General features: G+C 46.6%; 1 protein-coding gene across 4 annotated transcripts; it reads left to right on the top strand.

Moving 5' to 3' along the window:
- The first annotated feature begins 247666 nt into the window (after positions 1-247666).
- Positions 247667-490592, top strand: PBX1 (PBX homeobox 1). Of its 4 annotated transcripts, none has more exons than XM_073356383.1 (9): positions 247667-248578; positions 251540-251613; positions 438686-438930; positions 446405-446595; positions 447092-447227; positions 453382-453430; positions 464845-464957; positions 466248-466337; positions 483626-490592. In XM_073356383.1, exons 1-9 carry the CDS (start codon positions 248388-248390, stop codon positions 483716-483718), a joined length of 1182 nt encoding a protein of 393 aa, XP_073212484.1. In that variant the 5' UTR covers positions 247667-248387; the 3' UTR covers positions 483719-490592. The 4 variants fall into 4 exon arrangements, with proteins under 4 accessions (XP_073212484.1, XP_073212483.1, XP_073212486.1 ...); XM_073356382.1 differs by having other exon boundaries at positions 453382-453541; XM_073356385.1 differs by lacking the exon at positions 464845-464957 and having other exon boundaries at positions 247668-248578; positions 483626-483716.
- The last annotated feature ends 86124 nt before the right edge of the window (positions 490593-576716 follow it).

Below are 576716 nucleotides of genomic sequence, written 5' to 3'. Positions count from 1 at the left end.
AACAGCTGTGCATGAAGACTGCTCTGCTGGCATCAGGTGAAATAGACAGGCACCTATCTCCTTCTATAGCATTGTCCCAAACAATATGGATTGCTGGTTAGGGGAATGTGTGGTTTAAATTCCATACTGGATGTGGAATTGGAAGTTGACTAGTTATGGGCCTGTTTATTGTCAGGCTAAATAAAAGGCTACATGCAACATTAGACCTTGCTCGTCCAGGGCCAGATTGTGGACTTGCTACATTCCCTGAATAAGGAGCAGTGGTTAGGGGCATAACAGGGACCAAATCATGGCTCAAAGAGTCACAGTCTGGACCCTAGTTCCCCACTTACTCCAGAGCGAGGTAATCTACTCCAGCCCTTTACCTGGATCAGATGACTTTCCTCTCCCTGCTGGCTCTGGTGCCTGTGTGTGAAGGGGTAGGTAAGGCTCTGCCCACTCCAAGCTACTGCCCGGCCTCTCCTCTCTGCCAGCTGCTGTCCCCTCCATACATCCTTATTTCTGCACTGCCACTGGTGGGGCACTGCCTTCAGAGCTGGGCGCCCAGCACAACAGCTGCCGCTCTGCAGCCGCCCAGCTCTGAAAGCAGCAGTGCAGAATTAATGGTGGCAATACTGTGGCCCCCGCCCCTAACATAACCTTCCAACCCCCTTGCAACTCCCTTTTGGTCAGGACCCCCAATTTAAGAAATGCTGGTCTCCCCCATTAAATGTGTATAGTATAGGGTAAAAAACACACAAAAGACGAGATTTCACAGTCTGTGACATGTTTTTCATGGCCGTGCATTTGGTAGGGCCCTAGACACTGTGGTCTATCTAATATCTCCTTGCTTAGCAACTGGGCTTCAGCCACGGTTTGAGATCTTGGGAAGACCTCTCCTACAGTAAGGACACATGCAAAGATATAGCCTTAGACTGGAAGCTCCTTGGGGCAGGGATTCTTTCTGTTCTGTGTTTGTACAGCCCCTCACACAATGGGGTCCTGGTCCATGACTGAGGCTCCTCAGGGTATCTCCAATCTACACACTAAGTCCAGGCTCTGACTCAGTTTTGAGCCAAAGCTCCCCTTCCGGCCACACAGAAATCAATCTGACTTGGGTGAGCAAGCACTCAGGACCCAGGTCCTAGAACCCTGCTAGGTGTGAGTCAGAGCCCAAGTCCCACTGTGACTCTGGGCCAAGCCCTGTCATTTTGCAGTGTGGATGTAGGTCAAGTCACAGAACTGAGTCAGAAGGTCTGCACAGTGCAGTGTGGACACATTAGCATGGCTGTGAGACCGAAGTCCAGCAATTGTCAATCCAGGTTCACAATGCAGTGTGGATGCTCAAGCGTGGGCTCCCATGGATCAAGACTTAGTGTGCAGTGTAGACATAAGACGCTACAGGGATGCTAATAATAATAATAATACTTAAATTAATAACCCTGCGACTCCCCACCCCATTGGCTTTGCTTAGTGCTTAATCTATTTTTTTTTATTCCCATGACCTATTGCTGAAAATTTCTGTCCCTTGGTTTAGTATCTACAGTATTCAGAAAAAATGATCTTGGGCTTTTGTTTTTGCTTCTATAGGAATAAAAGGTAAAAAAACCAAAAACCCTACATGGCTGGAATGGTTGTAAGCAGGTATATTGTCTCCCTGGCAAAGCTCCATTGAAGATCTAATGTCAGCTGTCAGTGTTCGGCTGCCCTATCTGGATTTGTTTAGCTCAATTGTCATTCAGCTGGTAATCACCTTCCTTTCCTGGAAATGCTATACAACCGGAGCTACATCAGCATCAAGATGACATAATGGAAGAGAGAAAAGGAGTGAGAATGGATGGGGAACGGGAGAGAGAGAAAAAGAAAGCTCTCGAGGTTGAAAGAGAAGCAGGGAAAGAGGCATGTGGAAGAAACAGGATATGGCTGATTTTCCAAAGTGAATAGTGATTTTTGGGAGCCCAACTTGAGATCTCCAAAAGGGGCCAGAATTTTAGAAAGTGCTGGGCTCTTATCTTTGGAAAATGGAGCCCCTTTTAAGGTGGCTCAAGTTGGATATCCAAAAACAAGCCATCCAAAACCACTAGTCACACTGGAAAATCTTGGCCTGTGTTCTGATTTCTAAACTGCTAAAGTCTCTGTGGTCCTCCGTCCAAGGTTCAGAGCCTGATCTGATGGGGTGCTGGGCAAGCCCCATTTCCCAGTGAAGTCAGTGGTTATACTTAGATGGGTAGGTCTTTGGATCCAGGACAGGCTTTTTGTTCTGTTTTTGTACAGCATCTGTTGTGGTCCGTGACTAGAGCCCCTGGGCACTACCATACGGACTGAGAGTGCTGGGCACTCTGTGGTTTTGGGCCCTTGACCATGAGACACACATAGGTCAGTTGCCTCAGAGATCTACCGAGCAACCAGCCCTGATATTGCACAAACCCAAGACTCATTCAGTGGGTTTCTATCTCCAGGAAGTCTTAGCGGCACTGAGAAGTCAGCAGGCATCTCTGCTTTCATTGGCATGCTTGATGGAGAAGAGCAGACGAAAAGAACCAAGAGCCCACATAATCCATGCCCTGTGGAAGCAAAGATTCTGCAGAAGAAAAGCTCAATCTAGACCATCTCCTGACCAAACGTTAATTAACACCCACCTGTCTCCCCAAAAGCAAAACAAGGCTGGATGGTCAAAGGGCCCTACAGCATTTAGGTACCCAGTTCTCATTGAACTGCATTGGCTTTGGGGAGCCTGACTCCATGGATGCCTTTGAAATGGTCCATCTAGCATATCTCCTGCAGAGCCAGTCTCCAGGCAACATAACGAGCGCAGCTGGCCTGTAGTAGGCTGCCAGGTTGGCTACACCACCTGATTGGTTGGAAGAAGCACCAGACTGCTTCTTAAGCCCAGCACCAGTTCAGTGACTGTTCAGACCACTTGTACACAGCTGCAATAGCTCCTCTGATTGCTTGATCCAGTCCTGTTCCTGCCTTGGCCCCTGCCTTGCCATATCCAGGTAACTCAGTCCTGACCCTTGTCTCCGATTCCTGACTACCAACTCCTGCTCTAACTCCTGGGCATGACTGCCCACGTCCCAGTCACTGACAGGTGCGTCTAGTGCTCTTCTCCTTAGAAGAGGTACGTCGCACCCTGCAGCTTGCAGAGCCAAGATCCACCCCTATTTTTCACAGAGGCCGGAGTGAGCCCTGCTTCCTGCAAGTAAGTCATTCCAAAGGAAATGAAACAAAGGCATGAATTGCAGTGCAGCAGCATGTTTATAAATAGATCTCTGGGAGGGGGAGACTGGCAGAAGAGGTGAGCACCAGTCTGCTTCCATTTCGAAAGGGGAATAATCCCTTGTTCGATACTGAAGTCTGATTCTTCATAGTTTGCCTTTGTGCTCTGAATGCTGTGAGTTCAGCGGTCCTTATCCCTAAAGCAGGTGATATGCTCATTTATCTAGGTGAGGATACTGTAAACCCTGCTGCTGCTTCTTCCCAGGGAAGGGGGTTCTTTTTTTTTTTTTTAAGGTTAATGGGCTTTGTTGAATAGGAAAAAAAAATTATAATAATGCCCGAGTGGAGCCGTATCTTGTTTTAAAGGGTTTCTAATGATCGGTTTCATGCTGAATTATTAGCTAGTCAATTATCAGGGAGCGTGGAGATCTTGACGTCTCTTCTGAGCACAGATGAATTAGACTCAGAGCTGGCTTGTGACTCAGACTGTGCGTCCATGTCAAGAAGCACTAGGAATTTACATGTCGACACAGGTTCCATGGGCCTTGAGTCTGGGTGTCCAGGAGTGAGGTCCAGCTGACGGCCTCCCTGCTGGAGGGGGCTAGGGAATAAGGAGCACTGTGGCTCCATCCCCTTCAATCTCCGGCCCATGCAGCTAAGTGGACAGGAGGGTGTTGTGATTTCCTGCTGGTATGGGCCAGGAACAAATGACTGTTTCCTGGAGGAAGGGAGGCAGCAGGGAGGGAATGGTGTCTCTGACATTGTATCTCCCAGGGCTATTCCTAGTGTGCAGAAGCTAATGGAGCACCACTTGCTCAGCACTGGGACTCCAATCACAGCCTTGATCTCAGAGGATAATAGGGAAACAGGAGACTGCTTGGCTCGTGCAGTCTGCCCCTTCCGCCCCCTGGCATTTTGCAAGAAGCCTTCTTGCATCAGTGGCACTCACTTGCCATCTAACCCCTCCTTGACTCTCTGCAGTGATGGCTGCTTGGCCTCTTTGCTTGAGGAGCCTCTTCCATTGTCCTATTGCTACAGCAGGACAGAACTTGTCTTGATATCCAAGCTGAACGTCTTCTTCCTGGTGCTTATACACTGTGATCAGGTCTCCTTCTCTTTTCTAGACCACGTAGTTATCCACACAAAACAACGACCTCGAGGGCTGCACTCCATGGGCTCACTACGTCCGCCTTGTAGGGAGGATTTAGCCACATGGTTCTCATTGCCAGTAGGAGTCAGGTCACTAAGGAACTGATGCAAAACCCACTGTAATGAATGGAGATCTTTCCCCTGGGGATCAGGTCCTAGCTCTTCCACTGAGAATGCTCTGAAATATACCACACCAAGTGCTGGATGTCCTCTACTGGCTTAAACTTAATTCACAACTCTTTAACCTAAGGTTCCCATTCATAAGCGTTTTATTATGAAAAGGTGATGGTTATTATGGCAGCTTCATTCTTTAATCGCGTATATAGCATGTTACACTTTACAGTGCATTAGCAATAAATGCTTAATGGAAGATGCTATATCAGGCTGTTAGATAGAAAGCCTATTATAAAATGTGGCTTTTGCTAAAACAATGTATGTGTCTGTTTAACACCTGATGTTAACTTACAAGGCATATTTGAAAGAGTGGCTCTCTAGAATACATAAAAATAGATGGAACTTTATATATTAAAGTGTCACCAAATTTCCTTGCTCGTTAAAAACAATCATGAGACAATCTCATATAAAATGGAGGTGGGTGAAATTTGTGCATATGGAACAATCGGATGAAAACACATGAAGCCAAGCATTGTAGAGGCAAACACTGGGCAAACATGGCTCTTCTAGTGGACCACAACCTGGATCTGACACACCCCATGATACTCCAGCACTGAGTGTGACTGAGTGTAACGGGGTGCACTCACCTCTTCTGAGCGCCCCCTTGGCTGAGTGCATGCCTGTACACTCTCTCTGACTGTCCCTCCTCTGGAGGCAGCGTCTTCACCCCTTGGGGCTTCCTGGCTCCAGCGCTCCAGCTGGCCACTATAGTTCAGTTCCCCCCTCTGGGGTGCCTCACTGTCCAGGCCACTTCCCCCAGTGGCTAATGGCTTTGACCAGCCTGAATTATACTGCAGGGTGACCCCAGCACACGCCCAGTCACTGCCTGTCCCCAGAAATGTACGTCGTTTACTGCCTTGCCCTCTCCTGGACAATACAAGCCTATATAAAGTCTGTCATTTGATTTGTAGAAATTATGGGTCACTTGGGGTGTTTCTCCTTTCTGTTTATAGTCTTCTCTGCCCTTTGAGAAGCATTTCCAGTTGGGATTATGGAGACAGGCAGACTCCATGGATGGGAACTCCATGCTATTTCTTTGTTAAGGTGTAGATTTTTCACCCACGTCCCCTTTCCTGCCAGAGAATGGCCATTTAGCAGGACCTTGTTTACACCTGGCTGAGGCGTCGGCTTGTCCTTTGTCTCTGAGGAACTGCTTTGGCCACTCCCCAGATGTGGAAGATGGTTTAGTAACACCATACAGTGGAATCCTGTAACTTTACATACACTGTTGCTACACATATTTTACCAGGACAGTAATGACCAGCAAATTTTGAGTTTCCAAATGATACCTCACAAGGCAAACTTTGTACAAAGACTGTTACAATAGTGTGCAAGGGGTGAGTACAGGGTACAGTTTGTCACAGTTCTGTGAAGGTGCCTAAATCTTGATCTGCAACAAATGCTGCATTTCCAGTACTGGGTTTCGTGTGTGGCTCTACCAAGGTTTTTCAATCCTGACCTCCCCTCAGAGGTGAGGTGTAGGGAAGACATGCAGGGTCAAGTGCCTCCCCCAGATTGACCTGCCAGGGTGGGGAGGGAGAGGGGCTTTCTTCTTCTTCTCCTGCTGTGCTTGCCCCTCCAGCATGCCCTGCCCCTGTCCCTGGCAGCCACGCATTGGGAGCGGAGGGGGCAGGACCAGCTGCTTCTCATGCCGGCCACTTTGGGTTGCCGTTCTGTGCAGCGCAGCAACTGTCTGCAAGCGAGCCTTCCTGGGGCGGTGGCCAACCCTGCTCCCTCTGCCTCCTGCCTGGGTGCCGGGGCAGGGACCAAGTGAGCCAGAGCCCCCTCTCCTCCCCTGGCATGTTTCCGACTTGCTCGGCTCCTGTCCCCAGCAGCCAGGCCCAGGGGCAGGGAGTGGGCCTCCGCTGCCAACAGGCTCTTGTGGGCAGCTGCTGAGCTGCACAGAGCAGTGACTGGGAGCTGCCAGCTTGAGCCGCCTGAGAAACGGCTCCCTCCCACCCAGACCCGGCTGTCAGGGAGAGAGGCCAAACGTGCAGGGGTGGAGATGCAGTGTGAGAAGGACAAAGGGCACCCCCCCCCAGCTCTGCCGGTAACATGGGGCGGGGAGAGCACAGCAGCCCTGGGCTGGGTGCAGGCCTGGGGCCCGTAGGGTTGCCAATTTTGTTTAGATGTATGACTGGAGATTTCATCACATTTTCGTCTTTAATTAAAAATTAATCTTTAATTCCTGGAGACTCCAGGCTTATCCTGGAGGCTTGGCAACCTTATTTGGGGGGTGGGGGGGTGTCTCTGGGCAGAGGAGACATGTGGGGGGGCCACATGTCCTCCCCTTTAGATTGTGCCGCCCCCCAGTATGGGGAGGCACGAGTTTTCTATGCCTCCCCTATTCCAGTGTTTCAGTGGTTAAATGCAAAACTGCTTTGGAGAAGGCTGGAAATAAGTCATTAAAGCATCTGGACATTTTTAAGAGGATTGCTGAGAGTTGTAGTACTTGAGATTGACTTGAGAATTTGGGGGTGGATTTGCAGCTGGAAGATATTCCTCATGTACAGTGTACCTGCCCCCTGTGTATATGTTAGCAGACTTGCTGCAGATGTCTCTTTGTTTCCATACAGGAAACTAATTGCCTTTCGTGTTTCAGTCGGAGAAGTTTTCCTGTGTCACTTGCAAATAATGGGAGGCATTTTTTAGAGTTTGCAAAGCACCCTCGTCTCTCCTGATAGCATTTTGCACACGCCTCACATTCAAAGGAACAGCCGCTCCTTGGAAACCTAGACTCACCTCAACAAGATTTGTCCCGGCTCTTATTTTTGTCAGAGGGGGAACATGGCAGCAGGGAAGTGAGACAGGGAAAATGCTATTATGCCACAGCAATGAGTCTCTCCTCATTTTAAGCTCCCACAACTTTCTTTGTCAATTCAGTGCAGCTGAAAAGGTGCTAGACTGACAACCCTGGTGTGTAGAGTCCCGTATTTAGCCACAAATTAGATCTGGCTTAGGCAGCAGCATGGCAAGCTTCCTGTATGCTCCCTCCCCCAGTGGGCTTTAGCCCAGTTCTTGGAGGGAATACTTGCAAGGGGAGTAGGTGAATTTAATTTCTTTGCCATTTTGGTCTTTTCACCCTCTCTGCTGAGGCTGCCAGCAAGATGGGGCATTTAGTACAAGCTGTGGTGGCAAATGACCACTTAGACTGAGCCCGTAAATTCATGTCATATCAGCCACAGAGCATTCAGCAGAGGGCAGTGATGTCTGGTCACTATCACCTTAGCCTGGGTTGGGTCCATTGACTGAGCGAGAAAAGGAAGGGTACATAGCCTTTCGCACAATCCCTTACATCCTCTAGCCCCCATCAGTATCAGTTGTATCTGTCCTTCCTTTGGGTTCCTGGTCGCACATATGATTGTGACACATGACTGTGTTCGTACTAGACGCTCAGGACAAAGGTGTTGATCAGGACTTGTCTATATGGGGAAGTTTGCTGGCATTACTATCCTGGTATCATTATATTGCTAGAGTTATACTGGTACAACGACAGTGATATAATTATACCAGTTTGTTAGTGCTGGTAAATTTCCCCATGCAGATAAAACCTTAGTCTGATTAATGAAACTGACTTGGCTAGAGCCTGGGTTCGGAAACCCGGTGAGTGGGGTGGGTCTCACACTGGGCTCCAGCCCAAGTGGGAATGTCTACACTGCTATTTTTAGCTCGGTAGCATGAGTCCAAGTCAGTTGACGCAGGCTCTGAGACTTCCTGCTGTGTGTGTGTGTGTGTGTGGAGTGTAGATGTAAGCAGTGTCAGGATGAGCTCCACCCTGACATCTGGTGGTGAGGTGTGGCAAGTTGTGGAAAAGAACTTCAGGGGCCGATCTCATTTGCATAGGCACACCCACCACGCCTAGAATGAGACCATAGCTGCCCAAATGGTCACTTTGGCTGCTGTGGGATCCCCAGTGTCTCTGTTATTGGGGCAGGAAGAATAAATTGTTATTACCCTGATTATGGGAACTGTGCTTGGAACTGTACGTGGCCTTTTGTTACGATGGAGGGATTCACCATCATCTAAGTAGCACTCGCTAGGCAAGGGTCATGGGTTCCAAAACTGTGTGAATGGAGAGAGGCTGGGGACAAGTATTAATACTGGGTGGCATGGGCCCCTTGGTGAGGGCCTTACATGCTAATTGCACTTCCTCCTCTCTCCACTGTGGAATATCAGAGCTAATTTTGATTTCATTAGAAGCCTAGTTATAGGCTGCTGAGCTCACTTTGGGCTGACAGTGCACCAGCACTGGGGCTCCCCTATTATAAGCTGAATTCACCTAAGCGCTGAAATCACTGAGTGTTGTGTTAAGTAGTGGGGGAGCCTGAAGATATATTGTGGAGCAGTTTGCGGGACGGCTGGCGAAGCAGTTCGACACGGAGCAGTGTGTGGATGGCAGGAGCTGCTTGTGGGCCGTGGAGCTGAGTGAAGGAGTTCGTGGGGCGGCTGGCGGAGCGGAGCGCAGCTGAGCGAAGGAGTTCGTGGGGCGGCTGGCGGAGCGGAGCGCAGCTGAGCGAAGGAGTTCGTGGGGCGGCTAGTGGAGCGGAGTGCAGCTGCGCGAAGGAGTTTTGTGGGGCGGCTGGCGGAGCGGAGCGGAGCGCCGCTATGGAGCTATGGGGCGGTCAGCTTCAGATCACGTAAGGTGCCTCTTACCCCTGTCCCATTTCCACCCAGGTTGGGAGGTAAAGCTCCGCCGATAAACTTTCGAACTCTGGGGCTGCCCTGACCAGGGACAGAGACTTTTGGGGCATTGGACTTTTGGGGTTGCTGGACTCAAGAACCAAAGGGAAAAGGGCATGCCCCAATTTGCCTGGGGTGGGGTTGTTTTTGCTCATGGGTTGTGTTATGAATCCGGTTGGTGGTGTTTCCCCAACATAATGCCACATTGTTTCTCTCTGTTATTAAAAGACTTTTGCTACACTCAGACTCTGTGCTTGCGAGAGGGGAAGTATTGCCTCTTGGAGGTGCCCAGCGGGGGTGGTATATATTTGTCCCAGGTCACTGGGTGGGGGCTCGAGCCGGTTTGCATTGTGTTATTGGAATGGAACCCCTAGATATTGAACCCGGCCCTTGTTGCTGCCAACTCTGACGGGCAGAAGGGTTACATAGACATACCCTCAGAGGATGGGCAGAGGGTGGTATTCCTTCTCACTCCTTTGTATACACCCTGTGACAGACACCCGGTGGCTTGCCTTGAGTGCTAGAGAATGTGGGGCTCAGCCCTCCCTGACTACAGGACAGGCCCCAGTGGGGAATCAGGGACTTTGTGTATCAAAAGAGATGGCAGCTGTGTCTCTAGTGACTTCCAGGGAGCAAGAAGGCTCCTGCAGGGCCCTGGGCCAGCAGGGAAATAGCTCCGTGCAGGAAAGGAAGCTTCAGGGAAGAGTGAGGAAGAAAAGTTCACAAGACAGAGCGGCCTGGAGAGACCCTGACTAACCAGGGAAGGGACCGGGAGACTCAGAAGGGAACCTGAGAAGAGAGGCAGGAAGTGGCCCAGAGAAACTGCAGCAAAGATAAAGGAGCAGGCCTAGCAGTTCAGTACAGGGCCCTGGACTGCAATCCAGAGTCAAGGATGGGACAGGGTTCCCCTACGAGCCCCACGGTCGGAGGCCTACAAGCCCACTGAATGGGTGACTGAGCTCAGTCGACAGCAGGGTGACTGCAGGCTGAGGAAGAGCCCCAGAGATGGCAGAAGGTTTGTTTCTGTGACGGACATTTTTGGATTGTAGTTTGGGACAATTTGCACCCCAGAAGTGGGGGGACGAGTGATGGTGACCCAGTCAGAGGGCTGAGCGATCAGCACCGCCACAGCACTGGAGTAATGGTTAGCAGCGGGCGCTAGTCCAGGGAGAGATCTGCAACACCACACCTGGCCACGAGGGGGCACCTAGCGGTGAGTGGACACTTACACACCCGTAGTCTGAATGACAATCTAGCCCTAAATAGGCAGATAGGGGCTAAAAATACTTAAGTCGGATTGTCCCCCTGTTGCTGAAGAAACTTCATCCTTCTGCTACATACAATAGCTGAAGCTTTGAGCAAACAGGAAGCTTTGCCAATGCACTCCTTGGAGAAAATCAATGTCTCAGAATGACTCTGGTATGTTGTGCAGGGCTCCCTTCCCTTCTGTATGTCACAGGGTACTCAGCACTTATGTTTCTTGTGGCTGAGGGGCAGAGAGTTCAAATGTCGATGGGGACATTTCTACCGTCCAGGGAAGGAGTCCAGTTTCCCAGCCCTGGAAATGAAAGCCCGGGGACAAGAGACTTACTTTTGAAAAGCTGGGATTCTTACACAGTCGCCTGAGTCCAGGTGCTAGGGTTGAACGAAAACCACCAAATATCACCAGGCTCATAACAAAATTGTGAGAGGCAGCACTGTAATAATATCACAATGCCTTCTTCTTCTGACAGGCTCCCACTGGTACCTAGGCGTATCAGATGAGAACGTGGCATGGATCTATCGAGAACAGGGATGCCTAGAGCCACGTATATGCAGGAAAGATCAATGGGAAACAAAATTACAGTAGCAGAGAGTATGGAGCAAGTGTAAAGCGGTATCTATTGCAATCCTGGGTTCAGTACTGTGGGGAAGTTCAGGTCCAATAATGAGAGAGCAGATGAGAGTGCAAATGCAATGGATGGAGAAGGACCTGCTGTCATTATTCAGACTAACCCACAATGAGACTTTGAAGACATTTGAGAAGCTGAAGGAAAAATGTGGCCTCCTAAACAAAAGGCAATTTTGGCAATGTGTATAAATGAGACTTTTCTTAGTCAATCAGGCTCGTCTTCCCCAAGCAATAGCAGCCTTAGAATATTCAGCCTTGCTACATTTTATAAGAAAATTCAGAGAGCAGGCCAGATCTCCTGCCCTGTATTGTATTTATTTAAAGAAGGCCACACAAGAAAAGTACAGAGGCAGTTCAACATCAACAAAGTTGAGATTCAGGGATCCCCGTGACTTCACTGGTGTGATAGTTGGGCCTACAATTCTGAACTCAACTGTAAGAAGTAAATGAAAGTTCATAAGATGTCACAATAATCTATTGTGGGAAATATTGCTTGGAAAAGGGGTGAAAGGGAGACAGACTGAATTAATCCAAAAAAAAAAGGCTGACTGATAGAACCCAAGGACTGTGTTAAGATCATGCCTGGGAAACAAGAACAGTCTGAAGTTGAAAAATTTTGGGAGAAAAATTGGCTACAGGAGCAAGCTTCACTATCATGGTTGCCACTTCCACCATCTCCTGGGAGCCCAGACGACTTCTTCTCAATCCTGAAAGATGTGCTGACCAGAGCTGGCCAGAGAAGGTGGGAGATAGATGACACCACCACCTGCACCAGCTGAAACCCAAATACCATCTGGGATGTGAGACTTTGTCTCTCTCTCTCTTCCTCCCCCATGTGTCCTTTTCCTTCCCCACCTTATTTGTCCTCTCTCCTATCCCTCTCCTTTTTCCTTATGTCTAATAAGAGTTGGGCTCAGCCAGTCAAGACTGTATATTTTGCAACACTGCTGCAACCCTGTGGCTAGAGAAGCAACTAAATGCATTGCCTTAAATGGGCCAATGCTGGTACAAGTTTGCCAGGTCTCAGTGTGGCTGATAAGACTGTGAACTGTGCCTGTGTTTTTTTCCAACAGAGAGGTTGCAAGAGTCAACACCAGAGACAGAAGCTGCATTTTCCATTCTGCTGTTCTTTTCTCTCCCCTTGTGCGTGCATTTGGCTTGTTTTCTAGGAAACGGGATCAGACTTTAACAACAACAGCAATGACAACTCCTGCCTCTCTCTACTAATGGCTTCTCTTTCCCCAAAAGGACAGTTATTACCATCTTTGATACCATCTAAGAGACTGTCAAACAAGGGTTTTTTTCCTTCTAAAAGTTCTCTCCAGCTAAAGGGATAGGTAACAAAGCAGACTGTTTAAATGAAAGCCTGACTTACCACTTTACATTTCAAATGGTTTAACTGTTTTTTCCTTCTTTTCTGTATCTCTAATAAAAGGTTAAAAAGGATTTTGAATGGTGTGTTTGCCCTGGTACTAAGCAAGGTGAAGTCGCTGAACACCAAACCCTGGACCTTGTTTAAAAATGTGTAATGTTGGACAGTGACTGGGTCATGTCAGCACCTATGACCCAGACCTGCCATCTAAATTAATACACCTCCACAACAGGGGACAAAAATGGGCATAACACAAGTTCAAGTCCCAACAGATCTCTGTCTGTTTCTCCAGGAACATATTTTTGATGTGGATTCTAACCTGCATGTCGAAGGAAGGCATTAAAGATCCAGGGAAGTGTTGGAGAAGGAGAGGGTCTCCTGGCTCCCTTTATGAGACTGTTCAAAAACATGGAGTCTCTACAAAGAGCAGTGTTTAAAACTGAATGTGAAATTAGGCACTTCTCTGCTGTCTTGTTTACATGGAAGCTCACCACCCTGAGGCTGAACCGCACTGGCTCACAACAGGTCTGCTTCCTACAAGCTTTATTGGTAGCAAAATACCTGCTACTGCAACTCTGGAAACTCACCTCCACCTCCCAGGACAGCCAGGAGATGGGTGCAACGGATTAAGTGACACGGTAGCTCTTGAAAGAGATACACAACACGAAAGGAGGAACAACACCACAAACGTGATGACATTTGGGTTTTGTTTTTAGAGCTGTTCAGCTGACAGATAACTATGGGGCGGGGGGAGGGGGGGAGAGCGAAGGGAGCTGTGTTGATGAAACCGATGAAACAGCCCTGGAGACAGTTATAGCCTAATGTCATTGCTGTGTGCTGACAATTTCCTGGCTCTGTGTGACTTTTCTTCTGTCTGAACATGCTATGCTCTACATGTCATCTTTCCCTCATTTCCTAAGGCTTGTTTCTTTTCTCTTTTTGCTTTGATCCATTTCCCTCTGCATTCTCCTACGATACAAAGCAGCTAACAAACAGAACCTAGTATTTTATGATATGATGATTATAGCTGTGTATTGGGCAGGCAATCTGCTCTGGTGGCTAAGGCTAAGGAGTGGGAATATGGAAACTTGGGTTTTATTCCAGGCTCTGCTACTGACCTGCTATGTCACTTTAGACAAGTCACTTCCTCTCTCTCCCTTTGTTGGTCTTGCCTACTTAGACTGTAAATTCTTCAAAGCAGGGACTGTCTCTTACTATGTGTATGTACAGCACCTACTGCAATCAGAATATGCTCAGATAAATTTGTTAGTCTCTAAGGTGCCACAAGTACTCCTTTTCTTTTTGTGAATACAGACTAACACGGCTACTACTCTGAAACCTGTAATACAAGTAAGAGTCCTTATTATTGTACTTGCTTTTTCTTATTCCACTGTAATTTGTGTTTTTCTCTGTGGTACAATAAAATATTTACTAAAAAATTTTTAAATCAGTGAAAGAAGCCAGCCAAAGTATTAACAACACATGAAAATAAGTGGATCTTAACTTCTGAGTAACATTTACCTGTATTCTTGAGTACAAAAATCAGAATTAAATACAATATTAATCTCTTCACCTTGGCTTTCCTCCAATAAATTCCTCCCTCTCTCTCACAGACACAAGTTAAGTAATATCAAGTACATGGCCTGCTGGGAATGTTTTGGTTAGAGCTGTTTTGGTTAGAGTTGGTTGAAAAATTGCCTGTTATTTTTTATGGGAAATTTTGAAAAATTTTAGTTGCTTTCATCAAAATTTCTCCTGAACATTTTTGGGCTTTTGGAAAAACAATGTTCAGTAAATGTCTTTTTTGTTAAGGTTTTCCAGTGGAAAGGAGAGGGAGGAATAGAGAAGGGGAAGGACATTCCCCCACCCCCCCTCCCGAGAGTCCATTTTCTAGAGAGCCAGGGCTCCAGGTCCCAGAGGCTGAGGTTGCATTTGGATTAATTTTACACGTCTTTTCCCCTCTCCCTTTTTTGAGCATCCACAGCCCTTTGGCAGCCCTGCAGGCCCATAGCTTATTTGGAGGCGTTTCCCTGAGAAAACTTTTGGTGACTAGGAGGCTGTGTTGTCACCTTTCTTGATCTCTCCTTCTCTCGCAGGCACCAAGCCGGTCAGCACTGCCACTGGCTCTGTGGAAGGAAGAGGCATCTTCTATTGGTGAGTAGAATACTCCTGGACAGTATTCCTGGCTCTTCCACTGAATCACTGTGTATCCTAAATCACAGCATCTCTCCGTGCCTCGGTTTCCTCTCTCCGTGCCTCAGTTTCCCTCTCCGTAAAATGGGGAGAACCATACCGCCCTCACAGAGGTATTTCAAGGATTAGCTGCTTAACACTGATGGAACGTTATTAGAGCAATGCAAAGAATGACTGAGCCCTCTGTGCTGAGCTCAGTACAGTTTAGTCCCTGCCTGCTGGAGTGGGTATTTAAAGCATCTGATGAAATGAGCTGTAGCTCACGAAAGCTTATGCTCAAATAAATTGGTTAGTTTCTAAGGTGCCACAAGTACTCCTTTTCTATTTAAAGTTAATTAACATTAGGGAGGGGGAGGGGGGCATATCCTTGGCTGGTGTCAATCAGCATAGCTTTGATGACTCCATTGACTTCAATGGCGCTATGCTGATTGACACCAGCTTAGGATTTGGCCCGGGATTTATTACCTGTCGCGGTTTTGCTCTGAAGAAAGATCAAACGCTTTCTCTCAGGGGAGTTGGTCGGTCTGTGTCTTTGGGTCTGTCATATTCCTTGTGGGGATCACGTGGCTTTGTGAATAGGTGGGTTCATTAGCGCAGGCCTCTGCCTGTCAGGATCTACAGAGCACACATACTGTGCACTTCCAATTCCTCCTGGAGATCTGACAGACCGTGACAACGGTGTTTCTTGTTCTACCCCTTTTAGGCGGCCAGTCACCTGGACTGCTTTATCTGCTGCTGCTGCAGCGGGTTGCCATCTCCTTCTTAGGGCCATATCCTGAAAGGTGCTGAGCACTTGCTGCTCCTACCAGTGGTGCTGGAGCAATTTTTATAGTGGGGGCGCTGAAGGCAGAAACCATGTATTTGGGGGTGCAGCAGCACCCCTAGTTCCAGCTCCTATGGCTCCTACGGAATTCAACTTCCTGTGTCACAGGGGCCCAGCCCCACTCAGAATTTGGCCCTGGGTGAGTCGCTGGAATCGCATATCCTTTCCCACTCTCTGCCCTGCTGCTAATTGTAGGGTGCTTTTGATTTCCATGCTGCTTGACATAACCTGCCAATCACTCTTTCATTCCCCTCCGTCTGCTGGCTTTTGTTTTAGAGCAGGAAATCGGCTGCAGTGTATTCACATCAGCCCCGCTCGCTGTACTGCAGAATGTCCATCATATGCATCATGTCTGATGTGTCACTGCATATTTCTGACATTGACTGGATACTTGGACCTTGCTAGGGAGTGATGAATGGTAATTGGGTCTCACCCACAGCACAGAATGGGCTGTGTTATATGCTGAGAGAATTATGCAGGCAGTGGGGAACTTATTAGGCATCTGAGAAAATGTTTGGTTTCAATTTCTGTCAAACGGAGACAAATATATTATACATTTATTTACACTGACAGAGGGTTTTGGGGGTGGGTCACTCATTGTCACTATTATAGAGCCAAAGTCTTAGCTGGTGTAAATTGATGGAGCTAATGAGTTAGGTGCCTAACTCCCTTTGAATGTTGATGGGAGTTAGGCACTAAAATACATCTGAAAATCTAGGCTTACCTGCCTAACCTGCTTAGGTTCTTCTGTAAATCCCAGTAGATGCCCATTTGCCTTAATATCTTCATAAATCTGGCCCCTCATGTTTCAACCTAACTTCCGTTGTCCTCCAGTGTGGCCTAGTTGGACTCAGATTCAGGAGACCTGGCTTCTATTCCCAGCTTGGGCAAGTCACTTTACCTTGCCAGGCCTCAATTTTCCCCATCTGTAAAATGGGGATGATGCTACAGACCTCCTTTTGTTTTGTTTGTTTTTTTGAGTGCTTTCAGATCTATTGATGAACAGTGATGATGAGAGCTAGGTATTATTAATGGTAGGAGTGCTCACAGTCAGTCAAATGAGATCTCGTGTGGAAATTGTGGGAGGCACACCTGTTCTTGCCCTTGTAGAATGACTTCCATTTTTATGCCTTTTCTTTGTTTTATTCGGATATTTCTTACTCTGTAGATATGTGAGGCCAGAGTCCTAGCCATTGACTTCAGCACCAAGTCACACCAGCTGAGAATCTGGCCTGTGGGTTCCAAATATGTCTCTATTGTCTTTGCAATTCAGATAAAGAGGAGCTTCTGAAGGGACAACCAAGAGGGGCATGGCATGTGATCGGTGGCTGCTGGCAGCACGTTGGTATCTTTAACATGTACACTTGCATCTTAAAGTGGGTTTGGAGTCCATTTATAATTTGACACTGGTCAATCAGTTTTGTGTTTGTTCAACATGTGTCCATGTGTCCAAAGACAAAGGTGATGGGCCCATTTTAAACAAGAATCAATAAACATGGAGATGCAGCCACCAGGGTGTGAGGTTTTGCCCCCAAATTCCTTGACCTGGCAGGTCAAAATGGGATCAAACTGCAAAATGTGATTTGGAACTTAATAAGCAATAACAACAAAACCCAGAGGCCCCGACTTAGATCAAGGCCCCATTGTGCTAAAAGCCGTACATACAGAGCAAGAGATATCTTGCCACAAAGAGCTTATAACTTAAACAGACAAGCCCGTCAAAGCCAATATTATCACCCCCATTTTACAGGTGGGAAACTGAGGCATGAGCCTTTCTGTTGTGTGTCTCAGGCAGGTTTTAGAATACGCAAGTGACAAATGTCAGTTACTCTATCCATTACTTATAGCTCTGCTGTTTGTAGTGTTTCATCCTCAGCTGTCTCTCCTTTCATCTCATCTTCCTGGTGAGGCAGCACCTGATGCCTTTATCGTGTTCACATGGGCTGATGCTGCTTGTTCCAGATCTTCTGGTTGCATGTCATCAAGAGGAGAATATACACTTGACAGCACATCTGCAAGTTACTAGGAGATGTCCTGGCTGGAACTCCAGGGTCCTATCAGACTTCTATGCTTTCAGTAATAATTGCTGAATCCTGGGTGTTTACTGAGTTCTTTCCAATCAGCGGGGTCCATGGTTAATTTGAGCTTTGAAATTATGACCATAGAGAAAAGCGTGGAGCTTTGTCCAGCCTCACATATTTGATTTGATTTGCACATGCTGTTTCTCTGTTGCTGTCATAGATCTCACAGCATACCTTACAGCAGACATTCAGCTCCAGTGTCTCTGTAGCAGTCAATACAGCTCCCAGCCTACCTTTTGAACCATCTGCGGAGAGCATAACTTCTTTTAGCGAGTCAAACTTTGCTGCAGTCTGTCAGTACATGCTTCAAATCCCTGAGCTGGCATCCATGCCCATTCAGCATCTTTCTGAAGGAGTTCTCTTAGGTGAGTTGTTTGAGCGGCATAGTTGGATGTGAACTAAGGGCTAACTTCACAGAAAGGTTTAGATGCCACCACCTCCTCCTCTCCCTTCTCACTTCTTGCATAGCATAGCATAGGCACGTAACCTCAAGAGAGGGGTTGCAGCTGAGAATCCCAAGCAGAAAGAGGTGCCTATCCCTGCGAGGGGCAGGGTTTAGGATACACCCCTTGCCTTGGCATCTCCCATTGGTTCGTTTAGGTGCGGCTTTCTCTCCCTATTCACTGTACAGGGAGCCTGGGTGCCAAATGCAAGCTTTGTGAGTCCCAGTGATTTTCCAGGCACCGAAAAATGAGGTGTGCCAGCTCTCAGAGTAACCACGCCTACATTTTTCTGTGAATCAAGTCCTAAATGAGATAATTCAACATGCCCTGCAGCTGGAATTCCCCTTTTTCTCTTTGGGTCTCTGCATGTTCAGAATCACTTGGATTTCAGAATCATCAGGCACCATTCTCTGTCTGGTCAATTTCGCACTGATGCAGGTGATTTTAGTGGTTTGAAATTGACACTTTGGCCTTGTGCAGTTTCACATTTCTGCTTGCAATCTCCAGTAATCTGTGCAATGGTTTCTGATGATTAGTAGTTGTGCTGTCCCAGACTGGTATGTCACTGCTGTACACTTTCAACCCTGCCAGACCTTCTGGCATGTGGAATGCTGTATATTGAAATGTTTCTGGTGTTGAACATATTCCTAAAGGCAATCTGAAGAAGCAGTATCTACCAAAATAGTGTATTAAAAGTGCAAATCTCAAGTCTTTCTGTTTTCTGGGAATCTACCAAAACCTGGCTGATGCATCTGCTTTGCTGGAGAATTTAGCTCCTGTTATCTCAGCACACATCTCCACCATTGTGTGCAAGTGGAAACATTCCTTCTTATGTTCTGGTTCAGCTCTCGGGGTCAGTGCCATTACAGCCCTGGCTGAATCCCCCCTAGTGGCTGTAATAACTGGACCCAACATCTGGCTCCCACGTGCTTCCAAGCCCACTGGGTCTGAACAGGAATTCAGGCCTTGCAAGGGAACTTCTTAAACACACCCATTACTCTTAGGAAGCACAAATGATTTACAGATCTATGACAACACAACAAACAGCTGCATGCAATACACGCCTGCAAACTTCTCACCACTCCTGCGAGTCTTTCAGTGTTTGGTTAGTATCCTTTGGTGAGTGGGGGTGAGGGGAGGTCTCTCCAGCCCTCTGCTCCTCCTTCTCAGTCTTCACTTACTGGTGACGGTGTATCCCTTTACCAGAGAATGTTTCTCTTTTTAAAAGCAGTCTGTAACACCTTTTCTCCTTCATTCCCTCCACTGGGTTTTTCCATTCTCCAACCCCCTCCTCATGGACTACTATGTATTGAGGGTTGTTTAAGAATCATAAGCAAGTCAATAGTCTTTGGCCAGTAGTCCCCGTTGACCCACCAGAGAATGACTATTTAGTTGTTGATGGTCTCTGGAGGTTTCTGTCATTCAGGATCCAGGCATCCTGAATCCAGAAGGGATTATGCAGCATTCAGTGAAAGACATAACCTAGGTGACACTCAAAATGGAATCTGAAATACAACACAGTTTGCACAAACTCAGAGTGGGGACACAGATGTATCCCCAAATTGTCACCAGTACAAAGTGTGGGTCTATCTCCTACACCCTTCCTCTGCAATTATCAAGGAGTGCATCCAGCCTGTTGGCTCCTCTGTTCTGTTCATCATGCCATCTGCTGCCATGTTTTACAGTACTTCCTTTAGTCCTTCGTTAAGGCTGTGGGACACTGCAGGTAGCATGTATAACAGGCTCTGTGACGCACCTTAACTGTGTCTTGTATTTCATCACGAGACTGACCTTTCCCACGAACACCTCCTCCTCATCTGATGCACCCTGTCCATTCACATCTGGCTTAGGTTACTTACTAGAATTTTTATTCTGCCTGTTTATGGGGTAGAAGCTCTGGAATAGGCCCCACCCAGGCTCTCTGTCTGGGAAGTGCAGCCCTTAAAGGCATGATTCCCCAGTCCACACACTTCACATGTGTATTGCCCAAGACTGATTGCTTTGCTTCTCATGCTACCACATGCTCAGTTGCCCTTTTGCCTTTGAACCTTTAACACTCCTGGAATTTGTCCTTTAGACTTTTTAGAGTCTTACCCCATTTTTTTTGAAGCATTCTGTTTCAGTTCTGGCTATTACGTTCACTTGTGCCTCTGTGTCTATTTGTATGTCTCATGGAAGCTGTGAGAGTGTGTGTACCCCCACACAGGCCCTGAAGGGGTTAATGTGAATCTGAAGGGTCAGTTAGGGTGTCTGGCTGTACTGGGGAGAGATCCAGGCCTAACTGAACAAGAGCCACAGCTGGGCCAGAGTAGGCTGGATTATAAAGCCAGGAAGTTTGCAGCAGAAACAGGCTGTAGGGAGAAAGTCTGCAGTCATTCTCTGGGAGCAGAGAGAAGTGGAGGAGAAAACCCAAGAGGGAGAATAAATCCCATGATTCTAGCCCTGGAAGAAGGTTCACCTGATGAAATTAAGAGGGAGCAGGTTTAAAACAAACACAAGGATGTATTTCTTCACACAACATGCAATCAGCCTGTGGAACTCGTTGCCAGGGGATGTTGTAAAAAAAGACTCCAATAAATTCCTGGAGGATAGGTCCATCAATGGTTATTAGCTAAGATGGCTAAGCCTTTGACTGCCAGAAGGTAGGAGTGGATGACAGGGGATGGGTCATTCAAAATTGCCCAGCTCTCTTCATTCCCCCTGAAGCACCTGGCACTGGCCATTGTTGGAAGACAGGATGCTGGGCTGGGTGGACCATTGGTCTGACCCAGTATGGCCGTTCTTATCTCAACCCAGAGGAGTTGTGGGAAAAGAAAGCTTGAGAGGGCTAGGTAGGAAGAAGCCCAGGGAAACAGCAGCAAGGGATAGGACTGTGTAGATCTTGGTCCCTGGGCAGGAATGGAGTGTAGAGGGCAGGCCTAGACTCCCCTACCAGCTGCTGGGAAGTGGCTCAGAAGCATTGGAGACTCCAACCGGACAGCTGGTATGGAGAGACTTTGTTACCCTGGAAGGGGAGGACTAAATAACGACTTGGCTGGCAGACCAAGAGGGTGCCAGACTGGGTGAGAGCTGATCCCCAGAACAGCCACAAGGAGGCACCACTAGCAGTAAGTGAACCTCTCCACAGAAGCTGCTTTTGCATATATATTTTAGTAGCTATTTTTCCAAGTTTGCAGGTTGTTTCTTTCTTGCCTTTATGAACAGCTTGTTCCCCTCACTCGAGGAATCCTCACCTTTTAGCATTAACCCAGTCATTTTCCTGCAAAGTGGTTGAGCTTATTACAGTTTTTACATGTTTGCCTCAGTGATGGGTACCTTCTACATTCCTGCTAGCTGAGATATGGCTCTAATCACTCCTGGCTTGGCAGGATTCTTTTCTCTTTTGCCTCTTTATTTACCATAAACCTGTCCTTTACCTGCTTAACTATGGTGTTTACTGTACGATTATGTACAACAAGCCTCTCTAGGGCCTTTATATGCATTTGTTTGCTCAGCTTCTTGTGATGTGAATGTTGCTCTTTCTGAATTCAGATTTGTAAGTCTGAATAGCCTTACATATGCTTCTTTGTCGTTGCACCTCTGACAACATCCCTTATGGTGGCATCGGTGGGGACTAAACATGGGACCTCTGAGTTTAAAAGCATGGCACTCTACTGCTTGAGCTAAAAGACCTTACTAGTCTGTCAACTTGGTGCCATTAGCAGGGTCATAAATCTCTAACCACTAGACACACTTGGCCAATGTGTTGCCCTTTCTTTTATGAGAGAGTCTTAATAGTCCAAATTCCCAAGACTGGCTTTTCAGTTTTCTGCCTATGACAAACTTTGCTGTTGTTTCCCTTTCTTTCTGGGTCCGATCCTTGAAAATAAATCTTTCATAAGTAACATTTCTATGAGGACAAAGTGATCCCTAAACCTATAACTTTCACCCCCTTCCTGATCTTCAGCACAGAATGTGTCATGTATATATCCAGTGCTTCTCCACCTGTGACTGTCAAAAGCAGTGCAACTTTGTGCTCCTCTTCCAATTTACTGGCCCCCTATGGCTTTTGCACACAGTTCAAATGGCTGCTTGAACCTTTTCCAGGTTTCCTCGGGATTGCCCGTGAATATTAGGGTTGGTGAAGGATTTACTTGTTACTGTCACACAGGCTCCATAGCAGCCATTAGAACTATACCTTTGTCCTTGAGGTAGTGAGCATCCTTTTCATCAAACATTTGCAATCTAGTTGCTCTTTTCCTGGATTTGCCAGCACTATTTTGGTGACGATAGAGGCAGGTTTAGGTTAACTAACAACAAAAAATAACATATGTAATAAACACGGCACTCATGCAACTCTTCTATTCCCTAGTTGTATTTTTGGTTATCATCTCTGCAACTGATTCCTGTGGCTATGTAAGCAGGAGTCTTTAGCATCCACGGAAAATGTGGCTCTGCAGAGTTTCCTGAAGCATGTCAGGCAACTAAAAATTTCTGGTGGTGATTAACCCTTTAAACCATAGTCAGTACCCTGGTGTAATTTTGAGTTTGAGCATTTCAAGACAAATGTTATCCTATACATCCTGACTGCAATGAGCACATACACCTATACCCCAATATAACGCTGTCCTTGGGAGCCAAAAAAATCTACCGCGTTATAGGTGAAACCGCGTTATGTCGAACTTGCTTTGATCCACCGGAGCACGCAGCCCCGCCCCCCCGAGCGCTGCTTTACCGCGTTGTATCTGAATTCATGTTATATCGGGTCGCATTATATCAGGGTAGAGGTGTATTGAATAGATCCTGCTACCAAGGTACTTTTCGCAACAGTGCTTTTTGATGTAGATTTCTAAGTGCCTTCAATGTCATTTTATAATTAGCCGCTTGCCATTAAGTCACCCAGAGTAAGAACTGCTTCACTTAAGCTGGTTAGCCCTATGAGAAGAGGGGAATAGAAGACCAGGCAGCTGGTGACTGAATCTGAGAGAGAATGATTGAGGCTCAAACAGTATGACAGTTGTCATGATATTTGGAAACACAGTCCTCTTTAAACAAGAGGCATTTATTAAAGAAAAGCGATGCAAACTACAGATACAAACAAAGAGGCTTATGCGCAGCTTGAGTTCCAGCTTCGTCTCCTTGGTTTACCCAGAACCACATCCTGTCTGGAACTCTAAAACAGCACAGAGACATCTTGTGGCTGAATAAGATACTGCAAGTCAATATGTCATTATGACATGTAAGTCTAAGTGCCTTTAGGCATTAGAAGGGTCTCAGCCAGAGTTTGGACTTTCTAGGTGTAGCTTACCCATGAGCAGCCACGGGACAATTTATGAGCCAAATTCCAACTGAGTCAAGGTGAAATATCACATAACATTATATTAACATGAGTTCAAACTTTCTAATCTTCTTGTAGTCCCTACTCTTGTATTATTGGTAAGTGTGAATGCTTCCCACACAAAGTTTATGGTCTGTAGTTGGCTCATAGACAACATATTGGCTACATGTGGGTTAGATTCTGTCCTTATGTCAGAGCTATATGAGCGAGTCCCTTCTAGTTCCTGATAGGGCACCTAAGACATTACTTACAAGCATGATACATCATCAAGGTCCAATAGACAATATTGCTAAGCTCAGGCATTAAAAAAGCATGACTCGGACCCTCAAAATCATGAGATTAGCTTAAAAATACATTTGGCATTCTTTTCATTTGCCTTCCGATTTCTGAGCCTTTGAGGTACACTGGAGTCATGTTTTCCAGCTTTTGTGCACAACCATGAGGACTTGAAATGTACTTTTTTTTTTTTTCCAATGGAAGCTGAGATTCTTCCACATTCTTATGACTCCAGCAGCTGGGGCTTTATGGAAAAAACAATATTGTGAGACTTCCGACGAAATCATAAGAGTTGGCAATACTTAAGAATATCAACTACATTCAAACTTAAATTAACCACTTTCCATCCTCTCCTGCCTTAAATCTAGCCAAATGTAGAATTTACTAGTAGTAGATATGCTTCTGCAGTGTGCTCTGTGAGTATTATATTGGCAGCACAAGGTTCCGATGTATTTGCCATGAAAGGGGGATGGAGTGTTTGAGGAAGTGAATGATGTTCTACTGCTCGTTAATATAATGTGTGAGGTGGAGAGGCACAGGGCCTACCACAAATGTTTGATGATTCCCAACATTCTGTTCGCTTTTTTGACTGCCGCTGCACATTGAGTGGATGTTTTCAAAGAACTATCCACAATGACTCCAAGATCTCTCTCTTGAGTGGTAACAGCTAATTTAGACCTCATCATTTTATATGTATAGTTGGGATTATGTTTTCCAATGTGCGTTACTTTGCATTTATCAACATTGAATTTCATCTGCCATTTTGTTGCCCAGTCACCCAGTTTTGTGAGATCCCTTTGTAGCTCTTCGCAGCCTGCCTGCGTCTTAACTATCTTGAGTAGTTTTGTGTCATTTGCAAGTTTTGCCACTTCACTGTTTACCCCTTTTTCCAGATCATTGATGAATATGTTGAATAGCACTGGTCCCCAGACAGATCCCTGGAGGACACCACTCTTTACCTCTTTCCATTCTGAAAACTGGCCATTTATTCCTATCCTTTGTTTCCTATCTTTTAACCATGAGAGGACCTTCCCTATTATCCCATGACAGCTTACTTTGCTTAAGAACCTTTGGTGAGGGAACTTGTCAAAGGCTTCTGAAAAATCTAAGTACACTTTATCCACTGGATCCCCCTTGTCCACATGCTTGTTGGGCCCCCTCAAATAATTATAGTAGAATTCTTCAAAGAGGTTTGTGATTCATGCAGCTGTCAGGACCTCTCAGCATAACTTGCCTAAATACCTTGGAGGATCTGGGCCTAAGCCACTTGTCCAAGGTCACACAGGAAGCCTGTGTTGCAGCAGGGTATGGAACCCAAGTCCTAGCCAGGTACCCTAAGCATAGGACCATCCTTCCTTTCAAGCTGGCTCTGGAATGCCAGGGGACAAATTTGTCTAAGAGACAGGATTTTGGCTAGCCCTCTGTTAGATGATCCACAGTAAAGAGGGAAACTGTTGGCATACTTTTCACTACTGGGAATGCCCTAGTCTGCAAGTAGCTAGCAGAGCAGATACACAGGAGAGAACACATTGTTACTCTTCTTGGCCATTATTGCTTTACAAATGGCTATTCCAAGCTCAGTTCCAAAATGGTGTCATGGCTTTGACTGCTGTCATCAATTGCCATCAACACTGCATTTAGCTGACATAATTACTTATTGTTACAATCAGTGCCCATTAGGTTAAAGCTAAATTACAGTCTCAGTCCTTGGGAACTGCCTATTATATCCATATGAATACGCAAAGTTCATCACTCATGATTAACGTTGCTACAGTGAATACAAAAGGAATTAGTGAGGACCTGTCACTTATTTTAAGTGCTGCCAGATTATAGTATCAGAGATGATGTGTCAACTGTTAAAATTTAATAATCCGTGCTGGAGTGCTGTATCACTGATTACAACACTGATCGAAGGAGAAATCACATTGGCTTTTTTGAAGTCAGAGCTGTGTGATTATGAGACCAATAACCTACATGGGTCAGGAGTCATTGACCAAAACATTAGAGACACAATTTGGAAGCTGAACAATTTGTCACAATCACACCCTGGGGCTAGGGGAGGCAGTGCTTGGGTTAGCGCCTTATAAATATATGGCTTGGCTTCTGGCTTCATTACGTACGTCATTCCATGTCTATCTGTAACAGGGCACCGGAGCTCTGGGTGCATGTATGTCCCTGTGTGCCTGTTATAGATCATGGCCTCTTTAAAACCAAGAGCCATAGTCGCAGGTCACATGGTAGTTCCTAGTCATGTGTCCTACAGGAAATCACTCACCACTCTGCCACCTACTGCCAGCTGTCATAGGAATTAGCTCTGCATATTAGTGGGCCCTCTTCACGTGGCGCCTTGCTGCTATCACTCCTGCTCTAGGAACCACGTCTCTCCAAGGACTGCAGCATCCTCTTCAGCAACACAGCCTTCCAGGACTGTGCTCCCAACTCTGTGCTCCCTGCTTCCAGGGGACCTGCAGTCTGCTGTTCAGCCACTTCCCTTAGTGGCAACTGCAGCAAGCTGTCTGGCCACTTCCTCATGGTCCCAGCATCCTCTTTGCCTTTGCCTCAGGGCCTCAGCCTGCAAACCCCAGCAGCCAGCCAGGAGCTGTCTCTCACTCCCCTGGTCCCGGCTAGCAGAACGGCTCTGTCCAGGATGCTGGCAGTTCTCTCAGCCCTCTAGAGACACAGTCCTTCCTTCCTCCCTGAGTTCCCAGCAGAGAACTGCCTTCCTTTGCCCTGCAGCTCCCTTTGTAAATGGGCCTGCTTAGCCCTGATTGGCTGCCTCCTGCACAGCCACTCTAGGGCTCTATTAACCCCTTAGAGCCCTGTGTGGGGCAGGCACCCCATCACAATCACATATAAGGCTTCCTGCCTTTTGTGGGGGTGGTGGGGAGATAAGTAGGAGAAGGATCCCAGGTGGAGTGGGTGTTGTCCCCAGTAGCTAGGAAGGGCTATCACAGGGAAAGGGTGAGGTTGCGCTCTTCCAAAGTGGCTTGTTATTTTGAGACAATATATCTTGTGTTGATTGATAAACATCCCTGAGGAAGGGGGTGAGGACCTACACTTGAGCATGTGGCTTTATTGGCCAGCCTGGCCAGTGAATCTGTACCCTAGCCTTTAAGCTTAGCCCTGGGTGTGGGGTGGCAGGTACCTGACCCCCTAGCAGGAGCTCCAAGAAGCCATTGAATCTCAGACAGATCCCACTGAGGCAAGGGGAGAGCATGCCAGATCAGCCCCCTATAATGCACAGCATTCTTCCCCTTCTCATCAAGCAAGTTCTGTGTCCAGACTCAGGGTCCAGCTAGGTCCTGCATGGCCATGCAGGAGCGTGTATAGTACCAGGGCACAGTCTAGCCAATTGTAAGAGTAAAGGAAAGGACTGTAACTGATGTTGCTATGGAACCCTGATGTTTGGGTAGGAAAAAACATTAAATCCTACTATTAGATACTGTGTGGTTAATAAGGCTGGGACTTTTCAGCATGGAAAAGAGATGACTATGGGGGGATACGATTGAGGTCTATAAAATCATGACTGGTGCGGAGAAAGTAAATAAGGAAATGTTATTTACTCCTTCTCATAACACAAGAGCTAGGGGTCAACAAATGAAATTAATAGGCAGCAGGTTTAAAACAACAAAAGGAAGTATTTCTTCACACAATGCACAGTCAGTCTGTGGAACTCTTTGCCAGAGGATGTTGTGAAGACCAAGATTATAACAGGGTTCAAAAAAGAACTAGATAAGTTCATGGAGGATAGGTACATCAATGGCTATTAACCAGGATGGGTAGTGATGTTGTCCCTAGTCTCTCTTTGCCGGAAGCTGGGAATGGGTGATAGGGGATGGATCACTTGAGGATTACCTGCTCTGTTCATTCCCTCTGGGGCACCTGGCATTGGCCACTGTCAAAAGACAGGATACTGGGCTAGATGGACCTTTGGTCTGACCCTGTGTGGCCATTCTTATATTCTTATGTGGCTTGGGGGGATCTAGGAGGAGAAGACTGAAAAGTGGCAGCTTGGCATTATTATTCACTACTGATATTACAATAATACCTAGAGACTCCAGCTCAGATCAGGGTCCCATTGTGCTGTGTGCTGTGCAGACACATATTGGAAGACATGTCCTGAAGAACTTACAATAGAGTCTGATTCTCATTTGCATTAAGGCCATTTTGCAATGTAAAAGGCCCTTGTGTAAATGAGAAGCAGGCCCTAAGCAGCCAAGGAAGACAAAGGATGGGGAGGGAGACAGAAGCACAAGTTCACATAACAGATCAGAACTGGGAATAGAATTGCATCTCCCAGCCCTTTGCTTCTGCAGCAGGAAGACAATAGCTGCCATACTGTCTCAGATCAATGCTCCAGCTATGTCAGTCTCATGTTTCCGATGCTGCTTCAGAGGAAGGCTCTGGAAGCCCTGAAGGGGCAATGCTGATATAACCTGCCCACTGGAGGGGTTGCGTTCTATCCCCAGACAGACAGACCTTTTCCACAGTGGCCGCTGGGTGGGGGTGCTTTCACTGTTGGCATGTCAACTCGAGACACCTTGAGTCTGAGTTACAGGAAGTGGTGAGCGTGTGTAGCTCCATGTTTTTAAAAATGTTTGGCCTCAGTGGCTGGCATGTGCCATGAAGCATGAGTGTTCTATGCTTTGTAAATATTTCCTCCTATCTAATGTGACTGAGGGCTTGTGCCGCTGTTATGCTTCAGTGTAGACATTGGCCACGACAACGGGACTGGTTCTCCCATCGCTATAGGTAATCCCCCTCCCAAGAGGTGGTAGCTAGGTCGACAGAAGAATTATTCTGTCAGTCTAGCGCTGTCTACACTGGGGGCTAGGTTGGCTTAACTACATTGCTATGGATTTTTCACACCTTCCCCATGTGACATCACTGGGTGGACCTAACTTTTTAGTGTAGAACCGGCCAGTGGACATTCACATTAGACATAGAAATCTCAGATCCTTTTTTGGACCCACTAAATTCTTAGGTTCATTGTTACCTGGTGACAATGGGTGGATTACGTGCTGTGTAAAAATGTATGGCTTTCTATCAGCTTTACATCAGTTGCCTATAAATGTCATCTGCTTTCCCCTTGCCCTTGAGTACTAAGGAGAGGGTGAATAAGAGGGGTCCGTTTTCCTTTCTATACCTTTCATTATTGTATTTTTACCGTTGTCATATTCCTGCTTTTCATCTCCTCTCTGCACTATATAGTCCTAATCTTTTCAATCTCTCCATGTGGAAGAGCCTATATCTCATATCTCCTGTCCCCTGACCCCTTCTCTTTCTACTATATCTTTTTTCAGGTGGGGTGATCGGAACTGAATGCTGTATTCTGGGTGAGGGTGCATATAACAGGTTGGCTTGCACTGGGGCTGGAGAGCCTAGGAGTAAGCCAGCCCTGATTACAAGGTGAGCCCACCTGAGGAGAATCAGGGGAGTCCAACATCCTCTCTGGTGCAACTACACCATTTAGAACAGTGGTTTTCAACCTCTTTTCATTTGCAGACCCCTAAAAAATGTTGAATGGAGGTGTGGACCTCTTTGGAAATTTTAGACATAGTCTGCACAGGTTGAAAACCACTGATTTACACCCAGACCCTCAAAGGTATTTAAGCAACTAACGCTCATTAATTTCAGTGGGAGTTAATGTGTCTAATACCTTTGAGGCCTTAGCTTTTCCAGCAGTCCAGTGGGCCCATTCGTGCTCTCACAGGCTTTCTGCTTTTATATCTTGTTATTTACCAACACAAATGTTTCTCGAGTTTCAAACTATTTCTGTTTGTTTTCACTATTTGTTCACTTCTGCACTTCTTGGTTACTGCTGTGATCAGAAGCAGAACTGCCAAAATATTCTAAGCAAGTCCGTTCTCTAGAGGTCCCCAGCCCAAGTAGGAATAGGCTATACTAGAAACCTGTGGAAAATCAATTTGTGGGAGATTTCATAATCCCTCCTTAAAACTAGGGCTGGCTGGAAAACTTTCAGTGAAATGCTGTTTTAATAAAACCAAATTTTTTCACAAATCTTTGATTTCAATGAAATTTAAAAGAAAAATTGGATAAAAATGTTTGCAAAATGTTTTGACAGTTTCAGAACAAAAACTTTTTGATTGTTTTTGTTTCAAAATGACTTTTTGCTTGGAAATTAACTTTATTTTATCATTTTAAAAAACCCTAAATAAAAAGGGTTGAAATCAAACTGAAATTTTCAGCTGACCGTAAATGATGTGGGTTTTTTAAAATTTGGTTTCACAAAAAACTTCAAAACTTCGGCTTTCTGTCCCAATTCCGGACAAAAATAAATAACTAATAAAATAATTTAAAAAATCGATCTAAATTTTTTTCACAGAGTGGGAAATCCATGTTCTGATTAGCTGTACTTAGAACTCTTCTCTGCCATGATGCTTACTACATTCTTGACAGTGGTTCAGCAGCTGGTGAGCTCATACCACTGCTTAGTGTGAAGTATCATCTCATTGTTCTCTTGTGTTCCCTCTCTGTTTGTGGTGTGCGCCTGTTATCTATAGTCTTATATGTAGATTGTAAGCATTTCAGAGCTGGGCCTTGCCTCTTCTTATATGCTTGTACAGCTCCTAGCACAGTGGAGCCCTGGCCTCTAGGCACTTTCACAATGCTAATAATAATCAGTTTTGGAGACACAAGAGGCTTAGATAAACTATAGATACATATCCATTCCCCTGTTAGTCCATTCTCTTTCTCTGAAAAGAGTTACTACAGAGAATTCTTTCCTGCTGTCTGACTGGTGGGTCTTGCCGAAATGCTCAAGGTCCAACTGACCACCATGTTTGGGGTCAGGAAGGAATTTCCCCCAGCCCAGATTGGCAGAGACCTCTTCGCATGGGTCACTTGCAGGTTTAAACTAGTGCAAATAGTGGATTCTCTGTAACTTTAAGTCTTTCCATCATTATTTGAGCATACCCATTAACCAGTAACTCAGCCAGAGGTTATGGGTCTATTACAGGAGTGGATGGGTGAGGTTCTGCAGCTTGCAGTGTGCAGGAGGTCAGACTAGATGATCATGATAGTCCCTTCTGGCCTTAAAGTCTATGGAGTCTAAGATCCCTTTTCCCCTGTGAAGATGGCGTATTCTTTTCATGTCTCCGTATTTCCCAAGTGCTCCTTTCTTTCTGTTCATTCCAGAGCTCAGGAAAGCTACAGCAAGCACTCCCAGCTGGCCAAATTCTGAGCTGAAGTAGAGTCCATTTCCCTTACCCTCACTCTGGTCACAGGTTTATAGCTCCATCCCACTTCTTTTCACAGAGCAGCCTCAACATGTTGTTTCCAGGGTCATAAATTTGCAATGTGATGAAACCCAACCAGATGTTACACAATGTGAACTGACTGCCAAGCAGGCTTGCTCGCGCTCGGCCCCCAGCTGAGAAATCAGTAGCCCATGAATGAGAGGCTGGGCTTCCGCAGCCAGCTGAGCCAAGAGAAGTTGACAACATCCCAGAAACAATCAGATGTTGACTGGTGAAGAGACAATTCCCGTCCCATCCCCCTCAGCATTTCCTGCTGCTCACGATGCCTACAGAGACTCTCCAGTTTCCTTTGACCAACTTGATTTAGCCACTTCTATGGGTCTGTGCTCAACATTGCCAGCTGCAAAGTCAGCACAGCCGGGTGCAGAGGGTAGAACCAATAGCTGGAGTCCCGTTCGGTAATAGTGAAGCCAAGGGCCCCTTTTCTATTCACGTCACCGGTGTCATTATAAAGTACTTGGGCAATGGGCTGCTCAGGGGGCTGAACAGTCTTTTTTCCTTTTCCCTTTCAATGGAGAATGATGGGGAGGTAAGTACCGTCCAGCCTATTCCATTAGGAGATAGCGATATGGTACAGACATAGTGAGCTGGGTTCAGTCCTCACCTCCATGACAGGCTTCCAAGTCACCCTGTGCTTCCGTTCCCCATGTGGGAAATGGGGCTAACGTCACTTTGTCCGTCTTGCTGCTTTCGATTGCAAGCTCTCTCGGGCACACACTGTGTGTGCATAATGCCTGCTGCAGGAGGGTCTCTGGTCTCCGCTGGTCCTCTGGGTGGTAGTGTAATTCAATAATACTAATCATGGGCATTAGCAGAGAGCGGAAGAGCTAGTCCCAGGTCCTCAAAGGTATTTAGGCACATAATGTGCATTGATTGTGATTGGGGTTAGGCTCCTAAGTCCCTTGAGGATCTGGGACCCAGTGCTTTGCTGTACTGGAAGTGAACTGAGAAGCTAAAATGGAAATCTAGTCAACTGGACCTATGTGCTGAACATCACCACTAACCAGGCTGTGAGTGCATTCAGCACAGCAATAAGTCTCTAATTCTTTAAAATCCCACTCCCCAGTTCTGTTTGTATCTAGCTGTTGGCTTCATCAGACAATAATATTGAAAACTTTTGTATCATTTTGTTACGCATCTGTACAGCACCCAGTACAATGGTGCCCAGATCCTGTCTGGGACCTCTAGCCGCTACTAGGTACATTGTCACTGTTGTTTCCCAACCCCACCTGCCTGAAATCCACCAGCAGTACCTGATTTGCTAGCGATGCCCCGGAAAGCATCATCCTGTGACTGACAGATGTCAGGAGTTTCATTGCAACCCACAAGATTTCTGAGGCCAGATCGTGAGCCAAGATAAACCAGCATAGCTCCATAGCAGTTAACGGAGCTGTGCTGACTTACATCAGCTGTAGCTCTGTGGTGTCACAATGTGTTCTAAGGGTGGCTGGAATGAGCCAAGAGGGCTGGGTAGATTTCAAAGAGGAGGGGAAATATGTTTTTAAATAGCACAGAAACAAGCCTGACTCCACCCCCAGCCTGACTAGTGGGCCGTGCAGCATGGAAACCTGGGCTTACTTCAGTTTCCCCTTTAGCTTTGTACTTTCCCTTTAAATGCATTGCTTTAATGTTCCCTCCTTGGAGCTCTTTTTCTTTAACAACGTTATTACCTGCTCCAAGGCCTCCTCTCCTAGAGTTAGAACTCGCCACCTCCTTCCCTGTTCAGACAGCAGGATTTGTGAATAGGAGTTTTGCAGTCCAATAACTCCATGTCCGAGCTGCCCCATTCCCCTCGAGGAAACCAGAAAGGGAGGATGGATTATCCCTTTTTGGCTTTGACATTCATATCTCTGTGTCTGAAAACCAATCAGAAGACGGTGTGAAAGTGAACAGCATCATTTGGCATTCTGGCTATTCTAGATACTTATATAGGCCCCAAGACTGCAGCAGCTCACAATCTGGGGCACGAAAATGTGACTATTCCCGCTTTGAAGATGGGGATCCCAGATCCTCAAAGGTAGTTAGGTGCCTAACTCCCATGACTGAGGTGCCTAACTCCCTTAGACAATCTGGGCCAGAGAGATTAAGGCCCACCTCCTCTCAGGTGGTTAGGCTCCTAACTCCCATGATTTCAGTTACCTAAATCCCTCTGAGGACTTGGGCCTAAGTGACTTGCCCAAGGCCACCCAGGAAGTTTGTGACAGAGCAGGGAATTGAACGTGGGTCTTCTGAGTCCCTGGCTAGTGCGCTAACCACTGAACAAGCCTTCTTCTTCATTCAGCCTTTCCAGTGACAAATGATTTCCTGTAATTTAGAGGTTCCCAGCTTCCCAGCTTCCCTGTAGCAGTGGAATAATGGCCCTCCGGGGCTGTTTTGGTGAACCACAAGAGAGCCTCTAGTACCTCTATTGGTTTGAGGTCAGATGACAAGGAAACAAACAAACAAAAAGACTAGTATGAACCCCAGTGCTTCTCCTGCTGGGAGGTCAGACGAAAGAAAAATGTCTGGGAACCCCTCGTTCCAATAGCTGATCCTTTAGGGGTGCTGACTTAGCTTTCACTGGGGCTGCTCTTAATTATGGTGCACCCCAGACCCAACCACGTAAATAGAGGGAAGAGTAATATGATTACAGGGGGTGAGGAGACCTGGGGGGTTTTCTGCTCATGGGAAAGTCCATTCTGTTGTGCAATTGCTTATTCAAGTTGGTTTGGGCTAGAAGGGGTTAACAAGGCTCTGCTGTAACACATGATTGGTCTTTATGAGGTTGAAGCTCTTGTCTGTTTGAGGCCTACAGATGATGCTAAAGAGCCAATAATGACAGCAATTCAAAGCAATCTAATTATGCAAACGGGAGGCTAAACAATTTCATCATCCTTAAATTAGATTGTCCTAATGAGATAAAGACACCAATTAATCCTGAATTAATTTCAATAGCCTATTTCAGGCAAACACTTTAATATGCAAATGTAAATGAGAAACAAAGCCTACTGTAGAATGCCAGAGTTCAGAACCTCTCTCTTCACAGCTGCAGCGGGTGTAAATAGTGGCTAATGAGTTTGCATGGAAAGACACAACCAGTTGAAAATTTTAGACTTCATAAAGCACAGCCGGCTCCTCAGGTATGTTGCACTGCCGAGCTGGGCAGGAGAAGTGGGACAGGAAAGGCTGACGCTGTGAAACAGATCGGCCTCTCTCTAGATACCCACACAGGATGGGCCCATCCAACTCCACTGCGGGATCATGGGCTTTAACAAGATGCTGTTCCACGGAGCCAAACTCTCATGCTGAGTACCTGGCCCGTCGCCTTTCTGGGACATGGAGATGATTTTAATTAACTGTCGCTTAATTGTTTTAAATTAGCCATGTCCCCACGCACTGAAAAAAGGCTCCGTTTTTATTTTAGAAGCAGGATTCTGGCACTGGGCAATCAAGTTTTGGGTTACAAACAAGGCAAAGCTCCACTATACTATGTGGTTCCTAAGCTGATTTTACACTAGAGATTATGGGCAGTCATAGGTATTTGGTTTGAGCCATCACAGCAGTAGGTCTCAGCTCCGAAGTTCAGATCTAGATCTGCATTCAAACTAGCTATCCTTTAATGATGGGTGCTGGTTCTATGACAGATGGGGGTCCATAAAGTCTGTGTGCACATAAGAGAGGAACACATAAGATAGGAATTGCCAGACTGGATCAGACCTGTGTACCATCTGGTGTAGTGTCCTGTCTACAGCAGTGCCGGCACCAGATGCTTCAGAGGAGTAGGCATATTTGGGATAACCAGTCCCTCTGCCAAATCTCCTCCTAACCCCTAAGATGAGAGACTGGCACTAGCCCTGAAGCATTAAGGTTTATGTTCCTTCTAAAAGTGTTTTAGTATATACTCTTCCAACTATGGATATTCTTGTTATCCTCATCAATGTCCAATCCCTCTATGAATCTTGCTGAGTTCTTGGCTTCAACAATTGCCCATGGCAATGAGTTCCACAGTTCAATTGCTCATTGTATACAAATATATTGCCTTCAGTTGGTTTTTAATTTGAACAATCTCACCTTCACAACTCCCTCATCATTCTTTCCTCAAAACCCTAAATGAGTCATTTTTGAGCCTTGAAAATGTTTGGTTCACTTCTTGGTTTTGTTTATTTTTTATTGTGATGTACAACAGGGTTTTGAATGACTGTTTAGTGACATTTCCAGTCCAATTGGAAGCAGGAAGTACCAAGAATCTTGTGAGAACCTCACCTCGTGAACCGGGCAGGCTGGTTTTGCAGACCCAAGAGACTTAGATGGTTTGGATGAATTTCAAATACACTTCAGAAGCATTGGTTGCTTATTTGAACTGTAAAGCTTTTGAAGTTCAGTCATCTTTATTAAGCAGGACCGGCCCTAGACCAAATGGCGCCCCAGGAGAGGAGTGTCTTCGGCACCCCCCTCCATTTGTTAAACTTTTGAATACCTTATTTTTTATTGTATTTGTAGCCCATTTCATGACTTTGATACACAATTTGGATGCATGATTTATCCCTGTCATATAAGACGATGAATTTGCACGCTAGGATCTGTAAATCTGTATTTATTCATGCCATATATAAGCAAATTAAAAAAATGTTTCCTGTAAGCTTATAGAAACTTTTAAATTTTAAGAATAACTGAAATGTACTGACATCAAGAAATTGAACGGGGCACCAACATCGGGTGGACCAGTATTAAATAGTGTTACAGTAGGTGACAGCCTTAGAATGTTAACCCTAGACCTTTCGTTCAAAAGGTCACTTTTCTTGCCTCTGCCCTCCTGAACTGAAGCACAGTGTCAGAGAGATCCAAAGACTGGCCAATGGCATTTTCAAGCAATAAAATAGCAAGCAATGTCAGTCTCTCGTCAGCCGTTGTCGATCAAAGATATTTTTTAATGAGCCTGAGATTTGAAAAGTTGCGCTCACCACTCACAACTGTGACCAGCAGCATTAGCAGAATCCTCAAAACATCCACACATTAGGAAAAGTGTCCTTCAGCTCTGCACCATGAATGAATTGGAGAACTCAGAGTGGAGAGTGCTTCCCGTGTTGCAAAAAGTGATGATGTTGTCTAATTCAACATAGAGGTCTTTATCACTGATGTCCAAACATTTTCCATTCCCTTCCATATGATGAAGGTCTGTACAATTGTTCAAGAGTGTTTTCCTGTCTGCCAGCAGCTTACTATGGTCATACAACCCCCGCCCCCAAGTCTTTTCATGGTGCTTCATTTGTCTGAACTTTTCTTCAATGGATGCTCAAGCAGTGTCAACGAGCAAGAAAAAAACCTCTCACTTGAATTTTTCTTCCGAGCTTCCCATCACCTCATCTCTGCCCTCATAACCAGACTATCTCTTCTTCCAGTGAATATGAGTTTCCTTGAGGACGGGCTCAACTCCTACATTGTCCACCATTTCTTTGGGAGCAGACATGGCATCTTCAAATCCATCGTCTCTGTAGGCCACAATGAAATCAATATAGCTTCTCATCAAAGTAGTAGCAACTGTGACATTCATCGACTGAGTTAGTAATGCTTTGATCACAACATTTAATTGGAAAGGATATTGTGCCAAACCGCAGCTGAGGACAGAAATTTGAAGTCAATGATCTGGTTTGTCAGGCTTTGTGCCTTATGTCAGATTCCAGCCTTGGGTTTACTTGACTGCACCAGTTCCATCAGGGCGTTGTAAACCTCAGTCACTTGGTACTTCACTGGCCTTATGCTGTCAGTGTGGCTCTCCCAGCAAGTGTCACTTAGTGGCTTCAGAGTCAGATTTGTAACATTTTCTGTGAGGATCTTCTACCTGATAGTTCGCAAAAAGAAAAGGAGTACTTGTGGCACCTTAGAGACTAACCAATTTATCTGAGCATAAGCTTTCGTGAGCTGCAGCTCATGAAAACTTATGCTCAAATAAATTGGTTAGTCTCTAAGGTGCCACAAGTCCTCCTTTTCTTTTTGTGAATACAGACTAACACGGCTGTTACTCTGATACCTGATAGTTGATACTGAAAACAGGATGTATGTACTCCAAAGAGAGATACTGAATCTAAAGAACATGACACTGCATTTGACACAACCAGGTGGAGGGAATGGCAGCCAAAAGGCACAAAGAAAGATCTTGGATTCAGCACAAGGATCCTTGCCTGGATGTCACTGTTTTTTCCCTTCATGTTCATGCTGTTGTTATAGCCTTGGCCACAGCAGTCCTGAAGCTTTTTATTTTATTCTCATTCAAAATGCTCAGAAATATTTCTGTTAGGTCTTTTCCAGTAGAATTGTCCATAGACCGGAAGCCGATAAAGTGTTCCTTTACTTGGATTCAGCCATGCTCGTTGTCAACAAATCTTACTGTAAATGACATCTTTTATTTTTCTAATGTTAGGAGTGCAGTCCATTATTATGGCACAGCACTTTGCTTTGCCAAGATGCATCAATATGTTATCAAGCACCTTCCTTGCCATAAGGTTAATCAATTTGTTTTGAAATTTTTTCCTGCAGTAATGGTCCATAGCTTCTTTATGACCTACTCGACGTAGGTGTTCACACATGACATCGTCGCATTTCCCAAGGAGCTCTACCAAAATGAGGAAATTACCATTATGTTCAGTGAGCAACTTATCAGAGGAGCCCTGGAAAGTCAAATTATTCTTTGCAAGGAAGAGGATAATTGAGATCAGATGCTGGAGCACATTCCTCCAGTGTTGGGTTTCTATATTAATAATGTGCTGGTTTTCTGCATCTATGCATTTATTCAGCTAGAGCCTGGACTCAACCTCCATCCATTTGGAGTAGGCCGTAAAATGGCTGGGTGACCTTTCATGTTGCTTCAGAGCGTCAGCTAAGTTATGCCAGAAATTGCCCCCAAAAAGCACAAGCAATGATTTGGCATTCTTCTCAAATACTTTGCAACAAAAGCAGAACACTTTGTCAGTTGTTGTCGAGTAAAGTAGCCAACGCCTATTCAGTTTCTCACCATTCTCGAGCATTCTTTCGCAGTGCAACTTTAAGAAGTGCCACTTCTGCTCATTTACTGGAAACATCATACCCTCAATTTTGCCTGGCCCATTCAAAATTGTACAAACAATATCAGCAGAGTTTAGGATCGCCGGCCATAAAGCAGGATCTGATGTATCGATTTGTGGTGTGCAGTTTTTCTCACTGCTGTTTCTGTCAATATGCAAGGCTGATTCTTCTTTATTGTCTCTGTGTAAACCAGATTTTTCTTTTTCTTTACTCTCCTTTTCGTGTGAGCCACATTCTTCTTTATCATCACTCTCCTTTATGCCATCAGGAAAAGTGGACAATTCTCCATCACTTTTCTCACATTTTCTTTCCTTATCTGCAAACAAATGTGCTAATTCCTTAGTAATAGGACTGCCATCATTTATGCCTCGCTCCTAAATTTTTTCTGCACTCAGATGATTGCTATTGCCTAAAATCCAGGATATGTTGTCCTGTTTCAGATTTTCCCTTCAAATTTACCCCTTGCTGCAAACCTACATTGCAGTTGAGTTTTTCGCTTCCTACACTGAGATCCTGAAGGCTTCTTCAGGGGCATCTTGACAAGGTTCACAATATCGCAGCTGGGCTCCTACTTCACTTTACTTCGTTCTTATATCTCACTGACTGACTGGTGACACCCTGCTTCTTATATACCCATGAGGGCATGGCTGACAACATTCTAGGAGGTTTGAGGAAAATATAGTTCTCAGAAAATCTGGAAGGTTCCACAAGATTCTACAAGGGTCCAGAACATTCTAGGAGGTTAGTGAAAAATGAATCTACATATAGAATACCTGAAACATTTTACTTCGAACATTCTATTTTCCCTTTTGTCACTAACAACAAAGACAGCACCCACTGATGAGGTGACTAAACCCCACAAGGTAATGCAGGCCAGATGGGTCGTTAGGCAGCTGATTAAGTAGGCTCAGCTGGACAGGAATAGGTGGAGCCTATAAAGCCCAGGAGCTGAAAGCAGAAGGGGACTCTGGGCAAAGGCAAACACTCCCAGGAGAAAGGGAGGAGTGAGTAGAGACTGCAAATGGCAGTTACTCCTTGGAAGAGGGAGGAGGCTTTTGGGAACTGGTAGGCCTAGGAAGAAAAGGGGAACCAGTAGTAGGAAGCAGCCCAGGGATAGAGCACTGAGACCAGAGAGAAAAGGCCCAGACTGCTGAGCTGAGGCTCCCTGGGCTGGAACCTGGAGAAGAGGGCAGGCCTGAGTTTCCCTACCAGCCCATGGGCGAGTGGCACAGAGTCAGTGAGCAGGAAGACTGCCTAGGACTACTTAGGAGCTAAACCTCCCCTGGAATGGGGGAACATAGACAGCGACACAGCCAGAGGGCCGAGCCATGAACAGGACAGTGGGGTTCCTGAGGCTGCAAGAGAGGGGCTGCAGGTGGACAGCAGAGACAGAGTGACGGGTTGCAAACTGTGGAGAAGGGGGGTGCTGGCCTCAAACTAATCCCCCGAGTACCAGGAAGAGGTACCAGTCTGGTGGTGAGTGGTGCGCCCTGTGACACACCCCAAGCCCAGTACCCCAGGCGGTTGCTTGGATTACCTGCTCCTAAATCCAGTCTTTCTATTGAAAACATCATCATTTCTTCCTTGTGCATTAGAACAGGTCAAATTGTTTGTTACATATAATTGCGCTGTGAATTTAGCCCTTTTTCCCCCGTTCATAAATCATTTCTGTGTTTGACACATGTCTATATTAGTATCCACCAAATAGTAACCCCAGCAAATTTCCAGCCAATAATGCGGGGTTAACTGCTCTCTTTAGCTCTTTGAGGTGTGTTATTGTCATATTGTTTCTGCCTATTGTGTCTCATGCTTCACTAACAGGAGGATAATGGATCATGAATAGCAATTATAGGACAAATGCTTGAATTAATAATCATTTACACTAAAATATATTTAATTTTCAATAGGATGTGTTTAAGTGTCTTCTTACATGGCTTTGGTCACCTTGGGCACCCTGGTTTATGGACAGATGAGTCTAGAGGGTTGGAAGGCTGGAGGCCCAGAGCTTGTAAAATGTCAGCAAACATGGAGATATTGTAGAACACATTGGGATTATCACTGGGAAAAGACAAGTGGCTCAGTAAAATTCCTTTACTGTCAGTCTAAAGCAGTCATGGGATGAGAGGGGAGGTCCTCTCATAGATCAGTAACTGGTTAAAAGCTAGGAAGCAATACACTGTTAGTTTTCAGAATAGGGAGAGGTAAATAGTGGTGTTGCAGACCTATATGTACTGGGACCAGTGATGTTCAACATATTCACACATGACCTGGAAAAAGGAGGTGAATAGTGAGGTGGCAAAGTTTACAGATGATACAAAATCATGCAAGATAGTGAAGTTCAAAGCAGACTGTGAAGAGTTACAAAGAGAACTCACAGAACTGGGTGACTGGGCAACAAAATGGCAGATGAAATTCAATACTGATTAATGCAAAGTAATGCACATTGGAAAACATAAATCCCAACTATACATACAAAATGATGGGGTCTAAATTAATTGTTACCATTCAGGAAAGAGATCTTGGAATCATTGTGGATAGTTCACTGAAAACATCAGCTCAGTATGCAGTGGCAATCAAATAAGCTAACAGAATTTTAGGAATCATTAGGAAAGGGATATATAACAAGACGGTAAATATCATAATGCCACTATATTAATTCATGGTACACCCACATCTTGAATGCTGGGTTCAGTTTTGTTCGCCTCATCTCAAAAAAAAAAAAATAAGGAAAAGATACAGAGAAGACAACAAAAGTGATTAAGAGTATGGAACAGCTTCCACATGAGGAAAAATTAAAAACACTGGGACTGTTCAGCTTGGAAAAGAGATGACTAAGGGGAGATAGGATAGCAGTCTATAAAATCATGACTGGTGTGGAGAAAGTGAATAGGGAAGTGTTATTTACCCCTTCATATAACATAAGAACCAGGGGTCACCTGCTGAAATTAATGGGCAGCAGGTTTAAAACAAACATAAGGAAGTACTTCTTCATACGTGCCACAGTCTGCCTGAGGAACTCTTTGCTAGGGGATGTTGTGAAGGCCAAAACTGTAACTGGGTTAAAAAAAAAACTAGATAAGTTTATGGCGGATAGGTCCATCAATGGCTATGAGCCAAGATGATCAGGGATGCAAACCCATGCTCTGTGTGTTCCTAAGTCTCTGACTGCCAGGTGCTGGTGCTGGTACTGGACAACAGGGGAGGATCACTTGATAACAACCCTGTTCTGTTCATTCCCTCTGAAACACTTGGCATTGGCCATTGTCGGTATGATTTGGTATGGCTGTTATCTTGTTCTTATGTACTTACGTCCTGCTAACATTGTGCATATGAACAACATTTCATTAAAGTTTTCTGCTGGGGAATCTAGGTATTTTCAGAAGTGCTCAGCGTTGGCCTAACTCTGCTCCTCACATTAGTGGGAGTCTGCCATTGACTTCAGAGGGAGCAAAGTGAGGCCAAGGCCATGGGCACCAGGTTTGTATAATTTTTGGTGGTGCGCCATAGGATGGACTGGGCAACTGCCCCAGGCCTGGTGCTTTGGGGGACCCCGCACTTCAGTGGGACGCAGGGTCCAGGGTAGCCTGGGAGATTAGCAGGGGGCCTGGGGCCGGCAGCAGCAAGCAACTCGGCCCAGCCTGCCCCGCTCTGCCCCGCCCCGCCCCGCCCTGCCCTGCCAGCTCATGGCATCACTTGTGGGAGGGGGAAGAAGCCAGAAAGAGGCGGGGCTGAAGCAGGGGATTGGGGGAAGGGATGGAATGGGAGTGAGGAGGAGGCAGAGCAGGGGTGGGAAGAGACGGGGTGGGGGCAGGGCTTGGGGGAAGTGGTGGAGTGGGGGCAGGGGTGGAGCGGGGGCGGGAACAGGTGGAGCAGGATAGGTTGGGGCTGGGTCGCTCACTGCTGCCGATGCCATGCCCCCTAGACCCCCCTGGACCCCGCATCCCCCTGAAGTGCAGGGCCCCCCAAAGCACGGGGCCTGGGGTAGTTGCCCCGGAATGTCCTATGATGGGATGGCTCTGAAAATATAAGCCCAGACATTGGTGAGCCAGGGCCACGTTCCTGAATATTGGTGGAGCACGGGCACCATGGGCCCATATAACTTGCTGCCTATGGCCAGGGCTGGGTGCTTTTGAAAATTCCACTCCCCAGGAGCACCCATCAAGAGGCTAAATCTGTGCTTACACTAGACATGGGCAAGAGCCAAAAAACAAAGCCCTCCCCTGCCCCACTTAGGATCCAGATCTGAACTTTGCTGCCTGGACCCATCTCTAGTTAAAAATCAGAGGTCCCTGGGGAAATCGCAGACCTTTGGGCACGCTGCTTTTAATCTCTTAGCTATGTAAATGGAGGCTCTCAGTTGTGTTCTATTTAACGAGCTCTAATAGTCAGTGAAGGGACTTGAGAAAATGTTACCACAGGGTTTCCTCTTTATTCTCTCCATACCCCTCTCAAAACTTAAAAGATACTTTTTTTCTATCTGCCAGTGCTGCACTCTGAAGAATCCAGCTGTTTTCTTTCCCCCTCTGAAATCCTGACATTATAATCAGCACTTAGTGGAAAAATTTGCTGCCAATGTATAAGACAGCATAGAGTCCCAGCACATTATCAACGATATACAACCTATATTGAAAAACGATCCCTCACTCTCCCAGACCTTGGGAGACAGGCCAGTCCTCGCTCACAGCCAGCCCCCCAACCTGAAGCAAATACTCACCAGCAACTACACATCACACCACAGAAACACTAACCCAGGAACCAACCCTGTAGCAAACCTCGTTGCCTACTCTGACCCCATATCTACTCTAGCAACACCATCAGAGGACCCAACCACATCAGCCACACCATCAGGGACTCATTCACCTGCACATCTACTAATGTGATATATGCCATCATGTGCCAGCAATGCCCCTCTGCCATGTACATTGGCCAAACTGGACAGTCTCTATGTAAAAGAATAAAGGGACACAAATCGGACATCAGGAATGGTAACATACAAAAGCCAGTAGGAGAACATTTCAATCTTCCTGGACATTCAATAACAGATTTTAAAATAGCCATACTTGAACAAAAAAACTTCAGAAACAGACTTCAAAGAGAAACTGTAGAACTAAAATTCATTTGCAAATTTAACACCGTTAATTTGGGCTTGAATAGGGACTGGGAGTGGCTGGCTCACTACAACAAGCAGCTTTGCCTCTTCTGGAATTGACACCTCCTCATCAATTATTGGGAGTGGACTACATCCACCCAGATTGAATTGGCCCTGTCAACACTGGTTCTTCACTTGTGAGGTAACTCCCCTCTCTTCATGTGTCAGTATATTTGTGCCTGCATCTGTAATTTTCACTCCATGCATCTGAAGAAATGGGTTTTTTACCCACGAAAGTTTACGCCCAAATAAATTTGTTAGTCTCTAAGGTGCCACAAGTACTCCTTTTCTTTTTCCAAATAAATCTGTTAGTCTTTAAGGTGCCACCGGACTCCTTGTTGATAGCGTCCCATAGTGTCTGGGTTCTACTGTGGCTTTCCTGCTGAGGTGCTGAGTGATCATCACATCTCTGATTCCACTTCCAACTTTTGTCGTTTTAGGTTGCCAGCTCTTCATGGTAGTCTCTTACTATGTGCATGTACAGTACCTAGCACCTTGGGGTTAACTGATATCAGTTAAGGCCTCTAGGCTGTGCCATCATATTAATAATTATTATGTGAAAGGACCATTTTTGAGGCTGAAAAGTCAAGCCCTCAAAAGTTAGGAAGTTTCAGTATTAATGTTTTCCTGCACAACCTTTATTCTGCTCCCATGAGTATCCATCCATCCTGTGCACAGAATGAGGTGGGGCTCCTGTGGAAAAAATAGTATACGATCATGTCATTAAAAAAATGATAATGCACATGGACAACTTTTAAGTGCTTGACCTTGCAACATGAATAATATTTTTAACATAGTTTTTTTGGGGCAAAATTTCATATTTTTTCTATTTGTTTTCACCTTTCTTTCATGTGCAACTGCACCACTTCCTCCTGCCACCTCATCAGTAATCAAAAGGGTTTGAGCCTTGAACCTTTAGCCCAGGCTGCTACCCCTGGAGCTCCAAGATGTAGAACACTTGTTAGGAGCAGTAGGGCATTGTTTCTCCAGGTGGGGAGAGGATGGGTTGCTGGATTCAATTGTTGGATCAGACGAGTGGATGAGGGGAAGCCCAGCCAGGATCTCTGTCCCCTATCCCCAGAGTTGAGGGAAGGGGCTCCCTGCACTTTATTGTAGCTATATAGGATCTAGGCAAAGAAAGAGCCAAACAAAAACATTGTACAATGCCAGTGGCATGTATATTGTACAACATGGTTCCAGTTTGGATTCAGAATGTCTATCAACCCACAAAGACAAGAGGAGGGAGAGCTTAGGTGGGGCTTGCTTTACGTCAGAAATAGAAGACAGTGAAGCCACTGTCTGTTTGCTGTTTTGTCCAAAATGTGCTCTCTCTGCTGTTTTCCTGCCTCTCTCCCCACTAGAGGAGGCTGCATTTTAGTGGTGGTTTCTGCACGGTAGAACATACAGTAAAACTTTATCCAAATGTAGGTGATGTCCCCTGGTGTACATCACTTCCATGAAAAACTCCCATTCTATCTGAACCCTATGATCCTTATTCCATACAGATAATCTATCCAGTATTCAGGATTGTGGCATATTGTTTACCATTCACTTAAAGACCCCTTGCATGAAAAGCACTATGCAAATGTAAAATATAGTATTGTTCTACCCCACACAGATTACAGCTGATGTGCCTTGAAGAGCTGGAGGGGACAGCCTTGGAATAGTGGAGGGTCATGTGGGTTAGGATTGAGGTGCATTTTTCAAAGCTGTAGGGCAAGAAGCTGACTGGACCAGTGGCTAGGGTGCTTCCCTGCAACTTGAGAGACCCATAGTTAAGTCGCTGCTCCACCACAGGCTTTGCTGTATGCTGCTGGCAAACCTCTCTATGTCTTAGTTCCCTAACTTTAAAATGGGGATGCTGTTTCCATGCCTCCCGGGGGTGTTGTGAAGGTAAATAGTGCTCCGAGGCTGCAGCAATGAGGGCCACAGAGAGAGAAAGGACTGGCGCAGTGCGGGGTCTTGTGGGACAGAGCTGAGGTCCTGCAGCTCAGTAATGTGCCTGGCAGTGGTTTTTGAGGGCTGACCCTGGAATAGTGGGTTGCTGTAGCGAAGGATTGTGGGGCATTGGCAGCAATGTGTGAAGAAGCTTTCTGTGGCCTCGTCTACACTATGGAAGTATGTTGACGCAAGGCAGCCTACATCGACCCAACTCTGGACGCCTCCACACTACAATGTCGCTCCCACTGAGGTAACTCGCCTGCTACACCTCCAGGAGAGGCATAGCGCTTAGGTTGATGTAGTTAGGTCGACGCAGTGTCAGTGTAGACACTGTGTTGCTTACATTGACTGTTGCTGCCTTTCGGAAGCCGTTCCACAATGCCCCACACTGACAATTAAATCGGTGCAAGCACACCGCCAAACACAAGGAGCATAGTGTGAACATGTAAAACTGATTCAATTACTGTAGTGGCTGTATGTTGACATAATTTAGGTCAACTTAATTTTGTGGTGTAGATTGGCTCTGAGTCCTGGCCTGCACTGAACGTGGTGTTAGCCAGTGCTATTGGCCCCTAGCTATCGCAAGAAACAAATGCATGAAGCCTTTTATAAAGGAAGATAAAGAACTATGATCAGGACTGGCCCTGCATTCGGGGTGGGAGGGGACCGGCAGGGAGGTGGAAAGGTACAGCCTGCCCATGCTCACTTTTTACTCCTCCCCATGCCTCACACCGGCAATATGGGTGAGAAATCTGACCTGAGCCTGGATTGTTCCTCCTCAACCCACACCTGCTTGCTCCCCAGAGTCCAGGCCCTGCCAGGACTTTGTGCTCAGTGCCAAGGAACCTACCTGGCACTGCCGTGCCATCCACCGAGTGAGATATGCAGCTGGCACAAGATGAGGTGCTGGTTTGGGGAAGGGATTCAGTGTCCCTCTTGGCTGCCAGCTGTCTGACCTGCTACTCCAGTTGGGGCCTTCCTTCCAGGGCTCTCCCTCCCCTTCTGGCTTCTGCTCATTTCTACAGGCTTCCCCTTCTCCCAGCCGCTTTTTGTTGCATCTGACTGGGACTGGGCTCCCAGCCACTGCTGCTGCTTTTCCCTGTCCCTGCAGCCCTTCCCCACTAGCTCGCCTGTCCCCATGCCTTTCTGCCCCAGCCAATCTGCCCCAGCCCCTCCCTGAGCAGGAATGGGGAGGAAAGGGCCCGACAGGTGCATTGGGAGACCTCAATGGAGTGGGCCCAAAAAGGGCCAAGAGATTCTTGACTTGGGCCTGCTACAGTAAGGAATTGTGAAGTGGGCATAAAAAAAGCCGCCCTCTTATAGACTTGTCTCTCAGCATGAAATCCCCTTCTCTTTCTTCTGTGAATTAGCCCAAGGCCAGAGAACAGGACTGAGAACCCTGTTATGGCAGACCAGCTCAATGATACTTTATGTGCCTGTGTTTCCTATACCAAACAACAGGCTTGAATATTGATGGAGCGCAACATCAGATTCTCCCTCTGTTGAACTGGAGTGAGACAGGAAGGGGGGAGAGAGAGCAGAAAAATACAGCAGCCTCATGTCCAAGCAGGAAATGCCGGAGCATGTTAACACAGCAAATATTCCAAGCTACAGGCTGGAGGCGGAGGAAAGTGGAGAGAATGAATAAGGTAAACTCAAATGAAACAAACATGCGAGATGTCTCTGTGTCTGTAGCAGGTTGGTTACTGATGAGCCTTACAACACAAAGGAAGAATCTGCATAAAATATTCTGAGTGGAGCTCGGGTAGCTGGTTCCACACCAGATAACAATTTGACAATAGCTGAGGAAGAATGCCTCTAACCTTCATGAAACTGAAAGGACAGGAGAGAAATGAGGCGGACGGTGGTGTCATGAAAATTACAGCCTCAGCGATTTGGATGCATTTCATTCTGCAGAGGAGTTCTGTGCAGCTGAGGGAGAATAAACAAAATTGGGAAGCTGTCTGTAAGTGGCATGGAATATTTATGTTAAGCTAGAACAAGATGTTGTGCGTTTTATCAGAGGATCAAAAAGAATGTAACAGACATTCATTAGTTAAACTGCACCTTGGTGAGTAATCTTTCCATTTTGCAGGTGGCTAATCTGTGGCACAGAGGGGTTAAATGATTCTCCCAAGATCACGCAGCTAGTCAGTGACCAAGCTCAGAACTGAACCCAGGAGTCCTGGTGTCCAGATTACACCATCTCGCCTTAGTTAATGAATGATCTCTATGGAGCCTCCAGGGCTTGGAGTTCAGAAACCTGAATTTTTTTTAGCTCTTCAGGAAATTATTTTGTCACCACAAATCTACACATTTTTCATTGAAAAGTTCCTTTTGATGGCACAGTAGAGTGAGTGCGCCATGCTTTGAACTCCAGAGACGTGCCTGCTTTGAAATGAACTTCAGTAGGCACCAGCCTTGTCTCTGTTGGGAACTTGTCCACATCTCGGAACTGCCCCACAGTCAGTCCAGCAGGAGTTGCAGCCACTCTTCAGCAGAGGCCCAGTAGTGGAATAGTTGAAGATCAGCATGAGTGAATTGGGCTGCTTTGGCAAAGTTGTCTGGTGCATTGCACAAATGCTGGAGGTTAGGAGTGAGATGCATTGGCAGAATTGTTGGAAGGCCCAACAGTGCAGTACCAGAGCTCTTGCCTCCTTATCTAGCTAGAAGATTTTCACCTGTCCAGGTCCCTACAGTATTTTCACTATTTGCTCTGTTTTCAATGCATGCCCTATGGATTCCGCTACGGCCCCACACAACCAGCAATGCTATGACTCTCCACACATGACCTACTCACGGCTGGGGGGAAAATCTTCTGCCCAGATACTTGGAGTTATGTTTGGCTTTCTGATGACAGCTATACTGCTTTGGTGTCCTGGGGAACAGAGCTGGCCACGAGTGGAAAAACTGGTTCTGGAATATTTGTTCAAATAAGAGAACTGAGCGTGGTTCATTCTGATTCCTGGGGTCTTCTTAGTCTCTGACATGGGTATTCAGGAAACTCTTTGTGAATCCCAGTATTGTCATGAATTTTAGCACAAATGCTGATTGTTTCCTCACAGCCCTGGTTTGCCCCCCAATTCATGATTCCAAGATTATGTGACATCCAATTTTTGAGATAGTTATGTCCTTTTGTTTTCCCGTGACTTTAAAATGCAGGTCACTTTTGGGCCTCAAAATCACTTAACAAGGGACATCATTCTTCCTAATTTTGGAGTCTTTAAAGACAGAATGGATGTCTTTTTGAAAACCATGCTCTAGGTCAATTTTTGGCAAGGACCTTCGATGAGTTAACCTTTCCTGCAGAGCACTGTGCGGTCATCATCTAGGTTTTCTGACACAATCAACTTCCTGTGGTCACTGGTGGAACTCAATGCTTCCCAAACTTCTCTTTCTGGGTTTACATCTGCCAGAGAAGAGGATCGAATCTACAGGAAGCATTTATTCCAGTGAAAACAAAGTCAGTGAAACAGCACAGACTGCTGGATCAGTGTTTCCTTCTTTGCCTTGAAAGTACAGCCAAGTGAACATTTTTGGCTGAAAGGTTGAAAAATACAGTTTTGGGCTAATCAAAACATTTCACAAATGCATGTTGAATTCATCAAACTGTTTTGTCCCCTCCAAAATTCCAAAAAATAGAAACATTCCATTTTGATATTCTTGAGACAAAATGCTTTGATTTTTCAGTTCAAAATAACTTTTTGTTGAGAAATTGACTTCCATTTTATTTTTTAAAAAGTTTTTTAAAAACCCTCAAACAAAACCTTGAACCCAAATAAGAAAACATTCAACAATTTTGGTTCATGAAAAAAGTGAAAAACTTCTCAGGCTGAGCAGAAATTACTTTTTTCTTCAGTTTTTTTGGTATGGCCACTGAATGAAAGATCAGTTATTTGCATAACTGCTTGAGAGTTATATGACAGCAGAAGACTTTTGCCCATTGAGAAGGCCCTGACTCATAATTATAAATGTAGTCCATGTCACTTAGAAGTTAGTGGTGGGTAAAATTCCATGGATTTTTTTTTTTTTTTTTCATTACATCTGACTTTTCTTGCGCCTGGATTTCAGATAGGGCTCGTATGTCCAAGCTGTCCTTAATGACTATACTAATACAATACCAAATCTTGGCCCTCATCCTGCAAACTTTTATGCACATGAGTAACTTTACACCCAATGAGACGACTTGCACATCATGTGTGTAATGAGAATACTTTATGCATGAATTTACTTATGTGTGCAAGTGATTGCAGGATGTGGGCCAGGATTTGGTTCAGCCAGGGCCTCTATTTTCATAGTTGCAGATGCTTATGTGAAATTGCCATATCTCAGTCAGATTTGTTATCTGAAATTTATCCCAGCTCTTGTAATCACATAGTCCAATGTGAAGAAATCTCTGTGAAGCTACATGAATTCTCTGCCCCCTCTGCCAATGTGAGAAAGATAAAGCTGAATGTACGGGGAAGAAGCTAAGGGAGGACAGAGTGAGTAGTAACAGCTTGCTCTCACAGCTGGAGAATCAGTACCAGAGGGTTTAAGCCACAGGGCTGGATGTTGGGGCACTTACATTTGGTGGCAATTGAGAACTCCCACGTGGACGGTTCTTGGGGCTGAGAGTTTCCGTGGTGCTTGCCACATGGCATGCTGGTGGTGAGGGCTCCATGGCAGTTGGGTTGTTGGACTGAGGGTTGAAGCACTAAAATGACAGCTAGGCAGTTTAGTGCAGGGGTGAGAAATGCCTGAGGTGGGCGGATGTTAGGAATTGAGTTGGGTGAAGCCACCTAGTGAATCCTGCATCAATCCAGTCTTTGTGCATCCAAAATAACCTGTGGAAATGATGCAGCTACAACCTAAGTGGCCAGACCTGAAGGAATTTTGAAAACACAATGCTGAAATAAAAATGTGGCGGGACCCAAACTTCAGAGGTAAGCACTATCTGAACTTAGACCCCGTGAGCCAAGTTTGGCTCAGAAGCACCAGACATTTGACACACAATTCTCAGATCCTACTTAATGGCAATTCCTAAAGGCCTTCTCAGGAGGAGTTGGGCTCGTTGTCAATATTTCCCAACACTACAAATTGAGGATCTGGGGCTGGCAGGTACTCTTATCAGAAACTGAGGCTTCTCCACAGGGAACGCCATGAACAAATTCAACAGAAGCGAGAACACAGTCTAGAAGAAAAATCAGCTCATCTCAAAGACTGGACCTTTAGAATACTGCTCAGAACCATTTAAATACAATTGATAAGGAGGCATATAAGTGGAAATAGCTTACTTTGAATTGTTGTGAGGTGTGTATATATATATATATACATTGGTTTATCATTTGTTTTAATCTTTTATTAAGAAAGGGAAGATGTGAAGTGGTTATAGAATTCCTGGTCCTCCACAGCTACCAGAGCGGATCAAGGGAGGTTAATAAACATAGGAAGATGGGAAGTTCCTGCTCAGGGAGTTCTCTAGTTGCTGCTTAAAGTATGTCTCTTTGTGTCTGTCCTCACAGTACAGGAAATATTCCTCTGAACCCGTTCTTTTGCATGGCTTGCCTCTTTACCTTATGACGGGACTTGAGGCCACATGACAATTCCTTGATAGCATGGAGTATCCTGGGGCTTACACAGTCTAACAGTCCTCACGATTAAATAATATTGGCTGAATTTCAGAATGATTTTTCCTTGGCTTATTTTTATCCCATTTCTTCTAGCACCCCACTTGTGCACTTCTTCTCCCCACTTGGCATTCACACCCTCAGATACCTGTAGCTGGTCATCATATCATCACACTTCCCTTCATTATCTTTTAGACAGCAGACACATATGTAGTACCTTTTAATAAGCGTTCCCCCTAATTCAGTCCTTCCAGCCCCTTCCCTTCTCTTTTTAGACATCTGATTAATTACAAAAAGGCTGCAGGTAGAGCAAATCCCCCACCTTGTCTCTTTCTCATTTGTTCCATGCACAGAGTGGGCACTGGGGATGCCAGCTGTCTCGTGTTTGTAGAGTTACAGGAATTCAATACAGCGGTAGGCTTGCAAAATAAATTATCCCCTAAATGGGTGACCCCACAGCCCACTGAACTAACTGTGCCTTGCTAGCTTATTAATAAGCATCTTTTCCAAGTAACCAAGATGTATTGAGTTGGGACTCCCTGAGTGCGAGCGCGGCCAGACATAGCTTTGACTTTTCCTTTTTTTAATTTACCTTGTGGGACTGTGGGGAATGAGCAATTCTTGAGTCTGTCAATATTGCCAGCAGCAGCAGCAGTGGTACTGCCCTGGGAATAAAGGGGGGACCAGCTGAGGGGATGGAGAATTGATGCACCTCAGTAGCAGCAGATCAGCTGCTTGCCTGGGTATGGCTGAAATGTCAAAGCAGACAACGGACTAGTGCTGAATAATCAGGATTCTGATCAGCCCACAGCACTGCATGGGGCTGTGACAACTACCAGAAGATAATTCTTCTGCCTAGACCACTTTCTCTTTCTGATTCCCAGAGTCAGATTTCTTTCTTTCTTTCTTTCTTTCTTTCTTTCTTTCTTTCTTTCTTTCTTTCTTTCTTTCTTTCTTTCTTTCTTTCTTTCTTTCTTTCTTTCTTTCTTTCTTTCTTTCTTTCTTTCCAAGACTTCTTTTTATGTCTTTTCAAACTTTTTTTAGCAGCAAAATTGTTCGTTCAGTCAGATGTGTTCAAGGCAGAGGATGTTGGGCACCATGAAGAAATCACCAGGTGAAATTCTCCGGCCTGTGTAACTGGAAGATCATAATGGTCTCTTCTGGCTTCAGAATCTATGTAGCGGCTCAGTGAAGACTTCGCTTGGGGACTTCTTCAGTGGACTACATGGGGGATTCAACCACAGTGCTTCACTTGGTGGGTCCTTCTAATCCCTCCCTCTTTTAGTGGGTGTCTCTCCAATGCTCAGGCCTTGGCATCCTACTCTTCTTTCTACTCCTTATCTCTAAGCATTCTTATCCATGAGCCTGGCCTCAAATATCATCTTTACACAGACCACTCCCAAATCTACCTCTCTACTAAAGACCTCCATGCGGTCCCACCTCTTTTATCTCTTTGTCATTCAGCTGGCAATTTAAACTCCCTTTTGCTCATGTTGAGATTTTGATCTTCCCCTCTCCACCATGTCTCCATCACTGTGAACAACACCCCTGTCCTACCAGTCACTATGGCCAGGAATGTGGGCATTATCTTCAATGTGGAGTTCCTTTGACTCACACCACAAGAGCATATCAACATCTCCCCACTTCTGCCAATAGAACATTTTGTAAAGATTCAGCCTTTTCTGTCTGCCAAGACTCCTTTTTAGGCCTAATGCCTTGACTACTGTAATTAGAGCTGGACAGAATTCTTTTTTTTTGTCAAAACAGGTTTTCAGTGAATGCCATTTTAGATAAAAGTGTCAGTATTGATGACATTTTGTCTAGAAAAAAATGAAATGAAGGTTTTTTGGTAATGTCAAAAAGTCCCTTTCTGCTATTTTTAGAATGGAATGTTTTGATTTTGCATTTTGAAACAAATCTTTTTTAACATAAAAACGTTTTAAAAGGTTGAAATTAGAATGAAATGTTTCAATTATATCAAAATGAAGCTTTGCAGTCAATCCCAAATTCATTCCCCACCCACCGACCCTGAATTTAATTTCATGGGAATCTTGGACGTTGTTTTGGTTTTGTTCCATTTCAGAATGGGGGGGATTCAAAATCACAGAATTTCCCACAAAATGGAAAATCTGGCTCCTGCACAGAACTAATTGTAATCTCCTCTTCTTTAGACTAACACCAGTCACATTGTCTTCCCTCCACCCCCCATTGGCCATTCCAAGCATTGCTATTAGGATCATTTCAACCATATCACTGCATTCCTTGTATCCCTCACTGATTCCTCACCCCCCTCACACCAGACACAAAGCGGCATGTCTCTATGTCCTTCACCATTTAGCCCTGTCCTAGGTATCAATCTGCTAGCTTGCAGATCCATTGATTCCCCACCTTTACTCTGCCAATGATGGCACCCCCAATTGCCCACCTGTCGTCTTTCCTCCTCCTGCCCCCGAAAGCACCTCTGTGTGTTCTCCCATGTCAGGGAAAAACGCTCCATCACAATTCATCAAACCATCACCTTTAAATGCCCCGTAAAACCCACCTCTGCTTTGAAGCCTGCAAATCACTCCCATTTGGGCCAGGAAAATGGTGGGTTGTGACTTCTGCTAAACTCCGATTAATATTGTTACATGTCTGTTTCGGCCACTTATCAGATCATTTCTGAATCTGGGAGCCCATTGAGGCCAAGGCTCTTTTCTTTGTTACCGGGCTGCACAATGCCTACCATTATCATCACCAAATAAGAACTATTCCTTCTACTTAGTGATACCTATTCAAGTACTTTATGGCTTATAGCTGCAGCATTTACTATGTTTCATGTTTATTAATTGGGTCCTTGATGTGCAGTGGGAGCAGCAAAAATGAATCAGTAACAGCCCTTCTTCCTACACAGTATAAATCTCAATCCATCTTTATAACGCAAAGGCCATGTATGGTACATGAGAAAAAAAACCTACTACAAAATAATTTTACCCTTGCTTTTCTTTCTAGTGCTACCTTCATGGATGTGTGGAACTGAAATCTATTCCCAAAAGGCTCCTATTCTGTAATAACTTGGCCCCCAAACCAGAAAAGCATTTAAACACATTCTTAAAAGTATCCAGTGCACTTTTTAAAAAAAACTTGCAGGTCTGCTTATGACCACAGGACTACATGCATGGTTTGTTATATAGGGTTGGTCTGGAGCACTGGTCTGTGCTTGCTGACTTATGACTAGAGGTGTAATATGAGCATGGGGAATGCTGTCACTGAATTAGTTACTTTGAAAAATCTTGGCACTTTTGTTCCAAAACAGAAATCCTCTTCTTCGATGACAGCTGTAAGATTCAACATTACTGACCTCATGGATCAAGTCTTAAGCCAGTGCCGATCCTGGCAGTTCTATTATTAGTTGTATTACAGTAGCAATTCAAAGCTCCAACTGATTTCAGGACTCCAGTGTGCTTGGTGCTGTACACCCACATAGTGAGAGACATAGGCAGCATCTTTAAGAGACGCTGAGGGGTGCTCGACCCCTGTTACGCACCAGGCCCTGTCCCCACTCCACCCCTTCCCCCAAACCCCCACTGTTGCTCTACTTCTTTCCACTCCTGCTCTGCCCTTGCCCCACCCCGTTCCATCCCCTCCCCCGTGCATGCCCCACCCTCACTGCTCCCCCTCCCCCCAGTGCCTCCTGCACACCACTGAACAGCTGTGCTGGGAGGTGCTGGGAGGGAGTGAAAGAGGAAGGAAGGGAGGGAGGGGGAGGAGCTGATCAGCAGGGTTGTTGGTGGGCGGGAGGCACTGGGGGTAGGGAAAGGAGCTGATTGGGGGGCTGCTGGTGGGTACTGAGTGTAACCCACACACCTCCTGGATGTGGTGTTCTGTCCCACCGAGTGGCACCAAGACCACTTAGAGTGAGAGATTAATGAGTCTGCTCTACAGCCTGCTCACGCACTAAACTCCAGAGGTCCCAGGTTCAATCCCACCTGCTGACGACCGGGGTCTCTCAGTGTTACAAGTGGGGATTTATCTGGGATTTCAACTGGGAAGTCTCCAAAGCTCAGGATGCACTTCCTCAGCTAGAGGAAGTATGTAACCCACTCATCTTGTGGGTATGGACTTCTGTCCCATTTAGTGGCACCAAGACCACTTAGAGAGAGAGATCAATGAGTCTGCTCTGCAGCCTTAGCTAATGGCTATATAGCTTTGGGCTCATGCACTAAGCTCCAAAGGTCCCAGGTTTGATCCTGACAACTGGGGTCTGTTGGTGTTACATGAGCACCCACTATTTTTTTCCCGTGGGTGCTCCAACCATAGACAGACAAATCAGAAAATGCCTGGAAGCTTAAGCTACACAAATTCAGTCTGTAAATAAGGTGCAGATTTTTCACTGTCAGGGTCATTAACCATTGGGACAACTTACCAAGGGTTGTGATGGATCCTCCATCACGGGCAAATTTTAAATCAAGATTGGATTGGATCTAGGGTGCACAGCTACAGACTAGGGACCGAATGGCTAGGCAGCAGTTCTGCGGAAAAGGACCTAGGGGTGACAGTGGACGAGAAGCTGGATATGAGTCAGCAGTGTGCCCTTGTTGCCAAGAAGGCCAATGGCATTTTGGGATGTATAAGTAGGGGCATAGCGAGCAGATCGAGGGACGTGATCGTTCCCCTCTATTCGACATTGGTGAGGCCTCATCTGGAGTACTGTGTCCAGTTTTGGGCCCCACACTACAAGAAGGATGTGGATAAACTGGAGAGAGTCCAGCGAAGGGCAACAAAAATGATTAGGGTACTGGAACACATGAGTTATGAGGAGAGGCTGAGGGAGCTGGGATTGTTTAGCCTGCAGAAGAGAAGAATGAGGGGGGATTTGATAGCTGCTTTCAACTACCTGAAAGGGGGTTCCAAAGAGGATGGCTCTAGACTGTTCTCAATGGTAGCAGATGACAGAACGAGGAGTAATGGTCTCAAGTTGCAGTGGGGGAGGTTTAGATTGGATATTAGGAAAAACTTTTTCACTAAGAGGGTGGTGAAACACTGGAATGCGTTACCTAGGGAGGTGGTAGAATCTCCTTCCTTAGAGGTTTTTAAGGTCAGGCTTGACAAAGCCCTGGCTGGGATGATTTAACTGGGAATTGGTCCTGCTTTGAGCAGGGGGTTGGACTAGATGACCTTCTGGGGTCCCTTCCAACCCTGATATTCTATGATTCTATGATTCTATGATTCTATGATTGGAAGTTTTCCTTAAAAATCTGCTCTAGTTCAAACAGGAATTAATTCAGGGAAGTCCTGTGTTGTATGGGAGGTCAGACTAGATACCCACATTGGTCCCTTCTGGCCTTATAATCAATGAATCAGAAGCACAGAGAAGGACAGTAATTGGCCAAGGACAGAGCCAGGAAAAGACAGGGTTTCCTGAGTCTCAGTGCACTAGCTCATACGCCTCTCCCTTGTACTTGCAGAGCAATGCTCAGCAGTTGAGCAGTGCTCAGTCCTTACTGCTGTAGAGCTGGAAGGTACAGGATTAATACAAATCTGAACTTAACTTCTGCAAAGGTTTGGCCATGCTGCTGTGGTACAGCCATGTATTCATAATGTGTGATGCGGGGAGTGCCCAACACAGGCTCATGGGAAGCCAATCATACTCTCCTGCAGCACCTGGTGGGAGAGCCAGGCTTAACTGATCATGACGCCTAGCTGGGCCGGAGCAGGCTGGTGAGTCTAATGAGAAGACATTTGCAGCAGAAGGGGGCTTCAGGGAGAGAGTCTGCAGTCACTTGCTGGGAACAGAGCAGTGGTAAGGAGGAAGCCTAGGGAGGAGAATAAGCCCTGGGATCCTAGCCCTAAAAGAAGGGTCAGCCTAGAGAAGTTGCAGGGAAGAAGCCTTGAGAAAACTTTGGTAGACATGAGGCAGGGAAACAGCAACAAGGAGTAGGACTGTGCAGACCTTGGCTTTTGGTTATAGGAGCCCTGGGCTGGAACCCTGTGTAGTGGGTGAGCCCGGGTTCCCCTACCAGCCGCTAGCATGGTAGCATGTGTCCAGAGAAGGTGACAAGGACATTGGAAAGCCCTGAGGCAAGGGTGTGAAGACCAGTGTCCCGGAGTTGGGGCCAAAGACCCTCTTGTGAGGACTTTGGACTGCCTTATGTTGGGCTTTGTGTTACCCCAGAAGGGGGAGGACTAAATGGGGACCTGGACCCAAGGTGGTACGCCTGTGGTGAGGGAACCCTTTCATATAATGATAATTCCTGGAAAAGGCTGAGGTCTTGGGAAGCTTAGGGTGCTCCCTTGGCTCTCTTTCATTTCAAAGATCAGCATGTTCTCTTTTCATTTGAAGTTGTTTGACTCTGAGGCCAACAGGTGGCACTTCGTGCTGCCTCACAGGTACGCTGTGATAAACCCCATTCTCACTAGACCTTGAGGTAAACAATACACATACACACGCGCGCACACACAGATTCTGCATTGCTAACATTTATCGTGTATATGTTCCATTTATCTCTGGCAAAAAGCTTCAGACCCAAACTATCTTAAGTGATCTAAAAAAGACAGTGATAAGTACCGTCCCCCATCATTACTGCTCCATTTTATCACAGTGGTGATAGCAATAATGGCGGTTGTAACCCCTATCAAGTCCACTTAGCATGGCTCATTTTCAAAAGCCACTCAATGCCTTCTGACAGTCTGACCGGGCGGTATGAAAAGATCACTTAACCCCGATGATCTGAGGAAGACTTCGACTGGGAAAAGGAGCCCCTACAGTGAGAGAAGAGACAGTGTGAGGAGGGTGGGGGGGGGGAAGACCATTGATTTTATGACAAGGGGCAAAACCACTGTCAAAACAGAGTGGCACAAATTGAAGGAATGTTTCAATTAGCTGTTTGGGAGAGAAATTCCAGAGAAGTCGGAAAAGCGCTGGCTTTTTTTTTAAATGGTGAAAGATGAACCCGAAATTAGAATCCTTATTAACAATTAACATAATTAAAGGAGACATGTTATAATTTCAGTGGCAAGGCGCTTTATGATGATACGGTGGCCTGAGATAATTATACCAGTCATTTGGCTGAAGTGAGCGGTAAATGGGCACAGCGCTGGCCCGGCTGCCACTCAAACACCCCTGACATTATGCTGCATAATGCCGCTGCCTTGTGTGCACTCCCATTAAAAGTAAAGTCCTCTCTCCTCCGTCTCTGATTCATTTAGGAACTTCTCCTAAACCCTGACTTTGTTTTTTAAAACCACCAGCTTAACCCCAGTCAGCCCAACAGCTGTTCAGCACAGGAGACAGTAGTAGAAGCTCCAATGAAGAGGAGGAGCACAAGAAGTCCCAGCACAATTTGATCCAGTCCTGTCTAGGCTGTAGGCTCAGTTCTAGAGGAGAAACTGGATGCTACGGCTAGGGTAATCTTCTTGCCTGACTGATCTGACCACATCTTTGTGTCCACTCCACTGGTTCCCATCCTCCACCACATCAAAAGAGAGCTGTTCTCTTGCAGCCCTTCACCAGTCAGCTCTGTTTTACCTATCAGAGCTAATATTTTATCACCTTGATGACACCTGCCTTTATCATTTGGCATGTCTGCTTGGATGCATAAACAGGGGAATCTTGAGTGGGAGTGGAGAGGTTGTTTTACCTCTGTATTTGGCTCTGGTGCAGCTGCTGCTGGAATACTGTTTCCAGTTCTAGTGTCTACAATTCAAGAAGGATGGTGAGACATTGGAGAGGGTTAAGAAAAGAGCCACAAGAATGATTAAAGGACTGGAAATCATGCTGTATAGTGATAGACTCCAGAAGGTCAATCTATTTAGCTTAATAAAGAGAAGGTTAAGGGGTGACAATCACATTCTAAGTACCTACATGGGTAACAAATATTTGATAATGGGCAGTTCAATCTAGCAGCCAAAGGTGTAACAAGATCCCATGGCTGGAAGTTGAGGCTAGACAAATTCACATTAGAAATAAGATGTACATTTTTAACAATGAGGGCATATAATCCCTGAAACATCTTACTAAGGGTTATTGTGGATTCTCCATTACTGGCCATTTTAAAATCAAGAGTGGATGTTTTGTTTAAAAAATTCAAATAGGAATTATTTTGGGAAAGTTGTATGGCCTGTGTTATAGAGGATGTCAGTTTAGATGGTCATAGTGGTCCCTTTTGGCATTAGAATTCTGCCCAGGAGAATAACCCTCCCCACCCTGTTCAAATCCAGAAAGCTACCTCCTTGTCCTAAGAACATAGGAATGGCCATACTGGGTCAGACCAATGGTCCATCTAGTGGAATGTCCTGTCTTCTGACAGTGGGCAATGCCAGGTGCTTCAAAGGGAATGAACAGAACAGAGCAATCCTCAATTGATCCAACCCTGTCGTCCAATCCCAACATCTGACAGACAGAAGCTTAGGGCCACTCAGAGCATGGGGTAGCATCATGACCATCTTGGCTAATAGCCATTGATGGACCTAACCTCCACGAACTTCTCCAATTCTTTTCTGAATGCAATTCATAGAATCATAGAATACCAAGGTTGGAAGGCAACTCAGGAGGTCATCTAGTCCAACCCCCTGCTAAAACCAGGACCAATCCCCAAGTTTTGCCCCAGATCCCAAATGGCCCCCTCAAGGATTGAACTCACAACCCTGGGTTTAGCAGGCCAATGCTCAAACCACTGAGCGATCTCTCCCTCCCTCTCCCCCTCCCCCTCCCCCTCCCCACCCCACCCCACCCCACCCCACCCCAGTTATAGCTCTGGCTTTCACAACATCCCCAGCAACGTGTTCCACAGCTTGACTGCACGTTGTGTAAAAAAGTACTTCCTTGTGTTTGTTTTAAACTTGCTGCCTATTAATTTCATTGCGTGACCCCTGGTTCTTGTGTTATGTGAAGGGGTAAATAACACTTCCTAATTCACTTTCTCCACATCATTCATGATTTTATAGACTGCTATCCTATCTCTCCATAGTCATCTAAACTGAATAGTCCCAGTCTTTTTAATCTCTCCTCAGATGGAAGCTGTTCCATACCCATAATCATTGTTGTTGCCTTTCTCTCTACCTTTTCCATTTCCAAAATATCATTTTTGAGATGCGACAGCCAGAACTAGATGGAGAATTCAAGGTGCAGATGTACCATGCATTGGTACACTGGCATTATGATATTTTCTGTCTTATCTAGCCCCTTTCAAATGATTCCTAACATTCTGTTAGATCTTTTGACTGCTGCTGCACATTGAGAGGATGTTTTCAGAGAACTATTCACAGTGATGCCAAGATCTTTCTTGAGAGGTAACAGCTAGTTTAGACCCCATCATTTTGTATGTATAGTTGGAATTATGTTTTCCAATGTGCATTACTTTGCATTTATCAACATTGAATTTTACCTGCCATTTTGTTGCCCAGTCACCCAGTTTTGTAAACTCCCTTTGTAACTCTTCACGGTCTGCTTGGGACTTAACTATCCTGAGTAATTTTGTATCAGCAAAATCATCTGCAAACTTTTCCACCTCACTGTTTACCCCTTTTTCCAGATCATTTATCAATATATTGAACAGCACTGGTCCCAGTTCAGATTGCTGGAGGACACTGGTATATACCTCTCTCCATTCTGAAAACTGACCATTTATTCCTACCCTTTGTTTCCTATGTTTTAACCAGTCATTGGTCTATGAGAGGACGTTCCCTGTTATCCCATGTATGCTTACTTTTGGTGAGCGACCTTGTCAAAGGCTTTTTTGAAAGTCCAAGTTAACTACATACACTGGACTTTCAGAAATCATTTGACAACATCCACGTATTTGTTTACCCCCTCAAAGAATTCTAATGGACTGGAGAGGCATAATGTCCCTTTACAAAAACCATGTTGACTCTTCCCCAACAAATCATGTTCATCTGTGTCTAATAATTCTGTTCTTTATTATAGCCAATTTGCCTGGTACATGGAGTTAGGCTTACTGGCCTGTAATTGCCCGGATTGCCTCTGGAACCTTTAAAAAAATTGATGTCACATTAGGTATCCTCTGGTCATCTGGTACAGAAGCTGATTTAAGTGATAGGTTACATACCACAGTTAGTAGGTCTGCAATTTCATAGTTGAATTCCTTCAGAACTCCTGGGTCAATACCATCTGGTTCTGGCAACATTACTGTTTAATACATCAGTTTGTTCCAACACCTCCTCTAACAACACCTCAATCATACCGAGCACAATAGGTGGAGGTGGAGGGATGTGGGCACTGGAAGCCACAGAGTGAGTGAGCGGCAGAGACTAGCACTACAATACAAAAGTGATGGGAACCTTTGGAGAAGGCGAGCTAGAAAGACAGACAAATAGAGCTGGGAACAGAGCCCAGAGCTCCTCATGTACATTTGCCTTTCCACTACCCAATTCTCCCTCCTGTTATATAATTAATCTTAATGTTCTCTTCATGTAGCTTTTGTGGGAATTTCCTAGATTTTTTTTAAAGAAAAAAGAGGCAAACTAGGGTTAAACAACAACAACAACAACAAAAGGAGTTAGTGTCTGCTTGCTTGCAAAAAAAATGGCATAGAGATAGGTGTGGCAGAATTTGATTTTTTTTTTCTTTTACAGTTTTGGTGGATAATATCACAGTTTCTTTTTAAACATTTTTTCAATTTTTATGGATTTTAAATGTTCACAGTTCTGGGAAATGATGGAGGGTCAGCCAATAATTATTTAATGACAGTAGATGTTGAGATTCAAAAAATTAAAGCTTTATAACCTTTAAAACACAAATTGCCAACATCATGTGTCACAATTTTAGCCTTAAATCCAACTCTAATGAGTTCTCAAGCAGCAATTTTCTTGCTTTGCCTTTCTGTAAATTTCGGTTATTATTATCAATGGAAATTTTTTTCGTTGGTTTGCGTGGGTATGATGAAATCGACGTTTGCTGACATTTACCGATAAAAGTTGAATCCTTCCAAGCCTACAGATAGGACATGCAAATCCCTTAATCTAGAAGTATTGGGGTCACCAGTCCCTACCACTGCCATTCTTGACTGAGCTCACCAGAACCCAGTTGTCTCTTACCAAGAGCAATGAAACAAAGATGCCACCTTAATATCTATGTGGCAACTTTTGCATTAAAGCCCTGTGTATTGTACCCCTTGGTCTTTACTTAGCAAGTTGTGTATGTAAGCTTAAGCCAGGTCTACACTACATACCTATGTTGCTCAGGCGTGTAAAAAATTCGCCCCCCCCCGAGCAACGTAGTTATACCAACCTTAACCCCCCCATGTAAACAGCACTATGGTGATGGGAGAACTTCCCCTGTTGACATAGATACCGCCTCTTGGGGAGGTGGATTAACTATGCCTATGGGAGAGCTCTCTCCCATCAGCATAGGAGCATCTTCACTTATGCACTACAGCAGTGCAGCTGCATTGGGGCACCTGTGTCAATGCAGCATTTTAAGTGTCAACCTGCACTTAGACTCAGTCACCTACTGTTGTTAGCATCTTTAGACTACCTGGCATCAGCTAAATTTATGTCAATGCTGTCCCAGTTAAAGCAACACTTGTCATTAGTGTAAATCAGGTTCCAATAAAATAGCTGCCCCAACATATAATGTTGCACTGAACTACAATATTCTGTGATAATAATTGACATTAATATACCAACTTTCATGCCAAAGCACTTTGCACTTGGCAGGCAAGATTGTCTCTTACACCCTGCACCTGTGCAGGGGTGTAAGGGGATATAAGTTACCTCCTTGCTTCCTTGCATGGCTGACCTACATTATAGGTCACAGAGCAGAGGGACAGCAAACCCTGTTTGAATGCTACTGTCCCCCTTTTTCCCCTCCCCCACCACTCTGTGTGCTGCAAGTGGGCAGGCAGGGGTGGAGAATGGAAAGAGTTTTGACTCCACCCCCTCAGAGCTATTTAGACCATTAGCGGATCATGTCCCCCTTGGGGCAAGGTGGTACCAGGGAGGGAACTGTGATTCTGAATGGGACAGAGGGGAATTCCTTGAAATATCCTGGTTAAATCTTATGGAATTAAGATTAAAACCTTTGGGGTTCATTGTGTTACAATGCAATTGTTTATTGTAGGATTGTATGTAACTTTTCTAGGAGACTGACTAACACCAACCTTGGAAAAATGTCAGGAACTCCAAAGAACTGTTTGGGACAATTCTGGTGAGATGGGTTTCCTTGGAGGTACTCGGGAGGCAGTTTGAAGCTCCATACTGGGGAGAAAAACCCACTGTCAGCTGATTACCTGCGCCTGGAAACACCAGGTTAATGCCCCTGAACTGTGCAAAGGACGGACTGAACTTTTAGGGGTTTGACAGATTAGTCACCTGCCTGAGCCCGTTGCTGAAGTTGGGGGGATCTCTGGTAAGCTTATTAGCATGTAGGTTCTTTTCTTGTTTTTAGTATGCTTTCTCTGTAATGCTTTACCCTAAGACTAAAGAAGCTTTCCTAGAAAGAGCAGTGTGGTAGCTTAGTCTCTGGTGAGAAAGCAAGTCGGTTTGCTTAGGCAGTGTGACTTTGCTGGTGAATTCACAGTATAATCAGGGAGCTATGTAGCCTGGAAATATCCTGATCAGAAGGGAGAGACGTGTCTCCACCCAAGAGAGGCAACAGCTGGGGAGCCAGAAGACTAGAGCGGGTACCCTTGCTGGAACACTGAGGGGAAATACAGGGGCAGTTGCCCTGAACTGTGACACTGAGCATCAGAGGGCATTCCCTAGTCTGGGGCTGCAAACACAGGTTCACACAATCCTGCACTGAGGGGAGATTGCTATATTACAGGCTTGGCCATGCACAGCACATGGTGGAACTGCATTGGTTTCTGGGTGAAGGGCAGGAGCTGGCCAGTGCACAGGACTTGACACAACAGCCCTGGCAGAAGAAACTGGTACCCTAATGCCTTAGAAAAACCCTGCTTTTACAAAATGCTCATGCATCTGTAACATGCACACACAGAAAATGGAGCTCTGGGTTCCCAGGTCTGCTCTGTAGGCTCCATATCGCAAACGGCAGGAGCACTTAGTTTCCTGATCTCTTTCCAGAGGAGGCCAGCCTCCTGTGCCTCACTGTGAAGCAAAGACTCCAGGAAGAGTAAATATTTCAAACATGAAGTTTTAAGCCATCTCCTAAGGCCAGGGCTGAAAGCTCCTTACACACTCTGGGGATCTTCTCTTTCATTTTCCATTTAAATCAGCTGATCTCTCTACAGAAAGTGTTTGTGCCAAACTTTTCCCTTCCCCTACAATTCCTTCCCTTCTATCCTCCTGTGTAGCCTGAGGATCTCCTATGCCATACACTCTTCTCAGCTGTGAGGAAATGGGTGAGCTTAGGATAGATTTGATGTAGTGATTGAACTCTGTTCCCCAAAGCTGCAGCAGATGGATAACAATGGTAACTAATGATCCTCTGTTTTGCTTTTTCAAAGATATTGTTAAGGAATCATCATTGCTCTTCCCCTTCCATAAAGTAATAATACCTAGATCTTAAAGAGCACCTTTTATCTGTAGATCTCAACACACTTGACAAAGTAGCCATCATCATTTTACAGATAGAGAGACTAAGGCACAGAGAGATTAAGTGACTTGCCCAAGGTTATCCAGCAGAGCTAGAAGCAGAACTCAGGTGCTCTATCTTTTAGGCAACACCGCCTCTCTGTAGATAGGTAAATCAACATTGCTGTCCCCACTTTACTGCTGGCTGAACAAGGACATGATGTGAATTGTATAAGGTCACACGTACCTGCCAAGTACAGCTAGTTCAAAAATGTCAATCATTTGTCATGGGGAATTTTATTTTTTTTCCCCCTGGAAATTTCCTGCAAGCTATTTTGGGATTTTTTTTGGTGATAAACCAAGATCTGAAAATATTTGGTTTTGGGAAAACATATTTGGCAACATCTGGGTTCTTTAAAAAAAAATAGTTTTCCAAAACTGAATTTATTTTTTAACAAAACCTGAAAAATTGTACTGTAGAGTTTCTAGGTTTTGGCGAAAAAACTTAAAAATTTCCACCAAAATGAATATTTTGGTCAGAATGCCATTTTTTCATTTCAAAAAACAATGTTTGGGGGGAAAATAAACTGACCAGCCCTGCTGCTCAGTGTCACTCACTGGAGTGACCGCCATTCATAGGCAGCGTAGGGGCTTTGGGCAGGGTTTCTCCGGCAGCTCCTCATCCAGGCTACTGGAGGTTACTCCTGGGGGTTTGGAGCAGGGCAGTCTAGGGTTTCTACTCCTTCCCTTCTCACTGCTCTTCCTGCCTACCCCCTCACCCCCACCACAGGCGCCGACTTTCTTCTTTCCGTGTGGGTGCTCCACCCCCACTCCACCCCGAGGCCCCATCCCCACTCGGCCCTTTCTCCCAAGGCCCTACTCTCGCTCTGCCTCTTTATGCCCCTGCTCTGCCCCTGCCCCGAGGCCCCACCCCACCCCTAACCCTGGGGCCCTGCCCCCACCCTGCCTCTTCCTACCCGCGAGCATGCCCCACGCTTGCTCTGCCTCTTCCCACCTCTGCTCTGCCCCCTCCCCCCAGCGCCTCCTACCCGTGGCCGAACAGCTGATCAGCAGGTGGCTGATGGGTGCTCCAGCCCCCGAGCACCCACGGAGCCGGTACCTATGCACCCCACTGTGATTGTGCATCACAGTTAGGGTTGCCAACCCTCCACAATTGTTCTGGAGTTTCCAGGAATTAAAGATTAATCTTTAATTAAATATTAGGTCATGTGATGAAACCTCCAGGAATATGTCCAACCAAAACTGGAAACCCCAATCACAATGAGGAGGAAGGGGTGGCCAGCGCCGGTGCCTCTGTTTTCCCTGAAGAAGCAGCATATGCCACGCCCAGGAGGTGGCTATGGTCTGAGGGAGACAGGGCCAGAGGGGTGGCAGAGAAAGGCGTGAGCAAGAGGCTGGAGCTTTGCAAGGACCAGTGACAAAAGAAGGGGTTGAGGGAAGGACCAAGTGGGAGCAAAGAGACATAGGATCGTTAAGAAAAATGGATGGGAGAGAGTTTGATAGTAAGAAAGGCAAAGGGAGGAAAGAACACAGAGCAGGGGCAAATAGGAGAAGGACAATCTTATGGCTAAAGCACAGGATTGGGAGGCAGGACGCCTGGGTTCCCCTTCCAGCTGTGCCACTGCTTTGCTGCCTGTCCCTGTTGCCTCCCTTTGCCTGAGTTGCTCACCTGTAAAATCAGGGTAATAATATTGACTTGGCTTCCAGGTAGGTGAAAGCTCCTTAAGATCTTGAGACGGACATATCAGCATAAATGGATTATTATTACATAGGGAGAGAGGCAAAAGCAGAACAAAATTGCTCACTTCAGGTGCTCACATCTGCCAAAAATGTCGCCTGAGGAACTACTGAGAAGTTGATAACTGGGTGGCCACATGACAAACAAGTGCCAGATGCAGAGGTCAAACTTACTTGTACCCAGGGTCCTTGCAGCCTTTCTTTCCATGCCAGTCCTAGAAAACAAGACTCTTGTTCTTAAAAGAAATGTGTGTGAGCATCTAATGGCGCCCCACCATAGGCTAGCATCTGTAGAGCCCAGAGTTCAGAGCACCTACAGGGCTTGCCTCTGAGTCAGTGGTACACAGAATATGCTACCAAACAGATGTCAGAGTGCTCCCAGGCCCAGCTGGCATGGAGTTCCTTAGAATACTTTTCACCTCCATCAGGATCCTTCCTTTGTAGAGCTCTGAGGCTTGCTCGAGGTGAGGAAACTCCTGTATGACAGGTGGCACCAAAGCCAAGAACTTCTCCTTGGAGATAGAGATCTGTCCTATACACAGAGAGATCTCTCATGCAGAAATGGGTGAGGCCACTGCACCATCCAAAGGTGGGTACAGAACCCAGGGACTCATGGCTAGCAATGCTGTGCCCATAGCCGTACACAAAGGGCCTTTGGATAGCAGCAATGCAAGGAGCTGGCCTTTTACCAAGCCTGACATTTCTGAGGAATATTTGGATGGGGTGATGTAGCTAAGTTAGTCCGACAGCACAGCCCCCCTCCATTCTGAACACTACTAACAAATCCAGCCAAATGTATCGGGAATGCTGGAAAGGCATTTTTCAAAGGTTCATAATTCAGCAAATCAAAAGCAAACATATTGAAATCTCTAAGATTCTTATATGGGCCCCACTATTGTAGTACATGAGCACTTTTCAATTGTTCCTGCATTTGTCCTCCCAACACCCCTGTGTGGATAGGCAGGGCTATTGGGGAACTGCCCAAGGTCACACAGAACATCTGTGGCAGAAAAGGGAATCGAACATGGGTCTCAGCCTAGTTCTGTAGTCCTTCTCCTCTATGTGTGGGTGCGTGAAGCTAGGCTCTTCAATCCATTTTAGACTTCCAAGGAAGTGAGCTAGTGTTCAAAAGTAAGCGCATCAATGGAAGTTGTTGGGTGCTTGGCACTTTTAAAAGCAAGCACCTTATTTAGGTACCTAAATGTGGTCTGAGGCTGTTCAGTGTTCAAGTGTAGAAAGAGAGAGAGACAAGACAGTGTAACAATCGGGATTTTTTCCTTTTTCCATGTCTGGTGTCCTATCAAGCATGTCCATTCTGAAAGCAGAGTTCTAAGATCCTAGACATTACCCTATACATAAGCATACTGTCATACCATACTGCCCCATATAGGGAAGCTAGTTATCAGAACAGAGGAGACTTAATTTTAGGTTCTTATTTTTTAAAATTTTGGCCTGGTTTTTACTTAAACACGCAAAGCACTTCTCTTAATGAGTGCTAGTTCTCTGCCAATTTTCCCATTTGTCCCTCATCAGTTTTAACACCAGATCTGTTCAAGAAATGTTGCAAGAATTTGTTTTTATAATGAAGAAAGTGCCTCTTCCCCCAACTGTCCTTGTGTTAAAAAAAGGCTGAACTGTTTCTATTCAAATGTTTTTAAAAAATCACCTGGAAAATTTCAGCCAAAATGGGGAAAGTTTTTTAAAATTAATGAGCAATTGAAAATATGTCTAGCCACTATGGTTCAAAAATTACCATTCCATTCGTGAACTGAATGTAAACCGAAGCAGCAATGTATTCCTGAGCCTGTAGACTGCTCTAGCACTTCTGCTGATGCTCAAAGCTTTTACAAGCTGCAGCAGAGTGAAAATTGACCTTGTCTTGTCAGATTAACTGCTGCTATTCAGAACTAAAGCTGTGTATCGAATGGATTTTACAATTTGCTGGTAATTCCAAAAAATGAGAAAAAAACAAATTGGGGTTAATCAGAAAACATAATTTTTCATTTTTTTCAGGATTTAAAAAGTTGAATAAAAATTTGGAGTTGAATGAAATGTTTTGTTCATCCTGAAACAAGCCATTTTGGCTTTGAGCATTTTTTTCAACTTTTTAAAATAAAATTAAAAGGAAATTTCAAAATGAAAAGTCATTTCCAAACGAATTGAAATGTATCATTTGGAAAATGTCAAGATGAAATATTTCCATTTTGTGGGGAGGGAGGCAGATTTTTAAAGTTTTGTTTCTTAATGAAACAGTTTGGTAAAATTGACACTAATTTGTTAAATGTTTTGGTGTCACCAAATATGTATTTTTCACTGAAAAACATATTAATCAAAATTTCACTCCTCTCTGTTCAGAACCCTGTAGGCAGCAGTGAAAGTGGGAAAACTGAGCTGGCATTGGAGTGTCTTGCAGTTTAGGAAGATTCAAAGGATGGGTAAAGTAGGGGAGACTCCCTGGTGACAGCTAAAAACTTGCAGGAAGGGCTGAAACACAACTCTGAGGCTGATGACATTAACAGAGAACCCCCTTCCCAGCTCCCAGATGTTGTGGATAGCAGGAGTGGCTTCAGATTTACCAGACTGGGGCTGGGCTACAATGAAAAGTTAGGTGGACCCAGCTTTGTGGCTCAGGGGGTGAAAAATCCACACCTGGGAGTGACATAGTTAAGACGACCTAACCTCTCTTATACGCAGCGTTAGGGCAATAGAAGAATTCTTCCATTGACCTAGCTCCCGCCTCTCGGGGAGGTGAATTTCCTACAGCAATGGGAGAACCCCCCTGTTGCTGTATTGAGAGTTTACACTGAAGCGCTGTGCCACTGTAGCAAGTTAAGTGTAGACATAGCCCTGCTAGTTAGAGACTGATCTGAAAGATGGAGCCCTGAGCAAACTATGCTATATCTATATATATATGGGATATATACTAGAAAAATTGTGTGTGTATTTCTGTCTGGAGTGTGTGCATGTGTATCTTCATGGCTCTAAAATATTTCTAAAACAATTTTGGTAACATACAGGAGACATGAGGGGCCAGATTGATACAAAGGTTTCCTTAGCTCTTATTTGGGATGACCTGTGTAACTTCATACTTGTGCATAATGGAATCATCCCAAACTCATTAACCCTCTACACCACATTACCCCTTTGGGTATTCTGGTTCTCTCTATACATTTTTTTCAAAGCACTTCTGATTGAAAGGGGTTATAGAAACGCAGCGTTGGGTCACACACCCTGCCATCTTTCTTGTTCTGCAGTTCCTCTCTTTGAAATAAACAACTCCTACAGCACTGGCATAGGGGGAAAGTGCACACGCGTGTATGGGTGTGCCCTTCCTCCCCAAAACTAATGCAAATCTCACTTCTTTAAAAATCACTTGTCAAATTTCCACAGTGCTCTCTAGCTGTCCATAAAGCATGAAGAAAGAAAGGGTTTGTTTTTTTAAAAACGGAGAGAGGAAGAAAGTGATCTTGAGCAGAGAGGTGGAGAGTGAGTGTACACTGAGTGCATCCAGCAATTTATAGAGATCTTCAATGTGCATACATCAAAGGAAGGATGTCTGCCCACTGGCATTCTCAAAGTTCAAATAGTTAGAATAATTTATGCCTGACCTCGTCCCTCTTTCTCTCTCTTTCTGTTTCCTTCTCCCTTTTGCCAGTTTCCAGTAACCCAATTCCAATAATCTGGTTGTAATAAAATGTGACTGCTGGGGCTATTTTTACGGAGCTGGCATTCATTTGCATGCTGGCTCTGTGTGGGGCCCAGGGCAATCCCTTATCCACCCCCCGCCTCCTCCACCACCACCGCCACTTCTCCCTGCTCCCCCGCTGGCATTGCCCTGATCAGAAGTGACAACACAAACACAGCCGTATTTCCTGGAGATTTACTGAGTTAGATGATAAAAGCTCAGAGGAATGGTAACAATAGAATAAGAGACTTAAAGGAAAGGAGGGGGGGGGGAAAGTTCCTAAACTGATCATTTTCAAATGTCAGCTTGGTCCTCGGGGGGCTCCCAGAGCAAACCCATTGCTAACAAATACGCTGAGAGTCATTTGAATCAGAGAAGCCCGAGATGGAAAAGGCCGAATTGGTCACATCTAGTCCATTTCCCGGGGGGGCTAAGCAGGATTGCTCCCTACGGTGGTCTGTTCTACAGGGTTTTGTCCAGCCTAATGTAAAATGAACCAGGCAACTGGGCTTGGGAGGCTATTCTACAGACTAACATATCTTCCTGCCAGGGAGCACTTCTTGACATTCAGCCTACATTCTGTGCTCTGTAATCCTTACTCCTACTGATATGCTCTCCCCTCTCCCTGTGGAGAGCCCTAAAAAACTTCACTGCTTCCTGAAGGGCCCACTGTTTTTGTTGCTTACACTGGTTTGTAGTCCGGGAGTTATGCACAAGAAGCCATTCCTCACAAGGTCGTGCCCCCACCCCCATGCAAATGTTTTTCATCTTAGAGATCCTCCTCTGTAAACATAACAAATGCATCCAGAAGGAGGAAAAGGATGGAGATGAGGAAGCTCATTATCCCTGCTTTGGTTTCGACAGTGAGGGAATCATCGTGTGTGGCTGGTGTAGCTGGTTGAAAGTTTTGCTAAAATTTTGAATTTCCACGAAAAAAACCCCCTCATTAAAACTTATTTGCAATACATTTAAATTTGGGGGTGTTTTTCCAGCAGTCCTAATGTCCACCAAAATGTTTTGACTTTTGAGAAGCAGCTTTCAGGCTACCCCAAAAACGTAGGTGACATTTTCAGAATTCTTTTTTCCCTCCTTTTTTCAACCTGCTCTTGTGTCTGGTGAGGCCCAGAAGCAATGGGAGTGGAGGGCAGACACAGAGGAAAAGAAAGTCTGAGGGACAAAATAAAATATTCTCTGGTAAGTGGTCAGTGCTCTGTGAGGTTTAATGGGCATGTGCCACATTGTGTTATATGTTCTGGCATTATACCTGACTGCTCTGACTCTTTTGAGGCACTCTGTGAAGCGGCCATGACCCAATTCCTTTAAGGCTGGCTAGATTAGGACCAATATTCCCAATTCTATTCTGAAATGAATGAGGAGCTTGGGGAACTGACAAAGGCTGAATGTGATGTGTTGTGGTAGCTTGTGTTACTGTTGTGTGGTGCATCTACTTCAGCCTACTTGTGGCGACGGCATTCAGCCTCAGGCAGGGAGAGTTACAGTAGTTTGACCTGGAGGTGGCAAAAGGATGGGTCACAATGGGTACGTTTTTGCCCATATGGGATTTGGTATCAAAGAGGGATATAAATAAGAATGGCAGCCAAGAGAGCTGAGCCACACTGAAGGCTTGTTTACATGGGGAAGTTATACTGGTATAAGGTCAAGTGTGAATTTAAACTGAAATAGTTAGATCAGGATAACATCCTATGTGGGTGTGATGGCTGCCATCATGGCTGACACACTGGGGATTGAACCGGGGTCCTTCAGAACTAAAAGCCTGCACTATTGTTCTGTAGCTGTGGATCAAGGACTTTTAACAAAAATTCAATGTAGTTCACTCAGGAAGCCTGGAAGGCCCCAGGACTATACTAGTCGATAGATGCTTAGAGGCCTAGGTCAGTGGCTTTCAACCTTGTTTCATTTGTGGACCCCTAAACAATTTCAAATGGAGATGCAGACCCCTTTGAAAATCTTAGACATAATCTGTGGACCCTCAAGTTGAAAACCGCTATTCTATGGTAATGACAACCCATTGTGGACCCCTTAGACAGTCTGCGGACCCCCAGGGGTCCATGGACCACAGGTTGAAAACCACTGGCCTAGGTAAACTGAGCTTCTGATCTCTGTCTGGATCTCGTCAGGCAGGAGCCAGAAATGATTACTAACTGGCCCTCTCATTGGTGAGCTCAGCAGAGAGGCCATGGTCTGAATGGGCTGTGGAGGTGAAGCTCCCCTACAGATGAGTTGTCTAGGTCAGAATGAAGGCCCTTTGTGCGTAAGCTTGCCATGGCTGAACCTGTTCCACAGATCAGGGGAGGACCTCAGTCTCCAGGTGCTATCAATCTGGCAGCTTCCACCCCCCTCCAATCCATTTCGAAGGATGATTTTAATGTTATTAAACACTAAATCAAGTCCCCTCTGTTGTTTTATGTATCAAATACTCAGTGCTAATTACATCCCCTCCAAACCCCATTTCCTCTTTATTCAGGAGAACAGGCACTAAGTGCCAGTGAAATACTCCTGTCTGTGTCTCTCAAGGCACCTGGACAGCTGTGAACTCATGACCTGATTGTTCTAATGGCTTTCCCAAGCTCCCCTGCTCAAGGCTACAGGAATCAGAGCCCTCTGAACCACAAGCCTGTAATTCATGGTACTTAGTCAAACTCTCCCCCCCCGCCACCACCAATGCTCCCCCCACCCCTCCTCAACACCAGTCTCAAGCAGCTTGATCACCTGCCAGCCAGTATTGATTTTTGCTTCCCAATCTCCAAGCTGGATGGAAGGAAAAGATTAAAAACAGTTTGTCAGTTTGAAGTTGAATAAGAATTCAGCACAGGGGACATCTTAGAAATGTGAGAGTGCTGGGGGAAGGAGGGGGTCAAGGCCAAAGTCAATGTCTGGGAGTTTAACCCTTTTGCTCCATGATCTGCATTGGTGACACAACAGTAGCCCCTTACCAGCCCAGAGCTAGAGGAGGAAAGTAGGAAGGCGTAGAGGGGAAATGGCAATGGGGTCTGGGAGTAGGCAGACCCTGGTTGCTAAGGCGAGGGCCCCTGTGTTGGAGCCTCTAGTAGTGGGCAGGCCTGTGTTCCCCTACAGGCCACTGTGGAAAGTGGCATGTTATTGAATTAGAGGATGGCCTGGAAAGGTGACCAGCCAGTCAATCTGGAGAGACTTGGATACCCCCTGGAAAGGGAAAACACACAGTGACGTGGCTGGAGGGCCAAGCCACGAAGAGGGAGCATACTAAGTCGCAGAGAGCGAGAGAGGCCCAGGCAGAGCAACTGACAAGAAGAGGGCATCAGACTAGGATGGAGCTAATCCGCTGAGCGGCCAGGAGGAGTCACTCCTAGCGGTGATTTTACCCTGTGACAAGCAGTCCTGTCCCCCGCCCCCCATTATTCCAGTCACACAGCTCTCCTCACACAGCTCTCCTGAGTCCTGACCTGCAGCACGCTCTTTTATACTAACCTGGAGCTCCCCAAACGCATCCCAGCCTTGACCAGGTTATTGGGCTCAGTACGAGGGTGGGGTTTGGTAGACTGCGATGCGAGGAGATCAGAGTTGATGACCTGGTGGTTTCTATGGGCCTTGAACTCTGACTCCATATGATTCCGGAGCTAGGGTTCTCTCGCTCCTCTGCCATTGCACATCAGTCAGTGCTGACCAGCCGCAGCCCTCATATCTCTATCTGCCCTGTGGCATCCTAGGGCTCTGCCATTAGCATGCATGTAGTGGGGCCTGCTCCTGTCCTTGTGAAGACTGAATGGGCAGATTGAGGAAATTTGCCCTTCAGAAAATGACTCATTTGACTCAAGAAAGATCTGGTTTCCTTGCCAGTTCGAGACATGACAAATAATTTACAGTGATCCCTGCTCAATGAAAAGGACCTGAGAGTTGAGAATCAGCATGTAGGCCTCAGAACAGGGGTACCACATTCTGTTCTGTCCCAGGGCAAATTGAAAAGCTAACGGGAGGCTCAGAGCTGCCCCTAACTTGCATTAATTAGAGTAAATTACACCCAATACAGATCCCACCATTCAATGCTCCAACTTGATCCACGTGGCCTGTCTGATAAGATCAAGAGGGGGTGTTGCATGCTGGCTCCTGTAGTTCCCAGAGGCCTTACTTCGGTGTGTGGGGTGAAGGTAGAACACAGTTACAGAAATCCTTCAATTGCATTTGGCCTGCGAGACACATTTGACCCTGAGTCTGGGTTTTTGTTGCCACTGAACAGTCTGGAAGAGCAGGATGCCAGCAGAGGTTCAGTGGCTGAGCTGTGAGCTGATCTCAAAACTGCATGAACAGGGCATACCAGTGGTCAGGACGGAGAGGCACCAGCAAAGCTGTGTGAGAGGCACAGGAGTGAAAGAATGAGGGGTCCTGTAGGTTAGGACTGAGTGCGATTAGAAGAGCTGTATGAGCTTGCCAACTCCCTGACACCACTGCTTCTGAGTGCTCATTTCTCCCACAAACTCAAATCATTGGAGCAATGTAAATGAACGCCACACAGATAGATCAATTTTGAGGCTGCATCCTATTCCAGAGTGGGGATTTTCTTCCAGGCTCACCTCATCTTCCTCCTGTCATAAATATAAAGGGAAGGGTAAACACCTTTAAAATCCCTCCCAGCCAGAGGAAAAACCCTTTCACCTGTAAGGGGTTAAGAAGCTAGGATAACCTTGCTGGCACCTGACCAAAATGACCAATGAGGAGACAAGATACTTTCAAAAGTTGGACGGGGGGAGAAATAAAGGCTCTCTCTGTCTGTGGGATGCTTTTGCCGGGGACAGATCAGGAATGGAGTCTTAGAACCTAGTAAGTAATCTAGCTAGATATGCGTTAGATTCTGATTCCTTTAAATGGCTGAGAAAATAAGCTGTGCTGAATGGAATGTAGATTCCTGTTTAAGGTTTTGCCTAGAGGGATTCTCTATGTTTTGAATCTAATTACCCTGTAAGGTATTTACCATTGTGATTTTACAGAGGTGATTCTTTTTACTTTTTCTTCTATTAAAATTCTTCTTTTAAGAATCTGATTGCTTTTTCATTGTTCTTAAGATCCAAGGGTTTGGGTCTGTGTTCACATATGCAAAGTGGTAAGGATTTTTATCAAGCCTTCCCCAGGAAAGGGGGTGTAAGGGTTGGGAGGATTTTGGGGGGGAAAGACATTTCCAAACGGACTCTTTCCCAGTAATATACCGGTTAGACGTTTGTTGGTGGGAGCAATAAAGTACAAGGGAAAAAGGTAAAATTGTTTGTACCTTGGGGAAGTTTTAACCTAAGCTGATAAAAGTAAGCTTAGGAGGTTTTCATGCAGGTCCCCACATCTGTACCCTAGAGTTCAGAGTGGGGAAGGAACCTTGACACCTCCCTACTGGTGTGACCACACATTTGGATTTTTCCCTTCCCTGGTATTAATGTCCATGGTCCATATCCAGTAAGGAGCTACTAAAATGCACTTGTCTACCTAAAAAGGATGTAGATATATGGGGGGAGCCAGCAATGCACTGTCTCATTGGCCAGTTGGGGAAGGAGAGGGAGTCAGTTTCCCCCCCCCCCCCAAGCTTTTAAAGAGACACGATCGTCTTCACTCTGCAATGAATCAATAAACATGAGAAGAGGAGTAAAAGCAGAGGCAGCTTGTTGGATGCAGAGACAAGCCCACTGTGGTGTAGACTTCCCCCAGTTTATAATGTAACCCTTCTGCCAGGTGGAGCCAGCAGCAACAAGGTTCAGTATCTAGGGGTTCCTTTTCAACAATACAACACAAAACTGGCTCAAGCCCCCACCCAGTGACCTGGGACAATTACACACCGCCCCCTGGGTGTCTCTGAGAGGCAATACTTCCCCTCTTGCAAGCACCGAGTCTGAGAGTAGCAAAAACTTTTAATAAAAGGAGGGCATTAACTCAGCGTTAATTTGGGACAACACCGCAACTAGGGTTCATAAACACAAAGCATGAGCAAAAGACCCACCCCCAAATAAGTTGGGCAGTGTCTTTTTCCCCTCTGGGTCTTAAGTCCAGCAACCCAAAAGTCCCTTTAACATGCCCATCCCTTGTCTGTACTCCACTCACAGTTGCTGTCCTTGGCCAGTGGAGCCCCAGAGTTCAGGGGTTCATCCACAGAGTTCACCTCCCACACTGTGTGGAAGGCAGTGGCAGGGGAAGTAAGAAGGCACCTTACATGCTACACTGCTTGGGCACTCACTGATTGCCCCAATTGCCATGATTCTGCAGGGCTCTGCTCTGGCCCTCTCCACCAGCTTCTCTGCTGGCCGCTTGCCATGCCTCTCCACCAGCCCCTCTCCCCTAAGCCCCCAGGTTCAAGCCTGCCTGCCAATGACCAGGGTCTGTCAGTGTTATAAGTGGGAGAGCCTCACTGCTGCTACACACTGGACAGTCTTTTTGCAATGCCTAAATAAATTTGTTGGTCTCTAACATACCACAAGTACAACTCATTGCTTTTGTCCCAAAGTAGGTCTAATATTTAGATTAGGGATTTTAGCTCTGCAACTATGTGACAAGACTCTCAATTGAGTCTAAACTAACTCTCTTTCATTACATCATGGAGAGCAAACAGGTCAAATACTGCCTAAAACAGAGCTCACCATCTCTGAACTCACTGGGCTTTGGAACCCATGTCCCCTGCCTAGTTAGCGCTATTCAGTTGAGGGTGAGTCCCTCCATTGGGGTATGCCAGGTACATTTCTGCTGCCCTCAGTTCACACAACAAAGATAACAATTTTTTATTACTCCTGCCCCAATAACAAGGAGACTGGGGTTCCAATACCAGTCACAAGGAATCATTTGGGCAAGCAATCCTATCATGCTGAGCACCTAGGCAGGGTGGGTGTGTCCATGCAAACGAGATCAGCTTCTGAAGTCTTTTTCCACAGCTCACCACTAGATGTCAGGGAAGAGCTCATTCAGACTCTGCTTACAATACTATCAACTCTTTGGGGTAGGCGGCATCTCTGATTACACACAGTGCCTAGCCCAACAGGGTTCTGATCTCAGGGTCCCACAGAGAAAGACAAATAATAAAGTTAAGATTTGTCCCATTCTAAGGATAGGCACTGTTGACACAGCACAGATAATACAGTTCAGAATTCCATGCCCCCGTCCCCAGCACAGATATGCTTGGATCCAGGGTTCACTTCGGGTCCAGCTTTAGTTCTGCACTCGCAGTTCTGCCGTGAAACACATACATGCTGAACCCAAAGAGATCAGAGCTCACTGAGCCCTGTGACACGTCGTTTGCTGCTAGAGGGCTGTTTGCATTTCGAGTTTGGGCCCCTTGGTAACATGGCCCCAAATCCTCCCCCGACGACACACACCTAGCTAGGGTTGGCTGAGCACAGCCACTCATGCAGAGCAAGGTTTGTTCTAATGGCTGTGGTATGACGGCTGCTGCTATTGCTGTTGCTGTCTGGGATGGCAGTGTCCCCAGGTGAAGAGCCTTAACTAATGCACTCTGACAGGTAGAGGAATCCCTCAGTCCGCTGACTTGCCTGGAATAATTAATTAGCTAATGGTGCTCTCGTGTGATGAGACGCAGGCAAATCCCACAGCCCTTGGCCACCTCTTCTCTGTTCCACCTGCATAGAACAGAGCCTGGGAAGGCTGCCGAGACGGTTAGGCCAGTTGGCAACTGGAAATGACCACCTGCTGAAGATCAACCCCTGGGTTTGGGGGCAGGAGAGCCTGCTTTATAATAATGCTTCCCCTCCAGGGATTGGAAAGTGCTTGGCAAGCATTAAATAAGACTCTCCACCACTCCCCTGTGAGTTACAGAAATGTTGACTTCCACAGATTGAGCAACTGAGGTGCAGAAAGAGGTTAAGGGATCTGCCTATGGATACACAGCAGGTCAGTGGCAGAGGCAGAAAAAGAACCTAAATTTCGTGGCACCCCAATGACTCTTGATCTGAGGATCTCAAAGTGCTTTGCCGGCGTTATGATCCAAACTGTGCCCTGAGACGCATGCATGGAGCAATGGGAGCTTTGGGTGTGTGGCCAGGGGCAGCACTCCTGTGCACTAGGGAAATGCACATAAATTATAATGAGTCTGATACCATATTATGTTCTGTCTAGTGAGTCTCACAACTCCACTGTGTGGAAAGGAAAGGTTATTGTCCCTGTTTTACCAATGGGAAACAGAAGAGCAAATAGGTTAAGGCCCAGGTCTTTAAAGGTATTTAGATACTGCTGCACTCAGCATTGCAACATCTGAGTTAGAAGCCTAAATCCCCTTTTCAAAAGGGATTTAGGCACTTACCAACCAAAATCCCATTAACTGTTGATGAGATTTTGGGTCCTAAATGCCTAAATCTCTTTTGAAAATGAGATCTAGGCTTTTAGATCAGTAGCAGATTTATGCAGAACTCAGCAATGCATTAATCCCATTCCAATCTAGGCCTATGTGATTGTCCAAGGTTATACAGTGAGTCGGCGAGAAAATAGGGAATAGAACCCAGGAGTCCTGGCCCTCAGCCCACTCCTCCTAAACGTACGCAGCATTCCTTCAAATAATAATATATCTAGACATCCATTTTCATCCTGGAGAGTCCCAAAACACTTCACAAACTACATATAGCAGCAGTGCTCAAACTGTGGGCTGGTGGGCCAGAGAGACTGGCTGTTCACATGGTGCCAGCTCCTCCTCCTTGTTCCCAACTGTTACATCACCATAACCACTCCTGTAAACACACAAGACATATGTCCTTGGCACCACTTCCCTGAGCCAAGAATTGCTGAAGCTGCCCAAGGGTGCTGAATTATCAGGGAGGGGACAAGGCCCATGTGATCTTGAATAGGAGAGGAGGTGTTCAGGAGACATCTCTGGACCAAAATGTGGACCATGCCAGGGAAAAGTTTGAGAAGCCCAGATGCCTGTGTAGAGTAATCACATCAATAGAGTGGAGCATAGGGCTCAGACCCTCAGCAGGTACTAGTGAGACAGGCATGGAGGTATGCTGATTTACACCAGCTAAGGCAGTGGCTCTCAAACTTTTTTACTGGTGACCCCTTTCACATAGCAAGCCTCTGAGTGTGACCCCCCCTTATAAATTTAAAACACTTTTTAATATATTTAACACCATTATAAATGCTGGAGGCAAAGCAGGGTTTGGGGTGGAGGTTGACAGCTCGCGACCCACCATGTAATAACCTCGCGACCCCCTGAGGGGTCCCGACCCCCAGTTTGAGAACCCCTGAGCTAAGGGGTTGGCCCTGTATGTCCTAACCCCATAATCACTGCCTTCTGATAACCCACCAACCAACATGTGCTCTGGCAAGGTACTCCCTCTTCCCTCCAGCCCCCACCCCCGATCTGATATGAGCCCAGAAAAGCTATAGTCCTTTGGATCTGACTGACGGGATGCGGCTGTGTCTTGGTCACGTGACCTCTCTCTCTCTCTAGCTAGTATAAAGGCAAGGTGCTCTCTCGGGGGAGAAAAGAGAAAACGACAGAACAAGTGAAGCAAAAACGGCTCAAATGGAAAGGTCATAAGGAGTTTTAAGTAGAAATGTCATTGTTATTCTGTCAAAAGAATAATAGAGCTAAACTGCATGCAGCAGAGGTGAAGTCTACCGTCTAGGACGGGGAAGAGGGGATAAGCAGAACCCATTTATCCTTGAACTTTGGCTCGTTTTTCAGTCCTTTGGCTTTTTGGGGAAGATCGCTGTTTACCTGTGGTCTTGTCCCCTCTCTGCTCGGGAATGGAAGGGTACATGGTTAGTTGGCTTTACCCGTGTACTTAGTGGGCTGCTCTGACTGCCCCATGAGGTAGAGATGTTGTAGGAAGTCTTTCACATGTTTTGGATTTTCTCTACTTTGGGCTATTAGACTCTGTTATTGACTTGTGAGTAATAGGTCTGATTGGCTACCAGAGAGGAAAGGACAGAGCCTGTGAGCCAGAGGAGCATTAAGCATGTAGGCTGTGCTTCCCCTGCTGCCAGACTTGACATTTCCCAGCCTTGTCTATTAGCATATCTGTGTGTGTGTGTATGTATGTGAGTCAACCAGTCTCACTATCATCCCCTGGTTCTTTCTCGCTCTGTTTCTAGTGTCTCTCACAATCTCTCTTTTCCAATGTCTGTCTTTGAACCAGATCTTCAGCTGGCATCAATCAGAGTAGCTCTGTCAAACACTGCTTTGCACCAGCAGGATCTGCCCCCCGACCACCCCCATTCTCACTCTCTCTGTCTTTTGAGGAAGGATGGTGCAGTGATTAGGGTGCTAGTCTTGTGTTCAGACCTGGGTACCATTCCTTGGTCTGCCACCGATTTTCTGTGTGATCTTTGGCAAATCACTTAAGCCTAGATTCTCAAAGGTATGTCTGTAGCATGATTGCAATGGAAGCTAGTAGCCTAAACACCTTTGTGCATCTGGGCCTTAGTCTCTCTGTGTCTGTTCTCTATCTGTACAATGGGGACAATAGCACTGCCCTACCTTTTAGCATATTTATTCCCACGACACTCCTAAACATTGTGAGGTGCACAGATACTGTGGTTACTGAGAGCCAGACAAGTACAATAGATCTCTACAGAGGGCCTGGCTTATGTGAAAGAAGGGGCTCCATCTTCTAAGGATTCAAAAGGCCTTAACGCTGCACAAATTGCATGCAGAAGGAGGTGTGCACAGTGTACACCATCCTTCCCTTCACCTGGTAGAAATGAACAGTGGAGCCCCGGGGACCTGTTCCACTTACTAGGAGATATAGCAAGCTAGTGGAGTGAGAATTGGGCCCAAGAGGGAGATCAGTGAAATCCACTGAAGTGTGTGAACAAGGGAAAGGGTCAGAAATACAGTCCCACTGGTTACAGCAGTTAGCAACTGAGCATGGACACAAGGGGCCTGATTCTCCACTGCCTTGCATGGCATAAACAGCTACCAGATTAGAGCCTCCACTCACTCCCATTGGCAGCATTTTACACTCACTTTGCACTAGATAACCACATCAGGGGCAAGGCAGCTTTCATAGCGTGTGGCCCCAGAATGGCCAATATGGTGGTGAGGTTGGAATATGGCCTGTCATTGAGAGGCTATAGCACAGAGGTGGGCAAACTACGGCCCGCGGGCCACATCCAGCCCATGGGACCGTCCTGCCCGGCCCCTGAGCTCCCCGCCAGGGAGGCTAGTCCCGGCCCTCCAGCCACGCTGTCCCTCCTCCCCCACAGCCTCAGCGCGCTGCCAGTGCTCTGGGCGGTGGGGCTGCACGCTCCTTCCGGGCAGGGAAGTGGTGTGTCTAGCTCTGCCCTGCAGGAGCGTGCGGCTGCCAGACATGCTGCTCTGAGCAGCATGGTAAGAGGACCGGGGCCGGGGTGTTGGATAAGGGGCAGGGGGTCCCTGGGGGCAGTCAGGCGACAGGGAGCAGGGGGCGGTTGGATGGGGCAGAAGTCCTGGGGGGGGCAGGGGACAGGGAGCAAGGGTGGTTTAGATAAGGGGTGGGGTCCCGGGGGGTGGTCAGGGGACAAGGAGCAGGGCAGGGGAGTTGGATGGGTGGGGGGGTTCTGAGATGGGCAGTCAGAGGGTGGGAAGTGGGAGGGGTCAGATAGGGGGTGGGGGCCAGGCTGTTTGGAGAGGCACAGCCTTCCCTACCCGGCCCTCCATACAGTTTCGCACCCCGATGTGGCCCTCGGGTCAAAAAGTTTGCCCACCCTTGCTGTAGTAACTACCTGTCATGCTGTCTACAGTAGCTCACAACTGTGAGTGTCAATCTCTGGGCAGACTGTCAGAAACCAGAAACTGATGGTGTAGGGGAAGAATTTCTGTATTTCTGTTTTGGCATTAATACCCACACGCCATCTTGAATTCCTGACAACAACAACTAGGAATCCCTCTTGGCTGCTCTTCTTCCCCCTCCTTAGGTATAGTTTCCTGCCCTTTGTACGGAAAGGTGGGAAATCAGGCAACCATGTGACATGTGATCTGCCCAGTAACAGCAGGGCATATAAGGGTTAGCACATCAGAAGGAAGGGGCTGGCCATCTGAGTGGCAGAGTGCTGGATCACAGCACTGTATTCTACCCAGGTGCATAAACCAGAGCACTGTGCCTTAGGGTTGTGGGATGGTTAAACACACTTGCACTCAAGAGTGTGCTGCTAGCTTCCACCCTCTCATCTGGATCTTACTTGCACCCACGATGACGCAGGGGAGGAGAAAGAAGGATCACCAGCATCAATCAGAATTACCACCTACCTGTTGCCTGAGGTCCACTCCTCACCATGCTGAGTCACCTGGTCAGTTCCGGACCCGATCTGCGTCATGAGGGCAGGAGGCTCCAGACACAAGCTGCAAGAAATGGTAGAGACCTTTCAAGTCCTCCATACCCCTTACCTGGGACCCGTCTTGGGAAGGGAGTAACCCACCAAAGAACGCTGGCAGCCAATTACTCTGGTAAACTAACTAAAGGTTTATTAGCTAAGAAAAGGAAATGAGAATTATTGAGAAGTTAAAGCAGGTAAAATACATTAACAGGTGAGTCAAAGTTTGTAACTCCAAAATGTTAGCAGAGTTGTAGTAATCTGCTAACATCCAAAACAGTTCAGAAATACAGGATCGTTCCCTGGATTCATTCTTATAGCTGTCTTGCACGGAAAGAAATCATTATCTGCACAAGTGTTTCCATCACAGATGGACTTTTCCTTTGTTGACTAAACACAGACAGGATCTGTGGATTTCCCATTCATACTTTGACGTTAGCATGCGTCTTCATTTACAGTTCTAAGGCTCTGGTCCTGTTTTATGGGCAGTCAAATTACAGATACATACACAATGCATTTATTTACAGCAATCTAAACAATCTTTCATTAGTTCTGATGAAGTAAATTCTCAGTAAAACACACTTTTGATCCAGAGTTAAGTACAAGGATATACATAATGTTAGGCAATAACAACCAACAGGTAAATGTAGTGTGAATGTAATTACTGGGGCATATGCCATGTAAATGTAATATGATAACATTTCCCTTTGTTCTATTCTAACAAGTGAATTGGCCTATGCCTATTAGCCCATTTAACATTTCTTTGATATTCATACACAAGTGAACTGGCCTATGGCTTTGATTTGAGCTGGTCTGTCAGCGTCACATGACCCACAGGTGATAACAATAGTGCTACATGGGGCAGCAGGAATACGAGCAACAAGCTGAATAATTTATCTCCAGCAGAACATTAACTGTAACAGGACAGGTGAATTCAAGCCAGCCTGTGACCTAAACAATGGGTCAGATCCAAAGCACAGACAACTCAGAGGGCGTAGATCCCCACTGTGCATGAGAGGAGAGCACCACTGACTGATGTCTCTACACTCGAGATGTGGACATGAGTATGGGCCAGTGTTTTGTTACATCCAATCAAGCCACTGACCACTAATTGCAGTGATGCCTTCCTTTCTGTGCTGCTCATTTTATGACCTTGCCAGCCTCCCTTCCCTTTTGATGGCATTGCTATCTCTTGAACAGGTTTCTTCAGCCTCTGGCATTTCATTTAAGGATGGATTGCAGCTGCTTTAACTTGTGCATTGGGATATGGGGGAGGGTTTCTTGGTGGAGAGGGGTATGCCCTGTTTGGGCATATGCTCCTGGAAGAGGGAACACATGGCACAGCTGTTAAAATTGCAGCCACTCCATAAGTGCATATTCCTCTCCCCTTCCCTCCTTACCCAGGTTCTTTGTGCAGCAGCCAATCAGCCACTATCTGATAGCAGTGTGCCAGGGGCCCATCACAGCACTAATCCTTTTTGGAGGACATGCCTTTTTGATGGACCTTTCCTACCTCCTGCATGGGTAATGCTGTATCTACTTGCAGTATATTATTCAGCCACTAGATGTCTCTGTGCTCTGCATTCAGACAGGAAATGAGTGAGGGTACCATATTCAAAGGAAGTGGTGGGTGAAATTTAAGGAATCAGAATGCAATGGCCTAAACTGGAATGTGGCTGGGAATCTAGGCTGCACCGACAATGACCCACCAGGAGCTCAGATGACACCTCATTTGAGATGAGCGCCCCCTAGCACCATGTTGAGGCTCTGCCTTGACTCAGATGGCAGGGCCTTGTCACTTCTAAAGCATTTTATGTTTCCTTTGGAGGCCTCCTAGCCGAGCACGGACTCAGGCCAGTCCTATTTACCTTGTAAGAGCCAACAGGATTACAGCACCTGGTGCCAAGGCCGCAGGCCATTTTAGCTGCCATCCAGCAAAAACAACATAACCAGCCCCCACATGAAAGCGTGCCTGTGATTTTTCTAGCCTTAATTACAGAATTTCCATATCATCAACTCCCCCACGAGTCCGTGCTGACAAGGAAAGCTGGGGCTACAGCCCCGACTGCTGCCATCCAAGAAAATCTGCTCTGTCCAGGGGACAGCTCTCAAAACGTTATTTTTAACTCCATCTCATAAAGCCTGTTCTGTATAAATATATTTTAATTAATTAATAAACGGGATGTAATGAATTCTGGCAGGGTGACATTTGAGCACAAAGTGAGGCTTAAACAGATCCTGACATGCATTAGCCAGGAAAACACAACACACGCACGCACACCTCTTCGCTCATTAGAGATGTTACGTAACATGGAGGGGTGTCCTTGGGTTGGAGGAGAGAGGTCATTTTTCATAAGGTTGGGGTGAAAAGCAGGTGCATGAGCTTCATAGAAAAGCCAGTTGGTCAACTACTCATGAATTATTGCATCCCTACCCTGCTACAGAAAGGAGAGGATTGCTCACTTTAAGAGAGAGAGAGAGCTTGAGAATAGAATGCCATCCATAGATACTCTCCCAGTGAATGCAATTCTCTGGAAAGTGCCACAGAAGCCATGCTGAGGAAGCCATGGGAGTTCCTGCAAACAGCCACGGGTCAGAGCCAAGGGCACTTCGTCGGCAGCTCTCTAAAGTTTATGATTTCTTGCAAACTTATGCTTCCATTTTCAGTTCATGCCCTGGAAATTTCACATTCCGTTTCAGTTACGAATGAAGCCCATAGCTCAAAGCCAAGCTCAGCAATAAGGTGCCAAGTTGGCCTGGTGGTGTGAAGACACCACTGAGTTTTGCATGGTTTCTACCTGAAATAATACATCTGAGCACTTTTGCTAAAAATTAGCCCAGGTTTTGTGCCCTTTGACAAGCCAGGTTGGTGTTTTAAGTCTACAACAAAAGATGAAATCAGGCAAGACTCCTGAGGTCTGTTCTCCACCCTGCCACTCCCTTGGGCAAGTCACTTTAGCGCTCTGAGACCCAGCAATGTAGAATTCTGTATTCTTAGGGGATTAATACCAGACTCCCAGCAACCTGGAGCACAACAAGAATATGGGCAGACTAGAGACCCCCTTTCTGGCAGCTCTTAGCTAATGTCCCCCAAGGCCGTGAAGGAGGAAGTGTCAGATAGGGACATCTCCCAATTGATCTAAATGGCAGTTTAAGAGCCTTCACTCTTTCTACTAGGAGAGAATAGCAAGTAAGCCTGGTTAAAATACAGAACCCAACACCCAAAAATGAGGGTAGTTTTTTAACTGGATGGCTTTACATTTGTTTCCTCCTGCCCTTTTTGGTCCTATTAGTGATTGTCAGTGGCAAAAATTTCAGGAGAGAGTTTGATCTGACAGCGGGTCCTGGTGCAACCAGAAGCAGGAGTGTGGTGGAACACCCTGTTCGTATGAGATTTCCAGCTAGTTCCCAGAAGCACCTCTGAATGTTTTGAGGTTCTCTCCTCCCAGCTCAGAATTAGAGATGGGCCTAAGCATGTATAATTTGGATTCAGGTTCTGGACCAGATTTTTGAACCCCCATCCAAAGTACAAGACTGTCTAAATATTGGGGTTACTAAAGCCCATTGTAGGGAGAGGAGCCACCAATAACCCTCCTGGCACAGATAGATCCCAGCTATGCTTCTTGCCCCCTTGGGAGAATGATGTGATATGAGCCACTCTGTCCCCATGCTGGAGAATACTCAAGGATCTGAGTTTGCTCATCTTAAATCTGCTCTATATCCATCAGGTTTGGAGCAATTTATTGATCGTGGGGGATTTTCTTGTCAAGTCTCCTTTGCTGAAGGTCTGTTTAGATCATACATTGAGATGAGAAATACGAGCCTTATCCGCTCTATTACAGTAGCATCTTGAGGTCTCAAAGCAAGATCAGGGCCCGGTTGCACTAGGTGCTGTACATAATCTTAGTGAGAGACTCTCCCTGCTCCAAAGAGCTTACAGTTTAGCAGATCATCAGCACAGAAGCGTTGGCTGTTTGTAAGACCAGCTGCAGATAAATTCCCTCTGGTGCAAAGCAACTTTAAACGTAGCTTCCCAAGCCTCTTTTCCCGGAATGAAGAGGAGGGAGGTGGAAATAGATTTCACTCTCTCCCTAGATGGAATGGCTTGATAGTCCCAGCCTGCCCCTGGAGTGGCCATGGTTTTGCCCTCCTTCACCCAGCAGGGTTATTGTCATCCTTGCTAAGGTTTGACATTTTACACTTTAACTAAGCACAGCCTTAGGCAAGAAGCTGCTGAGAGACAGATTTCCTTATTAAAAGAAGATGTCACCAAAAGAGCAAGCCAACAAATATGCCACTGCTCAGAAACAGCCCTTAGACTGGGAGAAAGGAGGCAAGAAGACGGGGAAGTGAAGAAGAGACAAAGCTGGAGTGGGTGGTGGGGTGGGGCAAGGCAGACAGGCAGACAGTTCTGTCTGTACAACTTGAGGACACATAGGATGATGCACTCCAGTGTATAGGGCTCCATAATGAGCAACAATCAGAGGGCTGGGTCATAGAATCATAGAATCATAGAATATCAGGGTTGGAAGGGACCCCAGAAGGTCATCTAGTCCAACCCCCTGCTCAAAGCAGGACCAATTCCCAGTTAAATCATCCCAGCCAGGGCTTTGTCAAGCCTGACCTTAAAAACCTCTAAGGAAGGAGATTCTACCACCTCCCTAGGTAACGCATTCCAGTGTTTCACCACCCTCTTAGTGAAAAAGTTTTTCCTAATATCCAATCTAAACCTCCCCCACTGCAACTTGAGACCATTACTCCTCGTTCTGTCATCTGCTACCATTGAGAACAGTCTAGAGCCATCCTCTTTGGAACCCCCTTTCAGGTAGTTGAAAGCAGCTATCAAATCCCCCCTCATTCTTCTCTTCTGCAGGCTAAACAATCCCAGCTCCCTCAGCCTCTCCTCATAACTCATGTGTTCCAGTCCCCTAATAATTTTTGTAGCCCTTCGCTGGACTCTCTCCAATTTATCCACATCCTTCTTGTAGTGTGGGGCCCAAAACTGGACACAGTACTCCAGATGAGGCCTCACCAATGTCGAATAGAGGGGAACGATCACGTCCCTCGATCTGCTCGCTATGCCCCTACTTATACATCCCAAAATGCCATTGGCCTTCTTGGCAACAAGGGCACACTGCTGACTCATATCCAGCTTCTCGTCCACTGTCACCCCTAGGTCCTTTTCTGCAGAACTGCTGCCTAGCCATTCGGTCCCTAGTCTGTAGCTGTGCATTGGGTTCTTCCGTCCTAAGTGCAGGACCCTGCACTTATCCTTATTGAACCTCATCAGATTCCTTTTGGCCCAATCTTCCAATTGGTCTAGGTCCTTCTGTATCCTATCCCTCCCCTCCAGCGTATCTACCACTCCTCCCAGTTTAGTATCATCCGCAAATTTGCTGAGAGTGCAATCCACACCATCCTCCAGATCATTTATGAAGATATTGAATAAAACCGGCCCCAGGACCGACCCTTGGGGCACTCCACTTGATACCGGCTGCCAACTAGACATGGAGCCATTGATCACTACCCGTTGAGCCCGACAATTTAGCCAGCTTTCTACCCACCTTATAGTGCATTCATCCAGCCCATACTTCCTTAACTTGCTGACAAGAATACTATGGGAGACCGTGTCAAAAGCTTTGCTAAAGTCAAGAAACAATACATCCACTGCTTTCCCTTCATCCACAGAACCAGTAATCTCATCATAAAAGGCGATTAGATTAGTCAGGCATGACCTTCCCTTGGTGAATCCATGCTGGCTGTTCCTGATCACTTTCCTCTCATGCAAGTGCTTCAGGATTGATTCTTTGAGGACCTGCTCCATGATTTTTCCAGGGACTGAGGTGAGGCTGACTGGCCTGTAGTTCCCAGGATCTTCCTTCTTCCCTTTTTTAAAGATTGGCACTACATTAGCCTTTTTCCAGTCATCCGGGACTTCCCCGGTTCGCCACGAGTTTTCAAAGATAATGGCCAGTGGCTCTGCAATCACAGCCGCCAATTCCTTCAGCACTCTCGGATGCAACTCGTCCGGCCCCATGGACTTGTGCACGTCCAGCTTTTCTAAATAGTCCCTAACCACCTCTATCTCCACAGAGGGCTGGCCATCTCTTCCGCATTTTGTGATGCCCAGCGCAGCAGTCTGGGAGCTGACCTTGTTAGTGAAAACAGAGGCAAAAAAAGCATTGAGTACATTAGCTTTTTCCACATCCTCTGTCACTAGGTTGCCTCCCTCATTCAGTAAGGGGCCCACACATTCCTTGGCTTTCTTCTTGTTGCCAACATACCTGAAGAAACCCTTCTTGTTACTCTTGACATCTCTGGCTAGCTGCAGCTCCAGGTGCGATTTGGCCCTCCTGATAACATTCCTACATGCCCGAGCAATATTTTTATACTCTTCCCTGGTCATATGTCCAACCTTCCACTTCTTGTAAGCTTCTTTTTTATGTTTAAGATCCGCTAGGATTTCACCATTAAGCCAAGCTGGTCGCCTGCCATATTTACTATTCTTTCGGGTCCTATTTGGTTTTCTAGGATGGTGATATCAGGTGTCAGAATCGGACTCAATATTTGTGGCACTTGCTGGCCATCCTCAGTCAATTATCTACAGCTTGTTGGTGTTGGCGTGATGGATTCTGCGCTCTTGTGTAGACCAGCCACACACAAACAGTGGGGAGGAGCCGCTCACAGTCTGCGCTTGGCTAGCATGACAGCCATAATGCATAAAAAGGCATGTGCTTGACACCCGCCCACCGCAGATACCTGCCCACTTCAGAGGCTGCCGCTGCTGCTTCTTCTACCTTTAGTTCTCCCTCAGGGCAGTTTTGACCCAAAAAGCCAGTGGGATGCAGTGGACTTGGATTCAGGAGAGCCAGGTGCTATTCCTGGCTCTGCTGTTGACCAGTTGCATGACCTTGGGCCAGTCTCTTCATCTTTTTTTGCCTTTGTTTCTCCTTTCACCCCTTGTCTTGTCTACTTAGCTTGTAAGATCTCTGGGGCAGGGATTGTTTCTTATGACGTACAGTGTCTAGCACAGTGGGGCCCTGATCTCAATTGGGGCCTTTCAGCACTGCTGAATCAGTAGCGATGACTCACACCTTTCAGTCACTGACGGGGAACTAGGCCTGTGATGGGTGGAGGATTTGAAAGTACTATTTACCAGACTCAGACAGAAAGCTGCGGGCAGCCGCTCTCTTTTATTGGAGTGAGTTCGATAATGTGCCTTTTCCCCATGTTGCTGACAATGGTATTTTGCTCCCCTTTATGGAGTTTAAGTGTAATACACTTAATAGCAGTTAGTGATGTCAGTGCTCTTTGGTATAGCAAATCTCTGGTGTGAGATAATCCTAGTTAATGATCAGCATAAAACAGATAGAGGTCAGTATTTTAACGTTGCTATAAATTTCACATTCACTGTGATACCGTTGGAAGGAGGTGATCCCATTAGCCTTTTCATTGTATTGATAGTGTGTACCGTACCCCAAGGTCAGTCTCCAATTCGAGAGCTCCTGACACTGCCCTTCTTACCTGGCACATGCGGACCTGCAAAGAGCAGGTTTAACTCCATGGGGAGAGGGTGAGCTAACTTCTCAGCACATAGGTCCTGCTCCCATCCCATACTGCAGCCTCACTCAGGCTGATACCCAGTAATGGAAGTGAAAGTTTTGCAAGGCAAGAAGAGAGATGGAAAGATACTGTTGGCTTTCTCCCCACTGCAGTTTACACCTTGTAAAGGCCAGTGCAATATACATGTCACCAGGCACCTTGACCATTGAGTCAACAATGTGATGCATTTGTGAAAGAGGTCAATATAATTCTGGGGTGTATTAACAGGAGACACGGGAGGTAATTGTTCAACTATGCTCAGCGCTGGTGAGGCCTCATCTGGAATATTGAGGGACCACACTCTAGGAAAGATATGGACAAATTGGAGAGAGTCCAGAGGAGAGCAACAAAAATGATCAAAGTTTTAGAATCCCAGCCCCAACCAGGAAGGAGTTAGAAAGTGCCTCTGGGGAGAATTGCCAAACCTGGAGATGGACAGGTCCTGGAGAGAGGGGATAACTCTGAAGGAGCAGGACTTCAGTGCAGAGCTCCCTGGCCATGGGAAGCCGGAGTTCCTGACCAGGGAAATGGCTAGAAAGCCTTGCTCACCCTGGCCCTTTCAGAAAGGAGAAGGGTTGGTACTTTTCCCTTTGGCTTCCTGAAGACCTAACACTCCGCTTTTCATAGGCTGTGGAAACATATTGACTCTCTCTTTGGACTACTTGAACTCCCCGTGTGAGGGAGCAGACCTCCGGCTGTGCTGTTCAGGTTGACTGGGCCCTAGCATCTGAGGGTACGTCTACACTGGAGTAAAAGACCCGGGGCTTGGCCTCAGCTGGCCTTGGTCAGCTGACTCAGGCTCGTGGGGGCCAGTCCGCCCTACCCTCTCGCGGGGTCTCAGACCTGGGCTTCAGCCTGAGCCCAAATGTCTACACTGCACTTTTAAGCTCTGCAGCTGGAGCCCTGCAAGCCTGACTCAATTGAACTGGGCTGTGATACTCAGGGCCATGGGGTTTTTACTGCAGTGTAGATGTAGCCTGAGACAGGAGCAGCACCTGCCCTCTCCCCAAGGGGCATAGCCTGCTACAATGACCTGTGAGGAAAGGTTAAAAACTGACCATGTTTAGTCTTGAGAAAAGACGACTGTGGGGGGACCTGTTACCAGTCTTCATATATGTGAAGGGCTGTTAGACAGAGGATGGGGATCAATTGTTCTCCATGTCCACTGAAGGTAGGACATGAAGTTATGAGCTTGATCTGCAGCAAGGGAGACTTAGCTTAAATATTAGGAAACGCTCTCTAACACTAAGGGTAGTTAAGCTCTGGAACAGGCTTCCAAGGGAAGTTGTGAAATCCCCATCACTGGCAGTTTTTAAGAGCAGGTTGGACAAATCCTGGCAGGGATGGTCTAGGTTTACTTGGCCCTGCCTCAGTGCAGGGGGCTGGATTAGATGACCTTTCAAGGTCCCTTCCAGCCCTACATTTCTATGATTCTGTGATCCTGTTAAATATATACTGTTCTTTTAATATCTACAGTATGAGCAGTGTAGCTGTAGTCTGCTCTCTCCTATAGCACTGCAAATGTGGAGTAAGTCTGAATTTATCTCAGTGTAGCTGAGAGAACTAGTTCCACCCCCACCCCCAGCCACCAGCCTTGTTGTGCAAACATCAACTTTTGGATTATTGGGGCTGGAGGAGGAGATGGTGCCTTTAGTCGAGTGGTTGGGATGCTCACCTGGGAGGGAGAGACTTGTGTTCAGATCCTTCTTCCCGAGCTAGGATTCAAACCTGGTGCTTCTACATCACAGATGAGTGTCCCAGCCACTGCACTAAACATTATAGAGGATATGTGTGTGATACAGAGACCCCTTGGCAAAGGGTCCCCTGTACTTTGCAAACAACTCTTACCTCAGACATGACAAACTCACTATACCAAAAACCTGTCTTACAGGCTGTTTCTCCATAAAGAGTAATGTGTGTGGTATCTACCGAAAGCTCATAACTTGTCAAGACTCATAGTCATTGCTAGATATACATCCGGCTAAAAGTTAAGGAAGAGTGTATTTATACTGAAAGCATGCTTGATTGACTTGGAGTAGGAACTGGCCACCAGGAGGTAATTGTCTCAGTGATGACCCATTCAAGCGAGAGGGAGTCATCACCCCACCTTAGCCAGCTGGCAAGGCAATGCAAGGTTCTGTTGCTTACCCTGACCACATCCCAGAACAGTCAATGGAAAACCATGAAAGACAATTGCAAATGGTCAAAGCAACTTTGAGGTGGACAGGACCCTTCCAGCAGGCAGGAGATGATCCTGGCAATGTCCCTGTTTTCAGTGGCTTATAAACTTTGCCAAGCAAAACACCAAGCTACTTGGGAATTTTTCCATATTGGGTGTCTGCTTCAGATTGACATTTGTGTGTGAAGGTTTCCTCAAGAAATGGTTTAGCCATTTGGGAGAATGAAGCAAAGGAAAAAAGGTAGTTTGGTCAATGTTAATAATGTTCCCAACTACTTCTTTGAAGAGCTGTAGTACCTCCTGAATTTGAAGCAGGAAACTGACATTTTGAGAGAGGCCTTTTTGACATGGAGGTGCCTTTCTACTGTCTCCATGAAAATCCAGTCAGATTTAGCTTCTGAAAAATTACCATAGTCACACAGATATTTGTAAAGGCTTGCTGCTAAAATCTCTGAACATTCTATCTGTCTTGTGTATGCGCCAGACCTACTGGCCTCCCTGCATCTCCACAGAGCATGTCCTCAGCCCAACTGACCTCGCAGTGTTACCAGCCCCAAGTGTTCAAAAAAGATCAAGAGAAGTTAACAGCCAACTATTGCTGCCCTTAGCTCAAGGGGCAGAGCGCTGTGCTAGGGTACTAAAGATCCTGGTTTCCAACCCTGCTGATGACTTATCAAGTTCTTTTGGTTGCTCTCTCTTTTTCCACCTTTCCTTTTGGGGGAAAAAAGCTAGGAAATTCCATACAAAATAAGTGTGATAGAAAAGATAAAAGCTGCAAATTCATGCACTGAAATGTAAGAAAAGACAGCATTAACTCCGCCCCATTGTGCGTCTGCATTATGGTATAGTCTTTAATTACATGATTATGTGCTATTTTTACACATCTATTTTTACCCTCCATGCTGCAATGCTTTACACAGAGGGTAGCGGGGAGACAGTTCTGAGAGATTCTATACTCTGGATAATTTAACACCCCGACAATTCTTCCAGTGTAGTTACCAACTCTACTGCATTAAAAGCCCATCTGGGCACTGAGAAGGCTGGTGATGGGTTACTAGCTTTTGAGAGGACTTTTCCGTAGCCCATCTCTCAGGGGGTAGCACAGAGTTGATTTTGCTGGCAAAGTGAATCTCAGCTCAGGCTGGCCAATCAAAAGGAAGAGGACTCTTTGCGGCATTCCCAGAGGAAGTGAGACAGGTTCAGCCACTGGTGGGGAAGAAGGGGATGTTTGTTATTGTTTGGTTGATGTCATCCTCAACATGGCCTCTGGTCTCCTGCATTCTTATCCCTGATGCCACCGCTTTTTCCAGGCGCTCGCACCTCTGAGGAGAGATGGCCTCATACCAACCTTCCTCCCACGGAGGACAAGGGATCCAGCTTGATGGCCTATGCAAGTGTTCTGGGCAGCAGGTGGGTTCACTGGAGAGGTTCTCCTCCTCCCCCAGAAGGGGTCATGTGCTCTTCATTCATGAGGCCGACCTGGAGCTACTAACTCCCGTGCATGGCCTGGGGGAATGGAGAGGGCAAACAGAAGGAGTCAGAGCAAGCAGCTCCAACAGAAGAAGGTGCTTCTTCTTTCTCTCATAGGGCCAGCTTTGAGTGAGGTGATGAAGCCTTTTACACGTTATTCTTCTCTTCTCTTCCTTCCACGGCTATGCAAAGCCTCTCTCTCCCTCTTAATTCTCAGCTTCAGTCCCAACCCATCATTAGTATTAGTAGTAAATATTTATATTCTGGTAGCAACCAAAGGGCTAGGGCCGCATTGTGCCAGACACTGTACCAAGCCCACTGATGGGGGGAGGGGAGTGAGGGAGGCAAAGGGGACAAATTGCCCAAGGGCCCGGGCGATTTAAAAGGGAATGGGGGCCCCCAGTTGCTGCCATGAGCCCCGGGCCCTTTTAAATTGCCTGGGCAGGCTGCAGGGCTCCTAGGTGCATGCAGGGTGGTACCAGCAACGGCAAAGGCAGCTGGGAAGGCATGTGGAAGCCCTGGCTATGCCAGTAGAGCGTGCCCAGCAGCACAGCCGGCAGCAAGCTTGCTGGGCCCCAGCAGCGCAGCCGGCAGCAAGTTCGCTGGATACCAGCCACAGCAGGTGCAGCACCTGCCCTGGGGCCCGGAATTGCTGTCGGCGGGCCTGCACTGTACAAACACACCTTGCCTTGAAATGTCACTTTGCCTGTATGGTATAGCTCCAAAGAACTTGGCTTTAGAAATCATTGTGCTACAGAATTCTTTTTTGTTTTCCTCTCAGCTGGCTGGATAGACAGAGCCGAAATAAAGGCTCCCTCCGGTTCTCATTCACATGTCACAAGAAAATGTATTAATGAACCAGTAATCCCAGAGCATGTTTGTTGCTTGTTACCAGCAGTTAATCTTCTACTGTGACCTGTTTGCTACTTGACTGCCCAAGAACAGGGAGACACAAGCCATTGCTAGGCTGTGTTTAGGGTCAAGTGGTGTGGAATGAGGAAGGGGACTGCTTGTTGTGAGCAACTGAACGGGTTTGATTTGCCCCTGCAACCACAGGGGGTACAAATAGCACCTCCTGCACTGATGGGGCAGCTGCACCAGAGAGGGGGCATTAGCTTTTGGGGAAGGCAGCACTGAACCCTGACCCCAAGCATGTTCTCCAGGGGAGGGCTGCTTTAGCTTGTGGCTGGGCACAGGCTGCATGGGAGATAGGCTTATTCAGGGCACCAGCTGGGCACCCTGGCTGTTCTTCCTGCCCAGCCTACCACATTCATTTTCTGGGCTGTACCATCCACTCCAAGAGAGGTGGGGTTTGCAGGTGACTTGTGCTGCACCTTGAGCCTGGGTTCTTCCACTAGCAGTGAATCAAGCACAAAGGGCTCAGGCCCCCTAAGCCTCAGTGAAGAGAGCAAGAGGGATGCACAGAGAGAGAGAGGGGGATCTCAGGACAGGACATGCTTGCCAGATCCCTCCCCAGCCCTGATTAGATCTTTGCAATTGCAGTGCAGTTCTGTCTGGCTTACTCAGGTCCTAACAAGGTCACTTGCGCAGTGAAGGCAGACAGGGCGGGAGGGGGGAATAAAAATGATAAATCTAAGCTATAATAAGCAAGAGGGGGGAAAAACAAGGGCAGATGCACATCACTGAAACAGAGAGGAAAGAAAAGGTCAAACGTACCTTTTGAAACAGCAAAGGAGTATTCTGACCTTCCAGGCTGGGTGAATGACCAAGGCTGAATCCCAATAAAGTCAGGGCTGTCTGTGTGTGATGCATGTGTCCTTTGCTTTCATTACTTGAGAGGGTAGTGACCTGCCTGTTAAAACCAAAGTAAATATCATCCCCTGCTGGCCCACTCCCTGGTATGAGGGCAATGAACAATAGCACTGCAGAGCTCTTTATACACTGAACGGTGGTCATGTCTTGTCTTAACTCCCAGTGCATATGTTGAGAGAAGTAAAGTCCTATCACTTTTTCAGTCTCTCTCCCTTTAATTCAAAAGCATAATCCCATCCAAGGATCCCTCTCATACCAATATTCCCTTTCTTCATGTAGCTTCTCTCCAACACCTACACACATCCCCAGCCTTGATGGGAGTTTTGGCTGTATCACAATGAGCCTCTTGTTGTAGGTATTTATATGTAACAGTCATCACCATCTCTCACTGTCTGATAATGGAGCTGTACTGGGACAAACATCTGTCTTCTACTGGTGGTCATCTACTTGGCCATTCCTCTGACCTGGCTGCTAGTGGAGTTCTCCCTTTCTGGTGTCCTTCAGAATCTTCTGTCTGGTGGTCAATGAGCCTCTTCTCCTTTTCACAATGTACTTCTTCATACGGTGATGATACATTTCATCTGGCTACTTTGGGTCACTCCATAAGACTGATGGGGATTGGCCCTGATGGCTCCTTTTTGGGTTGTGATGTGTTCGCTTCATTCCAAAGAGCCAGTTTCTAATCCCAGGCAGACTAAGTGGTGGTCCCAGAAGAGAAGCCACCTGGATTGGCAATATTTTATGTGCCCTCATACCTTGTTGTGAACTCAAGGACTTTTGCCTGCAGTCTTATTTTGAGGGGAAGGATGGTCTCATGATTAAGGAACTGGACTGGAACTCAGGAGAACTGAAGTCATTCCCAGCTCTGCCACAGACTGTGTGTGACCTGAGTGAGTCACTTAATCACTTTGTCTCCGTTCCCCATCTGCAACATAGAGATAAGAACACATCCTCTCTCCCACCCTTAGTCTGGGCTATTAGACGGTAAGACCTTCAGGACAGAGCTGGTCTGTGACTTTGTGTATGGCACCATCAAGCCCAATTGGGCCTTGCAGATACAACTGCTATACAATAATAAGTCCCTGCTGGTGGAAGGGTGTGTGCATTCAGTGCTATGGATTTGCACTTGTACGTATAGTGAAGATAATGAAAATCTTACAGGGCTTTTAGTAACACAAGTGGAATGATGCAGAGGAGATACAAGGTGTTAAATGCAGAGGCTCAGAGTTTGGCATGTGAATTCATGTTTTATGAGCATTTTCTCCATGCGGACCACTTCAATAGCAATGACTGTACAGTCCAAAAAAGTCATTAGAATCCGGCAAATACAGGCCCCCTTATTTATTGGAAAGTTTCTCTGTATTAATTTCTCATGGAAGAGGGTTTCATTAGGCTGGTATAAAGAGGGGGGAGTCCTCCCCTCGAAAGTTAATTTCTTACCCTGTTGTTTTGTTCCTGTTGCTCAGACACAGGGGCTGCTTATTGCAGCAAGAGAGAAGCCTGTACTCAAGTCAGATTTTTTTTTTATTTCCTGCATTTGAGCAGGCCAGAATTTATATCACTCGGGTCTCCTTAAATTAGTCCAAGAGGATTTCATTTTACAGGCTTGCTTGACTGGGATCCTTTTGGCACGATGGGCTCAGCTTTGTATACAACTGAGATTCATATTTTATGTGTGTATAAAAATCCCGGTCATGAATCTAGCAGCTTAAAGCTTCACCTTCCTTCTGTATGGCTCAATCAGAGCTCACCGTGCGTTTCCAAAGGGGGGTTCTCACAGGCAGCTGAGCTTCCAGGGAAAACAGCAGGAAAGAAGGGAATGACTATCAAGGGCTACTTAGCTCTTCCTGTCATCCACAGGTGGCTTTTGAGGCCCACAAAAACTGGCTAGTGGAGTACCTTGATTCATGATGGGCCATATTTTGGAACCTGTCCTGAATCTAACAGAAGGGTGTTACTGATGGGGGTTGTGGCTACCGCACTAGAATAGGGATCTGCATTCAATTTCCAGCTCTTCCACAGATTCCCTTGTGCCCTTGGGTGAGTCTCTTAATTTTCCTGGCCCTCAGTTTTCCATCTATAGAAGGTAACACCTCCTCTGTCTGACCTGTCTATTGCGGCTAAGCTCTTTGGGGCAGGGAATATCTCTTGATATTCAGTCTTGATCAGCACCTCACGCAACAGTGCCGTTAAGCACTACCAAGATACAAATCCTAATGAATAATGCCAAACAGCAGTGACCAGGGAGGGTATGGAAACAGATTAAAGAGTTAAATGGAAGTAAAGACATTAGAGAGCTTCTCAGTGCTGGCCTCACCGGGCTCCCCAAGAATTCTAGCCCTGCCTTTACCACCCAACACCTCAAAACATAACTCAGGTCATTTTAGTTCACAGAGCTTACAAGGAGAAATGAGAGCCCTGCTTGCCCCTCTGCTTTGGTGCCAGTTAACGTCTGGTCAGATTGGACATACACCACAAAGGCTCCCCTGATTATCCGGGACTGTTGCTGTTCTTCTAGGAAAGTCTATTTAGATGAAAATGTAGGTCATTTATTACTGCAGTATAACCAAGTTGGACACATGGGTGCCTAGCAAGATGCTCAATGATTCCCCATGAATGTTGGGTATCAGAGTCTCTGGTCAGCTGTTTACTGGAAATGGAATTGATTCATTTACCAGTCTCTCTTGAATAGTTTTTTTATGACTTACATCCTGAATCAATGTCAGACATGGAGACACCCTCATCTTCTCCCATCACTGTCAGAAGTCTGTCCTTTTTCTAAACAGCTCAGTATGTCCAGGAGCACTGATTGTTTCAAGGAGCCTGCATCCAAGGTGAAGTGATAGTTCTTTCCAAGTTGAGAAATCATGCCTGCTAGCTGCATCACTGCTTGCCTGTGCGCTTTTCCCAAATCCAGAATGAATGAGCCTGCTGCCCTTCTATACATTTCACAGACAAATCCATCCACTTCCAAAACCATCACATCTTAACATGATGAATGTGAGTGACACTGACAGCATTTACCCTAACTTCCCCTTGCACCACACCAGGAATAGACGGAGAACTTTATGGTTCAATGTTCTCAGCTGAGGTTTCTAGCAAACCTGTACCCATGGACCGTTTCCTATCAAAACTAGAGATGGGCCAGAACCGCAAAGTTTAGATCTGGATTCCAAATGTCCCCAGAGTTTGAGGGTGATTTTGGTTTGGCCCATTGGAGAGCTAAGGGCCAGCCACAAAATTCAGATATGGCTCCACATTGGAATCCAGACCTCACAGTTGGATTTGGTTTGGGTCCCTCTCTAATAAGACACAGGTGTGACTCATGGCTTTACATAGACTTCAAGATGAAAGTTTGGTGGCTCAGTCTGATTTTTCACTTTGAGGTTTTTCTAATTCTTGAAGTTCAGCTAAAAGGGATCTGAATTACAGAAAGGGTTCATATGAACCCCTCCGTCCAGAGCAATGTCACAGAGACCCAGTAATAACTGTGGGCATGTGTGTGCAAAATACTAGAAATGTTATATCCTGGGACAGCATTCAGGATCTGGGATCCATTCCTCTACCATTCTGGGGTGGGAGGAGAATACTGACAAGCACAGCAGGTGAAATTGAGTGAAATTGTGCACAATATGGGACAAAGAGCACAGGGAGTCAATCAATACTGTCACAGTTTCTGAGCAGTCAGGAGTAGAAGGACACGGATGTGGGATGCGAGAGGAATGAGTAGACACAGACGCAGAATGCTGGATTCCTGGGCTGGTTTTTCCCTCCTTTAATTATGCTGTCAACTGGGGGATTTTGATGGCAAAATAGCAGCAAAGATTGGGATCCCAGGTGCAAGCCCCACAGCCAGCAGCAGTTTTTCTCTGATGTTCCTCCGCAGACTGCAGGGTCTGTCCTCTATGTGAGGGATGTCACTCCAGCTTTGACTGCATTGGGGATTTGCCCCAGTTCCAGCTGCTCTGGCACAAACCCCAATACAACTACACAGGACTTGCCGTACTGGATCAGACCTGTGGTCCATCTAGCTCAGTATCCTGTGTCTGACCCTCACAGCATCCCAATGCACGAGGACCTAGGGCTCACTGGGATCTGGTAGTGAGTTTCAGCTAGCCTGACTGACTAAGTGTACCTCAACTCACTAATGTCATAACCTGTATCTAGAAGGTGTCACGTAAGATATCAATAGAAAGCTAATATCATTCTGATCATTAATATTAGTGCGTGATGTATGTATGGAGGAGAAACTCAAACTTGCAACCATATTGGGGTGTATGTTATCAAAGTGTGACTACCAAGCAGGGCTAAAGTTACCCCATCCTAGGCAAAGAAATGTGGTTCTACCATCTTGAAGGTAAGAGACATGGGAACGTAATTTACATAGAAGGTAAACAGGGCCAACAAGGGGAGAAGACAACCACTCAGAATCACAGCAGGGGAAGAGATTGAGGGAACTGATCAATTTGCATTTTAGCAAAGACCAGCATGGAACTGCCTTCACCAGGAGACTCCATATCACCTTCCTCACTGCTAGAATGAACTTTACTTCACTTCAGAAGACTGGACTATAGAAGAAAGGGGCAAAGAATTCCAAGTTATCTTTCACCCACGGCAAAGGAACTGAGCACTTTGGACTTTGTGGGAGGGCCTGACCACAGGGCGGTCAGACATCTTGCTGGAAGGTAGATTGGTAAGGAAACTACCTTGAACAAAGGCTGTCGCTTGTTGTGTTGTCCTAGCCATGGACAGCATTATTTGCTTGCAACCATTTTTAATTCTATCCTTCATACTTGAACTCACTTAGAATTCTATTAGAGAGACAAGATGGATGAGGTAATATCTTCTTTCGCTTTGCGTAAGCTCAAAAACTTGTCATTCTCATCAACAGAAGTTAGCCCAAAAAAAGATATGACCTTCCCCACCTTGTCTCTCTAATATCCTGGGACAGACACAGCTGCAACAACCGTGCCTAGAATTAGAATTCTATCTCCCTTTGTTAATACACTTGTGATACTTTTCATCTGAACCCATCCACCGCTGTGTTTGAATTGAAGTGCTAGCTAACTCCAGTTCCAGTGATGAGCTGTGCGCTTGGTCTCTGGAGGAGCACATGAACCTTAGTATTCCTCCGTATGGTCCAGGAGAGGGCTGGCCATCACAGAGCACACCGTTTGGGGAAGGTTTGGGACAGGGGTGTTATAACCTGTTATACCCCTGCATAAGGTAACTGGAGACTAGAGTGGGGCTGTTGTATTATAGGCAGGCTGCTGGAATCAGAGCTGCTTAATACACAGCCGCTCAGTGCGGGCTTGTCTGCAGACTGTGAACCACAGGTGCCCAGGTTTACAGGTCAGGTGGTGACACAGCCCCTTGCTGGTTTGGATTGCACCCCAGCATATGACACTGTCTGTGTGTGGGCGGGGGGGAAACAATGTGATCATGTCATCAAAGGCATTGTTATGCATACGCACAAAGGAGCCAAATTAAGCTCGCACAGCCCCAGTCTCCTTGTCCAATGAGTCCCAGCCACACCCATCTCCCACTCACTCAGCACAGGATGTTTCAACCCAAACAACTGAAGTTCATCAAAGTGATAAGCAACTGAAAACAGGGTCTGATAATTGTTAGCATCAGGCTACCTTAATAATAAGCAGTACTGCTGGGCCCCCCATAACAACTCGGGATATTCTTGCTATCCATATTAACCATCCAATCCCTCTTTGAATCTTGCTAAATTCTTGGCCTCAACAACAAAGGCAAAGCTGCTATTTACGTACATGCAGCTTAGACCATATTCAAGCAGGGCATAGCTCTTTTGGGGAACATCATGGGTTGTCTTGCTTATACTGGTCCAGCTGCTGTAAGCAAGGCAAACCATCAGTGCAGACAAGCCCTCACTCACCATGGCCCCAAACCAAATCCACACGCTGCCTCCTTGGCCCGCGTTTGATTTTCTAGTAGTGGGGTTTACAGAGCAGTGCTCTGCTGGATTTATCATGCCAGTTGTTAAAGCTTCCAGCTGCTTAAATTTACTTTCTTGTTTTCTCATTTTCTCATCTGTCTTTTCAGTGTTCTTTACAACAAAATCCACACGGTCCTCTATATCATTAACTCTACGGGTGAGTTAATCAAATTTAGTGTCAGGCCCAGCTATCGCTGTTTGAATGTTTCTAATCCCTTTGGAGGGGGATACAGGCCAGGTGCATACTCAGCCAGTCCTTCCACTTGTTTTTTGGTGGTAGGCCCTGGTGTGACTGGGATTCTGAGAGTCAGCGCTATTGGTTATGGACTTGTTTGGGAAGCTGGCTTCACTTAAGAGAAAAGTTGTTCCATTCTCTACCTGTTTTTTATCCATTTCTGTTCAGGTCTTAGTTTGTTTCTATCACTGTCTGAACAGTTACGGACTTGGGAGGCCAAATGGTCTAGTGAGTAGAGCACTGATCCAGGAGTCAGGACACCTGCCTTCTATTCCCAACTCTGCTGAGTGACTTTGAACATGTCCTCCTGCCCTGTGCCTCTATTTTCCCTCTTACTCTTTGTCTTGTCTATTTAGATTGTAAACTCTTAGTAGCATGTCCTGTTTCTTGCTGTATATACAGCACCTAGCACAACTGAGCCCTTACCTCAGTTGGGACCTCTAGGTGCAATACAAATAATTACAGAGAGGACTACAGTAAGTGATGAAGATTTTTAACTCTTTCTTCCAAGGATCTCACCATGCTTTGCAAGTATTTGTTAATCCTGCAAAGTACGGAAAAGATCTCAGAGGCAATTCACCCAGGAATGAAATGCAGCCCACTGTGAGGTAGAGCACAGCCACATATAACAGCACACAGCAATTTTATAAAGATTTAGGACAGGAAGTGTTGCACTGAACCTGGAAGGTTATAACTTAATGGTTCAGCTTTAGTGGCCGAAAGAAGTGAAGACAGGTGGCCGTAGATTTGTTCTGATCTTGTAAGATAGCAAAATCTGTCACTTCTGTTACCACCAGGGGATAAATTCTTTGGAATATCTCAACCACCTTTCTAACTCTGGATGTCTTTGGTGGTGGAGGGTTGTCATCTCACCAGACTTCCACATTCGTTTGTATTGGGTGTTGCTGGCAATGTCCCGATACGTGGTGGGATGTGACCACATGAGACAACATCATATGGCCATGACTAAGAACTCCCCCCCATCAGAAACCATCACAGAGTGACACTGCGTTTGATGGCTGAACTCTCACTGGTCCAGACATTCTCAGCAAATGATCACTCAAGTGCGTCTGAGGCCCTTGGCTTGCGGCACCCTTAATTTTTTAAACACCAGCCTTTTCCCTGCAGCTCTCAGCCTTTCTTCCTGGCTGCTCCAAGCAGAAAAAGGCTCCCCTGGCCAAACTACCTGGGAGTCATGTGTGAATTGCATTCTCTTGTTCTTCAGCAGAGTCATGTCACTAAAGTTACTTGCTTCCCACAACAGTCAGCTGCTGAGGCAGCTTGGCCCTCTAACTGAGCCCCAAAAGTCCACCCCTTCCAGGGTAATCAGGTCCAGAGGAAAATCCCATCCTTCTGTCCCAGGCACATAACAGTCTCTTCTTCCTCCCTTTAATATCAGGGGGTCACTGCTTCATCTCACCAGGTGGCAGTACAGGGTAATTGTTCTTTTCTATGGGCTCCTGACACAGGGAACCTGATGAGTTGGACAGTCTGCTCCAATAGCCTAACCAAGAAGAGGACTCTCTCTTTCCCAAGGGCTGTTCTCCCATCCTGCCTGACTGGTCTCCTGCTCTTTGAAGAGGCCCAATACCATGGTTCCTCTCAATAGAGTGTCTCTGTGCTTGGCTGTTCTTCTCCAGAGACTCGCCACGCTTCCCCCCACCCTCCTTCAACAGCCTTACAGCGTCTCTTCTCCAGCCAGCCTCCTTTCCTCTCCCAGGCCTGCTCTTTTATCCCCCAGCACACCCAGCTCCTAATCATCTGCTTCCTTGTCAGGTGACTTTGCTCATTGCCTCCACGAGGGGAGGCAGTCCAAATTTCGCACATGTGCATCTGTGCCCTTCACCCTCTGAAACGACCAGCTCACTCTGTGACAATGGCTCCAAGCCCAGGTCATGAAAATCAGATGAAGATCTCAACCTGAATCTGGGTTGTCCTGTAGTTGAAGGATCGTCGTGAGCCACCAAGTTCAAATTCAGATCTGGATGTGAGCTTCCCCTGAAAATGGGGGTGGAAGGGCAGTGTCTTTTTAAACCCATCTGCTTTGCCAATAATTTTCTATTTGCTTCTCTTCTGTTATTGGTGCATATGTGTGTCTGTGCATGTAAATGATCCGTACTAAAGCCAGAATTTTCCATAGGTGCTCAGATACCATGGCAATGGGCGTGGTATAAGAAACTAAATAGACAGTATCTTCCATTATAGTCACCTCTTGGGTCAGGCAGGAAATATAACCTCTTTAGTCATTCCAAGGGCTTTTGGAGCAGCTGAATTGTGTAAAGCCCTCCCAAAGTGTTGGCTGCATGATATCAAAGTGTTGTTCAAAATAATGCATTTCCTTACAGATGAATCATCTAATAACCGACTTTGCAGGTATGTTGTGGAATCCGCTAGATTGCAAAGATGGGGACTGTGTGTTTCATAGACTTGAATAGAATAGACTTGACCGGTGCATGCACAAATCTCTGTCTTGCTGGGTATGTGTTGTGCAGATGCACTTTTGCACATGGAGCTAGAAAATGTGAGCCTTTAGCCGTTGCCGCAGTTTCCCTTTCTGAATAGTACGGCTATTAATACCTTCTTCATAGGGGTGTTGTGAGACTTAGATTGTGTTTGGAGATCCTTGGATGAAAAGCCATATGTGCTTGCAAAATAATACCTCATGCTTTTCAAGGGCAAATTGCTTGGCGAATGCTATACAGTTAATTCTCATGACGTCGCTGTGAGCTAGGCCATAGTATTGCCTCCATGCAGTAGCTGGGGCAAAGACGTAGGGGGGCTGCCCATGAGATGCAGCACGCCAGGAGTCAATGGCACAACAGGGACTAAACCTGAAGCTGCTGTTCCAACAGCTTGTCTGTGCCTCCCTCTATAAGTAGCTGTGTCCTGTAGCAGGATCTCCAAGGTTCCAGTCATTTGACAGTGTATGGGGTGAGCTAAGGTCCTGTCTGCTCTGCAAGTATGATGATGCAGATGTCACTGGTAAGGGGGGGGTGTGAAGCTTGGAAATCAAAGTTGGAGACACATGCTGCAGGGAGACGTTCGAGGGACCAGGGATCGAAATTGGGGTCACAGGGGTTCCAGAGTCATTAGAGTTGGGATAGAGGTGACATCCAGGATGTTCACCCTTATTTTGCTATAGGGCAGTAGACCAGTTATTCAGCTGGTGTAGATCAGCGTAGATCTGTTGGCTTCAGTGGAAACGCACTGATTCACACCAGCTGAAGATCTGGTCCCTGATGGGAGATTGTGGAGCATATGGAGCAGGGACTGTACCCTTGGCCTAAACTCCAGCCAGTGCAGAAGTTTCCCCTTCTCTTGCCCCAAATTTGTCTCCTAATCAAAGGATCATATGGTGTCCCCACTGAAGAGCATCTCAATTATTGAGAAGCACAGCCTGTCACCTTGTGCATTAGATTTTGTGCATCCCCATTCCTAAGAGAGACTGGAGCTCAGTAATCTGCCTTATGGGGTGAAACATGCAGGTAGGGGCTTATGGGGGCTTTTGTTTGCTTGCTGCTATTATGAGGCATTATCAATTGAGGGGCTTAGCAGCATTACAGGGGTGCTGCTCTGACACAGAGCCCTGCAGCTCAGAGCCAAGGGAACAGGGTCGTGTAATAAGGTGTGTGTGAGAGAGAGAGAGTAGATGTTTGAGGTGTGAGATTTTTTGTGTGTCTGATGTTCTGTATGTATGTGTGAATGCGAGGTGTGAGATGGTGTGTGTGTGTGTATTAAAGAAATGATGCTGCAGGCTTTGATTCTGGATAACTGCCTGCAGGTGAGTGAAGAGAGAGAATGGAAGAAAATGGGGAAGCAACTGGAGGGAATAGCAGCAGCAGCAGAAAATGGGGAGAGGGACAGAGGAAAAATAAGACTGGGTGAAAGAATTGGAGGGAGGGGGGAGAGAGAGCAGGATGGGGAGTAAGTGAGAGAGAGAATGGGAGGGGGAAGGAAGAGAGGTAAACAAGGGTGAAATTGCAGGTAAAAATAAAGCCGAAGAAGCCCAGGTGGAATTCAGGCAAACTCTTCTCATCAACACCGTTCCCCCCGCCTGTCATGGGAACTGTCACACGGGCTCGGCTCATAATGAAAGGAAAAATATTTTATTCAGATTTATTAATTTGAAAATGAAGCCCGCCTGTCGAGAGGGGGGCAGTTCTTCTCAATCTGTCATCGTTGAACCACACGCTCCTGACACCGGGATTCATTTGTCTTGTCGGCTCTGACAGTCGGATTCTCCCAGAGCTCTTCCTGGTGGAGCGCCCTGGGATTTTAAACGGGATGAAACACATTCCGACAAGGAACAGCCTCTTTATTAATGCAAATTACACGGCGAGGCAAGAGAGAGGGAGGGAGGGAGGGCGAGTGACGCCAGCCGACCCTCTGGTACCTCTCCTTGTAGCAGTCATTTGTTATTTACATTTATTCACGTTTTTCAGTTTTAATAAAAGAAGACCTGGATTTTCAGTGACATTTATGGACAGTTTATTTCCAAAAAAATGATGCTATCACCGCAAATGTATGCAACAATATCTGTCTGTCTCCGGGCCCGCCCTCCTGCTGGCGCTGGAAAAAGCCAGCTAGCAAATGGGCTTTAAACGGCACATGGGGGCTAGGACACGCACTTGGCAGCACAATGGGTAGGGGTGAGAGGTGGATGTTTTATCTCTTGGCAGGAGCTGACCTATGAGAGCCTCAAGCACCTATGTGAGGTCCCAGCCGAGGCTCAGCAACGGGCAGCCTAATGCCCCTCCTCTGGCAATGGGGTAGACCATGGGTCTGCGTGCCTTCTGGCAGCAGGCCAGACCAGAGAGTAGAAGGCAAATCCCAGCCACATCCCCCGCTGGCTCCAGGAGCAACTCCAAGTGGAAAGGTTGCTCCCAGGCCGGTCTCCCCAGCCCAGCAGCTGGACTGGCTGAAGGAGGAGTGTCTTTTCTGGGCCATCTCTCCTGATCAAAGAGCGGAGGCTGACTCAAGGCCAGAGTCCCCTAGTGGCAGCTTGAGACCCAGAAATGGGCCTGGCGAGCAGGGAGTACCGTCTGGGAGCTGGAAAAGGGGCAGATGAACGCTCGTCCGCCCTCCTCCCTCCATTGCACCAGCACAACGCAAGACGCTGAGGCGAGCGGCTCCCCTGTCCTGGCAGAAAGAACGATGCCCTCCCTCCATGATAAGCAGATGGCAAGGAGGGTGCTAGGGAAACACAAGGAGCTGGCAAGGGCACAGGTGGAACATGGGTAATAACCTCTGTGCAGGCACCAGCACGACCAAACCAGCCTTCGAACCAGGGCTCCATCTGCTGGTAGGGCTAGTTGGAGAATGTTTCCCTTGATTGCTAGCAGCTCCTCCTGGCTAGTGTGGTGGTTGTCAGGTCTCCCTTGGCTGGTGTTGTGAGGCACAGGACTCCCCCAGGCTGGGGCTGAGCAGGCGGACGCTGCTTGGGGGGGGATGCTCGCTCACTGCAGCAGCAATGTGCCTCTGCTCCCTGCACAGTGTTGGAGAAGCCAGCATGACCCATGGCCACTCCCGCTGGAGTTCTGTCCCCTATAGTGGTGGCTGGACCATAAATAGAGGGTGCTGAGTTTGCTCCAGCCTGGGCTAGCATTGCTGGGTTGTTTAGCTCAGCTAATAGCTGCTCAGATGTCCCTACTTCAATCCCAACTGCTAAAGGCCCAGCCAAGGAGGCAGCTTACTGCCAGCAGAGACTACGGGAAGCACCTGAGAGATACAGGAGAGGCGCTTCTACTCATAGCAGCTTCTGTGGCAGCAGCAATGGAGAGGGAAGCCCTGGCCTTGATCTCAGCCTAGCGCAGATGTTAATAGGGCAGCTGTAGTCTTAGGATTTCCAGGTGAGCCTGCAGCACGGTCTCCCCGGATCCCTGGATCATACCTGATCCCGGATCATACCTGGTCCCTATCCCTGTAAGGATTGGTGGGACTTGGAACACGGGCCAGCAGGGTACCAGCTAGCTAACACACCCACACTGCCACCGGGCGGCAACTGCAACCTGGCTGCTCCCTGCGATCCACAATCCACAGAGGTTGCATGCCACAGGAAGTGATCTGACTGACAGTTGTCTTCAGGATCCCTGATTGGCTCCATGATCCTACATAAAACCAGGGGGCGTACCACGAAGTGTCCAGGCAACAACGTGGATCCCTAGCTAGCCTCATGACCACCCTACTTCTGAGCTCCCAGTATTGACCTCTGCTGTGCCTTGGATTCTGGCTCTTGCTCAACCCCAGAACCCCATCCCAGGCCCGGATAGCTGGTATTGTCCCTCGGCCTCATTCCTGGCTCATCTCTGAACCTCAGCTTGGCTCCTGACCCTGGCTTCATGCTCAACTTGACGCTCTGACCCCAGGCTGGCTCCCAAGCTCCCCTCACTAGCCCTGCCTGCCTTCACCCAGGATCCCGACAATCCCCCATTCTCCCAGGACTAGAGCTTGGGGAAAGGTCAGTGAGGTGACTGTTTGGAATACCCCTCAGCCCAGGGCTCAGAGTGGTGATATTTCCGTGCCAGCCATGCTGCTGTGGGAGCGCTATGTACTCAAGACAGGGAGAGGAGGGCAGCTGTCTCCCCCACATCCTCCTTATTTTAAACACTGCTTCCAAGTTAACTGCTATATTGACATAATGTGGGAGTGGGGAAAGTCTCTCACTGCCTCCCACTGCTAAACGGGACCCCAACTGCTTTCAACCTTAGCCATGGGGTCACACCACATTACATCTCCCAGGATATCAGTAGAAGATAATCCATTCGAGATAATGCAACTCTCACCTCTGACACAGCCTCCCTGGATGGCTTTTGGCAAGTCTCTTAATCCCTCTGTGCCTCAGTTGCCCATCTGTGTAATGAGGATAATAATACGCCCTGTCTGTTGAGACTGTAAACTCCTCAGGGCAGAGATGGTCCCCTGCTGTGTGTTTGCGCGGTGCCTAGCACTATGAGGCCTCTTGGTAGTTTCTTAATAATGGTAAAAGGCTAGAAATGGTCTTTTTAAAAAGAATAAAAAAGCAAGCTGCAATTCCCTTCTATGGGGTCCAGAAGCCGGTTCTGTTAACAAGGGGACTGCTCAAGCTCCTGTGAGGCCCTGTTAGCTCATCAGTGCTGTGTAAAACAAATGCATATGCAGAGACTGAGCGTATGTGTCTAATGATGTCTCCACAGTGTAGAGAATGAATATTTAATAGTGCTTGTCAGCAAGATCTTATTCTGGGATTTCTTTTCTAAAATGCTTGTTAGCTCTTGTGATCTCCATGGCCACCCTGGTTTTAATATTTGAGTTTCTGGCTGCATTTTTTTCTCCCTACTAAAAGGTTGGCTTGTCTTTGTTCTTCTTGCCTTGAGATGGCCAAAGTAAGGTGTGGTGGGGATCACACAAATCCAGGGCTTCCTCTCGGTTCCCTCTGCCTCTCTCTTCTTCTCATCGAACAATAGTGGGATGAGTCCCTCAATTACAGTCATTGGCAACCCCATCGGCTGGAAAATCAGGGCAAGGAGATATTTTCCTTGGGTTCTTTGGAGGGGCCTGATCCACAGTGAATCGGAGATGATCCAAAGTGAATTGGAGAAAGTGGGAGTCTTTCTGTTGACTTGGATCAGGCCCCAAATGTAGAAGAAACAAGTTCTGAACTGTATTGTATGTGGGTCGCCCAAGCACCCCCTTGTGGCTCTGTTTCCCCTCACCAGGGTTTTCTGCCTCTCTTGGGGATTCACAGGGCTCAGCCCTCCAGCTGGGTCACTCTTGGACTTCAACCCCTGTTCGGGGTAACAAAAGTCCAAACAAACAACAAGGCTCTTCCCGCTTAGCCTGCCTTCTGGGCTCAGTTCTCCACCACCTTTATGTCTCTCAGCTCTGGGATACAGGCTGTTTCCCTGGTACCCTCTCCTATTTCAGGGCCTTCTGTAGAAGCGCAGCTTCCTCCCTCCCCCAACCTCTGCCCTTTTATGAGGCCCAGTTGTTTATCAGGCTGTCACCTGACTGCAATGAGTCCTGCCCTCTTAGGCTGAAGGCAGCTAATTATGGCCCAGGCAGAGCTGGCCGGATTTCTCCTTAGAAGGGCCAGTCGCCCTGTGAGGTGGACATACCAGTATGTCTGTGGCATTTAGGGGCGGTGCTAACAACATTCTCGGGTTCACCCGGTTACGTGCTAAGGCACAACCCATGTAATCAACTCAGCACTGACTGGCACTCAGCTACGTCCCAGATTGAACAGCGGGGGAAATAGAGCATTTAGAAAAGGGTGGGAAGAAATTCTCTAAGGGCCTGTTTCTCTACCTGGTACAACTGCATGACTCTCATTATCTTTAGCTGATATTTCCACGCAATATTTAACCATGTGTGACTAGGCCGTGCATTGTAGAAGGGTAGCTAGCACTTCACAATCTGCCTGCAGTAGCCACTCTGTTGTTCTCCCTTTGGGCCCATGATGCCCCTATATTGTCCCTATTTTTGTCCTTTCACCCACAGATACGGTAACCCATTATTGCAATGGGTAAAGTGAGAAGTGTAGCAAAAGGGTGGAGGAGGATTGAACCAGAGTTAAGGAGTTCATCTCAGGAATCGTAGCCAATTCTAGGTTCAGGGGTGTTTGCATTGAGGGCTCAGAGTGAGCTCCGAGCTCAAACGGTCCATTGTCACCTATAGAGCACATTTGCCTTAAACGATGAGCTTAGCCCTGGTGTGAAATGCTTTGGTAACCAAGCCTCCAGCCAGATGGAAACTCTCTTGGCTTCAGCTTTCATGACAACTCCAAGCTATGGGTTGAGTTTGCTGAGGTTCACAGTCCTTGCAGTGAACCTGGGGAGGCATGGCTAGGGCCTGAATCCTGAGCAAGGCTGGTGCACTTTGTGATCCGGGGCTAAAACTAGGTCAGATGTGGTAGGTTTGGCTAAGTTTCACTCTGAGCTTTTGGGATTCCTTCAACCCGGAACCTCTTTCTAACATTTATGGGGCATGAACTCTGTGTCAGCTGAAACAAAGAAATAAAGGCTTGGTATGAATCACTCCATGTCCCTAACAAATTCCTATAATGTCCAGCTCACGTTATGCCCCAAACTAGACCATAGCTATGGTGCTGTTAAGCTAATGTTTGCAAACAGCGCTCTCCTGCATGCTATGCCCTTGGGCAATTTATGAAGTGACTGGTATATCCAGTTTATTTGCCCATTCGCTGATACCTGTGTGGAGCCATTCATCAGCTCAGAGCAACACCTTAGCCTTCTCCCTCCTCGTGAAACACCTGAGGGCATGACTTTCCTCACATATACTGATTTTTCACCAGTGAAACATCATTGGCTTCACGGGAGTTATTCCCACTATGAACTAGCTGGACTGTGGCCATCAATTCCTGCAGTAATAACAACAAACAAAAATGTGTAAGGATCTCTGTTGCATGCTTGCTTTGTCTAAAAAAATTTTTTTTACGTGTGTCGACATGCTAACCTTTCCCCTGCAATGGAGAGACCCAGACACAGCGACGTTGGGCTAGAGGTCTAGAAAATTAGTGCTGTCCCAGAAATGGGGAGGTGGAGGAATCATTTTTGAATGTTTAAGAAACTTTGCATAACAGAAGGTATGAAATAAAACCAGTTAGGTGGGTCAACTTTGACATGAAAAGGAAATACAGGACAAGTATGTAACTCTAAGTATATAAATACAGAATATAAATATAAGTATATAAATAGAGATGTAAATACATATCTATATAGAAATACATGAATATAAATACAGAATATGTTATACATGCTGAAAATAAATAAAAGGCCCGTAATCAGTATGTGGCTGTTTGTAACAGGCATCCAGCAGTAGCAGTTGGAAATTGCTACCTGCCTGGTCTAGATTTGAACCATTGACCAAGTGGTTAAAGCTTGAAAATGTCCTTTGAAGTACAGCAGCAGTCAGGGCTCCCAAAAGTCAGTGGGAGTCTTTACGCTGTCTTCGTTGGGCTTTGGATCAGGCCCTGGGGACGCTCCTAAAAAGCCACTTTTGCCCTTGAATTCCCATTTAATTGCAAAGCCGTGGACAGGGCTCAGCACTGATAGACGAGGCTCACGATGCTTGATAATGTGTTTCCTGTCTGCAAGCTCCCCATCCCTAGACCTACTTATAAAATAATGTACATTGCTCCAGTTTTATCAGCTGCATGGTAAAAAAAAAAAATCCATTACAAGAAATAAAGGCAGGTGCAGTTAGGTGCAGCAGAAACTTGCTCACTTCCTTTCGTTCTCTCTCTCTCTCTCCTTCACTCCTGGTGTTTGCTAGTTTGTATGATTAATTTTATCAATTTTCCTGACCTGCTTTGCCACTGAAATAAATATGACAGCTGCAGTGCTGCCTCAATTCGTTCTCTTGCCAAGTGAGCTGCTGAGATGTGTTTTCTTGTTGATCTCAGACTTTGGTAAATATCAAGTAAATAGACTGAAGAGGATTCATTTCAGCAGCTTGGTGCATCAGGACTTCAGACTGAGGGCAAATCCTCCAACAGGAAAATGAAAAAAAGACAAATTCCTTGCCATCCCCCCACGCCAAAATTTCCAAAGCCAGTATGGCCCCTGGCACTAATTAATCCCTTTGCTGGATGTCTCAGCAGAGGCTAACACCATATCTACACTACAAAATTAAGTCAAGCTAACTTATGTCGGCATGCAGCTGCCGCAGTAATTACATCGCTTGTGTGTGTTTACATTTTGTTCCTTGTGTTGGAGGTTTGCGACCTCGCCAGGAGCACTTTTATCTGTTGTATTGTCGGTGTGGAGCCTTTGTGGGAAAGCCAGTAACAGTCAACATAAGCAACACAGTGTCTACACTGACAGTACAGCAACTTAACTACGTCAATCTGGACTCTATGCCACTGGTGGAAGTGGAGTTATGAAGTTGGCATAGCTGGGCAGTTACATTGGCAGGAGAGATATTTAAGTGTAGACACTTCCACAGTTAGGTTGATGGAAGCTGCCTTGCTTTGATCTAACTCTGTAGCGTAGACCAGGGCTAAAGACTTGAATGGGTCATGGAGAATGAACATCCTTCTCAACCTTTGATTTGGTGCTTCCAGGTCAGAACTGGGAATCTTGCTGAAATTGCCCTTTTCCATGGACCAACAGAGGACTCCACTCAGAAGGCTGGTCAATCTGGTACCTTTCACCAGACCTTCCACCCCATCCCTCTGTTTTCAGTTGTCCCTATGTAATCAGTTGGCCTCATTTTTCTCCCCCCGCCCCTTCCAAGGGGGAAAACACTATTGCCTTGTGGTGGGACTCTTTTGGGGCGGGAGGGGGTGTCTCTCCATTACCAGTTGGGGTGGGGTTGGGGGGGTCAGGCCTCAGGTACCAGAACCCATTTCACTTTAGAAAGAACCAAAATAGCTCCCAAGATGAATGTGCCTGACCACTGCAACCCTTCATCAGCACACATGATTACAGCTGGCTGATATTTTCCAGAGGATTAGTTTGCATAAAAAATGCAGTTTCAGGTCAACTGAAACTTTTGTGAATTTGGGTCAAAAAAAGGTCTAAATGTTTCTTTTCAACCTTTTCTGTACAAAACAGTTTGACTTTCATTTTAAAACGTTGTTTTGTTTAGAAATTAGGCTAGCTTTAGTATAAAAAACAAACAAAAAAGGTTTTTTAAAAAGCCTACCCCGAAATGAAACAAACGAAAAAAACAGGAACAAATATTGTTTCAGGTTTAACAAAACATTTCAGTCTCCCTGAAGGAACTTTTTTTTTTTCATTTTTAATTCCAGAAAGAATTTATTTTTCCATTTTTCCATTTGGCCATCAAACTGAAAAATCAATTATTTGCTCAGCTCTACTAATAATAATTAGCACTCAACAAACCTGGTTCTGGGACCTCACTCAGAGGAATAGCTGAGGCTAGAGATGAGTGAAAACCGGTGGTGTTTGCACAAAAACATTCATGAATCTGTTTGGGTTTATTTTTTAATTGAAATTCAACATCTTGATGAACAATTGTATTGAAACGTCAGATGTTAAAAAGTTTTGCCCAGCTGCAGCCACAAATGTTTTATCTTTTATTTCCCCTGTTGAAATTAAACGTTTTGAAGAAAAACAAGTGGCAACATTTTTCCAGAGTCTACCCGTGACTGCTTAGCCCCATTTTGAGGTTACTCCCTTAAATAAGGACTGTTCTCACGAGATGTGATCTAGTACTCTGTGTGCTTGCTTTCCATGGAAATCAGTGTGATTTAAGTATGTGCTTCAAGTTAAGAATGTGCTATAGTACTTTGCTGAATTGGAGTCTACTGAATTCTGGCTCTGTTGAAGACAATGGGAGCTTTGTCTTTGTTGTCAGCGATGCCAGGATTTTACCCTATGGGTGTGTCTTCATTGCACAGGGGACTCAGGCTCTTACCACGATGCTGCCTCTAACCCACCCTCACCTCCATCCACACACGAAACCCCGTTTCCTAGGTTTTGTGGTGTTTTCAACCTGAGCTAGCTGGCACAGCTGGGGGTTAGGGTAGAGGTTGGGTGCCACTTTCACTCGGGCTGGTAACCCGTGTACATTGCAGTGAGGATGCAGGTTAAATCACTTGAGCGCTAATAGTCCTCCAATGCCTTCCCATAATCTCCCCACACACACACACACACACACACAGGTACCCAGGACACATAAGTTCTCCCACAAGTCAGCTCAGGTTACTGCAGCACAAAGAACCACGGGGTATGCTATGACCCTAAGAGCATCCCAGTGCCAGCGTTATGATTACCGAAAAGGTGGCATGTAATATACCAGTGGAAAACTAATAACTCAGTGATCATTAATATTCTTTCATGATGTATGTAAAGCAAACCCACAAAGGATTTAATAGATATATGCTAGAAATATGTGGCTGCAATGTTTTTACACTGGGCAGGTCAGGGGAATTGTTAAACAGGTTCTCTCCAAGCAAAGGAAAGAGGCCAACACCTCAAACCAGGTGTGGCCAAATTCATTTGTATCAGGGGTTGCAGGAGGAGATCATTTACGTAGTAGAAATCAGCAGCGGGGGAGATGACAGCGTAGGGAGTCTACACCAAACAGCAGGGCATCCCCACCCTGTAGGGAAAAGGAAACTTATCTGGGGCTATGTTTCAGAAGAATATGTTTCCAAAGTTTTCTGGAATATAAATGGGGGGGAGGATGTGAAGCCCTAAAAGTTATCCTACACCTGGGGGGACAAAGAAACCCAGTGCTTTGAGCTCCGTGTGTTGGGTCCTGGCCAGAAGATCTGGTCAGCCAGGCTGAAAAAGAGACTTGGTGAGAAATACTTCTTTGAACTCTAATTTGTTAAAGCAGGTTTTAGTTTTAGACACGTATTTTGACTTCTTGATGCTTGTGACCCTTTCTCTCTTTACTCCTCATCCTTGGTATCACTTAACTCTATGGCTTTTGGTTTAGTAACCTTGCTTTCCTTTTATTATAAACCAGCTCAGTACTGTGATTGAAATAAGAATGTTTGTCAAACCTCCATTAAATTAATGAGCTGCAGCTCATTGTCTCTTTAAAGCAGCACCAAACTTAATAACTTCTGTAAGTGGTCAGTGTGAGGGATGGACACTGCAGGGAGAGGGTTTGGGGGGAATTTGGGACTGGGAAGGTGTTGGAGTCAAGCTGCAAAGATAACTCAGTGGTGGAAGCCAGAGGGTGGCTTGCATGCTGGCTGTTGGTGCCATAGGTGCTGGAACTAGGGGTGCTGGGGGTGCTGCTGAACCCCCTGGCTATACAGGGTTTACAGTTTGGTTCAATGGCTCTCAGCACCCCCACTATACAAATTGTTCCAGCCCCCCTGCTGTGAGCCATAGCAGTTTAGCATTTAAGGCACTCAGAGTTCCATGGCAGGCAATGACACAATCCCTTACTGGTCTGGGTGCCAGAAATCCTAGCAACACATATGAAGGAGCACAGCACCACAGAAGGCACAGCCACCTACCTATTTAGTTAGGTGCCTAAATACCTTAAAGGATCCAGGCCTAAATCATTGTGTTATGATTACTATTTATGATTAGTATTACAGTAGTTGTCAATTGCCCCAGTCAGAACCAGGCCCCATTTTACTGGGGAGATGGTCCAACTATTGCTAACCCCAAATCATGAGCCTGGTCGCCAAAATCATGAGATTTAAAAAAAAATACATTTTAGATTCTTTTTATTTTATGAGCTGTGGGGTGCACAGGCTTCACTTTTTCAAGCTTCTTTCAGCAACCACAAGGGATAGAAACTTGCTTTAAAAAAAAATAAAAGAAAGAAAGCTGCGGTTCTCATGCAATCTCTTGATTCCTGCAGCTGGAGCTTTAAGAAAAGCTCCAGATATATAGCAAGTCACATTGCAGGAGTTGGAGAAACTTTCTGATTAATCTAATTTCAGACATGTGTTTGTATTAGTTATCTAGTTAATTAGCAAGCACTTGTGTTTAGAGTAATGCTAAAGCAGAATCCTCTGTATTCCAAGATTCCTTAACAGTGAAGTTTCTGCAGAACTTGCTCTTCGCTAGAGAGTGGTGCTATAGAATCTCATCTTCCATTTAAAAGAAAAACGTTTCCAGCTTCTACATTTGCAAATAAATTTTGAAAATGTGGACCAAATGTAATTGATGTAGTGTTACCTTCTTGAGTTCACAGACATATGAAATCACTAGCTCCAAGGGGTATGAGCTGTCCCCTTTATTGCTCCCTGTTTGAAACCAGTTTAGGGATGATCACAGATGTCTTGTTTCAGAGTAGCAGCCGTGTTAGTCTGTCTCCGCAAAAAGAAAAGGAGTACTTGTGGCACCTTAGAGACTAACAAATTTATTTGAGCATAAGCTTTCGTGAGCTACATCTCACTTCATCGGATGCATACCGTGGAAAATACAGTGGGGAGATTTTATATACACAGAGAACATGAAACAATGGGTGTTACCATACAGACTGTAACAAGAGTGATCAGGTAAGGTGAGCTATTACCAGCAGGAGAGTGGGAGGGTGTGTGTGTGTGTGTGAAACCTTTTGTAGTGATAATCAAGGTGGGCCATTTCCAACAGTTGACAAGAACATGTGAGGAACAGTGGGGGGTGGGGTGGGGTGGGGGAAATAACATGGGAGTCTGTTTTTGAAGTTTTTTGTTGAAGAATTGCCACTTTTAGGTCTGTAATCGAGTGACCAAAGAGACTGAAGTGTTCTCCGACTGGTTTTTGAATGTTATAATTCTTGACGTCTGATTTGTGTCCATTTATTCTTTTATGTAGCGACTGTCCAGTTTGGCCAATGTACATGACAGAGGGGCATTGCTGGCACATGATGGCATATATCACATTGGTAGATGTGCAGGTGAACGAGCCTCTGATGGTGTGGCTGATGTGATTAGGCCCTATGATGGTGTCCCCTGAATAGATATGTGGACACAGCTGGCAACGGGCTTTGTTGCAAGGATAGGTTTCTGGGTTAGTGTTTTTCTCGTGTGGTGTGTAGTTGATGGTGAATATTTGCTTCAGGTTGGGGGGCTGTCTGTAAGAAAGGACTGGCCTGTCTCCCAAGATCTGTGAGAGTGATGGGTCGTCCTTCAGGATAGGTTGTAGATCCTTGATGATGCGTTGGAGAGGTTTCAGTTGGGGGCTGAAGGTGATGGCAGATGTCTTGGCAGGTCAAACCTGGTGAGCAGATGGTTGGATTGGTGACGAGAGAGGGATTAACGACTGTTGTCACTGGCCACTTGTTATGCCAAGAAGATTTCACTGTCATGTCCTGTGGTGGCACAAGTGACCATAAAAGGTGTGTAGAAGATAGGCAAACTGGGAGGTGGTTGTAGAGGTTTGAGTACAGAGGCAAGTTGCTGTTCCCACAGATCTTGGCCAGGAGCATGGTGGAGGCTCCCTTGTGGTGAATGTGGGGCAGTACTATTTTACTAAGTATTGGAAACCATGGCCTCAGAGTTGCACGTAAAGTCCCAGTAACAATGTGCATAGCTTTGTTAAGCTCTACATGGACCAGCTTCGTGTGAGATGAGTGACACCAGATAGGAGCACAGTACAATGGTGTTTAATAGCAGAGAGCAATGGCTGAAGTTCTAAGCGTCTGGGTGCTCGCACCCTGCGTAGAGCCAGCCAGTTTTCTGAGCAAGTTGTTCCAAGTGCTGACTTTGGCTGCTATCTTCTTCAAGTGGTTGTGGTACATCAATGACCTATCCAATGTTACATTGAGGTAAACCAGTTTGGGTTGTGCTGCAGGCATGGGCCATTTAATAAAATATTTAATTTGTGGTGTGTGTTTGCATTATGCAGATGAAATACGCTAGAAACAGTCTTTGGAAAAGCTTGGCTGAAGACAGTAGCCTGCCATAAGCTTCATACCATCATTCAGGACCGTGTCAATTTCTGAGAAGGACTGATCTTGATAGCTGCCACAGATATTGTCGGCATAGATAAACTTGTGCGAGAGTGTTGCTGGCACGTTGATCTACACATTGAACAGTGTTGGTGAAAGAAATGAACCTTGAGGAGGACCGTTAATCTGACACTTCCAGGAACTGCAATGGTCACTCATGTGTATACTGAACTGCTTAGTTTGGAAGAAGAGCTCTATTATTTCGATCACCCAATGTAGGGCAACTTGAGAGAGTTTACAAAGAAGGCCTCTGTGCCAAACCATGTCATAAGCGGTGGTCAAATCCAGGAAAATGGCACCTGTCTTTAGATTTTGTTGATTTTTGATAAAGATGGTCAAAGCAAAGATTCGATCACATGTGCTAGGTCTATTCCTGAAGCCTGCCTGCTCAACCTGCAAGACATCGTTCAACTCCAGAGCAATTTGTTGGAGGAACAATCGGTCAAACACCTTAAAACACACCGACAGCAAGGATATTGGGTGGTAATTCACCACATTGTGGGGGTCCTTGCTTGACTTGAGAATGGCAATAGTCTTTGCTTGATGGCAAGTGTGTGGTAGCTTCTTTGCATTAATGACCTGTAGTTGTGGTTAAGGCAGGACTTATCTACATGGGAAATTATAGTGGTGTAATTAAACAGCTATAGTTATACTGATAGAGCACCTTATGGGGACACTTACTGCAGTATAAGAGGGCCGCCTTCTGGTTTAGATTATGCTGTTTTGGAAGCATTTTAAGCTAAACCAGAAAAAGCCATTCTTTTTATAACTATAGGGGTTTAATTATATCAGTATAGCTTCCTGTGTAGACAAGCCCCTAGGCAAGGTGGATGAAGTTACTGTCCCTGCCACAGCCTCCCTGGGTGGCCTTGGGAAAGTCACTCAGAGAACATCTACACGTGGAGCTGAGGGTGGGATTCCCAGCTTGAGGATACATACCCACGCTAGCTGTCATCGAGCTTCGCTAGTGCACTAAAAATAGGGTGCAGCCCCAGCAGCGGGAGCAGTGTGAGGAGCTCACCACCTGGAGTATGTATCTATTGTCTCTGACAGGCACATACTAGGGGCAGCTTGCCCCTCCTTCTGCAGGTACATTCTGTTTTGAGCAAGCTACCTTCATGAAAACTAGTGCGGGGTGTCTCCTCAAGCTGAGGATCATGCCCTTAGCTGGACATGGAGTTGTACCCTTATTCTCTCTATGCCTCAGTTCCCCATGGGATCGTAAGCTTTCATTTTCAGTCCAGATGATTTTGACTAAGTTATTTGGGGCACGGACTGTCTCTTGCTATGTGTGTGTGTACAAAGCCAACCACCATCAATCTTGGTTGGGACCTCGAGGCGCTACAATCAATACATAATAAACTGGGATCTTTCTGAGGTAGGAGCTGACCCCACACCCCCCTGAGTCAATGGAAAGACTCTCATTGACATCACTGCATTTTGGCTTAGGTTCCTCAGCTTGGGTAACCTGATTATTGGTTCAATCTAAAACAGACTCTTATCATGAGAATTGTGGGCTCATCCCAGCACGGATCCATTATGCCTCCAGAATGCTATTAATTATTAGGATGATCCCTCTTATTTCGCAGGATGCATGGAGGCTGTCCTGAGAGTATCAAAATACCCAGGCCAATAAAGCAGGACTATGTTTTTCATACCAGTCAAGGTCGTCAGAAATCCCCACTCTGTTGGCTGGGCTTGTGTTGTTTTTTTTATTGACGCAAATCACCTTGGTCTGGGATGCAACAAACACGACAGCAGATTCCCATCAATTCAGATATCCCCCTGATTTTCAAGGACTTCCGAGAGCAAAATGCTTGTGGCTACAAAGATTTACATCCTTTTCACAAGGGTTAAACTCATCTCACGGCCACTGTTGTCTCAGGACAAGTTGTCAGTCTGGGAGAACGTGCCGTAATGGATTTGAAGAGGATTGCTCAGCCCATGGAGAGGGAGCTGCTGTATTTATTGAATAGACATTAAAAGGAACATTTCTCAGTTTCTCAGGACTGAACTCAGGGTCAATGGATCTTCTTGGCACTGACATGCTGAGTCAACTCCTAGCTTAAAGCTTTTAGAAGGCCCACAGTTAGATTAAAGGATTAGACTCTGTCGTTAACGTTTCCCTGGCAAAATCATTGCGTCTTAAATCATTTAGGTTGCCTTGCAGTGCTTTGCGTGGCATTTCCCTGCTACCTTTGAAAGCTGTGTGCATGCGTGCGTACACATACACGCACATACAAACACAGAAAAAAGGCTTCCTTCTTTTTTTTTTCAGATTTAAATGATAGAAGTTCATCATTTCCACCACTCTCTGCCAAGCTGACATGGATATAAAGAGCTTTTGGACTTCTACTGCACATGCTGTGCTGGGCTTGAAAAAAATGGAAAAGTGGGAGCTAGAGAGAGTCTGCTGGTTCCCACACAAATGGAAACAGCACAACAAATATGTGACAGAATGCACCCCTGAATTCACACCCTGCACACCGTTCCTATGGGGAGGGGACCTGGGGCTAAGGTTAGGGTTCCTATGGGAAGAAACACAGAAACCCTATGGGCATTGTATCACTAGGGTGGTGTGCCCTTCCCATAGGAACCCTAACCCCAGCCCCAAGTCCCCTATCCATTGGAACCCTAACCCTAGGGCGGAGCTCCCTCCCCATTGGAACCCTAAACCTAGCCCCAAGTCCCCTCCCCTTAGGAACCCTAACCCTAGGGTGGGATGCCCCCCTCATGGGAATTCTAACCCCAGCCCCAAGTCCCCATAGAAACCCTAACCCTGGGGTGAGGCAAGAACTTTATCTAGGAGTCTCTCTCAGGAAAATGCATTTCAAAGGGTGACTGAACTATAAAAGTGAGGGGCAAAAACACCCCACATTATCTCTCCCTATCCATCTCTCTTGAACCTAAGAAAACAAAAGAATACAGCTCTTTGACTTTGGGAGGGATCCTGACCTGAAGGTTGGTCAATAATGCTGTTTGGAGCATGTGGTAAAATTTTTACCTGAACCAAGCCAAGGTTGTAACGTTTTAATACAAGAAGCATTTTATCTTTATTTTTCTTGTAACCATTTCTTACTTTAATACTTGTACTCATGCAAAATCTATCTCTCTGTAATTAAAGAAACCTTTTTTCTTCTTTAATCAAAATTAATCCAGTGGCAAGTTGCATATTGTTCCCTTATAGGGACAACAGACCTTTAAAATCTGAACTGTCCAGGAAAAGGCTGCACAGTACAGAACACACACGTTTTGGGGGCAAAATTCAGCACTGGGAGTGTGTTGGGGTCACCCTGAAAGTAATAACCCAGGCTGGTGGGAGCCAGAGTGTAGCTGGCATTTGCTCACAGGCTTCTGGGATCAGAATTGCTGACCAGAACTGTGGACTTACACAGACACTTGGGGTGTGGATTACATGCAGGCAGGCTGTTTGTTAGGGCCCAGGTGGGCATTACAGTAACAAAGCATTAGAAGGCACCTCAGGTTGCGGGGTAGGGGTGATACAGCCCCTTAATGGTCTGGATTCCATCCTGAAAACAGACAGCAGGAGATCGTCCACTTTTGGGTTAATAAATTTGTTGTGTTTTAATAAGACAGGTGTATCATAATAAAATACCAATAGATTACAAAAATCTTGACTGAGGTTTCCAATTCTATTGTCAGTATGTGGAATTAGGCCTCAAGAAGCTGAAATATATAACTCACCATTTCATTATCTATTAGAGGGGGCTCTCTGCAACATTCCTTATTTGCTTTCAATGGGAGTTTGTCTGAGTAATGAGCACTAAATAGGGGCCATAGGTATTAAACCTCAATTAGTGTGTTGGCATCATTAATTAATAGGGGTCAAATTCTGCTCTCTGTGCTGGCATAAATCTGGAGTAACTCCATTGACTGTGGATTTATGCTGGTGTAACTGAGAGCAGATTCCCTAAGGGTATGTCAACACTACGAAATTAGGTCAAATTTATAGAAGTCGATTTTTTTAGAAAGCAATTTTATACAGTCGATTGTGTGTGTCCCCACTAAGCGCATTAAGTCAGCGGAGTGCGTCCATAGTACCGAGGCTAGCGTCGACTTCTGGAGCGTTGCACTGTGGATAGCTATCCCACAGTTCCCGCAGTCTCCGCCGCCCATTGGAATTCTGGGTTGAGCTCCTGATGCCTGAAGGGGAAAAACATTGTCGCGGGTGGTTTTGGGTACATGTCGTCAGTCACCCCTCCCTCCGTGAAAGCAACGGCAGACAATCGATTCGCGCCTTTTTTCTGTGCAGGTGCCATACTGCTTTCAGCAGATGGTGCAGTAGGGCTGCAAACCATCATCATCAAACAACCGCTTCTGCTGCCACTCTGCTCTCCTGGTGCTATGAATCCACCTCATAGGTCCTCTATATGACCGTCGTCATCCACCGCTTCCACTGTCACTCTGCTTGGCTGCTCTTGTCTTGCCATACCACGGCAAGCGTGCAGCCCGCTCAGCTATTGTGCCGTGGCAGCAGATGGTGCAGTAGGTCTGCAAAATTGGTCATCCAACCACTGCTTCCCCTGTAACTCTGCTCTCCTGCAGACGCCATACCACGGCAAGCATGGAGCCCGCTCAAAGCACCGCGGCAGTTATGAGCATTGTAAACACCTCGTGCATTATCATGCAGTATATGCAGATCCAGAACCTGAAAAAGCAGGTGAGGAGGTAACAGCAGCGTGGTGATGAGAGTGATGAGGACATGGACACAGACTTCTCTCAAAGCACGGGCCCCGGTAATTTGGCCATCCTGGTGGCAATGGGGCAGGCTCATGCCATGGAACGCCGATTCTGGGCCGGGGAAACAAGCACAGACTGGTGGGACCGCATAGTGTTGCAGGTCAAGGATGATTCCCAGTGGCTGCAAAACTTTCACATGCGTAAGGGCACTTTCATGGAACTTTGTGACTTGCTTTCCCCTGCCCTGAAGCGCAAGAATACCAAAATGAGAGCAGACCTCACAGTTCACAAGCGAGTGGTGATACCCTCTGGAAGCTTGCAACGCCAGACAGCTATCGGTCAGTCGGGAATCAATTTGGAGTGGGCAAATCTACTGTGGGGGCTGCTGCAATCACTGAGCCAATGCCAATGCAATCACTGAGCTGCTGCTATCAAGGGTAGTGACTCTGGGAAATGTGCAGGTCATAGTGGATGGCTTTGCTGCAATGGGATTCCCTTAACTGTGGTGGGGCGGTAGATGGAACGCATATCCCTATCTTGGGACTGGAGCACCAAGGCAGCCAGTACATTAACCACAAGGGGTACTTTTCAATGGTGCTGCAAGCACTGGTGGATCACAAGGGACATTTCACCAACATCAACGTGGGATGGGCAGGAAAGGTACATGACGCTCGCATTTTCAGGAACTCTGGTCTGAATGAACAGCTGCAGCAAAGGACTTACTTTCCAGACCAGAAAATAACCATTGAGGATGTTGAAATGCCTATAGTTATCCTTGGGGACCCAGCCTACCCCTTAATGCCATGGCTTATGAAGCCATACACAGGCAGCCTGGACAGTAGTCAGGAGCTGTTCAACTACAGGCTGAGCAAGTGCAGAATGGTGGTAGAATGTGCATTTGGACGTTTAAAAGCATGCTGGCGCAGTTTATTGACTCTGTTAGACCTCAGCGAAACCAATATTCCCCTTGTTATTACTGCTTGCTGTGTGCTCCACAATATCTGTGAGAGTAAGGGGGAGATGTTTATGGCAGGGTGCGAAGTTGAGGCAAATCGCCTGGCAGCTGATTACGCGCAACTACACACCAGGGCGATTAGAAGAGCACAGCATGGTGCCCTGCTCATCAGAGAAGCTTTGAAAACCAGTTTCATGGTTGACCAGGCTACGGTGTGATAGTTCTGTTTGTTTCTCCTTGATGAAAACCCACCCCCCTCTCCTCCCTCCTTTGATCACTGCTTGTAGAGGCAATAAAGTCATTGTTCTTTCAAATTCATGCATTCTTTATTAATTCGTCACACAAATAGGGGGATAACTGCCAAGGTAGCCCAGGAGGGGAGGAGGGAAGGACAAGGCCCCACTGCACTTCAAAACGTATTGATTATCAGCCTTATGTTGCTTGGGCAGTCCTCTGGGGTGGGGTGTTTGGGTGCTCGGAGGGCCCCCCCCGCATTCTTGGGAGTCTGGGTGAGGAGGCTATGGAACTTGGGGAGGAGGGCGGTTGATTACACAGGGGCTGCAGTGGCGGTCTGTGCCTTTCCTGCACCTCAACCATACGCCTGAGCATATCAGTTTTATCCTCCAGTAGCCTCAGCATTGCATCCTGCCTCCTCTCATCATGCTGCCACCACCTCTCCTGTTGCTCCAGCTATCTATGCTTTCATGCGTCCCTCCTGTCCTCACGTTCATTTTGTGTTTTTCTGGACTCTGCCGTTGTCTGCCTCCACGCATTCTGCTGGGCTCTTTCACTGCGGGAGGACTGCATGAGCTCAGAGAACATTTCATCGCGAGTGCGTTTTTTTTTTCGCCTTCTTATCTGTGCTAGCCTCTGGGACGGAGATGCTAGTGACAGTGGTGAAACATTTGCAGCTGCAGGAGGAAAAAAAGGGAGAGTAAAATTGAAAAAGACACATTGGCCATTTAAAAGGAGGGGCTGTGCAGCACAAACCAAACTAACCCCCTCCCTACCCAATTCTCTGGGATGATCACTTCACCCCTCCCCCCACCGCATGGCTAACAGCGGAGATGATTTCTTTTAAGCCACAGGCAAACAGCCCAGCAGGAACGGCCACCTCTTAATGTCCCCTTAATAAAATTCCCCTATTTCAACCAGGTGACAATGAATGATATCGCTCTCCTGAGGATAACACAGAGAGATAAAGAAGAGATGTTGCTTGAATGCCAGCAAACACGGGGACCACACGCTGCCATGCTTTCTTATGCAATGATTCCAGACTACGTGCTACTGGCCTGGCATGGTAAAGTGTCCTACCATGGAGGACGCAATAAGGCTGCCCTCCCCAGAAACCTTTTGCAAAGGCTTTGGGAGTACCTCCAAGAGAGCTTGACTGAGATGCCCCTGGAGGATTTTCGTTCCATCTCCAGATACGTTAACAGACTTTTCCAGTAGCTGTACTGGTTGCGAATGCATCCCAAGTCTTCAGGGCAAATTAATCATTAAACATGCTTGCTTTTAAACCGTGTATTATATTTTCAAAGGTACACTCACCAGAGGTGCCTTCTCCACCTTCAAGGTCCGGGAGCCCGGGTTGGGAGGGTATTGGCTCCAGGGTGATAAACAGTTCCTGGCTGTAGGGGAGAACGGTTTCTCCACTTGCCTGGTGTGCAACCTCTCCCTCATCATCATCTTCCTTGTCCCTGTTGTGTGAGACTCCCTTGCAGGAGTCCATGTACAGGTTTGGGGTAGTTGTAGGGGCACCACCTAGAATTGCATGCAGCTCATCATAGAAGTGGCATGTCTGGGGCTCTGACCCCGAGTGGGCATTTGCCTCTTTGGTTTTTTGGTAGGCTTGCCTGAGCTCCTTAAGTTTCACGCAGCACTGCTGGGGGTCCCTGTTATAGCCTCTGTCCTTCATGCCCTTGGAGATTTTTGCAAATATTTTGGCATTTCGTTTTTTGGAATGGAATTCTGATAGCACAGATTCATCTCCCCATACAGCGATCAGATCCAGTACCTCCCGTTCAGTCCATGCTGGAGCTCTTTTGCGATTCTGGGACTCCATGGTCACCTCTGCTGATGAGATCTACGTGGTCACCTGTGCTGATCAGCTTGCCATGGTGGCCAAACAGGAAATGAAATTCAAAAGTTCAATACCATTGAATTGCATCCACGCTACCCCAAATTTGACCTGGCAATGTCGATTTCAGCGCTAATCCCCTCTTCGGGGAGGAGTACAGAAATTGATTTTAAGAGCCCATTAAGTTGACAAAAATGGCTTCGTTGTGTGGACGGGTGCAGGGTTAAATCGATTTAACGCAGCTAAATTCGACCTAAACTCATAGTGTAGATGAGGGCTAAGAGTGTATTTTTATGTGGCATCTGGCAATCCTGTAATAAGATACAGTATTTTTATGCCAGGGGTTGAGTAAAACCTCGTTGATGCGGATGGGTAGAATAGCCACCCTTCGTTCTAGATAGATGTAGAAAGCACTTAAGCTCCTTCATCCAATAGATAGCTGAAACAACAGAAGTTACCACCCAAAACATAGGCCTTATGCAAGGCGGGAGTAGAAGTTAAGTCACGTGGGCTGAGGGGTATTGTCTGATGTCTGAACGCAAATGGAGGGGGAAGCATTTTTTTTGAAGGACCTGTGTGGATGTGAGAGACTAGGAACTGAAATGCCACCAAAGCACACAGAGAAGGCAGCAAGGAAGACCCAGAGAAGCACTTCTAGTGTGACCCTGAAAAAAAGCAAAGAGAGAGAACTTTTGGGTAGAGTGCTGGCTAGAAAGAGGCTTGGGATGTGAGCAAAGATACTATCTCCTGCTGTGTTCAGGGAAGCAACACTTCATGTACATTCTGTGTAAATAAACAGAATTGCATCTAAGAAATACCAGATTCCATCACCAATTTCTTCCCCCAACAGCTCACAAGACTCCAAATAGTGGCTGACCACTCAGGTCAAAAGGGGTAACACTATCTATTTCTGATGATAACCTATACAGCTAGATGATAACTTTGGGTCAGAAAAATTCGATCCCTTTACTCACATGTAGTACCTGACTCCTGGAGAAATCCCATTGAAAACAATGTCTTACTCAGTGTGAGTATGGGCATCACTGTCTGTCCCTTTTTTGGCAAATGTAAATCTACACAATGTGTGTTCAGGCCTGCAGTCCATACTGAGACAAAACTCTCAGTGGAGCCAGCATTTTGCCTGAGAAAGGTCTGCAGCTTCAGGCCTTCTGGCAGCAATACGACAAATAAAGTGCAATCCACACTTACCATAAAATCCAATAAGAATGAAACTGAACAATCCCTTTGAAGGCAGCAAGTACATTGTAAATTTATGAGCTCATATCTTGCGCAAGATAGAATAGTTAAGGGGTGGGGGGAATAAGGGGCTAGTGAGGAAGAGAGAGAGAGTACAAGGGATAGTAAATATGTTTTCAGTAATGAAGAGACCCGATAACCCTCGTTCCCATAAAAACATGCAGAAGAAAAAGATGCTATAAAAATTATTCTCAAATAGACTAGTGTGTCTGCCCTTTGCAGATCCATGCAAATTTGCCACCTGAGTAGCAGCCAGTGTGTTTAGGTTCAGTGAGGATGGCTGGGCTGTGTGAGTAAAAGGCAATATTTACTTATATGCTGAAAAGCACCTTCCTTTACGGCTTCCTGACCCCCAGGACATAATGGTTTGCCTGCGACCGTAGCAACCAGCTCATCGATGAAAGATCTGTATTGTGCATAGCACAGAGTCACAGGCAGCTGATGGCATCTGTGGACACAGGTAGACAGACAGTACAAGAGTGAATGATGGGTGGATAACAAGAACGTAGTCCTGAATAACTCAGAGTTACTGAGTTAAATGAAAGGTGTATGAGGAGAAATGCTCAGCTGACTGTCATGTGAATGTGCACAGCATTACAATGTACCATGTCCGCTACTGTTGCACATACAGTGTTATTCCTGCTGTACCCAGGCAGGCCTGTCTGCTCTCCTCGCTGATGCTCACATTGTTGGAGATTGGTGCATGGTTGCATTTGGTAAAAAAGAAAAAGCAACAACACATTAACTAGGGCAGGGACTGCATGTAACCAGCCACCTGACCCATTCTGGTATGTAAACAGAGATTGTGCCTCAGTCCAATATACCTGAATGCCAGCCAGCCCCCATTCCAACGCCCACAGGTTGAATAATGCATATTGTAAGCATGCTCTCAATCTGAAAACCTTAGCAGTCCTCATTTATGGGAATCAACCTACAGAAGACCCCACGCCAGCACCAGTACCCACTGCAGTCCCATGTGCAGGTTGATAAAGGTGCAGGTCCATGGCTATCTTTCCCCAATCCCATTTTTTACACGGCTCCTGAAATGCATCATTGTAACAAGGCAGCCTTTCCCTTGAAGGGCCAGGCAGCCCTGTTCAATTAGCCCCAATATGTTACACCTGTTCTGGGGATTGGACTTAAGAAGAAGGAAGCCCAGCCATGGAAAGGAAAGCAGAAGGCTGTGAAGAGTCAGAGGAAACACAAGGCAGGAAGAGAGCCGAGGAAACTCCAGGTAGGCAGGCTGGGGAGTAGTTGCTCGAGGCAGATCAGGGAACCCACCCCAAAGGAGGCCGGGAGGGGAGCTATGGAAAGGAGCCTGGGAAGGGTGAAAGCGGAGCCCAGCAGGTGTGCAGAATTAGAGGAGAGAAGACAGACCCTTTGGGAAGGAGGGGCTGGGCCCGGTTGGAGAATGGAGCAAAACCTTTGTGTTGTGTTTGCTTTGGACTTGCATACCCTGGCAGGGATGAGCTTCTGTTTGTGACCTAGCTGGATGGCCAAGACACTGCAGCAAGCCCCTTGTCAGGGATTTCCCTGTCCCATCCCCACATCCACCCATTAGTGGTCAAGTAGTTACACTGCTTTTTGGAAGGCCATGCCCACTTTCCCCAGGGTGCCACTAAAAAGTGAGAGAGCCCAGTGTACCTTCTTATGCTAGATTGACAAGCCCTCTATTATCAAACTTCTGGGTATTTATAGACTGTGATCAAGTCACTCCTTAACCTTCTTTTTGATAAGCTAAATAGATTGAGCTCCTTGAGTCTCACTATAAAGCACATCTTCCAGTCCTTCTCATGGCTCTTCTCTGGATCCTCTCCAATTTTTCAACCTCTTTCTTGAATTGTGGCAGCAGAACTAGACACAGGATTCCAGCAGTGGTCACACCAGTGCTGAATACAGACGTAATATAACCTCTCTACTCCTACCTGATATTCCCCTGTTTACACATGGTCACTGCATTGCACTGCAAATTTGTGTTCATGACTCCAGAATCTTTTTCAGAGTCACCACTTCCCAGGATAGAGTCCCCCATCCTGTAAGTATGGCCTGCATTCTTTGTTCTTGGATGTGTGACCTTACACTTGGCCATATTGAAACACACTTACTTCAAATTAGCTTACAGAGCAATCCTGATTTCTTGGTATCAGTAACCTGTCCTCTTCATTATTTACCACTCCCCCAACCTTTTGTGTCGTTCTGTACACCAGTGCAAAGTGTCTGTAAAACACTACTGAATCAAAATGGCTATTATGTGTATTGTGATTGCAACTAGGGGACCTGGCCACATGTAACAAAGGCAGTGCCATCCCAATAGAGCTTCCAATCTGAGTACTGATTTACACCCATTGATGCTAATGACTCCTTGAACTGCAGGGCAATGGGGAATCTGACTGGGGGTAGGGAGAAGATGATGTTTCCAAAGTTTCTTTCTTCAAGACTCCTGCTGTCACACCATCTTGTACCACCTTTATATTTAGTAGAACTAGACTGTTGGGCCAGGAGGAATGGAAGGGAGCAAATGTTTTACTGAGCATTAAAAGACGCATGAGGGGGTGATCCTGGTAAATTACAGACTAATAGGTGTTACCCCCCATAACAGTAAACTGGATGAAATGAAAGTTAAACAGATGATCATGAGATGGTAGGGGGGAAACTGGAAAAAGGAGGTAAAGTGACTTAAATTCTAAACTGGTCAGATCTAGGGAAAGTGATGAGGAAGGTCCAAGGAGCCTAACAAAACTAAACTATTGACTGGCAGGACAGCCAATGAAACTTTGGAAGGAATAATTTGAACTAGTCATACACCTTCACTGGTTTCTAAATTAACCATAATAATTCAGGGAAAAGACCTGGGCATCACTGAAGACAGCTCAGTGAAGACTTCTGCTCAACATGCAGAGAAGGTCAAGATAGCTAAGGGAATGTTAGGATGTGTATAATATTTAGTCATGGTAGAATTCAACTCTTTTTTATAAGTAATGGATAATATTGATTGTTTTAAGTGGTTTTTAAAAAAATTGTATTACAATTTTCACAGTTGCAGGAAATTACAGTGGGGTCAAACAATACAGCGGGTCAGACAATTATTATTTAAAGACAGGTTTCAGAGTAACAGCTGTGTTAGTCTGTATTCGCAAAAAGAAAAGGAGGACTTGTGGCACCTTAGAGACTAACCAATTTATTAGAGCATAAGCTTTCGTGAGCTACAGCTCACTTCCTCAGATGCATATCGTGGAAACTGCAGCAGGCTTTATATATACACAGAGAATATGAAACAATACCTCCTCCCACCCCACTGTCCTGCTGGTAATAGCTTATCTAAAGTGATCATCAGGTGGGCCATTTCCAGCACAAATCCAGGTTTTCTCACCCTCCACCCCCCCACACAAATTCACTCTCCTGCTGGTGATAGCCCATCCAAAGTGACAACTCTTTACACAATGTGCATGACAATCAAGTTGGGCTATTTCCTGCACAAATCCAGGTTTTCTCACATCCCCCCAACCCCCATACACACACAAACTCACTCTCCTGCTGGTAATAGCTCATCCAAACTGACCACTCTTCAAGTTTAAATCCAAGTTAAACCAGAACATCGGGGGGGGGGTAGGGAAAAACAAGAGGAAACAGGCTACCTTGCATAATGACTTAGCCACTCCCAGTCTCTATTTAAGCCTAAATTAATAGTATCCAATTTGCAAATGAATTCCAATTCAGCAGTTTCTCACTGGAGTCTGGATTTGAAGTTTTTTTGGTTTTAAGATAGCAACCTTCATGTCTGTGATTGCGTGACCAGAGAGATTGAAGTGTTCTCCGACTGGTTTATGAATGTTATAATTCTTGACATCTGATTTGTGTCCATTTATTCTTTTACGTAGAGACTGTCCAGTTTGACCAATGTACATGGCAGAGGGGCATTGCTGGCACATGATGGCATATATCACATTGGTGGATGTGCAGGTGAACGAGCCTCTGATAGTGTGGCTGATGTTATTAGGCCCTGTGATGGTGTCCCCTGAATAGATATGTGGGCACAATTGGCAACGGGCTTTGTTGCAAGGATAAGTTCCTGGGTTAGTGGTTCTGTTGTGTGGTATGTGGTTGTTGGTGAGTATTTGCTTCAGGTTGCGGGGCTGTCTGTAGGCAAGGACTGGCCTGTCTCCCAAGATTTGTGAGAGTGTTGGGTCATCCTTTAGGATAGGTTGTAGATCCTTAATAATGCGTTGGAGGGGTTTTAGTTGGGGGCTGAAGGTGACGGCTAGTGGCGTTCTGTTATTTTCTTTGTTAGGCCTGTCCTGTAGTAGGTAACTTCTGGGAACTCTTCTGGCTCTATCAATCTGTTTCTTTACTTCTGCAGGTGGGTATTGTAGTTGTAAGAAAGCTTGACAGAGATCTTGTAGGTGTTTGTCTCTGTCTGAGGGGTTGGAGCAAATGCGGTTGTATCGCAGAGCTTGGCTGTAGACGATGGATCGTGTGGTGTGGTCAGGGTGAAAGCTGGAGGCATGCAGGTAGGAATAGCGGTCAGTAGGTTTCCGGTATAGGGTGGTGTTTATGTGACCATTGTTATTAGCACTGTAGTGTCCAGGAAGTGGATCTCTTGTGTGGACTGGACCAGGCTGAGGTTGGTGGTGGGATGGAAATTGTTGAAATCATGGTGGAATTCCTCAAGGGCTTCTTTTCCATGGGTCCAGATGATGAAGATGTCATCAATATAGCGCAAGTAGAGTAGGGGCTTTAGGGGACGAGAGCTGAGGAAGCGTTGTTCTAAATCAGCCATAAAAATGTTGGCATACTGTGGGGCCATGCGGGTACCCATAGCAGTGCCGCTGATCTGAAGGTATACATTGTCCCCAAATGTGAAGTAGTTATGGGTAAGGACAAAGTCACAAAGTTCAGCTACCAGGTTAGCCGTGACAGTATCGGGGATAGTGTTCTTGACGGCTTGTAGTCCATCTTTGTGTGGAATGTTGGTGTAGAGGGCTTCTACATCCATAGTGGCCAGGATGGTGTTATCAGGAAGATCACCAATGGATTGAAGTTTCCTCAGGAAGTCAGTGGTGTCTCGAAGGTAGCTGGGAGTGCTGGTAGCGTAGGGCCTGAGGAGGGAGTCTACATAGCCAGACAATCCTGCTGTCAGGGTGCCAATGCCTGAGATGATGGGGCGCCCAGGATTTCCAGGTTTATGGATCTTGGGTAGTAGATAGAATATCCCAGGTCGGGGTTCCAGGGGTGTGTCTGTGCGGATTTGATCTTGTGCTTTTTCAGGAAGTTTCTTGAGCAAATGCTGTAGTTGCTTTTGGTAACTCTCAGTGGGATCAGAGGGTAATGGCTTGTAGAAACTCGTGTTGGAGAGCTGCCGAGCAGCCTCTTGTTCATATTCCGACCTATTCATGATGACAACAGCACCTCCTTTATCAGCCTTTTTGATTATGATGTCAGAGTTGTTTCTGAGGCTGTGGATGGCATTGCGTTCCGCATGGCTGAGGTTATGGGGCAAGTGATGCTGCTTTTCCACAATTTCAGCCCGTGCACGTCGGCGGAAGCACTCTATGTAGAAGTCCAGTCTGCTGTTTCGACCTTCAGGAGGAGTCCACCTAGAATCCCTCTTTCTGTAGTGTTGGTAGGGAGAACTCTGTGGATTAGTATGCTGTTCAGAGGTATTTTGGAAATATTCCTTGAGTCGGAGACGTCGAAAATAGGATTCTAGGTCACCACAGAACTGTATCATGTTCGTGGGGGTGGAGGGGCAGAAGGAGAGGCCCCGAGATAGAACAGCTGCTTCTGCTGGGCTGAGAGTATAGTTGGATAGGTTAACAATATTGCTAGGTGGGTTGAGGGAACCATTGCTGTGGCCCCTTGTAGCATGTAGTAGTTTAGAAAGTTTAGTGTCCTTTTTCTTTTGTAGAGAAGCAAAGTGTGCGTTGTAAATGGCTTGTCTAGTTTTAATAAAATCCAGCCACGAGGAAGCTTGTGTGGAAGGTTGGTTTTTTATGAGAGTATCCATTTTTGAGAGCTCATTCTTAATCTTTCCCTGTTTGCTGTAGAGGATGTTGATCAGGTGATTCCGCAGTTTCTTTGAGAGCGTGTGGCACAAGCTGTCAGCATAGTCTGTGTGGTATGTAGAGTGTAATGGATTTTTTACCAGCAGGAGAGTGAATTTGTGTGGGGGGGTGGAGGGTGAGAAAACCTGGATTTGTGCTGGAAATGGCCCACCTGATGATCACTTTAGATAAGCTATTACCAGCAGGACAGTGGGGTGGGAAGAGGTATTGTTTCATATTCTCTGTGTATATATAAAACCTGCTGCAGTTTCCACGATATACATCTGAGGAAGTGAGCTGTAGCTCACGAAAGCTCATGCTCTAATAAATTGGTTAGTCTCTAAGGTGCCACAAGTACTCCTTTTATTTAAAGACAGTCGCTGTTAAGTTTCAAAAAGTTAAAGCTTTATAACCATTAAAACACACATTGTCAACATCACATGTAAATTATACAAAGTAAATATCCTTAAACCAAATGCTAAGTTCTCAAGTAGTGTTTGTCTTACTTTACCTATCTGTAAATTTCAGTTATCAATGGAAATCTTTTTTTGTCCCTGTGTGTGCGTACAGTGAAATCAACACTTACTGACATTTACCAATAAAAATCTAATCCTTCCAAGCCTAATAACATTATAATGCCATTCTATAAATCAATGAGAAGGCATCACCTGGAATACTGTGTTCTTTTCTAGTCACATCGTCTCCAGGAGATAGAACAGCAATTGAAAGGGTGCAGAGATGGGCAATGAAAATGATTAGAAGCCTGGAAAGAAGAGAGACTGAAAAGGTTAGAAGAGTGTAATTTAGAGTGGAGATGAATGAAAGGGGACATGACAGAGCTACACAGATTAATGAATGGAACAGAGTAGGTAAATCAGGAGCTCCCAACTTTCTCTCTCTCTCTCTCTCTCATTACATAAGAACCGGGGGTTGCAACAGAGTTTAAAAGGTAAAATACTTAAAACTGGGGTAAGGAATTTTTTTTTTTTTTTTTGCACAATGCATATCGAACCTGTGAAGTTCATTGATCCAAGAGCTTAGTATTCAAAACAAGGATTAGACTTTTGTAAGGATAATTAATCTGATTTTCCTCCCACATTGCCAATGTAAACCAGGAATAAATGCACTGAACTCAGTATAAAACATGAGTAGGTCAGAGAAGAATCATGCACAATGAGAAATCCACTGTTACCCTCATACTTCAGGGCAAAAACCAACTGCTAGATGATAGAGGTTGGAAGGAAACTTCCCCAGCTGGAAACCTCCCTGGCTGAAGACAGGCTACCAACCTGAATTGGCTACTGATCCAATCAGGATGACAATTCCTGTGTTCCTCTTCTGGCCCATCCAAAAGCACAAAACTCAAAATCTCCTGAAATAGCCTATTCTCGGCAGACCTAAGATATTAAAAGTTTGGCTAACCTATGGATGCACACGCTTTTGGAAGTTGATTTGAACAGAGGGAAACCTCCAAGTCTTTTGGATACTCCCCTGAAGCTAATGTGCAATGAAATGAATGAGGTCTGCTGTACAATATTTACATTAATGGAATTTCTTCTGGCTCCATTGCTAAAAAGCTCCTTTTTACCACCCCTGCCCCCTTTCTTCACAGTAGCTGCAATTGGCTCATAGCTTTTGGGAGCAGTTTGTGTTCAGTGCAACTTTATTTTCTATACCTCTTTCATAGGAATCCCCAAAATACTTCCTAGAATAATAAGAGAAACTTAGAGTTAAAGGGAAGGAAGAAAATAGATGCTTTCAGATTAGACTGAAATAAGAGTGTGCTACTGAAATGCTATTCTGTAAACTTCAGAGACAGTTCTCATACTGACAAGGACCAGCCTGCATCAAGGGACAGCGAGAAAGCCAATGCTAAATGCGTGGCGTTGAGAGCAGGGACAAAGCCCTGCAAGAATACCTGGGAAAAGTCCTTAATATGCTTTGAAAACAAGGAGGGAAATTCCGAGCAGGATCCTGGAAGGGGTGAATAAGTGGAGGTGACTGAAGAGGAAGGTGATATGTTCCTGTGTGTGTAGACCTCCAAGAGGGAAGCATGGCCTTGTGGTTGAAGCACTCTTGGCTGTCAGGCGGGCTGGGTTCAATTCCTTATTCTCATGCAGATTTCCTTGGTGACCTCTCCATGGGAATAATGATGCTTCCTTTAGCTATTTTGCTTGTAAATTCTTTGAAGCAAGGACTGCCTCTTGCTATGTGTCTGTACAGTACCTATCACAAGGGGGACCCGATCTCAGCTGGGGTGGGTAGATGCTAAAGAAGGAAAGAGAGCAATAGAAATCCAGCATATGTTAGCACATGGAAAACTGAGTTGTGGAGACCCTATAGAAGGGAATTTCATTTAGATGCAGCACTGTGTTGCAGGGAGAATATTTTCTTTTTTTAAAAACCTCTTAGATCAAATGCAGCTGTGGGGTGGAAAGTGTAGCCATCTCTTGCCTTGTCTAGAAGTTTGAACAGCAGAACCAATGATCACTTATTTATTTTTATATCCAGGAGGTATAAAATGGAGATAATCTACAATTCTCCCTGAATTAATTGTAACTCCCTGCACCTCAACACAATCTCCTGGCAGAAAAACTGCCTTCCATCTTTCCAGCTCTCTTCCTTTTGCTTTGAGAAGCAGCACACAGACCGGCTGCCTTCACAGCTGCCTGTTGAGTCCTGAGATTAGAGTTTTCCCTGAGGCAATAACTTAATATGGAGATATATACCTATCTCATAGAACCAGAAGAGATCTTGAAAGGTCATTGAGTCCAATCCCCTGCCTTCACAGCAGAACCAAGTACCATCCCTTATTTTTGCCCCAGATCCCTAAACAGCCCCCTTAAAGATTGAACTCACAACCCTGGGGTTAGCAGGCCGATACTCAAACCACTGAGCTATCCCTCCCACCCTGTTTCCTGGGATGCTAATTGGGTTGGCCAGTATTGAAGTGGTAGAACATTCCACTGCCAACCTGGGGGGAGAAGAGAGTTCAGGCATGCTGGGACCCAGGGCCGGCCCTAGACCAAATAGTGCTCCAGGCAAGGGTGTGTGTCTTCGGTGTCCCCCTCCACTTGTTAAACTTTTGAACACCTTATTTTGTATTGCATTTGTAGCCCATTTCCTACATGATTTGCATGCAGGATTTATCCCTGTCATATAAAAAATAAATGTGCACACTGGGATCTTCAAATCTGTATTTATTCATGCCATAGATAAGAAAATAAAAATATGTTTCCTCTAAGCTGATAGAAACTTTTTAATTTTAAGAATAACTGAAATGTACTAATATCAAGAAACTGAACTGTGCACCAACATTGGGTGGACCAGTATTAAATAGTCTTACAGTAAGTGACAGCCTTAGAATGTTAACCCTAGTCCTTTAGTTCAAAAGGTCACTTTTCTTGCCTCTGTCCTCCTGAACTGAAGCACAGTGTCAGAGAGATCCAAAGACTGGCCAATGGCATTTTCAAGTGATAAAATAGTAAGCAATATCAGTCTCTCAACAGCCATTGTTGATCAAAGATATGTTTTAATGAGCCTGAGATTTGAAAAGCTGTGCTCCCCACTCACGACTGTGACCGGCAGCATGAGCAGAATCCTCAAAGCATCCACACATTAGGAAAAGTGTCCTTCAGCTCTGCACCATGAATGAATTGGAGAACTCGGAGTGGAGTGGAACTCAGAGTGGAGAGTGCTTCCCATGTTGCAAAATGTGACAGATTTTGTCCAATTTGACATAGAGGTCTTTATCATTGACGTCTGAACATTCACCATGTGTCACCATGGTGAAGGTCCGTACAATTATTCAATGTGTTTTCCTGGCCGCCTGCAGCTTACTAAGGTCATACAAAGCCCCCTGGGTCTTTTCATGATTCTTCATTTGTCTGAACCTTTCTTCAGTGAACACTCGAGCAGTGTCAATGAGCGAGTAAAAAACCTCCCTCTTGAATTTTAATTCCAAGCTTCCCATCACCTCATCTCTGCTCTCATAACCAAACTGTCTCTTCTTCTGAATAAGAGTTTCCTTGAGGACAGGCTCAACTCCTGAGTTTTCCTCCATTTCTTTGGCAGCAGTGATGGCATCTACAAATCCGTTGTTCCTGTAGGCCACAAAGAAATCAAGGCAGCTTCTCATCAAAGTAATAGTGGTCATGATGTCCATCGACTGAGTTTGTTTACAACATTTACTTGGAACAGGATATAATGCAAAATCAAAATTGAGACCAGAAATTTGAAGTCAGTGATCTGCTTTTCCAGTCTTTGTGCCTTATGTCAGATTCCAGCCTTGGGTTTACTTGACTGCACCAGTTCCATCAGGGCATTGTAAACTTCAGTCACTTGATACTTTACTGGCCTTATGCTGTCAGTGTGGCTCTCCCAGCGAGTGTCACTTAGCGGCTTCATGGTCAGATTTGTAACATTGTCCATGAAGATCTTTCAGCTGATAGTTGATGCTGAAAACAGGATGTATATCCTTTGCAGTACTCCAAAGAGAAATACTGAATCTAAAGAAGATGACACTGCATCTGACACAACCAGGTAGAGGGAATGGCAACCACAAGGCATGAAGAAAGCTTTTGGATTCAGTTCAAGGATCCTTGCCTGGACATCACTGTTTTTTCCCTTCATGTTCGCACCATTGTGGTAGCCTTGGCTGTGGCAGTCCTGAAGTTTTATCTTATTCTCGTTCAAAGTGTTCATGAACAGTTCTATTAGGCCTTTCCCAGTAGTGTCATCCATAGACCGGAAGCAGATAAAGTGTTCCTTTACTTGGAAACAGCCATCCCTGTCATCAACAAATCTCACTGTAAATGACATCTTTTCACTGTGACTAATGTCGGGAGTGCAGTCCATTATTACGGTGTAGTACTTTGCTTTGCAGAGCCATATCAATATGTTATCAAGCACTGTCTTTGCCATAAGGTCAATCAATTCCTTTTGAATTGTTTTGCTGCAGTAATGGTCCATAGCTTCTTTACGAACTATTCAACGTAGGTGTTCACACATGGCATCGTCGTATTTCCCAAGGAGCTCTACCAAACCGAGGAAATTACCATTATGTTCAGTGAACAACTTATCTAACGAGCCTGGGAAAGTCAAATTATTCTTTGCAAGAAAGAGGGTAATTGAGATTAGACGCTGGAGCACATTCCTCCAGTGTTGGGTTTCTCTATTAAAAATGCACTGGTTTTCTACATCTATGCATTTATTTAGCTTGAGCCTGGATTCGACTTCCATCCATTTGGAATAGGCCATAAAATGGCCAGCTGTCTCATTAAATATGTCCCTTATTAGTCACAACTTACACTCTTCAAGTCTTAAAACACAAGTACACTTTCACAATTACACAATAAAACAATGTTCACAGTATCACGGCTGGGTTCTCACTTCACTTCAGCTAGTTCTTATATCTCACTGGTGATGCCCTGCTCTTTATATACCTGCAAGGGCATGGCTGACAACATTTTAGACGGTTCGAGGAAAATGTAGTTCTCAGACAGTGTGGAAGGTTCCACGTGATTCTACAAAGAACATTCTAGGAGGTTAGTGAAAAATGAATCCACATACAGAATACCTGAAACATTTTACTTTCAAACATTCTATTTTCCCTTTTGTCACTAATAACAATAACAGCCCGAGCCTGGGCCCCCCAAGCTAGGTACCCCAGGCAGTCACCTGGGTCGCCTGCCCCTAAATCCGGCCCTGCTGGGACTCATGTAGCCTAGCCTAAAGGAGAATGGGGATACTGCAGAGAGACAGAGGTGAGATCTAAACAGATCTAGGGATCTTGACCCAGATCCTCAAAGGTATTTGGGCATCTACCTCCAATTAACTTCAAAGTATCTTTGAGGATCTGGACCCTTGTTACCAGGAAAACTATTCTTTATTCATTTGAAAGATTGCTCTGGGGTTGCATGCTTCAAATCCAAGATGGCAGCCAATTGTTGTCTCATCAAAAAGCTTTTTATCAGCAACAGAGTTGGAGCTATGGTTGGTGGGGAAAATGGTATTTACCCCAGAAACATTCATTTTTGTCATCAAAACAAACTTAATTTTCTTTTCAGTTTGAATCTAATTGAATTAAAAAATGTTCAGTTTTCTGGGGGGAGCTGTTTCCTTCCCACTATTCTTTTTTTTCCCTACAAAATTCTCTTTTCTATTCAAAATAAAACTTTTTAAAATTAGCTTTGAGGAAAACTTGAAAATTTTCAAAAATATTTTTTATTTTGCCTAAATTTTTGATGGAAAAATTCTCGATTGGCGTAATGTGGATCATAGGCAAGGCCTCCCTCTTGAAATCATCTAGGGGAATGTTGCTCTGCTAAATTTTTTAACTTTATATGTCAATGTAAAGAATACTACAGGAAACCTGTAAATAAGGCCATATGGAAGAGCTATGCGTTTGACAAAAATGAATCAGTGCTTACAGAGCACTGTTGCAAGCACTTACAAAATACCGAAGATATAGAGAGACTAGAGATGCTTGAAATATTTCAGATGACATTTTTGATAGAAAATTGGTGTTTTATCAAACAATTTGTATGAAGATCTCATTTTCAACTTAAATATTTGAAAACTGAATTTCAAAATTTTGTTTTCCATTTTTAGCATCCTATAACCCAAAGTTTTCATTTTAAAATGGAAACACTCTAATTTTCTGGGTTGTTTTCAACAAAACTACACTTTTTTGTGTACAGAAATTGTCAGTGAAAAGCTTTTTTTGTGTCAAACTTCCCGCCAAAAAATGACACTTCATTGACTTCAATGTAATTCTAGCAGAGTACCACCAGTATAACTACAGTTGAGATCCACATCAATCTGGCTATTAGAACTGGTTGGATTTTTCTTTTCTTTTTTCTTTCTGAAAAATGTTAGTGCACATAAAAAACTTCTCATTTTCAAATTTTTTCTAGGAAAAAACAATCTTGACTACCAGTAATAGCAAGATCGAGCCTCATTCAGATGTCAGTTACACCAAGTAACTCTGATGTAATGCCATTCACGTCAATGAGGTTAGCCCAGATCTGGTATAAGAAGAGAGTCAGTTCCATGGACTCCATCAGATAACGCAGGGATTGACTCTGGCTGTTTGTCATGGAGACTTGGGATCACCTAAAACTTGAACCTCTGTTGACCTGTGCCACTTCCCCCACCACCTCTGTCCTCCCAGGCCTCTGACCCCACCACACACATCATTATTAGATAACTTACTGTCCTGGTAACCAAGTGATCCTCTGCACTGCTCTCTTTCTGTTAGCCAACACTTCAGGAGCTGCCAGTCAGAGCCACTGCCTCTCCTGATCCCATTAGGACAGTGGCTTTCCTGTTACAGTGGCTGTGTAACTGACCACGGGGCAACCATGCATTGATTGGGATGTCACCATAATGTTCACTGACATGTGGTTACTGGGGAACCCCAGGGAGTTCACAGTTGCACAAAGGATTCTGGGGAGCTACCTATTCGTATTCAGTAACACAGCTGTTGCAGCAGCAGCTCCCACAGTCCTTTGGAGAATGAGACCACCTCGTGACCCCCTGGGTGATCTTGCTCAACATTAGGAGAGAGAGAGATCATATAAATGTAATGCTGGAAGGGACCTCAAGAGGTCACCTAGTGTCCATCCCTCCAGGGAACGACTGAGATAGGAATAAATATATCTAGACCATCCCTGACAGGTATTTGTCTAACCTGTTCCTAGAAACCACCAGTGATTGGCATTCCACAACCTCCCCAGTAACCTATTTTAGGACTTAACTTTCCAACTATAAGGATAGGTTTTTTCCTAATATCTAGGATTGGCAGAACTAGATTTTTTTTTATAATTGTGCTGATAATATCAGTGGTTATTTTTAAGCATTTTTTTCTATTTTTATCTGTTCAAATTTTCATGGTTGTGGGAAATTATGGGGGAGTCATACAATGGGTGGGGGGGGTCAGACAATTATTTGACTGTAGACACTGAGATTTAAAAAATTAAACTATCAACATCACATGTCAAAATATACAAAATAGATATCCTTAAATCAAACTCTAAGTTCTCAAGCAGCATTTTTCTTACCATGGCTATTTGGAAATTTCTGTTATTATCAATGGAAATATTTTTTCATCTGTGAGTGTGGGAGGTGGGTGAAATCGACACTTACTGACATCTACAAATAAAAATCGAATCCTTCCAAGCCTCCTAATGTCCAACCTAAATCTCCCTTGCTGCTGATTAAAACTATTACTCATTGTCCTACCCTTGGTAGACATGAAGAACAATTGATCAGCATCCTCTTTATAACAGCCCTTCAGATATTTGAAGATTATCAGGTCCCCCTCAGTCTTCTGTTCTCAAGACTAAACATGCCAAGTTTTTTAACCTTTCCTCAGAGACCAGGTTTTCTAAACCTTTTATGATTTTTGTTGCTCTCCGCTGGACCCTCTCCAATTTCTCCACCTCTTTCCTCAAGGACGGCTCCAGAATTGGACACAGTACTCCAGCTGAGGCATTATAAGAGCAAAGTAGAGCAGGACATTTACCTCTTGTGTCTTACATACGATACTGCTGTTAACACATCCCAAAGTGACACTTGCCTTTTTCCCAACTACATCACATTCATAGAATCATAGAATAACAGAGTTGGAAGGGACCTCTGGAGGCCATCTAGTCCAACCCCCTGCCCAGAGCAGGACCAATCCCAACTAAATCATCCCAGCCAGGGCTTTGTCAAGCCTGACCTTAAAAACTTCTAAGGAAGGGGATTCCACCACCTCCCTAGCTAACGCATTCCAGTGTTTCATCACCCTCCTAGTGAAAAAGTTTTTCCTAATATCCAACCTAAACCTCCCCCACTGCAACTTGAGATCATTACTCCTTGTCCTGTCATCTGCTATCACTGAGAATAGTCTAGATCCACCTTTTAGGTAGTTAAAAGCAGCTATCAAATCCCCCCTCATTCTTCTCTTCCGTAGACTAAACAATCCCAGTTCCCTCAGCCTCTCCTCATAACTCATGTGTTCCAGTCCCCTAATCATTTTTGTTGCCCTGCGCTGGACTCTCTCCAATTTTTCCACATCCTTATTGTAGTGTGGGGCCCAAAACTGGACACTACTCCAGATGTGGCCTCACCAATGTCGAATAGAGGGGAATGATCACGTCCCTCGATCTGCTGGCAATGCCCCTACTTATACACCCTAAAATGCCATTGGCCTTCTTGGCAACAAGGGCACACTGTTGACTCATATTCAGCTTCTCGTCCACTGTCACCCCTAGGTCCTTCTCTGCAGAACTGCTGCCTAGCCATTCGGTCCCTAGTCTGTAGCAGTGCATGGGATTCTTCCGTCCTAAGTGCAGGACTCTGCACTTGTCCTTGTTGAACCTCATCAGATTTCTTTTGGCCCAATCCTCCAATTTGTCTAGGTCCCTCTGTATCCTAGCCCTACCCTCCAGCGTATCTACCACTCCTCCCAGTTTAGTGTCATCCACAAACTTGCTGAGGGTGCAATCCACACCATCCTCCAGATCATTAATGAAGATATTGAACAAAACCGGCCCCAGGACCGACCCTTGGGGCACTCCGCTAGATACCAGCTGCCAACTAGACATGGAGCCATTGATCACTACCCACTGAGCCCGACAATCTAGCCAACTTTCTACCCACCTTGTAGTGCATCCATCCAGCCCATACTTCTTTAACTTGCTGACAAGAATACTGTGGGAGACCGTGTCAAATGCTTTGCTAAAGTCGAGGAATAACACGTCCACTGCTTTCCCTTCATCCACAGAACCAGTTATCTCATCATAGAAGGCAATTAGATTAGTCAGGCATGACTTTCCCTTGGTTTGTCCATTGTCAACACATATTCAATTTGTCGTCTGTCTTTCTTTCTTTCTTTCTGCCACTTTTCCTAGTGAGGGTCATGGTGGCAGCATGGAGAGTAGGGAGGACAAGACCTCCTTTTCCTCTGCAGCAGGTTCCAGCTCCTCCTGGAGGATTCTGCAGCATTCCCAGACCAGTTGGGAGATATAATCCCTCCAGTATGTCGCGGGTCAGCCTCGGGGCCTCTGCCCAGTGGGACATGCCTGGCAGAGTTCCAATGGAAGTGTCCCAAGGGGCATCCTTATCAGGTGCCCCGAACCACCTCACCTAGCTCCTCTCGATCTGGAGAAGAAGTGGCTCTATTCCAAGGCCCTCCCGAACAGCTGAGCTCCTCACCCTGTCTCATAGAGTAAGCCCAGCCACCCTGCGGAGAAACCTAATTTCTGCCCTTGTACCTGCGATCTCATCCTTTTGGTCATTACCCAAAGTTCATGACCATAGATGAGGATGGTGACGTAGAGTGACGTGTAAACCAAGGGTGATCCACTATAACCCACAGATCCTCTTCTGTCCTATCTGATGTCTTCCTATAGAATCTAGAGCACTTGAGCCCCAAAAATACGGGTGGGGGGTGGGCGTGGGAGAGCTCTGGTGTCCTGGAGAGATCTCTATAAGTGAGAGGTGAGACTGTCCTAGACTAATGCTTGAATTCAGATCAGAACCTGGAAGCCTCCCTGATTTGGGGTGGGTTGTGAGCTCTATGTGAACACTTCACTAAGCTTTATCTTGAGGGAATCACAGACAACTCGTGTCAGCCGTCTGCGGGTCCCACAACACGAGCGGAACGCCTGGAGGTGGGGGGTTACTCAATGCTCCGGGATGTCAGGTAGTAGTATAGTGAGCAGAAACCTTTGGTGTGTAACAAACAAGCCTGTCAGCAAACACCAGTCATGTTCTGGCTTCCAGCAGCCTTGGTTATTACTTGTAGGGTGACCCAAATGCACTCTCAGTCCTGGATTTTCCCAAAAGAACATATTCTACACTGTCCGGCCCTCTCCTGGATAGTCCAGATATACTAGATCCATTGTCCCTCTAAGGGAATCAATATACAACAGTCTGCTCCCTTAAATGGAGTTAACCAAACAATTCACAATACTGGATTAGTTTTCATTAAAGAATAAAACAAGTTTATTTTAACTACAAAGAGGTTTTAAGTGAGTACAGGTATAAGGCATTCAAGTCAGAAATGGTTACAAGAGAAAATAAAGATAAAACACTTCCTAGTACTAAACTTAACAAATTAGACTGGGTTCACAGTGAAGTCCCTACCCACATGTTTCCAGTAACATTGCCGACCAAACTGTCAGGCCAAGATCTACTCCCAACGTTCAAATGCAGTTTTTTTTTCTTAGGTGAAAAAGAGAGAGTTATAGGGAGAGAGAACTTGAGGTATTTTTGGCCCTCACTGTCATAAATATAAAGGGAAGGGTAAACCCCTTTGAAATCCCTCCTGGCCAGGGGAAAGCTCCTCTCACCTGTAAAGGGTTAAGAAGCTAAAGGTAACCTCGCTGGCACCTGACCAAAATGACCAATGAGGAGACAAGATACTTTCAAAAGCTGGGAGGAGGGAGAGAAACAAAGGGTCTGGGTCTGTCTGTATGCTGCTCTTGCCAGGGACAGAACAGGAATGGAGTCTTAGAACTTTTAGTAAGTAATCTAGCTAGGTATGTGTTAGATTATGATTTCTTTAAATGGCTGAGAAAAGAATTGTGCTGAATAGAATAACTATTTCTGTCTGTGTATCTTTTTTGTAACTTAAGGTTTTGCCTAGAGGGGTTCTCTATGTTTTTGAATCTAATTACCCTGTAAGATATCTACCATCCTGATTTTACAGGGGGGATTTCTTTATTTCTATTTACTTCTATTTTTTATTAAAAGTCTTCTTGTAAAACACTGAATGCTTTTTCATTGTTCTCAGATCCAAGGGTTTGGGTCTGTGGTCACCTATGCAAATTGGTGAGGCTTTTTATCCCACATTTCCCAGGAAAGGGGGGGGTGCAAGTGTTGGGAGGATTGTTCATTGTTCTTAAGATCCAAGGGTCTGGGTCTGTAGTCACCTAGGCAAATTGGTGAGGCTTTTTACCAAACCTTGTCCAGGAAGTGGGGTGCAAGGTTTTGGGAAGTATTTTGGGGGGAAGGACGCGTCCAAACAGCTCTTCCCCAGTAACCAGTATTAGTTTGGTGGTGGTAGCGGCCAGTCCAAGGACAACGGGGGGAATATTTTGTACCTTGGGGAAGTTTTGACCTAAGCTGGTAAAGAGAAGCTTAGGAGGTTTTTTTCATGCAGGTCCCCACATCTGTACCCTAGAGCTCAGAGTGGGGGAGGAACCTTGACACTCACTTTTACAGTTCAGTCATCCTTTGAAGTGTATTTTCCTGAGGGCTACCCTGAGTTAAAGTTAATTTAAACAGTAAAGAAGGTGTCTGGTGGTGAAAGAAGTTGCCTGTTGTTTCTTCTCACTTCTAGAAAAGGAGTACCTGTGGCACCTTAGAGACTAACAAATTTATTTGAACGAAAGCTTATGCTCAAATAAATTTGTGAGTCTCTAAGGTGCCACAAGTACTCCTTTTCTTTTTGCGGATACAGACTAACACGGCTGCTACTCTGAAACTTCTCACTTCTGTTTGCTGAAATGCAGATTTTGCTTGTCTCTTGTCTTCCCCTTCTCCCTGTCTGAGAACCCAGTTTACAGCTTAGATGTAAATTGAGGTAAACACACATTCCTTTGTTTAAGACCTGCTTGATCAGTCCTGCCTAATCGGGGTGCATGGGTTTGAACATGTGCTACCAACATTACTTAGGGGAAATTCATAACTTTACATATAATGTTGCTACAGGCACGTCTTCATGATATTATTGACCAGTGAGTTATTAGTTTTCACATGATATCTCCTAAGGCATATTTTGGGCAAAGATTATTACAGTTGTGTGTAGGGTGTGACTACAGGGGTGCATTCCATCACAAAATGATAATAAAAAAAATAACATTGCTATTCCAAAAAGTGCTATGAGATCTTGAATGAGTACAGGGGAGCCGATGTAAGGAGAGCCACCTTGTTTCACTGCTATGGGAGTGACTCTATCAGCATTGGTGCTGACTCTATGGGTGCTCCAGGGCTGGAGCACCCACAGAAAAAAATTATTGGGTGCATAGCACCCCCTGGCAGCCAGCTTACCCCACCCCCCAGCACCTCCCCCACACCGGCAGCCCTGCTGATCAATTTCTCCCCCTCCCTCTCAGTGCCTCCCGCCCGCTGCAGATCAGCTGGTCCTTGGCATGCAGGAGGCGCTGGGAGGGAGTGGGAGGAGCAGGGACAGGGCGTGCTCCAGGGAGGGGTGGAAAGAGGCAGGGAAGAGGTGGGGCAGGGCAGGCAGGCGTGCGGGCTTGGGGGAAGGGGTGGAGTGTGGGCAGGGCCTGGGGTGGAGGGGCGGTTGAGCACCCCCTGGGTAGAGAGGAAGTCAGCACCTATATCTACAAGTAACTAGCTAGGAAAGTTCAGGACCAGTCAGAGTCAGGGAGGAAACCTATGGTCTATGGGTCTATGTCACCAGCTGGCCTGGCATAAAGAAAGCAGCATGCTGCACAATCTTAACAGTGGGGTCTCAGGGGTATACTCCCCTGCTTGCCGAACTTCTTGGAGGAGAATCATGCCTTTTTGTGGCACAACCTCTTTCAGAGCCACCAGGAGGCAGCATGGCTTTGCACTGCCCCCAGAAGAAAGCTATACCCAATAGCTCTATAGGGTCTTCCCCTGCCCTTTGACAGTTTTTGAGAAAATGGTTGGTTAGTGTCACTGAGACTGTGCTTTCAGCAACGGGCCCTGAACACAGCTCGAGGCCTGGGATTTGGGAGTATCGGTAGTGAGAAAGATTGTAAGGGTTTGTCTACACCAGACAAACCGTGTACTCTGGATGAAGGAGTGCCTAGTTTTAGTTAGAAACCCTAACACTCAGATTCGCCCAAATGAAGTGTCTAACAACTAAGTTATGTGAATGCCACTCACTTAAACTGTAACACTGTTACTAGCCATGAACGTCAACTGCACTGATTGAATTTGCTTGTTTTACACATTCTGCCTGTGCCACTCATAAATTAGAAGGATGGGAATTGGGGAGGGGAGATGCACTCCCTTTTCCATGGGGCCTCAGGGAGAATGGGCGGTGCAGGGGTCGGGGTCATAGTTTGGGCACTGGTGCCCCCCCCCGGCGCTTTTAGGGAATTTACACCGCTCCTGGAGGTGGTAGTGGTGGGAGAGGTAGCATCTGAGAGCCTGCGGGGTTTAGTGGGTGGAGCACTGGGTTCTATTCTGAGCTCTACTACTAATCTGCTGGGCAAGTCACTTCATGCCTCTTTCTCTTGTCTATGTAGACTTTAAGAACTAACTTTAAATGGTAGTTAGGTGGCTAATTCCCATAGAAATCCAAGGGATATAGGGCCAAACTTTTGAGTATTTGGGTGCCTAAGTTATTTGGGGCAGGGACTGTCTCATGAGGTGTACATACAGCTTCTAGTACAATGCAGTCTGATCTCAGCAGGACAGCCACAGGAAGGGAAATCAGTAATGCTCTCCACCATGGAAATGAAGATGTTGAGATGATGAAATGGCTGGATGCTCTGGGATAGGAAATGCAGTGAGGTTGTGCTGGGCCTAGTGCGGGTTTCCCCCAGTTGAAGACAAGTTGAGGGAGATGAGGCTACATTGGTATGGACATGTCTCATGGATACCCAAGAGTTCTAGTGGTAGGATAACACCTCTAATGATCGTAGATGGAAGATGAACAAGGGGGAGACCAAAGACTCAATACGCGGCCTGGATATCAGTAGGCCTCAGACAGACCAATTTGCACAACAGCTAGGTGTTCAATCATGAGTTTTGGAAGAAGGTTAAAAAAGTCACTGACCCCAAATAGGGAAATGGCAAGAAAGAAGTGGAGATGGCATTACCAGCCTCTTCCAGGAGCAGCGTGGAGCCAGGGCAGGTAGGGCTGCCTCCGCCCTGAGCCAATGGGAGCTGCAAGGGTGGTGCCTGCAGGCAAGGGCGGTGAAGCACCATGTAGAGCCGGCTGCTGCGCCTCCGCCTAGGGGCCGGACATGCCGGCCTCTTCCGGGAGCAGTGCAGAGCCAGGGCAGGCATGGAGTCTGCCTTAGCCCCGTTGTGCTGCCAAGTGGGAGCCACCTGAAGTAAGTGCTGTCCGGACAGAGCCCACATCCCGAACCCGCTGCCCCAGGTCGGAATCCCCTTCCACACCCTAACTCCCTCTCAGAGCCTGCACCTTTCATGCATCCCAACCCCATACCTCCTGATCCCCCTCTCGCACTCCAAACTACTTGGCCCCAGCCCGGAGCCCCCTCCTGCACCCAAACCCCTCATCCCCAGCCCTACCCCAGAGCCCACATCCTGAGGCAGAGCCCATACCCCCTCCCACACACCTGCCCCAGACCTGAACTCACTCCTGCATTCCAAACCCCTTGGTCCCAGCCTGGAGCCCTCTCCTTCACCCCAAAACTCCCCATCCCCAGCCTCACCCCAGAGCCCACACCCACAGCTGGAGCCCTCACCCTCTCCTACACCACAGCCCCCTGCCCCAGCACAGTGAAATGAGTGAGGGTGGGGTACAGCGAGCGATGGAGGGAGGGGGGCTGGAGTCAGTGGGGGCAGGGCCTTGGTAAGGGGTGGGGCAAAGGTGTGTGGTTTTGTGCAGTTAGAAAGTTGGCAACCCTATCTAGGAATGGGGGGCAGCTAGGCTAGATTTGAGTGGCACTGTAGCCCTGTGCACCGGGGCAAGTTGCCAACTGGCAGGGCTCTGCAAAGTGAAGTGCCGGAGCATCACTCCTGGGTTTCAGGTGCTGGAGTGACACTGGCAGCACTGCACTCCGGGGTGAAATCTGGGCTAACAGGAGCTCTGTACTGACTTAGTATGGGGCAGGAAATCTTTTTATTTAAATAAGGGATGCCCCCTAACACATGACTGGCAACCATAGAGCACCGGGACTATGGATGAAGCTCACCAATCACTTCCCAGGTGAAACCTGGTCTCCAAAGCCAAGAGCCCCACCCCTTGCCCATTTCTCCCTAAATGTGGCCTTCAAATATAGCTCCCACCCAGCGACCCTCCCTCCTGCCAGCACTGCAAGGGAGCTGAACACCACTGACTGTGGTTCTAGGTGTGACTAACCCAGGACTGCCCAGAGAGTGGGAGATGGCCTATTATATGGTGTGGAAGTTCCATGGAGAGAAAGGAGACCACTTAGTGTCTTCTTTTATTCTCTATAGGTTCTTATACCATGCTTATCACTGTAGTAACTAAGCGCCTTCCAGCTGTGCATTAAACAACGTTACCTGACGTCTGTCATGTGCCTGTTCTCTCATTCTCTCTCTAGGGAGAGTAGTGTGTGTCGTGGAGTGTCTTGTTTTGGTAGGTTTATTTTGAGGGTAAGAGTGGGTGTTTGCCTTTGGGTGGTGGTTTTTAAATATGCCTGTTGCTATGTATTAGCTAGAGAAATCACAGTCAAAGAAATGTACATGGCATTTGGAGCAGAAGGTGGGGAGGTTTGTGATAGTCCTTAGCTTCTGGGGGAGTTCATTCCACAGGGTGGGGCCAGTCCCTGAGAAAGCTCTGTCTCCTGCACAGATGAGCTCTGTTGAGAGTTCCTTGGGCCAGAAGAGCGGAGTTGTTGACATCCTGGCCTTTCAGCTGTCCTTGCCCTTGCTGTACTTTTTGGAGGTAGATGTTGCTCATTCAGCTCCACGAGTAGTAGATTTAAGGCAGAGGGCACACCAGTATTCCATACCTACCACTTCTCTTCCAAAACAAACAGCTGATCCTTGCTAGCAATAGGTGATCCTGCTCCTTAGCTTTTCATCTCATCCCAAAGTCAGCACCTCCTAGTTCTCTAGGCAAGAGCATTAACGGATGGAGGAAGGAACAGATGGGATATCTTGATTTTTATTAAGGCTTTTGACAGTCCCACATGGCATCCTCCTAAGTCAACTAGGGAAATGTGGTCTACATGAAATTACTAAAGAGCAGATGCACAACTGGTTGGAAGACCGTACTTAAAGAGTAGTTAGCAATGGCTTGCTGTATCTAGTCGGGTCCAGCAGGGGTCAGTCCTGGGTCTGCTAATAGTCAATATTTTCATTAATGGCTTGGATAATGGAGTGGAGCATGCTTGTAAAATTTGTGGATGACACCATACTGGGGGAGGAGGTGTGGGTTTACAAGCACTTTGGAGGACAGGATTAGGATTCAAAAGGACCTTGATAAATTGGAAGATTGGTCTGAATTCAACAAGATGAAATTTAATACAGACAAATGCAAACGCACAGCTACACAATGGTAAACAACTAGCTAGTTGGTAGCACTGTTAAAAAGGGTCTGAAGTGAGAGTGGATCACAAATATAAGTCAACTTGTGATGCAGTTGCGAAACAGGCTATCATCATTCTGCGGTATATTAACAAGAGTGTCGTGTGTAAGACATGGGAGGTATTTGTCCTGCTCTACTTGGCACTGGTGAGGCCTCCGTTGCAGTACTGTGTCCAGTTCTGGGCACAGACTTTAGAAAAATGTGCACAAATTGGAAAGAGTCCAGAGGAGAGCAACAAAATGATAAAAGGTTTAGAAAACCTCACCTGTGAGGAAAAGTAAAAAATAAATTGGGCATGTTTAATCTTGCAGAAAAGAAGACTGATGTGGGACCTGATGAGTCTTCAGATATGTGAAGGGCTGTTATAAAGAGGGCGGAGATCAATTATTCTCCATGCCCACTGAAGGTAGAACAAGAAGTAATGGGCTTAATCTGCAGCATGGGAGATTCAGGTTAGATATTAGTAAACCCCTTTGTCAGGGTTCCTTCCCCACTCTGAACTCTAGGGTACAGCTGTGGGGACCTGCATGAAAGCCCCCCTAAGCTTATTTCTATCAGCTTATGTTAAAACCTGGTACGCCGCCACCACCAAGCGATTTAACAAAGAATCTGGGAAAAGCCCACTTGGAGACGTCTTCCCCCAAAATATCCCCCCAAGCCTTACACACACCCTTTCCCGGGGAGGCTTGAGAATAAACAAGATGAGCACAAACCAGCCTTGGATTTTAAGACCCAAAAAACCCACTCAGAGTCTTAAAAAACAGAACTTTACTAGAAGAACAAAAAAAGATAAGAGAACAACTCTGTAAGATCAGAATGGAAGATAATCTTACAGGGTAATCAAATTCAAAACACAGAGAATCCCTCTAGGCAAAACCTTAAGTTACAAAAAGACACCAAAACAGGAATACACATTCCCTCCAGCACAGCGAATTTCACAAGCCAAAACAAAGAAAACCTAATGCATTTTCTAGCTAGATTACTTACTAACTTTACAGGAGCTGGAGGGTTGCATCCTTGATCTGTTCCCAGCAAAGGTATCACACAGACAGCCAAAAGCCTTTTCTGCCCCCTCCAGATTTGAAAGTATCTTGTCCCCTCATTGGTCATTTTGGGTCAGGTGCCAGCCAGGTTACTTGAGCTTCTTAACCCTTTACAGGTGAAAGGGTTTTGCCTCTGGCCAGGAGGGATTTTATAGCACTGTATACAGAAAGGTGGTTACCTTTCCCTTTATATTTAAGACACCCTTCATTTTCAGTTTAACCCAATTTTTACTGAAAAATTCCCAGGTTTTACAAAAACTATTAATTTTTTTTCCAATTTTCACCCTACTTTTGTATCATTCAAATATATAAAAATAACTTATTTTAGTAAGAAAATACAATACATTGCATGAGATATATGTACTACGATAATACATTAGTCAATGTGTATATGCAAAGCTGCCTGTTGAAGTAAGGTTATGTATCAGTCTAGAAGATTCATACAATAAACACGCATGCAAGCTCTGAAGTGTGTGTGCATCTGAACATACTGATGAATCTCACGCCATCACATACCCATTTCAAGCTGTTAGCAGATAACGGTTTAAAGATTTGACATACTAAAATGGGAAGAAAATGAAAATCTGTTTCAGAATGCATTTCAGAACACAAGGCAGTATTCCAAAGTGTTAAAATACTAAAAACAGGAGAAAAGGATGAAGTTGAGTGTGTGCGCTGCCCAATTATTATATGTAAATATTTATAGGCTAATAGTTCTAAGTCTATAACAGCAAACTGTTTATTCAAATTAAAAGTTTTACTGGGGGATTAGAGATATGTTATTTTCTTAAACTCAGATGTGGCATTGTGTTTTGAGTTGTTTTAGTTCTGCAGCAAACCACACTGATGAACAGAATTCAAAGCTTTAATCTACTGAATACTTTTCCCCCCTGTCTTTCTGTCCACCAAAATAAACCCCGATATTTACCCACAAAAATTATTAATAGTTTTTTGCACTGATTTTCACCTGTTTTTGTTGTTGTGGTAATAAACACTGATAAATTCTTGGGGAAAATTAAATAAAATAAAAACTGAAAACCAAGGGCCCTAGATATTAGGTACCAGGTTTCTGTCTCAGGGGAGTTAAGCTCTGAAACGGGCTTCCAAGGGAGGCTGTGGAATCCCCATCGCGAGAGGTTTTCAAGAGCAAATTGGACAAACACCTGTCAGGGATGGTCTAGGTTTACGTGGGCCTGCCTCAACTCTGAAGGCTGGATCGGATGACTTCTCGATTAACACTACTTCTCCTAGCACCTAAGGGTCCGTCTACACTGCAGTTGGGAGTGAGTCTCAGCTTAGCCTGGGTAGACAGACACACACTAGCTTGGCTCAAGCTAGAGCGCTAAACGCAGCAGTGTGGCCGTTGCAGGACAGGCTGGCTGCCCGAGTACAATCCAGTCCAGCCCTCTGGCTCTGCACTCAGGTGGCTAATCCCTGTTGCTCACTGTGCTGCTAATGCCACACTGCTAGCATGCTACCTTGAGCAGAGCTCGCGTGTGTGTCTATCCCAAGCTGAGGTGTATGTTCCCAGTTGCAGTGTAAACACTCTAAGTGTTCCAGGGAGGCTTCGCTTCTCCCCTGCCCGTAGGCCGGCTGTTGCTTAGTTTGCTAAGTGATGAAATAACAGTCCTTTGGTGCAAGTTCAGTACAGGCACAGCAGTGAGGGGTTCCTTGCTGTGCAATCAGTGGGCTGCCTCCTTCTTTTCCAGCCTGTTCTCTCACATTCAGAGCCTTCTATTGCGAATGTTTGCAATGCAATTGTCACAGAAGTTTTGCTGCCGCAGCTTGGCCTGTGCTCTCATTCCTTCTGGAATGCGCCTCTGATCAAACCTTTCCCCCACGTGCTTTTGCCACCGTGTCCGTTTCCAAAGTCAGGCTGGATTGAGGCAGCTGCAGCCGCTGCTGTCCTCCCTGCAGTTTGTCCAAAATGTAAATACATTTTATTCATAGGTTTGTGCATTTCCTGGGGTTATGGATTCCTTCAGTTCTCCAGGGAGCTGCTATCTAGCCATTAATATTACACTCTGGATTGCTTTGGGCTCTGTTGTGTGGCATTACAACTTTCCCTATTGACATCTGTTTCTAAAAGGGTGGAGGAGCAGCTTCATGCTAAATGGCCCGATAAAAATTGAATTTGCCATGAACCACTCTCTGTTGGTGTGAAAAGCCAGGCAGTGCTAGAACAAAGCATGGAGCATATGCTGAGCAGAATGGTCTCGGGGAATTGACTAGATGGGATCTTTAATGTCTAGAATCTCAAACTACACTAGCGATGGGCAAAGCTGAAAAGGTGCCATCTGGGGCAAGTAAGTACCCCAGATTTGGCTGCTTAGCCAAATGTTTCCTAGACCATCTGAAAAGCCTGAACGTGCCAAATTTTCTGCTTGGGGTATCTCACAACAATAGGCTGTCTTAATATTATTTGTTAGAGCTGGTAGGAAAATGGAATTTCCAGTCTGTGTAAAATTTCAACACTTTGAAATTTGTATTTTAACCCAATGTGGGGCGGGGAGACACAATTCTTGAAATATGTAAGAGGGTGACTTGCCCTTGGGTGGGAGAGCCTGCAGTGACCCCAGTGCTGAGAGGAAGCAGAGGATACAAATATAAAAGGCTGCAGAAAGGGATAGGAGTTGAGAAAAGTGGCTGTGATTTCCAGAGGCAGAAGCTTAGTGGTGAGCTAGGGAAACCCAGAACAGGAGACTGGATGGAGCTGGGACTGATGAAAGACTTTGTGTTTGGTCTGGGACTTCTTTGAGTTGTGTTTTGGACAGGCTCTGTCACCAGCTTGAGGAAGAGTGAATTTGAGGATTTTGGGCTGAGAAGGCATCCGGAAACTTTGTGAGTTCTTCAAGGGGCCCTGGTGAAGGGGAAATAGAAGCAGGTGATGGCCAGGGCACTACAAAATAGTTTACAGAGTGGAAGCTGTGAAATATTTTGACTTGGAAACACTGAAACAACGTCATTGAAATGTTCCATAATGTGGAAATGTTTCAATTTGATAATGTCCAAACATCATAATATATTTCTGTATAAATATAGTATAATACAATACAATTAAAAGTTTAAAAAATTATATCAAAACAAAGCAATGATTAAGTTGGAATAAAATGTGCCATTTTGACTTCAGATCGTTTTGAGGGGTTTTTTTTTGCCAAACTTAATCAAAATTGACACATTTAGATGAAACAGCATTTACTGATAGAAAACTCTTCCATCAAATTTGCTTGACCTGCTCTACTAAAATGCAAATAATAGTGCCTTGAGCCCCCAACCAAGATAAGCACCCTCTTGTCCACGGTGCTGTACAAACACTCAGAAAGACACAGGCCCAGATCCGTGAAGGTACTTTAGGCTTCTAACTTCCACTGTAATCAATGGAGACACCGTTGTGGATGTAGGCCAGAGGCCCTGTTTTGAAGAGTTCCATTGCATGGCTGAGGAACTGATGCCAAGAGAGATGAAACTACTTGCTCATGGACACACAGGAGTCTGTGGCAAAGCCAGGAGTGGAACCCAGGTCTCCTTAGTCGCATTCTAGTATCTGTTTCCACAGATAAGTGTAGAGGTAACCATGTTGGTCCCAGGAAATTAGAGAGACAAGGTGGGTGAGGTAATATCTTATATTGGACCAACTTCTGTTGGTGAGAGAGACAAGCTTTCGAGCCCCATGGTGCTCGTCTCTCTCATCAACAGAAATTGGTCCAATAAAAGAGATTACCCTCACCCACCTTGTCTCCCCAGATAAGGGCATTTTCAAGTGCAGTGGAGAACTCACCAAGGATCTAATCCAGCTGCCATTCAAGTCTTTAGGAGTCTTTCTTTGGCTTTCCACTGGTAATTGGATCAGGTCTCAAAAGAATTTAGAACCAGAAGTGATAAGGCAAGTTTCTGGAGAAAAAATTCTTCTTTGGGGGAGACAATCACTCCTTTTCCCTAGCAGTACACCAATGGGGAGGAAAGGTTTGGTTTCCTAAGAGAGAAAGCTGAGGCCTTAAGAAGCTCAGGAGCTGGGAAATCCCTGGCTGAGTGACGTTTCTGAGGGTACCGTTGCATTGAAATCCCTGGTGAAGCGAATTTTAGAACTGCTAAACTTGGAAATATGCAATGACATTAACATCCTCGCAGGCCCTCACTTAGCCCATCAGCAAGAGCTAGTTTGTTTCCCAATGCCTTTGTGATGGAGATATGCAGCTGGTTCTGCAGGCCTTGAGGAAATTAGGAAATGCTGAAATGAAAGATCATAAAGTTCTGCTTGTCCAGGACTGCTCTGCACATGCAATTAATAAGAGCAGCGTTCAGCAAGATATGCAGGAATGCATGAGCATTCATTATACCCAGCAATACTAAGAGTCTTCAAAGCTTAATCAAACTTTTACTGCCAGTGAGGGAGCTGAGAACTACTTGGCAGAGAACGAATCTGCGTGCTCTGTGCATTAAATCCCATAGCACTTGCCTTTTCTAACTATTCAGCCTTAGTGCAACTTTCCTAGGCTCCCAGGGCCAGGGCCTTGCCTCTTGTGTCATGCTTACTGGAGTTCAGGAGAATGTGTACGTTAAGAATGTCTCTGTTTCCTTCCCTCTCTGAGATGCTCAAAATGAATGGTATAAAATGCTCTGGCTTGGTTAGCATGGCATGTGTTTTGCCATGGGTCAGCAAGCTTTGTTTATGAACTCATTGATTATGAAGTCCACGTGAAAGGTTAATAGTTCATGTAGAGTGAGTAGTACCTTTGGCATACATTGTGGTGCATACGCACCATCACATCCATGACAATAAACATGTTAAATCAATGCCAGACACAGAATGTGATGGTCAGGACGTGGAGGGCCAAAAAACCTAAGCTCTAAAAGAGAGAAAAGTCCATCTCCCCAGCTGCAATAAGTTTGCAGAGCTCTGGTAGCTTCAGTGAAGCTATGCTGGCTTACATCAGTGGGGGATGTGCCTCAGAAGGTTCTGCCTGTTAGGCTAGAGCATGAGTGATCTTCATTCAAGATTCCCAAGAAGAACAGGATATACCCTCACAAATAACTGACCCATCAAGGTGGTATCGATGCCTTCCTCTGCTCCCAGGGAGTAAGGCTGCATCCCCCTTGTGCCTCATCTGCACCGTGGCCCAGCACCCATGACCCCACTGTGACGCTTCCCACGGTACCCAGGGCTGTGAGGCACCTTGCGACCACCTGACCTCAGTATGAAGAAGCCTTGGCTGGGCCTGACGGGGTCAGCTCTCCAACTCCTCTTGCCATGGGCAACACAAGCAACCCCTTTCAGCCTACCCAGGCTCTGTTGTTACTCTGTCAGTTAGCAAAAGGCACACTCCAGCCCTCTGAGTATCTCCCTGGAGCGTCTAGCCCCTGGTCCTCTGCACTCTCACAGTATTCACTGCTTCCAAAGATACAGAATACCCCAGTTTCGCCTCAGATCACTGCTCGGCTTAGTACACAGCACTTAGACTCATAAGAGTTGCCATAATGGGTGAGACCAATGATCCATCTAGCCTAGTATCCTGTCTTCTGACTACGGCCAGTGCCAGATGCTTCAGAGGGAAAGAATAGACCAGGGCAATTATCAAGTGATTGAGCCCCTGTCGTCCAGTCCTAGCTTTTGGCAGTCAGAGGCTTAGAGACACCCAGAGTATGCGGTTGCATCCCTGATCACACTGGCTAGTAGTCATTGATGGACCGAACCTCCAGGAACTTATCTGGTTCTTTTTTGAACCCAGTTATACTTTCAGCCTTCACAGCATCCCCTGGCAATGATTTCCACAGGTTGACTGTGTTGTATGAAGAAAGACATCCTTATGGATGTTTTCAGACCTGCTGCCTATTAACTTCATTGAATGCCCGCTAATTCTTGTTATGTGAAGGGGTAAACAACACTTACTTTGTCCACACCTTTCATGATCTTATAGACCTCTATCATATCCTCCCTCAGTCGTCTCTTTTTTTAATCTGAACAGTCCCAGTCTTTTTAATTTCTCCTCATATGGAAGCTGTTCCATACCCCTAACCATTTTTGTTGCCGTTCTCTGTATCTGTTCCAGTTCTAATATTTTTTTTAAGGTGGGGCACCCAGAACCGCATTCCATATTCAAGGTACGAGCACACCAGGGATTTGTACATTGGCATTACGATATTTTCTGTCTTATTATTTATCTGTTTTCTAACGGTTCCTAACATTGATGGCTTCTTTTTTTATTACTGCTGCTGTACATTGAGCAGATATTATTTTCAGAGAACTGTCCACAATGACTCCAATAGCTCTTTCTTGAGAGGTAACAGCTAATTTAGACCCCATCACTTTGTATGTATAGTTGGGATTATGTTTTCCAATGTGCATTACTTTGTATTTATCAACCTTAAATTTCATCTGCCATTTTGTTGTTCAGTCACCCAGTTTTGTGAGATCCCTTTGTAACTCTTCACAGTCTGCTTTGGACTTAACTATCTTGAGTAATTTAGTATCATCTGCAAACTTTGCCACCTCACTGTTTATCCCTTTTTCCAGATCACGTATGAATACGTTGAACAGCACTGGTCCTTGTACAGACCCCTAGGGGACCCTGCTATTTACCTTTCTCCATTCTGAAAACTGACTATTCCTACCCTTTGTTTTCTGTCTTTTAATAAGTTACTGATCCAGGAGACGACCTTCCTTCTGATCCCATGACTGCTTAGTTCACTTAAGAGCCTTTTGTGTTGGACCTTGTCAAAGGCTTTCTGAAAGTTCAGGTACACTATATCCATTGGATCCCCCTTGTCCACATGTTTGTTGACCCACTAGAAGAATTCTAATAGATTGGTGAGGCATGATTTCCCTTTACAAAAGCCATGTTGACTCTTCCCCAACACATTGTGTTCATCTATGTGTCTGATAACTTTGTTCTTTACTATAGTTTCAACCAATTCTCCTGGTACTGAAGTCAGCCTGTAATTGCTAGACTAGACTCTGGAGCCTTTTAGGAAAGCTGGCATTACATTGACCATCCTCCAGTCATCTGGTACAGCAGCTGATTTAAGTGATAAGTTAGTTCTGCAATTTCATATTTGAGTTCCTTCAGAACTCTTGGGTGAATACCATCTGATCCTAGTGACTTATTACTTTTTAATTGATCACTTTGTTTCAAAACCTCCTCTTCTGACACCTCAATCTGGGATAGTTCCTCCGATTTGTCACCTAACAAGAATGGCTCAGGTATGGGAATCTCCCCCACATCCTTTTTAGTGAAGACCGATGCAAAGAATTCATTTAGCCTCTCTGCAATGGCCTTGTCTTCTTTGAGTGCTCCTATTGCACCTTGATGTCCAATGGCCCCATGGATTGTTTAGCAGGCTTCCTGCTTCTAATATACTTAAATTTTTATTTTGCTGTTAGTTTTTGTCTTTTGTTAGCTACTCTTGAAATCTTTTTTGGCCTGCCTAATTATACTTTTACACTTGACTTGCCAGAGTTTATGCTCCTTTCTATTGTCCTCTGTAAGATTTAACTTCCCATTTTTAAAGGATGACTTTTTGCCTTTAACTGCCTCTAACTCAGCTATAATGAAATCAAATAACAAAATACACCAATTCAAATAGTAGCCAGTAGAAATACTGAAAAAAATGGCTACCTATAAAATAAAATCATAACATGAGTTCTAGAACGTACATGTCATTAACAGGATACTCTCATGTCTAAAAGTATTGCTTACCCCCAAATCCCTGCAGTGCTTTGCAGCCAGGCTGGCTTTGATGATTCTTTCATGAGACATGCATGCAGTCTGTTTTCCTCCTAGGCACAGAACTCAGTGTGTCCCTTTGCACTCCAGGATATGCCAGAACAATCCTTTGACTTTATTTGTAAGCCGGACACTCCCCTGCTGTTTGTTTCGTCCTTGTAGATTTTGCAATCTCTTAATTTGCATTTGGCTCAGTGTGCAAATAGGCCTGCAACGGGAGTCACACACAATACACAGATGGCCAGTCACGGACACAGGTGTCTGTCACCTCCTGCCTGAAAGGTACATGTTGAGGTTTGTCACCTTCTGCTGATCTGCCTTAAGAGCATAATTCTCAGGATAGATACATATCTCCTTAAATATTATCCACACATACATTTTGCAATGATTATGATGAGCGGTGGGCTACTGGCTTGTGGTAAAGACTATTGTGCAGATTGCTGTAAAACCTTGTTGGCAGTTGAGGGGTCCCTTGGCCACATCTCCCACCTTCTTTCTTCCTCTGGGGTGCCCAGGGGAGCACAGGCTCCCTCTGTTGGCCCCCAGAAGCACTCATTGCACAGTCTTGTCACCCAGAGTTAGCCATGGACAGTGCACAGAATGTAGAGAGGCTCCACCTCTAGAGCTTATGTTGCTGCTGGCATATGGGACAGGAAGGGGGATGCTTCACTTGTCCTCTTTAGCCCTTGTCCGCATGCTGGTTCAAGGACGCAAGGTGGATGGTGCTGCAGAAGCAGTGCACGCTCCTGCCACATGGCTGGAGAAGATGGATGGCTCCTGGCAGCATGGGTGGCTCCTTCTGCATGCCGCTCTATGGGACACCGCATAGCCCTTTGTCTGAGGATGTTCATTTAGACTAGGCTGAAATATCTCCAGTCCCTGCGCGTTCCTTATGAGGCCATTATTGTTATGTGCCTTGCAGCACTCACTGGGGCTCGCAACTGAGATCAGGGCTGTATTGTGCTTGGTGCTGTATGAAAACTGAGTGAGAGACAGTCCTGCCCCTGAGTTACAATCTAAATAGTCAAAGGGTGGGAGAAAGGAAGGATAATGATGGGGGGGGCAATTGCCACAGTGCGCAGGGCCCCAGAGTTCTTTAATCCAGCCCAAATGTTCAAAAATCATGAACCAGGCCCTAAAAACCTGACCTCTCAAAGTTTTCTCTGCCACCAGGAGGGCCAGAATGTATTTTATATTTTTTTAAAAAGAAAGCTAATGAAATCATTTGACTCCAGATACTCACCTTTAAGGAAAATACCAAAAATTGTGAGCATTGGCAACACTCTTTTAGGTGAAAGCTCAGTGGAGACAAGGCATTAGGGCAGCAGTTCTCAAACTGTGGGTCAGGAACCCAAAGTGGGTCGCAACCCCATTTTAATGGGGTTGCCAGGGCTGGTTGAGACTTGCTGGGGCCCATGGCCAAAGCTGAAGCCTGAGCTCCACTGCCTGGGGCCGAAGCTGAAGCCTGAATGCTCCAACCCTGGGCAGCGGAGCTCAGGTTACAGGCCTCCTGCCTGGGACGGAAGACCTTGGGCTTTGGCTTTGGCCTTCCTGCCGGAGGCAGTGGGACTCAGGCTTGGGCTTTGGCCCCGCTCCTGGGGTCATGTAGTAATTTTTGTTGTCAGAAGGGGGTTGCGGTGCAATAAAGTTTGAGAACCCCTGCCTTACAGTGTGTAAGACCGCGCCCATGGGTGTGTGTGAAAGAGTTACATTCTTAGCTGATGTAAAATGTCATAGCTCTGTTGACTTCAGCTTGCCCCAGCTGGGAATCTGCTGCAGAGATTCCAGATGCATGTGTGTTTGTGTTGCTGTTTACAGTAGGGTTGCACTAGTCAAGGTTTGACTGGGCAGGTAAACCTTCCCTGATAATTTTGCAAAGCTGATTTACATATTATTGTCATAACATAAACTCAAAGAGGAAATATAGGACAGATAACACAATACAGAGATCCATATGTTTCCCCATTGAGTAAAATATTGTGCAATTTTATCTAGTTACTATTAAAACAGCTTATTTCTGAGGGGGAGCGGGGGGCAGCAGGTTAACCACAAGCACATTTCACTTTATTTGCTGACAGGTTAAGGAGGAAATATATATTCGTTGCACTTAATATTTCAAACCAAACATACTAAAAAGGGAAAATTAGCAATTAACTAAAAAGCCCAGCAATGTAATAGTGGCATCCCTTCCCTCTGGATTCAGCTATCATGAGCCCTTCTTACCATAGACTTACTTAATTGCAGTCATGTTAAATCCTTTTATTAATAACTTTGCAAACCTGCCAGGAGCACAGTGAAATTACTGTGTTCACCTTTCAAACCTCAGCAAACCTTTGATACAGGGCCCACATCCGAGGCAATAATTTACATTTATGCAGCACCAAAACCTGATATGCTCACCCATCATATTAAAAGTCTATTTAGAAGTATTTTGTAAAGGGTTAATGCTTGATTAGCAGATGTTTTAGCAAATGGTTAATTGATTGTTATAAAGTCCCACAGGTCAGTGGATTGCTTGTAACCATCTAGAACACCTTGAAGCCGTGTAACACAGATTGCTGATGTGTATAACATCTGTCAGTTGTCTGTTAAACCCTTTAGAAATAGAACGTTGATCTGTAGAGTGGCCCACTTCACAAACTGTGCACCAGATCCTCAGCATAGCTCTACTGATTTCGGTGGAACTATGCTGATTTGGACCAGCTGAGCATCTTTCCCATTACCAGCCTAATCTTAAAGTCCTAAAGGCAAAAATCCCATAGCCGTCAAGAGAACTTTTGCCTGAATAAGGACTTCAAGGTTGGGTCCCAGACCAACAGAGCACCACTGAAAGGCAGCCAGTTCTGGGACAAACCACTAGCCATAAAAATTAAAATGGGACAAACCTCTCACTCCTGCACCGTCAGCCCCCCTCCCCCCACTTGCCTGCCTAGTTACCAAGGCAAGGTGATTCATGTGCATACGCTTTGTTACTGTCACTGGTTAAAATGGGCAGTTTGGGGTCTTTTTATCATCAATGGGAAATTGTGAGAAGTTCTTGGCTTTTCACCCAAACTGGAATTCCCAAACCATTGCTGAAGAGTGCAGATCTCCAAAAACCCATCTCCAATGCCTTGAGCACAAGCCCATTCCTCTTCACATGGTGGATGCTCCTCTTTAGATTTTTAAGATGAGGGACAGGCTAAGAAAACTTGGCTCCTTCCTCACTCCTCTCACTCCCCAGCCCCTGGCACCCTCCCTGTTACCTCTCCATGCCCTTCCCGAGTGCCTGTAGAGGTGCATGTGACCCAGCCTACATGGGAAAGAAACCTCATGCTCCCCACTTACCCTACTGATGCCACTGGCTGTGTCTTTAGCATGCAGCAGCATTCTGGCTGGGTGCCATGAAATCCCTCTCTCCCAGCCACTCTCCCGGCTGCGAGCTACCCATCTTCTGCTTCATCCCTGCACCAGACAAGGGAGCAGGTGGTAAGGGGGAAGCTGGACAGTTGACATCAGCCCTGCTTGGTTAAACAGCTTATGGTTAAAGACAGGTTAGAAAACGCATCGCTGTGCAAGTGCGGGTCATTTCCCCAGGGACCGTGAATATATGCTAGTGCCCCAGCCCTGGGAAGAAGGTGTGTTTTACAGATTTTTTTTTTGCAGATCAAGAACTTCAGGCACACAGGCTGAGGTCTAGGCCAAGGTTTCAGACTACATCAGTGGTGGACGTGAGACCGTGAACAAGAGCCCTAGCTCCCTCTGTGTCTCCCAGAGTCCCATGTTTCTATAAATAGTTTCCCAATAAGGGGACTCTATGTATAAGGTAATATCTAGAAGTTTGGTACTCTGCTTTCAGGAAGTGCATGGTGAGAGAGGACCGTGCACGTGGAGGAACAAAAAAAAAGGCTGATTGTTGCCCTGCCTGGGCTCTCTCTCTTACTGGGCTTGAACTCTGAGTGTGCTGCATCGCTCTTTGTTCTTCTGCTGCTGCTGCTTGATCGGCCTGTTTGCTCTTGTGCTTATAGTCCACCACACCACTTCAGTGCTCTCGCCATTTGGGTAGCCCTTGTGGACAAAGCCAAAGCACGTGAGGATGGTGCTCAGAAGCTGTGTTGAGAATCTAGGCCCATACTTAGGCTAGAGCATCGGGCTTCTAGCATCCAAACTGAGCCAATTAGAATCTGTCTTGAGCCACAATCCAGTCTGAACCATGCCTCGAACAGTATCTGGACTAGTGTAGACAGCTCCACCCTCCTTAACAAATAGCAGTTTCAGGCACTGTGCAATATACTTCAAAACCTCAGAAACAGACAGATTTCCTTGTGCTTCTCCCCTCTGTGAACCCAGAGCCCCTAAAATTGGCATCAGTCTCCCCCGGATGCCTGTGCAATCCCCAAACTGTCTTGCTAGCTTTCAGGCCAATCTTCTAGAGCCTAGCTCATAGCAGAGATTGGAGCCATAAGCAGAGCTGGGCAAATTTTTTTGTCCAGAACATTTTTTTTGGTGAAAATGTAATTTTTGGCAACGCTGAAATGTTTTGTGATTTTGTGTCACTTTCACCGAGTTATTCGTGTTTAAAAAAAACATCAACCAAAACTTAAATTATTAAAAAACCCAGTTTTTCAATTCCAAATGACTTTATTTCAAAGATTCTTTCAATGTTATTTTTAAAGATAAAACATTTACTTTTAGATTTGAGAAAAATTTTGAGGAAAAGATTGGTTTTGGGTTGATCCAGAACTAATTTTTTTTAAGTGTAGTGACCCAAAAGAATCAGTTATTCGCACAGCTCTAGGTGTGAGGCACCTTCACTACATCGCCCATGAGGCACCATGAAACCATACACAGATGTCGTTCATTGTCCACCTGTCTCAACATCAAAATGATTTGGTTCAGTTCAACAAACCAGAATGTTTCAATTTGGATCAAACTAACCCAAAGCGGAATATTTCCTTTTGGTTTTCATGATGAGTGGGGAGGGAATAAAAACAGTTGAGCAAAATCAAAATTTTACGAGGGAAAATTTTGATGGAAAGGGAACTCTTAATCAGCTCAATAATCCTCTATTTGATTTTTTCAGCATAGTCCAAAGCCAAGCATCAACCTGAACTTTACATTTCTTATGTTTGGTCAGCTGGTGCCACACAACTTCTCTGTTGCAGGGATTTTATGGGAGAAGAGGTTATGTGGAATATTACATACATATATGGACTCATCCAAACACCTTCAAGTCAGTGAAAGACTGTAAGGGGTGTAGATTATGTCTATATATTTTAAACTATATACCATGGTTGATATAAAACTTAGCTATACATGCAATGCACATGTGTAGCACGTGTGTATATTTTTGCACTAGTCAGCTGCAATCTCTGCTTTCTGTGTAGAATGTCAAATTTGCTGTGAACATTTAATGGTGCAAGCTAGGAAGTACAGATGGGAGAGGGTGAGGATGAAAAATGCATTTTCCACTTCATTGGAAACTTTGAAATTTTGGGGGGGAAAATCAGTTTGGTTTGTACCAATATTGAAAATTTTCAGCAAATTGAAAACTTGGGGAAAAAAATTGTTTCAGGCTGAACAAAATGTTTTTGTTTTGACTAAATCAAAACATTTTGCTTTGATTTTAGCTTTTTTTTTTACATGACTCTTTAAAATTAAACAATGTGTTAAAATTTTCTTTCAGATTGAACAACTGAAATGTTTTGTTTTGAAAATGTCCAAAGTGGCTGTTGCAAACTTTTTGAAATTTAAAAAAAAAAAAGGTTTGAAGTGAACAATTTGGTGAAATCGCCCCAAATTCACAAAATGTTTGTGTTGCCAAATGTGTGTTTTTGCCAAAAAAACTTGAGCGAAAAATTTCGCCTAGCTCACCTATGCAGAGAGCATGAAATACTCAATAGGTGTTTTGATTTCAGGTTTGACAGTGTACATCCAGATCACCCATCATTGTGCATATTAGAAAGGAAGGGAGTTTAGCAAGTACAATATGGGCTAAGATGGAGTGGGACTGTAGGTTCCCAGGGGGTGAGAATGCGGGTTCTATAAAAGGTAGCACTGGGGTCTCTCCAGAGTGAATCAGCATTCAGCTCTAACACCGCCGCCGTCTCACCGCTCTTCTCCTAGGATTCCCCTCTCAAAGCCGCCTCAACCTGCTGTGGTGCCTTCTGTCAAATGCTTCACACGTTTGTCACCAAAATGTTTTGGCAGCAGCATCATCTCTAGGTTTTGACATAATCCCGAAGAGAGACTTTCTCAATTATTACTAATGGAACATTACGCTCCTCTTTGGGAACTTCTGCATGAATAAAAAGGGTCATTAATGACATCTACTCACAGCCCGGAAATTATTAGTCAATGCTAATCCTTTTTTTTTTTTTAAAGCTCCTGGTAATTTCCCATCTCACCTCCCACCCCCTTCTCCAAAGTCTCTAGTCAAAGTCTGCACTGAGCGGAGTTATTGTTGGCATCGTTGATTTTGCGCAAGTATATGCTATTCCCCTCTCGCCCAGGTTTCCCATTTATTCTCTCCTATATTGTTTAATAATATTGCATGTTTCTAGAGCACCTGCCAGCCCAAAGGATCCTGTAGCACCTTCCAGTGCGGCACAATCACACTCCCAGTGAATTTGGGACGTGGAGTCAGTGGGACCATGGGAAGGTGACAGTTGCCCTTCACCTACCTGGATAGCAGTGGGGGTGAAAGCATGAAAGAAAAGGAATGGCGCCTCCATGTTCTCTCTTCCTTGGGAGCTATCAGAGCTTTCTACCCTGCCATGCTGTGGGGCAGAGGCTTCAGGACTCAGGAGAAGAGATGCATGCCCTAGGCCAGAGAGGGTGGCGCTCAGAAGGATGGATACCCAGGCAGGTGTTAACGCCGCTCCACGGCTGTGCCTCTCATTAGAGGATGGGGGTATTGTGGAGGTCCTGGTGGGCGAGCCGACACTATTCAGCCAGGTCCCCGAGAGGCAGATTCATCTTGGGGCTGGTGTTTCTTTGTGCTGGGGACCACCGGCGTCTGCAGTGTGGAGGCCACACACACTGTGTTCATGAGACTCTCAGACCACCCTTGCCTCCCTGATCCTCCCTGAGTTTCCCAAACAGTCCTTCCCACTTCCACCAGCATTGCCCCCCCCCCCAGGGTGTTTACTGCAAGAGGACGTATTTGGAGATTGACAGAGAAGACACAATGGGGTGAGGTGGTTTGAAGGGTTTGATCAGAATCAGAAGGGTTTGGGGTGGTCCCGTCACTTACAAGTGACACAAAAATAAGCGAGTTACCCTGGTCATCCCAAGTGACTGCTAATAAACCCTTTATGCCATCCAGCCCTTCTCTATGTACCATGTATATTACAGGAAACTTAGGCTCAGATTGTTTGAGAGTTTTTAAAAAACAAATTAATACTGTGGTTTTCCCCATCTGTCTGCCTTGTAAAACTGAGTGTGTCAGTCCCATGAGCCCACCAGTGCAGGGCCTAGACCAGGGATGGGCAAACTTTTTGGCCCAGGGCCACATCTGGATATGGAAATTGTATGGTGGGCCATGAATGCTCATGAAATTGAGGGCTGGGGTGCAGGAGGGGGTGAGGGCTCTGGGGTGGAGCCAGAAATGAGGAGTTCAGGGTGTGGGAGGGGACTCCGGGCTGGGGCAGGGGGTTGGGGTGCAGGGGAGTGGTGAAGGCTCTGGTTGGGGGTACAGGCTCTGGGGTGGGCCTGGGGATGAGGGGTTGGGGTGCAGGAGGGTGCTCCGGGCTGGGACCAAGGGATTTGGAGGGCAGGAGGGGGCATGGGAGGGGGCCAGGGGTACAGGCTCCTGGTAGGGCTTTCCTCAAGGAGCTCCCAGAAACAGCGGCATGTCCCCCCCTCCGGCTCCTACATGGAGGCACAGCCAGGCGGCTCGGCGTGTTGCCCCATCCACAGGCACTGCCATGGCATGGTTCCCAGCCAATAGGAGTTGCAGGGGTGGCACTTGGGGCGGGGGCAGCATGTGGAGCCCCCTGGTGGCCCCTTCTTGTAGGAGCCGGATATGCCGCTGCTTCCAGGAGCCACGTGGAGTGGGGCAAGCCCTGGACCCCGCTCCCCAGTGGGAGCTTGAGGGCCGGATTCAAACATCTGAAGGGCTGGATGCGGCCCCCCCCCCCAGACCATAGTTTGCCCACCTCTGACCTAGGAGAGGGAAATTCTAATAAGAAACCTCTACAGATGGCCTAATGTTGGTTTTCTTTGCATAATAATGCAGTATTTTAGAGTCTGAGATGCCTTGCAACCTCCCAGGATTAAGGAGAATATCCTTATCCTGCTGGAAAGGGGGTTTCCTGAGAAGACTGCTGTTTCCTCTAATGCTATGTTATGCTGTCAGCTGTTTAACTCTCTACTCTGATTGCAGACTTGGCTCTGGGAGTCTGTGAGCAGCGGAGGTTCATTGGGATTGGTCAGACGAGCCCACATCTGGACTAGTTTCCATTCTCTGGCTGGAGGAGTGGAGACCCTATGGTGGAAAAGTGACTGAAAACTCTCTTTCAAAGGTGAGTGAAGATTCCCAGGAAGGAAATGTTTTGCACTCTCCGCCCAACGTTTCTAACTTCTTAGCTCCGATGGCGGTCAGGTGGGTCTCCCTCTGACATTGGCCACATGGTCAAAATGTAATTCTAAAATGTACAATCTGATTTACTAATTATGATTGCAGTAGTGCTTAAAGGCCACAAACAGGGAGGGGGGCACCATTGTGCTGGCACTGTACAGCCCCCAACAAGAAAACAGTTACTGCTCCAAAGGGCTTACAATGGATTTGAAAGGCCTCATTCTTTCCTCTGTAGCGATGACATCAACAAATGGAAAAGGACATGCTCTAATAAAGGCCGGCTGTGATACGGTTTTTGTCATGGATGGTGAGAATAATTCCTTCAGCCAGGAACCAGATCTTAAATGTGGTGCCTTTGGCTGCTAGGTGGCACCTGTGGGACTGTCAGGCCCTGCGCTTGGGCCAGGTATAGGTGGGGAGGGGGGTTAGGTGGCCTCCGTTGCACTTCCCATGGCCCTGTTGGGAAGAAGAGAAGCGTTGTCGTAAGATGCCCTCTGGCCATGCCCTGACATGCCACCAGTGCCAGTGTTGAAGCATTAGCCCAGCTCGATCCTGCTCAGGGTAAACCCTTACCCAGAGGCTAGTCTGAGGGTCCATTTCTACTCCCTTTAAGGCCGTTTTATGCTGCCAGAGTGACCTAAAGGGGTCTTAGGACAACTGAGAATCAGGCCCTTTGTTTTGATTAACCAAAAGGGCTCTAGCTCCCAGACACCTCAACAGCTGTATGGCTACATAGCACACTACAGATGTGTGGCAATATACATCTCCCTCCCCCCCCCCCCCCCCGTTTCTTCTCTGGTCTTTTTCTATCTCTCTACATCCTAGCTCAATTTTCACTTGTCCCAGCTCCATTTCTGGCTTCATTTTCACCTGTCCTTTTTAAATAATCCAAATCCTCACCTCTCTTTCTCTTTAAAAACATTTTTATTCCTGGCTGGAGTCCTGCCTATGTGTGAAAATTACAATATAGAAGTGCGGTAAGAGCCAGGGAAAGGTGACACTGACGTTGGGGTGTGCTCACCAACTTAGTTCAATTTCCTTGGTAGGAGACATACTCACATTGGGCCCCAGTCATAAGAGGGATGCTGTATAAATACTCCACTGAGCTTACATAGTTATTCTCTCTCAGTGAATTCCGATCCAGATCGCTCCATTTACAAGTCAAAACATGATTTGTTCTAATGGGGAGCTGATCTGAAAAGCAGCCATACGTTTTCTGCCTTTGCATATGGTTAGTTGTTGTTATATTACTGTAGCGCTCTAGAGGCCACATACTGAGATCAGGAACCTGTTGTGCATGGTGCTGTACATATACAGTGAGATGATTCCTCCCCAAAGAGCCTACAGCCTGACTAGACAAGAGCAATGGGGAGGGGGGGAATGAACACAGAGAGGGGAAGTGACTGGCCCAAGATTATACAGCAAGTCAGTAGCAGATATAGGAACAGAATGTAGCTCTCCTAACACCCAGACCGTTCCCCTATCTACTAGGCAATACCTTCTCCCAATATGTGATTGACAGAGAGGGGAAAAATAGATTCAGCATTTGGGTTTTAGCTGATAATGCACCTGGCAGAATAATATCCAAATGCCTCTCCTGCCTCTGTGTCAGCAGATGTGACTCAGACGCATGGGTCAAAATTTCTGAAAGCAGCCAGTGATTTTTGGGGTGCTCAACACAAGGCATTTAAAGGTGTTTCCAGTTGGACACCCAGAAATGGAGACCCCTGAAATCACTGGCCACTTGGGAAAACTTTCACCCAGGGGTCTCACTGCACGGGGCTCAGAACAAGAGAAATTAAAAGTAATCACAAATAAAACTCCTGCAAACCTCACTTAAAATAGCTTTTTCTAAATCTAAAAATGTTGCCAGTTGGGGGCAGAAATGAGAGCAGCAAAGGAAAGGAGGTAGAAATCTTTAAAGCCATAGTGGTTTTTATTTCTGAAACTTTCCTGTCTTGGCTTCAGGGTGGTCTGATCTGGGGGCAGAGAGAAATTCCATATATGGGGAATTGAAATTGTTTAGCAATCCTAACTAGTGGGTGCCACTGACCAGCTGCAGTAATGTGTTATAGTTAGTTTGAGAAGTTATAGGTCTGGTTTTCAAAAGTGCTAAGCACCCCTTCCTCTAGCCAACATCAAAAGGAAGTGCAAGTGCTCAGGGCTTCTGAAGAATGGGGTTGTGTTGGCCAGCTTTTCAGAACAGCTCAGTACCCACTATGATTCATGTCCCAGTGGGAGCTGCCGGTGCTGAGCTCTTGAAAATCTAGCCCTGGGCTCTTTGGAAAAATCTGTCCTTCTGTTCCCCAGGGGGACTGGATGCAAAATAGCACATGGAGTCTTTCATTGCTCAGTGTCCACTTGGAATCCACCCCAAAGGGTTCAAAGGTCATTCCTATCTGGTGGTTGCATAATGGCTGAAAATGACTTGGCGGATCCCCGTCTAGTGAAAATGTGGCCATCTCATCAAGCCACTGGAACTAGTTGGCCACCTGCTGCCCTTCCAGACCTGGATCAAAGCTTGTATACAAGAGAGTAGGACACATCTTTATGGTATGCTTGTATAAAATTAAAACGTCCCCAATTCTAAATGTGAGCATTGGTTGGCCAAGTACTAAGCACCTTGGATTTTCAAGCCAGATGAGAGGAATTAGCCAGATAGGAAGTTTACTTCTCTATCTTGCCCATCAGCCAGGGGCCGGTGCAGTATTGTCCCTTGATTCGAGCACTTACAATCTTTGTCTTATTCTCCTGTGAAAAAGAAATCTAGAAGAAGCCACTCTCAATTCCACTGGCCTCTGGGAGGCAGAAGAGAAATTAATAATCAACTCCTCTGTTAAGCCTACTCAGCTGAGCAGGGACTCATGCCCTCTGAGGAGCAGATAGAAGAACTTGCCAGGGCCAGCCACGATGGTCCACCCCCCAACCCCCCAATCTGTCACTGCGATCAGTCCTGACCTGCAGCACCCCCTGCTATTCCAGTCTGGAGTCCCCCACTGCCACCAGCTCTACTGATACTCCTCAGTCTTGATGTACAGCACGCCCTGCTGACTACTGACTCCTGGTTCCCTGCTGGATGGAAGCTTTGGAAATCAGATCCAGTCATGCTGTGGTTTGTGATGTGCCCAGTTGCTCAATGGGAGCCTAACAAGCATTTCACAGGTGACATCAGTGCAGGATCCCCAGATATGCTCAGAAGGGCTGTCACTCTAATCCACCTTCTCACACAGTTCCCTTCCTATCTTTCCAGCAGCTGTTGCTTTCCTGGCTCTTCCCTGCAAGCCCCACATTTGACCTCATTCTTTCCTGAGGCCAAGAGTGTGGTTGTAAAATAACGTTAAACATAAATACACTGATTCACCAATGTACTACTCGGATGTGAGCACACAGTAAATTAGCAGGACTTTAATGGAATTTAATGTCCCATTAATGGTTAGTAAATGACGTGTGTTCGTATCCTGCTGGAATGCAAAGCTCAGCCACATAAATGGGCCTCTATGTCTTCTATTCATCGAATGCTTCATTATGCTGGCTGATTCCGAGTGAGTGCACCCTACAGATGGAGCCCTTCCCTCTGAGTCCATGCTGAACCAATACCCAAGCCAAAGCCTAGGGCTCCCAGCCAAGGAAGCAATCTCCAACCAGAGACTTGTGGTTCTCAAGCTATGAGGCACAGACCATTGATGGTCCATGGAGGTCTGGCTGATCACATAGTGCTGGCTCCTCCTGCTTGATTCCAGCTGTTTACACTGCCTCAAAGATAGCTATAAATGCATGACATGCTTCCCTGATATTGCTTTCCCAAGACACATCCATAGGGATGTTACGTGGTTGGGAGAGGAGAGGTGGCCAGTGGATAACAAATGGGAGGGAAGGTGGGTCCGTGACATGATCTCCTTCGTCAAATGTGCTCCATTCAGTGGAATAACCTGAGAGCCCCTGCTCCAGGTTCTGGATTGCTGCTGGAGGTGCAGCCTTCCAGAGGAAATGTAAAACGGAAGTTGTTCGAGCCACCTGTGGTCACATGAATGAGTGTGTATAGGCCCCAGTGGATGTCACCTGTTCTCCACCCCCTGCTTGTTCCCTCCATCCCCTGACCCCACAGAGAGGCCTCTGTAATGTTTTGCGGGAAATACAACAGAATCCCCCCAACAAGAGCTTGGGGCTTATCAGGCTCAGTGTCCTACTTTTGGCAACACACAGCTCAAATCAGCCCTTCAGCCGCCTGAGGGAGGCAAATTGAGTCCTGTGCTGTTTACTCAGAGTTTGGGGTATTTAAAACCAAGGGCCTACTCATGGTGTGTTACAGGAGGTGCTATAACTGAGGTATACAGGGATAACACTGTACATTATTGGCCAGGGTGGTAGAACTGTCTATTATTAAGATTGCCCAGCACGTTCTGTTATAAGACCCTTTTTCAGTTGCTTATAACTTTGCAAAACTAGGTTTCAGAGTAACAGCCGTGTTAGTCTGTATTCGCAAAAAGAAAAGGAGTACTTGTGGCACCTTAGAGACTAACCAATTTATTTGAGCATAAGCTTTCGTGAGCTACAGCTCACTTCATCAGATGCATATCGTGGAAACTGCAGCAGACTTTATATATACACAGAGAATATGAACCAATACCTCCTCCCACCCCACTGTCCAGCTGGTAATAGCTTATCTAAAGTGATCATCAGGTGGGCCATTTCCAGCACAAATCCAGGTTTTCTCACCCTCCACCCCCCCACACAAATTCACTCAATTTGTGTGGGGGGGTGGAGGGTGAGAAAACCTGGATTTGTGCTGGAAATGGCCCACCTGATGATCACTTTAGATAAGCTATTACCAGCAGGACAGTGGGGTGGGAGGAGGTATTGGTTCATATTCTCTGTGTATATATAAAGTCTGCTGCAGTTTCCACGATATGCATCTGATGAAGTGAGCTGTAGCTCACGAAAGCTTATGCTCTAATAAATTGGTTAGTCTCTAAGGTGCCACAAGTACTCCTTTTCTTTTTGCAAAACTAGATGATCTGGCAGTCCCTTCTGGCAATAAACTCTATGAAACTTTAACCGTTTGGGCTGAAATTTTCCATGCCTGGTGCCTGCCGCAGGCAGAACTTGTCTGGGAAATTTGTGTCAAGACAGTTTGGCTGTTTCTTAGAACAAGGTTAGGAAAAAATACCTTGTTTTGCCCATGTTAAAAAAATTCTTGAGACCTTTTCTTTGAAATGCTTTAGTGCTCAAATGCTTTGGAGCAAGGACTTGAAATTTGGCAGGGATGTGGCCTTTGTGTCAGGGATGTTCCTTTTGCTGTCTTTGTGTAAGTCTGCCCATGTTTGGCAAAGTTAGAAGCCATTGAAAAATCTCAGTTCACACATGCTCAGTAGAGACTTCTTCAATTTTATCAGCTACAGTCTTTGAAGATTCTGTCTTCACTGAGCATGCTTGAGCCTCTCTCACCTCCTAGCGCTGCCATTCCCACAGGGTGACTAATGCATATGCACAAGGGAGCTGAATTAAGGTTGCCCACCCAGGCACCCTTAATTCTGGCATTTCCTATCTCTTGAGTGCTTGACTTTGCAATGTTAATCATGTTTTTTTTAACATAGATTCTTTGCTTAATGTGTAAATAGTTAGGAGACAAGGTGCCAGTAGATGATGCTCAAGAATATGTAGCATTTGTCCTGTGCTTTGTAGGACCAATAAAACTTGTTATTCTGCCCTGCAAATGTCTTTCTCTTTATGTGGGGCGTCTAGTATGGTGTTGCTTAACTGGCTTTCAGTTTGTTATGCTTCTAAGGGGGAAAGTTCAGCAGTCTGATGTGAAGGCCGGCAGTGTACTGCCTCGGAATATGAATGGGCCTGGCAGAACCCTGCAGTGTTATGTGTGATCAATTATTTTCAGTAAAGGAGTATTAAGGCTACCGGTTCCTCTGGCTACCCTAGCAGGGTTAGTCCCCAGAACAGTTACACAAAGGCTAGGGGAAGCCTCTCTAAATAGTCTCACAGCTGGTTCCTTAGAGGGAAAAGAATCTTCTGAAGAATCGGATCTCCAGATCGGCAGTAACTCATGCCTGGAAAAAGCTGGTCCCTGGAAGATTGCTGTACCTGGAAAGTGCTTCTAGATCCTTACACATCAAAGGGGCTAAAGAAATAGCACGGATTGGTGCGATGTGCAAAAATCAGTCTATTACACACACCCATTACTTTCTCCTGGAACCTTGGCATAAAGCCTAGCGAGTTGTGCACATACATGGGATTGCCCTGGGTACAGAGATCATTCTATACTGAGGATGGGAAGGGCAGGAGTGCCAAGGGGGAATGGAAAGGAATCCATGTTGGGTTTTGGCATGAAAAGGAGAGCCCTGAGAAACTGGCTGGTTTTGGCTCCTGGGGCTTTTGATGGACTTTGGGGTCAGCCCCAGAATAGTGAAGGTGAAAATCAAAATGAAACAACGTTAAGTTATGCTCTACTCATGGCTAGTGAAGAATAAGAGTTTGTTCCAAGTAAATGACCTCCCATGTGACTAACCTTCACAGACTTTGGGCCTACGTGTGTCCCTCTGATCTGCATGTTGTGGGCGCATCTATCTATGAAATGGCAAATATGGTGAGCAGGGAACAAGAGTTTAAGTTGGATCACCTCCTATTTGTGTATCTTCCTGTGACCTAATGGCTGACAGACTGTCATCACTCAAGTGCTACTAAGGCCACCAGTATCTGTCAATGGCAACGCCTGCTATTTCTGTTAGAGATGGGTCAGAACAAAAACCCTGGATCCAAACATGCTTGATCTCTGGGGAAGTTTGGCTCTGGTACCAACCTTCACAACTGGCCCCTATCCCTATAAAGGGACAAACCAAAACCTAGGTCCAAACATCTCTGAAATTTGGTGAAGTTTGACTCTGGACCTAAACTTCGATGTTCACAAGCATCTCTAATTCAATATCTTCTTCCATCCACAAGGATCCCGACACACTACACAAACTGTACATACAGAATCACTGAAATGCAGCCACCTCTGGGATACGACACGTCAGCTGTTTAACAGCACACAACACTGTACAGAAGTTAGAGACAAGAAATAAGGAAGAATGCTCTCTTTAATTAAAACCGTACCACTCATTAAGGGTGGCAGGTTTAATTGCCTCAGTTTGCTTAGTGTGCTCTTGAGAACAGTGCAGTAGAGACGACCTCCATTTTACAACCCATCCGGAAGACAGCAGTACCTCCAGCAGTGGAGGCAGAGTTCCACTACTTACTCAAGAAGAAGATGACCACTTCCCACAGCACCGCTGCTTTTCCTTGGAGGTCTCCCATCCACGGACTGAGCAGGTAATGCTACTTAGCTTCCCACATGAGACCTACCACGATCACAGTCTGTGATGGCATGCGCTCAGGAAACATGGCTGCAGTTGCACCAGTCTGATTGTACAGGATACTTGCAAAGAAAAATACACACCTGCGTTCAGGTTAAAAATACCAATTCTGGTTTGAGGTTAAAGTGTTCTGCCAACGAGACCATCCTACCCCAAATGTGTACTTGGATTTTGCAAAGTGGATGAATGGCCCAGGGGGCCAAATGGGGATCACCAGGCATATTTTGAACCAGAACTGGGAGGTGAAAGGTCAATGCACTCACTCTAAAAAGAAAACTGCTAAACAAGAAATAGACTCCTTTTAAAAAGTCCCTCAGAGAAGAGATTGCAAAACCTTTTTGATTTATGACCTACTATAGAATATTGAGACATTATTTACAATCGATATATGCGCCTGCAAGCCTCCCACTGGAGCCATAGACCTGGCCTGTTAGAGGGGAGGCTGGTCAGCGTGAGCCAATGGAAGTGCTAGCAATGTCCTACTGGAACGGGCAATAAAGCCAGACGTGGCTGTATATCTTCCAGAAAATGGACCTGGTTACACATGTCTTTGGGCAGCTGACACAGGGATATAGTTTAGGACTAAGCCAGCAGTTTAGTAGCAGAACTCTGTATTCCTTAACTTTACCAATAATGAAATCTCTTGTACCACACATCATGGGTATATCCTCAACTGGTGTAAATTAGCATATCTCTATTGACTGCAATGGAATCGGGTCAGCTGTGGATTTTACTCCAGCATTTTCCTTTTAAAAGGGGATTTGCAAATACTTTCGGGGCAAAACTTCATTATTGTAGAATTGCATCCTGGCCAAATTCCAGGGTACTTAATTGCAGTCTCTTCTATAGGTGGCCACAGGATAAAGGACTGTTCATCCCATTCTAAATTCTGCAGTGTGCTCCTGTGCTCCACTGCAGAGGAGGCTGCATTTCAGTGGTGGCTAAAATGATTACTTGATATCGAATCATGTGCACAAGAAGGTAGGAAAGTTTGGGAAGTGCTTTGAATGAGAGAGAGAAGTGCAAGAAGAACGGCATCATTATGTGTTGAATGTTCCAAATAGCCAGAGTCAGAGGAGCACTTTGCAAAAGAGATTGCTTTAACCTGACGTATGCTTTCCTCTTCAGATCCCCTGAAGTCACAGCTCGCCAGCTTCTGCTTTGTGAGGCACCCCTTGTACTGCTGCCGTACCAGCCACCATGGAAACCTTGATGGAGCATGATTTTATAACCCAGAGGGGGCCCAGGCTTCCTTCAAGGAATAGCAAATCTCCAAGCAAACCATTTCAGCAAATGGTTAAGTCATTGACTTCAGTGGGACATAAGCACATGCTTAAAGTAAAGTGTATGCTTATGTGCTTTGCTGGATCAGGGCCTAGCAGATGGAATCTTACAAAATTTGGCCTGGAAATAAGGCGTAAATTTTTAACAGTGAGAATAATTAACCAGTGGAACAATTTACCAAGGGTCGTGGTGGACTGCCCATCAGTGACAATATTTACATCTAGATTGGGTGTTTTTTTCTAAAATATACACTGGAATTCAACCAGGAATTATTCCAGCGAAGTTCTCTAGCCTTGTTCTGCTGGAGGTCAGATTAGATGATCACAATGGTCCCTTCTGGCCTTGGAATCTATGAAAAATGCAGTCTTTTGGGAGGGCTGAGGGTAGAGGAGATAAGCAATCACTAAAATGACACAAAACACAAGCCAGGGGGACTGTGACTGAGGTTCCTCACCCTGGGAGTTCAGATGATATCCCCAACCATTATCATGAGAGCTGCTTCACATCTGTGTCTACCGCCTTTTAATTCCTGGTTTCCTGAGGATGGCTTTAATTATTACAACCGTGCAGAATGTTTGCAGTGCAAATTGAAGCCACCCTTGGTCTTGTATCTCATTTGAAACTCGGAGCTCAGCCAGAGTTGCTGAAAGGTTCATTAAGGTGTGGGAAGTGTATCCCAGCAGACAGCAACATTGATGAGATCTTAAGGGAGGAAGCAAAAATACTGAGTCCAATTGAAACAATGGGGAATTTTAGGGGAGCAGAACAAACACCCAAACTAGGATTTGGCCAGTGTGTGAAGTTATCACCTCTGTCCACCTCATTGTCTGCCTTCAAATCCTTCCTTACAAACTCGCCTCTGCTGTGATGCCAACAGCCTTGACAATGATTCGGCAATGGTTCACTCTGCCTTCTGGTTGGTGTCACATCTAATTCTTACCTTGTGCTCCCTCATCTATCTGTTGTCTCCAGCTCTTGTCTCTTCTATTTAGATTGTAAGCTAGTGGGGGGAAAAGATTCTTTTTTGTTTGCACGGTTAGCACAATGGGGCTGGGCCTCTAGCTGCTACTGCAAAGCAAATAACTGACTCTTGTGCAAAATGCCCCAAATCTTTTATGACCACCATTGAGCAGGAGCTTGGTTTTATGTCTCACCCCAAAGGTGGCACTTATAGCAGCAAAACCTGGCTGCTAGTGTTATGCTGGGCTATTGCTTCTGCAGGAGCGGCAAGGAAAGGGCACCACCTACTTACCCAGCAACATTGCTTTCCGCAGCACCTTGGGTTTTTCCTTTGTCGATTTCCAATCCAAGCCTTGAGCGGCTCAAGGCCTGCTTAGCTGATCCAATCACAGCTGCAGATGGTGCTGCTGCTGATTGGGTAGAGGCTGCAGTAGAGTAGGGCAGATATGGATGGAGAGGGGGATGGATGAGTGGGAGGCAGGAATTGAAGAGAATGGATGCTTGTGACCAGTAATGTGACCTGCCTGTGAAAATCCTTGACCTACCAGCCTTGGTTGTGTCCCTTTAAAGCAATTTGTAGATGGTTATCCTGTGTCATTAACCTAATTAGTGTAATTGCCACCATTTACTTAATGAGTATAAATACAGGAGGAATCCTGTAATTAGAAGATGTAATTAGGTAATTAATAGATGACATGGTAAAAATCCATAGAAAAGTTTGTGAAATAGACATGATGCAGAGGTATGTGGGCAGCAAGCTCTTCACAAACATTGGCCTCTCCAACATCCATGTGCAAGAGACACCCTGAGGTTGAGTCTCAGCCACACTGTGGCCTTGTTATTTTTATTTTGGAAGAGTAAAGGGGCCTTAAAGTGAGCAGGAATGACCCCTGAGAATACCCCCTGTTCAGACCGCCTCTCTGGTCTCTGTGGAGACTCTGTGTCAGCCCTGCTCCCTGATCTCTCAGGAGGGGGCATGTCGGCCACTAATTCTGACTATTCTTCTTTCAGGCCCCAGAAGAAACAAAGCATAAGTTAGAGGAGTAGCCCTAAGGCCACCTCTTCATGGTCCAGAATACAGGGGGCACAGAGGTGGCATAAAACTACATTTTCTATCAGCCCCTCCATCTCTGCCAGAAATGCAGGAATGGACTGAGGATCAGGCCCCATCTGTATAGGTGGGGCCTGTGTGATGGAGATTCAGTAGCTGCTCCATAGATAACGCTGCAACCAGCTTCTAAGAGAAAGCCGTGCTTAGTCCATCCTTTGAATTTGACTGGGGGAATTGATTGAGTCTAGAAATTGCCAGTTTTACACTGAAGACAAGCAAGAAGGTTTCCATGTGGTTTGAAGGGAATTCGTCTAACAGTTTTGAAGTTACAGGTCTTAAACATTTCCCCTCTCCTGAAACGTTGATTTTTGCCTAATGTTTCTTTGTCTCCCTGGCTTGTTAAGGCCCCTTCTTGCTTTCCAGGGAGTTAAATGGCCATATGTGTCTGAAAGAAATAGGTTGAAATTATGCAACGACATGAAGGATTTTTGTTGTGGATAGTCTGGACTCCAAATCGGCTTCCATTGACATCAAAGGCAACTCGTTTTTTAACTCCAGTTTGTAGCTCCAGTTAAAAGCTCTAGGGGGCCTGCATTTGAACTCAAGCTGCTAACCCGAGCCAATAGCCTAATTGTTGTGTCTTCACTGCTATTTTAACCATCTTAACCTGGATTAAGAACACACTTTTTTATTTTCATTGAAAACATACCCAGTGCAAGGGTGGGTTGCAACTGATTTCAGTAGAAACAGGACTAGGGTGTGTGTGAGAGAGAGACAACACGTTTTCTGCTCTGTGGCTGGTTGCAGAAAACATAAGGCCACGATTTTTTTTAAAAAACCTGTCTCTAAAGTTAGGCTTCTAAATACATATTTAGGCACAGATGGGGGTAAAGCTCCCTTAAAGGGCCACATCACACAGCATATAACAGCTCCCAGTCTCAGATCTGTAAGCATGTGTTGCTTTCTTATGGAGAGCTCCATAGATAAGGCTGCCATCACAGACAGCATAGTCATCAGCAGTGATTGAACCCATGACCTTCACCACCAAGAGCACAAGCTCTCATGCCTTTGAACTAAAGGAGAGCTGGCTTACGTATTGAATAGTAGCAGGCCAGCTAGTCCCTAGAGCTAGCAGCTAGAGGGAGATAGGACCCACATTCAAGCACAAGGCCAGTGTTTCATACCCAGTGGCTTTATAAGTCTGATTTTGATTTCTCTTGTAACCCCGGATAAAAGAAAAAAATGCTCTCACTTTCAAATGCTTTGAGTTAACGTAATCGACAAATAGAATGTCTGGCACAAATTTCTTTAAATGGAATAAGCATCTTTTGAAATTGAAAGCCTTTCAAATGGACCCTGTTGGAATTTTTGCCAAGTCTTCCTTAGGCCTTGTCTACATGGGGAAATCGTACCAGTTGTATTGAGAGAGCTGTACCGGTTATAGTTCTACTGGCTGAGCCCTCAGGCGGACACTCTTATTTTGGTATAAGAGGCTTTTTAGCTTAAACCCTTCACAATCGATGTATGCTAAATCAGAAAAAGGCCCTCCTATACCAGAGTAAGAGTGTCCACACAGAGGTAATACCAGTATAACCAGATTCATTTAAATTCACACTTTGGGTTATCCTGGTTTTTTTCCTGTGTAGACGTGGCCTTGCTGCCCCTCAGTCAGAACAAGTGTCAGAGCTGGAGCCTGGTCAGTTTCTGCCCCCACGTTTGCTTTGATTAATATATGGATGGGAGGGATTTCCAGTGTTGGGCCTCTTACATTATTCATACATGCTGTGGTTTTGGTGTGCCTCCGTTCAGGGCGGAACCCAGGCCATTTCCCTCCCCCTCTGCCCCTGACACCACATGGGATTCAAAAGGGACAGTGTGAAAAGAGGAAGTTAAACAAGCGGATGCCATGCACTTTTTGCTAGCTGTCTGCCAATTGTTATAAGTCTAGGTTGGGGGCTCCACAGTTAGTAGCCTCACGTACCTCTCCCATGTAATACAGCATACCTACTAAATCAGGCACCTTTGCATGTTCCCGTCCGAGTGTGAACTGAATCCCAAAAAACCAGGCAGTTCTGAGTCCAAACAAAACCAGGGTGAGGATTTGGTCCATTGAGGGTTTTACCGCGTAAGTCCAACTTACCACGGGGGGGTGGGGCGGGTCTGTCTGTGTTAGCCGGCACCATGATCAGTGAGGTGGCTCCGTACATGGACACGGATTGCTTGTAAGGATGCTGTGCTGCGTCTCCAGGCTCAGTCAGCATCTTGTTGATTTTACCAAGAATTTTCATCCATTGCTGGCTGGTGGAGAAAGCGAACTTCTCAGAGAGTAGGAACTCCAGCCAGTCGGTTATGCTCTGAGACAGGGCATACTTGTTAGAGCTGCCTCTGTCGCTCATAGGCCCCCTCTATTCCAAGATGTGCTGGTCAGTCGCTAGATGCCTAAATGTCTCATTAGCACACACAGATGGCTGTCCTCTGTTGGCCTGGACCAGAAGTTCATGCTTACGCTCATACACTTCCAGAAACCTGTCAGAATATCAGTGTTCTCCAGAGGTTGCCGTCCCTGACAGGACAGAGAAACCATAGCTAGTAGCTATTCTCCTTAGAAGTTCTCCATGCCACCTCCAGAAAAAACAAATGAAGGGGACATAGAAATAACTTCAAATGAATTTTTAGGTAGGTCTTTCTATGATGCGTGATGGTGTCAGTGCTGCCCCAAAGGACGTCTGCCATGTGAATAAAACACAGCCCCTTGATAAAAAGTAGCATCTTTTGACCTGGAATTAAAGCAGCCCCTTTTCACAAAGCGGGAAATGTAATTTTTTATCATGCTCAGACTGTGCTCTGAGTTTCTCCATTCAAGGCTCTTCCACTTCCACAGGGCAAGCGGGTGCAGGCCAGCCTGCGGTGAGTAAAGAGAAAGAGTCCAAGATGATGGGAGAGCCACGAGATAAAACTAATTGTCAGATAGAATTCCAGAAGGACCAAATGGGGTATCAAAAGGACAAGAGTGCAAGAAGGGTGGAAAGAGAAACCAAATCTGCAGAGCACAAGGAGAGATGAGTGGACAGATCCATGGAGCATGACCACAGGAGGAAAACAGAGCACAGTAGAAGAAGCTGTTCAAATGGTGACTTGTGCTCATGGCTACCAGTCTCCACTGCCATCTTCAGGTTCTGCCACATAGCCTGAGTCCCCTCCATGCTATTCTGCCCTGCAGATAATGCAGCCTTTAGACAATTCAGGGGTGGGCTGGACCCCTGGCACAGGCAATGAACACTAACACATGGAACAGACACAAGTACTTTAGGCTTTCATCCACTCCAGTCCAGTCATGGCCTGCACATACAAAATGCTCCTGAAAGGCCAGAGAGAGCACTGTCTACAAGGGACCCCCAGGAGTAGTTGGACATGTCATTTAGGCACATGGACAGTTGACTGTTTTGACACAGTTTGTTTATTGCTCTGTATGCTTTGATGGCCACTGATCTGCCTTTCTGGTTCTTGCAGTGGATGAAAATACCTGAGTACAATAAAGTGTTGACTTTACAGACAAGCCTACAATAGTAAGTTTTATTATATATAATGGGAAAAGTAGCACAAACTGATGAATGTCATCACATGCCCATTCTCAATAACTTCCATAATAAAAATCTGTCATCACGTTAATCCATAAACTGTGAGTTGCAGTACCTGGCCAGTTCTGATAAAATGCATAACACATCTCCATACATTTCATGAACATGTTTACAAAAGTCATAATACACAATGCCAACAGCTTTGCAAAAATTTTCCCACAACTGACCCCACACCCTTATGCAGAACAACTTAAAATACCATTTCATTCCCACTCCTGCAGGGAACTGTGCAAACACATTACGTGGGTGCTGAATGCATCCCTGCTTTCCATTGTGTGTGTGTGTGTGTGTGTGTGTGTATCCAGAAACATAGATCCAGCACTAGTCATGACAGGCACACTCTCTGGCTATGTGTACTGGTTCAGAAATCCAACTGTGTCTTGAGTCTACTTCTGGAAAAAAGGTTCCCCCTTCTCCTTGTAGACATTATGCAGAACACAGTGGGCAGAAGGCATTGATGACACCGGAATCCAAATGGTTTTGAAGGGAGCGCCAACGGGATTTCAATCTGCCAAATGCACATTCCACCACTTCCCTACAGGAACTGCTGAACCTTCCTTTGCCAGGTCCTCTGAAATCAGGGTACAGTTTCATAAGCAATGACAATAGGGAGTCCCCTAGAATAACAGTGGGGACAGGGATTCCATTTATAAGTATGTCATTTGGTGGTGATAATGCCCCCAGTTTGTCCATGAAGGCAAAGTCCCAAGCTCCAGAATACTCTGGCATGATGCCCCCTGCCAGTCCATCCCTGTGGTCATTGAGAGCCTGCATACAATGGTGTAGTACCCTTTGCAGTACATGTGCTCCATTTGGAGGGCAAACGATAGGCATATGAGTCCCGTCACAGCCCCAGCACCGTTTGGAAAACCCATTCTCAGAAAGCCAACAATTATTTCAAGAACATTTCTTATGCCCACCACCTTTGGGTACATTACAGCTCTGAATGCCTTAAAATCTCTGCCACAACAGCCCCCATAGCTGATTTGCCAACTCCAAACTGGTTAGCCATGGACCTGCAGCAGTCTGGGGTAGCCAGTTTCCAGATGGCTATAGCAACCTGCAGCTGGATGGGCATGGCCTCCCTCATGTGGGTGTCCCAGCACTACAGAATAGGAGCAAGTGGATCACAAACCTCCAGGAAAATCTTCTTCATGCAAAAGTTCTGGACCCATTGTTTGTTGTCCCTGTCCACAGGAAGATGTAATTCCACCAGTCTGTGCTTGTGGCCATGCTCCAGAAGTGCCTCTGTACATGTGGGGGGGGGGATCTCTGGCTATGACAACTGGCATGAGAAGCATCAGTAGGATCACTGTTGGCATGTCAGTGTCCCCCTCCAGATGGTGCCTTCAGCCATTCAAAAGCTGCTGCTGAAACGTCCACCGGTGTCTCCTAGATGCTCTGTTGTGTCCTGAAATAGGACTGAGAGCATAAGGTGGTGAAGTTCTTCCACTGTGTGGAAGAACCTACTCACCACCCCAGGCTTCAGAACCTAAGCTCCAGCCCAAGCTGCAACTTCAAAGCACTGTCTACAGGGCTATTTTTAGAGCACTAGTGAGAGCTGTGCTAGAGTGAGTCTGTCAACCTGGGCTGGGAGGCTGGCTGCCATGGGCTGTGTAGATGTACCCCGAGATCACTTGCTAAGCAGCTCTCACCTGCTGCTCTGATGTCACAGGCCAGGCCTTGGTGAGGCGAACCACCAGTGGCATAAGAGGTAGGTACTGGTGTTATATGGCAAAGTGATATTGTATCATCTTGCAATATGAAAGGAGGCATGGAGGAGGGCATGGAATAAATGCATCTGAAAAGGCACCTATTTTGAAAAAAATCTTGGTCTAAATACACACTAGTGGTACATCCTGGCCAGCTTCAACAACAAATCCACATCCATGCATAGTTCCACCATAAACTGGTATAACGGGACAGCTTGTTCCTGGGCTGGAGAGCCTGGAGCTAAGCCAGCCCTGATTACAAGGTGATCTCCACCTGAGGGGAATCTGGAGAGTCCAATATAAAAGGCAGCAGGAAGGGTTGTGGAGGAGACTTGGCAGTGACTTAGGGAAACCCTGGGCTGGTGACTGGCTGGAGCTGGCACTGAAGAACGACATTGTGTTTGTTTTGAGAGTTCTTGAATTCTGTTTTGGACAAGCTCTGTTGCCAGCTTGGTGAAGTGTGAATCATAGAATCATAGAATATCAGGGTTGGAAGGGAACTCAGGAGGTCATCTAGTCCAACCCCCTGCTCAAAGCAGGACCAATCCCCAACTAAATCATCCCAGCCAGGGCTTTGTCAAGCCTGACCTTAAAAACTTCTAAGGAAGAGGATTCCACCACCTCCCTAGCTAACGCATTCCAGTGTTTCATCACCCTCCTAGTGAAAAAGTTTTTCCTAATATCCAACCTAAATCTCCCCCACTGCAACTTGAGACCATTACTCCTTGTTCTGTCATCCGCTACCACTGAGAACAGTATAGATCCATCCTCTTTGGAACCCCCTTTCAGGTAGTTGAAAACAGCTATCAAATCCCCCCTCATTCTTCTCTTCTGTAGACTAAACATCCCCAGTTCCCTCAGCCTCTCCTCATAACTCTTGTGTTCCAGTCCCCTAATAATTTTTGTTGCCCTGCGCTGGACTCTTTCCAATTTTTCCACATCCTTCTTGTAATGTGGGGCCCAAAACTGGATACAGTACTCCAGATGAGGCCTCACCAATGTTGAATAGAGAGGAACGATCACGTCCCTCAATCTGCTGGCAATGCCCCTACTTATACATCCCAAAATGCCATGGGCCTTCTTGGCAACAAGGGCACACTGTTGACTCATATCCAGCTTCTCGTCCGCTGTAACCCCTAGGTCCTTTTCTGCAGAACTGCTGCTGAGCCATTCGGTCCCTAGTCTGTAGCGGTGCATGGGATTCTTCTGTCCTAAGTGCAGGACTATGCACTTGTCCTTGTTGAACCTCATCAGATTTCTTTCGGCCCAATCCTCCAATTTGTCTAGGTCCCTCTGTATCCTATCCCTACCCTCCAGCGTTTCTACCTCTCCTCCCAGTTTAGTGCAAACTTGCTGAGGGTGCAATCCACACCATCCTCCAGATCATTTATGAAAATATTAAACAAAACCGGCCCCAGGACCGACCCTTGGGGCACTCCACTTGACACCGGCTGCCAACTAGACATGGAGCCATTGATCACTACCCGTTGAGCCCAACAATCTAGCCAGCTTTCTATCCACCTTATAGTCCATTCATCCAGCCCATACTTCTTTAACTTGCTGGCAAGAATACTGTGGGAGACAGTGTCAAAAGCTTTGCTAAAGTCAAGGAACAACACGTCCACTGCTTTCCCTTCATCCACAGAACCAGTTATCTCGTCATAGAAAGCAATTAGGTTAGTCAGGCATGACTTGCCCTTGGTGAATCCATGCTGACTGTTCCTGATCACTTTCATCTCCTCTAAGTGCTTCAGGATTGATTCCTTGAGGACCTGCTCCATGATTTTTTCAGGGACTGAGGTGAGGCTGACTGGTCTGTAGTTCGCTGGATTCTCCTTCTTCCCTTTTTTAAAGATGGGCACTACATTAGCCTTTTTCCAGTCGCCCGGGACTTCCCCCGGTCACCACGAGTTTTCAAAGAATCAAAGGATGTTGGACTGAGAAGGAGACTGGAAACTTCATAAATGGGAAATACAGGTGGGTGGTGCCACAGTACTACAGTTGGCAATGTACAAACTCTTCTATCAAACGGCATGCACAATGTTGTTCTGGAGGAACTGTGTTTATAAGTACTTTACAAAAAATGTCCTATCAAGTGATAACTAAGTTAACTGATACTACTTTCCACATAACAATAACTTTTAGAAGGAAGTATTTAGATAATGAAATCATGATAACAAAACCACGTAAACTGGCCATGGGTATGGGTCAGAGTTAAGGTTTTGTGTTGTAATGAAATATGCACATCCTCCTACTTCATTAGAAAAATGAGTTTGTTCATTACGGAGGCAGTGTAAGAACTATGATGTCCTTAATTATTAATTTCCTTGCTTGCAAAATGTTTGGGTTTCATAAATGATGTGATGGGTAATTACACTGCCACATAGTCACCTTAACTCATTTTTGAGATTAAATGTTTTAGTTTTGAAATATTATTTATATCTGTAGATAGGAGTGAATTTTTTTTTCAACAGAACTATGCACGAAAGTTAATAGAGACTAGAGAATAAACTAACAAATGCCATTGTTCATACATCTACACCCTGATTTACCTGGGTATGTGGGCATTCATACAGGGTAAAATTCATACCATGGAGAGAGCAGGTAGGAAGCCTATGCAATGTTTATATTCCAGTTAAGCCTGCAGTATCCCCATATTCTTATGCAAACAAGGGAACTCATGCACAAGTCAGATTTCCTTATTCATTGCAGTATAGCCCAGGGCAGAGGCAGTGTGGCCTCCTAGATCAAACATTGGAGTTGGGACCTGAGTTCTATTCTAGGCTCTGCCATTAGCCAGCTGCGTGACCTTGAGTAAGTCACTTGACTACTCTGTGGCTCAGTTTCCCCATCTGTAAAATAGGGTAATGATACTGACCTCCTTTGTAAAATGCATTGATATCTGCTAGTGAAAAGAGTTATTACTTGTTGTTCATTATTCACCTTTTTAAAGATGCCCTACAATGGAAAAAATAAGTGGGCTTATGACATCTTTTGCTTCTTTCTGGAGAATAAAGAGGGCCTGAAAGGTTGTGGTTCTTTAAAAAGAGAAAAATTTCCAATGCTTGGTTTATTTATTTATTTTTTAATTATTATTTTTTAACACTAGAAATTCAAGTCCTGTCTAGGCTTTAGGGTGATGAGAAAACTGACATCACCGGTGAAAGTTGAGTGATTGGGAAAGAATTGTTATGCATCATAAAAAGCAGAAATCTGACTTTTTAAAAGATTCCTTTGCTAGTGGTCTTTAAGAAGTTTTAGGCCAAGACTAGACTCAAAACTTTTGCTGATATAGCAATGCTGATTCAGAGTATGATTTATTTACAAGATTTTGGTACTGGCAAAAGCTCTAATGTAGACAAATTATGCTAGCAAATAAAGTGCTTTTGCCAGAGTGACTTATTGTGTTAGGGAACTGGTATGAGCTATACTGGCAAAATCAATATAAACTGCATCTGTACCAGGATGGTTTGCTGATGCAGCTATACTGGCAAACTTTTTCTAGTATAGACTAGGCCTTAGTCATCTGTGGGCCTGATTCAAAGCCCACTGAATCACTGAAAGATTACCATTGACCTCAGTGGGCTTTGGATCAGGCCCCTAAATGAGTTGCAGTACCAATGCCATGCAACTTAGGTGACCAATAACAAATCACAAAGCAACCCATAGGCTAAAATTTGTTCATATAAATGGTCCATCAAACCGTTATTACTAGCAAACACAACTGTAAAAAATCAGTCTGTCTGTGAAAGATCCACAAAAGAAAAAAGGAATAAATTCAGTGGACAATTTATTTACAATGAATAACTGAGAACTCCACACTTGTGAGATGTTTGTCATTATAATGACAATAGCACCTAGGGGCCCTCAGTGAGATCCAAGCACCATGGTGCTAGGTGCTGTACATACATGTAGTGAGAGGCCCTGCTTTAAAGCATTTACAATATAAATAGACTCTGTCACAGTTGTCTGTCAGGCCTTTTCTGCCTCCTGATGAAGGCCTCAATGCCTTGCCACTCCCCGCCCAAGGAAAAGTCACTCAGATAGTGTTACCAAAGAGATAACCCTCCCAGAGGCCTAGTAGGAAATACTGAACAGTCCCGAACCAGCAGGCCAGTTAAGGCTTCCCTGCTTTTGCTCAGGGGCAAAGCTGGGTGACACTGGGACACAGGAATCACTCCTCAGGGCTAATCCAGGGCAAGGCCTTTCCCTAAGCGCCTGCATTGTGAAGGGTTTTTTTTTTCTTTGTTTAAAGGCAGAGACAGCTGAGTCCTGAGTTGCTACTAGATTGAGTAGAGACTGACGCTAAGCGTATGACACAGGCAGCCCTGCCCCAAGTGGGGTTAGGCCAGGGAGTGCCTGCAGAACCACGCATGGCCCTGAAGGGGGTGCTGCACAGCAGCCCCCCCTCCCTCACCACCACTGTGGAAAGGCGTATTTCCATTTAATAAATGTGGAACTGGGGAGTGGAGATGAAGTGACTTGCCCAAGATCCCACAGGAAGTCTGTAGCAGAGCCAGGAAAGGCACCCACATCCACCTAAATCCTGGTCCAGTATCTAAACCACAAGATCATCGTGCATTTCTGCACCTGTTGAACAAAAACCCCGAATGTTAACCATGAGAAAAAAACCTTAAAGGGACACCGTTAAAATTAAAGACTTTCAGAATGCTAAAAGTTGAGGTTATTAAAACAGAACCAATGTTTTAAACCGTGGCGAGTTTTCACTTCTGATTGTTGAATTACAGCATGTCACACAGCTTTGGTAATGAATGCGGAATGAGCCTTATTCTTTTATGTATTTCTAGTAGGGCTTAGAATGTGCTAGGGCATTTCCTATCAGGATGCTGCGTTTTCACTTTCTGTGTAGCTGTTCTATATTCAAGGCAGTTGTGTTTGCTTTGCCCACGGTGCAGGGGAAAGTTTAATTCCAAAACACCTCCTGACTTCTCTCTCTGTCTCTTTTTAATTCCATGAAAACATTTTTACTTCCATTCAGTTTTGTTAAAGCTCTTTGTCTACAAAACCTAAACTTGAGGCTACAAAACAATGTAGCAGGGTCCCTGCAAAGCTCACATAGCATTTTTCTCAAGAGTAGGGGTGTTAACCTCACTGTCCTGGCCAGATTCCAAAGGAGGTAATTACATTCTGTCTCAATAAACTAGCCCTGCAGTTTCTGCAGGAGAATTTATTTGTCACTTCTCCAAGCACTGTTGTGCAGTGCTACAGAATGGCTACTGTGCTCCACCACAGAGGTGACTGCATTTCAGGGGTGGGGGCAGGGTATCAGTGATCCATATGTACACCATACCTCAATATCCAGGCTTCAAACAGCTTTGGGTTCCTATTGGGCTCCTCTTTAGATATGATGGGCTTGATTCTCAATACCTCCATTCCTGTGCTTGACTTAGGGATGGCTTGGGGAAGGGCAAAGCCACCCTTAAGACACCTTTGTGCTTCCCAGGCCAAATTCTCTGCTGTCTGAAACTTGTTTGGTTTGGATTGACTGAAATGTTTCATTTTGATAAATGTTTGTTTTAATTTCAACCTTTTTTCAAATAAAGCCCTCTTTTTAGTCTACATTTACAAAAATAGTTAATGATGGAAAGCCAATTACAACTTTAAAGCCAGGTATGTGGGATAACTCACATGACTGGAGTACTGTCATGGATGGTTATAAACTGTTCAGGAAGGACAGGCAGGGCAGAAAAGGTGGGGGAGTAGCACTGTATGTAAGGGAGCAGTATGACTGCTCAGAGCTCCAGTATGAAACTGCAGAAAAATCTGAGTGTCTCTGGATTAAGTTTAGAAGTGTGAGCAACAAGAGTGATGTAGTGGTGGGAGTCTGCTATAGACCACCGGACCAGGGGGATGAGGTGGACGAGGCTTTCTTCCGGCAACTCGCAGAAGCTACTAGATTGCATGCCCTGGTTCTCATGGGCGACTTTAATCATCCTAATATCTGCTGGGAGAGCACTACAGCGGTGCATAGACAATCCAGGAAGTTTTTGGAAAATGTAGGGGAGAATTTCCTGGTGCAAGTGCTGGAGGAGCCAACTAGGGGGAGAGCTTTTCTTGACCTGCTGCTCACAAACCGGGAAGAATTAGTAGGGGAAGCAAAAGTGGATGGGAATCTGGGAGGCAGTGCCCATGAGTTGGTCGAGTTCAGGATCCTGACACAGGGAAGAAAGGTAAGCAGCAGAATTTGGACCCTGGACTTCAGGAAAGCAGACTTCGACTCCCTCAGGGAACTGATGGGTAGGATCCCCTGGGGGAATAACATGAGGGGGAAAGGAGTCCAGGAGAGCTGGCTGAACTTCAAGGAATCCCTATTGAGGTTACAGGGACAAACCATCCCGATGTGTCGAAAGAATAGTAAATATGGCAGGCGACCAGCTTGGCTTAACGGTGAAATCCTAGTGGATCTTAAACATAAAAAAGAAGCTTACAAGAAGTGGAAGATTGGACAAATGACCAGGGAAGAGTATAAAAATATTGCTCGGGCATGTAGGAATGAAATCAGGAGGGCCAAATCGCACCTGGAGCTGCAGCTAGCAAGAGATGTTAAGAGTAACAAGAAGGGTTTCTTCAGGTATGTTGGCAACAAGAAGAAAGCCAAGGAAAGTGTGGGCCCCTTACTGAATGAAGGAGGCAGCCTAGTGACAGAGGATGTGGAAAAAGCTAATGTACTCAATGCTTTTTTTGCCTCTGTCTTCACGAACAAGGTCAGCTCCCAGACTGCTGCGCTGGGCAACACAGCATGGGGAGTAGGTGGCCAGCCCTCTGTGGAGAAAGAAGTGGTTAGGGACTATTTAGAAAAGCTGGACGTGCACAAGTCCATGGGGCCAGATGCGTTGCATCAGAGAGTGCTAAAGGAGTTGGCGTCTGTGATTGCAGAGCCATTGGCCATTATCTTCGAAAACTCGTGGCGAACGGGGAAAGTCCCGGACGACTGGAAAAAGGCTAATGTAGTGCCCATCTTTAAAAAAGGGAAGAAGGAGGATCCTGGGAACTACAGGCCAGTCAGCCTCACCTCAGTCCCTGAAAAAATCGAGAAGCTGGATATGAGTCAACAGTGTGCCCTTGTTGCCAAGAAGGCCAATGGCATTTTGGGATGTATAAGTAGGGGCATAGCCAGCAGATCGAGGGACGTGATCGTTCCCCTCTATTCGACATTGGTGAGGCCTCATCTGGAGTACTGTGTCCAGTTTTGGGCCCCACACTACAATAAGGATGTGGAAAAATTGGAGAGAGTCCAGCGAAGGGCAACAAAAATGATTAGGGGTCTGGAACACATGACTTATGAGGAGAGGCTGAGGGAACTGGGATTGTTTAGTCTGCAGAAGAGAAGAATGAGGGGGGATTTGATAGCTGCTTTCAACTACCTGAGAGGTGATTCCAAAGAGGATGGTTCTAGACTATTCTCAGTGGTAGAATATGACAGGACAAGGAGTAATGGTCTCAAGTTGCAGTGGGGGAGGTTTAGGTTGGATATTAGGAAAAAAATTTTCACTAGGAGGGTGGTGAAACACTGGAAAGCGTTACCTAGGGAGGTGGTAGAATCTCCTTTCTTAGAAGTTTTTAAGGTCAAGCTTTACAAAGCTCTGGCTGGGATGATTTAATTGGGGATTGGTCCTGCTTTGAGCAGGGGGTTGGACTAGATGACCTCCTGAGGTCCCTTCCAACCCTGATATTCTATGATTCTATGATTCAGGTCAACACACACAGATGTAGCAGTTTAACAAAAGATGGGATTTTAAACCGGTTTAGTTAAATTGGTGCAACTGTGCGAGTGGACACTTAAACCAATATAAACCATGTATAGTTTGCCTATATAAACTAAGGGTGTGGTTACACTCGAAGTGGTTGATTACATTTAAGTATCATTGAGGTCCATTGTATTAAATGAATGGTGTATATGTTATTGTGGGCCAGGATTGTATATAAATGAGGCTATGATTTAGTCGCGGGTATTTCTAGTAAAAGTCATGGACAGGTCATGGGCAATGAACAAAAATTCACAGCCCCGTGACCTGTCCATGACTTATATTAAAAATACCTCTGATTCAATCTTAGGGGTGGCACTGGGGCCACTGCTGGGGGTGTGTGTCTCAGCGGGTGCTGCTGGGGGGAGGGGCACCTGGGGCCAGTGGCACCGGCGGCTGGTGTGGCTGTCTCCTGGGCCATTCCAGCAGTGGCTGGTGTGGCTGTCCCGGGGGCCACTTGAGCAGCTGGCCCTGGGGTCAGCCATACTGACCCCTACAGAAGTCACGGAGCTCACGGAAAGTCATGGAATCCGTGAATTCTGCGACCTCCGTGATAGACACAGAGCCCTATATATAACCTCTTGAGGTGGGAGATATGGCAGATGTGAGACCTGGAGGTTCAAAGGACGATGTTGAATAATGTGTCAGATAACAATGGATTTCTGGAACAAAAAGTGTTAAGTGGTTTTCTTGGGGAATACCTATGGGTAGGTGAGTGCAAATTCCCCATTTCTGGTAGTGCAAAAACCCAGCCTTTTGAGGCTATGCCCTGAGGAGGGGCCATTGTCTGCTGATCACCTGAGGCCAAGATCAAAGACCCAAGTTGTATAAAGCAAAAACTGAATTATTCCTGGTGGTTCTGATTCTGAATCTGAGACAGTTAGGAACTTGGAACCATGGGGCAAACCTAATTGTGGGTTTTGAAGGACTAACGCCTCCCAGAGGCTGAGGTTGGAGCTCTGGTAAGTTTTTTAGCATGCATGCAGATTATTTTATTGGTTTGCTTTCACCTTTAGAATACATGTGCTTGCTTAGAAAGAATTGTATGGTAACTTATAATTGTGGATAATTACAGCTGTTCATAACCTCTGGAGAGAAAGCAAAACACAGAGGCTAGCCTGTCTAGGGAACTATGTAGCCTGGATAGACCCCAGTCAGGAGGAAGAGAGATGCAGGTCTCTGCCCAAGAAGGTGACAGCTGAAGAGCTGGGAGCCTAGATCTGGTGCCCTTGGTGGACCAGGGAGGGTAAATACAGGTGCAGTTGCCCTGAACTGACAGTTGAGTGAGTTAACACAGTGTAGCTCAATGGTACTCAGCCAGGGGTACGTGTACCCCTGGGGGTACGCAGAGGTCTTCCAGGGGGTACATCAACTCATCTAGATATTTGCCTACGTTTTACAACAGGTTACATAAAAAGCACTAGTGAGGTCAGTACAAACTAAAATTTCATACAGAAATTTTCATACTTGTTTATACTGCTCTATATTCTATATACTGAAATGTAAGCACGATATTTAGATTCCAATTGATTTATTTTATAATTGTATGGTAAAAATGAAAAAGTCAGCAACTATTCAGTAATAGTGTGCTGTGACACTTTTGTATTTTTATGTCTGATTTTGTAAACAAGTGAGGTGAAACTTGGGGGTACGCAAGACAAATCAGACTCCTGAAAGGAGTACAGTAATCTGGAAAGGTTGAGAGCCACTGGTGTAGCTAACTTTGACTTCACCTCGACCTTTTCCCTAGCATATATGCTGGGTAACACCTTTTACCTTGATTTAAGAAATAGGTTCTCTGACCTCAACCAGCTAAATCAAAGTTAATTATGTTAATCTGTCCATATGCTAGTTTACTATCTAAACTCCCAAATTCTCATAAACTGTCACCTTAGAGAAATCATCAGTATCAGGGGGCTGGAAAAATACCTCAAAGAACTCTGGAGGAGGACAAAACAGAAACCTAGAGGACAGGAAAGCACGGAACAAAAATGGAGATGCATGGAGGAAAGATCCAAACAACATAACAAGACAGGCATTGGATTGGAACTTCTAGAGAAAGAGAGGACAAGGTAGACCACTTTTCCTCGTGTAGACAAACCCCTTTGAGGGGCAAGCTAAACTGATATATAAGCAAGTTTTAACCAGTGTATAAGTGTGTCCACATGGAGGGTTACATCCATTCAGCTAATCTAGTTTAATCAAACCAGTGCAAGTTGGTGGCAAACACATCCCAACTGTGAAGAGGCAAGGCCTCTCCATAATGTATTAGTCTATTTTGTCTTCATCCCTTCAAAAAGTTTGTGGTGAGTTCACGCTATCACATATGTCTTTGCAAAGCAACCGAAGGAAGTTGCCATTGCAGTCAGCAGAATTCAGTGTGGGATTTTCAAAAGCGCCTCGAGTGATTAGGTAGCACAAATCCCGCTTGTTCTCCTAAATCTTAGCCGCTTTTGCAAATCTTCCCCTAAAGTGGGATGTGTGCTCTTGAATCCCTTCAGGCACTCTTGAAAATCCCACGCTGAATTCCGCCGACTGAAATGGCAACCTTGTTTGGTTGCTTCCCCTTTGATCTGGAAAAAAGGCTCATGCGAAAGCAGAGACAATCCTTCATTTGTTTCTTGTAGACTGAGAGCCCTGCCCCTGGGCAGAGATGTACCCCTGTGTGGGTTCGCCCATTGCGCAGCTCAGTGTGGCCCTGATCTGGGTTGGGGCTCTTGAGTATTATTATCATCATCATCATCGAGTGGCTATCTTCTAAATATCACTGCACCTACAGGTCCAGATCCTCAGTTCGGGCAAAACAGCAGAGCTCCGTGGAAGTCAATGGGCCAGATCCCCAGCTCATGGAACTGCACAGATTTATACCAGCTGAGGATCTGGTCCACAGATGCTGAAGCTGGGCTAATTCAGTTACCCCTCTCTTTGGGCTGTTGGCAATCACTACAATGAGTGACTGATGGGGTTCCTTCTGTGCGTGAGCTCTTGGTTTAGCAAGCAGCGGAACGACTCCACATTCACCTTACTGTGCTGTGTGTGGGACAGGGTTTCAAGAAACAATTGACCAAATGAAACCTAGGTAATGCTCCTAAATACTCCAACGAATTAGACATGCCTTCCTGGCTGGGAGATAAATTAGAGTTATTATCACTAGTGTCATAAATATAAAGGGAAGGGTAAACCCCTTTGAAATCCCTCCTGGCCAGGGGAAAGCTCCTCTCACCTGTAAAGGGTTAAGAAGCTAAAGGTAACCTCGCTGGCACCTGACCAAAATGACCAATGAGGAGACAAGATACTTTCAAAAGCTGGGAGGAGGGAGAGAAACAAAGGGGCTGTGTCTGTCTGTAGTCGTCTTGGCCGGGGACAGAACAGGAATGGAGTCTTAGAACTTTTAGTAAGTAATCTAGCTAGGTATGTGTTAGATTATGATTTCTTTAAATGGCTGAGAAAAGAATTGTGCTGAATAGAATAACTATTTCTGTCTGTGTATCTTTTTTGTAACTTAAGGTTTTGCCTAGAGGGGTTCTCTATGTTTTTGAATCTAATTACCCTGTAAGATATATACCATCCTGATTTTACAGGGGGAATTTCTTTATTTCTATTTACTTCTATTTTTTATTAAAAGTCTTCTTGTAAAACACTGAATGCTTTTTCATTGTTCTCAGATCCAAGGGTTTGGGTTTGTGGTCACCTATGCAAATTGGTGAGGCTTTTTATCCAACATTTCCCAGGAAAGGGGGGGTGCAAGTGTTGGGAGGATTGTTCATTGTTCTTAAGATCCAAGGGTCTGGGTCTGTAGTCACCTAGACAAATTGGTGAGGCTTTTTACCAAACCTTGTCCAGGAAGTGGGGTGCAAGGTTTTGGGAAGTATTTTGGGGGGAAGGACGCGTCCAAACAGCTCTTCCCCAGTAACCAGTATTAGTTTGGTGGTGGTAGCGGCCTGTCCAAGGTGTAATATTTTGTACCTTGGGGAAGTTTTGACCTAAGCTGGTAAAGATAAGCTTAGGAGGTTTTTCATGCAGGTCCCCACATCTGTACCCTAGAGTTCAGAGTGGGGGAGGAACCGTGACATGGTGGCACAGTGGTGGGATTAACCTGAAATCATTTTGAGATCCAGTTGAGATTTTTTGAACTAGAAATACAGATTTTAAAAAGGAATTTTTAGGAAGTCCAGAAGGCAGCTTTGAAACTGAAAGCAGCTTGGTTTCTCTCTGCTTTGTGGCCAAGCAGAGACAAAAGGGGATTATCTTGTGAATTGCAGGTTTTCTTTGCCTGGAGGCAGGGTACTTAACTCCTGCAGGGAAATTCACAGTCTTCCAACCCAGAGGTTTTTTTTTTTTTCTTTTCTTCCTAAAAGTAAATAGGGGGTGTGTGCTCTACCCATTTGCCTGGAGACAAAAGTGGCAGGGTTTTTTTTAGGATTTTGATTTTTTTTTTGTTTTACAAGGAGCACAGGTTTGAAAATAAATTTTTTTTCTTCTTTGGGCTGGGTAAGCAGGTTTCCAAGTAGTTGGAGGTTTTTCGCTTTAATTTGGGCCCAGAGCAGAGACAAGGGAATTGTCTTTTTCTGTAGGCTGACAATCACTATCAGAGAATAGGTATTCTATTCCAGCACAGCAAAATTTTACAGCCAAGTTTTGTTTGTTTATTTCTAAACCTCGGGTGTAAAGTTAGTTAAAAACAGAGAGGTTAGAATGGCCAAATCCTCAGCTCGACTACAGCTGGAATTAGCCAAATTTCAGGCTGAGGAAAAACAAAGGGAACATGAAAGACAGATAGAACTCATGCGGCTGAAGGAGGAGGAGAAGGAAAAAGAGAGGAAGCATGTGGAGGAGATGGAGAGGATAAAGGCCCAGCAGAATATACCAACAAACCCTAGCAATCCTTCTCCAGGTACCACTTCCCATCCCAGAAAGTTCCCCACCTACAAGGCAGGTGATGATACTGAGGCCTTCTTAGAAAACTTCGAAAGGGCCTGCCTTGGGTACAACATCTCTACTGACCAATACATGGTAGAGCTGAGGCCGCAGCTCAGTGGACCCTTAGCTGAGGTGGCAGCTGAAATGCCTAAAGAACACATGAACAAGTATGAACTGTTTAAATCCAAGGCGAGAGTCAGAATGGGGATAACACCCGAGCAGTCTCGTCGGAGGTTCAGAGCCCTAAGGTGGAAACCAGACATGTCATTTACCCGACATGCCTACCACATTGTAAAACATTGGGATGCCTGGATATCAGGAGCAAGTGTTGAATCTCCAGTAAATTTGCCCTTCCTAATGCAAATGGAACAATTCTTAGAGGGTGTTCCTGAGGAAATAGAAAGATACATCCTAGATGGGAAACCCAAAACTGTAATTGAGGCAGGAGAGATTGGAGCCAGATGGGTGGAGGTGGCAGAGAAGAAGAAAACTGGTCGCAGTTGGAGCGGAGACCAGAAGGGACCACCCCAGACCACACCCTATTACCGGGGGCCGCCCGAAGCCCCACCTACCTCCCAAAGAACCCTCCAGACCCCTTATCGTCCCACCACCCCGTTCTCCAGCAACCCTCCTCGTCCCAGTGACCCGTCAGCTGGACGATGTTTTAAGTGTAACGAGCTGGGGCATGTAAAGGCCAACTGCCCCAAGAACCCCAACAGATTACAGTTCATTGCACCGGAATCACACCAGAGGTCCACAGGCCCAGATACCTCCCAGATACCCTTGGAGCGGAGGGAAACTGTGAGTGTGGGTGGGAAGAAGGTCACCGCGTGGAGGGACACCGGAGCACAAGTGTCAGCTATCCATGCTTCCTTAGTGGACCCCAATTTAATCAACCCAGAGATCCAAGTGACGATTCAACCCTTCAAGTCCAACTCTTTCAATTTGCCTACAGCCAAGTTGCCTGTCCAGTACAAGGGCTGGTCAGGAATGTGGACTTTTGCAGTCTATGATGATTATCCCATCCCCATGCTGTTGGGGGAAGACTTGGCCAATCATGTGAAGCAGGCCAAGAGGGTGGGAATGGTCACCCGCAACCAGGCTAAACAAGCCGTGAGGCCTAGCTCTGTTCCGGAAACTTCTATCAGGACCCAGTCAGAGGTGATGGACCTGGACCCCAGGCCAATGTCTGCAACAGCAGTAGTGGATCCAGTCCCAGAGACCCAGACGGAACCAGTCCCAGAACCGGAACCAGCCGAACAACCAACACCAGACCCCGTGTCAGCACTGAATCCAGTACTTGCAACCTCAACACCAGAGGGCCCCACCGAACCTGAACTGGCAGCAACCGATAACCCTACACAAGAGGCTCAGCCGGAGCCTGAATCCCAACATAGTGCACCAGCGGAGAGCGGTTCACAGTCAACAGAAACAGCTCCATCCCCTATATCGCTTCCAGAGGGACCAAGCCTAGGTCCACAATCCCATGAGGAACTGATGTCTCCAGCATCAAGGGAACAGTTCCAGACCGAACAGGAAGCAGATGAAAGCCTCCAGAGAGCTTGGACGGCGGCACGGAGCAACCCACCGCCTCTCAGCTCTTCTAATCGATCCAGGTTTGTTGTAGAAAGAGGACTTTTATACAAGGAAACTCTTTCTGGGGGACACCAGGAAGACTGGCATCCTCAGAGACAGTTGGTAGTTCCAACTAAATACCGGGCCAAGCTCTTGAGCTTAGCCCATGATCACCCTAGTGGCCATGCTGGGGTGAACAGGACCAAAGACCGTTTGGGGGGGTCATTCCACTGGGAGGGAATGGGCAAGGATGTTTCTACCTATGTCCAGTCTTGTGAGGTGTGCCAAAGAGTGGGAAAACCCCAAGACCAGGTCAAAGCTCCTCTCCAGCCACTCCCCGTCATTGAAGTTCCATTTCAGCGAGTAGCTGTGGATATTCTGGGTCCTTTTCCGAAAAAGACACCCAGAGGAAAGCAGTACATACTGACTTTCATGGATTTTGCCACCCGATGGCCGGAAGCAGTAGCTCTAAGCAACACCAGGGCTAAAAGTGTGTGCCAGGCACTAGCAGACATTTTTGCCAGGGTAGGTTGGCCCTCCGACATCCTCACAGATGCAGGGACTAATTTCCTGGCAGGAACTATGAAAAACCTTTGGGAAGCTCATGGGGTAAATCACTTGGTTGCCACTCCTTACCATCATCAAACAAATGGCATGGTGGAGAAGTTTAATGGAACTTTGGGGGCCATGATACGTAAATTCGTAAATGAGCACTCCAATGATTGGGACCTAGTATTGCAGCAGTTGCTCTTTGCCTACAGAGCTGTACCACATCCCAGTTTAGGGTTTTCCCCATTTGAACTTGTATATGGCCGTGAGGTTAAGGGGCCATTGCAGTTGGTGAAGCAGCAATGGGAGGGATTTACACCTTCTCCAGGAACTAACATTCTGGACTTTGTAACCAACCTACAAAACACCCTCCGAACCTCTTTAGCCCTTGCTAGAGAAAACTTACAGGATGCTCAAAAAGAGCAAAAAGCCTGGTATGATAAACATGCCAGAGAGCGTTCCTTCAAAGTAGGAGACCAGGTCATGGTCTTAAAGGCGCTCCAGGCCCATAAAATGGAAGCATTGTGGGAAGGGCCATTCGTGGTCCAGGAGCGCCTGGGAGCTGTTAATTATCTCATAGCATTCCCCACCTCCAACCGAAAGCCTAAGGTGTATCATATTAATTCTCTAAAGCCCTTTTATTCCAGAGAATTAAAGGTTTGTCAGTTTACAGCCCAGGGAGGAGACGACGCTGAGTGGCCTGAAGGTGTCTACTACGAAGGGAAATGTGCTGGTGGTGTGGAAGAGGTGAACCTCTCCATGACCCTTGGGCGTATGCAGCGACAGCAGATCCAGGAGCTGTGCACTAGCTACGCGCCAACGTTCTCAGCCACCCCAGGACTGACTGAACGGGCATACCACTCCATTGACACAGGTAATGCTCACCCAATTAGGGTCCAACCTTACCGGGTGTCTCCTCAAGCTAAAACTGCTATAGAACGGGAGATCCAGGATATGTTACAGATGGGTGTAATCCGCCCCTCTGAAAGTGCATGGGCATCTCCAGTGGTTCTAGTTCCCAAACCAGATGGGGAAATACGTTTTTGCGTGGACTACCGTAAGCTAAATGCTGTAACTCGCCCAGACAACTATCCCATGCCACGCACAGATGAACTATTAGAGAAACTGGGAAGGGCCCAGTTCATCTCTACCTTGGACTTAACCAAGGGGTACTGGCAGGTACCGCTAGATGAATCTGCCAAGGAAAGGTCAGCCTTCATCACACATCTCGGGCTGTATGAATTTAATGTACTCCCTTTCGGGCTGCGAAATGCACCCGCCACTTTCCAAAGACTTGTAGATGGTCTCCTAGCGGGATTAGGAGAATATGCAGTCGCCTACCTTGACGATGTGGCCATATTTTCGGATTCCTGGGCAGACCACCTGGAACATCTACAAAAAGTCCTTGAGCGCATAAGGCAGGCAGGACTAACTGTTAAGGCTAAGAAGTGTCAAATAGGCCTAAACAGAGTGACTTACCTTGGACACCAGGTGGGTCAAGGAACTATCAGCCCCCTACAGGCCAAAGTGGATGCTATCCAAAAGTGGCCTGTCCCAAAGTCAAAGAAACAGGTTCAATCCTTCTTAGGCTTGGCCGGTTATTACAGACGATTTGTACCGCACTACAGCCAAATCGCTGCCCCACTGACAGACCTAACCAAAAGAAACAGCCAAATGCTGTTCAGTGGACCGGAAAGTGTCAGAAGGCCTTTAACAAGCTTAAAGCGACACTCATGTCTGACCCTGTACTAAGGGCCCCAGACTTTGACAAACCGTTCCTAGTAACCACAGATGCATCCGAGCGTGGTGTGGGAGCAGTTTTAATGCAGAAAGGACCTGATCAAGAATTCCACCCTGTAGTGTTTCTCAGCAAAAAACTGTCTGAGAGGGAAAGCAACTGGTCAGTCACTGAAAAAGAATGTTATGTCATTGTCTACGCTCTGGAAAAGCTACGCCCATATGTTTGGGGACGGCGTTTCCACCTGCAAACCGACCATGCTGCACTAAAGTGGCTTCACACCGTCAAAGAAACTAACAAAAAACTTCTTCGGTGGAGTTTAGCTCTCCAAGATTTTGATTTCGACATCCAACACATCTCAGGAGCTTCTAACAAAGTGGCTGATGCACTCTCCCGTGAAAGTTTCCCAGAATCAACTGGTTAAAATCGTCCTTGAGATGTGGAAAATATTGTTAGTCTTTATGTACTTGGTAGTATATTTAGAGATGCATGTGTCTTATTAACTCTGTTTTCCTAGAGCTCCAGGAAGAAATCCCAGCCAGTGTTTCACCCTAGCTGAGATTTGGGGGGCGTGTCATAAATATAAAGGGAAGGGTAAACCCCTTTGAAATCCCTCCTGGCCAGGGGAAAGCTCCTCTCACCTGTAAAGGGTTAAGAAGCTAAAGGTAACCTCGCTGGCACCTGACCAAAATGACCAATGAGGAGACAAGATACTTTCAAAAGCTGGGAGGAGGGAGAGAAACAAAGGGGCTGTGTCTGTCTGTAGTCGTCTTGGCCGGGGACAGAACAGGAATGGAGTCTTAGAACTTTTAGTAAGTAATCTAGCTAGGTATGTGTTAGATTATGATTTCTTTAAATGGCTGAGAAAAGAATTGTGCTGAATAGAATAACTATTTCTGTCTGTGTATCTTTTTTGTAACTTAAGGTTTTGCCTAGAGGGGTTCTCTATGTTTTTGAATCTAATTACCCTGTAAGATATATACCATCCTGATTTTACAGGGGGAATTTCTTTATTTCTATTTACTTCTATTTTTTATTAAAAGTCTTCTTGTAAAACACTGAATGCTTTTTCATTGTTCTCAGATCCAAGGGTTTGGGTTTGTGGTCACCTATGCAAATTGGTGAGGCTTTTTATCCAACATTTCCCAGGAAAGGGGGGGTGCAAGTGTTGGGAGGATTGTTCATTGTTCTTAAGATCCAAGGGTCTGGGTCTGTAGTCACCTAGACAAATTGGTGAGGCTTTTTACCAAACCTTGTCCAGGAAGTGGGGTGCAAGGTTTTGGGAAGTATTTTGGGGGGAAGGACGCGTCCAAACAGCTCTTCCCCAGTAACCAGTATTAGTTTGGTGGTGGTAGCGGCCTGTCCAAGGTGTAATATTTTGTACCTTGGGGAAGTTTTGACCTAAGCTGGTAAAGATAAGCTTAGGAGGTTTTTCATGCAGGTCCCCACATCTGTACCCTAGAGTTCAGAGTGGGGGAGGAACCTTGACAACTAGTGCGCAGGCAAACAAATGGAGGGCCCTCTGCAAACAAGCCATTCACTCCAGACTAGATTTGTGAGGCTCAGGGAAGTAGTTTGAGTGTCACACACGTGCCTTCCTCTGAAACCTCCATAGATCCGCCATATTTACTGGCTGCAAAAAAGGAAAGGGTCTCGCAGTGCATCCCTGAAACATAGCTCTCTAATCCAGAATCCCCAAATGGCTTTTTGGGGGGTCTCTGCCTCGTATTACCTAATGCTCTTGTGTGATTCATCGCACTGTTAAATAATAATAGAATACCATTTATTTAAATATTTTTGGATATTTTCTACCTTTTCAAATATATTGATTTCAATGACAACACAGACTACAAAGTGCACAGTGTTCACTTTGTATTTTTTTAATTAGAAATATTTGCATGGTAAAAAACAAAAGAAATAGTATTTTTCAGTTTACCTAATACAAGTACTATAGTGCAATCTCTTTATCATTAAAGTTGAATTTACAAATGTAGAATTATGTACAAAAAAATCCATGCATTCAAAAATAAAACAATGTAAAATTTTACAGCCTGCAAGTCCACTCAGTCCTACTTCTTGTTCAGCCAATCGCTCAAACAAGTTTGTTTACATTTGCAGGAGATGATGATGCCTGCTTCTTGTTTACAATGTTACCTGAAAGTGAGAACAGGTGTTCTCATGGCACTGTTGTAGCCAGCGTTGCAAGATATTTATGTGCCAGATGTGCTAAAGATTGTTCACCCGCCTTGATATGTGTAGGTAAGCCAACCTCCATCTCTGTATAGACACTGCTAGGTGGAAAAAAGAATTCTTCCGTTGATCTAGCTGCTGTCTTTCAAAGGGGAGGGGTTAACTGCCAAGATGGAACAAACTTGAGGGGGAGGGATAGCTCAGTGGTTTGAGCATTGGCCTGCTAAATGTAGGGTTGTGAGTTAAAACCTTGAGGGGGCCATTTAGGGATCTGGGGCAAAAATTGGGGATTGGTCCTGCTTTGAGCAGGGGTTTGGACTAGATGACCTCCTGAGGTCCCTTCCAACCCTGATATTCTATGATTCTATGAAACCCTTCAGTTCTTGTAGCAAGTGTCTACACAACAGTGGCACAGTGGCAGTGTAGACATAGCCTTAGTTTTTATCTGCTAACTTGTATTACAGCAGCACATGGAGGTGCATTGTGTTAGGCACTGCATAGACACATGGTAAGAGACAGGGTATGTCTACACTGCAGTAAGAGGTGTGCCTGAATAACCAGCCAACATGCAAACAACCCCCCTGAGAAAGCAGGATTCCAAACCACTAAGGGTATCTCTACACTGCAGATGGGAGGTGTGATTGCATCTTTGGTCTAGCTAGCTCAAATAACAATAGCTGTGAAGCTGCAGCTGCATGAGCTAGCTGCTGGAGTACATACCAGGATCCCAGATAGACTTGTACAGTCCCTGCTGTCCAAGCTTCACTGCCACTGTTTGAGCTAGCTAGGGTTGCAATGTAGATACACCCTGCGTCCGCCCCAAACAGCTCACAAGCTGGACAGAAATATGATCCCAGTTTTCCAGCTGGGCACAAAGACATGAAATGGCTTTCTTATCATCACACAGGAAATCTGCGATTGCCCCATGCCAGGCCCTGCAACACAACAACCACGTTTCTTCCCAGAGTGACTGCCAAAGAGAGCCAGTACAGAATTGTTTAGTGCTCCAGGCTGACTCACTGAGAAAAGATCTGCAGCAACATTTGGAGCAGGGCTGTGATTAATCCGAGTTTCAGCATTTGGCTGAATATCAAATAGGCAGCCTTGGTACCCAGTGACTATTGAATACAAGTACAAATAGCAGTGGGAGTAAACCAAGCAAGCAGGAGCAGGATTCTACATAGCAAAGAGGATGCTGGGCTCAATGGTGGGAGATTTGGAGCTGGGCTGGGTTTGGAAACAGGAGTGGAAGGGGACCAAACCCTGCTGCAGAGCTAATGTAGCAGGTGTGATTTGGGAGCAGCCATTTAAGGGTATGTCTACACTCCAATTGGGAGGTGTGACTACAGCACAGGTAGGCATAAATGAGCTTGCTCATGGCTACACTGAGATTTTTAGCAGCTCAGGTACATCTATGTGTGCTGCAATCACACCTCCTGACTGCAGCGTAGACGTGCCCTTAGTGGCTTGAAGTCCTGCTTTCTCAGGAGGGGGAGGGGAAGAGGAGTGTTTGCATGGCAGTTGGTTTACTCAACAGAATATAAATACCTGCCAAATAACTGCATAGTACACAAACAGAGACTGAATCAGACTCATCACAGCCCTAGTAGTGGGGGAGCTGCCAAGGCTTGAAGGCCAGCTGAGACCACTGTGAGCAACTCATCTGACCTGCATAACACAGCCAGAGCATTTCTCCTGGTAATTCCTGTAATGGGGGGAATTATTCTTCCGTGCCATATAAGCAACACTACCAAGCCCAATGACTTGAAGCAAAATCAAAGCATCTCTTTTAGAAAGACACCCCATCTCGATTTAAAGATCCTAGGTGATGAGGAATTGACCATTTCTCCTGGTAATCTCATTCAATGGTTATTTACCCTCACTGTTAAAAGGTTGTATTTTATTTTAATTTGATTCAACTCAATTCTCACAGTTTTTACCACATCTTGTGATATTTGATGCTTTCTTCAAATCCCCAGCTCCTGGAGTCATGTGAGAATCTCACATTTCTAGTCTTCATGGTTGCAGAGAAAAGCTTGGAAATGTGTTCGTAGTGTGAGCTAAAGGCTCAAAAACCAGAAGGCAAATAAAAAGAACCCCTGGGTTTTTTTCTCATGACTTTTTAAGCCAATCTCTTGTTCTGTTTTGTGTGGAGTGGAGCTGACTCATGATTTCCGAACACTTGGGATGGCAATAATACTTGTGTACCTAGGTCCCAGGATGTCACAGATTTTAAGCCAGGCATATGGTGGACTGTCCATCACAGTAAGTCTTTAAATCAAGAGACGCTCTAGCTCAAACAAAAGCTATGGGCTTGTTGGCAGAAATTATTGGATGATGTTCTCCGGCCTGTGTTACATAGGAGGTCAGACTAGGTCGTTATAATGGTCCCTTTTGACCTCTATGAACTTCAACTTCATTGCATCTTCTTGTGCCTTTGCCTGCTAGATGAAAGGGCTTCCCTAATGTCCGATAGCTTCACCTTCTGTAGGTAGATGATGATCTGGTGATTCAATTTATGAACTGTTTGATATTGGAGGATAATGGAGATGGCAAACTCCATTTTGACTGTGAGGCTGGACTTTGCCTTCCTGCTGTCTTTTAACCTCCATCTTGGGCTAAAATTCCAATGGGTGGCGGTAGCATTGGGCTAACAATGAATGGTCGTTAAACTTTGATGATCATCCATTCAAATGGAGCAGACTTGGACAAAGATGGCTGCCATCCTGCGCACACCAGCTTTTCAGGTCTGAACTCTGGAGCGGGAGGTAACTAAGCAATGAATCAATTGGTAGGGGATTTTCATCACCTGGCAAGGCTGATCCGGGAGTCACCAGACAAAAGGGGCTGGAGTTTATAAAAGAGAAGATCTGTCATCAGCCATTTTACAAGAAGCTGTGGCAGGAGAGAGAGGGAAGAGTCCAGAGACTCCATGTTTTGGAGAAGCCAGGTGGGGAGAGGAAGGTTCCTGGAAACTTTGGAGAATTCTGTCCTAAGACCAAAGAATGCTCAATAGTGGTGAGGAGACCGACGCAGGGAAATGCATATAGGGCTTTAGGAATACCTGAAGAGGTGAATGGTAAACCCCAGAGCCCACAGGGTTGGCGCTGTGGGAAAGACTGTGCGTAAGCTACTGGGCAGTCTGGGGGAGGAGGAAATGGGTCAGCACTGGTCCAGTGGGGGCCATTTCCATGAAGGGGTAACCAACAGCCTGTACCCAGGAAGTATGCCAGAGAGGCCAAGGGCTAAAGACAGTACTGGAGCCTACTGAGACCCAGAAACGGTTCAGAGCACATGAGTCTGGTGTATTGGCACCCAAACGCATCAGGCTGGAGGGACCTCTCTGTGCATGTCGGAGATTGTCCCCTTTTGTAGCTGCCCTATAGATGGTGATCAAGCTGCCAGTTAGGTTTCTCTTTGATAAGCTGAATAGGCTCAGCTCCTTAGGTCTCTTGCAGGCTGAAGCACACGCATAATACAACATGTGTTAAAACAAGAAGCAATGTATGTGAAACATCCTCTCCACCCTTGCTCCTTGCATGACGTAGTGCTCCTTTTTATAGAAAACTAAGCTGTAGGAGGCATCTGAGTTAAATGATCTGACCAGTTGCTGGAGGGGACTTTAATTGCCCGATGGATGGTGTATTGAACACATCAACAAACTCGCCATTCAGCCTTAAGGAAGATAGTGAAATGCTCCAAAATGTAATTAAAGCCCTGGGACCGCTAAAAGCAGGGAGTCATCAGCATCCCACTTAGTTAAAAACAAATGCTCAGTTTGACTGTACATAATTCATTCTCGGAAACTGATTTTCCTTCAACTCCTGAATTAGTTTATTATGTAATAGACGTGGATCAGCATCCCAGGACCTGCACTGTCCACTTGCCTTTATACATGGGCCATAATACTTTGCACCTGAATGGTTCTTTTCAGCCAACAATCTCCACACATTTTGCAAACTCTCATTCGTACGACACTGTGTGCGGTAGGTGATTATCCACATTTTACAAAGAGGTAAACTGAGGCAAAATGAGGCTGAGTAACGAGCTCAAAGTCACAGAGCAAAACCATGCTATAGCTGAGATGAGAACTCAGAAATCCTGTCTCCCAGGCCTGTGCCTTAATGCCTTCTCAACAGGATGGAGCTGGCTTGCTCTGTCCTCTGAAGGATGAAATGCCAAAGACTGCAGGCTAGAGACCTCAGGAAGACTTAGCCTGGGCAGGACACTGCTTCATACTGGAGCTAGGGAAAGGCAGTGGATCTCCAGGAAAGGATTGAGCACAGGGCCCAGAAGATTCTTTGGGACTGTAGACTACTTTGGACATTTAGTTACCCCAGAAGAGGTTAGAACAGAGATGGGCAAGCTTTTTGGCCTGAGGACCACATCGGGGTTCTGAAACTGTGTGAAGGGCTGGGTAGGGAAGGCTGTGCCTCCCCGAACAGCCTGGCCCCCGCTCCCTCCCACTTCCCGCCCCCTGACTGTCCCTCCTCAGAACCCCGACCCATCCAACTCCCCCTGCTCCTTGTTCCCTGGCCACCCCATCCCAGGACCCCCCGCCCCTAACCGCCCCCTGGGTCCCCCTGCCCCTTATCCAATACTCCCCTGCTCCCAGCCCCCTTACCATGCCACTCAGAGCACTAGGACTGGCAACTGTACCGCCCGGCCGGAGCCAGCCATGCTGCCACATAGTCTAGAGCACCAGGACAGGCCGGCGGCTCTCACAGAGCACTGGCAGCATGGTGAGCTGAGGCTGCAGAGGAGGGGGGACAAAGGAGCTCAAGGGCCGGGCAGGAGAGTCCCGTGGGCCGGATGTGGCCCGCGGGCCACAGTGTGCCTACCTCTGAGTTAGAACTTGCTGCTTCCCAGCCAGCGGGCTGAGTAGTGCATGAAGACAGATAGCCAGGAGGGGGTGCTGGAGATATAACCCCCTGCAACGTCCCACCCTGGGACACACAAGGGTGCTCTGGTGGTGTGTGTGCGTACTACAGGGCTCAGTCAATCCCAAGAATCCGGCAGTGGATGCACCATTGTGCCTGGCTGGTGAATAGGCAATCCCAGGCTTACTTGCAAAGACAAATTAATGAATATGTCAAGTGTTTTGCTCACAAAGACCCATCGCGTGCTGAGAAGAGAGAGCGATCATGCTGGTATGGAACTAAAAATGAACTGGGTTCATGAGTAGCTATAGGACATTGTTACCATGCAGTTCTTAATGGACAAGCATCCACCTCATAGCTGACCCTATCTGATTTCCTTACTGGTATTCTGAGGAGAGGCCTAGAGAACATACTCTTACCAGTAGAAATAACCACCTCCAGGACAAAGGTGAGACCCGCTGATGGGCCAGCATGCATATGACGTGTGTATTGCTGCTAGCCTGCTCTGTAGATAGAGGCTTGTAAGTCACATGGGCTGTCAGCAAAAGAGCTTTAGTTTAAATGACTATTTGACAAAGAGAGTTAGAGTCACAGACAGACAACCCAGAGCTGCAACAACAGCATGGACCGGATCCCTTCTCAAACACCAGGAGCAAAGCAGACCTGCAGACACAGGGACTGTAGTATAATAGCTCTGCTCAAAAGGTGAGCGGAGAAGTACAATGTGATCATGGTCTGTTATACGTGGGAAGCAACATGCATGGATGCTGAGACAAGAGGCACTTTCTTGAGCCATTCCTGTTATTATTTTAACTCTGTGATCTGATCCTATACACTGGAATTGACCCTTGAAGCTACTTGCAGCTAATTATATGTGTATTGGCAACAGCCAAAAGCGATCGTCAGAATTAAGCAATGTGGCTAAACAAAGTCAATTTGCATGAAAACTTTTACATTCATCCTCTGGCAAGGGGATTGTCTGACCACTAATGATGCAGTCACAGCCCAGGTAGTTTGAAATGAGGCCCATTTTGGAAACTGGTTACTGTCCAGAGAAGTGGCCACAACTGAGAATCCAGCACTTGAAATCTTGCTCTCTAATCCTGGTTTCTTGGATGGATTTGAGCAGCAACCATCAATGTGTTGTTTTGCCCACTTGTAATTTACCTACATCCCAGTGTTTGTTATTTTTTGGGGGGAAGATTCTTTAAGTAAGTGGCCCACAACTGCTCCCCTTACCCACCTATGCTGTCCCACCGACTTCAGAGGGATTAGTCATAAGTGGCACAACCTTGCGTAGACCAGTGCAAAGAGTAGGCCTCACTTAAAACCTAGTTTGCGTGTTGCCCTCGCTGCCCAGGGATGAAATCCACCCTGTGTGAATAAAGTAAACAGGATTTGGTCTAATCTGCAGAATGTCACACACTATAAGTGCTGAATACTCTCTGTTCTCAGAACTGCTGGCTGACCCACCGATTGGCAATGTATAACTATGCTGACCATGAGGGAGAACAGAACTCCCTTATATGGTACAGTGAACAAAGCTACAGTTTACACTCTTTTGTAAGCCTAATAAAGAATCGCTTAGTTATGACCAGGGGGATGTCTGCACTACGCAAAGAGCCATGAACAAGCAGGGGTATGAATCTTAGCAGCTAGGGGAATCTATGATCTAGCAGGATTTCTCTCACTGCCAGTGTAAACTGTAGCCTAGTTAAGTAAAAATTAGGCTTTGAACTAAGTTACTCTAAGTGTAGAGGAGGATGGGAAATTGAGGTTGCTAGTGTGAGAAAGTTAGAGATGGGAAAAATGAAGTTAGCAAGGACACAGCCCAAGGTTGCGTTGTGACTATGTTTTTGGTTATAACTGGTTTAAGCAGGGTTTTTAATGAGTGTTAAGAATTGTGAATGTTTTATTAAAATGCTATCTGTACTGACAGTGTGGGAAGGACGTTTGTGCAGATATTTGTTTACATAATCTTTATTGTAAAGAGCCAATAAGGAGGTGGCAGAAATATAATATATAATGGTGAGGGGCAGTATAATGTTATTATAAAAGGAGGAGTTTTGAGCGTAAGTATAACTGTAGCATTGTGTAAGAGGTAATTGCATGCCTATTTGCTTAACTAATCATTTTCCTTTTGAATAAAGACAGGTTTCAGAGTAACAGCCGTGTTAGTCTGTATTCGCAAAAAGAAAAGGAGGACTTGTGGCACCTTAGAGACTAACCAATTTATTAGAGCATAAGCTTTCGTGAGCTACAGCTCACTTCTTCAGATGCATATCGTGGAAACTGCAGCAGGCTTTATATATACACAGAGAATATATATAAAGCCTGCTGCAGTTTCCACGATATGCATCTGAAGAAGTGAGCTGTAGCTCACGAAAGCTTATGCTCTAATAAATTGGTTAGTCTCTAAGGTGCCACAAGTCCTCCTTTTCTTTTGAATAAAGTTTTAGTTTTTCATTCAAAGCGTCACCTAGTGGTCCTCTACTGAACTTTCTGTAACTGACCCAGAGGCTCAAACCTGAAAATGAAGTTGGCTTTTATTGCACGCTTATTTTTAACACCTTCCTATTAATTGGGAACACTTCAACATAAAGGTTACAAAATGACAAACCAGTTCTAGAACTGTTAGGGAACAGTGGTATGACTTACATGGCTCTCGACCATGTCGTCCGGGTATCCTAGCAATAAAAATTAATGGTAGAAGTCAGATGTCCTTAATCACCACAGACAAATGTTCTACCACATGGATCATGATTCTGGGTGCTACAAAAATAACAGCCATGCTCGAGTACACTGCTAAGTTAAGACCTCAGGTCCTAGCCCCAGATTCTGGTTCATAGGATGAAGCAGCTAATCACTGCTGTTGTGCACAAAGATTGTCTTCGGGATGACCAATCAGGCTGTAATCCTGGGAAAGACACAATGGAATTTCATAGAGGCCTCATTAGTGGTCCCCAAGGGTGTGACAATCTAGCATATAGCTTAATCCTAGTGCTAGTACACCCCTCATCTCCATAGAATGGCACAACCTGTCTTCTGAAATGTGAACCAGGGTCAACATCTTTTGTAAAGTGGACTAAGCTTTCGTGTGATTGCTCCAGACTACTCAATCATGACAAATTACTTGCTTTAACAAGGGGCTGGGTCAGATGCTCCTGAGCCTTTTGCTGTTAGGTTGCGGGGTTCCAATCCTGCATGTGTCAAGAGTGACTGACTGAGAGATGCTCCCATCTGCTTGCTCTTTGGCTGCCTATGTGGTGTGACACTGATGTCTCATAGTTTATAAAGGCCAGAAGGGATACTGTGATCATGTAGTCTGACCTACATAACCCAGGCCACAGAACTTCCCCCAGATAATTCCTGTTTGATCTACAGTGCGTCTGCATATATAAAATCAAATCTTCCAGTGACAGAGAATCCACCACAGCCCTTGGTAAGTTGTTCTGATGGTGAATGACCCTTGCTGTTTAAAATGTGTCCCTTATCTCCAATTTGAATGTGTCTAGCTTCAGCTTCCAGCCAGTGGAGCTCTTGTTACATGAATCATGTTCCTATTGGACAGGTGTTGTAACTGGTCCTATCTGCATCCCTGGTGAGGTGTTATCAGCAGAGAGGCCAAGAACTGTATGGGAAATGGGATGGAACTCCTAGAGGTTGGTGCTGCTGATCAGCATGGAGAAAGATGTGGAAAATTGGCCTGGTTCTCTCTCTGCTGTTCCTTCCCTTTTGTTATATAGAGGACTGTAATTTCTAGGTTCATTGGGCTGGCTGACCATTAGACCAGCACTTTTGTAAGCATTTACTACCTATCAACCTACATAAGCTATTTTTATAGCATTTCTCTCTATAGTATCAGCAAGAAATTATACTATAGTCAGGGCTGATGACACAATCAGTTAAGATTGCTTGACACTTCCCAGTACAAGGCCCTTTCTCAGGTGCTTATAACTTTGTCAAACTTTAACCATCTGGGTGGAAATTTTCCATTCTGGGTGCTTGCCTCAGGCTGGACTTTTTTTTTTTTTTTTTTTGAAAACTGCAGCCAGAATGGTTTAGTTGTTTCTGAGACTGAGGCGTGGGAGGAGTGGAGAATACATTGTTTGGCCTCTGTTTAAAAAAGAAATTCTGGCAGCCTTTTCTGTGGAAAGTTCTAGTGCCCCCATGCTTTGGAACAGGGACTTGACATCTGACTGGAGAGTGATCTGTGTGTCAGGGATGTGCCTTTTGCTATGCCTCTGAAAATCTTCCCACACTGAACCAAGTTACAAGCCTTTGAAAAATAACAGTTTGCACACGCTCAGTAGAGACTTAGATTTTTAGCAGCTAAATTCCCTAAAGATTCTGCCTGCATTGGGATATGCTCCAGCTCTGAACCAAGTAGGATTTTCCCTGCAATTCCAGTTCTGGGCTGCTGTGGGCCATGCCAGGTCCAGGTAGCTGAACTGAGAGCAGAGAGACTGTCTCCCCTGAACTCTCTCTACTGCTTGCTGTGCCCAGGCATCTTGAAGGAGAAAACTGCCTGATTTGAATGCTGACAGGATGAGAGCTGGACCTGTGGAAGGAATAGTCTGAGACAAGGTGGAGAGGGAAAACTGGGACTTGGAAACTGGCAGGGAGGGTGAAAGGGAGAGTGGAAGCTGTGGTGGAGCCTGGGACTGGATTCATAGAATATCAGGATTGGAAGGGACCTGAGGAGGTCATCTAGTCCAACCCCCTGCTCAAAGCAGGACCAATCCCCAATTTTTGCCCCAGATCCCTAAATGGCCCCCTCAAGGATTGAGCTCACAACCCTGGGTTTAGCAGGCCAATGCTCAAACCACTGAGCTATCCCACCCAGGGGAAAGGAGACTGGGACTGAGAGCTGGTGGGGCATTACAACAGGCTAGGTAAGGAGATTGGAACTGGAGGAAGGGAATGGTGGGACCAGGAGGCAGTAGGCTGAGAGAAGATTGAAATTGGATGAAGAGCTGGGGAAGACTGGGCTGGGCGAGGAGATTGGGACTGACAACCAAAAGGGCAGGGGAGAAGGAACTGAGGGCAGGATGGGGGACTGAGATGGAACAAAGAGTCCAGGGAGGGAAACTGGGACCGGGAAACATTGAGGGAAGAGAATCTGGGTGGTGGAGGGAAATAGACAGGATAAGACAGGACTGGAGAACTGGGACTGACTCAGCAAAGGGATTGAGACAGAGTCAAGGGGGATTTGACTAGGACATGATGGGCAAGGAGACAGGGGCTGGGATGAAAAGCCTGGGGAGTGGAAACTGGCTAAGTGAGGAGAATGAGAGGAGGAGCCAGGGTGGGGAAGAGACAGGCTGGAGCTGTGATGCTGTATAAAAGAAAAGTGACCATGTTTACACTAAAGATTGGTTGCAGTGCAGTATTTGGTGAGATCCTGACAGTACATGTTAACCTGGGGGCGAGCGTCTGATCCTTTGGGACTGGAAGAACCTACTATGTGGTGAATTTTGGTTTTATATCCTTTCATCATTAAGTTCAGTTGTGTGGGTGGTACCCAAGGCTGGAGTGCCTAGGGGACTGTTGTGTGGCTCTCTGTGAACTAGTGTACTGATAGTAGACATTTGTTACTGTCTTGGTGAAATCTTACGATAGAATATGCCACCAGTCTGGAGTACATGCCCTGTATTTTGACAGTGTGACGTGAGATTAGCTCTCTTAGCTGTGTCCCATACCAGGCAGCGTGACAGAACGGTATGGGGCACAAGGGGTCATGCTTGTGGGGGGAATGGGCAGAAGAGTCTATGCCCACTAGAGATCACTCCCTTCTAGAGCCTTCAGTGGAACCCATGATCCATTCCTCTGCTGTCAGCAAATATCTGTGAAGCCCAGTGACAAGTGTCCCATCCCCTCTAGTGCATCCACAAAGAGGATGACAATCTACTACAGCTATCAGTTACTTTATTAGCTCCAGTAGCAGAGGTCTGTGGTATGGATCGAAAGGGTCCTACACTGGTGGTGACCCCTGTCAGTGTCAACATGATGGAATTGTCCTGCGGAGTGGGGGGGGTGGTTGTTTCATTTCATTTAGTTTTTTTTAAAAAGCAAACATCTAAAAACTATATTAAAAGGTTAAAAGGCACTCAGGTTAGGAAATACCAGAATTAAGATTGCCTCTGTGACCTTAATTCAGCTTTTTTGTACATATCCATTGTGATACAGTCTTTGGGTTTGTCTATGTGAATACTTAGTTTGTGGCAAGCTGCCACATTCAGTGCCCAGGATGGATCTGCTCTGGGAATGCACAGAAAATCGTAATTCTGACATTCCTCACTTTTGAGTGCTTTCATAGGCACTGACTCCATGGGCGCTCCGGGGCTGGAGCACCCACAGGAAAAAAATGGTGCGTGCTGAGCAGGGCCATCTGGAAGTGAGTGCAGGGCCCGGGACATAGTCATCAAGTCGCTAATCTGCCAGGGGGGTGCTCTCCACAGCTCCGCCAAAGCCCCGCTCCCCTCTGCCCCCACCCTGCCTCTTCTCACCCCACCTCTTCGCCACCCAGTTCTGCCCCCTCCCCTGAGCGCGATGCACCCTCGCTCCTCTCCCCTCCCCCCCAGCACCTCCAGATGCCGCGGGTGAAACATCTGATCCCCAGTAGGCGCTGGGAGGGAGAGGGAGGCACTGATCGCCCTCCCTCCCACCCGCCTGCCTGCCTGCCTGCCTGTTGCTCACCTTCCCGTTCACCTCCTCACCCTGCTCGCCTGCCTCTTGCCTCACCTCCCCGCCCGCCTTCTGTGGGGCCCCCCAAAGGGCCCAGAGTGGTCACCCTGATTCGCCATACCCTAGGGATGGCTGTGGTGCTGAGCACCCACTGGCAGCTTCCCTATCAATGGCTCTCCTCCCCACAGTGCCTTCTGCCCCCATGGTGGGCCCCGCCGATCAGTGCCTCCCCCTCCCTCCCAGCGCCTACTGCCCGCTGCAAAACAGCTGTTTCGCAGTATCAGGAGGCGCTGGGGGGAAGGGGGGAGGAGTGAGGGGGCAGCAGGTTTGGGAGAGGGGGCAGTGGTGGTGCGGGGGTGGGAAGAAGCACGGTGGGGGCATTGGAGGAAGGGGTGGAGTGGGGGCGGGGCCTGGATGGGGCCGGGGAGGAGCACCCCCCAGAGGATTAGAAACTCAGCACCTATGAATGCTTCTCTTTGCAACCTCAATAATTTTCTTTTAATTTAGTTTTCTGGTGTGTAAAATACATGCACAACTCTCTCTCTCTTCTCTTATGCCTGTCTATTCTGTGTGGAACACAGGGCTTTCATCTTTGCTGATCTCTAGCTGCAGTTTTCCCATGTCATTTTGATAGCTTTCAGTTCTGCTTCTATTGTGCATTTCCATGTTATCTTTGGTCTACACACACAATACACTAAATTAAATCAAATCACTGGATGAGAACATAACCCCCCCACACCTTGTACTCTCTCACACTTTTCTTTTCAATCCTCTTTTGCTATCACAGAAATCTTGATAGCCCCTTTAAGTTCAAAGCCATCAAAAGCCCCAATATAGGTGAAATCACAGAATGCCCTCTCCCTTTACATAAATGGTTTACAACAAAGCACAAATAGCCTTGCCACAGAGCTGAATGCAAAGATTCAGAGACTTTTCAGGGATAGCATTGAGTCAGGACTTGAGAACACACTTTAATTGAGCAGTGCGTGTGGTGATGTTCTCAGATCAAGAACACTGACACACTTAAGGGTCTTGCTACATAATAAATAATACAAAAACAAGGAAAAACTCCCTGACCACAATTCTACCTCCCTCCTGCTCAGACTACAGAAGAATTTAAATAAATTCAGGGCTATGGGCTCCCACAGCATTCAGGAAGGAACAGTCTGAAACGCACTCTCTCTGCAAGCTACATGCTGTGCGATCCAGGTAGTGGATGGAGCTAAGTCACGATCTCCATATGATTTTATTTTCTGTGTACTAAGCTTTGAATTGCTAGGAGTCAGCTTTCTGCAGCTTTCAGGTTGTTGCAGGGTATATCAGAGGAGAGACACGCTGCTCTCGCCTGGAAACTTTACTTCAGTTCATTCTTGTTAGGTTCCCGTGGCTCCTGAAAGAATGTGACTTGCTCTTTGGGTATGAAAAAATAACAGCAGGACACATGATAGTCAGGAAGGATGGTTCAGTTCACTCAGTGGAGACCTGGGCTGAATTTCCTGCTCTGCCACAGACTTATTGTGTGACTTTGGGCAGCAAACTTAGCTTCTCTGTGCCTCAGTTCCCCATCTGCCCTGCCTCACAAGAGTATTGTGAGGATAAATCCATTAGAGTGTGGTGCGCATTACTAAGTACCTTGTAGGTAGGACTAGGGTGTGGCCTGAATAGCTCAGTAGATGCTGGTTCAGCTGTGCATGGTGAAGCAAGCAGCAGCTCTGCAATCTGCTGCAGTTCCCATGTGTTACTGCCTGGCTCTGCAGAGGACAGCCACTGGATGTGAGCTAACACCCCCCTACCCCCACCCCTAAGCAGCATTAACTTCTTGATCTTCTCTTTTTCCTGAAGTCACTAGGGTTGCTCCAGATTTACACCAACATAACTGAGAACAGAATCTGGCCCATTCTCTCTAGTTGACCAGACATATTTCTGGGATTTTTCAGGAGCTCTTCTTGAGATGTGTGAGCAAAAAGGAGCTGTTGTCTTCCCAGTGAAGAAGGGAATTATGTGACCAGGGACCAGTGCATATTACATGTCCAATGCACATATGGACTTGTTATAGCCCTCTAGTTACAAAACCTGGTTCTTCAGCTCAAGCTGTAGACACTTACAGTCGAAGTTCTTGGCTCAGCCACTGGTGTTGGCCAACCTGGCAGCTATTGCAACAGTGGGGCTGGATCTTCTTCAACAGTACAAATATAAAAACTAGCCTCCTGAAGACACAATGTGAAAAGGCCTGGGTGCTAGTGGATCTGCCCATTCATTTTAGGCATGCAAGTGCTTTTCCAGAGTAGCTATGCTGATGTGAGTGGATTTGCACATTTAAGGGATTTTTGTATTGTAAGTGCTCCTTTGAACTGGTTTGCTTTCCATTTCCTACCACCAGTTTCACCTAGCAGACAAAGGCATAACAAGACCCGAGAGCTGGAAGCTGAAGCTAGACAAATTCAGACTAGAAACAAAGCACCATTTTTAACAGTGAGGGTAACTCACCATAGGAACAACTTACCTAGGAACATGGTAGATTCTCCATCACTTGCAGTCTTTATGGCAAGTCTTTCTAAAAGAGACGCTATAGATCAAACAGCGGTTATGGGCTTGATGCAGGGATTATTGGGTGCTGGTCTTTGGTCTGTGAGATGCAGGAAGTTAGACATGATGATCATAGTGGTTCCTTCCTCCCTTAAAATCTATTAGAGATGGAGGAATTCAGTTGCCCACATGATTAGAATAAACTGCCCACCCGAAATGAAGAGGAAAAAATGTATTCGTTCTCATTTATTTGTTGTGGGAATTTAATGCTCATAAAAACTTCTTTATTTCTTCCTCCCCTCTAGGGCCAGTTGTGTTAAGATAACTCAACTGAGCTGCCATTCTTTCCTTTTTCATCTACCCACATGGCAGAATAAAGACCTGGGGTGAAATCTTGACCCAGTGAAGGGGAAGTTTGGTATGGAGCCAGACTTTGCAGCTTGCGGTCCTCTCTGCTAAGCCTGGCTGGAATACCCAGGGAGTAGTGCTTGTGAATCAGCATGTGAGCCTCTTTGCTCTGGATCAACACTGACCCAAAACCTCAGTGAACAATGAAGAGCACAGTGCTGTTAGTGGTGCCGTATTTTAGGTACAACACAAGGCCGAGGTCCTGACTGCATGTAACAATTCTCATGGGTAAGCCCACCGTCCTGACCAGTTTCCAAACTGGTTAATTACGTTCTGCCTCCCTATATTCCTTCTGCCCTTTCAGGTGGATGTGATATCGCTTTTAATTTCCTGTCCTACACCGTTGTGTGCTGGTATTCTACTCTTGAAACCAGTGTAGTGGCTGGTGGGTTGACTCCTTTATTCTCTCTGTGTGGAATATGCATGTTATATATATTTAGTTTGGGATCTGATATGATGAAAGGCACTATGTAAATATATCCTATTGTTACTTACTATATATGTACTTTACTTACTATATATGGGCTTATATATGTTGATATGATCTATTACAATAGAGAAGGGAGGAAGAATGGTCTTCTGTTTAAGAGTCCAAAGATCCTTGCCCCTGCCAGACACTTCCTTGGGTAGGTAACTTGGGCCCAGATTTTCAAACTTGGATAATTTAAAGTTAGCATCCTCAATCCCACATCTGGTACCTAAACATGTGGCTTGGTTAACTGAGCAGCTGAGCACACGCAAGGTCTCCTGAGGTCAATGGGACTGGTGAATTCTCAATACCTTTGAAAATCAGTTCACTTACTTAGGGCCTAAATTTGGATTTAAATTCCTAACGTTAGGCATGAAAGTATGAAAAGGTTAGCTTTAATCTGTCCCTCCATTCTCTCTTCTGTAAAACAGGCATAATAATGTTTTATAGTAGCAATTGAGACCCCATCTGAAATTAGGGCTGTGTCTAGTCCAGCACTGTACAGACACAGAGTAAGAGACAGTCCTTGCAGTTTGAGAAGACAAGACAAAGAGCAAGAGTGGAAAGAGGCTGCTTAAAGTCACAGAGAAGGCAGGTACATAACTGGGGCTAGAACCTCTGGGGCTCCTGACCCCCAGTCCAATGTGTGATCTATTTGACCGTGCTGCCTTATCAGACACCCATTCTATCATTACCCATGAATGCATATGCTTGTAAGCCTGCGTTCATTACTGATTGAAGAGCTCTTTGCGATCCCCACATAGGAGGTGCAATGATATGTTGCCTTTCTATTGCACCTCCTATGTGGGGATCGCAAAGAGCGCTTATGTCTTAAATAAGATGAGTCCTATAATCATAGAAATTACAGATGGACAAAGAAATATGGCAACTAGTACATCTAGCTCAGACATAGTTGTTTCCTACAATGTATCTTCTGATGCTTTTTCCATCACTTCCTTTTGAGAGGACGCTCTTAATACTTTGACACCCTAATACTTCATTTATAGAATCATAGAATATCAGGGTTGGAAGGGACCTCAGGAGGTCATCTGGTCCAACCCCCTGCTCAAAGCAGGACCAATCCCCAACTAAATCATCCCAGCCAGAGCTTTGTCAAGAGAGAGGGGTTTTTTTCTTCAATATTCATCAGACAGTTCCCTTTCTTGATTCACCCCATTAACCAGCTATACCTCCTCATCTTTCCCTATGTAGTAATCCTTCTCATTCATGAGAGAGATCACTGAACCACAATCAGACAGGAGAGGCAGGAGATAGTTTTGTGGTTAGGGAATGGGACTGGGAGTAGGGGAGTAATCTTCTGTTCTTAGTTCTGCTATAGACTTCCTGTGTGATTTAGGGTGGCAAATGCCTCTAAGAGACTTAGTCCCTCTGGGCCTCATCTTTAAAATGGGTGTCATAATACCCCATTTTTGTACTTAGTCCCTGCACTGAAGAGCATTTATGCTCTCTCTCTTATCATGTGTCTGTACAGTGCCTCGCAGAATGGGGCTGGAGTCTCAGGTGCTACAAATACAAATAACAATAATTTTGGGAATGTCTGGATCTGAACTCTGCAGCTCTTTCTCTCGCTCTAGGACTCCAAGCCAAAAGAGTAGATGCCTACACCCTCCAAACTCTGACATCGAGAGCCAAACTGCCCCGGCTTTTGAATTCAGGTGCTAAACAATGTGGTGTTCATTGAATTAGAAATTGCTCCTGTGGCAAACTGGGAAAGAATGAGGAGATGGTACTAGACAATTTCCAAATCTGTGTTTATTTGAATTTTCAGTATTTATTCTCTCTAAAAAGGGGGGTGGGGGTGGGAGAGAAAGCACTTTGAATCTTGCAATCATTAAAACCAATTCCACTTTTCCTGTCCCTGCCCACCTCCTGATATGTGTGTGAAGCAATCTTTATAGCTACACAGCCATCAGATGGTATTGATCCAGATGTGGAAATTGGTATTGACTGCTGCTCTGTGTATTTCCGTGGCTTTTAAAGATACACCATGCAGGTGATTTCACTTTTCACATGACGCAGCTTGGGAAGCATTCCCTGTAACGGACCTAAAAGTATGTGCACATGTAATATAGAAAGTTTTGCTTCCTTCACTCCTATTTATCCAAGGAAAAAGATATAGGAATGTTACAGCTGCTGGGGAGGGATGCTAAGACACCAGAAACCACTTATCTAATGGGAGGAATTAAGAAGTTGTACATGTCTCTATTCTGCAGTGGTTGTTTCTCTCTATCAAGCAGACATTTTCTTTTTAGAGCCAATGATTAAATCTTGCAAATCCACAAACCAACTGGGACTAATCCTGCATCCTTATTAGGGCAAAGGCCCATTGAACTCCTCAGTACGAGCAGTGCCCCTGTCTGGGACGGCAGGATTGGGCCCACTGATATTTTTTTTAAGGGACACCTCTGATTAGGAATTCTCAGTCTCTATTCTGTGGTGAAATGGAGAAAGCAGGAAGTAACATTTGACTTTTAATATAACTTGTGTGTTGCTTCAAATATTTCCTTCATCATGAGGTCTGAGAGCAGAGTGCCAAAAAGACCATAAAATACACATTTGTTTTCTTTAGGGTGGCTTATTCTATGCTGCCTACATGTTCAAGTGTCTGGGACAGGGCAAGCCAAAAGGGAAGGGACAGTCAGAAAAATATCGGAATCGATTCTGGTCTCATTTACATTGCGTAAATCCAGAGTAACTTCACTGGATTCACTTTGGGTTTACGCTGGTGTAGCTGAAAAGAGGAATCTGCCAAATGAAGTCTAAAGGTACGACTTCCTCTAACTATTGCTGCTGCTGCAATAGAAATTACTCCGATACTTGATTCAGTTACTTGAATTCAAAACTCACATGTCTTCATCTCCATTAATTGAAGGCTGCTTTACAACGAAGGTCTCTTCCATGCTGTTCACGTCAATCCGTCCACATAGACCAGAGGTGTTCAATACGTTTGTCACTAGCCACATGTGGCTAATAGGCTATTGAATTGTGGCTAATGCATGTGGCTTTTTTATAATGTGGCTAATAAGAAAAATTCAAAACCACAAGTGTGGTAGCAGTGTGTAGCTAGCATCGAATTTCTATTGGACACCGCTGATGTAGACCATTTCCAGAACACTGCAGAGTGAGGGCACCTGTCTATTATGCTGAATGGTTGTCTAGAGATAGGCACCACATGCAACCAGTGAAGTCAGCTGAGGATTTCACATGGCCGGCCAAGACCTCCTCCTCCATTCCTCAGCATGAAGCCTGCCAGGAATTGCCTCCAGTGGTATTGCTCAGAGATTCTCTGGCTGACTTATGGCTAGTCACCCAACTCAGAACTAAAGTCTCCAATTTGTAGAGTCAGATGCTGTTATTAGAAAACTCTTAAATGACTTACTCCCCTCACAGATTTTGTCTAGGAGGTCAGAGACGTCACAAGCTCTGCATCTGTTTCCAAGCCAGATGCCTGCTGAGACCTCGCTTAATAGGTTGGCCATATATGCAGACACTGTGGTCATCATTAGCTAACAAGAGGCCTACGGTCATGTAGGCAGCCTAGGGGAATGGGCTTAGCAAATTCTGTTCTAAAGAGCCCTGATTTGCAAGGAAGAAGGGTGGCTGCATTTTGCATCATTGAAAATGAGAGGAGGGAGGAGGAAAATGGTTTTTTTTATTGTGGAAAATTTCCCTCAAAACTGTGAATTTTAAAAAAATATAACAGTCACTTGTGTGAATCCTGGAAAGCAAAGTCAATTTCATTTTTTCCCATGAAGTTTCCCCTACCTCTTTTATTAACCAGTTCTAAATATTATGAGGCTGGTATACTTTATTTTTAATCAACCCACTGTTTCTTTATATATTAAAAATATAAGACATTAACTGGTATTACAAAAAGAAGTCAGACTTAATCTAGTTGGGAGTGTTCCTTTAGGACCCATATTTTGATTTGGTAAATATTTAACAAAATATAATCTGAAAGCAAACATTTGTTTTTACATGACAGAAAAACTGCAAGGCCTAGGAATTTGAAGTGTCACAAATGTCCTCCTGGGGGTGCCAATAAATGTCATAGAAACTTCAGCAGGGGGGCCTGGAAGAGAGAGGGCTAGAAGGGGCTTCCTCCCAACCATGGTATCGGTTGCTGCACGCCAGCAGCACCACAGCTCAATAAATAAATGATATACCAATAAAGGTAATTGACTTTGTGCTTTTTTTTTTTTTTTTGCAAACTTTCTGCTTAAAGATGGCCCCATGGGGATTTCCTGTCTTTCCCCAACTCATTAAAAACCCCTTCTTGGTTTTTTTCCCCATTAGACATACAGGCCTTGCTATCAAAGTGTACTTGTTAGTTACATGCTCTCCTAAGATCAGGGCCCTATTGTGCTAGGTGCTGTACATACATATAGCAAGCAACAGTCTGTGCCCTGTAAAGCATACAATGTAAATAGACAAGGCAGACCTGGGGTGGGGAAAAGGAAAGGTGGTGGTTGTATTTTTCCAGCTGGGTCTGCCTTCATCGACTCAATTGCCTGGGGCCCAGATACAGCAAAGCATTTAACCACATGGCGAACTTGAAGCAAATGCCAAAGTGCGTTAGCTATTTAGTATGAACCACCACCCTGTCGTATAAACGCTGCGTACATGAAGAAAAAATGTTTTATTACATAAATGAGAATAATGTAAACTCTTTGGGGCAGGTATAGTGTCTTTGTGTTCGCTTGGACAGAGCTCCCACAACAGACCACCATCTTGACCTAGGAGCACTGGAGTAATATTAATTTAAAATAATGCTTGGATGCAAAATCATCAGAACATAACATCATAATATCGGCTCTGATCTTGCATAGTCTTATGCAGTGATGAGCTGCCAAAATCTTAACAACTCCTCACGCCACGAGGGGGTTGCGGCCTGCCCCCGCCCCCCGGGACTCCTGCCCCATCCACCACCCCCCCACGTTCCTTGACACCCCCTCCGGGACCCCTACCCCATCCACCCCCCTCCCCTGTCCCCTGACTGCCCCCAGAACCAGACAGGAGGGTCTCGTGGGCCACCGTTGTGGGTCCCTGCCCCGCCCCGCCCCTAAGAGCCAGAGGGACCTGCCGGGGGGCGAGGTGGGGAGTCCCGGCGGTGCTTACCTGGGGTGGCTCCTGGGAAGCATCCGGCAGGTCCCTCTGGCTCCTAGGGGCGGGGGAGCGTAACTTGCGGGGGAACAGGAGGAGCAGCTGCTCCCCCCACTGATCACATCAAAAGTGGCGCCTTAGGCGCCAACTCCGTGGGTGCTCCGGGGCTGGAGCCCCCCTGGGGGGAAATTTGGTGGGTGCAGAGCACCCATCGGCAGCTCCCCGCCCTGCCCCCAGCCCCAGCTCACCTCTGCTCCGCCTTCTCCCCTGAACGTGCTGCCCCGCTGTGCTTCTCCACCCCACCCCACCCCACCCCCCGCTCCTTCACGCTGAGGCCCAGGGAGGCAGAGGCAAGGAGCGGTTCCCTTGCGTGCCCCCCGGGTTACCTGCTGCGGCACGGGCGGCCCTCCTCACACCCCCTCACCCCAGCTCACCTCCACTCCGCCTCCCTGGGGCTGAGCGCGAAGCCATCGCCTGCTTCTCAGCCCTCCCCGGCTTCTCCCGTGAACAACTGATTCACGGGAAGCTGGGGGCGGCGAAGCAAAGTGGGGTGGCCCGTTCAGGCCCAGGGAGGTGGAGCAGAGGTGAGCTGGGGCTAGGCGCGGGGCAGGGAGCTGCTGGTGGGTGTTCTGCACCCACCAAATTTTCCTTGCTGGAGCACCCAGGGAGTCAGCACCTAAGGCACCACTTTTGGCCAATTGTTAGGTTCCAAAAGAGCTTCTAAATTTAACAACCGGTTCCAGTGAACCGGTGCAAACCTGCTCCAGCTCACCACTGGTCTTATGTGTGTATGCTTCCTTTTACAAACTGGGAATTGTACTACTTAAGTCAATGGTGCTACTCACCATATGTAAAGTTTAGCACGTGTGTACATCTTTGCAGGATTTGTGCCTTACTGTGGCAGTGGTGGTTTTCTGGTGTGGTTTCTTTGTAGGAGCTGTGGCAAACTCTTTGCTTTAATATCTATAACTAGAGTCAGTTCTTAGGGAAGAGTTGGTCCCTGCTAATTGAGCATTGGTATTTGGCTGAGATTCCTGCAAGAGGGGATTGTCTGCATGCTGTTTGTAACCATCTGTGTTCCAGGACTGCTGTATATAGTGTAAATAAAACAAATTTTGCTAAGAATATATCCAGACTCTGCATCACTGAATATCCTCCAGTGGGAAGCCAACCTGCCAGGCCCTGACATCTGCTACCCCTCATATCAATTAGACAGAAAACACTTAGCCACAATAAAAACGTTTCAACTTTCAAATATACATCAGAAAATATGCAAAAACCTTCCGGGTCAAATTCTCTGGTCCATTTTGCACTGCTCAGGCATCACAAAAACAGAGAAGAATGTCTGCAGACCCCTAACTGATCACTTGCATTATATAATGCACTTCAGCAATCCTTAGTTGGGGAAAGGTCCTTGGGTACCATCATCTGCTAGGCCACATTAAGGAGACTTTGAGGTATCCTAACAAATCCCTGGGCCTAGAGAAAAAATCAGGGAGACATAAGGGACTCCCATCTTGGAGCAGAGCACCCAGTAGAAGTCGAACAACCACAATATTCTACTCCTGAAGAATCATAGAGGTGTGGGTGACTGCTTGTAGCATGGTTTGCTCTTCAGTTGTCTCTGATTACTGTTATGGCGTCTAACCCTATTTTTTAGTTCAGGATGCAAAGCCCTTCTAAATGCCAAAATATTAAAAGATGAATGATGTTTCCATTTTATCATTAAGAAGTTGTTTTTAGACTAGAGCCAATGTGCAAAGTAATTCCCAGCATTCCCCTCTTCTATTTGTATATTAATACTTTTCATGTTTCAGGCCCTACAGGGACACCTGCTGGCAAGTTTCTGTGTTGACTTTGGCTGCAGAATTTATTGTCTCATCTGAGGAAATGGACCATTGGAAACGTTCGGTGATAGGCTTTTAGCTCTTGGAGAAGGCAGCAGCCATTTAACAGATCAGCAACCCAAAGCACAGGTATCTGATCCTAGCATTCCATCCCTTGCACCTTCTGCCAGGTTGCCCCTGGAGTGTGGAACACTCTCCCAAAGTCAGGAGCGATTTGGGGCAGCAGCTGTTTCTTACTGTGTATGTGTTCAGTGCCTAGCACAATGGGGTCCTGATCTAACTAAATTGCTTATTATTTTCATCCTGCAGGAAAATTCCAAAATGCTGACGTGGTTTTTGGCCCAAATTGGGATGAAAAGTCAAAATCTTAGAATTTTGTGCAAAATGACATATTCTAAAATATTTCATTTTGACCTTATAGCATTTCATGAAGACTTTATCACTTGACTTTATATTGTAATATAATATTATTTTGAGGCTTGGCAGAATTCAATTTTTACTCTTTATTCATCTAGATGCATAATATCAATATTTGTTTTTTAAGCATGTTTTTCCTGTTTTTATTGGTTGTTTTTTAAAATTTTCAGTTGCGCAAAATTATGCCTGCGGTTGGGGGGGGGGAGACAATAGCAGGGTTGGACAATTATTTAATTATAGTAGAGGATGAGATTAAAAAAGTTAAAGCTTTTTGTTAAAACACAAATTGTCCACATGTCAAAACATACAAAGTAATTATCCTTCAATCAATCTCTAGTACATTCTCAAGCTGCAGTTTTTTTACTTTGCCGATTTGTACATTTTGATTATTATTGATGGAAATATTTATTCATTGGTTTGTGTGTTTTGCTGAAATCGACTTTTTCTGAAATTTACAAATAAAAATCTAATCCTCCCAAGCCTTATTATATTATATTAATAATCAAATCAATCAAATCAAAATGAAATATTTCAATAATTTGTTGTGAACATTTTGATAATCAGTATGTTCCTGCAAAACATTTCAATTGTGTTGAACCAGCATTTTCCAACAGAAAGCTGTTCTGTCAGAATTTTCAGTCAGTTTAGTAATGTGTTTACTTAGGGCTTGTCTTCACTATGGGGATAAGTCGACCTAAGTTACGCTACTCCAGCTACGTGAGTAACATAGCAGGAGTTGACGTAGCTTAGGTTGACTTACCCCGGTGTCTTCACTATGCTGCGTTGACGAGAAACTTACTTTACTCTTGTCGGGGAGCTGGAGTACCGGAGTCGACCGGAGAGCGCCCTGCCATCAATTTAGCAGGTCTTCACTAGACCCACTAAATTGACACCTGCTGCATTGATTGCAGCAGCGTCAATCTCCCCAGTAGTGAAGACAAGCCCTCCGTCACTAAAGTATTCATTTACTAAGTTAAAACAATGCTGCCCTTAACCCTTTTAGTTTATTATTATTTATCATTTATTAGCACCAGCTCCAGAAATAATAATTTTTGGAAGGCGCTTAAGCATGTGCTTAACTAAGTTGATGTGCTTATGTGCTTTCATGAATCAGGGTTAATAATAATTTATTAATTGTTTATTATTAACATATCCACTACTGTGCCCTCCTTAAGTCCTACCTATTCCATAACACCTTGGTGACTTGCCAAATGAGAATGGCTAGGCCTGTGGCCTGTTAGTGATTCATTAATTTGTCTTCTCCACTGATCTTATTTCAAACACACTAAAAAGACATCACAGTATATCACCTAGAAAGCAGCAGACACACATGCCAGGAAGAGATATACTGACTGATTTTTTTGGAACTTAACAAATATTGAAGACCAGATCTGTGTATCACCTAAATTGTTTGCAGTGTTGTTGTAGCCATGCTGGTCCCAGGATATTAGAGACACCAGGTGAGTGAGGTAATAACTTCTATTGGACCAACTTCTGTTGGTGAGAGAGGCAAGGTTTCAAGCTACACAGAACTCTTCTTTCAGGTCTGGGAAAGGTACTCAGAATAGCATAGCTAAAAATAAGGTGGAACAGGTTGTGTAGCATAAGTAAGTACATTTTAAGAGACCATTCAAGGTGAAGTGGCCCATTAACACCTCTGTAATCATAGGACAAAAGATGGGGCAGGGGGGCTAGTGGATTACAGACTTTTATAATAAGCCATAAATCCAGTGTCTTTGTTAATACCATAGTGTCTAGCAAACATAGGTACTAGAACTAGGAGTGCTGCCTAACCCCCTGGCTTGAAGTAATTTCCATCCTATACAGGGTTTACAGTGTGGTTCAATGGCTCCCAGCACCCCCATCATACAAATTTTTCCAGCACCCCTGCTAGCAAAGTTATGAATTTAAGCTCCCAGGCTTGTCTTTTGAAAGTGTTGTGCAGGTTTCTTTTAAGGACAAGGACTGAGAGGTCAGATATAGGGTGATCACCCGCCCAGTGCTGGGGGAGGGTCTGGGGCTCCCCACAGCGGCCCAGGCTCCCTGGGAGGTTCTTTCCATGGCCTGGCTCCAGCTTCTGGCCTGGACGGGGGGGCGGGACCTCTGGGGGAAGAGGAGGAGTGGGGGGCATAGAGGCAGGCAGGACTCCTCCATGTGTCCTGATTTTGCCTTTTGAAAAGGTGGTCACCCTAGTCAGATATGGAGTGATTGCTTTGTGAAAAGTGTTTGCCCGTGTGTTATGTGGTGCTTTTGTCTTTTATCTTTTTCCTGTGTGAGTTCATTCAAGAACACAGTGATTGCTGGTTTCACCTACATAGTTGTTGTTGGGGCATTTAGTGCACGGGATGAGGGACAACACATATTGTGATGGCTTGTGTAGAAGCCATGGTCTTGAAAAGTGTGTTGTGGGGGGTATTGATCATCAAAGCATTGGAGATATGTCTGCATGTTTTGCATCTGTTTTGGCAGTCTAGTGCTGCTTTGAGTTGATATGTCCTGGTTTGTGGGGAGCTTGCTTCCGATGATGAGCATGGTGAGGTTGAGGGGTTTTCTGAAGGCAAGATGAAGGGATTCAGGAAATATTTCTTTCAGCATGTGTGGAGCCCATTGGGTAGGGGTTGTAACTGTTTAATGATACCCCGTATGGGGTCCAGTGTGGGTGTTAGGTGACAACTAGAGGTGTGTGGTCGAAGGGGAGGGGAGCTTCTGTATTGAAGTGAGTTCTCTTGAGGTATTTGGGTGGCCATTCCATGATGTGATCTACTTCTCTGGTAGAGTGTCCTCATTTGGTGAAGGCGTTTGTAAGTGTTAAGGTTTTTATCCCGGCCTTTCTCCTTGGAGCATATTCTGTGGTATCTGAGTGCCTGGCTGTAGATATTAGATTTCTTGGTGTGTTTGGGATGGTTACTGGATCTATGAAGGTAGGTGTGGTGATCTGTGGGTGTCTTGTATACAGTTACCAGTAGCGTTCCATTGTTGAAGCTGGTTTTGGTGTCCAGGAAGTTGATGCTGATGTGGGAGTGTTCTAGAGAGAGTTTGATGGAGGGTGGTGGTGGTTGAGTTAAGGTAGAAGTCTGAGGGAGTTTAGGTCATCTGTTCAGAGGATGAAAATATCATCTATGTACCTCAGGTATATCATTAATTTTTGTGGTGCATTTGTCCAGAAATTCTTCCTCAAAGTGGCCCGTGAAGAGGTTGGCATACTGGGGAGCCATGCTAGTCCACATAGCTGTTCCTATGGTTTGAACAAAGTGCTTGTTGTTGAATGTAAAATGGTTATGGGTGAGGATGAAATGGATGAGTTTGGTGATGTATTTGGGGTGGATATCTGAGGATTGTCCATTATCTTACAGCTATATGAGGCAGGCAGCAATGGTGAAGAATGTTGATGAACAGGGAAGTGACATCTATAGTGGAAAGGACAGTGTTCTGAGAGAGGTTGTTAATGTTGTGGAATATCTGGAGGAAACAGGCTGTGTCCTGGAGGAAGCTGGCCCTTTGTATGGTGAGTGATTTGAGGATGGTTTCTATGAGTCCTGATATTCCTTCAGTAAGAGGCAATGGCCAGATAGGATGGGTCTGCCTGGGTTCCCTTGTTTGTGTATCTTGGGAAGCATGTAGAAGGTCCCTGGCTGGGCTCATGGGAGATGAGGTTGTAGAGTTTCTCTTGGGGGAGGATTTGATGATATTCTTAAATTCCTAGGTGAATTATGGTGTGGGGTCTTCTCTGAGTTCTTTATAATAGGTGGTATCAGAGAGTTGTCAGTTGGCCTCATTGACGTAGTCATCATGGTTGAGAACTGCAACTGTGTCCTATTGTCTGTTGGTTTGATCATTGTCTGGTGGCTAGATTTCAGGGGCTGTATAGCTGTCCTCTTAAGAGTGGACTGATTATGGTGGATGTGAGGTTTATTAAGGATTTCATTGTCAATTTTTTTTGCCTGAAGCAATCAATGTAATAATCAAGTGTGTATTGTTATCCACTGTTGGGTATCCAGTCAGATGATTCTTTTTTTCTTATGACTGTCGGGGAGGGGAGCGGGCGGGGCGGGATGATATTGTTGTTCTTATGAATGTTTTGAGGTGAAGTTGGTGGAAAAAATTCTTCTAGTTCTCCCCATGTTAGTATGGTATCAGGTTCTGTGGTGTGGCAGAAATTCAGGCCCTTCAAGAATGCAGAAAATTCAGCTCCAGTTAGAGGTAGTTTTGATAAATTGATGAAGTTTGGGGTGTTGTGTCATGTCCATGTGGTGGATCCTGGTGCTATGGTTTCTCCCAGGCATGGTGTTCTGTAGATTGTGCAGGAGTTGTAGTTGGTTCCATGTCTTGTTTTTGTGTTGGATGGCTGTCATCATGGAGTTTTTTTCAGTTGTTTTGGGTTTCTTCCCTGATCTCCGGGTAGGCTTCCTGATATTTTTTTCCTTCCAGTGTGTGGGAGAATGTGAGGTTTCTTTCCTGAGGTGGTCCCTTCTGGAATATGTGAGGTACAGGAGATGTTTCCTCACTAACCCCCCTTTTTTTGTCCTATGACTGCAGAGGTGTTACCAGGCCACTTGAGAAGCCCCTTAGAATATATGTTAACTACTTGTTCTAAACAATCTGTTCCACCTGGTATTCAGCTGTGGTGCTCCAAGTACCTTCCAAAACCTGAAGAAGACCTCTGAGTGGCTCAAAAGCTTGTCTCTCTCACCAACAGAATACAAGATATTACCTCACCCACCTTGTGAGTCTACCACCTACATTGTCTCTTTTCAGATAAGCGATTCTGTCTGATCCTGCCGAATCCGGCAGCTCCAGTACCCCAGATGACCCTGTCTCATGTCAGGGTGCTTTCAGGAATAACAGCATCCTTTCACAAGACCTGCCTCTCTGGCAAACCCAGCGTTTGCACTGGTATGTCAATAGCGCCATCAGGTTCCATCTGCCAAGAGCTGGCTCCTACACTAGCTCACCCCACAGTACACGGTTCTGTTGGGCTGTGAAAATGGCCTGAATTATGTATGGGCAAACCATCATTTCCCCAGATAGAAGTAAAACAGGGCGATCTAGGTGTCAGAAGGTAGCCTGCAAGAGCTTGCCATGTTCAACAGATCCTGTTGAATGTTCTGGTTCAACCTCTGTTAAGTCAAGGGGGAGAGGGGGTGTATGATACAGGGGCAACTGGGAACAGAATTTGGCCCACTTGAGGGAAAATTGTAGTGTAAGGCCATGTCTATGTAACTCAGTTAAGCCCAGGGTGGCACTTGGTCTCCATTTTGGACTAAACCACATGCAGAGATTTCAGAGTCTGATGCAGTCTCTGAGCTAAGTGGCTTGGCTCCTCTGGTTCAGGCAGTAGTGTTTCATGCTTTTAGGGCCAGCGGTCCCAGGTTCAATCCCCACAGATGACAAACCAGCCAGCATCATCACATTACATCTCCCCTGGTGGTTTGCACCTATTTCAGCCAGCCCTGGGTTGCTGCACTGGGGCAATTTCTGGAGTCAATCTAGCTCAAGGAATGCAGCTCAGCACAAGGAGAGCCAGATTCCAGTACTTTGGAAGTTGCTATATCACATCACCAGCGAGAGGCCCCACCCAACTCAGATCAGCATCCCAGTGGGCTAGGTGCGGTGTACACCTGTAGGGCAAGAGAGATGGCTCCTGCCCCCAAAAGAACTTACAATCTGAATAGACAAGACAGACAAAGGCTGGGAGCAGAAACAGGCCCAGCGTGGAGAAGTCAGTTGCCCAAAGTCATTCCGGAAAGAACAGCACATGGAAACCCATCTCTCCTGAAGGCTAGTCCAGGGCCCTGTCACTGAGCCATGATGTTTCTCAGATGTCAATAAAACACTAAACTTGGCAGAGACTTTCAAAGCTTTCCTAACCCAAGTTTTGCTCAGATGTAGGGACTCTACAACACCTTTGAAAAGCTCTGCATTTGCCATGTGTGCTAATGGGCACCTATATTTCCTGTGGTCTAGGCTGCTGATATACCAGTAAAATTGCAGACACCAACAACTTTCCCAGTAATGGAGATGATGGTATTAGTAAGGATTGAACCCTTAGGAAAATTCATTTCAGTCTGATTTTTTTTTACTAGCAAACAGGGCCAGCTTAAGGCATAGGCACAATGCATCTTTGCCTGGAGCCCCAGCGCCTAGAGTCATGTGATTACACCACTCTCAGCTTTCATTTAACAAAAAGTACATTTCTCACCCTCATAGTTGGGAAGAAAAGCCTAAAATGAAGTCTGCTGCAACTGACACAGTCTGAGTCTGCATTTGGCCAGTGAGGTGAACAGCCCCATACATCTCAGTAGGGTGTTCAGTCCAGGACTCACTGCTCTGGGGGGCCCTGCTAACCTCACCTCAGCAGAGGTGACTCTGTGTGTGGCAGGAGAAGAGTGTATCTGGCACAGCCCTCCCACACATGCAGATACATCCCAGCTGCTGGGGTGAGTACTCAGGGCATCATTACAAATGGTGGCCCCATGTGGAGATGGCTGTAGGAGCCTCACAAACCTCTAGCCACAGTCTAGCCACTAGAGGGGGACAAAGAATCACACTGTGTTAATCTGAAACAGGCATGTCAGCCCATCCATGTTGAGGGGGTGAGTCGTGCCAGAACACCAAGGGTTGTTGCTAGAGTGAAAGCGGCTTTCATGGCAGCCATCTAGGCTGTGCACCAGCCAGGCATGGGAGCACAGATATAAAACCCCAAGTAATAAAACTATTGAGGGGTCCTGAAAAAAAGGGAGCCCGCACTGCTATCCAGTGCTCTGTGGAAATAACTCTAGGCCCACGCACAAATGTAGGGCTAAATGCAGAGCTGGTTCAAAAGTAAGTTATACAAAAAATGGCATTTTTCAAGCTTGAAAATTTTTACAAAAATTTTTTTTGGTGGAAAAATTTTTTTTTTCAGCTATATGCCGAAAACTGAAAGGGTTGGGTAAAAAATTCTGATTCTGTTTAAAAATTCCAGTTTACCAAAACTTGGAAATGCTTACTGAAAACTGAGGAAAAGTACTGAAAATTGTTCTGGAACTTTTTTGTTTTTTCAGCTTTGTTTTTTCATCAGAAATAACGCGTGTGAGAATTTTCAAAGAAAAGAATTTTTGTCATTGAAATTTTCCACAAAAATAATTTGTATTTTCTGACTAGCTATAGCAGGGGTGGGCAAACTTTTTTGGCCTGAGGGCCACATCAGGGTTACGAAACTGTATGGAGGGCCGGATAGGGAAGGCTGTGCCTCCCCAAACAGCCTGGCCCCTTCCCCCTGCCCCCTATTCACCCCCTCCCACTTCCCGTTCCCTGACTGCCCCCTGAGAACTCCCAACCCATCCAACCCTGCCCCTGCTCCTTGTCCCCTGACCACCTCCTCCCAGGACCCCCCGCCCCTAACCACCACCCCCCGGGACTCCCTCGCCTATCCAGCCGCTCCCTGTCCCCTGACTGCCCCCCAGGACTCCCTGCCCCTTATCCAACCCCTCCCCCCCCGCTTCCCGCCCCCTTACCATGCTGCTCAGAGCACCAGGACTGGCAGCTGCGCCGCCCGGCCGGAGCAAGCCACACCACCTCACAGTCTAGAGCACCAGGGCAGGCCGGCGGCTCTCCCACCCAGGCTGCTGCCCGGCAGGAGCTTGCAGCCCTGTCGCCCAGAGTGCTGGCAGCATGCGAGCTGAGGCTGTGGGGAGGGGGAACAGCGGGGAGGGGCCATGGTCTAGCCTCCCCGGCCAGGAGCTCAAGGGCTGGAAAGGAGGGTCCCACAGGCCGGATGTGGCGTGCAGGCTGCAGTTTGCCCACCTCTAAGCTATAGGCTAAAGTTCTTTATGAGCAGTGTAATCCACTCTCTGACAACAACTTTCCCAGACCAGCTTCTAGCAGTGATGAGGACCTAGGGTTGCACTGCTGCAGCAGCCTTAAAGAGACACAACATTAGACCCTTTCCACAAGGCTTTGCAAACCCAGGGGTTAACAAACATAAACCTATAGCTTTGTTCTCATACATAGCATGGTCATTATTGCAGTCCTCCAAAGCATTTTCTCTTGCCACCTTCTTACAGTGGGAACATTCAGAAAGCTGCTTGTCCTCTTGACTCTGGAATGGGATGAAGGAGGTATGAGTTTCTTATGAGCATCTCCATCAACCTTTTTCCTGGATTCTTTGCTTTTTCTTGTAACATTTTCCTTCTTAAAGAACTTGCTTATATTCCTCTCTGGTGGCTCAATAATGCCAAATAACAGCCAGGGCCAATTTGTCTTCCTTTGCTTTTTCCCTGCTTTATCTCTCCACACCCAGAGTTCCTCTGTCAACAGCTTTATTTTGTCTCTCTTTGTCATTGGCTCGTCTCTCAGTCCGAGTCTCCACAAGCAATAGCACCTTTCTACTCTTTACTTTTCTAAATCCGTCAGTTTGATGGGCAAGCACTTTCATTTTAACCTGCAGCTGCCTGATTTGCCTTCTCTTTCAACATCTCCCAGCTTCTTCACTTTAGCTTTCAGTTTCTTCTTCATGGGACCACTTCCTGGGCATTCCTCTTCTATGTGACAACATTCCCGGTAATGCTGCTGTCCTACCTTGAGAGATCAATTGCCCTTTTCTTTTCTGGTTCTGCTTTCAGTGCACTGCGGTTCTGAAAGGCTGTAAGTTGTCCTCCTGTCATGTAGGTAGGTGTGCACAGTTTCCTCTAAGTCAACAGTCAGCTGTTGCCTGACCACCCGGGCTCTTCACCCGTGGACATGCATCTGCCTTTGCTTTAACAGGTGGGTTTCCCACTTCCTGTTTTGGGTGTGAATTCTGCCCTCTGGAGCTGGAATTGTGCCTCAAAATTTAATCTAATTAGAGTAAAAATTTTTCTAAATTAAACTGTCAAAAACACATTTTTTTTTCATATTTTCAGTTCACAAGAATTTTTGCTGTTTGGATTTTGTGTCCCAATTCAAGATGGGAACATTTAAAAAAATCTCAAGATTTCATAGGATGGGAAAACCATGGGTACATCTACACTGCAAAAAATAAAAAAACCCAAAGCCCCACAGCTGTGAATCTTGGAGCCCGGGGTAAATGACAGGCTCGTGCTAAGGGGCTAAAAAGAGCAGTGTGGATACTCCCACTCTGTCTGGAGCATGAGCTCTGAAATCTGGCCAGGGGAGGGGATCTCAGAACCCCAGGAGCCAGCCTGAGGGGGAAAGCCTACACTGCTACTTTTAGCCCTGTAGAGCAAGCCTGAGTCAGTTGTCCTGCTCTCTGAGACTCACTGCTGTGCTTGTTTTTTTTCCCTGGGGTATTCAGGTCTCTCAGTAGAGTCCCACAGCCTGCTTCTTCTAGTCTGTTCCCTTGAGAACAGCACCTGTTTCCTCCAGAGCTCTCTCTGTTGCTTGGAAAGGCAGCTGCTTATATCCCCTGGCTCCCTTACCCAGCATTCCTTGCCAGAGTCTAATTCCCAGCCATCCCTCTGGACCACAAATCCCAGCATGCTTTGCTGCAAGAACAAGACTAATACTGAATCATACATCTGCCTTAAATTCATAGATTCATAGAGTCATAAATATTAAGGTCAGAGAGGACCATTATGATCATCTAGTCTGACCCCCTGCACAACGCAGGCCACAGCATCTCACCCACCCACTCCTGCGATAAACCTCTCGCCTATGTCTGGGCTATTGAAGTCCTCAAATCATGGTTTAAAGACTTCAAGGAGCAGAGAATCCTCCAGCAAGTGACCCATGCCCCATGCTACAGAGGAAGGCAAAAAACCCCCAGGGCCTCTTGCAATCTGCCCTGGAGGAAAATTCCTTCCCAACCCCAAATATGGCGATCAGCTGAACCCTGAGCATATGGGCAAGATTCACCAGCCAGATACCCAGGAAAGAATTCTCTATAATAACTCAGATCCCACCCCATCTAACATGCCATCACAGGCCATTGGGCCTATTTACCATGAATAGTTAAAGATCAATTAATTGCCAAAATCATGTTATCCCATCACACCATTTCCTCCATAAATTTATCGAGTTTAATCTTAAAGCCAGACAGGTCTTTTGCCCCCACTGCTTCTCTTGGAAGGCTAGTCCAGAACTTCACTCCTCTGATGGTTAGAAATCTTCGTCTAATTTCAAGTCTAAACTTCCCGATGGCTAAGACACCCTGTTAAGGGGCCTTTGGAATGTTTCCCGCCTGTGGTTCAAAGCAGCCTGTGCCTTTCAGACACACTGCAAAGCCCATCTGTTTGAACAGGCATTAGCCAAGGAAGAGATTTCTTACTAGTGGGAATGTGTGAGTGGGGGATTAAGCTTTATGCCCTGCAGACTGGTGATCCATTGACGTCAATGGATCCCATTGACTTCAGTGGAGGTAGGCTCAGGCTGTGGTCTGGGAGTGTGGGGAGGAAGGAGAGTTGATGCTGCTGCTGCATTGGGCAATGTCTGTTTTATAACTCCCATGTTATTGCATTTTTAGATGCCCATCAAGAGCTCTGGATGGGCACCTTGTGGTGTGGCATTTGAATCAAAATCCCAGTGGCTACATTGGCCAGATGGGGTTCCTAGGGTGGCTGTGTGTCCCTGAAAACAAGGAATATCCCTGTTTCTTCAGGGCCCCACCTGAAATCTCTGTTGGTTTAACCAAAATGCACATTTTGTCCTGGTGTTTTCATTAGCTGTTTGGGGTTAGAAGAATTAACCATCTAATCTAGTAGGTGAACATCACAGGTTGAAGGGACTGCTGAGTCACTGCTTGTCATTATCAAGAACATAGTGTGCTCTAAATTAACCAGGAGGTATGGCCTTCAGACAGGAATCACTGGGAGAAGTTCGATGGCCAATGTTATGCATGAGGTCAGACTAGAGCCGTGGTTTTCAACCTGTGGTCCATGGACCCTGCAGACTGTCTAAGATTTCCAAAGGGAACCACACCTCCATTTGAAATTTTTTAGATGTCCGCAAATGAAAAAAGGTTGAAAACCATTGGACTAGATAATTAGATTTGTCCCTTCTGGCCTTTATACTCTGTGGATCCCTGAACTTTGCTCAGCTGCTGTTTAAACTGCTAGCCAAGGTAAGGGAGTGCACAAGACGTGCAAGGAGAGAGCGGTGACCAGGACTGTCAAAATAGCCTTCGTCATGCTGATTGGATGATCTGTAAGCTATGCAGAGATAACAAATAACCTATTTGGCTAATTAATAGTACTAATATTGGTGTGTAGCTCTTAGACAACAATGGGTTATCCTGTTTTCTTTTCATGGCCGTTTGTAATACATATTGATGCTGCAAAAGGTAGCTCCGGTGCTGGTTTATATGAATGTCATCAGGGAAAGCTTTGGGTGAGTCCTTTTTGGATCAAGGACATTGCCACTTCCAGAAAGAAAGTATCATGACTGTTCCGGGAATTTGGAGAGGGTTTTAAATGGACATTGGCAATGGCATCTGCTGAGGGATCTATTTTTTTTGTTTTAGGGAACACTAGATCCACATTCAAGCCAATTAGTAGAATGGAACTGAGTAAAGTACAAGAGGAACTGGAATGATAATAAGCCAAGTGCTTCAATGTAAGAAATTTGGGGCAGAAGCCAAATGAAAATGAAATAAAAGGCTATGGTCCAAATCCCAGACTCTTGCTGAGAGAAGGGAACAGACAAATATAGCATTCCTTACACAGACACTGGGTCAAAACCCCAGTGAGTGCTGCTGGAGGCAGCTCATGTGTGGGCAACTGCATGAAGAAATTAGGGGTAGTGGGGAAATCTAATCTGACAGTGAATCAGTGCTGCTCGTCATGCCGGCCTGCATGCACCCTGAGAGACCAGGGCCTCGCTCCATAACACAGTGAACCCTTAACCTAATTTATTGATTAAATCCACCTTGAGAAATGCAAGAGAGGATGAGAATATATCCTAGTAATCAGTGATCATCTCTCCAGTAGGCAGATGCTTGGTTATGGGACACTTCTCTCTAATTTGTCTGCCTAGTTTTGAGGGGGACCTGTCCACCCCCACACGCTCACTGCTTGGGGTTGGGGAATTTCACTGGAGCTTGCCTTGTCTATCCCTCCATTAATACAATATTTGTAGGAGAAGCTTGAACCAATTCCTGATCCTGCCTTTATCAGCTGCTGGAAGCCCTATAGAAAGCAAGAGTCCTCGACCCCACAGGTGAACTTTATCAACATCATCTTTAGGTAGGCAATGGGGAAAAAAATCAAATGAACTAAATCTTTGCCTCAATGCAACAGCAAACTAAGAAATCATTCAAATTAATATCCATTGTTAATATAACTCAAATAAGTTTGCAGTGTTGTAGCCGTGTTGCTCTCAGGATATTAAAGACAAGGTGGGTAAGCTAATATATTTCACTGGACCAACTTCTGTTGGTGAGAGAGAACTCAAATATGCATATTTCTCTGAGAATCAGCTAGTGAGATATATACTACACTAATAAACCACTGTCTAGAAGTGTACCCATCCAATAAGGGGGGGAAATGTTGTTGAAATTTGTGGTATACAAAAGGGCAACATTATTAAAATACATAACTGTGAACTTATATAAAAAGGAAAGTCAATAAGGATATACTGGACCATGATGAGAATGAAAAGAATGTAAAAATACGAGAGGGTTTTTCTAAATTACAGCATGTTATATGTATGTTTTTTGGCTGTTGAAAAATGGTTTGAGATCAGAGTTCTCTTCCTGGCTCTTCCACTGGGTTACCTTGGGCTTTGCTTTTTGGTACCTCAGTTTCCCCACCTGTACTATGGAGATAATGATACTGACCTCCTTTGGAAAGCGCTTTGAGATCGAGAGCTGGAAGGTGCTATAAAAGAGCTAGATGTTATTATTATATTGTATTATTTGAGAAATAGAGCTGCTTGAAACCGGAAATTATTTCACGAAATAATTTCAAAATTGGGTTTTGTTTTATCGAGTCCAGAATGGATCCATTTTCCATTTTTACCTAAAATGTTCTGTGACATTTTTGTTAATATTTTTATTGAAATTTTGTATCTGAATCATTTTCAAAAGCATTACAGAATATTTCCATTTGCCTGAATATACAGTTTTTGGGTAAACCAGAAATATTGATGATTTTGAAAATGACAAATGTGATAATATATCACAGAAAGTGTCACAAAAATGGAACATTTTGGTAGTGCTAACAAACTTTTGCAAAAAGTTCTCATTTTTGAAATGCAGCCAGTTTTCAATGAAAAAACTTTATATACTAAACGTTGCCACCACTTCTCAGAAATAGCAGGGGATCACATCATTAAAGGCTGCATTGTAATGTACAAGAAGACAGAGTTTAAACTGAGGGTATGTCTGCATTACAGTGGCATAGCTATGGCTAACACCATAGTATAGATGTTTCCAATATCCAGTGATGAGCTGCCAAAATCTTAACAACCAGTTCCCTCCTCACCCCACAAGGGGGGTCATGGCCTTCCCCTGCCCCCCCGGGACTCCTACCCCATCCACCCCCCTCCCCTGTCCCCTGACTGCCCCCAGACCTGGACAGGAGGGTCTCGCGGGCCACCGTAATGGGTGCCCACCCTGCCCCGCCCCTAAGAACCAGAGGGACCTGCCGGGGGGCGAGGTGGGGAGTCTCGGCGGTGCTTACCTGGGGTAACTCCCAGGAAGCATCCGGCAGGTCCCTCTGGCTCCTAGGGGCGGGGGAGCGTAGCTTGTGGGGGAGCAGGGGGAGTGGTCGCTCCCCCCACTGATCATATCAAAAGTGGCGCCTTAGGCGCCAACTCCCTGGGTGCTCCGGGGCTGGAGCCCCCCGGGGGGAAATTTGGTGGGTGTAGAGCCTCCACCAGCTGCTCCCCACCCCACGCCCAGCCCCAGCTCACCTCCGCTCCGCCTCCTCCCCTGAATGCGCTGCCCTGCCCTGCTTCTCCGCCCCCCCACAGCTTCCCGCAAATCAGCTGTTCGCACGGGAAGCCAGGGAGGGCTGAGAAGCAGGTGGTGGCTTCGCGCTCAGGCCCAGGGTGGCAGAGGCAAGGAGCGGTTTCCCTGCATGCCCCACTGGTTACCTGCTGCGGCGCAGGCGGCCCTCCTCATGCCCCCTCACTTCCGCCTCCTTGGGCCTGAGCGCGAAGCCACCGCCTGCTTCTCAGCCCGCCCCAGCTTCCCCTGCGAACAGCTGATTCGCGGGAAGCCGGGGGCGGCGAGGTAGAGCGGGGCGGCGCGTTCAGGCCCAGGAAGGCAGAGTGGAGGTGAGCTGGGGCCAGGCGCAGGGTGGGGAGTTGCCGGTGGGTGCTCTGCACCCACTAAATTTTCCCCGTGGGTGCTCCAGCCCCGAAGCATCCACTGAGTCGGCACCTAAGGCGCCACTTTTGGCCAGTTGTTAAATTTAGAAGCCCTTTTAGAACCGGTTGTCCTGGGAACTGGTGCGAACTGGCTCCAGCTCACCACTGCCAATATCGACAAAAGGGGGGTTTCCATTGATATAATTAATCCAACTCTGTGAGAGGCAGTAGCTAGATTAATGGAAGAATTCTTCTGTTGACCTAGCAGTGTCTACAGAGTGTTTAAGATAATCTAACTAGGGCACTCAGGGTATGAAACTTTCCACACCATGAGCAACGTCATTAAGTTGATCTAATTTTTAAGAATAGATAGTAACAACTGAATATAGAGTATGACTCACTGTGAATTTACCATTTATTTCATACATATAATGCTTAGAAAAATCACTTACACTTTTATGTCAGCTTATGAAAAAATCAGTTTTCATATTCGTTTAACTTGCGAAAATAAAAATAGAATGTGTTACTTTCAAACCAGTAATGCACAAATACAAATTCTGGGCACAACACATTTTAGTGTAAATCCACTCTTCAATGGAACTAATTAGGGCTGTCAATTAATCTCAGTTAACTCATGTGATTAACTAAAAAAATTAATCATATTAATCGCTGTTTTAATCGCATTGTCAAGCAATAGAATACCAACTGAAATTTATCAAATATTTTGGATGTGTTTCTACATTTTAAAATGCATTTATTTCAATTACAACACAGAATACAAAGTGTGCAGTACTCACTTAATATTTTTTTTGCAAATATTTGCACTGTAAAAATGATAAACAAAAGAAATAGTATTTTTCAATTCACCTCATACAAGTACTGTAGTTCAATCTCCTTATCGTGAAAGCACAACTTATAAATGTAGATTTTTTTTATTACATATCTGCACTCAAAAACAAAACAATGTAAAACTTTAGAGCCTACGAGTCCACTCAGTCCTTTTTTTTGTTCAGCCAATCGCTAAGAGAAACAAGTTTGTTTACATTTATGGGAGATAATGCTGCCTGCTTCTTATTTACAATGTCACCTGAAAATGAGAACAGATGTTTGCATGGCACTTTTGTAGCTGGCATTGCAAGGTATTTACATGCCAGATATGCTAAACATTCATATGCCCTTTCATGCTTTGGCCACCATTCCGGAAGACATGCTTCCATGCTGATGATTCTCATTAAAGAAATAATGCATTAATTAAATTTGTGACTGTACTCCTTGGGGGAGAATTGTATGTCCCCTGCTCTGTGTTTTACTCACATTCTGCCATATATTTCATGTTATAGCAGTCTCGGATGATGACCCAGCACATGTTTTTCATTTTAAGAACACATTCATTGCAGATTTGACAAAATGCAAAGAAGGTACCAATGTGAGATTTCTAAAGATAGCTACAGCACTCGACCCTAGATTTAAGACTCTCAAGTGCCTTCCAAAATCTGAGAGGGATGAGGTGTGGAACATGCTTTCAGAAGTCTTAAAAGAGCTACACTTCGATGCGGAAACTACAGAACCTGAACCACCAAAAAAGAAAATCAACCTTCTGCTGGTGGCATCTGACTCAGATGATGAAAATGGACATGCGTCGGTCCACACTGCTTTGAATCATTATTGAGCAGAACCCGTCATCAACATGGACGCATGTCCTCTGGAAGGGTGGTTGAAGAATGACGGGACATATGAATCTTTAGCGCATCTGGCACATAAATATCTTGCTACGCTGGCTACAACAGTGCCATGAGAACGCCTGACCTCACTTTCAGGTGACATTGTAAACAAGAAGTGGGCAGCATTATCTCCTGCAAATGTAAACAAACTTGTTTGTCTCAGCGAGTGGCTGAACAAGAAGTAGGACTGAGTGGACTTGTAGGCGCTAAAGTTTTACATTGTTTTATTTTTGAATGCAGTTATTTTTGTGCATAATTCTACATTTGTAAGTTCAACTTTTATGATAAAGAGATGGCACTACAGTACTTGTTTTAAGTGAATTGAAAAATAGGATTTTATTTTACAGTGCAAATATTTATAATAAAAAATAAATATAAAGTGAGCACTGTACACTTTGTATTCTGTGTTGTAATTTAACTCAATATATTTGAAAATGTGGAAAACATCCAAAATATTTTCATAAATAGTATTCTGTTATTGTTTAACAGCGTGATTAATCACGCAATTAATCATGATTAATTTTTTGAATCGCTTGACATCTCTAGAACTAATTAATCTTTGACCTATGTTAGGCTAGGTTGGGGTTAGGACAGATGAGAGAAAAATGCTGGGCCGACATTTGTAAGAGGGAGATGTCACTTTATTTAAATAAGCAATACTTTATGGAAGACAAAGCTTGCCATATTAGAGGCAGCGTGCTCTAGAAGACAGAGCACTGGACGGGGTTCGGAAGATGTGGCGTTGATCTGTGACTCTTTCCCCACCGTGATATAATTGCAGCTCTAAGTATGGGAGATGAAGTCCAGCCAAGGATCCCACTCTATGGAAGAAAATGGGCACATGAGGCATCTGAACTACAACTCCCATGAGGCACCACACCAGCATTTCAGATCAGAAACATTTCAGTTTTGGGGCATATAGATTTTGGATCAAAAATAATTTTTTTCTCTGCTCTTTCAACCTTAACTTTGGTATTTCCAGCCGGACGAGGGTTTACCTTTGCTTTACGTTTAATAAACAGTGGGAATTACACTGATACGGTGCCAAGATTTTAACAAGAGCCTTCCACAAACATTTCCTCCAGTAATCTATAATAAACCAAAGACAGTGAGGCTTGCAGAGAACAGGGATGAGGGATTTGGAATTGATCCATCCAATTTACCATTGAAACAAACCCACTCGTTAATAAGCAAGGTGTGTGGGGGAAGCAGCATCACTCAGCGTTCATGCTGTGCGGGGTGGAAATATTTGTTCTTTATATCACTGTGTTCCGCTTGTGTAACGGTAAAGATTTCTTGAAGGGAATCCAGGGTATCCTGCCCAGGGACACTGTTTTGACAATACTTGTTGCATTACTGGTACATTCCAAATAATACTGGTACATTCCAAAGAAGGTGAGACTCATGTGCATTTTAGGAGTCGTTTTGTCAGGCCGAAGGATAAATCATCTCGCAAGGGGCTAATTTAATAGAATCCAGTTGTTAGTCCCCATAACTCTCCCTTCAATTGCCTTTTTAGCAAGGGTGGGTGGACACAGCAGAAACCAGCAATGCCAAGCTACTGAGGCTTGGCCTTCCTCTCCCTGCCCCCAACGACTGCATTCCTCTCCAGTCGGGTGACCAGGTGTCCGGTTTTGGACCGGAAAACGAGGTCGAAAAGGAATCCTGACAGCTCTGGTCAGCACTGCTGACCGGGCCGTTGAATGTCCGGTTCGCGGCACCACAGGGGGGCTGGCAGGCTCCCTACTCGCACCGTGCCATGGCCTGCGTGGCTCCCGGGTCCGGAAGCAGTTGGCATGTCCGGCTCCTAGGCTTAGGAGCTGCCGGGGGCATCCGCGCGCTCCCCCATTCCACACCTGCAGGCGCAGCTCCCATTGGCTGTGTCATGGCAAGGGAGGAACTAGCGCCATTCATGAGTGCTCCCAGGCGGCTGTTGAGAGGGGTCATGTGGTGCGTGCTTGTCCTGCTGCTGCCCGGCCCTCTTCTGCTCGCACGCCTCATGTGGCTGGGCTGGAGCTGCGGTGACTGCCCTGCTGCAAACCGCGGTCTGTCGCTCCATCGCCAGCACCCAGGACTTGGAGGTACTTGTATCCCCGTCTCCGAGTGCTGGGAATGGGGCTGCACCCCCACCGCCCCACCACTGCATCCCTCCCCATCCCAACGGCCCCGCACCTCCATCCCCCTCACTGCATCCCTCCCCATCCCAACCTCCCCGCACCTCCATCCCCCCGTCACTGCATCCCTCCCCGTCCCAACCTCCCCGCACCTCCATCCCCCCGTCACTGCAACCCTCCCCGTCCCAACCTCCCCGTCCCAACCTCCCCGCACCTCCATCCCTCTCACTGCATCCCTCCCCGTCCCAACCTCCCCGCACCTCCATCCCCCCGTCACTGCATCCCTCCCCGTCCCAACCTCCCCGCACCTCCATCCCCCCGTCACTGCATCCCTCCCCGTCCCAACCTCCCCGCACCTCCATCCCCCCGTCACTGCATCCCTCCCTGTCCCAACGGCCCCGCACCTCCATCCCCCTCACTGCATCCCTCCCCGTCCCAACCTCCCCGCACCTCCATCCCCCCGTCACTGCATCCCTCCCCGTCCCAACCTCCCCGCACCTCCATCCCCCCGTCACTGCATCCCTCCCCGTCCCAACCTCCCCGCACCTCCATCCCCCTGTCACTGCATCCCTCCCCGTCCCAACCTCCCCGCACCTCCATCCCTCTCACTGCATCCCTCCCCGTCCCAACCTCCCCGCATCTCCATCCCCCCGTCACTGCATCCCTCCCCGTCCCAACCTCCCCGCATCTCCATCCCCCCGTCACTGCATCCCTCCCTGTCCCAACCTCCCCGCACCTCCATCCCCCCGTCACTTCATCCCTCCCCGTCCCAACCTCCCCGCACCTCCATCCCCCCGTCACTGCATCCCTCCCTTTCCCAACGGCCCCACACCTCCATCCCCCCGTCACTGCATCCCTCCCCGTCCCAACCTCCCCGCACCTCCATCCCCCCGTCACTGCATCCCTCCCCGTCCCAACCTCCCCGCACCTCCGTCCCCCCGTCACTGCATCCCTCCCTGTCCCAACCTCCCCGCACCTCCATCCCCCTCACTGCATCCCTCCCCGTCCCAACCTCCCCGCACCTCCATCCCCCCGTCACTGCATCCCTCCCCGTCCCAACCTCCCCGCATCTCCATCCCCCTGTCACTGCATCCCTCCCCGTCCCAACCTCCCCGCACCTCCATCCCCCCGTCACTGCATCCCTCCCTGTCCCAACGGCCCCGCACCTCCATCCCCCTCACTGCATCCCTCCCCGTCCCAACCTCCCCGCACCTCCATCCCCGTCACTGCATCCCTCCCTGTCCCAACCTCCCCGCACCTCCATCCCCCTCACTGCATCCCTCCCCGTCCCAACCTCCCCGCACCTCCGTCCCCCCATCACTGCATCCCTCCCCGTCCCAACCTCCCCGCACCTCCATCCCCCCGTCACTGCATCCCTCCCCGTCCCAACCTCCCCGCACCTCCATCCCCCCGTCACTGCATCCCTCCCCGTCCCAACCTCCCCGCACCTCCATCCCCCTGTCACTGCATCCCTCCCCGTCCCAACCTCCCCGCACCTCCATCCCCCCGTCACTGCATCCCTCCCTGTCCCAACGGCCCCGCACCTCCATCCCCCTCACTGCATCCCTCCCCGTCCCAACCTCCCCGCACCTCCATCCCCCTGTCACTGCATCCCTCCCTGTCCCAACCTCCCCGCACCTCCATCTCCCTCACTGCATCCCTCCCCGTCCCAACCTCCCCGCACCTCCATCTCCCCGTCACTGCATCCCTCCCCGTCCCAACCTCCCCGCACCTCCATCCCCCCGTCACTGCATCCCTCCCTGTCCCAACCTCCCCGCACCTCCATCCCCCCGTCACTGCATCCCTCCCCGTCCCAACCTCCCCGCACCTCCATCCCCCCGTCACTACATCCCTCCCCATCCCAACCTCCCCGCACCTCCATCCCCCCGTCACTGCATCCCTCCCTGTCCCAACCCTCCCGCACCTCCATCCCCCATCTATGCATCCCTCCCCGTCCCAACCACCCCACACCTCCATCCCCCCATCACTGCATCCCTCTCAGTCTCAACCCCTCTTGCACCCCTATCCCCCTCACTGCTTTCCTCCCCGTCCCACCCCCACACCCGTATCCCCCCATCATTGCATCCCTCCCCCTTCCCATCCCATCCTGCCCCCCACACCTACCCATCCCAGCTCTGTACCCCTTACAGCGCTCTCCCACCCATCCTCTCTACCTCCCAGAGCCACCACCCCCTACAGCCCTGCACCCCATTCACCTCCATAAACTGCTGCACTCCCATTATGTCCCTATACACCCCTGTGCCACCCACATCCTAATTCATCTGTAGCCTTCTGCCTCCCCCTGCATCCCCATTCACTCCACATACCCCCCATGCCCCCTCCCCTCTCCTTCACTGCCCCCTCTTACCCCCACCCTGCTCTCATCTTTGGCCTCTTTCCCTCCCCATCCTCTCTCTGCACCCTCCCACCCACCCCCATCTTTACCCCTCCAGCCCACTCTCCTCCCTTCCCAGCTGGGTGTAAAGCTGGAAGAGTGTATGAAAAAGTGTCTCTGTGTAGGCAAGTGTGTGCATACATGCACGGTAGGTGTGTAAGAGACTGTGTGTAAGTGTCTTTGTGTAGGGAGGTGCGTGTATTGCCACGTGTGTGTATATCTGTGTGAATAAAATTTGCAGCCTAACTCTTTGACTTTTATTCCTTTTGCTGGCTTGCGCACAAAAAAATTGATGACAAAATATGTGTTTATTCATTTCATAACAAGTTTTTAAAAGAGAAGGGAACGCTAAAAGAAATGTATTATTTCTTAAACAGTGAATGTTGTTGACTAGTACTTGCAGAAGAGCCAATGTATCATACATTTCTCCCCACCTTTGTCAAGCTACATTATAAACTCTTTGTTGCAGACTCTCTCTTTTTGTGTGTATGTCCAGCACCTACCACCCTGGAGCCCTGATCTTAGCTGGGGTCTCTAGGCACTAAACAACAATTGTAATAATAAATAATGTGGAAATATACATGTTAGTGCTAGATGTCTATACATGAATACACGTGTGTATCTGCATGTAGTTGTGGGAGTCAGTTTCTACAGATTTATTTATATAGGTATCTGGACAGGTGTGTATTTCTGGGGTTGTGCTCTGTGGATTTGTATTTGGGCTTCTGGAGTGGGCCTTTAATGGCCCCATTGCAACTGTGATAATGTGTGGTCCTAATTCCACACACAAAATTACAATAACTTTACTGAACAAAAAACATGGAGCTGATTATGAAAAATGGGAAGAGGGGAGGGAAAGAATCATGAAAACCTTCGTGAAATTTCATTTTTTTTAAAAAATGACCCTTTTTGACTATTTGCTGCCAGCTGTAGTGTCCTGTAACAAATAAAACCTGAACTTAGCATAATACATCTGTCAAAACAATAAATATGCCTGTTTGGGTCTTGCAGTGAAAATGAGCATGTGAAAGAGGGTCGGGGAGAGTAAGCGAGGGAGGGACGGGGAGGGAATGAGCGGGGGAGCCTCAGGGAGGGGCGGGGACTCAGGGAAGGGGCAGGGCAGTGGGTGGGAGGGGGTGGGGCAAGGGGGTTCATTTTCTGGAATTAGAAAGTTGGCAACCCTACTCCCCAGGTCTGTGCAGGGCTCTGGAGAGGGTAAGAACAAGGATCATTTGTCTCCTACCCCGGTCTCAGTCATACAGGGATGCAGAAATTGACGGGGGCTCCCTGCAGAAAGGGGTGCCCCTGGCGGCCATCCAGCTCCTTTTCCTCCCAAGCTCTATGCAGTGGTCCTGGGAACAGATGACACCATCATGGCCCCAGACTCAGAACCAGCAGCTGCTCTGGTGCTGTGTTACTGCTGAACATCCTCCTACGGGCCCTGGGGCAGAGCTTGCATGTGAGTTCCATCTGGAGCACTGCAGGAGACAGGGATTACAATTGACCAGCCAGGGACCGTAACCCCTGGGCAGAACAAGGACCCTGACCTGTGAGATGGATGCCAGCAATATGGATCTCTTTGAAAACTGGAGATGTACACCCAGTAGGTCAGCAGCACAGCCGCCCTGCAGGCCAGGCACAGAGACCTGACAATCTCTTTCAGTTTTACCCACATTAGGCACACCTGCCACGTCAGGTGCCTCACGTGACACTCATACCAGCTGCGTGCTCAGGCCCCCAGCTGGGTCCGAGGCAGGCAGCTGGTATCCCCTTGCAGTGACTCTGCCTGGCCATGGGTAGGCACTGCTAAGCCCCTCTACTTCTTTGTCTGCGCCTGCTGCCAGCTCCTGCTGTTATGCAGGAGGTTGGGTAGGTAGCTCCAGACAAGTGTGTGTTTGATCTGTGGGGCAGTCACAGATTTTATGGCTGTGGATGGACATGCTGGCCGCTTTCCATTCAGGTGCTTCAATGCCAGACCCCTACCACTGCTCAGGGGGAGGGGGAATCAGTCACTGTCTCTTTGAGGGAAACGTCATGCTTGCCAGCTGTGATTTAGGAGTTACTTATACTTAGGACCACTGTGATATTTCCAGACAAAATTGATTTTCAAGGTGGCAGTGCCCCGGTTCACTTCACTGAATCCCACAAAGGCAGTTTAAAGGGATTGAGTTCCTGAAGCAGACAGGGCTCTGTTTTGTAAGCTCCTTGGGGCGGGCACCATATCCAGCTCTATTTGTACGGGGGAGGGCCAGCGCTGATGGTGCTCTGTAAATCATTCCAAAACTTCCTTCGCTCCACAGAACCCCTTTAGCACTTGGGAAGAAAGGCAAGCACTCATTTAATTGAACTCTTTCTATGGCCTCTCCTATTGCAGAATTGTCACCCAGAGCCAGCACTGCCAACTCTTACAGTATTTGGTGTATGTCTTAAAACCCCAACTCCTGGAGTCAGGGGATTAGGCAAGAAGTTCATTTAAAAAAAAACCTTCTAGCCTTCATGATTGTGGAGGAAAGGCTGAGAACGTGACCCAACTGTAACCTAAAGGCGCAGAAACTTCAGGTGAATGAAATAACCTGGCGTTTATTTATTTAGTTTTGTAAAAAAATCCGGTGTTTTTCACCTAGCCCCAGGGTTTCTTGGGGCCTGCCTCCTCTTTATGAAGGTGGAGGGCAGCCCGGACTCCGAGCGAACCAGGCCCTTTTCCTAAATCACAGCTGGCATCTCTCTGCTTCCCAGCGTACAAATAATGCTTTCGCAAGGACATGCAGGCAAGGCTTGTAAACCAGTGGTAGGTTGGCATGTTTGCAATAAACCTCCTTTTGTTTCTTTTCGCAGGGCTGCAGGGTGGCCGGGTTGGAAGCCTTCCCCTCCCCTACGAAGAGCAAGCACATCGGGAGACGACGACGACGGGGAACGGGGAACAGGCCAAGTACACTTTCTTTTGCAAAGACCCCTTTGCACCTTTAAGGACTGGAGACTTCGGATGGAAGCAGGGCACAGCCCACCTCTGAACCCGGTGATTGACAGGAAGCTGGGGGGGTGGGGTGGGGATGTGAGTGTATGTGTCTGAGGAAGGGGTGGGAGGAGCTCGGGCCCTTCCCAGATGGCCAATCAAGGCAGAGGGGTGGGCAGCTTGGCTCTCTCCTCCTGTGGCTTTTTTCTGTGTCAGTTTCAGGAGTCCTGAGCCTGAGCTAAACAAAAGCAGGAGGCAGAGGGGGCTGCTGGAGTTTGCAGAGACAGAGAGAAAAGGGAGGGTATTTTGCTTGCTTTGCTGCTGCTGGGGTGGGGGAAGAGCTCTGGCTTTTGCAAGAAGAAGGGGAGAGGAAAAAAGAAAGAAAGCAAACCAGCCCACCCCCTTTGAGATCGCTCTGGCAGTGGCTGGAGGGGGGTGGGGGAAAGTTTGCCTTGCAACCCTCCTTCGCCCCTGCCTTCCCCAGATCAATGCCTATTTGCAAAAGGATTAAGAGGCAGATTTAAAGGCTGATAGCTCATTTCTGCGATTGCAAAAGGAGCCCGGGACTAAGAAAGCAGCCAGAATCCAGCTCTGATCCTCCTCCCCAAGTGGCAAGGAGCTTTATTTTTCTTGCTTTTTGGAGTCACCCTCCTCCCCATCCCCATCCCCCCGAGTCCCCTTCCCCCCTTCCTTCAAGAAGCAACGGGATCCCCCTCCCCCCTTTCTCGTTTTGCCTTTTTTTTTTTTTTTTTTAATTTCCTCCTCCCGAGAAGAAGGATTTGGAGCCAGCGTGAAGGATAAAAAGCCTGGTTTCTCCCTAGGAGGCGCGCCGAAGGAGCAGGAGGGAGAAGGAAGGAGAAAAGGGACTGCTGCTGCTAGCTTGGGCGATGGACGATCAACCCAGGTTGATGCATTCCCATGCTGGGGTGGGGATGGCAGGACATCCCGGTCTGTCCCAACACATGCAGGATGGAGCAGGAGGGACAGAGGGCGAGGGAGGCAGGAAACAAGACATTGGAGACATTTTACAACAGATCATGACCATCACAGATCAGAGTTTGGATGAGGCACAAGCCAGGTGAGATGGGAAGGGGGGGGGGGCGGGCGAAATCTTCTCTTGCTTCTTGCATGGTGCTGGGTTTCTTCATTGTGCTTTCTCTGCTTTGAAGATCAGCTAGGTTGGGAAGGGAAGGAACCAGAGCCGCAGGAGAAATATTGATTGCAAGTGTATCTATCTATCTATCTGGTGATATGATATAGTTACATTATATCAGTCTGCCTTTATCTATCTATTTGAAACTGCTCTCTGATCTCAAGCCGGCCTTCCTCACTTCCATGGCGCCTGGAGTCGAACAGGACAGGAGGGCTAAGTTTTGAACATCATCTTGCTGGGTGGTATTGCAGGAGGAGAAAGTCCCAGGCTAGACTTTATTGCTAAATTATTTGATTTTCATTCCTTTCATCCCGCCCTTCTTGCCCGTGTCTTGGGACGGTTAGGATTTCTAAAAAAATTGATTCCTTGCTCTTTTGTGTGTGTGTAAAAACAAATCATTTTCTCTGTCGCCGGTTATCTGCCCTTTTAGAAAAGCTTTTCCATGGGATTTTAAAAAACAGGCCTTTTCATGGGGAGGGGTGGATATTTGCTTTTATTCATTGAAAAAGTCTTACTCAAATTCTTGTTTGGAGTGATGGGATTTAAAAAAACAACAAAAACTTGGGTCAGTTTCTTGTGGGTTGACTGTCTAATCCAGCTATATGTACAAAAACTACACTCTTTCTCTTTTCCCCCCTCCACCCCCCACATTAGGCACCTATGACACTACTGTGTGGTATTGGAATCCACAGATTATGTACATTTTTGGAGTCGGATCTGGGGATGGCAGCTGATTCTTCTTCAGCATTTGCACTGTAGTATTTCATTTTACAGTAGACAATTTTAAAAACACAGTAGCCTGCTTTGAATTCCATAGAAAATGCACCAAGTGGTATATCATCTTTGGACACATTTTAAAATAATGCACTTTCTTCTAAGGCTACATTTTATGGTTGGGACAGACGTGCACAGATTTTTTTTTTTATGGTGGGATATTAAAAAGGAAAAAAAACCAGTAAAAATCTGCTAACTGGAACATATTCAACTTCATCGCATGCAAGCTCAATAGACAGCGTTGAAAAGCTCTAGCAAAACTTAGAAAAATGAAGGCTCAGTTATTTATTTTTTTTAATATAAAGTTGTCAAAAATTGTCTGATGTACATTAGAATTTTATTATCTGAAGAAAAGCTTCTAGGTGTGGTATAGTTCTCACTGGCACATATGTTCCACAATGGAACAGATTGCTAGAGTACATTGTTCATGGAAAAACACATATCCCAATAAACTAGCTTGGATCTACTTCCAAAGGCATGAGGGTATGCTATTATATTTGGTCTCTCTGTCTTCTTAGCCTTAAAACCCCAATATAATAGGATACTTTGTTATTGGGCTGATTGTTGTAGAAGCAGAGCTTGCTAGCTTTTAGGATGAAGAAATTTCCCACTTCATGCCCAGACAGAGCTGGGGGAGGGGGAAAATCTTTATCCTGAAAGTTACAGAAATTGTGTGTGTGTGTGTGTGTGTGTTCTTTTGCATGTGTAATATACATTCAATTAAATTAAAAACAAACAGAACTTTGAGACCTGGATGATGCTCCATGTTTTGCCTTGCTGGGCTACCCACAGCTACTTCCTTACAGGACTTTCTTTTCAGCTGCGAAACCGACTATATTTTTCAGCGATGCGTGGTTTTCAATCCTGCGTATGCATCCCATGTTAGTTTTTTATGAAGTTCCTTCAAAGATGTAAATTGCTAAGTGTGTGTGTGTGGCACATATGCGTTGTTTATATACAAATGGCTGTGATCATTTGAGTTCTTTGCTAAGGTGACAGTGTGGTTTTTCTGGGTTATGCCTTTGAGAGACTTCATATACCAATCTTTTACCATAAGGTGGGGGGCTTAGGGTGGTGAGGAAAATAATAATGAATGTTTCCCAGATGTTACCACCACCTTTATATATAATTTCAGTTGGTAAACAGCATTCCCATAATTGATGCCTGATTGGAACAGCCCTTTATACAACCAAGCCCTTTGCAAAGTGATTATATGGCTAAAAAAAATGACATTTGTTTCTTTGCTTAAGTGGGCACCTGATGGGTTTTAAAGGCAACCAGCGAATTAAACAAGCAACTCTCCTGCCTCCCTCAAAAACAATAACTAATCCCTGCCGCCCGAAAAGAAAATTTAAAAAAATCCAGCAGGCAGAGGGTTGTGTGTGTGTTTTTTTTTTTTTTAAATGTGTGTAGTGTCCTAATTGTCAATAATTGAATCTTAACATCAGCGAGCAGGCAGTGTGTACACAAGACGCATAATGTAAACATGAAAAAATGAATTTTTGTGCCCAGATGTGTGTGTTTGCCCCTGGCAGTGCATTTCCATTCTCTTTCACTTGGGTCCTGAAATGCTAGAAATTGACAGTTCCAGTCGGTGCACCTTTCAAATTTTGGGGAGCATCTGCAGGATGAATTGGAACACATGGGTGTATTAAATAGAAAGGAGGGTAGTGTGGGGACGGGGTCAGAGGGAGGGAGACAGATCTCAGTGCTGTGTATTTCAATAAGATTGTCTTCCACATGTTCCTGGCTTGGCTGTTAATTGCCTGGCTAGGGCTGCTAGATTGTGAATGCCACTTACTTGAAAATGGCTTTTGCTACTAATTCCTAAATTGGCCTAATTTATGTTATCTGCGTTAGTGGGTAGCCCCTCAAGGATGAAAGATCACCAGTTAAAGTCCTAAAAGTTATTGAACGGTGACTTCCTGTGCAGTTTTGGCCAAAATGTATATTGTTTATAGGTATATTTGTATTTCCCCCCTCCTTTTGCACATGCTATTGTTTATAGGAATATTTGTATTTTCCCCCCTCCTTTTGCACATGCTAGCCAATTTCAATTTTGAAAGTTGTCTTGAGCTGCCATGGCACCCTAACCTTGCTTCTTTCTTGCAGGAAACATGCTTTAAACTGCCACAGAATGAAGCCGGCCCTTTTTAACGTCTTGTGTGAAATCAAAGAAAAAACAGGTAGGAATGGGGATTCTGATGTTCTTATGGGTTTTGTGCCGATTTTGTTTTTCCGCTTTAAGGGTATTTCCCTCTCCTCAAAAGTTCTTATTTTTTTAATATTATTTTAAAGGGAAAAATGGAATATTTTACACTTCGGGCATTAACATTGCATAGTAGGGTATCTGTTGAAGAGGAGAAAATATTAATTAATCTTCACCCATGGAACCTTTTTTTTTTTTTGCCATATGCTGCTTTTAATATATTGTCTTTCTTGTTACAGCTTTAAAATATTGCTCTGCTATGAAAACTGTTTGGAAATAGATTTAAAAAACAAACGGCCCCCTAAGAAGGTGTTTTCAGTTTGTCCCTTAAATAAGGGTAAAAAGAATAAAAATACACTTCTACAGTTTTTTTTTAATTTTAAATAAAGTTAAAATCCCCATGTATCTGCCAGTCACTGGCACCAGATGACACAGAGAGAGTTGTCAAATACCTTTAGTGGAAGCCTATCTATTAGATTGTTGATTACTTTAGGGTACTGTGGTTTTATGGCAGGGGGTGTTCTCCTGTAAGGGCGGTAATGACATCACAACACTCATTCTGCTAGTTCCCACTTTTCCAGACCTCCTACCGTGCACTAACACACTTATAACACATCCCAGGAGGGCATTTAAATTTTAAAAGCAACAATTAAAAAATAGCAGTCATCAATCAAGGGTGATCTTAAACAACAGATGCTCAGGGAAGGACATTTAGCAACATCCGCCGCCATGTATTTATTTTATTTTTTGCAATTTTTAATTTTATTTTCCTCCCTCCGAATGGGTAAAATCCTTTCTTATGCCTCCCAGAAAAATGAACTGCATATAGGCCGCCTGATCCAACAGCTTCTTTTTTAGCACGCTGAGAACTACTTGCCTTTCTTTTCCCCCTCCCCTTTTACCAGCAGGACGGTAACAGTCAATAATTCATATCTAAACTATATAAGCAAGGGCATGACATGAATGAAAGTGACAATAAATATGATTGCATGCCCAATTGATATACATTGATAGTTACACATGGTGGGGGAGAGCAGCTTTTGGAAACCTGAATCTGTGTCTGTTTAAAAAAATATATATATATATAATATATAAGCCTCATCACGTTAGCAGCTGATTGAAAATGTGGTTACTTGACTCTTGTAATATATATAATATGACTAAGGAGGCCCTTTGTTAAATGTTGTTTGAGCAGCTTGTAACCTAGACAAAGCACCTAGCAGTGGCATTCAACTCTCTGAAGTCCTTAGGGCTGCACAGCCAGTGCCTGACCTTATTGAAATGCCGTTCATTATATATTTCCTATAATAGAATGGAGCCTGTATATGGTTCCTATAATGTAATGGACGCTGTATATATAAATATCAGAGATGCCTTGGAAATCCTGCAAGTGCCTTTTCTTCCTCTCCTTTTATTTTCTATTAGCCAAGAAAAAGACCTGTCTCTCTCTCCCTCTTTCTTTCTCTTATTTGTTTTGTTGAGAATGTTGTCTATAAAATGTTGGTGGTTGGCCCAGTCTCTAATCAATATCTGCCCTGGTTTGAAATCAAAGCAGTCGTGAAGTTGTAGGGGGTGATTCTTTTTGAATTAGAGCAACTGGAAATACAGCGGGAAAAACAACAACCCACATCCCCATCCGCTCTAATTTTTGGAGAAGCTGTTGGGCTATAGGGAATCGGAGTGAGGTGGGAGCATTTGAGTGTCCATAATGAGTGGGTGTGTGAATTCCGATCCCCTAATTAAAATCTAGAGAGACATTAGGTCAAAGTGTGACAGTGCAAACAAAGAGCAGGTGTGGATGGGTACTGTCTCCCTTTAATCATTCTGGCTGGATTGCTAGACGGGAGGCTGCTGTGTTAAACAGAATAACCCCCCCCAAAGAGGTAAACTAGGATGGCATTTGGAATGAATTTTTATCAACCCCGCTATATCCGTATGGAGAATAATTTGCTTTATAAATGGAAAGAAGAAAAGAAAAATCCATCACACTTGAAACTAAGAAAGGTGCAGGTGATATCTTTATTCTTCTTTTCTTGGACCAAATTCTATAGCTGAGTAGCCATGGTCTTCCGAAGATGAGCCTCATCCAAAAGGAACATACAGGCCTAGTGCAATCCAAGGTGCAGGTGTGCAAAGGTGAAAGTTGGGGCTAAGTTAGATTTCCTCCCCACGTCTGAATTTCTGATGTGGAGTCAGCGGGGTGGAATCCATTGTCGGATAAAATCCTGGCTACTCAAGTGGCTTGTGGTTCTGGTGGGGTGAGTGTGTGTGTGTGTTCCACTCATCCCATCTCAAGCGTTACAATGTGTGGAAACGGGGATTCGCTTTCAAACAGCTTGATTTAAGTGACTCCAGAGCCTGATGGAGACTTTACCACCATCTCCCGCAACATTACGGCTAATATTTCATAGCTTTAACGTTGTCTGAGCAAACCCAAAGTGTCCATGAAGTTTAGAAAAAGAGGTTGTCTTTACTGGCTGGAGTCCCTTTTTGCAAGCTGACTCTTCAATTATTTTAAAGCATTTATAGGCATGCTTTATTATATATATATATATATATATATATATATATATATAAACTTGTTTGCTGGAATCCGTTAGTTTCTTTTGTCTATTTCAGAGTGATGTCTTTTAAAAAGTAGTAAGTGGAGAGACTTGATTTGAGGTGAATGCAGGAAAAATTGTTGCTTAAATGTACACATGATTAGTCTCTGCTAATTTGCAGTGTTTTCCCTTCTTTTTTGGTTGCTTCGTTGGGGGCAAATTGGTAGGACTAGCTTCAAATGGCTAATTGGCTTTCTGGAATAAAATAATAATAAAAGTAGAAGCCATCATTGTCTCAAATGCAATTGATTTCCCAGTCAATAGAAATTTAAATAAAAACATTGCACTGGCAATTATGAAAAGTTTGCAAGGGGTGGGGGTTCCTGTGTGTGTGTGTTTTTTTTTTTTTTTTTTTTAAAGATGATTCTCTGCCTGAGCAGAATTGCTAAGTAGAGGAATCAGGCAAGGCAAACGCAGACGTGTGGTCCTTGGATAGCAAACTGGAAAATATCTGCTGTCAAAATGCAGCAGCGTCTATTTCAGCTGTGAGCCTTTTCCAACTCCCATCTCGTTTGATGGGAAATGGAGAAGAGAGAGAAGGTGAATGCAGGATCTATGATCATTTAATCCGATTGCTCCTCCTTAAACATTAGATGGGATATTCGCTTTTTCGCTTCTTTTGTGGACATGGGAATGTGAAACACGTTTTATTTAAAAAGACCCTGACTTTTTTTTTTTAAATTTCTAAATTATTTTTTCCCTTCTATGTGTCAAAGTAATTCAGGTATAAAAAGAAAATTAATACACCCCCAACAGATTAAATATTCCATTAATAAATTTCTAGACAGCAATGATTAGCTGTGCAATTGTTAGTGGTTTTGGTTTGTTTGTTTGTTTTTTGGGTTTTTTTGTTTTGTTTTTGTGTTTAAATTTTGAACATAGTAGCTACATAAGGCACTTCTTAGCCACCCTTCTCCTATGCATTATCTTCCTGAAAGTTAACTCAAATCGGCTCTTTGGAGGAGGTAGAATATTTTATTTATTTTTTTGTTTTTTGCTTCCTTAGCACCCCTTTGTTCTCTCTAGCTCTCTGCCTTTCTCTGTGTTCAATTAACACCCCCATCATAGAACTGTAGTCTCTCTTTTTTTTTTAATGTCTGCTACTGTATTTCACTTCTGACACCGCCCTTATTATTCTTGCCTGCCATTTCTTTTTAATATAGCAATTACGGTATGGGGTTTCTTTTCTTTTCTCTCCCTCCCCCCTTTCATTTCTTTCTTTAAAGCTGGAAGAAAAAAAGGAGGGCCAAGCATGAGTTGTATGCAAGTGAATGTTTCCTGGGGTACAGCTTATCAGTGAGAGAATGGCCAAACCAAGGCCCTATCTGCCCTTTGTAGGATAGGGTAGCATGGGGCAGGTTTTTTCGGCTCTGCTTTTTGACCTTTATGCATCACTTTAAAACTCTGCCGTCAATTTCCTGTTCTTCCCTTAAGCTGGGAGTCAGCAGAGGAGCCCAAGGAGCATTAAACACCCACATTAGAATGTCAGTGGCAGTTGTGTACTTAGGGCCTGATCCTGCTTCCACTCCTGTTGTCTTCCCACAGCGGAATCAGGATCCTAACTCCTTCGGGCTCCTCTGCAAATCCCAGTCTTGGTTCCAGCGCTCCCCGCTCCCCTCCAAAGCAAAGCGGCGTTTAGAATTGTGCTGCTTGCTTTTTTTTTTTTTTTAAGCGGCTGCTGTTCAAATGTCTTTAGCTGCCCTTTTGAGCTGTGCACTGTTCTCCTGGCGACCTTGCATTGGATCCACAGTTGGCATGCGCCTCGAGGTTGGTTTAAGAATATATAACCAGTGGCGGGGGGTGGTTGGGAGGGGAAGAGTGGGGGAGGTTTAGACTTTTCTGCCCCAACAAACGCAGCTTGGTGTAGGCCCCTGAAGGTTGCCAGATGCTGGCCGCGAAAGCCTTTGCAGGACTCTTGATTCAATTAGTTCCAGAAACGTAGTATCTTTAGAGGGAAAGGAAGAAAAATAGGAATGAAGGAAATAACTGCACAGAGGGAAAGGGGTTTTTGGGGTGGGGTGGAGGGGTTGACTTAATTGGAGACCATGTGCACCCTTGGAAGGGAAAAGTTTGCGGCGTGACAGGACGTGGGGTATGAATGAGGATGGGGCATAAACCAGCAGCCCAGACTGGGACTGAAGACAAACAGAGAGTATCTATTGATGGGACCTGCCTAGTGGGGATGACAAATGCAGCTCTCCACTCAGGTGCAGGTCCCTCCTGTGCTGCTGAAATGTCCAAAAGCTTTAGTTTTAATTATACTTTCTCTATTGCCAAGAGGAGGGGACGGGAGGGTGGGGGTCTGTACAAAGATCCTTCCCCCCCCTTAGAACAGAGCAGACAAAATTATCGGCATCAGAACTGGCGAGGCAGTGTGAAAGGAGGTGGAAACTGGAGGCCTGCGATTGACTCCAGCCTGGCAATGAGGAGGACATCTGGGGCAATATGGGGTGACAAGGATTTTTTTTGTGTCCGTGATGCCAATTAAATTTGTCAGTAGCTGTGGAGATGGAGGTGATCCCTCCCCGCGTTATCCAGAGGGAGTTGAATTGTGCAGTCTGGTGGCCTTGTTTAACTAGGGGGCCTGACATGAGGCGAGTCCCCTGGCCGGCTCTGTCTTGCTCGGGGATAGGCTTTGATTGGTCTTAAATCTCTCCTGTGTGTGTCAGGTGGCGTCGGGGTACTTCGGGTTGGGTGGCTGGATCGGAAGATGCGTTGGGATGAGGTGGAATTCCTGCCGGCTTAGTCCGTTGCAGCCCCCACAACTTGTGGTGTTGCCTCGGCAGCATTCATTCCAGAGACTGCCTGCCATCACCCCTGGACTAGATGCTCTGGAGAGGGTGCACCATGCCCATTGTGGGCGAGATTTACATTTCTTGCCTGCTCGCCTTTGCAGAGGAAGGGTGGTCCTGTGGTCAAAGCACTGCAGTGGGTTGAGTGTCCCACTCTGCCCATTGTGACCTCTGGGCCTTCATCTGTAAAATATTCCTGTGTCTATTTAGATTGTAAGCTTCCCAGGCATGGCCTGACTTATCATGTACACGTACAGTGCCTAGCACAATGGAACTTTTAGGAGCTACAATAATATAGCAGTCTGTTCAATAAGCTACAGTAAAATATAAGAACATTATGTACAGCACACTATTTTACTATAGGTTATTCGTTAGAGTAGTTCCTAAAAGCCCCAGCCAAGAGCCAAGTGTGTGGGCATGCTCACTCTCTAGCTGTTGAAAGTGCCACGGCCACAGCGCTATGCCTTCAGTCACTTCCCTGCCGCAATCAATAGATGGGCTACTTGGTGGATCACTGGGTTTCCATGTAAATTCCTTCCTTTTGGCTTTGAGCAGAAGCTTCCCTGACTGAAAATGAAAATAATGATTGGAAAAGTAGCCCGATCAGGCTGTGTTCTGCACAGCCTCTCTCGCAGGCGTTTCGGCCCCAACTGCTTCGCAAAGTTAAATAACAAGAGACAGCGGGCAGTATAGGTATAAATGACAGAAAGCAGTAGTGTGAAGATGCTGAATAAATTAAAGCGTTCAGTTCTCTGGCCGATAACAGAGGGAGAGGAATTAAGAAGTGTACAGGCACAGGGAGATCGGAGACATTTTCTCCTGAAATGGAGAGTTGATGAGAGACATAGGAGGCTATTTATTGAAGAATAACTTTTTGTAAATGAAACCCAAATTAACCAAAGAAATTAGTCACTTGCCCTCGTGCCAGTAAACCGCTCCCTTCTCCCTCCTTTTTAGCTAGAACAGTATTATTGTGCCCAGTGCACTGGCAGTGGGAAGCTAGTCCTTCAGCAATGCATTATGGGATACAGTCGTTCGGAGAAACCCCAGTCTCCATTTTATGAATCAACGAATCCCGCGGCGCATGCTGCTCGGCAGCAACAGGCTGAGAGAGTTTATTTTCAGTTAAAGGATTGCTCCCTAAACGAAGGCCATGTCTACGCCTTGCCGCTGTCGAGTTTTTCCAGGGCTTTAGCAGGGGAGGTGGGTTAACACCACCGATGGAAGAACTCCTCCCGTTGCTGTAGCGAGTGTCTACACTGAAGTGCAGAGCGGTGCAACTGCAACGGAGCCGCTGTAGGGTTTCGAGTGTCGACAAGTCAGCGCCCAGCGATGGTGGCGAGGGACTTGTCGACGCTTGAAACCCTATGGCAGCTCCGCTGCAGCTGTGTTGCTGTAGTGCTTGAGTGTAGACCCTCGCTACAGCTATGGGAGGGGTTAATCCTCCTCCCTGCAAGGCGGTAGCTAGGTCAAAGGAAGAATTCTTCCGCTAACCTAGTGCTGTCTACACCGGGAGCTAGGTCGGCTTAACTTCATTGTGCAGCGGTGTGGAGTTTTCCCACCCCTGAGCAACGTAACTGGGTCAACTTAACTTTTGAGTGTAGACCTGTCTTAGGCTGATGGAAGCGTTCTTCCATTGACCTTGCTGCGTCTACACCAGGGGTTACATTGGCAGAGCTCTGCCACTGGGGGATGTGGGTTTTTCATGCTCCAGAGCTACATCATCCTAAATTTTAAGAGTAGACTAGGCCTAAATCAGAGTGCAGAATGGGGGAAAAGCCTACTACTGGCCTTGGTTACAGAATCCAGCAAACTGAATCCTCTGCTCTGTTCTTTGGTCAGAGTTGTCTGTCACAGGGATCTCTCGCAGGCAACATCCCAGTTGTGTGTGTGCGTGTGTAACTCTTCAGATACATTTGCCAGAGAGATTGGCCATGTGCTCTGAGGCAGGGACTAACAGATCCTGGATTTTAGTCTCTTCAGTGGGAGGTTCCCGTATTCCTGCCCCTCTTTAATTTGGGTCACTTCTTCCCATCTTTCCCCATATTCATCTTTTCCCTGCTGTCCCATCTTTCCCATCTGCAGTCATGAGCCTGTCTTAATAGCGTTCTTCTGGTCTGGTGAATAGAGCTGGGGGGACGGGGAAAACCACCAGCAGTAACAGATTTTTTTTTTTTTTTTTTTTTTTACATTTTGGTTTTCCTGACAGCAAACATTAGATTCGAAAAGGATCAGGCAGCTTTATGGGGGAGCTGCACAGAGATCGCTGTTGCTGGACACTACTTTACTGAGCTGTGTATATCCATGTCTCCACCAGATGAAACCATCTATCTGTGCCTGCAACATAGAAGTGCAGTACATTGCTCTTGCATTTCCCAAAAATATACAAGAGCAATGCACAATCTAGCTGGATATAATAGGCTTCAATGTATATTTTGAGGGGATATCTAAAACATGCATGCGACTTTAATGATCTTTTATTTGTAGAAAAGAGCTTACCCAAAATAACCTTTTGCTCATGCTAAACAAAAGGGGCAATTTCCCCACCTTGTTTTTAAGAAGGTGAAAAATCAGATAGTGTAAAAAAAAAAAAAAATCCCTACCCATGTTACTAATAACTATGATAATTAAAATAATTACTTTCAGCATTTCATGTCAACTACATTGGAAAAATTAGCTAAAACTGAATAGATTTTAAAAATGTAATTTGCATTTCCTCACTGCTGAGGATGCCTTGATTTTAGTTTCTTTTTTCCACTCACCATGGGCAGTGAAACTAAGCTGGTCAGTTTCAGGTTCTGTTTTTAGTTCCTTTCACATCTAGGTTCTTCTACCAAAATATTTGCCCTAAACTATCTGACTGTGCACCTTAGACACTAGAAGAAGAAAATCTAGTTTCTCTCCTGTTAGATAACATTTTACTAATCAGCATCACTGCAGAATAAGAAATGAATAATGAAAGGTGACCTTCAAAACTACAGTACCTGGTTCCGAAGTCTCTTCACTGTTCTTTGCGGCCTGATTCCCAGTAGCTGGGCTGAGTCCCAGATCCTACAAAGACATAGGCACGTGCTTAATTTTATTTGCTGTGAGTAGTCCCTGTCTCATCAAATGTTTTGCGAGGTTGGAACCTAGAGGGAGACTGTCTGCCTATAATAATCTGAAACATTTATTTTTGTTCTTTCAGAATAAACTTTGAAAAATGCAAGCTCTTTGTGTGTATGTATGCGCACGCATATACACACACACACAAACACACACACTCAGTTTATGTGGGCTCCTGGTCTGATTCTGCAGTGATTTGACAGTACAATGAAGTGTTAAATGTGATATAACAGTTAGAGCATGCCAGCCGTGGCATAGATAGACATCTACCAGTTTCACTGCAGTCAGGAACTATACAAGGGGCAGACTTAAGGTTATGCATACAGTGTGAAGTTCCTGACTTTTGAAAACATTTAAGATGGCAGGATTATAGATCTTTTAATGTGGCCTCTTTTTTTTTTTTTTGCGCTTTGGGATATCATGATATGAATGTCACTGGACAAAATTAGATTTTTCAGGTCAGAAGAGGGTTTATTTTGATCATTGAATCTGATCTCCAGTATAAAACAGGGCATAGAATTTCACCCAGTAATTATTGCATCAGACCATAACTTCTGGTTGGGCTAGAGCATCTCTGTTAGAGACCCATCGAGTCCTGGTAAAGACTTCAAGTTATGGAGAATCTACCACCTCCCTTGATAAGTTGTCATAAATCGTTAATTACCCCCATTTAGAAATCGGGCCTTTATTTCTAGTCTAAATTTGTTTAGCTTCATCTTCCAACCTTGAGATCCATGTTATGCTCTTGTCTGCTAAATTAAAGAGCCCTCTACAGTCGGAATCTTTTAAAATTCAAATCTTTGGAGTTAGGGGCCAAACTCCCCCTGAGTTCAGAGGGAGTGGGAGCTGCAGTATACAGGGAAGTGAGTTTGCGGTGAATGCATGGGCTATCCCTGGCTGTTGAACCCAGTCAGGAGAGGTTGCCAAAGTGCTGATGCTGTTTGGGGAAATTAAAAATCTGAGGAGCAGTGACTTGATTTACACACTTGTTAACTGAAGTAATGCAGTTTCTTAAGCTTTATATATGGAGAGCACCTTGTGGAATATTTATTCCTTTGGATATGAGTCAGCCTCTTACCTGCTTCAGCCTCAAATTGCTGGTGATTTTGGACGCGTAAGTTGCTTGGGTGCCTATCTTGAAACCTTTTGAAGGGGACCCAATTTGCAGAGGCTAGGTGGCCTGCCCCTTCTGAAAACTGGGGTGTCAAACTGGGCACCCAAAGTTGTAGGCGCTCTTGGAACACTTGGGCCATTTTAACACATCAAGAGTAAAGATTCAAAAGAGGCATCAAGATAAGTGCATCTCCCTGAGCCAGGGTGTCCTGTGCATACAGTGCCCTGCACGGTGGGGTCGGCACCTACTCTGCTTGTGCATGGGGCAGATACGGGGGCTGCTGTCTGTTGCATGTGATGCTGCTAAGGTGGTGGGGGAATTCTGCTCCTGCGGTTGGCCTGAAAGGTCTCAGAGCTCAGTAGCAAATATTTCATTTCCTCACTCTGCGAATACCTGAGCAAACATCCTTCCACTGGTGCAAGGAGTGGGGGCTCTCCACTGCAGCCCCACCGGGAGGATGAACTATTGAAGTGTCTGACAGAGCAGGGCCTCTTTCCCCCTCAAGGTCTCCTATTGCTATTTGCAGAGCCTGTGGCCTGAGTCAGCTTGGCATTTCCCCAGCTGGCTGGAATTTACTTTCTGTCTGGCAGGGCCATTCTATAACATTTGCTCACCTGGGTGGCTTAAGCTTCAAAGCGGGGTGGAGCAGCTGATCCTGCCTCTCCATGACCCTGATTCCTCATTGGTGGGTGGGAGCCAAGCAAGCAAGCAATGGCTCTGACTTTCCCTGGGAATTTATAGGGGGATGCTTATCTGCTGTTACTGCTCATTGAGGTATCACCTGGGAAAGATCAGGGCCCCCTTGGGTTAGACGCTGTATGGACAAGTAACAAGATGGTCCCTGAGAGCTCACAGTCCAATCTGCTGCTTCCCTTTGCTAAGGCTGGCTGGCTGTCCATCTCCGGCAATGTGGTCTAGCTCACAGATACTCAGGCCTCCGTGGTTCAGGAGTCAAATTAGCGATCGGCATTACGCAAATGAGCCACAGCAGTGTGAATTTCATTGGTTCATTTACTATAGTACTGTACAATCCTATTTAAACAGTATAGCAGGAAATATTTAGTGTGTGTATGTGGGTATATATAATATATTCTCACAGCAAAATGACTGACCAAGTATTATTATTTTATTAACTGCAATTGGTTCAGAACATAGTAAAAGCAGCCTGATTGGTTAATAACTTAGATTGGTTAATAATTCAGTCACACCATGGTTTAATATCACGTGCGGCAAAGAGCTGCCGGAGATCACGGGTCTAGATCAATGCACATGGAAGTGGAATTCAAGATGTTCTGCCTCTGCAGCGATGGGTCGCTGAACGCTGAGGCCCAGATCCACAAAGGTATTTGGGCTCCTAGCTTTCTTTGAGGAGCTGAGCCTTAAGCGCTGTGTCTGTTTCCCCATCTGTAAAACAGGGCTCATGGTTATTTACCTGCCTCCCAGCCTAGAGGTGGGTGGGTTAATTGGTTAATGAATTTTACTATGTGTGTGCGAGAAGGCCCTGTAGCAATGCCCTTCTGCTCGCTCTCTCCTGCCTGTCCTACTCCTGGGTGGAAGAAGTTGGGCTGCTTTCTGAGCACCTGTCATTAGATTGTCTGACTGTAAGGCTCTGGGCAATGGGTCTTTGGCTGTAGGGCACCAGGGATCAGGAGGAGGATTGCTGGTTTCTGGGGTGTGGCTTCTAACCCTCCCAGATGCTGGCTGTTCCTTCTGTCTGTCACACACAGTAGTCATTCTGGATAGAGAGGATTATAATGCCCGGTCTGTGGGGCCTGGCTATGCTTCCCAGCTGTCTCCTGCCTCCCCTGGCTGATGTTTCTCTGCTTGCTCCACCTCCCTTCAACCAGAGCAGATGCAGGAGATGGAAATTCTGCTCTTCTGCTGCAGCCCACTGCGAGCCAGCCTGTGCACACTGACTGCAGCCCGCTGGCGGACATGCATTGTGTGCTCCTGTGCGGCAGAACGGCTGGACCGAAAAACTACCTCCAGATCTGCACAGCCAGTGCTTGCTGCACAGCCAGGCACAATGAGGGGCCTCCCAGGAAAGGATCCATGCTACAGACGGGGTGGGAAAAGGCTCGCAACAGGTCAGGTCCTGCACCTGGCGATCTCAGCTCTGCAAGGCCTATGCTGGCTCGCTGCTTCCTCCTCCTAGGGACCCCTTCTTGTTCTCCCCAAAGAAACAGCTGGAGGGGCCCCATCCCCTCTGTCACCAGCCTCTTCGGCTCCTCTAGAGACTTGTTTGGGTCCCCAAGGAAGGGGGAGGAGACAGATTGAGAGCCGCAGCAAGGGGAGACCTTTTCTGGCCCTGGAAAGGAGGTAAAAGTTGGTGGTACTCTAAAGAGATGCTCATCAGGAGCTACATCTTCCTATGGAGGACCCCAGAGCTCTGGTCTCGCTGACCCCCTCAGCCCCTTCTCTCATTCTCATGATCTTCTGGGGCATGTCTGGAGATTTTCAGCCTCAGGTCGTCCTCTCTGACAAGGTCCGACTCCCTAGAAGGGGACCCCACTGCCACCGATGGCAGCCTTAGTAGGTGGGGTGTCCACTCCTCTTCCAGGTCAGTCCAGGGGACTTATTCCGTGTACTAGAAGTCAGGGTGGCTGGGCTTGCACTGGGTCTGTGACGCTCCATCTGGTGGGATGACAGGGCAGTGGTGGGTCATCATGGGGGAACTGGGCCATCATCCTTTATCACTGACCCAGAGAAATTGATCCTGCTGAAGTCCTTCATGTCTGTAGCCGTGCGGACTGGCTCAGACATGTCCAGATCCCTTTGCCAGGGTGGAAGTGCCACAAAGAAGTTTTTCGGTGAATAGAGACAGGGATTTAGGTCCAGGGACACTGACCATCCACCCCCAGCTGGAGCTGCAGTCAAAAAAGCCAGCAGGATATAAGGAAAACAATACAGATGTCCTTATATAAATTGATGGTATGCCCTTATCTAGAACATTGTGTGCAGTACTGATCACCACCTCTCAAAAAGGATATTGCAGAATTAGAGGAAAGTTCAGAGATGACAAAAATGAAGCCAGACAGGGATTTTTTACATTAGAAAGGAGATGAATAAATCTCTAAAATGAGGGGTATAAAAAAGGTAGACTTGGGAGAACAGAAGTGCTTGATCTCCTAACACAAGCAGCAGGGGATGTTCAATGAAATTGGAAGGTGACAAATTTAAAACTGATAAAAATGAGATTTTTTTTCCAGACAATGGATAAAACGGTGGAACTCACTGCCACATGATGCCATTAACACCAAGAACCTAGCAAGCTTCAAAAAGGATTGGACATTTTGTATTGATAGCAAGACTATCCGGATGTAGTGATTAAAAATTAGAATCAAAAGGAATATAAAAACCTCATGCTTCAGGTTTTACACCAATGTATGACTAATAGGGATTAGGATGAGACATTAATGGGGGAGCAGTTCTCCCCACATCTGCCTACTGGGTGGGGGGTTCTGCACCTTCCTCTGGAGCATCTGGTGCTGGCCACTGCCCTAAACAGGATGCTGGGCTAGAGGGACCTCCAGTCTGGTCCAATCTGACAGTTCCTCTTAACCTATTGCCTTCTTATAGATGGGAAATGGGCTAAGTGACTTGCTAAAGGTCTTTCTGGAAGTCTGTGGCAACCTGCATCTAGAACTCAGATCTCCTGATTCCTAATCTAAGACCTTAGCACATGACTCTCCTAGGTGGTTGAAAAGCAGAGTTCTGCAGAGTACACTGTAGAACTGCTCTGTGGAACGCATGTTCTAGATGTCTGTGCACAAGGTTGATCAGACCTGGTAATGTGCGCGTGCGTGCACTGTGGAATAAGGGAACTGAGAAAATAGAGGTCTCTGGCTTGTCTTTCAGTCCCTACTTGTGTCCAACTGGAACGCTGTAGGATGATTAAAACTGAAATAATTTTAACAATCTTTTTAAGTTTGGCCATCAGTGCTTCTGTTTCTTGTTTAAACTCTGTGCCTCTCACTCTTGGATGGCAAAGCTTGACGGGTCAATTTCCCTTTCACTGTATATCTAGGTTTGCATTCCCAAAGCTACCAAGAGAATGTGCAACCGAGTCTCTCTTCTGCTTTCCATAGTAGTATTGAGAACTATTTTGTCTCATTCGCATTAGCAGCTATGATGTTCTCAGGACCCATTGCTGATAATGATTGTCTTCACCGGCCACCTTTTTCTAGTGGAGAAGTAGGCAGGGCCATAAAATCTGAGAGCATCTCTGAGATGCTGTGTGGCCCATTACCTAGGGGTCAGTGCAGCCCTGTCCCTACAATATCCTCTTCAGTGCTTTGCCTCTCCCAGCTTCAAATGTTTAAAGTGTCAGGGCTCCCACCAATTCCCTTGACTATTCCCCAGTCTGATAGATCACATTGGTATGAAATTTTTCCCTATATTTTCTTTTTTATTTAAATTCATCCTGTCCTTCCTAAGTCACTCATCTCCTTTGCTGCTCTTCATCCTCTTGCGGTCTTGGAAGGTACCCAGGTATTCGTGGTGTGGGTATACTTAGGGATAGGTCTCCATGTAGCAGACACACAATAAAAGTGAACTGTCAGGTTTTTATTGGCCAAGACCAGTTTGAGACTCTTCATGTCCTGTGCCAGAGTGGAAGGCATCACTAACTCAGCATATGGCACTGTGTTCCTTACCCTGATGAGATCATCTAGAGCGGGGGGGAAATGTTGAATCCTGAACCAGGATCTGGGATGTCATTAAACATGGCTCTAACTTACAAACAGAGATGGCCCTGTACCAAAACCCCCGGTCCAGATCAGGTTTCAGATCGGAGTTCATGGGAGAAGATGAATGCTCAGAAGCTTGCAAATCAGGTAGAGGCATCAGATATCCAGGGGCAGGATTACTTGGATCTGGGGTTTTCGTTTAGGCGCTTCTTTCCTCTTCAGAGATTCGGGGACTGATTCTCATTTTACAAGATCTTTAACACCTGACCTAAGGCCCTGCCATACTGGCTGGCAGCTTTAGAGTCAATGCACATTGGTTCCCCTGTTGCTAATACCTTTTTATCTGCGAGTCCCCAAGTTTTCCCTAGCTGAATAAGGGACTGTGCACATTCAAAATAATTCCTATTTCACCTTTAAAGCAAAGCCCCTTCTTGGAGAGAGGTGTGCCCTGTTGATTCCTGGCTGCAGCTTAGCCCTGATTTTGGGGAAGAGGGAACATGTAGCCCCATTGGAATGCCCTCCCTTCATCTGCTCTTTAAATAAGTGCTTTTTGCAGCTATCTTAGATTTTGTGGGGAGAGGGGAAGGGAGCTGAAGGAAGAACAAACGAGAACCATATAAAGACAAATGAGAATCAGATTTAGGAAGCAGACTAGACAACCCCTTTGAAAGGAGGGCGGAGGGGAGTTATCGCTTTAATTGGTCTCCTTCTCGGGTTCCAGGCAATAATAAAAGCTGATTTTTTTTCTTTTTCTTCCAGAATTTGGCCTGCTCCTCTCCCTTCACCCTTTTCCCTCTCTTGGCCTTTTATTTACTGTTTTCAAAACATCTCTGGATCCAACAGCAACAGCGTCTCCTACCCTTCCGCGAATCAGGTTACCATCCAATCCCAGCTGACCTCTTGCCTGCTTCCCTTCTCTTGCTGTCTGCTTACCCGTCTGCTGTCCGTGCTCTCTGACCAAAGCTATTTCTAGCTGGACTGTGTTGGCAGGGAAGCTTTTTGAAGTCCCCCATCCCCCACCAGTCTTTTTGAGCAAGCCTGGGAGCAAACTCCTGTAGGTTTCTGTTTCTGTGTTCTTTGGCGGCGGATGAGTTTGTCTTCTCCTGAGATGGTTTTTAGTCTGATCCTTTAGGTGTCTCCAAGATTTTCGCACTCCCCATGTGATTTACAGATGGTCCTGAGGGGAAGAAAGGCGGTGTATATGGTAGATGATTGTTTCTGTGTCTCTGTAAGATGTGGGTCGTCCCTCAAGTTTGTTCCTCTAGGGTCTTGTTTGTGACTGGTGCCAGATCCTCAGCGGAGAGGGGCTATTATTGCAATAGCCAGCTGCTGGGTCAATTCTGCACTTACCTTGGAGAGATCTGGGTTCTTGTGTGTGCGCTGTAGCCAAATTCCTGAGTCGTTCGGAGCTGTGGGGAACCTGCCTTTGGGATGGATGATCCCGTAGGAGATAAGGGGTTTTCTGTCTCCAGTGGAGGCTGTTGTTCTGTTCATTTTTTTGAAGCGGAGGGGAGAGCGGGGTCTTTTTTAACATGTATCAAGGACTCCCAGAATCCTCTTCTCCACCCAAGCTTGGCTGGGAATGGAGAGCAGTTCTCTTGGGAACCCGTCCACCTCTGCAAGTTCCCTGCCTGTCATAAAGGCCACTGAAGTCACTGCCCTGGCTGTGCAATTCAGCCTGTTCCATGCTCGCTGCGGTGCACATGGGGCCGAACCCATCGCCAGCGAGATCAGTGGAGGTCTCGCCATTGGCTTCAGTGGCCTCTGCATCAGGCGTGTGGGGCAGTACTTAAGCGTCATGTCAGTACCTGGCTTGTTTGTTATGTTATGGCTGGGGGAATAAGAAGGCCACCAGCACTGCACCTCTTCCAGCCTGGGAAGGTGATAAGAGCACACACTTGGGAACTGGGGCCCTGGGGTACTGGGCCAGACTCTGCAACTGACTCACAATGTGGTCTTGGCTAAGTCACTTAACCTCTCTGTGCCTAGGCTGGTCCCCTCACGTGTAAAACACTGAGATCCTCTGGGGAACAGGGCTTTAGAACGGCTGATTTACGTCGGTTCCAATTTTCAAATGGGCATGCCCAGAAATGTGTGGGAATTGCCGACGCTCATAAGCTTTGCCCTCTGTGCTTGAATAGGAGATGTGCAAAGGTGCACGTATGTCATTGTATTTGAAGAGGCCAGGCTTATTAAACAGTCTAGATTTATATCTGGCACCTTCCCCACCCATGGTAGCTTCATAACTGCATCACTTGCGAAGATGAGACACAAGAGCCCCCCACACCATGCTGTGGTCCATTTGCTGCAGACATATGCACAGTCATGCAGGTCACATGTGCCGTTCGGAAAGTCCTGCCTGAGGGCCTTTCCTCTACAGCCCTGGAAGGAGTCTGGGGCAGAGCCCGGATTCGAACACGGGCCTCCTTCGCTCTCAGGCCTGCTCAGTATTGACGTGGCTAGCCTGCCTCTGGCTATGAAGTGAAAAGAGACACCCCCTTTGTGGCTAGAGGCCACGTTAGCTGCTCAGCTGGGAGGAAATTTGTGGTAGCCCTGCTGCTGTCATTGGCAGCCCCAGAGGGAATGATTGATTAATACCTGTAAGGCAGAATAGAACCGCAGGGCCCTCCAGCTGCAAATGGGTTTGCCTTTGCCCTTCAAAACTGAGGGGGAACTTTGTCGCTGAGGGCTTGACAGATCCCAAAGGCCAGCCCTGGGCAGGAGGTCTGTGGCCGGGGGGAAGCAGTGTCAATCACACCCTCGATTTCACCACTGGAGGTAAAACCTCTTGGTCATAAGCTCTCAAACCTGCTCCCCCAGTGCTGGGCTTATATTTTTGCCCCTTAGGGAAGGCTTAGGGCAGAAGGTGGGGAATCAAAAGCTCGGATTAGCTTGGAGGTTGCTGTGACGCCTAACTAGGGGCTGCAGGCTACCTCCCTGCCCCCCCCCCCCCCGAAGGCTGGTTCAACCCATGAGGCCCATTTGGTTGCTTTAAAAATGCAAGCCCTTGCGGTTGGCCCCTGGCCCGCTGCTAGCAGATTTGTTTGAGAAAAGGCTGCCTCGGCCTCCCGCTGTATTGACTGGGCCTCCTGGGAAGGGTGTCTCCTCAGAGCAGGGAGCTGGAGGCCAGTTGCTGCAGTGGGGATGGGGACTGTGCCTCTCTCCCCCCCCCCCCCCCCTTTCCGTTGTTCCAGGCTTTTTTTGGAGGAGTGTGGCATGAGCTATGCCTGGTGCGTTCCACTGCACGCTGCTTTGCTCTCTCTCTCCCAGCGGAGTTCATCCAAAGTTCGTATCCAGCCCATGAACAAAGTGGCTCAGACCTTTTCCTGACTCCTCACCCTTTGTCCTCATCACTCAGTGACAGACAGGAATCAAACGCCTGGGACGGGGCAGGGGTGTGTGTGAAAATATTCCTGTTAGCCGGGAGGGGGGACGGGAGAGGGAGGCTGAGGGGGGAACTCTTGTTTAAACAGCTCCCCGAACGCCTGCCCGAGCTGAAAGCCGAGTTTGTTTTCCTTGGAAGGGAAGAGGATGTTCAGCATTTTTAATGGCACATGGGAGGGTTTGAACGACAGTAAAGGAGAGGTGGAGATATGAGGGATGCAGGACAGAACAGGGCCCAAAGGACAGGCTCCTCATGGGCGCATTGTGTTACTGAGCACAGTGGCTCATGCTGAGCCGGGCTGGAGAGGGGGAGAATGCAGTTTGGTTCCCTTCCAGAGCTCCGTCCCTGCCCCGTATAGGAGAAACGTATCCCCTTTCACAGAACTGGCACATGGTGCTGGGCAAATCTCTTTTGAGACCCTGCAGAGGGAGATGTTTGGTGTGTGGGGGGTACATGTAGCAAACCGCTGCACTTCTGTAGCTCGTTTCGCTCAGGACTGTGTGTGGAATAAGCCATACAGGCTAAAGCTACCTTTTGAGGGTATCTGCCGTGGCTGCACTAGGAGTGCTTTACTGGTATAACTATCCTGGCAAAGCGATCATAGTGTAGATGTGGCCTCTGTGATAGGCCCTTTTGCATGGCAGCTGCCCGCTAGAGGGGTTTGTGCTCTAAATTTGGCTTGCTGCAAACCCTCGGCTTATGCTGGCTGGAGCAGCCCAAGGTCTGTGGGTAGGAAAGAGCAGATACAAAACAGAAGGCAGCAGGTGCTGGCAGGTCTATGTTTGTTTGAGTAGGGTTTGGTCCTGTCTTAACTCGAGTGAATGATCACACTTGAGTGTGGACTGTCACCAGACATTTTGCTCCAGGACATGCGTGTTTGTGGTTTAGCATAGGCTGAACTCAAATCCTACTCTAACCTCCCCTGTAAATGTCTCTGCTGTCCTCAGGATCTATACGCTCTCGTATGTAAATGCCACGCCCCGGTGGCCAGTGTAGTGACCCCTTGGCACAGCTGGTAGGCACAAGGCAGCCATATTGCAGTGGTGAGTTGAGCGCGCCTCAGAGACCTTGTTGAAGTGCTTGAGGATGTGAGGTGCTGTAGAAATGTAAGACAACACCTATTTCTAGCTGTAAATAGTGGCTTTGCCTAGGAAGTGCAGAACACTCTGTCCAAGGCAGGGGAAATAGATGAGGGAGCGGAGAATGTTATTACCTGAATTTTGGTCTGCCAGGGGTCCCTGGATTAACATCCCAGCTTCTGAAAGAGGTCATGTAAGCTTTGCTGACCCCAAAGTTAGTTTTACTGTTCGGCTAAAAGATAGCAGCCCCCTGTTCTGTACCGGCTTGGAGAAAATCATGCTTAGTGAATTCCCAGCACTACTTCCGTGGCCTTCCATCCAGGTACTGAGCAGACACAATTCTGCTTGGCTTCAGAGCCAGGGAAATTGCACCTCATGGCTGCGTAGCTGCAAGCTGCCGCTGCTTTTTTACACTGCGGCTTTTAACATAAAGCCGCCAATGATATGGTTGAGGCTGGCACTTGGTCGCATGTGTTAAAGAAATTTAGTGGGTGGGGGGAATGAGAGAGATTTGCTCAAATGGTTTCAGTCAGTTGTACAAGTGCAAGCGAAGAGGTGGTTTGCCCGTTAGATGCTTTGTACGCAACTAGAATCCAAGCAACTATTTATCCCTCTTCCCCTGCCACTACCTTCAAATGATCAGGTGACTGGTGCAGGAATTGATTGATGCGTCTTTTTTTGTTTTTGTTTTGTTTGTTTTAATCACAACCCCCCAATCACTCCCCCTTGCAAATACAGGATGAGAAAGGGGCTTCTGCGCTGCTCTGTGAGATGCCCTGTTCATGGGCATTGCCATGGGTGAAGGGCACGTCTGCGGTGCTGAGCTGACGGGTCTCTTTGAGTGCCTGAGGCCTTGTACCTGCTGGAAGGCAGGAATTAGCTGCTGCCTTGTGTGTCAAATCAGAGAGGTAGTCAGAAAAAGCTGTTTTCAACTGTTTGCACAGTCCTAAAATAACTCATAGCCACTCCCCTCTAGGGGGCGCTACGCGAACGGTATTCAAACCAATGAACCTTCAAGGTTAAAATAGCTGTCTGTGGGCTGGGGAGGAGTTGGGAGAGAGGAATGGGCTGTAGGTCTATTCCCCCACTTGCCATAGGTGGCTGTGGAACCTCAGCCGAGTGGCATCACCCGTTCTCTCTGCGTCTGTAAGCTCTGACCCTACTCCTGTAACTGGATCCACATGAGTAGAAGGCTGCCCAGAGCTTCCGTTCAAGGCTCTGCATTAGCCCAGGTGTCTGCACGTGGAGATGCAAGCACAGGATCGGGGCCTGAGGTTTTTAAGCCTTCCAGCACTCTCTAAGCTAGATCCCAGTTGTCTGGAAAGGGCAAAGCACTGACTCTGTTTCCACACTATGGAAGATACACTCTCACTCCCCCATTGTTAACACCATGGGTGGCTTTTAGTGACATTAGAATCCCTAGTGTAGACATGGCTCCTATGTCCATAGTCCGTTTAACAGACTGTCTATGAGACGTGGCTGAAGATGTTCGATTGATGTGGAGTTATAGATGGCTGCAGGGGCTTTGTCTGCGTTCGGGCTCCCCCTGGTGTTTAGCCAGGGTGAGAAGTTTTTAGAAAATATCCCTAGTGTAGACAAGGCACCGTGACTGGCACCAGTATCAACGAGGATGGATGGAGAGAGATTATAAAGAGAAATAAAAAGAAGTATTTTCATGCTTTTTAAAACTGGATAGGTGTTTGTATTACATTAGCACCAGGAGATCAGGACCTCATTGGTTAGGCACTGCCCTAAAGAGCTTGCAGTTGAAATAGACAAAGGAAGTATTGTGTCTCCCCCCCGCCCTTAGAAGATGGGAAACTGAGGCACAAAGCAGTGACTTGGCCAGGAACAGAGCCCAGATCTCTGCAGTGCCAGTGCAGTCACTTAACCATGGGCCACTCTTCCTCTCCCTGCAGTGGAGTGAAGCATGGATCTGCTAGGCCTGGGGTGAGGGTTAGTTCCATGCCTCTGCATTGCACAGTTCTGTGCTTCAGAAGTGCTTTATTTAAAAAACAAAATTAAAATCCACTAGCAGGGCCTGGGTGTAATTTCCCCTCCTTGCCTGTAAAAATCAAGCAGGGCCTAATGGTGATGAAGAGATTGGATGTTCTGGAGTGACTGTGCTGGCCTGCTTGTATCTGGGCCCTGTGTATTCCCTGGCCCTTAACACATCTCTCATTTAAATGTGGATAAAATATGGTGGTAATGTGTCATTTTCCACCCATAAATCTACCTCTGTAATATTCTTCTCCTTTTTTTTTCCCCTTCTCCCCTTCAACTGTGAAGCATGCCTCCTGCCAATGTGCACCTCTTGTGAATGACTCAGTGACCGGAATACTGAGTGTCTCTGGGCTAAGTACTCCGCAGCTCTCTGCCAGCAAAGAAGAGGGGTGTGGTGTGTAGGGCTGATCGCTGAGCTGTTCGGAGGGGGAGACACCTGCCGACAGGACCTGGATCTATCAGATCTGATCCGAAGAGTTACATTGTGTCTGAGCCGGCTTTTCTTCCTCCGCTCAGTGGGTACTTGCTTCTGTGGCCCCCCACCCCACCACCAGGGTATCTGAGCGCCTCATGATCTTCAATGCATTTATCCTCCGACAGCCCTCTGAGACGAGACAGTGCTGTTATCTGTATTGTAATGATGGGGAACTGAGGCATAGAGAAAACTAAGTGACAAGGCCAGGGTCACACAGTAAATGGTAATTGAACCTAGGCTAGGTCCGTAAACCTTGAGCCAGTCGGCCTGGCCTGTGTGATGATGGTGGCGGCAGCTCCCACAGAGTTTGAGATCCAGCTTGCTCTGCTTCCAAGGCAATGCAAGGATTCCCTGGCTACTGGCGTCGCAGCAGCCTCTGCCTGAGGAACAGAATGTGCAGCTTTGTTTCCTGTCTGATCTGTGTGTCGTCGCCAGGAGCAGCGGTGTAGGAATTGCCCCTCAGCTGGCAGTGTGGCGGATGGGGAGGAACCAGTGTAAGATCCAGCTTGCCCTGCTTTAGATCTGCTGCCTTAAATCTGCCTTGTTGGCAGGAATTATTTGCTTTGTATCCATAAACAAAGCAGGGTGGGATCTGGAAGGCGGATCTGGGCAGTATCGTAAGCAGGAGCCCAGCTGTGAAAAGCTGCAGCGGTGACACAATTGCAAGTGAGCTGACTTGTGTCTCTCGTCAAAGACTGAGTGCAGGTACTGGGAGGCCAGGTCAGTTTCCTCCAATGCCAAACTTGAATGGTGATCTCAGCAATGTTAAGACAGAATTATTTTGGAGCTTGTGCCAGTCAGAGATACTGATCTGTTGATCCAAGAGAGTTTAAAGTACCCTACAGATTGGCTGGGTCCCAAATGCTAGTGCCGTGTAGCTGTAAGGGGACCAAGAGTAACCCATGATCTTCAGGAAAAGTCACTGTCTAGAACCTAGGTCCCTGAAAGAGGGTGGGGGCACCAGGGGAAGAAATCGCCATGGGATTTGCAGGAAGAGATAATTTTAATATATACTCTGTGAATCTATTTTAGCTGTTGCCTCTGCTCCCCCTGGCTGGCCGGTTTTGACAGCCTCGCCTGCTCCTGTTGAAGTCACCGGCAAAATTTCCAGTCACTTCCATGGCAGCGGGATTGGGGCCCAAGTGGAATTGCTGAAATAATCCAAAGGAGCCCTGCTTTGATTGTGTTTCTGACCCAGCCAGACACTGGAAGCGCGAGTGATCTCACCAGGGAGCTGAGTGAGATCAGAATCTGAGTGGAGGTGGTAAACCCTGGAGTGTCATCTTCGAGCTCACGCATCCCCTCTGTCATGTGGTTGCGTTGCCCCCTCGTGCATTGGAGTGGCCTGCGCCAGGTTACCCTAGCGACTGTGGCTATCTCTTGCCTGCTGATGAGAGCAAGGGCCGGAGAGTGAAGGGGGGTAAACTGACTGGGGGTGGGGTGAGAGAACGATGCACGTGTAGCTGAAATGCCTAGATGAGTATTAATTGTTGTCATGACTCTCGCCTGTCCACAGCGACCAAGATGTGAGCCGCTCCAGGTGTGACATTGTATGCAAATATTTTAGTGAGCTTATTTGCAAATAACTGGCATTGTGGAGGTTTGATGGCGGTGAAAGGCATGGGGTTTATCTCCTGTCTAGCGACACAGCAAGCGAACGCTGCCTTGCTGCCATGGCATATCTCTGTTATGGGATGGGGTGAGGGTGGGCAGCCACTTCCCCTACATAACACGTAGTTCAGCCTCCATTGTCCTTGCAGTTCTTGGCCCCTCTGGTGAGTCTACGGAACTAGGGTGATGATTTTGTGACATGAGCTGGCCCTGAGGCCCATGAAACTCATCGCAGGGAAGGGGCCACAGAACATCCATTAATCCCTGCTGAGCTGGGAATCTGCAGCTCATTAGCAGTCCCCTGAAGCATCTCATCCCCTGATAAGTCCTAATGTTCCACCTTGGAGAATGAGACTTGCATCCTGAAAAGATCTGTGAGACCCGGTCTTGATTGAATTTCTGGAGCTTACAACAGCAGGGTCGTTCCCTCTCAGCACACACTGTCCCTTCCATCTTCCTCACACCAGCACTACAATAGATGCTCCACCTGGTTCTCAAAAGGACGGCGCCATGAACCAAAATACAACAGTATGAACAAATATTAATGCCGTCTCCTCCAAATCTGCTTCTCACTACAGTGCATTGCAATAGAAAGTCACTTCAAGCCTCCCCAGGTCCTCGCTCTGTTAGAATTTATTATTTATATTACCATACTGCCTGTGAGCCTGGCCCATGGTACAAGACACAATTAAAAAAACTAATATAAATTCCCCATAAGGATCATCCGCAGAGCTTGGACCCACAACAGGTCTCTTCCACTTCAATGATAGATATTTCTCTTGGGGATAGCCTGCTGTGTAGACTCACCTAGAGAAGGGAATGTGACACACATTTTGACAGTGTGGCTATTCCCTGTTCGAGACACAGCAGTGGAACATTGGGGATCTAGGAGCGAGTGTGTCTGCTGATTGGAGAGAGCCAGATCTTTTGATTCCCCTGTTTGGATCTTTTGCAGGGAATGAACCCAGGAGCTTTTGATCTTAAAAGCACAAGACTCTCTCATTTGAACTAAATATCCCCCCCCACCCCCACCCGGTGTAACAGTAGCAGACTTCTAAACCTATCTATGATCTAACCCAGTGATACTCAGACTGAGGCTTGCAAGCCACAAGTGGCTCTTTAATGTGTTTCCTTTTGAAGCATGTGATATTAAACCACTGTGTGATTGAATTATTAACCAATCAGGATGCTTTTACTATGTTATTAATCAATTGTAGTTGATAAAATAATACTTGGTCAGTCATTTTGCTGTGAGAATAATATATAAAAAAACTTAATATTTTCCCTGTCATATGATTTACATATGAATATATATTACTATAGTAAACAAACTAATGAATTCACATTGCTGTGGCTCTTCTGGGTAACGTTAATCACTAATTTGACTGCCGAACCACCGAGTTCTGAGGATCAGTGATCTAACCAGTAGAGGGAGACAAAGATCTTCACTGTAATCAGGTGTGCTACATAAGTACATAATTTGATGCATTCCTTCTGAAAGGCAAGGTGGCTGAGACATGTTGGCCGTAATAGAGACTGGTGGTTCTGTTTCTGGTCCTGTATACAGTGACCTCGTGCAACCTCAATTATCTTGGCTAAAACTTTCAAAAGCACCCTACATGACTTAGGAGCTTAAGTTCCATTGACGTCTGATGGAATTTAAAATCCTAAATCATTTAGACACTTGAGAATTTCACCCCTAATCTGTAAAATGGGTGAATGATAGTTGTGAAGTGCACAGAAATATTAACAGCTATCAGTGAAAGCTCCCGGCCTATAGTCAGTGTGCAATTGCCTAGGATACAGAAAAAAGAAAAGGAGGACTTGTGGCAGCTTAGAGACTAACAAATTTATTTGAGCATAAGCTTTCCTGAGCTACAGATCACTTCATCAGATGCATTCTAGGATACAGAGTATTTTGTGTGTGTGTGTGGGGGGGTTGTTCTCAGAGTGTGACGTGCAATGCGTGAGACTTGGTGGGGGGCTGCTTTTTCCCCAGGGGAAGTTGCCATTTAAGCCCCCGAGTCAAGATCCTTTCTTTCTTTTCCCACAACTTCTCGCCGCCTCCTGCCACTGGCTTTTCAATCCAACTGTGTGTCAGGGCCAGAAACCCTCCGAGCCTCAGCAAACTTATCTGAAGTGTCAGCATGCAGCGTTTCACTTCCCCCACCCCCTGCCTCTGCCTCCACATTTATCAACCATTTCTATTGCCTCCAAGTCTCTGAATTCTTGCTTCATGGCGTCATCCCCCGACAGAAGCCGATCCATCCCCATTCTCCCTTCCTTCAAACAAGCCCTGAAGTGCTGGGCAAACATCTAGCCTGTTGTTATTACAGTATTCCCATCTGCATACTTGGTCATAAACCCTTTTAATTCCAGCCCTTTCTGGGGTGGGGTTAAGAGTTCAAACCCATCATTTTTCTTTTGGGGGTCGAGGGCGTACAAAAGCTGCCTGCAGCGAGATTGTTCTGGCGGCCAGGGCCGAGAAGGGGTTTGTGGGGGTGGGGTGAGGTGGGGAGGGAGGGAGGTAGGGCGGGGGAGCGGGCCTAGGTGGAAATGGAGGTAATCCACTCAGGGAACATTTTTGGAAGCGGTTGGTACAGAGTCAGGCAGGTGAGACTTTGAGCCAGACTCGGAGCCGAAGAGGGTGCAGCTTTCACCAACTCAGTGGCATTGTGCAAGCTCACGCAGGTTCTGCATGGGCCCCTTAGCGCTGCTCCCTCGTGTCTTCTGTTGTGTCACTGAGATTTTGCAGAATGCTTTAGGGGAACTAGGTCACGGTTTCCTTGAAGGCGGGACGCGGAGGGTTGCTAAGTTCAGAACCCCTTTCTTCTCTTTCTTCCACCCTACACCCCCCTTGCTTTGCAAGATCCTGCAAGATTCCAATAAATCCCAAACGAGGAAGGAACCCAACTAAAGTGCTCCAGTATTGAATTTTAAACATGGATACCCTGAGCCCTCGTGCGAGACCTTATTATAAACCGGTTTCATAGAAATTAATGTGTTAGATGGGAGGAATGTGAACTAAGCTTGCTTCTAAAGCAAATAAAGATTTTTTTTTTTCAGGCTCTGTTACCGCCTATATAATCCTTTTTAATATGTAAAAATACATTGATGTGTTTCTTAAACACAAACCAAACCCTATTACTTTTTAATCTGGTCTCTTTATTACTGTTGGCCCAAAACAAGGATGGCTGGAGGAGCGTCGCCTGACTTTAGCACCATCTGCTGAAGTCAGGCGACGCTCAAATCTACCCATACCCCTGAACTCACATCTGCCCATACCCCTTCCTCTTGCATGTGGGGCTCGTTAACTCACCTGTATATCGGGGGATTAGCTATCCAGTTTGGTAGAGCCACATAGTTTGTACTATCCAGTATCCTGTAGGTAACTGTGTTGTGGAAGTGGTGAGCTGGCACAATGGAGGACTTGGTTGGGACAGCTGAAGCTTTTGGCACCCAGGCAGGGGTGGGAGGCAATTTGGGTCTGTGGGATAAGCGCACCAGCTAGCTATTTTAGCAGTGAAATAGGTAACAAGTCACCATTTTTAAGTCCCCTTCATCGCTGGGCTTCAGAGTTATCACCCCTGTGAGCTGAATGGGGCAGCTGACACCTCTCTGAGCTGTTGTTCTGGGCTGTCTGCCGGCTCAGGCAGACACCACTGTATTGGGTATACTCATAGGTGTTTGAGAGGGTTTCTTAAACCCACAAAGCTAGAACTGTATTCTCCCTGCCCATTAATTAAAGTTTAGAGTCCGTGCTTCTGTAGCCGCATAGTCCAGGGTCCCTGAGAGCTGCACTGGGAGCACTTGGAACGCTGCATATATGAGAAAACAAATGTGGGTGCGGGCCTATTGGACAGCAGCTTAGGAGCACCGTGCTTGCATGGTCCCTTGCACTGGCCCCTGTGGCCGTGTGGACTCGATGTTCCCAGATAATATGCATGCTCAAAAACGTATGCAGCACAGTTGAGGACATCTTTATATGCTCCTCCCCCTTTCCAACACATGTTGGTTAGCCATTGGCTCTTTTGCAGCTGTCTTGCTATTTACAATGGGAAAGGCAGCAATTGCTATAGTTCAGGTTGCATAATGGTTTCCAGTCTAACTCTGTGTTCACAGGGGCTCATGGGCAACCTGTAGGCTCAAATATGCCAGGTGTGACATGTGCTTGATGAGGGGTAGTTTGTCTTTTGGGGGGGGCATGGAGAACAAGATGGGGTGAGAAATCCCCCCCCTTATATTAAAGGAATAAAAATCCTCCAGTCTTTGCAAGCTGCTGGCCTAAAGGGGTACTCCTCGATGAACCTTGGAGCCTTCTGCTATACTATGGCTTTCATCTGAAAGTCATACCCCTTTGCAAACCCAGGGCCATGCATCGCGCTACGTTCTGCATGAGGTTATGTGCCATGCTCCTGAAGTGCCCGGAATGCCTCACTGTACCCGCGTGGCTGCCTAAATACCCCGCTGCCAACGTGTGGCTCATAGCACCCTTTGCTTCATGGCGGGGCGTTCCTGCAGTATGCGGTGCCTTGTTGGCGTCAAGGGATTCTGACAGGCAGCTGCGCGGTTTGTAAAGCTTTATCCTGATGCATCTTAAAAGCTCCACTGCTGAGATTGGAGTGAAGGCCCAGCTCCTCAAAGGTGATTGGATGCCCAACTCCCATTGATTTCCTTCCCCACATGCTGGTGTACAGGAGGCGGGAGTTCTGAAAGAGGGCGCCCAGGGGCTGCGAGGCCTGTTGCTCAGATGATGTGTAGTTCAACTTTTTTCCAGAATCGGGAATCTGCAGGCACTGTTGCAAATATTTTGCAAGCAAATAGTGCTTCCAAGCCCAGGAAAGTGAAGTTGCTTTTTCACTTCCCCCGGCCCCTTTTTCTTAAAGCAGTTGTGGGGGTGGAAGGCTCTCTCCAAAAAAACTGTTCAGGGTTAATGTTGCAAAGTGAAGTACTCAAAGACAGGAAATGCGAAAGTGAAGGTTGCATCAGCCCCCTTAACTCTTCCTACTTGTGCATATCATACTATTCGGTCTTCAATTACATATGTTGCATTACCCAAAGAATATAGTACAATTGACAGAGAGTACAACTTTTCTCCTAGCTTTTTAGATACATGAGTTCTAGAATCTCAGTGCACCCTGTGTACATCAGTTTCATGAAGGGCATTTGTAGAAAAATTAAATTGAACTGCATGTTACATCTTGTAAAGTTACAGCATAGAGTAGTAGTGAAAGTTTGCAGGTCATATATAGGCCATATAAGGTCCAGCCCTGCAACTGTATCCATGAGGACAGAGCTCTGGGGTCAGCCTGCGCAGGTGCAGCTGTGGGATTGGGGACTAAATTTGCATCTAAGATAGTTTCATGGTATCGGTTTGATCTCCTGACATTCACCGAAAGGCTGTGCTGCTAGATGAAAAGAGCATGTACTTTACCTGGGTGCAGTTAAAATTATTAAAATACCTTGGAGAGAAGAGAACTTACAAAGAAGTCTGTCAATAAAGATGTACTGAGAGTGAAATTAGTCTAAGCTTTTAAAAGAATGGAAAAAGCTATTACAAGATGTCATCTGTGTTTCTCAGCGGTATACAAGGAATTGTACGATAAAGCAAGGCACTTGTAACAACCTGCTAGCTATAGCTAAGTTTGTATAACTGTTTCCATTCTAACTACCTCTTTTCAGTTGCTTGTAAAAATTGGAAACTTCTTTGTTTTGGGCTGAATTGTTTTTCTTTGATCTCTACCCACGGATATATATTAGTTTTAAAATGTTGTTGTGGTGAAATACTCCATTAGTATATATCTGGGCTTTTTTTTTTTTTTTAAAAAAACAACCAAGTGTTGACTGGCTTCAAACAGGGGAAACTCAAATGGTTCAGATTAGATTTCTTTGACTGCAGCTGTTGGAAGTGGGAACTGCTGGGAATGTTTGAAAATCCGGCCACTGCATTGTAAATGGGGAACTGAGCAATTTTGAAAGTGGGAACCCAAATACGGATCTTGATTTGTTGGGCCATACCATGGTGCTGCTTGATGTGAAGTTTTTTGAAACCGTTGTTCTGTCCCTAGAACGGAGGTGACGTGCGCTTGCTTGCCCATCTTTGCTGGAGACTGTGAGGCCGATAGATGGAAGAAGTGCAGTGCAAGGGCAGAGTATTTTTATGAGACCCATTTCACAGGAAACATGAGTCTCAAAGGATGTGTGCCTCAGCAGGGCCAGGGGTACCAGGTTAGGCTTTAGCATGTAAGCCCAAAGACCTATATTTGACTCCTGGGTAAGACAGTTAGTTGCTGAGTGACCCTGGTTGAGTCCTGTCGCTTCCCTGTTCTCCTATCTGTAAAATGGAGATGTTAATATACATCTACATCCCTCACAGAGAGCACTAAATATCCTATCAGGTTATGCAAGTTGAGAAGCACTGTAAGGAGTTGGATGGGTACTGCCACAAACAGCTCCTCTGGAGAGAGAGAAAGAGAGAGGCCAGCTTGAAAAGAAATGGAGAGATGACCCCTGCACTATTAATACAGCATTGAGCCTCGTCTAGGGGCTATGGCTCAGAGGTCTGACCGCAAAATGTTTGGTCTCCCTGGGTTCAGACCGCCATCCCCGGGGGGACGTCTGAAAAGACAGCCTCTAATTTCAGTAGCTAAATATGGATGTATGTGCCCAATATTAGCATTTGCAAGGGTTGGCCTCTGTGACTTCGCCAGGGTCACATGCTAAGTTAGCATCGGAACTGAGGAGAGAACCTGCCTTTCCTGACCCCTGCTTGGAGCTCTGTCCATAATGACAAAACCACTGAAGAGCCACCCCGTTCTTGTGACCTGGCGAGCCGGTTGGAAGGTTTCCCAGGCTTGCGGTTAGTTTTTGGGGGTACGAGTGGCGTCAGGATTTTCAGGAGTCAGGTTTCCGATTTACTAGCCAAGGAAGTGATCTGCACAATGGATTCCTTTCCCCTGCTGTGTCCTTTTTAACAAGAAGACTTGGTCCATGCAAGCTCTCCCCGTGCCTACCTGCGCCTCTCACCATTCTGGTGGCTGATACGTTAATTATGGCTTGAAAAATTGTTTGCCAGTAAATCTTCTAAGAGCATGACCCCCTTCATACCCTCCTCTTTCCCACTCTCAAAAGCTCTGTGCATCACATTCCAGCACCAGGAATGTTGTCCGTGTCTGGGTGAGCTGTAGCCTCTGCAGTTCCTTGATTTCAGGGTGTGCTGTCACCCCGGCTCCTTTACTACCCTCTCTCTCTTTGTGTGTTGCCGGTGTAATTGTTGGCTGTTTGTTTGCTAATGATTATAAATTAGAGGCTGAGTGTATACAAAGTTAATGAAGTTCGGTTAGTGGAACCATTATGAGTTCCCTGGCTGGCACGTACAGGTCGATGCAGGCGGTAAGAAAAGCCAGACACCGAATCCAGCCTTTCAGGAGATCGGGTTTCAGCTTGCTGGCTCTTTCCCATGCACTCTTTCTTGCTGGATTGCTGGAAGGAGCCAGAGCCGAGCACTGAAAATGCCAAAGGTGACAGGTGATCTCGACTCTGTTACTGAGTGAGACGCACCACCTTGCTCCCCTTGTATTTGTTCCTCTTAACTTTGTCACCCTCTGCAATCTAGTTTAAGGGAGGCATGTGCTGTGCTAGCTTCCCTCCATACCCAGCTGTTTCAATGTCCCTAAATACTCTCTCCTGCAGAAACCGCTGCTATTTCAGTCCTGGGCTCCAGCATAGCTCTCCTCGTGCACTTCAGTTCTGGCCTGCAATCGCTGCTGTTAGCCCAGTCCTGACTATCCAAAACCCTCCACTGCTGAGCTCCTTCTGCTTCCCCTCCTTAAAGGGACAGGGCCTTGCAATGCTGGACTGTATCACTTTCTCCTGGTGATTTGGCACTTACAAGCTCTGGATCTGAAAGTGGTGGAAAAAAATTATAGCGGGTGCAGGTAGGTCCATAGTTAGTTGCCCATTATACGATCTTGTTTTCAGTTGCTTATAACTTTTTGGGCTGAAATTTCCTAGGCTCGGCATCTGCCTCAGGCTTTTTTTTTTTTTTGGGTAAACTGTCTGCTTAAATGGTGCAGCTGTTTCCAAGAATGAGATTAGGGAAAATACACTTTAGCTCTTCTGTGCTTTAAAGCAGGGACTTCAGATTCACGTTCGGGCCAGGGAGGTGCCTTTTGCCATCCTCATGAAAATTCATCCAGGTTTGGACATATTATGACCCTCTGGAAAAACCTCCATTTGCACATGCTCAGTGGAGACTTGTTAGGGGCTAGCAGCTAAATTCTCCAAAGAGTCTGTGTGCAGACTCTGCTCCAGTCCACAGCTGACGGGGCTGAGCAGAATCTTCTCTACAATTGCTCCTCACTTCACCAATTGGCTGCTATGGTGCCAAGCAAAGAAATTTAGAGCAGGAAGACGGTCTCTCTCTCCTGTGCTTGGAGTGCTGCTTGCCTTGGGAACCGTGGGTGCCTGCCTGTTTTGAATGTGTCCACCTCCCCTCCTGGTTACAAGCCCATTGCATTGCCATCTCGCCTTGCGGTTCACAGCTTCGTTGTTTCCCTGCTGCAGTTAGAGCAACCTTTTTATATGGGAAACTGAGGTCAGGGAAATACTTAATATAGGTAGCTACTGGGAGGAGGTGCCTCTTTGTGGCCCACCAGTGAGTGCGCTGTGGGGGCAGAGTTTGGGGAGCTCTGCAGTAGACAGTGCGTTTCCCTCTAAGCTGGCACTGACCCAGTGTCAAGGCCTATTATATGGGGATGGGCTGCTGCTGGAGCTGCTGTCTTCCTGCTGGGATGTAAAACTCAGGTCTTCGCCACCTGTATTTGTCAGCAGTCTTGTGGCACTTTTCCCAAGTGTGAGATGTTAACTCTGGAGTCCTGGCCAAATTCCAGCCTGAATCATCCTATTTAGCCTTCCTAAAGTCCCCCTGCTGTTTCCCATTGGATACAGTGTTCTTCTCTTGTTCTAGCTACTGACTGGTGTTCAGATGGGCTGTTAAACAGCTGCTGTGTTCCAGCCTGGAGATGGCTGCATTTCAGTGGTGGGATCAGTTCTTGACCCTCTGCTATTTAACATTTTTATGAATGACCTGGAAGAAAACATAAAATCATCCCTGATAAAGTTTGCAGATGATGCAAAACTTGGGGGAGTAGTAAATAGTAAAGACACGTCACAGATACAGAGCGATCCAGATCACTTGGTAAGCTGGGCGCAAGCGAAACAAGATGCTTTTTAATATGGCTACATGTAAATGTAAAATTCTAGGAGCAAAGAATGCAGGCCATATTGGGGAACTCTATCCTGGGAAGGAATGACTCTGAAAACCATTTGGAGATCATGGTGGAGAGTCAGCTGAACATGAACTCCCAGTGTGACGCTGTGGCCAAAAGGGCTAATGCAATCCTGAAATGCATAAAAAAGGGAATCTTGAGTAGGAGTTGAGAGGTTATTTTACCTCTGTATTTGGCAGTGGCTGGAGTACCGTGTCCAGTTCTGGTGTCAAGGATGGTGATAAATTGGAAGGGATTTGGGAAAAAGCCATGAGAATGATTAAAGAATTCGAAACCCTGCCTTCTAGTGATAGACTCAAGGAGCTCAATGTATTTAGCTTAACAAAGAGAAGGTTAAGCGGTGATTTGATCACAATCTGTTAGTACCTACATGGGGAACAAATATTTAATCATGGGTTCTTCAATCTGGCAGGGAAAAGTCTAACACAATCCAATGGCTGGAAGTTGAAGCGAGACAAATTCAGAGTGCAAATAAGGCATAAATTACCCATTGGAACAACGTACCAAGGGTCGCGGTGTCTTCTCCATCACTGACAATTTGTAAATCAATATTGGGTGTTTATGTAAAAGCTCTGCTCTAGGAATTGTTTTGGGGACATTCTCTGGCCTGTGTGATAAAGGAGGTCAGACCGGATGATCACAATGCCTTGGAATCACTTGGATCACTTCTGGCCTTGGAATCTAGGAGTCCATGCAGCAGTGGCCCCATATACTGCATACTGCCATTATGTAGCTGCACAGACGATTGCATAATCCCTTTGCGCTGTAGAAATCCACAAGATGCTGCCTGCTTCTGCTCTTGAGCTTCTCCATATGCTGGTTTGTCATCCAGCTGTGCCTGCTCTGCCTTTGCTCCCCACAAAGGATGGAGGGGAAGGCAGTGTGAGGGGGGCCCTTCCAGTCTGAGGACAGCACCAAATATTGGACCACTGCCAGCTCCCTCAGACCTTGTCTCGGCAGTGGGATTCAGTCACCTGCCAGGCTTTGCTTCCTGGGCAGAGGGAGATGGGGGAAAAATGAAGGACCTGAATCCAAAGTCCATGGGAGTCAGTGGGAGTCTTTCTGCTGATTTCAGTGGGCTTTGGATCAGGCCCTAACTGTTCAGGAGGAGGAAGAGAAACTCACTTGTGGAAGATTTGAGGAAGCTGACCAGAAGAGGGGATGTTGCCTATAAAGTTCTTCTCTCTCCCTCCCTTCTCAAGGTCAACTGATGATAGTGGGCACCTTCCAATCAGCCCCAACGGTAGTCGAGTGTAATGTTGTTTTTCTTGTAGTGTCTCGGAGCCCCACTGAGTTCAGGACTGTATTGTGCTAGCCAAATATAAACCTCTGTCAGGGATGGTCTAGATACACTTGTCCTGCCTCAGGGTGCAGGGATAGATTATGACCTTGAAGAGTCCCTTTTATCCCTACCTTTCTATTATTCTGTGACAGAAGGTCCCTGTCTGATGGACTTATAATTGGAGCATGTTGGAAAACAAATGTTTTTGCAGGATGGAAAAATTCGAGAGTCCAAAAACTTTTTTTTGGGGGGGGGGATGTCTCTATTCTGGACAGAAAGGTGAAATTCGAATTTTCTTTTGCAAAACAAACCAGAAAAAATTGTTTTTTGGGTCAATCAAAACCATTTTATTTTTATTTCAATTTTTAATTGAAAATATATAAAGTAAATTTAGAAACAAAATATCATTTTGAAATGAAAAATCCAAACTGTTTGTTTGGAAAATGTCGACATGGTTGTTTTTCAAACCATTTTTTCCAATTTCTTTTAAAATGGATTGTTAAGTCCATATGATTTTGCAAAAAATTTCAGTTTCTTCAAAATAGAATTTTCCAACAGAAAACTTCTGACAAATTCTGTCAGCTCTGCTCAGTCTCACTAGACAAGACTTCCCACTGCAGTTGCTTAACCACAAGATCTTTCTTCCCCTCTCTGTTTTTGCTAGAATTAATTTCTTTCCCTCTCTCTGGCCTATTCACCAATCCCTCCTGTGGAGGACGCAGTAAGTGGAGTTAACTTTTGAATCTCATGAGGATCAAGAGAGTTCAGAAGGATTTTGTCCTTCTCCTGGTAAAGAAGTCTGTAGACAATGTGGAAATCTAAACTTCCTATAAATCTTGGATATAGATAAATTTACTTACACAAGAAAAACAAAGGGAGCTACAGGTTGCTGGTGACCAAGGGATGGTGGGAAGGGGAACCTAGATTCTGAGGAGAGACAAGCTGATGAGTGAGGTTTGGGAGCTAGTTTCTACTGCACTAGTCTGCGTGCCTGTGATGTGGTGGGTCCACTGAAGCAACCTGGCTTCTCCCTGTCTCTTCTAAGCCCTGTTTAGCTTGAGTCAAGGGGCAATTGGTTTCAAAGGTGGCTTTACCCACACCAAACTGAATAGACCATCTTGGCGGAAGTGAGTGTGTTTGTGTGTGTATGTGTGAGCGAGAGAGCAAGCTCTCATTATGCAACACAACAATTTCAATCTTCGGGAACTGAATGGTGTGAAGACAACTCCATCTGGCCTCCCTCCCCTCCCCAGGGACCCAGATTGTTCTGTGGGAGGTCTGTACGCAGAAAAGAGACGAGATCTCAGGCGATGGGGCAGGGGTGGGGGCACTGAGATTGCAATTTCACCCACAATCCATCCATTGCAGACTCATTACTCTTTCCCTGTGGCAAATTTTCTGTTAAGTGTAGGCATTCCAGGAATTTGTAAGGAATTGTGGGGTGGAGTGGGGGGCAGAGAGGGGAGGAGGGGGAGCGGGAAGACTCCTGGAATATAAACCATCTGGTTACGGCCTCTCAGTGCTGCAGCGCCTGGGATAAAGGAACTGATCTAAAACAGACATTGTTTTAGACAATAAAACTGTATTACACATTAATGAGCAAATACATTTTAGAAGCAAAGGCGTCACGCAAGCTGGGTGTTCTCTTTTTCCCTCCTGACCCAGGAGTGGCCCAGTTTGCTGCCCAAGGGTCTAATGTGGTCAGCAGCTACCTCCCTCCATTATAACCGTGGGCTCCAGTTGCTGGGGGTCTTGGCTGACAATGAGCCCTTTCTGGTCTGCTCTCAGGAGGAATCTGACCGTGCGCAAGAGATTCGGGTTTTGGCCCTATTACATTTAAAATAGACACGTGCCAGTTGGCTATAGCTCACTGGGCAGTGAGCCGGTGCTATGGCTGTTCTTCTGTCCTTACATCTGGGACTCTTAATGCTGGCACGCTGAGCATGGATCAAACTGGACCAAATTCACTCATCGATTGGAAATTTTCTTCCATGTAAGATTTTGTTAGCAACTGTAGGGCATTTATTAGGGGGCAGCTGCCCCCTCCCTGCCAATGTCCCTGCCATGCTGTGAAAAAAGCAGCTTCAGATCCTGGAGTCTCGGTCCCTGTCTCCCCCCCCCCCCCCCCGCCATCCCTGCCATTTATTGCTGGCAGTTAGTTGCTGAGCTGGGGTTACCCAGCCCTGGTGTGTGCTCACCTTAGCTTGCCCCCCTGCTGATTTCCCGGTGGACTGTGCACTGCGTCAGAGGAGCCATCACACGTAATGCAGCACGGTCTGGTGCAAACAGCATCCTTTCCACTGAGGGGAGGCTGTGGAGGGCTGAGTTTGCATGCTAAGTGGAGCGGCTCTGGACCAGTGTAGCAGAAGGCCTGGCTTTGGGGGTTGGTCAATATGGCTAGGGAAATGAGGGAGCGGGAAGCCTCGGCCCTCTCACCATTCTACTCGAAAGGCAATGCGGGGACTCTTAATTGGGGCATATTCATTTGAAATAAGCGTGCAACAGTGAACCCAGAAGGCAGCGCCTGGGAGATGCATCCTGCTAATTCCAGGAGAGATGCCTCAGCCTCCCCATCCCATCTTATCAACCCCACCCTGCTCTGCGCAGTGATTCCCAATGGGCCCAGGCCATTTCAGTACTAGCTCCCCTGCAGAGGAGGGAAATCCATCCGAGAGCGCTCTCTGCAGGGCTCACAGCAGCTTTCCTGGCCCCTCTCTTGCTGCTTGCCTGTAGGCTGCGTGGTAATAAAGGCACCCGGGCTCCTGGTGTGTGTTGTTCTGGTGGTGGCTGCTTGGCATGTGTCTGACTTGTCTAGTGCCAGTTCTTGCTTGACTTTCATGTTCCAGCAGCCTCTCCCTCTCCTGAAAGGAGCGGGGAAGAGGGGAGACACAAAGTTAGCTCGGCTGGGTTGCTGTTCACTTGCCCTTTATTTTCCTAACTTGCTTGAGCAATAAATCCCAGTTCCCTTCCTCAGTTCTTTTCATGACCTGCCAGTGCTCTCCGTTTCCTTGCTGGTTGGATGTGTGTTTATTTCTGGAGCGCTGCCTTCAAAGTGCCTTCACCTCGCTCTCCCTGCGTCTCCGGTCTCCTCTCAAATATCATTTTAATCTTTCCATTGCCGGTCCTTCCCCCTCTGTTGCGCTGGTTTTGCTGCTGCTTTAACTTTCTGTCTTCGTTTTCTTGCCATTTGAGTCACTTCAACTCTTGTCTCCATCGTGCGCAGGGTTGACTTTTGTGATCTGGCTCTGCTTTGAGGAGGCACCATCCTCCGGGCAGTTCTTTCTCTCCAGGGAAGATCAGATCCAAATTAGAAAGGTAGGGCAGCCGCGGGATCCTCAGTGGGTGTGTACCGGCCATAGCTCCATTTTAGTCCATGGCGCCAGATCCCCCAGTGGGTGTGAATTGGCCATAGATCCATTGACTTGAATGGCCCGGTGCTGACTTACGCCAGTTGAGCATGTGACTCCTTATAGGCGTGCCCTGCACCCCAGCTCTCAGAGCTCTAAGAGCTTGCTCTGGATTTCAGTCATGCCGCTCCAGGGGCGGCCCGACTCCACGCCAGCAAAGACCTCAGCTGAGTGTAAATTCCATCTGTGCTCTTAGGAGAGGCCCCCCAGATGAAGCAAGAGCATTTTAAGAAAGGGATAGGAGCCAGTTTCTATTTTGGGGGCAGCACGTCAAAGGGAGGGAGGCAGAGCAGGCCCTGTGCCTCCCAGTAGAACATTTTCAGAGCTCTTTCTTCACCTAGAGCTGACAGCCCACAACAATGGCCCCTTTTCTTCCCCCAGGCTGGCTGCTGGCGTTGGGATAGTGTTGGGTTACAGCCCCTTCTCTTGGGTGGGGGAGGGAGGGCGTTTGTAAAACCCCGCACGGGCGACATGATGTCATGTTGTTTTTGCAGCACTGAAACGAGGCAACATTTCACCCAAAGTCAGCACAAATTTACGGCGAGCCCGGAGTCCCGGCTGAGTGCTGTCTCTCTAGCCAGTCCCCCAGCACCCTGGCCGATCCTTTGACAAGTCAAAATCTCCATGAGGTGGTGGCACCTGCGGGCATCTCCCCTCTGGCTCAGTTTTGCCACTTTCCTGGGCCTCAACCTATAGATTTAATTAAATGTATTTTATTTGTGGTGCGCAATTGGGGAAACCCATTTTATACCCTGTGTTCAGTTAATCAGCCTTCAACATCTGTTTCCTATTGAACGGCTATTTGGAGAGAGCGATCCTTTTTATAGCTTAATCATTTCAGAGGCAGGCATGCAGCCCTGGCTGTCTTTCCAGCATTCCCCCCTCTCTCTGCCTCCCCCTCCAATCCCCAGCTTGGCTGAGCTTTCATTTAAATAAGTAGTAATAATTGAAAAAACAACAACAAAAAATGTTCTGAACCCCACCGTTAGTGTTCCGCTGAAAGCTTGGATTGAGTGCACATATGCAGCTCCTCCACCCCGTCTACCTGAGTTGCACCATCGCCTAGCCTCCGTTTCTCCTGAAGCGTGCCCTGCATACTGACCACATTCTGAACCAGCAGCACGTGCCAAGTTAGAAATGGGGATTGGTGAAAATAGAGACCATCGGTTGAAATCCACAAGATTCGGAGCTATTGTTTTTAAAGGGTCGGAGTGGAAAGATAGTCCGTGTTACCATTAAAAGCTTTGGCTTTGTGTTGTTTCAATTCCTGTAGCTCCTAGGAGCCTTAGTCCTGGGCCAGAATTGCATTTTGCTAGGCGCTGCAAGGTACAGGCGGGTTAGGAATGGATGGGCTCTTTCCACACTCAGGAAAAGGCATGAAGGTCCTTTTCGGGAAGGTGTAATAAATGGGTGCCACACTCTGCTATGGGATGTATGGTTAACTGCCAGTCCTAAATGCACTAGTATCCCCTGGCGGCCTTTCAAATGAATTTGACACTACTCGATCTGTTTGGACTCTGCAGGACTGAGACTGTCTCTTGCTTGACTCTACATGGGGTCATTCTGGAATAGCTATTGTGCTTTTAAAGCCACACCCTCCCTTAATCTGAATTAACATTCAGATGTAGACAAGCGTTTATGTATATGTGCACTGGGGCTCAGATTTCACTTGGACCTATAGGCTCTGCTGTCATACAAATACTGATGGAATGTCTATGCCTTTTATTGGAGAGGGGCTGGGGTAGGAAAGGGCATGTTTGTTTATGAATATATAGAAGGATTGGAATGGCCTCGGATATAGGCCAAAAGGGGGATGCTGCATCATGATGGCCTTTTGAGATATGCTACAGCTTGCAAAGTTTAAAGATGCTCAAGGCCTATTGGGTCTCTTCTGGTTGCTTGTGATGCCCCCCACAGCTGAGCAGAAGAGCCGACAATGAAAAGGTTAATGGCCCAATATGTTCTCAGGCACTTCAACCTGGTATCACTTCTCCACCAGACCTTCAGTAGTTGGATACAGCTGTGCTCAGTGTGCTGGGGTGAAGAGAGTGGGGATGAATATAGTATGACTTCAGCTCTCAACCTCGCACACACTCAGGCTAGGAATGGGTAAAAATTAGTCTAAAAACAAAAATTTGTCATAGAGGATAATTTGGGGGGGAACATAAAATAGAAAAGTCCCCCTTCCTTCTTTTGTCTGATACCGAGAGATCTCTGAAGCGTGGCCTCCTCTCTGATGTGCACCTAATACGTCTAGTGCACTTTTGTTTGTATCCTTTTACTAAACAGTTGTGAGTTATTTCAGCGTTACAAACTATGGCTCCAGAGCCAGTTAACCCTCAGCAGCCGAGGGAAAGCTTTTGATTCTCTCCTCTTCCCACTTCGCCTGACTACTGGGATAGAGACAAATGCCACACGAGGTTTTCACTGTCCCCCCCCCCCTTCCTAAGTGTAATAAACGCAGGGTTTTTAGTTTGGAATAATAGTGCCGTGGATCAGAAGGACTTTCCCTGGGGTAGGTCAAGCCCCCGAACCCCACCAACCGCAACGTGTGCACAGCAAACTGAGAGCTTAGCAAACGCTGGAGAGTGTAAGTGAAGGCTAATTGGAAGCAGCCCCAACATGCTCTCTGCTGGAGTTATTTACAATATCTTTCATGCAATGACTTATTGGGTTATTCAGTAGAAGAGAGAAACCCGGCTTTATTTATAGCAATAGTAGTAACCTTTGATACGCGAGCGGCTTTGGACGTGGAGGCATGCGTCCCCGTTGAACCCATGACTGTTCGTATTCCCACTGGTATACATTGAAATATGCAGATGTCTGCTGAAAGTGTGTCATGGGGTTGTCATTGGCGGAGGATTTACCAGGCTGGGCACCATGGTTGGCCGATAGGGATTCTGTCCAGCTGCGTAGGCCAAAGATCAATATTCCGATGAAGGCCAGGTAGCAGATATTTGATCTGGTAGGGCTCAATGGGGCAGAAGTCTTGTCTGCGAACACCCTTCAGCTTATCCTGTGTCATGCAAAGTCGGTTAGTAACGAAGCTGATTTTGTCCATGAGTTAATTGTGGGTGAGTGGCTCAGTTTCACATTGTTGAGGCCCAGCTGGATGAATCCTGTGGCTCTGTCTTGGTAGATTAATTTTGGGGCTTTGTATTGGTGAGGTTTTTGTCTGGGGGAAGAGTAATTTGTTCTGAGGATGCGGGGACTCAGGAAGGAGGAAGGTCTGCATTTGTTGCATCTGACTTTGGGTTTAGGACATGTACCTAAGACTGAAGTGCATCAGAGTCCTAGAGTTCAAGGCCAGACAGGACCACCAGATCTCTCTTGCGCGCACACACGTGCGTGCACGCACAGACACGTGTGTGTGTGTGTGTGTGTGTGTCCCCTAGGCATTTACATAGGGATCCTGGTTGTGTACAGACTTCCCTGCCTGTGAATTGCTGACTGGGCAAACTCAGTTATCTGTCCTGGAAGAGAGTCACCATGGTGTATTGTTCTGAGCATGTTCCATCTCTGGGCAGACAATGCTGCTTTTCTTTGAGCATGGTGTATGGTGCTCTCCATGACGACCATCGGATTATCCCAGGTGCTTTCCGAGTCAGCTTCGGTGGGTGAGCACTCTCTGGTCTAATCTTTTAGTGTTTGGATTGTATTTAAGAGGTTAAGGGATCATGCCTTTGCTACGGTCAGGTCTTCCTCACCTCGACCCAGAGAAGAGGATCTCACCAAGCTCTGGAGAGTTGGGTTGACTTGTTTGGTTTGATGGCCAATTCTTGGAGTCGAATGGCCCCCACTGGATTCCCAGATTCCTCTGTGGGTACATACTGCCCAACCTTTGGACCTTGTGGGGTATTCTCACCATCTCTTGGCCAGAACCATTGATGCACTGGTCCAGCATTGTATGCTTCGGCTATTATCGCTAAATTTGGGAGGAACGGCAGGAGGGATTGATCAGGCTGCCTTCTCCTAGGGCAAGCAGACACTAAGCTTGATCCTGCATTGCAGTGCCAGTGACGACAGACTGCTGGGCAGGCCCCTGCATTGCATGGTCAGCTCCCTACACCCATGCCAAGATTAGCTGTGTGCCTTGAGGAATGACCAAAGCTCTCTTACTGCAGTGGCCTATGTTAAGTAATGTGAATGGGGCCCTTTCTGCACTGAAACAAGGATTCTTGGGGCCAGGTTAGATTTCAAGGGAAATTTGCCCCCATGCCTTGTGCGGGGTTTCTTAAATGCGCTTTAAACTGCTTCGATTAGGGCAAAAGCGTCTCCCACTTTGCCTACTCTGGGAGGCACGACTGCCTCCTGCACAATCATTGGTGGCTTTTAATAACTGAAGGAGAGGGGATGGAAAACTGGCATCTCCTGCAGTTGGTGGGATTCAGAGCTTTGGGGGAAACCCCTCATTCTGTTTCTGACTGCCCCAGGGATTAGACCAGGCTCCGTTTCATCCCAACACCTACTGGCAGTGGTTCTGGGTATGTGGCGCATCGCCAGACCGTAGCTTATGTAGAACACAGAAGTTTTGTGTCACGGTACAGGACATGTACATAGTTTTCTGTCAAGTGAAGAGCACCACGTTGCATGGGACCATGTAGTCCACACTCTCATCCTTCCAAAGCTGTTTGCTTCTGACCCTGCCTCTCTCGGATTTTTTTTTTTTTTTTCCTCCCCTACAGCTTAGCATCAGTGCTTTTGATGTTCCCATCCTCCTATCTCTGCACAGCTCCGGCAGCACCAGCCCTCTGCCTTTCATTAGTGCATTAACAAACTCGAGTCGTGCCTAACGAGGACGCCTCATACGTTATGCTAATGATCAAGAGACATGTTAATGATATTTTAGAAGCCTAATTAGTGGAATATATAACTATATGCAATTTGGTAATGGACTGTGACAACAAGTTGTTAAAAGGGGGCTTGACAAATCCCGTTGTATGTGGCCTCAGACAAACAGTGGCTGAGAATGGATGAGCAGCGACCATGTGGAGGTAGTGGGGGGAGACGTGTGAGTTCCTGTGTATCTGCTTTTCGGTTTTACATTTCCTACGCTGCCATGTGAACTGATGTGACCAAAGCTTCAATTTCTGTGCAAAGTAATTTTCTCTCTCCAGCTGTCAATACCTTCCCCCATACCCATAAAACACTGTCTGTTTGTCTGCAGTGTTGGTTGCACGGGATCAGCTCACTGATCCATTGGGTATCTGATCTGGGCTCCCTGCTCCATTGTGTTGGAGGCTGGAGAACACTCCCTGAAACTGCCCTGGCCTACTCTAGAGCACTGCACATTGGGTGGGGGGTGGGTAGCGAGCATACCGGAGATGCCTGCGAGTAGATTAGCTTTGTAAGGGTTGGGGATGTAGAACTGTCAAGCCCTCTCCAATTGGCTAAGACAGTCACATGTCATAAGCCACTACTGTGACTGAATAGAGATGGAACAAGGTCTCCCAGGTAAAGGCCAGGCCTGCGTGCTCTGAGATCTGGCTTTTAGTCTTGGCTCTGCTGCCAGTGACTTGGCCTTGGGGAGCCACCTGGGTGTACACTCTAACATGTCAGCTGAAGGCAAATGTGGGTACTCCGGACCTCGGACAATCACACCCCAGGTGTTTCAGGTCCAGCCTCCAAAAGAGCTTCCCTCTGTCTCCCCCTGCCTCTGTTCCCTTCTCTGAGAGGCACAGATGGCATACTCGCTGCGCCCTGGCATTGTCCTCTCCAGTTCCAAATGTCCCAAGTTCAGGTGGCCACTTCTTCTGCTTCTTAAGGGGGAGAACTCCGGGGCCAGTGTTTAGGTTGGCTGGGAGCCTGGATTTTCTTTCGATCTCTGCTACTGATCTGCTGTGTGACCTGGGGAAAGTCTCTTCACCTCTGCATGGTCCAATTGGGAATAATTACGTTCCTTCCCCTTGTACAGCACTTTGAGATCTGCTGATAACCATTGTTATACGAGAGCTAATAAGTAATAATGAATGGTTATTGTTAAATATTACTTATGAAGGAGTACTAATTATTAAATCTCATTGTCAGGAAGCCTGTCCTGATGTTGAGTCTATTTTTTTCTCTTCCTTAATTACTTTCCCACATTCCTAGACTATCCTCAACGCCTCCAGATATTTGTTGGCCGCTGTGCCCACCACTGAAGTCATTGTGCATCCAAGCTATATACATTTAAACTCTCGCTATTGTCATGCATTCTCTCCAATTTTTCAGTATCTGTCTGGCCACGAGATGCTTAACTGAACCCAGAATTCCACCCTGGAGACCTAGAAATGTGGGCTGTGATCTTCTTGCTCCGTAACCCAACGCCTCTCAATATGCACCTCAGAAATGATAAAACTGATTGCATTTTTGTCCAGCAAATTTCTAATTTTAGCAACCACCATCACCTGTCTTTTTAAATGACTTGCTTCCCGTATTCCTCCTTCCTCCTGAATATCTGTGTTTTGGGTTCATTGCCCAAAGATGTACCTAGCTCCCATTTTTACCAGCTAGGAGAGCAGTAATGAAGAGCTGTTTCAAAGGCCACATGACTTTGTGGCAGGCATTTTGCCTCTGCATGTCCATACTATGAACACTATAATAATCCAGGAGGCACCACGATATCTATTATGTAGCTAGCACCTTTCTGCGGAATTATTTTGAGGCTGTAATTCAGCATGCTTCAGCGTGCGTTAAAGTAGACTTTGGGTGAAAATGTGAAGAAATAAGCTCAGATGCTTCTATTACCTGAACGGGGGGAAAAGAAGTCTGAGTTTGTCGCTTAGAATGGTGGGGGCCTGGTCTGTGACTCATAAGTGCTATGGTACAGCAAATATGTATCCCCAGGCATGGTTAGTGATACCCTTTCCTGTTTGGCCTTCTCTCTTCTATTGCACTTACGTGGCCTTCATTGCTGGAGAATCTGAGTGTCTGACCATCTTTATTGGATTTATCTTCACAACACCCTTATGAGGCAGGGCGGTGCTATGAACCCCATTGTACAGATGAGAAACTGAGGCACAGAGCAGCTAAGTGATTTGCCCAGGGAGTCTGTAGCAGATAGGAACTTGAACGCAGGTATCCTAGGTTAGCACCCTGATCACTAGGCCATCGCTGTTTTGCCAGCTACCGTGATAGGGTTATTGACACCAGATGCGGTTTCCTGTTGCGTATTATAAGTAGGAGTTTGTTTCACTTGCAGGGGCGACCAACACAAGACCTTGGTTGGGACTGGTGGGGCTCCCTGAACTGTTTGAAGCTGGGGAAATTAGCAGCTGCTTTGAAGCTCAAAGAACTTTTCATCATCTGCGTTTTTTTTCTTTCCTTTAAATATTTTTTTAAAAAGTTGAAATTCTTTTTCTCTCACCACTTATTTGGTTTTTTCTACTAATAACTAAATTATAATGAGACTCCCAATGGGATTAGAAAAAAAACTTCACATAAATTTATTCCTTCTCTCCCCCCCCCTTTCCTCTTTTCAGTAAAATCCATTCTGCATAATAGCTCTTTGTCTCGCTTATAGATAGAACGGGGGAGGCCAGGCATCGGAAATGAAGCAGCCGTGTTCTCGGGAAGAAATCTGAAGTTCTGCAGCGTTAATAGGGGGTTGTGGGAGGGGGTGGGGAAATGGGGTTTTGAAGTTCTGTGCGCTGCTGGCAGTGTAGAAACATGTTCCGTTACCTTCCGAAGACAGAGTCCTACCCATGAGCCTTGAGGATGTGGTCAGTGTCTGATATGGGGACTTGGTCTGGGGGGTTTTGCACAGTGACAGGTGGGTGATGGTTCTGTGGTTTAAGGCATAGGAGCGGGAGGTTGACCTCGGTTCCATTCCTGCATTGTTGGTCATTATATTAGTCATGGACCCATTGTGCTAGGCGCTGTACCTCCCTTGTCTTCCTTTATGAGCCAAAGCAGTCACGTAACCTTTCTTTGCTTCAGTTGCACCGTCTGTCAAATGAGGATAGTCCCTGTCCACTTCACAAGCATTTCCGAGGATAAATTCACTGACTCCTGGAGATTCTTAGACAGAGTGGGTTATCAGAGGACAAAGCATTATTATTTATTAAACCATTGTCTTTTGTTATATATTGTCATATTTTTACACAACAACCATGTTCTCCTGGGATTAAGCCATCAAGCTGTTACTGAAAAGTGCTGTTGTGCAAAATGGCTATCCCCCGTTGCGTGGTGTGCAGCCCGCACGTCTTGCACACGCAGCGTGGTAAAGGCGTTTTAAACGTCTCCATTGTGTCCAAATGTCTCCACCCGTTTTTTAGCAGTGGAGCTGGAGAGAACCCTGACCACCTGAACCTTAGCTTCTCCCTCTGCCCCTCCCTCCTGTTGGACAGGTATAATGAATCAGGAGAATCTTTGCACTTGGTGATTTTATACCACAGAACAAAGATCAAAGCAGAGGAATACACAGAGACCATAAAATTAACTGCTTTTTCAATTTTACAATGCTTTCAGTGATAAAAAATCATATAAATTTAATATTAATTAAACACTTAGCTTTTAACCTCCTCCTGCATCTACTTTTGGCTGCTTGTTGGGGAAAAATTAATTGGACATCTTAAATCTTGTGTTACTAAACGGCTTGACGGGGTTTCAAAGGCACTTATAACTTCAGCAAAATGCACTTGGAGCCTTCGTCCTTCCACTCATCTAATTGAAAAGTCTGAGGGGGTGGGGGTGGTAAAAGGAAAAATGTATCATTTTATGGTTTTGTTTCTTAAAAAACCATAACTTATAGCCCCAGTATTGTAGTTTGTGCTTTTAATTCGATCCCTGTCACACTTAACACTTCACAAAATGGAAGCGATTGATCATCTGTTATACATGACCTATTGCTCCTGAGCCACGTTGGTAGAAGTGCATTACTGGTGACGTATACTTAGCGTTATAATAGCTGGTATTTCTCCAGTATGTCTCATCACTAAGTGGTGTACAAACTCGGTGTGTGCAATGCATCTCTCTGTATAAAAGAGATAAATGCGTGTGTTTGTATATTTGTATGTAAAATTAATTATTAGCTCAACAGCCATTGAAATGCAGCTGTCTCTGGGGTGGAACACAGCACCTCTTTAACAGTCCACACCTTCATTGATAGCTGAGGATGGAAAGCGAGGAACTGCAAGGTGGGCAAAGTAATAATAATCCTAAACGGAGCAATTCAGTGGAAAGAAGGCCCTTGGACATCAGTATTGCTGAAAAAGACCTGAGGAGTGATATGGACAGTAAATTAGACTTGTATTTGAACTGTGGGGTGACAATCAAAGAAGGCCAATATGATTTTGGGCTATGTATGCAGCACTGTGGAGCAGAGAGATCGCAGTCCCTCTCTAACTGGAATATTAAGGTCTTTTCTGGAAGTCTTACTAATAGAAACCTATTGATAAATGGAATTTAAAGAAGGACCCCCCCCGCATAAAGGGGGTTATGGGGTTGGGTGATTTACTGAGAGAAATTTAAAATGGGTTCTGTAGCACCTTGTTAATTCCCACTGTCGACTGGGAGCCCCATTGACTGTGCTCAGATACCCTATGGTGATAGAACTTGGTATGGAATATCTAGACTGAGAATAACAGAAGCTTATGATCTAGCCCAGTGGTCTCCAAACTTCTTTGATCATGCACCCCGCAGGGGAAAAAAAAAATTGACGCGGGGGTGCTGCCGAAGGAAAGAAAGGGGAGGAGCTGCCGCAGGCGAAAAAACCATGGAAGAGCTACTATGTGGAAGAGCTGCCGCAGGCTCGCTCCTCCTGCTGCCGCAGAATCAAAGGTAGAGGAGCTGCTGCAGGCGTGCCGGCGGCGCTCCTCCTGCCGCACCCCCCCCTGGATCGTCTTGCACACCCCCTGGGGTGCGTGCACCCCACTTTGGAGATCACTGAGCTAGCCAATAAATGATCAAGCAAAGAATAGGTGCTGCCTTGTAGGATGCACTTTTGCTCCTTTGATGAATGCGGTTTAATTTATTGTGGTGCTTCCTAGAATACTATTACGAGTTTTTTGTAGAGCCTTCTGTAAACATAAAGGCGTCTTAGTAAGGTGAGATCTCACTTCGTTTTCTGCTATAGACCCTTTAAATCGGGGGGGGGGGAGAGAGAGAGAGAGTGAGTGTGTGTGTATTGAGTGAAGTGCAAACTGTGTACTGTACAGCTTGACTGAGAGGCCAACAAACTGTGCAGGGGTGGGGAGAGAACTGATACTTGCTGATATGTTTTAGAAATGGACCCTAAGCTGAAATTTTGAATCTGGATTTAAAGCAACCCAAAGTTCTTGGTTGGTTGGTTCTCTGGTTTGTTTGTTTGTTTTTCCATTAAGGGTTGACTATGAAATCTGAATTCCAATTCCGATCCAGATGTCCCTGTTTGGAGATGCTCAGACCAGGATATTTAATGTGAATGCCTCTCTGTTCTGGCCCTATGAGGCCCTTTCTTTAATAACAAACACTTGCGCATCCCTGAACCAGATCATCATGTTACCCACTGACTGAGCAGAGGAGGAAAGGGAGCAAAGAATGGAGAAGAATTATTTAGTGTGTTATCCAGGGCTATGTTGCAACTAAAAATCATGGGTTGGAATTAAGAAAGGGAACATTTAGATTTTCCTACTATTCAGCCTTTTTGACAGAGATCTGGGTGATGCTACAGAGAAGTCTCCCAGGGAAAGGGATGGAAACTCCATTGCTTGAGATAAAATGTACAGTCTGGCTTAATCTTGCATTGCCAAAATCTCCCTTCCATTTCTAACTACTGATTCTTCGCAGCATCCAACTTAAACTGCTGGGGAAATTAAAGGCAAGATGTCATTGCTGAAGTTGTCCTGGCCAGATTCCATGATGCACAACCCTCCCTTCTGCGAGGTCTCCTGGTTTCATTCCTTGCTGGATTGAGCCCTTCTCTTGTATTTTACAGGAAGTCCTTTATATGTTGCTTAAATCCTGGGACCTATATCCCATACGACACTGAGAACTCTTTAGATAATGAGTATATTTCCAAGCAGTCATCACTGTAGAATATTATTACTAGTATTAATATAGAGCCTAAAGTATGCTAGGCACAGCCTAGAAAGAGACCCATCCTCCACCTTGAACAACTTCTTCTAATATAACATTTAGGTACAACGATTGCTCTGTAAACTTTATATGATGAAGAAAACCTTGTGAGGCAGCGTCCCTTTAAGAAGAAGCCCTACCCTATTTGTTTCATGCTGTTGCCCTTTATACCTGTGAAATTTTAGGTAGTTCCTCTTTCCTGGCACGGATGCGGAGTCTGAGACCTTGGGAAAGTTCGCTGTGTGTGTAATGGGGACAATGTGGGGGGCGGGGAAAAAGTGTTTGGGTAAGCTGGAAAGCGCTATAGAAGGACCAAGTGTTGGTGCTTTTTTCATGGCCCCATAAAGAAGAGTGTCTGTGGGCAGGACTCCCAACATGCCCAGGGACTGTCCCATTTTGACCTGCAAACCCCCCTGTCCTGGTTGAGGGGTAGTTTGTCTTGGGACCCCATTTGAGAAGGCCCCCAAACCAAGTGGCTTTGGCACTTGGTGCACAGGGTCTCAGTGCCACTCAGGTTTGGCCCTGCCACCCCTCTGTGTGTATCTCCAGAGGGGCAGCCGGACTAAACCTGACTGGCGCTGCGCCCCGCTTTAGTCACTGGATAGGAGAGATACTTTTGTATCTGTGCATCCTGAAGCATGGGGCCCATCCCTGCCCTAGCTAGCCCATTTGCAGAAGAAGCAGTGGCTCTGGCTGGTGCCTCTTCGAATGTGGGCAGGATTTTATGGAAGCCAGGAAAGGTATTGGGCTATGTTTTATGTTTTTGCTGCTCCTCTTTGGAGAAATGAGGAGTGTCCCTTCACACACCTCTGCTAGTGTGTGCCACGCAGCAGCAGAGATGCTACCTAGCAAAGGAGGAGTTAGCCACACTATTCTGCTAGAGGAGCATGATCCTGTGTGGCTCTGGTTGAAGTTCTTTGCTCCTAACAACTAGATCAGGATCTTGACATGCTGCTTGCAAGTTAGGGGGCAGAGAGAGGGGAAGCTCCTAACATTCTCTTCCTTCCCCACTCTCCCTTTTATACCTGCCTGCCACATGGTGTTAGTGTGTGCCAGTGTAGGTGTATTTAGTAAGTACATCCTCAGATGGCCATCAAAAGAAAGGGCCCTATGCAGACTCTGTACAAATCCCCATACAGATTTTGGATTTTTTTTTTTTTTGGTCAATCAGATGTTGAATATCCCAGATAAGTAAAGCCGGCCCATTTCCATCTTCAGTCTCTGATCAGAAGACTGTTAACTGCTTGTAGAGGTTAGGCAAGCCCAGTTTTTCTATATGCAATATGGTTAATAGCTCTATGTTGGTGTTCACCAGACAGGGTGTATCAGACAAAGTTATCAAGAAACACTATAACGTGGATGGAAGTTTTTAAAGTACTGTGGACCCCATTAGGGAATAAGAGAACATTAATGTAGAACACTTTGCAATGTTATACGTGGCTGAGAGAAATACAGCTCGTTTCTCCAAGGCTGTGTTGTAGGGTTCGGTGGCGTGTGATGTGAGTAGAGTCCATCTTGGGATTTGGCACAGATCATGATCCGGTCACCCTCTCGGTGGGCTGTGCATTAGGGACTGGGAAAAAATGGTGGAGAGGATGGGAAGAAGCCTTAATTAAAGTTAAGGGGCTAGATCTTGAGCTCACGTAAATTGATGTCGCTCCTCTAACTTGAAAATTGATTTACAGCAGATGAGGCAGTGTGATCTCGTAGACAATTGGATAACCACCTTCAAGGGAATTGCCTGAGCCCACTCAGTAACTTTCAATTCTTAAAACTTATTAAAAATAATGTATCGAGCACAAATGTCCCATACTATGTTACAGTGGTAAGTTGTAGACATAGATAGTGCCCAACAAACGTAAAGTAAGGAATAATAGAAGATTAGGGTTGGAAGAGACCTCAGGAGGTCATCTAGTCCAACCCACTGCTCAAAGCAGGACCAACCCCAACTAAATCATCCCAGCCAGGGCCTGGTCAAGCTGAGCCTTCAAAACCTCTAAGGATGAAGATTCCACACCTGCCCCTAGGTAACCCATTCCAGTGCTTCACCGCCCTCCTAGTGAAATAGTTTTTCCTAATATCCACTCTAGACCTCCCCCACTGCAACTTGAGACCAATTGCTTCTTGTTCTGTCATCTGTCACCACTGAGAACAGCTGAGCTCCATCATCTTGGGACCCCCCCCCTTCAGGTAGTTGAAGGCTGCTATCAACCACACCCCGCTTTCTCTTCTGCAGACTAAATAAGCCCAGTTCCCTCAGCCTCTCCTCGTAAGTCATGTGCCCCAGCCCACTAATAATTTTTGTTGCCCTCCGCTGGACTCTCCAATTTGTCCACATGCTTTCTGTAGTGAGGGGCCCAAAACTGGACACAATACTCTAGATGTGGCCTCACCAGTGCCGAATAGAGGGGAATAATCACTTCCCTCGATCTGCTGGCAATGCTCCTACTAATGCAGACCAATATGCAGTTAGTCTTCTTGGCAACAAGGACACACTGTTGACTCATATCCAGCTTCTCATCCACTGTAATCCCCAGGTCCTTTTCTGTAGAACTGCTGCTTAGCCAGTCAGTCCCTGGCCAGTAGCGGTGCCTGGGATTCTTCTATCCTAAGTGCAGGACTCTGCATTTGTCCTTGTTGAACCTCATTAGATTTCTTTTGACCCAGTCCTCAAATTTGTCTGGGTAACTAATCCCTACCCTCCTGCATATCTATCTCTTCTTTCCCCCCTGCCCCCCCCCATCTTAGCATCATCTGTGAACTTGCTGAGGGTGTAATCCATCCCATCATCCAGATGTTCGCTGCTACAAATAGCTTACAAACCAAGCGTCTGAGTTGAAGGTGCCTAGCACTTCTCAAGATCAGGCCCTAAGACAGATAAGGCCAAGAGACATAGGACAAGATACAGACCAATAGTTGAGGTAAAGGAGGGTATGAGGTGATCACATCCAGTCCTTTCTGCCTTGTTCTCACCAGTCAAGTAGGGGCAGAAGTGGCACATGAAGGAGCATTGCAGATCCTGGACTTTCTCCTAAGGCGCTAAGCAGAGTGAGGATAGGAAAAGCATTCCCTAAAGTTGGTGGATAGAGGCCTGGCCTGGGACTTAGGAGAGCTAGGTGCTAATCCCAGCTGTGCCACTGGCCTGCTGGGTGACCTTGGACAAGTCACGTCACCATTCTGTGCCTCAGTTTCCCCATCTGTAAAATAGGTATATTTAGGTCTCTCTTTGTAAAGCACATTGAGTTCTATTGAGGAAAAGTGCTGAGAGCTAATTATCATTCATCTCATCCATTTACTGAATGCCTTAGACTGTTCAGTCTGTGTCATTCAGCCCTTAACTGTAATGCTAGGGAGCGCTGGTTTGTTTTTCTTTTTAAAAAACACCTTGGGTAAAAAAATTTCAGAATTTCCTAAGTCCCATTTTCAAAAGTGACTTTTTGAAAATAGGACTTAGAATTCTAAGCCACTCAGGTGCTTTTGAAAATTGAGGGGTGTGTGTATGTAATGTCTACCAAAGATAATTCAGAACTTTAATGGAGTTGATAAAAACTGATATTTCAGTGAAAACTTTTTAAGTATTAAAACTTTCCTCTGCAGTGTTGCGCTCCTAAATCCTCCCACCCACCCCCATGAGAAACAAACAGTGGAACTGACTACAGATGGACAGTGGGACCCAGCATTGTGGTGAAGGGCACAAAGGAAGCAAACAGCATCAATGATAAGTACATTGGGGTTTGGATTTTCAGAAGCACTTGGCTAACTCTGCTCCCATTGAAGCTGACCCTTGTTTATTGTTGAATTCAGTGGGAGGAGAATTTAGTTCGGGCGCTGAGCTGAAAGTACTAGCCCCAATGTATAAATGTGATCCGTGTATACGCTTTAAAGCACAGCTGGGAACACAAGGCTGGGGGAGGGTTGGCATTCTCTCTTTGAAAGTGGCTTATTACGGCCGTGCCACTTGGACTCATGTAAAGAGTCCAGTCAGCAATAGCCTTTACACTAGTGTGGTTGAAAGATACCAAGCCACAAAATGCCTGCAAACAGCTGTCTCCAGCGCAGTCTCTTGGATCTGCACTGAGTTGTTCTCTTTGGCCTCAGCACTCATATTATTTCCCCTGCTCTCTCCCTGAGGCCCATGTTCCTATGACAGGATCCTGAACAGCCCACAAGGCTCAGTCTGAGTAGCTACTGATGATGATGATTTCATTATTGAACTTCTCCCCTCTTCTTTCACATAACGGGGTGACTGGCACAAAGGAGTAAGACATGGGCCTTCTGAGTTGTAGTAATGGCTACTTCACTGGTTCCAGGCAGGGAGAAGTAAATCAGTGGAAAGGAAAGTGCTTGAAATGTGGGTCAGTCACTCACCAGCAGCTCCTCGGGGAGGATTGGATTTCATGTTCCTAGGCGCTCCAGAGGAAGTTGATTGCCCAGTTTCTTTCAAAACGTCTCCCTGGCCTCACAGATCCTGCCGAGTTCTTGTTACCTACACTGGAAATGGAAAATTAACTCTTTGTCTTTAGTAGCACTCGTTTGCTGGGACTGTCTAATCTCTTGCCCGGAACTTCCATTATTTTTTCCCTCTTGTTTCCACGATCACTTAACTTCTTTTCCTAAAAAATTGTCCTGACCAAAACTGTAGCAGAGTAAAAACTGAAATCACAGCTCCAGTGATTTGTTGGTGAGGAGGAGAGATCCATCAGACTAGGGGATCAATCTCTATTCAGCGGAGGCCAGGTATTGAATACGACTGAGTGCTGCAGGAGAAGCTGGGCAGAGCTGCGTTGGAGAACTGTACGTGGTTCAGCCCAGTTACTCAAAGGCAGTTAGATGCTTAAGTACCTTTTGAGGATCCCGCTTTTTCTACCTATCCTATTGTCTGTTCCCCCAGTGCTGTTCCTGACATTAGCTCACGCAAATCCTGTCAGAAGTATCATGGCTGCACTTGGGGCCTCTCCATTTAAAAAGCCCAAAGAGCTAAGTTCTCCACTCTGTAGTGCTATAACATCTTGGGCTAAAATCCTTTGGTCTTAATTCTGAAGACGTACAAAAAGAGAATTAAAATTGTCTCATAGTTTTGTTGCATAGTGAATTGCCCCCTTAAATAGAACACTTCTGCCGAAAGGATTTTTTAAACCATCTTTACACGTGCAATGCCTTAGTGTACTGAGAACACTTCCCTTAAGTGGGGCAGGGCTTGTGTCTCAGTTTTCGGGTCAGCACTTGATCTTGTAGGTGGTTGAAACCTCAGCACCACCGGGAGTGCCGCCCTGTGCCAGTTACCCACCTCCGTCAAGCTGCCCGTAGTGTCTCCAGAGGCTCCCGTCACAGCCTGGCTAGTGAAAAGTGACCAGCCCCTGAAATCTGGCCTCAGCAGCTGGAGAGAGCAGAGAGAACGCCAATGCGTGCCTTCACCTCACTCCCCCTGCGCGCGTTCTCCTTCCTGCGACGGGAGGGAAGGAGGGAGGGAGAGAAAAGGAGGAAGCACTGTATAAAAAAATGTTAATTTATTAATCACTGAATATATAGCAGTTCATCTGAAATGCTGTTGCCATGCCAACACCCTGGGAGTTTATTTTCTTAATCCAAGTGAGGAGCGCTCGGCCCCCTGGTCCCCTGCTGTGTCATTTGAATACGTTGCCTCTGCTGCGGTATCTATTTAAAAGGGGGAAGGCAAAAAAAGAAGAAAATAAAGTAGGCTAAACCACCAAAGCAGTCAGATGCAAAGTAGTCCGAGGCCTTTCTCAGTGCGACTTAGTAAAAATGACACAAATTAATATACTCTACTTAAACCAGACCAAGATTAATGGTTCTCTTTCAGAGCAGCTTAGCCCAACTGTCACTCGACAGGCGTTCGTCGGACAAAATCAACACTAATCAACATTTATTCCTCTCTTGCCCTTGGGTCTGAGGAGCATAGAGCAGGCTCCGCCATTCTCCGGCTCGTCTCGCCACGCTTTTCACCCTCTATCCAGCTTCGCCATATATCACCCTTCCTCGATGTGCCTCTCCTTGTGCGGATCCACACGCTCAGCTATCAGGCTACATTAGAGGCATGATAGATTTTCTGTTTTAATTTACATCTATTATATTACAACATAACAGATCTTGATTCAGTGGAGACCAGCGTCTCCTATAGCCAGACTCTTTGGGAGGATTTCTGCATTAACTTATTAGGGCTGGTTAGCATGTGGCTTTGAATAGACTCTCACGCGGCGCTCCCTCCATCCCCTGCAGGCTGAGCGAAGGAGAGTACACAGCAGCCTTTGCTTCCTGTAGAGGCTGACGGGGAGGGCCTCGGTCTCCTGGGGGAAAGGGCTCTTGAATTCTGTTCCCAGCCCTGTGATAGTCTTGTTATACGATACTGCCCGCTGCTGATGTTATTACTACTGGTCGTTTTTATTACGTTGTATTCTGGCAGGCCTAGATCCGAGAACGGCGCACCCGGTCCCCTTGTGCCAGGCTCTGTACAAACACATAGGAAGAGGCCTGTACTCAAGAGCTGGCAATCTCTATAGACAAGACCAAGGAAGAAAGAAAGGCAGTGCTGTTCTCCCCATTTTACAGATGAGGAATTGAGTGACTGGCTCAATGCGTTTTGTGGCAGAACTGGGAATTGAACCTACTTGTCTCAAGTCCTGGACCCAGGCCTTACCGACAAGACTATCTTTCCATCTCGCTGTATCTCGGCAGCGGAGTTCCCTATCTGTTAAATGGAGGTAATACTGCACCCTGACCACACTCTGGTGTGGGGAGGCTAAATTCACCAGTATCTGTAAAGTGTTTTGAGATCTGTGCATGGAAGGTGGCAGGGAACGATGCTATTGTTTTCTTTAGAATAAGAGCAAAAGTTCCTGCTACATGCATGCTTCAGATAAAGAACACGGCCTGGTAGGCGCCAATACATTTGGTCAGGCTTCTGCTCTCATTTGGCACAGCCCTGCCCTTGCCTTCCACGTGCACTTTACCTTTGGCTTCTAGCTCTATGCTGTTTGGTTGGCTGCACAGGAAACCAGAGGCGTCTGGGCAAGAAAGGAGACCGGGAAGAAAAAGCAGTGGGAGAAACTGCAGCTTTTATGTTCGTTTCCTCTCCAGCTCTTGGAAATGGAGCGTAGGTCGGGGTTCTGTCAAGTGGAGCCCGGAGTCATTTGAAACGCCCCCACCCCCACCCCCGCCTGATCTTAGAACCTTGGATTGTTGAAACGAGAGAGGATTTTAAAAAACAATTATTTCCCCCATTGTGTGTGTGTAAACCACTTTTTTCATCTCATTCCCTTAGTCTCCCTATGCCTCTCTGCCACCTCTGTATGGAGATGATGGCACAGGATGCTGTGAGGATAAATGCAGTAAAGATTGGGAGGTGCTCAGATGCTGTGGTGATGGGGTGGGGGGGCCATGCAAGTACTTGAGAGAGATCAGAGAGATGAGCTGGTGGCATTGTCTGGTTCTCCTGTACTAGCACAATGCTGTTGTCTTTAGGTTTCCGTCGAGATTTTGCAGATGACATTTATGGCTGTGGCCTGCCAGGGCTTCTGCTGATTTCAGCTGTAGGTGATACAGGTAAATACCTGGTGTAGACAGGCAAGGTTGGTATTCTGCATCTTGTTCCTGCTTGCCAATGACTGTAATTGGGGCAACCTCTAGTGGGGACAGGACCTCATTTGTGCCCTGTCCCCAGGATGATCTAATCCAAAAATGCAACTTCTAGAGCCTGGCTGTGGTGTTGGGTTGCCGTGGATTCTGCTCTCCAGGAGGCAGTGGGGATAAATGGCAGCAGAACAAGGCCCAGTACCAGGATTCTGTTGGGGGAGTCGAGGTCGCTCTTGCTGATTGACAAAGGTGCATTGCCCGGTGTTGCACAAAGAGGCCTGTGCTCCCATTTACTTTGCATCTTGCCTTTCAATATTTGCTTTGCAACAAGTGTTGCTGAGGCTGGAGGGAGGTGAAATAGGACAGGAGGCATATCCTGCTGCTCCTTCCTTCCCGGCCTGTGCCCTCTGCCCAGTGGCGACTTAAAGCCGGGATCTGCAAAGGCCCAGGAGTTGAGGGTACCTTTCTCTGTTTGAACTGAGCTTTGATTAATCTGGGCACTCCAGCACAAGTGCCGTTTTCCAGGTAGTAGTTCTTGGCACGTGGAATACCTGCCTGACTGGAGCGTAAATGAAACTGCAGACAGTGTTTGTGCCTGTGCAGTTTATGATGTGTTTGGAGGAGAGCTTGGTGCTTCCATTTAAGTTTCTTATTGCTCAGCAGTAAAATAAATGATGCTTAGTATAACTTTGCACTTATAAGACTGTAGCTCAATTTAAAAAACAAAACGCCAGTAGCAGGAGGGGCTCTGTAGCATGCTCGTCTCTGGAAACTGACCTCGTTAATTTTAATGGTGGGAGAAATTCTCCAACTAGGGGAGAGAGAGAGAGAAAAACATTTGATGTTTCAACTCCACACCCTTCGCCATCAGAGGCAGTGTTTAATAACCCCTACCCAGGAATTGTTGTGAAGACTCCCTTAAACTGGACGTGGAAGGGTTGGAGATTCTCTTCCTCCTCCTCCTCGCCCCCCCCGTCCCCCCCCCGCCAAGAGGCACAACCAAAATTAAAACAATTATAGTGAGCGAGTCCACAATCAATGAATGGTTAACTAGGAGTGAGATGGCAGCCCCTGTACCAAGCAGACTAGAAGGTGGGCTGTCTCCATGTGAAGTTTTCAGGACTATGTCCACGCTTGATGGAGCATTGAAGAAAGGAGAAAGTTAGTGCATAGCGGCTCATTATTCATAAAGCACTTGGAAGATGTGGAAAGTCTGGCTCATTGAGTTCTGTCTGAAAAGCTTCTGTTCTCATAAATTCATCTGTAATAGCAACTGGTCAACTATTGGGAAAATTAATTTTCCCCCAACCCATGCCAAGAATAAAAATAACAAGTGAATTTTTCTAATTGTCCCATAGAACTCAAGTCGAGATGTGAGCGAATCTCAAATGGTACAGTCTGACAGGATCTGAGTGATTTGTGCTCTAGTGAAGCGAAAGATATTTGTATGTGTCCATACATGTTTTTTCATTTTAACAGATCACAGATCGCCATTCCATTGAAATGTAGCCACTTCTGGGGTGGAGGACAGCAGCTGGTTCAACAACCTGGGGAAGGGGAGGTGAGAGAAATTTGGGACCAGAGCAAACCCTTACTCTTATGAGAAGTGCCGGGGAGATCTTGAATGGCAGAGCAGTTTTTAAGGCAGTCTCCAACACACCAATGAACAGCGTGGAATTGAATTCATCAACCTGCTGAAGGAATCTGTTCTGACTTACCCTGACTGGGGTTTGAACCTGCTAGCCCCAAAGAGTCTAGATATGCCAAACCCAAGGCTTGGCTCACTTATCCCTCAGATCTGATTTAAACAGGAGCCGTTTGTTTGGAACCGAACTAAACTGCAGTCGTTGGGGAAGAGTCTCTACAAACGGAGTTGGCTGTTGGGGCAGTTAAACTAGCTGAAGGGGCTCTGAATGAAAGCTTGGGAAAGGGCCTGCCAGGCAGGCCCCTGTGGGTGCCCCCTGTGCTGAGCAAGATGGCTCTTCCTGTGTGGTGCATGGAGATAAAGGAGCAGCTCACGGAGGAGTCCTTGGAAAAAGGAGGAAAGCGTGACTGGCGATTGTTTGCTGGGGCCCAGGGAACAAAGCAGTCAGGAGAGAGAAATGCAGCCCAGCCCGGCTGACCTGCCCTTTCTCGGAGCTTTGGCAAATGACAGGCTCCTCTATGAGGTCACCTGCTTGAGGACATGTCGGTGGGAGAGTGCCTGGATCGGATCAGGGGCTGGAGCTTTGTTAGGCTGTTGGGGAAACGCAGGAAGAGGTGGGTATGCTGGTAGATGGTGCACTTGGCCAGGTATCTTCTCTTCTCCCTCTTCCCCTCACCCCCCAACGTGGCTGCTGGCTTTGGCTTTTGGGAAGGGAAGATGTGGCTGTTGCTTTCTTTAGGAAGAGCGGGTCAGCCCACACAGCCGGAGTTGGGTAACATGGTACAGGGCATCTTTCTATGTAACCCACCGCCCCGGAGCGAGGGGTGAATAGCTGCTGTATGAATTGGGTGTAACACAGGCAGCGTTGCTACAGCCAGCTCTACCAATGTACCAAAATCTGGATTTACACCACACCCTCCTGTGCGACTCCCAGGCCTTTCTGGAGGGAAAGCACTGGGGAGGAGGGTGAGCCCCAGCAAACTGAGGAGAGAAGTGAAGATGTGAACCCAGATCTCTTTTGGTGCAAGGCAGGAGCAAATGTTATACCTGTCTTGTTTAGGAGGCGCTAGGAGTGCTCCTGAAAATCCCAGACCACTAAACCTTACTGCAGTACCAAGAGGATCTGTTGAAATGATGATGTAAAAATAGAAGTATAGACCCCTTAAGTAGGACTCTGGGATAAACCAGTGCTGCTTCTGGAAAGTGAAACTGTGCTGCTGCACGAGGCTAGAATTCATGGAGACCACAACAAAGCAGCGCATAATGGAAAAGCAGTGAGAGTCACTAAGATGGATTTTCACTAATGCTTTGACAAAGTCTCTCACAAGAGGCTATTAAAGAAATACCTCATGGGGTGAGGGAGTTAAGCACTGACATAGATTGGAAACTGGCTAAGGGACAGAAACCCAAGAGTGGTCTGTTTTCAGAACGTCTGGAGGTTACCGGGGGCGCACCCTACGGATTCCCAGTAGGAGCAGCGTTAAATACGTTAACGAATGGTCTGGGAAAGGGGATGGACAGTGAGGTAGCCAAATTTGCACAATGCCAAATTCCTTCCCTCGGTCATCCCTCGTGTTCTGCTAGGCAGAATGGGCTGCCGGGCGGCACGTGAAGTTCACTGGTGACCAATGCATGGTAATGAACATTGGAATGAAGAAGGTGACTAGGCCATCGCGTTGTAAATGAATGGTAACCTCTCGAGAGGGGATGGAAAGAATGGGGAGTCGTGAGCGGCTCACTGAAAAGTCGTATTGTGCAGAATTGGTGCCCCCCCGCGCTCCCCCCAAAGGGGCAAATCTATAGAGAATATAACGAGTGGGATGGAAAATAATAGTAATGAGATGATGCCATGATGTAAATCCAGTGGGATTCCTGAACCTGGAACACGGCGTTCTGGTTTGGTTACCCTGCCTGAAATGGATGCAAGTGAATTGGAGGGGCTTCCGTCTGAAGAGATGGAAACCACTGAAACCGTTCAGTTTAGGGAGAAGATGTCCAAGAAGGGAGGGCGGTGAACTCCTGTCTTTGGTAGGATGCTCCTACCAGACCCAGTCAAAACAGAAGAATAAGGAAAGACACCCAATGAAATCCCAAGGCAATCCATCTCAAATTGAGATAAGGAAATACTTGGTTACAAAAGCACAACCACTATCATGGGGAATTTGCATCATCAAAGCTAAAACTTGGTAGGGTTCAAAGGTGAGACATTTAATGGTTTCGAACCTGGATGGCTAAAGTTAGGTCAGGCACACTCTTTAAACTTTTGCTGATATAATAACGGCAATGCAGCGTGTGACTTTTTTTTTTAATGAAATTTTTTTGCCAGCAGAAGCCCTCGTGTAGATGCAGCTTATTCCGGCAAAAAGTGCTTTTTGCCAGGAGAGTTTATAAACTGGTATAAACGGTATCTGCATTAGGACGGTTTGCCAATATAGCTGGACCTGCAAATCTTTTCTAGATTCAGCTAGGTCTGGGACTCCTTAATCCAGAGATGACAGGTTTCAGAGTAACAGCTGTGTTAGTCTGTATTCGCAAAAAGAAAAGGAGTACTTGTGGCACCTTAGAGACTAACCAATTTATTTGAGCATAAGCTTTCATGATGCATCCGATGAAGTGAGCTGTAGCTCACGAAAGCTTATGCTCAAATAAATTGGCTAGACTCTAAGGTGCCACGAGTACTCCTTTTCTTTTAATCCAGAGAGAGTCACCTCATAAAAATGGCATGGTTTGCGAAGGTGCTTATCGCTTGCAATTCTCCTTTGACTCCTTTGGGATTTCAGCCCGCTTGGTGCCTTTTGAAAAGCAGCACTCCTTGTGATGCCTGCATATGGCTCGGGAAGCTGAGCTTTGGCTGCAGCCAGGTTCGAAAGCGTTGGCCTTATAAGACCATCCAGCTGCTATATAAATATATTTTATAAGGGCTGTATACCCGTGTGCTTCAGGCAACCTTTAACTACCAGGCTGAGGAGGAAGCTTCCCCTGGAGCAACTTATTCCAAAATTGCCTAGTGGAGGGTTTCTTGTGCCTTCCTCTGAAAGATCTGATCAGAGATGGGCTACTGGAGTAGATGGACCACTGGTGTGACCTGGTAGGGCAGGCCCTGTGTTCCCATTGGAAATTCAACCCAGAAACCATTAAACGGCTCTAAAGAAACAAGAGTAAAACTAACATATCCCTTTCTATCTGTCTGTACCAGGATAGCTGGGCCTGGAAAAAGTACCTCCTCTCTCTCTCTCTCTCTCTCCCGCTCCCTTCCCACTCCATTTCACTTGGCTCCCCTCCCAGCTGAGGCCTGAGTGACATCAGAGGTAGCAGATATCGCAGCAGGATTCAATAAGCGACCTTCTCCCCGGGTCACTGGTTGCCAGGGTCAGTTGGCTGCTAAGCTGCATATCAGAAATGTTTTTCCCAGCTGGTGAAAAAAGCAAAGGAGAAAGACCGCGGGTGGGGGAGGGACGGCTCCAGCAATGGCTCGTTGGTCCCACCCTTGTGTGGCCCCGTAGCACGTTGCAGCCTATCCATAGCATTCCAGAACTCAGTGGAGATTTTGTTTAATGTTACTATAAAAGAAATAGAGGCCGCCTCTGGTGAGGAGGGGAGAGATAGCTAAAGTGTAGATCTCGGGGGCAGGAGATTTCATTTCTGTTTCCGCCTCTGGTGTGACCCCAGGCAAGTGCCTCAGTTTCCCTGTTGTAAAATGAGACTTGGGAACCCATTTACACTATTTCTGTAATAAACCAGCAGGGGGTGGGGTGGGGTGGGGTGGAGTGATGCGTACTAATGGGGCAAGAGAGCCTGGCCTAGAGTCCTTGGGTTACCAGGGTGCACCGGTCATGCCATGGTCTGCCACAAGAGGGTGCTCCTGTCAGGGTCATCCCCAAGCCAAGGGTCTAAAGCCAGTTTCCTCGCCAGGTATCTAGGTGCCTATTTCATCTTCACTTAAATACTTTTAAAATCTGACCCTGCATTTTCAAAAGTCACTAGGGCTAAAATTTTCAGAAGCGTCCCAGTGACTTGAGGGTTACTGGCTCTTGCTGAGCCCTGGGCTCCTTAAATCACTTGGGAAATTGTTACCCTAGGTGATTCTGGGGGGTCCAATTTTCAACACCATAAGAGGCCTGATTTTCAGAAAGTGCTGAGCACCCGCTCTCTGAAAATCAGGCTTTTAAAGTGTTTTAAGTTGGGCCCCCAGAACCACGAAACACTTATCCCTGCCTTGTGCCTCTCTTTCCCTTCTGTAAAATAGGGACAGTGGTACTTGCCACCTTTTATAAAGTGGTGTTGAGATTACTGATGGAAAGCGCTTGGTGGCAGTGGGAGCAGCTGATTCATTCTGTAGGTAATAAGGAAAGAGCCTGGACACATTTCACTTTGAAGGGAATTGAGAGTTGTTGTAAGTGCTGGATTCGCAGCCTGGGAGTGTGACATCCTTGACCCACAGAATAGGTAAAGTCCTAGTAACCGGAGTGCAAATAGCTGCGTGTCAGGCCTGATCCAAAGGGCCAACTGCTCCACTTTGTCTTAGAGAAAGTCTTGTTGGGTGCATGGCTACTTTTTCAAGCTTGCCCACTGGGGATAAGGGCCAGCTGGGGCAATGGTTCTTGTGATGGGGACAGGTGCCTGCTAGGAACAGCACAGAGATCAGACAACAGGTTACTGGACAGCTGTGAGATGGTAACAGCTTGCACTCTCTTTTGGCCTGGGCTGGATTTGAACCGATGACCTAGAGATGAAAGGCCCCATGCCCCTTTCTTTGAATCACCAAGTATTTCGTACTTACATCTTCTGTAATGCTCTCCCTCCATGTGAGCCATGTACCACTGTGGTTTCCCAACAAGTCACTGTCTTCTGTGAGTAGTCTAATGCAGAGGCCCCAGCCCTGTCATAGCTAAGCACCTCCTATGCACTTATCTTTGCAACACCCATTTTGTAGACAGGGAAACTAAGGCACAGAGAAATTCAGTCACTGATAGAGCCAGGAATTGAACCTAGAGCTTCAGTCCAACCCATAACCACAAGACCATCCATCCATCCTGCTTCCAATGCATCTCAACATCCTGGATATGCCCTCTTCTCCCCCCCCCCCCCCACGCTTGATGGGGAATGGGGTCTTGATCCTGGCTCCTTTCCCAGTGGCACATGAAGTAAGCCGGTGGCTTCCTTCAGATAATCTGAGGCTATTGGGCCAGACGGCGGGCAGGTGTGGCCCCATAGAGGCGGAGATTCAATATAGAACGAGGGGTAGAAATAGAAATGTTTGCAACTGTTAGTGAGTGTTACTGTTGATGTACAGCAGCCCCTACTGGTGGCAGCCGCCTCCTTTCCCTGGGAGCCAGGGGGAGCTGAGATCCAGGGGAAGGAGCTAGCAACATTGTATGACTCTCCAAGGGCCACGGTTTGGGAAAGGATAATTTTAAAGACGTCAACAGTCATTTTTACTCGAAACATCTTGGGGAGTCGTGTGTGTGTCCACACATTTGGCTGTGATAGTGCAATGCATTTAGGATAACTGTTTCCCTCATTCGAATTCCCACTGGACTACAGAAGCCACCTCACAATTTGCTGTCTCAGTGCAGGAGAAGCCCAGGACTTGAATAGCAAGTGGGGATGGGGGGGGGGGGGGGAAAGGTGAAGGAAATGATTGAGGTGCATTGGCAGAGCTGGGTAGGGGTAGCTTTGAAATAGCAGCAGATGGAGCGGATCAGGGTGGGTTGGGGGAGGTGGGGGGTAGCTTTGGAATAGCAGGAGGGGGACAGATCAGGGTGGGTTGGGGAGGTGCGTGGGGTAGCTTTGGAATAGCAGGAGGGGGCAGATCAGGTTCAGGGTGTGTTGGCAGAACCGTGCTGGGGGAAAGGTTGCAGGAATCCTGTTTGTGGCCCCTTGGTATTGACGTCAATTTCCTGAAATTCACCTAGATCTTCCCCCTCCTCCTCCTCCTGCCAAGTCTCTTTCATTTTTTCTCTCCAAGCTAGAAACGACCAGCTGCAGGATAACAGCAGAGTGGAAGCTGTTCTCTGCCCCCGTCCAGGGGAAGGGACACTAACCACTGGGGTAAACGTCTGTTAATTTCACCCTTAATTTTGTGACTGGAAAGGAAACACAACAAAGGGAAGTGGCACAGCACGGGGCTGGTTTAACCTTGATAAAACAGTGATTTCACTAAGGCTGATGTTCTCCCATCTATCTTCATCCATCACAGCGCAGCTGAAATATGCTAATGAAGCCCATGGATAGGAGTATAGTGCAGTTAAATGGGGCGTTGCAAACACACTCTATACCCCCATGACAGGGTGATGCTACTTACTGTCCAAATTTAGTACAGGAAGTAGTACAATTGCTGTCTCTTGGATTTGGGGGTCAGGGCAGAATATAGATTGGGCTCTGAAGCCAGGGGTAAGGAACGGGGGATTCTGTTAACCCTTTGTTCAGGGTTATTATAAGTCCCAAGACCCTTAGTTGTCATAGCCCCATTGACTTCAGCACCAGCTGACGATCTGCCCTGCGGTGTAGACTTCTGAATAAGCAAACAAGCCACGATCAGAGCAGCCACTTCTCCAAATGCACTTGGTCAGTTTATTTTGATAAATGCATTTCCCTTTTATCTGGGATAAAAGGTTAATGGCATTCGTCAACGTGCTGTGTTTATTTGGTAAAAGTAACCAAGTCTTACTAATATGGGACAGCACAGAGTGGGCAAATCACTCTGTGTATGCGCGTACTTATAGATTAGCAATGTGGGGATGATTGTTACTGTATTTTGGCTACATATCTAAAAACAACCTTACTGGATATATAGGAATAAAAATTTAGATAGACCAGTGGTAAACTGACCCCTGTAATCTAATCTCTTATTCTACCCTATTCCTGTGAGCTCAGACAGGGGTTCATGCAGGAGCTCCACAATTCTCTAGAACTTCCAAACATCCATGTGTGTCCCTGAGTTCTATATTTTAGTTGTGTGTATTGTAATTAAGTCTCATAATTCCCCTCTGTGGTAGGCAAAGGGTACGCATAGAATCATAGAATATCAGGGTTGGAAGGGACCCCAGAAGGTCATCTAGTCCAACCCCCTGCTCGAAGCAGGACCAATTCCCAGTTAAATCATCCCAGCCAGGGCTTTGTCAAGCCTGACCTTGTCTATGGGAGTGGTCTCCCCCACTCCCATAGATTGCTTTGTTCACTTCTGGGGTGGAACACAGCGTCGTAGAGAAACACTTCACAACAGTGAAAAACCCTGTGCCAATATAAAACACCTGGTAAGGACTTAGAGGAGGTAGAATATAATTAACCTGGTTGGAATTTGGCCAGGGCACCAGGGTTAATATTCTTTTATCAAAAGCGCCATGGATGGGCAAGGCCTAGTTTTGATCTTTGATCCCTGGAAGCCTCTCGAGCAGCATAATGCCCCCAACACCATCATCGGGCATTTGGGTTCAGGGGTGTATCCGAGAGAAGAGTGATGCTTACGGACAACCAGACATGCAGCACCGTAGTGCTTTCCCAGCCAAATGACGGACGAGGCGTGACCCTGATTACCTACGATCTTAGGTGACGCACCACGGCACGTCTGCTGCTGGAATATATCATGGAAGTCCTTGATACTCCTTGAGCTCCTCCTTTAATACCTAATGGCTCCTGCCCTCACTGGCCACTCAGTGCTCAATGCAGGAATCACTGGATGGAGATATCTGACCTCCTGTATAGCACAGGCCAGACTAGATGGTCACAGTCGGGCTTTAAGGCCTAAGAAACTCCAAGTCCAGAAACAGTGCAATCCAACCTCCACTTCTAGTCTTGCCTGTGAAGTTATCTGTCTGTCCGTGGAGGTGGGTTACTTATTGAGGGACACTTTTCACCAGTGTGGGGGTCTGTTTGGTCATTGGATCATGTCAATTTCAGTTGTACTTTGGCCATGCTGTTCCTAGGCCTTGGGCAAATGTCCATGGCTGCTCTGTGAGCTCCAGTTTGGAAGGCGAAAGCTGAAGGAGAGTTTGTGGTGTCTGTCTGTCAGGAAAAGTTCCCGCAGGTGTGTTTCCGTAGTGTATCTCCCAGCATGCACCTAATATGAGAGTCACAGGTGCTTTCTTTCAGGAAGAGCATTATTTCAGTCCTGGGGACTCCTGTAGAGTTGGACCGTGTCACCTCTGCTAGGGTTGCTAATTTTAGTTGGACATATTCCTGGAGGTTTCATCACACAACATAATCTTTAATTAAAAGATTCATCTTTAATTGCTGAAGACTCCAGGATAATCCTGGAGGGTTGGCTACCCTAACCTCCACCTAGACTTCCAACACCTCCAACTATTTTAGTCATGAGTCCTCGCGCTGCTCTCTCAGAGCACCTCAATCCTAGGCCTGGAGAACCCGCTGCTTTCCTGCTCCCGGCTAGCAACTCTCCTGATCGCGTGCTGATTTTTGTGCTGCGCATAGTTACAGCAACTAGGAAGAAATCCTCAAACTGGGATTGGGAAGCAGGTTTCCGGAAGCTCCGGCATAGCGTGCCACCCCACACTGCCGAACCTTTGGCGAGTGACTGCTCCTAGCTTCATTAAACCCTCTTCATCAAAAACCTAGAGCAGGACCATGTGAGTCAGAGGCCAGCCTGGCAGAGGCTTTCAGGGCCCATGCTAGCTACAGGAGCAGCACACAGAGTGCCGCCCCCCCTATCTCTTGTTCCTGTTTTCCCATTGCTGCCTCCATTCCTAATGCACTTGGGAGCATTAGGAAAAAGTTCACAAAAGAAATGAATTATGCATAAGGAATTAATTTCCTTGATGAATAGGGACTTGCAAACTCGATTGCCGTTTGCTTTCAAGGGGCGATTGGGGGAGGCGGAGGAATGCGAGCAAAAGATAAAATGATGGGAGGTGGATTTGGTCTGCAGAGCTCCCTGGCCATCTATTGGCCCTTTGGAAGTGGCAGCAGCCCATTTAAAATCACACAGAGACATTTTTCTGAACCAGGGGCACGGTTCACAGAGCACGAGACGGTAGCTGTAGTGGCTCAAAATTGAGTGAAGGACGGTTTGCGTGTGGGGTGCAGGGTCATGGCAAGATGCATGGGAATTAGGTGGTGAACTTGAAAAGCACGGGGTGAGAGCCAAGATTCTCCAATAAGCAGCATCCTCCCCTTTTTACAGGTGGGGAAACTGAGGCACACAGCAGGGAAGTGACTTGTTTACGGCTACTCCGGTGGTTGTTGACAGAGCCAGATCTAGCACCCGGGTCTCCTGAGTTCTAGAAATTTGCTTATCACCCTTGGAAGCTATACAGCATTAAAGGCCGGGAGCACAGGAATTATAGGGGCTAACACAGCAACTGGTTGATAATTCATACTCAGTCTCTCGCTGTGGTTGGGAAAAGGGCCGTACATGGTGTCCGTTTCAGTTTCTGGCTGGCTTTGGGCTGGTCCTCCTTTGACCACACTGGGAGGAGAGGTGGGCTGATACTGGGGTGGGCGGTGAGATCCAGCGCAGCCCACCAATGTCTTTTGCATGGGAAAAACCACGAGCATTTAAAGCATCTGTGTCAAGATACTGAAAAGTAACCCTCAGGAAATGGATCACAGCAAAAAAAACCTTCCCCAGATGCATGGGTGGCCAGTGAACTACCTGTTGTGGGAGACTAGCCCCCAGTCCCTCCCCTTTTGCCCCCCTGCCCAGAACCCAGAGCCCCCCCTCCACAGCCACTGGCCCCTCACCCTGGATTGCCCCAGCCCCAGAGCACCAGGGGGTGCAGCTCCAACCCCAGAGTGCTGGGTGGGCAGGTGGCACGGTCTCCCCCACTGCCCCTCTGAGCCCAGGCCAGGGCATGGGGGAAGGAAGACTAAGCTGCAGAGTGGGAAGCAGGAGGAGGCCTGGGGGTGGAGCATGGGTGGAGCCACACCTGGCTGTCTGGGGAGGCTCAGCCTCCCCCAGCCTATGATATCTACTGCCCAAGCCCAGATGGGGGATTCTTGGAGGGAAATGGTTGTATTTGTCAGTGCCCCGCCACAGTGCTTTTGCTTAGCATGGCCACTTGTATCCAGGGCTTTGAGGCAGTTTGGGGCTAGAAAGAAGCTTCAGACAGGTGGTTTAAAAAACAAATTTTTTTTCTGTCCCATTCCTCTCCTTGTGGGGGGGAAGGTTTCAACGTCCAGAGCCCTAAAAGGGTTAAGAGAGCCCCTTTTGTTGCAGAGGCAGGGCATTTTATGCTAGTGAATCTGAAAAATATTGAGCTGGGTGTGGTGGTGGCGGGGCTGGAACAGTATTTTTGTCTTTACAAAGGAAACAGGCAGACTTAACAGCAGGAGGCCCAGCATTCCAGTGACCTTGGCTTCTCCTGAGCTTGCTGTGCAAAATCCATGTAATTCTTCCTTGTCGTTTTCCCCGCCCAATACACTGTACATGGTATTTTCCCAAGAAACACTTGCATCGGTCTGGTGCTTTTGAGCAACCCTCCAATAACAAGGCACTGTACACAGCCTGCCTCTCCAATCGCAAACTAGCATGTGAGGGGCATTCAGAGAAGGTCCACAAGATGAATCCTGTGAAGAAAGACTGAAAAGATAGGGATTGTTTTACCTTTGGCAAGAAAGAAAAAAGGAAGAGGGGACATGATAAAAGTATATAAAGTTGGGACCTTCTGTTGACCCTGTCTCGTAGCCTAAGAATAAGGGGACATTCAATGTGATGAAAAGGTTACACATTCAAAACTGATAAAAGGAAAGGTTGCATGAAAAAGTATATAATTGGACTGTGGAACTCACTGCCACAGGGAGTTGCGGATAGGCCAAGAATTTAGGAAGATTCAAAAAGGGATATTGTGAGTTTATCATAATTAATGCTGATTAAAAAATGGGAAGGGATATTAAACCGTAGGTTTTAGGGTTCAGCCAGTCTCCCCCCGATCTCAAATAGTTAATTTGGGGGGCAGTTTGGCCTACATTTGCTTACTGAGTGGTATTTACCCCTCCCTCTGAAGGTACTGGCTACTGTTGGAGATGGGACGCTGAACTAGATGGACCTCTGGTTTGATCTGGTCTGGCAATTCCTCTGTTCAGTGGAGGGTAAGAAATGTTGGTAGAGAAATATTCAGGTCAGCGCTTCGCAGGGAGGGGGGAAGATGCTAAGTAGGTTGACTCTGTCCCCTTCCCCTAGCTTGTGCGTTGCTTGTGGTGAATCTTTTTTATATGACTCACCTTTTCATGTACTAGATGGCCACGTAACTTCAACACAGCTCGTCTTCAGACACTGCATCCTGGGAACAGCCGGCCTCCTTTGTCATGTGTGGACACCTCTTTGTTTTTAAAAGATGGAAAAGGTAAAACGAGGCAAGAGCAACCTGTGAGGGCTCGCAATTGCAGCTGCTGCGCGAGGGCCATCTGAGCAGAGTTGGCTTTAGTGGCCACCAGGCCCAGGAGCATCACTGTGTAGAGTCCATGGGATAGGGACCTGTGGATGACTGCGCCGGCTGTTCTTCCCCTTTGGGTGAGCAGGAGCCGCGGCCCTCCCTGACTTGGAATTGTCAGCCTGTTTTAGTCCTTGGCACAGGTCTGACCCTCCTATGCTGTGACAAGACAGTGGCGTGGGAGTTTCACCGGGGGGGCGGGGGAGGGGCCAGTGGTTCTACCCCCAGACCCACATACGCTCTAGAATAGGAAAGCACTTAAGGTCCTCCTTGCTGGCTCTGGAACCTTTGCCCCTGTCATTGCAGCTCTGGGGATGGCTCCATCCAGGAGCAACCCATTACTGTGCAGTTAATGTTGCCTCCGACTGCACTAGGTGTCTGCTGGGAAGGTCCATGACACCGCCCAAAGCTCCCAGGGGCATGGCCCCCAGCCTGACCCCTCCTCAGCCATAGATCCTTGACCCTTCGAAAGGCTCTTTCCTCAGGCTCGGGTGAGGGGTGGGGGTCGCAGAGGTGGCTTGCCCCATCGCTTCCCTTAGGACTGCGGAAGTAGATACATAGGGGCTGCCCCATGCAGGAAACTGGGGGTGGGGAGGAGCTCAGGGCCCAATACACAAGAGGGTCGCAAGAGCACTTAACGAAGCGTTAAATGAAGTTTCCCCCCTGATTAGTGTTATCCAGGATGCACAGCAAGTCTGGGACAAGCTAGGATTAGAACGCAGGCATCCTCCCCACCCAGCTGCAACATGCTGTCCAGGCTCTCCCTTTGTGCTTCTGCCCTGTGTCATGTTACCCTGGTATCTGGGCACCAGGACCGAGGGCCTGCCCTCTCCCATCTCGGGGTTTTGTAAGAGACCCAGGACCTGCTGACAAATGCAGTCGCCAGGGACAGCGTAGGGACAGCAGACACCCCAACTGCCTCTGGTTAAGGGGTCTCCTGGGCAGCTTAGTTGGCTTGGTGGCCTAGAGACTAGTGAAAACACGATCTCATGCACCAGCCCAGCCTTTCCCAACCCCCTCCATGTGCACCCCAACCTCGCCTTCCTAACCATGTCGGCAAGGGCTGGCAGCATGCCTGTGGCTCTTTGGGGGACATGAGGGAGGGTGGAGGTGAGACCTTTTGTGCTGCTAAACAATAGCTCCTCCAAAGGGGAGGATGGGGAGAGCTTTGGAGGGCCCACTGTGCTGCCCTCAGCTGGAAGGAGGGCAGGTGAGATGTGGTGGTTTTGAAGTCTGACCTTTGTAGATGGAGTAGGGTTAAAGCACGTGTGCTGGGCTTTGTGTAGGCCTTCAGAGGTCCATAAGGGAAACTGTGGTTCCCCAGCCCCCGCTCGTTTAGGGGGGCTGCAGAGGGAATTCCCTCCTGGATGCATTTGTTACCCTCAAGCTTCCTCCAGGTCCTTGCAGATTCCTCCCTAAGGCCTTTCTGCCCAAACGGCAGGGGTGTAGATGGGTGGGTGGCAGCTAAAATTTTCCCCCCAAGCCTTGGAAGAAAAGTGCTAACTCTTCTGATTTTCATTGCACACCTTGTGATATTTGGTGCTTTTTCTCAAAGCCCCAGCTGCTGGAGTCAGGTGATCACAAGAGGGGCTCAGCTGTCTGTATAATTTGTAAATTATACAGCTGTGCTGGTTGTAGAGAGATGCTTGAAACCCACCCCCAAGGTGGAAGACAAATAAAAGGAACTCCATTGTAGCATGGCAGGTACTCACCGTGGCAGCACCTCCTGCTGGTTGTCCAGGAATTAGCTCAGTTTGAGCCTCAGAGCACCTCCTGCTGGCCGGTGTCTTCCTACCGGTGCCTGCGTCCTTCTGATCACCACTTATAGCACTTCAGGCCCCGTGTCCCTCCTGGCCCCCAGTGCCCCTTATCTTGGGGTGCTGCCCCACAGCAGTGCCCCACACTCTGGGTCTCCCCTCCCTGGGAAACCTGAATCCCCTAAGCCCACCTCACCTCAGTGACCCACTGCCAGTCTCCAGTGACCCACCTCACCTAGCCCCTTTCCTCAGGGGCAAACTGCAGTCTGAAGTGGCCACTCATCATCGGCAAGGGGGGTTTGGACCTGCTTCCTTTCCAGCCCCAGCTGCCTCCCTGCAGCCCTAGTACCTCCTCTGGCCTTTAGCCAGGCCTCAGCCTGGGGGCTCACAGGCCAGCGCTCCTCAGCTCTGCCTGCCTGCCTGCCTTTCCCCAGCCCTGCTCTGCCTCAGGTACCCTGCTCGCTCTCCTGAGCAACCTGGTCCTCTCTGCTCCTCAGCTGGAGCAAGAGTCTTTTCTCACTCTCTCAGCCTGCCCTTTTATCAGGGCCAGCTGTGCCCTAATTGGGTGTGGCCACACCTGTGGCTGTTTACCCAACCAGCCTTCCCTGGCTGCTTTTAACCCCTTCCTAACCGGAGCGGGGTGACCGCCCCGCTACGCTCATCACGTGCATTTAAAAATGTTAGGATTTTTTGGGTTGTGGTTTTGAATGCTTAGCCCCCTTGCTGTGCCAAGCTCCTATGCACGCAGGCGCAGGGTCTTTGGGCTGAGCCCAGGCTGTGTAGTGACATGGCTGCAGAGTCACTGTGGCCTGTTTGGTTGAGACCTTCTCTGCACCAGGGCTGAAGTCCTCCATGTTCGCTTTTGCCAGCGGCAAGGGGGTGCTCCTGACACGAGAGCTGTGTCAGTGTTCCCGCTGTCCGCCTGTGGGCACCGGTGACTCCTGTAAGGTGCCCTCGAACTTTTAAAATAGATTGCTTGTGCCACCTCCCCTTCCCACTTCATTGCTGCCTCGCCAGCCTGTTCCACCCAGCCAAGCGATGTGATTGGCCGGTGGCAGGTGAGAACGTAACCCCCAAAGTTGTCCGGTGATCTCACAGGCCCAGATCCTGCAAGAGGATGCGTGTGGTCGATTCCCTATGGCCCACCGGGATCCACCAGCACTGATCTCATTGTGGGATTGAGGTCGCTGAGAGATACCAGGCAAAATTCTGCCAGAGACATCTCGCTGCTAGTTAACTGTGTGCCCCAATTCCCATGAGGAAGTAGAGTGCGCTTGGCACCTCGCAGGATCCATCGGGATGGCACTGGTTGAACAGGGAGGATTAAAACAGACGCTGGATAAGTTGCCTGATTCACTGCACATTGTCCAACCTGCAGAAAAAATAGAATGTGATCATGTAATTAAAGACTGTTGTAATGAATCTGAACAAGAGGGCAGAGTTAAGGTGACCTGGTCGGTCTCCATTTCTGACTTTTGAGTGCTTCAGTTTGCAACCTTGGTGTTCCCTCTAATGTAGCTTTTCAGATGTGCTAAAATAACAGTGTAGTAATCCGTTAAGACGTCCTCTGACAACTGTATTGTGTATAATTGCACAACACACTGTTGTTACACACACAGTATATATTAATTATGCATGTTCTATACACAGGGTATATACTAGCTGTGTAAAAATAAATAAATAAATAAAAAATAAATTTTTTCCCCACCTACCTGGGGCAAGTAATCTTTTTTTTTAAATGAGCAAATTAAAGTATCGTTAGCTTATTCATTAGCATCTGGGTAAGATAAGTAGTTTTTTGTCTCTGGGCTGGTGAATTTTCACAGCAATTTTGCAAGGCAGATGTACATACATGTGTACATTCACCACAGCCCAGGGTAAGATATATGCACATGCATGTGAACACACACATGCAGCATGGTGTGTATGCACACCCCAGAGTCATCTGACCCCCTTCTTCCCCCCACAGAACATGGTACGCCCGTATACATAGATGCAACTGTCACGGTATAGATTCTGCATGACACTGGCTACTCCGTTCTCACTAACACACTCCAGTCCCCTGGCAGCATGATGATGCTGACAATCCAGACTGTAAAATGGGGAGGAAATGGGGCAGTGGGTATCTTCAAACTACACCTGTTTCCACATTCTATCATTTTCCCCTCCCACACAGTTTGCTGATGCGGACACATGGGGGAGGAAGGGATGTTTCTCATAAGATGCATCGACATCATAGCTTTCAGTCCTCCTTTGAACCCAACCCAGGCGGGTGCATGGGTGGTGTTAGCCAGGTACGCCCTGCTTTCGCATGCAGTGCCTGGAAGGAGAAGGGATGGCTTTGGTTCCCACCACCTCTTACACTGATCGATGGAATTTGGATGTTAAAATGATAATTTAATTGTATTTCCCCTCCACCCCCCAGTCAGTGCCAAGCGCAGGGCACCAGCAGAAAAGGGCTTTGCGAGCTGTCGCTTTGCATTGTGCGGATGGGGAAAGGTCTCTACCTGACTTACTTTGTCCTCTTTGCTTAGGCTGTCACTGCTGACAGTCCTCATGTTTATTTCATCTAGTGTGGTAGCTGTCTCGTTTCCCTACCCTCCGATGTCATTAACGCACAGAGAGCGGGCCCTGCAGTGCTGAGCCTAATGAATTCCACTGTGGCTGCTCCGCTCCGCACCTCGTTACCAAAGCTCAAGGTGTCAAATTAAACCCAGCCTGGAAAAGGAGAGAGAACAAAACAAAACAAAAAACGAAAGGGGAAAAAGTGGGGGAGGTCGCCATCAAACCATCTAGCCCTCCGCCCACAAATGAGGGGTGTTGTTTGCCCAGACTACCCCCTTTAACTGTTCTCTCACTAATCCTGTGAGCAGTGTGTCTAGATTTGGTTTGGTGGCTTTTCAGTTTCCCCCTTTTCATTTCTTTATTTTAGCCGTTCATTTCTTGTCGTCACCCTGCAGATCGCAGGCTATGATACAGAAAGTGCTGGAGCTGGATGCCTTGTTACAGAGCGGTGACTTTGCCCACTAGAATTAATGTGCGAGTTCCACATATCTTTATAAGGCTGCAGAAGCACTGGAGGTGATGGTGAACGAAGAACTTCTGTGGCTCTTAAAAACTGGATTGACATGGCTAATCAAGCACCTGGGGTGGGATTCCTCTCTGCCGCTCCCATGCGCTGTCAGAATCGACAACCCTGTGTTCAAAAAAACAGGAGTCAGGGCTCCTCAAAATCGTGAGATTGACTTAAAAATCATGAGGCTTTTTTAAAAATAGCAACTTTGAGGTTCTTGTCGTTTGCCTTCTGAGCCGGTATGTTACACTTGGGTACGTTTTCAAGCCCTTTTTTAACCACCGACAAAGTCTAGAAATGCATATTGTTTTGAAATGGAAGCTGCTATTGCCGCTAATCCTATGACTCCAGGAGCCAAATATCCTGTGATGAAAGTGTGAGAGCAGGCAACACTTGTGTGTCTCTTTTCCACCATTAGGGGTTGGAAGCTGCACTGCAGGAAGGTTTAGCTTTGGTATTTACCTTTCATTTAAAAAGAGGTCACTCTTTTTTGTTATGTGTTTGTAGAAGGCCAGGAGCACTGGGATCCTGCTCCAGCACCAAGTCTCCTAGGTGCTACCGTAATACATCTTAGACATAATGTACAGTGCCTGTCACTGTGGGGTGCTGTTACAGGACTGGGGTACCTAGGTGCTACCATAATATATCTTATACAATGCCTGGCATGGTGGAATTTCACCCGACATTGGCAGTTTGACTCTACAATATCCAGAACTCCCCCTCATTTCGGGTGGCTCTTTGAGAACTGACCATGGATTTAGCACCTGGTTCTTTGGTGCAGGCGTTTCCTGCGTGACAGCGGGTTTGGTTTTTTTTCTCGGGTCATTTCTCCTCAGTGGGTTGTTTGAGCAGAGTCCTACCAGATAGTCTTCTGCGGGCAACTCTCGGTTTGTGGGAGCTCCTCACGGTGACGTCGCTGGCCTCCTGCCTCTTATAAACCACCCTGCTTTAATTATGGATTCTAGAGAGAGTCACTTACTTCAGGCTCTTGCTCTCTTAGTTCCATGTATGCTGCTGGTTCTGCAATTTATTGTAGGAGAAACCGGCCTCCTTTTTATTTGAGACACCGGTCCTCTCAGTCTCTAATTTCTATCAACTCCATCCCTTCACTTGCAGCTTGATTAGGCTTATTCCCTGGGTCTATTCTTCAGTGCCTTACCCTGCTTGTCGAAAATAACTCAAGCACCATGGCTCTTCAGCTTTTCTTGGGCATCTTTTGGGAGCCCACAGTCTTCCTTGAAGGGGCAGAGGTCAGAACGGTAGCAAAGGCTTGTCTGTTGCCTTTTCTTTTCCTTTCCCTTGCCGCTGAGGCTTTGTTGGATGAACCAGCTCCCTTCCGGGGGAGGAGGGAATGAGGCGATGGATGGATGGTCCCCAGGTTAGCCGACTCCTGGAGCACCTGCCATTCTGCGGCACTTCTGCCCTGTGACGTGTCAGCGAGGTTCCAGTCAAGACGCTCCCCATCGTGCTGGCTGCAACACCTGCGTCTCAGCTGCCAGCGTGCGACCTGTCAAGTGCCCTCCACGAGCAGAGGGAACAGAACAGGGGGGCCTTGTGTTAAAGTCAAACATGAAGCGGTTTGCTCGGCCTCCAGCCGCGCGCAAGGGTGAACGCTGAATTCTGAGGTAAATAAAATGGGGAGGGGGCAAATAACATAGCCCTCTCCACACCTGCTAAATCCCCTGCCCGTTATTTATCTTACCAGGAGAAGTGAAGGTGGGGCCTGATGCTACTGAAAATGAGTGTCTTAATATTTAAAGACTTCCACGTGTGTCAATGTGCAGGAGTCAAGAGCTGCTTTTCAATTCGTTGCCTCGCTGGGCGTGGTAGAGGTTTTTTTCCTACCCCCTCCATCTCGACAGGATGGAAAGTGCTCTAAATTCCCTGCACACACTCCTCATCTGAGGGGGTCTTATCAGCACTGCTCCTTTCTTAAACCAATAGTAATACGGAAATGTACATTTCTGTTTAGTGCATTTCATCCCGACGGAACCCCCACCCTAGTCGTCCCTTGTTGTGAGTTATACATAGGGTTCACTTAGCCTCCCGCAGAAATGCAACCAGCGCCAGGGCAAGGCACGGAAGCAGTTTCACACCTCACAGCAACCCGGCTCAACTGGGTAGAACAGGAAGGGAGGGAAAATTCCCTGGCCAATTGACACTACAAGGGAAATGGAGAGAGGCAGAATTTAATGACCTAAGTTGGAATTTGGCCAGTACACCAAGGTTAAAACACCTCTATATTGCAAAAAATGCCATGGGAGTATTAGCTGTCGTCATTCACCTGCCGCCTGGCACCTCTCGCTGCCTAGTGCATTCTTCTGCTGGGCTTGGGATCAACCCCTCCAGCAGCATAGAGACTGGGATTAAAAATGTCCCTGATGCTTTTCTAGAAGGAGGATTACACTGGAGGAAATATCCATGTGTGATATGTATTCCTGTTTCCATGGCCCGGAAAGCCACGGCCTCTGGAATGGAAAAGTGTTTCTGAAAATCTGATTCCTCTCTCTCAATATGCCTTGTTATCCCCCATTGGCTGGATCCCGGATCCTGTTGCCCCTGGCGTCTTCTACACATGCTGGATGATCTTAGGCCCATGCTCTTAGGAAAAGTCTGATTGCTCTCTCTTTCTCACGTCCCGAGGCTGAAGCTGGGCTCTGGCTATGCCTGGTTCACCCAGCATCTTTACAGAGGGGCCTGTTCCAGGAACCAGTAGTCAGCAGCTCCTTCTCCACACCGATGGGTTCAGGGTCATGTCTCTACCGACTGCAAGGCTCCAGTGGTCCCTTCCCCTGGGAGTTATGTTTGTGTGGGATGAGGGGTTGAACTTGGTGCTTCCCCAGCAGTGGTTTAGGGAGTAACATACTCCAGGTCAAGGCACTCAGGTGGCAGTAGCTGTGGTGGGGGAGTGGCACAGGCCCTGCAGGGTGAAGGGGGTTTCCTAACCCCACGCGTAGTCTCCCACCTAAGTACTGATCTGGCCTGACCTTGCTTCACTTGGGATCATAGCCGGGGGTGGTAAGGCTGCAGGATCAACAGCTTCTGGCGTGGGATGGGCAATGGGGGCCGGCCAGTGAGCTCCATTGGGCACACCATTGTGGATAGAGGGCTGTGGCATCTAAGAGCTAGAGGGAAACCGTGTGAAAGGGATAGACGGCAGCCAGGAAATAACCTTTTCCCCCTCACCAGACTGAAAAAGCAATCCCTTTTTGATAGGAATCTTTGATAAAAGACTAACCCTGTTGAAAGAATGAACAACTGTCAGAGCAGCTAAAAGGGGTAAATGCAACATAAAATGGACTCCACGAGAGAATCGATCTGTGATTTGAAGATATTTCCTCTGCTACCAACATAGGTTTCAAAATGCAGCCAAGTTGTCTTGATTTAACGGGTCATACTAGGCGCTCTTACTTTACTGTAGATAGAACGACTGTCTTAAAACCTGCCCTGCCTCTTCTTGAAAAGGACTGTAAAAATCCAGAGTTTTTATTAAAAAAAGAAAAGGAGTACTTGTGGCACCTTAGCGACTAACCAATTTATTTGAGCATAGGCTTTCGTGAGATTGTCTCAGCAGGAGCTTTTATTAGGAAGACGCAATGTCAAATGCATTTAAGGCTATCTCCCGATTATGGGTGTGGTGTAGGGGTCTTGGGTTTGAGACAGCTCTGGGGAGCACAGTCAGAGCAGTGGGATAGTGCTGTCATATATCAGGAATACATTAGAAAGCTCCTGGATTTGAGTTCTTTCTGTTTTTAAACAGTGTCAAGTCATAAGACTAGAGATCTTATTGGACACCTGCCAGTAAGTCATTTGCCGTCTCTGTTATTTCCATTAATACAGGAGGACTGTGGTGAAAGTTGGCTCATAAACGGTGAATGCAGCTGTGCTAATCTTCCCAATGCTCGGTCAGAACTGACTTGATGTTAGGAAGGATAGTCTTGTAGCTAGCACATGGGGCTGGGAGTCATGGGAGGTGGGTTCCATAACCATCCTGTCTGCAGACTTCTTGCCTAACCTGGGGTAGGTCTCTGCATAGTTTTCCCCTCCGATCAATGAAGATGATGATACTTCCCAAGGGTATTGTGAAGCGAAGTTCATTAATGTCTGAAAACTGCTTTGGGATTCTCAGCCAGAAAATGCTGAAGAAGGGCAAAGTATTAATAACTGTTGTTGATGTAAATATTGTCCCTATATCCAGGAAGTGGGCATATCTGCCGTATGCTTCTGTCTCATGGTAGTAATTGGATAACTGCAAGACTAAAACGGGGGGGATAGTATTTCCCATGGAAATCAGTTCTGCTGGTTTTTCCTCCTCCCTTGTTTTTCTTTGTAAAAACTGTGGATTGAAGTTATGATGAGCAGTGAAATCTTTGCCTGGCCTTTGGCATGAAGGCGTGACCATGCTGTACTTTCGGATGCCACCACAGTCAGTGGATAGCACTATTGCACAATGCCCTGGCAGATCTGACATGGTCCTCTTTCATGTTGAAAATTTTTACTTTTTTTGGGTGGGGGGAGTTCTGTAATATCTCGCTGGTCCCAATCCTCTCTCGTCTCAGAGGAAGAGAATAAATCCTTACTGGCCTGATTCTAGGAGTTGCTGAACACCTACAGCTCCCACTGAACCCAGGCCATGATTACCCCATTGCAGCCTGATGTATGACGGTTGGAGACTGCATATGACTACAGTTGCACACGCTAGATCAGGGGTTCTCAAACTGGGGGTCGGGACCCCTCAGGGGGTCATGAGGTTACTACATGGGTGTTGTGAGCTGTCAGCCTCCAGCCCAAACCCCACTTTGCCTCTAACATTTTCATGGTGTTAAATATATTAAAAAGTTATTTTAATTTATAAGGGGGAGTAACACTCAGAGGCTTGCTATATAAAAGGGGTCACCAGTACAAAAGTTTGAGAACCACTGCGCTAGATTTCTAGACTCTTTGGAATTGTGTCTATGCCTGGGTTGGTGCTTGATGGGTTACCGTAATTTGCACCCAGACTCACCCATCCCCCTGTAAACAGCCATTCAGATAGGCGGAGGAGGGTTCTCTCTGTGTCTGAGGTTAGTGTGTATAGTTATAAGGCCTGCACTCGCTTAGCTTCACATGTGGCATGAATGAGACTGTGCGCCTATATCTTCCCTATACCCAGAAGTAAGGTTCGCTGAGCTCTTGCCCATGCATGACTGCAGTTCTCGACCTGCTCCTAGTCTCTTGAGATACCCAGCATGCATCGTGATTTGATGAATGGAGTAGCCAGGAAAGGGAATATAGTAACTCAGCAATAATACCTCACTGGAGGCATCAGCCACACATGGCCAGGAAGAGCTGATGAAAGGCAGCACCAGGCTCTGCTCTGCTGACAGATGATACTCCAAGTCATGCAAGTATTATAGCAAGAAGGGAAAAGTTGGAGTGGGTAGGTGGGACTCAGACCCAGTTACTAGGCACTCTTCCCGCCAGTTACTAGGCACTAGTGCTGGTTACTAAGCACTTTTCCTGCCACCATTCCCAAATTCCCCATGAGACTTTCTTCTCTATGGAGTCCAGGGAGTCATTGTAGGTCTCCCCTGCTCCAGTAACCACCAGCCTGGTCTGTAGGCCCAGGTCTTTCTCGTCGTCCATCTCAGGATGCTCTGCAGATGTGCTTAGTTGGCAGGTCCAGGTTCTCCTCCCATGACTGTTCATGGGTCCAGTTTATCCCCTGCTACAATGGTCCCTGGGCTGAGATTCTCCACTCCAGAGTGGTGTCCGGTTCCTCTGATGGTCTGTCTTCTCCGCAGCCCAGATGGCCAACATCCCAGATTTCCTTGGCTGATCAGCTGTTGAGAAATCCAGATGGTGGCTTCTCGTGCCCTACCATAAATCCATCCAGCCATGGAGATGCAACATCACAGGTGACTCAGGCCTGTTTCTCCAAGACTTTGTCAAAACGCTCAAGGCGCCCTGCCGTCACCTCTCTTTTTCAACCCTCGGCCCGGGCGCTCTTTGCTTCGTCAAAGCATCTTTGGAATCTGGGCCGCCGGCCCCTCCGCAACACAGCCCAACCTGAGAAACACACCATTTGATTTTGGCGGTGGGAAGCAGGCTGACCTTGGATGCCAGGCTCCTTTCCTAAGGCCCAGCCTTACCTGTTGGTGACGGCTACAGTCCATTTTGCCCGCTCTCACCGGCTCAAGGCCTGGAGGTAGGGCTGGTTGGCAGAGCCTTCCTATGTAACCCAGCCAGGATGGAGCTCCTTGCATGCACTCCTGCCTACGTGTGCCCAGAGCTCCCATGCTGGGAAATGCTTCAGGTTGCCAAGCAGGAGTCAGGTCACAAACATGCACCTGCAGTTGGCTCCATCCTGCACCTATACAGCTGCTGTTGCCTTTGGCATCCTGCCTGTTGTTCTGGCAATAACTTACTATATCAGACTTTGCAGAGCAAGTGGAGTCTCATCCCCCATAATGCACTTGGCTGTTTGTGCAGTGCTGCATAGGGGGTGGGGAGGAACTCCGATTCACTACCCCCCTCCACCCCCCCCGCTCTGCTGTCCTGAAGCACGAGATCTGGTTCCCTTCCATTTCTCTGGTCCCCTTCAAGTGTAACCCCTGCTATTACAGAGCCCCTCACCATCCTGTTAATTAGACACATGCTGGAGTGGTGATTAACCTTCAGCCTCAAAGCTGTATTGTGCCCTTGGTTGGCTTGTGCAGGGTCAATCGCTGCGTGTACGGCTTGCTTTCGGGAGCGGCTGGGCCTGGAGGAGCAGGGACCCCCATGTCCAGCTCAGTGACCGAGGGTACGTCTACACTGCCAAAAAAAACCCCTCATGGCAACGAGTCTCAGAGCCCCCAGGTTAACTGACTCGGGCTGCGCTACGGGGATAAAAATAGCAGCGTAGACGAGCATGAGTGGCACCGTTTTGGGAACGTCTACACTGCTGTTTTTCATGGCATAGCATGAGCACTGCAAACCCCAGTCAGTTGAACCGGGCTCTGAGACTCACTGCCGTGCTTTTCGCAGCATAGTCGTGCCCAGAGCCTGTTGGGTCCTGCTGCTGGGATGCCGACCCGCTGGGACAGTGAGGGGACCTTCACTGTGTGGTGAGCATTTAGCTGCTGACCCGGATAATCTTGAGGACCCACGGCTGGAGAGCCAGACAAGCAGTACTGATGGGAAGGGGGAGTCGCTGAGCAACATCAGCCACTTATTGCAGCTTACTGCAGCTAGTCTTCCCCTCCGTGGGAGTGTGTTAGGAGGGTGAGAAGAACTGCAATGAATTGTATGTTCATTCCCACCCCTTTCCTGGGTGGTTTGGCCTGCTGCATGAAGGGTTCCAGAGGGAATAGTGATGCTGGAGAGTGGATTTCCTGGCTGCACCCGTTCGCTCAAGCAAGGCAATTGCCACTCGTAGGTATTTTTGAAGTTGGGCCTGAAAGAGATACTGAGTAGAAACCCTCCCATGAGAGCGGCCCTCTGGCTGGGGTAATTGAATTTGGTGCCTATGAAGATGAAGGCCTAAGACAGCCAACTAAGTGAGGCATAGTGCAGGCAAGTCTTCTGGGGACTGTTGGACTTAGCTCCTGACTGGCCATACCCCTGTGGGCCCAGCCCTGGGTCCACATGCAGTGCTGCTAACACTCCTGATGTGCAGCAAGATCCACTCCTGCATCTTGCCTGCGCAGAAGCTGCCAGCTGAGCCACGTTGACACACAACCCTGCTTAAGGGAAGAAGGACAAGCAAACTCGCTCTAGGCCTGTGATCTAGGCCGGATTTGAGGCCAGGCCCCCAGGGATGAAAGAGCTAACTCCACCAGGGCCCACCCTCCCTCGCCCATGCTTCCCTTGGTGTTATCTGAGGGACATGGCAGTGCCAAGCCAGGCTCCTGCGCCAGCAGCCACAGCCCTCAGCTTGTTAGACTGAAAGAATGTGCCGTTTTAATTAATGATATGTAAATATCCTTGAATGGGCCGCATTTGCATATTAAGAGAGATTTGCGGAATCTGCGGAGTAATATATTTTAATTAAGGATTAATTAAAAATAATGGGAATTTCATTTCGCCTGGCAGAATCCGTTTAGATCTTAGCACACGTCTGCTCGGGAGTCTGGTCTGATCGCTCAGCATCCCCCATCCCGCAGCTGAGACCGCTGTGCCTGTGTTTATCCTCTTCTAGCCGCATCTCCAATAACAACCGCAAGAGCAAGGGGGCAGACGGCTAGTCCCTTCCTGGAGCCTCCTCTCTGCCATTTTTCGGGCTGTTTTTGGTATTCTTTATGGCAAAGTAAGTAAATGGCTCTGAGACACGGAACACTAGTTGTGTTGGCAATTATGTTAATGGGATGCTATTAGGCTATGATTCTATATGAGCAATTGGGGAGAAGAAATGCCTTACTGAGAGAGAACGCTACAACAGACGTCTGTCTTATTGATATAGCTCTCGTGGTGCTTTCTGCATAATTGTGCTCGGCCACTTTCCATAGGTGGGGGAGAGGCCGCTGCTGTGGGATGGAAGGTGGGAACTTGGGCAGTGGTGAAGAGGGAAGAGCTGGCTGCATTGTGGACTCCACGCACATTTGCCCCCCACAATTGCCCACCCCTGAATCTCACCGAAGTAGTCATGCAGCCTTCCAAAGCCACGCGTGTCTCCCCCTCTGGATGCAAGGCCATGCATGCAACTGTAACGCTCAGTCCATGTGTACGTGCCACCCAATCTGTGCACATCTATCTACGGCACATCCATTCACACGCACCCCTGTACAATTACCCAGAAGCACACACCTGGCTTCACACACACTTTTTCAAAAGACATGCATCCCCACTCAGTCTTTCAGCATGCACACGTCTAGCCCTGTTTCCATGTGGCACACGTACATACCACGCTTAGCTGGACCCTGATGTTAGGGTGACCAGTCAGCAAGTGTGAAAAATTAGGACAGAGGATGGGGGATAATAGGTGCCTACATCAGACAAAGCCCAAATATCAGGACTCATCCTACCCAATGTAGCCATGCAAACCCTCTTCTCCCAAGCACCAGTGCAACCCTGTCATTCTCAATAGGTTGATGCAAAGCAATCCCAAAGCTGTGTGGTAATAGGCTGGTGTTTTTAAGTGACACCCTCGGGGCCGTGTGATGGTTTAGGGCTTAGAAATATCTTATGCTGAATGCAAGTGGTCAGTAAATAACACTTAGGTAATAGGGTCTGGTGATAGCCAAGACCTCCAGCAGATGGTGACATGCCCCCCAGTGTAAAGTTCCACCCTCCCATTTTGGGGTGGGGTTTGTGCTCCCCATCTCTGATCTAGAGGGGTCTCTTGCATGTCACTTGACGTGGCCACTGTGACTTAGGCTCTGCCAAGTCTCTTCACAATGCCGGGAGCTTAATCTCTGTTTACTGTATTTTTTCACTCCATGCATCTGATGAAGTGGGTTTTAGCCCACGAAAGCTTATGCCCAAATAAATTTGTTAGTCTCTAAGGTGCCACCAGGACTTCTTGTTGTTTGTGCCAAGAAAGGGAGTGTGAGTGTTTTTTTGGGGTGGGGAGAGAAGCGGGTACAGTGACTAAAGGGGAGGGTTGGCAAGGGAAGGGGATGATGGGGTGCTCCAAACAAGGAAATGGAGCAGGGAGCAAGGGTCCAGGGGTGGGTGAAGTGGGTCAGTTAGGCGTCGGGTGGGCTGCCGAGCAGAGAAGAAGAGGGATTGGGGTGATGTGAAGAAGGAGAGGGGCGGATGGGGGCTGTGACTGGAAAGATGGGTGGAGAGTTAGATAGAAGGTTGGTGAGGGGGAAGGGGCACTGGATAAAGGAGGAGGGGGCGGATGGGGAAGGAGATATAGGGGGAGATGTTACTGCATTCCTACCCTCTGCATTTCCCTTGCACTTACCCAGCAGCAGTGTATCTAATGCAAATGGAAGAAAATGCAGTTTGTGGTAAGTGTCCCCTAATAAATAACCCTGGTGCCTTCTCCCCTATCAGCTGGTGACATCCTGCATTTCTCTTCCTCGCTGCACCAGCCCAAGACATTTAATGATGTGGTGCTCCTTATGGGATGTGATGTCCATGCTAAATATCTCCAGCCTCACAAAATGGTGGGAGCAGAGCCCCTCGCCCCCCACCCTTCTTTAAAAGATGTTGCATTGAGTGCAGTCCCTCCCCACCCCAAAGCTTTACATCCAAATCCGTCCACCCGCTAGTTCTTGGTTGCTGGAGGATTTCATTAACTGAATGAAGTAAAAAAAATAAAATAATCAATTTCAGATGTTCCCAGTGTTTGTCGTAATGGTCTCTCTAACCATTCTGATTAGCCGAGTGAGATGGAATTTTTCTTTTAAATTACAGTGCGTTGACATTAAATATAGGCAAACTTTGTGTGTGGGGGAAGGGGATCAGCTTTATATTCATCCTTGTCCTTCCCTTTGCCGTTCATCACTTGCTTCATCTTTCCATCCGCCCCCCATTTCCCAATCGTGCTGAAATCTCCTGCGAATTCTTTTGGATACCCAGCCGGGTTTTTTTTTTTTTTTTGGTAGTATTCTTTTTAATGTTCCATTTCATGTTGCTAACCCATCCTTAGATTGGTGGTTTTATTTTAGGGCCAGACTATTTCTGGGAGTGGTTCAGTATCTCTTTCTTTGAAATCTGCATTCAGATCAATAGCGAGAGACCGTGTATTTGGAAACAGGTTTGGTTTATTTCATTTAATTTTTGCCCTGCCCTCCTTCGATGGATCAGTATTTGCGCGATTTGAATTCCCAGCTCAGTAGGGATCTTGTCAAAATGACTTGCTTGCCCATATGCCTTTACCTTTCCTTTCTTCCCCAGACCCTCTTGTACTTCCAAAGAATGAATAAATTAAGGCTCAGAGGAGCCCACAGTGGATTTTCCATTATTAATTTTTCTTTTTATTTATTTTTCATGCATTTCCCCCTCCCACCTCTCTCTCCTTTTTTTCCTTTGCTCTCATTCTATATGTGAACATCTACATGTAGGTATAGATCTTTCTTTCTCGATATCTGTGTGTGTATATGCAGTCTAGGAGCTGTTTGTACTTCTCGTTTTGATAAGCTGTCATCCCCCTGGCCCTGTGCAGGGATTTGATCAGCGTGATCTTTCGACCCCGTGGAAGACATTAAACACCCTCCCAGACCCTTTGCTCTGTCTCCATCTCTGAACCTTTCACTCTCCTTTAATGAGAATTTCTCCTAATTATTTCAGTGGCTGCAGCACAGGGACCGCAGTGTACTTAGATCTCGATACCGGGACGTGACTGTTATGCTGATAAAGGCAGGAGATCAATAATTTAGGCCCCAGCTTTAATGGCAGCACTGAGCGCTTAAGTGTCTGCATTCAGGTTTCATCCTGGAGGTTCCTGGAGTATTAATGATTTCCAGATGAATTTTCCCCCCTTTTTTCTTGGGCTGCCACTGCTTTTGTCATATGCCCCGCATCTTTGAAAATCTTTTTTTTTTTTTTGTATTTCCTCCACACTTCTTTTTCCATCCATGTAGCTTTCAAGTTGCCCCTGAATTGCCCTTATAAAATTCATCTGGTTATATTCTCGCACGTCTAAAAGCGGGTGGGCAGGGGGGAAGAGAGGATCTCTCTCTCTCTTTCTGTCTCGCTTTGTAGACCAGACAGATCTGCCCTGTTTAGAAGCTGAACAGCAAAGCTAGGTATGGATCATATGTACATAGCATATATTTATATGTAACAAACCCTATCAGTGGATTGTTATATGTCATATAAGTATAGATTATATTCATATAATCAGCATTGCAATGCCTAACTGATTTAGGAGCCTAAACCTTATCTTCAAAAGGGATTTAGGCACATAAGCCTAAATACCTTAAAAATCTGGGATCAAATCCTTATAGATTAAACATGGCCCAGCTTTCTGCATTAGGTGCACCGCCTATAGATCTTCCACATTCCTTGTACACAGTAGAGGTGGGAACTGGGGTCAGGCCAGGCAATGGACTGTTAGAGGCATAGCTACATACCCCCAATCTCCCCAGTCAGGGACAGTAGCTGTAATTGCAGCCTGTAGGCTGGGGCAGCAGTCGTGGAAGGAGGAGTTGCATGCATTTCTTTCCCAAGTGCTGAAGTGAGATGGGTAAATTCCCTCCCTTATTTGTGCAAATCCCCGTTTAGTCGCAGTTTGCATTTGCAACAGGCAGGAAGCACGGATGGGTGCAGCCAGGTCGTCTTGCATCCCGCAATGTCCTGTTAGCACGCAAACCTTTGCCAACTGCAAACAAAGGGACTGGAAACAAGCACCGCTCTTCGAAATCTCCTCCCCTCCTATGTATACCTGCCAAGACCCGAGGTCAGGCTCCGCCTTGCCTCTGGTCCAAGCCAGAACGGTTTAGAAACCAATAGCAGGCTGGGTTAGTGTTTGCTAAGTCTCCTGTGCCAGTAGGCTGAGGAATATGGGCCCTGGCAGGTAGATAAGCCGCCAAATTATTTTCAGCTATTGTGTTTGCAAATGTCCCGGTTTTAAGTGCAGGCTTTTCAGCCCAGGGCAGGCATGGACAGCGGGCACTGGGCAGATGTGTGAGTTTGCGGGGGGGAAGGGGCGGGAGTCCACTTCCCCATCACCAACCACTGGCCCTTGGAGTCTCTGAAGTGGCCTGTGTGGGGGAGAAAGGGGAGGATTTGTGCTGTGCTCAGTCCTCTGCTCTCAGGCCGTCAGGCCTCTTATATCCTGCCACAGAGCTGAGGCTCACAACGTGCCGTAAGGTGGACACCCCCTCTGCTACTTTGGGCTCCCCACACCCAGGCAGTGGCATGGAGCTGTCCCTTGTTGAGCTGGGATTGCTTGCCTATTTAAAAAAAAAATTACTAGATAGACAGAGATAAGTGATTTTGCTATGTCCCTGCGGCCTCACTGCTGCAGGAGACACACGCTGCCTTATAAGCCACCTGCCTCAGTGTACCCATCTGTAATATGATGTCACAGGGTGGTGTGTGGTTGAGTGAACGGTTATAATGTGCTCTGAGGTCCATGGGGTGTGTGGAGGAGGGTGAAGTAGTATTCTGGGGGAGGGGAGGGGAAGAGAATGGGAAATATTAACCAGCTGCCTTTCAAGTCAATCCGAGCCTTTTCTGCTTATTTCCAAGAGGTCTGCACTTGGGGATCAGGAAATATTTGATTGATTTGAAAGATAATTGATAAAGGACATGGGGGAATGAAGGATCTCTGACCTGAAGACTCGGGGCATTTAGCCACTAGCAACCTGTGCTAGGAAATGCAGCTTGATGCACTGTCTGGTTAGCGGAGATTTTGCCAGTTTTATCCCCTCCTTGATCGCGGGGAATGTACCTAGATTACTCTTCAGTGTCATCTTCTGTAGGTTTTCTGCAGGGCCTCTCTCCACTGCACAGTTCACTTGAGTTATAACTTGCACGTTGTCCCTTTTGAGTCCTGTCCACACTTGCAGACCCTTAACCCGAGGGTAGTGGTGCTTTTATCTCAAGTTGGCCAGCCCACTAGGGGTCTAGGCCGTAGCCTCAAGTTAGCACAACTCATCACCGCCACTTTGTAATGTGGCCACAGGCTAGCACCACTTGAGTGTGGCTAGTCCTCCAGTGTTTTCCCACAATTCCCCCACCCCTTGTGCCCAGAAAGGACAGACAAGTTCTCCCACAGTTCACTGGGGAAAAATTCACAGAGCAGCTCAGCTTACTGTAGTGCAAAGAACCATGGGATATGCCCCCAAGAGTCTTAGCATCATTATGAGTGCACGTGTAGCACCAGTGTGGATGAAGCAGCTTGCGGTTATTTCGTAGTGTGGCTGCTCTCATTTTAGCTAGTCTGATTCGAAAGGAGTTGCTTGAGTGTAGAGATCAGGAGTTAACTCTGCGGTGAAGACAGACCCATTGGGACTCTCCCCTCCTTCTCCCATCCCTGGCCACCCCCTCAGAGATTTAGCAAAGGCAGGTTGAGAACCCCTGTATATCTGCCCTTTATAACCAAACTTCCCTTCCTTTTTTTTTTTTTTAAGCCAGATTTTAATCAAGTTTGTTATGGTGTGAAAAATCCTATGTCTACCCCCATGTGCCCTTCACTGAATCCACTGAAAATCCATTGGTCTCTGCTCCGATCACGTCAAGGTGATACACGTGGTGCAGGTTTCATCGGATGCTGATTATCTTTTTTTTTTTTTTTTAAAGGAACATTCTAAATAAAATGTTTCAAAGGCCTCTTCTGGTGTTGCTGGTAACATCTGAGACTGAAATACCTTTGAAAACCGGAGCTTGTTTCTCACCATTTGATAGTCTGTGTCCTTTTCCCAGGGCTTTCTGCTTGGACAGTGAGGCCATCCTGGTCGGTTTCACTTCCTGGTTCTCCTGCAGTAGCCCAAGGCTGCTGCAAACCCAGATTCAAAGCTCAGGGTCCATGTTTCCTGTGTCTCTGTGTCCCAGGTTCACTGTGCCCTGTTGGTGAACATTAATGCCAGTCTGAAATTTTCCAGAAGCACGAGCTAGCCCCCTCAAATCATTAAAATGAACAAATGTAGGTTCTTCTTGGTTTTGAACCTTTTGGGTTCAAGTTCTTCTCCATAGCTATGAGGGATAGGTACATACTTTTTAAAATAATGATAGCTGAGATTCCCACACGCTCAGAGGACTCCGGCAGCTGAGGTTTTAAGAAAAACCCCAATATCACAAGACTCACACTAACATTAGGAGAACTTTTTTCAGAGTAGCAGCCGTGTTAGTCTGTATCCTCAAAAAGAACAGGAATATTTGTGGCACCTTAGAGATGAACAAATTTATTTGAGCATAAGCTTTCATGGGCTACAGCTCGCTTCATCGGATGCATGCAGTGGAAAATACAGTAGGACGATTTTATATACATAGAGAACATGAAACAATGGGTGTTACCATACACACTATAACAAGAGTGATCAGTTAAGGTGAGCTATTACCATCAGGAGAGAAAAAAAACCTTTTGTAGGGATAATCAAGATGGGTCATTTCCAGCAGTTCACAAGAACGTGTGAGGAACAGTGGGGGGAGGGGGGAGATAAACATGGGGAAATACATTTACTTTGTATAATGACCCATCCACTCCCAGTCTTTATTCAAGCCTAATTTAATGGTATCTAGTTTGCAAATTAATTCCAATTCAGCAGTCTCTCGTTGGAGTCTGGTTTTGAAGTTTTTTTGGTTGAAGAATTGCCACTTTTAGGTCTGTAATCGAGTGACCAGAGAGATTGAAGTGTTCTCCAACTGGTTTTTGAATGTTATAATTCTTGATGTCTGATCTGTGTCCATTTATTCTTTTACGTAGAGACTGTCCGGTTTGACCAATGTACATGGCAGATGGGCATTGCTGGCACATGATGACATATATCACATTGGTAGATGTGCAGGTGAACGAGCCTCTGATAATGTGGCTGATGTGATTAGGCCCTCTGATGGTGTCCCCTGAATAGATATGTGGACACAGTTGGCAATGGGCTTTGTTGCATGGATAGGTTCCTGGGTTAGTGTTTTTGTTGTGTGGTGTGTGGTTGCTGGTGAGTATTTGCTTCAGGTTGGGGGGCTGTCTGTAAGCAAGGACTGGCCTGTCTCCCAAGATCTGTGAGAGTGATGGGTCGTCCTTCAGGATAGGTTGTAGATCCTTGATGATGCGTTGGAGAGGTTTTAGTTGGGGGCTGAAGGTGATGGCTAGTGGCGTTCTGTTACTTTCTTTGTTGGGCCTGTCCTGTAGTAGGTGACTTCTGGGTACTCTTTTGGCTCTGTCAATCTGTTTCTTCACTTCAGCAGGTGGGTATTGTAGTTGTAAGAACGCTTGATAGAGATCTTGTAGGTGTTTGTCTCTGTCTGAGGGGTTGGAGCAAATGCAGTTGTATCGTAGAGCTTGGCTGTAGACAATGGATCGTATGGTGTGGTCTGGATGAAAGCTGGAGGCATGTAGGTAAGTATAGCGGTCAGTAGGTTTCCGGTATAGGGTGGTGTGACCACCGCTTATTAGCACTGCAGTGTCCAGGAAGTGGATCTCTTGTGTGGACTGGTCCAGGCTGAGGTTGATGGTGGGATGGAAATCACATCAGCCACACTATCAGAGGCTCGTTCACCTGCACATCTACCTGAAGGACAACCATCACTCTCACAGATCTTGGGAGACAGGCCAGTCCTTGCTTACAGACAGTCCCCCAACCTGAAGCAAATACTCACCAGCAACCACACAACAAAAACAAACCAATTTATTTGAGCATAACCTTTCGTGAGCTACAGCTCACTTCACGAAAGGTTATGCTCAAATAAATTGGTTAGTCTCTCAGGTGCCACTAGTACTCCTTTTCTTTTTGCGAATACAGAGTAACACGGCTGCTACTCTGAAACAACAAAAACACTAACCCAGGAACCTATCCATGCAACAAAGCCCATTGCCAACTATGTCCACATATCTATTCAGGGGACACCATCAGAGGGCCTAATCACATCAGCCAAACTATCAGAGGCTCATTCACCTGCACATCTACCAATGTGATATATGCCATCATGTGCCAGCAATTCCCCTCTGACATGTACATTGGCCAAACCAGACAGTCTCTACGTAAAAAAATAAATGGACACAAATCAGACGTCAAGAATTACAACATTCAACAGCCAGTCGGAGAACACTTCATTCTCTCTGGTCACTCGATTACAGACCTAAAAGTCGCAATATTTACAACAAAAAAACTTCAAAACCAGACTCCAACGAGAGACTGCTGAATTGGAATTAACTTGCAAACTGGATACCATTAAATTAGGCTTGAATAAAGACTGGGAAGGGATGTGTCATTACACAAAGTAATTTGTGTACACTATTTCCCCATGTTTATTCCCTCCCCTCCCAACTGTTCTTCACACGTTCTTGTCAACTGCTGGAAACGGCCCATCTTGATTATCCCTACAAAAGGTTTTTTCCTCTCCTGCTGGTAATAGCTCACCTTACCTGATCACTCTTGTTATAGTGTGTATGGTAACACCCATTGTTTCATGTTCTCTATGTATATAAAATCGTCCTACTGTATTTTCCACTGCATGCATCCGATGAAGCGAGCTGTAGCCCATGAAAGCTTATGCTCAAATAAATTTGTTCGTCTCTAAGGTGCCACAAGTCCTCCTTATCAGTTCTCCTAATAAAAAGAAAACAGTGTGTGACGTTTTCCCCAGCTACCTGCTCTGTACTCACATCCTGAACTCTGAGAGTCTAGCTGAGTTCTTTCCTTTTCATCGTTGCTAGTTAAACGTGTTGTTTCTTCAGCGTCCGATCTGCTCTCACGTATACCTGTGCAAACTTACGGCCTGCAGTACATTTGCACAGGTGTGATGGATTGGAGCTTAGTAAAGAGTCCTGTGGATGCAGAATCCAGCTGGCTTTCTTCCCTCTGTCGGCTCTGCGGGGCTAACTATAAATTATTATCAGCTTACTGTAGTTGTTAAAGTCAACAGATACAACTGAGTACATGTGCGAAGAACATCTGCCCAGTTAGACAGTGTCATTTTTACATAGACACTCTTTTTGGAGTTGTGCTTTAAACAGATGTATTTAAGTCTCATACAACTTCTAACATTTCCATGTTAAGAAAGAAATAGACTTGCCTGTGGTCCCGTAACTAGCTGTAGCATTCAGGATGCTGCCAGCCTGGTGAGAGGGAATGGGAAACGAATTCTTGCATGGTGATGGAGCTCCGTCATCCTGGGGCTTTGCAGAGCTGGCATTGTCTAGGAATAGCCGGGATAAAGGCTTAAAGGTACTTTCCCCCTTTACTCTTTTTTCCTGCACCAAGGAGCCATGCCATAGGGTTGGTGATAATGGAGAAAGAGGAAGACAGCCTTTAGTACTGCATGGCCAAAGTATGAGTGATGGTGGGAATATGACCTGCAGCCTCCATCCTCTGAAGTGTGGAGTTGTGGCACCTGGAGACGACCGTTTCATTGTGGAATGCTCTGTCAGAATCAGAGCAATATGGGCACATTGTATGCTGGGATCTGCCATCTCCAGAAGCTACCCCTCTCTGCTTAACATAAGGGGCAGGTAGTTGCTACTGAAATGTTAATAGAGACTGAACTGACTCTTGTGTGATGGCAGGGGAGCCCTGATGCCCTTTATGAAAGGAGCCCACAGAAGATCACTAGACACCCCCCCTTCCTCCCCAAATCCTAAAAATCCCAAAGTGCCGCCTGAATAATATGCTGTCTGTCTGGGGAAGGAGATTAATCCAGCCCGGGTTCAGTTTACCAGGATTACTGGGGAGCAGGGAGTATGGGAAGGGAATGCTCTAGGATTTGCCATAATGGATCCGACCATGGATCCTTGTACTCTGCTTGCCTGGCTTCAGAAGAAAGGAAACTTCCTGTCGCTGCCACATGTCAGCTGTCAAAGGGGTAGTTCTGCTAGGACATTTGGCCTTTGCCGAAGGGGGAATGTAGGCGTGTGCGTATGAATGCGTGGGTTCTATGTACAAAGCATGTTGTGCGTGGGTATCTGTATCAATACAATACACCCTGGAGAAGTGCACCAGTGGTGAGCGGTTCCTTTTGCTGGTTGTTTCTTTGAAGTCAATGGGAGAGTGCTCCGGGGGTAGGGCACTAGGCTGGGAGTCTGGAGACCCAGCTTCTATTCTTTGATCTGTCATTAGCCTGGCTGAGCGACATCTGGCACGTCCCTTTCCACCCTCTCTGTGCCTCTGTTTCTCCTCCTACTCTTTGTCTTGTCTGTGTAGACTGGAGGAGGGGAATGGGCGTATAAGGATGCAGCCAGTAGCACTATAAGCATAAAGATGGAACTCCTGGTACATCTGAGGAGGAAGATCATAGACATCCTTCATGTATATGACTCCAGCATGGTGGTTGCTGAACTTTTTACTTCTCAGAGAGGCAGGGCCATCTGAAAGTGAGCACATTTAAAACTGGTAACAGGCAATACTTTTTTGACCCCATAAACAGCCTGTGGAACTCGTTGTCACAAGGTATGATTGAGGCCAAAGGCTGGAGCGGATTTAAAAAAAAAAAAAAAAAAAAAGGACTGGACATTGATATGGCTAGCAAGAATATCCAGAATTGGTATAGGAAAGATTTAAAAAGGAAACCTAAGAGTTGAAGGGATATAAATCCTCATGCTTCAGGGGTCAATCAGCCTCTAAATAATGAGGATCAGAAATAAACTTGCCCTGAGGTTGCCTTCTCCCATCACTGCCATTGTGGGCTTCCTTGTACCTTCCTCTGAAGCAGTTGGTGCTGGTTGCTGTCAGAGATAGGACTCTGGATTAGATAAACCTGTGCCTGACCTGGGCAAAGTAAAATGTATTGACTTAAAAATTCCAGTCTCATGCTTTTCGCACTTGAGTTAAAAAATAGTTTTAAAAATATTATTGGCTTACGGGCTGAAAGAGAGAACAGTGGGGTATCGGGCCCAAAGTCAGTAACTTCACTCACACTGATAGTCACTTGTTTTCAACCTGTGAGGCTGAGGGCTCACTTCATTTTCCAACTGGTGTAAATTCTTACAATGAAATCCTTGGGGTCTGTTGGGCAACCCTAGATGCGTCCTATACCATTTGAGGGCTTGTGATCTGTGGCTCTCACAGGTAACCTTCTGTTTCCAAACTGGCCACCAGATGACCAACTAGCGTGACTTCCATGGTGTGCGCACCTCTGCCTGGGAGAGCAGTTTGTTACACAGCTTGCCAGAGGAATAATTTCCTTAACAGGCCATAGATGGGGAGCAAGGGGGAGATTTCAGGGGGTCCCCTTATTCTGTGCTTTCTACTGGTGGTGAAAGGGGACAGGGTTGGTTTGTCTTGCAGTGAATATGAGGTGGAAGAACCCAGTCTGGAGATGGCTCAGAGGTGGTGGACCGGCACAACTTGGCAAACACAAATGAACTGTTTGCATGGTCTGAAATGTTGAAATACGATTTGACACCCAAAATAACCACAACCATCATGTGGTTGCTGACTTTCCAGCGTAGGACAGCTAGTGTGTGTGTCTGTTCTGCACCTGTGTGTTTTGATACCATTGTCCAAGAGAAATGTGCTCTATCTGGGGGTAGTGGTACATACAGGGGGCCCAGTCAGGGATCATTTTGCTAGGCACTGTACCTGTACATAACGGAAAGGACTGTCTTTGCCCTGAAGAGCTTACAAATCCCCCGTGTTCTGGAGTCATCTCTGGACGAGTTGTGCATAACTCTTCACTGCAGAGTTAGCCAGGCATTATCCCCTACCCTCGCCCCTGTCCACGTACACAACTCTCTCACCCAAGCTGGGTGGTGCACTCAAGCCAGGCTAGCTGGCCAGGCCAGGATGTGGGTTAGAGCTCACTTGGGCTGGTAACCCACCCACTTTGCAGTGAGGACGCAGTGTCCCGATGTGTGGCCAGAAGGACAGACCAGTTCTCCCACAGTTCACTGGGAATTCACTAGAGCTTCTGAAGCACAAAATATCATGGGATACCCCCCCACACCCCAAAAAAAGACCTAGCAACGTACTTGGGGAAGGCAGCACCAATGAGGACACTGTAAATCAAATGTGTCTTTGCAATGTGGCTGCTCACACCTGGGCTAGACTAGCTTGGGTGCTGATCACTGGGATGGCGATTGTGCGAATCGTGAAGATGTACTTTTGATGAGGGATGCTTGTGTTTCAGAATGAATGACTGAGAGAGGGACACAAACACACAGACTATGATTCCTGCTTTTGTTTTCTCCCTCTGTGAGGAGAAACAGGTTCTGTTCTACCCCCAAAACCAAATAGAGATAGATGGAAGGGCATATGGTTGGAAGTGCCACATCTGGGTCTGCATCTTCAGCATCTGGAGGCATCTCCTATCCAGCTCCTCCCATCCTGGAAAGTGCACAGCCCTTAATGAGTCAGAAGGTAATGGAGACCTTCAAGCTGGAAGAGAGAACCCGTGCCTTCTGTCAGGGCGAAGCAGGCGTGTGGCACACCATATCACCTTTCCAGTTTTGTTAAAGGAGAAAAAATATTTAAAACATATGGGAATGCCTGCTCCTCTCTGCAGGAGGTACGGTAGGGACACTAGCATGGCCTAGTAGAAAGCGACTTCTGCACCAGTGTTGGGAGAGTCTGAAGGTCTCTGATCATGCACTAGGAAGTGTGTGTGTGAAGGGGAGAGAGAGAGCAGGGGGCAGGGAGCCGTCTGCATTTCTAAAGGGTGTTACCCAGTGAGTTGCTATCATCTTAGTATGTTTGTTTTTTTCTGGGTCTCCAGCCTTTTATAACTGTGTTCTGCAGCATGAACTCATGATGAAAAATATGTTATGTCCTGGCGTCGTCCTTCTCTGCTATTGTACCCTCCAACCCCAAAACATGGCCACTGTGGGAATACCTCCTACCAGCCTTGAAAGATTTTGGGGGCCCTGTGGCTTGCAGGACCTGGGATTGCCACAAAATCAGATGCCTCCAGAACAATCAAGCAAGGCTGAAATCCTGGAGGGCGTTAGCCTCTGCTTCAGCAAATCACTTAATCACATGCATGACTTTAAGCACAAGAATACCCCCATAGAAGTCAATGGGGCTATTCATGTCCTTAAGTGCTTTGTTGATTCGTAGCCCTGAGCTGTATCATAAGTTCTATTTTAAACCTTTTTCTAGGCATTGATTGTTTTTTTAAAAAATTCTTTTTATTCTAAAAGAAGCAAGTATTGAGATGAGACAGTTCTGCTGTGTCTATAGCATTCCCACAAACCACATTGCGCAAAGCACTTTCATCGTATTTCCTGCCTTTATCTTTAAAAAAACCCAAATGCAAGCGGTAGGCTGAGAACTATAGAAGAGGCCTTCAGATCTGTCATTTTTTAAGTTCAGCACTGTTCCCTGTGAGCAGAGTGTCATGAGTGTTTTGTTAAGAGCAAAACAAAATTCTAATGATACAAGTAAAAACTTCAAGGATGCTGTGAAGAGAACAGTCACATACCAGGATGGTCTGGGTGCAATTCCATTGAACTAGCAGTGGGTTGCACCCATTTATTCCAGCACTCTGTTGTGTTGTCCTTTTTAAGTAGCCTTGTAAGTAAACCCCAGCACTGTAGGTTGTTAAAATTTGGAAGAATTTAACACTACAATATTTTTTAACTCACCATTTTGAAGTTTGTTTACTCTTTGGACTTCCCTCAGTTTGGACAATGAAATTAAAGTAATTAGTTTAGTTTTACTTTGTTTATAGTCAATTTCATTGTCCATTTCTCATGGATTAGCATTAGGGTGTTGCTTTTGGGTTCTCAGTGCTGCAGTTTAAATCTGTCTCCTAACCCTCCCAGAAAACCTGTTTTCAGTGTTGCTAGTATAAAAACATTTATAGCAGGAACTCCTATCCCTTTTAACACAAAAATATAGATTTGGAACTTGATACAAAAAGTATATATGCCACAAATTCACCTTGTACTATGCCAGCAGAAAGAAGTGTCCTGCTCAAAGAACTTATCATCTAGGCCCTGATTCAGCACACCACTCCGCACATGCTTAACTTTAAGCATGAGTGCTCCCATTGAGTCAAAAATTGTGAAACTATACATGCTTGCAAACCCTCACTCTGTTTGCTCTGATTGTGTGTTATATCCCTTCCCTCCAACTTGTGCCTGTCTTGTCTATTTAGCTCTTTGGGGAAGGGCCGGTTTCCTATTTTGTTTGTAAAGTGAGCAGCACAAATGGGTTCTGAGGTTGGATCTCTAGATGCTACTGTAATACAAATAATAATTTGTGCTCTCTAGGAAATCAGTCTGTCTGAGCAAGGAGACCAAACAGCCCTCTTCTTTTACATGTGTATAAGGCCCTCGTTACTGTGGTATCTGAGAATCTCATTAGCTTTAATGTATTTATTCTCTCAACACCTTTACAAAGAAGGGAAGGGCTATTATCTCAGAGACAAAGAGAGACCAAGTGACTTGTACAAAGTCACATCGGGACTTGAACACAGGTCTCAGGAGTCCCAAGCTGGCAACCTAGCCGCTGGACCCTTATTTCCATCCCATAGCCCTTCAGCCAGGTCTCTGTAGGGCAGGATTAAGGCACAGTAGGGGAGGCCTGATGGAAGTTGCTTCACTTCTCCATGGGCAGCCATTCCAGCAGATTTCACCAGCAAAAAATGTGTGTGTTCCATACCTGATGGGGATCCAGTACGGTCTGCCCCAGATCTTGTCTGCATGGAATCAGCTGGAATTTAGAGGAATTCAGGAATAAACCATCTGGACATTGGTGCCTAATGCTGTTGATGCTGTTTAGCATGCCGTGGTAACCGTGTTGCCTGCTGGGAAACCAGCACGGCCACGCTGGGTGTGCAGCTCAGAGGTGGTGGGAGTGGAGGTCCCGTGAGCAAGAAGAACATTGGTCACTCCTCTTTCTATGATGGTAGCACCCAAAGGACTCCAGTCTGGATCAGGGCCCCTTTACAGTCACCTGTAGAAACGTGGCCCCATCACAAAGAACCCACAGTCTGAACAGGGAGGGCAGCACAGAAGTAGGATCTCTGAAGCGAGCGTCATCTTCGTAACATGGGGTTTTAAATGTAGGTTGCCCTCAAATCCTCCACCGCCCTGCCCTTGTGTCCTTCCACCGCATCTACCCTACCCGTCCCTGTTTGAAACAGAGATTGTAGCATTATGCTTTTGTGTGTCTCCTCCCACGGTCACTGTAACCCCAATCTGTGCCCCATCGACTGAGCATTGCGACAGTGCGGTTAGTTGGGGTTCTGGTGATGCCATGGGAGGGAGGGGTTCTGGATGCATCTGGAGTTCTCTCTGACCCCTGTGGATCAGGTCAGGGTGACGTCGCTCTGGGCCAGGTTCTCAGCTGGGGTAAATGGGCAGAGCTCGACTGAAGTCAATGCTGACCGTTTTAGCCTTCTGTCTGTAATGGTGCTGCTGGTGGGTTTTTTAAGCACATCTTAATCAGTAATTCTCAGACTTACATGGGCATCGGGGTTAGCCATCCCCCATAGTGCCAACCCCAGACATTAAAAACAATCCTGAAATCATAAGACTCTGCGAAACCCATTCTTTTCTTTCTCCGTGGTCTCCCAGGCTTTTAGGGAACATGTGAGTCCCGTTTTCAGGGTTTTTCTCTACGACCATAAGGCCTATTAACTTCCTTTTCTTTTTAAAGAAAGCTGAGATTTCCCCCATATTCAGAGGACTCCAGGAGCTGGGGCTTTAGGAAAAATACTAGATATCCAGAGATTCACAGTAAAATTGGAGAGGTTGGCAACATTGCATACCAGTAAGCGTATCTACATTATAAATGGATGAGGGCAGTAATTCGTTAAACTCAGCTGCTGCTAAGGGGGTCTGTCAAGGGGGTAGGAACAAAATAGTGCGTGCCTGGACTTGACTGAACCCCCTCCCTCCCTCATCTCTCCTCTCCACATGTGTTTCCTTATCAAATTCACCCTTCCAGACACAGGAAATTAAAAACAAACATGCACCTTGTTCCTGGTTTTAATCAGGGAAGGCTGAACCAGTCTCCCCTTACAGTATATTTCTGACTAGGCCAGAGGCAAGATATTGGCTGAGCTTTTTGAGATTTGCCTGAGTCTGATTTATTTATAGAACACCATAGGTGCATGTAGTGCTGAGCAGATGAAAAGGACAGGGCTGTGTTCTAAGGAGCTTGCACTTTAAATGAGACAGAAACCAGCAAGAGACAGGTTAAGGCCCTGGACTGAGACTCTCAAGGTCTGGGTTTAATTCCTGGTTCTGCCACAGACTCCCCATGTGACCTTGGTCAAGTCATTTTGACCTAGGAGTATTAGGTACCTAAATACCTCCGCAGGTCCGGGCCTTTATCCTTCCTTTCCCTATCTTTAACATGGTAATAATGATCCTTCCTCTTTTCCACCTTTTATCTGTTACAGATTATAAAATCTTCAGGGCAGAGACCTTCTCTTACTTAGTGCAGCACCTAGCACATCAGGGCCTTGACCTTTGTTCATTGCCATTCCTCGCTTGTTATTTTTTATGGGCTCTAACCAAGTGCTGGGGAGAGGACCCGGGATCCGTGAGGGTGACCCCAGTGTAAGCTTCAGGATATGTTTGTTCCATGCACTTCTTGGTACTTCTACCTTGTTCTCGTTTTTTAACTGGGGGCAGAGTGCGTAATGAGAGGTGGTGTAGGGTTGTGAGTGGAAGGCTGGCTGAGAGATGGGAGGAGAGGGAGATTGCATGGCCCATAGGGTCAGTGAGGAGGATACGTTGGACATAGAGCTTGGAGTGAGAAAAGTTGCTTCTGGGAGGAGTCCAAGGGACCAGCTAGGCCAGGGGTATGAAACATGGCCCATGGGTTGGGTCTGGCACACTTGATGTATTTATGTGGCTGTTTGCTTAGCTGCTGTTCTGAAGCTTGCCTGAGTCTGCAGACAGTCTGACACAGCCTTGCAACACCTATGCAGGTATTGTCCTCATGGAAGGAAAACGAGTCACAAGGTCCTCAGACTCTCTGAACCATGGGTTCAAGTCTGGTCAGAGGCAGCAGTTTAATTTCAGATTAGTCTTCGAAAACAAAGGCCATGTCTGTCCTGTATAGAGAGTGGTATCCTGGCATGCTGTGGGTCATTGGCCAGAACTTAGCCACCTTTCCTCAGACAACTATTGGGCTGCCACTCTGTATGCCTCAGAGCTGGCTGCATGTCCGTGAAGTCTTCAGGGATCTTTCAGGGTATGTAGTTATTGTTAGTTTGTGTTGTTTGGTACCTCCCGAAGGCCCGTGGGACTTGGTGCTATACGGACACACTGAGAGACGGTCACTTACAATTGAAACAGAGAAGGCAGACAAGGGAGAGAGGACGGATTACCCCAGTTGTACACACGGGAAATCAAGGCACGGAAGGATGAAGTGACTTGTCCAGGGGTCACGGAGGGCATTAGTGGCAGAGCTGGGAGTTGACTGCAAATCTCTGGAGACCCAGGCCAGTGCTTCCACTGTATCAATGTAGAAATGGAAAGGATCGTTACTGTGAGCGTCAATAGTCTGTTTCAATTAGTACATCCCGGAAGGAAATGAAACAGTTGGCCCTTCTGTCCACGCCTTCCTCCCTCCCCCTCCAGAGGTGGGTGGTATCAATGTCTCCTCGGCCGCTCACCTTGACTGGCAAGCCCTGCCTCCCCATGTCAGCACAGGCTGACGTGCGTTGGGGATGGGCCCCGGCCACGGTTCCTCTGCCGGCCTCAAATGTGCTGAGCCAGGAATGAATGATTGGGACTTTCCAAAGTGTTTAAACACCAGAATTGAAATTAATGTCCCCTCATTGCTGGCTAGGCTGACAATACATTACAGAGAACACCTTCCCAAAGTGAAATGAATGTTTGTTTATCCTCATGAAATATACATCAAAACATGTTGATGGAAGAGGCCCTTAATGAGCGAATGGGCTGGGTTTCCATTAATTCCAGACTGGGAGCGGGCACCGAGCGGTTCGCTTCCCTCGCTTATTTTGATGTTATTTTGAGGCTAACCTGTCCACAGCTGTGTATCTAGAGTATTAATATGGGTTTAATGAAAATGCCAGTTGATCTGTCCAAAGATATTGATGAGCGTTCCGCGGCCATATTAATCATCTCATCGGAGGAGGAAATGAAGGGGGTAGCTGAGCTGGTCTGTATCAGGTGCCACTCCAAATAAGAGAGCGTGGAGGGAGAAAGCTGAAATTTTTGTTTTGTTCTGTGGTTTGGTTTTGTTGTTTTACCCTCCCCTCCCTGGGCTGGCTGGCGCGGCCCGGTGTTTAACGTTAAAATCATTGCGGTTCTGCCAATAAATCCATTACGATTATGTATATTGAGAGGGCTAACGATCCGTCGACAATACTCTCCCATTGATTTTCATTCTTGTCGAATCAGTGCCCTGGTTTTAATCTGTTTTGGGGTGGTGGTGGTTTTTTTTTTTTTTTAAGCTTTAGCAGTAATGCAGCATGCGCTCTCTCTGGTGATACGGTTCTCTCTAAGTGCCGAATGTTTCTTGATAGGAACAAGCTACATTTCTTTATGGCTTATGGCAAACTGCCTTGATTACTTCTACTGTTGTACCCATTATGTGAATTAAATATGTATTCAGTTGCATGCTGCTTGCGATGTTATTGCAGGGTGACATATGGTACCGACTCAATTAGAATGGAAACTAGCATTAGATAACCCTTCTGATTACATGCATTCCGACCCATTCCTCAGTCTGGCTGCTGCTGCTGCGTCTGCTCTCCCGTTATCTGCAGGCCACGGGCTTCATTATCGGTTATCATCACTGCCACGCCAGAGGTGGGCTGTGGGTGGGAGCGTGACAGAAGGAGACTGCGTGAGAGAGAGCGAGAATGTGCGTTGTGCATCGTTTTTGGCTCTGAATGAATGATGAGAAGCTGCCGCCTTTCCTGTCCTCTTCCTTTCCAGCAGAGCTAGCAAGATGGGAACGAAACCTCTGTACTTACCTTTCCCCGTCAGCGGTGCCTGGATTTGGAGACTGTGGCTGAAAGAGTGAGAGACTCCTGTGCAGTACTGGAAAGTCCCCCCGCACCGATGCGCCAAATAGTAACGCTGCTGCCAAGGAACGTTCGCTGTACATCCAGGCTCTTCTCTGTGTCGTTTCCCCCGCAACGGTTTATTGTGGTGAGAGGAGGCTCCGTTAGGGCTCACTGCGCTTGGGCATGTTTTCAAAGCACCCCAGCCCACGTTGGGGGTGACCGAGCTACCCCAAAGGAGGCGGCAGGAAGTGCCGAGTTTAGTTTATGCCGTATTTGGCCTTTGATTTTGTGTGTGAAATTGTATGAAGCCTTTTGTGAGTTAATGAAATGAATGGAGATTTTTAAGATGAAGCAAATGCTATGTGAGAAACACGTTACCCCAGTACGAATGGCCATACTGGGTCAGACCAAGGGTCCATCTAGCCCAGTATCCTGTCTTCCAACAGTGGCCAATGCCAGGTGCCCCAGAGGAAATGAACAGAACAGGTAATCATTAAGTGATCCATCCCCTGTCACCCATTCCCAGCTTCTGGCAAACAGAGACTAGGAACACCATCCCTGGCTAATAGCCATTGATGGACCTATCCTCCAGGAACTTATCTAGTTCTTTTTTGAACCCTGTTATTATCTTGGCCTTCACAACATCCTCTGGCAAGGAGTTCCACAGGTTGACTCTCTATTGTGTGAAGAAATAGAGAGAAACAAACTTCCTTTTGTTTGTTTTAAATGTTGGAAGCTTCAGAGGGATTTTCAGTTCTTTTTGGTCATTACAAAGTGACACACACAGCTAATGGTAGGGATGAAGGGTCAGAGAGCTGGACACAAATTGGAGAGAGAGAGTTTGTGTGTGTGTGTGTGTGTGTGTGTGAGAGAGAGAGAGAGTGTGTGTAACTGACTGTGGCAGTTATGAGGTCTGGTCAAGTATACGTCCTGAGTCCTACAACTGCGGCGGCTAGGAATGATTCTCCTACAATTCATCTGCTAAAGGCCTTTGATTTTTGAGTTGAAGAATCCTACATATGTCCCCGCATATGAACATTGAGTCCTAACTGGTCAATTACACCCTAGCTATTGGGCAGACTGGCTTAGATAAAATAAGAACACTCCCTTCCCAATTTCTTCCACTCCCAAAGAGCCTTTGCTCAAAACTCAGACCAAACCTGGAGTCTGTTTGGAAGCTGGAAGAGGTTGGAGTTTTCTATTGGCTATAATTTCTGTACATTCCTGGAGTCCATGTAGGCCCAGAGGCAGAAGTGCTGTTTGCTAATCTTGTGATAGAATTTGCAATTTTGAATTCTCAAAGGAAGAAATCCGAGAGTTGGCTATTTCCAAGAAGCACCCAAACTTTAGAGCCAGTAGAAAAATGGGTCCAAATGTTCATGAAAACGTTGACACAAATTTTGTCACTTGTTTTGGATCAAAATTTGACAGTCACCTCATAGATGTTTGCCTGCCACTAGATGCTAATGGCTGGTAGAGGGGAATGGAAAAGTTTGTTTACCATTAATAGTACTTGTGTGGGTTGAATTGATCAGTGTGTAAATAACATTAATCATGGAATTAGCCCCTTTTTTTGGTCTGTGAATTATCTGCCAGCCAATCCTGATTTCAGCAAATGGATTCACTCACAGAATTTGCCTAATCGTTTATACAAACAAGTTTCAGCGTATGGGTCTTATGCAAATTTTTCTCTTCAGCTGTTTGCTATTGATTTGTGTGTTGTCACTGCTGACCCAAGTCACACGGTCCTATATATGCTCTCTGATTGGATGAAGGAAAAGGCTGAACAGGTGAATAATGAAGAACAAATAATGTCCTGCCCAGTGTGAATTTTTGGATGAATAATCTTTTTTTTAAGATTTGTGAAATTGCTGGGATCTAGGTCATGACCTTTTTCACGTATACACAGTGAATGTGTGAATAATAAATATGACCCTGGAAATAAGAGAGAACCAAGCTCTCTTCTTTATTTTTTTTTAACTTTTTTTTATTTTTTGAGAAAATATTCAGAAATCACTTTGTCATTTACAGCCAGTTTGTTATTGCTCTTCTCCCTTATTGTTTCACCCTTTGCAGTTTCATAGCACATTCCTGCACCATGCTTTACGTGCATTAACTCTGGCCTCACACCTGGAGACTAGTCAGCATTATTCCTGCTTTTGTAGATAGGGAAGCTGCATAGTAGAAAGAAGCTGCTTGCCAAAGGTAGCACAGCGATTCTGTGGCAAAGGGGGCCAGGATTTCACCCAAGGGAATCTTGACTCTTACTACTATTCTCTTCAGTGTGCCAACCTGTTTATAATGAAAACCACATCTGAACAGGGACTGTCTCTTGCATATGCTCCCCCCTCCTTTCTGTAGGGTGCATATCTCTGCCATTCCAGCCATGAGTGTGTAATATCCCTGTGACAACTGATGAGGAGGTGGTACCCTGTGATCTGCCTGCTCTGTGTGGACCATGGGTAAGAGCTGCAATGCCATGGATGGTCCACAGGCCACGGTGTGAGGAAAGCTGCTTCCATTAGTTGTAGCTTGTGGTAGCATGTAGGGGCTCCAGTCATGGACCTGGACCCCAGCGTGCCAGGTGCTGTACAAACAGAACAAAAAGGCTTTTCTCCGCCGAATGGCTGACAGCATAACTATAAGACAAAAGACAGCAGGTGGCTACAACAAACAACCTCCCTCCCAGGCAAAGCTCTCAAAATACCTTACAAACCTGAATCAGGGCTGACAGTGCCTCCAATAGAAGGGAAAACCTTAAACGACTATAGAATCCCACTCGAGTCAGAGACCTTTTCTATGGACTGCAAATACAGTTTATTTTCTAAGTGAAAAGTTCTGTCGATTAGTTTTTTCTCCTTTACTTACCTGCCAAGACCAGAGTGCATGGGTTCAGCTTGAGGGAGTAGTATCATGTACTGCATGAACACGGCCTATTGCTTTAGATGCTAGAATTGTCAACACTTGCAGGGGAAAGATGATTCTCAGGTCTTGGTAGGTAAGTAAACAAAGAAGAAACTGATTTTCAGATGTTATTTTAAAAGCATGTGCAGTATTTATGATCTCCAGGTCGCCACGACTGTTCTGGTACTGGGCTGGGAAAGGGCACCATTAATTTGTTTTTAATGCGGTTTAGTTTCTAATAAATGCAGTGCTAGTGAGAGGATTTGGAGGAAGGCGTTTACTCTGACACAGATCCACAGCATGGGCTGCAGCTGGGCATGCTTTTCCCCAGGCTGTCCCCTACTAATGTATCTTTCCTCTGGCCTCAATGGACCACTGCTCATATTACTTTCTCCAGAGGAGGCCAGTTAATACCAATGGTGAATGGTGGGTTTTATCAGGAGGGTACCTGCCCTACTCCTGAATGAGTTGAATTACCAACTAAGCGGACAGCCTTCAACTGCTGCTAACCAGGTCTCAGTTGAATTAATGCCCTAGAAAGTCCTCTAAGCCTGCGTTTGCTGGGCCATTTTGAGCTCTGTTGCATGTTCTTGAGAAGCGGTTTCTCGGAACCTTTCTCCCACCAATATGTGGCAGCTGGAGCAGTCTCCGGCTAGGGTGTCAAAACCGTGTCAATTCTGCTGGGTTGGAAAGGGACCCGATTTTCTCGATTCAAGAATTTGTGCAATTTGTTAATGGGAATTTTTCTGGTGCACATTATCAAAATGCTCCTCAAGGGTGTTCAATGAATGTGAAACTTCGACAAATGGTTTGCTAACCAATTCAGGTTACAAAGTCACAAATACAAGTCACAAAAAAGTTTGGAAAACAAATAGTGCCTAAAAATCGGACAGTTTTTCATATGATTTTTCATTTTAAAAGGCCAAGTAAAAATTCTGGTTTTATTTATTTTTTTCCAACCAGCTCAGTTTCTCCTATGCCCTAGTCACTGCAGTCTGTTTGTGTTTAACTCTTGTTAACTTACCATGGGCATAAATCCTTTGGCTTAGGTAGTAAAGGCACTTATGCTTTTAGACGGAGTGGTCCCATGTCCAGTCCCCAAGTGCTCACTGCCTTTCCTTACAGTGGCGATCTATTTTGCAGTTTGCGGCTAGGCTGTGATTGGATATTTATAGTCATGTTTTAAATGGAAAAAACCTCTTTCAATTAATTCAAAGCAGACTTGGCAGTGAGCGGGCTGTCGCCTGGTCTCCTGGGCATTTCTCATTTGTGCCTTGACTTCTGATGATGACCGGCCATGTGACACGGGTAGTACTGAGCCCAGCAGATGTTGTTGGGCTCATTTGGTTGGGCCCAATCCTCATCTAGTCCTGGTTGAATCCAGTCACAGCTCTGATTTGCTCCCTTGAGGGGAAAGTCCAGTTTTCAGCATTGAGACTTTAAAAAGAGTGAAAGGAGGCAGAAGAGACCCAGGGGCTCCTAAGCTGCTAGGCAGAGTGGATTATGTAAGTGGATTAGTGATTTCTGATGAGGGGGAGTATAGAGAGCAGATCAGTTTTACCCTCACTGGTTACTGCTCTAAGAATAGAGAGCTATTGTGGGTCTCCGGGGGTTTCCCTGGGGTGGGGGCCATTTGAATCCAAGCCATTATTGACAAGTGCTGAGCCGACAGGGGTGTTCATGGAGGGAAGGTAATGGATGTTGTGCGTAAGCTCCCTGTCACACCGGTTCTGGTTTCACTGATGCGCTCGGGAGTTGCCCATCTACATCTTCACCAGAGGTCTGGCTCCCCACAAGGCCCTTCCTTCTACCTGTGTCCCCCGGACATCCCATCTTGCATGGCTGGCTGCCAGCTCTAGCTCAGTATGGCCACATCTCCTCTTCCCAAATGCATGCTGTTGAAGTGAGAGGCTCTAAATACTGGTACTATCCGGAGTTATCTAGTCCCTTCCATAAACAATGGGTCCGGCCAAAGCCCTGGAGAACATACTGTAGTGAACAAGCTTCCATTGCCCATGGTTTGACTAAATAACATAACAGGTCTCTTATGTCTCTCACTGCTCTGACCCTTTCCCTTATGGCCGTGCTGATGGTGCTCCATAGGTCAGGCTGGTTAATATGCTTTGCATCATGAAATGAGTTCTGCTTCTCTGTACGCTGATGCTGGTCTGAAAGCCAGCCCAAGTCTATCAGGAAGCCCCTTTAAATGTCTTGAAAGCATCTGCCCCAGCTTTCCAGCCAAGATGAACAGCCAGTGCTGCTGCTCCGTCACCATGGATGGCTGCACCCCTTCTTTTCAGAAACCCCCTCCTTGTCTCACCTGAGTTCCTCTCACCTCCCCCATGGAGGGAGGCACGACTTCAGAAAATACTAGCAACTCCCCTTGTCACTGCAGCATGCTTAAAGCCCCAGCCTGCATCGCTGGCACCAGTCCCTGGCTTGACCAGGAAGAGTCCGGACTGGCTGAATGAGGTACGAATAATCCCCGCCCCGCAGAGAAGCAGCGAGCAAGGAAGGTAGGCCTGCAGTAGCTACTTGGCTTTCTTCTCTCGTTCTGGTTTCCATCAGAACAATGGACTCTGCAAACAGCTGGGGGGCTGGCCCCTGCACCTGCCCTTGGCAGGAGGGGTGGTTGTATTTCTGGAATGACCCCGTAGCCCAAAAAGAAGCTCTTTGGCCACCTTTGCTGGTGCCGTGGCTCGTATGGCGGGCGAAAGGTCCAGCAAATTCCCTTCCCTCACCTCCCGCTAGGCCGCTGGGTCAATGAAATAACAGAGCAGGGTCGGAGGGGAAAAGGGAGGCCATGGTGGAGGAGGACAGCAGCTCTTTGTCTGAATCAGGAACACCAAGCAGATCGCTTGACGTCTGGCTACCGTTCGTTCTCCTGAGAGGGAAACCCGCTCTCCCTCCCCCATGCTCCTCCCTCCCCCCATAATAAAATAAAGCCCCCAGCAGAAAGGAAGCTGCGATGCTGTCGTCCCCGGCATTGATGTTATTTATTTTCCTCAGTTGCTGCTCTGGAAGCCCGGAGTTGACAGAGCGGTTTTGTAGAATAGAAACATTATAGACTGTTACTGTCAGAGTGTTAAATGTGATGGATAGAGAAATACAGGAGAGGGAGGGGACTTTATACTAGCCATGTCTGGGAGCCTGGGTGCTCATGGGAAAATAAACCAGCCGCATATAAGAAATGAATGAGGTAATGTGGCGGGAGGTAATGGGCTCTTGCTACACACTGGAACAGAGATGCTCATTACAGGGCGGACTTAACCCTCGGTGGTCTGGTTTCCCGCAGCACGTTGTGGGCGGGGAGAGTGTTTTGTGTTGGGTTTTTTTGGGAGCATGCTCGTGAGCCACTGGGGAATGGATTTCTCTTGAATAACGCTATGCTGGCAGCCTGGAGACTTGTGAAAGCAGGCTCTCCTGGCGCTAAGAGATAGGAGTGTACTGTGATTGCTGATTTAGTGACAAAAAGAGTTGAGCCGTCGTTGGTTATTGAACCGAGGGACTTGTTTGGAAGTCTCAGTAGCAGCAGCATGCATGTCTATAGCCTGTTTTAATGCCTTGCGCTCTGTCTATGATGTGTACATACAAATGCGTGCATCTGGTAAATTAAACTTGTTTTATATACTGATACATTTTGCACAGAGATGGGCCCAAATCAAGATCTAGGATCCAAATGCCCCCCACTTCCCTTTTTATTTAATAAATCTGCATCTTTATATTATGCCTACCCAAGAGAATTGCTGCCACCTCTAGGGTGTAAGGCAGCAATTACCTAGCAGTGCACAGCAACGCTACACCCAACCCTTTTGGGCTGGAAGTGAAGAAGCAGTCGATATCCAAGGGAAACTTCAGGGGGCGTTTACAGAGCAGGATGTAATTAACAAAAGTGGAGTCAATATCCCAACCTATTGCCAATGGCACCCTTCATATAAAAAAATCCCGCGAGAGGTGGCCAAGACTTGTGTATCCCATCCAAGTTGTTGTGAACAAGTTTAGCTGTAACGATCTGACATCCGGAAGCGGCATGGCTGCTGGCAGCTCAAACTGCATGGCAGGTGACCGTGTTGGGTGATTTCTTGTGTGCAAGTTTCCTGACCTCTGAGATTGCTGAGGGGTGTGTACGTGGGGGCATTTCAGTCAGTCTCAGTGTGTCAGAAGGATAAAGCTCTGTGTTGGTATAACCTGAAACAAAGTCCCAGCTTCCCAGGAAAACGAGAGTAGAGGAGAGCAGATATGAAACTGGAGTTCCAGTACTGATGTCTAGATCTAGCAGCTTCCCAGGAACCTGAGTCATGCACTTCATCTGAGTGTATTTTACCCATCAGAAAGTGATGAATGCACATTACAGTGTTGCTTGTACTCAGTCTCCCTCCTTGACTGATGGATACACTTGCCAGTGCTCTGCATTTTAGGTAGCCCAGTCTGGAGCACCCTTCTCTAGTTTAGTTAATATTAGCGCCAAGATGTTATAGGTTTGCAGAGAAGGAGATTGGAAGCCAGGACTCCTGGGTTCTATTCCTGGGTCTGCCACTGGCTTTTTTGCCTCAATTTCCCTGTCTGCACAATGGGAATAATAATGAAGACCTACTCCCCAAGGATGTCGAGACTTAATTGAAAATGACTTTGGTAGCTCCTTTTAATCTGAGTGTTTGCTTTATTTTAAAAAGATCAGGAGTCCTCCTTTGGAGCCCCTGGCATGCATGTTTCCCTGGCAGTCAAGCCCCTTATGGAGTACAGCAGAAGGTGGGTGGGACAGGACATCCATTCCCATACCAAAAACTTTATTCCGAGTCTATTAGTGATGCTACTTGCAACTGGTGATGATGTGTGATCCTTCCTCGCAATGGTACAAAGGCAATCCGGCCGTGCTCTTTGACAGCATGGGGGGTTGGCTGTAAATCTGAATCTCTTGGCTATGCATGCAGTGAGAGGGAGGGATGCTATCACCGCATTAGCCATGTCAAGTGTTGCCTGCCAGGTTGGGGTGATTGCTAGCTCCTGGGCTGCTCAGTGCGTCTGGGTGGTAGCTGTAATCCTTTGGAAATCCACTCATTCGTTAAGGGGCTGTGAAGTGGGAACTAACTGATGTCCAGGTTTTGGAAGTGGCAGTAGAGGATGCTGTGCAGGGAAAGAGAAGGGGTCTCCAATTGCTGTGTGGTGAGATTGAGTCACGTGGGTAGGGCAAACCTGATACAAGCCACCTCCTCTTGGGCAGCTCCCTCTCTCCTCCCCTGGTGTGACTTGCTTCTCCCTGCAGCTGGCTGCTACTGTGAGCTGGCCAGCGGCTGAGAGGGAGTGGAGAAGAGCCACGGTGGGGCAAACGAGGGAGGCCAGACTGGCAGCTGAGTGAGGCAGCAGTAGCTTGGCATCGCCCCTCATTTGAAGAGGTGCTGGCAGGAGGAGGGGACCTTTGTGCAAATTTTGTCAGATTTTTATCACTGCTCATCCCCTTTTCCAGATCATGAATACATCTATTAAACACCACCGGCCCTAGCATAGAACCTAGGGACACCCGCTTCTCTGTTAACCTTTGCCATATTGAACATTGATCATTTATTCCCACTTTTCACTGTCTCTTAGCTGCTTTCTAATCCATGGCAGCACTTAACTACTCACCCTCTGGCCACTTAAATTTCTTTAGTAGCCTTTTGTGAGGGATCTTGTCAAAAGTTTTTTGAGACTCCAAATAAATGATGCCCCAGCTGTTTTCCTTTGTCAACTGTGGGGTTGACACACTCGTAGTTCTAATAGATTAGCGGGGCATGGTTTTCCTTGATGGTAGCTGTGCTGGTGAGTCCCTGTGATATCCCAGTCAGCTAGATGTTTCATTACTCTCTCTCATGATCATTTCAGCCAGTTCAGCTGGTACTGAAGTGAGGCCCAGTGGCCTGTGATTCTGTGGCTCTCTTCAGCCTTTTTTAAACATAGAGTATGACACTTGCTACTCTCCAGCTTTCCGATACAATAGCTGACAAGCGAATGCATTTTTCTGCTAGCAGCTCAGCCCCTTCATTGTTATGTTCCTTCAGAACTCTGGGACAGATCCCGTCTGCTCTTGATGCCTGGTTGCTCTTCAGTTTATCGATTTACTGCCCCACCACCTGTTTTAACATATCAGTCTCTGTCAGTGCCTCATCTTTGCTCCCTAAAAACCCCCACCTGGATGGATTATTAACTTTGAATATTTGTCTTCCACTGAGGGCTTGATTCCCTTTCTCTGCAACCAGCCTCCCCCTGCGCACCTCAGAACCTGGGCCAGCAGAGGGCTCCTGATGCAGCAACTGCCTTTGGAGACTAGGATGTCTATGAACACGGCATTCTGGCTTGTGTCTCTCTGTTTTTAAATCTCCATGCTGAGAGCTTGGTCTCCTGTGATGACTTGGGTCAGGCTTATTACCGCCTTTTCAGTTTGTAGCACTGCCAGCCCCAAGTGTTCAAAGAACATGAGCTGGGGCTTAAAAATCACGAGTGGTTTAAAAATGGTTAGATTTTTTTTACAAAATTGGTTCTTCTTACTGTATGTGCCTTCTGGTCTGTGGAAATGCACTCAGGTCATGTTTTAAAGCTTTTCTCCTCAACCCTGACGGATGGATAGAAACTGACTTGTTTTTAAAAAAAAGACTCTTGTAATCACATGACCCCAGAAGCTGGGGCTTTAAGAAAAAAAACAGCGAATGTTGCAAAACTCCTTCTGACAAAATTACAAGAGTTGGCAATGATATTATTCAATGAAAATTAACACAGAAGCATAGATGGTTGACCGTCCCCTGTATAGCGGGAAGTGTGTGTATGTGTGTGCCTCTAGCACTGTTTTAGTTTGTCTCATTGTTTTTCTCATTTGTGAAAAATTAATTCCTTGGATGGTTCTGTTCATGGAAAGCCAGATCTGCTGGCTGATCTGGCTGCATTAATTGAATCTCTGCACCCTGCTGCCGCTTCCCAGTGATCTCTGATTATATACACTAGTTCCTTAGGTCTCCCTGATTTTTTCGATTGTTTCATTAAAACAGAACCCGGGGGAAGCAGGTGGAAAGTAGTTTGCATGGCCGGCAGACGGACAGCAGGTCTTCAAGACCACAGCCTGCCAGAAGTCTGTTGACAGAGAGTCCCTTCTCATAAAAGAGCTTTGACAGCCTGCCAGGAGCTGGGACTCAGTTCAACTCTGCTGACCAGTTAGCCAAGAGCCCTCATTTGCCAGCTTGCTTGCCGGCCCTGGTCGCAGTCCTGGTTTATCCTAGTCAGCACCCGGGCAGGAATGCTGACTTCTGTGGAGCTGAGCAGATGACAGCAATTCCTGTGTTAGCTGCCTGGGAGCATGGTTGCAGCTGCTCTCTCCATTGAAGTCGGGGAGTCAATTAAGCATCCTTTCTCATCCCTGGTGCTCACCAGCACAGCACCGTTGCATTACCGAATGCTGTGGCTCTCAGAAACATCCCCTTTTTCATTAGCATTTCCTTGTGTCTTCAACCTCCCTGCATCAGTCAAGAGGAAAAAAACCTATAATCTTTTGCTGATCATTTCCTTTTCTTTGCAAAGGCAGGGCAGCTCCAAACCAGCTTTATTTGGTAAAGTACTGCAATAGAGACGTCACAAATAATTCATTCCTGTTTGCTGTAATCTGAAGGAAAACAGATACAAGACCTATAAGAAAAAAAAATAAAGTAAAGTATTCTTGCTTTCGCTGACAGTACAAAGGTGTCAGATATGAGAAGGATTGACACAGACCAAGGGGTCTTGTGGGAAATATGATAATAACTATAAAGAAGACAGATTATTCCCCAGTTGCCAACATTCAAACCTTTTTACAGTCAGTTCAAACATATAAAACTTTATTGCTCTAGCAGAAAGGGGAACAATTTCTGGTTGCACAGCTTTCCCAGGGCTGGGTTTATACTGTCTGTGTTATTGCTCTATAGTGGCATTTTAAAGTTTATTGAACAAGACTTTTACAATTGAAGGAAGTATATAAAACTGTAAATTTATTAGATTTTTCAGAATAAGTGCCCTTTCTAGTTGTGCTCAAGAATTCAGAGCTACGAGAAACTGCTAGTTACAAGACTTATTAATATTAAAGACTGAGAGACTGCACATTTTATACCTTAACTGATCTCAAAAATAATATTATTATATTACTGAAAGTCTGGGCTGTCACTGCACAAAAATGTGTGCAGTGTGTTGTATAGGTTGGTGGATATAAATATACTATATACTTTGTGTGTTTGTGTATATATTGGGAGCGTACATGCTACACACTAATATTTTATATTGTGATTGTTGTGTATATAAGTATACTATGTTTTATAAAATGTATGGTATTGTGTGTGTATATAAATATATGCTATGTGCACATATATAGATGTGTATACAGTGCGTGGTTATACGTGTGATATACTGTGTATCTATAATATTTGTGTGTGAAACCTATATATATACTATGTATAAATTGATATTACCAATGCATGTGAGAACATGCAAATAAAATAATACATATACAGTATCTGCATAACATAGTACAGCACCTAGCACAAAGGAGGTCCTGGTCCATGAGTAGGGGTTATAGGTATTATAATAGCACAAATAATTTATTATATTATATTATTATTTATTATAATAGCACAAATTGTGTGTGTATGTATAAATATGTATAAAAATATAGTGTTTAAATGATACCTGGTTTGCAAATCATATAATTTGCACTATATATAAATATATAATTTAGACATGCTCTTGTGGATGTATATATAAAGTACTGTGTGACTAAATGATTATATAATTACACATTTCAGGGGATTGGATCTTTAGCTGATTTCAGTGACTCCTCTTTAAGGCTGTGGTTAAATAAAAATACATTGGAAGGGGCTTGATTCCTGAGCCTCCAAATTCACTCTGGGCCGTTAATGCGTCATAAAGTGACCTTAAAGCAGCTAGAGATTGCCCCTGGGGAATTCCCTCTACAGCAAATTAGTGTGTGGAACCAAGTCCTAAGATGTCTTAGCATTTGATGGTCCTAGCTTTGGGTTTTCCTCACTGGCCTTACAATTCTCATATTAGATATTTTGTCTTGAACTAAAATACCCCATGAATTTGACCTCCTAACAGCCAGACCCCCACCTAGCCCCCTTCAGTGTTAGGGCATGGGGAAGAGGTGTCACCATAACAACTGCTGGAGTCTCAGTATGTTATGGTATGTCCATGTGTGCCGCTGTATGTGTGTGCCGGTCTGCTTGTCTCCTTTGTGTTTGTGTGCCGTGTACAGCGTGTGTGAGTGTGTGCTTGCATGTGCATCTATAGGCAGTGTTGGAATGTAGCCCTTCCAGCCCATCTCCCCTACAGTGGGACATGTGGAATATACTTGACTCAGGGAATCTAGTCTCCTTCCATTAGTTGTTTTACATCCTGTTACTGCGTTAGCCTTTTTAATTAGGATTTCTATTAGATTTGGTGAGGTTTTAGCTGGGGAGAAAATAATCTGACTATAATTGCAGTATGTGCATGCACAGTTTGAGAAGGATGAAGACTGCATGAGATAAGAGGGCACCCTTGCACATTCACACACGTACCGGCCCTACGTGCGACCTCTTGTGTTCTCAAACACACCGTCACATGCCCGCTTACAGAAATACACAAGGACCCTAACACACGCACATCCACCTCTCTCGCTCTCTCTGTGGAAAATATACCTCTGTTTAAAAATAACCATGAAAAGGAAATCTTCATCAAGCCTAATTGTCCTTTGAAATGCCTTTCCTCTGAGTCCAAGCTGGGAAAGAGAGAGGATGGGGAAGAATCCCTGAGTTAAACAGGAAAGGTTCTTCTCCGGCACTTTTGTGTGTCAGTCCAGCAGTCCAGAGCAACGAAATTTCTTCCACTTTGGTGTCTGTAATGACAACTTGAAAGGGCCGCGGCCTCTTTTGAGGCCAAAAGGAAGAAAGCAGGAGCAACATGAAACAGCAGCAAATGTAGGGAAGTCAATAAGCCCTGAATTTTTTATGAGACCTTGGATATTCTGATCACAGCTCTGCTGACACCGAGATTGGAATACAGATTATGTGCCAGAGCATCCGTGACTTGAAGCCCAGTCTTAAATCTTCCCAAGGTTTTAACATTCCTTCCTGTGTTCATATTTTGTTTATCTGGCGCTACCCCTGCTGGGAGGTGAGGATAGGGCATTGTGTATGCCGGAGCTGGGACTGTCTGGAGGTGGAAGTGGCAAGAACATTACGGCAACTAATGGGGCTAAGAACATTATCTCCGTGTATTTTTAATAACAAAACAAGGCAGAGATGCTGCGCGCTGTGAGTGAAAGAAAAGGCAAGCCGCGAATCCCTTGTAATCCCTCATGGTGCCGAGCAACATCGTTGGAATCGCAAGGGCTCGCCGTGAATTCATTTTGGTTTCATAAAGAAAAGGAGAGAGGAGAAAATAGGAAAAGGAGAGACCCCTGCTCTATGATGAATTTATGCCTAAGCGCTTGTCTCGGGAATGCAAATGTGTTTAAGAATCTCTGAACTAAGCCACCCCTTTTGGGAAGGTGGGGGAGGGAAAGACACAGAAAGGACACTTGGAGAATGTGAAATGAGGGGTTGCTGCTCCATGAGACATCCTGCATTGCTGCTGACCTGGACTCCAGCAGGCGCCGGCAGGGAGAGCCGGAGGGCATGGGGCTGAGGTGGGGCCTGTAGACTCCCCTGCTGCTGAGAAAGGCAGCACTTCCATGTCTCCTAGACTGTTTGGAGGGAAGTTTCTGTGTGTGTGATATGTACAGTGAGGGCTCCACTGAAGTCAGCGAAGCCGTGTAGGGAATCTGGCCTGTAGCGCTCCCGCCCCCCTCCCCGCCCCCCACCTCTTCTTCGAGAAGTAGTCCTGGCATAAATCAAATCCTCTCCTTGCCTTAGAGGTCTGCGCCCAGCGGGTGGCCAAGGATTGGAGGCACATGTCTTGTGCATGGGGTGCAGAACCCCCAAGAGACCTATTATCCTAGGGGTGCTGACACTGCACAGGGGAGGGTGGTGGTCCGGGCCCACTAAGGAACTTTTCAGGCAGGTCCCATCCTGATCCTCATACCCACCAAGCTTTGGCTCAGTGATCCCCCCTTCATAGCCCCTCCCTCCAAACTGCTGTACTCCCTTCTCCGTGATCGCTCCCAACCCACGTCTCCTACCACCCACTGGATCGGTTGTGTTTCAGCTGTCTGATGTATGGTCAAGTCCTGCCCTGCTTTGCATGGGCGTGCTAGAGGAGAAGAGAGGGAGCACAGGCCAGGAAACTTGCTCGGCAGTCGGCCTACCTACTTTTTTCCAGTGTCAGCTTATCCACCTCCCCATCCTTCTTTGACTTCTGCAACGTGGCCACTGGGATTGAACCCAGGACTCTGGATCTAAAAGCATGAACCTTTTCCTGCCTGAGCCAAAGAACCAACTTTCCGAGACTTTGGCGGACTCTCAAACTTCTATGTACGTGGATTAGTCACTAGAGAGGAACAGAGAGCCACAGGGGTTATACACAGGGGCAAGTGAGAGCAGAATCAGCCAGCACTAAGGCACTGGCAGTAGCACAGGGATGGGATGTGTGTGTATGAGACAGGGAGGGAGAGGCGGTTTTCTCTTTTTTAAAATAGGACATTTTTTATCATGACACGTCACCTTTCATCGCAAGTGGAAAGTCTGACTTTTGATGCTGCTGTGGCTGAAAGATACAGCAAAATCCCTGCAATCAGCCAGTTCTTCCACAGTCTCTCGGATCTGCTCTGAGGTGGTCTCTGCGACAGATACTGCAGCAGCCAGGCACGGTTTAAATGCCTGCACGGACCTGGGCCAAATCACCTGCCGATAAAGTTCCAGAAGCAACCACTGACTATGAATGCCTCTGGCCTGATGACCCAGAAGTGATGGGCGCTTGTGCGCGTTGTGAGAACTCAGTGCTCTTGTGAATTAAGCATTAGGTGTCTAAGATTGGGCATCTGAAAATGAAAGCACCCCAAATCAGCAGCCGCTTTTTTGAAAAACATGACCTTCACCTCTGTGTGCCTCTCTTTTCCACATCCGTAAAATGTGAGCAAGAAATCTTGTCTACATATGGAGGGGTCTGGGTGGTTTAATTAATCAGTGTCTATAAAACACTTTCAGATCCACATAATGTATGGGCTATCGAACGGATCCTTTATTTTTATGTGATCCATCAGTTTCTTAGCCTTTGAAAACCAGCGAGTCAAAATTAGGTGGTAAACTTTGAACTTCTGCCTGTTTTTTATTTAAAGTGTGGGGGAGGAGAGGTGTCTGTGTATCCATCCATCGAATTAGCTGTTCTGTTTTTCTAATTGAGGACTGAGACTGGTTGAAGGTGGAGTTTTGGGGGTGTCAAGTTTGGATCTGGGTTTGTAAGTGACAGGGGTGGGGGAAGGAATGTGACATTTCCTTATAAATAAACTGAAAGAGCCACGGCTGATTTCCATTAGCAGACAGGTGAGCTCTGTGATCAGTAAAGGATGGGCACAGCCCTGTTGGCTGGAGCATCCAGATGAGAAAAGAAGGATGTGCTTTTGAAAACAGGGAGGAGAAAAATGAAGCAAAGGAAAGGGGGGTAGGAGAGGACCCACTGCCAGTCGGGCAGTTGTGTCTGTTGTTTGCGGGCTGCTGCTACCCACTCGTTACAATTAAAATGAAGTGTCCGTCAGCGGCTATCTTCACTGTGTGGCCCATATGTTTCTGAACTGATACTGTCCGGATTATTCTGTTTGGGAAAACGATAATGGCTGTTTATAACCTTGGCAAAGACTAAGGCCTAATCAGGCTGGAGCACATTTTCACTGACTGCCTGATAACAGGCTGTTAGCTGCTTTATCGCTCGGGAGAGAGAGGCCAAAATAAGCAGATCTGTGAGCACAGGAGCCCAACCATGCTCTGGCCCGGTCTTTATTTTTAGATGCCTTTTTCCTGGTTGATTTCAGTGAGAACTGAAGGATTTGGCAGGTGGGGAGGGAGGGGTTAGAAAGAGGAGAGATTATTCATAAACACAGGGGTTGTGGGGCTGTTTCATTCACACATGGCATCGATAAATAAAGAAGAGGAGTAAAAGGAGTGGAAATGACTTGGTTTCCTGGGCTTCCATTCTCCTCACTGGCCCTTGCTCAGTGAATTTCACCTCATCCATCTCTGTGGGAACAATCCCAGTAGCAGGTCTGTGCATCACTGGGCCACCGAGTAACATAGCAGCCAGAGTCTATCTGTCTTTTGCAGTGTTGCTTGTTCTCTGCCTTAGCCTTCCTCTGCTCTCCTCCTCTCTTTGTCTGTTTTTCCTCTTCCCATCACCCCATTTCCCTTCTCCAGGTATCATTCCAAGCAGATTGCTTTGCAGAGCACTGTGTCACCCTGTATAACTGGAGGAGCGGGGGGAGAAGTGGGTGTCTAGAGCCGCTGCTTTCCAGTGCCTTGGCTAACAGCTTTCCAAAACTCTCCAGACGGATGGGTTACAAAGATCCAATGGCTGTTCTGCATTTAAGCTAGGAGAAGGCTCCCTGCGGAGCTGCTCTGTACCGTCTTAACACTAACCCGCGCTGTTGAGCTGGAGCCCTGGATGGTGGGGGCGTTGTCTGAGTGTGAAGACGCTAGCCAGGTCCACGCTGATGTAAACTCACGGCGCTCCATTGAATTGCTTCCCGTGTGAGATTCCCAGTCCTTTGACGATATGGCACATCAGCTTAGATCTCTTCTTTCAAGTTAATGTTTAGAGCCAAGTACTGTAGCGCGCGCTGTCTGCTTTATGCCACTCTGGAACCGCCCACACTTGCCCGGTGCATTGGCCGCTGAAGCTGGGTGTATAGCGGTTTTGCGTTGCCAGAGCCCCCCAGAGCAGCCATTGCACCTCCCTTCTACTCTCCACATTCGCCTGCACCCTTAGCTCTCAATGGGAGTGAGGCTGTCCGCTGTCATTAGCAAAGATGGCCACTGCCTCCCATTCTCCCCGATGGGAAGGAAGCCAAGCTGCTCTCAGAGAAGATGGTGACACCCCTCCCCAGGCTGTGGGGAGTCAGAGAGAGAGAGAGAGGGGAACGCAGGTGAAGAGAAGGGATGGCTGCCTTTGCTGTGGCCTACAGCTCTCTGAGGATAGTAGGAAGTTGCAGCCATTTTGAAAGAGGGCGATTCTTATGAGTTTAGCTGAAGAAGATTAGTCTTCAGTGCCTGCTGAAGGAGAAAGCGGGAGTTCTGAGGAATGAGGGGGAGAATGATCATTAGCCCTGACTGTTTCCTCGCAAAGACCACCCACTGCACCAGATCCACCCAGGATTCATCTGGCTGCCAGTTTTGGTGGTGCTAGACAATCCCGGAACCTGTATTGTTCAAGGGTGCTCTGACACAAGCAGCTAACTTTCGGACAGGACCCAATTTTAAAATGAATTTTTACTCCTAAACCAATGAACGGATTTACTTCTAAATTCCCTGAAAATTCATTCAGTGCCCAAGGAGCAAGTGCTGTCATTTTGGGGGAGCAAATGCGTAACACAATGGCTCAGTCCCTATTTTGAGTGAAAAACTCAATTCATGCCTAACTATGGAGCTACTTCCATGCGTTGGTGGTAGAGGGGAGAGTGAATTCCAAAGTTGACTGGCCCTCCCTAAGAATTTGCTCCCAGCAACAGCCTCTGTTCTACCCACGGGACGAACCTGAGCGTCTGGCTGATTGAATTTGTGGCAGTAAGGGGCTAGTTCAGTGAGGAGGCCGAGCAGGATTCAGCTCTGTGCTGAGAGAGGAGTTCCTGGGTTTCCTTTGCTTTGTTGTGCTAGTGAAAGGAAAGGACCCCTGTGTGTCATGCCTCTCCAATGTTCTGGAGGAAAATGTCCAGATTTCCCAGCGCAGCACCCTCTGTGCCCAAGCTCTGCTCTGCCTCGGAGTCGCAGGCAGGTGTTCAAATAAATAATGCAGCTAAAAATACCTTTTGGCAGCAGCTGGGAGTTCTTCAGAGCAGGGCTGGAGTGGTGGGAATACAGTAGCGCAACTCCGCGGGCAGGTGTGTGTGTGAGCGCTCCAGAAAGTTAGAACAAATACACTCCAGGCACACAGTCTACATGCCTTGTGGGCCCGTCTCAGGCAAAGGAACAAACCGAGACGTTTATTTCATCCATCCCAGCTTTGAAACAGGCGTCGCTCCGCTGAGTGTGTTTACAGTCAGCTTTAGTTGAAAGGACAGCCTATTGCAGCCACAGGCCCCACCAGCTGTGTTTTTAGCTTGTGCATGAACGTCACGCTGTCCCAGCGCTCTGGGCTCACCAGCAGGCATCAGAAAATAATCGTTTCACTTATGTAGCATCTTGCAGCCCCAAAGCGCTTCATGCTGCATCACATACCCACTGCTGCAATGCAGCCACCTCTTGGGAGGAACGAAGTTGCTGTTTAACAGCACACAGGGTTTATAATAATGCTCATCCCTTTTGTCTTGTAAAGTGCCATGAGAACAGTTTGGGAAGGGAGGTGGAGAGCGGCTGGAGCTGCAGGGAGAATGTAGCAAGGCAGTTAATTACCCACGGTCAGTTGCAGCCACTTTATACAAAGTGCCACTGATCTTTACTGGCCACAAGTGGTCTCAGACTTGGCTTACATCTCGTCTGAGAGATGGCAGAACACGTGCCCCTAACACCACCCTGTGGCATTGGCTCAGTACTGATTTGGAGGAAAGAGGGTCCCATCCTGAGTCACCAACATAATTACTTTTCAGCCCCCTCCCGGTTTTCTTGGCAGCCTCTCGTTCAGCCAACGACAAGGGACAGCCGCTCCTTGTAGCGTGTGAGATCTGAGCCTGAAGTGGTATGGCTGCAGGCTTTCCCAGCTTTTGAGCCACTCCTGCAGGTTTCAGTGGGCTACCTGCTCACAGGAAGGGGCATGAAGGCTTAGCCTGCTTCAAAAACCCTCGCCCTGGGGTTATGCATCACCAGTGTTTATACCCCTCGCAGCCCCTCCTTTCGAGAGCCAAAAGATCAGCATCGAGAAAGTGTCTTTAATGTTAAGCAAAAAAAAGGCCTTATGATGAGCTTAATTTTTGGTCCTGTCCCCCTGGGCAATGTCGCTTTCAATTACGCTGTGCTTGCAATGACACTGGGGTGCGCTATATGAAAGAAAACATCCAGGATGATTGCGCTTTTGTCCAGGGTAGAGGGTTTGGACTGGGTGCATGACAAGACAGAAGCATGCTCCAGGGGCGGCCGACCACCGCAGCCATTTCACTTGAAGCGGAGATTTCACCAGCGTCCTCCCGCTATGCCAGTTCAGCCCCGCTTGGGGCTTGAAAGGAAACTAAAGGTGCTGGGAAAAGCGAAGTTAGTGGCTCAATAGGTGGCGCTCTTGTCATTGGGTCAGTGCTGAGCAATGCCCCAGCATAGTGTGGACGGGTGCTAGCCGTGCTGATTATGGCCATTGAAGATCCAGGGCCACTTTTCTAACAGCAGGGATGGCTAGTGAAGTGATAATGTTCCTTTTTGGGACCGCCAAGGCTGAGATTATTATCACTATATGTTACTGTATTGCGGTAGCACCCAGGACCCCATTGTGCTACGCGCTGTGCAAACACAGAGAGAGTCTCTGCCCCAAGGGGTTTACAGTCTAAGTAGTAAGTAATCTAAGAGACTAACTCCTACCATGTGCGACATCCTTTCCAGTCACACAGGGAGCTACAGTCCCTGCTCTGTACCGCATGCAGACGAAGCAATGTCTGCTGTTTTCCCCACACCTGTGCACTGCCATTTGGCTTCCCACAGCCACTTCTGCTGCAGAAATGCAGCATCTAGCAGCTAAAAATAAGCAAATAAATAAACAAATAAATAAAATGCCTGGGCTCCGTTTTGGCAAAAATGATGAATGCTGATCTGCTGGCTGCAGATGTACTGTCAGGCACAGATACACATGGTGACGTGTCTCGCTCCCGTGTGTGTGTGCTTGTGTGTGAGCATGGGTGCACGCGTGCCTTTGTTTTTCTGAAGCTCGCAGCCCGCTGCCGGCCCATGAAATGCAATCAGAGTGATGCGGACATGGCACGCAGGGGCAAACTGACTCTTTCCATTTCGTCCTGAAAACAGAACTAACATCCTCAAGGTAAAGCTCTGAAATCTCACAGTGACCTTTTCGTAAAGCATTATAATCAAGTTGAACATTTCCAGTTGTACCACTAATCCTTGCCCTATGGGAGAATGCTCCCTGGTTTTATTATTATTATTATTGCTATTGTATATTTCTGAGAAGTTAATCCCACTGAATGCAGAATGGCCACCGTCGATTGGAAGGCAGAAGGTCCAAAGGTCCCGTGTCACTCTCCATTTGGTTCTGTGCTGCGGGAGGAGGAAGATGGGAGGGCACTGAAAGCTGTTGAGTGCCGTGTGTTTGGTCTAGTCTTCTCTGAGGGCTTTTTTTATAGTTTTGTATCATGAAACGTGCAGAAGCATACGGGTCAGCGCACACCTGTGAGCTCCCCCAAGAGTGATGTCAAGGCAAGATGAGCTTAGCATGGTTTCTACTTGCTCAGGCCATGAGCTGGTTAGTCTTTGTGGCTCACTTCTACCCCTGGAGGATTTGACTTTTGGCTGTTGGTATTTAGCATGTTTAATAGCACTTTGTGATCAAATCACAGGACGGATGTTAACTCCCAGTACTCATGGTAGGGTAGGTATCACTAGTCCCATTTTACAGATGGGGAAGATTGGGACAGAAGGGCACAAAGGGACTTTCCCAAGGACACGCAGTGAGTCAGTGGCAGAGCAAGCAAGAATTAGAACTCGGGTCTCCCTGACTCCCAGTCCTGTGCTTGTTCCACCAGACCATTCCCCCCACTCCAGTTAGTGATTTAGCAGTCCCCACTGCCTGCTTGAATGGAGAAAGCTCCCTGAGCCCAGTAGAACCAATGGCACACTACTAAACCAGCAAGCGTTATCAGTAGGGGCATGGCTAAGGCACAGATCCTCTGATTAACTTTGTGGATTTGGGTCTGAGGGTACGTCTACACTGCAAAAAACCCCACTGCAGCAAATCTCAAGACCCTGGGTCTACAGACTCAGGCTTGCACTACAATGCTAAAAATTGCCATGTAGACGTTCCTGCTTGGCCTTTGAAACCGGGCACGGGCGGTGGGTCTCAGAGTCTGGGCTGGAACCCAAACGGGGACTTCTACAAGGCTATGTTGAGCACCGTACTGTGAGCCTTAGTCTGTAGCCCTGGACTCTGAGACTCGCCGGCGCTGGTTCAGTTATGTATTTTTGCCACGTGGACGTACCCTGTTTAAGTGGCTCATCAAAGGTCACCCAGTGCGTCGGTAGCAGAGTTCTCAGCAGCTTTCTCCACTCAATATCACGCTCCCTCTTGGCGGTTGGCGGCTTTCACAGGTCGTGACAAAATAAGAAATGGGGGTGGGGGGATTACAGCAACAACGAGCCCAATCTCTGGAATTCTCCATCTGCTTGTTTTAATAAGGTGCACTGAAGAGCCTGCCTTTGTCACGTGAATTGAGCGTCCAGTCAGAGCCTTGCTGAGGAGTGTGTGCTGCCTTAAAAGCTCTTCTGGCACAGCTGACATTTAGCTTGCAATAACTTGGAGCCATGCATATTTATGGAGAGCGGGCAGCCTGGCGGTGAATCGCTGGACTTGGCCCTGTGACCTCCAGAGAGACTGCGCCGTTACAGCTAGCAGCCAGCGCTGTGCTCAGCCAGGGGGGTTCGAGGTTTCTCACTGAAATGTTCCGGCGATTGCTATTCTTCTTCACACGCCCCCGCCCCCCACATCAGGGGAAGGCGAGGCAGAGTAGCCTCAGAGCTGGATGGTGCTGTCCATGGGGTTTGTCTCGTTTGCACAATGTAGTGGATACATCTGCAGTTTTCCTGGTGCAAGCGCTTCACCAACCAGCTTCCTCTGGCTTTGAGGCAGGAGAGAGCGCTCACCACCCCTTCCCTTCTGGTGTCTACAGCATCCATTTCACCAGTCTACAGACATGCCCTATCTGAGTTCCCTGAGCCCGAGTTAATTCCCTGCAGCCGTCACAGAGCATAGCATGTGTTTTGCGTGCTGCAGTTGTGACACCGGCTGCCTTTAGAATGCATCACAAATACTCCCAGGGCCAGCTATTATTAATTACCCGCAAAAGCAGCTGTGTGAAAAGAACGTTATTAAGATTGCATAGGTCAAGCACTCAAAAGTTAGGAAATACCAGAAGGAAGGTGGGCTGTGCAACCTTAATTCACCCCCTTGTGCATATGCATTGTGATATAGACTTTAATTACCTGATCTCAGACCATTTCTTTCCACAGGACCCCTGCCTCACTCAGTGCACAGGAAGGACCGGTTCTGGGGATGAATCAGGACTGTGTAGCGAAGGAGGCTGTTGTCCGGGGGACCCATGCCTCATTTGTTGCAGAAGATGCAAAGTGTGCAGTGAATGAGGCAGGCCATTGCAGGAAGCGAAAGGAGGTGCTCGTAGTTAAGGCAGGAGAATAGCCCTTCCTCTGTCACAGAGTTCCTGTGTGGTGCTGGGCGAGTCAGTTAACCGACACTTTTCACAGGTTGCCTCTGTTGGTATGTTTCAGAGTAACAGCCGTGTTAGTCTGTATTCGCAAAAAGAAAAGGAGTACTTGTGGCACCTTAGAGACTAACCAATTTATTTGAGCATGAGCTTTCGTGAGCTACAGCTCACTTCATCGGATGCATACCGTGGAAACTGCAGCAGACTTTATATATACACAGAGAATATGAAACAATACCTCCTCCCACCCCACTGTCCTGCTGGTAATAGCTTATCTAAAGTGATCATCAGGTTGGGCCATTTCCAGCACAAATCCAGGTTTTCTCACCCTCCACCCCGCCACACAAATTCACTCTCCTGCTGGTGATAGCCCATCCAAAGTGACAACTCTTTACACAATGTGCATGATAATCAAGTTGGGCTATTTCCTGCACAAATCCAGGTTTTCTCACATCCCCCCCACCCCGATACACACACAAACTCACTCTCCTGCTGGTAATAGCTCATCCAAACTGACCACTCTCCAAGTTTAAATCCAAGTTAAACCAGAACATCTGGGGGGGGGTATGTTGGTATGTACCTCATTCTCTGCAAGCCTGACTTGAGACCCTTAGTGTGACTGACCCTTAGAGTGCAGCGCACTCGCAGCTGAAGTCACTGAGAGCTGGGCTTTGAACATGTGAAGTGCTTATAATGCTACAGACTCTGAAGCATCGGGTCCTAGCTGCCTCAGACGGGGCACCCAAAACTAGTGGCTGCTTTTGACCTTCTTTTCTCTGTGCCTCATCTCCCCAACCGTAAAACGGGGGTGATAATACCCCAGATCTCACAGAGGTGTTGTGAAGGGGAATGAATGTTTTAGGAACGTATGCATTACAGTGATCGACACCATAAAAAAGCCCAGGAGGCGATTTAATAATTCTATCTGCAGAGCAGGGTTGGCATAGCAGGCAGTGAACAGGGCATGGGGCCACCCATTGAACAATGAGGAGAAAAGAAAATGTTGAATAGCTGCTCCTTAAGTGAGCACTGTCCATCCTGTGCATTGCATGAGATGTGGTGCGGTGAAGAAAACAGCGTGTGATCGCCCAATTAAGAGCTGTATCATAATATGCACAAGGGGGTTGAATTAAGGTGGCACAAGCATTTCCCTTCCTGGTTCCCACTCCCAGTCTCCTTGCTCAGCCAGTACCATCCCCCCACACCAACTCAGTCCCAGTTTCCTTTTCCATCTCCTTGCGAGTTTCCAGCCCCAGTTCCTTCTCTCTCTCTCTCTGTCCCAGTCCACACACACACATGCGTGCACATGCGCACAGGCTCCTTGTCCCAGTCCACTCCCCCACACCCTGTAGGTCTAGCCCTTGTCCTCTCTGCATTCAAACCAGGCAGCTTCTCCCTTCACACTACCTCGGCCCAGCTGGGGTGTCACTGACAGCACAGTACAGACAAGCTTGCTGCTCTCAGTTCAGGTGCCTGGCCCTGGACCCAGTACAGCCGGCAGCAGCCCAGAGCTGCAGTTGCAGGGAAAGTTTAGATCAGATCTCTGCTGGAGGAGCATGCTTAGTTTGGATGGGGAATTTAGCTGCTAGAATCCAAGGAGTCTCCACTGAGTGTATGTGAACTGTGATTTTTTTTTTTCAGTGGTTTATAAATTGGCCAAATGAGGGTGGATTTTCACAGGGACAACAAAAGGCACATCCCTGGTCACCCTCTCCTGGAAAATTGCAAGTCCCAGCATGCTATAACTTTTCCAAGGAAAATATGGGAAAACCAATGTTTTTTTCCCCTAGCCTCGTTCTCTGAAATGATGGAACCATTTTGGCCAAAACCATCCCTAAAAATGTCAGCCTGAGGAAGGTGCCCACTATGGAAAATTCACACCTGAGTGGTTTAAATTTGGCAAAGTTATGAGCAACTGCAAAAGGAGTGTTTAATGGGAACTGTTGGACAACCTTAATATGGGCCGACTGGTAGCACCACCTAGAAATAACCTTCTATATGCAGCCAGACAAACTGGAATGATCATTGAGCAAAAGAGCTGCTCTCATAGGTGTGGAGGGCAGCAGTCAGGTGGCCATGATGCCGCATAATTGTTGGGCGACCCCATACACTAATAAAAAATTACTGGGGGTGAGGGGGGGTTGGGGGAAGGTTGGACATGCACATGTTCCAGACCCTGCCTATTAAGGACTTTATCCAAAAGGTTCTTGTACAGTATGCTGCATTTATTTAACTTGGAAAGATAAATTGACCTACCTGGATTTGAATCTGTGGTAACAGCATTCTGTCTGTCTGTCTAAGGCACGTAGAGCCACCATTACCAGAGAATTTGAGCACCTCATAGTTCTTTACGTATTTACCTCAGTGCCACCCCGAGAGGCCAAGCAAGCACAGAGAGACTTACCAAGGTCATACAGGGACACTGTGGCAGAGAAGGGACGCGAACCTACCTCTCTGGCTAGTGCTCTAACCACTGGCCCATCCTGCTGCTTAGTTGCCTAAGTCCTTACTCGCCTCTCTAGTTCTACTCAGTCAGCAATGGGAAAGCGGAGCTCGGTGTGGTTCTTTTCCCAGAGACATTGTCTGGGCACCCAGAACGTAACGCACCCCTGCAGGTCTATCCCCAGAGCTCTCTCTTTCAGTCACTCCTTCCCTGAACCCTGGTCCGCTCCTCGCTGCCCGTCTCCTATGTATGTCCAGACCTCCCTCCCTGCCGCGAGAATTTGATGCGTTGTGTTGCGTTCCCACTCCAGGAGCTGGGGACCTTCCCGGTTTGACACCGGCATTCCCTACTGACATCCACATTGCACTGAGTCGTGCACTAGGTACCCACTATCAATCCTGCAAGAGCCCATGCTCCAGAACATTTTGGGGTGGGGGATGGGAGACAGAGGGGGAGGACAAAGACTTGAGAGGTTCACGTGTGATGGTACAGGAGGAGATTCCAGACTGAGCAAAATGGCTTCCTCAAAGTCCCCACTCCCCCCACAAAAAAACCTTCCAGCGCTAAGGCTCACTGGAGAGGTGTCCTCTATCTCGGTCGTGCCTGCCTGTCAGAGGTTATATATATATCTGCTGTGCTCATGCTCATCCTCTGTAACCATTTTCTGCTACAGAATCTTCTGGCTGCTCATTGAAGCCTTAATCCCTAATGCAGCGATCAATGGGCGTGCGTCTGGGCCGCTCGGATGCTCATTTTTTAATCCCCGCTGCCTCCCTCAATGTCATCCCTTTCCATTTTTCTTTATAGAATTTCAGGTCTACTGTACCTGCTGATTACTTAGTGGAGAGCCCTGGACATCTCCCTTAATTAATTCCATCGATTTTTTTCAAATCCCACAAGGTTTGGGGTCCTTAGATTTCTGAAGCAGCTAAATGGAATGTCTAAATTCCGACATTTTCCTTCTATAAATTGTTTTGCCAGGGAGTCGCTGGGAGGCAGAGCTGTGGTTTTATTTCTTTGGAGAGGACTTTAACCTGATCTTGCTTGCCGGAGGCTGGGGCTATGGGGGAAGGAGGTCATCTGGAGTGACAGCCGGAACTAGGCTTTCAGGGATCCTAAATTGGCATTGGGGAGGAACTGGGTGCGGGGTTGTGGAAGGGCGAGGTGTGAAGGATTCCTTTCCTGGCCGGACTTTTGCAATGCAGCATTGAGTCAAGGAACAAACTGGCCCCCGTTGCAAGGGAATCCAGTCAAGTTTGAGCCACCCGCTTTGAAAACGGAAGAAATATGCAGAGGGCAGGAATGGAACGGGTCCACCTCGCCATCCCCTCTCTGTATGGCTCACCTGTGGACAGGTAGCTGTACTCTGCCCTGCCCTTCCACCCCCCCCCCCCCCACACACACACTCATGGACATGGCTGGAACCTGTGAAATAAAGAGCCGCCTTCTCTTTAACCCCTTAACTGCTGGACCTTGGCTCCCCTTGAAGTGCTAGCTGGCTCCCTTTGCGTTCGATGGCACCGGTGGGGTGTTAGGATGGATGAAACCAGCGCACATGTGATGGTAGCATGGCAGCGGTCATGTTGTCCAGGTAGACCTATAGCACTGAGCAATTGTGGCAGGGTGCGGAGTTTGAACGAACATACTGCAGCCGGGACTAGGCAGCGAGCAGTTAAAAACGGGGTGGCAATAGCGCATGGTGAGGAGAGCCTGTTAAATCAGCCTGTATCAACCGAGGCTGCTGTGCACCGAGCCAAGGTCTCCGAAATGGAATAAGCCTCCTCCAAAGGATCTATTTACCATTCTGGCCCAGCGAGCAGCAGACCCTCGGCGGCAGGAGGCCGTGGAGGACTCTGTTGCTATGCACAGAGAGCTTAATTTTATTATTACTCTCCCCTATTTAATGTCTGTCTCTAAGGCAGCTGGTGATGTTTTAATGAAGCTGGAATTGTATAGTCTGTAGCGCTGGGTAATCATAAGCTGCCGAGTCAGAATCAAATTAATAATTCATGAAATTAAAGTGTATAATTAATTCGAACAGTGCAGATGAGGAGAAGGACCCGAGCCTTCAGCCTGAAAGGAGCTTATATCTATCGTGTGTGTGAGAGAGAGAGAGAGAGTGGGTGCATCAGAAATAACTGTACTTAAGCTTCCATAACATTTCCATTCTAACCCCCTGTTTTCAGCCTCTTGCAAGTTTCTGAACCTTGAGATTTCACCTTCTGGGTGAAATGTCCCGGCATGGTTTCCTGATAACTATTTAAAGGTTGAGCAAAAACAATTTTTCGTTAGCAGAGCTGGAAAACAAAATGTTGTCCACATGTGACTCAACTTTCTACCCCTAGACCTGGTTTTAAAAAAAAAAATCATTAGCCACTGCAGTCATTAATTCCCCAAAGGTTTTGTCTTCTGCATATTCTGGGGGGAATTGCTTTTGCTTTGATGGAGTTATTACACCTAGAAGATCATACAGGGTACATTTTACACAGAGGTTTATCTCTAAGCTGACAAAACTGCACACACCTGGAAAATGTAAATTAACGTAGTTGCACAGTGAGGAACGTTCTGATGGTGCATGTATAACCAGTTGCACACAGTGAATGAGGCAGGGCTCTGCAGGAGCCCTGGATTCATTTGCTGTGCGTTTTGTAGGCTAGAGAGGCATAGATTCTGAGATTCCCAGGAGAGGAATGCTCTCCTGCAAACTTCATGAGGTGTGGGGGATAAAGTGTTCTGATGCCGCCTAGCCAAATAGTTCCATGTTGTTGAAGCACAGGTGTACCTAGGAAATTCCATCCAAAAATGGCGTTAAAAGAACTTGATGTGCCAATCATCAGAGAAGAATGGTTTTGAAGTGGGTAACAGCCTGGCCAAGGATCAGACTGTGTCCAGGAGGCGAATGTATTGATGAACGACCCCAGGATAGACCGTTACAAGTGGTGCTTGGTTTAGGAAGCAGCAAGTTGGTTTGTCCTCCATTTTAAGGACACACCAAGTTGGATCTTTATACAATGAAAAAGAAAGCTGCCAGCCTCCTCCAACGGGGGTTAGCGGGGACTTCTTCATGTCCACCTCACTCTACGTTACCTTTATGGGGGAAAGTCATGCCACGAGGAATTCCTGTTACTTGCTTCTCACAATATTTGTCGGGTACATCCCTACATGGAATATAATTTACTCTTATCTCATTGTAGGTCAAGGCTATCTGGCCTGGAGCCTTCAAACTGTTCAGCCCATATGCATGGTACTGGGGACCCAGACCCTCATACATTCCATGTGTAGTCAGGCCTTGCTATGAGAACTGTTGGGGCACCAGTTGGCCATATTCAATGCATCCTGGCACCTAGTGCAACTGACAGTAGGCAACTTGAAACCACCTGATGGTGGGATTGGTGAAAATCAACACTCCACTAATATAGGATGGGACTGCATATGTTTTCCAGGAATTATTGGGACAGGACTTGTGTCCTGTCCAAAAGCTACTGAGCCCCAGAAAAGCCACAGTGTGTGTGTGTGTGTCTTTTAATTCCCATTCTAATTTTGAGAAATCAAGAGAGGCAGCTGGATGGAGAAGAATCCAGCAGAGTTGGTTTTGTGTAACCAAAGCCTTGGGTTGGGTAGCAATTAATTCAGACTCCCAGACTGGCACCCCTGCTTAGCAGGCAGAATCCAACCATTGGGAAGGCTCAGTGCTTGACCCTGAAAAGATAATGCCATTTTCAAATATCAGGGTTGAGTAATGTGGGAATGTCCCACTGAGCCAGGCTTACAACCAGACAGCTATGGTCCTTAGCCTCCAATCTGTCCTCTTGTGCCTCGTAGACAGGAATAACCAGAGAGGAGAGGTCTCCACCTTGTGACTGGTGGAGCCCTACTGGGTCTGTAAGAAAGTCAGATGGATCTTTGTGACATCGTCTGATACTTCTGAAATTTAATGTTGTATCATAATGTGATTCATATTCAGTGCTGCAGCTCTAGAGGCTGCCGGACAAGTTAGGGAAAGCAAAATATGTCACTACCCTTGACCCGACAGAGATAAGGGCAAATTGCTCTTGATTCTGAGCCTTGAGAGCAATGGCGTAGTGGCTTTAAAAAATAAATAAATAAATAAAAGGATGGGGGTAAACTAACCTTTTTGGTGTTCCAGGCTGTGCCATGCCGTGCCGTGGTAGGTGCTAATGGTGCACAGAGAAGCCCTTATTTTGAATTGGGTTTAGGCTAGTAACTTAAGATGTACAAAATAAATGTATGCTTTTAATAGTCAGGAAATGTTCTCATGCAGTAGCACTGGATGGCTTGGTGCTGATTTTGGCAGGCCACAATTTCCGCTATTGATCTATGGCTGAGAATGAGCAGCAGGTAAATAACATGCACCTCAGCTGTGGTGGTCGTGCAGCTGGGATTTGCTCATCACAGAAGAGTAGGAGTGGGTGAACTCCATATTCCTCCAATGGGAAGCGGATAATCTCTGTTTACCCTTGATTACATTACTGGTTGGGAGAGAACTGCCATCTCTGCCTTCTACATTCTGCACCAGGGCCTTCCACTGTCATGGGCTGCCAACCACTTCCAGTTAGAAACTAATGGATCATGTTCTCCAATCCAGCAGTGACTCTGGAGCCGCCCCCCTGGACCCTGATGTTAGAGCACTGACTGGGAACTGCCCTTACGGAAGTGCATAGCAATTCTAAAATCTCTGGAAGAGTTTTTAGTGCCAGCAACCCACTAAAATATGCCATTGAGAAGGAGAGGTGCTACCTCAGTGCAATAAAACTAACAGTGGGTTAGGGCACAGATTAGGAAGACTCATAGAAGATTAGGGTTGGAAGAGACCTCAGGTGGTCATCTAGTCCAATCCCCTACTCAAAAAAGGACCAACCCCAACTAAATCATCCCAGCCAGGGCTTTGTCAAGCCGGGCCTTAAAAACCTCTAAGGACAGAGATTCCACCACCACCCTAGGTAACCCATTCAATTGTTTCGCCACCCTCCTAGTGAAATAGTGTTTCCTAATATCCAACCTAGACCTCCCCCACTACAACTTGAGACCATTGCTCCTTTTTCTGTCATCTGCCACCACTTGAGAAGAGCCGAGCTCCACCCTCTTTGGAACCCCCCTTCAGGTAGTTGAAGGCTGCTATCAAATTCCCCCTCACTCTTCTCTTCTGCAGACTAAATAAGCCCAGGTCCCTCAGCCTCTCCTCGTAAGTCATGTGAAGAAGAGGAGCAGGGTGACCCTTGACTGATGATCAGAGGATGACCTTGCGGTTAAGGCACTGCTCTAGGATGGGGGAAGATCATAGTTCATTGTGTCATAGCCACAAGGGATATCTGTGCTCATCTAGTTTGACCTCCTGCAGAACACAGGCTACAGAATGAGTTCGATTCCAGCTCTGCCACTGTGTGACCTTAGGCAATTTATTCTGGGCCTCGGTTCTCCAGCTGTAAAACGGGGCTACTAACACTTCAGTTGCTCTTGCCCTTTGAAACTAGCGGAGAAAATCTTTCTAAGTGCTCGCTGGTTACGGTGTGAGCAATAACCCAATAGAGAAACCTAGCTCACTATAATCCCAGTTTGCCATTTTTAGATGTATATGGTAGTGTTATACAGGTAAATAAACTGTACTGTAGTTTGCCTGTTTGGATTTGTGACTTGAGTCTTCTTAATTATTCTTGGTCCATTTAATTTTTCTATTCAGCTTCAGTGCAGTGGAGCAGAACGTCTTATTTTTGTGAGAAAATAAAGTTGTGAACCTCCCTCCCCCACCTAAGTAATGTGAAATGAAGTGCGTGGTTTTTGTTTGTTGTTGGTTTTATGTCCTTGGTAGCCCAGAATTGTATCGGACTCTCTCCCGAGAGTACATCGATATGGAAATGGGAAAAGCACTTCAGCTCTTGGATCATGACGCCTAGGCCATCCAAAAGGCTTTATTAGAGATTTCTTCTGGAATAGGGACAAATGTGCTTCATTTAATGTTTCATTAACTTATTTTTTTTGTTAGTTTCAAAAGGTCTGTCACATCCCTTGACTTGGGCAATTTCATACCATTTTTATTGCAATGAATACAAAGTATTTAAGTGAAGAAAAGGTTTTCTCTTCACTATCTGAGAACACCTTGATATGATTAGGGAGGTTCAATTTTGAGGGAGATGGTCCTTTGTTTATTGGACTATGTTGCGTACTTTAAACATTTATGGTAGACCCTGAAAGCTAAAAGCTCTGTTATGGCTTCTGAGCCACAGCCCCATATAGGGGTCAGTACAGCCCTGCACCTCCCAATGAAGAGCTCCAAGATTGCACCTCTGGGGGGCACAGCCTCCCTGGGGCTGCTTCTTGCACACGGGGGGGTGCGTGTGTGTGTGTGAGCCAGGGAGTGAGTAATCTGCTCCATCCCTTATGCCTTGCCACCACCCAGTCCTGTTCTTGGAGTTCTGCTCTCCACTGGGTGGTGCTGGCACTCCACACAGCTGTCCTTGTGTACCTGCCCAAGATGGGAAGTGTGGGAACTGGTTGCTTGTTGGTTTCCCTCAGTCTGACCCTGAGTTTTCTACAAAACCTGATAAACCCAGAATTCTGGTTCTCAGTGAGTTTTATATTTTTTTTTATTATTTAAGTTCCAATAGTACCTAGAGACTGTGACTGATATACAATCATAGAAATGTAGGGAAAGGACCTTGAGAAGTCATCTAATCTCGCCTCTTGTGGTGTGGCAGGACCCAAGTCTACCTAGACCATCCCTGACAGGTGTTCATCCAACCTGTTCTTAGAAACCTCCGGTGATGGGGATCCCACAACCTCCCTCAGTAACCAGTTCCAGGACTTAAGTGCCCTTCTAGTTAGGAAGTTTTTCCTTGAATCCAACCTAAATCTCCATTGCTGCAGATTAAGCCCATTACTTCTTGTACTTCAGTGGACGTGAAGAACAGTTGATCACCATCCTCTTTATAACAGCCCTTGACATATTGGAAGGCTGTTATCAGGTCCACACATCAGTCTTCTTTTCCCAAGACTAAACATGCCCAGTTCTTTTTAACCTTTCCTCACAGGTCAGGTTTTCTAAACCTTTTATCATTTTTGTTGCTCTCGTCTGGACTCTCTCCAGTTTGTCCACATCTTTCCTCAAGTTTGTCACCCAGAACTGGACCCAGTACTCTAGCTGAGGCCTTATCAGTGCTAAGTGGGATAATTACCTCCCGTGTCTTACATACGGCACTCCTGTTAATACAGCCCAGAATGATATTAGCCTTTTTTGTAGCTGCATCCCATTGTTGACTCCTATTCAATTTGTGCTGCATTATAAGCCCAAGCTCCTTTACAGCCGTACTGCCACCTAGCCAGTTAGTCTGTGTGCTTAATTTTTTCCTTCCTGAGTGAAGTACTTCGCACTTGTCTTCATTGAATTTCATCTTGTTGAATCCAGACCAATTCTCCAGTTTATCAAGGTCATTTTGAATTCTAATCCTCGCCCCATTATGCAAGATGTAGTATAGACACACAGCAGGACAGGCCCTGCCCTGAAGACCTTAGTCATTCTTTTTTTGAACCTTTGCCAGCAGTGCTGGCTGCCAAAATCCATCTGCCTTGCAGCAGTGTGGGAGAACCAGGAAGTGAAACTGACTAAAACCAGACACTCTTATGGCCATCCTTGAACACTCTTATGGCCAAGCTCAGCATCGTGCGAAAAACATCATTAAGGCTATTCCCCAATGGATGTAGTCTCCTTGCAGATTGAGTGCCATGCGTATCGATCCCAAGCGAGGTCCTGAAGACGGTCTGGTTGGATAGTCAGTCTGTATCTGCCAGTGGCAATCTTATCATGCTACCAAAGCTTTTGGCGACCAAATGAGCACCGGCTGTGTAGCGGCTGTCCTTGGTACATGTGCTTTGGAATTCATTGGTCTGCCATCCTAATGATATATCCGTACCAAGAAAGCCGCTGAATCTGAACCATTGCTGAGAGAGAGGTTGTTGGGGGTTCGGCTGCGTGGAAATCCTTAAAATAATCTGGTTATGTGGAACTTTAAAAAAAAAAAGAAAAGGAGTACTTGTGGCACCTTAGAGACTAACCAATTTATTTGAGCATGAGCTTTCGTGAGCTACAGCTCACTTCATCGGATGCATAAGGTGCCACAAGTACTCCTTTTCTTTTTGCGAATACAGACTAACACGGCTGTTACTTTAAAAAAAAAAAATTCCGTTGAATTTTTTTTGTGCAGACCCCCTTTTTTAAACATTAGACCTAAACTGTCCTTGAGCTACTCCTCTCGCCCCTCTGTGACTCTGTTTCCCCATTTGTTTAAAAAGGGATAAGGAGGCCTCCCTTGCCGGGGAAGCTGTGAGGCTGAATTAATGCCTGTAAAGCTCTCAGAGGTTTCCAAGTGCTATGTAAATGTTAAATTTTATTAATAACCCCCTGCGTGAGTGCCTCTTTAGAAGTGTTCTCATTCAGAGTTGTTTTTTAGTTGTCATTATAAAGCTGAATGTAGAGAAGATAAGGAGCAAGCCCAGCTGGTTGTGTTGTTTTGCTGCTCTGTTTGCATCACCTCTGGCCTTAGCTGGAAGATAGGAGTTGTTGGTTCATTCTCTAGTGTAGCCTGTGACTTCCCTGTGATCTCTTAGGTGTGGACTTTGTTTGGTCCAGAGGAATTTAAAAAAAACCCAAACAATCTGCTCTGCAGCAGGGACTGGAGATAGCAATAGAGGCCAGGACCACTCTGCATGCACACACCACACAGGCAGCTCTAGGTGCACAAGACCAGACCCTCAGTTGGTGTACACAGGTGCAGCTCCATTGGCTTCAATGGGCATAAACTGATTCACACCAGCTGCGGATCTGGCCTGTAATATCTCTACTGCCGTTCTCCGCTTCCCTCTCTCAGCGGCTCAGGGCGCTGATCTTCCTATTCTGGCTTGTCAGAGGGAAAACGAGGATTCATGGGGCCATTTTCTCTTCTTTTGGCTGCCTGACTGGTATTTAAGGGGGGGTGGCAGGGGAGGGGAACCAAGGTCCTTGGTGTGAATACAGTTGAAAGGGTTACAGGGAAATGCAAACAAAAACAATATGCAAATGAAGCTGCCAGCAACAGGTAGACTTAATCAGATGCTGTCAGATGAATTCAGCATCTCCCCGATTGTCGCCTGTGTTAGCCTCCCATTCGGAAGCCCTCATCTGCTCCAGATGTGGTTTAATTTACTGCGACTTGGCTAATTACTGTAATTAAGGATTAATTACTGTTAATTACTTTCACATAAACTCAACGCCAGTCAAAGAGCGGAGCCTTATGAAGCCTGCCACATAAGTGAACACAAGCACAGCAGCCTGGGTGGGCATGGCAGGTCTCTTTATTCGCCTGGACGGCTGTGCGGTACCCTGGCCTCATGTTGGCAGGGCTGGGGGGGCAATGCCTCGCCCCTCGTAGAGCATCACCTATCCACAGTCCCCCATGTGCAGTGGGGTGGCAGAAGGATGGTCGTGGCAGGAGTCCAGACGGCAGGCAACGAGGCAGCCGTTTGTATTTTAATTAAAAAAAAAAATTCTGTATAGCAAACCCCAGATTTGGGGGAAGGGAGGAAAAAAAACCAACCTCCCTGTTTGGGACAGTCAGGCAGATGAGCTGTTAAAAGCAAAGCCCCGGTGTTGAGGAACTGCAGCCTCCTCTCCCCCACCGCCCGGTTAGGAAAGCAATATGGGGGTATGTATATGGGGGTAGCAGGCGTCTCTGAGGCAGATGCTTGAAAAGTAACCTCTGGTTCTGGCATCTTTGGAGTGGGGGTGTGTGTGTGTGTGTGTCCCTTCTCTCTCTGCCCACCCTGCTGCAACCTCTCTTTCCCTCTCATCACTCCCAGTCACACCTTCCTTCCCACGGCTTTCTGATCTCTTCTTGTTTTTGACCTGCGTATCTTGACTTCAGACAGCAAGCTGCAAAAGAACCACCGGCTATTACCTCTCCAAACTGTGTCTCGCACACAACCCGTACATGCATGCAGAAGGCACTTCAGCATTGTAGCCAGACCAAAATATGGCAGTGTATGTAGCTAAGGGGCAGGCTCTCCAGGAAAGCAAGTGGCGTGTGCCTACAGTTAATATATGGAGTATCAATATGCATATATCTCCTCTTGTGTAGGCCTAGCTAGAGAATGTGAGATGTGTGTATCTCTGTTGGGGTATAGGCGCCTGGCCTGGCCTGGGGATAGGCTGGATGGTCTGTTAGTCTTATTAGATTATTAATCTATATTGTATGAGTTTAATAGTCTTGAGGGTTTTTTCTGTGTTTGTCTTCCTTAATTGTGTATGTATTATATGTACTGTGTGTGTGTACTGTATTGTATTTACTGTGTGTGTGTGTGTGGGGGGGTAACTATGCATGCATGGTAACATAAGATCTCAGTATGAAATACATAAAAAATGTAACCCTGGTGGAGTACGTAGGGGGCACTGAGAAATCCAGTTGTTTCTCTATATGAAAGTGAGATGGTACATGTGGAGTGATCATCCTCTGTTTCCTCTCCTGCCATGTGCGGGGGCGGGGAGGGGGGAAAGGAGTGCAGAGCTAAGCAGCAAAATTCCTTTTAATAATTCAAGGAAGAGAGAGAAGAAACTGTAGCTTCTGATGAGGATTTCACTCTTGGCAGCTTGGAGCATTTGCTCTCTGTTTCAGTGACACATGATCAGCGGTAGGTCTGTATTGGGTATATATGTATGTGTGTATGATATGTGCATTTATAGACTGTCCTGCAAGTACGCACGCATACACGGTCAGAACATGGACACGTGGTGTATGTACACAAACCAGGCGCGTGTACAAAGAAAGCACAAATTATGGGCACTGGATATTACCATATAAACACTACATGCTGTTAGGAAATGGTGTGTGTGTGTGTATGTATAATATAATGAGAAAGCAGGGTGCAGAGAGAGAACTAGGAATGATTAGGTCGGTATTGTTCTACCAAATCTCTGCCTGCTCGCTATTGTTTCCCGGCATTTGAAGATGAGCCATATTCATTTAGCTCTCAGAATGAATGGCTTTAATAAGGGCAGTGAGATGAGGTGGGGTAGCACTGAGGACTTGAGAGACCCATCAAGTCTTCCCCTAAGGCCATTTCAGTGATGACATGGACCACACGACCATTAACGCTGCAATCAGGACAAGTTTTCTGTGTCCCTCTGTATCCTTCACCAGGAACAGGATGGTTTGGAGCTGAAGAGGAGATGTATATCAGTAGTAATTAGATTCTGCCTGGGGCTCCAGTGTAAGCATTCCACTCTTAGGACTATAGTCCTTGGGGGAAGGCTGTGGGGAGGGAGGGAGAAAGGGTTGCTCATGCTAGCAAGGGCCAAATACACAGCAGCAACAGGCATTGCTGCTTTGCAAAGACACTGTTTCACATATAGGTTGCTGGTTTGCCCGTCAGCCTTACTGTAGATCTAAGAATGAGACACTTCACCCATAATCTGATTGATCTTCCCGGCATCCCACCTACCTAACTTCCTTCATGTAGATCGGGCAATCCCCCCCTTGGATAGGCAAATCTTGCTCTCTTTCTGTTTTAAAAGGAGTCTGGCTGTCCTCTTCCCTCCCACCTCCCTCTGAGCCCTGACTGCTTCGTTACAATCTGCCTTCAGGCTCGCTTTGGCCTGCTTAAGCCTCAAATCATTATAATTACCATTATTAGAAATAGCTGCGGGGTGGCGAAGGAACAGGAAGCCAAATGTGTGAGTGTCCCTTCGCCTGGCGGTCGCTGGTTCCGAGCGCAGGGGACCACGAAAGAAGAGAGAGCCACCAAAGCTGGCTAATGCGCCGGCTGTCATCTCCACTCACCCCAACTGTCAGGCGCAGGATGCGGTGGGGTTCATTTTTTTAATTGACACCTTCCTCTCTCGTTCCACGCTCTCCCATCTCAACCTCATTCTTTCTTTCATCTCCCTTCTCTTCGCTGATAGGAAAGCCACTCTCCACTGCCCCCGAAGAAAGGGAAAGGGAGGAGTGGGGCGGGGAGGACAGAAAATCCCTGTGCTGGGAGCAAGGGCATATGTATTATTCTCTAGGAAATACGCACCTGCTAACAAAGGCAAGGCCCGCCAGGGATTGCGCCCGCAATAGCAGGGCAGGACGGAACACAAAAAAGAGGGACCGGCTGGAATCTTGGGGAGGGAGAGCATGCATGTGTGTGGATGTGACTCCTGAGAACGAGATCAGTCCCAATGATTGTATGAATTTTTCTTTTCAAAGGATGCCAACGCTTAGCAAAAGCATCCCAGTGCTCCGCATCATGGCTCATCTCTGTTTGGAGAGGCCCCAGGCACCTTTGTGCTCATCGCTGCAGGTCTGGATGGGCACACTTGGGCAGAGCTGTGTAACTGACCACTAAAAAAATTGATTCTTATTATTTATTTTTATGACTGTGGCACCCTAAGGGCCTTGATCAGGGAGCAGGGTACCAATGTGTGAGGCACTGTACGGACATACAAAAACAGGGACAGTTCCTGCCCAAAGAGCTAAAAAAGCAGAACCTGGGCTATGTTTGCTTGAAGCAGCCAGGACGGGTCTCATCAAGCTTCACTCTAGTAGCAATCCAAAGAAATGCATAATCTAACCTTCGTCTGTGCATGGGGTGTGATTTTCATAAGCACTCTGTTCTGGCTGAATGCTGGAATCAGGGCTAAAACTCCCATGGACTTTGATCAGAGCAGGCTAGGCCAATGCTAAGTGCTATTGAAAAATCCCATCTCCTGTGCCCATCCATTTCCTTCCGCTCTCTGCAGTGAAAGGTGAGGCCTCAAGCCTGTGCGTTCTCCCTCCCCAGGGACGCCGTGGACAGTGATCCTTCAGTTGAGGGTGCGCGTGGGACGATATCACGGTTAGTTTTACTGTCTAGGGGTCTTGCACGCCAGCAGCCCAGTGGAAAGAGTGCTTTTATTTCTGCCTCACTGTCTGCACATGGGTGCGCGTCAGCCTCTCCCGGCCTAAAAGCAGACCAGCAAATTGTTTCAGTTGTCATCGTGAAAAGTTTAGATGATCAGTACTTTTTTCCCTCCTGTACTGTTGTAAATAAGAGTGATTGTGATGGCATGTTCTCCTGGCAGCCGTCAAGGTGTGGGGTTTGCTCTATGTATAAGATTAGGACTCAGCATCTCTTATCCTGAATGAATCTCAAAAATGGCAGCTCTGACACCAGCACTTTGAGCTCCCCTGATTCCACCCAGCAATAGCCAGTACCCACCAGCGCAAACCCCTAGTGTAGACAGACTAAACTGCTGTTACTGGCATTTGCAATCTGTGCTTACCCTGGTTCAAGCTGGGGTTAGCTCCACCAACTAGCGGCAGAGCTTATCTATACTAAGGGGTCACACTGATCCTGCTTCAGCAGGAGCTGGACCCACTGGTGGCTAGAGATAGGGCACATCCCCAGTGTAGACAGACCTCTGTCCGGCTATACAGCAAAAAGCTCCTGTCAGGGGTTTCTTGGGACAATGTGAGCACTTCATGCAAAGCTCAATTTGCCAGAAGCGCCCCCTTGTCCCAAATGAAAATACCAAAGCTAGGGCATTTCCTACACAGCTGATTATCCATGTGGGTCTTGGCATTGAAGGAGAAATTACAGGGGAGCAAAAGAGATGGTGAGCAAAGGAGGCATAGTGAGCTCAAAATGTGCCAGAGGTCAGTCGATCTCTCCTCTCCTCGTCTTGTGTTCTTCGGCGAGCAGGCCAAATCTGGGCGCTTTGGTGAACGTCCACTCGAGGTGTTTAAAAGCGGGCAGCATGTCTTTTGAAACAAATGAAAAGGGGGAGGAGAGAGAGCTCGCCCTGCGACATCTCCTCTCTCTGTTTATGGTACAGTGCAGAATGCGGTGCTAAAAATGCTGACTGTGTTAATTACTGAGAGAGTCCCAGGGCGCCCCGAGGTAGAATGAAGGGAGAGAGGAAGGGGATGGTTGGGAGATAGAGGTGGGGAGAGGAGCACGCTTGGTAGGGTGAATGAGATCAGCCCTGGGGGTGTGCTGGTGGCAGGAGCAGCAGAAGCTCCCCAAAAGTGTGGGGGGCTACCAGCACCTGAAACGTGGCCCTGCACCACCCCTTCTCACCAAGCCACCATCCATGCACTGCCCCTTCCCCTGAGACCCTGCCCTCGCACCGGCCCTTCTCACCAAGCCCCCATCCGTGCACCGCCCCTTCCCCTGAGACCCTGCCCTCCCACCGGCCCTTCTCACCAAGCCCCTATCTGTGCACTGCCCCTTCCTTTGAGGCTCTGCCCCCGTACTGACTCTTCCCCTTTTCTTATAGGTGATGGGACCATGGCCCTTTGGCCTCCCCTGTTTCTGCAGCCCTGGGGTAGGCGGGGGAGTGGGGTGATAGGTTGCCTGACAATCAGTGGTGATAGCAAATCAAACCTTAATTTTTCCTAACAAGCAGCTCTTGGGTGGAATAGAAAGGGCCCTGGAGATTTTGGGTTCATCCCGGGCATTTCACTTTTCTTTCAAATGAAAGGCATAAAATAACTGAAGTGAAATTGGTTTTTAGCTCATCTAGGCGACTTAGAAGAGCCACAGGAGAGTTCCTGCCAGTTGGGTTTGAAGGGCTATCCCATCTCTATTCTTCGTTGTCAAATGGGGAAGGTGTTCATTAGACCACTGGCTTTCACCTGGGCTGTGATTCTGGTGGAAATGCCTGGTACTCTGGGAGGGAGGCACAAGATTTATTAACTGCTGGAGGAATGGGGGAGAATCTCCCATATGCACTGTGTGGCCACGTAACCTGTAGTTCATGGGGTGAAGGTTGTAAGCCCTGCTCTAACAGAGGCCAGCTGTAGACTGTTTTTAAAGCAGAAGGAAATAAAAAAAGAGCATTTTGGAGAATCAGGCTGAGACATAAAACTCCTCCTGTGAGCAAAACCTGCGAGATACCCAGCCATGGTGGTTCTCCAGCAGCAAGTGTGTGGGGCTGGGTCTCGCGTGGTTGTCCACGAACTCCCTTCATCATAAGACTCAATCCGCCCACCTGTGCGGGCGATCAGCAGCATGAAACAGAGAATCATGCAGAAGAGCTAAGTGAATTGCTGCCGCCAGTGATCCCTTGACAGTGTGGGGCCTGCCTGAATCGCCAACGCTTCTCCCCACCCCTCCCCTTCCCTGGGCTGGGGAGTTCGGAGTCCTTCAGATCGCTGTTGCACCACGCTTTTCCTCAGCAGCTCTCAAACTGCTTTACAGAGAGGGCAATAGCCCCATTTTACAGGTGGGGAAACTGAGGCACGGAGCAGGGCCATGCCTTGCCAACATCACCCAGCAGGCCTGATTGCTCCTGACATGGCTCCCCATCCTGTCCTTTATTCCATTCCCTTCCAAAAGCCCCACATCATGGGAAAGAAAATATGACCCCCTGGTTAGGACACTGGTCTGGGTCTTGGGAGACCTTTGTTTAGTTCCCTGCTCTGACACAGACTTCCTGTGTGACCTTGGGCAAATCACATAGCCTCTCTCCTCCTTGGTTCCCTAGCTGTACAATGGGGACATTAGCCCTGCCCTGTCTCACAGGGGGGTTGCTATGGTGTTGGAGGCAAAGAGACATCTAAATCATGGTAGACCTGAGCCTGAATTCCCCAGGCCTGACTCAGTTCACATCCATCTACTTCTCCAGCCCACATTGGTCTAGGATCTGAGCACCCATGACACAAGTGCGTTTACCTGCGTAACAGGCCTGGGAGGTAGGGAAGTGACATTATTCCCACTTGACAGAGGGAGCCCAGGGAGAGTAAGTGACTTGCCCAGGTATCTCTGTTAGAGGAAGGATTTGAACCCAGATCACCTGAGTTGAAATGCGTTGATGACAGAATAAGCCTTCCTGAGCTAGCTGCCATGTGGGACCCCACTGGCACCTTCCCACCTGCTGAGCCCACGCCCTGCGCAACTGCCAGCCAAGGAACAGGAGCCTGGAAGCTGCATGACCAACTCTTGTGCCCAGCTTGTCTGGGAGAAGTTGCCTTGCTGAGGGCGGGGGTATTTAATTCCTCTAACACCTTTCATCCCACAGTGTGATGAGGCTTTGTCTGTCACTCCCCCCACCTCTGTCAGCAGCTGGTTGGAGTGCGCCTAGAGCACAGCACCACAGCTTAGGACAGCAAGGCGAGACGAGTCCCCGAATCCCCTTGGTCTTTGGCCTTGTTCATGTGAGGCACTTTCCTTGCCTTTTGTGCTGAAGGGACTACGATTGCACCCCACTGCTTTAAGGGACTGACACGGCCTCCAGCACCCAGGCACCCAGTTCCCAATGGGATCCAACCCCCAAATAAATCCATTTTACTCAGTGTAAAGCTTATACAGGGTAAACTCATAAATTGTCCGCCCTCTATAACACTGATAGAGAGATAGGCACAGCTGTTTGCTCCACCAGGTATTAATTACTTACTCTGGGTTAATTAATAAGCAAAAGTAATTTTATTAAGTATAAAAAGTAGGATTTAAGTGGTTTCAAGTAATAACAGACAGAACAAAGTAAGTTACCAAGCAAAATAAAACAAAACACGCAAGTCTAAGCCTAATACAGTTGGAAACTGAATACAGGTAAATCTGACCCTCAGAGATGTCCCAATAAGCTGCTTTCACAGACTAGACTCCTTTCTGGTCTGAGCCCAATCCTTTTCAGACCAGCATTGTGGCTTATGGCCTAGGTCCAGCAATCACTCACACACCCCTGTAGTTACAGACCTTTGTTCCAGTTTCTTTCAGGCATCTCTCTGGAGTGGAGAGGCCATCTCTTGAGCCAGCTGAAGACAAAATGGAGAGGCTTCCAGGGCCTTTTATATTCTCTCTCTCTTGTGGGTGGAAGCCCCTTTGTTGTGCTGTGCAAAATCACAGCAACAAGATGGAATTTGTAGCTACCTGGGCATGTCACATGTCCTTGTGATTCAGCTTTTTGCAGGCCGACGCCATTGTTTACATGTTAGTTTGAACATTCCCAGAAAAGTTCAGATGTGGATTGGTGTCTCCCAAAGTCCATTGTCAGTTAAGTGTTTCTTGATTGGGCACTTACTCAGAATAGTCCCTTCTCAAGAAGCTGAGGAAATGCTTGACTGATGCTACTTAGAATCAAACACTTTGAGATACAAGTATATAGCCCATATTCATAACTTCAAATATAAAAATGATACACACATACAGACAGCATAATCATAACTAGCAAATTAAAACCTTTCCATAGACACCTTACTTGACCTCCTTTGTACAATATTTGGTGCAACTGTAGGACCTTGGTTGCAGCAATGATCTATACAGTCACAGTTCATGTCAATAACATCACACTCACAACCCCCCCCCATGAGGTAGGGCAGGGCTCTTGTACAGATGGGTAACTGGAGCATAGCTCCTCAAATCTCATTAGGTCCCTAATTCCCATTGGGAGTTAGGCACCTAAATACCTTTTGAGCATCTGGGCCGGAGAGACTAAGTGATTTTCCCAAGATCATAGGATGCCTGTGGTTGATTAGGGGATTGAACCCATGCTTCCTGTGACCCAGGCTAACACGCCAGCCAGCAGCTCATCCTTCCTTATCTGGTCCAAGTGGGTTCAGTCACACACCAGTAGGAGGTTCTCTGCCATGTGTGTCTTTTTGGACAGTAGTTCCCTAGCTTGCTGGTTAAATAGTTCCAAGCACCTCTCCCCTGCTACTCCTCGTGAGCTTGGTTACCTCTTAGTCAGCCCAGCCAGGTCCCAAGAAGACCCCTTTCCAGTCCCAGAAAGAGAAAGGCAAGGGAGAACCTTTAATAATCCACACGGCCAAAAATGCAAAGTTTTTTTTTCTCAGGGTCAGGCTGGCAGAATTTAGCTCCTGCACCAAATCACTCCCGATTCGGAGATGGCGGGGGGGGAGGGGAGAAAAGAAAAGAGATGAGAAATTGTTTTTCAGGTTGATGACTTACAAAGAACTTCTTTAAGTTTGGCCCCTTGGTGTCTAACTTTGTAGCTTGTATTTATGCCTAGAGGCACGAAGCAACCTGTATAATTAGCACGGCGAACGTGGCTGTCTCTGCGTGGGATGACTGGGCCAAAAGGGATAATAGATTTCAAAAGCTCTGTGTTATAGCAGAGAAATGTTATGTGGGGTTTGGTAGGTTTTTACAAAGCTCCTTTAGCCTTTTTTTGATGGCTCTGCATTTCCGCGGTCAAGACACACACAGGTTTTGCTGGCTATTGTTTTGCAAGTTGATTAATCATTTGTTACCGTTTATATATCTATCTATCTAACAGGCATTAGACAGAGCACAAGGACATAGGAATAACCAGGCTGCATCAGACTTGTGGTCCAGTTAGTCTAATATCCTGTCTCTGGCAGTGGCCAGTAGCAGATGCTCCAGAGGAAGGTGCTAGAAACCCTGCAGAGGGTAGTTCTGGGATAACTTGTGCTCTTGAAAAGCTTTTCCTAACCCCCTTCCCCCCTTAGTAAGAGATTGGCTTATGCCCTGAAGCATAAGTATTTATATCTCTTCCTCAGCCCTTCTTCTGGTTCTGGATATCTTGTTATCCATATAAATAACCAGATCTTGGTCTTGATTGTGTACAGTGGCAAAGAGTTCCACCGGCTAAATGTGTGTGTAGGGGGAGGGGGCGGGGGGGGAGAGTATCTTCAATTTTTGAATTTGCATGTTGTAAAAACCAAGCTGTGGGGCCATCAGAGCATTGTGTGACCTGATGTTTTGTTGTGATGCCGAGACTCAAATGTCGTTCTATAGTAATAGGTGTTTTTCCCTTGAGGAGGAACTCAGAAAGGCATCGACCCATTTCAGGCATCCTGGTTTGATGGCCTGGAGCTGCAGTCTTGTCTTTAACCCAGTTTTACTCTGCTCTTCTCTCACACCTGCCCTGCGAGGGTCATGGCAAGAGGCAGCAATGTTAATTGATCAGCGCAGCCTGTTAGGAGGTCAGGATCCTTGTCCTCATTGTACAGAGGGGGAAGGCACAATACAAAGCAATCTTGTGTGCATCTCGTTGTAGGGTCATGAGTGAGATTGGGTGTTTAAAGGGGCCTGAGAGAGTTAGCCACCCAACTCCCATTGAAAGTCAATAGGAATTGGGCACCTGACTGCCTTTAAGCCCCTTTAAAATGCCCAGACAGAGTGATTTGTCCCAAGGAAGCATGTGGCAGGACTGGACTGAGGATCCAGTTTGTCTTTGTCTTCCCAGTCTCCTGCTCTACCCTACAGTCTGTGTTAAGAATACAGGGATCTGTACAATTTGGAATTGCTCCTTCCTGCCTACAACTCTGATTTGTGATTGAAATAATGTTGCCTCTTCTCTTAACCCCCAGTGTCCCATTTCTAACAGCAGAGTCGCCCCTTTGCTGGCCAATAGCACATGGTCAGGGCTTCGTAGATCAATTTCCCAGTGGAGGAGAAGTTAGTGATGTAGAGTCTAGGTATATTCTCAGTGTCATTTGCTTTACACACACACACACCCAGGACACATGGGGGTGTGTGTATGTGTAACAGCAATGGTCACAGACCTCAACCAGGCATCTCAGCACAACCCCAGGGTCTCCAGGCAGCAAGTCAGGCAGGGTTTCCAGGCTTGGTTTCCAGGCAGCAAGTTTGCCTCAAGAATAGACTCCAGCTAGACAGACCAAGGCAGCAAGTAAACTCTCCAGCTGCTCAGACAACTCTCTCTACCCAGAACCTTGCATAACAAAACTAACCACAAGACAGCATTTCTTCAAAGGCTAAAAACTTGTTCACACATTAAGAAAAAGAACAGAGGAGGTTATGTATAACCGTGCCACCCGGTGGCGCCTGCAGTAAAAACACCAGTATCCGCATTTGTGTGCACCGTGAGGCAGTCCTGGGCCCATAAGGAGGACGGGTGTGAGGAGGAGGATGCCAAAGGAGAGACCTCACCAGAGCCTGCCAATAAAATGGCAGCGTCAGGCCAGTAGGCTCTGCATTTTATGTAGACGCACGGGACCAAGTGAAGAAGTTCTCCTAGTGCTGCAGAGGTGACTGTAGTTTGCCTTGCCCTGCAGTTCGTGCCTTGCCACTAAGCTGCTGCTTGATTTGGTTCCTGGCCTGGCAGTTCCTCTGGCACAGCAGAGCAGCCCTGGACTCCTTTTCAAAGGGCACAGTTTGCGATGGCTTTTCAGCTCCATTGGGTGCAAGGCTCTGTCTCTGGGCCAGCTTGGCCACAGCAGAATTTTATCTATAGTTGCAGGGCAACGGGCAAACAAGCAGGGTCATGAGTGAATACCTCCTGCCCCTCCCCCCGCCCCCAGTGCGAGCAGTGGAAAGAGAGCCATAGATCTTGCATTAGTTTTCTAACACAAGCTTGACTTTTCCACACCATTGTCCCAGAAGTGCAGTGCAGTGGGGAATGCAGAGTGCTCCTCCGCTTGGGGCATTGCCCAGGAAAAACAAGACTTTCCAGTTAAGTAGGTTCTCCTCACACTTGTTTTTAGGCATCCGCTGCTCCCCCTCTCCCCTGTCTTTTCTTTTCAAATGTGAGTTTCCTGTATGCGTGTAATAAAACTGTGCTCAGAATTTGTACAGGATATTTGCAAACAATAAGCAGTGAGCCCCCTACACAGCAATCCTCTGGGATCCAGAAGCCAGTGGGGGAAACTGAGGCACAGAGCGGTTATGTGAATTGTGAAGCCCACACAGTGAGTCAATGGCAGAGGTGGGAACTGAACTGGAGATGAGGGGGCGGCACCCACCTTGTTCAGTGACTTAGACCAACGCTAAGAGGGTGCAAAAGCATTCAGCATGGTAGCACTTTATACCTACCTTTGCTGGGTGCCGATGACTACACAGTGTATAGCACAATGAAGAACCAGGCTCCTGATCTCTTGTCCTTTGCTGTTACCACTAGACACACTGCTCCCTCTGTGTTTGTGCCTGTGACATTAAAAATAGGCCCAGTCAAAGCCTGGAAACCAAGGTCCAGTACCATTGAATCAGAACCACAGCTCCAGCCCACTGACCTCTAATCAAGCTCTGTATCGAAGCGCCACCTCCATAGTCATTCTCTCACTTTCCTCTATAACAGTTTTCTCAGGAGTATTGCACCTGACCCAATCTGATGCCAGTCTGTCCTTTCCAGAACACCACCATGTATCCTGTGTAATACACAGAATTATGACTTTAGAGCAGGCCTGAGATGGACAATGAACAGGTTGAAGGAGGCCGTTCCTCTGCTGCTCAGCTTTGGTATTGCTGCCAACCACTTCCCAGCTAACCATCCAACTGCAATATAGATCGCGCAGAAGCAGCAAAGCTGCAAGGTGGCCCCTTTCGTACCCATGATGCTATCAGAGGCTCCGTCTCATGGCTGCGACCTGGCGTCATGAAATGCAACTTTCCAGGAGTGGGGCAGGGTGGGAAAGAAGCAAGATGGCTCTGAAGGGTTTGAACCAGAGAGGTGGAAGTGGGTTCAGACTTCCTCAAAGGGGAAGGGAGTTTGGGATGTAGGGGGCTTGATTGGCAGTCATTGCTACACTGAAAGCAAACGTTGGCTGAGCTTCCTCGAATGATGTCCTTTCCCCCTAAATGTAGTAAGATGGTCAGCACTCTCTTAGAATCTACCTGTTAAATGTGTGTGCGTATTTCTCTCTCTCTTTGTCCGTCTGTCTCTTTTTCCAGTGGGTCTTAAAACATTAACCCCATATCCTTCATTTTTTATTTATCAAAAATACCTAGCCGGAGGGCAGATGTGTATTTTGCATGTGATTTTATTAGGTAATGTATTTTCTAATTAAAAAATCTTGTACTGTCCCCCAATATAAAAGGTAATTGAGGGACACTGTCCAGGAGGATTCTTGTCCTCTCCAGGTCTGACGTCTTTTGGCTTTGTTTTCAGCATTAACACGATGTGACCAGACCCCTGTGAGGTGTGGGGGCAGTGTAGATCCACAGCTCCGTTAGCACCTGTTATGTATGTTGTGTGTATTTAGTGAGTATAGATCTACTCTGTGTGTGTGTGTGTGTCTGTATGCATATATTATATATGAGACTATGGTGTTTAGACCACTTTAGTGAATATAAAAAGTGTACAGAGAAACGGTATCATTTATGGTTATGATATGGCTACTGTCAAAATAACACGTTATTTTGACAGTTCCTTTGTCGTCTCTCTCCAAGTCTACATTGAGAAACTAGTTCCTTAGCAACTAAAATGTATCCTCAAACAAGAACATAGAAAAACAACCCCCCAGAAGGATAACATCAACAGCATGAAACTGGTAACTCTCTGGTGTATCCTCATGGGAATGTTGCGTTAACAAACTAGGTCTTGGTTGTCCTGTTTGGCAGTATAATACCTAGCCTTCGTATTGCACTTATCAAAGCATAGTACAGACATTATCCTTCAAAAGAAACACATCCATGAGATGTGGGTCAGTTTTATAGCCTTGTTTTACACTTGGGTAAACTGAGGCACCTCGCGGTTGAGTGGGCCCTGATTTTTTGGATGCCTCTGGTTGGGTACCCAACTTTAGATAGGTGGGTCTCAATTTTTGGCAGCACTGAGCAACTTGAACTCCAATCAAAATCAATGGGAGCGAAAGTTGGGAACCTAGATTCAAAAAGAGAGGTAATTCTTTGACCCTAAGTGCCTTGCTTGAGGATATATAGAAATTCAGGGACAGAGTCAGGCTTAAAACCGAGTTGCTCTGGAGTCTTAGTCTGGTGGTAAACCCACTAGTCCAAACTGTGGAGCATTCTTTATTACCAAGGTATTGCCTGTGAGAGATGATATTTTGCTGCTTGGACTCCTAATGCCAAGTCAGGTGTTCAAGGCAGCCATCACTGAAAGGTTTTCCGAATGGAGTAAACTTTGACATTTTGTTCAGTTGTGGTATTTGGGGACAACACCCTCATCAGGACGTACAGTGTGATGGGTCAAGCTGGCCAGGCATGGAAGGGGCTTTGGAAGGATGAATGCAGGATGATGCTGAAGTTCCCAAAACTTTATTTGGAGGCTATGAATGAAGTATGTATGGGAATGTCCCATTTGGATCCAATGGTGTGATAGCGTATCATCTAATAAAATAGCTGAGGAAAGTCTGTTCTACTGTTTTTGATTGAACTTGGAAGAATTAAAAGGGCAATTTAGAGCCAGAGGAGATTCCAGCTGATAGGTTTAGCCAGTCAGGATTAATCTAATGTGGTTACAACACCTTCCCTGTGTGAATGAGGAAACACATCCATAGAACAGCTCTGTCCACCAAGGACTTCAGTACTTACCTCCTTTTAAAGGGACGAGCAAATGCAGTGATTACATATAAATCTGGCCTGATGTAGAAAATAAATGAAACTTTATTCATATCTGTTAATTGGATGCATGGCCATTTGTGTGAAAATGAGAATGAATTGAGTTTAAATGAGAAAAGAGTGACACGTACTTTGGTTTTCAGTGCATTGTCCACTTTTACCATTAGCTAGGCCTAAAATTAAAGTTTTCTCAAAATTATGTATGATATTTCCTTCCTTGAGCTGTGTTACTTTGGATGTCTGTTCTACGTTTACACTAAGGCCCCTTTACACCTCTTTTTGTATCATCACCTGCTCTCAGGGTCCTTTACCCTCCCACAGCAGAGTTCCGCCAGAGCAGTGTAAAGGGGTCTAAGGGCATGTCAATACAGCAGCTGGAGGTGTAATCCCAGCTCATGTACATAAGCTAACTTTGGTTGTGGTTGGGCTCTAAAAATAGCAGGATAACCATAGCCGTGGAGGTGGAGGCCAGGGCTAGCTGTCGGAGTATGTGCCTAGGGTCTTGGACACAGTTGTGCTCGGATCAGATAGCCCATCCCCCTGCCTGCACCACAATGGCTACACACTGCTAGTTTTGGTGTGCTACTTTCCTCAAAGGCATCGACTTGAGCTGGAAATTACATCTGTACCTGCAGTGTAGACATACCCGATGTGTAAATGAGGACCAGACCCTGGATTGTGAAAAGAGAAAGGACTTTAAACATCTAGGGTAAAATTTTCAAACATGCTGGAGTGATTTAGGAACCTAGGTTCCACTGGGCCGTGGGCTTCTAAGCGATGTGGGTGCATCTGGAAAAATTATACCCCTATAGCCTGACTGTGCACTCTGACTGGTGAAAACCAAGAGCAGCTCCTCTGGAGTAAATGAAGTCACACTGTTGTGAAACCTGAATCCAGTCCCCAATCTACTTGTCACCTCCTGCCCTGTCTTTTTTGCCCTTTAGTCATTACACGAACTAAAAACTATTTCCCCCTACTGTTACTCACACCTTCTTGTCAACTGTTTGAAATGGGCCGTCCTGATTATCACTGCAAACGTAATTTTTTCTCTCTCAATTGGTCTTGTTAAGAGTTGGTATGGAACCCCCATTTTTTCATGTTCTCTGTGTGTATGTATATATATATCTTCCTACTGTATGTTCCACTGCATGCATCTGATGAAGTGGGCTTTAGCCCACGAAAGCTTATACTCAAATACATTTGTTAGTCTCTAAGATGCCACAAGTGCTCCTCCTTCTTTCTTTTGCCCTTTTATTTTAGCTTGGCCAGTGGAACTAGGCTGTCAATTTCACTCTGTTTTTGGTCAGTTTCCTATTCTCCTGCAGTAGGCCTCAACTCTGCCACTGAGTGCTCTAGGGTTTTATGGAGGAAGGGATGGGGACGTGTCATTGTGGATTGAGGGAGTGAGGAGTGCGGGTGATGGTGTTGCCTGGGGTGGCTGGATGTGGGGTGCTGTAAGAGCAACACCCTGTGATTCACTGTGTCACCCACATTTGGAGAGGAAACAGAATCCATGCTCTAGATACCCAGAGGCCAGGTGATCCCTTCCTGCAAGTATACCCCTTGGTGGGGAGGGGAACCTCTGAAAAGATCCCCTTGTAGAGCTTTTCTTGGAGCAGTCTGTGGAGTGAGCCAGAAGAGCTATCATGATTTTTACACCAATCTCATTATTTCATGGGGCCCGATGCATGGGGTTGGCAGAGCTATGGACTCTGAAAAGATGCAGCAGGAAAGAACTGGGGAATGGGAGATGGGCAAGGGAAGAAAGTGAAGGAAAGGGAGATGTGTTAAGGTTTATTATTTTATTTGATAAAACATTTGCTTTATGCAAACATTTTGAATCTCTGATTTAACGGGGATTTGGTTGATTCTGGCACACTCACATGCACAACACACACGTGTGGATTCTCACTCTTACTGTCAAGGTGCTAGAGCTCCCCAGGACATTCTGTGTTGTGGGGTTTGTGTGTGTGGGGGGGAGGTGTTGACTGAGATGGGAGATTGTGTGGGAGCTGCTTTCAAATCATTTGGCAAAGATTTTCCTATTCACTTGGAGTATTTCTTCTTTGAAGCCAGCACTGGATCTTATGTCTGTGCTGACGTTTTAGAATATGAGAGCAAGCTGTGGCAGGAGCCAAGTATCTGCCAGACTGTGTCGGGAGAACTTTTATCATTTCTGTCAGAGACATCACAACTTGCTTGTCTTACCATATATCTTCCTAAATGTGACAGAATATTCAGCTGTTATTAATTGAATACTCTCTAATTTAACTGCTTAGCAGGAGAAAGAGCGACTGGTTTGTTTCAACACGGAGAGCTGGCATCATCCTATACGTAGGTTTCAACGCAGCTGAAGGTCCTAATGGATTGGCTGTCGTAAAGGGGGTGACCTGTTTTAAAACAAAGTAACTCAATTAGGGTTGGGCTGTAATAGAAAACACATGCGTAGCACAGTCCCCTGATCCTGCATTGAAAGTCCAGCTATGTGGAGCTCGGTGGAGGATCCGGGCCAGGATAAGACATGGGATCTTGCCGGGGCAGCCTGTGTGAGCTGGGTGGCCAGATGATTAGCACAAGACCCTGGGAGTTCAGGACTCCTGGGTTCTATTCCTTAATCTGTAGCTTGCTTGCTTTGTGACTCTGTTTCCACATGCCCTGGAATCCCTCAGGGATGTCTCCAGGCATGTTGTGTTGGGAGAGGGGCTGGGCAGGCCCGGGGATGGGACTAGGGGAATGTAAATTATCCCCCACGCTGGCTGCACAGAAACTGCTGACAAAGATAATAGGTCCCAGGGCTGATATCCCCCTGGGGTGCTCTGGCAGCCAGGGCCAGGAGGCAGCCCTAGTAGCACAGGGAACCGTGTTGCTATGGAGATGAGGAGGGGAGAGCAGAGCAGGGGCAGAGGACCAGGCCTTCCAAGGATCGGCCAGGTTTGGGGACAGTACCCATGGCCCTTTCTAGGGCTGGTGGAGAATTTGTCCTTCCCGCTCAATAAGTAGCAATGTGGAGGCATCTCTAGGAGGGAATTTCCTCCCTCCACTCCAGTGGCTGAAGTGGATGTTCACCACTTGCTGGCAGTGAAGCTCAAAACATCTCAAGTTGGGCACCCAAATCAGTGGCTGCTTTTGAAATGCCTGACCTGAGCCTTCCCGTGCCTCAGTTTCCCTATTTGTGTTATGTGCGTGATGCCTACCTCACAGGGGGCTTTCGAGATTTAATCGAATAACACCGCTTTGAGATCATTGGGTGGCAGTTGCTATAGCAGGGGCTCCCGAAGTTGGTCCAGGTGTGACTCAAATCTTAGAGTGATTGTCTTCCCATCATCCCTCCCATTCCCGATTGACTGGCCATGTCCTCTCACACTGGCCATTGCAACGGGAGCAGTTGCTCACATAGGAAACAGTTGGATGTACTCTTTGAATCCTTAATGGGATGTCGCAGCTGAAAATAGGGAGGAGGAGCCACTGCCATGTGGCCAACCAGCTCTCCCCAGCTAGTGTGTCCACAGATCTCCGTTTGGGAGCTGCTGGGGCGTAGGTTGTTAATGAAGCCCCCAGGGTTCTGCAGTGCAGCCAATGGGCAGTTTGGCCCAGATCCACAAAGAGACTTAGGTGCCTAAATCCGGGATTTAGGCTCTATGATGATCCCCACCACCTGATCATGCAGGTGCCTAAACCCTCTCGGAGCCTAAATTTTTCCTGTAAAAGTCCATAAGGCATTTAAGTTTCTGCCTCTGGGCATGTTCATCCTGAAGCACCTACCTCCCACCAGTGCCCCAGTGTGAACTTCAAACCAGGGGAAGATAAGCACTCACCTATTCAGATCACTTCTTCTCATCAAGCAGGGGAAGGGGGGACTTGAACCTGGGCCTCCCATGTCCTCAGTGAGTTCCCTAACCACAGGGCTAAAGGGTATAAGAGGGGCTGCTGCCTCCTCCTAAGCTATTGCATTGCGTGAATCTCTTTGTGGATCTGGGCCTTACCCCTTGATTTCTCCTCACCCAGCATTTCCAGGGAGTGTGTCTACACTGCACACTGAGCCCAGGCCTGTGGGACCCGGGCTTGTGGACTCGGTTTCCAAGCCTGTGCTTGAGCGGCCACACTGGATTTACAGTTATTATCACAGCCGTGCTAAGACATCCACACTGCACGACGCAGACCTTCTGACTCGGGTTTGCGTCTTGTGCTGCGTCCGCACTGCAGAATGGCAGGGCTTGGACCTGAGTCACCGCAGGACCTGGGCCTTGACTCACCCCTTTAGCAGGGTCCTAGGACCTGGGTCCTGACTGATTTGGGTGTGGATGGAAGCAGGGCTTGGGCTCAAACCTGAATCAGAGCCTGGCCTTAGTGTGCAGCGTGGTGAGCTAAGTGGGTGAACTCGAATGCCCCAGCACTTCCCTGGCCCCCGCATCCAGAGAAGAAAATAACAAGTGCAGACAAACATGTGCATTGTGAGCAGTTCTTCTTCAAATTAAGTCACCTCCTCAATGCCTACATGGGGAGGAGGAGGATTATTATTTTCCAAAGTGTCCATCCCCGTAGCATCAGGGCTGCAATTTGTATATCATTCAGGTGAGCCCAAGATACCTGGGAAATTGCCAGTGTGGTTCTTTGGTGGTAGCCAATAACTGCTGGGTATGTCAAGCTTCTTAGCATCTGATATCGTTTACCATAAATCCTACTCTAAGCAAACTCCTAATGAAGAGACCCAGCTTGGTCTCTGTTGCACATGGAGGCCTAGCACCCACAGGGCTCTGAAAGGCCTTGGCTACATGAGAAAGCTGCATCAGTTTAAGCCAAGGTGCAAGTCTAAACCAGTTCAGTTAAACCTGTACATGCCCTCGAGTGGACGCTGACTTTGGACTGAGTGGGGTTTGGGGGGGTTAGCGGAGTCAATTGGGGACAGGTGGAAGCTAACCCAAAATAATCTGCTCATAAACTGAAATCCAAGCATCCGTACAGGGGTTTGCACTGGTTTCAATAAATTGGTTTAAAGAATCATCCCAGTTAAAACTGGTGTAGCTTTCCCATATAGACAAAGCTATGATGCTGTTGAGTTGTGAGGAGCAGCTGTTTGTTGTGTTCGATGGTTTCAAAAAGGGTTGCTGCCAGGAGCATTAGTGTGTTGCAGGAGAAGAAAGTCAGATACGAAGGATGTAAGAGCTGTGTCCCTCCTCATCTCCTGCTCCCAAGGGGGATCGGTCTCCTAAGGAAATCTATTGGAAACCTCAGTGCGCATGGAGGATCTGATCTCTGTAACCTGCCCAGGCGCTAGCTAGGATGGCAGGAAACAGCTGCTCTTCCTGTCGAGGTGTGCACTTTTGTACACTTCTATCGGTGTCCCTGTGTGCAGCCATGCACAACCCGCACAGAGGAAGGCTGTGGTTAGGGCACTAGGCTAGAATTTGGGAGACCCATGTTCCATTTTCTGCTCGGCCACAGACCAAGGTCCTGTGTGACTTTGGGCAAGTCGCTTAGCTTCTCTGTACCTCAGTTCCCCACCTGTCCAGTGGAGAGAGGTGCCCTGCCCTGCCTCACGGGGGTGTTGCGAGGGTGTGTACAGGAAAGGCACTCACATCACGGCTGGAGCCTTTGTGGAGTCTAACCTGGAGAAGGGAGGGATAACCAGGGAATTCCAGTTCAGAAAAAATGGCTGACCTGTCTTTTGTTAAGTGCTAAGTGCTGGGGGTGGTAGTGTTATCCAGGTCATATCATGGATGATAGGTCCATCAATGACTATTAGCCAAGATGGGCAGGGATGCAACCTCATGCTCCGGGTGTCGCTAGCCTCTGATTGCCAGAAGCAGAGATTGGACAACAGGGGATAGATCACTCAATGATAACCTCTTCTGTTCATTCCCTCTGAAGCACCTGCCATCGGCCACTGTCAGAAGACAGGATACTGGGCTAGATAGACCATTGGTCTGGCCCAGTATGGCCGTTCTTATGTTCTTTTGCCTATTTGTTGCTCTCAGGTGGCACATAATCACTGGCCATCCCGCACAAGAGCCTGATTCAAAGTCCATTGAAGTCACCGGAAGTCATTTCATTGGCTTTGGATCAGACCACGCGTTGTCTCTTACTCATGAGCCATCCCTCGTTTTCAGTGGTGTTCCTGTCAGGTTGGTCCTGAGGAGGGGCAGCCCCTGGGTTTGCAGCCCATAGCCAGGTGGACAGAGCGGTGAACTTGAAAGCAGTGCTTTGAGTTTCTAGGAGACCCTCTCCGTTATGGTTATTCCTTTAAAACGTTACTGCAAACATGGTCACTGCTGCTTGCGGTTCATTATTGCTTAAATAGATCATTGCACAGTGTCATGGCTTCCGGCTAATGAAACTCCCGCACTGAGTGACTGCAGCCTGCTTTTGTGAGAAGTGACATTGGAAGCTGTGGGCAGTCCCTGAAGAGTCAGGGTTTCGCTCTGCCCTGATGCTGTGGACCAATCTGCACTTTGAGTGTAGGACATTAGAGAGCATATGAAGTAAGGGTCACCGCCTAATGATGTCTGCCGGAGAACAGGGGAAGGTGACTTCCCGGTGCCGGCTTTCAGATGGAAACTGGCATCTTTCGGCTGCCTTCTCCCTCCATAACGGTCACAATCCATGCAGCGTCCAAACTCCACAACAAGGCAGTGAGCCATGCCAAGTACGATTTAAGATAACACCAGCAGCTCAGAGTATGTCTTCCCCTTTCCTAACAGATTTCCTGTGCGAGAGTTCCCAGGTTCATTCTGCAATCGGTTACCTTACTGGTTCTTTCCCCTCTCCCTCAGCTCCCACGCACACATGGGGTTGTTATTGTAGGGTTGCTCAGAATCGCTGGTTCTTCGTTGTTCCTGTTGCTGTGTGCATGAAAGATTCCCCTGCGTGGGAAGGCTTCCGTTGTCGAGGGGCTCTGGAGCTCGGCTGGCCGGAGGGCTGAGGTGGCCGCCTCTGAAAGGCTAGAGGAAAATATTAAGCTCAGCAGTATGATCTTAAAGTCAGTGACCCTAAGTTGACGTGGGTCCCAAGAGCTCTCTGGAAGTCAGCTGAGCTGTGCTGGTTTACACCAGCTGAGGGTCTGCCGCGTATTAGAAAACCACAGCGCGGCATCCCCTGGCAGGCCCCATTCAAGGCACGCCTTTGGCTGGCAAGCAGGGTCTCTGTAGCAAGACGCTTTACCTGAGCAGAGGGTGGGAGACGGCGGAAGGCACCAGCCTTGGTACCATTTTGCCATTGGTAAGGAGCACGCCGGTGCCCAGTGAAGAGAGGCCTGTTTCCATGATTGTGTAAGGCCAGATTGTGATACCCTACTTGTGTGGCATAGTACCTGAAATCAGGGAGGTTATGGGTGGGTAAGAATGTCCCGGTCTAGTCTGTACTGCTCATCTTTGATCTGCCACCCAGCTGAAGGTGCTCCATATCCAGCCTGACATCCAGCCAAGGAAGAGGGGCTGGCTTAGCCACAGGGAATGAGCAGCTCAAGTGACCTGCCATGGTGCAGAAGAACAGGGACAAAGAGGCCTGCCGCTGTTCCAGATCCGTCGTTGGTGACAGTCAGTTACACGCATACACCCAGCGTCTCTGTCTTTCTCTCGAAAAGTTCAAACACTGAGTTAAGTTTATTGTTTCTATCTCGTTTATTTTAAGTATGGTTTTACACTTTATTATATGCTGTGACATCTTAAATGGAGCCTGTCACTCCATCTTGACTACTGCTAGGGGCTAGAGCCACTTACTGTGTCAGGCATTTCGGCAGCCCTGATTAACAATACCAAAACGAATGGATCCAACACAGGCGCACGCACAAAATCCAATGCTGATTTGCATATTCAAATAGAGCATGGCATGAAAATGGTGTAGCTGATACATGTATATGATCTATATTCAGCACACTTCTGTGTGTGTGTTTAGACGCCCATGTGCACATATAGAATATATGTATGCATGGTGTACAGACACATATGTATATTTATTTATGATATTCTGCAGGAGACAAATTGCACTCTTCTCTTCTCCTTAGACTTTTCCTCCAAGGACCGGAGATCAGTTAGGATGACTAAATGGAGTAATTCTTTTTTCTTGTAAGCTAGCATGGCTTGGGTCTGGTGTAAAATTACACATGCAGACATTTTTTTCCCTGAAAGTAACATTTTGTTAGGTTAATTCATGCACTGGAAAAACAAACTTTCTTTTCTTCCAGTCCAATCCACGCTTACAAGTCAGTTTTTTGTAACCCTGTCATTAAAATGCGAGGTAGCCTACAGTAATTTGAATATTTCATTCTGCCGGCTGCTAATGCACTCTGTGTTACAGATGGTACTTGCTCCATCCTTCTGGACTGGGTTCAATTATAAATGAAAGTAGGGAGCTGAGATTTGTCTTTTTGTCTCTGCTTAGTTGGAATAACACAATAAAGCTTGATGGGTAGGAATTCCTCAGGCTGCCTTGTGCATTTCCCATGCAGCTGTCTCCTTGCCACGGCGGAATTCACTTACCTTTCAAAGCAGACGTGTCATATTTTTGCTTGTGGTTTATTATTTTTTTTTAGATCCTCATTTTGAACTCGCGCCGTTCAGTTCCTTTTTCTATTTTTTTTCCATTAGCCTTTTGCCAGACAATAACAGAGAAAAAGCTGTTTGAAAATACAGCGTGGATGGCGAGGCAGCCTGAATTAGCACTTCTGGCAGGAGACTCCAGACTCCTCAGCTCTGGAGCTAACTCACTGTGTCACCTCGGGTACATCACTTCACCTCACCGTGCCTCAGTTTCCAAACCTGTACATGGAGGATAATAATACTGACTGACCTTCATAAAGAACTTTGAGGTCCTCAGCTCCAGAGGTGTACTGTAGCCCTGTTCCTAGCACAATATTGCTGCTGTGCAATGCTAGGAGTTGTTTATAATTGCACGATCATCATATCCTCAGTAATGAACAAAACCATTTTTTTTCTGCTTTGGGAGGGGGTTTAGAAAATCTGCAGTAAAAGAGACCTTAGCTATGAGATCTCACCACTATAGGAGTTATAGGCTACATCCACACTACCACAGTAAATTGACCTACACTACGCAACTCCAGCTACGTACCTTAGGTCTCCACTGCGGGGGGTTGACAGGAGTCTCCCGTCGACTTACCTTACTCTTCTCCTCGGGGGTAGGGTACAGGGGTCGACTAGAAAGCAAGCTGCTGTCAGTTTGGTGAGTCTTCACCAGACCCACTAAATCGATCGCCCGTGGATCGATCTCAGAGTGTGAATCCTGGCTGTAGTGTAGATTTAGCCATATTCCACACAGCTTCACCTTGTGACTGTCCTCTCCTCTCCACTCTCAGGGGTAAGAGCAATATTACCAAGAGAATGCCGTGGACTCTGATATACTTTTCATTGTGGATTTACATTAGCAATGACCAGATGGTCTGCTGGGGATGAACTTTGATCTAGGATACAGCAGGAATTTGTCAAAGGTTTTGCTTCCTTTTTGTTTTCTGGCTGGGCCTCGCTAGCGTAAGTTTAAAAAAGAAGTTGGTTTAGTACCCCAGGTTTTGTGGTAATGCAGCGATCTCTTACCTTAATGGTATCGGCCTTGGTATGGCTTAATCAAGAGCAGTTAGAAAAGACCCAACAGGGAAGATGGTTTATGGTTAAGGCCCTGAACCTAGAGTTGGGGAAACTTTTTGTCCAGAACTTTTTTTTTTTTCAGTGAAAAATGCAGATTTTATGCCACCAAAATGTTTTCACAAATTCATGTTGGTTTTGCTGAATTGTTCTTGTAGGTGGATGGTGTGGCGGGGCAAAATGTTTGGTTTTGACATTTTTCTAAACAAAACCTTTTGATTTTTCAGCCCAGCATGAGTTTTGTGTTGAAATTTCTTTCAATTTTATTTAAAAACGTTACACAACTGCTCAAAATCTGGATGGAACATTTCATTTTAGGTCAATCAATATGTTGCATTTTGATCCAAAAAAATTTGTTCCAAATTTTTCGCTTTGCTGAAAAATTCAAATTTTTTTATTTTTGGTCAATTCTATTGACCCCCAACAAATTTTTTCTCATTTTTTGTTTGTTTTTTTGGGGGAATTGCCAGGAAACTGAAAAATTGGTTATTCACACAGCTCTGCCTAGGAGATCTCAGATCATATCCTGACTGTAAGTGTGACTCTGGACTTCAGTTCCACATATCTGTTAAATTAGGATAATGACACTTCTTTTCCTCCACGCTTTGTCTGACTTCTCTATTTAGACTGTAAGCTCTCCAGGGCAGGATCTGTCTCTCATGATGTGTGTGTACAGTGTATGCACAATGGGGCCCCCATCTCAGTTTTGGCCTCTAGCCACTCTGTAATAGAAAAAATAATATACAAAACCTTATCCCGTTGCAACACAGCATTGCAGTCAGCATGATGGTGTTGTATCAAATATAATTAAACACACACGGACAGTTAAAAATGTAATTAATGTATCCTTTCTAATTATTTTTCCCAACCTCCCTGGTGTCTTAACACCCTTTCGAAAGTGTGAAGAGGTACGTTTTTTTCCCCCAAGCAATTCTGTCCTTTTCCACTTGGTGCAATCCAATTTGGGGTTTGTTTTTCTCCCCCACCCCCATGCCAAAATGAACACAGCTGATCCTGTTTCACAACTGCTTGGACTTGATGCTGCCCAAACAGATCATTTACGGAAGTGAAGGAACAGAACATTCAGACCAATTTTCAAGCTGGGATTTAACACGAAATGCTGCCAGTCTGAGAAAGTTTGTTCATGTCCTACTCTTGCCTCAACCACATCATGATGCTCATGCAAAGGTGCATCGTGTTCAAGGCAGCAGCATCACCAAAGGGGTTCTGCATGCCACTAATTTATTTGAAGGCCCACGTGCAGCCCCCATGTAGTCAATATGGGCCTGGAAATTTCAGGGTAGATGCCGATGTTGGACTCTGGGCTTGGCCACAGACCAGAAAGTTGAATTTGAGCAGGTGAAAGCTGTGTGGTATATTAAATTCTTTCTTGCCCCCTGCCCGTTTCCTCCCCCTCCCCCATTCCCACCCACCTAGCTGCAACTAGCTGTAGTTGCTCTATTCTGAGCTAGGGTGAGTTATATCCGGGCAGTATGCAGTCATGGGGGAGTTGTGAGAAAAGGCAACTAGCAAAGGACCTGGGAGGCCCATTTGTGTTTCTGAATCTCTAGGACATTTGGAGGGAAGGAGTTTGACTCGTCGTAGCTAATATCTGTGATCAGGGAGAGGGAATTCTTGACAGTCAGGGCTGATTGGCAATGTGGCTGAGTGAGCATGTATATATGTATGTATGTATGTGTATGGGGGGGAATGACTGTGCATGTACGATGGTCTGTGAAACCCGTCCACATTGCTCTCACTATTAAACCTCCCCATTAGGCAGGCACTTGGTGGATTGACTTTGGCAGTGCTGGCAGAGTTCATCATACAAACAGAAGTCACTGACATTTAACTATGTGGCTCTGGGTGTTCGCAATGTGTATATGACTGTATCTGGTGGCTACAACTGTACGGGGCTGAAAGCTGTATATGCCCTGCCCTTCCTCCTCCCTGACCAATCACATTTTGCCTTTCCCGGGAGGGACTTCCTTTTGCAGACAGAACTCCATGAGCCAAATAGCTTTTTGAATTTTAAATTTCAAGCCTACAAAAGCTGTAGGTCGCAAATGCTCTTTGCTGGAGGCCTGGGGTTGCTGTTTAGAAGCGGCTTCTCTTCTACATCCCTTTGCCTTGCCCAGCAGGTGTTGAGATGCTGAAGCCCAGCCCCTGGCATGGATGTGCTGTGTGCATGCATATTATGAAGGCAGGCATTAAGTCCTGCTCAGGTACTTCTCAGGAGGGGTTGAAGCAGTCGTGATGCCCATTGACAGCCAATCAGTAAACACTATTTCTTAGCAAAAATAACGAGGAGTCCTTGTGGCACCTTAGAGACTAACAGATTTATTTGGGCATAAGCTTTCCTGGGTTAGAACCCACTTCATCAGATGCATGGAGTGAAAATACAGGAGCAGGTATTAATACATGAAAGGATGGGGGTTACTTTACCAAGTGTGAGGTCCATCTAATGAAATAAATCAATTAACAGAAGGATACCAAGGGAGGAAAAATAACTTTTTGAAGTGGTAAGAGGGTGGCCCATTACAGACAGTTGACAAGAAGGTGTGAGTAACAGTAGGGAGAAATTAGTATTGGGGAAATTAAGTTTAGGTTTTGTAATGACCAACCACTCCCAGTGTTTATTCAGGCCTAATCTGATGGTATCCAGTCTGCAGTTTAATCCCAGTTCTACAGCTTCACATTGGAGTCTGTTTTTAAAGGGTTTTTTTGTTTTTGTTTTGTTTGTTTTTTTTTTCGAAGAATTGCCACTTTTAGGTCTGTTATTGAATGACCAGGGCAGTTGAAATGTTCTCCTACTGGTTTTTGAATGTTGTAATTCCTGATGTCAGATTTATGTCAATTTATTCTTTTGCATAGAGACTGTCCGGTTTGGCCAATGAGGATGGGACCCAAGGTCTGGCGCATTCAACAATGTGCTTAGACAGGGAAGGTCTGTAGTGCCGAGTGTCCATGGACATATGGTACGGCTTGATTCTGGGCATTGCTGAACTCCCCTGGGTTATTACTGATATGATGCAGCAGGTTATGACTGTGTGGCAACTGCCAGGCCGTGGGCTGGGCAATGTCCCCGCCTGATCTAAAGTCCGATCTCCAGGGCTCAATGTGTGGGGACTGTATCTAGGAGGCAGGTTGCATGGCCAAAAAGTGCCAGCTGGCAGTGACCGAAGGTGACTCGAGTCCTCATGAGGCCAGTTCTCCATAATACATCCCTGTGACTGATCAAATCAAGCTGTGTTATGCCCAGTGGTTGCTGCTGCCAATACATGTGAAATGCCCCTGCTTCCTGATGTCTTGTTCAAACAAAGTCTATGTTCCAGATCCGTAGAAGAGGATCAGGAGTGCACAGGTTGGATGGATCCATGCTGTTGTATATAATTTCACCTTCTTTTGGATTCAGATCTGGTGCAGGTCCTTTGTGGCTGCTAAACCAGTTCTTATGATGTCTGGCTGCCTGTGCCCATTAGATGACAATTTACGGCCTAGATAAATGAAATCAGCCATTACTTCCATGGCGTGTCTGGCAGCACAGATGTCTTGTATCACAACTTTTGTGCTGACACTCTGGATTTTTGTTTGTGCCCAAGAAATCCTTAGCCCCAGGGCAGCTGCCACATGCTGGAAACTCTCTACTGCATCTTCAGGGTCATTTGTGTCCTGGCCAAAGAGGACGGCATCATTCAGATCTGTAAAAGAAGCTGAGCCGACAGCTCTACCAGTATTTGTCAAGATATGTTCAAGGAGTCAATCCACTGCACAGCTGAACAGGGCTCAGGGTCAGGACGCATCCCTGCTTCACCCCAGATCTAGTGTAAAACCTGTCAGACTTCTGGGTCCACCATCACATCAGTGCCCTGAGTCATCATATAGATCTTGAATTAAATTCTGGAGGATGTTGGGAATGCCGGTGCTTCGTGGGCCTTCTGCAGGGCAAAATCGAAGGCTGCCTTACAGACCACTCCATTGTTATTAAAGATCTCAAGAACTTTTCATGTAAGGAAGGGTGTTAGCTGTGATGTTTTGGTCATGTTCCTTAAGAACATTGGACCAATGGTCCATCTAGCCCAGTATCCTGTCTTCCGACAGTGCCCAATGCCAGGTGCTTCAGAGGGAATGAACAGACCAGGGAAATCAATCATCGGGTGATCCATCCTCTGTCGTTCAGTCCCATTATCTGGTAGTCAGAGTATGGGGCACCCACAACATGAGGTTGCATTCCTGACCATCTTGGCTAATAGCCATTGATGGACGTATCCTCCAGGAACTTATCTAATTATTTTTTTAACCCAGTTAGTTTCACCCTTGACAACATACCCTGGCAATGAGTTCCACAAGTTGACTATGTGTTGTGTGAAGAAGTACTTCCTTTTATTTGTTTTAACCCTGCTGCCTATTAATTTCATTAGGTGACCCCTGGTTCTTGTTATGTGAAGGGGTAAATAACACTTACTTTCTCCACATCATTCCTGATTTCATAGACCTCTCTCATATCCCCCCTTAGTCGTTTCTTTTCTAAGCTGAAAAGTCCCAGTCTTTTAAATATCTCCTTATGCGGAAGCTGTTCCACACCCCTAATCATTTTTGTTGCCCTTCTCTGTACCTTTTCAAATTCTAATATATCTTTTGGGGGATGGGGCAACCAGAACTGCCCACAATATGCAAAGTGTGGGCATATCATGGATTAATATAGTGGCATTACGATATTTACTGTTTTATTGTCTGTCCCTTTCCTAATCATTCCTAACGTTCTGTTTGCTTTTTTGACAGCCACTCCACTACACATTGAGTGGACGTTTTCAGAGAACTATCCACAGTGACTCCAAGATCTCTTTCTTGGGTGGTAACAGCTAATTTAGACCCCATCATTTTGTTTTTGTAGTTGGGATTATGTTTTCCAATGTGCATTACTTTTCATTTATCAATATTGAACTTCATCTGCCATTTTGTTGCTCAGTCACCCAGTTTTGTGAGATCCCTTTGTAACTCTTCACAGTCTGCTTTGGACTTAACTATCTTGAATAATTTTATATCATCTGCAAACTTTGCCAACTGACTGTTTACCCCTTTTTCCAGATCATTTATGAATATGTTGAACAGCACTGGCCCCAGTACCCCCTATTTTACCTTAATCCATTCTGAAAACTGACCGTTTATACCTACCCTTTGTTTTCTGTCTTTTAACCAGTTACTGATCCAAGAGAAGACCTTTCTTCTTATCCCATGACTGCCTACTTGACTTAAGAGCCTTGGTGAGGGACCTTGTCAAAGGTTTTCTGAAAGTCCAAGTACACTATATTCACTAGATCCCCCTTGTCCACATGTTTGTTGACTCCCCTGAAAGAATTGCAATGGACTGGTGAGGCATGATTTTCCTTTACAAAATCCATGTTGACTCTTCCCCAACAAATCATGTTCATCTGTGTGTCTGCTAATTCTGTTCTGTACTATAGTTTCAACCAGGTTGTCCGGAGGCTGATGTTAGTGTCACACTTCAAGGCAACTGCACCTGTATTCCCTCTCCATGGTCCACCGTGGGCACCTGCTTCTAGGCATCTGGCTCCCAGCTGTTACCACTCTTGGTCAGAGACTTGTATCTCTTTTCCTCCTGACGAGCGTTTTCCCAGGCTGCACAGTTCCCTGCCTAAACTGTGATATCCCCTGCAAGCCAGACAGCCTAAACAGGCTAGTACCTGCAGTTTGCTTTCTCTTCAGAAGCTAGGAACAACTGTAATTACCTACAGTGATAAGTTACCACTCAGCTCTTTCTAAGCAATCACATTTATTCTTAAGGTGAAAGCATGACAGAGAAAACATATTGAAACAAAAAAATAACCTCAAGCATACTTGCCAATAAGCTTAGCAGAGGTCACCCCAACTCCAGCGTCAGCAGGAGGTGTCAGTCCTTCCAAGCCCACAACCAGGTTTGCCCCATGGTTCCAAGTTCCTAACTGTCTCGGATTCAGAACCAGAACCACCAGGAATAGTTCAGTCTTTGCTTTATACAGCTTGTGCCTTTGATCTTGGCCTCATGAAACAGGTGAGCAGCAGACAATGGTCCCCCTTTAGGGCATAGCCTCAAAAGGCTGGGTTTTTGCAGAGCTGTAAGCGGGTAATTTGCTTTCACCTCCCCCTAAATATTCCCCGTTCTTGTCTGGCCCATTGTTCAATACCTTTGAACCCCCAGACCTTACATCTGTGACATCCCCCCATTGAGAGGTTATATACAGTCCCAGCCCACAATAATACATACACTGTTCATTTAACACAATGGACCCCAAAGATACTTAAACTTAATTTAGTAGGGTCTCCCAAGGAGATGGCAGGAAATTGCCAGATCTGTCGCTTTCGGGTGACCAATCTAGGGAGTAATCGAGGCTATAGGGAGAAGTGGGCAAGGGAGACTGGATGTTACGGCTCCATCTGATTGGTGCTGTGGCTGTTTTGAATTGTGACTTGCTCTACTGCTTCATTTCTTGTCCATTCTATTACTGAGGGTTGTCTCCTTGCATTGCTCCTGCCCAGCAGGGCCTACAGCTGGAGTGCCTGACTGCTGGCAATCTTGTGGGTACTGCACTAGATTGACTTGGGATTCACCAGCTGGGGCTTATCTAAACAGGGTGCTTTCTTAGTATAGCTATACTAGTATTATTATCCCACTATAGCTATGTTGGCAGAACTCCCCGTGTGTGGACACTTGTTTGGGGGAGTTAGAGTGCCTTTTATCAGGTTTGCTTAAACCACTTCCAAAGAAACGAAGGCCAAACCAAAAATATTCCCTCTAAACGTGCCTTGTAAATTTCCCCATGTAGTACAAGCCCTAGTTCTGTGGGTCTTTCCAAACAAGTCCTTTGTTCTGTGTTTGTACAGCACCTAGCACAAGGGTTCCTGCAATACAAATAATAATAAAGAACGCCTCCCCCCCACACACACCATCATCTTCTGTCATTAGACTACATTTTTTCATCTCAATTTCTTTCTTCTCCTCACTTTTTTCCATCTCCCTGTGATTCTGTCCTCCTTTGAAACACGCTACTTTGCATGGAAAGAGAGATGCCTCTAGCATGGGCTCAGTGAAATGTCAGTTCATTGAGCAGATGGAAATTCACACCCTGGTGCATGACATTGAAATATACCCTCCCCTGGGATGTAGGGTTGATCTCTGTTATAGGGATTTCAAAAGCTTCTGTCCCCACACTATCTGGGGCCCATCACACACATGAATAACTACATGTATCATACATACATACATATACGACTACTTAACTGCCTTCAAAGAAGAGGAGTAAAGCTGCAGGCCCCAGGCCCACAGATTGACACTGCATGTTTCAGAGGAACCCAGTCTGGGTGGCTTATTTCCAGGAGCTCCTAGCCAGAGCAATCTCGCCACACAGTCTTAGAAAAAGGTTTGCTGAAGGAGCACAATCCTGATGGTGGTGGCCCAGGCTTAGCTGTTGGCCAGATTGTGTGGCTGGCCTAGAGGGCATAGCAAGGTGCCCTTATCCCCTACTTGTACCCCTGGCATAAAAGTCAGGAATGACTGAGGGATGCTGCCTCCTAGTGCCTCTTGTGGCACAAATCACACCAACACTTCACAGTTGGGAGCGTGTGCTCCCCTGTGTGCCAGGGAGATTGCTGAGGGATTGCACCTTCTGAGACACGAGATCCACCCCACCCCACCCCAAACAGTGTGGCTCTACCCTGCTGCTAACATGGGGCAGTGCCTCACGGACATGGTTTGGCCCCAAGTCCAGACTCGTGCTAATTACCTATTTGGGTGATCTTTGTCCTGCACTTGCAATGGGATGGGTATGCTCAGTCTCCAGGTCCTGGGATCCTATGAGCTCCCTTACAAATGGAGCCAGATCCCAGCTAGTGTGAATGAGTTTACTTCCATTGGTGTTGATGCTGATAGGCACTAGATGAGAATCTAGCCCATAAAATCCACCAGTAATACCAAATATGCTGTCCCCAGGGGTGCAGTGTACACACCAGCTTGAAAGATTCAGCTCAGGATCTGCTCCTGGTACAATACCACAGCACTGAGTTATATTTATAGTGAGAACACCCATACATTTATTATCCAAGATCAAGATTCACGAGAGAGTGAATAAGGACAATGGAAACAGAAGGTTACATGTGAAACAAAAGTATACACTTTCTAGAGATTAAATTTACCAGGCTGACCTCCTGGCTACGGCCATCTTGTCTCACCCAAAGCCTTTTGCAGCGTTTCCAGCCAATAATGGTTGTGATCCCCTTTCTATGATTAAACATGCTGTCCATTTACTTCCTAGGGACAGGATGAGAGGGTGCATTCCTTATCCCACAGATACAGCGCAGTAGATTTTTGCAGTGCACTCCCCGAAATGAGGCTCTTCCCCGGCTGTTCCTCCTCTTCTTCTCCTGTTCAATCTCACAATCCTTCATCTGCCTCTAGCTCAGACCAGTGATTGTGAACAAGACAACGCCCAATTTACATTGTGACAGATAGATGGGTAAACATCTTTGGTTTGGCAGAAAACCAGTTTTTCACCTCTGCTGGGGATTAGCAACTTGATACAAAGTACACACACACACCCCTCCTTACATAATAGCAGTACATACATTGTATAATAATATTCATACCCAGTGTGACATCAGCTTTCCTTTGATACCTTAGCTGACATTCTTTGGTGAACCAGGATGTCCATACTAGTAACCCCCTTGCCAATTGGTATTTAGGGGTTTGGGGTCTCACCTTCATTTTACAGTAATTATCCAGCCTCCTACAGTGTCTGATAGTGTGGCTGCAATTTTTTGGAACTTTAATAACAATAAAGAAGCATTAGTGCCAACCTCAGGCATTCAATAACCATGAGTCCAGCCCTCAAAATCATGAGATTATCTTAAAAATCATGAGATTTAAAAAATAATAATAAGTGCTGGGTTCTTTTAATTGTCCTTCTGGGTTTTTCTGAGCCTTTAGGGTGTGGCTGAATCACATTTTTTCTGCAACAGATAGGGCTAGAAACTTACTTTTTTCTGAATAAAAGCTGAGATTCTCACACAATCACATGACTCCAGGAGCTGGAGTTTTCAGGAAAACCCCAAATATCACTGAGCCAGAAAGCTAGTGTCTGAGTCAAGAGTGGCAGACCTCCCTGCTTTTTTGAGTATTTGTGGGTCACTTTTGTTTTGTTTAGCAAACTCGGGACACATGTGGACTATCGCTGCCCAACAAGCATCAGTATTTTTGCTGTTTGTGGCTATCGTATGCTGCCTGACTACCTGGGTTTATTATTTAAAGTCTCAAACTAACACAGGAAGGGAATCTGAAATGTGGTGGGTTTGAAGCCACTTTTAATCTTGGTCTCTTGTCAGTCTCGTCACCTACATATTTCACATCCTAGATGCTTTGTGCATAGAACAGCAGCCCTGAGGCCATCCGTGTCCATGGGGGCTGACCTCTAAACAGGCTAGAAAAGAGGCAGTTCCTTTTGTGGGGGGCGGCTTTCTTTGTTTGTTTATAATTTCATGGCTTGGCCTGGAGAGGTTGAAATGGGACCCTGGCTCTCTGAGGGGCTCCGGAGACCACAGATTCTCGTCAACAGATGCAGTTGGTTCAAAAGCCAGTTTCTTTTCAATGGAGAGGATTCATATGCAAAGCACTGAAGAGGACAGAGGGAGTGGGAAGCATGGATCCCAGCCGGGCAGGGCACTCTTAATCTCAGAGGTTTTTTTATGGTTGGCCTCATGAGCGAGACAAAGATCAGACTCTTCATCATTTCCTCTCTTAGTATTTTTGTTTGTTGCTACTTAAGAATTAGGGTTCAAAGCTTTAATTTAGGGCTCTGATCGTGCAAATGCTTGATGTTAAGTGGTCACACTGAAGAGTGTGTGCGTGTATAATAACACCTAGCTGTTATCGGCACTTTTCATCAGCAGATCTCAAAGCGTTTTTACAAGGAGGTTTCGTTAGCCCCATTTTATAGAGGGGGAAACTGAGGCAGAGAGGGGCACTGACTTGCCCAAGGTCACTCTGTCAGTAGCAGAGCCAGGAGTAAAAGTCAAGTTGTGTGCATGTGTGTGGTGGAAGGGAGTAGTTGCCAAATTCTTATCCCAGCTCTGTGGCTCCAGCTGTATCTTTGGGTAAAGCACATCCCCATTTTGCCTCAGCTTCCCGTTGGCAAGATGAGGCTTGTAATATCTGCTTCACCAAGGGCGATTGGTGGGTTGGTTTGTTCTTGTTTGTGAAGAGGTGTGAGGATGGAGTGCAATGGAAGTGCTGGATTTGATGTCTTGGCTGGTGGTTTCTTTGCACCACAGTGAGGATTTGCTTTCTCCTCTTCTGTGGAGGAAACAGGGGAGAAATCCCTTTACCCCAAAGTCCAGCAGTCCAAGCTGCCATTCAGAACTGAGGCCTCGGGGCCTTTTCACCATGAGGCGGGATTTTGCCAGCATTTTACCAGCGACCCTGTCAGTCTGGAATCATAACAATAATGCTGGTGTTGATCTAGCACCTTTGAGCAAATGAGTGCTAAGAACTCTACGAAGGCAAATGTGAGAAGTGGGGAAACTGAGGCATGGAGTGGTGCTGTGACATGCTTGGGGTCACAGAGGCAGAACGACATATAGAACCCAGGAGGGCTGACTGCTGTCCCCACTATCTGAGAACTAGAATGTGCTTCTGGCTTCTTTTTAAAATCAGATTCTCCCTCCCCAGGTTGGATGTCACAGACTAGAGGGAAGAAATCCAGTCTAGATTTATTTTTTTTAAAATGTAGATTTTTTTTGTGCAAATGGATTTTTTCATGGAAAATATATGCCGTTCATCATCCAGCTCTAGCTGTTTCATTGATATTATTTATATTTATAATGCTATTTATTTTGTGTAGTAAAGGGGCCACTGAGGGAAACAACTGAATATCCAGCCAGGCTGTCCTAAGGACCTAGCTAGAGACCAATCCGCGTGGCGCTCGCTCTGCAAGGAGCCTTACGTCTCTTTGGGATTTGCCATGCCGAGGATGATCTAGTTCTGTCGTTGGCTGGGGGAAATCGTGGATTTCTCTCCCCTCCCTGCTTTAACATGGAGGTGTGGTTACAGTCACAAGCATTTCCTGCATGGCTTAGTCAGGTGCTGTGAACCAAGCTGACTAATAACAGCTCAGCTATAATATAGCCTGTGGTCCAACGCTGGTCCATTGGTGCTCTGCAGCACACGTGCGGGGGCTGAGCAGAGTCTAGAGCTGGGTAGGCAGAGGATGCAGCCTTGCCCTCCCCCAGCTGTTAAATTGCATCAAAAGGAGCTGGAAATCCATTGCCTTCCTAACTTCTTCTTTGAATCTCTATAGCTCCTAGCAAATGCAATCGTGGACAGGGACCCTGTTGCGCTAGGCGCTGTACAAAAGCTGAACAAAAAGGCCAGGAGCTGGCAATTGAAGTGTAAGACAGGAGAACGGCTGAATACAGACCAAAAGGAGAGTCCAAGTAAACAATGAGACAGTGCCAGTTGGCATGATGGGCAGCAGTCTCTGCACACCAACGGCATGCCCTCTGCTTTTCCATATAAGCAACTGAGGGCGCTGCCAGAGGGATGTTACCTTCTCCCGGATAGGCTGGTGACTGGGAATGAGAAAAGAGATGAGTTTGCAAGACAATCTCAGTAGTGTGGGGTGGTCCAGGCTCTGACAGATTTTGGGAAGCCCTGAGGTAGTTTATGTAGATAAAGGATTGATTACACTTCACTGCCAGACCAGCCCGCTAATCTTCTCCTGGTCAAGGCAGGAGAACTGCTTCATTAGATAAGTTGATTACTTCAGGCCCGGTAAGAGTTGTTGATATGTGGAATTGCTCCGATGGGATTCAACACTTGGCTACCTTAGGTAAACTTGCCTTGAGGTCAGTGGTTTCAAGCAGTCCTGAAGGGTTAGGCGGGATGTCTGACCTGGCATAGGGAGGGTAGGAGACAGAAAGAGAACGGGTAAGGGAACCTTAATTACAGGTCTTTCCCTCCCCATAAGAATGTGGTTAAATATTTATTTTTGTTCTTCCAAGGAAGGAACTTGATAAGGTAATACGATCCTGACAGTTTTGACCTCCCGGGGGAGTTTGGCTGAGGGGTCAAAGGTCAGCAGCAAAGTAATATCATGGGGTAATTAAGTTGCCGGGGTTTTGTTATTTGTTTGATTATACTGAGCAGTAAGCAAGCCTGGGCTGCAGGTACTTTGTGGAGCAGAGACCAGTAGCCTGGTGAAGCTGAAGCAGCCTCTGTCAGGCAAGGAAGAAAGCCAAAAATCTGTGTGATTGTTCGGGGGGTGGGGGGAAAAGGGGGAAGGTTGGGGAAGAGGCCACCTGATTCATTCTCATTTTTGAAGCCACAAATGACTGTAAACAGCGATTCTCTCTCCTGCTGGCTGATCTGCAGTTCCGTTTGTACTGTGGCTGTTCTTCGGCCTGCCAAGGAAGCTAGTGCGTTTGTGAGATATAATGCGTAGCGTATTCCATATCACATGAAGAGGCCATCGCCGAATGATATCTTGCACCTAACGTGCACCTTTGCGCCCCTGACCTGTGCTCTGCCACGAATCCATCTCTCTCTGGAGTGTTGAACTACGACTAGCTAGTTCAGTCTAGGCGTCGCATCAGGCAACTGTCGTATTGTGAAAATGACTTGCCAGAGAATTATTTCTGAATGTGCCCCTGTAATTAAGCCCTGCTACAGCAAAGCTCTGAAGCACAGGTTTGTTTAAATTTGACAGTTGTCCCCCTGAAGTCAATGGGCTTTTAAGCACAGACCTAAAGGTAAGCACATGCTTAAGTGCTTTGATGAGTAGAGAAGACTTGCTGAATCGGGGCCAGGGGGTAAAACTTTAAAACCGCATAAGCCCCTTTTTCCAAGTGACTTTGGCCCAGATTAATTCCAGTGGGAGTCTGGTACCTCAGGTACTTTAGACTAGAGGATCTTGACTTTAGGAGCCTACCTTTTATTGACTTTTTTAAATATGGAAATCTTTACCCATAGTGCTTTGTTAGATTGCAGCCTTATACTGTGCCATGAAGTGTAGGATGGGCCTCACATGCCAGTTCCTTGCAAACCTAGAGAGCTAGAAATCTGGAAGGTTTATACTATTGGAAAGGGGAGATCCTCAGAACTTGGTCTGTTCCTGGTTGATTCAGGTTCTTGCGGAATCAGTTTTTATTCAGGCCTTCAAATCCCCACATTATTACAATTGATACGTTATTATGGAAACAGTTATTTTAGATCACTTTCCAAGTTTTTTTCTCAAATGTGTTAGTTTTTCTCACCTCTTGAGCCTTGCGCTCTCAGAGTCTTGTCACTAAGGCAACTGGCTTTGCAGATGAGAGGGATACAAACAAAAAATAGCACAAATAAAGTATTTTAAAACTCTCTAAAACATTCCTGTTTTCTGTAACTTACATGACACCTGCAACATCCATCAGAGTGGTGCAGAAAAAAGGGGGTCTATTGGGATGGCCTGGGTAACATGCTAGTGGATACGCAATGGGAGAGTTACAGTTTGTACCCATCCAAAACTCTTGATGATGTCCGTTATGACACACCTCTGCCTTATTTCATGCTATTAGGTTCTTCCATGGTCTGACTGAAAGCCCTGTGAAGTCAATGGAATGAGTCCAGTGCGGCTCAGGGTAGGTCCTACATCCATCACCGTCTATGGGGAGGTATGTCCAGGCAGACATAAAATCAGGGTATACGTGTGCAGGTGCTGTGTACGTACATTGTATGGCCTAGATCAATGGTTTTCAAACTTTAGCAACCTGAGGACCCCCATTCTGATTTAAAATTTTTTGCTGACCCCCAAGCCTCCCACTCAGCCTCAGGCCCCACCTCGCATTTCACTCCTTCCCCCAAGGCCCACACCCCCGCCCCTCCTCTTCTCCGCCTCTTTCTACCCCCTCCCCCAAGCGCACCTCATCCCTGCTCCTCCCCCTCCCTCCCAGCCCTTCCTGCATGCCACTGAACAGCTATTCCCCGGTGTGCAGGAGGCACTGGAAGGGAGGGGCAGAAGTTGATTAATGGGGCCAGCGGCCCCAGACATAATTCCACCCCCTCCCCGGGCATGCTTCATCCCCACTCCTCCCCCTCCCTCCAGTGCCTCCTGCACATCGGAGAACAGCTGTTCCCCGGGGTGCAGGAGTTGAGGGAGGGAGTGGGAGGAGTTGATCAGCGGGGCCCGCGGACCCCCTGGAGTACCGTCACGGACCACCGTTTGAGAAAAGCTGGGCTAGATTCTCAGCTGACGTCACTCTGGTTTCAATGGAGCTATGCCACTTTGCACCAGCTGACAATCTGGCCCTGTCACTTTAACAAAAGTGAAAGCAAAGGATAGAGTAGTTCCGTCCTGAAAAGCTGCTCTCAAATTGGTCGCTTTGTTTCTGTGGCTCACTGACAATCAAATGACAGGTTTCAGAGTGGTAGCCGTGTTAGTCTGTATCCACAAAAAGAAAAGCTTATGCTCAAATAAATTTGTTAGTCTCTAAGGTGCCACAAGTACTCCTTTTCTTTTTGACAATCAATTGTGACTAGTTTGGGCTCAGTCTTGTAACCTGCTGAGCTATCTTAGCTCTCATTGAGGTGAGGAGCTCTCAGGATCTGACCCTGTAGAAATAAAAAGCTGGATCTCCCCCAGTAACCCTGTGGAGTGACCCTGGGGTGTGAAAGCTAAGTGGTGTTCCCTTCTCTGAGTGCATCAGCAGCAGAAAACCTGTCCCAGCTGTGATGTATAGAGTGAGTCAAACGCACCTTATCTTCACCTGTAATAGATCTCGTTTGGGTCATGGTTACAGATGACAATGCACTAGCAAGAATGAACAGGGCTGAACTCTGAATCCAGGCAGACTTGGCAGCACTGGTAGTTAGAAGATACTTCTTTTTACTTTAGTCTGTGGAAATCTGTGGTGGAAACTGCCCCTTAGTTTCACAGTGGTCCTCCCTTTCTGAAAAAAGTTCCCTCTTTGCCGGCTGCAATTTTCCACCCTTCATCTCAGCACAGAGATGGTTTCTTCTGGAAAGTCTGAGCAAAATCTGTTCACCCATTTTTAAGTTTTGGAAAGGAGGTGGGGGAAATATACATTTCCTGTTTGAAGTAGATTTTAAAAAGAAGCATTTTGCTCATGTATGACACACTCTGGAATGTATTGTGTGTGTCTGTAGAAAAAAATAGATTTTCAAAGGAGCGTGAGAGTTAGTCACCCAAATCCCTTTGACTTTCAACTTCTTTACACTTCTCCTGAAAACCCCAGCCTAAGTTTAGGAGTGTAAACTGATTTTCTTGTGAATTGTGGCTAGTAAAACACTGTAAATGCGAATAGACCCAGTTTTAAAAAGATTTGAATGGATCAGCTGTGTGCAAATGGTTTCACCTCTGTTGTTCTGACCGTTAATGTCAATTGGACGTTTACACACGCTTGCCAAGAAAGCTGAGGTTACCTTGCTTGTCTGTCTCGTGGACCCTTGAACTGGTGGTGGGGAAGCATTTCACCCAACTGGGATACGAGTGTCTATCAGAGGGTCATTCTCCAGTTTGCACAAAGCTCCTGTCAGGGGGCTGATATTTTTGTTGTCACTGAATGTGGGTCACTGAGGTGACCTGATATTTAAAGTGAAAAGCCAGGACACCTGTGATAGCAGCGAGGGTCAGTGCAGGGTGAGTCAGAGGATATTGGCAGCTGAGGCCAATGCTCATCCCCCTTTTCCTGCCCCACTCTCTGTGGGTCTGACTGTGTGGGAGTGCTGGCGTGAGGCTTCACTGGTCACAGGTCTGCTCTGCAGGGAGGGGCGTTATCCCCCAGCCCGGGTAGACAGACACATGCCACTAGCTGGCCTTGAGCTAGCATGCTGAAAATAGCCATGTGGCTGTTAGAGCGTGGGCAGTGGCTTGTGCTAGCCACCTGTGTACAGACCCTGGGGCAGGGGTGGGCTTCTCCTCCGGCAGCCAGCCCAGGCCGCCAGCCCTGCTGCGACATCCACGCTGCACTTTTTGGCGTGCTTGCTCAAGCAGATCTAGTGTGCATCTGTGTACCCGGGCTTAGAGGCCCAATCCAGCCGCAGCGTCGACACTCCCTGGGAATATGCATGGGTTCAGCACATGGGATTTCATAAAATGGATGGGACGCTGGGACTTGATCCATCAAACAGGGACATGGCAAGTTTTCAGCGACACGTCCACTCTGCCGGTCTCTCTTGTGCCATGCTCTGCAAGTGCTCAGTGTGGGGACTACACATCAGTTTGGTCTCCTGTAGCAGGTCATTCATTCCACTTGTAGGGACTTTCAAGGGGGTGCCTTGACTTCATCCTGTGCACGCTCCTCTGCCTTGCCCCTCCGCAGTTCCTGGGTGGAGAGGCGGTCTCAGTCTGGACCCAAAGTCCTGAGGGCCTTAAAGTTGAAGCTGGGGCTCTGGCCTGGCACTGTAGCAAAGCGGAGGGGTGTGATGTTTTCTTGGTGGCTTTTCTTCCCCAGGAGATGCTGCATTCTGGGCAAGCCAGAGCGCCTGGGTTACAGCGTTTCCACCTGCCCCAGATACTGTCAGCTTCACTAGCCCTGCATGGACATATTGAATTTTGCTGGCTGGATCCTCATATGAGAGGAGTGCGGTAGCTTCCTAGTGTGCTGGAGGAGGGAGAATGCAAATTACATCACTGCTGCTGCCGGGGTATCCTGAGATCTCAAGACGTTGTAGCACCTTGGCCAAGGGAGGGCAGACGCCTTTGGTGGAGGCAAGAGTCCCTGGTCTTGGCTAGCTGCTCAGATGGTTTCCCCCTCCCTATCATCACTTCTGTCTGCTTGGGATCAGCTGGCCACAGCTGCTCTTCATCCAGGGGCTGATCTCTGTCAAGCGCTGGGGCATCCGGGTGATGACATTGGTGCCATCTGCTGAGCGGAGCATCTATTCTCTCTTTCGCCCCCTAAATCGTGACACAGATCCAGACCTTGTATTGCCCCATGCCCTCCTTCCCTTCCCCCAAATCCCCAGTTCGTTATCGCCAGCCTCAGCCTTCACATACGTCGCCCTCCTGGCAAATGACACACACCACTGTCCTTGGTTTGATAAGCAATGGTCCTTGGGAAACCTAGAGGGAGGGATTTCTAACTGACTTGCCCAAGGAAAGGCAAAGAGATCCACTCTGGGACACGAAAACCCCCACCCAAATCCAAGGAGGGCCAGAGAGTTGTCAGCTCTGCTCTTACAGTGGGAGGGGAGGCAAGGAAACCATGGCAAGTTGTTTAAGCACTGAACTTGTTACTGTGTGCAACCCAGCTCCATTGTCTTCCACCCAGCTGAGCCCACTCAGAGCAAGACTGAATCTGGCCCTGTGGCCTTCTCCGTAAACCATTCCCTAGAATATATCTAGGGAAACTGCCCCCATCTTTTCTTATGCAGAAGCCTCTGACTTTTGCCGCGTTTCCATCTCCTAGGGCCCATAAACAAAAAAGCCCAAGAGTTCCCTTTAATTTCCTAGCTCACTTTGACATTGGGCCACTGGTGAGTAACTTCGGCTTTGTTTGAAAAGAGGAGCTGAAATAACTTTTGTCATCGGAAATGTGTTTGGGGCTGGGGTGGGGCAGGGAGGGAGTCTTGGTTATTTTAATTCAATGAAGCCAGGTTGTGATGTAGGACAAACCCAAAGCCAGTGTGGTACCTCTCTTCCAGGAGGTGAAACACCATCGTCCTAATTGCTTTGGCCAAGCTGAAGGGTAATAAACAAAGAGCAGTCGGTCGTGAAGTGTTTCAAACCCTCCCATTTTCAATTGTCTAAAGTATTACAATTAACACAAGGCAGGAGGGAATCCGGCTGTTTAAGATTCAGTATGGCCAACCCCAGCCACATGATTCAGGCGCTAGGGAATCGTGAGACTGGTTTAAAAATAATGTGATTTTTTAAAAAAAAACAAATTTGGGGTTCTTTTTATTGGCCTCCTGGTTTCTGGGTCACGTTTGCAAGTTTTTACTGCAACCATGAGGACTGAACACTTGCATGCTTTTAAAGTGAAATGAGCGATTCTCCTGCGTTCACATGACTCCAGCAGCTGGGGCTTTAAGAACGCTACCAAATATTGCGAGGGCTGTGATAAAATCGTGCGAGGGATCATTTTTAGCCTGACATGACCTTTTAACATCTGGCTGAGTAATATTTCCAGGGGAGTTTCTGCGTTGGCATTCACGTAGAGGTGCAATGCTGCCTCACTGTGCATGGGTGGGCATATATGTCAGGAAGGGTGGCTGGTGAATGATGATAACGAGCATCGTGGATCTCCCTAGAGATATTCTTCCACTCCTGGACTCTTGGCCGTCCACTGGAGACATCCCCAATTCCATGGGGAAAGCCATTCTTGGGGGTAGATCATGACCCCATGGCTGCAGCAGAAGAGCCCTCAGCTTCTCTCAAGCCCCTGGGTTTTTCCAGCATATCTTAAGCACAGTGGAGGCAGGGAAGAAAGCCCTTCTGAAAATCACAGCCTAATCACTCCCATCTGCTCAGTGCTGCTTCCCATTGCCGCCTGCCAGGATGCTCGCCTCCGACGCTAAGTGGCACATTATTTTCGATAACTTGCAATCATTTGCTGGAAATCTCCTCCTCCTTTAAAAGGTCCCCTTGGAAAGGCGGTTCAACAAAAATATAGGGCAGCACACCCAGCTTAGGCAGACATTTGAATTCTGTATCCGTGTTATCGGAAGTACGACCTCGCTGTGTTTCATGATGGGTTTGGTCAAGATTCCGGCCACTGGGACTCATTTTTACCCAAATGCTCTCCGAAATTAGAACCAGAAAGGAGCTACCAGGTCATTCTAGTTCATCTTCCCCCCCTGCAAACCCACAATGTTTCCCTACAGCCTCTTCTCCAATGGTTCCATCACATCCCTTTGGAGACTATTATACAGGCTAATAAACAACATTCTTCCTGATGTGCAACTTTACTTTTCCCTTAGCCCCATTTCAAGCTCTTCATCCTTCCAATTTACATCCAAAAGGATCCAAAAACTCTTTGCCAACTACATATAGGAATTACTTCACTGAAATGCAGCTGCCTCTGGGGTGCATTGTGGGAGCTCTTTTACCAGCACTGTGCAACAGCTGAGGATAGGAAGCAAAGAAGAGTTTATCTAAACTACAAGGTTAATTATCCTACTGTGATTGGAATCTGACCAGGACGTGTGAGCAAACAGCATCCCTTCTCTTTCAAACAGCACCCTGCTGCCTTTAGGCATTCAATTTGGTTAGGGAAATTGGTGTTCCTGTCGGAAAGATGGCAAGAACTTGGCAACTCGATCCTTTCTTCTGCATAATGGACCATGTCTCTGTCATTCTCCATCCCTTCTCCGCAGAGCACGCTCCTGAATGCAAGGTCTTCAGCGTGTCAACCACCACCCCAGCTCGCTGCCTAGGTTTAACTGGATCCATTATGCCAGGGATCTCAAACTCAAATCACCACGAGGGCCACATGAGGACTAGTACATTGGCCCGAGGGCCGCATCACTGAAACCTTTTTCATACAACATGGCTTGGAAAGCACCCTTGGGGGGCCTCCCCCCCAGTTTGCAAATCGTGCTTGTTTTCAGGGGAGGAGCGAGGAATTGGGGGCTGTTTTCAAATGTGAAAACTCTGCGATGCACCAAGAAACTAGCGAGGGGCTGGCTGAGAAAAAACACAATCCCCACCCCCGTCTGCCCAGCAGGGTTAATACAGCCTTGGCGGCCCCCGTAGATCCCCTTCCCAGCCTGTTGTTCTCCCTCCCTTCTGCTGCTCGCAGCTCTACAGCGCCAGGCTCTGCTTAGCCCCGCTGCGCATTTGTGTGTGGCTGGGGACGGCAGCCTTGTGCTGCCCCGCGCTCCCACGGCTCCACTTGCGCAGCTTGGCACAAGATGGCAGCCTGGAGCTGGGCAAGCGGAGGAGGAAGCCCCCGGGACTTGGGCCGGGGGGGAGGGGAGAAGGGGAGCCTGGGCTTGTCCTGCCCTCTGGTTTATTCGCCTCTAGTGACACTTCAGTGCATGCCCCACCCCTTCCCTGCCTCCATTCCAACCCCTTCCCCAAAGTCTCCGCTCCAACTCCTCCCCCCCGCCCCACCCCACACACACACATTGCCCCTATTCCAACTCCTTCCCCAAATCCCCGGCCTGGCCCTGCCTCTTCCACGCTGCCTCCTCCCCTGAGCGTGCCGTGTCCCTGCTCCTCCCTGCTCCCTCCTGGAAAGTCCTAAGCGGGAAGCGCTGGGAGTTAGGTGGAGGAGTGGGGACACAGCATGCTGGAGGGGCGCGAGGAGGGACGGGAGGGGGTGAGGTGCAGAGTGAGGGAGTCGGCGCCTATGGCGGGCTTCAGGAAATAACTCGGCGGGCCGCGTGTTTGAGACCCCTGCATTATGCTATCCTCCCCCCCCCGCACACCTATGACTTTAAGGACTGAAAAGCAACATCTGAGAAGGAAAGAGATGTAAATTTGGGAGGTGGAGGGGGTTCCCTAGGAGTGTTTAAGAGCCAGCACTCAACAGCTGGATGGGATCACTCCACAACTCTCTTCCCAATGAGGCTCCCAAAGGAATTCAGCACTCAGCCAAGGGTTGTACTGCCGTGATCTGGGGATTGTGAGGATGGTAGGGAGTGAACGAGGGGATGAGAAGCAGCCCAGAGACCCTCTTGTAAGTTTCATCAGTGCTCTGACTTGTGCTTTCCAAGTGCTCCTAAGAAGCAGACTCCTCCTCTTCTGTTTGATTGGAGCCCTTGCTGGTGTTTTGTCCATTGCTCTCGAAATGGGGGAGGCAGAGAGTCATGCAGCCTCCAGGTTGGAAAGAACTTGCTCATGATGCATCTTAGAGAATCTGGAACCCGAACACTTCCAGGACAGCCTGCCTGTTCAGGGACTCCTTGCAATTCTCACGCCTCTGTCCCAGGTCCCCACCGAGCAGGACAGTGAAAGACCCTAGGGCTGAGGTCAGGCTTTGCCGCGGAGCATTGCTCCATGGGGATCTGGCATCATGTCCGTGTTGTGCGAGTCCACGATGACTTTACGCATATGTGATGTCACTGCCTACTAATGCCGTGTTGGATGAAGGTCCAAATGTAGGATCCAGATGATGTCCTCTCGCAGATGATGATGCTAACCCCTGGCTCTGGATAGAGGGAGGATACATTTCCTGAGCCGCACACGTGTGCAATGCCAAAGCAGAAAAAACAAGCCTGAACTGCTGAACTAGACTGTCCCGGTGCAGCATGCACAGAAAAACTCTCCACAGTGAAAGGAGGTACCCACTCAGCACATGGGTGTCCCGCCTGCCAGCAGGCCTGGGGAGCTGCTGTGTGACCAAGTGGGAAATGAGCAGAGGATATGATGCCCACTGGCCCCAAGGCAGGACGAAAGGAGAAGGGGTGTGGGAGGATGCTGCTGTGATTGGATCGTGCTGTGGTCCCTGTAGAGCCATAGCTGTGGATATGTTGCTAATAATGCTGTCTGCATCCCTACCACCTCCATCAGCAACCCTCGGGCTGCGTTACGAGCAGCAGGCAGTGATCATTTATCCCCATTTTAGAGCTGGGGAAACAGAGGCAGAGGTGAAGGGACTTTCCCACAGCGAGTCAGCGGCAGGGGTGCTACTGTTGAGCTTCCAGCTCCCTGCTCTAGCTGTTAAACCACACTGCCTTCCAGGCTGGGGCAAGTCCCGAACCATAGGTGCCTTATCCCCAGAAGTCCCCTTAGAAGCTTGTCAGCACTTGCCAAGGGGGCAAGGAGATGCCCGTACTGCAGCCTTGCAGCTATGGAGCAGGAGGCTCAGAACTGGGGCTGGAACAGACCTTCAAGGTCCGAGGAAAACTTCTGAAATACCAGGCCAGAAGAGGGGGGAAGGTGGGAAATGAAGAGCAGAGGGAATGGGCCAAGGCTGCGGCCTGCACAGAGGTGCATTACCGTGGACATCCATGACATCATGCCCCGGGAAAGCGGCTTGAAGGCTCAATGTGATGGGAATGGGAGTCATCTTTCTTCCCATGAGTGGGTCTGGTATGGTGCAAGCAGGTCTTGTGGGCATTTTATGAGCCTCACCGATTGTTTTTGGGCCTGCTAACTGCAACGGCAGCTGACTTTCAGATGGATCGTTGCATGCTTGGACCTGTTGTCTCTGGAGGTGGGACCTGTGTATTAACCATGAGGATGCTCATGGGGCGAGCTTTGCCCCAGGGTTGGATGTTGGTCACCCCCGTGACCTGACCCAAACCCTGGCTTTGTTACTTGAACACCACCTAAGGAGGAGCGTGCCAGTGGGCGACGACCTGGACCTGATGTCGCCGTCCCACCCACTAACCTGACCCCAATAATGCTGTAACGCTGAGGAATGTCCCCTCCGTGATTGCACTCGGCCTGGGAGTTCAGAAATTAGTGGCAGAGGCATTTTGCAGCAGTGGAAATGGGGAGGAGGTGTGTGGTTTTTGTTTTGTTTGCTTATTTATTTGGGCGAAAGCCGATTCTTTGTGAAGGAAGAGCATCCTCTAGTGGCAGTCAGCGGAGCCAGCGGGTTTGTCAGGCTGTCAGTGGAGCAGCCAAGGACAAAATAGTCTTTTTTTTCCCTAGTTCTTAGCCTGTATTTTTTTTTCCTATCATGAAAAGAAACAAATTGAGTGTGCTGGGCTATTGGGTCTCCACCTTGGGCTGTGGGAAGGGTGCTTCTGAGGACAGAGGAGAAATTAGGGAATGTCAGCATCTGGTTTCTCTTCTAAGAAACGAGGAGGGAGTGGGACGGCAGAGCGGAAGAAAATACCGTTCTGCCAAATTGGTTTTATTTTCACTTTGTTTTCCCCTTTCTCCTGGGAAGACTGACAGCCTGGGAGAATGAAGGCCCTCCTTGACTATTCACAGAACTACGGCCTAGGTGGCATCCTCACACACTGACCCCCTTTGCCCCATTCTTGGTTTCCGGAGCGCCCCCGACAAGGCAGCCAAAGAGGGGGTGTGGTCGGTACCAGCTGCGAGGTGGTGGTGGTGTCTGATGTGCTCCTGCCTCCACTGAAATCAGTGGCAAAGCACTCATTGGAAAAATGGCCCTGCTGGTGTTAAGGGCACGGGCTGATAGCCCCTTGGTTCAAATGAATTCATAACTGTCCAAATGTTCATTAAAGAGTCTGTCACTGACACACATGCCCTGGGCCAAATCCTCAGCTGATGTAAATTGACATAACTGTTATCTGCACTGATTTGCGCCAGCTGGGGAGCTGATCCCATAGAAACCCTATAAAGGGATTTGCATTGAATGCTGCTAAATTCCCTCACCGATTTCTCAATTCTCTTTCCTGGGTATGGAAATCCATAGACTCCGGTGCCCCAGCCTGGGGAGTGTCTCCGACTGTCAGGAATGGGTCCCTTGTCCCTTTAAACCCATTTCCAGCTGAGCAGGGGATGAACAAGAGAGAGGTAGGGGGCCAATCCGCGCAGCAGGGCCTTGATCATATGTGATAGTTGCTGGATTAGGTAACAGTCTGCCGCTTGAATTGGATCGTGCTGGATGAGTGTTAACATCTCGGGTGTCCTGGCAGAAGGTTCATTTGAGTCATATATGCTGCCGGGAAGATAAAGGAGCTTTTAAATAATCATTTTGTCTTCTACTCACCAGAGCGCAGACTTCAAGCAATAACTAGGTGGCATCAGATCTGCTTAGACACACTGGCCTTTTCATTTATTTATTTAATAGTGTTATTCTACCTGGCTAGCCAAACAGGCACAATTGCTGCAAATCCCAGCGCCTTCTCACCCAGCTGATTTTTGGATTCCACTCATTAAACATATATAATTATAATGTAATAGTAATATAATGTGTACTCGCACAAATATGCAGATGTGGATATAATAGAACACAGTGTGTGTATGGTTCACATTATACAGTAATAATACTAAGCACTTACATAGCACTTTTCTTGAAAAGACTCTACACACACAGACTAATTAATCACACGTGCCCACCTGACTAGGCAGTGAGTTTTTATTATTAATGTAAAAAAATCTCTCTTTTCAAATCCTAACCAAAAGTGTGTCTGGCTTGAAACTCTATTTTATATTTGTTTTCACCTTTTATTTTTGTTTCAATTTGTCTTTCGAGTTTTGTTGGGAAGAACAGGAGATTATTGTCCACCATTCATGTCATCTTCGTCTCCGTCCCATCTTCTGCCTCCTTTTCCTCCTTTTAAGTTCTGCCGTTTGCCTTTCCTCTTGTTTAGGATTAAGGATAACCAACCGCAAATCAACACACGTTTCATTGACAGTGCCCCACATCTTCTGCTGTGATTTCCTTCCCCACCGTCTCTCCACCTCAGGAGATGTTTTTTGTTTTGTTTTTGTCCTGTCAGTCAGTTGGCTTGCTTTGTGCGTCTTAGTTATAGAATCTTTCTGTTGATTTTAGCAAAGCATCATATACCTTTACAGTAATACCTATGTAAGAGAGGTGGGGCTTTGGCCAAAATTCTGAATCTCAACTCTTCTGAATTCTTGTCTCTTTGAAACTAGGATTCGGATGTAAATTTGGCATCTTCAACCCATCTCTAGTATGTAAATTATAATTCTTAATTACAGGTTTCAGAGTAACAGCCGTGTTAGTCTGTATTCGCAAAAAGAAAAGGAGTACTTGTGGCACCTTAGAGACTAACCAATTTATTTGAGCATGAGCTTTCGTGAGCTACAGCTCACTTCATCGGATTCTTAATTAGCAATTGTTTGTAATTTATTTTTTTATTTTGCTCACAAATTTACTTGCAAATTTCAATCCTTTTCACTGACAAAATTTCAAACACAAAAGGTCCAAAAAATACTAGAAAGGATTTGTGTCCAGAAAATTAAGATTTCAAAGCCATTTGAGGGGTTTCAAGTCTCCTATTACTCATATTCATTCTCAGCTGAGCCTTTTACTTAAAATTGGTTTCTATTAATAGTAATTGTATCATTCAGAAACTTATTCTAGATTAAGGAAAAATATGTTTCTTGTTATTTTCACTGGCCTGTTACGACTTTTTATTGGCAGCCAATTTTAGATTATTTTCTTAAACTGACAGTAAAACCATTTGCTGATGGTTGGCAGTGCAGATTACAGGGCTAGGAATAATGGGTCAGATTCATTTTAGACATAAGAAAGCATAGCTCCATTAAAATCAAGGGATCATCACACAGCTATGCCATATAATATGTATATATTGGCCCACAGAATCTCTAAGGAAATTCAGTGCACTGGTTCTTCCTCTCTGTTATTAGCATCCCTGACCATGTCCAGATTCTGTCTAAATGCAGCTGTTTCTTACCCTTCCCAGCAAGGCTTACAAAATTAAAATACAGTCAGCTTAAAAAAAAAAAAAGGTGATTCAACATCTTAAGTTGCCAGTTTGCGCATTCCTCCCCCTACCCCCTCCATTTTCCCCCTCCACTTCAGTGGAGTTTTCAGGTAGGCTGCTTGGTACACATTTACCATTTTGCCACCCAGCTCTGCCTGTTGGCAGAGTGCATACGCACACACAGGTTTTGCAAACTCGGGCTGGGCATCCACTTTTGCAGAGTGAGTGTTGCAGTGGAGTGTTGTTTTTTTGGTTTTTGTTTTTTGCTGTAATTTTTATTTTTAATTTCAAAAAGTGAGAGAGTGATTTTAGGAAAAACACTCAAAGCAAGAGAGTGATTTTACTTGTGTTTGAAGCATGAACTGAAGCTATGAGAATACTAGAAAATTCTCTCTTTGGCAAGTAATTTGTGAGAATATGGTTATTGCTGCTCTCTTGGCTTAATACAGTTCAAGTAAGTCCCAAGAATGACAAAAAGCCGTTTCCAAATAATAAAACTCTTATTATTAATATTTTTTATTTTCCTTTTGTCTTCCACCAGAGGCTTTCCAAGCACATATCAGTTAAGCCTTGTAAAAGCCACTTTTAAAGGCAGGGAAACTGAGGCATGAGTTGTTTAAGGCCCTGATCCTGAAATGAGCTCTGCACAGGGGTCCTGCTTGTTGCAGGATCAAGGCTGAGGGCTTCTTCTGGCTCCCACTGAAGTCAATGTGGGTTTTATCGTAGACTGCGATGGGAGTAGGATGAGGCCAGAAATGACTCATGCAAGATCACATTAGGAATGTGTGCGAGAGCTGAGAACAGAAGTCAGGCCTTCAGACTTGCAGCCCTCTGCCTTATTCTCAGATCTGCCTTCTGTTTTTGATGAATTTCAGCAAATTTTGGTGAAATCAAATGCTTGTGTCCTTTGTATCAGTCATAAAAAATGAGAGAATTGGGAATCCTGCTCTGATTCTGTCCCCTGTTGTATTCTCTGTGTGTGCAACACCCAATGCATCAGGTAAAGCAGGCTTGTATTTATTTGGGTTTGCACGGTTGCTGTTAGTGCCTCTAGTTTATCCGCCGTGCAGATCTGAGAACAAGATTTTGCTTCTTAATATTTCTTCTTGTGAGAACAAAGAGCAGAGCAATCATTCGGTCAGATTCTGGAGTCAGATATGATCACAGAACAACAATATGTAGAAATCAACCCCAGGGAAAAGCCCTATGGATTGGAATATAATAGAGTGTTTGCATTTCTGGAGAGCACCTTGACCCCACCTATAGAATTCTAGGTTTTTATAGCTCACTATAAAATTTCTGTTGGTTTTAGCCCTCTGAGATTTTTCCCTAAGGGAAGAAAAAGAAACACATGTAACCAAGAGTTAATATTCATTGAATGATTATTTCCACCGTGAATGATCTAATATTTGTGCAGCTGTTTGGAAATACAAAGCCATGTTATTAATTAGCCTCATGATTTCTAGTTTTTTATTTGCCTTTAAAAATATAATGCCCTTTAAAAGACAAAAACAAAACCTCCTCCTCTTCCCATTGTAATTGAGGAGCATGTGTAAACAGTCTGCAGCCCAAGCTGGTCATGTGGAGAACACAATGCCCCGAATAACTAAATGTCCCCTTACATCGGCCTCACATCTACCTTCCCTGTCACAACCTCATGGGGGTGACCTGCAAAGGCTGCGGAAACAACCAGAACTGGCAAGAGCCCACGGGGCCAGCCAGACGCACACAGGACTTGCAATTTATTTATTAAAGCATCATGTCTGTGGCGTTAACTCTCATTGCACTGATGGGTTTCCCCTCCCCTGAAATGGGGGCTGCAGGTGCTGGCAAAGAACCGTCGGCGGGAAATGTGTCTGCAGCCCCTTGCCCCTTAGCCACCACGCTCTAAGCTCCAGCAGCAGCTCACCAGTGCAGAGCTCTCTGCTGACCACAGCCGGCGGGGCACGGTGGGGACTGCTTTCTCCCCGTTCTGTCTCCAGCTGGTGGCAGCTCATGAGCCTTGGAAAGGATGGGCTCAATTGGGGCATTCACCCTGGTACTTCTGCCACCAGTGGGGCCTGTCTGCAGGGTTCCTGAACCATACAGCTTGGTTCAATCCTCCGTGCTGAGGTCTCTTTGCCATGCCCACTCTAAGGAGGGCTGGTGAAAGGGTCCAGTTGACAGATCTGCGGACAGGAGCCCTCTGTTTGCCCACAGAGGAAGGGACAGTGTGGGAGGTAGCGGCTGCCACCCATCCAGGTTTTTACCCGGATAGTCCGGTTTTTGGCTTCTGTGTCCAGCTCATTCACACGCGCCAGCCTCTGCTCAGCCGAGGCTGCCTACTACCTGCAGGAAGGCTCCTTGAGATGATCCAGCGAGCAACAGGGGAAGGGGGCAGAGCAGCAACAGGGGCGGGGCTTTGGGGGGGAAGAAGGGAAGTGGGGGAAGCAGGGCCACCCAGAGGGGAGGCAAGTGGGGCAATCTGCGGCAATTTGGCAGCGGGTCCTCCTGTCCTCTTCTGTCTTCGGCGGCGCGACTTGGGTTTTTCTTTTTTTCTTCTTCACCGCTTGGGGCGGCAAAACTAACTTTTTTTTATGGAAGGGGCCCCCGAAATTGCTTCGCCCCCGGCCCCCTGAATCCTCTGGGCGGCACTGGGGGGGGGGGCCTCTTGGGAAGATGCAGGCTGGGGCCAGGGCTGTGGTGGAAGAGGTGGAGAGGAGGTGGAGCCTTGGGGGAAGAGGCAAGGCAAGGGGCTGGGCCTCGGGGGTGAAGTTACCAGCCGTTCGAAAGGTGGCAAGCCTAGTGCCAGCGTTTCCCAGCGTACCCCACCCTACTCCAGGGGAGCGCCACGGCGGGTGAGAGCAGAGCCCGTGGCCCATCCGGGCTGAGACTGTCACAAGGGGGCCGACCAGCGACAGTTGTGCCGTGGGCTCCGGCCGCTGTGAACGGCTCCAGGCCCCGGCTCGCTTCAGGCGAGGGCCAGTATAGAGTCACGAGCTGGTGATTGTGCCGAGTCACTGCCAGGGCTGGGTTTGAACGGGTGAACTAGAGGCTCACTAAGGGTTTGCAAGCAAGGGCCAGGTCGGTGTAAATAGGGCACAGCTCCATTGAAGTCGGGGGGCTAGATCCCCAGCTAATGTCAATTGGCACGGCTCCACCGATGTGGCTCGAGCTGTGCCGAGTTACCTCAGCGGAGAATCTGGCCCTCTCTGCCTGCTGAGCTGTTGCTATTGTTTGTGTTCATCCTCAGGGCATTGCTAATCCTTTCCTCCCTCCTCTGTCTCTTCTCACAGTCCTGAGTATCCGGGGAGCCCAGGAAGAAGAGCCCACAGACCCGCAGCTGATGCGACTGGACAACATGCTCTTGGCAGAGGGCGTGGCAGGGCCTGAGAAAGGAGGGGGTTCAGCAGCGGCTGCAGCCGCCGCTGCAGCATCCGGAGGGGCTGGCTCAGACAATTCCGTGGAGCATTCTGACTACAGAGCTAAACTCTCGCAGATCCGACAGATCTACCACACGGAGCTGGAGAAATATGAACAGGTAACAGGCTCATTCGCGGAGGCTAAGCAGAGGCTTCCCCTCTCCAGGCCAAAGCGAAGTCAGGCTTTAAATGAAGCTCTGATCAAGGAAATAAACCCATTCAAGGGCTAATGTGCCTGTACAGCAGAGGGAAGATAATGCAACAGAAAATGGAACCGATAAGAGAATTGGTATGTTACCTACACACAATTCTGTATGCCAAGCCAGCATGGCTGTGTTCATATGGGCTGGAACGCTAGTGACATCTATTGTCAAGGTGGCATGAGCGTAGCTGCTACACATCCCTGTAGCTTAGAACTTCCTGAGACGTCCACCGTTCAGGCTGAAATCTGACATGGGGAGCTGGTCAAAACTTTTGCACACAAAGTTTTTTTTTTATCAGAAGAAAAAACTTATTATTATTATTTGTTATTTATTTATTTATTTGCCAAAACTTTTTTATCTCAAAAACAATTTGGGGTTTGGTTTGGTTTTTGCAGACTTTTCCATGATACATTGTTTTAATCCATGTTTTGTTATCAAAATAGCGTCAGCATTTGAATCAGAATCGTTCAAGAAATGCTTCGTTTACTGAAAAGCCCATTTTCAGTAAGAAAATCTGGCTTTTTACCTAAGGATTTTGATCAAAATTTTGGTAACAAATTCAGTGAAAACAACCCTGAAAAACTTTGTGAAGAAGGCAAAACTGAGCCATTTCAAACTCTGCAAACTCATTCTGCCATTTTTCAACCAGCTCCTGACAGGCTTGGGGTCTCCATAAAGCGGATTGTTTGGTTTTTAAACTTGACCAAGAAATATTCAGCCCTCTTAGGAGTAAACGGAGAGAGGAACACTGGTCCAGTGATTAGGGCCTTAGCCTGGGCCTCGGAAGACCCAGGTTCAATTATCTGTTCTGCTAATGACTCATGGCACCTGCGCACAGGGCTTGCCTTATTATGCCCTCCCCCGGCCATGCAGGGCTTGCCTGATCCCCCTGGCGTTGCCGCTTGCCCGAGCCCTGGTTCCTGGTGGCATCCCCCGCCCCCGAATGGTCCAGGTTCAATTCCCTGCTCTGCTAATGACTCACTGGTATGGTGACCATATTTCCCAAAGTCGGAACGGGACACCTTGGGACAGCAAGCCTGGCCTGAGCCCTGCCGCCATGTGGGACTCGCTGCCAGGTTTATTGTTGGTTTTTTTCAGTGTAGACATACCCTTCATCTCCGTGCCTCAGTTTCCCATTGGTACATGGAGATTATTGCTCACAGGAGTGTCTGCGAGGAGAAATATGTTACAGCTTGTGAGTTGCTTGGATGCTATGACGATGGGGATGTATAAGTACCTAGGATACAGAGAAGTGAGGCTGGTGGGAACCTAATTCTCCATTATAAAAACAATTGTTTGAAGATTTTTTTAGCAGCCTGAGCACCAGAATGGGTGGAGTTGAAACTGGGTGGGAAATCGCCCTGGCTGAGGGAAAATGCCTTAAATATCGTGGTGGAAATTGCTTGAGATTTGGCTAATTGAGGAGTGTTTGAACTGCTCATAGGAGGCACATTGCGTACGACAATTTAGCCATATTGTCAGTGACAGAAGGGCTGAGTTGTATCGTGCATAGACCTGTAACTCACTGACCATTACACCTCTCCTCCTTCAGACCCACGGGATTATGAGAAATGAGTGAAAGGCGAAACGTCTGTATTTCATTGCATGCTGCTCTCTAATGTCCAGATTATAAAGGCTTTCAGCCACTGGTGTCTGTAGGACAGGTGGCCTGATTCAGCCAAAAAGTGGAACATCCTGTAAAATCTGTAACCCTTCAGAGAGCCGGTGACCACTGGTGGAGTAGCTACATTTAAGCAAGCTTAGGAGGGGCACTGAACCAACCCTGCCCCCTTTGTTGCCCAATAGGGATGTGTCTACACTGCATTGTAAACCCAGGTCTGTGGACTTGGTATTTCCAAGCCTGTGCTTGAGCATCCACACTGCACTGTAAACCTAGGCTTACAATAGCTAGACCCGGGTCTCAGGGCCATGCCAACACACCCACATTGCACTACACAAACCTTCTGATAAACGTCTATGGCTTGAGCTGCTTCCATGCTACAAAATGACAGAGCTTGGACCTGAATCTCAGCGGGACTCTGGCTCCAAGGCAACTGCCTAGCAAGATCCTAGGATCTGGGTCCTGAGTGCTTGCTGACCAGACTCAGACTGAGTTGTGTGTGGACAGAGGCTTGGGCTGTGTTTAGTGTAGACATATCCTCAGGTCCTTGGGAGCTATGGAGAGCCGAGGTACTTTTCAAGAGAGCAGCTACAAAGTGTCCCCTCTGCTGAATTGTGCAGGAAGGTTTCTGTAGCTACTTTGCTGTAGAGTCCCTGAAGCGTGCAGGACAGGCAGTCCCACTGAGGAGGATGGGGGAGGTAGAGGAAAGGGGGACACACTAACTGGAGTAACGGGGATGCACTAAGTGAGAGAGTTTATACAGGGTGAACAAGATGTAGATTGAATGAGACACAGGAAATGGTATGGTCTGTGTTACGCAGGAGGTCACACTAGACAACAATGGATCCTTCTGGCCTTAAAAGCAAGGAACCTGGTAACAGTCTCGGTGAATAAGGCACGGCTCTGCAGGGGTAGACCTGGGAGATTTTTTGGTTCTGAAAAATTGGGAAAAAATCATTTGAGGTTGAACTAAAACCCACATTTTTCAAAATTTTCAGCCAATCAAAAAGTAACCCCACACCCCCCCCAAAAAAATGCTCGAACAAAAAGTTACAAAACCAAAACGTTTCCTTTTAATTTTGACCATGTTCAAACATTTTTATATTAAATTTTGAAACAAAAAATCATTTAGAACCAAAAAAAATGAAAACAACATTTTGTCTTGAGAATGCCAAAACAAAACATTTCTGTTTTTTTCAGGGTTTTTTTTTTTCTAGGATTTTATTTTTCCAGCCAATGCAATTTGGCGAAACTGACAAAAATTTGTGAAACATTTTGGTATTGGTGAAAGAGAGGAAATAAGTCACCTGATTTGCAGACTGGGACTGCTAATGCTGCAAAGTTTTTGTTGCAGCGGTTTCTGCTTGCTCTGTTGTACGTAGAAGTGTGTACTGAGCTGCTCAAGTCCGCCTCGGTTTTGCGGGTGCTGTGTTTAACCCCTGGTAGTCTGAGGTGCAGTGGCTGAGTGGTAAAGGCTCTCAACTGTAATCCTGAAGGGCGTGGGTTTGAGTCTCGCTCGATCTCACACTGATAGGCCAACCTAGCTGGAAAATGGGTACCCGACATCAGGTTAGGGCAGCCAAAAGCAGTCAGACGTGAGGCTGGCTACATCCCTTGCGTACCATTGGCTGTAAAACTGACAATGAGCTGTTGGCTCAGGGGAAATTGGACTTGCTGTCAAAAGAGAGATACTCCATTGTCTGTTTTCCTGGACTGACAGCAAGGTGTGTCTCTTGATTGCCCCCTTCTCCATCTCCCCTCAATCAAATGAGGTCTCTCTCCGCCCAAAGCCAAAACACAGTACTCCTAACCAGAGGACAGCCTGCCAGCTTCACTCCTGCTGCTGGCATAGGGCTACTTTGTGCCTAGTCCCTCTCCGCCTAATTTCTGAGCCCTCATTTGTGCTGGGAAAACCAGCAGCAAGGGGAGTCTGACCACAGTAGGTGGGCAAAGGTGGGAAGTATAAGTGGACGGCATGTGTCAGATAACCCTTACCTTTCCAAGTCCTACTTTGCTGGAGTTCGTGGCTTTCCCAGGGTCAGATGTTTCCCCCCACCTTTGATTTTTAATCTTTGTGCTGGAGTCTGATCAGTGGATAAAGACTTGGGTAGTGAATCCCTGCCATGCAGCTTCCTGTCCTCCTGCTGAGGTGGCTTTGGGGAGCCCAGGCAGCTGTCGACGGGAGCCATGAGTTCGAGACGGGGCCGAGGTCCCCTGGCCTTTTTGGAATGTCTCCCAAGACCTCTGGATAACTGGGTTCTGCCGTAACGTCACTATCATGACTTTACATGTGCAAAGAGCCTGGACATGGTTCCACCTTTGCTCTCGAAATGGCACAGAAAGGGATAGTGAGAAGGCACTTTGGCCAGGACTGTCTTGATCTTCCCTGCTGCGTCCTGGGTCCCACCAAGCCGCCATCTCTCTGGGCCAGAGAATCAGAACAGCTTTCCCTCTCCAGTTCCCCGCTCGGGATCAGAGGCAGGGCTCAGGCAGCCCTTTCCAGAGAACCTCAGTCTGCCGGCACTGGTGGCCATAGAGAATTCAGCCCATTTCAAGATGGTGCAGCAGGTGATTGGATCCATCTGCAGCCTGTCAATGGGAGAGCCCTACACGCCCTGCGGGAGTGCGAAGAGAGGTGACAAGCCCCAGGGGGATGCTGGAAGGGCTCTCAGAGGACCTACTGGGTGTTCCCCAAGGAGACCAGAGGTTGAGAGGATCCGGGGCTTTTGTGGGGGAGAGTTGTGAGGCCTGCTGAGAGGTTTCCCTGTTCAGACAGAGCTGGAGAAGCAGCTATGCTTTAGCCAGGCTAGTTACGCGGCTGTTCAGCTCCAGATGCTTTGATTTCTCTGCTTGACAGCGGAATGTGGTTTGTGACCATTGCATCCCGACAGCATCAGTTTGCACTGACCTGAAATCACACACGTGGGTGGTCTCATGAGCCTAAGGTGTGGGGTAGACCTCCCCTCCAGGCCACAGCTGTCCCACCGGCCGGGAAGCTGGCCCCAGGGCGCAGGATCTGGCTGGGATAGGTCCAGTGTCTGGCTGCACCTCAGGGACCTGATGTTGCTGTGACTTGACACAGTTTTGCGGGTCGCCGGGCCGTTGTCTGTGTTGCTAAGTGGTTTGCTTGCCCTCTGGCCCAGCAGCCCCTCGCTGCACGGGCCTGCCAGCATCCAGCATCTGATGCAGCAGGCGGAGAAAATGTTTTAAAAACAAACTCTGCCCAATCCGAACCCCCATGGGAATGAGAGGAGCGGTGGACCGCGGGTGGTGGGAGTGCACGGGGTGGGGTGGTGCTATGCCGTCAGCACCGTAATTCCAGTGATTACCTCCTTGCCCTTTCATGTCAGGGCGCCTGTCTTGCGCTGCTTTAATTATTATCATTATTGACTTGTTATCAGATGTGCTGGAAACCTGCAGCAGGTCTGTGTCACTCCCGCGCTCGCAGCCACTTGATGTGGGTCGTTTGGGGGGCTCTGACTCCACTCCCTCTCTCTGGGACCTGCACGCCTGCAGAATTAACTGTTCCCCGTGTCAGCAGCCCAAGGTGCACTTGAGCCACTAACACCCGCTCCTCCCCATGCTTGCTTCTGGCTAACTCCCACCGTCCTGTCCCTTGGCACCTCTCTCCCCCTCCTGAGGGGCAAGCGCTCCGAGACCCGGGACCAACCATAAGTAGCATCTGTAGCACAGACAGAGTTAGGACAGGCCACCTGACGTGCATCAGAACAGCAGCTGATCCTGGGTGAGCTTAAATCAGGAAGGAGTTGCCAGCTCCCAGGCACCCCATTGCACAGCAGACCACGTGCATTATGGGAGAGCTTATCTCATGAGGCACTGGGTACTTCGGCAGGATCGCCGGCCAGTATAGTCAGACTGTTGGTCTGCCTGCGAATGGAAGGAGGTGGGATACTAGACTGGTCAAGATGCTGGTCTGATCCAGTATGTCAGGGATGAAGGGACCAGTATGGCTACCAGACTGAAAGGACGGTGGTTCTGATCTGACAAGGCAAATCCTATATTTTTCTGGCTCCTCCAGCCAACCCCAAAGCAAAAGTAATAGGGGGTAGGGTTTTTTTCAGCCTTGGTCCCAAACAAAAGGCTTTATGCAACCCAGCTCCTCCCATTCCCCGAGCAGCAAGGAAACAGCATCAACTCCTCCTCAGTTTGGGTTCGGCAGCCTACTCCGAAAACCCATTCTCTGCCTGGCAGGAGAGAGAACTTTTTCCTCTCACTATAGAGAGCCAGCCTAGCCTGGCCTCCTCATTCCCTGTATCTCTGCTCTAATGACCCCCAATGGAAGATTCTTCCTTTCCCTTCCTTAGGCATTCAGAGTGGGACAGTTCTTCTCCCTTTCCCCCGCTGCAGCTTTGAACCCCTTCCCTGCCTGCCCGCCTAGGTGTGCACGGTCCTACATCCCTTTCCAGGCCTGGTGTGAGGATCAGCAGTAATAGTAATTAGCATTTACAGAACTCTTTGCATCTTCAAAGTGAGGTACCAATAGGTGTTAATCAGGGCCTGTTCTAAAGCCCATAGCTAATTAGAGAGAAGGGTTTGGGCCAGATATGAATTATATGGCCTCCCACCACCTCACAACACCCCTTCAAGGTAGGGAAGTGCAATTAACTCTTACAGATGGGGAAACTGAGGCACGGAGAGCTAACTGACTTGCCTCCGGCCACACAGGGAGCCTGTGGCAGAAGAGGGACTTGAACCCAGGTCTCCAGAGTCCCAGACTAACCCAACCCACTGGACTATCCTTCCTTTCTGATCCCTCTTAAAGCTCCCGAGGCCTCTGCCCAAACACCCATTCCATTCTGGATTCAATGCAGTGACTCCCCATCGCTGTCTCAGACGCTGGCTGTGCAGGTTATCTCTGGATGTTTTTGTCCTGTTTCTTACTTAATCCGTTTCCCTGGCAGGCAGCCCGTCACCAGAGAGATACAGAGGAACAGGAGGGAGCTGAAGGAGGGGCAGCCATATAGATGCAGGGGCAGGAGGGTTCCCAAACTGAAGAAGGGTTAAAAGCTGACCATGTGCAGCCATGATGAAGGGAAGGCCCTACTGCAACTGTCTGCCACTGGTAGAAGGATGGGAGCACTCGGGAAGGGGAGGGCTTGGTTAGAGTGATCCAAGGAGGACCCAGGGTTCCGGGGATGGAAGCGAGCAGAGGACAATGGAGGTTAAGCAGAAGGGAGATGGTGTAGAGGTGAGAGGCTGTGTTATAGTCCTCTTAATGTGGAAGCTCCGCTACTTGGGTCATTTTAAAATCCTAGACTGGACAAAACACTAAAAAAAGGCCGGGGGGGGGGGAAATAATCCCGCACAAGCCAGCAAGTGGACAAGGGGCCTGATCCAAAGCCCATTGAATTCCGTGAGAGTCTTTCCCTCAAGTTTTCAATGGGCTGTGAATCAAACTCTAAATGGCCCAACAGGTCCTCTCTGTCTGGCCACCAGGGATACTCTGAAGGATTGGGCCCAGTTTCGTCTCCTCCCTGGCTCATTTTAAGGCTCTTTCCTTTAGAAACCCTCACTACTGCCTCAGGGCTGAAGTTTCACCTTGCAGGCAGCTTGATTCCCACTGTGGAAAGGGGAAGTGGTCCAACACTATAGAAACGGGTGCGGTGTCAGGTCGCAGTTGGGTGGTTGGATCTCCGTTAGGGCCCTGGGCTGGTGTCCTTACCTAGCTCTGCTGGCACCATATAGTCTTGAACATGGCCGAATGACCCTCCGATCCCGGGGTTTCTTTTGTTTTTCTTGCCGTCCCAGGCGTGCAACGAATTCACCACCCACGTGATGAACCTCCTGCGCGAGCAGAGCAGGACCCGGCCCATCTCACCAAAGGAGATTGAGCGGATGGTCAGCATCATCCACCGCAAATTCAGCTCCATCCAGATGCAGCTCAAGCAGAGCACGTGCGAAGCCGTCATGATCCTGCGCTCCCGATTTCTAGATGCGCGGTAAGTTTGCCCATCTCCCGCCTGAGAGAAAATGCTTTGACAGGGGTAGGGGGGTCTCATCTCTCATGTTGGCCTTTAGGCAGAGCAGACACTGTAAAAATCTGCTCTGGTCTGGCAGAGGTGGAACAACCAATGGTCTGATCCAGTATGAAGGCAAGGGACCAGAACAGACGGGGTTAATGTGGTTTCAGACACAAGTGGATCAAATCCCCAGCCCACCCTGACTACCCTGTCATGCGATCTCCTTCGCCAGCCTACCTGAGGGCCAACCTCCTAACCAGGGCACTGGCTTGGGGGAGGCAGGTCAGAGGCCAGGTGGGTCCAGAGCATCCCTCGCAAGGTGTTGCAAAGCTTGAGCGGAGGAGGTTTGCAAAGTACTTTGCAATGGAGAGGCAAGAGGTGCCATGGAACTGCAAAATATTATTCCCATCCCCAGAGCACTTTCCCTCTTTCTGGAGACTTGGCCCTGATTCTGTTCCATTTTCTCCTTGCCAAGGCGGAAGAGACGAAACTTCAACAAGCAGGCTACGGAAATCCTGAATGAGTATTTCTATTCCCATCTCAGCAACCCTTACCCTAGTGAGGAAGCCAAAGAAGAGCTAGCCAAGAAGTGCGGCATCACAGTCTCACAGGTAAGGTGACAGGTGAAGGGAGTAGCACCAAAATAACGGCCTTGTGTTTCTCCAGCAGGGCACAAATAACCAGGCAAGCTTCTCTTTAGTGATTTCCACAGCGGTGGTGGGTGAATTGTGGGGTGAGTGCTAGATTGGTAGCAAGAGAATAACTGGAGGCTGCATGGAACAATGGGGGGAAAGGCCCGTTGAGGAAGAGAGGTGTATTGGGAGGGGAAGTATTAGGGCAATCACCTGGAAGGGATGGAGATGGACCGGGCAGGGGTTGGCTGGGACATTGCAGAGTAGAGCCAAAGTGGAATTTAGGCAGTAGAGGTTGAGGGGGGCATGCTGTGGGGGGCTGGGGGTGGCAAAGTGGAAGCTGAGCAAGGCGACCAAGAGATTTCTGGGGCAAGTGCTACATTTGGCAAGTGCGGGGCCTCACAAGCTACAGAAAAACCAACACACACATGTGGGGCTTGGCAGGGGTTTGCTTGCTGGAGCTGTGTGAGCAAGGCCCAGGAAGGAGACTGTGGCTAGAGTAGGGTTTCTGGTGTGAGGGTCTCATGGCTGGGGGTGGGAGGTAGATTTGCAGAGTTGTTTCTTTCCATCTAAAGGTATGGAGGGTAATTATTCTTGTATTTGCTGAATGCAATGCCTCTCTCATCTGCTGATGTGCAATTTCTGTGTGGAAACAGGATATTCACTAGCTACACCCCAAGGTGTGCCCATGTAATTAAAGGGGCAGGTGAATAGCCTCTGTGCCTCTGGGGTCTATAGCATTGACCGGCATACTGATGCAAGGCTTGAGCAGAGCAGCTGAGAATCTAATTTGCAACCGCCACGTTCTTGGGTGTCAATTATGCTCTGCCCCTTCCTTCACTCCATCCTCCCCTGTTTCTCCTAGTGCATTTGGCTGCCAGAGGCTGAAGTCTGGAACCAGTCAGCATGCCCTCCTATAGCCTTGCCCACAGCCAATCCACCTGCTTTCCGGGAGTCAGCCATCTTGTGCTCCCTCATGTTCGCAGACAGGTTTGTGGTGTCATTTGGGTCACGCATTCACATGAAGATGACAACAGTAACTGGGGCCAGATCTCAACCGAGTGTGGCTGTTCAGTTTCTCTGGAAGGAACATCAAATTGGAGACTGTAGTAATCTGTAATCATGAGGGAATCTTGCTAATTGCTCCTTAAATGCTCATGTAGTGACCTCCAATCAACAACCACGTCATCGACATTAGAAGACCCAAATGACCATCAGTCCATCCCAAAGTTACACATGGAAAATGGGGCGCACTGGTTCAAAGAAACCAAGCAATGTCCTGGTGTTTTATCCCAAACTTTGAATTGACCCTGGATGTTTTTATGGGATCCAACATAGTTCCATTAACTTGTTTGTAGTTCGCATGCCATCTCTGCACTCCCTAGTGCCTGGAGCAGAAAGAGCCAATTTCCAGGAGAAAAACTGTTCTTGTGATCTTTCTGAACAAACTGAAATAAGGAAACATTGCTGCTCTCCTAAGGATTTCCATTCTCGCATGGTTTTTGAGGCCAAAGCGTTACAGATAAATTGAGTGCTTATCCGCACCAGGTCAATGGAATACCCCTTTGAAAACTATGTGAAGAGAGACAATCTCCATGCGCTGTAACTGCCTTAGTTCATGCTGCCTTGGTCTATGCTCCTCTCAGCTCTCGCAAAGCAAACACAATTACCTTAGTTCCTAAGTTCATAGATTGTAAGACCAGAAAGGACCATTGTGATCATCTAGTCTGACCTCCTGCATGGCACGGGCTGAACCTCATCCAGTGATTTCTGCATCAAGCCCTTATCTTCTGAGTGAGCTTTTTTAGGAAGACATCCCATTTCTGTTACTTCAATGTCAGGCCTCAAAGGAAAGCCTAGATCCTGCTGAAAAGGGTGTCAGTGAACCAATCATTGGCTCTCTTCCCTCTGACTCAGAAGTGGAAGCGTTCCTGACAATTGGAGGTTGTATGACCCTTTTTGCAAGAGATGGGCTGTTAACTTCAATCTCATGGCCAATTTATGATCTCAGTAGTTCTATTCTGCCTCCCGAAATTCACCCCTCAGTCACAGCTGATAAGTTTTTCCCTTCCAGTGCAGTGTTACTGTGCATTGTTAAATAGCTGCTGCCGTCCCCTCCGGAGGTGGCCTCATTGCAATGGTGTGCCAGGGGATTTCTGTGCGAAGTTTGTCAAGCACTTTGGGATCCCTGCAGATGGAAGGCATCGTAGATAATCCCTTTCAGGAGGGATTATTTATCTGTTTTCCATGCAGTGAAACAAGCAGCAATTATTCAATGAGTGCAAAACACTAACTGGATACCAGTGACAAAATATCCAGCGTTTAGAAAGGGAGAAAAGTCTCAGCTGTATCCCCCGAATCCTAATTCAGGCTAGCAACCTAAGGGACAGGACTAGCCTACAGAAGACTGGCTAACTGTTCTAGGAAGTGACATGCCAGAGTAAATGGAATATTGGACTTTTCCAGTAATGGGTTTATGCATAGAGGCAGGATATCCGATTCAACGGGCCACAGGTCTGATCTGATTAGCATAAAATAGGGTTCCTGACTAGATGGATCAATAGCTTGAACTGGTGTATTCAGAAGGCAGGGTGCCAACGTAGATGGACTTGTCTGGGGAAATCCTGCATAAGACGGCATGGTTTCAAAAAGTGAAGCCAAGATGTTCAGTAGTGATGAGTGATTTTGGGTTTCCAACTGGAAGGTCCACAGGGCACTTGATTTTCAGAGGGTGGTGCTTAGCACTTCCTGAACAGTGGCCTACCTGCACCCCCGTTCACCCCAAAGTTAAACATAACTATTCCTTTTTCATGAGAGCAGGTAGGTCCCAAGAGATTGCTGAGAGGAAGTGCAGGAGAAGGCACTTGGGGGCCTGTCTATGTCTGTCTAGTCTGGCATATTGAAACACTTCTGTTTCCGGGAAGCCTAGGGGCGCTCCACCAACACCAACAAATATGACATGGCAGAGAGAGTGCTCCAGGCCAGAGGGAAAGGGATTATTTTGGGGGCATATTGAGAGAAGGGTCATTGAAAACTGGCCACGATCACTGAGCTTCCAGAAACAAGCTCCCATAAAAGGGGAGATTACAGCTGACCCTAGCAGCTCTGTGTCTGTTGACCCTGCTGTTGGAACTTGATATGGACAAGACACCCAGCGTTGATTAAATCAGAAGCCTCCTATCACCATCCTCAGACCTTCCACCGTGAACCTCTCCTGAGATGAAAACAAATTCAGCCAACTCCCCCCCATCCCAAGCTCCATTATTCATTCCTGCCCCGGCCTCTGCACTCTTGGGCTCCATCTGGAAATGGAAGCATCAAAATGCCGAGAGTCCCAGCTCCACGGCATGCCACTGGAAGGAAAAGGAAGTCCAGTACTCTAGAAGAAAGAGCCTGCTTTCCAGAGAGTTACGGCTCAAGGTTGTAGACCCAAGTTTCTCAGACGAGCGTCTAGGTTTGGTAGAGCTTATCTGAGCAGAGCACGTGGTCTTCAGGACTTTGCCCTTCCAACCCACCCATCTGTTAGAGGTTTCTAAAGTGCCACCAGTAGTGGTTCACTTCTGGTGACTGGCAGGTGTAGCATGGGCCTTTCCTGAATCTTTTAACTATGTGGATAAGTCTCAATATACACATCAAGGATTGCACCCTGCAACCTCCATAATGATCCATTAAAGATCTGGAAATAGGGAATGCCATTGATATAACAAGGTGACGGGGACATGTCCGATTAGGTCCCCATCCTCTTTTGGTAGTGCAACCGGTGGTAAATCCAATGACAAAGACACCATTTCAATGGACTTTCAGCCTTCAAGAAACACAGTCCGGTTTCACTCCAGCCCTTTTTTTGAACAGTCCTTTGGGAACCTATTGATTTTTGCCATGACTGGTCTTTCTCTAGAAACAGAGGGACAACTCCAGATAAAACCTGAAGACACCCAAAACCTGCTTCCAAAACTCAAGCCCAAATCTTTCCAATATTTTAAAAGTTCTGTGCCAGTTTCAGTTCCATACCTGTGGTTACCCTTAGTGCTGGTTACATAGATGGCACCAGAATGGAAGTCAAGAGATCTGGGTACTGTTCCCAGCATTACCACTGACTTGTGGTATGACACCTTCCTCTGCTGCAGTTTCCTCGTTTGTCCAATGAGAATGATACTTGCCTGCTTTTATAAAGTTGTTTGAGATTGATGGGTGCAACCCACAGTGTGAGGGAGGCGAGAGATTATTGTTAATAATGTCACCTGGTTCCAAATGGGACTGCATGTGCCAGGTTTGAGGCACACCAGAAATTATCAGAAACTTTCAGAAAGCTTGTTTTTGTGAGAAACGCAGCCTGATTTTGCCAACTCAAGATTTTTTTGTATTTCAGATGAACACCCAGACTCTAAACTTTCGGGTGCTTATCCAGACCTTTTGGGGGTTGCCCACCACAAATCTTTATGCAATTGACTCAAAGCTATGTTCTTTAAAATCCTCAGTGGATACTAATTGCCATTAATCAATTAGAGCCTAGCTGTTAATATCTCTCCATGGTGCTCTCTTAGACTGATTCATTGCATATGGCCAGATCCTCAACTTATGTCGACATCAGTGGAGCTCCACCAATTAACTCCAGCCACTGATCTGGTCCATTTCCTGAATTACTTCTGAAGAAGTTCAGTCTTTATTTATAAATCATAGTTCAATCTGTCTCGTTCTGAAATTCTGTAGATAGTCAAGGCGCCATGCACACAGCAGACTCTGCAAAGTTCTGCTGAAACACCTTCATTGATGGCTGCCCTTGCAAACTTTCCCACCTCTGCATCTAGGTTGGGGATGCACAATCTGAGTTGACAGCTTGGAATTGCAACCACCTGGCAGTGAAATGGGGCACCAATTGAAATCCGAACCAAAAGAAGCAGACAGCAAAGCCCCTAACAATCTCCATTTTCTGTCTCCTTCCATTGGAAGGCTGGTCTGCGCACAGAAGTTGCACCAGTATATTAACTGATGCAAGCTCAATTGGTATAAATCAGGTTTAAATTGGATTAAGTGTCTACATAGGTTTCGCCCTGATTTAGCTAAGATGTTAAACCTTGAGTTATATTGGTAAAACTGTGTGTGTAGACCAGACCAGAGTAACCAGTGCAGCAGCTGTACCTGTAAATTCTTTTGGGACGTGCTCCAAAGAGCAGCACACGCTACTGTGATGGAGAGAGCATTAAACTAGGGTATGTTTGAGTATGTGTCTGGGGGGGAATCACAGCTTCCCTAGTGCATGGGACTGGCATTCTCATTAAAGGGACACTGCTTAGTTTTAGGCACACGGTTTCATTTTGTTTAGAGGAGCCATGGGACTGGAGTTGACACAATCAAATCAGAACAGAAGAGTTTCCTGGGTACCTAGATCGTTCAGCTGAAACGGTTTATTTAAAAAATGAAAATCTTTCTCTTCAGTGCAGGGACCCCGAACCCAGCAGCGTTCAGAACCAGGAAGTGAAACTGACCTGGCTGGCTCAAGCTTGAGTGGAAACCAGCAGGATAAATGATGAAAAGCAAATTAGATTTTTAAAATCCTAACACATTTAATAATGGTCTCGGGGGAGTTTTCAAAGTCACAAGCGGGAGCTAGACTCCCATTAAAAGACAGCTCCTGGAGTCCTGTGATTACGGGAGACTCTCAGCTTTTGTAAGTAAGCTTACAGCCCTCCATAATGGCAGAGAAAAGCTTTAAAACATGACCTGCGTGCACCCTAGAGGCTCAAATCCCAGAAGGGAAATTAAGAACTCCACCCCGATTTATTTTAAATCTCATGATTTTTAAGCCTGTCTCTTGATTTTTGGAACCTGTCCCATGATTGTGGAATGCTAGGCACTGGCAATATTGTTATCTTGACAGTTTGCCCTTAATTGAAGTTGAAAGAATAGGCATGTGCTCGCCTTTGCATTGGTTTTATTGACTTTATACTGCTCTGGGGGTCACTGGGGTTGGGATGGAGTCAGCAGGTGGAATCTTTTCCTTGCAAAGCTTTTAGAAAAAACTGCAATGCTTTAACTTGCTTTATTCCCCATTCCTAACCCTCCCCCGTGTCCCCACCAACATATGTCAAAGGTGAAACGTTAACTTTTTTGTCTTTTCTTGAACTCGCTCTAGGTATCAAACTGGTTTGGAAATAAGCGAATCCGGTACAAGAAGAACATAGGTAAATTTCAAGAGGAAGCCAATATTTATGCTGCCAAAACGGCTGTCACTGCTACAAATGTGTCAGCCCATGGAAGCCAAGCTAACTCACCCTCAACTCCCAATTCAGCTGGTTAGTTTTTTTTTTTTTTGGGTTGTTATTGTTCGTTTTTGGGTTTTTTTTGGTTTGTTTTTTCCTTTAATATCTGTGTTTTCTTTTCTTTTCTTTTTTCCGTTTTCTTTTTTCGGTTGGTTGGTTTTTATGTAATTTTTACTACAACAACAACAACAACAACGAAAAAAATATGGATTTAATTTTTTTCATTTTTTTTTCCGTTCTGTTTTTTCGTTTGTAAAAGCGATGTGATCATGCTGTGTAACCGACGGTAACGTGTTGGGGGTTTTGCATGGATTAAAAATTTGCTTGAGTTGCTTGCTCCTCAGGAGAAAAAACTTGTCCATGCACAATTGATTTACTTCACCAGGGGCTGAAAGCATGAGTGACCCTGATTTAAAAAAAAAGAAAGAAAAAAAAAGACCCAACACTTACAGGATGTTCCAGATCATGCTATTTTCAGTCTGTTTTGTGTGGACTTTTATACTTCAATTTTTTGGCTGCTCACACCATAATGTCTGGATCACCCGCAAGTATGTGTTCTGTGTGAATTTTATTTTTCGTTAATATCAGTATTGGGTGAGATCTTCTATCTTCAAGGAAATCCAGTGGGTTGGTTTGTCCATCCCCCACCTCTCCCCTTCCTTACCTGTTTATTGTGGGTTTCATTTCATTTGCTTTAAGGGACAAATGTGTGTTTGATCAGTTCCTCTTACCCAGATTTCAACTCTTTTGCTAAAGAACTATGACGTGCCTCCTGTTTAATTCTAGTGGCAATGTGTGCACAGTGCCACCAGATAGAATCACCATTACTCCAAAAGGGACATTTTTAGGTTCTTTGTATAGATTGTTCAAAACAATGGGAGATTTGAGACCTAATTAAAAGAAACAGAGGTTAACTTGATGGCTGCCATGTGATTTAAATTCTCTCTCTCTATAAATTATATATCTATATATGCTTATGTTGCTTAAAGGAGGGAAATGTGAATACATTTGGTTCTGTATCATTCAACTTGGTCTGTGATTATGGTACCCCTTTCTCCAGTGCATGAAGTGGGCTGATCTCAGGTATGCTTCTGAATGCAGGGCCAGCAGAGATGTTAAACAGGCAATAGGTATTTTGGTATCAGTGAAACTATTTCCTATTATTAGGAAACCTGACATCATGCCAGTACTTGGTATGGCATTTTCAGGCGACCTAAAGAAACATGGTCTTGACCCCAAGAATGCCCAGTCTGAATTAGACAGACATTGAACATGAAGGTAGAAATGGGAGGAGGATATATAGGGGGGAGGGATAGCTCAGTGGTTTGAGCATTGGCCTGTTAAACCTAGGGTTGTGAGTTCAATCTTTGAGGGGGCCATTTAGGGATCTGGAGCAAAAATTGGGGATTGGTCCTGCTTTGAGCAGGGGGTTGGACTAGATGACCCCCTGAGGTCCTTTCCAACCCTGATATTCTATGATAGGGTAAACAGGACAAGGGTTCAATCAAATAAAATAACATCACGTTGAATAGTGAGGGAATCATGATTCCAAAAAAAAAACCAAAAAAACTACTCACTCTTTCTCCAAACAATCCCTCTGGGGCTTGAAACTCCAATCTATCCCCTTGCTGGATTTTTATCAGTTACTCCTTTAGTTCGCGTCCCATGTTGTGGATCTAAAGATCTGCACCCAAATCCTGCTGCTGACCCATGTGGAGGGTTCTAAATGGTTCTATGTGAACTACGGTTTTGTTTAGGATATAAACCATTTATGGTTCAGAGCACAAAACAGCTTCTAACTATTGGGGGTTAGGTTTCCCTGGCGATCAGGTTATCCCATAACTGCCCCACTGCATTGTTTCTCACATCTTCCTCTGTAGCCTCCGGTACTAGCCACTGTCAGAGGTAGGGCACTGGACTAGGTGGACCACAGGTCTGACCAGCAATTCCTGTGCTTCTGTGCCCTCTCCCCATCGTGCATGCAGGTTTGTGTAGGGTTGCTCAAAAGGGTCAGGCTGCACTCCCTGGTTTGTTGTTGTAGGGAAGTACTAGATGGCTTCCACACCTTTTTTCTTTCAGATACTTATAAAAATTTGCAAACTTCTACATTCTTTTAATCACTTTGCAAATGGATCTTAAGTAAAAACAGCTGAGCAGACTGGGCCTCCTGATACTGGCAACTCTCCTTTTTAAAGGCATGGAGTAAATTCAGCTGTGTGTGTGTGTGTGTGTGTGTATTATATTTAATAATAATCTTTTTCAAATTGGAGGCTGTGAATATCAGAGTCCAGAATCCACACAAACTTGTAGCCAGGGTGTGTGATTTTCATTTTTCTCCTATTTGCTCAATTTGAGCCTGATCCAAAGCCCCTGGAAGCCAAGGGAAAGTCTTCAATCGACTTCAGCGGGCTTTAGATCTGGCCCATATCCAGCATAACAGCCCACCTCCAGTGGCTGTCCCAGTTGAATAATGGTGCAGTGCCGCTTTCTTCCTGTGACATTTCCCACAGGCAGGAGCATGGCTGTGTAACGGGTGTAAATTGTCTGGACCCTGCAGTAAACCATCATGATCCTGCACTTTCAAGTCCTGTGGTTAAAGCATAGGACTTGGACTCCTGGGTCTTGTTTCTGACTCTCTCAAGATGTGTGTCTACATCCCAAAATCATGTACCCTTCTTCTACCAACATTGCTGCACGCTGGTGCTAGCCCCGGAGGAAGTGCTAACGTTGGAGGGACACGAGTGATCTCAGTGCCGTGCCATGAAAATGTTCCTTCTGCTTTTAGCAAGGTCTCAGTGACCTGGGAAAAGTCTCCTCCCCTCCATGAGCCTCAGTTTCCCCATCTGCAAGATGGGATTAATGATGCTTCCTATGGGGATTGAGAGGCTTGGTTGGTAAGCAGTGATAAAGTGCTGCGAGCTCCACAGATGGAAGGCGCTGGAGAAATGCAAAGTAATGTTAGTTTTCTATCTGCATCTATTGTATACACCCAGGCTTGCCGTAACGCACCCCATGGGGCATAGTTCACCTACTGTTGAGGGGAGGGTGCTCTCACAGATAAAAATACATCACTGTCTTCCAGTGCCTTTTCACAGCAGCTTATGAGGAGTGATAGTGGGGTTAGCAACACACTGATCGTTGGGCTTACTTTGTCCTATGGCCAAAGACCCTCGCTGCTTCTTCCCTTTTCAATGGGGGAAAATGCCCCAGTCCTGACCCCTTTCTCAAACATCACCCAGGTTTGTCAATGTGCGCTGGTCTCTCTCGCTGTTAGCTCCTCCTGAGAAGACTGTTGCTAATGGTCTCAGAAGTCGCCCCCAGCCCCTCTGGGACACCTGGCCTTTGACAGGATCCACGGGTACTGGCAGGCAGCAAGAGGCAGCGCTATGCCTGGCTGTGATTCCTGGGCCCCAGTGATTGCCCCATTGCCAGCAGAGGCCCTTGTGCGTCAGACACTATGGGCCTTTGATTGCTGAGCGGTATCTCTGGCGTGTAATTGGAGAGCAGAACCCCGGTGACTTGACTGAGAGTCACTGCTGAGATAAATACCATCCTCTCATTTCTCTAGGCCCCATGTTTCAGAGCCTCTCCCCTCCCACAAGCATCGCCCTGTCTCTCCAGCTAAGAGCATCCTCCTGCCATGCCAGATCCTCTCTCTGCTCCCCAAGAGGCCTCTCTCATCTCTTCCTCGTGACTGACGGCTTTGTCAGTTTCACCACGGTAGCACTCTTAGGATCTGGCTTCCTCTTTCCCTTCTGGAACGTCCGAGCTTTCTTTCCGTCAGCGTGTGATGTTTGGACGGGGAGCATGTGCTGGGGGGAGATGCCAGTCTAGCTGCTCTGTGCACTGTCATCCTCCATGAGTGCAGAACAGCTACAGCTGCGCAAGCTTCCCCCAGACACCACTCCAGGAAACCATCTCTACCCTGAGCTGCAGAAATCTGCACTTGGAGGTGGGAAGCGAGTTCAGTCCCATGGCTAATTAGGACCAAGCACAAGGGTGGTTTTCCTGATGTGGGATGCCTGCCTACTAGGAACTGCAGCAAGACCAACCCAATTCATTTCACACTGAAGAGCTGCTACCAATCTGGGTTGGGTCCGGACTGGTGGCTAGATGTCAAAGGCTGTGTCATGCACTCCATGAGCCCACCAGTCCCCCCTGTTTAGTTTCTGGCAGGGAAGCCCTGCTTTACTGTATTTGCAGCTCACCTCCCCATTAGCACATGTGTTTTAACATGACGGGCTTCTTGCACACTCACCTCTGCCTCTCAGAAATCAGCCAGGTAATGGAGGCTAGGCTAAGAGGTCTCTGGGCATCGCTGGCCCTGATCGGTCTGATAACAAAAACAAAATGGCAAATATCTATCCACATTGTATCCCCGCTCCCCACCACCCTTCACATGTCACTGTCTTCTAGGTTCTGTCAGCGAGCAGAGGAGGGGATCACGATTATACAGTACCTAGCACAATGAGGCCGGGATGCCGAGTTGGGCGGCCAAATGCTATTGCAGCGTTAGTGTTAGATGATTAATTATAGTGCTGAGCAGAACTGGGAGTGGCTGATGGGATGGCATGACAACCAACTGCATTGTGTATATGCAACAATCCCCGTCTTGTATTGTGTAGATTCACAAGCACGCATGGACACAAGTGGCTACCAGTATGTCACCCGTGGTCTCCTGTTTTGGGAAGAGATCAGCATAGAAATGCCATCTCTGAAGGGCTCCCCCATACCCCACTTTCCCCTACCTCCACCACCCTCACTGAACTGGCTCCCCTTTCCCCAGTATCAGGAGACAGGGTAAGTTGCAAGGAGAGGTTGCCCCGCAGGGGTGCTGATGAGGTGTCAAAGAGAATGCCTCCGGAGCTGAGACACGGGTAGGTAAGCAGATCCTGGCAGGGGAGCTGTGGGCAAGGAGAGGTAGAATTAGTGCAGGGGGGAGAAGAGAGCAGGGAAGCAGAGAGAACAAAGTCAGAGTGTAAGAAAAGGGAGGGGAAGCAAAGGCAATCCATCCTGGGGGAGCAGACACCTCCTGTCAATCCCATGGAGAAGGGCTGCCTTTGGTGAAAGTCCATGCCGGAGCCAGGAGGGGTTAGTGGAATAGAGGAGGCCAAATGGCTGGAGCTCACAGAATAAAAGGTGGGGAAGGAGGGCAGAAGAAGAAAGGTCCCACATGGGATTCTGGCAGTTTGGCCCAGGCTGGTATTCCCTGGCCTGGGAGCATCACAGACTAGGGAGTGGTGCCTTTGGCTGATAAGAGGCATATAGAGTCCTGCCTAGTCCTTAGAGGGTTGGAGTTTGATGCCAAGAACCATAAAAAGCACAACAGACCCCAATGACCCCTTTTGGATGCTCCAAATGGGCTAGTGTAGCTGCATCCTGTCTGCCTATCCAATCCAGGCAGCTTGCAACATGAGCTGCAGCCAGCGTGATTCGGGTCTGGGAGGGCGGCCGTGCTGGGTGAGGAAGAGGCAATGTTTACCTACCTGCTGCAAAAGCACCTTCCTTTACGGCTCCTGGACACCCAGCCCTGTGCCTGCAACCGCAGCAGCCAGCTTGGCTGTGACAGGTCTGTATTGTGCAGAGCCCCGAGGCAGCAGCAGCTGATGGTGATTGTTGTAGCAGGTAGACAGATGGTAGAAGAGTGAGTGATGAGTGGATATCAGTCCGGAGCACGACAGACTGAAGGTGCAAGGGGAGAAATGACTGGGAGACGAATGTGGGTAGAGCCCAGTATGTTGCCTGTCTAATGGTGTCATTTATTGAACAGTGGTATGGGCGTGCATGGTGCTGTACATAGAGATCCCGCAGGGTCCCTGCCCCCAATTTAAATGGCCAATGACAAAGAGGGAGGGGGTTCTGGGAGGAGGGGCACACACAGTGAATCGAAGGGGCACAGTTTGGGTTTTTGATACATTTTCAGTTCACAGGGCAGGTTTCAGGGATTACAGGAAATGGGGGTGCTGAGGAGGGATTTGATGAAGAGGGAGGCTGTGTGCTGGCTGGATATTCCAGGACTAGGGCCCTTTGAGTGAACAAAGGAGACATGGAGGCAATGGAATTGTCAGGGCCCAAGCAGGAGAGAAACGAGCCGCTAGAGATGGGCTGAAGGCATGGAGCTTTGCAGAGCCCTGAGCGGAGGGACCAGACTTTGGAATTGGAAGGGAATGCGGAGCAAAGACGGGTGTCGTAGAGCAGTGGGCATGGGAAGAGATTTAATGTTACTCCCGCTGCTTTCCTCGGGGGTGCCCATGTTGCTGGAGTTTGGTGCTTCCGTTGAGTCGAAGAACTCAGCAACACATGGACGAGGGTAGGGATCACATCTATCCAGCCCCAATCCTGAGATCCGCTTATGCCTCACCCTGAGCCGCCCGGCCCCCTCCCAGGGCACGCAGTCTGAGGTCTCTAGGCTCAGAAGTGCTGAGCAGCGCAGCTCAGCTAGAGCTGACGAACCTCTGACAAACAACACCCTGCACCCGCCTTGTCAGTGCGGTGTCCAGAGGAAAACTAGCTGCAGAGCCCCCAATCCTTTTTTATGTTGCTCTTTAAGGGGACTGCACCACTGGGAAACCAACACCCACTTTGTCTGTAACAAGCCCGAAAAGCCAACAAGCCTTCTGCCTTACCTGATAGCTGCTGAGCCTCTTGTCTTCTCTTACCTCTGCCTTCCTCTGTCCTTTTGTGGTAGCATTTGGTCACATTAGGTGGAAATCCAGCGTAAGCTCTTCAGGTTGGGAGCTGTATCACTGGACGTTCAGGTGCCCTTTGCACTTGCAGCGCTGGGTAAATAATTGTAAGTTTCACTGTCCATGTTAAGTGTGACATGCAAAAAGGAAGCCAAAAAACAATGAGGCCAAAAAAATGAGATGTTCAGGGCAAGATCCTCAGCTGATGTCAAGTGTCAGAGTTCCACTGAAATCACCAGCCTGCGACGGGTTCTTCCATCATTTAAGATGGTTGTAGAAATGCTGAGAAAAGTATTTTGCATGTCTGGTGCCAAATTCTGCTCATCAACAGAGACATGCAGCTCCCGTTGACTTTAAACAGCAGTCGCACGTGTGTGGCTGCAGGCAGAATTACTGGTCCTGGGTTTCATCTTGGCAGTGATGACTTAGGTGGGTTCAGTGTGATAAAAGCCCATCACGTTATTGGGGTCCAGAATGTTTCATGGTATGGCGCAGCAGACAAAGTTGTGACTTGATTTTCGCTACAATGGGCACAGCAATGATTTGTATAACATGCCCTTCTTTGTAATGCCCTTTGAATGCAGCATCACCAGGCACTTCACTGAGAGCGATTAGTAAGAGGAAAGGAAGTATTTCTTCACACAACACACAGTCAACCTGTGGAACTCTTTGCCAGAGGATGTTGTGAAGGCCAAGACTATAATATGGTTAAAAAAAGAACCAGATAAGTTCATGGAGCATAGGTCCATCAATGGCTATTAGTCAGGATGGGCAGGGATACCCATCTGTTTGCCAGAATCTGGGAATGGGCAACACTTGATTACCTGTTCTGTTGATTCCCTCTGAAGTAACTGGCATTGGCCACTGTCAGAAGACAGGATACTGGGCTGGATGGACCTTTGGTCTGACCCAGTATGGCCATTCTTATGTTCCTATGAAATGTAGGATTCAAGGTGGGATTGAGGAGTGTCGAGGGGCAGTTGGGAATAGAGTGGTGGGACAGCAAGGAGGTTGAAGCAAGTGGAAATGAGGGAGAAGGATTGGCAGTGAGCAAGTCATGAAGATGTTTGAGTATTAGGGAGCAGTTGGGAACTGGATGTGGAGATCACCGGAATTAGAGGTGGAAAAGACCTGTTTAGACATGTCTAGTTAATCTCCCCTCTGGGATCAGTGCATTCAAGTTGATGCTGAAACCTGCCACCAGCAACAACCTGGTCAATTGCCCTTGTACCTGAAATGGCCAAAAGTTTCTCTGCCAAAAAGGCAAAAATAACTAAATGAAACCTTGCAAAGGGGCTATTCCGGTATCCTGCATGATTGATCCGGGTGGCACACGATCTACAAGGAGGCTATGTCCCTTTGGGATTTGCCATGATGATGAAGTTAATCTCCCCTTGGCCGATACAGGTTTTCCTCTACAGCATGTTCCCCAGTGCCTTGAACTGATTGGTTTTAAGTGGACCAAGTGTTTAAGCTTCTGTCACTTTCTGTGGGAGGCTGTTGTGTGGCTGAAGCCCTGTCACTGTCCAACCTTCATCCCAAATTTAATATTTATTTTCCTCCCATTACAACTAGTGGTACCTCCTCAGATCACAGTTTATCACCCTCCTTGGAGGTGGTGCTCTTCAAGGATGTGTGAACGGTGACATATCCCCCACCACACACTTCAGTCATTGTGGGGCAATAAAGCAGTGAAAGTGATGGAAGAAGAGAGGATGGATGGGAAGCCAATAAAGAGAATGGAACTGGGAAGTTACTGATGAGAAGCCAGCTAAGGGATGAGTGGTGCAAAGGTCTTGGGTTATCATCTGCTAAAGCACAGATGCTAAACAGCAGCAGCTGCTACAGGTGCTTTTCCTGTCAGTCAATTATTGTTATGGTTTGCATTATGATAGCACCCAAGAATCCCACGCAAGGCTCAGGGACTCTTTGTGCTAGGCTCTGTATGAACATGTATCAAAGCAAAGAACCCTGCCCCAAAGAACTTACAAGCTAAAGTCCGTTGTTACATTTCAGCTCTTGGGGATCCTAGGTCAGGCTGTGGTGACCCTTCAAAAGCTAGAGCCACGTAACATGGGACCCTTAGAGTGACAGATTAGATCTGTGATGGAGTCTCTTCTGATTGGTGCATTCAGCTAGTACCTCCTAAGCTCATGGATGCCACTGGAGTCTTCATTCTGATGGCACCTCTTTTCCCCCCTCCCACACCAGTGTATTAGCCCCTCTCAGCTGCTTCTCCACGACTCTGGGCCCTCATCATTTTCACACATGGCTTGTACATAGACAGCAGAATGCTGAAACAGCACTACCGACAGCGGAAAGGGCTGTCTCGGCAATTACTGCTCTGATGCAAATGCATCCGTACATGGAGCGCATTGGTATGCGCATATTTATGGTTGCGTCTCCATCAGCAGCAAGACGTATTTAACATTTATGTAGGCACATCTACGGTAAGAAGATGCTGTGCCAGTAGCAGTGGATATCTTCCAAATGGCCTCTCGCACGCCCCTCATGATTGCCAAGACACTGCCGCTATTCAGAATTAGAGTTTGCGGCTGTTTGTTTTAGTTTTCTCCATTCTGCGGTCTGGTTTGTTAACTTTCAATCAAATATCAGTGAGGTGTATGTTGTATGTATGTATTTATTTATTTGTTTAAAACCAGCTGGGGGCGGGGGGGGGAGGGATAAAATAGTGGCCGTGGTGGAGATCGAACAATCCCATGCTACTTGGGGAGGGAGTGTTGTCTTGTGGTTAGTGCAGGGAGCAGCGGCGGAATCTTGGGGTCTGCTCCCGTCTCTGCCACTTGCTGCGTGCCCTTGAGAACATCATTTCACCTCTCCGTGCCAGCTGTTAAAGGGGAAATAACAATTCTCTACTACCGCTTGTGGGGCTAAATTCACTGAGGTTGGCAAGGTGCTTGACAATCCTCAGAGGAAAGATGCGATACGAATGCAAAGTAATACTATTGTCATATACTTTTACCTTTCAAATAATAACCCCGGGGTGCAGAAAGGAAATGGAAGTTCTTTGCCTGCTAAGCCAGAGATGTGGAGGTTTCAGTATTCTTATCTATTGAGTTCCTATTGTTTCTTATTCTTGGATTATTCTCTGCAACACACCGGACAGTGTTTCGCAGCAATACAGCCACTGTAGCCTCTACTGGTTTGTGTTCTTTCCAAGCACATTTAGGGTCTGATCCACTGATGTCAAGCAATGGATGATGTTGGTTACGGTGGGCTTTAGGTCAGGCTTTTATTGCTGAGTGATCTTCCCAACTCTCCTTAATTTTGAGACCTTCTACAGTCTCACGTGGGAGGCCCTTGTGAAGAGACACTCCAAGAGTTAACACCTGCACCGGCCAAATTCTCACCAGCTGACTTCCTGTCCCCTTCTTGGAAGCAGGTTCCATCAGAAGAGCCTCCCTGGGTGGGATTATTCACTCCCTCTCCATGACAGGAGGAGGGACCTGGGCTGTTGATTTGTTTCAGAGCTTACGCATGACTCATTGCTGGGCAATTCCACCAAGACGATGGTTGCCGATCTGGGTTCGAAGGGGGTGGGGAGGGTAATTTGAGCAGCTTGGGATTGGATCAGTACAGTGGAGCTGACCTGGGCCCCTGAAGTCTCCCCCTTGCCAGGTGAACGTCATGTTTATAACCCAACCTTGCACGTTGAGCTTTCTCACACTTAATGCGCGGAGCTGCACGAGAGTTTCAAAATAATCCCGGGAAACCATTTTTTTCCACGCGTTCCGGTTGTGCAATGGTTTTGTTTCCTCTGGTCGTTGGGCGGGGGAGGTGGTCAGGTACCTCAGAGCTGGAAGCAGAAAACCTTGTTTCTGCAAAGACATTTCTCTGTCCCACCCAGTTGTCTCTTTATTATTAGCAGTTGCGACTATTGCATGCGGTGAGATCCCTGATCTTCAATTTGCTTGCAGAATTCACTGTTGCTAGGCGGCTGGCATGGAAAGGGGTAGGGGATTCTCTGATGGTCCATCATGGGTGCTTGAGTTGCCTAACCAATGAAGCCAGAATGGAAGTGTGGGATGTCAAAGGATGTTAAGAAAAGGCTATACGATGCCTTCCCGTCCTTGTGAACCTTAGCTCATGGATGACTGCTACCCCCACCTGATGAAGTTGTCCATTAATGAATTTATCGTGGAGGGAGCAGCACCCCTTCTTTTATCACCTCACCTCCGCGAAAGCACATTCCACGCTCATCTCACCAGCAGACCTCCTATGAACATCTGTGGGAGTTCTGTCCCGGGGACGAGTAAATAATCTGCCCTTTATGCGCTAAGCTGTTCAAAACTGTCTAAAGGATTTGGATGTGCTCAGATGAATGGGAATTGGGCATCCCAGTCCCCTAGGCTGGTTTCGAAAATATCCGTCGTTCCCCCTCTCCCCCCAGTTGGGAAGCTGTTAAAGGATAAGCCTTATGTTGAGATGTAATGATGTGTGGCTTTGTATAACCTCAAGTTTGCACCCTTTTTTTTTTTTGCTTGCTCTGTTCTTCATACTACTAACCTACTGTGTGTTTTGTTTTCATTTTGGGGTTGCTTTGCATGTCGTTCCTTCCTCTTGGCTGAGAGTTGCGGGGTGGATCCTTTTCCTTTCTATGATTCAGGTGCCTCACTCTTTCCTTTCCAGGTTCTTCCAGTTCTTTTAACATGTCAAACTCTGGAGATTTGTTCATGAGCGTGCAGTCACTCAATGGGGATTCTTACCAAGGGGCCCAGGTTGGAGCCAACGTGCAGTCACAGGTAGGGACCCATCCGATGTGCTGCCAGTGAATGCGTTAGTGTTGGAAGAGCCCTTGATTGTATTGGCATTTCCCACTCCGGTCCCAAAAGAGAAATCTTAAATGGTGCAAACAAACCAATCAGACAAACCAACAGGAAAAACCTCCCGACCCCCACCAAACCAAAAAAAAACCATTGTCTTGGGGAATCTTGCCCACACTTTGTGAATGCATTTGGCTCTGGCTTGTTAGTTTGTGTTAGGAGAGGTTTAAAAGAACAGGTGTGTGCTCAAATGAAATTAGCCAAGGTCTAGCTCGCTTGCTTTATTTTTCAAGGGACGGGACCAGATGCTCGTACTGGCGTTTCATTTGCAAGGCTTCCACTCGTTCGTTTGATGCTGAAGCTCGGTATCTGCTGAAAGAAGAGCAATGCTGAAATGTACAAATACGCCCTGTTTTAATTAACAACCAACAGCACAGGCTTTGGCAGCCATACAGCCCCTCTCGAGTCCAATGAGACAGAGAAGGGCTTTGGGCATCATTTCAGGAGTGTCAACAGCTTTGGACAACAGAGGGTCATGCCCGCTAATTATCTTAGATGCACATAACATTTTCTATAGACTTCTTGCTTCCCATCCACCACCAACAACTCCATGGGTCCAGTTGGCAGTCAGGGCTTTGCAGCTGGTGGGAGGTGATGCCCACTCAAACATTTCCACCTTGGCAAAGAGAGTTTCTAAGCCATCCCTGTTGTCACCATGGATGCAGAACAAGGTGTCATTGACGGGGATCAGCCAGCTTGTGGCGTGGGATGGTAATTGGGGGAGGGGAGCAGCAAGGCGAGGTTTGGGAGGGATGGTGATCTATTGCAATGGTAGGCATGCACACATTCCGTGCCCTCCGGAAACAAGCAAAGAAGTCACATGAATGACGCTCACCTAGACTTTGCGTCTCTTTGGTTGACATGGGCATCCCAGTGGGTTGAAGCATGGAGGGGCAGACAGAGGGAAGGGGAGCTAGAGTTTCCTTCCTGTGCATAATCACTGAGTTAGCTGCAGCAAGGAACTGACTGCCCCTGTTGAGTTTTCTTTCCTCCCCACTGTCTTTGTTGCAATGCTCAGAACTGACAACCGAGAGTGACAATGCCGGCGGGGGGAGGGTGTCCTCCATCTTCCATCCCAAAAGTCGCCCTGCAAATGATCACAGTGTTTGGGTTTTTGATAACATGCCGAAATACAAACCAGAGTGGCTTTGCCTAATAATCTCTCTCTGTCTCTAATTTTCTCTTTTTTGTTGTTGTTGGTCTGTTTAGGTGGATACCCTTCGCCATGTTATCAGCCAGACAGGAGGATACAATGACGGGCTCGCAGCAAGTCAGATGTATAGTCCGCAGGGCATCAGTGTAAGAAAAATAGGCTTGTTTTTCTTTTTTTTTGTGTGTGTTTCATTTTTGTTCTCTCACTCCCAATTATTTCAAAGCCATAGGGCTCAGAATGCCACTTAGTAGCACTTGTCTTAGCTTTACGGTCACCTAGTTTATTGCTTCTGTATCGGTCACGCCAACGGCAGAGTTCTGCCCACAAAAAGTGGTGATTGGGCAGGCTTCATGCAGGCAGCTGGCGTCTAGGCCTGTCAGACACGATCAGCGTTTGCAAGGCACCTGCGGCCACATGCGTTCAGCTGAGAGGAGCTGCTAAACAGGTGACACCTAGTAGAGCAGTGGTAGGGAATGTCACCACAAGCCAGGCCTTGAAATCTCCACAAGGAGGCCAATGGCCAGAGCCCATCATGGACAGAGCCAGGGTCTAAAAATAACGCTTCCCCTAGTTGGCGTCTAAAGCCAAAAAATGATGATGATGATGATGATGATGATGATAAAAAAGAGGGGGAGGGTGAAAAAACATCTTCTACTTGTTCTTGGGTGCGCTGGCGGCTCCCAAGTAGCATGAAAATTCATAGCGACAAGCTGTGTCGTACAGAGTGAAATCGATCAGACAGACACAAGGAGAACCGAGTGTAGATTCGGGACAGCAATCCAACTTCATTTCTCAGATCAATCGTCCGCCATCTCAGCGGCAGTGACAGCAAGCGGGGACAAGAGGGCAGCCTGGAAAAGGAAGCTGTTCTCGAGGAGTGGTTGTTTTGTTTTTCTCTGGCCCTTTTAGAGGTCACGGAATCAGGCTGGGGATGCTCGGAAGAGGGAAATGTGTTTGCAATGTGGTTTTGTTTTTGGTGCATCTGACTTGGGAAGAGAGGGAGGGAGAGAAAAGGAATCCATTGGCGGTGGGGGCAGAGGAGAGGTGAAGGGTTTAGACCCCTCCCTGTCTCTCCAGATAGCCTTCTGGATCCATACGCAGCCCACCCAAGGGGATCTGTTCCAAACTTGCCACCTTCACTGCAGGAATGGGCAGGACGCCCTTGGTCCCACCAGGCGTTCGCCGTGAGTTCATGTCATTTTGAAACAAAGGCACCGGGAATGAGATATGATATGAGTGGAAGCATTAAAACAACCTCCCTGCGCTCGTTCACTCTCTCTCTCAGGCGGGACATGGCATCTAGCCGTCTCCATTCTCTCAGTCTGCGACCAGCTCGCACGAAGGGAAGCCCCTTGCTTTGATCCCCCTTGTATTTCCTTTACGGAGCCAAATGGAGGCTGAAATTAGAGATTTTCCAGCGTTAGGCAGAAAATCAAGACTACATGGCATTGGGATGGCCAATAAAAATTTAAAAATCCACCAATGCAGGGGTGTAGCTAGAGAACACCACCACACATGGAGAGAGACACGTGGCAGAAGGCTTGGCTCGTTGCTTTTACCTTCCTTTTAATTCAGCTGTGCTGAGAAAAAGGGACATTAAGGCTTAGCACAGAGACCTGACGTCACGAGGCAGAGCCAGGCGGCTTTGTGAAGTAATGCAACTGAACATGTGCAGATAATTATGTCTGATTACATAAGCCCATTGCAAAAACTGTGCTTGGAAATGCCAGATGAAAGATCCCATCGTTCCACATTAATTTCTACGGTCGCTGAATTTATTCCCTTTCTGGATTTTTAATACTGAAGAGCAACTGAATCGGAGACTGATCGTGATAAGATATGATACTTTTGTATAAATTAAAATACCCCCGAGGAGAGGCTGAGCTTGTTACGGCCAGGGAAGTATTTGAAAATAGCAGCATTCTGGGTTAAGTCAAAATATTGGGGGAGTTGCTACTAACGGGGGGGTGGAGGGTGACAGAAGGAGGGAGAGCAATCTCAAGAGCCAAATACAAGCCCCAGGGCCCAGTAGAGCACCTCCACTCTGTTCAGCCAGGTACTACAGGCCAGCAGCAGAACTGGGGGGACCCAAATGACCCTTGACAGAGCATTAGAAAGTCAGAATCTGTGGTGACACAGACGGGGGCTGTGCGATATGTTTCCACTTTCAGTTCAGGGGCATAGGGGACTTGATGGCTGGTTTGGGGGGGAGAGGAGGAGTATTCGGCCCAAAGGGGTTGGGAGAGGGCGGGGAGTTATGTGGGGATGGCAAGTTGGCTAATGGTTTAAAAAAATGCATAAAAGAGGGCTGTTCCTGGCGGTGTTTCTCAGGTGTGACCGGCACGAAGCTCCTTGCTCATTGGTTGGATGCATTGAGACATTGCTCAGCTGTGGGGTGAGGGACAGATTATTTGCAAACAAGCAGCAGGTCGAGAAAACATCTTCGTTTGTCTCTCTGTCTGAGGCTCCCCCCTTCCCCCCAAATACTTTGTGACTCTTCCATCCCTGACAGTACACTGCTATATGTAGCATTCATTATCACATAAGTTCTATACCTCCTTTCATCCCGGAGGATCCCAAAGTCCTCGACAAACTGTCTCTACAGGAAGCCCTTCCCCCCCACCACTGAAACACAGCCACCTCTGGGGAGATCTCTGACGGGTGTTTACCACTCCGCAGCAATTTTAAGACAGGAAGTGGAGAAGAACACTGTGTCCAACTCAGACTACAGGCAGAGCGAGCCGCCAGGCTGGGGCTTGTAGTCACACTACAGCAGAGCTCGACCGGACCCAGTTACATTTCACATCGGTGCAGAATTCCCAGCTTCCAGAGTAAAGAGACTGCCCACAACAGTGAGAGCAGCTGAGTGAATAGAGCACACAGCCCGCCACTCTGGGGGCAGGAGTGTCTAGGGGAAGGAGACTCTGCGTTGCCGGTCACAGCTTAAACCATCACTGGAAGCACTCTGAGATGCATGCGTTAAAACCCAGGTAGAATTCATGCTGCTGAAGATCCCATTTGCGGCAGGGGGTCAAGACTATGTTGATCTTGCAGAGATCTTGCGTGCTGAGGCTGAATAATCTGAAGAGTGTTTCCCAGCTCTGTCATTGCATAGTTTAGTGACAGATGCAACTAAGGAAGCTTCCCCACTATGGTCTTTCAACCTCTGCCGTCACTGCCTTGGCATCATGTCTCCCAGTGGATGCTCAGTCTTAAAATAAGGTTGTAGTCAAGACAGAGCCAAAAGGGCCTCTGTGTATGCTGTAGACCGGCACCCAGTGTGTCTTCTAGTCAGAGCTCCCGCGTTACTGACAAATCCCAAATGATTGCTTCTTTTAGCTCTGCAGAGCTAAAATAGCTGGATTCCCTTCTGCCCTGTACATTGTCAACAGCCTTATCAGCTCCCACCCAACCGTACAATCTGTATTGCCTGTGTTTGATGTCTGAGGCGGAGAGCAAACAGCTGGATTTGCGTATCCCAGGTGGAGTTAGCATCGCTGGCTGTTGGAATCAGGAGTCACCTTTTGACTCATAAAGTGAACGGGACTGACAGGAAGTGGTGGGGAGTCTGAACCCTGGTGAGACACGGCCTAGGAGGGGCGAGAACAAAAATGTAAATATTAGGGTAACGTAGAGGTAACGGAGGCCTGAGTCACAGGGTTGGGACCCAGAAGTGCCCAGGATTCTAGGGTCCTAGGAGCTGGACTTCTAGAGTTGTTCAAAGAGATAGGGGGCTATGAGTGCTGGAGCACCTCTGTTCCAGGACCAATTTGGGTCAAAAAGCAGGCAGGTAAGAAAACCATGCAGCCAGACAGCCTTCCTTCCCCAGTTCCCCCTCGCCTCCCCTGAGCTGGGGGCCATGTCTAAGGCTGAGAGGGAGGGGTGTTTACATGCCAGCAAGGGGGTTAACTAGTGCCAGCTGTGAGTTGTTTGTCAGGCTGTGGCCACATGTCCATGACACACACACGAATTGCACAGACTGGCCCCCTGGTTGGCAGTCGCAGCAGAGGGGCCAGCAACTGAATGGCCCTCTCGTGCCTAGAAATGGGACCCAGCGTTTCAGGTTGGAACTGCTGAGTTTGTGACAATGACTCCAGACTGGGGATCCGAACTCTTGGGTTCTGTTCTTGGCTTTGCCACTGGTGTGGCAATGTGGCCAGGGCCAAAATTTCACAGGGTGCTGAGCAGCCACTTTTCCAACTGATGAATGCAAAAGCCAGGCTTTGCAAGTCTGAAATGAGGACGCTGGTCAAAAAATGCGCCACAAACTTTTTTCCATTGGAAAATGCCCTTTTGTCAGAACCGAAACGTTGTGCAAGAACATATCGGTTTCGACGGATGCGCCCTCTGGAAGGTTTCACAGGTGGAGCGAGTGCGACCCCAGCCTAGCCACCAGGTCCAGTCCCTCCCCCTGAGATGTGCAAGACCCACGCTCAAATCTCTGCTCTGAATCACTTGAACTTGGGTCTCCCACATCCCAGCTGAGAGCCCTACCTGCCAACTAGACACCCACAGAGCTAGGCCCTCAGCCATTTGAGGCCACTTCTGGCCACGCTTCCCGTGGCTCGTTTGTCGGAGGAGGTGCCACCTCAGGTGAGTTCATCACTTTGGGGAGATCTTGGCGTGGCAAGTGCAGAGTGTTAGAGGGCTTTCCCTTCACCCTCTCCACTGGTTCTTGTCACGCAGACAGAAAGCAGAAGTTCAAAGTGCAGGCAATGCGACGTTTATTTGGGTTAGTTTCCAGCAAGCATGTACACCATAACTGTGATGCTGCAGAGCCTTGTTTCCCAGTGTCCCGTCCCCCCCTCCTCAGCAGGCATAATTATACCTGAAATGCATGCCCACAGTCCCACCCCTTACAACTTATGCTCATGTTCTGTTTTGGGGGGTCATGGATCTGGGGTCTTCGTCCCACCCCTTTTGTACCCCATAGGAAGGGTAAGGAGTGAGGTTGTGCTATGATCAGGGGCGGACATTTCTTTGGCCTTTTAGTGTTTTATACCTTCCCCCCAATCTGCCTTTGCCCCTCCCAACTGGTTGCTTGACCTTGCCTTGAGATAGGAGTTGAGGCAGTCTTAAAGTGTGTGCTCATATATTATACTCCCACCATGCCCAGTAACACTTTAATTGTTCTTATCTGTTCCTGTTATACCAACAAACCCACCTGGTTAGGCAGAAGCAACATACACAGTGTCTTTGTCCTTTGTTTACACATATTAGTAAGAATGTATGTGTATCAAAAAATCAAACAGGCAAGCAAAACCCAAAATACTATCTCAGGCAAAAATACAGGCCTGGATCCTACATTGTCTCTGGCACTCCTGACACACAGCATTCTTGGGTTGGTGCCATGGCATTCCCAGGGAGCAGCTGGCGGGGGGAGACCAACGCTCCAGTCCATAAAGCCCCAGCATAGCTGTCTCTGTTAAACCATTCCAATGAGCAACTCGCTGGCTGTGAGCAATGACAGTGTCCGCTTCATGGGGAGCCAGGAATCCTGGTGACTCAGCAGATGGCGCGCTTCCCTTTTAGTCCTGAGCCGGCGGCGCTGTGACACTTGCGAGATGTTCACGATTTGGCCACGAAGGGGTGGGTTATCTTTTGTCCTTAGCCTGTGAGTGCAGGAGGGTGGGTGCATTGAGCTTTTCCCACACCTTGCAAAGGCGCCAGTCCCTGCACTTATGAATGCAGGGGCTGCTTCTTCCATGTGCCCCAAGGGTGCCAGTCACCCTGTGGAGCTGGCCTACTGTGCCACACGGAGCAGACTGCAGCAGTCACAGGGAGGGTGCAGTGTGGGCATTCCCCCTCTCACACACACACACACACACACACATGAGCTGGGTAGATTTCTGATCTGCTTCCCGGAGCGCTCTCCCCATGTGGGCTAGAACTCTGGCCTGGGAGATCCTGAGTGTAGGCCAGTTAAATGTCATGTTATGGCCAAACACTGGCTTGGATACCTATACTCTGTCTCCCCAAGCTTCCAGGTACAAGCTCAGTTTGAGACACTATTCTTCCCTGCCCTTCCATAACAACTGCTGCATAGTATTTCTGTGCTCCCTTGAACAGCTGTCACCCTCCACTCCAGAGAGAGATGCATTTCAGTGGCAGGTATCTGTCTGTCTATATAACCTGTGTGTGCATGGATGCAAACATCCATACATGCACTCTTGGGGTCTCAAGGCTGGGATTTTCAAAGGAACATGAAGGATTTTGGAGCCCAAATGGCAGTGAATTCCAGTGAGAGTTGGTTGCATAAGTCCCACAGACTCCTGTGAAAATCCCATCTCAAAATGCCACTTTTCCTGCAATAGAGGAGCTTCTTTTTGGCAGAAACTAACTGTTCTGCAGTGGTATTCACTTTGCGTGATAGGAAATTTCACACACAACAGAACTGGATATGTGTGATTTTATGAAGGTTCTATAGCAGATTCATAGTTGACTTTTTTGCATTTAAAGCCAGGATTGGCTGTGTTTTATTAAACACCATGTTCCCCAAATACTCTGTCAGTTCAGAATGAGTTCCTTGCAAGGATACAAATCAGTCGGTTAATTAGCCAACGAGTTTTAAGCCACCCCTTTTGAAATTTCATTTGCAAGCCTACACTTTTTTTAGCTCCCTCTAGCAAACCAAATTGCACAGACTTACTGATAGATGATTCCCAAATTGAATATGCATTCTATTTGGAAAATACCTTCATGTGCAAATTTTTGTCTTATAACCACTCTCACTGACAGCCATGTCTATTCACTCTGCAATGTTTGTCCTATGTTTGTTTTGGTCAATATCGTGGCGTATTTTTGGACAAACTGCTTTCAGCACTGCACAGGTTGTGTGATGCATTTTTGCAGGAAGAGGCAGTTCTGGGAAGCTGACAAAGACAGCAGCCTTCTGCAAAGGATGCATCCATTGCGAGGAAAGCATCCTTCGCCGTATGGCTCAGCTAGTTCCGCAAATAAGTGCTTTAGTAGTTGAGCTGTGGGGAAAGACTCGTTCCCTGAGCTGAAGTCCTGGACATTAGGAAGTTGGCGGGAGAAGAACTGCTCTTCTGTGGTCTCTCTGGGAATGTCTATACCACAAAAAATAAAAGTAAAACCTGGCAGCAACAAGTCTCAGATCCAGGTCAACTGATCCGGGCTTATGCTACAGAGCTAAAAAGAGCAGTGTAGACATTCTGGCTCAGGCTCTGAATCCTGGCGAGCAGGTGGTCTCGGAGCCCAGCCCAAGCAGGAACATCTGCACTGCTATTTTTAGCCCCATAGCATGAGGCCAAGTCAGCTGACCTGGGCTTTGAGACTCGCAGCCACGAGCTGTTTTTTTTCAGCGTAGATGCCACCTTTCTGCATCCTAAACTGCGCCAGAAGGGAGCTGCTATTGTGGCCCCTTTGTGCATGCCGCTCTGTCACCAGGCCTTCCCAGTCCAGTGCTCACTGACCACTGCTGTCCCCTGGCACTCCCGTTTTCTGCTGGTAAACTGTGAACCCAGCACTTTTCAGGTGGGATTTTCAAAGGTGTTCGGGCTGGGCTTGATTCTGCTCCCCGCGAAGTCAAGGGATGTTTCACTGACTTCAACAGAGGCGGAGTTAGGCCAATGCTGAGCGCATTGGAAAACCCCACCCTTATGTCTTTAGCATGCAAGTTCTTCATGAAGAAAACCATGTGGGGCAGTGGACTAGAGACAGGAGATGTGGGGGAGCAAGGTGCCTCCTAGGATTTAAAGCAGGGGATGTGTCAGGAGTGGAGCTGGCTAAGGAGTGGCACTAAGGCAACTGCAAAGCCAGGGAAACAATCATATCTGCTCTGTTAAAAATCTTTATGCTTCCCATAGCAACATCTTTGGCTGATGCTAAAGTTTCTCCAGCTAGATGTCTAAAGATTATAGGCCAGGTTCCTCCTGTTTCCCATGCAAAGCTTTGCATGGCAGATAGATGAAGTAGCCACACCGGTTAAAACTCTCATTGCTGGCTGTGCAAAGTTTTAAGAAGAGGAGATATGATTATTTGGGATGTTTTTCACCGCTCTACCTCTCCAGCTCCTCAGCTAGTCTTTGGCCCTGGGTTTGGCCCCTCACGCTTAAATAGATTAATTGTGTTAAAAAAAAACAACAACAAAACCCTAGGAAATTCCCCCCATAGAGTTAAGTTGGCCCAAGTGTATTTCACCACAGCACCACAAACACTAAAAAACAGAGGAATCCTAAGTTAGGGCAATATGCACACTCTACACAATACCCAGTCTCCAAGCATTATCCCAAGACCATCACAGTACTCAATCGGAGCAACACACTAAAGACCCTGTCTATATGCACCATCAGTACACAAGTCAAAGAACTGAAAATCACACTGCAATGCACAACCTGACCCGTGACCTGTTTTATTTTTGTATATAACATTATGAATATATATGAGACACTGTGTGTGTGTGTGTGTGTGTGTTCGCACGTGCACATTTCAATAATATTTGTGTATGGCTTTATTTAGCAGCATGTATTTGATAGCTGATCTGATTGGTTTTTAGGGCCACGAGGTAGATATCAATTAGAAATTTGTGGTTTTGATAAGGTAGGAAACGTTGATTCACTTCCAATCAACTTTGGATTCTTTCTCTGTCTGGTGGCTGGTATATGGGGATGCTGAGATTGTAATTTGATTATGGGAATAGACAGTAAATGTGGCCCTGGAAGGTTAAAGTTTAAGGTTGGCGGGCTAGGGTGAGGTTCAGTTCTCCAGGGGACAGACTTGCTGAATGGAGTGTCACTGCGATGGGGAGGGTGGCAGTGCGCTGGCGTGGCTAGATGCTGGGTGGTTCTGAGAGAGGCTCGGACCTGTCTGTGAACCCACCCCGTTATCAGGGTTTAGACCCTCTGTAAGGCTGTTTGTTGAGTCCACATGCTGTTCATTAACTCGGCTCTGTGCGGGGAGGAGCTAGGAAGCCAGGATAGAGGTGGTACTGGAGTAAAGCCTTAAAGAGACAACCAGATCAACTGAGAAAGCTTCAGCAGAGGGCTCGGTCATGGTAGTGGTTTTTTTTTTCTTTTGAGCCATCAAGTCAAGCTCAGCTCCAGGCAAGCAGTGAGTTTGGAAGCTTGCTCCAGGTCTGTCGGCCCTGTTGAGGTCAGGGTAGGGACTCAGCCCTATCTCATTTGATGCCACAAGTGGGGAGCCTGGACACCCCCTGCACAAGGCGAGCAAGAAGATGATGACCTACTGAAATGGCAGAGGAATAAGAGTGAGCTCAGATTGCAGCCCTGCAGTGACAAGCCCAGTAGGAGGCCCAGGCTGAGAACCAACCATTCTTGTTGTGGTTCATGAAGGTGCAGCAGCAGTTCCAGAAACAACCACTTCAGAGACTTATTAACCCATGTGTGCTGCCCAGGGGACCAGCCAAACTCAGCCCCTCTGGGCACAAGCACTGGGACCAGAAGATGGCTGCTACGTCCCATTGGGAGAGGAGTCTTCAGCTCTTCGGCTGTGTACTGAGCTCTGCACAAGATGCCTCTGCAGGGGCAGGTAGCTACTGCCTTCGCCCAATTGGAAGAAAATAACCATCCGCGACTCCGAGATGAGCCGATTGCGCTCGGAGGGCAGCTGAGCGTATGGAGTGGGCAGCTTATTGGCCCGAACCCACGATCCCAATAATAGGACTCGATAGTGTATCTGTGAAGATGTAGACATGGGAGCACCAGGCCCTGCCCTCCAGACTGGTGGAGATGGCGCAGCGCCAGGAGAACATCTAGAGGTGATTCCGTTGGTGAGATCATCCCAGCCATGGCTGCATCCTGAAGCAGAGGGGCAATCAGGCTGACAGAGGAATATAAAGGGCCTTGGGCACTCCAAGAGGAGAGCCAAAAAAAGGCATTCGTCCAAAATACCAGGGGGAGCCACTTGTCTCTCCCACAGTGTGTGTGTCATGTAGGAGGCTGGAGCTTGTGGGGTAGATATGAGCTATCCGAGGCCATGAGGTCTGGGGTAACCAGGGCTGTAGAAGGCTCATGCAGATAGAAGGCCATGTCGGGGCAGCACTTTGCCTAGTGCCTGTGAGGTGCGCCCACATTCTAGTACAGGGAGCTTCCTTGCAGCTGAGCCATTGCAGCTGGCAGGAGCCATCTGAGTCACCTGCTCCCCTGGCAACTCCCTGATGTACCCTGTGCTGTAACCCCTTACAGACGAGAGAGAGCAAGAGGGCCCACTCGGGGCTGCTGTACGCTGCTCTTATCAGTTGTATTAGGGAGAGATGGGGGTACATTCATGCCCCCTGAGGCCCCAAGGGGTGATCATGGACCTCACTCAGGACACAAGAAACTCAGCAGATAACAAAGGGCCCAGGTCTTCTCCTGGCAGCAGCGTGAGACTTCGGGAGATGGGTCTTGAATGGTGAAAACAAGGGCATGGCATTGCAGTGTAAGCAGTGTAAGGCTGCTGAATGGCTGGCTGGCTCATCAAGGTAAGTGTAGCTTGTCAACTCCAGCAGGAATATAAGGGGAAACCAGCAGAGAAGAGAGAGAGTGTGAGTGTTTGTGTGTTGCGTCCTCTTTACACATATTGTACCCCCCCCCCCGTCTCCTTAGACTGTAAGCTTGCCAGGGAGGGGATTGTGTCTTTGCATGTGAGCAGTAAATAATAATAAAGGAGGCAAGAGCAAGGATAGACAAAGTCTGGAGGGAAATACTCAGGGAGGAAGCTTAGGCTGTACTTTGACATTGCCACTGTAGCCAACCCCCAGGAAGGGGGTGAGTCTGGACACAGATTATGGGGCTGTATGCACTGTAGAGGATGGGGTAGGGATGTGGCCTGGTCATCTAGACTAGTGCTTGGAGAGTGATATTCCTTTGGCTGTAACTGTTGTCTGAACTTGTGATTTCTCGCTTTTTAGAGTTTGCGTTGTTGGGAGAAAACCCAATTAGCAACCTTAAGTCCATGGTGTGTGTGTGTGTACACACCATGGGATTCCCAGAAGCAGTCAGCGATAGCCTAACTCTGCTCCCGGTGAAGCCGGTGAGGCTTTTACTGCAGGTGTCAATGAGAGCAGAGTACGGCCAGTGTCGGGCTCTTTGGAGAACCCCGTCCATCTAGTCTAAGGCATTTTGAGATCCTTTCAAATGCAAGGTGAGACTGAAATGGGTACTGTTATAATGAGCTTCCTTGGAGCCGAACGTGCCTGGGCTAGTGGCTCAGAGTTCTGGAGAAACATCACCTGTAGCACACTGGATCCCATGTGCCGTGATCTGGTTTCCATGGAAGTCAATAGGCATCTTTCCATTGACGTCGCTGGGCACCAGCAGCAGCATGGTGCGGCATTTCCCAATCAGGGTGGGGGGCATCGCTAGCCACCTGGGTGATAACTCACCAAACGGGCTGTAGCCAAAGGCCACAACACCTACAATGAATCAATATTTTCCTGGGCTTCTCTATGAGGCTGCCCGGGGGCAAGAGCTCTTTCTTCATTCTAAGAAATAAAGGCCATTACCGGTCATGAGTAAAGTGGGGGCTTCCCAATCAGCCAAATAGCCAAGCGCTGCATTTGTTGTCTGAACAATTTTCTCTCTCTCACTCACTCACTCGTTTAATCAGTGGATGGAATTAAAAAAAAACCCTTTAAAATAGTTAGGCACAGTAGGAACGGCAGGTCTGTTCTGAACACCACCCCGCCTCCACTCCCCCTTTCTGATAGCCGTAATGACCCTGCAAACACTAAATGGCATTTGAGTGCATTAAGCAGCAAACTCTCTGGTGACATAGCAATTACGGCTCTGAAATAGATTTGGTGCGTCACAGAAGATAAGGGTTTTGAAAGTTGCTGTTGTGATTATAGCTTGTAACGCCAACAAATAACAGGCTTCAAAATAAGAGGCTGCCAAAAGAGCCATTGTGGTTTTGCCTCAGTGATGGCACGTAAATTGCTATTCATGTCCTAAGTGTACTTGAGTATGCCAGTCTCCGGGCAGCAGAGTTGGCTCAGTGTCTCTCTTTACACAGCCTGTCATTGTCGGGCTGATAATCTGTGGTAATTGCTGCCTCTTGCAATGGTCAGAGATGTGTCAGGGTGTATGCTGTTTCTTCCGTGAAGCCATCAGCAATGTGTGTCTGTCCCAGTATGTGGTGTATGGACAGAAGTGACTGCAGGTGCCTGCTTACTGTCTGACCTTGGGCATTTGGGTCGATAGGTGTACGTGTTGTGTGTGCACAGTGTGAGGATGGGCGTCCACAGGCAGAGTAGGCGTGTGGATTTGTCTATATATGTGTGTGTGTGTGTGCGTGTAATATAGGTATACAGTGTGACCGCGGGTGAGTCTATATATGAATGTGTACACAGGGTGAATAAAATCAGCTGCCTTAAGCTAAGTGTGTGTGTCAATGTACGTCTGTGTGTAGTGTGACTGCAAGTGTTTGCATACAAAGCCTCTGCGTTGTGCGTGCATATGTGTACACAAAGTGAATGTCTGCCGTAGGCTGTGTGTGCGTGTGGAAGTGTCTATTAGAGCTGTGGGAATAGGGATTTTTTTTTTTTTTTTGGTTTGAACTGAAAAATAAAATTGAAACAATTCATTTTGGGTTGACCCGAAACGAACATTTTTCAGAGAACCAAAAAATTTGGAAAAGTTTTGTTTGGAGCGGCATGTAAACATTTTGTTTCTTTCTTTAGTTTAACCTTTTTTTAAATAAAACTGAAGTAAAATTTGAAACAAAAAAGTAGTTTCAAGTCCAAAAATCAAGAAAACTGAAATTTTGTTTTTATTGAGAATTTTGGTGCGACTAAAACAATTCAGCAAATTCAACACAAATTCACAAAATGTTTCCATCGACCTGAATCTGCATATTTAGGGGCGGGGTGCGGGGGAGTTTGGACTGAAATTTTTCACCTCGTTCTAGCATCTACATACATACGCACATGTATGCCATCTGAGTGTGTCTGAGCACATGGGCTTTGTATGCTGTGTGTGTGTGTATTCTGCTTCTGCGCAAAACTGTTCTTTCACGGACAGCCTGCAATTGATACAGAGTAGCTTGGTTGCTGCTGTTTGTCTGGCTGGGTTTCTCCCTCCTTTCTGTAGACTACACTGCTGATGCATCCCCCGTGTTTGGTGGCTGCGTGGTGTTTCCTCCTGTTAGGATCATTTCTCCCCAGCCGTGCCATTGCTGGAGGGATTTAGGCAGGGAATCAGGCACACCCCACCCACCTCTGCCCACGGTAGCTGTGGTAACGGCATATGGCCCGTTTGCAGACACTCGCGCTTGCTGCTGACATCAGCCACTTTGGGGCACCCCATCATATTTCTGGGCTGCAAATGAGACTTTCGTACAGGACCAGGCTAGCTTGGGCTGTCACAGGCAGTGATGGATTCTCTGCGTCAGCGGAGCACTACGGAGGTAGGTGCGGAGGAGGAGAGGCGAGAGAGAGATGGCTCAGGCATGTCGAAAACAGGACAGCGGCTGCCACCGACTTGGGCGCTGGCAGGAATTTGGAAGGCTTAATTAAAGTAGCATCGAATCAATGTCAGAGTGAGATAAGGAGGCTGTGCGCACATCTGCTTCTCTCCAAAGGGGCCAGGCAGCTAGGAGAGAGGCGGCAACCAAGGAATGGCTGGTAACCTTCTGTTCCCCTTCTCCTCCTACCATAGTCTCCTGTAGTGTGCTGGAGAGAGCAGGTCCCTCTTCCCTACTCTAACAATGTGACTGTCCCTAGAAAAGCACCACATCTTTATCCATCATCTCCCTGAGACACACACACTCCACAGCCTGGGATACAGCTGGGAGAGCCCCACTCTGCTTTGCAAACAGCCAGCAGGATCTGTGACTGTGGCATCCCTGGGGCTGCTGATGGAAGGAACAGAGAGACCGTGGCGTTTTGCGGCACCCGGCCACAGAACAATGGGGTTTTCCTGCTCGCCAACACGGTGAATTTGTTGTGGAGTCATTAAGAGGGAATAAATCCAGAAACCCAGGAGGTCATTGCACAGAGTCCTTTCCCGGACGGTAATTGCACTTTAGGACAAATGAGCACTCAGAGGTGGCTTGTTAGTGATTTTTATTCTACTTAATAACCCGCAGGAAAGCCAGGCGGGGGATTACCCTGGGTGTTGACATGGCAATAAGGAAGGAAGACATCTCAAATTCCACAGCATCGGACACAGCTCACGTCCAGCAGGGCAGCCAGAGTTTGGCTGGGATCCTGGGGTCAGTTCAGCCATGAGGGCCCCTTTTCTGGAGTTGGTTCCTGCATGGAAAGGGATTTCCTGAGGCCCCCTAGGCCAGCCTGGATTGGGGGGCGCTCACTCCTGAGTGTGCTCACCGTAGAGATCACAACCCCATTGGCCTTTGAATGGCACCAAAGACCTGGGCAAATTCATGTCTATAATACTCTTCCTCCACAAGGGGTTCTCTGCCCCTTTGCCAGGGCCCCCTCTCCTCCCAGCTTTCCCTGCTTTCATACCTGCTGCCCATCAGCAAGACCCAGCCTCACATCCTTCCAGCCGGAGAGGACTTCCATCGTTACCCCCACAGGGGGCGTGGTAGTTACTGTACCCGATGTGCACCCAGCTCCTCCGGCTGTGCTGCTTCCCCTTTCTGCCATCCTACCTCTCTCTGTCTCTTTGTCCTGGCATGGCGGAGCATCAGCCCAGGAGCAGGTCTCCATTATAGCACCTTAGCCTATTCGGTGCGGGCAATAGGGGCCAGACAGGCCAAGTCCTCTGGTTAACCCCAGAAGAGGACAAACGTGGGCAGGTTCTCTCCACATGGCCATGCCAGCACATTTCAAGTGGAAGGGCCACTCTGGTGGGCAAGAGGGGAGCGCTGTTTCCATGGCTTTTCTTGAGTCTCGGGCTTCTCAGCTGAAGACGTGAGCCGGGGGGCTGGTCAGTGCTAGTCCGTAACTCTTAGCAGTATGGTGCTTTTCATCTTTCGAAGCATTAGCTGATCCCCCCCAATATCTCTGCAAGGCAGACAGGCTTTGTTATCCCCCTTTCACAGCTGGCCAGGTGAGCCCAAAACTGCTCAGGGAGAGTTGGTGCGAGAGCTGGGGTTGTGACTCCCTGTCTGCAGTGCAAGGAAAGTTTTCGTGGGGGCCCATGAGACCCTCGCCTTGGGAAGTGTGACAAGTTTTCTATTGTCCCTGTGTATGGGGATACCTGGTTCTCTGAGGTGTTGGGGAGAAGCACGTTAGACTCTCGATGGTGGTGCTGGGTTTTCTGACACGGACAATTGACCATTAGAATCTGGATTGTGAGCATCCAAATCTCAAAGATGTCAAAGTTCCATCAGGCTTCAGAGGGGTAGCCGTGTTAGTCTGTATCAGCAAAAACAACGAGGAGTCCTTGTGGCATGTTAGAAACTAACATATTTATTTGGGCATACCTTTCATGGGCTATAACCCATCCGATGAAGTGGGTTATATAGCCCACAAAAGCTTATGCCCAAATAAATGCATTAGTCTCTAAGGTGCCACAAAAATCCATCAGAGAGTGACAGCTTTTAGTCACTGTCCGCCTCAGTGGTATTTAACTGGATGATCAAGGAGGTACCACTGAAGGGATCCATATTTCATTCCTGACTCCCTACACCATGTAACCCCTCCATGCAGAATGGTCTTTCAGTATGACGGGAGAGCCAGCATAAAATCATAAGGCGTGGAAAAGACCAGAAGAGGTCTTCTAGTCCAGTCCCCTGCACTGAGGCAGGACTAAGTATTATCTAGACCATCCCTGACAGGTGTTTGTCTAACCCGATCTTAAAATGTAGTTTGAATGTAGTTTCAGGATTATACTGATCCTGCTTGGTGGTGCCCGGCAGCTCCCCTCACTCCCCAGTAAAAAGTGCATGTCTTTGCAGACGTGCCTGCCCCAAAATGATGTCGGAATGCTTGGGGTTTTTTTCTTTACATGTTCAGAGGGTGTGTGTGTCCATCCCAGGTATCACCTTTCACATGTATCCCATGGAGCCAGCAGGCTATTTATTAGCAGAACCAGGAATTTAATCTGTCCTTTTAACCCTGTATCCCAACATGGCATCTAGATGATGTTGCAACCATGATAAAAACTTGAAAGCAAATTTCACACAGGTGAAAAGGGCCAGCTCAGCAGTCCTTAGAGAGAGCTGCTGCCACCATGCGGCCTCCCCAGACTTGCAAGCATCTCATACTTCCCAGAAACATGTTGCTCTTCGACTCCCAGCTTTCTGGAGCCGTCCTTAGAGTTCAGCTTGAATCTGCCAGCTTGATGAGTCACTCCAAGCCACATCAACTTAAACTCAGTGCATGGCTTTGTTTCACACCCAGGGATGCATGCATGAAGGGACAGTTTTTACCATGGCACTTGACGGCTGAAAAATGTCTCCTATATAGGAAAGATCACGCAGTATGTGGCAACTTTGCAACCCACACAAAAGAAAGTACAATCCGCCAGGCAGGTAGTGATGAAACTGGCCGAACCAGATAAGGGGCGCTCCACCTCTGCCGAACCCCATCCCATCAGATTCTGCATCCAATGGGATGTCCTGGTGTCTTTCAGGTACAGAGGAGAGACAAAGCCCGCCTCCCAGTTGAAGGTGATTTGCTTGGATGGCCAGCCAGTCACAAAAACCATGTCTATACCTGCAGGCATCTGACCCATATCAGCACTGGGCACTGTTCCTGTATTTGTGTTGTGTTGTGTGTGTGTGTACAGCGCCTAGCACAAAGGGCTCCAGAACTGGAGTTTCTAGGCACTGGGCTAATACAAATAATCATAATAGTATAAACAGGGCAGAGATATGGCCTCTCGCCCTGCTTTGAGCTGCACCAGGCCAGATGTCCAAGTTTTGCCAGCGTAGACACACCCAAAATGTTTGGGTTGGAAAGTTTCAACTTTTCACCCCAAATTTGACTGTTTCAGGTTTGGGCTGAACGTTTTTGGGGTTTCGACCAAAAAACATTGAGGGAAGCGCTTTCCGTGAAAATGGTGGTTTAGTCGAAACCCCAGTTTTCTGGTTTTGACAGACAAATGTTGACCAGCCCTAATTTGGGCACCATCACCCTCCCCCGGCCCCGTACAGCATGAGGTTATGGCACGCAGTCGTTCAAAGTCTGCTCTCGTGTCAGGTGCTGCACAGGGCTGGGGGGCAAGTTTGTGGCTGTGCTTGGAGGAGCTGTACTGAGCAAATACGGGCAAGTGGAAGCAGCCTCCGGTCAGCAAAGCCAATAGTGGGGATGGACAGTCTGTGAGGTGGCGTTCAGGGTAGGTTGCCCCATGGGGCTCAGGGCCAGATATTTAAAGGTACTGAGGTGCCTGAAGATGACCGGGCCCTCTGACTCCAGTAATATGGAGCCGCTTGGCAACAACAGCATGTGCGAAATGGCTGGAGCATGGTAGGAGCTAGCCAGGAGTAGGGGAGAAGGGAACGTTGGGCTTGGCTGTCCTGTTGATATAAAGCAACTGACTGAGCTCTTTGTTTCCCTCAGGCTAATGGAGGTTGGCAAGATGCTACTACCCCCTCCTCAGTGACCTCCCCCACAGAAGGCCCTGGCAGCGTCCACTCTGATACCTCCAACTGATCGCCCAGCAAATCGCATCCCTGGCTGACCCCGGCCCCACTTGGGGCCGGGGGTGGGAGGGGAGGGTGCTCTCCTGACACTGAAGCAGTCAGACTGGAGGTGGAACCAATCGGCCAAACACAAGAAGAGTCGCCTTCTCTTCTCTTCGTCGGGATGCTTTTTTCAGCCAATCTGGACACTTCTTTATACTCTTTTCCCTTTCTTTTCTGGGCAGAAGCCACCTCTCCCCTCACCACCATCCCCTCCCCAACCTTTTCCCTGAAGGATATTTTCAACAGTTAGAAGAATTTAAAGAGGAAAAACAAACAAACCAACAACAACAACAAAAGCATCTGTCCATTTCCATGCTGGTGTTTTGAAGAGCCAAAATTTACCTCACTCCTTTGCTAACAGGCAACCCACCTCCTTCAGCTTCTCTTGCGCTCACACTACCTCTTAGCAGGAATACTTCACATCTGCTCTCTCTTCTGCTGCTGCTTCACCACTCTTCCGGTTCTGGGGACAGAGCTAGCAGGACGCTTTCCTTTTCCGAAGTGATCCCAAAACCTCAGTGAGTCATCCCTAGGGCATTTCCAGCGACAGGGCAGATAAATGCATTCCCAGTGCTGCTGGGCATGTAGGAAAAGGGAGCAAAAATCCTCTGCTGAGGCTCTCCTCACTTTCAAAAGGTACCAGGACATTGTGCTTGCAAACAGGTGTAAATATCAAACGCTAACCCTTCCCTCTGCCACCGTGCTTTGCCTCAGACCCCAAACACAAGCCATTCAGCTCTGCAGCAAACACACCCGGCCTTTGCCAGTGTGCGAGGGAACCAAAATTAGCCAGTAGCCTTTGCATCATGGTACTTCTAGGAAGGAAACAGCAGAGAGCAGTGAGTGAGAAACTGTGGGCATCTGTAATGCTAACACTTAGCACTCATATAGTTTTACCCGATCATAGCACTGCAGAAACACTGGCGAGCAATTGATGGGGATGGGGCCAATTTGCACAACACTTATGTCTGTAGTGTCTTTTCTTGTTAGCACCGAGAGTGTTGCACTGGGTTTGAAAAGCAAGCCAGGCCTGGCTCGTGTTGTGTTCTGAGGGGGTGTGCATGCCTACCTGCTGGGGAACTGGATGGGCCCTGGGGTGCCCCTTCTGCAGGTACAGTGAGAAACAGGCAGATGTATCCATTGGTACAGTTTAGCCCTTAAAAGGTGTTCAGATAGCATCCTGTGAATTAGTAGGCATGAATGTTCCTTATAGCCAAGCAGATAAGCAGTGAAGACAGAAGGGCGAGGGGAGAGATGGATGCACACACAGTCAATACATAAGTTGTATGGACTGGATACTTTCAATAGCTATTAATAAACCAGGGCTGTTTTTGTCAGGGGGGGAAAATGCCCCATAAACTAAATAATTTTCTAGTTTGGGGATTTCTTTCAAATTAAGGTTCTGGTTTCAGTCCGCACCTTTTTGTGAATCTAAGACGTGACATGATAAGTACTAAAATAAATCATGTGACATTCCACCCAGCCAATCAGCACCCAGGATCTTCCAGCATTTTGCAGCAGGAGGATTTGCTCCCAGTGTTGGGTCTCCTGCAGGGCTTGGTCAGCTGTAGGGAGGAGAGGCTCCTGATTGGCTAAGAAGGAGGCGGGGTTTATTCTTGGTGGAACGTTCCATTGCACACTAACAAAACAAAATGAGATAAGGAGGGAAGGATGCAGCCAACTCTGACTTTTGCAACAGAGTTAAAATAGATTGATCTTTGTCTTCAGCTGGAGGCCTCTCTGGTGTGAGGGTGGTAATTCAAATGGGTGAACACAAAGCAGGGCAGCTCTGGTGGCAAGCCCTCCTCAGCAGGAGGGCAGCCTGCATTCAGAGTTCTGCTTGTGTGATGGGAGGGAATTACTGACTTTAATGGGAGGGATGATATGAAAATATGCCCAATCTTCTCTTTTACAAACTACAGCCCTGAGCCTGAAAACACGTACATGCAGCAGTCCCATTGACCTCAGTGGGTCTGCTCATAAGCATCAAGATAGGCATGTGTGAGAGTGTCTCAAAATCTAAGTCTTAAGAAGATCTCTGTGTGGGGGTTAATTATGCATACTGATCGCCATTTGCTAAATTGCAGAGCCATGTGATCATCAGTATCTATCCATGCACCTTTGAGCACATCATCTGCACTCTGGCCACTGACCTCCACTGGCCTTTTTTTTCCTACCAATTCCAGTATTAGCGTAGTGCAATTATTGAACTGCTTCAAGTAGCCACCATTTGAAATCAAAGCTCTGCCAGAAAAATAGCCATCCCTCCACCGAAAAAAATGTAGATTGGTTTGAGGCCAGACATGGGCAATAAACAGTCCTGCAAGAGTTTATGGACTTGAGATACTGAGTCCCTGCAAAAGCTAGAATTGGAAGCATGATTCTGTTGAAATGGGAAGATCCCAACTTACCAACAGGATGTACAACACTTGCTAATAACCCTGGGAGGCTCCAAGGTATTGGCTTTGAAATTTGTAACTATTTTTTAAATAGATGAGCTAATTTGGCTGGATTGTGTAGGTTTCTAAAATGTAGATATTTAGATCTCCCTCCCACCCCTGAGTCTTGTACAGTTGAATTCAGAGCTTTTTAGAAACTTGTACAAAAAATGACCAAAAAAATTCTCTCACTTTCTCCTGACAATTTTCCAGTCAGCTGTGTGCTGAGACACCCATGTTTAGAGGTGGAGGGATACAAAAAAATAGTCCCAATTAAAGTCCAACATGTGAGCCCCCTTTACTCACAATGGTAAGCAGTTACTCCCACAAGTAGTCCCTGCATTCTAGTTCATTGTGGTTATTCATGTAGCTACTCACCAGTGGGAGTAAATTGAACCATTTGGTCCTAAGCATTTAAAAATTGTCTAGATCATCTCTACCTGGAATGTATAGGACACATGATGGGGCAGCATGCTATCCTTGGACTGACTGGGATAGCGCATGACGCTGCCAGTCGGGCGGCGTCCCATCCCACACCTGTGCCTATAAAGCTTTTATACTGCATCCCGCCATCACGTATTCTCTCTTGCCTCGTAGCTAAATGATGATATACAAACACCAAATCGCCCCCCAGCTGTTCTCCCAATATGGCGTCTTGGCAACATCACAGCCTAGGGCCTCGGTCTATCCAAGAACTTTAAATGCATGCTTAACTTGAAGCATGTGAGCAGTCCTGTTGAAGTCAGTGATTTCAGTTGACAAATGGGAGTGCTTATTTATGGGCTTACAGTTCAGCATGTGCTTAAGTGCTTTGCTGGAGTGGGGTCTGTGGTCCAGATCCTGTGACTGGCTCTAGGCAGGTGGACCTTCCCACCCTCCCACTGCCTGCATGGTGCCTCAGTGAAACGAAGAGGCCTCCATGTATGTGCAAGGGCCGTCTGCAGAGCCAGCTGTGATGGTACCTTTTGAAAATGAATCATTTGAGAAACAGATTTAAAGCCATGCCAACATAAAGCAGCCTGCCCCTGGCGATCCCTAGTCTGCTTGAGAATCGAACTTCGTGCCATCCACCTCCAGTGCAGCAGGGATCAGTCCTCAGAAGCGGTTAGCTGGAGCTGCATTTATCCTCCTTGCAGTTATCTCCCTGTCATTCTCCCATTCACCACGGCATGACATTGACTCCTTTATGGTATTTAACGTGTCACGTTTTTTGGTTTCCTTTTTCGTTCCTTTTACATTTGTTGTTGCTGACTGGTTGGTTGCCTTTTTCTCACAAACTTTGAATTTTTTTTTCTTTTTTCTGCCCAGAAAATCCTAACTTCGATACCAAAAAAAAAAAAAACAAACAAAATGAAACAAAAATTAAAAAAACAAAAAAACTGCAGAAAATTAAAAAAAAATTAAAACAATAAAAATTAAAAAAAAACCTTGATGATTCTTTCAGCTTTATTAACATTTTCCATTGTTTCTTGCGATTTGTGTCTTGTTCTTTGTAGCATTGATGATAATGAACATTTGATAATGAATGTTCTTGTATATTCAGATAAAGGAAAAAAAACCAAAAAAGCAGTCTGAATTTAATAGTGTTTATAATAAAAAAAAAATTTAAAAATGACCCTCATAGCACGCAAAAGTGAACGGGAAAGAATTTCCACTCCAGTTCTTTCTGTGGCAAAAAGCGCTTCATTCCTGTATAGTTTATAACACCAAACTACCTACATTCATCTTCTCTTTCAGTTTGGTTTTTTTCCATTTTTTTTTTTAATTTTATTTTATTTTTAATTTTCTCGCATTTGTGAATTAGTTCAAGAATGCTAGAAAACTGTAGAGTTGTGCACACTCGTTTCCTCTTACACAATGTTTAAAAAGTGACAGTAATTCATTTTGTAAAACTTAAAAAAATAATAAAAAAAAAAGGGTTGGAATAGTGAGCATAATAGGTACATTCTAACACTTTATGTTTATTAACGTTGAGACCCAGTTAATTACGTTTTCTTTTTGTTTGCCTTCCTTTTTTTTTTCCTTTCGGGGGCAATTATGATGATGATGATGATGATTTTTAAATTGTCCAGGACTATGGCCTTGTAAACGTCCCTTCCTCCACTTTTGATGTATATTCAAGGTGATGTGAAAAGCTTAATTGGCAAAAATCCATTTTTTTGGTTTGATTTTTCTCATGGAATCCGGTCGGCTCTGAAAGGACTTCACCCTGTTCCTCCTCCCTGAAAATTCAAATACTGCCGATCTTGGGCTCAGTTGCTCAAGTTCAGTGGAAGTTATGAGCCTAAATACCTTTGTAGAGATGAACCTAAGTGCCATGGTGTGGGCCAAGACACTCATCCTGCTAGGTGCAGGGGCAAGACTTAGCTATGGCCCCCAGTTCAGCAAACCACACCTACTTAGCAAAGCTTTTCAGCCTGTTCTTAAGTGCAGTTAGGGTCAACAGAGCACATGGTGAAAGTTAAGCACTTGCTAAACATTAGGATGTTTCAAAGGAATTTACGGTTGTTCAGCACCTAGATCCCATTGCATCTCTGTCTTTAGGTGCTGTTGAAAATCCTAGGCTAAACTGCTTTGCTGAATAGGGATGGACTTCATACTTAAATGCTTTCCTGAATCGGGGCCCCTGTGAAATGCAAGTCTTAGTCTCTGAGCTCAACCCTTTCAAATTTTGGAGTAGCAGCCGTGTTAGTCTGTATCCGCAGAAAGAACAGGAGTACTTGTGGCACCTTAGAGACTATCACATTTATTTGAGCATAAGCTTTCATGAGCTACGGCTTCATCAATTGTAGCAGGCCCAGCCTTTCACAGCGCAGCTGGCAGTTTCTTTCCGTCTATAATTCTGAGCACTATCAAATGGTAGGGTTTTGCTTTCCTTTTCATGATTGATCCCAGCAAAAACGTGCTGCTTCTCCTAGGGCTTGATCCAAACCTCATTAAAGCCAATGAAAGACTCCAGTGAACTTCGGATCAGGTCTAAAAGCACTGGCCCAAAACACTGATGTTTACAAAAATATCATTCCAGAACTTTGGCCATTATCATAGAATACATCAATATTTTGAATAATTGGATCCTCGTATTCTGATCAGCTTGTTAGAATTGGTGTGGAGTTTTTTGCCTCTCTATTGTGTATTGAAAAGCTTCCCCATTTCCTCATCGCCTCATCTAAACTCAATTAGGACCTCATCCGAAGCCTACTGATGTCAATGGAAATACTTTTTCACACAACCTGTAATTTAGACTATGGAACTCATTGCCACAGGATGTCATTGAGGCCAAGAATATAGCAAGATTCAAAAAGGAGTTGAAGATTTATATGGATAACAAAGATATCTAGAGTTACAATGTTAATAAAGAGTACTGGAAGGGAGAGAAAAAACATGTTTCAGGGATTAAACCAATCTCTATTAGGGCTTAGGATGAGCCCTTCATGGGCGCAGGGGGAGGAGGTCACCCCACATTTGCCTATTGTGGAGTTTCTTGCACCTTCCTCTGAAGCATCCCTTGCTTGCCACTGTTGGAGGCAGGATACTGGACTATACAGATCATGGGTCTGGACCAGTATGACTGTCCTAGGAAAAGAATTCCACGTACCTCCAGTGGGCTTTGGATCAGACGCTAAGGTAGAACACGTTTTCACCAGTCCGTGAACTGGACAGGAAGTTTGGAGATGAGTAAGAGCTAGGCCTTTGGCCTCCAATCCTGTGACCACTTACACATATGCTTAAATTTACACGCAGCAGGAGAAGGCGACTGATTTCACTGGGTCACCTCCCATGCAGAAAGTTAAGCACTTGTTAAGCTTTTGTAGAACCAGAGGGCTGTATTTGGAAGGCAGACGTAGTTAGCATGATAAAGGAAAATAAAACTCCAGTTACCTCCTGAAAATAACACAGTTAAAGGTCCCAGTTCAAGGAGAGAGGTTTATAAAACCATTAATTTTAACCATTTCTTTCTTTTAAAGAGGTCCAAAAAAAAAATCTCAACTTTTCACATCACTAGTTGTTTTTGCTTTTTATCTTGAAGCTTCCTAGAATACTTTTGCTTTCACGCTCACGTTAGTGTTAGAATTAATAAAATATAAATCAGACATTGCAGGGTTTTTAAAACAAATTTCTCATTGCAAACCCTTTTCTTCTTGTAAAGATGTTCCAGTTGTTCTGAACTGCTTTTTCTTTGCTTTTGCTTTGCTTTTTTTTTCTAATGGATTCCAATTATAAAACCTAAAAGACTCTGCTGTGACTTGGTTTTGAAACTTTAAGCTTTTCTGCTTCTGTAAAGACAAAGGCCTATGTCTTTTTGACCCCAACTGAAACTTTTATGTTCTATAATGTTACTAACAAGGTGTAGGTTTTACAGTCTCCTGATTTGTACTGGTAATGCATATTCCAAATAAATAGTTTCTTTTGTTGCAAACACTGGTGTATTTCTTCAAAGCAAAACCAAACTGCTGAACATGTATGGTATTTTATATTCAAAGGCAAAATATAAGCGTGAAACAAAGCGGAAGCTAGTTGGAAAGGCGATTTGAAGGGCTGTGTATTGGTCAGCTCACATTCACCCCAAACCCAGCTCTGCCAATGAACCTCAATCCTGACCTCCAACACTGTCATACCACAGAGCTGGGGCATTCATAGATCTCAGAATGCGTCACAAAGGAGGTCAGTATCATTAGGCCTATATTACAGATGGGGAAACTGAGGCACAGGGCGGTATCATGACTTACCCGCCAGCAGTTCAGTGGCAGAGCTGGGAATACAACCCAGGTTGCCTGTGTCTTAGCCCAATGCCCTTCTGCTAGGGAACACTGCCTCCCCTTAAGCTCCCTTATTCGTTAACACAGCTCTCTGACAAAACTGCACTGAAAGAAGCCATCTCCGCTGAATCCACCTGCTGGTGTCTCTTTGTTCAGGCCTCTGGTGACTGTGGCCTTTGGCTCCACCTAGTGATAGCACATCAGTCCCTTGCGTCGCAGTCTGTATTTTGCATGCTAACCCAGTCCTGGGCATCCACCCAGCTCTGTCAGTGCACCTTGTAACTGACCTACTTGCTGCATCACCTGCTAGTCCGGCCCTGAGCAAAGATGTCCGATTCTGCTGAGTTGCCTTCCAACCGTCATTCTTCCGCAGCAGCACAGCGCTGTAAAAGACACGGTTCCTGGAAAAGCTCCTGACTTGGTCTGCCGCAGCTACAGGTCGTCCTGGGTGGCTAGGATCATGAACATAAAAGGAGGACAGGTATGAAAACGAGACTTTTCCAAGAGCAATTAATTGCTGCTCTCACTCTTTGCCGTGACATGTCACCCCATCCCCACAGAATGTCGGCTGATAGCAAAGAGATGATGATACAGAAACTAGAGAGGGAATGGACTTATTAGTGCATCTACTTCATCTTCCCCACCCCGGCCACTGCTGGAGACTTCCCTCCCATGTCGTCTCCCAGCTTTTTGCAGCCTGGTTTCACATGACCCCAGAGATGGAGCTTTCACCATGTCTCTTGGGAAACTAATGGGGCTCTGCCACCATTAGGCAGCACTGCCTGGCGTTCAGCCTACGCCTGCTTTAGCTCAATGGCATCCCCTTACTGATGCATGGCAGAGGGTAATGGTGAATCACGCTTTTGGGGCTTGGCATGGAGTGCTTCCCAACAAGCCTTAGCTATGATGTTCCCCACACACACACACTCACACGGACTTCTGGCCTCCGTATTTCTCCACAAGTGGTGCTCCCTTTCCAAGGAAAGCGTGTCAAATGTTTGGGAAACAACTGACTCTGAGTTTCACTCTGGGCGTTATCAACAGTCCAGACAACCTGCAAGAGCCTCATGAATCGGGAAGTGAGCTCTGACTTGGGAAGTGAGCAACTCAACCCTGGAAGGAGCGCCTGAAGTCGCTCTACGCTGCACCTGAAGGAGTGATTGTAGACATACCCCAGCTAGCGTTGATCTGGCTACCTCACATACCGTGAAGCCACAGCAGCACAGGCTAGCCACCTGCGTGTACGGCGGCAGGGGAGCCTGGAGATGTATCCTGCAGCTTCACTGCTACAGATGCCCAAACTAGCTAGCTTGAAGTTAGCTGAGGCATGGCTACATGAGCTGCAATCACACCTCCACTTGCAGTGTAGACATGCCCGTCTAGGCACAGCCCCTCCTGGGGGACAGCCTCAGAGTTAAGCCTTAAAGAGTGGGCCATGGTTGGTCCCCTAGCCTGACTCGTTCTTAGCTGCGGAAAGAGACAGGCGGGGCACCGCTGCTCTGCCTTTGCACAGAGGCTCCTGCGGAGCCGGAGTGCAAGGACCTCTGTTAGGCCAGAGCCCTGAGCAAGGGAGACATAGTCCTTGTGCACTAGCCAATGTGCCAGACTCACTTTGACCCCATCGGCTTAATACCATGTGACAATGGGGCAGGAGGGCAAAGCTGACCCCATATTGCATGTCTGGGCTAAAGTCCTTTCCACCCGAGCTGGTCAAAAGGTGTATTTTTTGGTATTATTTTTGTAAAAAAAAAAAAAAAAAAAAAAGGCCTTTGGACAAAATTTGTTTTTCAATGAAAAGCCATCAACTTCAGTAACATGTTTCTGTGACATTTTTGTAGTCGCCTTTTTTATTGTAAACATTTTTCAGAATCACTAGAAATGGTTTGCTCCCCGACCCCACGTTTGGAGGCGGGGGGCTGCTTTTTGCTAGTCAAAATGCTGCAACAAAGTCTTTCAGGAACATTTTTGATTAAAATAAAGTGGCTCACTTCCAGTGTTCTTTGTGGAGTCGTTGGAGCCCTGCGGGTCCCAGGATATGTTAGAGACACACAAGGTGCGTGAGGTAATACTGTTTAGGGGACCAACGTCTGCTGGTGAATGAGACAAGTTTTTGCCCTCTACCGAGCTCTTCTTCAGGGCTGGGCCAGAAGAAGAGCTCTGAGGAACTTGAAGGCTCGTCTCTCTCCCCAACAGACGTTGGTCCAATGGAAGATATTACCTCCCCACCTTGTGTCTTTTAATTTAAAAAATATCAGATTAAATCAGTTTCGATCCCTGCAAGACAACATTTTTCAGGGATTTTTTTTCATTTAATTTTTCAGCTGGCTTGACTTTCCACTGCTTTATGCTACAACCTTTGTTCACCTAAGGGTATGTCTACACTGGAGTTGAAGGAGTCCTTTCCAAAGAGCCATGTAGATGGGATGCTTTGAGCAGCCAGAGGGGCCAGATGCCCTTTGTACAAGGTCAGCTGAAACCTTAGGGACACTCTCAAAGTGGCTGGTCCTTCCCAGTGCCATGCAGCCATGGCAGTGTTGCTGTTTTTAGTGCTAGCTTAGTCAGCACTAGAGCAAGGATGGTGACCTGTGGTGGAAAGTTCCCCTCCATATCCAGTGTAGACATGACTTCTGAGTCTGGCATTTGCATCTGGCTTTGGTTATTCAGGCTGTTCAACGCCGCCTAAGGGAACTGGTGTCTAGATGCCTTCAGCAGCTTTGAAAACCTCATTCTCCAACCCCCTCGCCCCACCGCCCAGCATACTAGGTGGCACGAATGCCAGTGCTACCGGAGATGTGACAAGCTTAAAGAAAGTTTGAGCATGCCAGGAAGAAGCTGAAGCCACAAGGAAGAGATTGCCCAAGTGGCTCCAGCTCTAAGTGACCTCTCCAAATACTTTGAACCAAATCAGGTGAGTCCCTAAAGGTTCAACTGGTTTCTTCACTGGGTGTCCTGGTAGCTCCTCAGCTGGCATTAATGGGCATACCACCACTACAGCCTCGACCGCCTAGGGAGGTTGATGTCTGCAAAGTACTTGGAGATCTTTGCATGGGAGCTGCCATGACAGTGACTTTCTCATGTCATTGTTTAAATGATTCGTCTGCTGTATAGGCCCTTCAGCCCACCTAGTCCCACACACCTCCGGTAGTACAGTCCTCTCTGCCAATTGCATGTCCCTGCTATCCCACTGCAAGGGACCCTGCTGCAACCTGTGAGCAAAGGGCATTTCCTGCTAGCACTGCAAGGTCCATTTCAAAGCTAGATTTGCGTCTGGAAAACTCCTGCAGGCTCCAAGAAGCAGCCAGCCCCGGTGCAGGCCATAGGGCTTTGTGATTCTGTTGCTGTGTGTGAACATGGTTTTCCCAGTGGCTGGGCCCTTCTCCCCCTAGTCAAGTGCTGACATTTGTTATGAGCCAGCTTAGCCTTTAAACGGAGCCCCTGCCCTTTCCGCTGACTCATTCCAAGTGCTCACCACTCCCTGGCTCACAAAAAGCATTTGACATTTGCTACTGGTGCAAGAACATTGTTTGCCAAGTACAAAAACCCCATCCTCCGATGGGAAAGGAATGAATGAATGAATGAATGAATACCTCGGAGCTTTCAACCCCTCTATTCTCCAATGCCATTCTCCACTGGAAAAAATCCCCCGAACCTGTTCTTCTTTGAGTGCTTGCAGGGCCCTTTATACTGGCTCTATGAGAGTGCAACTCCAGGGGGCACCAGAGCCAATGCAGTGGATGCCACTGAGGGGAAAAATCTTTCTGGCGGCGGTGCTCAGAGCGAGCACACACCTTCAATGGAATGGATGTGAACACACATCTCAAAGCACAGTAGTTACTGAAGGTTAGTAACCATTTTTTCAGGCATGCCAGTTTTACGGCAAATGGCACGCAAGGGAGTGGGCACAGTCACAGCCAAGTGCTTTTGACAACCATAATCCAAGGGATTGGGCACCCATTTTGCACCTTGGTCACCTGGAAGTGGCTTTTCAGTGGCAGATCAAGGAAGACATGAACACCTGCCCTTCAGGGTGTAGTCAAGGGCCTTAATCACGCAGTCAAGGTACAAAGCTGCATTTATCCCCTTAGAATTCAGATGTGACATTAGAGTTTCCCGAAAGTATCTGGAGGATTGGGAGGGGATGGGGCAGTTGTAGGGAAGAGGCGGGTTCTCGCTTCAGGCCTGACTTAGAATCATAGAATATCAGGGTTGGAAGGGACCTCAGGAGGTCATCTAGTCCAACCCCCTGCTCAAAGCAGGACCAATCCCCAGTTTTTGCCCCGATCCCTAAATGGCCCCCTCAAGGATTGAACTCACAACCCTGGGTTTAGCAGGCCAATGCTCAAACCACTGAGCTATCCCTTCCCCCAAAGGGAAGGGATACACTTACAACCCAAGATAAAAATAACAAGCAACCAGCAGGAATAATATGTTGCAATTGTATCTAAGGGGCTCAGATATTCTTGCCTAAGGGTTCATGAATGGAAGCCTGCCCAGCCCTGTCCATAAGAGGTTAGGAAGCATTCATGATCTTGCATCAACAGATGAGGAAACTGAGGCACAGAAAGCCCTCCCCACCGTGGGGTGTAATCACTGCTCATTATGTCCAGTGGCAGCCATCTCACTGTTACCTTGTGGCCACCTCCAGCAGTTGTTTCTACCTGACTCCTCTCATCTCTTATTTAGATAGGGTCAGAGGCCATCTTGTCATTACAGGGATGTATAGTGCCTAGCACATCGAGCACCTGAACCCAGAGTGCGGCCTCCAGGCACTACAGCACCAAAACAAATGAGTGACTTGTCCAAAACCGCATAGCGAATTTCTGCGACAGCTGGAATTAGAATGCTTGTTCCCTGACTCTGCTCTCAGGCTGCCAGGCTCCTGGGTGGCCACAAGGGGTCTGTTTTGCAGGTGACTTGGCGGAAACCACCCTTTTGGGAGGGTTCCCTTGTGCGGATTTTTTTGCTCCTTACATGAGCCTGCTCAGGCTAATGCTGCCTTGAAGGCCTGCCACGTTGGCAGCCACTAACAAGTCCCTGAAGCGAGAGTTACAAGGCATAGGCCCCTGGCACCAGCACCTCCGGTGGCCATGGGCTGAATTGTAGGGCTGAAAGCTGAGGGTGGGTTTTTGTTAGTGTATCTTTAAACATATTTTAATCAGTTCATTAAACTGCAATCTGCTGCACATTCCCAGCAGTGCCGCTCGGCCCTGGAACAGATTTTTCACATGTAATGATACCTATAAACATCAGTTCTGTCGTGTCGCTGAAAAACAACATGGGGTGGGGGGGAGGGGCAAATGAGTAAACAAACCCCCCAGATGGCCTTCCTTCCTGCCATTTGGGGCCTGATTTGCCACAGATTGCCACCATGTGCAGCCAGTGACTCCTGGACAAAGTGGGTGTGAAACCCCGGGCATTCTGATCTCTAGCATTGTGTAGGCACTTTACTGTTGTTTATGTATAGAAGAAAAACATTGTTCTGATTACTGGCATCCATCAGATTGTGCCCATGTTTAATCTACTTAACGCTCTGGGCTTCCTGCTATTCTCCTTCTCCACCATGTGCTCTGATTGCAGTTTTTTTTCCTGCCCTTCCTGCTTTCCTATCTATTTTTTGTTACCCTTGTATTAAGCTCTTCACAGCAGGGATCTGGGATGGGAGGAAGCTTGAAAACCTCTGGCGCTCTGTAGGGAGACAACATAAGGATGCTTCCAAATGTTTGAGTGGATTTAAAAAAAAAGTAAAGCAAAAACCTTCATTAGAAGTTCAAAAGAATCGCTCACTTCAGCCCCAAACCGTCTTTCCAGAATCCTCAGAAAGATGCAAATGTTAAGACAATCTGGAAGTTCAAAGGTAAGGCTCCACTTCACAAAATAAAATAATAAAATATACTCCAAAGACGCCCACAAATACTCAGAAGTATGTAAACATATACTGAAGGCCACTCAAACAACCTTAGCTCTGCCCCTGCTGCACCACCATAAGACCAACCAGAAATTCTGAAACAAAGTTACCTGTCCTTATCACAGGCCGCTCTCCTCAGTGACCACAAAAAGTAGAATACCTCGGGCCAGCTGTGGGCTGCTGTAAACCCGTGTAGTTCCGTCGATTTGCCCTCTTAATTGTACACTGCTTGTACAGATTATTGCCTTCTTTTTAGACATACCTGGTCAAAGACATACTTTAAATAGCAGACAGGGAACCATCTCTCACTGCTCACAGAAGTTGTGTGGTGCCAAGTAAAAACTTCATTAGACAATGAGGTACAGTAGCCACCTATAGAAGTGCCACAATTGACATCGTGGTTAATAGATTCCAAGGCCAGAAGGGACCATAGAGATCATCTAGTCTGACCTTCTGCAGAACCCGGGCAATACAATTTCCCCCAGTGGTTCCAGCATCAAGACCATAAGGTCTGTTTGGGCTACTGTGCCTCTTTTAGAAAAATATCGAATCTAGCTTTAAAGACTCCAAGTGATGAAAAGTTTATCACACCCTTCAATCATTTGTTCCAATGGTTAATTACCCTCACTGCTAAAAATGGGCACCAGTTTGAATGTTGCTGCCTTTCTGAAGCTGCAGCACTTGCAATGAAAAGAGGAGCACTTAATGAGGGGACAAAATATCCGCTTGACATCAGAAACAAATATGTTTGAAACCTTTTGTGAAAACCAGTGCTGGGTGGTTCACGTGATCAATGTGCTTTTCTCAAGGGAAGTGCTGAGGGCAGAGTTAAGGTTATTTGGGTGACTTTACTGTGCTTTTGTAAAGAAATTTGAAACTCTAGATTTGAATTTGTAGGCTTCCTAAAACTTCTGTCTTGGGAAAAAGCTCCAAGGTTCTCTAAAGGTTGAAATGACAGATACTTTCAATCTTAATTGCAGGGTAACAAAGATTTTTTTGCCTGGGATAATCCCCTCTTAGAAGCTTGTACTAATGCTGCAAAGTAAGGAAAATGAGAAATCCCGTTAAGTATATGTATCATTAAGGACAAATCCCCAGAGTTTCAAAACTGCAGATTTTCCAGTCAAAGGCAGAGAAGTTTTGGCTCTGTGTTTGGAGATCACTGTCACCTCATAATATGGAAGAAATTAAGAAATTAAAATAGTTTGTGCTTCAAGGACCGCTGGGTCCGTTCCCTCGACTTCCCTAACATAGATTTATTTTCACGAATGTAGCAAACCCACTGCCTAAAGCTTGAAATTGCATTACTTTAATGGTTACTTAAAATTGATTCTCTGCTCGTTAATACAAAATTTACTTTGCAAGTGGATTTGAATGTCTGAATGCTAGTTCAAGGGAAGGCAAGAGACTTTTAGACCACGACACTGAAAAATGTCAAAAATGATCCTCATTTGGAATTAAACTCTCCATAATTCGCCTTGCCTAGTTAGGACATGCTGTCTTTCAGAAGTGCAGAAGGGCAGTAATTCATCTACTAATAATCTCAGAGTTATTCCAAACACAAAAAGCTACATTACAGACCAGACACAAAGTCCGCATCCTATCTCCAGCAGTGGCCAACTCCAGTTGTTCCTGAGAAAGAAACTCTGTAAAGGGATAACCTGGACCCAGATAAAGTCTCCTACTAACTCCAATAGTTAGAGTTTGGCCCTAAAAGTGAGGGCTTATATCCCTTTTGAAACTTTTGTTTAGTTTTTAGTATTTGCTGTTTTAATTCCAGATGTTCTTTTTAATCCATAAAAATTGACCAGTCCTTTTTGGAATCCTGTTAATTCTTGGCCTCAGTGATATCTTGTGGAAATGAGTTCCACAGGCTAATTAAAATTGTCTTGCGTCTTCCTGACCTTTCCCATCATCCGCTCAGGCACATCCACCCTCCACAAACCTACCCATTCCATCCCACTTGTAAGCAAACACAATACTGCAAATGCAGTCCACAGAGAGGGTGTGGAGGGACCAGGTTTGTGGGTGGGTAGATGGGGTTAATGTGAGGGGAACGTGAGGGTGGGAGGAGCACAGTGGGATAAGTAACCTGTGGGATTATGGAGGGAGCAGCCATCAGGAGAATTGGGTACTGAGCTGGGAGGGGAAGATGAATTAGCATTTCTCAAATGTGGCCACAGCCTCCTGGGTGCTGATGGGTGGGGCACAAAGCAGCTGCCCCTCCCCCAGGACCACCAGCAGGGGCGGGGCCCTGCCCCCTTCTGGAGCCACAGACACTGTAGGAGCAGGCAACTGGTGGGAGTTCCCCCCTTTCAGGGGGTGGTGGGGCTTGGGCTTTGGGCTTCAGTTCTGGGGTGGTGGGTGGCAGGTTCTGGCCGTGTGGTGGCGGACTCCATCCCCAAGCCACAGGGCTTTGGGCTCCAGCCCCCGGCTCACCCGCCCAACGCCGCTGGCCCTCTCTGCCTCCCTACCCGCCTCCCCAACTAGGGCTTAATTTGTCCCCCAGCTTGCTGAGGCTGAGTAAATCTGCTGTGAAAAGTGATATTAACAAATATACAGATATCAACTTTTCACAGTAGCAGATTTGCTAGCTAGCAAATCTTTAAAAAAATAAACCCAAAAAAGCAAAACATGTAAAGCAGCTTGTTTTTCTGTTCAGGTCCAGTCAAGAATAGAGACAACTGTATATTATTTTTAATTTTGAGTTTGCAAAAAAAACCCAACAAAAACAAAAAAATTCCTATTTAAATCAATGACAATGATTTGGACATGGATATGCGTATATTTATTTGTTTTTCCTAAAGTTAATTAAGTATTTTAGGAAAAAGTGTCAGGGTGGCCACCAGCAAGAGTAGGTGGCTGCGCTCTGAGGCCACCAACAAATTTGTTGCGAGAACCCCTGAACTAGGAGCATCTCCACTCCCGCAGTGCGAGCCGCAGAAGTGAGCATGCAAATTAACTGCAGAGGAAGATGGCTGATTGGTTGGGTTATCTCTGATGTCAGTGACACTATTTAAGAATGACCTGAGCTAGTGCACCGTCCCGTACTGAGTTGTCTACTGACACCATCTTGTAGAGACGGAAACACAAGAATGCCGCTGAGAGACTGCTCTTGATTTTCTGGCTCCTGTACTCCTGTGGTATGTTATGGATCAAGGTTCCCAAGTGTTACACCCATGTCACATGGCATGGTCAGCATCCAGATTATCCAATGGGTATTGTTACATACATTCACGTATTATGAGGGCTCTGCCTTTCTCTCCAACACAGCTAAGCAGACAACAGCATGTTTCCTCCTCATCTTTGGATTTCTGGGTGCCCTTGAAAACAAGCATCACAAGCTGCTTTTGCTTCTTCCACTCCTCGAGAAAGTTCGTACTTTCTCTGTCCTTTGGACTCATGCAAATGCCATAATCCTGATCGGTTTGCCCTTTGCTTGAGCGGCTTCCAGTACCAGGGCATTGGCACCATGTAATGGTTTGTTTGCTTGTGTGTAACATGTAGGCAGCAGCAACACCTAAGAGTTATTCCTAATCAGAGAGATTCAGGCAGAGAAACCATTCCTGATGATAAGCTCAGTGGGTGGGCTTTTCACACATGGCAAAGTGATTTAGGAGCACATGTCCTTTCATCTATATCACTTTGACACCCAGCATCTATAAAGAAATGTACCACAGCTCACAATAAGTATTTACTTCAAGTGCTAACGCCTGAATATTCAGATAAACAGAATTTATTACACTACTTCTAGTGACCTCTGGTGACTCCCAATAGTATTACACTTTTCCCCTCTACTTTGGCTCCCTCTGTTTAAATCAAAGAGGGTTTTAAGGTGAAGGAGTGACAGCCATGGAGCGCCCATGTAATAATTTATTACTACTGCATGGTGACCAGGTTGTAGGGATGTTTGTTGTCTGATTGTACTGGGGCTAACTCAAGAGGGGGGCTGTGAGGAAACAAATAGCAGGCAAAAACAATTACTCTAGGTAGATCACCCACTAGCACACATGCAGGGGTTGTTACAGGACAAATGGGAGAGCCCTTGGTCCTCAGGAGGCTGGCTTGCCCACCCATGGAGCTCACCAAACTGGTTTTGGAATAGCAGGGCCAAAAAGCCCAGGAACTGAGCAAACCCTGACTGGATAAAGTGACTCTCTCCCTAGGGGGGAGGCGGCAACTGTTGCTGAGACACTGTTCAGTCTGACACACAGAGACACCTGCTGGGATATCTGAAGAAGTTAGACCTACCTACGCGTCCATCAGGGGAATCTCTAGGTAAGATAGCGTTGCATCTAGACTGTTATTTTAAAATCCTGTTTAGTCCTTTAGTCCTTAACAGATTAAACAATACTTTGGTTTAAGCACTGCTGTCTGGTCACCTTTTTCCCACTGGTCACAGACTCCCAGGAGAGGTAAAGGCATGTGGCCTGACAGTTGAATGGGGTGCACTCAGAGAGAGCAGAAAGGGGACAGATTGTATTTGGATCTGGAATAGATTTGGGCTGAAGTTCTGGGTTTGCTTGCCTAGTCAAATCAGGGCCATGGTTGAGTGTTGAGTTGGATGCGATTGTACCAGTTCTCACCAGGTTTGGCTGAAATATTGCAAGCACGGTAGAAGTCTCATGAGAATGGCTGCACTTGTAAGTTTTTGGTTTGAAATGCAGTAAAATCAAAACACAGGCCCCTTCCTGGTTTGACTTTCAGCCCAAACCAAAACTGCTGAAGTTTTTTTGGAACTGGAGATTTGGAACCTTAAATTCAAAGAGATTTTTGGTAGGCCCTGTCTCTGGTTTTAAAAGTCCAGTTCTTTAACATATTCTTATGTTGAGGAACAGAGTTGATTCACAAAAGAGAGATGCAGGGTTTTCACTGGGCCTTCATGCTCTAACTGAAATTTAACATTGTGAGATAAAAGGCTGAAAACTAGGACAACTGCTGAGAAACATCAAACATTTTCAATTACAAGGGCCTGATCCAACTACTACAGAAGTCAATAGGAATTGTAATTGAAGTCCAGAATGCCCCTGGACCAACACAGATACAGTGCCGAAGACACAACTAAATGAGCCGTGCACAATTCTAAAATCCAGCTGTCACCCTGCTGCTGAAGGCTGGCATGTTGGGGCCCTGTAGGTCAGCTTGTTGTTGGAGTAAAAAATCACGATGCCAAGGGCATATTCTCAGTGCAACTCATTTTATTTCAACTATATATCCCAGACTCAGAACAGAGATGGTCAAACAGCACATCGACTCTTCCAGGATTATTATAGCCTCTTCCAGGAATATCAGCTCACACCCCAATGCCCAGTTCCCAGACAGCAACTCTACCCTCAGAATTGCCTCTAGTTGGGGAGAGTGAGGCAGAGAGTGACCTCTCTTGCTGTTTGCAACAGCTCTCCATCCAAAAATTAAACTACTTCCAAGCTAACAACAACCCAGCATTAACAGACCGAACATTGCTTGTACGCTAAGCACTCGTAAGACTATGCAACACTGCCATCTAGTGACACTGTCATAACACAGCCTATTGCAGCTGCACAGTGAGAACAAAGGAGGTCGACAGTCGTTTCTTTTGGCTAACGAACAAAACCCCCAAAACCTTTACTGTTCCTCCCTCCAGACAGAAGGAAAGCCTAGAACAATATCATGGCAGTTCATGCTTAGTTGGTATTAAAAACATGACATAAAGTGGGGCCCACGGGTGTTTGGTGAGTTGGTAATGTAGACTTTGGATCCTCTTCAAAATCCCCTATGGTGTTTCTGGGTGGTGGGAGAGCTGTGTGCAGTGCCTGAGATTCATACTTATGCTTTGTTTTCTTCATGCCCAAGGTAGACATAACCTGGAAGACTGAACCTGATTCCTTGTTGGCCTGCACCATCATGGGAACTAGTGTCAAGTGGGTGTGACATTACCATCCTGAGCGGGGTAGCACTTTCTACACAGAGATTAAAGTGATTTCAGTGTGTGGTAGGGGAGAATCAGGGCTTGTATCCCTAGCCATAGCAAGGTGCTACACTTAGGGAAGAAAAACCAAATGCACAAATACAGAATGGGGGATAACTGGCTTGGCAGCAGCGCTGCTGAGAGTTGTGGTGGATCACAACCTCAATATGAGTCAGCAATGCGATGCTGTTGTAAAAAAAGCAAATGCAAAAAAGCAACAGAGGCACAGGAAGTGATAGTACTGGTCTACCCTGTGCTGGTTAGGCCTCAGCTGGAGTACTGTGTCCTATTTTGGTCACTGCTGTATAAAAAGGATGTAGAGAAACTGGAAGGACCCAGAGGTGAGTGACAAAGATGATCAAAGGGATGAAACGCAAGCCATATGAGCAAAGGCTGAAAGAACCAGGTATATTTAGTTTGCAAAAGAGGAGATTTAGTGGGGGACATGACAATGGTCTTCAAATACTTGAAAGGCTGCCATAAAAAAGATGGAGAAAAATTGTTCTCTCTTGCCACGGAGGGCAGGACAAGAGGCAGCGGGTTCAGGAGGGATAGCTCAGTGGTTTGAGCATTGGCCCAGGGTTGTGAGTTCAATCCTTGAGGGGGCAATTTAGGGATCTGGGGCAAAAAAAATTGGGGATTGGTCCTGCTTTGAGCAGGGGGTTGGACTAGATGATCTCCTGAGGTCCCTTCCAACTCTGATATTCTATGAATATTGGTACACAGCAGATTTAGATTAAATCTCAGGAAAAACTTGCTAACTGTAAGAACAGTAGGACAATGGAACAGACTGCCTCGGGAGGTTGTGGAAGCTCCTTCGCTGGAGGTTTTCAAGAAGAGGCTGGATAGTCATCTGTCTTGGATGGTTTAGACACAAGTCCTGCATCATGGACCATTCTGGCCTTAGAATCTATCAATTGATAAATGATCCCGATTCTAAGATGGAATTCTGGGATAAGCCCATGATCCTGTTCATAAGAGGGAGACTGAGGTTCCCCTGGATTGCCTCCTGACTCCCCCACCCTAGAGACAAGCAGTTGGTGGTTTTTAAGTCCCATTCAAAGACCTCAGTAGAGAAGGGAAAATAAATTAACCAAATAAACGACCCCAACAAACCAGATCCAGGTGTCCAGGATAAAAACATCGGCCTTGCTTTGAGTCACTGCCTGGAACTCATCCCCTATGGATTTCTTGTCAATGATTATTCAATCTCCGGCCTGACCTTTCTATTCTAAATAACACTGCAATATCAGTGTGGCACAGCCGGCAGCACCGGCAGGAAATTAACTGTATCAGCCTCTCACAGGAGACTTGAGAAATCCCCTCAGTACCTGAGCTCTGCCTGGTTTTCTAAAACACCCCAGGAATTATCTCCCTCCCATCCACTCCTCCTAATACGCGTCTAAATATCATCTAGCTCCCAGCTGTTTAATTCTAATAAATACTCATCTATTCTCCAAACAGACAAATGTTAGGTCTCAGGTGGGCCTTGTGCATCGTGTGAGGGAGAGGTGGGGGGGAGGAAAGAAAAGCTGCAGGCAGCTAGCTCTGGCTTTCTGTTCCTGTAAACAGGGCAGCTTGTAAAAGCAGCCAGACAGTTCCCTGTGAGCTGGGGAAGGCAAACACGGTGGCTGGCTATTGATTGTGTCATTTTAAAATCTCCTTGGAGTGCAGTGGCCAGACACGGCAGAGGTGGCGGTAGGAATGGCACCCTGTGCTGAGCTTCCCTCGTGGAGCAGGAGTAAGATCCCCGTGTTTCACCCTTTAACAATGCCACTGAGTGTCCAGGCCCATCCCAAGTGCTAGTCAAGGGAGAAATCCATAAGGTGACATCCAACCGCGGTATAGCCACAGAGCACAAGGTCCCCAAACTTTCTCCATCCAGCCTAGCATGGGATACTGTATGTCAAGGCTGCGGTGCGTGGGCTGAACTATGCAAGGGATCCTGAGCAGGAAGAGCTGATCAGGAGTTAGGTGCATTGGCAGAGCGGTGCATGGGAACCTTGCAAAGTTTCTGCCTCCCCTATGTTTGGCCAGGGTGGCTGTACTCCCTCCACTACCCCTTCATTGGTGCCCTGGTTACATATTACTCTTAACAGACACCAAACAGAAGCAGGACAACAAACACCTGACACATCTGCATAGCACAGGCTGGTTTCTCCAATACCAAATCCTACTCGGATTCTGGATGTACAGTATTTGCTCCCAATTAGACACCTCGTCCCAGAGGTGGAGGATGCTCTGGAAAGCTATCATTTGCTCTCCCCCCTCCCACACACACTAATTGCCTTCAGAATAAGTATGATTATCAATTTTGCAACATACCAGCAAGCAGCCAGTGGAACCAAATTAGATCAAACTGGCTGCTGTTCAGATCATCTAATTGAATTAGTTATTGTTGCATTACGGATAAGGACAATTCAGGGAGAGAGAACAAACCAAAAGGGTCGGTCTAGACACAGTTATATCCAACGAAACATGGCCACAGGAGCACATAAAGAGCCAATCTGGCTTTGTGATTAAAGGACTTGGACTCGGGAGATGGGTTACGTTTTTGGCTTTGCCACAGACCTCCCTACATGACCCTGGACAAATCCTGAATGGGACCCAATTCATTTGTGTATGTCAGAGGCTATGCTCTGGTAAGGGAGAGCATATAAGACCCTTGATAAACAGCAGGGCTGCTCAAACCTTTTCCATCAAAACTTTTTTTTTCCCAACAGAAATTCGATGTTTGACAAAACATTTTTTATTTAAAATGTCTGCTTTCCTTGAAAATACTCATTTTCCATTTGAAAACCCTGAGAACCAATTTTTTTTTTGAATGAAAATGTTTCAGGTTTTGGCAGTTTTCTGCCAAAAATATTTCAGGGTTGGTGTTTTGGATTTAAAAGGTCAAAAATTTCTCCTGAAAACACTAATGAAAATGATTTCCCCCCATTTTCATTGAAATCTTCCAGCACTGGGGGAGGAGGAAACATTGTCTGGCCGGCTCTAATAAACACATAAGTATACACCCCATTAGACAGAGGCATTTCCTCCAGTTTAATGAGTGCTTTGACAGTGAAACCAATCTCTAGCTTTTTGGGCTGCTTTAAACTTTTAATTAATGTGACTTTTATCCCATTTCACTCATCTCTGGTTTCAGGTCCTTTCCATGTGTTGTTTCTTCCCTTTTTGGTTCCCCGTTGTCTCATGTTCTTTCTTTGACTTCCTTTCACAAATTTGCTATTTGCTTTGCAAAGTTTGTCCGAATCCTGTGAGCTGATCCAAATAGACTAGAATCCAACTGATGGAGTTTGCTTTATCTTCCACTAGTTAGGGGGCAGCACCAAGAGATTGGGAAAGGCACTAGTATGTAGAAGCTGATACATTTGTTGGAGTAGTAGGGTGGTTGTGGTTTGCCCTATTTGCTGGTTATGGGTTACTGTGTTATACACAACACAATACACATGCCATAATCAGTTGCTACATCTAAGAACTGCTCCTAATCAGAAAAAGAACAGATTTTACTGGTGCTATGCTCAGCATCTAAAAATGAATTGCACCACAACTAACAATAAGCATTTTCCTAAGATCTTGCTTCTTACACAGTTAAACAGAAGTTTAAAAGAAGACCATTTGCAACAGCGCCATCTGGTGCCTCCTAATAACATAACATAAACCTAAGTCAAAATTTGGACTCTTGTCTCCAAATGGGAAAATAAACTTGAAGTATGGTTTGGAGTCGAATCGCCTGATCTGAAAATTGCTCTTTTTGTTGAGCTCAAGCATTGCAGAGCATTCAGGGGCTATAGCCTGGAGTCTTTTTATTTTAGATCACTTGAAGTCCTTGTTTTTAATAACAGTACATCTCTTTGTTTAATGCCAACTCTGTATATACATATGGCATATTTGGCCCAGCATTAAGGTTGTTAAGAACTTTGCTGGAGTCTGCTGGCATCTTTCCTCGCCTGTCATTTAGATGGCTGGGTGATTTTATGTAGCACACACCGATTCCTTCACGCATTTTGACCTTTCAAACCTGCTACATTTTACAAGCGCTGACTGGCTATTTGCATCCCAATTACCAAAGTACAGGTTGTGACATCTTCCTTTCCTGTCCATCTGCAGGGTGCCAAGAAGGTTGTCAAAGAAGGGGGGTGCCTTGTCAGCAATACGACCCCCTCTCCCCGCTTGCTAGAACAGCTCTGAGGACCCTGGCTCTTTCAGAGCCAGGTATATGTCAAGCAAAATCCTATGTAATGATTTGGTGTCAAAGTTGGACCTGGAGCTGATCCCTATCAAAACGGCATGGCTGAAATCAAATGACACTGTTTGTCTGGCTAGGAATGAGCTGACAGGACTTGCTTTCCACTGTCTCTCACAGCTGGCTGGGGAGACAGCGTTGACTGCAGAGCTGTGTATATGGTTTCCAGACACAAGAGTGTTTGCTGCTTATGCAAATGTGTTGGTTTTTTTTTTTTACTGTTATCCATGTGCGACACAGCACTGACCAGAAACCAGGCTTGTATTGCTGGGCGAGCGAGCTAGGGAAGGGTTGAAGGAGCAGTGTGAGTGCCTGTTCTCTCTTCCTCTACCTCAGCAGTGCTCTGATTTAGCTGTCGTCGCGGCATAATCTCTTTGGGATAAGCGTTGCCTTCCATTCAGCTCTGGGGTGGGAGACGGATTCCCTGGGAGCTCCCTGATTAGCTTCATAGATTCTAAGGCCTAATGGGACTGTTATGATCATCTAGTCTGACCAGCTGCATAACACAGGCCAAAGAATTTCATCCACTCACTCATGTATTGAGCTGCGTAACTTTGGGCCAAGGTTTTCCAAAGTGACCTGTAATTTGGCGTACCTCTGGTTTTGTTCCCCAACCGGAGACAGCTTAATGGGCTCTGAATTTCCCAGCACACACAATCACTAGTCAACTTTGAAGCTGTTGACCATGAATACATATTATTGGCCCTGGCTTAGATTGCCCATCTTCTCCTTCCATGACTTCAAATGGGCACTGAGGAGGCTTGGGGGTGGGGGTGGGAGGGGATGTTAGTGGTTAACGCTGTGAAAGTTCATGGGATTTAACTACCTCTAGTTTCCATGACAGAACCCAGCCTAGCTCAGCAGTTACCACAATTATGTATCTCAAAGCTGTTTGGTCTCCTGTGCACAAAGAGCTGGGTACAAAGGTCTCCACTGCCCACAAGCCATCACTATAATAGCCACTTGTTGGCTGTCAAAGCAGACATGCAAAGGGTTGGGGAGGCCACTGAATTTCAAAGGAGCTGGGGGCTGAGCAACCATATTCCTTTGAGAATCACAGCCTTTATAGCGGTGGCCCAAAGCTGTACTATCTATCTATCCTCCTCTGTCCAAACTGGGAGTTCAGCTCAGGTGGGCCCTGGATGTAAATCATAGCTTAGCAAAACAAAACCCAGCCGATGGGATTTCATAGCATCACCCCCCCCCACCCCATAGCCAGCTTTCTTGGCTCATTGCTAATTACTAGCCCCTCCAGTCTAGCTACTAGGACTCAGTGCAATATTGTGCCTTCTGGCTTCTCCGCTGGTGCTTCATCCCCTCCGGTTTGAAATGCTTCAAGCAACAAATTGTCCACCCCTTCCCTTGGGAGACTATTCCACAGCCAAATTGCTCGCTCACCACCAGGAAACATCTCGATTGCGTTCTTTGGGATTGGCTGGGAGAACAGGCATGCTTGACTGGGAAAGGGGGAAGGGAGAGCCCTGACTCTGCACATTTCTCTTAGCTCCTTCATTTCTCTCAGGGATGGATATGTGGGTTGTGCTGCCCCCCGCGCTAGCCTCTCCTAGCATGTGGGTGATTGCATGGCAGGCTCACATCACGCATTCAGTTCTAGTCCGCCTGCGTTTTCCCATGCACTCTTTGTTCTAGAGTGAAGGCCAGATTTTGTGCTGTGTCCAGCGTCTCCTGGGCAGAGCAGAGTTGGGTGCTGGTTTTGGCTCTGATTCTCTGCCTGGGCTCAGCCCCAGAGATCTTGGGGCAGGTGAGAGCAGCCAGTAACATGCCTGCTGGTAACGGCCCCCAAGGACCTCTGCCCACTGGGGATTGCTGGAGCACATCACTTAGTTGCCACTCCTTCTACACCCCACTTCCCACCTCCAAATGGCCCCAATGGCAGGTGGTGTTGGAGGAGCTCTATGACCAAAAATCCTGAGCAGGGGACTTCCTCCCAGGCTCTGCTCCCTTTGCCACATGGGGGCTGCAGAGTGAAGCCGAGAACTTGTGACCTTGCTGTCTGAGCTCCACTCCTTGCATTGTCCAGAGGAAACCTGTTCCTCCCCACTTCCTGCTTGGAACTGACTCTGCTGTTTGGGGGAGCCCCCTCTGCCCCAGGCTTATGAGTAAAGGGTGGAGCTGGAGGGTTTGACAGCTTGGACAAGGCCTGTTGGGATTTTTGGCCTCCAGGCTGTTGTGGGATGTGGTTCGGGATTGCAAGATAAACATCTTGCCTGCTAAACTTCCTAGTTCTGAAATAGCTGATATATATATTTATCATCATTAGGTTCGAGAGTTAACAATTCACTGTGGGTGAAAGTGGCTTGTCAACACTTCTCTTACAACAGTTGTTTCAGGCTGTCTGCTGACTGCCGACTCAGGGGCGTGCACTGTATCAGTTTACATTTGGTTCATATTAACACCTTTCTTCACAACTACAAGGGTTAGAAATAGAACAAAAAGAAACAAGAGCAGAGATTCTGAAGCAGAATTCTACAGCGATAGGTGGGCTCTGCCCCAGATCTCGTGGGCTCAGAATCACAAAACACATGGAACCACAATTATAGTGCAAATATCTCTCTACATCTGACATGTCCAGACCGGAAGGAACAGGAAGCAGCATGGTTATGCAGATTCGTTGCTAAAGCAGCAAAGATTTACCTGACAGGCTGCCTCACCAATGAAACAATGGGTAGCCTTCAGGGCAGGCAGGCAAGAGTATCTGCCCTCTGTGGGGTGCGACACTGTATGATATCTACCTGCGGCTCTAAACTGGTTCTGGGAGACATCTGTGTTTGTCAGTTTCACCTACCTCCATTCAGGTGTCATCAGCTTCCAGGGCGCTGGGGTACAACAGCTGTGACGTAAATTCTCACAAGATACCAGTGCGGTGCTGCAGCACCTGCTACATGTCTCCTACCAATTGGAGTCAAGCGATTCTGATGGAATAAGAACAACCCAGAAACTCATCCAAAGCACAGGGCTTTTTTTTTTTGAAGTTGGAAAAGTTTGGATAATTTTCTGGTTGCCGTCAAGAAAGGAAGTGGAATACCAACCTATGGAGATAGGGAGATTATGCTCATGGGAATCCAGGCAGATTTAACCAAAGGGGTTTCAAATACACTGAGTCAAAAATGCGGTGTATTTTCATTGACAAATTTTGAACAAAAAAAATGTCTTTGGACCTTGCTTTTCAGGATTTTTCAGATCTTTGATTTAATGAAAAGTGGTTTTTTCCCCACTTTTTTCATCCCATTTTTCCTTTCTCACCTTTTTTTCCTGAAAAATAAAGGGTGCAAAAGGAAAAAAGGAAAGGACTGAGCCCCAAACACTGAACCCCCACCCCCAATGTTTTGTGATTATTTTAAATTTAAAAATGGAAAATATTGACCAGAATGAAAAGTTTCTGTGAAAATGTTCATTTTGCTCACAGTTATTTTCCTTTGAAAAAAATGTTCGATGAAGAAAATTCCAAACAACTCTAGATTTACAGAGCTACCCAGGGCTGACCTGACAGATTGTGGAAACTCAAGAAGACACTGTTCCTACAGCTGCCAGAAGGGGAAAGTTTATAAACTGAGATTTGAAAACTGAACCTTTCCTACCATGAAGTGCACTTAGAAATAATTTGAAACACATTGCATCCAGTTGGCTCAATGACTAAACAAAGTTCATGAGTTCCATCCCACACGCACATGGATATAGCTGGCTCGCAAGACCCTCAAGAAGAGGAAAGAATCTAGAGGCCACCAGATTCTGCTGTCTGCTTAACAACAACTCTGAAATTGAAAGAACCTTCCAGAATGTTTGCTGTTGCCCACAATTAAATATACCCATGCGGGGCAGGCAGACATGTGCCAGGAAAATAAAATCGGACCTCTAACGTTCTCCATCTCTCTAACCAAAACCTGGCTCTTTCTAACGTTTAGGCAAGTCTGGTTAACATTAAAACTAGAAGCAAAAGAACCACAATGGCACAGGAAAGGGTGTTCCAAGGGTGGTTGTATTTTCTGGACTGAGTGAAAGCAGGAACCACTGGACATTTTTCAAGAGAACCTGCTCTGATGAGCTCTTAAATTCAATTTTGCAGACAGAGGCGTGGATAGTGTGAAGACCTGGCCAGCCAAGAGGCCATCTGGCAACAACAGCTTTTTTGAACTTCTGAACAGTACCATAGACCCTATTCTTATATGCCAGGACCTGGCCCTCTTTATCAGTATCAACTACACTCGCGCACACGCATCTATCTACAGACACTGCTTTTTTTAAACATACAACTCTTGTAACAAGTGTGTCTGCTGAGTATCCAAAATTCTGGACCTTTATCAGAACTGCACAGACCCTTTTGAGGTTTGCCAGGGAAGGTGCTAATAGTACTTCTTGGCTTAGTGTAGAGGCGGTGGAATGGAGGAATGTGTTGATGTGCATAGAACAACCTTTGCAGGAAACACTGGTTACTTTTCAGCATAGAATGAGGCAATGTATGGGATCTAATATTTTCTTCTTTGACCTTTTTATATCGAGAGTCTCTTGTCTCTTAAGAATAAAAGCCACAAGTTAAGGCCTCGCAAGAACTCATGGCCTAGCTTGACACCTGGTGTAGTGTCTTACCTTTCATTACCCATGTCCATATTACCAGCCAGAACTAACCTTCCCTGCAGTAAAACGGAGCGTCTGCATTAGCTGTTACTGATGGCACTGCTCCATTCCCTGACCATCCCACGGAGATGGGAAAGTTGCTGCTTTCACAGCATAAAGTTCTTGTATAGCTAAAAGTATGTGGACCAGATTACCAAGTCAGCTTCAAATTGAAGTTAGTGGAGCTGTGGCAGTTTACATAAAGGGCCAAAGCTTCAGCAGGTGTATCCCTCCCTCTGAGTGCAAGGAAGAAAACTGGCTTCACCCAGTATCACTGTCCATGCAGTGCAGCTGGGAAGTTAAGTTGCACAAAGAGCAGACCTGCATGTAGCACAAACCAGCTGGCCAACTGATCCATGCTTCCAGCCCATCCTGTCTCTTCACTTGTCGTTTGTCTGAAGCATGTTTCTTTCTTCTTTTTATGTTGAGTACGTTTAATAGTAGTGAATGGTGCGAGATGACAGCTTGAGTGCCCCTGCTAATCCTAAACAAAGGTAAAGCAGCAGGGTGGCCTTGCCCTCCGCCAGTGTTCTTGACCTCTGACCTCAACAGGTGTGGAAGGGAATGCCCTGTCCATGGTGCATTGAACCTCTCTGCTGAGACTGCCAACGTGGGGGTCAATGGCAGAGGCGGCTCTTTCATGACGTGGGCACCTGCACCCTAACCTGCTGCTGACAGGCCACTGGATGGCCATCAGAGGGTAACAGGCGATGCCCACCCAGACCTGGGCTGGAATCAAATGAGTGGCCTAGCTGTGAAAGGCTCACTGCTCCTCAGCATCAGCCATCCCTCTAGCTTAGGTAGAGTTATGACCAAATCCTCTGTCCCAGCGTCATCAGCTAAGGAACCCAACTAGACCAAGCTGCACTTATGGCAACGACATAGACAGCAGCAGTTTGCTCCTGCTTCTCTTTACCTCAGCCTCGTGGTTTGTGAAGTTCTGAGGACCTCTGATGGTGACTGTCGTACTTGGCAAGCGAATGTTTCTCAGCAGGATTTCTGTGTGAAGAGACAGCACATTCCTTTCCACCGTGCTAGGAGCTGTCACTTCGATTTCTGTAGCTCACGCAGAGCTGTAGGAACATTCCAAAAGGGGCACGGTCTGCCTTACAATAATGAGCCAGATTCAGCCCTCTGGCAACTCTATTGGCGTCCATTGATGGCAGGAATGAATTTTGTCCAATATGCTTACATGGCTTCATACTAAGTTGGGAAGGGTCAAATTTGACCTTAGCAATAACTTGCAGTAGGGATGGATTAGCTTGGAGCTGTTGAGGGCAGAGAGGTAACAACAAGGGCACATAGGGAGCTGTGAGCTATGGGTAGAGAATTAAAAGTGGACAGGTGTAATGTAATCCATAGGAATAAGTGGGAGATAGAATTGAGCTCTCAGCCATGGCTGAGACAATGACCTCAGTTTAAAAGGGGTAACAAAGCAAATTTTGTCTGAATATTTATAGAGGTTTTTTTTGCTGTGCTTGCCCCTTTACTCATAAGCTTTCATCCAGTAGTGCAACACTGTGTATGAGCAACCCTACAATAACAAACCAGTGCATGCAGCCCCATCCTCTGTAGCAACAGACAGACTTTATAATTTTAAAAAACAATTGCAGGTAACATATTTCAGTTAAAGAAGGTTATAATAATTGCAATTAACTAATATTACATTCCGCTGAAGTGATCAAATACATTACCCACCTCTTCCTATATCCACGTTGTGGAACTAAGGTGTAGAGAGGTTAAGGGACTTGCTCAAGTCACCAAGCCTGGAGCGGAACCCAGGAGTACTGGTGCATTGTTTCCCCATTCCAATCAGTAGCCGACAAATCTCATTATGAACAATGAGGGAAACGTTATTTTGAAAATAGCAAAACTGTTTGACTGTGTCCTTCCTCAGAGTATGAGCTTTGATTGTTAAATGCATTTCAAACGAAAGGAAGAAGCTACAAAGAAGGGCACATTCCTTGTAGCAATTTCTAGTGTGTAACAGATGCCTCTGCCTCTCCCATATTCCCTTCACTCTTTGTGAGACTTTGATTGTGGCAGCCTAAAGATTCACCCAGCATGAGCTATCGTCTCTTAATTACATGTCACCTAATGCAGAAGGCTTTTCCCCAGACATATTCCTCCAGCCCCCTAGATTGTCCTCCAGCCAGGCTTGGGGCTAATACCTGGGCCAACAAAGCGAAAATTTCATGCATACAGGAAGCATTGTGAATTGTACCCCAGTTCCTAATAATCCCTCCAAAATAACCGAATGGTTTGGAGACATTAAAGTTATCGTTTGCAGTAAACCCTGCGACTGTTTCCTGGCGAGTTTAATATATCGCAGGAAGTTTCACCCATAAAAGGTGATTGTTATGTTTCCCCCAGTTCACCAGGAGTGTATAACTTACGACCTCCATAAATGCAAGTGGGTCTCATGAGTGAATCCATCAGTCTTCAGAGTAATTCTGCTTTGTAGTAAAATATTTTACTGTGTTCGCCTTGTGCCTCGCACTGTTTTGCCTCAGCCGCATGCAGATACCCCTTAGATCTCAGCTGCCGCCTCGCTGGGCTCTGATATAACCAACTCCTTTTATACAGCTGTTCCTTACAGCTAGGACAGCAGGCCATGCAAAAGCACTGCTGTTTTCAGGAGGACTCTCTCAGCTGGGATTAGGGCGACCAGAGAGCAAGTGTGAAAAATCGGGATGGGGGTGGAGGGTAATAGGCACCTAATATAAGACAAAGCCCCGGATATTGGGACTGTCCCTATAAAATCTGGTCACCCTAGCTGGGATAGGCAATCGGGTTGATCTCTCCTGGCGGGGGCTTCCATCGTTAATGCCTCAGGTAGCACAGTGCACATCACACACAGCTGCCTCACCATAGCATGAATCTGCAGGCTCACACCTGCCGCGCTGCACCTGCGCCCTGCATACTGCCGCTTCCCATGCACCCCACAGCCTCCCCACAACACAAGTCACACATCCATACATCGCCGCCTTGACGCTGCCTTGTTCTGGTGGGGCACCACCCACCCTTGGAGCATGCTGCACCCCTCCCCATGAAGCAACACCAGTCTTAACGTGATAGGGCTGACTGTACTTGAGCCTCCTCTTGATGGCGAGACAGGATCTCCTCTGTGCCCAACCTACAAGAGGCAATCGGGTCTCAGCTAGCCAGCCTAAGCTCATGCTTTGGCTCCGGAAGTCCCCGGTTCAATCCCTGGCATGTTGACCGACAGGGCAGCCAGCATGCTGAGACTCCAGCATGAGCTAGCTTTCATGGTATGGCTCTGATGCGATAGAACATTCATGGCCGGCCCGTGTCAGCTGACGCAGACCTGCAGAGCTCGGGCCATGGGGCTGTTTAATTGTGGTGTAGACGTTTGGGCTTGGGTTGGAGCCTGGGCTCTGGATCCTTCCCCCCTCGTGGGGTTTCAGCTGAGCCTAAATGTCTACCCTGCAGTTTTTGGTCCCGTAAGCCTGAATCAGCTGACCCAGGCCAGCCGTGGCTGCTTGATTGCAGTGTAGATATACCCTAAGGCTCCACATTCCCACAAGGGCAGGTCAAATGACCTCTATGAGTCTTAGACTTGGCCTTTGGGTTCCAGCACAACCTAGTTCTCCTGATAGCTCTCAATACTGAGTCCAACTGAGCTCAGACTCCTGAGAGAGACTTTACCTTCTTAGGGAGCAATCCAACCAGTAGCATATTTGCAGCAAGGCTGGGCTGGCAGCCTTTTCAAAACAAAGTTGCATTTATTAATCAATCGCAATACAAGTCCATAGGTTAGCATGGAAAAGCCAAGCTTAAGCCAAAGTCCATATTGGTTTTGATCCTTCAACCCACAGTTTTTGCCCTGCCACGAGGTCCATCTTTGCTCTCTCTGTCCCTGTCTGTGCGAGCATGTGTCTGCCTCAGCCCCATCCCCCCACGTCACTGACAGGTTTAATGACATTTTGCTCACGGGCTAATAGGCCAGAGCCTCAGCTAGTGGCAAAGCACTTTGGGCTGCCATGGAGCCACATCACTTGGCCCCAGCTGAGAATCTGGCCCGATACTTTTACCTCTTAGTCATGGGGATTGTACTTATCATGCTGTGCCCATGGCTTGTGTTTGGGGGATATACTAAAATGAGCAGTTGATGGGCTTTGACACTGACATTTTACTCCAGCTCACAAGCTGTGGTGCAAGGATAAAAACCTTTGGCTTGGACTGAAGATGAGGGGAGGCGCCCATTTTATCATCACAATTTTATTTCAGTCAATTGGAGAGCACCGTAAGTACAATTGCTAAGGCCCCAGCACATTCTTCTGCTGGTGTCAGTTCCAATGGAACCATGGTGGAGTCAGGGGCCATGACTGTGGCTTCTAGGCATTATTGCAATAATCATAATTAATAATAACGTACACTTTCAAATGACAGTGTATCACAAATGAGCAAATTCACCTGCCACCTTCAAACAGGTCCTCCTCACAAGGGGAATAAAATAAAACTGAAGAAAAAAAAAAGGAAAGAGGGCAATGACTCATTGATTAGATTCCTTTTGTGGGGAGGGTAGTACTGACTAATAGAGTTGGTCAGAAAAAGAAATCTCAAAATACTTTTAAAAAACTCAAAGTTATTTCTCTTTGGTGGTGTTCAAAATGGATCCTTTTTGGGGTCTTTTTTGAAATTTTCCCAGAAATGTTTTAAAATTGAATTTTGATTCAGAAGTGCCCTAGAAATCTTTATAGAAATGTTTCCAAACTGACCATGTTTTCAATACTATTGTCAATAAAAAGGGTCATGCAAAATTTCACAACATTTTGATAACAGTGAGTTTAAAAAAAAATCATATTCTAAGAAAGGGACTATTTTTTGACAAACCAACTTTTTTAGTGCCAAAAATTTCAATCAGCGCTATGGAGTGTGTGGTAGGTTGTTTTCAAGCATACAAGCAAGGACCCTCCTTGCCTGGAGGAACTCATAGTCTAAGGTTGGACAGAGAGTCATAGGGTGGCAAAGGTCAGGGAAAGGCAAAAACCAAAGGGCAGATCAACAAGATTAAAAGAAAGAGACAAAAAAGACAAGGCTCATCATTGTTACTTCAGATCTTTTTTGAGAGTCCTTGGACACGTAGACTCCATTGCAATAGTTCAGATTCTTTTAAAGTCCTACTGTCCCTTCCAAAAACAATTTCAAAGTTCATCTGGCAACTACTCATTGAAAGGATTGCAGGCTTCTGCCTTGCTTTCCGAAGGTACATAATGTCCACTGCGATGTGGTGGGCTGCAGTTGATGTTCATAAGACCATGGCTGGGAAATCTTGAAGAGTTCCTTTCCACAGAACAGAGACAAGGTTGGGGAGGGAATATCTTTTATTGGACCAACTTCTGTTGGTGAGAGAGACAAGCTTCCGAACTACACAGAGCTCTTCTTCGGGTCTGGGACAGGTCTTTCCCTCGACTGCATTTCTGGGCTCCTTAGACCAGGGATGCGATAGCCCAGCAAAAGTCACCTATTGTTTCACCAAGGCTTGTCTGTGCACCCCAGGTGCAGCCATGGATGGGGAATTGAACCTCAGGCTGATTCCATTCTCTGGCTGTGTGTTGGGGACAATCGGGCCCAGAATTCAGACATCCTTTTAAATAAACATTTTCCCTTCTTTTCGGCCAGCAAAAGTTAGAAGTGTAGGTGAAATGAGAGGAAGCCTAGGGCCGGATCCTCAGCTGGTGTAAATCAGCATAGCTCCACTGCCATCAGGTTAGACTGGGCATAAACTGTTGGCTGGGTGGGACTGGTCATGGGCCTTATTCTGAGCTCAGGTTTCAGAGGAGCAGCCATGTTAGTCTGTATCCGTAAAAAGGAAAAGGAGGACTTGTGGCACCTTAGAGACTAACAAATTTAGTTGAGCATGAGCTTTCGTTAGCTACAGCTCACTTCATCGGATGCATTCAGTGGAAAATACAGTGGGGAGATTTATATACATAGAGAGCATGAAACAATGGGTGTTACCATACACACTGTAACAAGAGTGATCAGGTAAGGTGAGCTATTACCAGGAGGAGAGCGGGGTGGAAAAAACCTTTTGTAGTGGTAATCAAGGTGGGCCATTTCCAGCAGTTGACAAGAACGTCTGAGGAACAGTGGGGGATGGTCCAACGCTTCATCAAGGATCTACAACCTAGCCTGAAGGATGACCCATCACTTTCACAGATCTTGGGAGACAGGCCAGTCCTTGCTTACAGACAGCCCCCAACCTGAAGCAAATACTCATCAGCAACCACACAACAGAACCACTAACCCAGGAACCTATCCTTGCAACAAAGCCTTTTGCCAACTGTGTCCACATATCTATTCAGGGGACACCATCATAGGGCCTAATCACATCAGCCACACTATCAGAGGCTCGTTCACCTGCACATCCACCAATGTGATATATGCCATCATGTGCCAGCAATGCCCCTCTGCCATGTACATTGGTCAAACCGGACAGTCTCTATGTAAAAGAATAAATGGACACAAATCAGACGTCAAGTATTAGAACATTCAAAAACCAGTTGGAGAACACTTCAATCTCTTTGGTCACTCAATTACAGACCTAAAAGTTGCAATTCTTCAACAAAAAAACTTCAAAACCAGACTCCAACGAGAGACTGCTGAATTGGAATTAATTTGCAAACTGGATACAATTAATTTAGGCTTGAATAAAGACTGGGAGTGGATGGGTCATTACACAAAGTAAAACTGTTTCCCCATGTTTATTTCCCCTCCCCCCCAACTGTTCCTAAAGACGTTCTTGTCAACTGCTAGAAATGGCCCACCTTGATTATCACTACAAAAGGTTTTTTCCCACCCCGCTCTCCTGCTGGTAATAGCTCACCTTACCTGATCACTCTCGTTACAGTGTGTATGGTAACACCCATTGTTTCATGTTCTCTATGTATATAAATCTCCCCACTGTATTTTTCACTGAATGCATCCGATGAAGTGAGTTGTAACTCACGAAAGCTTATGGTCAAATAAATTGATTAGTCTCTAAGGTGCCACAAGTCCTCCTTTTCATTCTGAGCTTTGTCACACCAGTGTAAAGTGGAATAGCACCACTGAAATAATTTGTTGCTTCAGATTTTCACTAGGGTAGAAGGGAGCAAAACACGGTCCTGGCACTTCTCTGGGTACATCTACACAGCCATAAAAGATCCACAGTGCGGCTACGGCTGGGCCCAGGTCAGCTGACTTGGGCTGGCAGGGCTCGGGTGGTGAGGCTAAAAATCGTAGTGTAGATATTCAGGCTCAGGCTGGAATCTGGGCTCTGAAACCCCATGAGGGGGGAAAGCCAATGGCCCCATGCTCTGAGACTCAGTACTATGTGTTTTTTTTATTGCAGCATAGACGTACCCTTTGATGCCAGATTGATTCTGATCCAGGCTGGTAATGACAAGAGATGGGCTCAAATGGCAAACGTCGAGATCTGGTCCTAAGTTCAGAGGCCCTGGGATTCCAAGGTTTGGGGCAGGCTCTGTCTCGACCAGTGACTGGTGCTGTTTAGTGACTTGAGTGAAATGGTTTGGGGTCTCCACCCAGTTCCTAATGGACAGGGGTTTACATTGCAAAAGCCACTGTCACAGCACTGCAGGCCGGGCTGTGCAAGGTGACACCTTCAGCAGAAAGGATAAGGACTGAATGGACCATGGAGCCTGGACCCCCCATCAAGCCAAGACCCTCCTGATTAGAACTGAGGCTTAATGGCTGCATGTCAGGTACGTTTGTGCGGCTTGTGACCTTATGCTACTTGTTTGAAGTACAGAAGATAAAACCTGCTACAGGTCTGTCAAACCACCACTGGAGGCTTTTCATTGGGCCCTGGTAATTCATCGGCTGCTGTTTCTTTGTGTCTCTTCCCCTCTCGCAAGATGGAGCCCTCAGCTGTTTCTGTGAGAAGGCCCCTTACAGAGCTCCATCCCCCATGCAGGAGCCAGCCAGACTGGGCCCCTGGACCAGCGCAGCATTCATTTAGGGACTCCTCATTTCTCCAGTCGAGATGAGACAGGCGAGTGAGATTTCAGAGGAGAACACAGCCCCTCTGATGAGCCTGTCTGCCTCTAGTACCACCACCGTGTATCTGAGCGCCTCACAGCAACCCCATGGGGGAGGGCAGTGCTATGATCCACTAAGCCTGGGCTCTGAATGTGGGGGGCCCCACATTCTGCCCCCACACTAATCAGTCTGACTTGGGCCAGCAAACACTCAGAATTTCGGTATTAGGATCCAGCTGGGGGGTGGATCAGAGCCCAAGTCAACAGACTTGGGCACATATTACAGGGCTAAAAATGGCAGTGCACACGTTCCCGCTGCAGCTGGCGCCTGGCTCTGAAACCCAGAGAGGGGAAAGGGTCTCAGAATTCCACCCAAGTGGGTAAAGCCACACTGCTCTTTTAGCCAAGAGCATGAGCCCAGGTCAGCTTGCCCATGCTCTGAGAGGTGCTGCCGTGAGTCTCTCTTTGCCTTGTAGCTGGACCCTAAGTGACTTGCCCATAGTCACACAGGCTGTCTGTAGCAGAGCGGGGAACTGAATGCAGATCTCCTAAATCCCAGGTTAGCGTTGTAACAACCAAACCATCTTTCCGCTCCTGGACCAGTGGGACATTTTCCATTGACTGAAACAGGAGCAGGAACAAGCTCATTATCCTACTCTTCATATTTTTAAAAATCTCCTGTTTTTCTCGTTCTGCAAATGTTAAATTCCAAGGACAAACCTTTCATCGCCCTGTCAGGCCTCTCTCTCTTTTCCATCTCACTGCCTGATTGCTTACGGCATTTGAGGTGTGCAGGATTAGTTGGGGTTTTGTTTAAAAAAACCAAATGACCCTGATTTGAAGTGTGATCTACTGGGAGTGCGAGCTGCACCTTTTAATTATTGCTAACGAGGTAGAATTTAAATAGCTTTATATGGAAATTGATGAGCCCTTCTACACGTTTGCTGCTTGATTCAGAGAGGGCGCGAGCGCTTATTAAAAATAATCAGCATAATAAAGCAGCAGATCTGCTCGTTTCAAACACAGAGTGGAACAAATAAAAGAGTTGGCAATGTGTTCCTGGAAGGAACATAATAAAGAGACTCTAGGTGATAGGGAGCCTCATGCTGCTGTGGTGGAACAGCTGGAATGGTGCTGGCAGAGCTGTGGAATTTTAGGATCTGCTATTAGAACCTGTTCTGAAGACCAGGGAAGTCACCAGAAAAGCTCCCAGCGATGGCCCTTAGCTTTGGATCAGGCCCTTGGGGAGAAGGGAAAATTGGGAAATGGAGACTGATCCCCCTCCCTTGAGGAATACACTAACTAGGGAGACTAACTTGTCTGTTAATAGGGTAATGAACTGGGAGCCTGAAAAGGCTCAGATCCTGCTCATTAGAAGACCTAATAGTAGTGAGGAGAGAGAATCAAGCAAGATCAGGGTAACAATTACATCCCCTTTAGGCGGGGTTCATAGCAAAATGAAGGCAATCTTGTTAAGGCTCAAGTGTGCATGTCAAATCTGGGCTCAAGTCCCTGTGTGACCTTGCCACGTAGTCTGTCTGTGCATCCCCCTGGACAGGGGGATAATAATTCTTCCTCTAGACATCTTAACTTTGTAGATTAGGAACTCTCTGGGGCAGGTTTCTGACAATATATGTGTGGAGTGAATAGCACAGCTGGGCCCTGATCTCAGCTGTGACATCTAGGAGCTAGAGTAATACAAATAATAATAATAAGAAGAAGATACATTAGAAATAGTCAATACACAAAAGGTATCTACAGGTTTAACCTGACGCTGGGTTAGGGCAGGAATAATAGCAGGTTGAAAATTGGACTGTCCATCCTGTGAAAAATTCTGAAGTGTAGAAATTTGGTTTTGGACCTGAATTGAGACAAAGAGAAAATATCTTCTTTTTTTTCACGGAATAGAAAATTTAAAAAAAATTGCTTTGAAGCATTTTGACATTCCTGACATTGATGCAAGGCAGGTGCCTAAAATATGCTTTGATTGCACTTCGAAAATTCTTCTGGCCACCAGTAAAACATGGAGTTGTCCAGTTTAGGAGTCTTAAGGCTTGTCTACAGGGTGATTTAGTGCACAGCTAGGACCCTGCTATCGCACACTCAAAGTTCCCTGCTGAATGTGCAGCAAACTGGTGCGCTCTAGAGTCACACCCAGGCTTGCTGCGCACTAAATCACAGTGTAGACAAACCCTTGGAAAATCCCAAGAAGACTGTAACCCATGGACTCTCCCCAGCTGTTCAGAGTCTTCCATGGCATTGACTCTAGCGGCCTGAGAGTTTGCCTCACCCTCCACGACCATTGTTAAGAGCTGATGCAAAGAGCTGCATGTTCAGTTGTTCTCCATGTCCCCTGAAGGTAGGACAAGAAGTCATGGGCTTAATCTGCAGCAGGCAGATTTAGGTTAGATATTAGGAAAAACTTTAACTATAAAGAAAAAGAAAAGGAGGACTTGTGGCACCTTAGAGACTAACAAATTTATTTGAGCAAAAGCTTTTGTGAGCTACAACTCACTTCATCGGATGCATCATCAGATGCTGTAGCTCATGAAAGCGTATGCTCAAATACATTTGTTAGTCTCTAAGGTACCACAAGTACTCCTTTTCTTTCTGCGGATACAGACTATCACGGCTGCTACTCTGAAACCTTTAACTATAAGGGAAGTTAAATTCTGCAATGGGGGTTCCACAATCTCCCTTGGAAGCCTATCATTGGAGGGTTTTAAGAACAGGCTGGACAAACTCTTGTCAGGGATGGCCGAGGTTTACTTAGTCCTGCCACAGCACAGCGGGCTGGACTTGCTGACCTCTCAAGATCCCTTCCAGCTCTGTGATTCTATACTGGAAGCCATTGGCAGTGCACAACAATGTGTACTGGGCCTACAAAACCTACGAACAAGATTGAGCACCATCTACAGGTAAAAACTACTATATATATGTATATCCCTTTTATAGAGGACCCTAGTACTAACCATGACCTCTTATGACAGCAATTACATTCCACTGGAACTGTGAAACTATGGACCAACAGAGAGAGCCTCAAGAGACAGAATTTTCACAGAAACTGGGCCTAGACTATAGAACTACTCCAGTGAGAGAGAACAAAGACTACAGAACTAGTCAATTCCAGAACCAAATGCAAGACATTCCTTTGGCTTAGTTTCTGCACACAAGCATGTGCACGCGTACAAACTTATTAAATAAAGTGAAATCCTACTAGTCAACTACTCAAGCCAATTACTTCTTAGGGCTGGGAAGAGGGGCAGAGATAGCGATTTAACATTATAGAAGAGTCAGATTCTACAATGTGGAAAATCAAATAAGAAAGCAGCTAGACAGAAAGGTATTGACCAGTGAAAACTTCCTAGCTCTTCTGTGACTGGGTGAACCAGATTAGTTTTGAAGGACACTCACTGTGAATTTTAGGATTTACTCAAACCAAACTTGGGAGCTCAGGGACTCTATGAACAGCAGATCAAAAGAGAAGTTTGGCATGAGCTCTTCAGTCCACTAATGGAAGAACTGAAGATAGGTACAGTGATAATCCCAAAATTTTATTCAATCCCTCAGTGGCCTCTTCACGCCTGAAAATGGCTGCTACTGCCCTTTAAATCAAAAAGGAGTTTCTTATTCCTTGGAACTGTCTTTTTTCTGTGTGAAACTAATATCTTCTTTTCTCAGAGCTGCAGCCAAGACAATAATTTTTACTCAAAAGTTGATGTTTTAATGCAAACTGCCCTCCCCTCTCATCAATTACAAGAAAAGGTACAGGAGAAAAGGCTCAGAGACTTACTGAGATCCCTGCTAATTAAAGATGCAAATTAAGGATCAAAGCTCAAGTCATAAGTCCTGTGAAATATTTCCAAAGGTGCAAATTACAGGAGTGACTCATTGGCAAAATGGCTGCTTTTAATTTCAAGAAGAATTTCCTGTCTCCCAGAAGCAGGGGAATAACACAGCTACCAGCTCTCCATGAGTGGTAGTCCTATTAACCCCCAGCATCCAAACTAGTTCATATTCCAAACCCACCGATTCCCAAAGAGGTCTTTCAACTGATATGAATGTGCGTTGGATCGAGTTCTAAACCTGCTTAAAGTTAAGCAGTGGAGTTGGGTAGAAAATGACCATCACCATTTTTAATTTTTAGTTTTCAGAAGAGTCTTTTTGAAAATGTTCCTTGAACTTTTTCATCAAAATGTTTTACTTTTGCTAAAGGAGTTTAAAAAAAGAAATTTTGCAATTTTAAAAAAAAAATGTATCACACAACTGAGTTGACCAATCACAGTGACATAGTAGCAAGACAAAAAGAAAACACAAAGGGGTACAGAGCAAGGGATGAGGAAGATTTTTCATTATTTTCTCCCCCCCTTTTTTTTTTGCTTGGTTACTTTATAATTTTTGATTAGCTGTCTGAGTCAAATGAAGGGATTTAAAAAAAATTATATCCAAATTTTCACACAAAAACCCGGCTTTCAACCATGAAAAAAAAACAACCCAAAAAATCAGAGAAGAAGGTTCATGAAAAACGTAGCTGCTGAAAAAAGGTAATTTTTATTCACAAAATTGCTGCCAGTTCTAGTCAGCATGTTAAGTGTTTTGCAGAAGAGGGATGAGATTACTCAAATGCCTAAAATTAAGCACCTACTTACGTCCATTTTCATACGCACTAAAATAATTTAGGAGCCTAAGGGTATGTCTACACTGCAACTAAACACCCGCAGCTGGCCCTGGTGAGCTGGACTTGCGGGGCTCAGACTGCGGGGATATGAAATTGCAGTGTAGACGTTCAGGCTTTGGGACCTTCCCCCCCGCCCCTTTCAGGGTCTCAGAGTTCAGGCTCCAGCCCAAGCCCAGACATGTGCTGTGCAATTTTATAGCCCTACAGCCCCAGCCCCGTGAGCCTGAGTCATCAGACACAGACCAGTCACGGGTGTTTAATGGCAGTGTAGACATACCCTAAGTCCAGTTTTCAAAAGTGACTTCGGAGTCTGAGTCTCATTGACAGTCCCTGGGAATGGGACACCTAGGGGCCAGATTTTGAAAGGGACTGAGGCATTGCTCAGCTGAGTGGAGCACTGCTGAACTGCTATGTGGCCCACTAAGTTAGGTGGGTCCGTGCCACCTAGATTCCCTGTAGAGGGCCTGGGTATAGCTCAGCATCTATGTGTAAGGGGACTGTTGTCCCCTTGCTAACATTCAGTGGGGTTGTTTTAGTTGCTAGCTCCCATTACTAAAAAAGGGGAAGGGTCGATGGGGAATCAGGACCCTGAGACTGACAGCCCCCAGGAACAATGGGGAGAGGCCAATGCTCCAGGTCAGCCTGAATGACAGGGCTGGCAGGCTAATCAGGGAGTCAGGAGGCCAGGGAGGTCCTGTCCTCTGTGTGAGCTGGAATTGCCTGGGTCAGACAGAGTGGGGCTGAGCTAAGGAGCAAGCAGGGGCCAGAGCTGAGCTGGGGAGCAGAGCTGTGCCAGATCCAGAGAGAGCATATCCTGTCCTGCGAGCAGAGCTGCAGCCCCAAAGCCAGAGGTACAGTCCAGAGAGAGCAGACTTGCCCTGGGAAGAAAGCTGCAGCAACCAGAGCCAGAGGGGCCAGAAAAGCAGCCCACGAAGCAGATCAGTGCTGGGAGCAGAGTCACAGAAGCAGCCTGCAGAGCAGACCTGTCCTGGGAGCAGAGCTGTAGCAACCAGAGGCAGAGGGGCCAAAGAAGCAGCCCAGGGAGCTGGAGACAGAGCAGCAGTGGCAGCCGTGCTGAGACAGCGTGGTGGAGCTGGGGCTGGAGCAGTCCGGCACTGGGTGCGGTGAGCAGCTGGGGAGAGCGAGGGGGACTCTGGGCAGCGGGCCCAGCACAGGGAGACGCCTCAGCCAAGAGGCTCTGCAGGCCAGTCTTGGACCGTAACCCCGACAGGGCGGGGGCGACACTGAGAAGAAGGGTCCTACCACTTAGAGCCTGAGAGCGTGTGGCCACCACCAGAGCCAGTGTCCAACCCACAGCATCCCTGCAGCACAGCCAGGGCCTGAGAAGAAGGCCTGGGACTTACAAGGAACAGACTGTGAACTGCCCTGACGTTCCAGAGACACTGTTTGTGATGTTCCCTGCCACAGAGCGGGTTGATCTTTCCTTTAACCTTTCCCACGTTTCCTTATTCTTTTTAAAATTAATTGTTGATTAAATAACTTGCATTTGCTTTAAATTGTATGTAATGGTCAGTGGGTCAGAGAAGTGCCCAGTGCAGAGAGAGTACCCCGGAGTGGGGACACCCTAGCCCCTGTCCTAGGTGACCACAGCAGGGTTGGGGGTCAAGCCCCCCAGGAATCCTGGGCCCAGCCTTGTTGGGGTTACGAGGACTCTGCCAGACAGGATAGTGGAAGGGGAGTCCTTAAGGGCAGGGAGGCCACTGGGTAAAGGAAGTGGGAGTATGGACTCAGATCCTTTCGCTAGCCCACTTCACCGGGGTAGTGCAGAAGCCAGGAAAGTTCCCCACAATAGCGGGACTATTCCCCCGCTTACATATGAAAGGGATTTGCAGCTGAGTGGGGAGTCCCCTAAGCTAGCCAGCACTGAAATGCCCTTGTGGGGAGTGGGAAGAGGAGAGAGGCTTAGATGGCTGACCTGGTGCACCTGGCAGACAGGCCAAAGATTGCTGCATCCTTCTGCTCAGGATCCTCAGCCACCAATCCCCTCCTGGAGTTAGGCACCTCAGTCAGATCAGCCCCTTCAGTAGCCCATACCCTAGTAATTACATAAGAACAGCCAGACTGGGTCAGACCAAAGGTTCATTTAGCCCAGTATCCTGTCTTCTGACAGTGGCCAATGCCAGGTGCTTCAGAGGAAACGAACAGAACAAGTAATAATTGAATGATCCATCCCGTCACCCATTCCCAGCTTCTGGCAAACAGAAGCTAGGGACACCATCCCTGCCCATACTGGCTAATAGCAATTGATGGACCTATCCTCCATGAATTTGTCTAGTTCTTTTTTGAACCCTGTTATAGTCTTGGCCTTCACAACATCCTCTGGCAAGGAGTTCCACGGGTTGACTGTGCATTGTGTGGAAGTAATATTTCCTTTTATTTGTTTTAAACCTGCTGCCTATTAATTTCATTTGGTCCCCCCTAGTTCTTGTGTTATGAGAAGGAGTATATAACACTTCCTTATTTATTTTCTCCACACCAGTCATGATTTTATAGACCTCTATCATATGCACCCTTCATTGTCTCTTTTCCAAGCTGAAAAATTCCAGTCTTATTAATTTCTCCTCATACGGAATCTGTTCCATACCCCTAATAATTTTTGTTGCCCTTTACTGAACCTTTTCCAATTCCAATATATCTCTTTTGAGATGGGGCAACTACATCTGCACACAGTATTCAAGATGTGGGCATATCATGGATTTATATAGAGGAAATACGATATTTTCTGTCCTATTATCTATCCCTTTCTTAATGATTCCCAATATTGTTTGCTTTTTTTTTACTGCCGCTGAACACTGGACCTTTCTCTCTCCATCTCCTGCTCATGCTCAATATCTCTCTGCCACTCGCCCTTAATTTCCCTGTGCCCCCAGCTGTCTTTTGTGCAGTGCTGTTCTGCTCCTGACCCACTCTCCACGCTTTGCCTCTGGCTCTCCTGCTGTGGGCTCTGATGCATACCAGGTCTTAGGCGTACTCAGAGCTTGCCTACAGGATTGGGCCGTGCTGGTGAGATTGGCACTCCCCTGCCCAGTTTAAACATTCCACTTCAAGGCCTCAGGCTTTGGCTGGAGCTGGGACTCGTTAGCTGTGGGGTGGCAGCAGCGCGATGGAAACTTGGGCACCTACGGGGACTTGGGGCACCTGAGCTGTGGCTTTCAAAATGTCAGCAGTGGACTTAGGTGCTAAATCCATCAGTGGGTTTAGCAAATCTGATCCTCGCTCGCCATGAAGTGAAAATGCTGCAGAACATTTTGATTCTTTGGCGGTCTGTGCTCATGGGAATGGTGGGAAGCTGTAGTAAAACCAGCCAGAGAGAGGATGCAGGGCGAGGACAGTAGGAATACAGGGGCAATGCAGAGTGAACTGTGACATTATTAAGTGATGTGTTACTCCTCTAGGGCTTGTCTACACTTGAAATGCTACAGCAGCACAGCTGCACCTGTGTAGTGCCTCAGGGCTTGTCTACATTACCACTTGTGTCAGCAAAACATATGTCACTCAGGGTGTGAAAAAACAGCCTCCCCAGGGACATAAGTTTTGCCAGCAAAAGTAGTGTGCACAACACTATGTCGGCCGGAGAGCTTCTCCCACTGACATAGATACTGCTGCTCATTGGGGGGTGGTTTAATTATGTTGACGGGAGAGCTCTCTCCCATCGGCATAGAGCGGCTACACATGAGATCTTACAGCGGCGTTGCTGCATCAGTACAGCTGTGCCGCTGTAAGGTCTCTAGTATAGACATGGTCTTAATGTAGACACCACCTACCCCAATGGGAGAGGCTCACCCACTGGAGTAGGTAATCCACTTCCCCAAGAGATGGTAGTTAGATTGATGGGAAGAATTCTTAGCACTGTCTGCATCAGGGGTTAGGTCGGCTTATGTATGCCGCTCAGCAGTGTGGGTGTTCCACACCCTTGAGCGATGTAGCTAGGTAAATCTAGCTTTTTAGTATAGACCAGGCCTTAGTCTTAATTGCTGAAAAAGCCATTGCCACTGTGCAGTATGAGTACATTTAATTAGATCTCATCACATTTTCTTTTAAATGTTGAAGAAACATGGCCTTTTTATCAAAAACAAATTTTTTTGTGCGTAAAAATTTTAGTTTTTCCAGAAAAATCCGGAACCTGAAAAACTTTTCAGCAACCATTTTGGTTTTCAGTGAGAAACTTCAGTTTGCAGAAATGTTGGCTAGTTTTCAAAAAGTGAATTTATTTTTACCAAAAATGTTCACCAAAAGTGATTTTCAAAACCCAAAATTTTGTACGGAAAAAGTGATTTTTTGAACACCAAAAATGGTTATGGTTTTTGTTTTCCATTTTTCAATGAAAAACAAAAACAAAAAACAAAACAAAAATGGCAGGAAATTAAAAAAAATATTAAAAATTCCCCATGAATTTTGGGGGTATTTTTTGACCAGGTTACTGTTTAATCCAGTTTTCAAAAACCAAGAAATGTAAACCCATTGATATATTTGTATGCTGCATTGTCTCGCTTGTGTTAGCTGCACATTCCAAGTGCTTACTGACTTCCAAATGTAATAGTCTTCAGGGAGTTCTAATTTTCAGAATGAAATATCTTTTCTTCATTAAACCTGCTGTCAGATGGCCCCTCACAGCCTTAAAGGAAAAGATCAACCCCCCAGCTTGTCTTCTCATGTCTTCAAATGTAAGTATTTCAACAAAATTTCAAAATTCAGTGATCGCTTAAGGGCTCATTATTGTTATGTTCACCTAGAGGCATCAGCTGAGCTCAGGGATCCATGTGCTAGGTGCTGTACAGACAGTCCCCGCCCCAAAGAGTTTACACTCTAAACAAACAAGACAGAATTATTATCCAAATTTAACTGATGGGGACCTGAGGTGGAGTGAGATTAAGTGCCTTACCTCAAGTCACACAGGGAGACTGTAGCGGAACTGGGAAGTGAACTGCCAGACCCTAAGTGGTGATGCAGTGCTCTAACCATCTCAAGAAAGGCCCATTGAAAACCATTGTCTTGAGAGTAAACAATCAGCTTTCCTTTGCAGTGGCGGTTCAGACATCTTCTAATGGGGAGAAACTATTCTGTTTTGCCCTAATAAAATGCCAGGCAAATATCAGCACCTTTTTGTGTATGGAGCCCTGACTGCAGTCCCAAATGAGCCAGTAGCTCTCTTTGTCCCAGATGCTCTATGCGAGGTCTAATACACAGCGAAGGCTAAATATGAGGAAGAGCATTTGAGGGACAACCTAAACCATATATGAAAAAAAATCCTTCCCTGTGCTACTAACATCTCAGATCAAGTGTCCCCCTTTGGGACCAGAGCCCCCCTTTGGGAAAAGGAAATGGATCCCATGCCCCTTAAACATAACCATGTGGTGTTCATCAATTCCATAGCCAAAAGGGACCATTGTGCCAATCTAGTCTGGCTTCCTGTATAACACAGGCCATAGATAGAACTTCACCCAATAATTCCAGCTCCTTGCCCATAACTTGTGGTTGAGCTAGAACAGGGGTGGGCAAACTACAGCCTGAGGGCCAGATCCAGCCCATCAGGGCTTTGGATCCGGCCTGCGGGATTGCCCCCCGTGGTGCCGCAGGCCCCACACCACTCTCAGAAGCGGCCAGCAGCATGTCCCTGGGGCCTGGGGGGAGAGGGGACAGAGGGCTCTGTGCATTTGCCTTTGCCTCAGGCACTGCACCCTGCAGCTCCCATTGGCCAGGAACAGCGAAATGCAGCCAATGGGAGCTTCAGGGGAGGTACCTGGAGATGCGGCAAGGGCAGCGCGTGGAGTCCTCTTCCTCCACCTCCCCAGGGGCCACGCAGGGACGTGCTGTCCGCTGCTTCCCGGAGCGGCGCGGTGTGGGGCCAGGGCCGGCAGGCAGGGAGCCTGCCCTGGCCCCAGTGCACACCGCTGCCACCCTGGAGCTGCTTTAGGTAAGCGGTGCCGGGCCGGATTCGAACCCCTCCTGTACCCCGCCCCCCAACACCCTGCACTAAGCCCCCTGCCTGCACCTCGCACCCCTCCTGCACCCCAATCTCCTGCCCTGAGCTCCCTCCCACAAACTGCACCCCTCTTGCACTCCAACCCGCAGCCTTGAGCTTCCTCCCTCAGTCCGCACCACTCCTGCACCCCAACCCCCTTCCCTGAGCCCCCTCATACACCCCGCACCGCTCCTCTGCCCCAATCCCTTGCCCTGTGCCTGTTCCTGCACACTGCACCATACCCCGCACTCCCTCCCACACCCCAACCCGCTGCCCCAGCCCTGCATATAATTTTCTCACCCAGATGTGGCCCTCGGCCCAAAAAGTTTGCCCATCCCTGAGCTAGAAGATTCAAAAGACCTGTCCATTTTAAATAATCCATCTTCTGCCTCACCACCCCTGCCAGCTCTTCATGACACCCCCCCAAGGTGGTACTCCCATATTTTAGGAAATGCTGCCTTAGATTTTAAATTGAACATTTAAAAAAATGTAGGGCTTTATTCTGTTCTCACATAGGCAGATATAAATCAAGAGTAACTCCACTGGATACTTACACACTATAAAGTCAGGGTGAGTGAGAGCAGCCATCCAGTCCATAATTTATGAAATTAGGCCCTAATCCTGAAAAAAATATACATACTTGCTTAACTTTAAGCAGGTGAATAGTTCCGCTGAAGTCAATGAGATCACTTACGATTGAAATTAATCATGCGTGTAAGTAGGGCTCGCCGGACAACAAGAATTCCATTTTGTGAAAAATTTTGAGGTTTTGGAATTTGCTTTTGTCTTGCATTGGAATGAAGCCAAGACCTTTCAAAATATTTTGCTAAAACATGCTGGAATTGCCACTAAGCCAGCAGTTAGGGCATTCCCCTGGGATGTGGGAGAGCCCAATTCAAGTCCTTGCTCTGGATCAGGTAGATCAGGGATTCAAAGCTGATGCTATCACATCCCAAGCAAGAGCCCTAGCCACAGCATTAATGCCTATTCTCGGGGGTGGCCTCTTTCTCCTTCTGCTTTTGACCAGAAATACCATCCTGTACACTGAGTCACCTGCCTGACAAAGTCAAAACCAAAATGTTTGGGTGAAAAGTTTCTGTTTTGAGGCATTGGCATTTTTAGACCAAAGCAATGTTTAGTTGAGAAATTTCCACCCAGCTCTATATGTGTTTGCAGGATTGGGGTCTTGGATCCAGCCCTCGAAAGCACTAATGGACACTATTTACACACCATGGGTGGGGGATCAGCACTAACACATTATGACCCCAATCCTGCATGGAACTTTTCAGTTAACAGAGCTCAGGCAGTCGCAGCTCATGGTTTTAGATTCAGAGGTCCCAGGTTTGATCCCCAGGGCTGACAATATACCCAAGGGTTTCACGGTACACTTAGGCTGGGCATGAGCCAATAAATGCGCTAGCTTAATTTTTCTTATGTGACTTCAAGGGGCCTACTTACATGCATATGGTTATCTACGTGCCTAAGACCTTGCTTTGTCTTCACTGCAGAATTAAATTGTTGTTGTAATTTGAGTGTTGCCCCTAACTCAAGCCGTCTCCACACACAACAAAGTCCTTAACTTGAGACTGGTGGTGCTGCTAACTTCAGTTTGCTGACCCATCTGGGGGAACAGGCTAAAGCTTACGTTAGCCCAACTCCTCAGCTGCTAACGTGACCCCCCTTCACAGTTCCAGTGTGGCCACTCTCACTGGACCTAGGCTAACCCAAGAGGAGTTAACGTGAGTGTCGAGAACTCATGTGAGAACTGCAGTGAAGACAGCTCTGTATGTGGGCTCTGGGCCTACGTGAATTAAATTGGCTTACCTGAATAGGCCCACTGACGTCACTGAGGAGATGTGTGCTTATGGCAAAGCATGTTTGCAGCCAGCACGCTCCGTTTCACTGCCTGGGTCTGCTGCACTCAGCCAACACTGCTGGGTTTGGGTTCCCAGTCCTGCAAGGGAAGATTGGAATGTTAAAAAATAGTTTGCATTTAAAAAGAAAATCTACTTTTAATTTGTTTTAATTTTTCTGCAAATCTTTTGCAAACCCCAGTCCTGGATTCAGCAAGGTACTTAAAAAACACATGGCAAGTCCCATTGAAGACAGTGGGATTGAAGCATGCGCTTTGCCATAATGACTGTAAAATATTCCCCCCTCCCCCAGAGTACATTATGAGGCATGGGGCTGTCAGGCATGCATGCTCTGAACGTTCAATTAATAAAATGCTTAGATGCTGCCAAAGTCCAGCTCCAGCAATTATCCTGCTACTTTGCTGATTCAGCTACGTCAGACTTCTAGTCCTGCTGCTAATTAAACTCCAGCTTTTCATCTTGGTAATAAGCTTCCAGTATATTTTCATTAAAAAAAAAAAGGCGAAAGAAGTCCATTTCACCTTCAACATGTGGCTAATTCTTATTCAAATATTTAACCTCTTCTTATGGCTCAGAAACATCTGTGTATATGGCACCCTGAAGAGGCAGATGTGATCAGGTTGGCACTTTCAGTGTGGTCCCCAGCCCCTCCTGTTGAGCAGATGAGAGGGAAGATTAACGAGTGTATTTAATAGGCAATACAGAAAGATGCTGCAGTGCATCAGCAACTCTTTCCCCCATAATAGAAAACCCAGCTTCAAACTCCTGTGTCCTACTGTCTGATGACCCAGATGGCTGTGACCTTGGCAGGTGTCTGTTCTCACCTGGGCCCATTGTTCCTATGATTATTGTATTAATACCAGTGATATAAATGCCACTTAACTGGAATGCCCTTAATTAGAATGGCCACTCTATTGCGATGGTGCTCGGAGAACCGATTTAGCCCAATGCCAATGTGAATGCTTAGCTGGGGTAATATTACTACAAACATGCAACTTAATGGGAACACATCTGACTAATGGCAGGGGGCTTAACCAGGTGTTATAAGATGTGATGTTGCTAAGTGCGGCAATCTCTGGGGTGGAATGCAGTAGCTGTTGACTAGCTTTAAACCTTCTTTGGGTGCATGAGCAGGCATGATCCCCCGTCCCTTCCTTTAACTACTACTTATGGAATGGGGAGCGTAAATTTTTTTTAGAATTTTGAAAAAATATATATCTAAATTTGAAAAGAAAATCAGATTTATTTTTGTGATTTCCCCCTCACCCCAATTTATCTCTGCACCCATGTGAAGCCCCACTGATGCCCACATGCATGGAGTGACTTTCAGGATCGGAGCTGTAATGTGTTAGCACTGAAGAGAAATGGACAATCTCTCTAGAAGCAGCAGCATGTTCCTCAAATGTAAAGGCTTTCACAGTGCCCTTTTTCTCCTCTAGGTCAGATTTCTGCCATTGGCAGCCATCCCAGTGTGGCTTGGCTTGTTAAGGAAAACAAATATACTGACCTTTTCCATAGAAGTGTTCAAGGGTTGCCAGGGAATACCCACAGATGCTGTAAAACAGATTCTGGAGGCATTAATAGCAATTTCATTGTTAAGGCTGGCTTCAGTTTTTCACTTAAGAGAATTCAGCATTGTTGTTTTGGGTGAACGTGATGGCTGACGCAGGATTGAACCAGCAATCTCTAGACTGGCTACACCTTGAGCTAAATACCCCACCCTTCCTAGGTATTGTAACAGATTCATATCCTTTGTATAAATATGTTTATGAACATGAGTTAAAAGTAAACTATCTGAGTTTAAATTATCCCTTTAACAAAATGTTAGGTTTGAATCTCATATTTTCTCAGGCGCCTCTAGCTAACAAAGGGCTTCTTTCTAACCCTTCAAACTTTCTATAGAAACTTCCATAGAAAACCCTGGGCATGGTCTACCTTTGGAAAAATGATGTGGGAGTTAAGCAAAGTAATTAACCATGATTCTTTTATTACTGTTTCTTTCACCCTCGCAATTTACATTATCAGATATGTTTGTTTGTGAATATATTTCAAGTTGCTCCAGAATGTCAACTTTCATCTTTTTAAAAATTCAGCTGGTCCTCAGCTGGTGTACATCAGCCTAGCTTCATTGAAGTCAACGGGCTAGATCCCCACTATTAGACCTGGTTGAAAATTGGGAATGTTTTTTGCATAGGATTTAGAAAATTTGGAAGTTATTTTTAGTCTTCATGTTATAAAAAGGAAAGATTTTTTGTTTATTCAAAAAAATTTGTTCTTTTTTTATGAAAACAGAACATGTTCATTTTTTAAATTTTTTCCTTTCCCCCCTCTTTTTTCTTTTTTTCCCTCCCTTTCTCTTTTTTCACCTTTTACCATTTTGCCACTGAAAAAGGGGAAAATGAAGAAACTATAAAAATGACAAATATTTTTTATTTTTCGGTTTCATTGGAAACATGGAAAAAAATTTTAAAACACCATTTTTTATGAAAATGTCCAATTTTTTTAAAAGACCATTTTTCAGTAATAATTTTTGTTTTAAATGTTGGCCACCTCTCCCCAGTACAAAGCCATGAAACTTGAGAGGCTTGCAAGCTTGCTCTACTACAGCTACAGAACCAGGGCTGCAGAATTTGCAACGGGTAATTGGTGCTATATGGAAACCTAAGGCAGACAGACAGCTTTCCTAATTTGCTTGTTATCTCCAACTTTTTGCGGAATCTGAATGTGGTTCATTTCTTATTTCATTGGATACATTGTAAGCTTTTGTCACTGCAGGGAGTCTGACCTTTTAGAGTAAATGGGGTATGGTGGGTTAAGGCTATAAGAAGGTACATGGGGAACAAATATTTTCTAATGAGCTCTTCAATCTAGCAGACAAAAGAATGACACGATCCAATGGCTGGCAGTTGAAGCTATAGAAATTCAGACTAGAAAAAAATTAGGTGTACATTTTTAACAGTGAGGATAATTAACCATTGGAACAATTTACCGAGGGGTCTGGTGGATTCTCCATCACTCCATTTTTAAATCCAGATTGGATGTTTTTCTAATAGCTCTGCTCTAGGAATTATTTTGAGGACCTTCTCTGGCCTGTGTGATACAAGAGGTGAGACAAGATAATCACAATGATCCCTTCTGGCCTTGGAATTTATGAAAAGCCTTTTACTTCTGGAAACTCGGGTTCATGTTTGGTAGCTCATAAAGGGTTTGCAGACCTGGTCAATGCTCAACAAGCATAGCAGCCTGTGCTCAAGTCGGGGTGTAGCAAGTTAGAAATGAGGTGCATTGACAGAGCTAGGTGGGCACCAAGAGCTTAAATAGCACAGGCTCCTGCACGTCAGGAGATGCTTTGAAAGAGCTGTGTAGGGGGTCCAGGACTGGAATAGAAGAGGGCCATGCAGGTCAGCATTAAGGTGCCCCAGCAGAGCTGCGTGGGAAATAGCTGAGCTGCCAAACGTCTGCTCGTACAATTTCCGTATCCAGACCTTACCTAGAGCATTAACCATGCGGACGAGCCCCAATATTCATTAGCTGCCACCATTTAATACACCAGATGAGTATTCTAGAAAGAAAAGTGGGTTCCTTGCAGGGCTTGCTTGTGTGCCCTAACCCAGAAGGTCTCATAGCCATTTCACAGAGATGGTAACAAAGCCAGTGGGTTGAACCGCATTGGCCAAGGCACAGAATCCTATTTTGGGATGAGGACTGGGACAGGTTTTCGCCCACCGTGCCTTTTGTGTACATGGCCCATATGCCAACAGAAAGTCCTAAGGAAGCAATAAGTGGTATGGGTGAAAGCTGTCCAGTGAAGGTGAACCTGCCATCCTAGTCTGTGGGCTTCTAGGTTATTCAACACGATTAATTAACCTGGGACTCAGAGACATGCAAATAAACCAAACAACAGCTTGTTTGCTGGAGCACGTCCAGCACCGCGTGACCTGCAATGGGCGTCTGTTTCAAAGCCTTCTGTGCTACCAGCTTCCCAGTACCGTGTGCTTTGGAGGACGCAGACAGAGTGGAAGTATCAGACTGGAAAATTGCCCAGTGACCTGTTAAAAACATATTGTCAACTGCTATGCCACTGGTCCTTGTATCCTGAGTGACGGGTCAACGTCCTACCCCTGGGCTCTTTGGAGGTCATGTCCGCTGCTATTCCTACAGCTGTGGAATACCCTGCCTGGAGAAGAATGCTCACAAAGCCAGCATGGAAAGAAGGGGTCAGCCCTAGCCATGAAATGCATATGAGAGGCTGGAAATCATGACCAATGACAGTTTCCCCTCTCTCCTTCCACCCAGCTCCTAGGCTATTCTTCTCTCAGGCCCTTGAGACTGAGCTGTTCTAACATCATATGCCTCTCAGCTATAGCTACGAGAAATTTCCGGCTGCTCTTATGCAGGCGTTGGGTGGGGGGAAACCCACTAACTCATCTTCTCTTTACCAACAGCACTACTGGTCATGTGGCTGCCATCATCATTAAATCATTGCTGACACTCGGTGTCAATGACACGGCTGGCAGCCAGACAGTAGAGAGGCTAAAATCACTCCCTCGCCGTCCACCCCTTGCAATGCACTACAGGCTCACACTGAACCTCATCTGGAGGCAGTAGCTTAGACAGGTGTGCTAAGAAGGGGACTCCTTCCTCTGTGTTGGTCCATGGGAACTGGGCGGAGCTTGTCCGGGCCACGTGTTGATCTTTGCATACCCTACTGGGACATTTCTGTCTTCTCTTGAGAGCTCTCGTCATAAAGTCCTCTATCTGCCAGCATGAATACAATTGGTCAGCAGCCTCTCCTCACTGGGTTTGACTGTGTTAGCATCTGGCCACAAATTGGAAACTGAGGTGAGGATTCAGATGTCTCCAGCAGGCTCCCCTGCCTCTCTCTCTCCCGTCTTCACTAGCCTTGGCCCCTTAGCCATTGGGCCTGCTCTTTTTCATATAATAATGCTAGGGTAGAAGTCCAAACCCTGATAAATTGGAGACACTCTCAAGGACTTTTTCCAACATCACTGTTTCTTGATGTCCCTTAACATATAACTCACACGCCCTTTGCCACCCACACATAAGCGCCTTTCCCCTTGGAAGAAGAACTCTTCAGGGGCATTCTGGGAATGGTAGTTCTTAGAGCCCTTTTTGATCAGGAATGACTGCTAGTAGCCTCTCTAAAATATCCACCTCTCCCTTCCACAGGGATAACTAGGTCGGAATAACTAGAGCTGTGCAGAGGACAGACGTTCTGTTGCATCAAGGATTTCAAGATTTAAAAATTAGGCTTTGTTCCAAAGTGGAGTGAAAACCAAAACTTTCTGCAAAGAAAAATTCTGAAAAATGCTGTGTTTTGGGTCGATCGAAACATTCCATTTTGATTTGACATTTTTAACTTTGCGTTATAGAGTGATAGGTAATACAAAATAAAAAAGTCATTTCAAAATAACAGCTCAAAATATTTTCTTCTGAAAATGCCAAAACGGACGTTCTGAGTGTCAAAACTTTTTTTTTCCGGTTTCCTTCTGAAATAAAATTGTGGGGACAACAACCTGATTTTGCGAAGCATTTTGGTTATGATGGAGCTGCAGCGTCCTATGAAATATGGTTCCATCAAAATGTCTCTGAACTGGTCTAATAATAACAAGATGCTGTTATCCAAACACTACTGAAGTCGATGGGAAAAAGACTCCCATTGACTTCTGTGGGCTTTGGATCAGTCCCATTTTTGGCTAGCGTCGAAACATAATGTGAAGTTGGTTCTTATAACACAACTGTATCATCATGAGACAGATTAAACAAACTGAGATCTCATTTTGGAGTCCTCAGCTTGTGACATCAGTCATTGCCACAGGCAGCCAACAATGTCATACACAGAGGGTATGACTTTCAGTGGGGAATAAGGTGCCTAGAACAGATAAACAAAAATCCTGTTTTTACCCTTCACAGGGAAAGAGAGATGAAAATGACCAAAAATGCTGTGCTTGCTTTTGGAAGGACAAGGCAATAGAAAATAAAATGGTTTTCTCATGTGTTGCCTGCCGGAGCAGTTCATAGGAATTGGTTCAACCTTTGTCTTGGTTTCTTTGAGAGCAAAAACCTGTGAACTGGAGATCAGTCTGCAATATACAAACAGTCCTGAGATATCAGCTTCGGCTTATTATTCTCCCATATTATCTGGAAGTGGCAAGGAACAGCTATTGTGGAAAACAGCTGTTATTCTCAACATCAGGGCCAGATTTAGGGGCAGGCTACCCAGGCAACCACCTGGGGTGTCAGGCGTTGGGGGGCACAGGGCTCAGGGTGCTGTTTTTGTTGTTAGTGACAAAAGAGAAAATAGAATGTTTGAAATAAAATATTTCAGGTATTCCGTATGCGTATACATTTTTTACTAATCTCTAGAATGTTCTGGACCTTTGTAGAATCTTGTGGAACCTTCCAGACTTTCTGAGAACTACATTTTCCTTGAACCTCCTACAAAGTTGTCAGCCATGCCCTCGTGGGTATATAAGGCGCGAGGTATCGCCAGTCAGTCACTGAGCTATAAGAACAAAGTGAAGTGAGACACCGGCTCCAATACTCTGAACCTTGTTTTATGGTGTCATTGTGTGTGGAGGGGAAAGCAGGGAGAGCGGCACCGAAGATGCTCCTCGCTTGGGGCACCATTTGGTTTAGGGCTGGCCCTGCTTAGCATTGGAAAGGCTGCATCAGCATTACTTTGCACAGCTAGCAACAGTGGATTCCTGTGCAAATGGGGAAAAGAAGAGGCTAGGCCTGCTGGCCTGGTTGGGAACTGTGATGGGTCCCCCCCAGGGTGCCACTTGGAACTGGGGTACCGCTGAGCCTGCCTGACCCACCAGCCTGGGCTCCCTTTACACTGTATTTCTGAGGCAAGCCAGCCAAGCCCTCCCTCAGGCTTCAGACTGTACTTTACTGGCACACATGCAGGCAGGGACACACCCAGGTGCAGCTATACACACAGATGCAGAGATCAGTTCTGCATGGGAAGGCTCAGCTAAGGAACTGCCCAGTACCCAAGTGCACACCCCTTTCTGGAGTGTAAACCCAAAATTGGACCATCTTGCGCTGTACAGAGAACTGTACAGCATAAGCTCATGAAATTCACCCCTTTCCCTCAATGTGGAGAGGAATATACACAGTTTTCTGCCCCAAGTTATGATTTCACACACACACTGATTTTAGACAAAACAAAAACAAGTTTATTAACTACAAAAGATAGATTTTAAGTGATTATAAGTGATAGCAAACAGATCAAACCAGATTACCTTAGTAAATAAACAAAACCACAAACTGAGCTTACCACATTAGATAGGTAGGTTATGAATTAGCAAATTCTCACCCTTGATTAACAGGCTGTCAGATTCTTAAGGCACAAGCTGCCTTGGCTTTCCCAGGTTTTCATACACAGGCTAAAAATCCTGGGACCATCATGTCCCACAGTTCAGTCTTTATTCCTCAGGTGTTTCCAGGTGTGGTGTTGTAGGGAGAGTGAGGTACCATCATGATGTAATTTTCCCTTTTATATCTTCTTCCCACTTGCTGGAAAGCTCTTTTGCTGTGACCTGGGTTGAACAGTTTCCATTGTGTAGAGCTATCTCTGAGAGGTTTCTACTGTACACAGTTCCTGGGGTAATCCTTGTGCGTGTGTGCATTTCCTTAATAAGCCATTAACATTGTTTGGCCTTTTTACTGTTGTACCTGAAAGGCTGCTTGTGGGTGTTTTCAACCTCACAACATGTTTCAGTAACACATACATAACCAAACTTCATCACTTCACATACGACGATAGCACATACAATGCAACAAGATATTACTGACTAGCAGATCAAGACTTTTAGAATCATGATACCTCACAAGACATACTTTGTACAAAACATATCCTAATTATTTCACAGTGGTGAATATTGGGGTGCCAGGGAAGTTACTGTGATACCCTATGTAAACATAGTCCAGGTGAGAAGGAATATGATCCGATACAAACATTCTGCTGAACTAAACCTTCAGAGTTTATGGCTAGCTACCTAGTAGTAGTTGCTACTGTCAATGCACAGTATCGAGGCTACAGCTGCTATGGGTACATTCCTACCCATGATGCATGTATTTATTATGTATGGTTATTTGTATTAACATTGCACTTAGGATCCCCAGTCAAGGAGCAGGGCCTCACTATGCCAGGTGCTCTAAAAACAAGTAACAAAGAAGATAGTTCCATCCCCAGTCAACTTCCAGTTTGGGTGTCAGACAGGATGCAACAGGTGGACAAAATAGACAAATGGGGTTGAGGTTGGGTAGGCAGAGGGAGGAACAAAAGAGAGTTTAGTAGGAATACAGAAGTCACGGCTTGTCAGTTGCGTAACCAATGGCATGTAGGAGTGGTTTATAGACCTCACCCCATAGGTGGGATTTAATGGCATGTAAGGTGGTACCTTTTGATGGGGAATTTGTCCCATGCATTGGGGTGTCCTGGGAAAAATGTTGGAATCACTTCAGGGAGAAGCAGCCAGATAGAAGCTCGAGGTAACGTTGGCAAAACTAATGATGTCCCTGGTTACACATGTAGCAAGGGGAGTTTAAAAGTGCTGAAATTCCTATTCCGAGCTGCGAACAAACATCCCATGCACTTAAAAACACATCAGTCATTCAACAAATCAGTTAAAAGCATAAACCTGATATGCCACCATCCAAACCACACAGACTAGTTCTCTGATCCTTCCAGCAGCACATCCTGAATGAGGTTTTAGAAAGACTATTAGTGCATGCTCCTATTGACTTGCATTTATTGAAGTGTGACAGCGATGAAATAAAAACTCCCTTTCTATATTTATTAACCAGCTGCTGAATCTCATTCAATATGTTTATTATACTCAGCCGGCATATAGGAATGGGGCTTATGTTCCTACACCTCTTTGGTGCTTTTGAAAATCTCCACCTTAACCAACAGATGGCTAAGGGTGATCCAGCTGATATAGAGTACTTGGGCATTCAGAAAGCCTCTGACAAGGTCCCTCACCAAAGACCCTTAAGGAAACTAAATAGCCATGGGATAAGAGGGAAGGTCCAATCATGGATCAGTATCTAGCTGAAAGATAGAAAACAAAGGGTAGGAATAAATGGTCAGTTTTCACAATGAAGAGAGGTGAACAGCGGGGTCCCCAAGGATCTGTACTGAGACCTGTGCTGTTCAGTGTAACTGGAAATTATTCAAGATAGTTAAGTCCAAAGCAGAATACAATGAGTTACAAAGGGATCTCACAAAACTGGGTAACTGGGCACCAAAATGACAGCTGAAATTCGCCACTGATAAGTGCAGAGTAATGCACACTGGAAAAAACATAATCTCAGCTATACGTATACAACGATGGGTTCTAAATAAACTGTTACCATTCAAAAAAAGAGATCTTAGTGTCACCCTGGATAGTTCTCTGAAAACTTCTGCTCAATGTGCAGCAATGATCAAAAAGACTAACTGAACATTAGGAACTATTAGGAAAGGGATAGAAATCAAACTGAAAATATCATAATGCTATTATATAAATCGGTGATGTATTCACACCTTAAATACTGTATGCATCTCAAAAAGGATATAGAGGAACTGGAAAAGGTTCAGAGAAGGGCAACAAAGGTGATGGGATGGTTTCCTTATGAGGAGAGACTAAAATGACTGAAAAGATTGGGGCTGTTCAGTTTAGAAAAGAGATGACAAGGGGTGATATGATAGAGGTCCATATGATCATTAGTGGTATGGGGAAAGTGAATAGAGAAGTATCATTTACACTTTCACACAATACAAAAAACAGGGGTCACCCGATTAAGTTAATAGGCAGCAGGTTGAATACAAAAAAAAAGACGAGGTACTTTTTCATGCAATGCACAACTAACCTGTGGAACTCATTGCCATGGGATGTTGTGATGGCTAAAAGTATCATTGAGTTAAAAAAAGAGCTAGATAAGTTAAATGAGGATAGCTCCATCAATGGCTTTTAGCCAAGATGGTCAGGGATGCAGCCCCATGCTTGGGGCCACCTTAAGCCTATGACTACCAGAAGATGGGGGTGTAGCTCTCTATAATGCCCCTGTTCTGTACACTCCCCTGAAACTCTGAAATGGGCCACTGACAAAGACAGGCTACTGAGCAAAGTGGACCATGGCATGAGCTAGTATGGCAGCTCTTACGTTCTATAACAGATGGTTGACAGGTTTCAGAGGAGCAGCCGTGTTAGTCTGTATCCGCAAAAAGAAAAGGAGGACTTGTGGCACCTTAGAGACTAACCCATTTATTTGAGCATGAGCTTTCGTGAGCTACAGCTCACTTCATCGGATGCATTCAGTGGAAAATACAGTGGGGAGATTTATATACACAGAGAACATGAAACAATGGGTGTTACCATACACACTGTAACGAGAGCGATCAGGTAAGATGAGCTATTACCAGCAGGAGAGCGGGGCGGGGGCGGGAAAGCCTTTTGTAGTGATAATCAAGGTGGGCCATTTCTAGCAGTTGACAAGACCATCGGAGGAATGGTGTGTGTGTGTGGGGGGGGAATAAACATGGGGAAATAGTTTTACTTTGTGTAATGATCCATCCACTCCCAGTCTTTATTCAAGCCTAAGTTAATGGTATCCAGTTTGCAAATTAATTCCAATTCAGCAGTCTCTCCTTGGAGTCTGGTTTTGAAGTGTTGAAGAATTGCAACTTTTAGGTCTGTAATCGAGTGACCAAAGAGATTGAAGTGTTCTCCGACTGGTTTTTGAATGTTCTAATTCTTGACGTCTGATTTGTGTCCATTTATTCTTTTACGTAGAGACTGTCCAGTTTGGCCAATGTACATGGCAGAGGGGCACTGCTGGCACATGATGGCATATATCACATTGGTAGATGTGCAGGTGAACGAGCCTCTGATAGTGTGGCTGATGTGATTAGGCCCTATGATGGTGTCCCCTGAATAGATATGTGGACACAGTTGGCAACAGGCTTTGTTGCAAGGATAGGTTCCTGGGTGAGTGGTTCTGTTGTGTGGTATGTGGTTGCTGGTGAGTATTTGCTTCAGGTTGGGGGCTGTCTGTAAGCAAGGACTGGCCTGTCTCCCCAGATCTGTGAGAGTGATGGATCGTCCTTCAGGATAGGTTGATAGTGGAACTAGCTGTGTCTTTTTAGCTTAATTATTAATAGTAATGAAACTCAAATGTATAAATCAGCCTTCATTTGAGGCACTCAAAGGGCATTCAAAAGAGAGGTAAGTACAAGTGGGAGTTACTAGGTGGCGCTGTAACATAGTTTTTCAGGTTCTTTTCCGTGGTGTGCCAGTGTGAGTTGCTGCAAACGGTAAGGGAGTTTGCTTTCTGCCTGAATCAGGGTTTGGGGTATGGGCGGAGATTTCTAAAAAGAAGAGACTGAACGTAAGCCCTTTGACCACCACTGTTCAAGGACTGGTCTACACAGTTACACTGAGAAAATACCCAGCTCCAAATCAGCTATAAATACCCAGTCTCCTCCAGCCTACATGGCTCCAAAATCTCGTATCAGTCAGCAGAGGGGCAGTAGTGTTAGTACCTCCCGTTTTGCAGAAAGGGAAACTGAGGCACAGAGCTTTTATGGATTTGCCCAAGTGCTTAAGTACCTTGCTGAACTGGGGCTGTAAACCTTGATCTTGCAAGATGCTGAGGTCCCAGATCCTCAAAGCTATCCAGGTGTCTAGCTCCCATTGGGATCTGGGCCTGAGTGCCCCTAAATCCTATGAACTCCAAAAGCTTTGGGTGAGGCCCTCAGAGCTCTCCCCTCCACAGTACTGAGCATTCCTGGGAAGTGCTGAGAGCCCTCAACTCTGTCTGATGTCAGTGGCAGGATAGGAGTCTTGGAGGATCAAGCTTTCAGGACTTGATCCACTTAAACACAAGGGTGACATTATTCAGAGGATGGACTAAGCATGCAGAGTAAAATTAAACATAAGTGTTTATAGCACTGGGAGCTTGGAGCTTTCCCCAGATACAAACAGAGACTAGAAATGTAGCTTGTAAGTGCAAGTACTCTGCCTCTCCTCCCACCGACCTTTCTCCACAGAAAGAAAGCAGTGTGTCACAGCTGTTCGTGCTCTCTTGCCTTTAAAGTCTGTAATACCAATAAGCTCTGGAATAGAAAGAGCTAAGGCAGTCTCCACAGTCCTCAGTCGTGGACCGAGACATCAACAAAAGCCAAGCTGCCCTAATTATAAACTAGCATTTTTATTGATGGCACAGGGGCTGCTTTGCTGAAGTTGAAAGATACAGTGAGGAAAATGCGATCATGGATCCTCACTGTCTTAAGAAAGTTAATTAGACTCTTTGTGGCATATTAGTGAAGACAGGCTTATTAGACCCATTTATACACTAATGATATGCATATACTCCGCTATCAAAGAAAAATGCATTTAAATAAATTGATTTACAGTTCAGTTGTTATCGTGTCTTTAACCAGCACTTTTGCACTCACATTATACAAACTTAATTGGCTTTGAATCTGAACATTTTTTTGACATCCCACCATTAATTTAGCTCCAGCCATTGTTCATCTCCAGCTTGCTATAGCACATACGTTAAGGCTACTGCAGTCAGTGGGGTTTTTTTCTTCCTTAAGTGAATTTGTGCTGGTGAAAGGTACCAGAATCATAACCCTGGAAGGCTGAAGATGTCCATTTATCCACAGCAAGCTTTCCCAACAAGCCTCCCCACACCTCAGCCCTGAGCGAGAGGGACCGTGGAGAAGGAGGAGTTCGGTGTCTAGGGTCCATTCAGTCACTGGCCTCACTCCGAGACTGCCAGTCAAAGGACTAATTAGTGCCGTTTGAAGCCTGAGCCTCCAAGATTTGTACTGAGGCCACCAACTAATTTCTCACAGGCCACCAGATGGTAATGACTTTCCGTCACTATTGATCTCAATTCAAATCAGTGGCCTTGAGGTGAAAGGCTCCCTTGGCCAGTCCCAACTCCTTTTCAAAGCTGTGGACCCCTAAAACATTTTGAATGGAGGCACGGATCCCTTCATAAATCTTAGATATTGTCTGTATGCCCCCAGGGGTCCACGGACCCCAGGTTGAAAACCACTGCCCTGAGCCATCTGCTCAGCCTTTGGTGGTGAAGGATTAACAGACTCCTCAGTAAGTAGTATCAACAAATGAGGTGCCTGGTAAATGACCTGGATTTGACATCTTTAGAGCCAACCAATGTACCAGAGTACATGAGCCTTTTCAATGGCTATGCTATGATCAGTCAAATAATAAACAATCATAACAGAGGCTGACACTCAGTTGTCTTTTCTCCATCACTAGGATACAGGCCTCGTCTCAGACCCCAAAGTGCAGCCATCCCATGAAAATGTTTCCAGAAACACAAGACAAAAAATGGCAATTCAATGAGCGAGTCTGAAATTAATACAGCTGCCATTAAGAGCCTGATCCAAAGCCATTGTGATCTGTGGGAGGCTTCTCATTCATTTCAATGGGCATTGAATCATAGAAGATTAGTGTTGGAAGAGACCTCAAGAGGTCATCTAGTCCAACCTGCTGCTCAAAGCAGGACCAACCCCAACTAAATCATCCCAGCCAGGGCCTTAAAAACCTCTAAGGATGGATCAGACGCTGCAGCTGGCTGCAAGTAGGCTGACCAGACAGCAAGTGTGAAAAATCGGGATGGGGGTGGGGAGTAATAGGAGCCTATATAAGAAAAAGACACAAAATTCGTGACTGTTCCTATAAAATCGGGACATCTGGTCACCCTAGCTGCAAGACAAAGGGACACTAACATCAGTCTGTTGCTTTTAGCTTCAGTTTGCTTTTTGACAAAGGAAAGGGTCAGCTCTGGGTTGCATGATCGTGAATATTAGTTACCAGCGTAAGGCCGTATCCTCAGCTAGTGTCAGCTAGGATAGTGCTAGTGGCATCTGGGCTTCAGCTCCTGCATTTTAGAGCCAAGTCCTTGTCAAATCTCTGTCTGCCTTCCTCAGGCTGATCCAGAACCTAGGGATCCTGGCACCTGTTACCTGCCCTAAACATCAGTTCCTATTGCTGTCATATGAGGGAGTGTATTACAATGAGTCCTGTTACGGCCCCAGCTGAGCTTCTTTAGAAGCGCTCACCTTACATAGCTTCAGACATTTAATACCTAGGCAAGCTTACGGAGCATTTAATACCTAGACCTTTTTAAAAGGAGTGTTGGCTGTAAAGTTCTTTGTTCACTCAAGTAAATCCTCTCCAAGCTGAGCTATTACTATATACCAGGGCTGGCCAGAAAACAGGCATTCTGTTTAAGAAGAAATCTGGGCATTTGGACATTTGTATCTGTTCTGCATTGGAACAAAATAGAGACCTTTTGGAATTTTTCACAAAAAACTTGAGAGCAAGAGAGAGAGGCTCTCTCTCAGGCTGTAGAAGACCCAGGTTGAATGTGGGTCTCCCACATTCCAGGAGCATATCAGGGGTTTGGTTACAGCTCACTGAATCTGGGCCCCAGCTTGATCAGCCTAGGGGTTGCTCTAATTCATGCCACTGGCCTACATGATCCTATGCCCATGGAAGATTAGTGTAGCTCAGTCATGCTCCCTCCTACTCCTCCACCATAGTGGGGGTGGGTGGCTGGCACAGGAGCTAGCTTCTCTGGCTTCCCACCATGGAGAGTTCCCCTCTGCCAGGGAGTTCTCCATTGGCCATTTGCAGCAAGAAGTCATCTCATTTCAACTGCCTGAGTGGCACAAAGTGGCTAGATTGTATGGGACAATCTGGGCCATGGTCCGTAACAGAACACCAGGGAATTCTCCTCTGCACAGCTCAGCTGATTGCATACACCCACAAGCCACCACGAGGCCACCAGCAGCTTATTGTTTTTCTCCTTTCACAAACTTTAGAGCTCAGTGTGATTGGGAAGCAAACATGCCTGGAGTTGATTGGCTGGTAAATAGCAGGATTTGAAGCTGATTCATCCTGAAGACTCAAGAGGAGCTTCTCTAGAAATTCACCTTTGTGTCAGAACAGGTAGATGAGAACTTGCAGGCGTACTTGTCTCATACACTCTGCCAAGACCTTGGGTCTGTCGTGCTTCGTGTCATCTGAAGGTCAAGGATTTCTGCTCCCACTGCCTTTCTGCTATTGAATGTGCTTGTAGTACCTCTTATTAGGAGTCAATAGCCAGTCAATGACTGCGGTAATAACTCTTCCTTGATCTCTCTTCCTCTTGGAGGTTATGCTGTCATTGTGGCCGGACACCTGGGTGCTCTAGGAACTTGACTGCACCCAATATTTATATTCTTCTCAGGTCTCTTCCATATCAGAGAGCCCTTTATGGGACTGAAACATGAGATTTAATGTTGTCTTCGTGTTCCCACCCTCTAGGGACTACAACACCATAGGAAACCAGAGCTTGTCCTATTTCAATTTCAGCCTTGTAGATGGCTCCCTGCAGCATGACAAAAACCCAGTGATAAACAAACACAAATGCAAACACTAGATCCCTTCTCCCTCACCCCGAGCTGTAATTATTTTGAACAGAAGTGGTGCTCATCCTTTTGTATAACAACAGCACCTGGAGACACAGCGAAGATCAGGGACTCTTGTGCTCCGTGTTGCACATACACATAACGAGACTCAGTCCCTGCCCCAAACAGATTACTGTTAACACAAGACAAAGGGTGAGAAGGGAATCAGATGCACAGAGAGGGGAAGTGACTTGCCCAAGGTGACTCAGCAGATAAGTGGCAGAGTCAGGAAAAGAACCCAGCTCTCTCGACTCCCAGAGCCCTTTCCCCTAGATCATGTTGTAAAACCATGTGCCAAGAAGGGGGTGAGTTTTGGACACTGAGTTAGGGTCTGCGTGCTCTGTAGAACCTGAGATAGAGCAGTGGCTCTCAACCTTTCCAGTCTACTGTACCCCTTTCAGGAGTCTGATTTGTCTTGTGTGCCCCCAAGTTGCACCTCACTTAAAAACTACTTGCTTACAAAATCAGACATAAAAATACAATAAAAAAAAGTGTCACAAGAACACTATTACTGAAAAATTGCTTACTTTCTGATTTTTACCATATAATTATAAAATAAACAAACTGGGGTAAATATTGTACTTACCTTTCAGGGTATCATATATAGAGCAGTATAAACAAGTGATTATGAAGTTTGTACTGACTTGGCTAGTGCTTTTTATGTAGCTTGTTGTAAAATGGGGAAAATGTCAAGATGAGTTTATGCACCCCCGGAAGACCTCTACGTACCTCCAGGGGTCCATGTACCCCGGGTTGAGAATCACGGAGGTAGAGTCTCAGCTGGATCACAGAGGCCAGTTGTAACCAGTGGATTTGGATCAAGAGCTGAGTTCCAAACCTCGCTCCCACAAAGTGTGGGGCTTTTGGATCCCAGGTTTTGTTGAGCCCAAATAATCACAGTTTGTATGGCTCACCAGGGCTGAAGCCTGAAGTCCGGTTGTGATAATTGGTCCTATGAATTTATCCTAATTGGCAGCTCAGCAGTAAAATGTATGTGAAAGTTCATAAAATGTCACAATAACTTGCAACAACACATGTTGACGGGAAAAGGAACGAATGGGAGAAAGACTGAATTAGCCTAAAAAGAAGAGACCACATTGATAGATTCAAGGACTATAGTCATGTCTTCTGTGGCAGCACTTTACCTTGGCTGTGCAGTCATGGCACCAGCGCTGGGAGAGAGCTCCCCAGTGCTATAAAAACCCCCACCTCCACGAGGGGAATAGCTCCCAGTGCTCGCGCACTGTCTACACTGCCACTTTACAGCACTGAAACATGCAGCACTCAGGGGTTTTTTTTCACCCCCCCCCCCAAGCGAGAAAGTTGCAGTGCTGTAAAATGCCGGTACAGACAAGTTTCAGAGTAACAGCCGTGTTAGTCTGTATTCGCAAAAAGAAAAGGAGGACTTGTGGCACCTTAGAGACTAACCAATTTTTTGGAGCATAAGCTTTCGTGAACTACAGCTCACTTCATCGGATGCGTGCAAGGCCTATGTTGAAATCATGCTTTGTGAAAACAGAAGACATGGAACTGGAAATTAATGAACCAAAATTGATGTGTCAGAAACTAGGCCTAATTGGTGGACAAAATAAAAAGAGGGGATGGCTATTCCTCCCACCATTCTCTTTTGGGTCCTTAAAGAAGGAATAGATGGAGAAGAAGAAAAATGGAGAGGAAGCAGAGACAGAGGCTAATGGTCCGAGCATCATCCTCTGGCTGCCACCCCCACCATCTCCTGGGAGGCTAGGCCTTCATCATCCTAATCCAGAGAGATGTCCTGACTAGATCAGAGTGGGATCCAGACAACATCACCATTTCTACTAGCTCCCAACCACCACCTGAGATGAAAGGTGACTGGACTTAAACAACAGTTTCACCCCCTTTCAACTAACTTCTCCTCTTTTCCCCAAAAGGACAGTTATTACCTCTTCTTTCTTTGATACCATATCAGAGACTGTCAAACAAGGATAGTTTTTTCCCTTCTAAAACTCTCTCCAGCTACAGGGAAAGGGAACAAGACATGTGGTTAAAATGAAAGTCTGACTTAACACTTTACATTTCAGAGGCTTTAACTGTTTTTTCTTCTCGTCTGTGTCTTTAATAAAAGGCTTAAAGGATTTTTAATGGTGTTTGTGCCCTGGAACTAAGCAGGTTGAGATCTCTCCAGACCAAACCCCAAACCTTTTTTAACACTGTTTAATGTTGGACAGTTACTGGGTTGTGCTAACACTTTTGGCTCAGATATGCCATCTAAATTAATACAACAGTCCTTACTCTGGTAACACTCTCACTGATTTGGGAGCGGTGTGTGCTCTGCTTCTGAAACTCAGGCCACTTATTTAGGTGCTCCCGAAGTTTAAGAAAATTGGCATGGCTCCTTAGACATCAGAAAGGCCATGAGGTAAGATCTGTAATCATAAACACCAAGGGAGTAACATCAGGCTTTGGCATCTGCCTCTTCTTTGCCATCTGCTTCACCTAAAGTGTGGGACCTTGGCTTCTTTTCCCCACTTGTTGCTGGTCCAGGTTGGACTAATGGGGTCTCTCTCTGGGTCCCTTTGGCTGCTGAAGGTGCACTGTGCTTTCAGACATGCTCCACTGATGCTTAGATTTGGTTTCTCATCTAACTGGAAGGCGGTGATGAAATCAAGTATGTGTCTTTCTGAAAAGGCTTTCCAGAGCCCACAAGTCCCTTTATGACACCTGACATCATTACATTCCAGATGTATTGGCACCAGCTTTCTCCTTGTATGTAGCCTGTTATTGGAATTGGACTTAAGATGTCTTCCACCTCCCTTATTTCTCCTTGATTCAGGCACCAAAGGAATATAAGAACATAAGAATGGCCACACTGGGTCAAACCAATGGTCCAGCTAGCCCAGTATCCTGTTTTTCAACAGTGGCTAATGCCAGGTGCCCCAGAGAGAATGAACAGACCAGGTAATCATCTAGTGAGCCATCCTCCTGTTGTCCACACCCAGCTTCTGGAAGTCAGAGGCAAGGGGCATCCAGAGCATTGGGTTGTGTTCCTGCCCATATTGGCTAATAGCCACTGATGGATCTATCCTCCAGGAACTTATCTAACTTCATCGGGTGACTCCTGGTAAATAACACTTTCTGATTCACTTTCTCCACACCTTTATCACATCCTCCCTTAGTTGTCTCTTTTCCAAGTTGAAAAGTCCTAGTCTTTTTAATCTCTTCTCATATGGAAGTTTTTCCATACCCCTAATAATTTTTGTGGTCCTTCTCTGTGCTTTTTCCAATTCAAATAGATTTTTTTCTGAGATGGAGCAACCAGAACTGCACACAGTATCTGCGGTAATCAAAGGGAGGTAATTAAGCACACCATGGATTTATACAGTGGCATTATGCTATTTACTGTCTTATTATCAATCCCTTTCTTAATGATTCCTAACATTCTGTTTGCTTTTTTTAACTGCAGCTGCACATTGAGTGGATGTTTTCAGAGAACTATCCGCAATAATTCCAAGATCTCTTTCTTGAGTGCTAACGGCTAATTTAGACCCCATCATTTTATGTATATTGTTGGGATTATGTTTTCCAATGTGCATTACTTTGCATTTATCAACATTGAATTTCATCTGCCTCTTTGTTGCCCAGTCACCCAGTTTTGTGAGATGCCTTTGTAACTCATTGCAGTCTGCTTTGGACTTAACTATCTTGAGTAATTTTGTATCATATGAAAATTTTGCCACCTCATTGTTTACCCCTTTTTCCAGATCATTGATGAATATGTTGAATAGCACTGGTCCCCATACAGATCCCTGGGGGACACCACTCTTTACCTCTCTCCATTCTGAAAACTGACCATTTATTCCTACCTTTTTGTTTCTTGTCTTTTAACCAGTTACCAATCCATAAGAGGACCTTCCTTCTTATGACTGCCTACTTTGCTTAAGAGCCTTTGGTGAGAGACCTTGTCAAAGACTTTCTGAAAGTCCAAGTACAGTATATCCACTGGATCACACTTGTCCTCATACTTGCTGACTCCGTGAAAGAATTATAATAGATTGGTAAGGCATGATTTCCCTTTATAAAAGCCAGGTTGACTCTTCCCCAACAAATCAAGTGAGGCAAAGCTGGAACTCAAGCTGTGTGGAAACCTGTGGGTTAGTATGCAGTGGTAACTGTTCCCTTTAATATCCATCTTTTGTTTAAGAAACCCTGTAATTCCATGTATCATGACTGTGGTGAATGTCTATTTCCAATCTTTGCCAGTATCACTATCCCCTCCCCTGCCTGTGGAGCTACAACTCCAGGGCGCTCAGCTGAAGGTAAGAGAATGGAATAGCTCAGTTCCATGCCAGCTCCCACCCTTCTGTCCCTGGGTGACACATCCAGCTGATAGTACTTATTATTTATCCAATATTTAAAGACCTGAGGAGGTGAGATTCAGGGTAGATTCAGAAGCAAAACCATAATATTTGCTAATAAACATAAAATATCAGATAATAAACATAACATTTTATTATGCTAATTTCTTAATATTTCATTATTAAACATTGTTGAGCAGCACAAAAACCTGAATTATTTGCTAAAGCCACTAAAACACACACATGCATGCACTTATTAGCCTTCCAGGGCTATTTTTTTTGTAATTTTCCCTGTTGGTACATTTTTATTATTAACAATGCAAATTTGTTCATTTGCTTTTGGAAACTCCTAGCTGGGCACGTATTTAATCTCACTGTAAGAAAGACACACAGAAAGGCGCAAGTCCGGAACCACCAGAGGTGAACCCGTGCAGCAGAGTTTGGATCTGGATTTATGCCAAAGTTCAGGTGCTTGCAGGTCCAGGCTTTTAGTGTAGATACATCTCTAGTATTCACATCTTTAGTGCCAGATTGACCCCACTGCACGATATAGCGGTAGAAGAATAGTTACTCATAGAGTGAGCCGGGAACCTTCTCCCCATCCCACTGGAGTTCTGCTGCACATTGGAGAGGAGGAGATAGAAGTTCTCAATAAAAGTCTGTGTATCTACTGTAAAGTTGCAGGGAAGAGTTATAACCACTAGTTTAATGAAACAGACCAGACCCAAGGGGAATTTCAGTGGTATGATAGTGTCATGCAAACATTGCAGTCTAAGCTATCAATGGCTATTAGCCAGGATGGCAGGGATGGTGGCTCTAGCCTCTGTTTGCCAGAAGCTGGGAATGGGCTTCAGGGGATGGATCCCTTGATGATTACCTGTTCTGTTCATTCCAGCTGGGGCACCTGGCACTGGCCACTGTCAGAAGACAGGATACTGGGCTAGATGGACCTTTGGTCTGACCCAGTATGGATGTTCTTATATTTCTTTGGTGCCAAGGAGAAATGAGGGAGGTGGAGGACATCTTAAGTCCAACTCCAATAACAGGCTACATACAAGCAGAAAGCTGGTGTCAATACATCTGGAATGTAATGATGTCAGGTGCCATAAAGGGACTTGTGGGCTCTGGAAAGCCTTTTCAGAGAGACATATACTTGATTTAATTGGCCCCTTCCATTTAGATGAGAAACCAAGACTAAGCATCAGTGGAGCATATCTGAAAGCACAGTGCACCTTCGGCAGCCAAAGGGACCCAGAGAGAGACTCCATTAGTCCAACCTGTTTATGTTTACCGGGGACTACTCCCTGTCTCGAACTCTATACTGCCCACAGAGACATCTAGTGGCTGAACAATATAATGCAAATAACAGCATTACAATAAAGCGCTTTAATCCCAGTTCAGATTGTGGTTTAATGATGGAAGGAAACCGATTTTCTAATATGTCTTAAGGATGCAGACAGGAGTATGTCTACTATGACTTCCATTGGGAAGCCCTCAGAAAGCTTTGGGCGTGTTGAACTTCCAGCTAAGTTTCCGAACAAAAGCAAGAAACAGTATGCATTGTTCTTGTGCGGTCTGTGCACTGGAGATCGGTGACACTGGTATAAACTCGGCTGTCATCTAGGAGCAAAGGGACATGGAATACACAACACAGGATACATTGTATGTAATACGGCAGGGCAGACTTTCCTGTAAATGAAACAAAAATACATGCATGTTCCTTCCTTTGTGTTAAGATCATGAGCCTTTTCTATCAGGGCAAAGCTTTTGACATGGTCTCCCACAGTATTGTTGCCAGCAAGTTAAAGAAGTAAGGGCTGGATGAACGGACTATAAAGTGGATAGAAAGTTGGCTAGATTGTCGGGCTCAACAGGTAGTGATCAATGGCTCCATGTCTAGTTGGCAGCCCGTATCAAGTGGAGTGCCCCAAGAGTGAGTCCTTGGGCCGGTTTTGTTCAATATCTTCATTAATGATCTGGAGGATGGTGTGGATTGCACCCTCAGCAAGTTTGCAGATGACACTAAACTGGGAGGAGAGGTAGATATGCTGGAGGGTAGGGATAGGATACAGAGGGACCTAGACAAATTAGAGGATTGGGCCAAAAGAAATCTGATGAGGTTTGACAATGACAAGTGCAGAGTCCTGCACTTAGAATGGAAGAATCCCATGCACCGCTACAGACTAGGGACCTAATGGCTAGGCAGCAGTTCTGCAGAAAAGGACCTAGGGGTTACAGTGGACGAGAAGCTGGATATGAGTCAACAGTGTGCCCTTGTTGCCAAGAAGGCCAATGGCATTTTGGGATGTAAAAGTAGGGGCATTGCCAGCAGATCGAGGGATGTGATTGTTCCCCTCTATTCGACATTGGTGAGGCCTCATCTGGAGTACTGTGTCCAGTTTTGGGTCCCACACTACAAGAAAGATGTGAAAAAATTGGAAAACATCCAGTGGAGGGCAACAGAAATGATTAGGGGACTGGAACACATGACTTATGAGGAGAGGCTGAGGGAACTGGGATTGTTTAGTCTGTGGAAGAGAAGAATGAGGGGGGATTTGATAGCTGCTTTCAACTACCTGAAAGGGGGTTCCAAAGAGGATGGATCTAGGCTGTTCTCAGTTGGAGCTGATGGCAGAACAAGGAGTAATGGTCTCAAGTTGCAGTGGGGGAGGTTTAGGTTGGATATTAGGAAAAACTTTTTCACTAGGAGGGTGATGAAACACTGGAATGCGTTACTTAGGGAGGTGGTGGAATCTCCTTCCTTAGAAGTTTTTAAGGTCAGGCTTGAGAAAGCCCTGGCGGAGATGATTTAGTTGGGGATTGGTCCTGCTTTGAGCAGGGGGTTGGACTAGATGACCTCCTGAGGTCCCTTCCAACCCTGATATTCTATGATTCTATGGCATATGATGCTGAAGTGCAATGATATCGGAGCTCTCATTCCCCTCTGAGATGGAGCACTCCAAGGCTCTGTCCGTTTCCCTCTTCTCTTCTCTTCTCTTCTCTTCTCCATTTACTGTCTCCCTATAGGATATTTTGTTAGTTGTTTCAACCTTGGCCATCACTTCTCTGTGCATGACTCTATAATACTACATTCTCTCCTCACAATCTCTGTCAGCTTCTGGCTGTATTGTAGTTTATACTCCTGAGTGCTTCCAGAACTATAATACTCCTTGCACTTAAACTGTCCTCTGTGTCCCATGCCTCTGACTGTAATCCTTATAGTGCACCTTAACTTGTCTCCCAGTGCCAAAAATCTGGACATCGCCATGTCCCTAGGCTTTCCTTTCCCACCTCTCCTTCATCTGTAAATCCAGTGGCAAGTCAGACTGACGGCTTTGAGGGCCACAGTCCTCACCCTACAGCCCACACACTGCCCTGTCAATGTGCCTTGAACCTGGGAGAGAACGTCATGCCTCTATGGCTCTTTCATTCCTTGGTTGTTCTGCTGAGACTGTAACCAGGAGGCCAGGGTGGTGGCTTACATGATGTTCACTGTTGGCTGGGGGAATCGCGACAAACTGGGATCATCTTTCATATAGGCCTCAAGGCAGATATGAGATGGGAACAGCTTTTTATCACCACCATATGGGCCTGATTCAAACCAGACACCTCTAGTGACTGGGTCAGTATCCCATTAGCAGGTCCATAGTCTCCGAATGGGGGGATCTTGACTTGGTGAGGCCTTTGTGTCTTTTGCTCATAGGTCAGGATTTGGGCTCTCTCTGTCTCTCATTCACGTCCATTGTAATGGTTGCTGGCTATGCCCACTTCTGGTGCCAAAGTACCCCAGGAAATGTGTGCACCTAATCTTGTCAATGGGCGTCACATACATGCATCCCCAAAGGCAGTTGGGCCCCTGATGTACTATATAACAATCCCAGGGAATGCGGGGAGGCCCCTGAAGCCAGGTGGAGCCTTTGCGCTAAAGTTCTTCCGGGCCAGTCTAGGATCACAGTTTGAAATACATGTAGGGGAATTCAGATTCTGCATGCCACAGCACGGGGCCCGCAACACTGTCTGCTTGCAAGTCATTCATTCCATTATGCCGACACAGATCTCCATCATTCCAGCATAGCCCTGCTTTGCAACAAGAGATCTTCGAAGAGCGGCCCCACTTTGCGGAAGGAGCTGCTTGCGCTGTGTATAAATCCAGTGATGTGAGCACAGCAAGGGCACTCAAAATGGCCTGTGTTCTGGGGCAAACTGGTGAGCAGGACAACAGCAAAACTGCACAAAAGCGAGAGGGATCGGTGTTTGAGAGAGCCTATTTTCCTGGGCTGTATCTGAACAAACCTCTCCTCTCAGACTTTGGTGGGGACATTAAGGGCAGGGGAAAGACCATTACTGAGTGGACATATGGGTGGCAGAAACTGAATTAGCTGCCTGGACCTGCGATGCGATGCCCTTTTGCTGAGAGACCCCTGCTTTCCATAGCTCCTGCACGTCTCATCATCAGTGGAGGCTGAGGCCTACTTGTTCTGTCTTACCGCAGCTTGCACACTGTCAGCCTTCATCAGAATCTGCCCTGTTCAGGCTCACGTGCAGTCATTATTTTAAGACCAGAGATGCGAGCACAGTGGATTTTATGTGATTAATTGCTGAGATAAACATTAATTCGTTTTCAATTTCTGTAAAGAACCCCTGACAGAAAGATTTGTTCAGTGGCTGCGGCCGATTCCGAAACTGAGAAAAAAGGAGCAGGAAATTACTAGGGGAGAGGAAAAAGGGCACTGGAATGCGGTATGTGGTGGAAGGCAGGCAAGGGTTAAACCTAGCATGAGCTGAGCATGTTACTCACACAACAAAAATCGCCTGCATTATTGAGATGTCAAGCAGGATAGACAGGGAGGGGATGAAGGACTGGGAGATGAGTGGAGATGTGTGGCGGGAGAGGGGAGAAGAGAGGGACATATGATGGGGAGATAACCCTGCCAATTTGTTCAGTAAACTGCGAAACACCTTACTGCCCTGCAGAGCCACGCGCTCAGCTGAGTTACCGAGGAAACGTTGACACCACCTGCAGGAAACTGGCCCCTAAGGAGAAGATTCCCAGAGATCTTGTGTCTTTGGGTTTGTTTTTTTTTTAAAGCTTTTATGTATTTTCCAAAAAGGCACCCAAATAATTAGCCCCAAAGCACGAGTTGGTGCAGTTCCAATGAACCCCCCTCCAGATCTCATACACAGTCAAATTAAATAAATACCCCCCCACAGCTTGCAGCCCCCAACAGCACGTGATGTGCTTAGAAGTGAATTGCAAATGACATTTCATTAACGGCTTGAATAAAGCTGTTTTCCCGCTTTTCCACAATGCCCAAAAGCTGCTGTAATCTCTGGCACAAAAGTTCTCTTTGACAAACAAAGCCAAGCTGTATGGATGGTTATGGGTTGGGATTTGGTGGCGGGGATGTTATACTGACCCCACTGAGTCACCCCAGCCTCTGATCTTAGGAGAGTAAAATAAATGGAGCAAAATCTACAGGGAATATGCAGGCTCTTGGGCCAGGAGATAAGGGTAGAAAGATAAGGGCTAGTGGTTAGGACACTGGACTAGGAGCCAGGAGACTTGGATTCTGTTTCCAAACCAACTGGTAGAATAGCTCAAATGCCGTTTGGGCTAGGATGGATGGCCTAGTGAGTAGGGATAGGGCTACTTAGGACACCTGGGTTCTGTTCCTAGTTTAAACACAGACTGCCTGCATGACCTTGGAAAAGTCACTTAGGCTGCCCAGTGCCTCAGTTTCCCATCTGTAAAATGGGGATAATCTCTCAAGGATGTTGTGAGAAATACAGCCTTCAGTGACTGTGAGGTGCTCTGTTGCAATGTGATGAGGGTTAGATAACACTCAGAGAGAAGATCAGCTCTGGGTGTAGTCAGGGGTCCAAGAAGTCTGTGCTCAGACAGTGGAGAGGCTTGGAGCCCTAGAGCCATCACGGCTGGGCTTGTTCCATGCAGACCGGGCCAGCTCTGTGCTCACCAAATGGACGGGCTGCTCTGGGAAGCACCTGCACATCACGACAAGTCGATGCACTAACCTGCGAAGTGCCACTGACGTGCCAGCTCCTGCCAGAGCCTTGTCTGAAATGTGACACTCCTCATCACCCATCTCCTGCCGAAAGGACAGGCTGAGACCGCTCGAGTGAGGGAAATGCTAAGCAGTTGTGATGGCCCTGCTGTGGTACAGTACCTCAGTGCTCTCTCATATGTACTCCACAGCCGCCTCTGAGAGCTAAGGAAAATGTAGGTGTTCTTAACCCTTTGCAGACTGCCGATGGACCCGTGAGCCTGGGGTCAGATCTCACGCTCTGTCCATCACACCCATTGTAGCACCATTCATTTGTTTTGAAAGGGAAAGCCTCTTGTGTGAATTCAGTGTTGGTGAGCAGTGCTTGACCAGCAGCCCTGGAGATGGAAGTCCTGTCTTGGTCCACAGGCCAGGCCCAGCACAGACAGAGTTGTGTAAGATTTCCACTGCCAGAGTCTCCTGCCAATGTGTTTCCCCAGGTCCTAGGTGGAAAATGCTTCTGTGCCCAGACTCCAGTCTTCTTCAGCTCTCAGCCTTACTGCAATGGCTGACAAACAGGCCAGCTGTCATGGTGGTTTCCAGAATGGGGACACTGGTCTAATAAAAAATGGCCAGAGACGCTCCCCAACTCATTTCACATACGATACGCCACCAACCAGCCGTCAGCCAGGAACAGCTTTCAGTTCTCTCTCTGGGCTGTAGTCGTGCTAATGACTTGGAGGTGAAAGACTCAGACCCGTCGCCAATTCCTCCAGACATCCAGTCCTTCCAACAGAACCAATTTTTAAAAAACACAATGATTTCACTCTATGGCAGGAGGAATTTACTTGGGGTAAAATTGCAAGTGACACATTGCACTGCACTGGAATGATCTGGGACTGTCACGGCCTCCCGACCGGATTGTCAGTCAGCCTGCGCAGGTTCCAGCCATCCATCCGCGCAAGCCACCCCCCCCGCCCCCAGTTCTGAAAAACATGTCTCTTCTTAACCCAACTGTCCATCAGCACCATAGAACGACGCCTCAGGGTGGTCACGGTCTGACTTCTGCCCACAAACTGATGAAACCACAGGCTGGTGGTTGGGAATTTTCCAACCAAACGTGTTTCTTCATAGGAAAATTTTCATTTTGGGCAACAGCTGCAAGCCACCCTGGTTATCATCATTCTATTATGTTCTCTAGAACTTTGCCAGATGGATTGGGCTTAATCTGTGTGCCCCCCAAGAGTATAAATTTACCCCAGTGGGATAAGGGGCAAGGAGGACGTAGGGCAATAGCCCTTGTCCCTTTCTTTGCGTGAACTCATCAAACTGACTAGCCCCAGAAGGGAGAGCGGAGGTGGCAATTTTCTACAAGCTGGTCGGGAGCGGAGGGAAGGGGAGAATCCCGCCTGGGGCTGCCGCTGCGGGGAGCTGTGCGGATCTGTAATGTCTTTCATGTGGGACTGTGCCTTAAAGGCATACTTTGGGGCATCTGTGCCACAAGCACACGTGTGACATATAGTTTGATCTGTTCTTTCTTGAAGCTGCTTGTGGTTCTGGTCCTCATGGAATGATGTGTGATCCTTGGCTTCCCCACCCTCCTCCACAAGGATTGCCTTGTGCAACGTCTGAGCCAGGAGAATTAATATCTTGCCTAAATGGAGCAAGAGCTGCTGTTAATATGGACTCAGCATGGCAAACAGTTCAACACTTCGAGCCTGATTCGGCAAAGCACACGTGCTTAAATGAAGTGGACAGGACTTAGCCTTGTGCTTTCAGTTAAAAGTGTGCTCTGGAGCACAGAGAGGTTATTTATTCAATAAAGGAGGGACGCAGTGTCCTGCAAATAGCACTTTATTTCATCCAAGTTTTCCAGCCTCTCTCACTAATGGTCCATGGAAATTGCAGTCTCTGCTCTAGGTGTACATACATGAAGGGCTGTGGGAGATGAAGAAGAAATGCCTGCTCTGAAGGATAAGGGATGCAGCAAAAAATGTGTATGAAAAATGGAGGGGACAGTGCCATACACATCCTCTTGCAGCTTGTGGTGAATCTTTATAACTGAGCCTTTGCAAAGCAAGACTTGCAGGTTCTTATTAGCACTCCAGTAGCAGCTGGCAGTCCCATTGTACCAGGTGCTGTACACACATGTGGTGAGGGACAGTCACCGCACCAAAGGGCTTACCTCTGAATAGACAAAGGTTGGGAGGGAAACAGAGGAGAAATGACATGACCCTGATCTTACAGCAGGTCAGAGCCCAGCCCTCCTGATTTCCAGTCTAGAGCCACATCCACTAGACCATGCTGCCTTCCCAGTAACATACTGCCTCTTTGGTAATGAAGCACCATCCAGCCTGGTCGATCCAGTGCAGGAAAATGAAGGAGACAATGCACATGTGAACTATCAATTCCAAGCAATTTTTTTCATAGGATTTGGGTCTAATTTATTAATTGTAGAGCTGGACCCAAGCTAAAACTCCCTGACCCAAATATCCCTGAACTTTGGGAAGTTCAGAGCTGGCTCCAAGTTGAAACATTGTGTGAGTCCATTTCTGATTAACTGGCAAATTGTTGGGTAGGTGAGTATAAGCCAAAATTTGGAATTAGTTTACATACTACATATACACAATTAGCATGTCAATTTCAAGGCTAATGTAAATGTTACTTACATGCTATTACTGGCTGAGAATGAAATGATGGATGTGACAGTGTAGCTGAGGCCTTATTACATGGTCTGAGCTGTGTGTGTGAAGTGGAAGAATGACCACTGCATGGCTGTTAGTTTTACACTCCTCTGTGAGCTTTGTTTTTCCTTTGCAACAATCCATTGATGCCCCTGCTCTGCCTTCAAGCCAGCCTTTAAAACCCACTCCTTGCACTTTCCCTCCCGTCACTGATCTCCTGCAGCTCTGTCTCCTCCAGCTCTCAGGCCTCACCCTTGCTTTCTTTGTGTCGCTCCCCTCCGAGTCAGATTATAACCTGCTTGGGGCAGGTCAAGTGACCCTCACGCCCATGATGTGACATAAAGAATACATAGGATAATAATGATTCTGGCCGGGGGCTGCGAAGGAGAATAAAGGGCTTTAAAAAGAAGAGGAATTAAACCACCCATTAGACAGGCGGGAGCCTGTCCCAGTGGCCTGGCCAAGGGGGCTGGGAGAAGATAGATTTGGGGGTTATAACATGCAGCACAGACTTGCTGTGTGAACTAGAACAGGCCACTTCACTTCTCTGATTTCGTTTCCCCATCGATGCCTACAGTGTACTTACAGTGCTTTGAGATACACAGCTGAACAGCACTGGATGGGTTAGACCCTAGCTGGCAGATATCACCATGGCATTACTGATTGGAATGGAGACATGCTGATCTTCACCAGCTGAGCAGCTGACGTGCGAGGCATCATGATTCAGAGGGTGGCTTTAGAATCTGCACAGCCGATCGGGGCTTCCCAATAAAAAATGGAAATGTCTGCAGAGGACTTGCCCGACCTGTCCTAGATCCACAAGCACTTTCTTTACGTGATCATTTTCTTATTTTCATTCTGGTGAATCCTTGCCCGGCCAGGCATTTCCGCCAGCACAGCTGTGGCAGACTGCAAGGTGTCCGCCGGCGCGCAGGGGCTCTTGTGAGGTTTTGCTTGTGAACCGGCGATCCGTTAGGACAGGCAGGAGAAGGGACAGGCCCCGGCTGCTGGGCCCACTGTCAGGGCAAACTTTCCCTCTCGTGTTAATGACTTTGATGTTATTAGGCTGGACAGAGGGATGTCTGGGCGAATCATTTTCAGTGCTATTACATATTCATAACGGACTAAATATAGTCAGAGAAACAGGACTGGCGGGCATACTCCTCTGGATGGTCAGAGTGGATGACTTCTCAGTCGAAATGAAATGCCATCGCTCACCCTGTTGCTCCCCGCGGGGCAGAGAAACCCATACCCCTCGCCCCAAAGAGGAGCATGAAACTAAGACATAGTTGTTAGGTTTTTAGCCCGATCTCCCGGTGGCCAAATTCAAATAACATTTCATCTGGCCCAGGCGGTTTGTTCTGACTTGTAGAAATTTCCCGTCTACAGCTTCAGCTGGGAGCGGGCTTTGTCAACCAGCCTCTCTCCTCCAGGGCTCCTGGGCCCTTTTCAGTGCCAAAGCCCCAGAGCCATGTTTTTCATTAAATGAGAAGGTTAATGATTTCAATTATGTAAAGGGAAGCAACTAAATGATTATAAATAAACCTTTTTCCTCAGCTGCACAAGAAGGGAGGTGGGGGGGGGGAGGAAAGGGAGGAGGCTGGAGGTGAAATAAAAACCCACTGGATGAGCTTCTTAAGATTGCGGGACAAGGGGCCGGTTGGCAGCCTCCAGGCTGAAAATGGGGTCAAAGCAGAAGCATCTGTGGCTGCTTGTTTGTCTGCAGTTGAGGAGCTGATTGAGCCACCTCTCTGCATGATTCTCCAGCGTGAGAGGTGGATAAGCCAACACAACCACCCCGGGTCCAGCTAAAAAATGAATCAAGGCGGCATGGAGCCAGTACAGAGGGTCCTGCTCTGTGAAAGTGCTCGACTCCAATGGCAAATAATGCCCCTCCTAGGCTCCCAGCCCCCTGTCACCTCTGCTCACGCCTCTTAACTCTCCCATGTTGCGTGAGAAACCCGGAAGGGCTTCACAGAGCCCGCCAACCACAAGGGCTGGAGCTGTCATTCCATCCCTCCCGGCTGGAAATGCTCTTCTCTAGTCTCTGCTAGTGATGTGAGGCTGGAGGGGTTAACATAAGGAGAAATTAAAAGGACTAAATACAAACAGCGTGGCTACATGCCAGCCAGGAGAAAGAGGGATGCGATAACCATCGAGTAGTGTTTGGAGGGGGCACGCGCCAGGGTAGGAAGGGATTTGAGAGGGTGGTTTTGGTGCAGAGGATTCAAATTCAGCCCTGGCATAAGCAGGGGCACATCCCATTAAAACAAATGTCTAGTAATGGGCTCAGGTGGCCGTGGTTCGGTCTTGGCAAACCACCAGTTGTGTTTTGCCTTTCCTAGAACCCAGTGCGGACGAGCCCCAGTTTTAGATCCGTGCTCTATAGGGCTATCAAAGAGTCCCGCCCCCCGACCAGCCTCTCACTGGCTCACATCCAACTCATGCACTAGTCACCTTCTTAAAGAATTCTCACCCTGGTGCTGAGACAGCTAGGAGCCTGGAATCAGCACAATCAATATTGCAGACAATCCAGGCTCGTCAGCAGCGCAAGTGCACCGTGCGGCAACCCCAGGCCCGCCCTCACGTGCAGAATTCATTCACTTCTGCAGCCCGTGGCATTGCTCAGAACTATAAAGCAGCTTGCGGAAAACTCTCCCCAGCATGCAGCAAACCTGCCACCAGCATTGCCAAGATACATATAAAAATGTGGTAAACACGTCCTCAGTATTTCCAACATATACACAGGAACAGGCCGTCCCCCAGCCCCCAGCATTAGCAAACTCCTGCTCTGCTGGAGTCATTTACTGCACGCTCTCGCATGTTGTGTCACTACGAGCAGTCCATGCAACACAAACCCTGCAGCATCTCCCTGGCTGCCTCGTTCCCAGCCCAGCCCCTCACCCCAATTTCTATCACTCCATCCCGGCGCTCAGAGTCTTTAAGGTCAGAAGGGACAATCGTGATCATCGTCTGACCTCCTGCATGTCGCAGGCCACAGAACCTGATCTGCCCACTCCGCGTGGTGCCATTTCCATACAAAGCAATTGGTTGGCACCTCCCCCTACTCTCACAGCACCACGCTGCCTCCTAATCTCCAGGGTATCGCACACGTAGCCCTCTCAGAATCGGGGCGGGGGGGGCCTCCTCATGTAGGGAGGGAGGAAGTCTAGCTTTATTTCAATAGCCAAAGCTTTCCAACCCAGCCTTAGTCTCCTCACACGATATTTAAGTCAGTAGGAGCTGCTGGTGCTCAGCACTTTTGATAATCAGATCACTTCTGCCTGGGCGCCTAGCTGTAGATTTAGGAGCCTGACTTTGGGCAAGGTTGGCTCAAGTATTTAGGAGCCCAGGAGAGGAGCTATTTCTCCTATTGTTCCCTGACTGCACCAATATTCCATTGAGAATTAGAAAGAAGAGGTGAGAAAGAACTACAAGGGCTGCAGAGCCCAGCAAAAATGTGTGATCCTACTGAGATCGCGAGGCCAGGAAAATGTCATGTGTGCCAATGTATTGTACCGTGTGTTCGGGGGTTTCACCCACTCTGCGAGAAGAAAAAGAAAAAGGATTTTCCTCCTGTTTGGGTGTGAACGAGGGCCCTTCTTCACACAGCTGTGGGTGTGGAATTGTTAGTCATAAAGGGTTTCACCCCCACCACAAACAAATATACAAGAAAAATTAAGTCCCTTCGTATGATAGTGGCCCAGGTTCAGTAAGTATCTGAGCACACGCTTAAACTGTGAGCATGTGAGTTGCTCCAGAAAAGTTACAGACAGACTATGCGGAGGCATTTTGCTGAATAGGGGCCACTGTCAATGAAATAACGCAAATGTCTTGTTCCTGCGTCGGTGTGTGGGTATGTATATGGATGTTCTCACAGGCATGTTCCTTGAAGCTAGGCATATCTGGGATGGTTCTTGGGGTACCCAAGTCACCTCATTACCACCTGCCTCCAACGTGAAGGAGTCTTTCTGGTGGTAGCTGGGGGGTCAGCTCCCTGACACCGACAGCCCTTCAGCACCTCCAGCGCTCTCCTTAGGGCAATGCTGGCCCTAGCCTCATCTTTCAGGTTAACAATCGGTGCACCCCATCCCCGAGTTCCTGGGAATCGCTCCCCTGTGATATCCAGCCCAACACTCACCGAAATTCCAGGCCCTCTGAACCCCTAAGTGCAATATACCCCAGATAAATCCTCAGATCTTAAACCACCACTTCTGCAAAGCAGACAGCACTCCTGAGCACTTTGGATAAAAAAAAAAAAAGAAAGCTTGAACTAGAAGTGAGAGAAAGTGATGGAAACAACCAATTACAACACAAAGTTCAGTCTGTGCAGAGCTGGCTGGTTTCACAAGAACCAAGATCCAAGCGTTCATCAACCATCCTCTCCCCCCAACTCGTTAAGAGGTTTTCTCAGTGAATGGCTGAACAGATAAAGGCCTTTGCCTTTACTCTGTTCTACTGAAATGGTCTTCTGTCTTTATTCCCAGCCAGGATCATCTCCTGCCTGCTGGAAGGGTCCTATTCACCTCTGAGTTGCTCTGACCATTTGCTATTGTCTTTGATTGTTTTCCATTGACTGTTTTGGGGGTGTGGCATAGGTAGGCAACAGAGAAATGGAGCAAGATTCTATAAGAACACGGTGTAGTGAGTTTGGCGAGTCTTAGGTGAGCGCTGTTTGTAAAGAACAGGGGACCCTTTCACAAGGGGTCTCTGGGTCACAGTATCCTTAAAGCCAAGCATGTGTTCAAGTACTTTCCTCAGTTAGGATGACTCAGGTTGATAGTAGGGCTGTCAAGTGATTAACAAAATTAAATGCGATTAATCGCACTGTTAATAATAGAATACCATTTATTTAAATATTTTCAGATGTTTTCTCCATTTTCAAATATATTGATTTCAATTACAACAGAATACAAAGTGTACAGTGCTCACTTTATATTTATTTTTAATTACAAATATTTGCACAGTAAAAAACAACAGAAACAGTATTTTTCAATTCACCTAATACAAGTACTGTAGTGTAAGTTCAACTTTCATGGTAAAGAGACTGCAAATGTAGAATTATGTACAAAAAATAACTGTGTTCAAAAGTAAAAATGTAAAATTTTACAGCCTGCAAGTCCACTCAGTTCTACTTCTTGTTCAGCCAATCACTCAAACAAGTTAGTTTACACTTACATGAGGATAATGCTGCTCGCTTCTTGTTTACAATGTTACCTGAAAGTGAGAACAGGCATTCTCATGGCACTATTGTAGCCAGCATCGCAAAATATTTACTTGCCAGATGTGCTAAAGATTCATATGTCTCTTCATTCTTCAACCACCATTTCAGAGGACACGCATCCAGGCTGATGACGAGTTCTGCTCAATAACAATCCAAAGCAGCTTTCTTTTCTGGTGGTTTGGGTTCTGCCGTTTCCACTTCAGAGTGTTGCTCTTTTAAGACTTCTGAGAGCATGCTCCACATCTCATGCCTCTCAGATTTTGGAAGGCACTTCAGATTCCTAAACCTTGGGTCAAGTGCTGTAGCTATCTTTAGAAATCTCACATTGGTACCATCTTTGTGTTTTATCAAATCTGTAGTGAAAGTGTTCTTAAAATGAACAACATGTGCTGAGTCATCATCCGAGACTGCTATAACATTAAATATATGGCAGAATGTGAGTAAAACAAAGCAGGGGACATACAATTCTCCCCCAAGGAGTTCAATCACAAATTTAATTAACACTTTTTTTTTTAAAATGAGGGTCATTAGCATGGAAGCATATAAATACCTTGCAATGCTAGCTACAAAAGTGCCTGTTCTCACCTTCTGGTGACATTGTAAATAAGAAAAGTGCGGCATTATCTCCTGTAAACGTAAACAAACTTGTTTATCTGAGTGATTGGCTGAACAAGAAGTAGGACTGAATGGACTTGTAGGCTCTGAAGTTTTACATTGTTTTATTTTTGAGTGCAGTTGTGTAACGACAAAAAATCTACATTTGTAAGTGGCACTTTCACGACAAAGAGATTGCACTACAGTACTTGTATGAGATTAATTGAAAAATACAATTTCTTTTCTTTATAATTTTTACAGTGCAACTATTTATAATAAAAAATAATATACACTTTGATTTCAGTTACAACACAGAATACAATATATATATGAAAATGTAGAAAAACATCCAAAATATTTAATACATTTCAATTGGTATTCTACTGTTTAACAGTGCGATTAATACTGTGATTAATCGCGATTAATGTTTTTAATCATGATTAATTTTTTTGAGTTAATCGTGTGAGTTAACTGTGATTAATCGACAGCCCTAGTTGATAGCACGGTCCTCACTGCCAACTGCCTCTTCCAAACCTCTGGTCACTAATGGGGGAGACTGATACAATAGGGATTGGTGCCCACTGAGCCGTGTCATCTGCAGTTACTAGAGGTGTGCACAATACAGATTTTTTGATTCACTGGCAATTACAAAAAATTGCAGGGGGCAAGGGGGAAATCTGGATGGGTTGAACTGAAAATGAAATTTTTTGGTGAATCAAAAAGTGTGTGTGTGGGAAATTCACTGTGGCAAATGAAATGTTTTGTGCTGATTTTGAGCAATTTTTTAAAAAAAAATTAAGGACATTTCAAAACAAAAGTTTCAAATAAAAAAAATCTCAATCAGAAAACTTCACAACAAAACATTTTGATCTTGTAAGTGGTTATTTCTCCCCCCGCCAACCAAAACAAGTCAGCAATATTGACACAAATTCACAAAATATTTTGGTGTGGCTGACACTGCATTTTTCACTGAAAAGCAAAAAAGTTTGTCAAAACAAAAATCTTTGCTCAGCTCTACTGTTTACACCAAATGAGTCCCACGTGACCCTACTAAAGGAAATCAGACCATCTGATTGGTGTGACTCACAGTTAGCTGATTTTTCTTCATTAGCCGTGGAATTTTTATTCAGAGGAGAATAAAACAGTAATGTAGGTGGTGTGTTTTCAGCTTGGAAATTCGGCTTGGAGCTATTGCTATCAAGAGTTATGCACATACTATTTCATGCCGCCCCAGAAATTTTCTCATTGCAAGGAACTCTACTGCCTTTTTTCTTCTTCTTAAAAAAAAAAATATATATATATATATATATATATATATTTGTTCCCTTTAAAAGACTGGATTAAGATACAAAACCCATAATTGAATATATGTGCAGATTTTCCTATATTACAGCTCAACACAACATAGTTAAAAACCTTGAACTGGTTTAAATTTTTCAACTTCTGAAGTGTCCAGGAAATTTTGATTGAAAAAATGCAAAAGTTTCAAAAACTAATTTTTTTTACTCTTTTTTTTAAGTAGGTCTATTAACAATTTATTCCTCCTTTACTAAGCTGCTAAGAACCACAATCAGCATTGTTGATTCTCACAGTTTTATCCTAAGCTGCATGATATTGGTGTTACTCTTAAAGCTCCAGCTCCTGGAGTCAGGTGAGAATTTCAGCTGTCATTTAATAAAACAAATTTCTAGCCCTGCTGGTTGCTGGGAAACATTGGAAAATGTGAATCTTAAAAGCTCCAAACCTATAGCGCAATTTTTTAAAAAATTAGGCAAATAAAATATATGTATCATAAAAATCACAATATTTTAAAGAATCTCATGATTTTGGGGAGGCTGACTCATGATTTTTGAATGCTTGGGCTTTGTAATACTGCAGTCTATATCCATCTTTCCTGTGCAGCAGCCAAGGACATCCAAGTCAATTAAAGCTACGCAATGAAGGCAGTGAACCAGGTGGAGGCTCAAGCCAGAGTGGAAGGCAACATCTCCATCTTAAAAACAGCCTCAAGCATTTGCTTGAAGAGGCTGGCTTTGCAGTGGTCTGACACGTATGGAGATCTGTACCCAAGAAGGGACGAGCTATCTTTGAGAAAGCCAGACTCAAACCCCTCCCATTTGAAAGAGCTGGCTTCCTATGATGACTCCGGGCAAGCTGGCATTCTTTTGGCCTTCACCATCATGCTGATTCTTTCCGCAAAGAGCGATGACGATGATGGTGGTATGGGCCAGATTAATGAAACATCTATGTTTGAGGCCCATGCTTCCAAAACCAAGGAAATTATGGGTGATAAGCCAGTTTGGTTAAGAACCTCCCTTCTTGAATCATCAGCAATTCCTCAAGTGAGTGAAGTTACTGGAGAGTGGCAAAGAAGAATTCTTCATCATGCAGTGTGGTGATGACAGCTGATGTGGATGGCTGGAGTGGAAGAGGGCACTATTTCAGAATATGTTGGGCTTTCTTTCTGCAGCTCATCCCCAATTTAGATGTGGGACAGCTCACTACTTCTAATTGCATGAGCATCTTTATCAAAGGACCTTCCTGCTGATGCTTGGTCAGACGTAATCGGCTGGTTAATGTCAGAAACTCTCTAACTCCACGATCACTGTGTTACCCAATTCACCCTAGTGATTACATAGGGAAGTTCCTATGGTGATATTTTGCTCAAAGACAACCTAGATTCACCATTACATTGATAGAAAGTAATCATTCTTTCCCAGTTGGTGTCTTTCTTTTCCCTAGACTTTTTTTTAATCACCCTTTTCTTTACTGGCTTTAATTCTGGTGAAACGTTGTAACGTTCACAAGTTTGAAGTCCTTTATCTTGGGCCTGATCCAAAGCCCTCTGAAGATTCCCATTAGCTCTACTGAGCTTTGGATCAGCCCCCCAAAAAGCAGATATAGTGTGGGTGAAACATCCCCTACACAGAGTGCCTTAGCCCTGAACCAGAGGGATCGCCTCCAGGAGTGAGGGAGAAATTAGGTCTTCATGGTGCATTCAACCCTTGATTGCCCTGTTGAGTTCACGCCAGTGATGGTGATTGTTATGATATGAACACCTAACCACAAGCAACAGACTGAGATCCCTAACTCATTTCTGATATATTGCTAAACAGTCTTCAGATGTTAATTTTCAGTCATAGTGAAGCCTACCTTGTCAGTGATGAACAAACAAGACTTCAAAAAGCTTTGTAACCTTTCCCTAAAGGGTTGTGGCCCATGAAGCCCTTTGCAGTGGGTGAGCACTAATTGGTTTTCCTGCTGTTTCTCAAGTGAGGACTAAAGTTCCTTTGGGGGAAAATATTTCCACCCCTTTTTGTAAATAACTCATGAAATGGGATCACTCTGCTCGATTGGATTCGGACTTCTCCAACATTATCCAAAGACTCGCAGATGAAATTGATCCATACCAAGATCCCTGCTTCTTCTTGTTCCAAACACTCATGAAAGAAGCATCCATTTCATGGAGCACTTCAGACAGAATGACCATGCAGTAATATACTCAGAAGACCACCCTGTGTGCTTTTTGTCATTCTATCCTCCCATTTGGTCCTTCAAGCTGGAGGCTCTCTGGGCTGATTGCTGTGGTTGATTTAGTATTCTTTATCTATTGTATACCGCTGTGCATGCATAAGTAGTATTTATGGATTAAACTGGCAAAATGTCATTTCTATAAATTAAATCTTTATTTGGGGAAGAGAATGGGGGAAACAAGCCCCTTAAACCACTAACTTTATGTAAGTTATTTGTTATTCCTTCTTGGAACACAGTTATTTTTCTTCCCCGCCACCCCCTTCTGATTTTGTACACATTTGTCCCCAAGGCTGGAAAACACATATGATGAATTTCAGCAATAGAGTGAATTTTTGAGTCTACTTATAAACCCCCAAAACGACTGGTTTACAATGGGAAAATGCTGACACAGCCTTCACTATCTTAGCTAGCGTGGTGTTGAAAAGCAGCTATAAGACACATACTGAGAGAGAATAAATAAAAGAGAGCTGTGAATGAATAACCTTCTGTGTTTGGATGGGTGCCTTTAATGGCAGGATAATCATGTATATTGATGCTGATTTAGGGTTGGGGAAGTAGAATTTCCAAGTGTCAGAACCTGCTTGTGTGCAACTCTGGCTACCTCTAGTGGACAGTGCGCAGAACTAGCATCATAACTGTTGCCTTGTATATTGCAATGGGTCAGGATGTCCCAGCCCCTGAGTTTTAAGGCAGACTCCAGAATGTTGTCCCATTCTGCACTGAGCAGTGATAGTTAAAGACATTTTGGGTCCAGGTAGAGGGTCAGAATCACCTGATCATCAGTGGAAGGTGGCTGCTCTTCCTTTTTAAAATTAAAAAGGAACTCCACATTTTGGTAACCCTCAACCTGTTCCTAAGGCATTCCAGGGAAATTATTAGGCCCCGATTCATTTTGGTGTGACTTAATCATGCGCTGAAAGGCTGATCCAAAGCTCAGTGAAGTCAGTGGAAAGACTCCCATTGAATTCAATGCACGAGGTGCAACTCTGAGCTTTAAACACACGCTTTGTTTTAAGATGCATTCAAATCCATCCCTATGAGGCAAAGCACACGCATCCCAGCTTAAAGCAAAGCAGATGCTTAAATGCCTTGCTGAATCCATGCGTAAATTATTAAGTTCCAATGCCAGGCCAAGCAGCCACACCTCTAATCCAAGCAAGAGGTACCAACACCTCAGGAGAATTAAATGTATTGTTGAGCTACAACAGCAGCACTGCCAAACCAGGCATTCAAGAAATCATGACTCAGGCCCCAAGAACTCACGAGAGTGGCTTAAACCATGAGATTTTTTAAAATAATTTTTTTAAAATGCCTTATGCTTTGTGAGCATTTGGGATTCATGTTTTAAGGCACAACTTTTTAACAGAGTGAGCGATTCTCCATTGGGACAAACTACCAAGAGAAGTGGTGTAGTTTCCATCTCTTGCGGCCTTCAAGCTCTTTGTGGACTGCCTTTGTGGAAGAGATGCTTTTGTCAGATACACACGATTGAGCTCAGTACAGCGGTAGTTTGGTGAAAATCTCTGGCCTGTGGTCTACAACAGGTCAGACCAAATGATCTAATGACCCCACCTGGCCTTAAAAATCTGTGAATCTATGCAGTTTCAAGCTTCTCTCTGCAAAAATGAGAGCTAGAAATTGCTTTTTTTTTTTAAACGAATGCTGAGTTTCTCACCTAGTCACATGAATCCAGAAGCCCCAAGAGTTGGCAACATCCAGCAGAGGGGTTGAAAGTTCCATTATAATGCACTGGCTTTTCTGCTCACTGTAGCACAGCTATCAAGCTAATGGGTGCAATATAGGAGTCTGAATAAATTAGAATAGAAGCAGCCTTTGTAAACAAGTGTCAGAGTTGGAAGCAACAAGGGCTGGGTTCAGTATCTATGGGTTCCATTCCAATAACACAATGCAAAACCGGCTGGAGCCCCCATCCAGTGACCTGGGACAAATTCATGCCACCCCTCTGGGCGCCTCTAAGAGGTGATACTTCCCCTCTCGCAAGCACAGAGTCTGAGTGTAGCAAAAGCCTTTTAATAACAGAGAGAAACAATGTGGCATTATGTTGGGGAAACACCACCGACAGGATTCATAACACAAACCATGAGCAAACCCACCCCAAGCAAATTGGACCGTGTCCTTTCCCTTTGGTTCTTGAGTCCAGCAACCCAAATGTCACCCAAAGTCCCAAAAGTCCAACAACCCCAAAGCCCAGCAACCCAAAAGTCTCTGTCCTTGGTGAGTCCAGAGTTCAAAAGTTCATCTGCAGAGTTCTAATCCCCCCAGCGTGTGTGGAAATGGGGGTGGGGGAGTAAAGGGGCACCTTACATGCTCCAACAGCTGACTACCCCACCTCTCCATGGGTTTCTGCTGCAGCTTACACCGCCAGCTGCTCCTCTCCAGTAGCCATCCTGCAAGCCTCTCTGCCAGCTGCTCCTCTCTGGTAGCCATCTTGCAAGGTGCTCACCAATATATCTTCAGGCTCCCTACTACTTAACACAGTACTCATTGATTCCAGCTCATACTAGGGGAGCCCTAATATTGGTACACCATTAGCCTAAAGTGAATTTAGCTCTGCAATCTGTAACTAAACTCCTAACAGAATCACAATTAGCTCTGCTATTGCACAGTAGAGAGACAAAAAGACACAGCTAGCATTTAAAGCCCTCAGACAAGACCCATACCACAAAGTACAAATCCCTATCCCCACCCTTTCTCTATTCCCTGAGTTTTGGAACCCATGTCCCTTGCCTAGCGAGTGCTACTTAGTTGATGGCGAGTCCCTCCATCGTAACAAAAAGCCAAGTACAGTTCCACTGTCCTTGATTCACATAATCAGGATAACACTTTATTCTGCCTGCCCCAATAACAGAGAAACTGGGGATCCCACAGCAGCCAAAAAGTGACCATCTAGGCAGGGTGGGTGTGCCTATGCAAATGAGATCAGCCCCTGAAGTTCTTTTTCACAACCCGCCACAAATCACCACCAGATGTCAGGGTAGAGCTCATCCTGACTCTGCTTACACAAGGACAGTGTTTTATAAAAAGAAAAGGAGTACTTGTGGCACCTTAGAGACTAACCAATTTATTTGAGCATAAGCTTTCGTGAGCTACAGCTCACTTCATCGGATGTAGCTCATGAAAGCTTATGCTCAAATAAATTGGTTAGTCTCTAAGGTGCCACAATTACTCCTTTTCTTTTTGCGAATACACACTAACACGGCTGTTACTCTGAAACCTGTCATTATGCAAGTGTTTTATAGAGACACAGAAGCACTTTTGAATACTTCCGCAAAACACTGGACATCTGGAAGCACTGCATGTTAGCAACATTTTCAGCAGAGCTGGTTGGAGAAAAAAAGGGGAACATTAAAAAATAAAAAAAGTGTTGAAATCTCCCCCCAGCCCCACTTTATATTTTGACATTCAACAATTTCAGCCTCTATACGGCATGTAGAAAGACAGGCGAACAAATATTGCAGAAAGTTACATCTGAATTTTTCCACAATGTTTTCAAATTTTGAAATTGTCAGAATTTTGAAAAATCAAAAGAAAAAAACAATTTAACCAGCTCTAAGTTTTAGCATAAATGGGGCTGATGGAGGAATTAGACTTTACTGAGAGTCATAATCAAAGCCACCCATCACTCCTCTCATGAGTTTCTTAATTTGGTAGAGATTCTGCCAGGACTGCATTCTTTTTTTAAAATAAAGAGGTATTAGTTTTAATGATCCATGACAGTAATACAAATAATAATAATAGATATTAAGAAGATTTTTCTCTACAAATCAAATTCCATTGCCTGAGCCTCAAGTTCTGTTTCCATAAAAGACCAAAGTAGCTCCAGAAAGAATTGAAATGCTCTGCAGAATTTATGAGAATCTCCAACACTTTTATAAAGATTTTGATCCCAAACTCTACAAAGTGAAGACAGACCCCATAATTAGAGCTGGTTAGAGAATGTCAATTATTTTTCAAATGAGATTTTGCAAATGTTGGGGAGGAGAAGGGGGGAATTAAATTTCCTGTGAACATTTGTTATTTGTTTCCTTGATGATAAAATTGAAAAAAATTAACATTTCAATTTTCAAAAATTGAAAACATTTTACTACCTTTTGGGTTGTTGTTGTTGTTGTTGTTTCTTTTTGGTGTGATGAAAACTGGAAAATGTAGTTGCAAATAAAATTTTTCCATGAAAACATTAGTTTTCCCACGCACAGACATTTATTATCCAAATTCCTTTTTGATGGGGAAAAAAGTCCCAACCAGCTCTCCTCCATGCACAGATGAAACCAAAATAGGGAACTTTGACCTCCAGATACTGCATCATTTCACACATTGGCCTCAAGTATGGTGGGTAAGCAAATTAGCTGCATTAGGGAATTGTTTACGCTAATTGACAACCTGGAAATATTCAGTCAAGTACACAGTACTTATACAACTTGTCTTTGCACACCAGCTTGATTAGCACAGATGACATAAACCTTAACTGAGAATGGGATAATGTATCATTTAAATTATGGTATTAGAAAGCCTGGGTTATCCATTGCACCTCAGGGCCAAGAGATTAGAAAGAAAAAAGAAGCATTCATAAGTGTCCAACCTGGCGCTATAGAAGGGCTTGATTTTCGGAGGGTGAGGGCTCAGCACTTTCTGAAAATCAGACCCCTTCCAGGGGTCTCATGTTGAACAAATGAAATCCTGGGTAGTTTTTGGAAAATTTCAGCCCTGGTCTGGGGAAAGTTGGCATTGGTACCTGTAGCTTGCAGGGATGTTGTCAAAGAACAGTCAGCTGTGAAGTCACTAACTCGCCCTGTCTATTTATTCTTGCAAGATCCCTAGGTTCAGCAGTTGGGCTGATGTGAAGGCCAGGGTTCTTTGCAGTCATTGGCAAGGCCCCTCAGCTTCCTTGGCTGATTTCAAGGCCCTCTGGGAGGTTATGGGTCACCTGCTCTAGCATGCCAGTCTGATGTCAACACATTGGCTTTTGTGAGGTTACTCACCACCTTTGAAGGGTTGGTTGCCTGTGAAGAAGCAGGCCTTCTGGCTTGCTGGGATGATGTTAAGGACTTTGAGGTCATGCACTGGCTTCGCTCCTCTAGCTTGTTAGTCTGCAGCCAAAGCACAGACCTTTGTGATGTTACCAGCTCAGTACTAATGCGTGCAGTAAATCAAAATAGCTCCCCAGTCACCCTCCTCCCATCCACACCCTGCTGTTGAAGGCCCAAGTGGATCTCACAGCCATCCTGTTTCCCTTGGGGAAGCTGGGGGCAGGGTCTCTGTGGAAGGGAGGGATGGATGGAAGCAATGGCCTCGGTCTCTTTCCCCCTCTACCAGGGCAGTTCTCTCCCATCAGGCCTGCCCCACCTATGGGTTGGAAAGGCTGAGTGCCCCATGCACTCCTCAACCAGGCACCAGTTCCTTCTGCTGCTCACATGTTGGCCGCCATCTTGGCCAACAGGGACTGACACAGGGATCTCTAGAGCTCTAAGCCTGAGCCACTACAGGTTGAGCTCAAGGTTGAAGCTGGGGTCATGGCTAGGGTTGCCAGGTGTCTGGTTTTTGACCGGAACACCCGGTCAAAAAGGGACCCTCGTGGCTCCAGTCAGCACTGCCAACCAGGCCATTAAAAGTCTGGTCAGTGGTGCTGTGGGTCTAAAACAGGCTAGTCCCTACCTGTCCTGGCTGGCATCATGCTGCGCCCCAGAAGCAGCCAGCAGGTCTGGCTCTGAGGCAGGGGCGCCATGGGGCTCTGTGCACTGCCCTGGCCCTGAGTACTGACTTGGCACACCCATTGGCCGGGAACCGTGGCCAATGGGAGCTGGGGGCGGGCAGTGCCTGCCGGCAAGAGCAGTGTGCAGAGATGCCTGCATGCCTCCACCTAGAAGCCAGACCTGCTGCTGGCCACTTCCAGTGTGCAGCACGGTGCCAGGAGAGGCAGGGAGCCTGCCTTAGCCCTGCAGCACCACTGACTGGGAGCTACCCAAGGTAAGCCCGCACCCCAAACCCAAGCCCCAACCGCTTGCCTCAGCCCTGAGCCCCCCCAAATCCTAGCCCCCTCCTGCACCTCAAACCCCTCAGCCCCACCCCAGAGCCTGCACCCCTAGCCCAGAGCCTGTACTCCCTCCTGTACCCCAACCCCCTGCCTCAACCCACAGCCTCCTCCTGCACTCCGAATTCCTTGGCCCCACCCCCCAGCCTGGAGCCCCCTTCTGCACCCCAAATCCCTCATTCCCAGTCTGACCCCAGAGCCCGCACCCCCAGCCAGTGTCCTCACTCCCGCACCCCAACTCCCTGCCCGAGCCCAGAGCCCCCTCCCACATCCTGAACCCCTAATTTCTGGCCCCACCCCAGAGTCCACACCCCAGTTAGAGCCCTCACCCCCACACACGCTCCAACCCCTTGCCCCAGCCCAGTGAAAATGAGTGAGGGTGGGGGAGAGAGCCACCAAGGGAGGGGGAATGTAGTGAGCAGGGCCTTGGGGAAGGGGCAGGGCTAAGGTGTTCCATTTTGTGCGATTAGAAGGTTAGCAACCCTAGCCATGGCAGCCTCCTCTGTGGATCAGGCACAAAGGGGTGTGTGCATAAGACACACTGACAGGTGGGCTCCAGTCCCAC

Source organism: Lepidochelys kempii, chromosome 8, assembly GCF_965140265.1.
Source record: "Lepidochelys kempii isolate rLepKem1 chromosome 8, rLepKem1.hap2, whole genome shotgun sequence".
In the NCBI taxonomy this organism is placed as follows: Eukaryota; Metazoa; Chordata; order Testudines; family Cheloniidae; genus Lepidochelys; species Lepidochelys kempii.
This window is presented reverse-complemented; position numbering and strand designations above follow the sequence as displayed.

Coding starts and splice junctions, on each gene's coding strand:
- PBX1 (XM_073356382.1), top strand. CDS start 248,388: ATGGACGATCAACCCAGGTTGATGCATTCCCATGCTGGGGTGGGGATG. Junction 248,579..251,539: donor TTGGATGAGGCACAAGCCAG/GTGAGATGGGAA, acceptor TCTTTCTTGCAG/GAAACATGCTTTAAACTGCC. Junction 453,542..464,844: donor CTCAACTCCCAATTCAGCTG/GTTAGTTTTTTT, acceptor TTTCCTTTCCAG/GTTCTTCCAGTTCTTTTAAC.